The sequence below is a fragment of the Onychomys torridus genome, chromosome 19 (assembly GCF_903995425.1).
Source record: "Onychomys torridus chromosome 19, mOncTor1.1, whole genome shotgun sequence".
In the NCBI taxonomy this organism is placed as follows: Eukaryota; Metazoa; Chordata; class Mammalia; order Rodentia; family Cricetidae; genus Onychomys; species Onychomys torridus.
In genome coordinates, this window is record NC_050461.1 from 9,300,695 (window position 1) to 9,770,000 (window position 469,306).

The 469,306-nt window shown below is 45.3% G+C and overlaps 8 protein-coding genes and 1 pseudogene across 17 annotated transcripts; 3 read left to right on the forward strand and 6 right to left on the reverse strand.

The window, feature by feature from the left end:
- Positions 1 to 18,965: 18,965 nt before the first annotated feature.
- On the reverse strand, positions 18,966 to 123,953 carry Sesn1 (sestrin 1). Of its 2 annotated transcripts, none has more exons than XM_036168582.1 (10): positions 123,065 to 123,953; positions 34,842 to 34,907; positions 33,884 to 34,084; positions 32,566 to 32,748; positions 30,328 to 30,570; positions 24,974 to 25,121; positions 24,008 to 24,120; positions 22,351 to 22,541; positions 20,977 to 21,121; positions 18,966 to 20,129 (listed from the first exon to the last, which is right to left on the reverse strand). In XM_036168582.1, the coding sequence occupies exons 1-10, from the start codon at positions 123,341 to 123,343 to the stop codon at positions 20,043 to 20,045; spliced, it is 1,656 nt and encodes a 551-aa protein (XP_036024475.1). In that variant the 5' UTR covers positions 123,344 to 123,953; the 3' UTR covers positions 18,966 to 20,042. The 2 variants fall into 2 exon arrangements, with proteins under 2 accessions (XP_036024475.1, XP_036024476.1); XM_036168583.1 differs by lacking the exon at positions 123,065 to 123,953 and adding an exon at positions 42,577 to 42,736.
- LOC118570636 lies at positions 78,168 to 79,425 on the reverse strand (annotated as a pseudogene).
- A 450-nt stretch (positions 123,954 to 124,403) lies between the features above and the next one.
- On the forward strand, positions 124,404 to 185,378 carry Cep57l1 (centrosomal protein 57 like 1). Of its 3 annotated transcripts, none has more exons than XM_036168586.1 (12): positions 124,404 to 124,502; positions 157,247 to 157,464; positions 158,505 to 158,667; positions 160,121 to 160,300; positions 162,062 to 162,183; positions 170,822 to 170,938; positions 177,000 to 177,077; positions 177,714 to 177,800; positions 180,713 to 180,790; positions 181,299 to 181,492; positions 182,910 to 183,054; positions 184,502 to 185,378. In XM_036168586.1, the coding sequence occupies exons 3-12, from the start codon at positions 158,508 to 158,510 to the stop codon at positions 184,718 to 184,720; spliced, it is 1,380 nt and encodes a 459-aa protein (XP_036024479.1). In that variant the 5' UTR covers positions 124,404 to 124,502; positions 157,247 to 157,464; positions 158,505 to 158,507; the 3' UTR covers positions 184,721 to 185,378. The 3 variants fall into 3 exon arrangements, with proteins under 3 accessions (XP_036024479.1, XP_036024477.1, XP_036024478.1); XM_036168585.1 differs by lacking the exon at positions 124,404 to 124,502 and adding an exon at positions 124,735 to 124,779; XM_036168584.1 differs by lacking the exons at positions 124,404 to 124,502; positions 157,247 to 157,464 and adding an exon at positions 124,519 to 124,779.
- Positions 185,379 to 188,052: 2,674 nt separating this feature from the next.
- On the forward strand, positions 188,053 to 361,341 carry LOC118570606. Its single transcript, XM_036169266.1, is given in 49 exon segments — positions 188,053 to 188,075; positions 204,656 to 204,816; positions 208,638 to 208,710; positions 208,937 to 209,047; positions 216,468 to 216,581; positions 217,946 to 218,140; positions 219,266 to 219,407; positions 220,791 to 220,948; positions 226,338 to 226,484; positions 229,509 to 229,610; positions 233,374 to 233,535; positions 237,441 to 237,556; positions 237,922 to 238,054; positions 238,558 to 238,761; positions 248,021 to 248,213; positions 250,535 to 250,662; positions 260,698 to 260,898; positions 261,548 to 261,669; positions 263,281 to 263,509; positions 268,344 to 268,546; positions 270,957 to 271,112; positions 273,649 to 273,742; positions 274,518 to 274,655; positions 281,284 to 281,438; positions 282,382 to 282,493; positions 283,766 to 283,815; positions 284,216 to 284,392; positions 292,694 to 292,811; positions 294,127 to 294,292; positions 300,778 to 300,916; positions 310,418 to 310,568; positions 312,894 to 312,989; positions 314,015 to 314,167; positions 320,440 to 320,672; positions 321,533 to 321,671; positions 322,793 to 322,913; positions 333,481 to 333,590; positions 340,325 to 340,474; positions 342,113 to 342,166; positions 342,991 to 343,029; positions 343,031 to 343,159; positions 345,409 to 345,561; positions 345,809 to 345,943; positions 346,484 to 346,636; positions 347,953 to 348,162; positions 352,571 to 352,691; positions 358,677 to 358,804; positions 360,758 to 360,879; positions 360,966 to 361,341. Coding segments are annotated over 48 exon segments (6,618 nt in total). The 5' UTR covers positions 188,053 to 188,075; positions 204,656 to 204,679; the 3' UTR covers positions 361,012 to 361,341.
- An 8,066-nt stretch (positions 361,342 to 369,407) lies between these two features.
- Cd164 (CD164 molecule) lies at positions 369,408 to 382,337 on the reverse strand. The gene is made up of 6 exons (XM_036168927.1): positions 382,076 to 382,337; positions 379,314 to 379,400; positions 377,936 to 378,007; positions 376,853 to 376,888; positions 373,122 to 373,178; positions 369,408 to 371,812 (listed from the first exon to the last, which is right to left on the reverse strand). The coding sequence occupies exons 1-6, from the start codon at positions 382,233 to 382,235 to the stop codon at positions 371,643 to 371,645; spliced, it is 582 nt and encodes a 193-aa protein (XP_036024820.1). The 5' UTR covers positions 382,236 to 382,337; the 3' UTR covers positions 369,408 to 371,642.
- A 7,197-nt stretch (positions 382,338 to 389,534) lies between these two features.
- Positions 389,535 to 421,803, reverse strand: Ppil6 (peptidylprolyl isomerase like 6). Of its 4 annotated transcripts, XM_036169326.1 has the most exons (9): positions 421,110 to 421,127; positions 420,475 to 420,706; positions 417,274 to 417,369; positions 413,577 to 413,765; positions 408,942 to 409,004; positions 408,696 to 408,843; positions 403,157 to 403,213; positions 396,957 to 397,092; positions 389,535 to 391,353 (listed from the first exon to the last, which is right to left on the reverse strand). In XM_036169326.1, exons 2-9 carry the CDS (start codon positions 420,607 to 420,609, stop codon positions 391,242 to 391,244), a joined length of 936 nt encoding a protein of 311 aa, XP_036025219.1. In that variant the 5' UTR covers positions 420,610 to 420,706; positions 421,110 to 421,127; the 3' UTR covers positions 389,535 to 391,241. The 4 variants fall into 4 exon arrangements, with proteins under 4 accessions (XP_036025219.1, XP_036025220.1, XP_036025218.1 ...); XM_036169327.1 differs by lacking the exon at positions 420,475 to 420,706 and having other exon boundaries at positions 408,696 to 408,801; positions 421,110 to 421,803; XM_036169325.1 differs by having other exon boundaries at positions 420,475 to 421,176.
- On the forward strand, positions 420,961 to 424,525 carry Smpd2 (sphingomyelin phosphodiesterase 2). Of its 2 annotated transcripts, none has more exons than XM_036169323.1 (10): positions 420,961 to 421,739; positions 422,167 to 422,263; positions 422,368 to 422,444; positions 422,730 to 422,787; positions 422,892 to 422,981; positions 423,176 to 423,258; positions 423,375 to 423,507; positions 423,591 to 423,695; positions 423,899 to 424,052; positions 424,147 to 424,525. In XM_036169323.1, the coding sequence occupies exons 1-10, from the start codon at positions 421,690 to 421,692 to the stop codon at positions 424,497 to 424,499; spliced, it is 1,200 nt and encodes a 399-aa protein (XP_036025216.1). In that variant the 5' UTR covers positions 420,961 to 421,689; the 3' UTR covers positions 424,500 to 424,525. The 2 variants fall into 2 exon arrangements, with proteins under 2 accessions (XP_036025216.1, XP_036025215.1); XM_036169322.1 differs by having other exon boundaries at positions 420,963 to 421,739; positions 422,694 to 422,787.
- A 126-nt stretch (positions 424,526 to 424,651) lies between these two features.
- Mical1 (microtubule associated monooxygenase, calponin and LIM domain containing 1) lies at positions 424,652 to 435,752 on the reverse strand. Of its 3 annotated transcripts, XM_036169319.1 has the most exons (25): positions 435,552 to 435,752; positions 435,108 to 435,236; positions 433,743 to 434,043; positions 433,446 to 433,653; positions 433,030 to 433,134; positions 432,610 to 432,714; positions 432,339 to 432,494; positions 431,700 to 431,800; positions 430,748 to 431,005; positions 430,421 to 430,536; positions 430,109 to 430,235; positions 429,858 to 429,939; positions 429,145 to 429,289; positions 428,145 to 428,347; positions 427,978 to 428,066; positions 427,553 to 427,636; positions 427,277 to 427,433; positions 426,968 to 427,044; positions 426,499 to 426,778; positions 426,221 to 426,360; positions 425,884 to 425,997; positions 425,672 to 425,765; positions 425,403 to 425,502; positions 425,231 to 425,304; positions 424,652 to 424,938 (listed from the first exon to the last, which is right to left on the reverse strand). In XM_036169319.1, exons 3-25 carry the CDS (start codon positions 433,998 to 434,000, stop codon positions 424,790 to 424,792), a joined length of 3,222 nt encoding a protein of 1,073 aa, XP_036025212.1. In that variant the 5' UTR covers positions 434,001 to 434,043; positions 435,108 to 435,236; positions 435,552 to 435,752; the 3' UTR covers positions 424,652 to 424,789. The 3 variants fall into 3 exon arrangements, with proteins under 3 accessions (XP_036025212.1, XP_036025214.1, XP_036025211.1); XM_036169321.1 differs by lacking the exon at positions 435,108 to 435,236 and having other exon boundaries at positions 428,157 to 428,347; positions 435,552 to 435,751; XM_036169318.1 differs by lacking the exon at positions 435,108 to 435,236 and having other exon boundaries at positions 435,552 to 435,751.
- Positions 435,753 to 445,408: 9,656 nt separating this feature from the next.
- Zbtb24 (zinc finger and BTB domain containing 24) lies at positions 445,409 to 460,458 on the reverse strand. The gene is made up of 7 exons (XM_036169308.1): positions 460,340 to 460,458; positions 458,852 to 459,828; positions 456,195 to 456,362; positions 455,634 to 455,717; positions 454,732 to 454,815; positions 447,830 to 447,911; positions 445,409 to 446,355 (listed from the first exon to the last, which is right to left on the reverse strand). The coding sequence occupies exons 2-7, from the start codon at positions 459,798 to 459,800 to the stop codon at positions 445,656 to 445,658; spliced, it is 2,067 nt and encodes a 688-aa protein (XP_036025201.1). The 5' UTR covers positions 459,801 to 459,828; positions 460,340 to 460,458; the 3' UTR covers positions 445,409 to 445,655.
- Between the last annotated feature and the right edge of the window lie 8,848 nt (positions 460,459 to 469,306).

The following is a 469,306-nucleotide window of genomic DNA, read 5'->3' on the forward strand; positions in this document are numbered from 1 at the left end:
ATTAGATGTTGTTTTCTTGTTAGACTGGGTCTAAGAGAGATGACGTAATGGATTAGAAGGTACGTGCTTAGCTGTGTGGCATTCCTGTTTGACTCCTGCTCTCTTGTGCTAGCTGTGAGTGAGGCCTTAGACAATTAACTAAATTTCTTGAGATGATACTACAAAATGAGGATTTTAGTGTATGCCTGAGTCAGGGTTCTTAGAGGAACAGAATCAATAGGATGAGTGTGTGGTATGGTGTGTGTGTGTGTGTGTGTGTGTGTGTGTGTGTGTGTGTGTGTACACAATCAAAGGAGATTTATTAGGTTGGCTTACTGGCTGGAAAATCCAACAATGGCTATCTGCATTTTGGAGACTGTGATCAGTCCATGAGTCCTCATCTGGTGCTGAAGGCCTGGAGAATTCCTGGAGAACATGTGGTCTTCAGCCCACATTGGAGACCGAAGAAGACGGATTCCCAAGTCAATGAAGGGCAGCAGCAATAGTGGAGAAGAAAGAGTGAATGGGCTTGCCAGCCAGTGTGAAGGCAGAAAGGCAAAAGTCCGTTTCCCTCATACCTCTGTATCTGGAGAGCCTCAGGGAGAATTGCTGACCACCGTGGGGGAAGGGTTACCTCCCTCAGTGAAACTTTCCAGGAAACACCCCAGCAGGCAGACTTGCCCAGTATGTCTCTTAGTGGGTTCCAGAGCTAGTAAGATTGACCACAACATTAACACACAGCATAGTTTTGAGCAAAGCATTTGGTCAGCAGCTTGTAAATGCACACTGTAATTATTATGAGGGGAGTCTGTTTGTCTGTCTCAGGGGTAAATTTTGACTTTGAATAAATGATTTAAAAAGACAAAGCAATTTTGATTGTGATTGTTAGCCTGTACTAGCCAAATGATGGTTTGCAGTTCTGCTTGGAAAAAGACATTACAAAAAGTTTATTTTTGACACCAAATGTGACCTTGGGATGAAAGCAGATGAGGGAAACCATCTTTCTCTTTTCCCCCCAGGGTACTCTTAAGTAGGGAGAAAGAAGGAATATGTAGATAGAAATATAGAAGAAAGAGAGAGTTAGAAACACAGGATAGCTTCAGGAGGGCCTGGATCCAAAGCCACCAGCTCCTTATGTCTCTACTAAAGGGCTTTTAAAGGAATGCCAAGGGGTGTAGTTAGAGTTTTCCTGCCTGGCCCATAGTCAGGACAAATCTCTCTTACCCGCCAGTCCCATAGTCGCTCAGACCCAACCAAGAAAGCATACAAAAACTAATATTGCTTACAAACTGTATGGACGTGGCAGGCTGCTTGTTATCTACCTTTTCTATCTTAAATTAACCCATTTCTGTTAGTCTATACTTTGCCACATGGCTTGTGGCTTACCAGTGTCTTTACATGTTGCTTTTCATGCCAGTGGTAGGTGGTGTCTCTCTCCAGTCTTTTATTTCCCAGAATTTTCTTCTCTTTGTCCCGCCTATACTTCCTGCCTGGCCACTGGCCAATCAGAACTTTATTTACACAGAGCAATATCCACAGCAAAGGGGTGGAGCAAAAGACCTCCCCCTAGCACAGCCAAGTGCAGACCATCCCAGATACCTGGTGACCATGCACATGGTCAAGCCATCCCCTAATGCAGCCCTGCTGTGTAAAGCAAGCTCAGATCTCACTAGGAAGCTTTTGTGGGCTCCCACAGGTCCCTCCTCTTAATTTTTTAAGGAGCCCCTCAGGCCCCTCAGATAAGCTGGGTCTGTCTTAGGTCATTTCCTTCAGCCAGACAACCCTTACCTGTCTTGGAGGTACACTTTCCATCAAGTGCCCTCTGGCTTAGGTTGGGAATCTGGCAAGAGAAAGTTGCCTGTCCTTGACTCTCAGCCCCTGGTAGGAGGGAGTACTGAGTTTAACAGCTCTGGCCCAGGTTCCTATAGAGCTTACCACAGTGATCTCCATAGCTGCCACACCTCCTAGTACAGGAGTAGAGGATGATAGAGATGGCATATCTTTTTTTGGAATGAATCTTAAGATGTCTACAACAGCCTTAGCTGTGCCAAGCCCTTTTTTTAAATCAATAAACTCTTGATGCAAACTACATCAGATTAATTACATCAAACGTAAAGATTCCCTTAGCTTTACCAAACTCTGGTTCATTAACATCAACATAATTCTAGTATAAACCTTACTATATGTATTTACACTTCTTACAAACTTACATCACTATACATGTACATATTTACATTTTACAAACTTACATTAAACATTTAGACTTACATTCAACATTTACACGTTTCACAAACTCACATTTAACATACATGTATTTATACTTCTTATGAGCCTATATTAAAAAACACACTCTATATAACTATTTTATAAACTTACATTCATAAGGAAACTCTATTTTACAAACTTTAGCACATATCTAGAGAACTATCTCTTAATAGAACTAACTTACACTAGAAAGTATCTAGAAGAGATTTTTTAACACCTAGAAGAGCTTTCTTAATTAACATCAAGGAAAGGTTTCTTAGCTAAACTATTAACAAGATGGAAATTACATAAAATCATTTCTTTTTGTTTTGTTTTGTTTTGTCTTTTGAGACAGGGTTTCTCTGTGTAGCTTTGTACCTTTTCCTGGATCTTGCTCTGTAGACCAGGCTGGCCTTGAACTCACAGAGATCCACCTGGCTCTGCCTCCTGAGTGCTGGGATTAAAGGTGTGCACCACCACCGCCCAGCATAAAATCATTTCTAAAGTCCAGAGTTTATAGTAAAGTTCAGAGTTTATAGTCAGCTTTAATATTATTCTGAAAGTTCTCCTGACAGTTGGAAACAAGAGCCTAATTTGTCAATGGCTTCCTCAACCCTGGGATTCAGTGAATACTGTTGCTATGGAATTGTAACACCTGTTGCTAGGGGGCTGTAACACTCTTGGGACAATGCCACTGCCCCAAAGTCACCTTTCCCACCAAGCTCTCAAAGCCATTCTGGAACTGGCAGAAGTGTGCACAGTGGCAGACAGTTTCTAACTAGGGCCTGTCCTTTTACCCAACTCATTGCAGCTCCCCTGAGTGCTATGATTCAGACAAATGTCTCTGTTCCAGCAGAACTTTCCATTTGCTCTACTGGAGAGCCTTGCCTCAGGATGAGGGTGAAATCACTGTATTGAGCTGCTGTAAAACTGTTAGCAAAAACTCCTTGTGCAGCTGTTAGGCACTGTCTCAAGCGTGCATTGATTTGCCACTAGTCAGACAAAAGTGGTGTGTCTCCAAGCTCCATTCCTTTTCAGCTTTTCACTGGAGCTGACACTCAACAAACTCCCAGACAATTTTCTCCCTTCATAATTTTTTAAAGCTGCTTTTTAATTTTACCATGATCATTTTTTAATGTTATCAATGTTTTTATCTTGAATCTTAAGCCCAACTCAATCTTGCAAGTTCTTGAAATTTCTCGGTGTGAGGGCCATTTTCCCTTGTTTTTTAAAGGGTTCCAAAAATGGCTTGTTGATAAACAGTATTAGCACTTTAATAATCTTTTTAGAGGCAGGCTGTTTGCTCGTTCTTAGTTCTCAGGAGGTAAGATTAAGCTTTCTAACATTGCTTTGAAAAGAAACTTCACTTTCAGCTGAAAAACCAGTTTTTCTGGGCAGTACTGCCATTTTTATCTGAAAAACTACACAGTGCATTTCTCTATATGGGCCCACTGTTACAAATGACCGTATGGACTATGTTTCCCATAATTGCTTTGGAGTATGCCACTTTCGTTTCCCTTTACATGGTTAGAGTCAAGTTTCTGCTTTTCACACAAGAGGTTTGAGTCAAATTTTTTGCTTTTTTCACCATGAGAGACTGAGAGATTTCTATTCTCCCTGAGCTAGCATTGCTAGGTGTTTTTCTTTCCTGATATGTCCCTGGAGCTAAGTCATACCTGCCTGTTGCACATATGCAGGCAGGTCCTTTTGTGCCTAAAGCAAAATTCCCTTGGGGCTTGCTCTTCCACCTCACTGGGCCAGTGAGGGAAAACAAAAGTACTTAAGATAAAGCTTTTCCACAACCCTTTTCAGAGAGACTTTCCCCCGATAGAGCATTGTCCTGTCCTGCTTGTTCCTTCCCCCCAGATGCAGAGTCACGATGGCCATGGCTTCATTCCTCTGCTAACTGCTTCTGGAGGTAGGAGCTTCTGTCCCTGCTTCCGCATCAGCTTTTCCCATGCTGCCATTGCAGCGACTGCCTGGAACTTAGACCCTTTTTATGCTAGCAGCCTCCCCCAGGTCCTGCACCTTTCAGGGAGGAGTCTTTCCCTGCTCCATTTTCTGCCTGTACTGTCTCACCAGGCCCTTGTCTCAGGGAACTCTGGCCACTGTTTTTCTCTCGCTTGGAGACACAGGGCTTAGCAGAGAAGATATGCCTTGTTCCAAGAGGTCTTTTTGTTTTTTCTTAGAGCAAACCACAGGTGTCTTTCCCATAGAGTTCCAGGTGAATCAAATTTTGTCCTTACAGAAAGAGAAATTTCTGGGAAGCAAAGATCTAAAAAGCTTTTTAGTTTTTTAGAGAAAGATTAAGTTTTTCCCCAAGAAAGCTTTCAGTTTTTGAGAGAGAAAGACCCCCAAGTTTTCCCAAAACTTCTGCTCTCTAAACTTTGGCTTCTTGGCCAAGAGGAAACTAATTCTGATGGTATAATGTTTCCATACAGTGGCCATCTGCAGAGTGAAAAGTTTTATTTTATTCACATCTACCTTAGGGAAAATTCTTTCCTCTGCCACTTGGGACTTAAATCTTCCCACAAGAATCTTTCTCTCTCTATTAAGCTCTTCTTTGATAGCTACTTCCTCTGATTTATCCCAGTTTGCATTCCTTGCCCCATATTTAGAAAGTTAAGGACATAGCTTCTCTGTCTAGTTGCTTATCTTATACTACTTTACCCTAAGTTTTTTCTTTCTTAACTATATTCCTAACCCAATATTTCTATATTCCACCTTACTCTAAATTTCTCCCTACACTATTTTCCTATAGATGTAAATTAAGAGAGAGAATAAAAAGAAATTTTGATAGCAAGGTGTATCTATGCTTCAGCCTCAGTCGGGTGTTTCTCAGCCCTTCATTCTTCCTCCTAAGGGGGGAAAAGCCTTCATTTTCACTACAAAACTGGACCAATCCAACTGCTTCTCACAGGGTTTTCTCCTTAAGCTTTCGCCAAGTCCCTGGTTTGTCCCTGTTTCCAGGGCCATTTGAGGGAGACCGGCTTTCTCTTTTCCCCCAGGGTACTTGAGCAGGAAGAAATAAGGAATATGTAGATAGAAATATAGAGGAGAGAGACACAGGATAGCCTCAGGAGGGCCTGAGTCAAAACCCACCAGCCCCTTCTGTCTCTAGTAAAGAGTTTTTTAAAAAAAATATTTTTATTTATTTTCTTTTTGAAATTTTTTAAATTAATTAATTAATTAATTAATTTTTCTATTATCAGCTTGATACAGTATAAATTCTTATCCTAATAGTGAAATGTTTCACTGAAGCTTGCCCAGTGATTGAGTAAAACCAAAACTTGTTATAAGCCACAGTCATCCTAGGGTCCCCCCTGCTATGTAGCCTCCCTGGTTCTATGGGTTACAGCCTGATTGTTCTTTGCTTTATATCTAGAATCTATTTATGAGTGAGTACATACCATGTTTGTCCTTCTGAGTCTGGGCTACCTCACTCAGGATGATATTTTCTAGTTCTATCCATTTGCCTGCAAATTTCATGCTGTCATTGTTTTTCTCTGCTGAGTAGTACTCCATTGTGTATATGTACCACATTTTCTTAATCCATTCTTCAGTTGACAGGCATCTAGGTTGTTTCCAGGTTCTGGCTATTACAAATAGTGCTGCTATGAACATAGCTGAGCATGTATCTTTGTGGTATGATTGAGCATTCCTTGGGTATATGCCCAAGAGTGGTATGGCTGGGTCTTGAGGTAGATAGATTCCTAATTTTCTGAGAAACCGCCATACTGACTTTCACAATGGTTTTACAAGTTTGCATTACCACCAACAGTGGAGGAAGGAGTGTTCCCCTTGCTCCACATCCTCTCCAACACAGACTGTCATTAGTGGTTTTGATCATTGCCGTTCTGACAGGTGTAAGGTGGTATCTCAGAGTTGTTTTTGATTTGCATTTCTCCAATGACTAAGGACGTTGAGCATTTCTTTAAATGTCTTTCAGCCATTTGAGATTCTTCTTTTGAGAATTCTCTGTTTAGCTCTTTAGCCCATTTTTTAATTGGATTGTTCAGTATTTTGATGTCTAGTTTCTTGAGTTCTTTATATACTTTAGAGATCAGTCCTCTGTCAGATGTGGGGTTAGTGAAGGTCTTTTCCCATTCTGTAGGCTGTCTTTTTGTCTTATTGATCATGTCTTTTGCCATACAAAAGCTTCTCAGTTTCAAGAGGTCCCATTTATTAATTGTTGTTCTCAGTGTCTGTGCAACTGGTGTTATATTTAGGAAGTGATCCCCTGTGCCAATGCATTCAAGAGTACTTCCTACTTTCTCTTCTATCAGGTTCAGAGTAACTGGATTTATGTTGAGGTCTTTGACCCACTTGGACTTGAGTTTTGTTCATGGTGACAGATATGGATCTATTTGCAGTCTTCTACATGTTGACATCCAGTTATGCCAGCACCATTTATTGAAGATACTTTCTTTTTTCCATTGTATAGTTTTGGTTTCTTTGTCAAAAATCAGGTGTTCATATGTGTGGATTAATATCAGGGTCTTCAATTAAATTCCATTGGTCCATATGTTGGTTTTTATGCCAGTACCAAGCTGTTTTTAATTACTGTAGCTCTATAGTAGAGCTTGAGGTCAGGGATGGTGATGCCTCCAGAGGTTGCTTTATTGTACAGGATTCTTTTAGCTATCCTGTTTGTTTGTTTGTTTGTTTGTTTGTTTGTTTTTCCATATGAAGCTGAGTATTGTTCTTTCCAAGTCTGTGAAGAATTGTGCTGGGATTTTGATGGGGATTGCATTGAATCTGTAGATTGCTTTTGGTAAGATTGCCATTTTTACTATGTTAATTCTACCTATCCATGAGCATGGAGATCCTTCCATTTTCTGATATCTTCTTCAATTTCTTTCTTTAGATACTTAAAGTTCTTATCAAACAGGTCCTTCACTTGTTTAGTTAATGTTATCCCAAGGTATTTTATGTTATTTGTGGCTATTGCAAAGAGTAATGTTTCTGTGATTTCTTTCTCAGCCCTTTTATCATTCGTGTAAGGGGTGTTGGATTTTGTCAAAGGCTTTTTCAGCATCTAATGAGATGATCATGTGGTTTTTTTCCTTTCAGTTTGTTTATATGGTATATTACATTGACAGATTTTAGTATGTTGAACCATCCTTGCATCCCTGGGATGAAACTTATTTGGTCATGGTGGATAATTTTTTTTGATGTGTTCTTGGATTCGGTTTGCCAATATTTTGTTGAGTATTTTTGCATCAATGTTCATGAAGGAGATTGGTCTGTAATTCTCTTTCTTTGTTGCATCTTTGTGTGGTTTGGGTATCAGAGTAACTGTAGCCTCGTAAAAGAGTTTGGTAATGTTCCTTATGTTTTTATTGTGTGGAACAATTTGAAAAGTATTGGAATTAATTTTTCTTTGAAAATCTGGTAGAATTTTGCAGTGAAACCATCTGGTCCTGGGCTTTTTTTGGTTGAGAGACTTTTAATGACTGTTTCTATTTCTTTAGGGGTTATTGGTCTATTTAAATAATTTATATGGTCTTGATTTAACTTTGGTATGCAGTATCTATTCAGAAAATTGTTCATTTCTTTCAGATTTTACAATTTTGTAGAGTACAGGTTTTTGAAATCTGACCTCATGATTCTCTGGATTTTCTCATTTTCTGTTGTTATGTCCCCCTTTTCATTTTTGATTTTGTTAATTTGAGTGCTCTCTCTTTTCCTTTTGATTAATTTGGCTAGGGGCTTGTCTATCTTGTTGATTTTTTTCAAAGAACCAACTCTTTGTTTCATTGATTCTTTGTATTGTTCTCTTGTTTTCTATTTTATTGATTTCAGCCCTCAATTTGATTATTTCCTGACGTGTATTCCTCCTGGGTGAGTTTGCTTCTTCTTGTTCTAGAGCTTTCAGGTGTGCTGTTAAGTCACTAGTGTGAGATTTCTCCATCTTCATTATGTGGGCATTTAGTGCTATGAATTTTCCTCTTAGCACTGCTTTCATAGTATCCCATAAGTCTGGGTATGTTGTACTTTCATTTTCAATGAATTCTAGGAAATCTTTAATTTTTGTCTTTATTTCTTCCTTGACCTTCCTTGCTTCAGGTAGACATTATTTAGTTTCCATGAGATTGTAGGCTTTCTATAGTTTTTGTTGTTGTTGAAATCTAACTTTAAGGCATGGTGGTCTGATAATATACAGAAGGTTATTCCAATGTTTTTGTATCTGTTGAGATTTGCTTTGTGACTGAACATGTGGTCAATTTTTGAGAAAGCTCCATGGGGTGCTGGGAAGAAGGTATATTCTTTTGTGTCAGAGTGGAATGTTCTGTAGATATCTATTAAATCCATTTGAGTCATAACATCTGTTAGGTCCTTTATTTCTCTATTAAGTTTCAGTCTGGTAGATCTGTTTTTTGGTGAGAGTGGTGTGTTGAAATTCCCCACTGTATGTGGGGTTTGATGTGCAATTTAAGCTTTAGTAATGTTTCTTTTATAAATGTTGTGCCTTTGTATTTGGGGCATAAATGTTCAGGATCGAGACTTCATGTTGGTGGATTTTTCCTGTGATAAATATGTAATGTCCTTCCCAATCTCTTTTGATTGATTTTAGTTTGAAGTCTATTTTATTAGATGTTGGGATAGCTACACTAGCTTGCTTCTTAAGTCCATTTGATTGGAAAGCCTTTTCTCAGCCTTTTACTCTGAGATAATGTGTGTCTTTGAAGTTTAGGTGTGTTTCTTGTATGCAGCAGAAGGATGAATCCTGTTTTTGTATCCATTCTGTTAGCCTGTGTCTTTTTATAGGTGAGTTGAGACCATTGATATTGATGGATATTAATGACCAGTGATTGTTAATTCCTGTTTTGTTTTTGTTTTTGTTTTTCTTTGTGTGTGTGTGTGTGTGTGTGTGTGTGTGTGTGTGTGTGTGTGTGTTAGTGCTGTGTTTCCCTTCTTAGGTATTTGTTGGTGTGGAATTATCTATTGCCCGAGTTTTCATAGGTGTGTTTAACTTCCTTAGGTTGGATTTTTCCTTCTAGTGCTTTCTGTGGGGCTAGATATGTGAATAGGTATTGTTTAAATCTAGTTTTATTATGGAATATTTTGTTTACTCCATTTATGGTGATTGAGAGTTTTGCTGGGTATAATAGTCTGGGTTGGCATCTGCAGTCTCTTAGTGTCTGCATAACATTTGTCCAGGACCTTTCATAGTCTCTGTTGAGAAGTCTGGTGTTATTTTAATGGGTCTTTTTCCTTTGCAGCTCTTAATATTTTTCTTTGTTCTGTATGTTTAGTGTTTTGATTGTTATGTGTGGTGAAGGGACTTTTTTTTTTTTTGGATTCAGCCTATTTGGTGTTCTGTAAGCTTCTTGTATCTTCATACGTATTTCTTTCTTTAGTTTAGGAAAGTTTTCTTCTATGATTTTGTTAAATATATTTTCTGTGCCTTTGAGTTGGTATTCTTCTTCTTCTATACTTATTATTCTTAGGTTTGGTCTTTTCATGGTGTCCCAAATTTCTTGGATGTTTTGTGTTACGACTTTTTTGTTTTTTGTGTTTTCTTTGACTGATACATCTATTTTCTCTCTTGTATCTTCAGTGTCAGAGATTCTCTGTTCCAGCTCTTGCATTCGGTTGGTTATGCTTGCATCTGTAGTTCCTGTTAGTTTAGTCAGGATTTCTATTTCCAGCATTCCCTCAGTTTGTATCTTCTTTATTGTCTCAATTTCAATTTTCAAATCTTGAACTGTTTCCTTCATCTGTTTAATTACTTTTTCTTGGCTTTCTTTGATTTCTTCCAATTTTTTGTTTTTTGTTTTTTTCTTCCATTTCTTTAAGGGAATTTTTTATTTCCTCTTTAAGGGAGTTTTCATTTCTTCTTTAATGGCCTCTATCATCTTCTTAAAGTCATTTTTAGGATTGATTTCTTCTGTTTCTTCTGCCGTGGTATGTTCAGGTCTTGCAGGTGTAGAATCACTAGGTTCTGATGGTGTCATACAGGTCTTCATGTTGCTGCCTGTAGTTTTGCACTGGTGTCTACTCATCTCTTCCTCTACTCAGTGCAGGCAGTGTCTGTGTCTGAAGGTGCCTCTATTGTTCTAATTGATAGTTTTGGTTCACTAGGAGTTCTTGGTTGAATTGGCGCTGTTGGGCTCTGTTTCTCTGGGAGCAGCTTAGTCCAATCAATGTTAGTGGGTTCTATTTCAGGGAGCAGTTTTTCCCAATTGGCATAGGTTGGGCTTATGGCTCCAGTGGTTGTTGGGCTCACAGGGGCTTGTTTTGTTTTTGTTTTTGTTTTTGTGTGAGGTTTTTTTTGTTGTTGTTGTTTTGTTTTGTTTTTTGTTTGTTTGTTTTGGTGAAGGGAAAGGAAGCTGTCTGGTCCCTGTGGCTCTGATGGCTGGGGTCTAGGAGTTAGAGACCTGGTCTGCCGGACTGGAGATGGGGGCTTACCTGTCCCAGTCAGTGTAGGGTGGGCTTATGATTCTGGTGATCTGGTTCGGTGGCTGGGTGGCTCCTTCTCTTGCTCCCTCAGCTGATCTTGTTTCCTCAGACTGCAGACTGTAGGCTTCTGAAACCTCTCCTGAATGGATCTCAGCTGAGCAGGCTGACTAATAGGGCAATCTCACCAGCACCTCCAAGTTGTTGGGTTTCACAGGATCGGCAGCTGGGCCCCAGGTTGGCCTCAGGCAGAATGTTTGTGTCTGTTCTGTTCATGTCCCACAGAGACGTCTCTTCCCTGAGTGCTGGGATTAAAGGAGTCCCTGCTTTGGGCTCTTAATTGTACTAAAGGGCTTTTAAAGGAATGTCAAGGGGTAGAACAAAAGACCTCCCCCTAGCATAGCCATCCCAGACACCCGGTGACCATGCACATGGTCAAGCCATCCCCTAATGCAGCCCTGCTGTGTAAAGCAAGCTCAGATCTCATTAGTTAGCTTTTGTGGGCTCCCGTTGGCAGGCATCCTGGACTGCATGGGTTGCTGAAGGCTCCTTAGAACATTCTACATTTCCAGAAGCAGATAGAGTTTGCAAGGGCCAGTTGTAATCCATCCAAACCAGCAAGTAGGTCCAGCCCAACAGATGGAGTCGTGTAAGCTCCAGGGCCTGATCTCTTCAAACACTAAGGATGGAAATCTGTTTCATCCACAGCAAGCTACATGTCCTTCCCCACTCAAAACATAGTCCTCCCTCAGTATTTATAACTACCAGCTCATGGTGGAGTCCCATTTTCTCCACTTCAAACACTTCCCCCTGAGACTCAGATAGGCCAGGCCCTTTACCACTACCTATTTGCAAGTGTGAGAGTTTTTTTTGGGGTGAGGGGGGCAATTAAAAACATAAAATCTTCCATTCTTTTAAAAGTTAATGTGTGTGGGTGTTTTGCCTACAGGTATGTCTGTGTACCATTTGCATGCCTGGTGCCTGTGGAGGCCAGGAGAAGACATTGGGTCCCCGGGTCCCCTGGAACTGGAGTTACTACTGATGGTTGTGAGCCACCATGTGGGTGCTGCTGATCAAACTCAGGTCCTCTGGAAGAGCAGCCAGGGATCTGAACTGGCTCTTAAGAGATGGAGAACCGTCTCCAGCCCCCTCTTTTTTTCTTTTTGAAGTTTCCATATATGTCTATATTGTATATTGAACACATTCCCCCCCAGTGCCCCTTCCTCCTTTTCTCAGCCCTCTTCTTTCCAAATAGTCTCCCTTGTCTCCCTAGACCAGCAGTTCTCAACCTGTGGGTCACGACCCCATTGGGGTTGAAGGACCCATTCACAGGGGTCACATATCAGATATCCTGCATATCAGGTATTTGAATTATGATTCATAAAAGTAGCAAAATCATAGTTATGAAGTAGCAACGAAAATAATTTTATGGTTGGAATCACCACAACATAAACACATGTTTAATTAACACGTATTAAAGGGTCACAGCATTAGGAAGCTGAAAGCCATTGCCCCAGGCAGTTTATTTCTACTTTCATGATGCACACACACACAGAACCTTCCAGCGGATGGCAGCATGATAGCACTTGGAAGTCTAGACTTCAGAAATACGAAGTATACCCACCTCGTTCTGCAGCAGGTCTCCAGAAACCTGTCCTGGGTTTCCGAGACTTTTTACCTGTTAATCAATTTCCATACCTCCTCCTGCCCTCCCCTTTCTGATTCAACAGTTTGGTCACTTTAGATAGTCTAGCCGGGTGGTGGTGGCGCACGCCTTTAATCCCAGCACTCGGGAGGCAGAGCCAGGCGGATCTCTGTGAGTTTGAGGCCAGCCTGGGCTACAGAGCGAGTTCCAGGACAGGAGGCTCCAAAGCTACACAGAGAAACCCTGTCTTGGAAAACCAAGAAAAAACAAACAAAACAAAACAAAACAAAACCCAAAACAAACAAACAAAAAAACCCAGATAGTCTCATATAAATGGTACTGTATAGGATCTGTCTTTTGTGGCTGGCTCATTTCATTTAATATAGTGTTGGCAAGGTTCATCTGTTGCAGCAAGTGACAGAATTCCCTTTCTTTTAAGGCTCAGTCATATTCTATTGCACACACACACACATACACACACACACACACACACACACACACACCCTTTCATGTATATACACCACACTTTGCCCATCCACCCACTGGTAGACATCTGCACTGCTTCTAAACCATGGCTGCTGGAATGTTGGCTCTGAGACTATTTGTGCACAAATGTTGCTTTGATATCTTGTTTAATTATTTTTAGATGTACTAAGAAGTGGTGTCTTAATTCAGACTATAGTAACAAAAACACCATAGTTTGAGAGGGTTGACCACAGACGTGTATTCCTCGTGTAGGCTGGGAAGTCTAAGGCTTGTGTGGCCAGTTCGGTTCCTCCTCAGGCTCTTCCTGGGGTCCCTTTGGTGTTTTATCAACCTTGCTCCCCTCTCTCAGTGTGGCTCCTTTTAAATATAGCTTAAGCTCCCACTCTTAGAACTGCTTTTACCGCATCCAGTAAGTTTAGGTACCACATGTTTTCATTTTCTTTTGAAAAGAGACGTTTGCAAGTGTCCTTCGATTTCTTTTTGGACCTTTTGTTCAACACGGTGTGTTTAGTTTTTACATCTTTGTGGATTTTCCCACTTTCCTTCTGCTGTGGATTTCTAGCTTCATCCCACCGTATTCCGAATACACGTTATCGGATGTCTACCTTGTCAGTGGGTGGCCTAACTCAGTCCGTCCCAGGGACGTTTGTATGAATGTTCCGTGTGTATGTAGAAGAGAACGGGTTCTGTTGCAGTGGATGGAGTGTCCTATAGATGTGTCAGGACCTCCTGTTCTGTTCAAGCCCTTTTGCTGCTCATTGGCCTTTGGTCTGGTGTTGTACTCAGTGTTGAAAGTGGGTTGTTCAGGCTGGAGAGACGGCTCAGAGGCTAAGAGCACTGGCTGTTCTTCTAGAGGTCCTGAGTTCAATGGTCCTGAGTTGAATTCCCAGCAAACCACCATCTGTAATGAGACCTGGTGTCCTCTTCTGGCGTGCAGGTACACATGCAGGTAGAACACTGTATACATAATAAATAGATCTTTTAAAAAGAAGAAGAAAGTGGGTTGTTCATGTCATGTGCTGTTAATGTCCTACTGTCCTTCAGTTTCGTCGGTGTTTTGCATGTTTTAGAGCTCTGATAGCTGGTTGTGTTTATGTTTATAATTATTGAATTGACCTACTGTGGTTATATAATGATATAACAAGTCTCATTTTCACTCTGGTGACAGTTTTTTACTAATATCTATTTTGCCTGATGTTAATATAACCTCTGCACTCTGGCTTCCATTTGCATGGAATATTAATACGTGTACCCTTAGATATAAAGATAGTCCCTCATAGTTAGCATATAGATACTTTAAAAAAATCCATTTGGCCGGTCTATGTCTATGGATCCATTTATAGTTAACATAATTATGGGCAGGAAAGGACTTATTATGGCTAGCAGTCTCCTGTGTATCTTGTAGCCCTTTGGCCCTCATTTTCTCTCTCCCTTTAATGTTTCACTTTTTAATTTTGTCTCTGTGACATGCTTTTATTGTCTGTTCATTTCCTTCTGTATATATTCTATATGTTTTCTCTGTGGTTGCTATGGGAAACATACAAAACACTGTAATAGTGTAACAATCTATTTTTAACTGGTAACAACTTTAACATACAAAAACTATGCCTTTTTAGCCCCAACTGTACTTCCATTTACATACTATGTATTTTATACCCATTTATATAAATTTCCAGTTATTTTCATGCATTTGTCATTTTTGGACTCTATATCAGAATTAATGAGTTTAAATAGCAGAATTACATAATACAAGTTACTGTATTTGTTCATGTTTCCATTTTCTGGCGAACTTTGCTTTCGTGTGGCCTTGTATTGAAGAGCCACCGAGTAGCCTGTGGCTCTTCTTCCAGATGAAGGGTTCCTCTGTAGGCTGGTTTTCTCTCACTGTTTCTAGGCTTCTGTTTTGGACTCCCAGTAGTTTGATAATACGGTGCTGTTCAAGTCCTCTGCTTCCCTACTAGGTCTGACTTTAACCTATATGTAGTTCACTGAGCTTCTTGAATACTGTATCTATTTCATCCCTCAAATTTGGCGTGTTGGGAGTAACAAAGACTAAATGAGGATTGGGGTATGTACTCAGAGGCAGAGTGATTGTCCAGTATGATGGAGGCCCTTGGTACCACCAAACCTAGCAAACAAGCATTTTTGTCTCTGAATAGTGGTTCCTTTGTTTCACATCTAAGACTTCTCACATGTGTGCTGGCTGTATGGAGTTCAGATATCCTTTAAGCCCTTCATTTTTTGTTATGACTTTGTTCCTCTGACCTGGTGTCGAATGACCTTTTCTTCATATTCAGCAAGCAGTTCTCACCTGTCTCATGAAGTCTGCTATTGAATCCCTCTTGGGAATTCTCCACTTCCTTTCAGGAATTGTTTTGTTCTGGGCCTCAGGCTGGCCTCAAACTTACTCAGGGTGCTCCCGCATCACCCCCAGGTAGTGGGATTACAGGGTATACTGCTAAGCTTTTCATGAACTTTGGTGCTTTTCAGCTCCAGAATTTGTTTGGGTCTTTTGTGCGGTTTTTCTCTGTTGACATTTAAATAATTTCCCATAGTTGTCTATGTCTACTTTACATTTAAGTTCCTGATAAGGAACTTACTTACCTGACACAGAACTATATTTTCCATAGTTGTCTGTGTCTACTCTACATTTGAGTTCCTGATAAGGAACTTACTTACCTGACACAGAACTATATTTTCCATAGTTGTCTATGTCTACTCTACATTTGAGTTCCTGATAAGGAACTTACTTACCTGACACAGAACTGTATTTCTTTCTTTTTAAGACCAGGTCTCACTCTGTAGCTCTGGTTGACCCGGAACTTGCTCTATAGACCAGGCAGGCTTTACAGAGATCTGCCTTCCTCTGCCTCCCAAGTGCTAGGATAAAAGGTAAGCCTCAACATGCCCAGCCTAAAAACTCTGTCTTTAGGATTTTGAAGATGTTTCTTTGACTGACACACAGTTCTCTAGTCCTCTGTTTGCCTTGTAGGTTTTTGTTGAGATTGAAGCCTTTGATAAAAAGGCCACTGTTAGTCCCACCAATGGACAAGAAGACCACTACCACAGTTTAAAGTCAAATTTGAAGCAACCTTTCATTAAATACTCGCCAGGTCCATCTCTGGGGTCCCAGAGAATGCCCCCAAATCAGGGTTTACAGCAGCTTAAGTATTTCCCATTAGGTCTAATCAGGAGCAAGCACACATCCCGATGTACCTCCAGCCTACATCCAATCAGGGGCAAGCATACATCCTGACATATTTCCTGCCTGTGAACCTCCCACCCACATGTGATCAAGCACATCAGTGCAGATGGGTCAAACAAACTTGTTTAGGGAAGTGAACACACGTGGCTTGTTATCTCCCATAAACAATAGCCTCCAGCATTTCAGGAACTCTCTGTCCTTGGGCAAGAGCCTTGTAGATTGGAGGCATTTTTTTTTTTTCTTGGATCTCTAAGGCATGGTCATTAAAACTTAAAATGTAACTTTGGCTCTCCCATGACCTCTCTCACTGTTTATAGACGTGCTTTGTGCAGAAGATCTCCATTAGTCAGCCTGGCTGGAGGCTCTGGAATCTGCCAAGTCCCCAGAATGTGTCCCAGTATATGTGGCTCTTAGGATTGTTTGTGTTCCCTCTGAAGCTCTCCTCTGTTCAGGAGCCATGCACTTTCCCAGCTCCTCCTTGGCACTGTGTGGCTGTCCAGCTACCTGCCTGCAGAACTGCACACCTTGTTCTCTTCTAGTGCACTGGCTCTCACCTGTTTTCAGCAGCTTCAGAAGCTTCTCAACATTTGTGTGTTCCCTTTGTGTGTGGGGGGGCACATATCCTGCATATCAGGTAGTTATGATTCATCACAGCAAAATTACAGTTCAGTTCTGAAGTAGCAACGAAGGTTAGGACCAGCATTAGGAAGGTTGAGAACCACTGCTCTGAACGATGCTAGCCAGCCCCACCAGTGTTGAGTCAAGTGAGACAAAAGGCAGTCTCGGCAAGCTGGCAAGCCAGAGGAGGTGGGCAGAGGCTGGATGTTTTCTATCCTGAGCAGCAGGCTCTGGAGGTTTTCCTTCATTCGTGCTTCGCTGGGTCCCAACCAGTGTTCTCACAAACTGCTCTTCTCTATGCATTGCTCTCCTTAACTTAGTCTCCTGCCTGGGGGTCACCTGGGCTCCAGAGTGAGAGCCGACTTCAAGGGTGGATCATGAAAACATGGAGCTCCACAACAGACCGCCCTCTTGACTCTGCTCTCAGACTGTGGCCTTTGGCTGTTCCTTGGTATCCACACACACTACACAAAAATGCAAACAGACTTTATGAAATAGTATCTTGATGGAAAATATACTTCCCCGGTAAGTTTTATTTATTAATGCGTGGACTATATCAAAATTAATTCCAAATGGCTGAATTATTAGTTTTGTTCTTGTGTTTGAAGTGTCACTACATTATATATGAAGTTAAACCTAAACATGGTAAGCTCAGGATGTTTGGGTTCATCCAGATTCATAGTTTGATATACTTAACAAGCCTGGCCTAATGAAGTCCCTCCTGGGTGTTTGCCTACCATGTCTGAGCCCTGGGTTCAATACTCAAGTACTGGGAAAACAAATCCTCTAATTTTACCAAAAAGTCAGATTTAAAAAACTGAACCCTAGAACCTCATCCAAGAATCTTAAAAAAAAAAAAAATTTCCCCCTCTGGTGAAGGAAGGGTTTTGAAAGTCCTCAGAGTGTGCTGCTTTTCCCAGTTATTTTGGAAACTTGAAAAAATTATGAGAAACATTAGAAATTCCGAATGTTTAGAGAAGCCCCAGGGTTTTCAGGAAGCATTGAAATATGTTTTACTAAATACCCTTTTGTGGTGATACACTGCATACCCCAATAAAGCTTGCCTAGGGAGCAGAGGACAGAGCCAGCCACTAAATTAGACATAGAGGTCAGGCAGTGGTGGCACACACTTTTAATCCTATCACTCAGGAGACAGAGATCCATCTGGACCTCTGAGTTCAAGGCCACACTGGGCTACATGAGAGAAACAGAACCAGTGGTGACACACGCCTTTAATCCCAGGAAGTAAGATGGCAGGGCACAGAAAGGCATAGAAGGTGTGAGGAAACAGGAACTCTTTTTCTTTAGACTGAGGCTTTTGTAGAGGTAAGAACTTGTGGCTGGCTTGCTCTGCTTCTCTGATCTTTCAGCTTTCGCCCCAATATTTGGCTCTAGGTTTTCTATTAATAAGACCATTTAGCAATTCATGTTACACTCTTTCATGACTTTGACTATACACACACTTTGACTCACTAAGTGTTCAATTTCTGTCTGTTTTCCACATGATGATAAGCTTCATGGATTAAGCTCATGCATTTGTGTTCTGTGAGCATTCTCCTAGTCAGAACCACTACTAAAAGCCTTTTGTTTTCAAGACAACTTGCAAATAAAGACAACAGACAGCAGCAGTAAAGGGAGTGGAATGGGAATTGTCCAGCTGTCACTTATCAGGCGCAGCTAGCAGAGGAACATGCAGATACATGGGAGGAAAGGTCTACATCCTTTTTTCTTGTTGAGACAGCGGCTCAAGTTGCACTCCTACATAGCAGAGGATGACCTTTAACTCTTGATTTGCCTGGCTCCATCTCCCAAGTGCTGGAATGCCCCCCTGCAGTTATTTAAGCAGACCTATTTGAAAGGAATTTCTTACAAGGGTGAATATATACTATAGTTTGAGGGTATCCTCCAGAAGTTCTAGAGTTGGGCTCTGGGACCCAGGAGGAAGTGTTTGGTTCATGGGAAAGGAACTCGATCAGTGTTCATGATCATGAGACTCAGCTCTCATTTCTCCTCTGCTTTTCCATCATGAGCTGCATGCAGTGTTCTGACCAGAGGTGGCTGTCCAGTCTCGGTCTTCCAAGCACTCAGAATCATGAGCCAAAAGAAACCCTTTTTCTTTCAGAATATCTAGTTCCATGTATTGGGCTGTCGTGATAAAAGATGGACTAAAATAACATCCTTGAAGGCAACTGCATATCATCCTGTTTCACTCCCCCACTGCTCTGCTCTCTAAGTCTCTAGGCTTCAAAACTGGTTTTGCCATTCAATACTGGTCACTTATCTGACTCCAGTTTAAGTGTGACTCTCCTTGGTTCAGAATTGAAACTCAGATTCTGTTACTAATTGTGACGCTAAAGTATGACTTTATGAAATCAAGACAGCAAATTGCAGAAAATTATTCTTTATTGAAAAATACCAATAATACTGACAGACTTCAAAAGCAATTCACGGTTCCAGAATACAAAGTACTTAATACATTTTTCAATGTTTGTATCTCAAAGTTAGCATTTTGTAAATCAAGATACAAATTTGACAACCTCACTAAAATATTTTCCAGCTTTATTCTGTAAGGAGCTGCACAACCTTCAAGGTCAGGGTCATGAGGTCAACAGGAGCACATGGGGCAGGATGCACCCGGGACTGTGCAGCGGTTTGCAGCACTATTTTCCACATTTTCTGCACAAGACAGCTGCCCTCCAGTGTCAGAAAATCTTGGGAAACAGCATCAAAAGATAGCCTGTTTTTGTTTTTGTTTTTGTAATAATCCACATACTTTCATTATAAGATTGCTCTTTGGAGAAAATCTTTTAAGAATGCCACTGTGATATTATCCAATAATTGAATTTTAAAAACTATAATGAAAGAAACAAACTGTTACCATCGACATCGACATGGTCTTTGCTGAGCTGTGAGTAATAATTCTATGCTTTTTTAGATGCGAGAAAAAGAGAACGTGTACAAGTTTAATTGAAAACCACACAAGGTATGTAGGTAGGCTCAGGGAGTAGCAGTGCTCACTTTAATCACTAGTAGCTTAGCTGGAGCAGCCACACACTCATCCCCAGCCACAGCAGCACCCGGAGCTGCTGGATTCCTTACATACAAACTCAGTACCCAAGTCCCAGTCTTTACATACTCCAGTTCTTGTTACCTTACCACATCAGAGCAGCAGGATTTGGAGAATCCTGGGGTTGCTGTATTGAAACAAGTGTCCAGCATCCTGGACGGTCAAGAAGCAAACACTGTGACCAGCAGCCTTCCTCCACAGCTCTAACACGGAAGCTGCCAAGCACCCACTGCTAGACAAGCAGTGGTATCCCACAGTAAAGCAGCAGACACTAAAGGAATCATGGCACAACGGAGTTCTGAATTCTTTTATCTACCCTTGGTCCTGGGGCTTGGTTCCATCCCCTTGTAGACTACACTTGCTGTTCATCCCAGGATTGTCTTTAAGGAGAGGCATCAGGTCATATAGCGGGTGATGGCTCTCAGAGCATACAGGAGTTCTGCTTGCATCCTAGCTTCTATAAGAAGCAGATTAACATGAACCTGAGTATAAAACACAGGATCATGTAAGAACAATTATGAACACCACAGTTCTCAGTGCATTCAGTTAAAAAAAAAAATGTCCCAAATAAGTACAGTTCTTTGTCCCTCAATATGATGATGACTGGATTCAGGGTTCTCCATGGACACTCAAATCCCTGGATGTTCTCGCCCCTTATACTAAACAGCATGCTATGCACATGACCAACGCACAACCCCCATTTCTACAATGTAAGTGCCATATAAATGCTGTTACACTGTCTGGGGAACTATGACAGGCTACTGTCACATATTGGGCACAAACACAATCATTGTGACTATTTGTGTTCCTCAGCTGGCTCAATCTGTGGATGCAGAAATATGACTAAAGGGCCGACTGCATATTCTATGTGCTCCCGAGGAACTGAGTCTTCATCTGTCAGCACAGGTTCAGACAGACTTCTTCTGGGATAAATGTCCTATCATTCTATTGACAGGCCACTGCATGTCTTAGTTCGGAAAATCTAGGCACTGCTTTATCAGACTTTTAGGATTTTCTGCCAAACCATCAATTTCTAGAAAGCTGCTTCAAAGAGAACCCATTTCTGCCTATGCCCACTTGTTAAAAGATCCTGCCAAATGGTCTTAGATGGAGACAGCTATGCCAGTTCCCTGAGGACAGACCAGCCCACTCGTCTATTGCACTTCTCCTGATACAGGCCTCTCTCAGGGGTTCCTGAGACAGAGGTTCTGGAATGATGTTTTACAGGCTGCAGAGATGATGGATGGGGTTTGAGAGCCACTAGATTATGTGAAGGAGAGTAATAATCACAGCAAATTACAGGGTAAGCTAGCCACCACGGACACATACCTTCTCAGAGTGCTTGAACTGCCTCCAGAAGCTATCATACATTCTTTTGGTGACCTTTTCAGGAGTGCAGACAACAGTTTTGATATAAACTTTGAAGCTACGGTCCAACAGCTGGTTAATTTCACCATAGTCATAGTCATCATATCTGATAAAAGATGTAAGAATGGGTTACTGTCAGTGTATAGTCTCTCGTCTGTGTGCAGCACAGACATATGCAAACACGTACTCTTAGCGTATGGGCAGTTAGTCCCGGAAATGATGCAGCGTTCTGACATCTGGAGTGGGATGAAAAGCGTAAAGGAAGAAGCCAGGAAGAAGAGACGTTTCCAGTGCCCAAGCAGACCATTCCCATAGTTGACAGTACTAACGCTACAGCACTGGGTACCGAGCAAGCACATATTCACCATCACAAACACACAGCCATGTTGAAACCAACTCTGAAAAGAGCATACATGACTGCTGAAATTAAGAATTTGTATTTATTACTGGTACTATTACATACCTAAGATGGTAATTTTCTTGTGTAAAAGTTTCTGGGGTCAGATAAGGAAAAAGTCAGGGATGGCTGGGGCAGGAGGGTTGGCTGGTCTCTCAGAGTCTCACGGTGTCACTTTTAGGAGAGGGTGAGAGGCTTGCATGCAGCAATGTCTGTTCCAACCACTAACTCCTGGGTTTCAGATCAGACAGGCATGCAAGTTACTGTGTTTTCAGTGGAAAAGGGAGAAAGTTCTTGGCAAAGTTGGTCCTAAAACCATCCAAGGAGGCTGAAGTCAATAGCTGGGCACTGATTAGTAGAAATTAGTTTAAAACTGGTTGGATATACTTTAAAGGCCTGAGCAGTGTAAATAAGAGAGCTTGTAGGTCTCTGATACATGGTATCATATATGAGAAAGCATATTTATCAGTTAAAACAACCAGAAAGCCATGCAGTGTGGAATTCGCACATAAGAAGGGAGTGTATGTTTCTATTTTCTAGAGAACACAGCATGGTGGAAACCTAACAGGGCTGAGAGAGTTCCAAGAAGCACAGGAGTGGGCACTCTTCAAAGGGCTGAATTCCAAGACTAGGAATGCCAGGAGACAGAAGATGACACCAAGATTGGTCAGGGACCAACTCTGCTTCCTGTATGTGCTGGCACCATAGCTCTCTTTCTCCCTGAGGTCAGCTGTCACTTGTGAAGCCCTCACCTCACCTGTCTAGCTAAGAGAGACAGGAGAGCCCGAGCTGTGCTCCTGTGATGCATGGCAACTATAAACTTAGTTGAGGGTACGTACATACGTGTGTGTGTGTGTGTGTCTGCGTGCACTGTAGGCACCCCAATACGTCCGTGTAAAGGAAATGTCATTAAAGCATAAGGAAGCAGACAGACTAACCGTATTCCAAACATGCAGTGAATATAGTTCCAGATAGCCCGTCTGAGCATTGAGGTATCGACGTCTTTGTGCATTGCCATCGTATTGTAAGTAAGATTGTAAGCAATATGAAATTTCTCATCAATTAACTGTCCCACATCTGGATAAAGACGATTCACCAGAGAATAACCGTGGTCTTCCCAGCAGTAGTCCTAAACACAGAGAAGACAGGAATTACGAATACTTAACAGGAGAACCAGCCGTGTATCCACAGTGCTGCAGTGCATGAGGCCACTGGAGCTGCAGTTCACTCTCAATTTCTATACTGCAACATGAGAGAGGGTATGAATTATAATTCGGTCAGGTTTAAGAACCCAGGGAGCCACAAATTTTCAGCTCTCTGCAGCTTCCCACCTAGCCTCCAGAGGCAACACAGGCCCCTCTCCTTGTTCCATGAATGCAGACACTCAAATGTTCCTCGAGTTTTGTGACTTCAAGCCAGCTATGGTAGTTAATGCCTATTATCTGAATACTTGGGAAGATGAAGCAGGGAGACTAGATGTTAGAGACCATCCTGGACTATGTAACTAGACTATGCTACAAAACAAAACCAGAAAGAAATCCGAATCAGTATATGCAGCATTCACCCCACCCTCTCGCCCATGGGACTCTCACCCATATTAACCAAGTCTTCTAGTTCCTTCCCTATAGAAAGTCTCCTTGATACCCCAAACAACTCTCACCCATGTTAACCAGTCGTCTAGCCCTTCCCTATAGAAAGTCTCCTTGATACCCCAAACAACTTGAACTCATAAGCCCCTACTTCTACCTTGCTCCTGTGTTTCCCCAGAACATCTCTTTTGGCATTATGCTGTAACTCTTGGTCACTGCCCACAACCTACTGTAAACTGAGTTAGTATTTAGGGCATCCTCGCCAGGTTAAACCTCTTCCCACCAATGGCAGCAGGAAGCTTTCTTCTCAACTCTCAGTGTTCAGTCTCTTTACAACCTTCACGGGACACCTCAACTGAGACGAAATTATTTCCAACTCTGCCCCGGCCCCTGTGGTACATGCTAGGCACATCCTGCACTGAGCTGCATTCTCAGCTGCTCTTGGTTTTAGCCTACATCTTTCACATTCTCACCCCTCTCCAGAACACTTTAGTACACAATAACCCTTTCAATTCTGAATTTACTATTTTTCACTACAGCTCAACTCCTCCTTGTGCCTAAATTGTGACCCTTTAAACAATATTTTAGTTTGGGTGAGGGCATAGAAGCAAAAAGATCTCAACAGTCAACTAGCTTCATAACTCTAATAAAGAAGTTGTTACTTAACATTGGCCTGTAAGGGGCAAGTGGGCAAGTTGAGGGTAGTAGTTTACCTGTTTGTTTACTTAAATACTAAACAATAAACTTATGACATAAACTAAGCTATAGCATGATTCTGCTTTTGAACGGAAAACTTGACAAAATGAAGAGTGCGGAATGGATAATCTGTAAGTGTTGCTAATTACTAATTCTCAACTTCCATTGGGCACCAGAGGAGAGCTGCTACTCTGGAGATGTGACTTGCTAAGTACTGAACACACTTCTCAAGTCCAGGGGGCTTTTTCACACAGCATTACAGTGAGAGGTTTCTAAACAATTAATTATGTTACACAAATGACAACTTTACCTGGACACGAAATGTTGGAACATGCATTCCATGTCTAGAGAAATCCTTATAGCCATAACTAGTGTCCTCAAAGTGCCGAGATACGTCTCTTGCTGGTGTAACTTCATCATCGTCTGAAATGATTTTGTTTTAAAGAAAAGGAAGTCTTTTAGAAGCTTTTGAAAACAAGACGCTAATTCATTTTACCCCTCATAAATAAATGTGAGATAAACCATTTGTTACACTATATAACAACTGTGCACCAACAGTCTCTCCTATCATTCATGTAGCTGAGGATGACCCTGAATTCTTTACCTTCTTGCCTGTGTCTCCTGAGTGCTGAGATTAGAGGCATGTGTCACGTGACTGACTTATGTGGTGCTGGGGTGGAACCCAGGGCTCTGGGTATGCTGAACAGTCTACCAACTATACCCTCACCCCACAACAGAGTCCTAGTACAAACAAGTAGCTCACCACAAAACAGAATGCAGTAACAAGATTCTCTGTAATAAAGTAAGCATTCGCAGACAGTTCTGCACGGGCTTCATTTCCTCTGACTGACCTCCCTGTCCGTCTTCTCTACCTCACACATTTAAAGTCTCAGGGTGTGGATTCTAAGTTAACAACACCCATTTGGATCATATGTCCCACCCTTCCTCTGGTGCTAGCTGCCCTTCCTGCCTTTTCTCAGTTGCCTTCCTTAAAAAAGTATTTGTAAGTGGGAAAATCTATGCAGTAGCCTTCCTGAAAGGAGGCATTTGGGTCTGCCTTTAAAAATATATCAAAATTCTCTAAATAAAAAATTGGGGCTTGAGCCAGTGGTGGAGGCACATGACTTTAATCCCAGCCTGTGGAAAGCAGGTGATCTCTGAGTTCCAGCCAGCCTGGCCTACAGAGCGAGTTCCAGGACAGCCTGGCCTGCACAGAGAGCCCTGTCTAAGGTGGGTGGGTGGGGAATTTGGGCTACCATCCTCCAGTTGTTCTTACCTGAAGAGAAGACGAACATGCTCTCATTCTTCTCCATCTCAAACCGCGACGCCATCTCCTCCTGGCTCGCCTCCTCCTCGTCTCGACACTCCTGTAACTGCTTCATCTTTTCCATGAGGGCTTCGACCTCAAAGAAGGACTCACTTACCTGAAGAGAGAGCGCAGTGTATGTGTGACACAGGGCAGGCCAGAATGAAATTTAGGAATTGCATTAAGTCTGTCCCATAAAAATCTTTATCTTACCAGAATATAGTAAAAATAACTTTACTTTAGCCTATTTAGAAATATTTAAATTTTAAGATTTAAGAGAAAAATATTTCAACAAAATATAATGCTTTTTAACTTTAAAAACAATGATGTAATGTCTACTTACACTGTTTTAAAGATTAAAATTTAACACTTTTAATTTAAAGCAAAATTGGAAATTGAATATTTAAAAATTAACTTCTACTTGCTCAGGTAAATAAGATACACAGAGTACATACAGTCAACATGTCTATCATTTTTAAAATAGTAATTGTTCTATTTATACCGTTTACCAATTAAAATGAGACATGTCCTCACATGGCTCTGTGGCTGGGGCTAGCAGCTGTTCCTTGCTGGGATGACTACAACACTGTCTCAGCTACAGTGCCGGGTAGAGAAATTATTTACACTGTGGGAACCAGACTGCACCTTTAGTCTAACCCTGAATCAAATCTATGTAAGACACATTTCAGGAAAGAAGTCTTAACATCTCAAATATAAATGTTCAAGTAAAAAATGTTTTCCCCTCCATAAATTTCATTTATTTTGCTGAGAACATTCCTGCTGTTTGCTTGTTTGAGATCCAGGGTCTCATGTAGACCAGGTGGCCTCCAACTAGGCAGTGAGGCTAAGGGGTAACTTTGAATCACCTCCTGAGGCTGAGAACAGGTATGCATTTTTGCATGCTAGGTAGGCACTCTACCAATTGAGCTATATCCCCAACACCCATGAATGTGTTAAGACTTCAAAATCTTTCACTGTTTCCTGACTTCTTCATCCATCCTTCAGATGTTAGCTCATGTACTTTGAGCACGGCACCTCTTTACTCCCATTCTCAGGCATTCTTATCCAGAACCCTGCTCTTTCCTTTAGCTATCAAACACAACATGTAATAGTTACATGATACTGATCCAGAGTCTGACTCCTCCAGAATGAAAACATCTCTAAGGGTAAGATTGTACAACAAATTATTGTTGTACTGTCAATATAATTCTGCATTTTAAAAACAGATTTTATATGATATATGGTAGAGACTATGGTATCTCATATTAAGCCCTTTCTCTAACAATGCATGGTAGAAAGTGTTTCTATGTTGATACTGGGTGCTCTTCTGATACACACTCTTCCACAGATCCTGAGATATGGTCAATCACCAAACCCAAAACAATGACCCCAAAGATATACCCCAACACATACCGTTTTCTTTTTTTTATTGAGATAAAGTCTCATGTAGCTCAAGTTGGCCTCAAACTTGCTCCGCAGCTGACAATGTCCTTGAATGCCTGACCCTCTTGCCTTTACCTCCCCAGTGTTAGGATTATAAATGTGTGTCACCAAGCCTTGCTCAGACTAGTCTCCATTATAGTCACTAATTCGATAAGAGAAATTACCCACATTTTAACTCTTTTTAGGAAAGATAATTCTTGGTAAATTATATTGAAAATTCTTAAAGGGAAAGGAAAAACAAAGTATGTTTCTTTTGCTACTAAACTAAATCATCTAAAGTTGGGATGCTTTAAAAGAAGTACAAATTATCATTATCATCATCATCATCATCATCATCACCTGAGAAAGAGTCTCAGTATTTAGATAAAGTCTTGAATTCAACCTGTAGGCTGGTCCCAAATTTGAAATCTCCCAAACTGGGTATGGTGGTGCATGTTTTCAAACCCAGCACTAGGGAGGCAGAAGCAGTTGGATTTCTATGAGTTCAAGGCCTGTACCACACAGTGAGGTCCATGACAGAAAACTTCATAAAGACACCTTGTTTCAAAAAAGCAAAAACTCTCAAGTGCTGCGATTGTTAAGTATACCTACCATGTCTGGCAGCAATTCAATATTAAAATGTTAATACTGTATAGGAAATTCCTTTTTAAAAATTTGCTTTTTAAACCATTTGCATCTAAAAGTAGAGTTGTATATATGATAGTACCTGAAGAACAGTTTCTATTCACTCACTGTCCAGTGACATCAGAATGAACTACACACCTTCTCTCCCCTCACTGTCCAGTGTGATCACTGTAAACTACACACCTTCTCTCCCCTCACTGTCCAGTGTGATCACTGTAAACTACACACCTTCTCTCCCCTCATTGTCTAGTGTGATCACTGTAAACTACACACCTTCTCTCCTCACTGTCCAGTGTGATCACTGTAAACTACACATCTTCTCTCTCCTCACTGTCCAGTGTGATCACTGTAATCTACACACCTTCTCTCTCCACTGTCCAGTATGATCACTGTAAACTACACATCTTCTCTCTCCTCACTGTCCAGTGTGATCACTGTAATCTACACACCTTCTCTCTCCACTGTCCAGTATGATCACTGTAAACTACATACCTTTTCTCCCCTGACTGTCCAGTGTGATCACTGTAAACTACACACCTTCTCCCCTGACTGTCCAGTGTGATCACTGTAAACTACACACCTTCTCTCTCCACTGTCCAGTGTGATCACTGTAAACTACACACCTTCTCTCCCCTCACTGTCCAGTGTGATCACTGTAAACTACACACCTTCTCTCTCCACTGTCCAGTGTGATCACTGTAAACTACACACCTTTTTTCCCCTGACTGTCCACTGTGATCACTGTAAACTACACACCTTCTCTCTCCACTGTCCAGTGTGATTAAACTACACACCTTCTCTCCCCTCACTGTCCAGTGTGATCACTGTAAACTACACACCTTCTCTCTCCACTGTCCAGTGTGATCACTGTAAACTACACACCTTCTCTCCCCTGACTGTCCAGTGTGATCACTGTAATCTACACACCTTCTCTCCTCACTGTCCAGTGTGATCACTGTAAACTACACACCTTCTCTCCCCTGACTGTCCACTGTGATCACTGTAAACTATACTTTGTAAAAGATCCAAATTCAAATCTGGGTATAAGGAGCTGATGAATTAGAAAATTACTGCCCCCCCCCCATGCTTTTTACAGTTATTAACAGAAAACAACCAAGAAAAGCCAGAAACTCTACATTACCCTGGCACTAAGACCAGGGAAAGGCAAGTATCCTAGCAGCTGACATGCTCTCACCTCCCACTTAAAACTCCCCAGCTTTGGTAAGTAACTGGGGCCACCTGCAGCCCATTGGTTAGTCTTGGGATCTGTCAGAATAGTGCTGTAGTCAACCTGGAAGTGATATTCCTTACGTTAATTCACTGTATCTAATGCTAGTCTGAGTACCTGATAAATGCTAGACACTGAGGTAGGCATCTCAGTTCTTCAGGGACATTTAAGACCTCATCACAAGAACTTCATGTTTTACACGAACCATGAAAGGAGGCCCAGAGAGGCTTGACCACTTACTTGCCCAGCACCAAACACATAAACCAGGAAGTCTGTCCACCTGCACTATCTGCCTGTTCTGTGCTAACAGTGTACAGGTGATCACTACGCTAGTTCTGTGATTTTGCTTTTCAAGCACAAATAAAGCCTTTTTAATATTAAGAATGTGAGGAACTCTGACCCACTGTATACAGGAATTAAAGGTACTTATAGAAAAGTTCAACTTGTGGTCCACTGAAATGATTCAGTGGTAAAGGTGCTTACACTGAAATCTTAGTGACCAGAATTTGATCCCTGGAACCCATTAAAGGGGGAAGGAGAGAACCACCTCCACAAAGTTGTCCTCTGAGACGCACAGACACATACACACAATTTTTAATGAAAAGAAATGGGGGCTGGAGAAATAGCGCAGTAGTTAAGAGCACTGACTGCTATTCCAGAGGTTCTGAGTTCAATTCCCAGAAACTGCATGGTGACTCACAACCATCTTCAGTGGGCACTGATGCCCTCTTCTGGTGTAAAGTAGTACATGCAGTTAGAGCACTCACATACATAAAATAAGTAAAATTATTGTGACCTTGTTTTAAAGGAATAACAAAACAGAAGATAGAAGGTAGAAGTGAAAATCTGTCTTAGTTAATGTTCTATTGCAGTGAAGAGACACCAGAATCAAGGCAGCTTATAGAAGAAACTATTTGATTGGGAGCTTGTGTAGAGTTTCACACTTAGTCCACTATCATCATGGTAAGGAGCATGGTAGCCGGCAGGCAGGCTTAGAACTTAGATCACAACTCACAGACAGTAGGCAGAGAGAACTGCGGGGAATGAAGGACTTCTGAAACCTCAAAGCCAACCCTAATGACACACCTCCTAGTCCTTCCCAAACAGTTCCACCAACTAGCATTCAAATATATGAGCCTATGGGGGCCATTCTCATTCAAAATACCACAGCATTTAAACAAACTGACATTCAGCTGTTATCATTAGAGTCTATATATGTACAAAATTAAACTCAAAATAATTTAAGGGGAAAATTTGGAGATCAAAGTTGACTTAACTTCCTAAAAGCCAAACAATTAAGAAGCCAGTTTTTTCTTCTGCTGCCGGAGGAGGGGGAGGGGGAAGAACGCCACCAGGAGATAGCCTCTATCAGGGTCACACTATTTTAAGCCTTCCCTTATGTCATAGTTGTGAACACTCTGTATTACTGGTCCTCGTTGGCTAATGGACCTGAAATGACTTAAGTGTAACCCCCTAGAAGAGCCCATAGTTTCATATGTCCTGCAGTACAGTGGTCCTCAACCTTCCTAATGCTGGAACCCTTAATACAGTTCCTCATGTTGTAGTGACCCCCAACCATAAAATTGTTTTCATTGCTACTTTATAACTGTAATTTTGCTACTGCTATGAATTATAATATAAATATCTGATATGCAGGATGGTCTTAGGCAACCCCTGTGAAAGGATCATTTGACCTCACCAAAGAGGTCACTGAGAACCATGGCCTCAGCATCTAGACTAGTGAATGGGCATTGGAGGTAGAAATAAATTCAGCCTTAAAAGTTAGATCTAGCCAGGTGATGGTGGTACACGCCTTTAGATCCAGCACTCAGGAGGCAGAGGCAGGTAGATCTACAGAGTAAATTCCAAGACAGCCAGAGCTACACAGAGAAACCCTGTCTTGGAAAAAAAAAGACCTAACATCTCTATGGTCTTGACAGGTTTTTTAATAAGCCAGATGAGAAAAAAAAAAACAAAAACCAATCATAGTAACTAGTCTTACTACAATCCCATAACAAATACCACTTACCGAAATACTTCCCGCTGAGTTGACTTGCATCTCATCCATACCGTGATTGCCATTCGTAATGTCACAGATGCAGTAGTTACTAACAGAAGGAGGTCTGAAGGTGTGGCCGCCATCACACTGAATTTCTGGACTAATTCCACAGCCAAACGTGAATGAGGCAAGAGAATGATAGTGTGTGAGCAGAACCACAGCATGGACCAACTCTGCGAGAGACCAGCTCTGCTCTTCAGCTTTCAAAAGCCCCTGGTGGGTGAGAATGGGTTTTTAATCTGCTATGTGTGGTACAAGCATAGTTTACTTTAGTATTTAAAAACTGAGTGAAAACTGGCCTAGATACCATACAAAGCCTGGTTAAGATTCTAATTTAAAACATATAGAACCTACAATTTGTTAAGTTTTATTAAAAATCTATTTAGAAATATGAGCTCAACACCTAGTGGCATACTGCCACTTTGAATCTCTGACACAGATGATTTTAAGATGGAATAGAATTCTGTTTTGCTTACAATCAGTTGCTGTGTTTCAGACGCTGGGTAAGAATAAATCACATGTTGTCAGTGGAAATGTAGGTTTGTGTTAAAGTGTAAACTACTGTTGGCAATGTCTGTTTTTTTTATTTAATCAGGCCTCTTAAAGGAACTTTTAAAGACAGCGGCTTAAGCAAAGTCATTCTAAAGATTCTCCAGTCCTCAATTCTGTTTGTCACGCATAACTCCTACGATCCTCAATTCTGCGTCCTGGGTGCTTGGTCACCTAGTCTATGTATGACCTGGAGTGCTTCCCTGTGCTCTAATGGGCACTGTATTAGTTATGTTCAAATGCTGCACCTTCTTGACAATCTCTCTACTATGTGACAGTGTCTACAGTGTTCTACAACACAGATGGATAAGACTGAAAATAGGTTCTATCCTGAGGTACACCTCTTCAGAGAAAGCTGTTTTTTTTTTTTGTTTGTTTGTTTGTTTGTTTGTTTTTTACTTTAGAATCAGTAGAAACTAGTTAAAGATGAATGAGGTGCTCCTTCCCACCCGTGAGAGCAGACAAACTCTCAACAGAGACCATGGCTGGTAAAGATGCAGCACAGCAGGAGCAAATCGCTGGAAGAAGTTTCTGCACCTTCCAAAGCACACTGGCTTACTGTAGGGTGACCCAGGAGTCACGCACCTACTTATTTACCCAAGTAAACTGAGAACTTTTTTCTGCCAAAGTGTTTACATATGAATATAACAATTTTATTCCTAACTGGTCAAAACTGGTACTTATCAGGAGGCCCCTTAAACAGATGAATGGGAGTGTCATTCAGCAATAAAAATGAATGATCTATGAAGTCATTTAAAAAAGATAAGAACCAGACAAGGTAGCTCACATCTGTAATCCCAGCACTCCCGAGGGTGAGGCAGAAGGATCAAAGTTCAATGCCCTCTTGGGCTACATAGCAAGTTCCAGGCCAGCCTTGACTACATAGCAAAGCAAGACCCTCTCTGAAAACAATCAAAACATACTCAAGTAAAAAGGTAGAACCAGGTTGGGGATTTAGCTCAGTGGTAGAGCGCTTGCCTAGCAAGCGCAAGGCCCTGGGTTCGATTCTCAGCTCCAAAAAAAAAAGGTAGAACCTCACACCTCACATGCACATTGCTAAATGAGAAGCGTCTGGCTGGTATTCTGGAGACGGTGCAGTGTAGACGTAGTTAGAGGTCAGCATGGCACAGTGACTCCTTACTACACAGTGCTGTATAGTAGTGGTAACATGTTGTCAGCCCTTACCGAGATCCTGGTGAGAGCTCGGCACTGCAGGCAACAACAGTTACCAACACTGACTCATCACCCACAAGTGGACGGACCACACAAAGTCCACAGATAACAGCACAAAAATGTGTCTGCAGACTGTCCTTCCCTTTCTCCCTTCCTCCTTCCCCTTCCCTCCTTTCCTTGGACACTCAGTCTCACATCTCTAAGGCCAGTTTCAAACTCGCAGTGACAGTGACCTTGAACCACAAATCCTCCTTCCTTCCTTTCCTATCTCCGAAGTGCTGGGATTCAGGCTTGCAGCGGCATGCTCAGTCTGTTCAGGGCTCGGGAATGAAGCCAGGGCTTTGTGCATGCTAGACAAGCACTATACCACCTGAGCCACAGCCCAACCTGCGCTCCAGTCTTCCTACGAACCCAGAACTGCTCCAAAAAGCAGTGTCACTTTAAGGAACTGTGACACTGAAGATGTATGATTTCACTCATACATACCTCGATGTGTTCTTTGGTGATAAGCCAAGGCCTGTGGGCTAATACTTTGTTAAGTTCTCCTAAATTTTGTAGTTTTTGAGGTGCATTCTCTAAACCATTGAGCCACTTGGGATCCCCACCAACATGAAGGAAGTCATTTACATGTAGATTCACTAGGTAGGAACACTGATGCCTTGCTGCAGCCTTCACAGAAAATAAAAAGACGTAATTATGTTAAAAGTTTCAACTATTACAAATCTGTTTTCTTTCCAGCATACAAAATAGACTTTTGCTTATTCTAAGTTTTCCAGACTACAGAAATACAGATTTTAGAAATTAAAAAACAAAATCAAATATACCATAGAAAACATCTCAGAAATATTTCAGTAATAAAATATTGCTAAAACAAATGAACTTTAGAAATGTTGTCTGAGTGTCAAGCTTTCTCCTGACCCTGAGACTAAGGACTGTGTGAGGGTCTTTCCACTTACCTGTCAATCATTATACACACACTGATCAGGCTTACCACCAGGCATGTCAACATAAACCATTCATAACAATGCTATGATCCTAGCATTTAGGAGCTAGAGGCAGGAGGCCCAGGAACTCAGGCCCTTAGCTACACAGCAAGTGTGAGGCCAGTCTAGGCCACATGAGACTTTTGCCAGAGAGAGAGGGAGGGAGAGGGAGGGAGAGGGAGGCATCGCTTACGTCTTATGCTGTACTTTAACCTCTAAGAAAGAATGGTTCTGGACCACCAAGATGGCTCAGTGGGTAAAGGCACCTGCCACTAAACCTGAGTTTAATCCCATGGTGGAAGGAGAGAACTGACTCCTTCAAATTGTCTTATCTACACACACACACACACACACACACACACACACACACACACACAGTGGAAGGAGAGAACTGACTCCTTCAAACTGTCTTATCTACACACACACACACACACACACACACACACACACACACACATAGTGGAAGGAGAGAACTGACTCCTTCAAATTGTCTTATCTACACACACACACACACACACACACACACACACACACAGTGGAAGGAGAGAACTGACTCCTTCAAGTTGTCTCACACACATGTACACACACAAATGTAAAGAAATTTTTAAAGGAATAGTTCTTAGTATTGTACAAAACTACATGTAGTACTTTTTGTTATACTTGAAAGCATACTTATTTAAAACCAGGAAAAATAGAAGCTATCTGGTAAGAATATGATTATAAGTCAGAATATAAGTATTTATCCTTGTATCAAAAGCATTAACTCTCTTAAAGAAATGAACAAAAACAGGCAGAAAGAAATTTTCATGATGTTTACTAACCATTATTCCAATGTAGTGCCGATAATGGAGGGGTAACGGCCCATCCATTTGCAGTAGATAGTGTTGAGTTTTTAAGAAACTTTCTAAATATTGTGGGTGGAAAACCATCACTAATGTAATGTTATCCAAACGACCCAAAGCAGCAAAGGAATCTGCAAATAAAGCATGCATCTGTGCGTCTTCACTCCCCACTTGTAGAATCTGTGTGAACAAGAGAAAACTACAGTTACATAAACTGCAAACTGGTGTTCAAGAAAATATGAATGGGCTGCACTGTTCCATTTAGCAGTAGATTAAATTTTACTTAAGAGGGGGTTCTGAATTTAAACTTGTAGCGAAACAGAAGAATAGTCCCATTATATGGTGGGGATAAACAACAAAGGCTGAAGTGAGCTTTAGTTACAGGGCATCTAGATAGGCTGCTTGCAGACCTGACAAGAATCCAGATCAAGAGGCAGATTTAGACTGCTAAGCACCCAGAGCTTGCAAGCAGACACTAAAACCTTTCTTTACAGCACTATTTTCATTTCATGAAAACAGAACCACAATTAGTAGCAAATAGTTCTTATGACAACAGAGCACAGATGCTTTTCCATGAGTAGAATTAAAGGTCCAGTCTAGCATTCGTTAGTACCAACCTGTGGAGACGGACAAGCCTGAGCACCTCTGTTTCCAAGCATATCTAAGCAAGATCTAAATATAAGCAAGCAGAGGACGAGTCGAAAACAAGCCCCAGTTTTACTTGATTAAATACGGGTGCTTAAATGCATCATGAAATAATAGAAATCAACCTATGACAGCTTTCTAATCCTATAAACTCAGTGCCAAAGCATGACTAACTCTGAATAACAGTGTAAAACATGTTGTTGACCAGCAATCATTTAGATGCCAAGATGTGGGTCATGAAAATGTTTCCTTAAAAGCAGGCAGTTCACCGTGTACTTTCAAAACAGCATACCTCCTTCTCTGGGATGAACCTGCTTGGTCCATGTCCTAGTGGCCGAGGAATTCTGATTCCAAGTTCCTAGAAAAGAAAATTACACCATCTCAGGCCCCTAGCAGTCAACAACACGAAGTGAAGCTAAAGGAGCAAGAAGGAAGACGGCTCAAAGCAGACAGGCTTGCTAGAGCTTCCTTCTCATGGCTATATATACACACTGGCATTTGCAGCACACAGCTAACACCTTACAATATGCCTCTGACTAAAAACAATAAAACCAGAGTTTTGCATAAAGCACTTGGCAGAGAGTCTAGAACAGAAAGTTCAGCACACAGCAGCCAACCCTGTCGGCTGTCAGTGATACAAAACAAGACCAGTGTGTTTGTACATCCAAAACTCCACAAAAGCAAGGCTCCCTGTGCACCTTGTCAGGAAATTAAAAAACAATACCTTTATACAGACATCTTAAACAGGAAGAACTGCCATCCTTACTACATTGATACTAACACCTCAAGTAAGCAGAGAAGTTAGGACAAGTAAAAACTAGTTAGCTAAACTCACAGAAGGAAAAGGACTACAGTGAAGCATGCTTTCTCTGGGGTTAAGTGAAATCACTTCAGGAAACTAATTTTGTTTCTAAGTTTGTTTACCTTGTTAATTTCTGCCTTTTGATACAATCTAGAATTCTTTCTCTTACACTTGACAACAGTTTACTAACAGGGACATATACCCATGGTTAGGAGACCTCCTCCCCCAGGGCAATGTTCTTAGAGAAAATCTCAACATAACCGGTAATAATAAAACTCGAGGGCAGTCAATCCAGTACCACTTTATTTATTTATTTATTTATTTTTATTTTTTTTGGTTTTCGAGACAGGGTTTCTCTGTGTAGCTTTCCACCTTTCCTGGAACTCACTTGGTAGACCAGGCTGGCCTCGAACTCATAGAGATCCGCCTGGCTCTGCCTCCCGAGTGCTGGGATTAAAGGCGTGCGCCACCACTGCCCAGCTCCAGTACCACTTTAAACAGTTAAAGTAAATACAACTGATGAGTAATTCTTATTGATAAAATTATATTACATACAAATACTATTTTTTGTTTAGATGAAAATGGAGCCTGTGGCCGTGCATAAAACCTGAGTTCTATCCCAGAACCTACATGGTGGATGGACAGGTTCACTGTTGCATGAATATGCACGCACCCACAACAGCAGCAGCAACAGCAACAACAACAACCCATTTCTACTATCCCTACTGCTTCTAAAAGTTCATTCTATAAGCCAGATACTCCCTATTCCTGTTCTCTGTGTGCATGCACTGTGTGTATATGTGCATGCCTACATGTGGGAGCACGGTGAGTCAGAGGACAACCTTGGTGTTGGTCCTTGCCTTGCCCCTTGTGTGAGACAGGGTCTCTGTTGTTTCTCCACTCTGTGTGCCAGGCTAGCTGGCCCTTGAGCTTCTGGGGGATTTCTGTTTCTCCCTTCCATCTTCCTGTAGGTCTGCTGGCATTACAGATGTTTGCACTATGCATCCAGCTTTTACATGGGCTCTGAGGACTTGAACTAAGTCCTCACACTTGTGGGGTAAATGCTTTTACCCACTGAGCCATTTCCCCAGCCCAGCTGCTTTGCTTTTAAGAAGAACTGGGAGGAAACAGAGAGAGGTCAAAGAAATATGGGCTGAGGGAATGAAAAAAAAAATTGAATATAGTGGATTTAAAAAATTCAGACAGGACTAGGAATGTAGCTTAGCTGGTAGTGCTCGCCTAGTGTAAACCTGTAATCCTAGCACTTGGGGAGTGGATCGGAAGTGGATCAGGCAGGAGATCAGAAGTTCAACGTCATCTTCAGCTACACAGCAAGTTCTGGCCCCCTCCCTACCCCACCCCACCCCTAAAACAGCAGGCAGGATAAGAGGGCCTTTATCAGGACAATGCAAAGTAGACCACTGCTCCCCAAATCCATGATGTATCAATTGTCTCGCACCTATGAAGTCCAATTTTCCTGGACATTGGCAGCTGCTTGCTGCTGCTAATCCGCAGTCACACTGAAGACAGTGTGTAACATTCTACTTACAAATTATCTAAACAGTATGTATTTAGGGTTTCAAGTGTTTATTACTCATTTTGTAACTCAGACACACACTATACAATACCTAGGACTTCAGGATAGCAAAGGATGCCATTTCCAGATAGATTATTTAACAAATAATCTTGAAACAACTAGTAGTCACTCAGAAAAAAAGGAAGTTAGAGCCCCAAATCATATTTTAACCCGCAATAAATCAGAGTTAAATATGAAAAAACAACCCCTCTCCCAAAAATAGTTCCAACAAACGCTTGTGAAGTGAAATACCCATTAATGCTACAAAACCCAGAAGCCAAAATTAAAGACTGATAAATTTGATTACAAATCAGGTTTCCATAGGGGGAGGATACAAAGTCTAAGATGAACAGAAAACTTGAAAGATGCTTTCAAAGAGTCATAGACAGTCCACAGAAAAGGATAAGAATGACTGAAACCATGCTCAAGTCTCCCCACAAACCCCACCACAGTAACTATAAAGATACCACTTTTTTTTTCTTCAAAAAAGAAATCTTAAGATGGAAAAGTCTGAGGCTGAGTGAGGAAAAGTCTAAAGGCACCTTTACTCCCAGCACGTGGGAGGCACAGGCAGGTGGATCTTTGAGTTCTCGGCCAGCCTGGTCTATTTAGTGATAGCCCAGGACAGCCAGGTCTATGAAGAGACCATCTTAAAAAAAAAAAAAAAAAAAAAAAAGATGAAAAAGTGTGGTAACAGTCTGTGTTTGAGAAAGTGGAGAAACTGTCACTTGCTGTTAATGCATGCTGGAAAGTATATATATATGCATATATATATATATATATATATATATATATATATATATTAAAGTGTAAGGGAAAGTACAAGGAAGGGTGAGAAATACAAACTGCTGCAAGTTCTAAAGGAGGGCAGTCTGCAATGTAGTTGAAAACTAAAAAGTCACATGTTCTTTGAGTCTATCTTCAGTGGGAAACTACAGGCCTACTCACATTTGTGCACTCACATGTAAAGGCAAATCTGCAATATTGAAATCTGCAAAACCTAATAAATAACCTAAGTGCTAATCAATGTAAGACTGAAATGTTCAACAGAGCAACAGAGCTGAGGTCCTGCATAAGAATGAACCAGAACATGTGTGTTACTTCTTGAAACATGTGGGTAGTATTTCTTTAGATGACACCAAATTGATACCCATAAGACCTTCAAAACAAACAGGTTAATTATAGCATTTTGGTCTTGTTTTTATACCACATATAAACATTATATACCAAATTATTATAAAGTAATAATTTCACAATTCCTGTAATGTAGCCATGAATGCTTCATAAAATAAAATTTGCAGAGCATAGTGACACATGCCTTTAACCCCTGCACTCATGAGTTCAAGGCTAGCCTGGTTGACATAGCAAGTTCCAGGTTAGCCAGACCAGGGCTACATAAGGAGACCCCCATCTTAAAAAAAAAAAAAAAAGTAAGTAAATTTTCGTATAGATACAGCAAGAGTCCTTTCCAATGGTCCTAAGTAATTCTTGAGTTGATAAAACGAAGCCCACTCTTTTAGTTACATTTAGTGGCCATGTTGGTACTGCTTTTTTTCTCTTCCCCTAAATCTTCAATGGCCAAGGAAATGTCCTTGATTCTGCTAGAAATATTTTCTGCAATGGTGAAAAACTATTTAAAAATATGTTAAGAAAAAGGAAGTCAAGAAGGAAATAATCACACAAAACGGAGGGGGGGGGAGAGAGCAAGCATTCCTTGGGAGAGATTAGATGCCCACTGCACTACTAGTAATGTTAGTGTTAGGATGATATTAACACCATGATAAATATCTAGCAGAGCTGTGGGCAGAAGAACAAGAAAACAGAACTGTGAGGGAGTCTCTGACCCCCAAGCCATTCCCTTCATTATTTATCAATGTCTAGTTCCAGGTGAAACCATTTCATCCAGTGAATTACCAGATGATTCCCAGAGACCGTGAGGGACTGAGGTGGTTCAGCTCATAGAAGCAGGAAAGAACTGACAGAAAAGAGATGGGAGGGTCAAAGGTGGGAGAGCAGAGGGAGACAGACTTACACCAATCAACTTTTCCCCAACAGAGACGGTTGATCAAGACTGACATAATGAGAAACATGGTTACTTCTAGTCTGGGATCAAATAAATTTACTCTCCTTATTAGGAGGCTAGGCTTCAAAGATGGTAGACTCTCTTCTTAGCTAACAGACTATGTACAAGACTGTGATACAAGGACATGACACCAACCTTTCTACTTAATTTTATGCCCATCAGAAAACAGAAGGCTAATCATCTGGGGTGTTACTGATGACCTCTGAGACTGTATCCCAATTAATCTTAGACCAGGTAGGACAGGAAGCTGACTGGCTTTATTCAACCTCCCAGTACACACAAATTAACCTCTGAGAAAAGTAAATTGGTGATGGTTTCCTTAGACCAACCTACAGGATCTGTTCTCACTGAACCTTGTACACACTCCACATCTTGGAAAACCACCACAGTAGAATGGAATGATGGTCTAGTGGGAAAGGGCTCGGCCAGCACATACAAGGCCCTACATTAGATCCCTAGCATGACCAAGATTATGCATCATCTCCTAAGAAAGAAGTACAGCCGGGCGGTGGTGGCGCATGCCTTTAATCCCAGCACTCGGGAGGCAGAGCCAGGAGGATCTCTGTGAGTTCGAGACTAGCCTGGTCTCCAAAGCGAGTTCCAGGAAAGGTGGAAAGCTACACAGAGAAACCCTGTCTCGAAAAACAAACAAACAACAAACAAAAAGAAAGAAAGAAAGAAAGAAAGAAGTACAGAGCAGTTAAGATGGTCTGGGCCAAAATAAGAATTCTGTTTAGTAAGTTTGTAATTCCCATGAAAGCACTTAACTCTGACCTTGACAGGTCTAATGTGTGAAGTGAGGATGATGGTGAGGAAGGTAAAGCAATAATAGTACCATCCCTCACAACTACCTCTGTGACGTAACAGAATAACAAAGCTCTTGAGGACATGTGCACTTACACACATCAGGAGTGTCTGAGAATCCAACTGCTTTTTAGTTTTCTGCTTATTCCTTAACTGATATAAACAGGCAAAAAACAATCTCAAGCTAGTAATAGTAATAAAAAATTAAGAGCAGCAATCACAGTTCATAAAGTGTTACGAACCAAGTACTGTTTTAAGTACTACAAACAAGGGGCCTGTAAGGTATGATATTACAATCTGGAAAATGTACATGTCTTTTCAATCCTCATGAAAAAGAAGTCAATGTCTTCATTGCTTTATCAGCCTGAGAGGCCAAGTCAAACTGAATGAATCTAACTTCCTAGGTGGACTGTTCCAATTATTTCTCCTTCTATAGTTGTGAGAACTCAGTTAGACTCTGATCAAATCTTACAGGCCAGATCCTAGGAGGCAGAACTGCCCAGAACAAACGGCCATGTGGAAAAGCAGTTGCAGATGTTAATCAGGATAAACTTCACAGGTTCTCTGTGAAGGCGTGGCTGGAAAAGCTGACATGAGAAAAAAACATTTCCCATCCCTCACCAATGCTAATGGCCATCTTTGAAAGAGGTGAGCACAGCCTCCACCATCACACCCTGACCTGTTTCCTCACCAATGTGTGACGCTAACAGTTACTCTGCAGAATATGGACATCCTTAGTGGCTGCTGACAGCACGTCCTGTACCACTGTAGGAACAGTGCCTGTGGACTGAAAGCACCTTTCTTACCACATGCCTCACTCTGCTAAAGACTGTGTAGAGACCTACATCAGTCTCCTTAAGAGTGAATGATTGGCCACAAATGTGAAACCAAAGATGTTCACTTATGAAGCATCAATCTGCCTCCTTGAAAAGCTAGGTTAAAAGAAAGTGAATTATTTGAAGCATTTTTGTCCACTTGATGCATTAAAAAATCTAGTTATTTTAGCATATGAATTATAATCACAACACTAATGTCAATCTTCTTTTTTTTAAAACCTATACAACTAGAAATGGTATTTCAACAAGGCAAAGAAAGCAAAAAGTTTTATAAAAAGTTAAAGTCTTAATCCCACTCTCCCTTTTCTGGGGGAATCCTTGCCTACATAGCATAATGTGGACTTTTTACTACTCAGAGAATTTCAGTAGAAACGAGGAGAGCTAGAAGTGTTCATGATTTCTTGAGCTACAGCAAAATGTACTGTATTTCTTCTGATTGCCATTAACACTGCTATGCTATTTAAAAACACGGGAAGTTAGGGATCTCTCTCTCTCTCTCTCTCTCTCTCTCTTTAGAAAAAGAAAAACTTCCTGACTTCAAAGTATTTATTACATTTGGGTTGGGGATGTGGTGGGCGGTACAGAATTTGCCTAGCGTGTACAGGGTCCTGGGTTGGATGGGGAGGAGGAGGGGAGGCGGAGAGGGAGGAGGAGGAAGAGACAACTTTTGAAAGCTTGCTATTGGAGAGAACTGTGCCAGTGCATTCCTAGTTGTGAAATGCAGCTCTGCAAAGCTTCCTAGTCTGTTGAACACAACCCCACAGGCACTGCTATAATCAATATACAAGCTGCTTCAGCTCTTTGGAAACTGCAAGTGTGAGCTGAAGATTTTGCCCACAGACGATGTCAGAAATAACAGAGCTATTCAGGCATGACCACAGGCATGACCACTGGGGTTCCTCTCTACTCAGAATGAGAGCAGGTAGATCTGAGGTGGCCTGCACACAGAAACTGTAAATGCTAACTCAACACTTTCATGTTGTGGCCTGTTTTTAGTAAAGCTTCCAGGGCAACGCTTTACAGGTTATTTATTTATTGACGAGGAGTATAGAACCCAGAGAGAGGCTTTACTGAGTGCACTCCGGAGCTTTAGAAATCTGTAAAGGCTGTTTTGGTCTCTGTAAACAAGCAGCATGCAATGCATCTACAATGTCAACATCTAGAAAACAACACTTGGTGTTCTACACCTGTCAAGGGGTCAGTTAAGTTTTCATGACTATGTGTAGTGTACCGATTAATAGACTATTAAAAATTAGACCTGTATCATTTTAATGTGCAAAATAACAAGGAGGTTATTCACATTTAGACTTCTGGTGCTAAAACAACCCAACAGTCTGATTTCAACTCCAATTTCAGTATTTCCCTCCTCATCCCTTTAGAGTCAAAGCCTTTGAATGTTCAATTTTTAGGGAAGGTTATACGAGCCATTTTCAAACATCATCCTATTAGCACCACTTAAAACACACACACAAACCACCTCAACTAAATAGTTCTGCAGGCCGACTCGGGCGTAGCAGCGATGGTTTAGCAAGGGCAAACGCTGCGGAGAGCGGCGCAGGGCTTGGATGGCCTTTCCCTCGGGGCAGTGCCGTGCACCCGACTCCCCTGTGTCTGTCTCAGCGCACGTCGGCGAGGGAAGGGTGACTGAACAACCTGTTTTGACAGGTTTCCTCCCGAGCGCCAGGGAGGAAAATCCACAGGCTGGCCGGCCCAGCCTTCAGCTCTGCTGCTGACTTGTGCGCACCGGCACGGCAGACGTTTCTCGGGGCCGCGCGCGGCCTGCACGGTAAGGACCGGCCGGGCGGCCGCTGCAGTCCTTCGCCCAGGCCGCGCAGCCCCGAGGGGGCGTTTGCGATGCTGCAGGGCGAGCGTCGGCGGTGCTCGGCCCGCCCGCCCCCCGCCCGCCCCCGCCCGCCCGCCCGGTACCTCGTCCTGGCCGCGGCCCCCGCCGCACTGGTGGCAGCCCAGCAGCTCGGTGACGGCCAGCGAGGCTGTGTACGCCTCGTTCGCCGCGGCGGCCAGACGCATGTCGGCGGGACGGCGGCGGCCGCGCTCGCTGCAGCGCTTCGGTCAGCGCACCGCGGGGGCGGGGCGGGCGGCGCTGACAAACAAGCCGCGAGGCCCCGCCCCGCGCCCGTCACTCCACTGCCGGGCCCGGCGCGCCCGCCAATGCCGGCCCGCGGGGAGTCGCAGCCCCGCCCCTCGGCGCCCGGGGTGGGGAGCGTGCGGACCCGGGCCAGCAAAAACAAGCTGGAAGGCCAAGCGCCCTGCGAGGAGCTGATTCTCAGCTTGAGACCCGGCTAGCTGGGTGGAACCCTGGCTGGAAGATGCAGCGTGCGTCCCGGGACTCTGGGAAAGGCGGCCTGCCCTCTAGGTTCCCAGGCATGGGCCGGCCATTTACCTCCAGGAAGTCAGCAATGTCCCCTAGAGCGGTCCTGGCCACACCAGGAGGAATCCAGTTTTCCTTACTTTGTACAAACTACTGAAATTCCCCTTCCTTTCAGATGCCCGAACGACGCAGAATGGCAGCAGAACCCAGAAACAGAGACCGTGGCCTATATGCTATGTAAAATCTATTTTTGGCAAGCGAGGTAGAAACTATAAATATCACTTTCCTTGGCAGCTGGTCTCCTAATTGTCTTTTCTCAACTATAGTCCATGGCGTAACAGTTTCTAATATTCCTCCACAAGTACCCTCTGCCACAAAGAAAAATCCTCTCTCTAATCGAATGAGGACTTCGGAAAAAATAAAGGTTTAGGACATAAATCACTGACACTGTTAGATCCAGAACCCAGATCTCCCCATCCTGTGCCAATACCAGTTCATTTCCTTCCTTTGGTAGCTTTATACATTGCTTAAGCGAAAAAACCAGCTAAATTGGTTCTCTTTTTCTATGCTTGTGTTTTCAAAAGCTCACATGTTCAGGTTAAGAAAGGGAAAAGTTGGGACACACAGTAGGAAATAAATGGAGCTTAAATTACTGAACACTGACAGACATCTCTAGGACTCCAAAATGAAAATAAGTTTCAGTGTTAGCAGTTAAGGTTACAGTGTGTCAGAGAAGACTAAGTTGCGCTTTCAGCTTCTGAAGGTTCTTACTTGGAACTCACAAGTTAAAAATGGTTACTCTTTAGTTTTTTTCCTCCAGGCAAAATCACTGTTACGTTTTCTTATAAAGCACCCCAAATTGTTTCTTTTTTAACAGGAGAAGCAAGCCCCTTTGGTTAATGTTAATAGAAGAAAGGCGACAGAAGTCTAAGCGCTTTTCCACGGAAGAGCCACGAAAATAAATGGTACCACCAAATCTCCACTCAGCCCCAAACAAGCAATCCAAATCCACGAAGTCACTCATTCGAAGTAGTAGCTACCCTCTCAGATAAACCGCAGTAAATGAGTAACTTGGAGAAATAAATGTACTTGATATGTGGGGTTAAATTTATGAAAGCTAGTTTAAAAATGAGTAAAGAACATGAAAATTGATGCTGCTGGAATTGTTGGGCTGTGATTTTATTTTCTGAAGATACAGTTTATTTAGCAGGGCATACCATGTTTATTATATTAAAATTGTTCTCCATTGCAAAAATAGTGAGTGCTTACCTTTCTATTCACAAGACACAAAGGAAAAGAATGAATCCAGCTGACTCCAAGATGGTTTAAAATAATTAAATATCAAATTAAAGTTTTATATTACATATATAGTATCTAACATTTAGAGCTTGATAAGTATTTATTGAAGAAACAGTTCAGATATACCGAACTAAATGAGGAGCTCCAAATAGAATTTTTTCCAGAAAGTTTCACTAATTTAATGCTATCTTGCATGAAAAGAAAAAATAAATTTAACTAATTCTAATTCACTACTTTACTGAAAACCTTCAAGCTATTAAATGTCCAAGATTCTTCATGGTCTCTATAAAGATTGACCTAAATACTTCCAAGAGTACTAACTTCTGCTCTCTTGCATAGACAGTACTATGGATCAGCCATTTTATTGTCTATTAAAAAACATTAAAAAGCACTGCCCTAAATAAATCTACAGTGACCATGAGTTCCAACAAATGCACTAATTGTCCTGCAAGTACTGAGTGGCTTTCACTTCTGGGAATGTTTTTACACCAAATCATTTATTAGAAAGTTTGTGTTTACCTAAGAATTCCATTTCTTAAATAGCCAGATGTCCCACTGAAGGTGTCCAGCGTTGGATGCACTGAGCATGTCCTAAACACCGAATGAAAAGATGAGCATCCTGAGCCCAGAGCAGGCCTGGAAAGGACACTTCCTTATTCACTGAGAGGCATCAGCACAGGCCAAGAGCTATTTTATAAAGCTTGCTACTTGAACATTTCACTCCAACATTTCATTCCTTTTAGGAAGAATCCTGGCATCTGATCAAAGAATAGAAATTTTCTTTCTTCTAAAACTGTTTTTGGCCAAATCACGCGCTGTGTCAAAGTAGGGTTCATTTTCTCTGCATGTGTCCTCAGCACGACGCCCCAAGCCTTCATCTCTTCCAATACACTTATGTAAAGCACAAGGACAGCACATGATTTGGTCCTGGCTTTGAACTATGAAATTCAGAGTCCAGGCATGGAGTGGTGGGTCAAAATAAGCTTTCCAAAGGAAGAAACGCCTTAGGTGGAACTGAAAGGATCAGCAGAGAGTCTTGGTAAGAAAATTCAGGGTTGATTTTGGGAGCATGGAGGCAGTCCTTAGCCCAGACCCAGCTTATGCAAAGTAAGGGAAGCCAAATGAAGGGAACTGACTGGTCTGGAGCGGAGAGGAGGCAGAGTACTAGGAGGCAAATGTAGGCAATTTTTAGGTACTGTATTCAGCTTTCATTAAGGAATAGGAGTTCCTTCTCAAGGGCACATGGAGTCGTTGAAGACTTGAAACAACAGGGTAACGTTCTATCTGCATTTGGCTAAGGTGCTTCCTTTCAGCCTCATGTTTTGGAGCGTTACCATCCTTTCAGCACTGAAGTCAGTTTCAATTCTTGTTACTTGCTCCACACTTCTTCAGCGGGGTTCATGAGTATATGACTTTAAAGCTTCAAGCCTGCTGACAAATCTTTGTTTTCCCTCTTACTGAAGGCTTCTTCTTTTACAGATGTCCTGCATGAAGTATTTAAAAATTGTGGCTGTTAGCCATACTGGTAAGTGAACAGCATTCTAAACAGCCTCAGTGGTTTTAAATGAGAAGTCAAATTCAGCGTGTTAAAACAGACGTTTGGGTTTCCAAGGCTGATGATCAACTTCCATGTTCAGATAATGAGCATGGACATGCATAAAGCAGTTCCCATCCCCCTATTGTTCAAAGTTGGGAAACAGAAACTCAGTGACCCATGAGTGACTTCCCCAAGATCATAAAGTAGTAAATGCAATCTGGAATTAGAACGCATTTCTTTCTGATTAAACAAACACACACACACACCCTCCAACAGCAGTCACTATGTAAAGCTTTTTTTTTTTTTTTTTTTTCTTTCTTTCTTCAAGACAGGGTATCCTGGAACTCACTCTGTAGACCAGGCTGACCCGGAACTTACTCTGTAGACCAGGCTGGCCTCAAACTCACAGAGATCTGCCTGCCTGAGTGCTGGGATTAAAGGCATGAGCCACCCCTGCCCAGCTTGAAGCCAATTCTTTTAGTGAATATAAAGTTGACATTTCGCTGTTGCAGTAACTTAAGCTCTTGATGCCAGGGCAAGGAAAGAAAACAGGAAGAACTAACTTTGCTCTCCTTTGCTTTCACTCAGGTTGAGACCAGGAAGGTGAGGGAGGCATGGGTGATCTTGGTCTCCATCTTGGCCTCCCTCCCATCTCCGTCCCCGTCACTTCCTGTTTCTTCTCAGACCTCTCTAACCTCATGCTCTCCAACTCTTCACCACTTTGTCACTGTGCTCCGCACAGTGCCGCCATCCTCTTCTAATAAGAGAAAGCTCTTCGGAACTAATCAAGCTTCTCAAACTAATCACAGTACTGATTGAGTGACGGACACATTATCTAAGTTGTCTCAATAGAACGCACAGCCATTAAAATCAGAATGCATCTCTAGGGCCTTAGTGCCCAGCCAACAGTATATGAATTCTAAAGAGGTCTTTCCATTAAAAATCATAACTCAGTTGAGAGCTTGACAGTGAGTTTGATAGTGTTTTGTTAAAGATTTGGGGACTTGGGGGCTGCCACATGTCCTCAGAGGCAGGGAAGCTCAGCTTGTTCCAGGTTTAGCGCTGTTTTTCAGTCTCTTCCCTTCTCCTTGGGAAGGCTCAGGTCCTCCCAGGCTGTTTTGACTTCTGGGCCTGCTTCTTGCACTACCAAGCCAAGGTTCCGGCAGCAGCATGTATGGTCACCTGTTAAGTCAGGAAGGAACACGCACGTCAGACACTGCCTGAGCACATACCATTGTCTGACAAAACTCATGGAACATTTTGTAACTGAGTTTGGCTTGAAATGTCCTCAGGGTGTAGTGAGAGGGAAGAAGCTCTGTGGAGATATGAAGTCGAAGAGCATCCTTCCGAATACAGCTTCCAGCAGAGAGCTGCTTCTCAGCATCGCTGAGTTGAAAAGTAAGAGGGTCTGATTTGAAAGAGGAGGTTAAGGATCAAGGTGAGAGTGTGTGGTGATTGACAGCTGGTCTGCTATGACCCCAGGAGCTACCAAAGGCTTTAAAGGATATGCTGTACAAGTCAGAGGTAGCTAAAATACACAAATATATAACATAAGCAAGTAGAAAATATTCCCCAGACTCTGAATATATACATATTGTATAATTTTAAAAATAGTTTTTAGGGGTTAGACTTCATTTATACCTAAATTTAAAAACTCTTTTCAAAAGAGATGAAAAGCAAATCAGTTTATGTTGTCACGGATGATTTAGCTGGTTTTGGACATGTGAGGCAAGTCCTCTTCCACTGAACCATATCTCAGCACTCAAACCTAATTACCCTGAACTTACTTGGAGCCCACAGACCTGATGGAACTCAACTCTCAAGGTCCATTTCTTTGATAGAGTAAATTCTAGACATGGTCAAAGTGCTTGGGTTAAATACATGTTAATGATCATTAGCTCAATCATGAATTCTAAACATTCATGCTACAGATAATTTTGATTCTAAAAACCAAAATATTAGGATAAAGTTTTAAAAATCGAGTAATCTTTTGTTTCTATTCAATGCCTCCCCCACCGTATCCCACGCCCGTTGGTAGTGGGGAACAGTGCCCTCTACCTGTGCTTTGTGTGTATGGTTGGAAGAATCCCAATCAAAAGGCATGGTAAACTTCACTTTAGGAGCCTTAGTCTTTGAGACTTTTCTTTATTTATCTCCTTCTGAGGTCTATGGCTTTCCAAGAAAGTATTGAGCTGTAGATTCTTAGTGTGGGCACAAGGTACAGGGATATATGTGGTGACTGCTTGTGTGTCTGTAAGTTAAAAACAAGTTGGCAATCACTGAACTTTGCCATTTCCTTTTTATCCAAAGACTGTGGGCAAATTCAGGGCATGGGAGTTGTACAGATGAATGTATTTATTTTTGCTTGTTATAACCCATTTTCTCTTAAAATATCCTCCTAGAAGAAAGAGATAATGCTGTTTTGTTTTTTTTACATATGCTTTTCACATGAACTTAAACTTGAACAGAATTCAAGATGACTTCACCTGTAGTAACAGATCCTGCTTTTGTCTCCATATTTTTTTGCAAATTGTAAAGTACTAAAATAAACTTTTATATAGAGGATTAATTATAATAACTTTAAGGATATACTTTGGTATAGGGTTATATACAGAAGCCAATGTTGTTTAACAATGTATAGAAATCTTGACATTACATAATCAGTTATGTATTATTTGGAAATATTTACTGGATGCAAATTATATGGATTTAGTCTTTTAGATATCCAAGGTCAGGATGTAGCGCTCTCACAGTGAAAGCAGGCAGCTTGAAGCTCTGCAGGGTGTTAAGTGGGTAGTCATTTAGTCTGTTGGTCATTTCTGGAAACAAAGGAGGGAGGGAAGAAACAAGGGAGGGGAGGGAGGGTAAGGAGGGGAACCTGGTAGCCTGTAGGTCCCTCTATTAGCTAGCTACAGTCCTCCCCAGCTCAAAATGAAGAGCAAATGAACATCACAATCTATCCATTTTTATTTCAGCTTTGAAATTCTCCACAGTTTCTGATTTTATCAAGGGCTCTGTGTTTTGGACAGACATGATGGTGGCCATCTGTAGCTCCAGAACACAGGAGACTAGAGCAGGAGGATTGCAAGCTTGGAGGCTAGCCTCCCTGGCCAGTGAGACTATTTAAAAAACCAAAATCAACCTATGCTTTAGGCTAACTAGAATCAATCTCTCTCTCTCTCTCTCTCTCTCTCTCTCTCTCTCTCTCTCTCTCTCTCACACACACACACACACACACACACACACACACACAATTTTTTGGGGGGAGTTGTAGGCATGTTATCTATCATAAACAACACCCTCAACCCTCAGTTATTTCTTGGAGTTGATTTTTCACAAGTATTTCAGAGCTATTGTGAAATATTAGACATACAGTGTTCTTCAGAATATACTACGGATGTTTACCAACAGTAGGCTACCTGGAGAGTGCTGTATAAGAATTCAGTAACTGGATGAAACAGAATTTCTCCCACCATCTCTGTGAGCACCTGTGTGAACATTCTTGCTAATGTATCAGAGATCAGGGTACAGACTGTTAGTAACCTAGTCTTTTGGAATTTTTTGTCTGTTTTCTTTTGGGGGGGATGAAGATGGAGGGTCAGCTCTCATCTAGCCCAGGCTATCCTCAAACTGCTATGAGGCCTAGAATGCTTATGAACTTTTGATTCTCCTGTCCTTATCTCCCAAGAGCTAGTGTTCTAGTCTTAAAACACAGGAATGGATGGGTTGTTACAGCATGTGGGCATTTTTCTTTAAAAATGTCAGGACAGGCTTGGGCACATTCGTTTGCTTAGTGCATATGCCTTGAAGTACAGCATAGTCAGTTTTTGAATGCCAGAGAAATGTACTGCATATCCCATCAGGATTATTTAGTGTATACTTCAGAGTTGGTGCCTCACGGCTTAATTATACAAGAATGCTAAAAGGATCTAAGTAGTTGTTTGAAATTAGTAATTCTCTCATTTGTAAAGTTTCTAGACCAGTGGAACTGCAATGTCTTGAGAATGCAGCGGAGGCTACTTAAAGAGCTTTAGGGGCTGGGGTCAGGACTCCGTGGAAAGTGCTTACTCAGCATGTGCAAGGTCAGCAGTTCAATCCCCAGCATCACAAAAGACCCTAAGATTTCACTCGAAACCGCAGTAAACAACCTCTTCCCCACGTTTGGGCAAGAAACTAACCCAACCCAGAGGCTCACACTCAAGAAGCCATGAAGGTAGGCGGGAACTTGCTGAGAGGGGGCTCCCGTGGGGGAGGAAGGGAATGAGGCAGGCGTGTGCATGTCTGTGTGCGGAAAGGACTGAGATTCATCATACAAACACATGAAACTCACTCATCATACAAACGCATGAAACTCACTCATCATACAAACGCATGAAACTCACTCATCATACAAACGCATGAAACTCACTCATCATACAAACGCATGAAACTCACTCATCATACAAACGCATGAAACTCACTCATCATACAAACGCATGAAACTCACTCATCATACAAACGCATGAAACTCACTCATCATACAAACGCATGAAACTCACACATCATACAAACGCATGAAACTCACACATCATACAAACGCATGAAACTCACACATCATACAAACACATGAAACTCACTCATCATACAAACGCATGAAACTCACTCATCATACAAACGCATGAAACTCACACATCATACAAACACATGAAACTCACTCATCATACAAACGCATGAAACTCACTCATCATACAAACGCATGAAACTCACACATCATACAAACGCATGAAACTCACACATCATACAAACGCATGAAACTCACACATCATACAAACGCATGAAACTCACTCATCATACAAACGCATGAAACTCACACATCATACAAACGCATGAAACTCACACATCATACAAACGCATGAAACTCACTCATCATACAAACGCATGAAACCCACCATCATACAAACGCATGAAACTCACACATCATACAAACGCATGGAAACTCACACATCATACAAACGCATGAACTCACACATCATACAAACGCATGAAACTCACTCATCATACAAACGCATGAAACTCACACATCATACAAACGCATGAAACTCACACATCATACAAACGCATGAAACTCACTCATCATACAAACACATGAAACTCACACATCATACAAACGCATGAAACTCACACATCATACAAACGCATGAAACTCACTCATCATACAAACGCATGAAACTCACTCATCATACAAACACATGAAACTCACTCATCATACAAACGCATGAAACTCACTCATCATACAAACGCATGAAACTCACTCATCATACAAACGCATGAAACTCACTCATCATACAAACACATGAAACTCACTCATCATACAAACGCATGAAACTCACTCATCATACAAACGCATGAAACTCACTCATCATACAAACGCATGAAACTCACTCATCATACAAACGCATGAAACTCACTCATCATACAAACGCATGAAACTCACTCATCATACAAACGCATGAAACTCACACATCATACAAACGCATGAAACTCACACATCATACAAACGCATGAAACTCACACATCATACAAACACATGAAACTCACTCATCATACAAACGCATGAAACTCACTCATCATACAAACGCATGAAACTCACACATCATACAAACACATGAAACTCACTCATCATACAAACGCATGAAACTCACTCATCATACAAACGCATGAAACTCACACATCATACAAACGCATGAAACTCACACATCATACAAACGCATGAAACTCACACATCATACAAACGCATGAAACTCACTCATCATACAAACGCATGAAACTTCACACATCATACAAACGCATGAAACTCACACATCATACAAACGCATGAAACTCACTCATCATACAAACGCATGAAACTCACACATACAAACGCATGAAACTCACACATCATACAAACGCATGAAACTCACACATCATACAAACGCATGAAACTCACACATCATACAAACGCATGAAACTCACTCATCATACAAACGCATGAAACTCACACATCATACAAACGCATGAAACTCACACATCATACAAACGCATGAAACTCACTCATCATACAAACACATGAAACTCACACATCATACAAACGCATGAAACTCACACATCATACAAACGCATGAAACTCACTCATCATACAAACGCATGAAACTCACTCATCATACAAACGCATGAAACTCACTCATCATACAAACGCATGAAACTTACACATCATACAAACGCATGAAACTCACACATCATACAAACGCATGAAACTCACACATCATACAAACGCATGAAACTCACACATCATACAAACGCATGAAACTCACACATCATACAAACGCATGAAACTCACTCATCATACAAACGCATGAAACTCACTCATCATACAAACGCATGAAACTCACTCATCATACAAACGCATGAAACTCACACATCATACAAACGCATGAAACTCACACAGTAAAAATGAAAAAACAAACAACACTAACGAACTGTGTAAACCAGTTTTCTCAATATCATGAATTAAGAAAATTCAGGAATACTGCAACTACTATCCATCACTTAATTTCAAACTGCCTAAAACATAAATTATTCTCACTGACTTGGGAGTTAATTTATCTCTATTCCAACCTAAAGAAATCATTTGTTCATAAATGTTATAATTTTAGGCATTATTTAGGAAAGGATTTTGGTAACATTGCTTGATTAAAGAGAGTAGATTTAAAATGTATTTGAATTCTGTTGTTTTCTGACTATGACACATCTCACAATCAGTACCCAATCTATCAGCAGATTTGGAGGACCCAAGCCAACCTGTGCCTCTTTGGGTTACTTACTCAAGGCTTGGGTCAGGTCTTCAGGCTCAGGGACAGCTCCATGGACTTCTGTTGGCTCTCACAGTACTGGGAAAATCTAGTTCACACTCTTACACCCATTGATGCCAAATAAGGGCTGAGAGAGAGAAGGCCCTGCCTGGGACCACAGCTGCACAGAATGGTCCCTAAATATGAAGAATCTCACCTTCCACAGAGTGTGCATGTGGCTGCCCCAAAGATTGTCAATCTTTCTAGTTCTTCTCAAGAAGACACGAATAAAGTCAACCTCACCCTTCAGTAACAAAGTACCAGTACGTTTATTTATATATGGCCTTTATCCTAAATCACAAAAATTTGACCTAGTAACTATTACTTTATATTTCATGATATATTTCAACTGGAAAAAAACCAAAACCAAAAAGGAATCTCTGAATTTGTTCTTACTAATAAAGATATTACTGACATCCGAATAGTCTCTAGTATTTATAATAGGTAGGTTTTGTTTTTGTTTTTGTTTTGTTTTGTTTTTTTTTGAGACAGGGTTTCCCTGTGTAGCTTTGCGCCTTTCCTGGAACTCACTTGGTAGCCCAGGCTGGCCTCGAACTCACAGAGATCCGCCTGCCTCTGCCTCTTGAGTGCTGGGATTAAAGGCGTGCACCACCAGCGTCCGGCTAACAGGTAGGTTTTTAAAAGAATGTTTTTCCTTTCTACGCCTTAGAACTTGTTTTATGTCAGCAAATCCAAACACATTTAAGCAATTTAAGTAGTATTTTGGTCAGTGCACCACAACACAGAATCCGAAATTACAAATGTTAAGATACTGCCTGCTAACTTTATGAACTGGTGGGTTAAAAGGACAATTCTCAACTTCAAAGGCTGGGGTGCGGGGTTGGGGGAGGGACTGGGGGAGCCCAGTCATCAAAGCCACAGATCAGTTCAAATAGGTCACCCTCAACTTTGTAACTTTCTCTGAGAACAAAACACAAGCCTAGCAACACTGCTCAGCCAATCACAAAGCAGACAAACAAGAGCTCCGCTGCTCCAGACACCAGCCAGGCCCAACCTCCAATCTTTTTCTTTTCAATTCTAGAGTGTCAGATGTCAGGGCAGAACACAACCTAGAAAACAGGATACGCTGTCCCACGTCAAGAGTAACTTAAAAACTCCTCAACTCTCGATCAGCTATACTAATAGCATACCAATAATTTACTTTATTATAGCATATATGATATACATTAAAATTGCCATTAAATTGATGCATTTTAAATAAAAATGTAGAATTTGTGGGAATTTTCTTTCTTGGTATAGACTGAAAATAAGAGGAAGAATCTCTGTAAGAAATGATTCTTTTGTTTTTAAATTCCAAAATTCATAGGGGGAACCTGAGTAAAGAAAGGCAATGGTCTCCCTCCAAAAATATAAGCTCTGGGTAAAAACAACCAGATACAAATACAACCTCCAAAACAAAGGAAACACTGACCCACGGCACAGTTCAGCCACCCTTCCTCTCCATCCCGTCAGCATGGAGCCTCTTTGGAGAGAGTGCCCGAGGATTCTGAATTGGTTTCAAAGTGTTGCTGACGTCATTGTTGTGTATAGTTCAAACCTCGACATTTTCTTACACTGACAGACTAATTCACAATACAGACAGACACACAAACAATAGTTAACAGTTTCTTTCACTTTGCTTGTCTTGCCAAATTTAGAAACCATTCTAAAGCAATTTCCAGTATTTGCTGTGAAAATCTTCAAGGGCTACATTTAATTTTCTCTTTAAAGTTTTATACTTTGTATCCATGTGTGTGCATGTGTGTGTCTAATGTGTGTTGTGGGTGTGGAGGTCAGAGACCAATTTTGTGGATTCAGTTTTCAGCCTCTTACCCGTTCATAGGTGGGTGGGTGGGAATCAAACTCAGGGCACCAGGCTGGCGGTGCGGATGCCTTTACCCATGGAGCCACTTCACTGGCCTACGTTTCTCTGCAAGTACTACAGCTCCTTTGCTAGGGACATGATGGCTGCAGATCACTTGCCTGGCATGGGGGAACCACGAGCACCACTCCCCACCTCCTCTCCCACCCCTGGCAATTGCTAGTTTTAGTTCCCTAAATTGTAATAGTTTAAGTAGATCTGCTTGACTTGTGATCATCCATTATTTCCTAAATTTGTCAGACATGTTAAAACACAGGTTTGCTAGTAATAGTGCAGGATGCAGTTAAAAAAACAAAAAACAAAACAAAACAAAAAAACCGCCTGTTATTTTCCTTTGATACTGTATTCTACACACCCCCAAAGAGTGGGAAAACATAAGCACTTGGAAACACTAGATTTAGCTTTTATTTACAAGTTGACATATCTTTATGTCATCCGTCTCTCCTCAGTTGTCATAGAAAACTAGGCCATGTTAAATTAGGGAAGACAGAAACATACTATATCATTGGGGAAAGCGATATCCACGGGAAACTCTAGTTTTCCTTGGGTTCCTAAACCTTAATAATTTATCTCATTGAAACATTACTAAAAGTTTCAGCAATGTAGCTCCAATTTATAACATTATTACCCAACAACTGCTGGGTGAGCATGTTTTATGGGATAGTTCATTTGTTCCAGTCTAGGTACTTTGAGAAGATAAATAGCTTTCCCTTCTCTCTTCCCTTCTTCTGTCTGGTTATTTTCAGTGGTTCAGGGGCTTGAGGCCAGGGCTTTGGAGATGTTAGGTAAGTGCTCCTCCACTGAGCTCGCTCCCAGCCTTGGGTTTCTTCAGACAGGACCTCACCGGGTGGTCCGGCTGGCTCACACTTGTCTTCCTCTGCCTTAGGCTCGGCTCCTCAAGTGTTAGGATTGCAAGTGTGAGCCACCAGAGGTGCCAGCAGGCTCCCTTCCTTCCTCTTTAATTTCCTAAGTGATCTACCCACATGAATATGTTTGCTCCTTCCAGGGGTACTTGGGCTGGGGTACAAAAGGCTGAGAGAACACAATCTCATGCTAGATTGGAAAGCTGGCCGCCATTATAGTGGTTAGCTATGTTAGGACCAGCTTGCACTGGACTACGACTCGAATATAGTCTAACATTTGACTTTGAGGTACACGGATACTGTGTCTCACGATTTCAGAGTTGACCAAATTAAGAGAACAGCTCAAACCCATGTAGTCAGTAGGTACCAGGTGCTGTCTGGCACCTTTCACCTGCTTTAACGGAGTTAAGATGACTTCAGGTAGAAACAGAGAGTCAGAGGCTGGGAAGGCTACTAAGTACTTTGGCCAAATCTACACAGCCATCATGGACCCAAATGAAGGGTAGAAACAGCCGCCTCCCAGGCATGCTTTTACTACCGAGTTCTGCTGCTTTTCTTCTTACTGTTACTGTTGCAGTGAGTGCAATATTGCAGTATTGCAGTGAGTCATCCAGGAGAGACGCGGAGGGACATACACTCTTCTTCACCATCCTTTCCAATTTTCCCATGGTACTCTTCGTGAAGTCTGACAGATGGTGTCTATAGTGTTCATTTACTCATCTGCATGTTGTGTGCACAGGCACATGCAGAGGTCAGAGGACAACAGGAAGGAGTGAGTTTTCTTCTACAACACGTGGTTGTGAGGCTGGCACTCATGCTGTCTGTCAGGTCTGGTGACAAGTGTCTTTACCCACGGAGCCACCTCTCCAGCCCTATGCACAGTTCTAAGGTACAGGCACACCGAGAGAACACTGTTTCAGGTAAAAGGGCTGGGGGATTATGTCTGTGGCCATATGCTTATCTTGCTTTGAACTAGTTGCCATATATATATGTAGGAATCTAAACTACATTTCCACTGTGTTACAGGTGCTACCTATAAAACCCTGGGAGAAGTCAGTGGGCTTCATTCTTATAAGAATAATGAAGTGAGTACAATTATTTTAGTGTAAATAAAATGTAACATCATATAGCAAAGAAAAAAGAGATGAAGATTTAAATAAATAGTTAATTATTAATTTTTATAGATTTAAAACATGAGAAAATACTACAGTTTTCTGAGTGTATAAGCATGGCATTGCCTACTCAAGACAGTGAGAGTGAGTTTTTGGTAGATTAAACCTAGTGAGCATAAATGTATACACACACACACACACACACACACACACACACACACACATCACTTGATATAGTTCCCTGAACTTTTGAAGATGGTAATGTGAGAAATTACATGTTGACTATAAATATAGAGTATTATTGTACCCTAATTCATTTTTAAAATAATCTCAGATAGAATCTAGTTAATAAGTTTAAAATGACATAAAATAAATGCTAGAGAATCAATATACCAAAGTATATATATTATAAACAGACAAAAACAAACAAAAACTTTGGTCTGGCTGGGTGGTGGTGCATACCTTTAATTCCAGCACTCAGAGGGCAGAGGCAGGCAGATCTCTGAGTTCCAGGCTAGCCTGGGATACATAGAGAAACTCTGTCTCAAAAGAACAAACAAACAAAAAGCAAGCAAACAAAACCCCACAACTTTGGTCTGTCCCCCCCACCCCCCCCCCAACACTCCCTTTTACTTGACAGGAAACCTGAACAAGGGTTGGGGAGGTGGCTTAGGGGCAGAGTGCTTACCATGCGAATGTAAGGCCTTTTCATTTTGTTTTGTTTACAGATTCAGTCTAGCCATGTACTCCAGGGCAGTACCAAACTTGCTATGGATCTCAGGCTGGCCTTGAACCATGATCTTCTTATCTCAGCCTCCAAAAGTGGGATTACATACATATACCATATCTGTCCATATGTATTCTTTGTATCTTCCAAATGCAAGTAATTTGCTTGATATATGTCTTGCAAATATTTTAGTATTTTCGTTCAACCTGTGGCTTAATATTTTTATTTTGAAGATTATAATTTTTAATTTTGATGTAGTCCAGTGGATTAATTTTTCTTCAATATCTCATGTTTGTTGTATTGACGGTCTCACTATACAGTCCTGGCTGGCCTGGAACTCTGTGTAGACCAAGCTGGGCTCAGAGATCCTCTTGAGTGCTTAAAGGCATGTGCCACCATGTGCAGTTACTATAATTAATTTCCTTTCAGGGCTGGGGATATAGGGTAGTGGAAAAGCACTTGCCTAGAGTGTTCGAGCCTCAGAACCACCACAAAATAACAACAACAGAAAAGAAAAGGGTTGCTTAAAGGCAGGTTTTTGTTTTTGTTTGTTTTGGTTTGGTTTTTCGAGACAAAGTTTCTCTGTGTAGTTTTGGTCCCTGGCCTGGATCTTGCTCTGTAGACCAGGCTGGCCTCCAACTCACAGAGATCCACCTGGCTCTGCCTCCAAGTGCTGGGATTAAAGGTGTGCACCATTGCTGCCTGGCAAAGGCAGGTTTTTTCTTGTTGTTTTTGTAGAATTTTTAGTTGTTTCTTTTCATAGATTGAATAAACTTTATTCTGTATGAAAACCAAATAGCTAAAGTGTTTCCAAAGAATGGGCTTTTGGGCAAATAGTCTTCAGTTTGCGGGGGATGGACAGACTGGGGGTTGAGCCTTGGGCCTTATGTATGCCGAGCAAGCACTACACCTTAGCCTCCATCCTTAGTTTCTAAGCCCTCTCTACTGTATTTGGTCATCAGTGGGGAAACGTTAGTATTCAACTTTTTGTCACTATGATGAAATATCTGATGGGCTCCACACGAAGAAAAGGTTTATCTAGCTTAGAGTTTTAGAGGTTCCAAGTCCAAAATGGCACAGCACATGCTGGGCAGGAGGCAGCCTCTTGGCTTCATAATATCTTCATAGCAAGGCAGAAGCCCAGAGAGAAGTCAGCAGGCTACATCTCAGACCAGAATGTGCACAGAGCTGGGTGGAACCAGGTTTGCTTCCCTGCACACCCCTGACCGTCTAAGTAAGATCCTCGCACAGGACCTCACCTCTGAAGGGGTTGCAGCTCTTCCCAATACGGTCATCATTCTTAGGGCCAGGTGCCCAGTCCAACTCCTGACAGACACACAAGCAGATCCACAGCATGGCAGAATGAGGGAGGGCATAGAGCTCTAATGAGTGACCGTTCTGGAATTCATAGGACCAAATAGGAATTCATAGATCATGGGCACATTTGCACGTAAATTACACACTCTGGCTTTCCAATAAAATCCTTGTAGCAAAAGCCTTTCTTCCAGGGATTAGACCAGACAGATATGGGGTTTGGGGATAAGAACATGCTAATATTTTTCTTTGTTTATTAGCCTTGAGTCATTAAAAAGTGTCACTTAGAAACAAGACTAGTTGATACCAGTTTTCTGTAACATGCAGCATAGGCAAAGGGAACCACAGAGTCAAACCTAGGGCCTCACACCTACTGAGCTACATCCCTAGCCCAATACCTGGGGACATGAAACAGTTAATAAGTACATGTTTGTGTAATGGTCTTCCTATTATTACAGAAACCCTAACTCCTAATTAGATGGTTTTAGGAGTAGGACCTTTGGGAGATAATCAGGTCTGAGGATAGAGACCCCATGACAAGATTAATGTCCTTAGAAGAGGAAGGGACACAGCCCTTCTGGCCACATGAGGATGCCACTAGAAGTTTGCAGAGCTGGAACTGAGAAGAAGGCTTTGCCAGAACTCAACCACCTATCCCCCTGATATTGGACTTCCGGGCTCCAGAGCTGTGGAAGAACACCTGTCTTCACATCAGTCCAGAGTACTTGGTTACAGCAGCTCGGGCAATGCTAGATAATCGGACTTGCTTAGATTTCCTTCAAAAGCATATCACTCTCACACACACACACACACACACACACACACACACACACACACACTTTTTTATAACTTTCAGATAAGATGAACTTGTAGACCAGGCAAAGAATACAGACTGGGCCATGGAAATAATGGAAATATTGTGTACAGACAACGAACCCTTAGCATTCCATTTATTTATTTAGTAATGTATTTTGGGATGTACACTATTACACATGCACGTGTATCTGTTTGCCTGTGTGGGTGCACGTCTGTGTCCAGGAGGGTGGAGGGCTGAAGATGACACCCATCGTTAGCATGCCCCACTTTATTTGTTGATGCTGGGTCTCTTTCCAATACAGCTAGTCTGGCTAGCCAGTAGCCTGGATTCCATCCCTGCCTTTCTGAGTGCTGGAATTACAAAGTACAGCCAAGCCTGCCAGCTTTTCATAACCATTAAAAAAAAAAAAAAAAAAAAAAAAAGCTTCAAAACTGGTTATTTTGTGTGTGTGTGTGTGTGTGTGTGTGTATAGCTCATAAGCTGAAAAATGAAAATCAAAACTAAAAAACACAAAACAAACCAGTACTGGAATCACAATGGTTTCTATAGTAACCTGAGAAGAGACACCCTGCAACTGAGATTAAGAAGTGTACATTTGGCCTGGTAAGGTAATGCACACCTTTGATCCTAGCATTCAGGAGGCAGAGGCAGACAAATCTCTGTGAGTCTGAGGTCACCTTCATTTACATAGTGAATTCTAGACCAGCCAGAGCTACAAACTGAGACCCTGTCTCAAAAACAGAACAAAACAAAAGTGTAAATCTGGAGTCTATTTAAAATGAACTAAGTATACTAATTTTAGATGCAGATTTAGACTCTGAAATTCTTAGTCATTAAAATGCCTACCCTACGGGGCTGGAGAGATGGCTCAGAGGTTAAGAGCACTGGCTGCTCTTCCAGAGGTCCTGAGTTCAATTCTCAGTAACCACATGGTGGCTCACAACCATCTACAATGGGATCTGGTGCCCTCTTCTGGTGTGCAGACAGAACACTGTATCCGTAATAATAAATAAATAAATATTTTTAAAAAATGCCTACCTTGCAACAGAGCTTCAGTGCCTGAAGACAGGACAGTAGCCTCTTGGCACCGTGGGGTTATTTGTTATGTAATCTGCAATAGTGGAAGCAGTGACTGTGGGCCAATGGAGGAAGAATGCGTCTCAGTGTTAGAAAGGATTTCAAAGACCTAGAACAGCTGCACACTGTCTCACCTAAGACTTCCAGCCACGGATGACCAAGGACACAGCTGCACACCATGACTCACTCAAGACTTCCAGCTATGGATGACCAAGGACACAGCTGCACACCATGTCTCACCCAAGACTTCCAGCCACGGATGACCAAGGACACAGCTGCACACCATGTCTCACCCAAGACTTCCAGCCACGGATGACCAAGGACACAGCTGCACACCATGTCTCACCCAAGACTTCCAGCCACGGATGACCAAGGACACAGCTGCACACCATGTCTCACCCAAGACTTCCAGCCACGGATGACCAAGGACACAGCTGCACACCATGTCTCACCCAAGACTTCCAGCCATGGATGACCAAGGACACAGCTGCACACTGTCTCACCCAAGACTTTCAGCCACGGATGACCAAGGACACAGCTGCACACCATGTCTCACCCAAGACTTCCAGCCATGGATGACCAAGGACACAGCTGCACACTGTCTCACCCAAGACTTCCAGCCACGGATGACCAAGGACACAGCTGCACACCATGTCTCACCCAAGACTTCTAGCCATGGATGACCAAGGACACAGCTGCACACTGTCTCACCCAAGACTTTCAGCCACGGATGACCAAGGACACAGCTAGCAGAGTGGAAACCAGTTTAACACAGCACCTGGTTCCCAGATTTGATATGTTTGATTCATGCTGATTATGCTACTCACAATCCTTGTGTTTTTGCTATGTTTAATCATTGAGTGTGAGTTATTGCTTAAGATGCTTTTAATTTTCAAAATGTGACACCCCCCACCTGCCGCCCGCCCGAATGTACTACCTTCCCCAGTCCAGCAGGGCTTTCTACTGTTTCCCTTCCCGAGACAGGAGAATATACTGGATAAGTTTGCATCTGTCCGAGTGTGTCTTCTATTACTGTCATAAACATCACGGCATAAGCAGCCGGAGCAGAAAGAGTTCATTTGGCTTACATCTCCATATCACAATCCCTCATCAAGGGAAGTCAGGGCAGGAGCGCAAACCAGAACCTTGGAGGCAGAAACTGAAGCAGACCACAGAGGAATGTGCATACTGCTTGCTCTACAGAATCAGGTTCAGAACTTCCTTATACTCCCAGTACCACTGGCTCAGGGGTGGTACTACCCAGTGAAGTGGCCTTCCCACATCGGTCATGAACCAATAAAATGCTCCACAGACTTGCCTGCAGGCCAATTGGATGGAGGCATTTTCTCAATGAGATTCCCGGCCAACTGGAAACCTGAGTTGGTTTCAAGTTGACAAAACTGCAGCAGGACATCCAGCTAAACTGTCTCTGTGGAGCCTCCTGCCCTCTCGTGTGGTTCTTAGATGTACTCAGTCTGACAGATAATGTACGGACGGGCTTACCAATAGGGTAATCAAGGGCTGGAGATGCAGCTCACCAGTGCAAAGCTGGTCTAAGGTGCCCAACCCTCAAAATGTTAAGCACCCCCTCACCCACAAGTGATAGGCAAAAATACAAGAGGCTTTTAACAGGGTCACACCCTTTCCTAATGCTCAAGTCTTGAATGTATATGCTCATGACCTCCAATTTTCTCTTCTCCAGTCCTGCAATAACACGAGCAAGGTAAGACCCCTAGCTCTGAGCCCTCAGAGCCCGACAAGAAAGCCATTGCCAAGGCCTCGTCTCCTAAGAATCTGGCATAAGGAGAAGTATGACAAGAATAAGAAGATTGGATTCTGGGAAAAATATCAGACAAATTTTGTAGGGTTATCAATGCCCACAAAGGCATGACCAATGCTTTATGCCCAGAGCACTAACATGTGCACATTACTGTCAATATACTCTTCTCTTTGCATGCAGAGTATACTGGGGTAGGCTGAGGAGTTCTCCAGTATACCAGTAGTTAAGGCTTCTGAATTTCATGTCTCAAAAGGTTCTTTTTAAGATTTCTTTATTAGACATTGGAGTTTTGCCTGCATATGTCTGTCTGTGTGAGGGTGTCAGAGCCCCTGGGACTGGAGTTACAGACAGTAGTGAACTGCCATGTGGGTGCTAGGAATTGAACCCGGGTCCTTTGGAAGAGCAGCCAGGGCTCTTAACCACTGAGCCATCTCTCCAACCTGTCTCAAAAGGTTCTACTCCAACTGCTTAGAATGTTTTCACCTGAAAATTGGAAATAGATAAGAAAGAAGAAGAATAAAAATATTCAAGACCTGACTGTATGAAAACAAATCACAGAGGAAATAGTATGTCTGAATCTTCAAGATGTTAAGGATTTGGAGGAACCAAAACAATTCACATTAATAAGCATGGCTCTACATAGGAACTATGGAACAAAAAGGAAATGTAGAGTTTCATGATGCACAAATTAATTTCACAGGGTGCCTTGTACAATGTCTCACAACAGCCTTGTAAGATAGAGCTCATTTTTCTCATATCACTCATGAAGAAACATGTCATACAAGAGATCACAGCAGAGGTACAAACCAAAGGCAAGTTTGTTCTGATTTCAGGCCAGGTGTTTTACCTTTCCAGAACCAGTTTTAAAACGGAGCTCCAGGGCCCAATCCTAGGGAGCATACTATCAAGGTGACCACCATAAGCGTAATGAGAGGAAACACTAGGCAATGGGTAAGTGAAAGATTAAAGCAGGGCTCAGAGAGGAAGGGCGCAGAGGAGAAAAGATGCTCAAGACCAGGAAGGAGATCACTTCGGCTCATCTGGGTACAGTGGAAACCGAGGTTAGTTGTAGGGGCTCAGAAGACCAGCCAAAGGAATTAGATTCGGCAGGTCGCAATGACGAAGCGGTCACTGTCTAAAGGAGACCTGTGCACGTCTAAGAGAGAGCAGTGATCTTACTGCCCCCCCCCTCTCCAGCTCCAGCTCCATCCCACCAAACGTCATCCCAGCCATGGACTGACACTTCCCTAGACCCGTGGACAGCCTCTTCCCACTTGACTTTTCACTGAAATCCTGTTCGCTGCTCAACTTCAGCCTTAGTTAGAAGGCAACCTTGGGGACCCTGCTCCTCGCTTTGTGGGTTAGTTAGATCTTTCTCAAGTTCACCTGCTGCAGTACTTAACTCTGAACACTGCAATTGTGGTCCGAGCTCCTTGAAACAAAGCTGGGCAGTAGGGCCTTCCCCTAACACTGACTCCCTTAGCACTCGGTGTGGTGCCTGTACAATCAGAACATAGGTGTAGTAGCTAACTTTCCCTAAGGTTATATGGACAGGTGAGAAGACAGATAACATAAGCAAGCAAGTTAAAATAAAAAGGTAAGTAGACTGGAGGATAGCCTCAATCTCCATGAAGGGTCTGCACACATGTGGTGCATATAAACTCATTCAGATACACAAAAACACATCAACAAAAAATGAGTAAATTTAAAATCCAGCTCTTTATGCAGTTATCTTCCAAGCTTACGGTAGCACAGTGAAGCAGAGAGTGTCAGAACCTGATGTAGAATCTGGGTTCCAACCTCAGGACATTGTTTTACCTCGGTGTGCCTTAGGTGTTTGTCATCTGTAAACTGAGGCGGTGGACTTCATGGGGTGGTTCTAAGAACACATAGTGTGACAATCTGCCAAAGCCAAGCAGGCTGCTATATGACAGAGCCGGTATTTTGGTGCCATCTACAACATGCCATCTACAGTTTCCATGAGGAAAATAATAATTTATAATAAGTTAAGGACAAGCATTTGTTTAATATTGTCTCTCATATCCTAGCTGTTACCATGTAGCAATCAAATGACACGCAGATGGACTTCGCTGTTAATCATTTCTAAAGAAGCAGAGCATTAGAACTCAACAGCCCAGGTTCCAAGGATCAACCCAACCTCTCTTTGCCTTGATGTCTCCACCACACAATGGGGATGACAGTACAAGGAAAGGCACAGGATCACATAAACTATACACAGTGACTCCTTAGTGCTCAGTAAATATGACCTCTGGGAAGACGAGCCTATAACCCCAGTGTGAGACCCTGGGGTCAGGACCCAGGTAGTCTAGCAAACTGGCAAAGTCCAAGCTCAGTTAAGAGACCTTATCTCAAAACAAGGTAAGCAGAGGAGTGACATTAGATGTCTAACTCAGACTTTCAGAAGGATACACAAGGGTAAGTGCACCTGTGTGCACATGTGCATATACACATAGCCAAGACACAGAGAGAGACAGAGACAGAGAGAGAGAGAGAGAGAGAGAGAGAGAGAGAGAGAGAGAGAAGGAGAAGGAGAAGAAAGGGAGGGAGGGAGGAGAAGGGAGGAGAGAAACTTTTGTACTAGAGCTTTCTATCACTGGCAGTCTAATATCCTAAAGAATAGAGCCAAAACTTCAAGTTCATTGTTTTTAGGGGGTGGTGGCGGGGGTGTTGAGGATCAAACCCCAAACCTTATACATTCTAGGAAGCATTTTAACACTGAGCTACATACCACAGCTCCACTTACTTTCTGAACAAGTTTCTTTTCTTTTCTTTTCACCCAATTTGAACAGTCTTAGTTGTGGTGGTTCCAATGAGAATGATCCCCATAGACTCATATATTTGGAGATGTAGTCACTAGGGTGTGACACTGTTTGAGAAGGATTAGGAGGTGTGGCCTTGATGGAGGAGGTGGGGCTTTGAGTTTGAAAAATCCATCCCAGACTCCATCTCTCTCTCTCTCTCTCTCTGCCTGTTGCCTGAGTATCAGGATGTGAAGCTCTCAGCTACTGCTCCAGCACCATGTCTGCCTGTCTGCTGCCATGCTTCCCACCACGACGATAATGAGCTAACCCTCTGAAGCTGTAAACAAGCCCCAAATTAAGTGTTTCCTTTTATATGGGTTGCCTTGGTCATGGTGTCCCTTCACAACAATAACTAAGACACTGGTCTTTTCCTGTTTCCTTTCTTCTCACTCTTACTACAAACACACATACATATTCCTGTCACTGGCCTTCCATTTGGCATGTTTCCATGGCGTGTTTCCCATGGAGGGAAGTGTCAAGCAAATTAACTTGGTGATGTATCACTGTCACTGCATTCCTAACCTAACTTTCACACTTGCCCACACACAGATCCATTCTGCTCCTTTTCTCATTTGGTTAGTCTCACTGTGCAGTCCAGGCTGCACTCACTTGCTACTCCCCACACCCCACAGCTCTACTTTCCAATTACAGAGTTTCCAGGCACATGCCACTGTGCCTGGTTCCATGACACACATCCTAGAAGTTCAACTCTAAAAATGGACTGCCTCAAAACTACAATTTTTTTCCTTCACTATTCACTCAACACATTTCTGGTAAGTGTTCATGTATTAGGGATAATTAGATGATGAAGGCATGAGAAACTCCCTTTGGAGTTGTTGGTGAAGGGAGTCCAAGAGACTCTCCAAAGAATATAGACTGTTGCTGTTTCCGTCAGCTGCCTCCCAGAAGCTGAAGGTAAGTTCCTACTGCTGATGATACTGTGTACTTTGGACATAAAACTTGAAGAACTTGAGCTGGATCTGACCTCCTCCCTGTGGAGGCAGCCTCCTCCCTGTGGACTAGCTCTCATAGTACCAGAAAGCAACATACAAGCTGCTGAAGGGGGAAGCAACCAACATTCCTGCTCAGCTGTGATGTCTGTGACCCACAACAAGTAGCATGGCAAAAAATCACTCAGGGTGCAATAGTGGCTCATGTGTCTTAGTGTAACCAACCACTGTCTAATTAGATGTAAGACCTTCTTAACAGAAGAAACAGTGCCTGATGCTATAAACTTAGCCAAACATCTGTGGTTTGCGAGGTCATGGATCTTGCAGGAGAATGTACTACTGCTACTTTTCTAAGTCAGTAAAATTCCTAACCACATTCTAAATACTTACTTTATACTCACAGATAGGTGTAGCCCTCACCCATCAAAGAAGCTTCTTTTTTACAGCAGATGGACACCATGAGAGAAGCCACTAGTCACAATGCAGAGAACAGCTGACTATGAAATGCCCAGCCCAGCTGATAAATCTACAACACAACCCTTACACCCAAGGCTCAAGGAGCATTGGGAAGAGGAGGCAGAGAGATTCTGAGAACCAGAGCTCAGCAGCAAGATTGTGTCTTCTAGCTGGGCTGTGGTGGTGCATACTTTTAGTCCCAGCACTTAGGAGGAAGAGGTAGGCAGATCTCTGAGAATTTGAGGCCAGCCTGGTCTACAGAGTAAGTTCTAGGAGAGCCATAGTTACACAGAGAAACCCTGTCTCAAAAAAAAAAAAAACCAAAACAAACAAACAAACAAACAAAAGATTGTGTCTTCTAGGTATTACAGGGAAGTTACATCCATAAAATCTGAACAATATAGATGCTTAAACAAGATATGAAAAAAGACAGCATCAGTTGACATGCCAAATTGTATGTGGTTAATCTCATATGACTCTATTCTTAGATGAAGAGCTACAGACAATTAAGGACTGCTGAGAGAGTGATAATTAGTCTTCCCCAAGAAGAGACCCCTAAAATGGCTATCCAATAACAAGTAGCCCTAAAAACCTACATGTAAGCAACGCTAACAGGACTCAGTGGGTTGCATTTAGATATTTACCTATGCATTTATATGTAACAATAATAATTAATGAAAAAGAGGCCATAAATGTGAGAGGAGTGGGTGTGTTGTGGAATATTAGTTGAAGATGTGTTACATTTGTTTGTGCTCTGGAACATTCATTTTAATGATGCAAAGATGTGTTGCAATCTTTTATGTCGCATTTATTTAACTCTGTGAAGCTATGTTACTGTACCTATCTAAAACACTTGATGGTCTAATAAAGAGCTGAACGGCCAATAGTGAGGTAGGAGAAAGGATAGGCGGGGCTGGTAGACAGAGAGAACAGATAGAAGGAGAAATCTGGGAGGAGATGATCTAGGAGTGAGAGAAGGAGGAGGACTCCGGGGGCCAGCCACCTACACAGCTACACATGGAATAAGAAGGAAAGAAAAGATAGACACAAATCAAGATAGACAAAAGCCAAGAAGTAAAAGATAAATGGGATATTTTAAGTTAAGAAAAAATAGCTAGAAACAAGCCAAGCTAAGGCTGGGCATTTATAAGTAAGAATAAGACTGTGTGTGATTTATTTAGGAGCTGGGGGGCGGGCCCTCAAAAGAGCAAAGAGCCAAAGATAAAAAGAGCAAAAAACAACCAACAACAGGGCAGATCATGGGAGGAGTTGAATGGAGGAGAGGGGAAAATGATACATTTTAATTAAATAAAAAAATAATTTAAAAAGATACCCTGACTTCAGAGTACCACAGCAGGCATTCCTTTAAGTGCAGACTGAGTTTTGTTCTGTTAATTTGTTCTCTATACATCTGTAGTCCAGAATTTTCCTACAAGATCAAAATGGGGGCTGACATGAAAGAATGGAAGAGAGCCGACATCTGAGTGGTAGAAGAGCCTGTGCACTCAGTTAGGGGGAGGGGACCTCTGCGGAGACTGCAGAGCAAGGGAGCACACACTGTCTCTACTGGACTTTCCAGGGGCCTCTTCCCCTCCACACCATGACTCTTAGTTAGGGTTTTTATTGTTGTGAGGAGACACCAGGACCACAGCAACTCTTATAAAGGGAACGTTTATTTAATTGGGGTAGCTTGATTACAATTTCAGAGGTTCAGACCATTATCAACATGGCAGGGAGCATGGCAGCGTGCAGGCAGATGTGGAGCTAGAGCTGACAGGCCTTACATCTTGACTCAGAGGCAACAGGGAGTTGACTGATTGTCACACTGAGGGAAGCTTGAGCAAAAAGACCTCAAAGCCCGCCCCCATAGTGACAGGCTTCTTCTAACAGTACCACACCGTGACATCACACAGGAGCATCAGCAGAGGCGCTTACTGCCAAGCCCTGGGTCCTCCAGCACAACTGCCATCATCACTGTAGGACCTTCAGACCCACAGTCAAGGTCTTCAGAAGCTCCCCAATTGCCCACTACTCCTTCCCAATTCCAGGCCTCACACAAGATTTCTACCCACCCCTAGCACTGACTGGAGATTCTGCAGAACGGGAAGAAAAGGAACCTTATTGGAATTATAGGGGTGAGGGAAGGGGGGTAGATATTATTAAAATGTATGGTGCACATGTATGAGAGTCTCAAAGAATAAGTAAAAACCTATTTCAGAAGTTTAGTTGATCTCCCATTGTCCCCATCCCCACCCCCTGCAGAGGCATTGCTAGACTGCTCACAGTGATTGCTGTGCAAGCCTGAGGACCTGAGTTCAAATCCTCAGCACCCAAAGAGAACATCCAGGTACAGATTCCTACCTAGTGTTGGGAAGGGGGCAGATAGGAGAATTTCCAGGGCTTGCTGGCTACCAGCCCAGTTCCAGGACAGTGATAGAGCCCATCCTGAGGGAATGGAGTGGAAGGGACTGGGCAGGACACCTGATGTCCTCCTCTGGCTTGTGTGCACCCGAGCATATGCCACACCCTCCCCCCTGCACCTACACACACAAAAGGCAAAGAAACTGCTAAGACTGACCCCACATGGCAGTTTCTTGCTATCAGCCCTGTAGTTTGGCAACTTCATGCAGTAAAAGTCATCTTCGGTTGCTTTAGGTTGGCTTACATTTTGCTGGAGTGAGAAAATCAGTTCAGAGGGAGAAGGAACACATGCACTTGAACTTCAGACTGTAATCTTTGTGTGTCATCTAGGATGAGACAGTGCAGCATCAGACTGTGGCTCCACAGGGTTGGGGCACCAGCTGCCATGCAGGGCTTTGGTTTTGTGGTATCCTAGGTTTGGGGAAAAGTGAATGTATGCGCTAGTCTGGCTGTGACGAGCGTTGTGAGCATGACGACATTATGCATTTCCCCTGAGGTTGTGGCTGTAACTCTTCACAAGAGGCCCGTGGGAACTTTCGAGCAGCTCGCTGAGGACGAGTGCCTGGAGGAGGGCGACCCCAGCGCAGCTGAGCAGTGGCCACCATTGTCCCCGCTGGACTGTTTGTTCCTCTCAGCTCTTCTGCCATTATTCTCCGTTCACTGCTCACTTTCAGTTCTCTAGCTTAATAAAAATGCTCCAAAGATAATTATTATGAAACAAGACAACCACAAATCCAGAAAAGAGGCACAGTGCCCATCCCTGTTAGCAACAGACGTGGAGATGCTGAGGCTTTCTTTGGCCTTGGTTCAGCACCTGAGTAAAAAAAACTTACTGACTTTTCTTTGCCTTTTCTCCACAGTGCCCCTCCCCATAACCCTCCCCAGTGTCCCCTCCCCATAACCCTCCCCAGTGTCCCTCCCCATAACCCTCCCCAGTGTCCCCTCCCCATAACCCTCCCCAGTGTCCCCTCCCCATAACCCTCCCCATAACCCTCCCCAGTGTCCCTCCCCAGTGCCCCTCCCCATAACCCTCCCCATAACCCTCCCCACAACGTAATTCCACTTGTACTCCTCATACAATACAAGAAGTGCAGGAAACATGTGTCTTAGCCAGAGTTCTATTGCTGCTGTAAAGAGACACCACAGCCAAGGCAACTCTTCGAAAAGAAACGATTTCATTGGGGCTGGCTTATAGTTTCGGAGTTTAGTCCATTTGTCATCATGGTGGGAAGCATGGCAGCATGCAAGCAGACATGGTTCTGGGGAAGGAGCTGAGTTCTCCATCCTGATCCACAGGCAGAGAGAGTGAGAGAGAGAGAGAGAGAGACAGAGAGAGACAGAGACAGAGAGAGAGACAGAGAGACAGAGAGAGACAGAGACACACTCTGGCCTTGGCAGGGGCTTTTGAAATCTCAAAGCCCACCCCCAGGGACACACTTCCTCCAACAAGACCATGCCTCCTAATCTTCTCAAGTAGTGCCACTCCCTGGTGACAAGCATCCACATCTAAGAGCCTATGAGGGTCATTCTCACATTCTAAGCCATACACAAACCCCAATCTTTCTCTCCTGGATGAGCTGGAGTCCAGAAAACAGTTTACTTCATTTATGAGTCATGCAACTTACTACTACGACATATAATATTTACTTTTTCTTACTTAAAGAATACTTTTTCCAACCAAAATTTTAGCTCAAATGTTGTCCAGCCAGGTTCTAAAAAAAACCCACCTCCCCACCCCCACAAGCCTTTTGAACTGGATTTACGTATGGCATACACAACAAGGTATGCACAGAAAATACCGTTTAGGCTCTAAAACCCTAACCCTCCACCACCTTTGCACAGGCACAGTTAAGGCAACCTTAACTCACAGGGTGTCTGAAGACTCCATGATGTTAAAAACCCCTTTGGATTAAACAATGCATCTAAATCCAGTTAATATCTGATGTAATCATAGAATTTCAGAGCTTATTCATTAAATAAACTGACTGAAACCAGCAGTTTGGAGCATTCTACAGATGATGATATTGAGAAACAGGTTAAATGCATAAATGTAACATCTATATATTGACTATATAGTTGGGTGGTTTTGTTTTTACAAACATCTGGATAACCATGTACAGAATCAGAGCTAATATCAGAATTGACTACCGCTTTAAAAAAATATGATTTCTGAACTATTATTTAGAAACAATGGAACACACACACACACACACACTCATTACCCAAATACTCCCTCAGGAATCAACGGTAAAATGGTATGTAGTTATTTTTCCTTTACACATTCAATTGAGGCTCAAGAAAGCCTATAGTTCATAAGCAGATTAATTTTGTATCTCCTGTTAAAAAACCAAATGTCTTGTAAAGAGAGATTCAGTGCTATGGGCTTGCTTAGCTTCCAAAGATTGACTGCTGGGAGACTGGTCCCCAGTGTGACAGCTGGAATCTCTAAGAGGCCCAACCTAATAGAAGTGGTTAGGTCATGGGGCTCCACCTCCAGGAGTGGATTCAAACTGTTTTGTGCAGGTTAACTAGGTCTCCTCTAACTGTTAGTTAACAGGGAGAGAATTGTTAAAGAGGGGGCTGGCCTCTCCTGTTATTTGAACCCATGCCTTGGCAGGTCTGGGTCTGCCAGTCTCTGCCTACTTCTCAGCCAGGACATGGCCAGCATCCTGCTTAGATTCTCCACTCACCAGAATGGCAAGCTAAATAAATTTGTTTAGTGATGTTGGGAAGTGTTAGAGATATACACCTGCTCTTAAATAAACCACTCCATATTAGTAATGCAGTCTCAGGTATTTTGTTTGAGCAATGCAAAATGGATTAAGACAGCCAGTAAGCTATAGGTGTACTGAAATCAGAGACGAGCTTGTAAGACAAACATGTATACACAGCTCATCTTGAAAACTGGGTCCTGCACTGGAGACGACACACCTCTGTTTACTAAGTTCAAGGCCCCTGTTTTGTCAGGTCTCACTGGGACAGATGACCTTGTTTTAGCTTTAGCTAGAGTCATTGGCTTTGTTGAGAAAGGTGTGACCATGCCTTCAATCCCAGCAGGAGGCAGAGGCAGGCCAGCCTGGTCTACATAGTGAGTTCCAGGATCTCCAGGGCTACAGGAGAAGCTGTCTCAAAAACCTCCAGAACCAAAACCAAAACAAAGCAACAACAAGAAAAGCACAAAGAGATGTTTACTCAGTGGGAAAAGGAGGAACTCAGTCCAAAAGGAATAAAGCAGCATTGATTCTCATTTCATATTCACCAAGGGCAGACACTTCCTTGAGTGGGACACAGGACGCAATTATATCAAAAATATCTTAGGCACTACATTAGAAAATTTTGATAAGCAAGAGCAAATGTTTGCCTGTGTGTCGTGTCTGAGTAATGTGTCTACCTTAGGTGTAAATGCCTAAGAGCGGTCGGAGCAGAAAAACAACGGGCTCCCTACTGCAGAGCAAAGAGGGGACTCCACAGAGGGGGGGGAGAGCGCAACCAAGATAAAAGCTGCCTACTTTACACGAGGGTACAGACGTGTAAAGTAGGCTGCAGAGAGCTGTGAAGTCACGGTACATGCTCAAACATGCCAGGGAGCTGACGACTCTCCTTCGGTTTTGCAGAAGTCATATTAATGTCCAAGTGCCACCACTGTATTTACTACTTCCAGTTCAAGATTAACTTAATACAAAATAACTGAAGGGAAGAAGTTGAAATTGGGGGACCACAGAGCTGCCTTGTACCTTTTTTTTTTTTTTTAAACAGGGTTTCTCTGTGTAGTTTTGGTGGCTGTTTTGGCTCTTTCTCTGTAGACCAGGCTGTCCTCGAACTCACAGAGATCTGCCTGGCTCTGCCTCCTGAGTGCTGGGTAAAGGCGTGAGCCACCACTGCCGGGCTTGTCTCATGACTTCTTGGTGAGTGAGGCAAGGGGGTATTGAGCTTTGCCCTAATAAGCACAGTTAATGCATGTCAAGGGGTCACAGTCCTAGAACTAGTGTTAAAATCCTAACTAATTAAATGACATAAAGATGACTTACATTTGCAGATGTCAAGCTTGCCGACCCCAAAACAAATAAATGAACAAAATTTCAATTAGGAGGTTTTTTGTTTTGATTTTTGACACTCATTCACTGTTTTCAAAAACCTTGTGTTTTCTTTCATCTTAACTAGAGTTTTGCTCATGCAGAAGATGAGTTAGTGAATGATGGTGTCCTCCAGTCTGAAAAGGAAGCAGGTTTGAAAGCACTGCTGAGGGTTACATTGGAGCCACGGACCAAGGGCTGTGGCGGGGAATCTCCTGTGTGTGTGGAAGGGCGGCCATGCCAGAACCCCGATGACCGAGTTCACTTAAAAACGAGCCTGGGAAAGCAGCTAAGCAGAAACACATGGCCTATTGATACAAGTATTATCTTTAGAGCAAGAAAACTCCAGTTCAGGGATTAGAGATTCTGGAACTGCTGGTCTTCAAATGAAAATTATGTATTCCCTTTCTCTCACCAAAGAATTTAGCTTGTTATGTTTCAACACTTTTTTTTTTTAAGTTCATGAATAAAAGTATGAGGGTAAGGGTTGGGGAGGAAGAGGCAGAGATGGGATGAAAAGCTTGTATGTAACATTCGGGCTCCTGATCTCTCTGTCAACTTAGTGATTAGCGTGGGGAAAGAAATGGTCATGAACCCATCATTTTAGTTTACTGCTGTTTCTTTTCAGGTGAAGATCCCAGGCTTGTCAGCAACTCCAGCAAACCACCTCAGGTGTTCTGCTACAGTGACTAAACTACAGCAGGAGCACTGCTGTGGCTCCCTCGACTGCATTTAACACCTTGAGAACAAATGCATCCTTAGCCTCTGTGTGGCCAATATATTTTAAACAGTGTATCCTCAGTTTGCAGAGTAAGCATCATCGTCAATGGAAGGTACAGAGTTCTTTCCTAATCCTCCTCTGCACGAGCTCAGTTACTCTGCTAAACCCACTTATACAAAGACTTGTGCTATGAACTCTTAAGCCAAAGGAAGGATTATGAAGCAATGAAGGGCAGAAATGTCCAGAACAATGCTAAAATTCCTGAGGTTGTGGGAATTATAGGGTTCATCTTCAACACGTGAATGATTTCAAATGTTTTTCTAAGTGTGCAGAATCCTGGAATTAAACCATATCATAATTCCTTAAATATTAAACATCTTTAAGATTATCCTAAGATAGCATTGAGAAATGACTTTTCAAATAACAATACGAAAAATTTCAGATATAATTAATGAACGCAGTAGCTAATTTTCCAAGCATATTACGTCAAAAGCCTATGCAAGCCCTTTGAAATCCAGTAACTGTATGGATTTAGAATACAGATGAATAAGTATTTCTAGTTTTGTGCTAAGTACCAGTGAAAATGAGGAGTTCTGATACCTGAGCTACATGTTACTAAACACACAGACAGCAAACGAGAACTCTGGAAGGTTAGACGGTTGCAAGCATTTGCCTTGTCTGTTTGTCTGCCGCAGACAGCTGAGATAATACAGAGATTCACATTCATGTCCACTGGAGCCTGGGTGCGGTGGTGCACACTTTTAATCCCAGCACTCGGGAGGCAGAGGAAGGTGGATCTCTGTGAGTTTGAGGCCAGCCTGGGCTACACAGTGAGTACCTGGACAGTCAGGCCTACATAGTGATACCCTGTCTCAAAAAACAAAAGACAAAAAACAAAAACAAAAAACAAACAAACAAAAAACCTATTTGCAAAGGTTTTTTGTTTTTGTTTTAAATAAGAATATTTAGAGAAGTCATTCTAGAAAATAAATCTAAAAGCTTGCCTTCTCTATCCAAAGAGCTAGGAAGGGAATGGCCTAGCAAGACAGAGCATTTTTAGATACAAGTCACTCTCCTGAGGTCGGATGCCTTCCCTGCCACCACACTAACAAAAACAGCTGTGGCCCTACCCACACCCAAACCAGCAAAGGCTAAGTGGGGATGTGAACATCCACTCCAGTCAGATGTAGGAAGCACTCCAACCCCAGCCAGGGGCCAGATTTTCATCCTCATAGGGCAACAGCAGTTGCCATGCCCCACTGTTAGTAGTGGGGAAGCCCACACAGGAAGCTGGCCTTCCACATGCACCCAGAGGCAACGACCATCCGCCCACTCCTGTCTGAGTGCCGTGACAGAGATCTAGGCAGTCAGGACTTTTGACCATGGTGATGAGGCCACCCCTACCCTGTGACATCTTGGGAACAGTAGAAAGGCACGCTGGTGTCTTCTCGACAAGGAGGCATCACAGAGAGCCCATCAGACAGCTGAAACTTGCACCTTTTCCAGAGTAACCGAGAGTTCCCCCAACACACACAGGCCAAACCAGAAACCAGAACTTCTGCCTTTTCATGCAAAAAGGTAATAGCCTCTTCTCCTGCCGGAGAGGTGTCAGAATAATAGCCAACTACAACAAAATACTTGAATCAGATCCAAAGTTTCCCACATTAACATCAAACAGGTACAGCATCAACAGAAAATTACAATATGAATTTCAAATACAGATGTATTCAGATATTAGAATACTGAAAAATAAGTATTTCTAGCTTTGTATTAAGTGCCACTGAAAAACTGGGGGAAATTCTGCTGCCTAAGATATACATTATATACAAGTAGGCACACAATACAGATGTGGACTGCTGCATAAGATATATTTTATATGCCAGTGGACACACAATATAGATTTGTCTGCTGCATAAGATATATTTTATATGCCAGTGGACACACAATACAGATGTTGGAAGTATTTTAAAGCAGTCATCAGGAAAATATGCTAGGAAGTACGTTCAAAGACTTGGAAGAAATAAAGCCCAGCAGAGACACAGACTATGTAAATGGACATGCTTAACAACAGATGGAGGGGGTCAGTGGACTAGGAGATAAATCAGCAGAACTTTCCAGCAACAGAAAGAAAGCAACAACAAAACAAAACCAATGAGCAATACCTCAGGCACCCACAACACCATCACAAAATCCAACATTCCTGTCATCAGAATTCCAGAAGGAGAAAGATGCCAGGGCTGAGAACACCTGAAGTGATGGCTGAACACTTCCCAAATAGAGCTGAGACAGTCCCAAACTTAAATCTAGGGTGAACTCCAAACTGTTAGAAGAAATCCGACACAAAGATGTGCCAGTCACTTTTGGAAAAACATTTTAACAGCCGTGAAGGAAATGACACCTTATCACTCAGAGGCACCAGCGCACAAGCCTAGAGGTTGGAAGGAAGTTGTTCAGCTCTCAAGTGCTGAAGAAAATAATTTTGTTAACCCATGAGTCTATATCCTGTGAAAATACCCTTCAAGGATAATAAAACATTCTCAGATGAAGGGTGAACAAGAATGAAACACAAATCCTTCCCAGCAGATCTACTTGAAGAGAGTGACTACATGACAGGTTTAGGTTTTTATGTTTTTTGAGACAGATTTGTGTGGCCCTCACTGTCCTGGAACTCTGTAGACCAGGCTGGCATCGAACTCACAGATCCACCTGCCTCTGCCTCCTGAGGCCGGGAGATTGCCACCTGTACCTGCTGTCTAAATGACATTGGTAAACGAACGGAAGACTCAAGAAGTGAGCTCTGAACACGGGGAATGAGACATGAATGCAGCAAGCAAAGATGCTTCTCGACCGACACGCCTCCCTCCCCTTCTGTGTCCTAGATCATACTGAGACTGACTAGAACGAGCGGGTGTCACTGTGTGACGCTGACAGGATACAGAGGTGACACTTCCAATGACCCCGAGAGCGGGCCAAGGATGTGATGGAGGTCAAGTGCTCAGCCCTGAACAACACTAAAGGCACTAAACCATGGCACTTTGTCCTATCAGAATGAACCAAACTCGAAATACATGACAGACAACAGGGAAGGGAACGTGGATTCTTCTGGCAGCTAGTAACTGCACTTATAAATACTGCTGTGGATAAAATAGGAAGTATTGAGAGAATTGTAAAAACACAACAAACTGAACAAAAATGGAAACACAGCGACATCTGCGTGGCGCAGTGAGAGCAGAAGGAAACTCACAGCTACACGCACATGCCAGATAAAAGAAAATGTAAGAAAAAAATCCAAATTTCTGCTCTGCAAGCCTCAGGAAAAAGCAATGTGGACTAAGGCACAAGATGGAAAAAAAAATCATGAGCAATCAGAGTCAGAAACAGAAAAGAGAAAAAGCAGTAAAATCAAGTGCTGGTTCTTCAAAAGGAAACAAAAGTGTGTGTGCACAGGTGTCTGTGTAATGTCAGGAAGTCTGAAAATAAGACAGGCTAGGTCAATTCCCACCCAAACTCAGGTAACAGCGCCCCCTGGGGACCATGCCTTAAACACAGGTGTTTTATTTGAAAATGTCTAAAGGCAGTAGCAGTTTGTGGTTTCCAGCCAACAGGAGCCATCTGGCATTGAGCAGGGAGCAGGTACAGCCAGCTCCTCCCAAAGTGTTCATCGCAAACATCCCCTTTTAGAATCAGGTGGGGAAGTGCGGCTGTGGGGAAGGCTGTACTTGAATCCAACAGGTCTCTTGGGAGGATCTTAGAGGGCCTTGAGGCTGGGTCAGAAATGAAATATATGCAACTCCCAGCGGGTCCCTGGGTCCTTGCTGCCTCAGACCAAAAAGAACGGGGAGCAACATAAGCTGGTGCCTGATAGCTGAGGGGGAGCAGGTGGCTCTCAGGGTAAAGGGCTGATCCTTGCTCCTCCTGTGAGGCCCCAGTGAGATCTGCAGCAGGAGAGGGCTGTGGCTCTGTCACGTGGGGCTGTCACCTTCCTTTTTGGTGACTCCATATCAGCGTCTTTAGAAACAGATAACTGGAAGCAGTTAGTCCCTTCTCCACTGCTGTGATAAAGCAGCTTGGGGAGGAAAGGGTTTATTTGGAAAACTCTAATGTCAGCCCAGGAAAACTCTAGCTGCACACCAGCTCTCAATTAAGCTAGCTTTTGGAGAAGTCTGGCCCACACACTTTGCAGTGTGAAGAGAGGCCACTATAGTGTCCAGCCCACAGTCACTGCCTCACTGTCTGGATCACAGGGAGGTTGAAGAGAAGCCCTCAGAAGCCCTCTTCTCTGCCAGGGAAGGTGAACAGAGGCAGGGTGAGGTCTTTGTCCTTGGAAGATTCCTTTTAGTTCTGGCAGGGTGTGAGCCTTGTGCATCTGTTCCCATCATGCACTCTGTGGTCAGGTGGAACTGCTCCTCCAGGAGTCAGCACACTGTCTTTCAGTTAAATCTCCTGGTTTAGTAATGTCTGTAAATTTATCTCAGTGAAGACAGACTTCGTAGGCTTGCCTCCCCATCTGTGCGGTCACCTGACATGTCCCATCAGGCACTTAGACGGGAGTCGTGGGTCTCTTTCAGTGAACACATCATTGTCAATGCCCAGGATGGAAAGGGTATTTGGGAGACTCAAGGAACCCCACCAAAGCTGCCTGGGAAGTTGGAGACACCCAGTTTTTCCTGAGTACTGAAGCTTCTTCAAGCAAACTACTGTCCATTGCGGCTCAGCAGTCGCTTCTGTTCTAGACTCCCAGCTGCCCCCAGCACGAGGCAGACTGAAATGTACATTCCCGCCCCACCCTGAGAGGTCCTCCACAGGCTTGGCTCTGACGAGGGTTCTCTCTCTCCTGAGTGAACTACCAGATGTTTTCAGGGGCTGGACTGCCTAGCAAAGGCTTGGCCACATCCCTGGGCTTCACAGAGGAAAGGCTTCTCACCCGTGTGGATGTGATGGTGGTTCTTCAGGTTTGCAGCTGTGGTGAACTGCTTACCACACACACGGCATATAGGGATTCGTCCCCATTGTGTGTCCCCATGTGCACAGTCAGCCTCTGCAGCACGTAGAAGCTTCACCCACAGCTTCTGCAGGGCAGATAAAGGAGTGACTGTGTGGTCCAGCCTTCACTTGAGCTGCTTTTCCACTCAGGGAAGGGGCCCGCAGTCTGCATTTTGCCCCCTACCAGAACCAAGGCAGATGTTTTCTCCATTGCTGCTGGCTTTTACATTGTTTGCCAGTTACGAATGAGTAGCAGCAATTAAACTTCATGGGCTCATTGCTGAGCACAGAGGAACCATGGAATACTCCTCTCTGCTCCCACCAAAGAGGAAGTCATTTCTGAATCCTCTGGCTCATCCTGGGTAAAGGCTAAGTGCTCATCCAAACCCAGACTTGCCCTTGTTAGGGTTAGAGTCAAAGAAGTGCCGTCACTTGGCTGTAGATCTTGCAGCAAAGTAGGCGACTCTGGAGTGGACAAGACCACTGGGGACTTATGTACACTCTGAGCCTTTGTCTCTTCTCCGTCTGGGCTCACATTCATCTGAGGGCTTCTCCAAACAGCTGAAGACGGGACCTCCTTGGAGGAATTAGTAACCTAATTCTGAAGCCTCGGTCACTTGTAGGAGGGATAAGCAAGTCATGTCTTTAGTTTCCGATTCCACTAGCCCTTGTCCCAGGCGTGTGAAGGTATTCTGAACCAACTGAACCAAGAGCTCTGGCTTGGAATCTCACTCATCTGATAACATCTCGATTCTGCTGCCAAAATCCTGTAGTTGTTCCAGGGACAGGTTCAAATCCAATTCAGAGTCGATGACACCTTCCTGTTACATTCATAGCCTTTTAATAAACATGCTTTTCCTGTAAGATGTTGAACTGAGTTGCTAATCAGTTTAACCTCCCAGTCCAGGGCAGCTGGCTCTGTCAGTCCTGAATTCCGTCCACACCCACCATATTCATAAGGGATGTTTTCCTGCCCCCCCCCCCACCTTTGGTGGCTTAACTTTAGAAAATAAATTGGGAAATATTACCTCTTTTTATTTTTTTAAAGATTATATAAGATTGATGTTCATTCCTCTTTAACAAAATTACAGTGAACCCATCTGGACTTGAAGAGTTCTTATGAAAGAATTTTTAAAAAATCACAAATTCAACTTCCTTAATAGTCATTGCCCTTGTGCTGGTTGGTTTTTGTCAACTTGACACTAACTAGAGTCACCTGAGAACAGGGCACCTCAATTTAGGAAGTAAGTGTCTCCATCAGATTGGACTGTGAGCGTGTCTCTGGGGCATTTTCTTGGTTAACGGTTGATGTGAGAGGGCCCAGCCCACTGTGGGTGGTGCTTACCCTAGCCAGGTGGTCCTGGGAAGCATAAGTAGCTGAGTGTGAGCCTGAAAACTAGCCAGGAAGCCACACTCCTCTGTGGCTTCTGCTTGAGTTCCTGCCTCCAGGTTCCTGCCCTGACTTCCCTCAGTAATGGAGAGAAATGTTAGCCAATGTTAGAAATGTTAGCTGTTAATCTCTCTCACCCACCAGTCCCACAGCTGCTCAGACCCAACCAAGTAAACACACAGAGACTTATATTGCTTACAAACTGTATGGCCGTGGCAGGCTTCTTGTTATCAACTTCTTCTATCTTAAATTAACCCATTTCTATTAACCTACAAGTTGCCACATGGCTCATGGGTTACCGGTACCTTACATCTTCCTTGTCATGGTAGCGGCTGGCAGTGTCTCTCAGCCTCAGCCTTCTAGTTCCCAGATTCTCCTCTCCTTGTCCCACCTATACTTCCTGCCTGGCTAGTGGCCAATCAGTGTTTTATTTATTAACCAATCAGAGCAACACATTTAACATACAGAACATCCCACAGCACTGGTGAAGGTTTTCATTTGTGACTGTTTTTGGGGAAGAGTTTTCGTCCTTGACCCAGCTGACATATGGAAAATATGGTTAAACAATGTCCTGCTTCCAACCACAGCACCTCCCAGGAAGATGCCTTGTTGCTCTGAAGAAGGGAGTGATGCCAATTATGTTGTGGCATTGGCTCTTCAGGAACCTGACCGAGCAAAAGACTCAGCCACTGGGCTGTAAAACATAAACTACTTGATTGTCCCCTCAGCCCAGGCTGGGTCCTATCTTATCCTGCACACCTCTACTTGGTCATTATTTTAGTTATTTGTTTATGGAACTAAAAGAAAAACATGTTATAAGGGGGCCTTATTTGTTTTTTTTTTCCTAAATAAAAAAAATCACATGATCTAGAGTTTCAGTTTTCCTTTAAAATAAACAAAACAACACTGTCCAAAAAAAAAAAAAATGTGGATATGGATATAAAGGTACTTATAAGAGTATTAACAAACAATTCAGCAAGAGAATATTATATCCAGTGACTTATTAGTGACTTATATAAGCTTGGTTCATCAATGTAATCTACCACACTAACAGAATAAAGAAGAAAAATCACATGATGTTAATAATTGTTATCATCTGGACTGATACAGAGCAAATTTAGTGTGGATTAGGGATTTTGAAAAACTTTTGGAAGGACAGGAATGTAGGAGATAAAAGAAAGAACTACACAAACCTACAGCTGTTTTTCTACTTACTAGGGAAGGAGAGTCATATCATAGTAATTGTCAAGCAAAAGAAGAAAATAAAGCTACATGTCTGGGGCTATGGCTCAGTGGTAAAGCTCTTACCTAGCATGTACGAACAGAGAAAGATGGAAGCCCCTGAGGCCAATGGTAGATGGGATAATTTAAGGAAAGCTGGCTAGAAGTAAGCCAAGCAAAGGCTTAGCATTCATAATTAAGAAAAAGCCTCTGTGTATGATTTATTTGGGAGATTGGTGGTAGGCCCCCCAAAAGAGGAGAAATAAACAATACATTCCTAGTCCACTCTTTAATATTTTGACCTGTTATCTCCAAGTATTCCAAAAGCTCTGAAAATATTTTAGTGACATAAACCTTATATAAAGATTTGATGCTACATTGACCTCCAGTCATCAGTGTTGAACTCACCATTACCATCAGTGCAGTTCTGAGAGAGGGGTACACCTCTACTTCACTCACTTGTTGGTCCACTCAACAAGCATTTATTGTTGACCTAATATGGTGAGTCATACTGTTGACTTAATAAGAACCAACACAGAGCTGGAGAGATGGCCGGGTAGTTAAAGAGCACTTGCTGCCCTTGTACAGGACCTGGGTCAGCTCACACCACCTGTAACTACAGTTTCAGGGAATCCAATGCCATCTTCTGCCCTCCACAGGCACCAGGCAGGCATGCGGTGCAAATACATACATATAGGGGAAAACTCATCTGCATAAATAAAACAAGAAAAAGAAGTGAGATATGTTGAACAGAACTAGGTAGGCATTTCTGCCTCAGAGAACTTATAATCCCATCAAAGAAGGCATCAAACAATCAACAAATTAATTTAAAATCACAGATGGACAGATAGTTGCCAGTTACTAAAAATGGTATAAACCTAGACTGACAACAGTAGCATGTGTGGATGTTGTGGAATATTTAACTACGGAAAGATATGTTACATTTGTTAATGCTGCAGAATGTTCCTTTAACTATGTGAAAGTATGCTACATTTGTTTGTGCTGCCTTTGTTTAACTATGTAAAGATGTGTTGCCTTTGCTTAACTATGTAAAGATGTGTTGCTGTTTCTCACCTTGCCTGCCTAAGCCACCTGACTGATCTAATAAAAAGCTGAAGGGCCAATAGCTAGGCAGGAGAGGGATAGGCAGGGTTGGTGGGCAGAGAGAATTAGTAGGAAAAGAAATCTAGGCTTGAGAGAGAAGATGAAGGAGAAGAGAATGAGGGAAAAAGAGAGGGACACACTCAGGGCCAGAAGCCAGGCAGCTGCCAGCCAGCCATGAGAAGCAATAAAGCAGTATGTACAGAAAGAAAGGTTAAAAAGCCCGAGCCAAAACATAGATGAAGAGAAACAGGATAGTTTAAGAGCTAGCAAGAAATAAAAGCTAAGATAAAGCCAAGCAAGCATTCATAACTAATAAAAAGTCTCCATTTCATGATCTGAGAACAGAGGATCCAATGTCTTCTGGCCTCCTCAGGTACTGCTGTTGTTATTTTTTACTCTTTTGGGGGACCTGCCTCCCAGCTTCCAAGTAAATCACACACGGAGGCTTACTATTACTTATAAATGCCTGGCCTTAGCTTGGCTTGTTTCTTGCCAGCTTTCCTTAACTTAAATTAGCCCGTCTACCTTTTGTCTCTGGGCTTTTACCTTTGTCTTACTTCTACAACAACCTTACTTTCTTACTCCGTTGCTGGTTGTGTAGCCAGCCTCTGATGTCCTCCTCCTCCTCTTGCAACTAGATCTACATCTCTTCCCAGATTTCTCCTTCTAGCTATTCTTGCTGCCTGCCAACCCCACCTATCCTTTCTCCTGCCTCGCCATTGGCCATTCAGTGCTTTATTAGACCATCAGGTGTTTTAAACAGGCAAAATCTCACAGCTTCACAGAGTTAAACAAATGCAACATAAACAAAAGTAACATACCTTAAAATAATATTCCCCAACATACTGAACACATGTGGTGTACAAGCATATATGCAAGAAAAACACCATTAATATACATAAAATAAAAATAAATCAACCTTTCTTCCCCCTGGTTTTTCAAGACAGGGTTTCTCTGTGTAGCCCTGGCTGTCCTGGAACTTGCTATGTAGACCAGGTTGGCCTTGAACTTCCTGCCTCTGCCTTTCTAGTGTTGGCATTAAAGGCAGGCACCAGCATGCCACGCTAATAAATACATCTTTAAAAGAAAAAAGAAAGTGTATTACTAACAGAGTGGAACTTTGGAATGTCTCATCAGTTCAGTGTGTACTCTTTTGTATCCCAAAGATTCAGAATGTTTCTACTCCATATTTGAGTGCATTTTTATTAATTAGAATTATACCAATAAAAATTAATTTCATCTACAAAGTAATTCCTGAAGCAACTGAATTTTATGATGCTCTATGTTACAGTTATACTATGTATATAATAGCTTTAATTCTTAGCTTCCCCAACTTCTAACTGAAATTACTTTGTTTTCCATAAGTAACTATTGATTCACTCATTGCTTTTTCACATCAAAACTGATCATTAATATCAAGTTTGAGCAACTTTAGGGTTCTTTCATTATGAGTTGCTTTTGTAGCCATTATTTTATACCATATCTTATTTCACCAACTATGACAAGAAAATTCTATCTGTATTTTAAGAGTAGTAGTTAAATTTATGCTGTACAATTTTAACGATGGTCATGTTTAATTTGAGGTTATCTCTTCTCTCAATTTTATTCACTCTTTCTGGTTTTTGTTTGGTTTTGTTTTTTAAGATAGTCTTGCTATGTAGCCTAGACTGGCCTTGAATTCTTGATCCTCCTGCCTCCTCTGAAGTCCTGGGATAACAGAAGTGTGCCACCACATCTGGAGCTCTAGTTTTAATAATGTTATTGGCAAACTATCTCTTTTCTCTTTTTCTTCATTTTTTGGGGGTGAGGGGTGGGAGGGATATACACAAGGTTGTTTACATATAGTTCTAAGTGATTGTTGCCTGAATTTTCTTCTGGTTATTTAGACCAATGATAAACAAAAACTTCCTTAAACACAGGAATGCCGTTACTACTGAAGGGCTACGTAGTGAAAGAAGTGCCGTGGAGCATGTGCAGGTCAGTGAGTGGCCCTGGAGCGGCTCTCTCCTCCCACCTGCAGGAGGTTCCGGGAACTGGACCTGGAATGCAGGCTTACACTGCAAGCGCCTCTCTTTTCAGGCTAAGCCATTTTGATGACTAGAGTTTTTAATTCACGAAGGCTGTTAACTTGCTCCATATATAATACATTTTCCCACCTGTAGTTTGTATTGCATTTTTGTGAATTTAACTTCACTGCAATCAGCCAGACGGCGGTGGCGCACACCTTTAATCCCAGCACTCAGGAGGCAGAGGCAGATGGATCTCTGTGAGTTTGAGGTCAGCCTGGGCTATAGAGCAAGTTCCAGGACAGGCACCAAAGATACACAGAGAAATTCTGTCTCCAAAACAAACAAACAAACAAACAAACAAACAAACAGAAAACCAAAAACTTTACTGCAATCCAAATTAAGTTTTCTGGTAAAGGTTTCTTCTCTGTCATTATGCTTGAAAAGGTCTTCCTGACTTTCAGGCCAAGTTGACAGCTAAATTTGTGAGTGTGTGCTACATTCAAACTGCATTACTTTCTCCAACATCAGATTGCTATGTTTCCTATTCCGACCACCTGGTCCCAATAACCAACTCAGAGGCTGAATATGAATTATAAATGATCAGCTGATAGTTCAGGCTTGTTACTAGCTAACTCTTACATTTAAATTAACCCATTTCAATTAATTTATGTATTACCACATGGCTCGTGGCTTAATCTGTCCTCTAGCATGTCTTGCTTCCTGAGCAGCTAGCTGGCATCTCTCCTGACTCAGCCCTCCTTCTCTGCATCATTCTCAGTTTGGTTTTCCCATCTAACTTCCTGCCCAGCTACCAGCCTGTCAGCTTCTTATTCACCAATCAGAGTAATACAGTCACAGTGTAGGAAAGGATTGCGCCATAGCACCTGTCCCTTTACAACACAGGCTGTAGTTCCTCCTGCTGACATTCCTCACAGAAGAACTCAACCAAGTCCCAGTTACAGTTTCTAAAGGAAGTCTACTTTATTCCAGGCTCTTGCTTCTCCTCAGAAGTCCACATTTATCTTCTGGAGCATAGATATTTATTGTTTGACCCAGACTGTCATGCAGGCACTCCTAGTATTTAAACAGTGGCTAGGATTAGCCCCTTCACCCAGCAACTGATTACAATTCTTTTAATAGAATGCCTTCTTCTTAACACATGACTCCCTTTGACTCACATTTTAAAAAATCCATTCATATGTATATCCTCTGTGCGCCACTCCACCCCTGCCCAACACAAATAATCCAGGAATGGACTCTAGGCTCTGGGCCCATATGGATTCTTTTGAAAATAATCTACTTTATCACATGGATCCTAGGAAAATGCTTCAGCCAAGAGCAGGCGGGGCCTGGCTGTGAGGAGAACAGCAGAGAGCTGAGCTCAGAAAAAGCTCTCCTAAGAGCCCAGCACCCCCTTCCTGCTGCGACTGTCCAGACACCAACCGCAGCTCACAAGTGAGAGAAGGAACCTTTCGTCTGGCACAGAGGTGAAGGTGACCGAAGTCAGTGGCCTTGCTTTGTTTTTTCCAAGTGCACAATTGCTCAGAGATAGAGGCTACACAGTCCCAGAGGAGGAAGAAAAATGACAGGAAATCCTGATCCACATTTGTCCAAAATCATCAAACAAACTAGGCAACTGGTAGTCAGTCAGTCATGTGATAGCTTTGAAGTTGTCAGCAATCCTTGGCAAGTACAAGAACAGAAAATAACGTCAGCAAAACTCTACATTAAAAGGCTGCACATTGTCAAGTCTGTCGCCCTTAACAAGTGTCGGGGCGGACACCTGAGAAAGGAAACTTAGCTGGAGTACAGACTTCTGCTCCGTGAGATAACACATACCGAAATGTCAAGTACGCTGTACTTGAGGAAGATCAAACTCCAGTTTCCCAATATTCATGCATCTCCCTCCATATGTACCACTATATACACACAAAATTTACAGACAACTTCTTAACATCTTAGCCAACCTGAGGAACCATTTCCTTCAAATTAACTTTAAAAAAATTAATTTTAATTAAGGCATAAAAAACAATGTGGGATCTTTAAAGGCAGCTGAATGATTCTTAGATGCCAATCAGACTGCTTAATACAGTCAAACAAGCAAAAAAAAGTTTTGTAGAAATATGATAGCTGCCAGTCCAATAATAATCACTAGTTTTGCTTTTAATGTTTATCCAACAACATCTGTTGAGAACAATTGTAATATGGGTTGCTAAGTCTGGAACAGTTCTTTGATTCTAAAGAGCCATCCCTTCTACAATGGCCACACTAGACCAAAAAAAAAAAAAAAAACAAAAAACACAAAAAAACCCAGGAAAACAGCTATCAACTTAATATCAATCTCCATCACACAGAAATCCAAAAGTCCTTCCTTTTACCTTAAAATGCTGTCATATTCATGCTTTTTTTTGTGTGTAATGAAGATAAATTCAGTTCTAATATTTTACGTGTGTGTGTGGAGTGTGTGTGTGTGTATGAGTGTGTGTGTGGAGTGTGTGTGTGTATGAGTGTGTGTGTGAGTGTGTGTGAGTGTGTGTGTGTGAGAGAGAGTGTGTAGAAGTGTGTGTGTGGAGTGTGTGTGTATGAGTGTGTGTGGAGTGTGTGTGTGAGTGTGTGTGTGTGTGTGTGTGTGTGTGTGTGTGTGTGTGTGTGTGTGTGTGTGTGTGTGAGTGTGTGTGCTAGCCAGAGGACAACCGCAGGTACCACCCTCAGGAACTCCATCCAGCTGACAAACAAGCCTTCACTTGAGCCTTTTGGAGGGACACCAGATGTACTGACCTGGAATTAACTAAACCCATGTGACTGGCCAACCTGTGAGGGATTTTTCTTAATTAAATCATTTGTAATGGGAAGACCCACTTTTAATCTTATTTTTTGACATGGGTAAAATCCACCTTTAACTCAGATCTTTTGAGGTAGGAAGGTCCACCTTTAATCTGGGCAGCCTTATCAAGGACATGGAAGAAGCAAGGTTTTGCTCTCTGCCTGCTTGCTCTCTGGCTGGCAAGTCCACTCCTTCACTGGCATTGGAGCCTGCTTCCTCAGGATTCCTGTGTGTATATGGAAGACCAGCTGAGACATGCAGCCTTGTGGACTGAACAACTTCTGGATTCTTGGACCTTCTGTTGGTAGACAGCCATTGCTGGACTAGCTTGACCACATCTGTAAGCCATTCTAATAAATCCTTTCTATAGATGCTATCAGTTCTGTTCCTATAAAGAACTCGAATCTGCCGGGAGCTTACTGATCAGGCTAACTGGTTGGACAGTGAGCCCCAGGGACCCTCCTGTCCCTGTGCATGCCACCATGCCCAGCTTTATACTGGGGATCAAACTCAGATTCTTGTGCTTGTGAGGGAGCACTTGACAGACTGATCTCCCAAGTCCTGGTTCTTGTCTCCCCTCTGCTGCCCCTATTGGCCATTCCTACTGTCGGATTGTGGGATGGTCTTCCTGTAGGCTGTGAATATGTGTTGCTACCATTGGTTAATAAAGAAGCTGCTATGGCCTATGGCAAGGCAGAATGGAGCCAGGTGGGGAATCCAAGGAGAGAGACATGGAGGAGAAGGTGGGGTCAGGGGAGACACTGCCAGAGGGAGCAAGATGTATTAGAATACAGGTAAAGCTACCAGACATGTGGCAGTACATAGATTAATAGAAAATGGGCTAATTTAAGATGTAATAGTTAGCTAGCAATAAACCTGAGCCATGGACCAAACAGTTTGTAATTAATATTAAGCCTCTGACTGGTTATTCAGGTACCGACAGGCGGGAGAGATTTATCCAGCTACACATTCCAATAACATATTAGTCTAAAAATTCATAATCTTCATGAGTCTTTTCTGCCATTTGAATATTTCTTCCATTCACAGGAAGACATGCCTGGCCCATAACAATGAAGCTGAACTCCACCCTGGGAGAAAGGTCAATGGGAGCAAACCCAGGGACTTCCCCTTTGCTCCTCCATTGTATTCTCTGACCTACTTTGGTCTACGAATCACTCCCTTAGTTGTCAGCCAAAAGCACCCAAGTGAGACTCCAGTCAGTGATAATCTGGGCTTCTTCAATACAGACTCCAGACTGCTCAGACAAGTATTATAGGAAATGCTGTAATCAGTGTTTAAGCGATCTCTTATGTGGGCAATCCTGGTCTGTAATTCCATCTGTAGGCATCTATTTATTAAATGTCACCAGTTCTAACTACACGGCCTTCCTGATTTTCCTGTCAACTTTCTTTTTTTTTAGAGAGACTATTGATTATTCTTTTAATTGATTTATTTAGTACCAAGAACTTTTATAATCTTACAAAAAATGTTACAGAAATATTCAGCAATGACAACGAACAAATCTGTTTTAGAGGAAAAAAATCCCTCAAAGGCACAGGCAATTCTGTCCCTTATTTACCTTTATGTGGGAGCCCACCTCCCACATTTTATGACAGGGTACTCTTGAGGAGGGAGGAGGGAGAAATATTTACATAGAAATATAGAGGGAAAGAGACAGATAGAAACACAGGCTAGCCTCAGGAGGGCCTAGATCATGATCCACTGTCCCCTTCTGTCTCTTCTAAAGGGCTCTATATAGGACTGCCAAGGGGTGGGGCAAAAGACCTCCCCCTAGCACAGCCAAATGCAGACCCTTCCAATCACCTGGTAACCATGCACATGGTCAAGCAATCTTCTAATGCAGCCCTGCTGGGTAAAGCAAGCTCAGATCTCACTAGGAAACCTTTGTGGGCCTCCACACCTTTGTGGGTCAGAAAAAAGCAGGTCATCATCAATGACTAAAACTAGCCCAGCATCTGTAGGCTGCCCAAGTCTACACAGAATAATCTCATTTAAATTATGCTTGGGTGACATTAGCACTGATCTGTCTCAGGCAGCTACAAGTGAGCCTCAGGAGATTTGTTACTAGAAGGTTCAAAAAACAGCCCCCAAGGGAGAAGATAATCAAGTCAGAGATTTTCTGGCATGGTTTGGAGAAACTTGGAATGTTCACTGAGATGAGGGCAATTAACAGAGAGCAAAAGGAACAGGAGTCCACCCTCACTGAAAACCGGCTGTTGTGTCATGTTCACAGTCCCACTTGAGGCCGGAAGCTGGGGCTGTGCATTTCCTGTGCACAGATGTGGGTCCTGGCGCTTCTAAGCCTTCAGTGACAATTTCTAACACGAGTCTTGTGTTGCCATCTTTTGACTGTCTTCCCACTTGGTCTATAAACTCCTGCCAGGAAATGTTGCCATTTGAATACAAAGATATTTCAAATTAAAGCATGGTGGGGAGGGGGAGTGGTTTTTTAATATCGTGTGTGTGTGTGTGTGTGTGTGTGTGTGTGTGTGTGTGTGTGTGTGCGTGCGCACTCCATGGGTTCCAGGGCCTGATCTCCTGCTCTCGGGTTTGCACAGAAGTGCTTATTGCTGACCCATCCTTTGGATCCAGAAAGTGCCTTATACAAGTTTGCTTGTACTTGAGAACTCTTGAAAACTAGTCACACTTGGCTTATTAGTGTATATTCATGGTATAAAAATAACGGGTTTCAATATACTTTCATGCAAGTATATAATATACTTCGGTTACATTCACTCCATAGTTAGACTTTTAAAGAGAGGGAAACTGATAAAAATCTAAAATTAACTTCATTTTTTCATCCGTTTATGCATGTCAGTTCTGAAATAAGCAGAAGAAAGGAAATCATGTCGTTCAGAATTCTGCATCCAAAGAATTAACTCACATTTATGAATTATATTATAGTCTAGGTACAGTGTCACCCGACAAAGGCTCTCGTGAAGGCTTGGCCACCAGCTGGTGGCACTTTAGACTGTGCCTATTGCAGGGTCTGACCCCTCATGGGTGCCCCACCGATGGACTGGTGGTGGGGCTGTGAAAAGGAAAGTCTAGTTGGAGGAGGTGCGTCCCTGGGCACACCTACGATTCCTCCCCCATCTCTCCCTCGGGCTCTGCCCCAGCCACTGAGTAAGCAGCCTTTGCTACTGACCTGCTCCTGCCACCAGGATGCTTGCCTCTCCACAGGCCACAGCAGTGGAACTAGCTGCCCAAGGCCTGGAACTTGTAAGTCAGAAGTCTTTCCAGCTGGGGGTATGGTGCAGACCTTTAATACCAGCACTCAGGACTCAAGGGACTAGGGGACCAGTGAGCCGAGGAATGTTTTTGTTCTGTTTATTTGTCTGTTTTGACACTTGTGATCCTACTCTTCGCTCCCCACGTAATGGCATTCCAGGCTTGTACTACTGAGTCCAGCTTAAAATTCACTCTAATTTTCAGTCCTCTTTCCTTCAATCCCCAAATGAATAGTTTCCAATTCCATTTTCTTATCATTTCTCATATTCATGTCTACTACCAAAATCTTTATAAACTTATGTTTCATTTATTATGGACATATTTGAAAGTCATTATCAGTATTCTTGCAGGTTTATACAAATTGCTATTTCCCCTCAATCTCTACTAGGATGTTTACAGACTTCTAAGAATAAATATTTACTCTTTTCCTTTCCTGTTTCCATCTATTTATTTGATTTTCATATGTCTATCCTTTTTCATGATTTAATTTTAAAAGAAAAAGCAATCCATTATCATTTGAATAACTGAAAAGAGGAGGCATTTGGTTTTAAAATCACTGAGCTGTCCTTCTCAAACATCCCTCGGCATTTGGTCACGGAGATGTGGGAAGGGAACTCTGAAACAGAGTCATTCTTTCTGAAATGGCTTCAGAAGTGAAGCCAGAAAACTAGCAAATTAAAAATGAAATGCAAGACTACCGTGCCCAGCACAGACAGGCGGCAAACCAAGAGAACGCAGCACACGTGTGCCTCGCTGTGCAAACGAGGTCCATCACACAAGTGCTTCTGACATTTGTGAACACTGACTGTAATGTTCTCAATGTCTTAAAACACTGACCACTTATTACCAAGGGCAGAACAACATCAAAATACAACTCACTTTATAAACTACCACTTGAAATTATAATCTGAAGCTCACACAGGAGGCATTTACTCCTCGTTGGTGTATATTCACAAAACTTCATTATCTAATGGAAGACAAAAGCCTCTGGACTGAGAATGAGATTACCCTTGAATCTTGGGACAGGCAGGCTGGAGTTGACAAAAGAATTACTACTGTGAGCAGTGAATGGGAAGATTATAAACTAGTACAGTACTTTAGAAACCCCGAGTTCGCGTTTAAATTAATTCTATCCAATTAATATTCACTCTGACATGTAATAAAGAAACCCTGTGGTGAGACCCTGTATCTTGATTTGGGGTTTAATAATATATCCATAAACCAATAACAAAAATACACAAATAATTTCTATTAAAGTTTCTCTTAGCCAGGCAGTAGTGGTGTATGCTTTTAATCTCCGCACTCAGGAGGCAGAGGCAGGCAGATCTTTGTGAGTTCAAGGTCAGCCTGGTCTACAGAGTGAGTTCCAGGACAGGCTCCAAAACTACACAAAGAAACCCTGTCTTAGGAAAGAAAAAAAAAAGTTTCTCTTAGAACTGAGGAAAAATAACAGAAGCTGTTGCAGAATATTCCTTTACACTGTGTGAAGATGCGTCACTAGGGTTGCTTTAATAAAGAGCTGAATGGCCAACAGCTAGGCAGAAAGAGGTCAGGTGGGTCTTCTGAGGACAGAGGGGTCTCAGGGAAGAAGAAACGGGGGTCGCAAGCCAGATGTGGAGGGAGCAAGACCTGCAGGGGAGAGGTCAAAGCCATGAGTCACATGACAACACGTAGATGAACAGAAATGGGTTAAGTTATGTTATAGAGCTAGTGGGACAAGCCTAAGCTATAGGCCAAGTTTTCATAATTAATGATAAATCTCCATGTTGTTTTTTGTGAGCTGGTGGCCCAAAATAAAATCCGCTACAAGAAGCCGACTGACTTTTAAGTTTCTTTTTGTGTTTTTAAAAGTCACTAGCCTCTGGCGTGTGTTCTGGTGTGAAGATGGTGTGAAGCACCGTGGGGCAGGGTGAAAAGACAGTGGCTGAAGGTCAGATGGCAGTCTGCTATATTCCCCTTAGGACACTTTGATCAGTTTGAGAAATGCAAGATGTGAATGTATGTCACCTGACAGCATTTAAAATTTAATAAAAGATGAAGCAAAAGAGTCAATTAGGCCATCTTCCATTTTCAAAAGCAAGAACTCGTTACATGAATTGGAGAAAAGTTCATAGGGATGCCACTATGGTGGAAAGTCCTGAGTCATTCAAGTAGCTAACAGATACAAAAGCACACTAATCTTCAAAAGATTTGTGTTTATTTTATATGTACGAGCATTTTACCATGTAAGTGCACCACATACACAGAGTGCCTGTGGTGGTCAGAAGAAGGCACTGGACCTCTGGGAACTGGAGTTTGAATGATCGTGAACCACCATATAGGTGCTAGGAACTGAACCTGGGTCTTCTGCAGGAGTAGCCAGTACTCTTAACAGCTAAGCCATCTCTCCAGACCCATGACTACTAACTTTTATAGCTCTGAAGGAGAATGTTGCAATAGTGAAAGGAAGTGCTAAACTTAAAAGTCTGAGAACATCTACCCAAAGAAAAACTGACTGACTTGGGTCAAATGTCAATGAAGATGTTTTAGTGCAGCAAACAGAAATCACATTTGAAACAGATGCTAGAATACAAAAGAAACTTTCAGATATGGAAAAGAACATACATTTTCTTGGGTCTGGTCATTCTGGTACAATATTAGAAAAAAGCAACTATATCCCCTTGGCATGTTTATTTTTAAAAATTATTTGATCCCCCTGGAACTGCATCTACAAAGGGTTGTGTGATACCATGTGAGTGCTGGGAACCGAACCTGGGTCCTTTGCAAGAGCAGGAAGTGCTCTCTCTCTTAACTGCTGAGCCCTCGTACCAGTCCCAGACTTATTTTTACAATCTAGGCTATTTGACAACCTTCATTCTAAAGCCACTGAATCTGGGTCTTTTCTGGTGGACACCAGATTATATAACACTAGACTTGTAGTCCAGCTTTTGTTCTTATATAACAACATAGCCTGAGCCTCAATCCTCTCTCACCCTTATACTCTCAGGATGGGGAGTCTGTCTACATGCAGTAGCCCATTCCCAGGACCTATACATGATCTGTCCTCCCTATGGCTACCCCCAGGGACCATGAACATAATCTAGACGATGGTGGAGGATACCCAGTAGATACAAGGGGTACACAGAGCTCTGACACAAAGGTAGGGCAGGCATGTTCCATGGTGTAAGGCTGAGGGTGGAAAGTAGCATAGACAGACCATGTCTGGCTAGGACCCTCCATATTACAGGGCAGTAAAGGTCATACAGCCATTGTCTTGTTCCTCCTGTTCCCAGCCAGGAGCTTCTTTTGTCAAAAACAACCACACAAGAGTTATCACTTCAAATCGCAAATCTGAAAATGTAACTCTGACCTAAAGTATTGTATTAGCTCTCCATGACTGGTGTGTGGCTTTTCTTTCTTTTCTTCCTTTCTTCCTTCCTTCCTTCCTTTATTTTTTTTATTATTTTTTTAACATTCTCTTTTTGCAACAGAGTCTTGATATGTAGCCCAGGCTGGCCTTGAACTACTGATCCTCTTGTCTCAGTCTCCTGAGTACTGTGATTATAGGCATGCACCACACCTAGTAATTCCAGAATTTCTTAAATGGTCAACACAGTGCTTCTCAAACTGTAAACATGAATTAAAGTTAGCTAGCTGGTGGTTAAAATTTGGTTTAGAAGGTCCACTGCATAGCCTGAAACACAGTACCTCCAATGCCCTCCTAGTTAATACAATACTGCTGCTGTGCAGGCCTAGACGGAGACAAGAGGGAGGGAGTCTTCCTTTAGAAGCTCTGATATCAACCACCTGCTTAGGAAAGGAGCCTTCCCTCCTGCCCCATTCACCCATGTAAAGAGCAGCAGCTACTGTCACCCAAGCAGATAGGTGGGCGGGTGGGAACAAACTGCCAAGTAGTAATAATAATAGCTAACATGTATCCATTCATCCAATAAATATGTATTGGACATCTGTTTCTATGTACTAGTGTTGGCCAAGATGGCCAGCAGTGAATAAAAAGGTCTTAATCATCATGGAGCACACAACCTGGTAATCACAAGTAATTTAAAATATAACGATTTAAAGCAGTGAGGGGCTAGGAAGGAGAGGTACAGCAGGGAGCCAGAGGTAAAAAGAGGTGAGGCTGAGAAGATAGGCTGAGGTTCTTGTCTGCTTGCTTTCGACACAATGTGGCCATGAGTGCAGCTCAGGATCGCCCTGAACTTGCCAGGCCTGCCTCTCCAACTCTGCCTTTGGAGAAGTCAGGACTGTTCCTGGCTTTAGCTGTACGCCTGCTTGCTTCCTCTCCTCCTTAAAAACCACATAAAAAGCGAAAGGACGTGCAGCACTAAATGTCTTATGAGGTCAAGATGCCACAGTCCTTTACCACCTGATCATAAAACTGAAGCTGGGGTTGGGAGAAGGGAAAGTTGGTGGAGGCAAAAAATCACAGATTTACCACAAAGAAACAGTGTTTGAGGAGATGGAGATTTAAGTTGATTTAAAGATAATACAAGGTTGCCAGGTCTTTAATCCCAGCCCTCGGGAGGCAGAGCCAGGCTGATCTCTGTGAGTTCGAGACCAGCCTGGTCTACAAAAGCGAGTTCCAGGAAAGGCTCAAAACTACACAACGAAACACTGTCTCAAAAAACAAAACAAACAACAAAACAAAAACAAACAAACAAACAAAAGATAATACAATGCATGTAAGAAGCACCATGTAATGTTCACACACATATGCATGCATTTATAATGTTTTGTGTATGTTTAAAAAAAAATTACATTTTTTTTTAATTTTTAAAAAAAATCCCTAAACAAAATAACAGCAAACTGAAATGTAGAATACCAAGCAGCTTGCTCCATAGAGAGTGGGCGAGAACCAGCATGTGTGTGTGCGTGGACACACACAGCAGTCCCACGGGAGCTGCTCTGGAACATGACGAGTTTGTCTATCTCATGTTATGAGAGGACACAGCTTTGCTGTGCTCAGCTGGGCTGTGTCTCCATAGTCTGGAATCAAGTCTGGAACTTTCCACTTGTAACCCGCATGAACAGGAGCACCTGCTACTCAGCCTAAGACCCCCAACTGAGTGCCAGCCACATGGACAGAGTGTCATAACTGAGAGGGGTGGGCTCGTGTTTAATCACAAAACTTTATTTTTGCTGGCTTAAAACTGCCAACTTTCCACTTTTAAAGGTCTTTCTTTTTAAAGAAAAATAAGTGTTATATCCATCTGGTTGCCCAAGCTGTAGCAGTGGTGGTTGTTCTGAGGCAAGATCTCAGGTAGCCCAGGCTGGTCCTGAATTCCCCTTACAGCCAAGGATGATCTTTAACTCCTGACTTTCCTGCACACACCTCCCAAGTGCTGGGATGTGGGTATGCACCACCACACCAACTTAACTGTGATTCTCAATTTTCTTATGGGAGGCAATCCTTGTCAATTTGATAGACTTGGGCTTTCCCCCAGAAGTACATGAAAGCATACACTGTTCTCTACGCAACTGACGGGACACACAAACTCTTAAAAAGCCCAAATCTTCCATCTGAACCATTAAGTTAGAACTCTCTCAGAACTAATCTCTGCCCTGAGACCCATTCCCTGGCAAACAACAACTATTCTCCTTTAGTAATCAGCTTTTATTTAACTACTCCTAATTATTAATGCATCACAGTCATAACTCTGGGGGCTACAGAGCCGGCCCAGCAGATCAGACGGCACACAGATTCTCTGGCAGAGGGTGCGAGTTTGACTCCCAGGCTCATGCCAGCACACCCAGAAGCAACTGCAGCTCCATTCCAGGGGTTCTAACATCTGGCTTCCACAAGCACTGCACTTGTGCACACAGACAGACAGACAGACACACACACTCATTTTAAAACAAACAGAATACATAGTTTCACAAGCTGACGATACAGCTCAGCCAGCAGTTAAGAGCACTTGCCCCTCTTCCAGAAGACCCAGGTTTGGTCCCCAGAACCCATAATGGGCTTAACTCCAGCTACGTGAGGACCGAACACCCTCTTCAGGCCTCCCTGGACACATGCACACATATGGCATGTACACACATACTCAAATACACACAAAAAATTGTAAACAAGGATATTCAATTCCTTGTTTTAAAAATATAGCGTTGAAACTAATAGAGAAATCTCCAAATATATAGTTTTGAGTCTCACTCTGCCACCCACACAAGCTGGATGATGGGGCAAGCCACATCACCTACCCACCTCTCTAGTTCAGCTTCCTGGTGTTAAGTGAGTAGATAGGCACCTAGCACACGTACACAGCCCTAAGAACAGCATCTGGGAGAAAGTTAAGAACCAGAGAGGATCAGTGAGATCAGTGGTCCTCCTTTCTCTCCCTCACAGACACCCCGAAGTCTAGAACTGTCTCAGAGATGGGAGGTGTTCAATTTGTGAAGTAAGAGACTAATTTTACCACCAGTGAGTGGTTATTTTCTGAATAGATGAGGAAATGAAACCAGTTAAGCTTGGATATTTATACTTGGACTTGTTCCCCTTCTTCCTTCAGATCCCCTCTAAAAGAAAACATAAGTGTTCCTCCCTTGAGGCCTATAGCACTAAAAAATAAATAAATAAAATAAACTAGATTTCAGTTGAGTAAGAGCGCCATCTAGTGCTCATAAAAGCTAATCAGCCGAGAAGTCAGTAAATATCCAGGGTGAAGGAGGGCACAAACAAATGCAAAATTAGGGAAAAAAACCTGTCATCATTGACAGCCAGAGTCTTCAAAAGAAAGGTATCTATAAAGACAATCAAACATTTGCTGTTTTAGACATTAGTGCGCGCACACACGCGCACACACACACACACACACACACACACTCACTCACTCACTCACACCATACTAGAGGAAGCTTACTTCAGAGTACCCTGAAATCCTACTTCTTGCAGAAGTCAAACTGTAAATATAAACTGGTGCACAGTAGTCTCCCTGTATCCCTGGCTCTGATTTCCATGGTTTTATAACAGTTAGCCATGGCCAGCCATAGCCAGAAATAAACAATGCTTAAGTTTTAAATTATGCACTATTCTGAGGCGCACTATGGAATCTCATACCATCCAGCCAGGGTTGTGAATCACCCCCCTTTCCAGAGCATCTGTGCCATATACACAACCCACTCTGTGGTCACTTAGTAACCATCTCGGTTATCGGATCAACTACCATTAATTGTAGTGTTTGTGTTTAAGTAGTGCATACACAGTAGTCCCTCAGTCTGTTATCACACCTAAAGCATAAAGCTCACTCATCTCATCATGGAAGAACTGGTAGTATCTGAAATGTCAAAAAGGCAGAGTTCAAGGACACATTAGGAGAGATCAAAACCACATCCAAATAGCTTTTATTACAGCAAATAGTTGTTCTATTTTATTTCTGTAAACTTCACTGTGGGTATGTACAGGAAAATAGTTTATATATGGTTTGAGGCAAAGTTTCAGGCAATCCATGGGGGACCTTGGAATATAACCAGAGAATAAGGGAAGATTAACATATTGAGGTCACTGTCTTTTTAATGACACATGCTTCATCTTAGAAGAAAGAGATGCACCCATCATATAACTTTTGGAAAATGTAGAAATGCATAAACTACTGCCAAAACAACCAGCCCCAGCAGCATTTCTATGTGAGTGTGTGTGTATCCATCGACCTGCTTTAGATATAAAGGCTCTTCTCAGGCGTAAAATGAGTGAGCTAGACTTGGTGAGGCACACCTAGAGAATCCTAGCTTCTAATCCTACTCAGGATGCTGAGGCAAAGCAGATCACAAGTTCAAGGCCGGCCTGGGCAATTTTGCAAGACTTCGCCTCAGATTAAACTTTAAAAATTGGGATCTGGGCACGTGGTGGATGCTTATAATCTTAGCATCTAGGAAGGGGAAGCAGGAGGGTCAGGGGTTCAAGGTCATCCTCAGCTATGTAGGGAGTTTAAGGCCATCCTGGGGTACGTGAGACCTTGTCTCACAAAAACAACAAACAAACAGAAACCCACTAAGGAAGTCGCCTGGCAGCACAGCTCTCGCTCAGCATTCATAAGAGCCTGGGGTTCAGTCTCTAAGACTGCACAAAGCCAGGTTTGACGGTTCATACTTATAATCCAGCACTTGGGAAGCTGAGGCAGGAAGATTGTCACAAGTTCAAGTTTAAGATCTGCCTGGGCTACATATTGAATTCTAGGCCAGCCTGTGCTCTAAGCATGTCTCAAAAATATCAATTAAAATTTATAAACAATAAATCTGAAAAGTTTAATTTTTGGGACATTGGGCTGATAATACTAAAACCAACATGAGAAAATAATATTTCTTAGTAAAATTAGGAGCCCTCCCTAAGATTGAAGAAAGGTTCTTACTCCAACAAACATCAGGTCAATGGACATACACATGGAAAGGCTGACTGAGCTTGTTTTCCTCAGCAGTCGTCTATGCTCTCTACAGTTTAGTGGGACAAAAATCTCTAAAATTTCTACCAACTACACAATTATTCTGGGTGGTTCTGTAACAGCTAGGATTAGGTTTGTGGAATAAAGAAGTTTTTTTTTAAAGATTTATTTTTATTTTTTAGATATACAGTGTTCTGTCTGCACGTGTTCTTGCAGGCCAGAAGAGGACGCCAGATCTCATTACAGATGGTTGTGAGGCACCATGTGGTTGCTGGGAATTGAACTCAGGATCTCTGGAAGAGCAGCCAGTGCTCTTGACCACTGAGCCATCTCCCCAGCCCTAAAGAAGTTATCTTACCCTCCACTCTTTTAGATAGCACTGAGTCGGCAGTAATATATATCAGCTTCGATCTGAGAAGTCTGAACAGAAATTTGTGTTGTCAAATATTTAATCCCATTCATTTTTCTTTTGAAGATCTGTTGTGTATTTCCACATGGTGAAAGAAGGCCGCCTGCCACTTCCCACTTTGGACAAGGGCAAAGACTGGGAAGTCCTGGGACTGCACAGGCATGGAGGGAGGGGAGTGTGGACGGGAAGGCAGGGAGGAAGAGGAAGAGCGCCAGAGGCAGGTCTCCTCCTGAGGTCTGATGGTCCCCCACTAAGGAGGGCCCAGGGCCTGGAGAGGGGAGTCTCCTGGCCAGGATGGCTGAGACTCCCTCTGGAGACTGCCCGCAAGTGTGGGGAGGAGTGGATCCAGTCCACACCATCCATCCCTTTGTTGGCGCAGGTTTTCACTCAGTAGATTCCTCCGTGGACTCTCAACTGCAGCTGCCCTCACAGCTCACGGGGAGGTCCCTTCCTCCCAAGCCGCAGCTCCAGGAGAGGTTGTTACAGTAGGCCGCTGTCAAAATCACTCCCACTGACCCACATCCTGGTACTCACTGCCTGTGTATTTTCCCTTCAGTCATCTGCTGCGCTGAGTACAGGCTGGACCTCAGCAATGGCTCTGAGTGAAAAGATTGTGGCTGAAGTGATGGCTTGTCTCCTTCCAGACTGTGCTGTGACAAACTGCGCGGTGTTTTGCTGACAGGCTCTGCCTCTCCTGAGGACACGGATGGAGAAGTCTACATGGTAGTCCCTGGCCAACTCCAAAATGGGGACCCCCATCCTATCAGCTCTCCAGGAACAGACTCCTACCAGCAGTCACGTGAGCTTGGAGGCAGACCCTGCTCACTTGAGCCTTCAGCCTTCACAGCTTTTGCTAGGCTAATCTCTAGTGAGCAGAGCAGCGAAGAGTCCCCGTCATGTGTGGTTTCCAACACAAACCGCCTGACTGTTAGGAATTTCACTGCTTTTGCACTGTCTCTATTTCTTATTTATCAGCTACCTTTCAAGGGGCTTCAACGGCAAAAATGTATGAATTTAAATGCTAAAAATGACGTTTTAGGAACTATCGTTGACTAGAAGCTTCCCAAGTTTGTTTAGCTACCTTGATCTTTAATTCATGATAGGAAAGCATCTCAGTGAGAAGCAGGGCTGACACCTGGCCATGGGATGCTCATGAATCTGAAGCCAGTTTAGCCTACACAGCAAGAGTCTGTCTCAGGACGACCCAACAACAAACGCAGCAGGTCTGGCAGCAGAGCACCGGGACCCCAGCACTCAGGAGGCAGGGAGAGACAGGGAGGAGTGGAAGACTGCCCTGGGCACATAGCAAGGCCAAGGCCACTACAGGAGGCCCTGCCTTAAAAATCAAAACAAAAAAGGGCTTTGACGGAAGTCCTAGCTACACGTCCACACATGCCTGACAGATGGGGCAGGGATGATAAACGGGGGCCACCAAAGGAACCAGAGGAGGGCAAAACTCACACTGCGGCAAAGTCAACAGAGTCTGAGCTACAGCCAGGCAGTCACCACACGCCGGGTTTGGGCATGCTGGGGTTAGGAACAGCACATGCTTGTGTAAATAGATAAGCTGAGAAGAAAGGTTAATTATTACATTAAGATTTATTTGCTCTACTAAGCTCCCTTTATTATCTCAACCAACCCTTGTCATCCCCTGCTCTGAATTACTGTAATATTCTACATGTCACCTGATGTTTCCACATTGATTTTAAGCTGGTTTTTACAATGCTACAGTAACATATGCTTGTTACCAGAGTAGGAACTAAAAATGCTACCTCAGCATCGACATGCCAAAGGCAGCCAGTGTGCAGGGAAGAGAAGCCCTTCCTCTCCCTGGTACCCTGGAACAGATCACCTAGAAACACGGGGAGGGGCTAGAGCAGACCATCCACTGGTGACTTCAGCAGCTCACCGGCCACTGCTGACCTTGGGGGTGCTCGTTCCTGCTTAGTAAGGTGAGGGAGACCAGCTCCCTCTTATTCTTCCAGGTCCTCTGGAGCAGGGAGAAGTGAGAAATATTAGCTAGAGGAGAACCTAGACCATGACGAGAGGAAAGACAGGACAGCCTCGGAGGGCCTGGGTCTGACCCCACCAGCCCTGAACTTCATTCCAAAGGGCTTTCTAGGACAATGCCAAGGGATGGAGCAGAGACCTCCCCCTGCTAGACACAGCCAAGTGCAGACACCTGCACTCAGGCCTGGGGTCCAATCATCCTTTTTATGCAGACCAGCTGGGCTCCAACAGTAAGGTGTCTGTATCCACACCTAACTTAACTATGTAACCTGCTCTCCACCTCCTCCTGGCACCTGCCAGGATTGTCACCTAATTGTCACCTAACCTGTGCTGTTTTTTCTTCTTCAACTCTAAGAGTGTCCTTGAGTGTCCTTTCAAATCCGTTTCTGAATCCTCTTATCAATGAGAGTAAGAAGCCCAAACAAAGAGAAGTTCAGTTTCCTCTGTAACATGCTCACGTTAAAAAGAGGGGAAAAGCAGGCATGGCGGGACAACCAGTGGGTAGTCAAGAGACTAGGGAACACCTCCCAGTCTGAGCGTTCATTCGCTCACATCTGAGCTCCTCTTTCTGGGCCTGCTTTCTTATTTATACAAATGTCAAACTTACCACAGAGCACTGTAATTATAAAATTATAGAGATTACAGGGAAATAGTCTTCAAAGAATGTGCATAGATAGTTGTGTAAATTATTCCAGAACACAGATGCAACTGCCAAGCATTAGAAAGGATAGCAAGAGCTGAGTTTGTGGAGCTATGGTAGTGTTTGCCTATAAACCCAGCACTAGAGAGGGACAGGAGAGAGGAGTATGATAAATAGAAGGCCAGTCTGGCCTAGAAAGTGAATTCCCAGTAGAAAGAGATTTTACAGATTTTTGTGGTCCCCCCACTTTCCCACCCCTTCATCCCCCACGCCTGGTCAGTGTCACCTGCTGTTGACTCCTCCAGGACTGGAGTTCAAGGAACGCAGCTCCACACACCTGTCCTCAATGAAGAGAGCTTCTCAGACTATTTCCCTGGTGAAATCAAAAACTTAATCTAGTCTGACAGTGAGGGATGCATGTACACACACACACACACACACACACACACACACACTTGTACTGGGAGATGTTTTTATCATTAAAATGCAACATATTCTATATATTAAATGCCATGAAGCTAGTACATAGTAAGCATTCAGTAAAAGCAATGACTACAATTACAAAGCATTCAAATTACCAGTAGATGCCCCCCTCCAAAAACAAAAACAAAAACAAAAAACCCATAACCACGGCTTATTATTTTGGCTCCTGCAGATTTTCTAATTTGTGTGTGTGTGTGTGTGTGTGTGTGTGTGTGTGTGTGTGTGTGTGTGTGTGTGTGTGTGTATGTGTGTGTGTGTGTGTGTTTCTGAAGACGGAATTCGGTGGTAGAACCCTTGCATTTATGAGGCTCTGGGTTGAATCCCTAGCAACATAAACAGACACGCACAGCTCAAGTTCACAACCTTATGTAGGTCCAGTTCCAGGTGATCTGATGCCCTCTTCTGACTTTCTCAGGACACTGGGCATGCATGGGGTGTACACACATTCATGCCAATAAACACTCAACAACTTGTGCTTATGCTCATACATACTATAGATAAAACACGTCACCAGCAGTTACACTGCTTATTAACATACAAGCATACAATTTTAACTCTCAAACACAATCTTGATGTATTCTTAAGCTGTTTTCCTTGAAATCACCAAAAACTCCTAAGAGTGTTTGCTATCTTCTACTAAAACAAAACAACAACAAAGCCTCTTTAGTGAGAGACCAGTGGGAGACACAAGGGAAATAGATTTTTAAGGACTTATTTTTAAAAGCATATTCATTTAGTGACCAGATGAGAGGGAGATGTTGGAGGACTCAGCAAAGTCCAACAACCCTATTAATAAGTACTCTATTAAAAGAAAAAGAAATAACCACAATTTAGTTTCTTTCCATCCAGTAAATAGACATATTCAGTGTAGAAATGAAAGAGTAATGGTGACAACATGGTTCAGGAGGTGAGGGGACCTGAGACAAGTCTGTCAAGCTGAGTTTGACCTCTGGGACCTACATGATGTAAAGAACTGGTTCATATAAGTAAGTTGTCTTCTGACTTCTACACAGGCCATGGCATGTGAACACATATATACATACATAAAATAAATGTCATTTTAAAAGATTTAAAAAGAAAATGGAGGATTATTACTTACTCAACACTTGAATATTTGGATATTAATACTCCTTAATTTGCAAAACTCAAAGACATTGCAGGCTAAAATTAGCAACTGTTTCTTCTTTGTTTTTGTTTTTATTTTACAGAGTCTTACTATGCAGCCCTGGCTGGCCTGGAACTCATTATGTAAATCAGGCTAGCCCTCAATTTATAGTCATCCTCCTGCCGTGGCCTTTCAAATTCTGGGACCACCACCACGACCAGTGTAGGCACCTTTTTATCTGAATAATTACTACTAAGGGAATAATAAAAATATATTTAGTAAAACTTATTTCTTAGTTAAAGGCTAAGCACAGATTCTAGTTTGGGGTCAAATTTTGCCTCAAAATAAATTAATTTATCTATCTATCTATCTATCTATCAATAATAAGTATGGGTGTTTTGCCTGAATGCATGTCTGTGCACTAGTGCATGCCTGGTACCCAGAGAGGTCAGAATAGGGAGCCTGATTACCCTGGAGTTGGAGCTACAGGAGGCTGTGAGCCACCACGTGGGTGCTGGGAACTGAACCTGGATCCTCTAGAAGAGCAGTCAGTGCTCTTAACCACTAAGCCCTCTTCCAGGCCCTGAAAAACAAAAAAAATTTTTATGTTAAACTGATAAATGAAAAAAAAAATGGCTAGCCTGAAACTGACACCACAGGACTTGATATAGTTGTATAAGGTATGTTTACATCTTCAGTAAAGGGTGATGAACTATTGTGTTCTCTCTGTCCCTATGCTTCCATATGCTTTATGTCATCTTTAGACTGCATATAATGTTTATACAATGTAAATGGTAGTTCTACTATATTGTTCAGGAAATGACAAGAGTACACGTGTTCAATACAGATACAATGCCCCCTCACCAAAATTTTGCTTTTTGTTTTTAAACAGGATCTCATGAGCTGGCTTCAACTCACCATTAGCTGAGGATGTCCCTGAATTTCTGCTTCTCCTTCCTCTGCCTCCCCAGGCTGGGAGTACAGGCATCTACCATTATGCTGTGGGGGATCAAACCCAGGGCTTTGTGCATGTCAGGTAAACACTCTACCAACTGAGCCAAATACTTTTGATCTTCAGGTAGCTAAACATGCTGACTGGGACCAGTGGACATGGAGGAAAAAGTATATTTAGAAACAAAATTGATATAATTATTTGTTGATAGTTGCTATTCATGAAGTATACTATAGTACTTAGAGGTCTCATTTATTTTTACATGGTGATTTACCAACACCATTACTCTGTCATTGAATAATGGAATTTTAGTGCGCATGCCATAGACATCAAAACACTGACCTAATAAGGTGTACGCAAAAGTTAATAGGAGGCAATTATGAATTTGAAACTATTTTGAGCTTATTGATATAATTATGGTAGGATTCATAATTTTATAATATCAGTAAAATATTTTAAATCTGTTTTGTAATACATATGCAAATTTTTAAAAAGTTTCAATAATTGTATTAGGCTGGGTATAGTGGTAGTGGTATATAATATCAGAACTCAGAGCAGAGGCAGGAGGAGGATCAAGAATTTAGGGCCATCCTCAGGAACACAGGGAATTTTGGATAGGGGTGGGAGAGATTACATGAGACTGTCTCAGAAAAAAAAAATTCTAAATGTTAGTTCAGACACTCAATCAAGTTAAGTTCTTAAAGTCACTGTATAATTTAATCAGCTTACAATATAAGAAATTAGTACAATGAAATGTAACAGTTTAAGCAGGTAAATGCTGAATATGGAAAACACACAAAAAAGGATACTTTTTCTATACTGCTTAAACACAATCCTTTGTGGTTCTAATGACAACTTTTCCCTAATAACTAGAACAAAGGACCAAATGACTTTAGAGTATGCTTGGGAGACAAGCAAATGGAAAATCATTTCTACATGAGCTCAGGGGTGTTACACAATCTGGGCTTGACTTCTCATAAGACAACTGAGGCCCCTTTCCTGTGCAGTGAACAACTTGCTATCTGCCTTGTAATGCAATACCATATTTTGGTAGATTTCAAACATTCACAATCCACAGGAGAAAACGCTCAACACTCCTACACCATTTGTTTAAGCCCACACTAGTGCAGCCTGTCAGCTGCACAGCTCGAAGCCGGCAATCAAGACAGTACTTTTCCACTAGAGGTGCTGGGGAGGGCAGGGGACTTTCAGCACTTTGGAACATTAGGGTCTAAAATAAGATCATTGCAAGGAGTTACTACAACACTCACACTGCCAGCACTGTCATGGCAACCACCAACTACCTAGGAGAATGCTCTTTTAACACTCAAAGTAATCTTCGGCCGGTTACTCATGGAAATATACCACATTTCCTTTCAGGCAGTGCGTTAAAGCAGTCAGCTGACTGAGCCTCTCTTGAGGTAAAGCTAAGCCTTCTGTATGTCACAGTTCCTACCTCGCAGATTCAGGCAATCAGTAGAAATGTATAATGACAATGTCATGAAAGTTAGAAACCACAGTAAAACATGAAGATCACCAGGGTTCAAATGCAATTTCAAGATGGGTCAGGGATTAAGTAACAATTTTTAATTATACTTTTAAGGCAAAATAATTTAGTAATATATACTGATGGCTAATATTTTATTGAATCTTTATTCAGATCATGTTGTATAATGGTGAAGAGTCTCCTCCTTAATTAGCTATGATGTCTTGGCCAAGTTATTTTTAACATACAAAATGATGATAATACCTATAACCATATGATATTGTAAAGACTGATTCATGACTCGTTAACTAAGTGAAAAGGACTAAAAACCAGGCGTGGCATTCAGAATGACCTTTTTTCCCCTCTACTCAAAAAACACACATTCTGTAGAAAATGATTGAAAGTATCTTGGTCCAACTCCATGCACATTTGAAATGACCAGGAGAGAACTGACTGCAATCTCTGCCTTTGTTCCCATTCAGCTGATCCATGAGAACGACAGAGGACAGAGCTCAGAAAAGCCACACACTAAGAGAAGGTGGGGACAAAACCTCTTCAACCCCTTCACCTCTTTTGGAAGATCAAGATAATCTTTGCTTACATGCTTTGTTCTAAATGATGTCAAGCTTTCTGGGCTGAGCCAACTGTATGGCAAGAGGCAAAGAGCTACCTGGAGGATTCCCACTGGGGTATGCAGAGTGAGGACACCTCAGCAGACTCAGGAAGTGCACAGCATCCAGCATCTGCAGCAGACAACTGTCTTTGAGTACCAGGCAGGAGGGTTCATCTGCCTACTCCTAAGTCAGCATGGGAACCGTCACCTGCTTTCCTATACTCTGTGTCCCTGAAGACAGAACTCAAAGCAAAATGTTTATAAGTGAAATTAACAGATAACACGATCTGAGCGGAATCCAGTTTCCAGGGAATTAAAACAGTATTTGTATAATCCTTAATTTTGGTTTCTAAAAATGCTACTTCCCCTAGGCAGAAAACCTGCAAAGTAGGTAAAAAGCAAAACAAAACAAAAAACAAGAACAAAAAAATCCTTTCAGTTTCCTAGGGACTTAGGGGAACTAAGGGCATACTGTGTCTGAGGGATAAACTTCCCAAGGCCTTTCCCAGAACGAGGGTTCAAACAGACTGCTAAGAGCCAACACTCATTTCAGCGCTACACAGGCCCCACCACTGTGAGCAGAGGTCTAAGAAACTTAGACACAGGACTTGGATCAAGGTGTGGCTAACTCTACAGCCTATGGTCTTGACAGTGATCCTCTAATGCTGTCCCCAGGCCTAGAAGCACAGGCTTTGGCTACGCATTTCTCAATGAGCACTTGATCAGCTGCCTGCCATCCTTTCTGCTAGTGCCAGGATGGCCTCCGAGTGATACTGGAATACGGTGAGGTGTGGATGCTACTCCAGGATTTGCTATCAACTCCGGGCAAAGTCTAACGCTTACCAAGGGCCAGAACAATCCATGACAACAGAACATTAGCCTTAGGCAGGTAATGTATGAGATAGAATTTCACATTCAAAAGGCCCAGGAGTGCTGGCGCATGCATATCACGGGGATCCATGGAAATCAATTACATAAAAACTGAGTTGTCCACTCCTAAAGCCGTGGACTTCGACCCATTAGGCAGAAGATGGATTAAGTTAACCATCTCACCCTATCCGGAGCACTATTATGAGCCAGACCCACTTCTATATGCTTCCATTTTCATGTAATATCCACACCAGCAAGTAAATTCATGGGCATCAGCGTCGACGACATCATCATCATCATCATCATCATCATCATCATCATCAACCTAGTTCTGGAGATAAGCAGAAGCTCCAAGTGTTTATTCTTAACTCCTCTCTTCTAGAACCCACTTATAGCCAAAAATTCAGCAGGGAGACTAATGGTCCCATGGTTTCTCCTGTAGCAGTGGCTGGTTGTTGACAGGCAGCCTTTGTGCAAGCCCAGTGCACATAAGCCCAGGTTTGTAGATGATTTCAATGGCTGTCATAGCCAGAAGATGGCGCCGCCTGACAACCAGGGAGCCTGCAGGTGACTGACCTAGGCACTCTGCATATGTTACAGTTGTAGCTAGGTCTTCTTGTGGGACTCCTAACAGTGGGAAAGGGGGCTGTCTTTGACTCTGTTGCCAACTTTTGGGAACCTATTCCTCATACTGGGTCGCCTTGCTCAGTCTTAATAGATGGGGAGGTGCTTAGTCTTACTGCAACTTGATAGGCCGTGTTTTGTTGATATCCATGGGAGGCCTGCCTTTCCCTGAACAGAAACGGGGGAGTGCATAGGGCCTGGGGACAGGGGTGAAGGGGAGGGACTGGGAGGAGAGAAGGGAGGGGAAACTGAGGCCAGGATGTAAAATAAATTAATTGAAAAATACGATGGTGCCTCCAAGGGCTCCCCTTATCTTCCAGCTCTTTCATCTTTCTCCACTTTTCCCACCATGCTCTGGGAGCCTTACGGGGTATAAACGTCCTTTAGGGTGAGCACTCAACTGTCTGTCACTTACTGTCAGCACTTGAGCCCTGAGTTCCTGCACTCACCTCACTAACTCTGACCCCAACCTGCTTCTGCAGCTACCACAGCATGGTGCAGGATTCCATGTGCTTGGTGCCTTTGCCTTTCCATTTTCTAATCACATCACGAGGTACATAATAAAATGTCAGCTCTTAGATGAAGAAACTGAGGCCACAGAGGCTAACTGGTAAGCACATGGAGTGACCTTTAAACCATTCTGAAACAATTATTTAATCTTCAAGACTCAAAGTCAAATTATGGAGATTTAGGATGATACGTAGAAATTAGAATAACTCAGGAATAAGAATACAAGGTTGTATTTTGTTTTGTTTGTTTGAAGTAGAGGCCCACATATTAAAGGACAAAACCTATGCTTTTTCTTTCCTACATCAAAAAACACATAAACAACACTCTCTTTCTGGTGGCAAAGACATGAGGATCTATGGGAGTTTGAGGCAAACCTGGTCAATACAGCAAGTTCCAGGCCAGTTAAGTCTAAAAGCTACATTGTGAAACCTTGTCTCAAAAAAAAAAAAAAAAAAAAAAAAAAAACCAAAACAAAACAAAACAAAAAAAACAAAACAAAAACCCTCAAAACCTGCAAACATAGTGTTTGGTATATATTAGACACACAATAAATTTTGAATGAATTAAGAATAAAATATTTCAACAGGTTCAATGGTAAAATCTACACTGTCTCAATAAAATTTCAATTTTTTTTTCATACTTATAACACAAGATATGTTAAGTTTTATAATGTAACAGTTGATACATCTATCTTATTAGATAAAAAAAAAACATTTTAACTTGATGTGTAATCACTATCAAAACCCTGAGAACTGATGACTGAGGAATTTTTTTTCTGTGACAACTTACCTCCATATCTTATAAATCACTTCTGAGTTCTAAAAGGCTTCTCTTAAATATACCCTTCAGTACCACTGAAAACATCACTCTACTACTATTTTGGAAGGTTTGGTCTTTATCACATGATCGGAAGAATTTTTCACTGTGTTTAGGCTATGAATAGCATTTGAAAAATTACTCAGTTATAATTATAGACAGTGAACACCTGCCAATGTGCTGGAAAATTAAATCATGCAAAATTAAAAGACAAGTGTGTAATGCCTATCAAATGCTAAGCTATTGGCATAGTAAATGTGCACTTTTTGTAAACTAAAATCCTAATAAGACTATTGAATTTACACACAGAATTAAAAATTATCATAGCCACATGGTTTATTATTTTTAAAGGATAAATATTTATCAAGCCTGTCAGTTTAAACAGTTTTTAAGTGAAAATACTAAATGAATACTGCTCACTAAAACTTTATATTCATTATTGTATATATTTAAGGTTGAGTTGAGTACCATAAGTCATAAAATTTACATCACAAACTTTTGCTTCCCAACCTAATGACACTCAGTAAGTGACACAGACACCAACATGACAGGAACGGGCCGGAAAGAACAGCACAGGGTTAGTAGGAGAGGGAGGAGGACAAAAAGACGTAGGAGGTGAACATGACTGAAATATGTCTATGCATGAAAATAAACCCGTTATTATGTATAATTAACATATGATAATTGAAAAATAAAGTCAGGCCAGCTGGATGGCTCAGAAGGTAAAGGCATCTTGCCACCCAACCTGACAAGCTTAGTTTGATGTCCAGAACCCACAAGGAGGAACCAATTCACACAAGCTGTCCTGTGATCTCCATGTGCAAGCAGGGCACCACCCCCACAACAGAGAAATAAATGTACAAAAAAGTTTAAAGCATTATAAAATAAGTAAACTGTGTTTCCCTTCAGCATGGTTGAAAAGATGTGAGCCAGTGGTAGAGCACCTGTCTAGTATCGTCAATGCCCGGGGTTGGATTCCAGGAGAAAGGTGGCTAAGAACGTGTCTTAAAGAAATTTTAATAATTTATAATTTTAGAAAGACCTTCTTTAGCTTAACTTAAAATAAGGTTAAAATTTATGAGGCTGAGAGATGGCTCAGTGGTTACGAGCTCTTGTAGAGGACCCATGTTTTGTTCCCAGACACACAGGATGGTTGACCAACCATAACTTCAGTTCCAAGGGTGCAATATTTTTTTTGTTGTTTTGTTTTGTTTTGTTTGGAGCTGAAGATCAAACCCAGGGCCTTGTGCTTGCTAGGCAAGCGCTCTACCACTGAGCTAAATCCCCAACCCAGGGTGCAATATTTTTAAAGTAAATAGTCATGAAAAAAATTACAATCTAAGAGGATGGGCAAATTCTCCCGCAGTTAAATTTCTCATGATTTTCCACTCCTATAAACTCACATTTGAAAGCATTCCACAAAGTAAGTGATACAGAGATGTTTAACGACAACAAAAGTCAACAGGAAAAGCCTAGTAAATGATCCCATAGTCGTTCCTACAGAAAGTCCCAAAGTGTTTCCACTGAAAAAATTAAAAAAAAAAAAAAAAAGGATTAAAAAAAATACAAGTGTGTAAGACAGAACTCTCCTGAGTCCTTCTCTCTCATGTATTACTGTACAGACAAGTGTACGTCCACTGGACAGAACTCTCCTGAGTCTTCTCTCTGAGCATTACTGTACAGACAAGTGTACGTCCACTGGACAGAACTCGCCTGGGGTTCTTCTCTCTGAGCATTACTGTACAGACAAGTGTACGTCCACTGGACAGAACTCTCCTGGGGTTCTTCTCTCTGAGCATTACTGTACAGACAAGTGTACGTCCACTGACAGAACTCTCCTGAGTCTTCTCTCTGAGCATTACTGTACAGACAAGTGTACGTCCACTGGACAGAACTCTCCTGAGTCTTCTCTCTCATGTATTACTGTACAGACAAGTGTACGTCCACTGGACAGAACTCTCCTGAGTCTTCTCTCTCATGTATTACTGTACAGACAAGTGTATGTCCACTGGACAGAACTCTCCTGAGTCTTCTCTCTGAGCATTACTGTACAGACAAGTGTATGTCCACTGGACAGAACTCTCCTGAGTCTTCTCTCTGAGCATTACTGTACAGACAAGTGTATGTCCACTGGACAGAACTCTCCTGAGTCTTCTCTCTGAGCATTACTGTACAGACAAGTGTACGTCCACTGGACAGAACTCTCCTGAGTCTTCTCTCTGAGCATTACTGTACAGACAAGTGTATGTCCACTGGACAGAACTCGCCTGAGTCTTCTCTCTGAGCATTACTGTACAGACAAGTGTACGTCCACTGGACAGAACTCGCCTGAGTCTTCTCTCTGAGCATTACTGTACAGACAAGTGTACGTCCACTGGACAGAACTCGCCTGGGGTTCTTCTCTCTGAGCATTACTGTACAGACAAGTGTACGTCCACTGGACAGAACTCGCCTGAGTCTTCTCTCTGAGCATTACTGTACAGACAAGTGTACGTCCACTGGACAGAACTCGCCTGAGTCTTCTCTCTGAGCATTACTGTACAGACAAGTATACGTCCACTGGACAGAACTCTCCTGAGTCTTCTCTCTGAGCATTACTGTACAGACAAGTGTACGTCCACTGGACAGAACTCTCCTGAGTCTTCTCTCTGAGCATTACTGTACAGACAAGTGTACGTCCACTGGACAGAACTCGCCTGGGGTTCTTCTCTCTGAGCATTACTGTACAGACAAGTGTACGTCCACTGGACAGAACTCGCCTGGGGTTCTTCTCTCTGAGCATTACTGTACAGACAAGTGTACGTCCACTGGACAGAACTCTCCTGAGTCTTCTCTCTGAGCATTACTGTACAGACAAGTGTACGTCCACTGGACAGAACTCGCCTGGGGTTCTTCTCTCTGAGCATTACTGTACAGACAAGTGTACGTCCACTGGACAGAACTCGCCTGAGTCTTCTCTCTGAGCATTACTGTACAGACAAGTGTACGTCCACTGGACAGAACTCGCCTGGGGTTCTTCTCTCTGAGCATTACTGTACAGACAAGTGTACGTCCACTGGACAGAACTCGCCTGAGTCTTCTCTCTGAGCATTACTGTACAGACAAGTGTACGTCCACTGGACAGAACTCTCCTGAGTCTTCTCTCTGAGCATTACTGTACAGACAAGTGTACGTCCACTGACAGAACTCGCCTGGGGTTCTTCTCTCTGAGCATTACTGTACAGACAAGTGTACGTCCACTGGACAGAACTCGCCTGGGGTTCTTCTCTCTGAGCATTACTGTACAGACAAGTGTACGTCCACTGGACAGAACTCGCCTGGGTCTTCTCTCTGAGCATTACTGTACAGACAACTGTATGTCCACTGGACAGAACTCGCCTGAGTCTTCTCTCTGAGCATTACTGTACAGACAAGTGTACGTCCACTGGACAGAACTCGCCTGAGTCTTCTCTCTGAGCATTACTGTACAGACAAGTGTACGTCCACTGGACAGAACTCGCCTGGGGTTCTTCTCTCTGAGCATTACTGTACAGACAAGTGTACGTCCACTGGACAGAACTCGCCTGAGTCTTCTCTCTGAGCATTACTGTACAGACAAGTGTACGTCCACTGGACAGAACTCGCCTGAGTCTTCTCTCTGAGCATTACTGTACAGACAAGTGTACGTCCACTGGACAGAACTCTCCTGAGTCTTCTCTCTGAGCATTACTGTACAGACAAGTGTACGTCCACTGGACAGAACTCGCCTGAGTCTTCTCTCTGAGCATTACTGTACAGACAAGTGTACGTCCACTGGACAGAACTCGCCTGGGGTTCTTCTCTCTGAGCATTACTGTACAGACAAGTGTACGTCCACTGGACAGAACTCGCCTGAGTCTTCTCTCTGAGCATTACTGTACAGACAAGTGTACGTCCACTGGACAGAACTCTCCTGAGTCTTCTCTCTGAGCATTACTGTACAGACAAGTGTACGTCCACTGGACAGAACTCGCCTGGGGTTCTTCTCTCTGAGCATTACTGTACAGACAAGTGTACGTCCACTGGACAGAACTCGTCTGGGGTTCTTCTCTCTGAGCATTACTGTACAGACAAGTGTACGTCCACTGGACAGAACTCGCCTGGGTCTTCTCTCTGAGCATTACTGTACAGACAAGTGTATGTCCACTGGACAGAACTCGCCTGAGTCTTCTCTCTGAGCATTACTGTACAGACAAGTGTACGTCCACTGGACAGAACTCGCCTGAGTCTTCTCTCTGAGCATTACTGTACAGACAAGTGTACGTCCACTGGACAGAACTCGCCTGGGGTTCTTCTCTCTGAGCATTACTGTACAGACAAGTGTACGTCCACTGGACAGAACTCGCCTGAGTCTTCTCTCTGAGCATTACTGTACAGACAAGTGTACGTCCACTGGACAGAACTCGCCTGAGTCTTCTCTCTGAGCATTACTGTACAGACAAGTGTACGTCCACTGGACAGAACTCTCCTGAGTCTTCTCTCTGAGCATTACTGTACAGACAAGTGTACGTCCACTGGACAGAACTCTCCTGAGTCTTCTCTCTGAGCATTACTGTACAGACAAGTGTACGTCCACTGGACAGAACTCGCCTGGGGTTCTTCTCTCTGAGCATTACTGTACAGACAAGTGTACGTCCACTGGACAGAACTCGCCTGGGGTTCTTCTCTCTGAGCATTACTGTACAGACAAGTGTACGTCCACTGGACAGAACTCTCCTGAGTCTTCTCTCTGAGCATTACTGTACAGACAAGTGTACGTCCACTGGACAGAACTCGCCTGGGGTTCTTCTCTCTGAGCATTACTGTACAGACAAGTGTACGTCCACTGGACAGAACTCGCCTGAGTCTTCTCTCTGAGCATTACTGTACAGACAAGTGTACGTCCACTGGACAGAACTCGCCTGGGGTTCTTCTCTCTGAGCATTACTGTACAGACAAGTGTACGTCCACTGGACAGAACTCGCCTGAGTCTTCTCTCTGAGCATTACTGTACAGACAAGTGTACGTCCACTGGACAGAACTCTCCTGAGTCTTCTCTCTGAGCATTACTGTACAGACAAGTGTACGTCCACTGACAGAACTCGCCTGGGGTTCTTCTCTCTGAGCATTACTGTACAGACAAGTGTACGTCCACTGGACAGAACTCGCCTGGGGTTCTTCTCTCTGAGCATTACTGTACAGACAAGTGTACGTCCACTGGACAGAACTCTCCTGAGTCTTCTCTCTGAGCATTACTGTACAGACAAGTGTACGTCCACTGGACAGAACTCGCCTGGGGTTCTTCTCTCTGAGCATTACTGTACAGACAAGTGTACGTCCACTGGACAGAACTCGCCTGGGGTTCTTCTCTCTGAGCATTACTGTACAGACAAGTGTACGTCCACTGGACAGAACTCGCCTGGGTCTTCTCTCTGAGCATTACTGTACAGACAAGTGTACGTCCACTGGACAGAACTCGCCTGGGGTTCTTCTCTCTGAGCATTACTGTACAGACAAGTGTACGTCCACTGGACAGAACTCTCCTGAGTCTTCTCTCTGAGCATTACTGTACAGACAAGTGTACATCCACTGGACAGAACTCTCCTGAGTCTTCTCTCTGAGCATTACTGTACAGACAAGTGTACGTCCACTGGACAGAACTCGCCTGAGTCTTCTCTCTGAGCATTACTGTACAGACAAGTGTACGTCCACTGGACAGAACTCTCCTGAGTCTTCTCTCTGAGCATTACTGTACAGACAAGTGTACGTCCACTGGACAGAACTCTCCTGAGTCTTCTCTCTGAGCATTACTGTACAGACAAGTGTACGTCCACTGACAGAACTCGCCTGGGGTTCTTCTCTCTGAGCATTACTGTACAGACAAGTGTACGTCCACTGGACAGAACTCGCCTGGGGTTCTTCTCTCTGAGCATTACTGTACAGACAAGTGTACGTCCACTGGACAGAACTCGCCTGGGGTTCTTCTCTCTGAGCATTACTGTACAGACAAGTGTACGTCCACTGGACAGAACTCGCCTGGGGTTCTTCTCTCTGAGCATTACTGTACAGACAAGTGTACGTCCACTGGACAGAACTCTCCTGAGTCTTCTCTCTGAGCATTACTGTACAGACAAGTGTACGTCCACTGGACAGAACTCGCCTGGGGTTCTTCTCTCTGAGCATTACTGTACAGACAAGTGTACGTCCACTGGACAGAACTCGCCTGGGGTTCTTCTCTCTGAGCATTACAGTACAGACAAGTGTACGTCCACTGGACAGAACTCGCCTGGGGTTCTTCTCTCTGAGCATTACAGTACAGACAAGTGTACGTCCACTGGACAGAACTCGCCTGGGGTTCTTCTCTCTGAGCATTACAGTACAGACAAGTGTACGTCCACTGGACAGAACTCGCCTGGGGTTCTTCTCTCTGAGCATTACAGTACAGAGCACTCAGTCATTTCTTCAAGGTCACTTAAAGTCTTTCTCACTTCATGTAACAAATAAGAGTTAGAAAGCCTGGGTCAGAATCAATCCCATTTTCCATTGACCCCTATAAAAAGTCCATTTACCACAGTGGGGTGTGTGTGTGTGTGTGTGTGTGTGTGTGTGTGTGTGTGTGTGTGTGTGTGTGTGTGAGAGAGAGAGAGAGAGAAAACCTGGAAAGGACTAGGTTAAAGTTGGTGGCAAAGGGGGCTTACTGAGGATGTCCTCCAACAGCACCCTCACCTTTCATGCACTGTAAACTGTCCCCTCCCCAGGATACACTCGGACCTTTCACAGATTCTAAGACACCCCCATGTCTACGGGTCCTTCCAATCCTGCTAATTTCTACAACATAAATACTGCCTGTTTTTAAATACAGAAATTCCTTTAAATTATACATAACACTAAATAGTGCCCATCTTGTCAAAATTTTAGGCAATTAACAATTCTTTATTACATTCAAGATTCTACCAGAGAAAAGGTTTCAAGAAATCTTTAATTAGTTGTAGTAGGAATCTTAAAGAGTTCTTATTAATGAAACTCAAACCTGAGGCCAGTTATTGGGGTGAATGCTAGAAGATCAGAGAAGGAGAACAAGCCACAGCTATCTCACCTTGCTAGTTCTTCAGGTGATCCTGTTTCCTCAGGCTGGAAGCTTCTGAGTTCTCATCCCAATGGCTCTTAGCTGGACTGTGTTGCTCCAAAGCTTAACTAACTATGTGCTTTTTCCTCTAGTTCCTTGTCCTCACACCTTATATACTTTTCTCTTTCTGCCCACACTCCTTGGGATTAAAGGGGTGAGTTACCATGCTTAGCTGTTTCTAAAGTGGCCTTGAACTCCAGCTAGCTCTATCTCCCAAGTGCTGGGATTAAAGGCTTGTACCACCACCGCCCAACTTCTGCTATAGCTTACTCTTCCCATTTTCTAGCCACCATTTTTGGCTCTGTTCTAGTGGCTGTCTGTTCTCTGACCCCAGATATGTTTATTTCGGGGAACACACAATATTTCAGGGAACACAATACCCACCACAATTAGTCATGTTAATTATTAATTTATAACCTATTCAAGTAGTAAAAAAATTTTGCAAATCCTTATGGCCTGTCAAAAGAAGAGTAAATGTATGCTAAAGTAGAGTGCGGCATAGTTATTTTGTAATTCTTTGCATCATGAACCATCTGTACACATCAGCATATTAGGTCAAAAGTGTTGGTGATGAGAAAAAATTCTAATTAAGTTAAACTACCATTTCAAAGAAACTTCCATGATGTCATGAATAACCTGTGGCCTTGAACTGAACTTTAACACTCAACTGTTTAACATTCCATCTTCGAACAAAACAGCACATTCCGTTTACAAACAAAATAAATGTCTTACAATAGCATTTTTAAACATTTTTTTTTCATGGTAGAGGCCATTTGAAGCACTGTGACAAGAATAAAATATGAATATGAAATTTGAGAAATTTTAAAAAATGCATGCCTTTCATTTCAGCCTTTCTGAAGACACACGACAAAGGATGAGGACAGGGTGCGTTTATATTTTGTAAAGAGGTCACAACGGCAGATAACGAGGGCAGATAAATAGATGGGATTCATCCTGTAAGCAGGAGGAAAAGAGAAGATTGGGGGCTGATCGCAGCTCACTGGCACAGCATGTGCATGGCCCTGCACATCTGGTTCCATCAACAGAACCAGAAGAGGGAGGGAGGGAGGGAAGGATGGAAGGAGGGGGAGAGTTTGTTCTTTGTAGTTAGGCATGATGGCACACACCATTCATTCCAGCATTCCAGTATTCCAGAGCCTGATCTCCAAAAGTTCAAGGCCATCCTGGGATTCGTAGCAAGACCAAGTTTTTTGTTGCCTCTATTTGGCCTCAAACCATTCAGGTTCATTGAGGGGGAGAAATCCATGAGGTTCACTGAGGGGGAGAGATCCATGAGGTTCACTGAGGGGGAGAGATCCATGAGGTTCATTGAGGGGGGCAACCATGAGGTTCATTGAGGGGGGGGCAACCATGAGGTTCACTGATGGGGAGAGATCCATGAGGTTCACTGAGGGGGGGCAATCATGAGGTTCACTGAGGGGGAGAGATCCATGAGGTTCACTGAGGGGGAAGAGATCCATGAGGTTCACTGAGAGGGGGCAACCATGAGGTTCACTGAGGGGGAGAGATCCATGAGGTTCACTGAGGGGGGGCAACCATGAGGTTCACTGAGGGGGAGAGATCCATGAGGTTCACTGAGGGGGAGAGATCCATGAGGTTCTACCCAAAAAGCACTCAGAAGCTTGACAGAAAATAGTATTTTCCTCACAAGGATAGAAAGTGGTCAAGGACAGGAATGTAAGAAAGCAATGAATAAAGAAGTCAACCATGGAGCCTTCTGGGGAAAGAGACTGAGTTCTTAAGTGTCTAAAAAGATAAGAAAGGTGAATGCTTTTAATCTCAGCACTCAGGACACAGAGGCAGCCAATCTCTGAGTTCAAGGCCAATCTGGTCTACAAAGCAAGTTCCAGAACAGCCAGGGCCACACACAGAAGCCCTGTAACAACAAAAGACCAAATCTGCTTCTAGAATGTTCCTACTCTGCTATAAGTTATTATATTTTATAGTCCCCATATAAATTAATTAACTATACTTCTAATTAATAAAAATCCAAGTTATAAATAGACCAAATGATTTACTATCCAGTTATATATAGGCGTAGCGAATTAAAGGACACCTCTAACTGGACATGATAGTCTTCCATCTCCCTTCCTTCTCACCAGCATACAGTGCTGTCAAGTGTTAGGAGGTGCCTCCTGGTCCTTAAGGCCTGAATGCTTATTAATACAAACTAAAAGTAAAAATGCCCAACTTCCCCGCCAATGACTAGCTTATTAGAAAGGCACTTGTGGCCCACTCTAGACAAGGGAAACTGAGGGCAAGTCTGTGGCAAAGTCTCCAGGGGAAAAGCCTTTCTTCTCTGCAACAGACACATAGGAAGGTCGTGACTGCAGGTGGAAAGCAGGAATGCCAATGTGTCTACAGTTCATCAAAATTAAATTGTTCTGGAACTCTGTGTGTGTGTGTGTGTGTGTGTGTGTGTGTGTGTGTGTGTGTGTGTGTGTGCACTAAACAGACATCTGCTATATGTTACCCGGTTAGATACAATTCTGTCAGCCATCAAAGTGCATCACGGGCAATGCTTCAATGAAAGGAAGCCCTCCCTACCTCACTTAACAAAGTGTTTAATGACTTAGTCCAAATCTACCCCTTAAGCCAAATTATTTCCAGTGCTAATTACTAGCAAGTTTATGCATTTTTTCTCCTTTTTATAATCATTTGATCATATATGCACTTACATCTTTTACATTAATTTTATTTATAGGCATTACGACTACTTCAGTAGTGACTTGTACAATAAGTGGGCCTGAGTTAATTCCTCTGGTCCTTTGTTTAGAGAATTGAGTATTAAGAGGTGTAATGGGATATCTTTTAAATTCAGCAAAAATGAGAAAGGGGACCTGGGGAGAAGCAGGGGAAACATTTCCCTGCTCTTCCAATTCCAAGTACAGTGCTTGGTACACAGTAACCCTTGAAAATACATTGAATGGATTTTAATATATTGATAAGAAATCAACAAATTGAGAAGAGGTGTATAAAAAGATGTTGTCTACCAATATGCTCATTTTTTACAGGTTTAGTGGTCATTTGGAATTGAATCCATTGCCCTCCCTTGCTGACCAGCCCTCTGAGGTAGTGGAAGTAGTTAAAGGCCTGTAGGAGCAGCTTCGGGAATCTTATATGCAACTCCGCTTTGGCTGCGTGCGCATCATGGAGCGCTGATTCAAACGACTACTCGATTCCCATGTGAGACTGACACCAGACTGTGAACAATAAGGTGTGCAGTGAGGCCAGGGAGGGAAGTGGAAGTACACAATGCCAGGCACTAGGGCCATGTTAAGGCTATGCTCTACCATGATGGGTTGTAGACAGGAAAGTAACGCGGTCAGCTCTGCAGGGCAGATGGAGGGCTCTGCGGCTAAGTAGGTGGACAGAAAGCTGGGGTGGGGGGTAAGTCTGGAGAAGTGGAGAGAACTGCAATGGGAGGAGACAGAAACCCAGTGAGGAGCAACTTCCTTGTGGATGCCTCGGAAACAGTGTAACCTCACTCAGCAGTGTGAAAAACAACTACCTTTTCTCCTAAATGGCCCTTGCCAGTCTTGTGTCTCAGGAACGATTACATTCTGCACTAAGTAATTCAAATCACAAATTTTGCTTTTATTTTCTCACTATCATTCAAATTCATGTCTTTCCCATCTTCTACCACATCCCAGTCTGCTATTGTTTTTCCCACAGAACCACCTTGTAACTGACATGACACATCCCCTCCTGAGCCTGGAAACACATTCTCCATCTTGCTTCTGGAACGTTCCTTGCAACATTATCAATCATGTTACCATCTTCTTCAAAGCCTCAGTGGCTTCCCATTGTTCTGGGAAAATTCCTTACAACTGCCTACAGTTCCCCTGAGATCTAGATCCTGTCTGGCAACAATAAAAACCTCCACCATTACATCGTCCTTTTTATGAGATAGCACTGTGCCATGCTCTGCAGGCATTATTTCATTTTATTCTTACTGCAGCATCGTGAATAAACAACTATTAGCATCATCCCCATTTTGCAGATAAGGAAACTGAGTTGAACAGCAGTATGGAACTTATTCGTAGTTGTACAGATAATTAATATTATCAATAAGTACTGAAGCTATGTCTATCTAACTTCAGAGCATTTGCTCCTAAATTTCACACTCCGCTCAAAATGTGAACTTCAACCATCCTGAATCACCTTCAAGTCTTAGAACTCAGTTACTTGCTCTTGCCACGAGGCCTTCATAGAAACTATTTTCTAGGTCGGGGTCCCTACAATAACCTCACTGTATGGATAATTATTTATAAGAAAAGTGCACTGGTGTATGTCCATAATACTAGCATCTGGCAGACTGAGGCAGGAAGCCCTGTCTCAAAATGAATGAATGAATGAATGAATACTAAATCTGTCTTTGAGGGGTTTGCCTCAAGGAACTCTCCCCGTACTACATAAAATTAAATGCTCATTTACTTTTTTATGGCCTGTCTCCCTTCAGCAGAATATGCAAACTGTTGCCACTAGTCTCTAGACCTTACTACGGCATTCACTATTTCTTCCTCAAATGCATGCATGAGTGAATGCTCCATAAAATGGAGATTTCATCAGTGCAAACCGATGTGAGACAGAAAGAAGGCAAATACATGTATTTATCCTTTGGATATTTATTTAGTAGCTTCCAGGTCCCAGCCAATACTCTTGAGAACTTAGAGCCCTTCTGGGGAAGACATTCATATCAAGTGAGATTACAGAACAATATAAATCAAGTTCCTCTTATAATAATAGCAGCAATAAAGTATAATAGACGCAGGACAGAGGAAGAAATGTAAGTCTGGAGGAAGCCACTAGAGTACAGAACACCGAATCCTTTTGCAGAACAAACTAGGCTCTGAACAAATTCTATCTAGTCCACATGGTGCACTTGTGAACGAGGAGAGACGCACTCCCTGGACAGGATAGCACTTTGCATGCCATTCATTCCCACAGCTGTCTTCTCCCCCTGATTCTATAGATGTGAACATCCAACACTGGAAAGTCAAGGGACATGCCCAAGGTTACGGCAGCCCGTTAATAAGGCAGCATCTGGACCTAGTCAGACTCTAGTGCTCTTACTTACACTTATGACACAGCATTCCCCAGAGCCTGAGTACTTGATTTCCAATATGACTCTTAACAAAAGTCATTACCTGGTTTCCCACTCCACTAATGTAAATAAGCAGCAAGATGGAAGGCCAAAAAGACACCCAAGTGAAGTAGACTAGCAAGAAGGGGCAAACCCTAAATACTAATGAAAACTTAAAAACTAATGGGTCATGTAGTTCCATACAGTGCATAACAGTATTTGGTGTGCACAATTATGACTCCAATATTAAAAACATAACTATAGGGGCTATCCAGAGGTCTAAGAGAAGCAGCTTCTTATGCCTGAGGGATGGAATGTACATACATGGAAAATGAATTCCTTGCTGGTAAAATGAATTATAATAATTGACTCTACAGTGTTTGTAAAGACTATTTCAAGATCTTAGATTCTTAAGATTATCATTTTATCAATATGATTATTTTTCTTTTGCTTCATTTAAATTCAAGCCACTACAGAACACTGCCATATCCTAATCCGCAATCACTGAGCATTCTTCATATCTATAAACGTTTCTCCTGCTCCTTCAAATTCTAACACACCTTCTACTAAAACAGGATAAGGTGACAGGAGAGAAAAATGGCAGGAAACAATAGTACTTGAAACCTTACTGCACTTACAATTTAAGTAGGTTTGCATGGGAAAAGACAAAAGAAACAATTTAGGGGACCAGAAACTAACTGAACAGCAATGTGTTTCTATCAAATGCCTTACCTGGGTCCAACCTTTCTTTCTTCCTTTTTCAGGCAGGGTCTTGCAACGTAGCCAGCCATGTTCTGACCTGGTACTCATTACATATCCAGGCTGGTCTTGAACTCCTGGCAGTATTATTTCTGCCTCAACCTCCTGAGAGTACTGAGCACAAGCTACTACACACCTAACTTTGGGTCCAACTTTTCAACCTGAACATGTTAACTTCTTTATGACTTACGCTGGTTCTTATTATTATTTTCTAGTTCTGCTTTAGGGTGCATTTAGAAAATGAAGTCCTGCCTTTGTTGTGAAGAGGCAGAGAAAATTATTCCACCATCTGCCAGCTACCTTGAACAAATAGGAAACATTTAATATCAATTTCTCCCTTTCGAGGCTTTCAATGAGAAACTTCCCACACAGAACACTGTAACAATGTGAAAACACACTGGCTACACTTGGCAACAAAAAGAAATATAAAGACTTGACTTACAATTAATTATACCTTTCATAGATACTATTTTCCACCAGCAATGCCATTTCTACCTAAAATGCCATAAAAAACAACGCTTGTTTATCTCTTTGAAAACCGTTTTTAGTTTACACTGCTCATTTGGGGCCCAATATTCAATGCTTTGCCTAGTGAAGTCATATTAAGAGCTCACACAATAACCCATTACCCGTTGGAAGCAAAAGCGATGTGAGTAACTGCAAGTCCAATCTCACTGCCTAGTTATTCTAATAATGCTCTTACCTCGACGCTCTTCAGAATGAACCCACTTCTCTCTCTCACGTCTTTAAAGGGACACCTCTTAGAAAGCATAAGCAGATGGGCAAGAAGCTTATTCATCCCATCCAAAGAAACAGCATTTGAAAGGCCGTCTGAAGGTCGATAAAGCGGCTCTTTGACTGAACGAAGGTATTCGGTTTTCCTCAAAATGATTTGCCTGATGTTTTCCAGCGCTGTCTCTCTGATCGTCGAATCTCTGCTGCACAGTCCATCCCATCTCACTTCATTCTCTCCTTCAGCCATGACAATCGGGAGCTTTTCTTCTGCAGGCTTCAGTTGCCTTTCAGCATTCCCCCAAAGCAGTCAGGAATAAAGTCAGAGAAATCCAGTCGTCAGGAAAACAAGCGTCTGGGTGGCATTGGGAACCACACGTGCCTTTTAAGTTGATGCTTTCAAATCGATCCACAAGGCGGATCGCCCTTGCACCCTCTCCTACACGGAGGGGCAGTCTTCTGGACAGCGATTGAAAAACAACAAAGTTGGAAAGTTGCAACCTTACAGAGCCGACTAGCTGGACAGGGAGTCTCGGGGAAGTGTTCTCTGTGTCGCAGGGTCAGCGGATATCCTCACGTTGTGGAGCTGTCAAATCCGTGCTTGGCCCCACCAGGCTGGTAACAGTAGAAGGCTCTCCAGCCATTCGGGGCTTTTTTGTCTGTGCAGCGGCCGGTTCTCCAGAGCGTCCCCACCCCGCCCCTCCTCCGACACCAGTCTCCGCCCCCCTCGGCTCCTCCTAGCGCCTCGGCGGGGCAGCGGGCGGGCGCCGGCGGGCTTGGAAGCAGACCCTCACCCCTGGCTGCTGGGCCCCGAGGCTCCGCCGCTCCGGGGGCCGCAGCGTCCACCAGTCCCTGTGTCAGCGGCGACGGAGGGCAGCGTCCCCGCCCCTGCCGCCTCCTGTCCCCCGGGATCCACCGCTGCTGCTCCTACCCCTCCGTCCTCGGCCACCGCCGCCACGCCGGAGGGCACCCCGCGACCCCCAGCCGTCCTGGAGCACCCGGCCGCGCGGCTCCAGCCCAGGGCCCGAGGCGCAGAGCCCGCCCCTTCGCCCAGCCCCTTCGGTGGGGCTCGGCCCAGAGGGCGGGAGCAGGGAGGGGAGACGGGGTCCTCACCCCCAGCCCCTCCCCTGTCCCCGCCCGGGACCTCCGGGAGCCGCCCCGGCCCCAGGCCTGCCTCTCCGCCCAGGCACACGGGACCCGCCGAGGCAGCCATTGGGAAGAGCCCCGCCCTCGGGCAGAGCACCTCCGGACCCCGAGTCCACCGCGCGCCGCCAAGCCATGCCGGCGGCTGCGCGTGCGCGAGGCCGGGCGGGGCGCATGCGCCCTCCGCGGCGATTTCCGTTCCTGACGTTTGGTGGCGCTGGCGTGAAGAAGGGGGAAGGAAAAGTCAGGAGTACAAATGTCCCGAGGTATTTAGCGCGCGAGAGAAACACACAACAAACAAAAGGGCCCGCTGGTATCCCTAATAGAATGGGATATAGTTGACGATTAACCTAAAAACATTGTGACAGCCAGACCCCAGATTCAGTAGGCAGGACGTCTTTGCTTTGGCTTTTGGGAAATGTAGTTGTCATGCTACCGACGCCGTCTGTTTGCGACAGAAACTACAACTCCCAGATGCCACCGCAACACTTCTGGTTGCTGCGGGCGAGCCAACGGTTCTGGTTAACTGGGAACGTCCATCTGGTAAGCTTGGTTAGGCTTGGCTGTGACTTGTTCATTGAAAGTGTTTTTCCTAACTCTGCTTCCTCTAAACTTTTGGAGCCGAAGCCATCCATCTGGGGTTGCTGCCTTTCAGTCCAGGGCCTTTCTTTCCCCAGTGGCTTACGGGGAGAGAAGTGCGGGTGCCCAACACATTTTGGTGGGTGACTAAGGCAAGGAATTGGCGATCACGGTCTGGAAGGTCGAGGAGGCTCCACGCTGCTGCTCCGGCTGGCCTCTGTCATGTGAGTCAGTGCTGGATGGATTAGGAATCCCCGTGAGGTGCAATGCACCTTTCTTTGCTCTTGTACAAATCTGTTTTGTGCTCTGCTTCCTCAGTCAAATAGAATCCGAGGGAGAGCTCAGCAATCCGTTTCGTGTGAGACTGAAAAGAATTTCCAGTATTCTTAGGTTTGAATCTAACAAGCTTTGAAAAGTTCTGTATGAAAAGCCTATAAACACCTCCCAAATTTATTATCTTCGAGTGTTCAGTTGTTTCTCCAAAGATGTTTTGAAGTCATTATACTTGAGAAAACGCAGGTTTGGAAGGTTTTTTTTTATTAGCCTGGTAATCGGATTAGATTTTAATCCTTTGCTTTGCAGAGTAAATTTAGTCATAAAATAATAACCAGGGACTAGAGAGAGATGGCTCAGCAGTTAACACTTGTCCTTACAGAGGACCTGGGTTCGATTCTCAGCCCCCACGTGGCATCTCACAACCATCCGTAACTCCAATTCCAGAGGACCTGATGCCTTCTGACCTCAGCAGACATCAGTCATACACGAGGTGCACAGGCATGTATGCATACAAACTGTACAATCATACATAAATCAAAAACCATAATGAAAACTAACTGGGCCTTGAATATGTACAACAGTAAACAAAGATACACCCTCATCTTGTTAGAGAACTAATGTGTAAATATTCAGTTGTAATACTATTTAGTGTTGTGGTGGCTAGAGGGACATTCAGCACAGTCTTGGAAGTCTTCATCCCAAGGAAGACAAAGACAGAAAGACCAGCACTGGGGCTTCAGCCTCCTGTGCAATAGGACACCACTGAGCACAGTGTCCCCTGCTGTCATGGATCTCGTGTTCTAACAAGTGGCAGTAAGTAAGTGAGGTCGAATACACCGCATGGGAAATGATGGCAGCCAGCTGGGAAGGAGTGAAGAGTGCTTGGTTGTGGGGAAAGGTTCCTTTTTCTGTCCGAGGAGGATTGTTGCTGGATCATACAAGCTGGTTGCCTGCCGTCTCTGGACAGTTGTGAGATCAGCCATATTTAAAGGCCCGTGGTATTGAGAGGCTAGAGGGACCTGTTAGCCTCAAAGTTTGAAGGGGCTTTAAGGTATAAAGGGCTTTACTAGGGGGTGGGAGGGGAGGGCACAGACAGTGGGCAGAAAGAGAGCATTGGAGGGCTGAGTTTTCTATGGACTTAATTTTCTAAACCACCTTCATATTAGCTCATCTAAGAACCTTTTGTTCTCGAGGTGGTGGTGGCTGCGGTGGCGGTGGCGGTGGCGGTGGCGGTGGCGGCGAACGCCTTTAATCCCACCCAGCACTCAGGAGGCAGAGATAGGAGGATCTCTGTGAGTTCAAGGCCAGCCTGGTCTACAGATCGAGATCCAGGACAGGCACCAAAACTACACAGAGAAACCCTGTCTCAAAAAACAAACAAAAGAACCTTTTGTTATTCTCCAGAACGCCACAATTGGCCCTCTGGGGCCATGTTTTTTTCCTTTTTGGGGTGGTGTTTTTTGTTTGGTTTGGTTTGTTTTCTGTGTTTCTTTTGTTTTCAGGCTTTTCCAGATACTTTTCTGCAAGTTAATGTATATGCTTTGTGGTAGTTGATGAAACAACAGATACTACTATTTGTAGAAGAAATAAGAACTACTGAAGACACTAGCTGTTGTGAGTTCTAAAGATCATCCAGTCGTTAGCATCATCATGTCTGGGTGGGGCTTACTTCAGTCTAAGCACTAAGGAGGGATGGAGGGAAGGGCAGAGGAGCTGTGGAAGGACTGGGTCAGGAACTGGGTTACAGAACTCACTGAAAAGAAGACCTTAGAAACTGCACTGAGTGATGTACATCTGTCATCCTTCGCTGGGGAGGTGAAGGCAGGAGTTTGAAGGCAGCCTGGGTGACATGCTGAGACCTTGTTTCACAGGAAACAGAACAGTAAAACAAAAGGAAGGAATTGCCACTTGCTGTCATGGAAAAGTGCACATTTGTGCATGGGAGAGGGCAGAGGTCAGGAGCTTGGCCACTTGCCTTGGGATATGGAAGAGAAATGTGCAAGAGTTGACTGTAAATACAGTTTGAGGTTTCGACATAACGTTTTGATAATGGTTGCTGATTTCGACAAAGGAGGAACAAACACTCACTGCAGTTCAAACTATTTGAAGTTATCAGCGGGTGTGATTCTGAAGGAGCAGCCAGCTTAGAGAGGGAAACCCTCAATGTGTTGTCCTAGAAACAAAAATGAAGAGTTAGGAATGATTGTGTCAAATGTTCTAGGTCCAATGAAGCCAGGACTAATCGACCACTACATTTATCATTGAGGAGATTATTAAGCAGAGGATGTAGGAAGCCATTGCTTTGGACTTCAGCTGTTGTGCTGACTCACCCCTTACCCCCAGATTGGATCAAAAGAAAAAGAAACAATCAAAATGGCCACCCATGTTAATGTCCCACGTATCCAAACTGAAACTAGGTTGTTACCTGGCCTGAGAAGTCAGGAGAATGAGAGGGAGTGGAATTTCTCAAATTAGCCATTTAGCATGACAGGCTAAATGTTCCCTCTGCTTTGGTCCCCACATTCTTTCACCCTTCAAATAATAACATGAAGTAATCTGGAGTTAACTAGTTACTTCCTTTTGTTAGTCTCTCTGCCCGACCTTTGGCAAAAAGTCACTCTGAAAAGTCTGTTCTCCTTGTTTCTACTCTGTGTTTTAACCCCTCTAGCTATATAGTTACCTCTGTGCAGCCCATTGAAACTCTCAGCTTATTTTATGGAATGCTGTGTGCTCCATTCCAAAGTTGAACGCAAAAACAATGTAAAGTTTTTAAATTGTAACTTTGTTGTTTGAGGAGGTCATTGGCCATGCTGATAAGAGACTTGTTATTGTCATTGTTTTCTTTGTGCAGACTGCCTCATGTCTTTGACTCATCTTCCTTTGAAGATCTTTGCTCCAACTATTTCTTGCTCAAAGACATGCCCCTAATTAGAGAAACAAACACATAAATTTACTCTTCTTACTGCACGTATCTTTATTGGCTGATGTGTTGCAAATGCAGTTTTCCATTATGTTTTTTAATTTGATTGGCACCTGGCCAGGTAAAGGCCAAACACCTGAGAGCAGCAATAGTGTCTGGTTCTGCTCGGCCTGGTAAAGCTCAGTACATTGCCTGATTCCCAACACAGACTCAACAGATGCTTGATGTTGTTGTGTGCACTGACCCTCTTTGTTATCCCAGCACTCTAGAAGCTGATACAGGAGGATCGGGAGTTCAAGACCAGCTTGAGCTACTTATACTTAGCAAGACCTTATTTGAGGAGAGGAAAAGGTGAATAAGTATTGTACCAATGGATGAAAACACTCTCTCATGATACTTTGAAAAGTACTACATATTGTTTATGGAAAAAGCTAGGCAGTTGATGGGTGGAACAAAGTATAATGAAAGCATTTTAGAAAACTCTGTTTTTATGAGACATTTATTAAGACATCTGCAGAGCAAACAATTCTTAAACTGTGATTCAGTGGAACCAACTTCATAAAAACACAAGACCAAGTGCATCCACAGATCTCAACTACAAGATCACTTCTTCGTCCATTCTTCTCTTTCCTAACAGCCTCTTTCTGACGTAGTTCATAGTAGAATTGCTCCTCCTCAGCTACTCCATCCGCTTGCTGCTTCTTGCACGTTCTCATCCTTGTCTACTCCAAAGTTTGCTGAGTTCTGCAGCACTGGGATACCATTTTAAAATTCCATCCAGCCACTGGCCTAACGCTGCAACAGCTGGCCTACCCAACGTTTTAACCCCAAGAAACACTCTTTTGTTTTCTTTTTAGGATGATTTTAATTAAAATAACGAGCCCCAGAGTCTCTGGGCAATGCTCTAAAATACAATAAAAACTAGCCCAAGTGTTGGTGCGCAGTGTTCCTTTAGTAAGAGCAAAGGCTCTGTGGTGGCCGTTCTCGGTTGTCAACTTGACTACATCTGGAATTAACTGAAACCCAGCAACTGGGCACACCGGCGAGGGATTTTTAGTTAATTGGATTATTTGATGTGGGAAGACACCCTAAATCTGGGGCACACCTTCTCATAGCAGCCTACATAAAAGATGAGGAAGAAGAAAGATGCTTCTGTTTTTCACCTGCTTGCCCTCATTCTCACTGGCAAGTTCATCTATGCTGCTGCTGAGGCGTTCCTTCACTGGCATTGCAGCCTGCTTCTTTGGGATCCCGACGATGCATACTGAAGACCACCTGAGACATCCATCCTCGTGGACTGAACAGCTATTGGATTCTCAGACTTTCCATTGAGAGACGGCCATTGTTGGACTAGCTGGACCACAGCCTGTGAGCCACTTTAATAAATCACCCCCACACACACACACACAGCTCTCTAGAAGTTTCCATGTGATTCTGTACCCACTCATCTTTTTTTCAAAAAAGGCATGAGGTTAGACTGTAGGGAGACACATAGGAACTGGGTGCAGAAATCCATCCTTCCTCCGAGAAAGCAGTTCTGAAAAGGGCAAAACTAGCCTGGTGTTGTGGTACATACTTGTAATCTCAGCACTTAGGGACTGGAATAGGAGTTTCAGGTCATTTTGCACTCCATGCAAAACTAGGTAATTTATTAACATACTTTGAAATACCTGCCAAGTAAATAGCATATTGGTTTTCCTGCTAGTTTTTTTTTTTTTTTTTTTTTTTTCCCTGTAGGAAATTTACATGAGAAACCATCATGGCTTGGAACTTAGAATCAGCAAGAGAAATGTAGCATACAATTTGGTCACTTAATACTGTTAAGTATTAAGTTCAGTGCCATCCTGGGCTACAGGAGACCCTGTCCCGAAGGACAGTGAAACTTATTGCTAAGAAATATGGTGCTCAGCTGATGAAATAGGGTTTTGTTAGTTTTTAAAAATATGGCACTGCATGCCTTTTCCAGTTGGAAGATAGGGTGGGAGCACAGCTCAGTGGTCACTTAGCACGTGCGCATGCCCGAGTTCAGTCTCCAGTACTACAAAAGAAAGCAAGCAGGAAGAATGGTTAGGAGCAGCTCACATTGGGGTCAGTTGTAGTCCTACCATGTGCAAGGCTTGGGCTGAAGGACTGCTTGAAGCTGGGATTTCCAGACCAACCTCTCAGAGCAGCACAGGACACTATATATGAAAGTGTGAAAAGATGTGGCTGCTTTAACGGAAAATCTGATCTTCAAGATGCCTCAAACATGGACATTCATTATAAAATTCATTGATGAAGTTGAATTAAATCAATGAAATTCATTGTTAAAAACAACAATAACAACAAACAGGGCTCCTAACTCTTGTAGGCTTAGAAACACAATTTTGGCCAATATACAAGAATATACATGCATTAATACATGACTGGTGAATTTATTAGGATGATCATTTATTAACATACTTTGAAATGCCTGCCTAGTAAATAGCATACTGGTTTTCCTGCTAGGTTTTTTCCCTTCCTGTAGGAAATCTATACGAGAACCTATCGTGTTGCCTTGAAGCTTAAAATAAACTGAAATGCAGTTTATAATGTGGTCACTTAATACTGTTCAGCTGTAAGAATCCTCCACAGTAGAGCTTTTGCTGCTTCTGGCCTTTGAGATGCTCTTTCTCAGTGTCCTCTTTCATGGAAGAGCCCTGCAGTTGGACTTTCTCGTCAGAACTGTTGGTTCCCCAGTAATGACATGGGAGACTTATTATTAATTATGAAAGCTCAGCCTTAGCTTAGGCTTGTTTCTAACTCGCTTGTATGACTTAGATTAACCCATATTTTTAAATCTACATTCTTCCACATGTGACTCCACCTTTCTTCTTCTAGAACTATCTCTATATCTCCTGCCTCGTGATTGGCCATTTAGCCTTTTATTAAACCTATCACAGTGACTGTCTTTACACAGTGTAATCACATATCTCACAACAGAGCCCTTTGTTCAAACACATTCATATTACAATCTAGTTTCTGTGAGCAGATTTTATATACATATACACACTGGTTCACTATACAGTTGGCTCTTGAATCACAAGTTTTTTATGTGTGTTTTTGATGTATATCTTGGCCTTATTTTAGATCCTCCAGCCTCATCCTGAATGCACCATAAAGTCTGGCAGAACAACGTACTTTGGATTGTTACTGACATTTTTGTGTCTGTTGGTCTGTGTGTATGCGTTTGATGTATGTATTTGTGGTTATGTACATACGTGAGCATGGATGGATGTGGTACCAGGCTTTGAACCCATGACCTCGTGCATGCTGCTGTTCAGCTCTGGCCCACATCGTGGTTTAGCTTGGATTTTTCTTTGGTTTTATTGTACTGGGGGTTGAACCTAGGGCCTCAGCATCCTGTGTAAGCACTCTACTGCTGAGTAATATTATCCCTGGCCCTCTTTCTTTTTTTTATTTTTGAGACAGGTATTTAGTTGTTCAGACTGGCCTTGATCTGGCTAGGTGGAGGTCAGCCTGGGCTATATGAAAAAAATCTTAAGTGTTTCAGACAAACTGGTAATACTGTGGCATTGTCACAGTTTCATGGCCAACTCCTGTTGCTGTTGTGGTGAGCTGAACTGTTTTGGGAAGCCAAGCCCCTCCGGCACACATGTAGTCCCAGCTACTTGGGAGGCAGGAGGATCTCTTGAGCCAGGAGTTGGAGAGCCTGTCATCAGTATACTTTCTGACAGTAATGACTTGCATATGAGCAGTAGTCTCTCTAGTAAATCCTATCTCACAGTGGAAAGTGACTTCTTGACAGAGGAGACACAAAAGTAGGAGAGAGGGGGGAAAATATGTCTACAATACATTGCATGCATGTGTGAAATTGTCCAAAATTTAAAATTTAAGAAGTGGTCCCTTGTGTTTCTAGCTTGTTTTCTACATTGTATAGTACACAGAGCCAACAAAGAAAGTGTTACATGAGAAATTGCCTGTTTATGCCATTGAGCTTCTGGTCAACAGCTGGCAGTATGATTTGGGGGAGATGAAAGTTAGATGACATGGGATGTGGTGGCCCTCGCTCCTGTGTTGTTTAAGGATTTTGGCCCCTCCCCTGTACTGTCAAAAGAGAAATTTTCAGTAAGTTTAGAGAAATTAACTAGCGTTTATTTGTGATTGATGAAGCGGGTTAAATACTGCAGTACTGAGCGTGGTCGGGGCTGAAAGTGATTCAGAGAGGCTTGGGAAAGAAACAGAGGCAGGCTTGCTCAGCACCGCATCCTTCAGGTGTCCACCTCCTGAGGGAGGGAGCGGATGGGGCCTCCGTATGCTGGACAAAACTGGCCTGTTTGGAGATTCAGCTGACATTGTCTTCTCTTGGCTTAAGAGCTCATTTCTTTAAAAATGCATGGGAATTAATAATTTCCAAAGAAGTGTTGTAAAGTGTTCAGTTAGAGAACTTTTGCAGACATAAGTTTTCAGCTCATGGCTGGTTCACACAGTGACCCTGTTTTTAACTTGAAGAAACTCAAGCTGCTGCCCAGCGGCAAGTGAGAGTCTGCAGGACGGTTATCTTAGGTTAGCCAATCCTTGGTGGCACCTGACCGCTGCTGTGCTGGCTTCCACCTGCGTGTCTTTTTTGGTGGGGTGTCTGAAGACCTTTGCTTTCTTTTTAGTTGGGCTCTGTGTTGTTTAAAGAGCTCTTGTGTAGTGGGAACCTGTTCTTGCAAACATTTTTTTCTATGTCTGGCTTGTCTTTCATATTCCTAAGGCTGCCCTTTGTAAGATGGTTTTAGATTTTAATGAAATTCAGCTTAACAATCTTTTCTTTCTTACATTGTGCTCTTAGTGTTGTATCTAAAATGTTATGGTCATACTCAAGGTCAACTAGATGTTCTGTTACCTTCCACAAGTTTTAAAGTTTAGTGTTTTACATGAAGGTCTGTGATCCACCTTGAGCTAACTTTTTAGGGAAATAAAGTTTTTGCACTTAGATGCATTTATTAAAGTTTCTACTGGCTCTTAAATTATTATTTAGGTCACCAAATAATAAAACTAAAAACAAAAAGCAAAGTAAAACCCAGTTTACCAACCCCTCACAACTGTATTAAGTGTCGTTCTTGGCAAAGGAGCTTGAGGTCGGTCTGGAGTTTATCCGGAACACTGGGGACATGACTCACGGTGCTGTCAGGGCTCCCTTCTGTCATCTGTCGCCAGCTGGAGGGTGGTTGCGTGCTGTCAGTCAGGGTCAGTGGGGCACTTTATTCAGTGAGGAACATGTGTTTGCAGCCATCTTACTCCAGGCTGCCATGTTTCCTCCTTCCCTGATTTGTCTTGGAAGCTTGCAAAAATCTACACGTAGCCTCCCACGTTGCCTGAGTAACAGACAGCTTTGCCTCCAAATGTTTCCTTGGTTTTTCAACTTGATGTACTGAAAACTTGTCCTGTCAATGTCAGCCAAGTTGTGTGTTCATGCATATGTGCATGTGCCCATGTTGTAAAGATAAATTATAGCCGGGCGGTGGTGGCGCACACCTTTAATCCCAGCACTTCAGAAGCAGAGCCAGGCAGATCTCTGTGAGTTCGAGGCCAGCTTGGGCTACCAAGTGAGTTCAAGGAAAGGCGCAAAGCTACACAGGGAAACCCTGTCTCGAAAAAAAAACAATATATAATTAGAGTTTGGAATTTTAGATTTTATGGTTTTATCAAAGCTTATTTTAATTCCTTAGCAGTATCGATTTCAAAGATTTCAGAATTGTTCAAATTGCTCCTCTCATGGTGCCTTCACAGGCACTAGCCTCAACACCATTCCCTCTTCATGTTATTTACATCCAGAGGGATAAATTAATAAACCACATTCACAATCATACTGTTTGTTTCATTCTCTGTGTGTGTGTGTGTGTGTGTGTCTTGGGTTTTTTCCAAATTAGTGTCTTTGAATGTGTGTCTAAATTTCCTGTTTCTGGCATATGTTGAAAACAAAAATTGTTAAATCTATCTTTGCTTTGCCTTTCTAGAAAGATGCATTTATTGACTGTAGCATAAACACCCAATCTAAAAATCTGTCTTGCTGCTGGCTTTATTCTTATGTTTTGTTGTTGTTTTTTTTTTTTTTTATCATTTTTCTTACCTACATGTTTACTCGTATAGAGAGAGGTAAGATTGAATTTTATATGATTAAAAATGTGAAACACTGGGCATGGCTTACTGGCCTGTAATCCCAGCACTCAGGAAGCTAAAGCAAAAGGATGTGGATTTGAACCAAGCCTGGATTATATAGCCGGAACTAGTCTCATGAATGACGACACAAATAAATGTCCAAACAAAACTTTAAAAGTACCAATAATCGTATAAACCATCTGCAGGGTTGGTGGAGGTGCCTTTACTCACTGAGCCATCTCACTGGCCCAGAAAAAATATTAACTTTAAATTTTCATATGCATGAGTGTTTGCCTGACTGTGTGTATGTGCACCATATGTTTGCCTGGAAACCATGAAGGCCAAAAGGGCATTGATCCCTTGAAGCTGGAGTTACAGATGGCTGTGAGCCAACATTCATGTGGATCTGGAGCGCTCTGCAAGAGCGGTGAGTGCTCCTAACTGCTGGGGTATCTCTCTAGCCCCCAGAAAAGTGGTCTTGATTGATGTTTTTGCAAAGATTTTATTCATTAAATATAAGAAGTCAGAGATTGTAATCACAGAATTATTTTGTAGTTCATAAGATAAGGGAGGAAATGCTACCACATATAATTTAAGGTAAATCTTAATTTCAGAGGTGTTAAATATGAGATACAGTGTAGTAGTTAATGTTTGGGAAGTAGTAGACTTAAGTATGTTTTGCTTTATATATTTTTACTATAGTAATTGAATTAAAAATAACGAATGCACCAAGCATGATGGCAAACACCTTTAATTCTTGTACTCAGGAGGCAGAGGTAGATGGATCTCTGTGAATTTGAGTCTAGCCTGGTCTACATAATGATTTCCAGACCAGCCAAGGCTACATATAGTGAGACCCTGCCTCAAAATAAATAAACAAGTAAATAAATAAAACTTATTGAACGACTACTAAGAAGTACAGTAAGTGGTTGATTAATGAGTAAGATGTATTTGTTGCTTTTAAAGAACTGTGGAGAGGAGTAAATGTGTGCAGTCGTTGCTAAAATGATGCTATGATTAAAGCACTACATTAAGTGAGATAAACTGTAATTAATATATGTAACAAAATACTAGTAAATTCGTGACAGTCAGCTTCAGAAAAGTTATAAATCAGTAAATTCAATAACCATCTGTTGTGAGTTTCGTTACAGGAAGTAGAGGGGGCACTATTGGATGGGGAGAGGGGAGGAAGTAGTTATGAGTGTATTTGTGTGTGCCTTTTTCTTTAGTGGAGAGAGTGGATTTCCTCCAGAGCGTCATCTTAAAAGTGTTTCATGTTTTTCTCAGTTGTGATCTCTACAGTAGGTCTGTTTGTAGGAAAAATAATTCTCGTAGTTGTGTTTGTTTTCTTTGGAAAATCTACAAGTTGAATTGTGCCCTACTGTAAACATTCCTCTGTTTCTGTACTTATAGAATGGGCAATGTTAAGCTAGCCTGGCACATGTGTGCTGTGAGCAGCGGTATCAGCTGACCCACCTACCAAATTTTGCCTTAAATTGAAATAGTATTTTAAGAAAATAAGTTAGTGCAAAATATAACATTTTAAGAAAAAACATTGGTGATTCTTTTATTTTATTTTTTTTAGATTTACTTATTTAGTTTAGGTGTATGAATGTTTTGCCTGAATGTGTGTATGTGTATCACATGCATAACTGGCATTCTCAGAGGTCAGAAGAAGGCACTGGATCCCCTTGAAATCAGAGTTATGGATGATTATCAGCCACCATGTAGGTGCTGGGATCCCAACCCAAGTCCTCTGCAGGAGCAACAAATGCTCTAAACCTTGGAGCCATCTCCTCAGCCCCCTTGGTAATGTTTTTTGTTTTGTTTTCTAATCCAAAGTCATGGATAGAGGAAATTGAGTTCTCTCTGGTTTATAAAAATCAGTTATCTTAATCACTGTTTTCTTGCTATGAAGAGACACTGCAACCAAGGCAACTCCTATAAAGGGAAGCATTTAATTGGGGGCTGGCTTACAGTTTCAAAGGCTTATCCAGTGTCCTTATGGCAGGGAGTATGGTGGCACACAGGGTGCTGAAAGCTACATCCTGGTGTACAGGCTGAGAGAGAGACCTCAAAAGCCCACCTCCAGTGACACACTTTCTCCAACAAGACCACACCTCCTGATCCTTCTAATCCTGTCAAGTAGTGCCACCCCCTGGTGACCAAGCATTCAAATGTATGAGCCTATGGGGGCTGTTCCTATTCAAACACCAGCAGTGAACTGTCAGAAAGGACACCATATATAATGCCTGCAGACCTGAAATAACCAAATCACCTAGTTATTTCATCTGTCTTGTTAAGTATAAAACATTATTCTGATAATAGTAACTATATTTTAAGATTGTGAGCTAAATGTGATATGTAGACACTTTGTTAATGATAATGTTTTCAAGTGCTAGTTGACCATTTTTTACATTTTGTGTTTTAGTATATAAAATATAAACTTGAATGTTTCATATACTTTTTATTAGTTCACTGAGAGTTTCATAAAATGTGTTTGGCTCATATTTATCACCCCCCCAGCTCTTCCCAGATCCACCTTTCTTTCCCTACCCACTCAACTTTGTGACCTCCTCTATTTATTAATTAATTTATTTACCTACTTACTTATTTCCTAACTTACTTACTTGTTTTTTAGGCAGAGTCTCTCTATCTATAGCCCTGGCTGTTCTAGAACTCACTATGTAGACTGGGCTGGCCTTGAACTCACAGAGATCCACTTGCCTCTGCCTCCCTGGTGCTGAGATTAAAGGTGTGCACCACCAGGCCGGGCTCTCTTTTTTATTTTTTAAAGCTGTCAAGACTAATTTGTGCTGCCCATATGTTCTTGGATGTGTGGTCTTCCACTGTAGTGTGGTCTGCCTACTAGGGGCTCTTAGAGAAAACTGACTCTCTCTCCCCTAGAAGTTTACAGTTGCCAATAGCTCCACAGTTAGGTGTGGGCTTTTAGGCCCAACTCTGGTCTCCATGTTGAGTTTGTTGTGTTTGGGCTTACACAAGCCTTGTGCATGCTGTTACAACCACTGTGAATTTACATTCCTAGCTGCCCTGTTGTGTTCAGAAGACACCACTTCCTTGCAGTCATCCATTGCCTTTGGTTCTTACTTCTTCCCCCACCCCTCCATGGTGATCCTTGAGTGGGGGTGCAGTGTCATGTTCCATTTATAGCTGAACATCTGGCAGCCTTCTTCTCAGCATCTCGGCCAGTTGTGGGCCTCTGTGTTAAACACTGCTACCACAAACAGAAGCTCCTCTGGTGAGGATTGCAAGATGCAGTGTGGATATGACAATAAGTCAATAAGAGTTGCTTTAATACTACGTCCATTTAGCAAAATAATAGTAGGTTTTTCCCTAGGGTCTGTGACCTGTCTAGCCATAGGTTTTTGGATCTGGGTGCCAAGTATGGGTTTCATCCTGTGGAGCTTAAATCTAATTAGAAAGTGGTTGGTTATTCTACTGATATTCATGCCACTATTACACCAGTGGCCATAGCTTATGAGGTCAGTCATTGTTGTAGCTCATGGGGTGTACAGCTGGGTATGGCTGATGATTACTGTTCTCTTCCAGTAATGTGCACAGCACCTTCCTGCACTATGAAAGCTAGCTGGTGGCAGCAATCTTGAGCCATAGAACATGGAAGAGTCAAGCTGGCATTAACCTACTTATTTTTGTAAATATTTTCCTTTATTTTTATTTAATGTGTGTGTGTGTTTAGCTTGTTTGCATGTCTATGTACCACATACAAGCAGTGCTCACAGAAGCCAGAGAGGGTACTGGATTCCCTGGAACTGAAGTTACAGATGATTGTGAGCCACTAGGTGAGCACTGGGAATTGAACCTTGGTCTTTGTGGGGGTCCTCTTTCTCCTCTGGGCCTGTTGGCCATCAGGCTGAGAGGGGAAAGGTGGATGGGACAACAGAAAGCTTTGGCAGCCCATGGTCACAAACAAAGACAACCCTCTGGGAGACAGATTTTGGTGAATCAGCTCAAGTTTATTCCAGAGTATAAGGAATATATGGAATTGGGGAGGCTGGAGACAAACCCTAATTTTCATTAAGTGACCGCTCCTATCACAAGACTTAGCATGTGCAGTAGGATCCCGTAGCAGAGCGCCTAGCCCAGGTCTTCTTAGCAGGGATCTGTGCCAAGGGTCAAGCTAAAGATGAATCAGGTGTCTGGTTTAGAGATGACTTTTGAGATAAAGTCAGTCCTCCAGGCCCAGGGACATTCTGCAGATAAGGGCAGGTAAAGAAGTCCTGCTGGAGCTCTGCTGGAGGGAGAGCTCCATGCTGCCCAGCTATTGTGATGAGTGAGCTGCTAGGCCATGGGGAGGCTGCAACCTCTGACCGGAGGGCCAGCAATGTCCTCCAGCAGTCTTAGAAGAGTAGCCAAGTGCTCTCAACCGCTGAGCTGTCTCCAGCCCTCATTCCCACTTTAATGTTTTAGTAGATTCTAATTTTTCTCAGCTGCAGTTTTCAAAAGCATTGGAGAACATATAACTTAGAGAAATTTTCAAAATTCAAATTGTCATATACCTAACACTATAATTGGTTACATATATCTTAATGAGAAAATAACTTACATAAATATTTATATGCTCATTAGAAATCATACTTTAATCAATGTACATGTAAGCATTTGTTATGTGACATTAAATAAAAAGAACAATTTTAAGAACATGTATTCCAGTCTCAACTTTGGTTAAAATGATAAGACTGAACTAATATAAAAATGTGAATTTTTGTTTGTTTGGTTTTGTTTTTGTTTTTTGAGACAGGGTCTCTCTACATAGTCCTGGCTGTCCTGGAACTCACTATGTAGACCAGGGTAATACCAAATTGGTAAATTTTGCACTGATTTTTATTTCCTAGTGTAATCTCTAAGTTCTAGAGAATGAGCACTTATTATTTTTTAAATGAAGAGTATGTAAAAAAATTATTGTCTGTCAAATCTTTTTCTGGACACACTCTAGTGTCTGAGCTAGCACACTGAAGTTTCACAGGCTAATGTATAACTTAATTAGGAGAAACTGTAGCAGTATTCATATACAGAAATATAGTCTATGATTGAACTTACCATGGTGCGTGCCTCTTTGTAGCTTTGCAGTCTTACAGCCTTTCTGTATATTTTATGGACTGTATTTTGTAACTGGATAGCTAGTTCTCATCTCGGGTGGCAGGGCCGGGTGTGGCTTTGCTTTGCTGTGTTTTGAGATGGGCCAGCTCCAGGCTGGTCTCGAACTCACTGTCTTCCCCACTTGGCCTCATTTTCTTGCCTCAGTTTTTCCAGTACTGAAATAGAAGTCTGTGCCACTGTGTGCAGGAGGAAACTTCACTGAAGGATACAAGTTGGTCTTAGTAAATAAAAGAGGCCTTGGTCTATTTTAGCCATGGCTAGTCTGGGCCAGACTGGCAAATTTGGCTAACTGCTGTGATAAAAGCAACTTTGGGACTGCACCTTACCTTTTATGGAGTACCAAATTACCTTAGGATTGTTTACCCCAAATTCAGGGGCCACGTTGATGAATGTTGCATTTGTTTCTGCCTTCAACACTGTGGCCTCTTTCTCTTTCCTCTTCTAGCCCCTAGCAGTTGGGTGTGGGGGGCATTATTGGAACACAGGTAGAATGAAAACTGAAAATTACACACTGATTTCTAACTTTTTTTTCCTGAAATTGTCTTTTTCTTTTTTTTTCTTTTTTTGTTAGCCCTAGCTGTCCTGGAACTCACTCTATAGACTAGGCAGGACTTGAACTCAGAGATCCTCTTGTCTCTACCTCCCAAGTGCTGGGATTAAAGGCCTGTGCCACCACTGCCCGGCAGAAGTCATTTTTATATTAAGTGAATTATGCTGACGTGAAATAGTCCCTGTGTGGAATGAGAGACTCTGGGAGAAGAGGTAATCTGTAATATCTAGCTCCCTGTAAACAAGGTTTCATGGGGTGGCTTTCTCTTCCTTTCTGTCTTGTCTGGCCTGAAACTCACTCTGTAGACCAAGCTGGCCTTGAACCGGTAGAGTCTGCCTGTCTCTGCCTCCCAAATTCTGTGTGCCATGATGCCCAACTCATAGGGCGTTTTCCAAGACACTGTCTCCACTCTGTTGTTAAGGCTGGGCTTGAATCCTGAACTCAAGTGATGAACTTCCCCTCAGCCTCTCAAGTAATAAGGATTACAGACACTTGGTGGTTTTCTGTGTTTTTTGTTTGTTTGTTTGTCTGTTTTAGAGATGGGGTCTCTCTGTATCTCTGCTGGCCTAGAACTCCCCTACATAGTAATACTGGCCTCAAACCTATAAATCCTCTGCTTCAGTCTCCCGGGCACTGGGATTACAGATATGTGCCACCACACCCAGCTCTCAGGCTTCTTTCTGCTAGGCTTTTAGATTTTGGCTGCTAGGTCAACATTAGCAGGCCCTCAGCATTTCAGCATTTGGTCTGGCCAGCTAAGTAAAGGAGGTACATTGGAAACTAGTGCAGAACTGGAATAATACATTTTTGTAAGTATATTTTAAGTAAAGTGTACTTTGACCAACTTAAGCTTCCATCTCAGCTACAAAAAAATGGGTTTTGGCCTCTTGCCCTCTGTGCTAAGCAACAACATACTCCATTCCTCAAACTGTGACCTTAACAGCTGTGCCAACAACTCTGCTTAAAAAGAAGTACAGGCTTAATGGTGTCTGCACAGATCACCCATCAGTACCTCTCCCCATCAGTAGATGACTTCGGCTCTCCGGAACACTTGTTTATCTCAGATAGAGGAGTCCAATGCTGGGGCAGTTAAAGCTCTAAGAACTGGAATGAGGAACTTGGAGTTGTCAAACCAACAGGAGCAGTATTATGACAGACCTGCTGGGTTCCACCACTGTCTGGCTGCAGTCTCTCCAGTGGGGATGCCGTGCACAACATCCATTTTACCTTGAATTGCAGTGATCTAGTATATGCCTATCAGGCACTCTGCCACTGAGCTCCATGCCCAAGCTGTTGAAGTGGCTTCTCATAGGATTACCTTGGAATAGCTCATTGCTTTTCATCCATTTCAGTTTAGAGAGCATTTCATTATGACCCCTATCCTCAAGGCTTACCATTTAATGAAGAGGACTTATGAACAGGCTTCCTCCTCTTCCCCACTGACGCTCCCCGCGTCCTCCTTGTCTGTTTTGTTCTTGACAGAGTTTTGTATAACTCAGGCTGGCCTTGAAGTAGCCAAGGATAATGACCTTGAGCTCTAACCTTCCCCTCTCCCCTCTCCCCTCTCCCCTCTCCCCTCTCCCCTCTCCCCTCTCCCCTCTCCCCTCTCCCCTCTCCCCTCTCCCCTCTCCCCTCTCCCCTCTCCCTTGGGAGTGCTGGGATTACAGGTGTGTGTTCAGAAGCCCAGTATTCTAGGAAGAGAGAGCAGTGTGGACAGGAGGAACAGGAAGGAACCAGCAGTCACTGAGTCCTGGAGGCTCTGACGAGCTCCATCCTCTTTGTTCTGAAGGCACTGAGCAGTCACTGAAGAGTTTTAAACTTTGAAACGCCACCCCTGGGTCTCCAGAGAGACAGTAGTACACTTACACTAAGACAGGATTAGTAGCAGAAGAACCTCCAGGGGCCATAGATGATTCAGCTCTAAGACAGTATACCTAGTCAGTGATGGAGGACGGTTGATTCGAGAATCACTGTAGGTGTTGAAATCCTTAGTACTTAGGGCTGAAGATCAGGGAGCTGGTGCTGTTTTGTGAGTTTAAGGATATAGGAAGGAGGCAGGGCTGGAGACTTGGCTCACAGGTTGAGAGCACTTACTGCTCTTCCAGAGGACGGGAGTTCAGTTCCCAGCACCTACACAGTAGCTCATAACCATCACAACTCCAGTCCAAGGAGATCTGAAGCCCTCTTCTGGCTTCCATGGGTACCAGCTATGCATGTGGTACACAAACATACATGCAAGCAAAACACTCATACACAACAAAAAAATAAATTAAGTGAAAAAAATACAGGAAGAAAAGCAGTTTCTAGAAGGAAGATTGCATGTTACATTCTGAATATAAAGTTTAGGTACCTCTAGGATGTTTAGGTAGATGTGAATTCATTGTTAAAAGTTGGAAAAATAGAAGTAGTTCTTGATTTTTTTAAATTTTTAAAAAGTGATACATGTGCAGAAACAACAAACAAACAAACAAAACCAAATAAAGAGGACATACCCAAAAGTGATGCTGTCACTTAAGAACGGATGGGCCCAGGGGCTGGAGACTTAGCTCAGTGTTAGAGCACTTACCAACAAGCCTGGGTTTGGTTCTCATGCTGAAGGGAGAAGGGAATGGAGGATCTGGGGAAGGCATTGTGTATAAAGCTTGGGTTGTGTGGTCATAAAAGTGACCAAGGTAAATTAACTTATGGGAATTGAGCATTCTGGTTCATGAAAAGTTGTCTCCTCTACCACTTACAGATTACCTACTGGAGACATAGTATTGGTTTGATATAATATTAAAAGTAATGAGCCAGGCTAAGCGTGGTGATTCACACCAATAACCACAGTACTTGAGTGGCAGAGGCAGGTGGCCAGTCTGGTCTATACACCTGTCTCAAAACAAAAAGGGGTACGGGAGTAGATAGCAAGTTATTTTGAGATTCCAGAGGGATTTTTATATTTTGTAGTCTCTCAGTATCATTAGGTACATCAGTGATTTTATTTATAAAGTATTGGGTATAAACAATTTTGGATAATATAGATTGAGTATGAATTTGTGTGTGTGGAGGCCAGTGGCTGGTGTCAGGCATTTTCCTCTGTACTCTCCACCTCACTAGCTCAGTGATTGTCTAGACTGGCTGGCTAGTGACCTGAGAACCCTGAGTCTCTGTTCCTCACTGTGCTAGCATTGTGGGTGTGCACATACAAATCATACTCTAGGGTTACGTCTGCAACCCTTCGTCTGCACATTCAACTTTTTCTATGGGTGCTGGGGATCCAAAGCCCTTATGCTTGCTCCTCAGGCACTTTAGCAAACGAGCCTCCTCCCCAGCCTAAGCTAGGTCTTCTTTATCTGAAGTACTTGATGCTTTAGATTTGGGGATGTATGTATAGATATTACCAGTTGAACATCCCTGATCAAAACCATTTTGAGCATAAACATGATATCAAAGCTTTCAGACTTGAGAGCAATTGAGATTACAGATGTTCACTATGTGTTACAATAATTTGTTTTAGAAGTACCAGGTTCTACTCAGCTGCATTATGTTGGTTCAGTACATATAATTCTTTGAAATAGGTAGGTAGGTAATCTTATGATTCCTATTTTATAGAGGGAACATGTAAGAAACTTTATTAGGATACCACATAATTCATCTTCAAGGAGTCTTGCTCCTAGAGCACTATGCTACCTGCCTACAAAATAATACAGAATAAATATTATTTGGTAAGATTGGAACCATGAAAATGTATTAAAAGAGTAAAAGTCAATGTAAAATTAACATTTCTAAAACTGTAAAGAATATAATTTTATACACACACACACACACACACACACACACACACACACACGCGCGCGCGCGCTTTCCTTTTTTCCAGCTGCATTGCCCAGTCTGCCCTTAAATGTGCTCTCTTCCGCCTCTGCCACCCGTGATTACAGGCATGGACCTTCAGAGATGATGGCCTTGTGTTTAGAGGGCGTGAAAACTTGACAGCTGTTGGGAAGAGTTGGGAAGATTGGCCAAACACAGTAGGGGAATCATTACAGGGAAGGAAGAAGAGTTGATGCTAGAGGTTGTATTTGTAAGAACTCAGTTCTGAGGAAACAAGCACCCAGGAAAGAGTGATAAAGTTCACTGCCATGGCTGCTCCTACCACTGTATAGCTACATATACTTGATAAGTTTTAGAATTAAGAGAGAGGAAAAACATAGCTAAGATTATATAGTAAGCCACTAGCTGAAACAGGAAAGAACCCGAGTTCCATTCATTATAATCCGTAATGAAACCCATGCAGGTTCAGCCCTATGCAGACCCATAGAGATGCCCAAGAAAATAATTAGTGTATAACTAAATCCCACAGTAGCAGTCACTCAAAGCTACCTGTGGACTTTGAGATGGCTCAGTGGATGTGAGTGCTTGCTTCTCGAACACCATGAAAACTGGATGAGCTGCATATATATCTTTAACCCCAGCACTGTTGCAGTCAGAGATAGGAGGATCCCTGGGCTTGCTGGCTGTTAGCCTAGTTCCAGATTCCAAGAGTGCTGTCTCAAAGGAATAAGGGGATAATAGAGCAGGATACCTGACTTCTTTATCTGGTCTCTGGCCTCCATATGTGTGCACCCCTGTATACACACACACCTACATACACCACACTCAACACACTGTAATGCTAAGGACTGAATCACTGACTCTGTATCAGAAGGATTTACCTGTGTCTCAAATCTGAAGAACCTCTTCCTGCACTACCTGCTGATTAACAGGAAAGTGCTTTGGTCTATAAACAGCTATCTTTGTCTGTTTTTAAGTACTGTTGATGGCAGTTATCTTTAGGAATGAGAAAGCTGTGGGTATAGTGAGCAGTCCAGAAAGACCTTGAATTTATGCCCTTTGTGTGAGGCTCATATTACTCCAGATATGTTTGTAACAAACTTCTAGGAGCTCTATATAATATTATGGACTATTTTTATACATTAAATTATTTTATTAGTTCTTTGAGAATTTCAAACAATGTATTTTGATCATATCCCTCCCTGCCCTTCCCGATTCACTCACACCTCCTTATCCCATCACCTGAACCCACAACTTTTATGGTTTTTTTTCCTCTATAATCTATCAACTTCACTTTGCTCATATACCCCTGGAGTGTGGCTGTCACAAGGAGTCACACCTTCACAGAAAACTGCTCTCCCTTGCCCAGAAGCCATCACCTGTCCTTGCTTCTCAGTTAGGGCTGAAGCCTCATGAGCCTTCATGTTGGTTTTGTACAGGCGGCCACAGCTGTTAGGAGGTCCTGAGTGTAGGCGTCCTGTTGTGTCCAGAAAACATGGTTTCATTTAGGTCCTCCACAGTCACTCTTTCCCCCTTGCTACATTGTCCCCAAGCCACAAGGTAGATATGATGGAGATGTCCCTTTAAAAAGAGTATTGCCATTCCCGTAGTCACTTCCTCTGCACTTTGATGTTGTGTCTTTGTTAACCATCATCCACAAGACAAACTTCCCTAATGGAGTCAGAGCTGCACTAACCTGTAGGAAGATTTAAAGTTTAGCAAAATAATAGGAGTAGGTTCACTTCTGGGGCTTGTGAACTCCACAGTCAGTACAGACCATGCATTCCTTCCAGTGGGGTGGACCCTAAATCCAATCAGAAAGTAGTGGGTAGCCAAGAGCAATGACAAGATCTTGGGGACCCCTCTGTTCAACATTAGGGAGGTGGCTCGCACCTGGCACTGAGTGAGAGAGAGAGAGAGAGAGAGAGAGAGAGAGAGAGAGTGTGTGTGAGTGTGTGTGTGTGTGTTTAGGAAAATTACTACATTTCAACATGGCTCTTTCAAATATCCTTGGTACTAATTATCCCTCCAAACCCCTCTGATTATGGGCATTTAAAAAAAAAAAGACTTTCAACTAAGTATTATATGTAAATTATACTAAAAGAGTTTGTCCTAACAGTTACTCGTCTATTGACATTAAAAATGGGCTCTGAGGCTGGAGAGGTGGTTCATCAATTAAGAGCACTGGCTGTTATTCCAGATACCTGGGTTTGATTCCCAGAACCCACACAGTGGCTCAAAACCGTATGGAACTCCGTTTCTGTTGCAGGATATTTGAGCAAACTGTGTAAAGATGTGTTGCTGTCTTACCTTGCTGCCTAGGATACCTGATTGGTTTAATAAAAGCTGAATGGCCAGTAGCTAGGCAGGATAGACTAGGCGGGACTTCCAGGGAGAGAGGGGAACTCAGAGTTATCATCTAGGCATGTGAGATTCACCAGTGAGACACTGAAGAGGTCAGACGTAGAGAATGGAGGATAAGTAAAAAGCCACATGTTAGAATGTAGATTAGTAGAAACAGGTTCAATTTTAGGTTTAGTTTAAATTATAAGAGCTAATTGGAAACAAGCCTAAGCTAAAGGCCAAGCTTTCATAATTACTAATAATATGATTATTTGGGGGCTAGCAGTCCCACAGGAAGTCCAGCAGGAAAGACCTGCTCCATAGTTCCAGAGATCTAATGCCTTCTGGCTCCCATGAGCACTAGGCATACTTGTGAGGCAGACATATAGGCAAAATACCAATAGATAAAGATAATGAAACTTAATTTTTAAAAAGTGTCCTCAGATCCACATAGACATGTATTATAATGTGACCGTATAGAGCCCATGTTCCTGTATGTCTGTGGGGAATGTTACTTAACTTTCTATGTATTTAAAAAAAAAAAAAAAATCCCTGTTTGGTGGCACACAACTTTAATCTCAGCGCTCAGGAGGCAAAGGCAAGGCAGATCTCCGAGTTCCAGGCCAGCCTGGTCTACAGAGCCAGTTCCAGGCCAGTCAGGGCTACACGGAGAAACCCTGTCTAAAAAAAAGAAAAAAAAAATCCCTGTGCTTACATGTTTGCAGACATAGATATGTACCCATTGTATCCTAGGTAGGCTACAGCTTTCCTGAGTGAGGATGATGCTTTGGTAAGGACAGAAGTCAATCCAAATGATCAGAATTGCTACGTACAGGATGGTAGTGTGAGAAGGCTGAGCGTCTCTACCTGCTGAGGCACGGAAGAGCCTGGTGTGTGTATACTTGGTTTATTTGGAAGGTCACACATCTGACCTCACAAGCTCCGACAGCGATCCGTTCTCAGCTGTGCTTATTTCCACTGATGGACTTTTAGTCCTCCAGTAGTGTCTATTGGGTGGTGTGCTTGTTATACAGTGGAATTTGTGGTTTTACAGGCTTCCAGAACAAATGTAGTATGTAATTTGTTCAGTGTTTCCACACTTCTTGGAAAAAAATGGCAAATCTGTTTGAAGCAGGACTGCACTTTAAAAAAAAAAAAAATGTGTCACTGAGAAGGAAGGGGTTAGTTTTTGTTTTTGTTCATTTTTATAAAGAGCGAGGATACTCTGAATATAATGAGACTATTAAGTTAGTGGCTCTGAGTTCAAGGGAAAATGGTTTGTCATACTGGGACTGTAAATCATGATCCCTGGCAAGAACAAAGCTGACTCTTCATCCTGTTGTGTCTGGACCATTACCAGGGTCTGTGCAGGATTTTGCCATTTGTCCTGAAGTCCCAGACAGTGCTGCTGTGAACCACCTCATCTTGCTCTGGGTTTGTTGTGGTTGGTTGTTGTTTTTAGTAGACTTTTATAAGAATGGTTAATGTGGGGCTGGAGCAATGGCTCAGCAGCCCAGGGATCTGGGTTCAGTTCCCAGCACCAGCTGTAATGCTTACAACCCCCTTAACTCCTGTAACTCTGGCTCCCACACACACACACACGGATATATATATACACACACAAATAAAAAAATAAAATACTTTTTTAAGATGGCTAAATGTGATGAGAATGAAAAAGGAATTTCATGCTCTTTAATAGTCTGTTTTGTACTAAAAAAAAAAAAAAACAAATCAAAGTCACACAAATTCACACAAATGAGAACCCCAAAATATGCCCCACTCTGAGAACAATGACTGAGCATTCAGACTAGCTTGCGCTTTGGTGTTTTAGCAGTTCTAAAGCTTTCTAAAGCGAGGAGGCAGTTTATAACTGGCTGAGATGGAGGCAGATCTGTGGCGATGTGTCGTGCAACACAAAGCACTTCCGAGAGGCCCCGGGATGGACATTACTTGTGCCACCAACTCGATGCCGTCTGTGGGGAGAGGAGGTATTGGAGGTTAACCAGGGACCTTCCCCCATGCTAAGAATGTACTCCGCAACTGAGCTACACCCTTACCCTTTGGGACTGTTTTCAATTAAATTCCTGTCTAAAAGGTTTTTAAATTTATTTTGTGGTTTTGTTTTTGGCCTTGCTGACACTATGAACTCAGGTTGCAGAGTTGTTTTGAATATTAACTCTTTCTGTGTGTTTCTGTGTGCATGTGTATGTGCATTTGTATATCCATGTTTTTGTGTGTGAGTGTGGGCACATGTTACAGCTTGTTTGTAGAGGACAGCTAGCTGGCTGTGGGACCAGGCCTTTTACTTTAAGACAGAATCTCTTTGTGGGCTACCTACGACAGACTAGCTGGCCTGCCGCTTGCAGGGACTTTCCTGTCTGTCTTTGGTCCTGCTCTAGGAGCACTGAGATTACAGACACTAAGTACCCGGCTTTTTGTAGGTTCTGCCTATTCAAAACTGGGGTTCTCATGCTTGTATGTCAAGCAATTTACCCACTGAGCCATCGCCCCACCCCAGAACATCAATTTTTATATAAAAATCTATCATCTAGCTAGAAAATGTCAAGCTTCCTTTGTATTATTTATTTTGAAAAAATGTTTAAAATGTTTATTTTTTTTTTCTATTGTGTGTGTGATGGGGGTTGCTTATGCCACAGCATGAATGTGGAGGTCAGAGGGTAGCTTTGTGGAGTCAGTCCTCTCTGTCCACCTTTGTGTGGGTTCTGGGGAGTGAACTCGGGTCCTTTGGCGGGAGCTTCTACTCAGGGGGCCCTCTCACCCACCTGTGTCTGTTTCTGAGTGATGGGTTTCTTTTCCATTTGTTCCTCATTGCATCTTTAGTCTTTATGCTCTTCTAGCTTTTCTGTCTTGGAATCGTCGTTTCTTGTGGTACACAAAAGAACAGAATATTTTATAATGGAACTGAGGCTGTGTTTGACCACCAGACACTTCCTTGGATCCTTTCCATCTCTTTCAGAAACTGTCCACACTCAGTGCAGACACTTTAATAAAGGTCATGTGAGATAGTCCTCTGTTGATTCCTCTTTGGTGATCTTCAGTTTGCATAAGACTCAATTGAGGAGTTAATATAAAGTATGTATTTCTGTTTCTGTGAACCTGGGTCAGGCCTAAGAGGCATTCTTTACCAAGTAACTGAAGGGCACACTTAGAGATGGGCCACATGTATGGACTCTAAATGAATACTCATTTATACGTCACTGACTTTCAAATGCTTATTTTACTTCAAACCATTCTTGAGTGCTGAACCACCTAAACAGCTTATGTAGATCTGCTAAAGACAATATTTTTATTGTATGTGTATAAATATTTTGCCTGCATGTATGTCAGTGTCCCATGTGTGTGCCTGGTTCCTTTGGAGGTCAGAAGAGGGTACCAGCCTTTCAGGAACTAGAGCTATGGATGGTTATCAGCCAAATCAGGTGGGTGCTGGAACTGAACCTGGATTCTCTGCAAAAGCAGCAACCACTCTAAACCACTGAGCCACCCCTCCTCAGACCTAGGCTGCCTACTTTCACTGCCCTGCTCTGCTATCTAGTAGCTGCATGACCTTGGCAAGTTACTTCTCAGTTGCTGTATGCTTGTTAGAAATGAGTTCGGGATCACAGAGAAAGAGAACACCCTTCCAGCTGAAGGGTTGGGACGTGTGATCCACAAGAGACAGCACACACTGAGGCAGGAGGTGCGTTTGGTTTTTAGTGAGATGGTGGCTGTACTTTTTCGCTTGGTTGGGGTCCAACCTCACAATCTTATTCAGCTGGCTTGTCTTAAAAGAACTGGAGCACAGAAAATGAAGGAAGGAAAAAGAAGTCACTGTCCAGGTCATCAAACTCCTAAAATGGAGTAATGGGGTGGGTATTAAAACATCTGCATAAAGGGGAGGCAAAGATTTTATTCCTTGTCTTAGATACAAGTGTTATAGTATTTGATAGAAAAGACTCACATTTGATATTGCTTTTTTATTTTACTAATTTTTATTTTTTGATGTTCTTTATGAATTTTTTTCTTGTATTTCTTTTATAGATTTAAGCCAGGCAGTGGTAGCACATGCCTTTAGTCCCAGCACTCAGGAGGCAGAGGCAGGCAGATTTTTGTGTCTAGTATTAGTTATGATGTAAGCAAACAATTTGACTGGATATACTGTTGACTCATCTGTGTGTTCCCCTGTTGTATGATACTTGGATTGTTTTCTGACAAATAAAGCTTGCTTGGAGTCAGAGGGCAGAGCCAGCCACTAGCTGACCAAAATTGACCATAGAGATTTGGAGGATTGTAGACAGAGAGGAGACAGAAAGTAGTAAGGTGGGGCAGAATGGATTTTGGCCCATTTTGGATGGAGGAGCTGGAGAGCTAGGAAGCAATTGTGACTGCTCCTTTGCTTTTCTGATCTTTTAGGTTTTTACCCCAATATCTGACTTGTGATTTTTTTTATTGATAAGATTAATTAGATTAACACTTAATTTGGCACCCAACATGGGGCACAGTTCACGTTATAGCCCCTTTCCTGTGACTTTGCAGCCACAGGTACCCACCGGAGCTGCACATGGGAACTATAACTGGTGGAGTAACTGCACCTCCAGCTGTCTTTTCCTTTTCTTCCTCCAGCCCTCTGAGTGAGTCTGGCATTTTCCTGTTGCAGCCTCTCTACTGCAATCTTCATAAGCCCCAAACTCCACAGGCACCTGGGCTCCAAACGCTGCTGGAGTTAGCCCTTCACCACCAGCCAGCTCTGCATTGAGGCAGCTCTGTGCTTTCACTTCTAGCCCACCCATCACACCTGATACTTTCACACATCCCTGGGTCCATTTCAGGTGGCTCTTTGGCTCCTTTTCCCGCAGATTTGGTGAGACAACTGGGACCTCTTAAAGGCAAGAATCAGATTTCTTTTAAAAAAGGTGGGGAGTTGAAGATGGTTTTTCCACACCTTAAAAATGGGAATCATTTTGGCACATGGAGTTAGGTCTCTGGATAGTTCTGCAATGGATGGTTTAAAATGGAACAATTAAATAAAGGGATAATTATCATATCTGGGATTGACATGATATCAGTTATCAATTTGGTAATTCTATTTTATTCCTAAAAAATTGTTGTTTGATATTAGTGCCAAATAAGAAAATTTGACTGATAAGATAAAGTCCTCAGAAAGACAAACTAATGGAACTAAGAAAAATAGTCACACACAGACAAAGGAGTTTACAGCAGAATTTACCACACTAGAGCATTATGAAACTGAAGGTGAGCAGCCCAAGGTTATTAGAAAACCAACCTTGATTTATCCAGTTACCATTCGAGAATGACAGCCAGATGACAGGCATCCCCAAGGCTGTTCAGAAGTCAACTGGGAACCTACAGAAATGTTAGATTTGAAGAGATTTAAGGAGGCAGTCATTTCTCGAATGTGGCATGCATTCACCCTTTGTGAAGCAGATGTTAAATTCATGGTTCACTCAGAACAGAATTATTCCACAAGAATGGAAAGATCTAGTTACAGAAGTGTCAGAATATGGTCCTCAGCTACAGTGGAAAACTTGGTGGAGAGATGAAGTTAGGACCATGGAACATCAAGGTAGGGTTAGAGGTTATGAGATTTCCCAAGATCAAATTCTTTGTGAGGTCCCTTATGCTGATGTGGAAAGACAGATTACATTTGATGATCACACCTTGCCCCTATGCTGTACAGCAGCTTTGAGTGCTTGGGACAAGAGTCAAAAATCAGGAAAGAAGACTAAGCCATTTATTAAGATTATGCAAGGCCCAAAAGAAGCCTTCACTGAGTTTTTGCATAAATTGACTTCAGCTGTAAATAGAATGATATCAGATCCAGAAGTTAGATGAATATTAATTGAATCTTTGACTTTTGAAAATGTTAATTCACAGTGCAAAAGGGTAATAATAGGGCCTTTAAAGATAAGATCAGCACCTATAGAGGAATGGATCCAACAACATACTGAATCTCATAACCTTGATGATGCTTGGATAGGAGAGATGATTTCCAAAAGCTTAAAGAAAAGTCAAAATGTCAAATGTTTTAATTGTGGTAAACAAGGTCATATAAAAAGGGACTGTATTCAGGGCATTCCTAGAAACAATGTTTTTCTAGAGATAACCCAAACAGAAGGCCGCAGCCTTCTGGAGTATACAAAAGGTTTGGCAAAGGCCAACATTGATCAATGAATGCAGATCAACAAGGGATAGATAATGTAACCCTTTGCCTTTGGGAAATGCCTTGGGGGGCCTCTCATAGGCCCCCATGTCAAATTTTGTTCAAACATTCCCTGTCACTGTGGAGGAAACTCCTCCCCAGAGCAATTAAAGGACCTAATGCCTATTATAAAAAAAAAAAAAAAATACTGCTGTGGATGATAAAATAGCTTTAGAAGATCAAAAAAAATTTTTCAGGAGAAACCATAAAACATTTTGGCAAACTTCTATTAATGACCAAAGATCAAAGTTAAAAATATGAGTAAATGACATTGTAATTGTGGGTCATGTAGATACAGGGGCAGATGTAGCAATAATTGTACCCAAATATTGGCATCCAAATTGGCCTCTTCCAGAGGTAAATGTTCAGCTTTTAGGAATTGGAACTTTATCTCAGGTAAAACAAAGTACAAGATGGGTCAAATGTATAGGGCAAAAAGAATAGAAAAATTAAAGCCATATATGGCTAACATAGCAATGAATTTATGGGGATGTGATTTGATATAGCAGTAGAATACCCAGATTAACATTCTTCCAATCTCAGAAACAAATCATAAACTAACATACAGATATAACTTGCCAAAAGGGAAACTCCCCAAAGTTAGGGTTGGGGCAGGGTTTCGATTTTCTTTCCAGGAGAATGAGGCATCCAGCTAAGGAATCTAAAGACCACTGGTCAAATGAGATATCTAAAAAAGAGGGACAAGTCGTCCAGAAAAAAAAATGTCCCAAGACAAAGAGTAAACTGGCCTATTGGAATATCACATTTCCAACAGGATAAAACTTCATACATCTTCCCAAATGTTTGTTTCTTCTGTTCTCTACAGACATATAATACAAATGATATTTTTGTAGTCCCAGTCCAATTAAAAATTGAAGTGGCTTTGGAGTTGGAATGTGGCTCTCTCCTTCTCTAAACCCAACATGCTTGTTAAAAAGAAAAATGCAAAATCTCTGTCTCATGTCAAAAGAGCCACCTGATGTGGAACAGAAGAAAAACCAAAATTAAAGGACTATTCTATTGCCACTAAACTCATGATCCTTTGGTTTTATTTTGACTCTTTAAAACTTTTCTTAAGGTATAATTATTATATCAAAATTTATAAGATTAATATATTCATTTTAAACTTTTTACCATGATGTTAATGGTCATATAGACTACTAACTAATTCTAAAAAAAAAGGCTTCATCTAGCTTCCTGTACATGATTTCAGGTTTGAGTCTCTATCAGGTAACTAGAAATTAAAGTTTTTGTACTCTGAATGTACATAACAAATTATAGTCCTTTAACCTCTTTGAGATCTGCTGCATATGGCATTTAAAATGTCTTAGTTTTCTTCAGTGAACCATGACCATACCAAACAGCAACCTTTGCAACCTTTGAAGTCTCCAAAAGGACAATGGGGCCCCACAATGATGATTTCACCCAGATTGTGGTAATGCCACTAAGCTGAAAAACACCACCTAAAAATCAGCTTTGGACTGCAGACTGCTCAGGACAATTTCAAGGTGGCCAGCCTCATGCACTACTCTAGTCAGGACTTCAGACAAGCCCTGCACTTTCCCATCACACAGAGACTGGACAGCAAACGTTACAGCCAGCTCTCCAGGACTCAACAATTATCCCAATTTTTTTTCAGGGTCCACTAAAGATGCCGTTGTCCCCAGAAAACAGAAAGTAATTTTAAGAACACAACACCCACATTCCCAAGAGGTGGGGTGGGTGGTTTTTGGTCATTCAGTAGGTTATTTTTGCCTACTATATTTTTGCCCATATTTGCCATAGTTTAGGGGTGTTGGTTACAAGTTATTATTGGTCATGGTCAGTAAAAAAGCTAGACAAGGGAGATTAGATCTCATTCTAAAATGAAAAAGAGGAGATATAGGAATAGGATAAAAGGGTAGATTATTGAATCTACTTTTACACCAAAAAAAAAAGCAACTACTAGTCTTAAGTATTTTACATTGGCTTGGATTTTTGTATATTGATAACAAATTTGAAGTTATTTTTGTTATACTTTTGTGGTGATATATTGTGCATCCTAATAAACTCATCTGGGGTCAGAGAACAGAACAGCCACTAGATAGACATAGAGGCCAGAAAATGGTGGCACACTCACCTTTAATCCTATCACCTGGGAGGCAGAGATCCATCCAGATCTCTGAGTTCAAAGCCACACTGGAAACAGCCAGGCATGGTGACTCACACCTTTAATCCCAGAAAGTGAGCCTTGACTCCCAGGAAGTGATGGAAGAAAGAAGAAAGGTATATAAGGCGTGAAAACCAGGAAGTAGGCTGGTTAAGCTTTCAGGCTTTTGAGAAGCAGTTTAGCTGAGATTCCTTCGGGATGAGGACACAGAAGCTTCCAGTCTGAGGAAACAGGATCAGCTGAGGAAATGGCAAGGCTGAGGAAGCTGTGGCTTGTTCTGCTTCTCTGATCTTCCAGTGTTCACCCCAATACATGGTTCCAGGTTTGTTTTTAATTAATAAGACCTTTTAAGATTCGTGTTACATACTTTATATATGTTTCTACTCTTGTTTAAGATATTTTTATATATTGATATAAATTTTAAGTTATTTTTGTTAAAACATACTGTACATATGTTTCTACTTTTGTTTAAGGTATCATACCTATACAGTTCATTTAACAATGTAATGTAAATTTTTAGTCCTTGAAAGTTATTATTACAAACTATATAGGATAATAAAGAAATGCAAGTTAGTAGTTAGTCACTTATTACAATCAAACTTGTAGTCATGTTAGTATGTTTTCAAGGTTAAACAGAAATATAGTTTAGATAGGTCATCCTCAAACACTTCAGAGATATACAGAATATGGCATTTAAGAAGTTTTAATAACATAAGGGTTTTTGTTTTGGGGTTTTTGTTTTGTTTTGTTTTTTTATGACTATGTGACATGTCTGCTCCTGGCAGCACCAATCTACGTCAGAGAAGACGATGGGCATCGAAGAAATTACATATGGAGTTTATTTTCTTTGTGGCAAAAGTTAGCCACTGGGCAAGAAGATGCCCTTGCCTCTACTGCTGACAGTATGCTGTCCAAATTGACCAAGCAGGACACAAAAGTGACTGCCAAACTTTGCCAAGACAAGGTGGGACAGTCCTTCAAAAATCTTTTTAAAGGAAAAGAGGTGGTAGAAGAAAAAACAGAAAAGAAACAAAGGTTGTGCTCTTCCCAGTTGAGGGTGTGGCACCCAGATGAAGGCTGCTGGAAGAGGTGGGAGGGGGTGAATGGAGGGCTGGGTGTGTGATTATGTCTGAGATTCACCCACTTCTCTACTCTGCAGTCCTAACTGCCACCTAAAGAGGTGTGGGTGTTTCCTAGACGTTGGGCTTCTGAGGCTGAAGTTAAGTCTCTCTACTCATTTGGGCTGGAGTCTGCCTTTTCATGGCTGTTTATACATCTGCTGGCTCTTTTCCAGAGTGTGGTAGTTACTCTCCTGATCTCTTTGCGTGTTTTTATTTTTCTTTGAAAATCGTTTTAATATTGTTTTAGTGGATTATGAGAGGGTGCAAAAGTCAGTGACTATGTTGATTCTGCCATATTTATCTAAACAGCCATTTTCAAATCCACTCTGACTTTGTCAGTCAGGGAAAGCTGAGTGATTTTCCTTCTGCACTCCCATCATGGCACTCTGTCTGCTTTAGTTCTGGAACTTGTAGATCTTACCTTATCTTGACACATTTCTCCCCCAGCACACATTGCTGTGCATCCAGTCCCCAGACCCTACTCTGAAAAAACTGAAAGTAGAACCCACTCCTTTCTGGGTCCACCATTCACTTTCTGTTTCTGAGTTGGACTAAGTTAGATACCACCTATAAAAGGAATGATAAGGTGTCATTGTTTTGTGTGGGGCTTGTTTCATTTAACATAATATCCTCAAGGTCATTAATAGAGTGTATGTCAGAATTTGCTTCCTTTTCAAGGCTAGCATTCTGCTTTGGGTGTACTTTATAATACTACATTTTGTTCACCTGTCAATGGAGGTTTTTAGGTTGGTAAATATTACTGGCTATGTTTTGTTCTTTGTGTTTATTTGTTTTAGACAGGGTATTCCTGTGCTGCCCAGACTAGCAGCATCAAACTCATGCTCTTCCTGCCTTGGCCTGGACTAGTGCTAGGATGATGGGTGTACACTGGCCTCAGCACTCTCTAGAGAGGTTGCTCTCAGCTCTTTGGGATGTGTATGTGGACATGTAATTGTGTTTTATGACATTAACACTTTTGAAGAAAGCAATTACCACCCACCTCCTCCCTTTTAAAAACTGAAGGATTGCCATTTGGGTCTTTTGTAATGTTTCCCCATTTGCTATTCACATGCACTCCTGGCCAGCTCAGGGGCTCCTGTGTACTTATTAGGACTGCCTATCAAGATGCATGTGAGCCAGGTGGTGGTGGTGGTGCACGCCTTTAATCCCAGCACTCAGGAGGCAGAGGCAGGCGGATCTCTGTGAGTTCGAGGCCAGCCTGGTCTCCAAAGCGAGTTCCAGTAAAGGCTGCTACACCGAGAAACCCTGTCTCGGAGAAAAAAAAAGAAAAGAAAAACAATGCGTGTGGTAACCATTGCTCTTTATAGGCGATGTTCATTTGAATCAATTAATCAGTGTTACTTGGTTTTTCTATATAATTTTTTTCTGCATATTATAAGCAACCAATGTGGCTTCACTATAGAACCATGCAAATATCTCATTTATCAAAAGTTTGCTCTGCATTTTTCTTGCCAGGATTCATCTTACTGTGATGGCACAAAATGGGGAAGTTTTTTTCTTTCAAATGTACAAAAGCTTGTTTTAAAGTTAATTATATATTACACTCAGTAGATCATTTTCAGTGTCAAAAGATCAGTATATTAACTATAAGTATGCCTATTAACACATTTTATGTAAAGGTCATTGAAGATTAAGTTGCTTCTGAGTTTCTGGAATTTAATGGGCATTATGGGTAATTCTATAAAGTCACTACTCTTTTTAAGCTTGAAATTAGTGTACTTATGTGTATAATTATGTTCTGATACTTCTTACTCAGTCTACAGGTTGTTTACACTCCCATTCTCAACCTTGGCTTTGATTGGAGTGGCCCTTCTGTCCTGAGAACTTTTCATCACAGTCCTTGCTCATATGAATTTCAAATTTGAATTTATATCTCATCAAAAAAAAGTCTTCATCTAAAAGTTGGTTAAATGGGGTTCAGACATTGCAGAAACCTACCAGGAATGAACAGAAATCATCTTTGCAGAAGAGTGGGTGTGTATTTGTTTGTGACATAGAAGGTCAAAACAAGGGCTTTCACATGCTAGGCAAACACTCTACCATTGAGCCACATTCCCAGAAGAAAATGATTGAAAATCAACCTAAAAGAATTCCTCATTTAAAGGCCGGCAGTGGTGGTACACGCCTTTAATCCCAGCACTCGGGAGGCAGAGCCAGGAGGACCTCTTTGAGTTTGAGCCCAGCCTGGACTACCAAGTAAGTTCCAGGAAAGGCGCAAAGCTACACAGAGAAACCCTGTCTCGAAAAACCAAAACAAAAAAAAAAAAATTACTCATTTTTATGAAATGTGAATTTAAAACCAGGAATTGCTACATTATAGCTCACTGGTAGGGTACCTGTTAGGCATGCGCAAGGCCCTGGCTCTTAATGCAAAAAATGAAAATATAATATGGAAATTCCAAGGTACATTATATACATACCTGCAATCCCTGCTCTCTAGAGGCCGAAGAGGGAGGCTCATAAGTTCATGACCAGTGTGGTCTATGAGCAAGTCTGTCTTAGGGTTTCTATTGCTGTGAAGAGACACCATGACCATGGCAACTCTTATAAAGGAAAACATTTAATTGGGGTGGCTTAAGTTCAAAGGTCCATTATCATCATGGCAGGACATGGCATTGTGCAGGTAGACATGGTCCTGGAGAAAGAGCTGAGAGTCCTACATTTTGATCTGAAGGCTGATCAAACTGAACTAGGTGTGGCTTGAGCATAGGAGACCTCAAAACCCACCCCTAAAGTCACACACCTCCTCCAACAAGACCACACCTACTTCAACAAGGCCACACCTCCTAATAGTGCCACTCCCTATAAGTTATGGGGCTAATTACATTCAAACTACCTCAGTGGCCATTTTTCTTTCTGTTGTTGCTGAGTTTAATCTAGTTGAAATTGTGATAATTAAGTTTATAAAGATAAAGCTATGTAGTGTATAACTGTGTTACATCATTTTTATGTACTGAATCTGCCCTTCAGATGGAAACAGTGACACTATACTGTGTCTCTTTTGTTTTCCACAGACAATGGATTCTGAATTATCACAAAGTGTAATTGGGAGCTATCTTAACCCTCCAGAAAGAATGTATCTTCCATCATTCACCCAGAATGAAGCATCTCAGAATTGCCACCCTGTAAATTCAGAAGTCACTTCTCCTAAAATGTTTAATAGTCCAAACAACCAAGGTAATATTAATATGAAACTTTACAGAAAATTTGGAGCAGGACATGGCATGGAACAGAACTTACTGTTGTTATGTAGAAAATAGTGTGATTATGTATTAAATACTCACAGACCTGGTAAGCACGAGTCTGCTGCTGTCCTGTGAGCCTTCACAGGTCACTTACCATTTCTTAAAATATTGGCTTCTTCAGCTATAAGCTGAAGATTAATATAACAAGCTAATACATATTTCACATTTATCATAAAAATATCTTAGAAAACAGAAAACTACTCTGAGCAATAAAAGGTCAAAGCCAGGTTGGTTTTAAAGCATACACCTTTAATCTGAGTACTCTGACTACAGAGGCAGATGGATTTCATTTCGAGGCCAGCCTAGTCAACAGAGTGAGTTCCAGGACAGCCAGAACTACACAGAAAAAGGTAAATAAATAAACTAATAAAAGACAGAATAAAAATTCAGATGTGGAGTCCTTCTAACCTAGGTAATAAGAATGCTAGTGAGTGAAATGGAGCTGTATCATATTCAAGCAGCAGTCAGAACTCACATACCAAAATTATCCCTGTAAATCACTTTGGAAGCCATTATATCCAAGTAACTATAAATTATGACTATTGAAACTTTTTAAACATAAACTTAAGAGAACCTTAACATTGAATTAGAAAACATTTATGACTCCAGAAATACTTTATGCTTTATAAACTGCTTCATAAGAGCTGACCATTACCCTTCAAAAAATAATCTGTAATAATAGTTGCTGTTTTAGGTAGGGTCTCTATTGATGTGACAGAACACCATGACCAAAACAGCCTGGTGAGGAGAGGGTTTATTTCGCTTACCACTCTCAGGTCGAATTCCATCCATCCTGAGGGAAGCCAGGGCAGAGTCGAGGCAGGACCCAGGAGGCATACTGCTTACTTGTCTGCTCCTCATGCCTGCTCAGCGGCTTTCTTATAGTACCCACATGACCAGCCCAGAGATGGCACCGCCCACAGAGCTGGGCCCTCCATGTCAATGATTAGTCAAGACAATGCACCACAGGCTTTCCCACCTATGCACCACAGGCCTGCCCACCGGTGCAGCACGTGCCCACCGGTGCAGTATACGCTTTCCCACCGGCGCACCCCAGGCTTTCCCACAGGCCCGTCTGGTGGGGGGCATCTTCTCACTTGAGGTTCCTCCTCCCAGGTGATGCTTGCATCAAGTGCTTCGGTCCTAGAAACCACTTACTCCAGTAGTAGGTTATTATTTTTACAAGATACACCATAGAAAATGTATCCCTTTTTAGAATCATTTCAATTTTATGGGTATTATACATCAACTTGTATATGTTTTCTGGCTACTAGCAAATATACACTGTTCATTTTTATTGTTGCCCAGGTTACTATGATTATTATTAAGTTTTCAAAACTTAATTAACTTTCACTTAGAACGTCAAGCAAATTTCTTTTCAATAGCACTTGTTTCAGCATTAAAAACGCTCCAGGAAAAGATCTACCGTCTAGAGCTGGAGCGGACTCAGGCTGAAGACAACCTGAACTCTCTGTCCCGGGAGGCGGCGCAGTACAAGAAGGCCTTGGAGAATGAAACAAATGAGCGGAATCTAGCACACCAGGAACTGATTAAACAGAAAAAAGGTAAAGGACCGTGGTTCTCGGCACGTGGGGTTGCCAGCGCCTACACTTCGACGGCAGTAAGCCCAGGGGAGACTGACTGACTCACATCTGCTCTTACTGTCATGAAAGCTTGAGGCCGCGGAAAACGAATGTAACTTTAACTTGCCTGCATTATATCTGTTATCCTAGCTCACAAATGGGGGCAAGAGTCTCACACGTCCCCTGGAAGTCTTGAACTTCCAGTAGCCACAACCTTGCACATCTGATCCTCCTGCTTCCAACCCAAGTGCCATTGCAGGTGTGCACCACCAGGCTTACTCTGTGCAGTGCAGGGACTGGAGTACTCGATTCTGAGCTGCGTCCCCAGCCCCAGTTCATCAATATTTGAGTCAAAAGGACAAACTTAGGCAAGTTGTATTTAGAAATTAGAATATTTTTAGAGTAAATCATAAAGCCCCACTAAACACATAATAATACTTTATATTTTGCTTAACATTAATTTGAAATATAAAGCAATGATAGTAATCAAACAACATAAAAATAATAAAAATGCATGGAAAATAATTTTATTCAACTTGAGGAATATAGGACTAATTAAAGGAGATAGATAGGTAGAGACTTCTGTGGAAATTAGGAAAAGGGCATTAGATAAGAATTTTAAGAAATTTAGAGTGTGACTTCTTTATATAATTTTTTCTTCAAAACTATTTTGTTTTCCTGTTAAAACATTCATTCACTTGCATACCTAAACCCCGTTTGTGTTTCCCCTTGCAAATAGAATGAAGAATGCAAAGAAAAAATGAGACTGAGCAAAATTCAACTAATGAAAGTGAAAGGGTTAAAAATTGGTCACTGCCGGGCGGTTGGTGGCGCACGCCTGTAATCCCAGCACTGGGGAGGCAGAGGCAGGCGGATCTCCGTGAGTTCAAGGCCAGCCTGGGCTACAGAGCTAGACCAGGACAAGCTCCAAAGCTACAGAGAAACCCTGTCACAAAAACAAAAAAAAACAAACAAACAAAAAAAAAGTTGGTTACTTAGCCTTTTAGAATTAACTGAGTGGTCAGTAGTTCGGAGGAGAGGAGAGAGCCAGCCATGGCGGCGCACACCTTTAACCTCAGTACTTAGGAGGCAGGGGCAGATCTCTGTGTGTTCATAGCTAGCCTGGTCTGTATACATAGCAAGTTCCAGGCTAGCCAGGGCTACAAAGTGAGAGACTGCTTCACACACACATTTTTTTTTAATTTTATGAAAACAAAAAGAGGAGTAGAGGAGAGACCCAGTTCGATGGCTGCTTGCTGCCAAACTTGACGGCCTGAGTTCGATTCCCAGGACTGAAATGGTAGAAAGTGAAAACTGAAACCCACAGGTTGTTCTCAGACCCCCACTAATGAGTGTTCACCAAAAGTATGTTTAAAGTCAGTATGAACAAGAGCGCCTGCTGTACACGAGAGAGGCCACAATTAGTCTCCAGCACCCCTCTAAAGCAGCTGACCATGGCTGGGAGTACCCAGACCTCCAGCTTTGGGGTGGCGGGAAAGCGAGGCAGAGCACAGTTGCTTGCTGGCCAGCAAACTGAACCAATGGCTTCCAGTCGCGGGACAGGTCTGACCAGGGGATAAGGGAGAAGGAACAGAGAAAGACAGTTGACCTCCTCCTCTGGCTTGTGTGTGTGTGCACACACCTCATACACAAAGTCACTTTTAGCTTTGGATTGAGTTTGTGCTGTGACTAAATCTCTGATCTATGAATCAGCTAATTGACTCACTATTTTGTCTTTCATAGATATAAGCATCCAGTTAAGCTCAGCCCAGTCTCGTTGTGTTCTTCTAGAGAAGCAACTGGAATACACAAAGAGAATGGTTCTCAATGTAGAACGAGAAAAAGCTATGATCCTAGAACAACAGGTAAGCACTCTTTCCCTGAGGAGTGGTCACTTAATGTTCTTTGGAAGACTGTTCTAGGGGAATTTCATATTATAGCCATAGTAGGATATCAGGCTAAGTAAGATTCTCGTCTAAAGCGATGGCGGACTGTGCCATTGAGGCTGACAGTCTTGCAATGAAAACAAGAAAAAATTAACAGATAATCCGAAGAGCACAGGAAATGAGGGAGGAGGTGCGGGAGGGGAGGGAGGCAGCGCATGAGTTAACTAGGTAGTGCATAATGACCGATTCAGACTGTGTACAGATTTAAACCCCCACAGTTTGGCCTGATAGTTTGGCATTTGTGACTTCAGAGGGGGCAGTTGAGATGGTAGCTCTGACAGGTGCCCTTCTGGCTCAGGCAATCAGCGTAAGGCCTACATGGAGCAGCAAGCCTAGGAAACCTTGGGCTGCGTGCTCTGTGGAGTAAGGAGGCAGACAACCTGAAGACAAGCAGCTGGGACTCAGAGCAGGATGGGCATCCACAGGACGCAGAGACACTCCACAGTTAGAGCTGAGGAAGCGGTGCCTGCACAGGTCAGGCAGGGGTGCAATCGAAGCAGGAGTCACTGAGGGGGAAGGCTTGAGCCCGCTCTGGACAGCATAATTAGACTCTGTCTCAAAAAGATAAGAGGCAGGGGAAGAAGATGACATTTTCTTTTGAGTGTTAGAAACCATAATATGGCCAAGCAGATTTGAGAACAAATAAAATATTAAAAATGAAATTTAGAACTTGTAGATCTGCTAGATGGTTACCAGACGGAACTCAAGAAATGGACACATGCCACCCAGACCAACAAAGGGACAAAATTATAGTCCATTCAGGGACAGGAAAAGGCACCATGTCGGAGTAAGAACGATCTAACCGACATGTAACTGGAGGTTTTAAGTGGAGAGGAAGAGTGATGTAGAAGTAATTCTTGAAGACGTGGCAAAGATTAAAATCATACATACAGTCAAGAGGAACCTAAGAGAAGTTTGCCAGGTGTGGTGGCGCACTCCTTTAAGCCTGGCACAATGGAGACAAAGCCAAGTGACTCTTTCTAAGTTCAAGGCTGGCCTGGTCTACATAGCGAGTTCCAAAACTACATAGAGAAACCCAAACTCAAAAGAAATAGAAACACATAAATAAAATAGATAAGTAAAGAAAGTACACAGTGTTTATTTCCATTTAAACGTTTCTATCCATGGCTGCTTTGGGCCTGTGGCCTCATAGCAGGGGTATACAACAGGGAAGTGAAACCTTGCTGTCAGCAATGAAGTAGAGTCCAGGGCCACACTCCCAGCCACAGAGTCCTCCACTGAACCCCACTTCTCCAGCCTGTGGGTAGAATTGTTTCTTGGTTTCTTTCTCAGCATATTCACAACTAATGTAAGGAAAGCTGATTTTTGTGTTGATCTTATGGCATGTGTGTTGAGTTTCTTCATCTTTCCCAGTTCTGGCTTAGTGGTCATAAATGAGTTTGTACTTGTCAAATGTATTTCTTCGTTCATTTTAAAAGATGACTTTTCTGGATGTAGTCATCTTGGTTGGCAGTTACCTGCTGTCAGAACTTAAAATGCATCATTCCGTGCTCCCTGGTTTTCAGGGCTTTTCCTGGCCGAGAGGTTTGCCATCCTGATGGGGTTACCTTTGCTGATGTTTTTCTTTTGATGCTTGGAATATCATTTCTTCTGGAGTTCTGGTCTTTTAACGGTGGTGTGTCATGGAGTGGCTCTTCTTGAGGCATGTCAATTTGGAGTCCTGGGTACCCCTTGTAGTTGGAAGTTTGGGGAGGGGTGGGGGGGGGAGTCTCATGCTGCACAAAGGAACACATGAACTTATGAACCTGAAAGTAATAGGGCAAGATGATTTCTTTTTGACAAAAGGGTGCTCTAGAATCCAAACTGGGCTTCTCCTTTTTACTCACTTCCGGCCCCCAGCCCATGGGATGATGCCACCTATATTCAGGATAGGTCTTTCCTCCTGATTTCCAGCCTCTCTGGAAACACTCTATAAATGTGTTTCCATGGTGATTCTAAGTCCAATCAAGTTGACAGTAAAGATTAGCCATCACAATTGAACACCTTATCAGCCTGATACCCACGCAGATGTGCTTTATATCATAGCACTCCACTCCATGCATCCTAAAGTCTCACTTTCATCTCATAGTGTAAAATACTTATAGTCTATCTCTAAAAGTGCCTATAATCTTAACAGTCCAAACACTATTCTGGAATCCTAAATCCCTTCTGAGACTCAAGACTAACTCTTCACTTTGAGCGCCCATAGAAATCACAAAGAATTCTAGCATGCAGTGATCCAGAGTGGACATTTCCATTACAAAAGAAGAGTGGGGCCATACAAGAAAAGATCAACCAGAACAAGACTGAAAGTCAGCAGGGCCAGCACCAACCTTGTGCTGTATGTGTGGTGACTGGTGACAGCCTTGAGGAGTCCTGTGCTCCAGCTCTCCTCCTACAGCACACAGCCTCTCTGAGGAGTCCTGTGCTCCAGCTCTCCTCCTACAGCACACAGCCTCTCTGAGGAGTCCTGTGCTCCAGCTCTCCTCCTACAGCACACAGCCTCTCTGAGGAGTCCTGTGCTCCAGCTCTCCTCCTACAGCACACAGCCTCTCTGAGGAGTCCTGTGCTCCAGCTCTCCTCCTACAGCACACAGCTTCTCTGAGGAGTCCTGTGCTCCAGCTCTCCTCCTACAGCACACAGCCTCTCTGAGGAGTCCTGTGCTCCAGCTCTCCTCCTACAGCACACAGCCTCTCTGAGGAGTCCTGTGCTCCAGCTCTCCTGCCTGTAACACACATAGCCTGTCCTTGGGCCAGGTCCACTATACGCTTGTGACTTTGCTGAGATGTCCCATGATGCTGACATCTCCAACATCCTGGAGTCTCACTGCAGTTTAGGCTTCACCTTGACTCCTTCATGCAGTAGCCTCGCAGGGCCCCTTTGCAGGAACTTGGAACCTGCCACACATTGCCTAGTTTCAGTGGTCTTTAAGGCATCTTGGTACAGACTTTGACGACCTCTCACTCTTCCATCTTTCATTTATGCAAACCCAAAACCATGTGGATGCCACTGCCAAGTTCTTCTGCCAGCCCAAGATGTGGTCGGAGCTCTTGGACGACAGTTGCAGTGGCCTCTGTGTGCCTCCGGGGTTTGCAAACAGTGAGCCCTTCTCCTAATGGTGTTCCCAGTTCACACCCTCAGCTTTCAAATGAATTTGCCTTTTCCCAAGCTGGAACCTTCCATAGCTCAGGTCTTACCCTCATAGCACCCTTCCTGTTCCAAGGACAAGGACCAGGTTTCTCTTTAGTGGAACTATTACCTTTAACATCACACCTCAGCTGCAGCACTGGATTTGCTCAATGCTCTCCTCATGACTACACTGCACATTTTCATATTTTTCGGGGTCCACTTTTTGCTCTCTCAATATAGTAGGCCAGGCAGTGGTGGCACACGCTTTTAATCCCAGCACTTGGGAGGCAGAGGCAGGTGGATCTCTGTGAGTTCGAGGCCAGCCTGGTCTACAGAGCTAGTTCCAGGACAGCCAGAGCTACACAAAGAAACCCTGTCTCAAAAAACCAAAAACCAAAACCAAAACCAAAAACTTCCCTTGAAATTTCCTCTACCAAACAAATTAATATATTACTTTTTAAAAGATGTGTGTGTGTGTGTGTGTGTGTGTGTGTGTCTGTCTGTCTGTCCTTCCATGCAAGCACATATATACACATGTGTGGGTGCCTAAGTAGGCCAGAAAAGGACCTTGGATCTTCTGGAACATGAGTTACAGAGAGTTATAAGCCACCAGATGTGGGTACTGGGAACCAAACCCAAGTCCTCTGCATGAGTAGCAAGTGTTCTTAACTGATGAGCCATCCTGAGCCCTGTCCTTTACTTTTGAATTCAGCCTCACTTGAGATCCCAGGACGTGGGCAGAAGGAGGGCATTTTTGTCACTAGACTGTAGTGTGGATGGCCTCTAGCTCAGTTCCTATCACCAAGTCCTGTTCCTCTTGGGAATTTCATGAACTGGGACATCACTGTGGATTTATCGGATTTCTCCTCTAGCCTCCCCAGAATGGCCACTGGGCTCTGCTTATAGAGTTCTAGGACTTCTCTAAGTCACAGCTCTGAGCTGTAAACTAGTTCCATTCACCTAAGAACGTGTAGTTGGATTTATCATTGGACAGCCGCACACTTCAGTACCGTTTCCCGTTGTTGTTACCCGACAGAGGCAGCCTTGACTCACAGTCATACCGTCATGGGAAGATAAGAAACATGAACTATTCCATTAATACCATGATACTTGTGTGGAAGAGTCAAGTATTATCTTTTCCACTTTGTAAAACTTTTATATGAATGTTTTAACTAACTAACTAACTAACTAACTAACTAACTAACACACACACACACACACACACACACACACACACACACACACACACACCCTGTAGAACCTCTGTTTACACAAGGCCCTGCTATGTTCTAGGATTAAAGTTGCTGACCTCTTCCCCCTTCATTTCCAGTGCACTGATTCTTTTTAAACTAGCCAACAGCAAAAGGCTGTGAGGTTGGACCCCAGCCACTGGGGAAAGGCCACAGTCACCTCCTGAATTAGAATAAAAACCCAGGGCACATCCTGTGCTGGTGAGCAGCACACCTCTTTTCAAAACTGCAGTTCTTCCATGTCCCGACACATCAGTTCCCATGGTGGTCTCTTTCTACCCAAGCATATTCCTCACGTGGCAGGAATGGGAGCCTGCTGGCCACATTGCATCCACAGTCAGGAAGCTCTGCTTGCGTTCTCCTTTATTCAGTTTGGGATCCCAGCCCTTGGGATAGTTGGTGCCCCTCCATTCAGACGGGGCCTTCCTCTTCTCTAAACCTTTCTGTAAACACCAGCAGAGGCACACCCAAAGGTGTTTCCATGGTGATCCTAAATCCAGTGAAGCTGACAATGAAGATTAGCTGTTAGCTTTTATCCCACCCCCTGTGAGTCTTGGAGTGGTATATGCTCCTGTCTCAGGGTTCTTTAAGGTGTGTTTGTTGAAGTCTGAGAGTAAGATTCCCTCCGCCCCTTTTCTCCACTGCTGTCCTCACTCTGCTTGAGCTAGCGACTGCATGCCGTGTCTGAGATGCTCTCTGCTGTGTTTAACTTGGCGAACAGAGTCTCTCATTCTAGCATTTCCACTGGGTTTCTCCCTCCCCCAATGGCGGTCCCTGAGTCTTGTGTTTCTTACTTTATCTCCCACATCCCGAGCTGAGCTCCTGTCTTTGCTATCCTGCTTGCTTCTGTGTTCTTTAAAGTCGCTGCGTGTTTTCTCTTGTTAGCAACTAGATTTTGACTCCTCCACTCTGCACCTCGTTTATCAGACTTGTTCATTGAGGGGGTCTGGTCTTTGGGGGTGTTGTACTCCGCTTTTCATGCTTGTTGTGGTTTATATATCTGTTGGTATGGCATTCTTCAGGTTTTATTTGGGGGTCTTCGTGAGCAGCCTTCTCTTTCTGATATAATTCTTAGTCACACTAAGAGAGGAGAAATCAACAACACCAGACCAAACTAGAAAATGATGCAGAGTAGGCTATGAAGTTAACATTTGTTTAGTTAAAATTAAAAATAGATGAGTAGGGAGCATGCAGAGCCCTGAAATCTTTGGGGTGTCCAGGCTCCGTGCTTTCTGACAGTTTATACCCTCCGGGAGACACGCAGCTATGCCGTGTACTCTGCTGGGGAGTCCAAGCTCACTCTTGCTGGCCCTGAGTTACAAGGCACATAGGTGGCTCCAGAGGTCTGGTACCCGCTGACCTCAGGCTCAGGGCTGCCAGTTGTCCACAGTTATCTTCAGGTAATGGAGTCTGCTCCCATCCTCAGGAGGAGGTGGAGCGCTGTCCACCACCCCTTCCCTCTCAGACCCTAGCTTTCTGCAGCCTGAACCTCTTAACACTGGTGTGACCCCTGTCCCACCACAACTGCCTCCTCCCAGGGGCTGCAGCAGGTAGTCCCCAGCTGCTCCCTGGCACGTGGTTATTCTTGTTCTTCAGGTCCCCAGAATAGCTCAGTCTCAAAACATCAGGCCGGCTCCCTTACACACAGCCCTCTGAAATGGGAAATGACAGACAGGACTTTCTGAAACGTTGGCCTGTCACACGAGAGGAGTCATCATCTGATAGATTTCCCAGATGGATTGGCAGCTTTCCAGAGCTTCTTCACTAAGTGGCCTGCCAGCCTTACCTTTTGGAGAGGCACCAGGCTCCCTCCCCTGCTCGCACTAAAGCCCTGTGCCGCCCATTCCTTTGGCTCCCTTGCCCTCCCTCCCTGTCCTGTCACCTCCTCTGTGACTTGTGGTGGGCTCCGCATCTCTCTCTCTCTGTTATCATCTGTTCTCTGTGGTCTGGCTCTTCCTGGAGTCACTCGGAGGCAGCTGCCAATCTACCTCACCCCAGGCACCCCTCAATTCTCTGAACTGTTATTATGTGTCTGTAGTGACAGTTATCAAGTCCTTACCGCATGTCTTTTGCCTTCATCCAACAGAGTTTGGGAATTTTTATTTTCATTTCATTCATTTAAAAATATTCTCAGATCTTACTAGTGATTTCTTTGTGTGCACCTGCTTGTGTGTGTGGTACAAGGAATTGAACCGTGGACACTGTACCTACCAGGCAAGTCCTTCACTATTGAGTTGTTTCTTCAACCATTCCTCATCTGTTTTTACTTGTTTATTTGTGTTGAGACAAGGTCTCAGACTGGTGCCAGGGTCAGTTTGAACTCACAGCCGACCGCCCTTAGCCTCCCAAGGTGTTTCTGGCATGAACCAGTACCCCCAGCTCTGGTGATTTCTTCTGAAACATCTTTATCTCCTCTTCCTCCAGACAGCTGTATTCTGACTTGCCACAGTCTGCCGTGAATTGGTAATAAACACTTCACATGAAAGATCCTTCCTACGGTGTGTTCCAGTTACCTGCATCTGTACTAGTTACCTGCATTTGTACTAGTTACCTGCATTTGTACTACAGTTACCTGCATTGGTACTAGTTACCTGCATTGGTACTAGTTACCTGCATTTGTACTACAGTTACCTGCATTGGTACTAGTTACCTGCATTGGTACTAGTTACCTGCATTGGTACTAGTTACCTGCTAGTTACCTGCATTTGAACTACAGCTTTCATTTACTTACATGTTGTAAACCAACCTGTGATTCATTAGCTCTCTTACATTTCTCATTATCCTTTAAAGAAAATTACAAAAAAATCTATATTTATTTACATCTTAATCAATTCCAGTGCTTTTCATTTTTCTGCATAGATTGAGTTTCCTTCAGTCTGAAGATAAAAATGAATGCTAAAAATTTTTGTAGCATTTCTATACCTGAAGAAGCCTTTATTTCAGACATATTTGTACGAGGTGTTTTTGCTAGATACAGAATTCTAGTTTATGGCTTTTATATTTCGTTTGTCTGGTTTGTATGTGTGTGTGTTAGGTGTGTAAGTGTGTGGTGTTGGAGCACACATGTGATGGCACACTTTTCAGATGTCTATTTTCTCCTCCTTTTGTTTTGAGGCAGGGTCTATGGCCGAGCTGCATATTCCGTGCTAACTGGCCTGTGAGCTTGCACACAGTTCGGCTTCTGCTTACAGATGTGGGTTCCAGGGATTGAATTCGGGGCATCAGGCTTGAACAGCAAGTGCCTTTACCCTCTGAGCCATCTCTCTTGCCCTGTGTGTTTGTTTATTGTTATTTTATTGTTTGAGGGAGCTATTATTGTTGGCTGGCTTGTTTTGAGATAGTCTCTAAAGGGCAGACTGGCCCTTGACCTTGCTATATTGCCTAGGTTGGCTTCTGGTTCACGATGATCCTCCTGCCTCAACGGCTTGAGTACTATGATTACAGACGTGTACAACAATGGCCAGCTCTACATTTTGAGCCCAAGAAGATTTTATCTTAGTTGTCTTCAGCCTTCATGGTATCTGACGGCCATTCTTATCCTCTTCCCTCTGTGTGTGATGTTTCTGCTTCTCAGGAGGCTGGTAAGACTTTCTCTTTATTGTTAATTTTCAGCAGTTTGATAATTGATGCACTGTTTACCGCTGTAGAGTTGGTGGGACCTGGGGGGATGGAGATGCTAAATGAAGCCAACTAAAGTCTCATCCAATAGCCAACTCTATTCAGAGCCTCAGACAGTTTATACTCTGGGGGTTAAGAAAGGTCACCTGACTAAAGTTTTCATGAGTTCAGGCTGTCTACAGTCACAGTGCATGTGTGTGGGTGACTCCCTGCTGTGCTTTATCCCATCTGCTCCTGTGTTCGGGGCTGGAGCTGGGAGTGGGCTTGTCATCGGAGTCACACCTCATCTCTTTGGTGTAGGTTTTGTGTGATGCTGTTGTATAAGGATGCAGAGAGGTTTATTCTCTCAGTGCTAATTTAGCGACATTTCGTCACATAGTACACTTGCTCCTTAGAGGGGTTTGTTTTCTTGTTTTCTGCTTGTAAGCACCTAACATGTATACCTGTCTGTACACATTTCTAGCAGCTGATTGTGTTATTCTTTGGTTTCTCAAAAACCGTGTTACTCTTGATGCGTCGGCCTCACTTGCCAAGTGTAGATTGTTTCTCACCTTTCCCAGGCCCAGCTTCAGAGGGAAAAGGAAGAAGACCAGCTGAAGCTGCACGCTAAGCTTGCGAAGCTTGATGTCTTAGAGAAGGAGTGTTTCCGACTGACGACAACTCAGCAGACCGCTGAGGTGAGCAGCTGCTTCTCTGAGGGGGCGGCGCCGGGGTGGGGGGACGCAGAGCTGCCATTGTACGGGGTGAGCGGTCGGGATTTGGAGCACTGCGTGTACAGGTCTCAGAAATCAGGGTGACTCCTGCCCGTGGACAGAGTGTTGTGTCGTGGCCTGAGTGAGCTTGTCTGCTGACACCAAAGTCTGACTCTAAGATGGCAGAGCATCATCTCCATCCATCAGGGGTCTGACCTGAAGTAGTAACTAGTGAAAGACCCCCGGAGAGATCTCCCTTCAGGAGAGACCCCCGGCTCAATGAGCACGCAGTGACCACCGATCAGATGCAACAGCACAAGGTTTATTCAAACACAGGTACCTGGGGCAACCAAGCCTCTCGGAAGACCAGCGCGCCTCTGGGTTGGTGGGATGGGTTTTTATAGCAAGAAGCGCGGGAAAGCATTAGTCAAAGGGTTCTGATTGGATAGTTTAAACAAGGCGCTAATGGTTCTGATTGGACAATTCAAGTGAGGCGCGAATATATAAGCATAAATCAAATGGGGCGTGGATTCAGGCTCAGGGCAGTTTGTGGGTTTCCTTGGTAACCAGATATGTGTGTCGACTCAACCCCTATCTAGAATTCCAGCTGCTCTGGTTGCCTTCTAGCTGAATTCCTTTGTTCCCCTACGTGCCTCACAAGCTAGGGGGTTTGCACAACAGGGCAATGCTTATCGGCTATCTGGGCTGCGGTGGGGCCATTCTATTTCCTGGAACTGTCTTTTGTTCCCTTATAAGCCTTGCAAACATAGCATTCCTATAGGGGTGCCGGGGGTCTTTCATTCCCCCATTTTCTTTTTAACTAAATGGAATCTTTCATTTACTGAGGTGCATAAAGGTGAGGGGCCAGGGGTGGTGGCTCAGTCTCTGACTGATGGAGTCATTGATATTGTTGAGTTAGTACTAGAGTCTGAACCATCGAAATTCTCTCCTTAATAAATTGAATGAGCCTGTTTAAAATGCAAGGGCCAAACATCAAAATAAGCACAAGGATCAGTAGGGGGCCCATGATGGTCGATATGAGGGTGGTGAGCCATGGGGACCTGCAGAACCATCCCTCGAACCATCCTTGTTGTTCCTCAAAATATCTCTGTCTCTGCTTCAACCGCTCTCTGAGTTTCGCCATGCTATCTCTGACCAAACCTGTATGATCAGCATAGAAACAGCATTCTTCCTTTAGAGCGGCACATAGTCCCCCCTCCTGCAGAAACAGGATGTCCAGTCCCCTACGATTCTGGAGTTCACAATAGGTGGGTGGGGGGGGGCATATATAATTTCAAAGGGAGTCAAACCATGGGGTCCGGGGGTATTCCGGGCCCGGTAAAGGGCTAAGGGGAGTAGGAGCACCCAGTCTCTAGAGCCAGTTGCAAGCGTCAATTTGGTTAAAGTCTCCTTAATGGTTCTATTAGCTCGTTCTACCTGTCCTGAGCTCTGGGGCCGGTATGCACAATGAAGCTTCCAATCAATCCCCAGCAATCTGGCCACTCTCTGACTTACCTGGGAGATGAAGGCAGGCCCATTATCGGACCCCATTACCTGGGGCATCCCATATCTGGGAAAAATGTCCTCCAACGACGTTGGCTGTTTCCTTCTTGGTGGGGAATGCTTCCATCCATCCAGAAAAGGTGTCCACAAAAACCAGGAGGTAACGGTAGCCATAGAGTCCGGGCTTTACCTCTGTGAAATCTATTTCCCAATGAGTCCCAGGGCGATGGCCCCTTAGGCGGGTTCCCTTGCCTAAGTGGGCCTCTCCGGGGTTCACTTGGGTGCATGCTGGACAGCAGCTAGAGGTCACTTGCTGGAGTATTTGGTCCTGGTTCAGTAGTATAGCCCCAGAAGTCTCGTCGGCCAGTAGCGCCTTCATTCTGCCCTTGCTTAGATGGGTCAGTGCATGAAGGAACTTGAGCATGTATTGGGTATGGGAAGTAGGCATGACTAGTTTGTCTTCTTTTGTATAAGCCTGCTTCTCAGAGTCCCATTCCGCCCCCATTTTCTTTGCTAGCTCAGCCGTCCACCGGTATCTCCTACTACCGGTGGCCCCCTGGACCAAAGCGGAACGGTCACTGAGGGGGCCTCCAGAAGGTTATGGGTTGCCCCCCGATCTTGAGGGTTATCTGAGGCTCAGGGGGGGGCTCCTGGCCTGGACCCCCTAGTCTTCCAGATTAAGGAGGTCCACAGCCTTGGGTCTGGGTCGTCGGGGTCCCTGTGGTCTCTGTGGGCATTCCTGAGCCCAATGTCCTTTTCCCTTGCAGTATGCACACTGGTCCTTTTCCAAGGGGGGTCGCCTTTGTTCTCCCATCCTAACTCCCTCTCTGTCCTGGCCCTGCAACACTACGGCGGCCAATGTCTTGATCCTCTCATCCTGCTTCTGCCACATCCTCTCCTCCCTTTCCTCCGGGGTTTCCCTCTTGTTAAATACTTTCTCTGCCTCCTTTAACAGATCCAAAAGATTCAATGTCGACAGTCCTTCTAACCTCTGTAACTTAGTCCTGATATCTGGGCTCGACTGGTAGATAAATGACAGGATAACTCCTGGCGCCTGCCCTGGGTCCTCTGGATCATAGGGGACATTCTATAAGCCTCTTTTAGCCTTTCTAAGAATGTGGCCGGCGTCTCCTCCTTTCCCTGGATGGTGCTTCTTACCTGGGCCAAATTAGTAGGCCGCCTAGCAGCGGCACAGAGACCCGCTAAGAGCAACTGGCGATAGAGACGTAGGTGTCCCCTACCTTCATCGGTGGTATAATCCCAATTCGGGCGCGTGAGGGGAAAGGCTATGTCAATGAGATTGGGGAGCTGGGTAGGTCTCCCATCGTCGCCGGGGACCAGCTTCCATGCTTCCAGGAACACCCGCTGCTTCTCCTCCACAGTCAGGAGGGTCTGCAAAAGCTGTTGGCAGTCATCCCAGGTTGGCCGATGGGTCACTAGGATAGACTCAATCAAGTTGGTTAATGCCACGGGATCTTTGGAAAACGGGGGGGTTAAATTGTTTCCAGTTATAGAGATCAGAGGCCCGAGAATGGCCAGTACTGGAGATAGCGGCCGGGCCCTTCTCTGAGGGGAAAGGCCTTGGATCCCAGGGGGGTGTCATCCCGGCGGGCCCGAAGGCGACCGGCAATAGGTGAGGGAGCCGGGGTACCCCCTGTGTCCCCGCCAGTTGCCATCCTCTCAGGGGCTGCTGTCCCTCCGATGGCCGGCGTCCCTGTTTCCGGTCCCGCGGCTGGCGCGGCCGGTGCCGCGCGATAAGGTGGCGGCTCAGCTGTTAGGAGGTCAATGAGGGGAGGATGGAAGGCTTGAGAGCCTCTTTGCGGGGAAGTATAGGGTATAAAGAGGAGGAAGAAATCGCAGGAGGTGCGGAGGGCGGGGGAGAAGCCAAAGGGGTTGTAGAGGGACCTAGGAGGAGGGCTTGACCCATGGAAATGGATTTTCTACCAGGGATCTCCAGATGGCTATATAGGGGACCTGGTCCGGGTGCCCATGGGGTTTGGGAGCAAAAATCTTCCCTTCAACCTGTGAAATCAAAGAGAGGTTAAAGGAGCCCTCTCGGGGCCAGCCGACATCCATCATAACCCATTCGGCCTCGCAGAGGGTGGCCCATTTATTCTTTTTGATGATGACTCCTTCCTTGTTGCCACGGCCTTTTACGTCCGACCAGTGGTCGAGGGTGAGGCTCAGGGGCGTAGCGACGGTTTGTCCCATTCTGGTGTCTAGATAAAGAAGAATTAGGCAGCAAACAAGAAACAGACAAACAACAGACGTGACAACAAATCGCGCTGCGCGGCTTCGGTGCAAAACCGAAAGCAAGAACTCGGTCGGGGATTGGGAGGGTTTGCGCCCCCCGTCCCCTGCCAACACCACGTATCCCTCGGATACCTGGGAGGCCCCGAAAAACCGTGCCCCAAAGGGGACTTCAGACTCCCGTGGAACGTCTTCCAGGGTTGGTGAGCGAAGTCCGGGCTCGTCAGCCCCTTCAGCCTCACCCCGATACAGAACACTAGGGGAGATACCCTAGTGCGCGGGACTCAGGCGGCCCGGCCTCATGGCAAGTCTGCCTGCCTCCTCTCCCGGCACTACAATCAGGCGGCCCGGCCTCACGGCAGACCTTGCCCGCCTCCTTTCCTGGTCCCTCCAGACGCTGCGCAGGAACAGAACTCAAACATAGAAACAGACAGCACAGAGACAAAACGGACACAGGATGGCTCGAGCTTAAACATAAATACCGAGGCCGGCCGGCTTACCTCCTGATGGTGGGTTGGTGGTCAGTGAGTAGAGGGTCTCTGTCTCCTGCCTGGCTCGCCAAATGAAAGACCCCCGGAGAGATCTCCCTTCAGGAGAGACCCCCAGCTCAATGAGCACGCAGCGACCACCGATCAGATGCAACAGCACGAGGTTTATTCAAACACAGGTACCTGGGGCAACCAAGCCTCTCGGAAGACCAGCGCGCCTCTGGGTTGGTGGGATGGGTTTTTATAGCAAGAAGCGCGGGAAAGCATTAGTCAAAGGGTTCTGATTGGATAGTTTAAACAAGGCGCGAATGGTTACAAAGCTCTGATTGGACAATTCAAGTGAGGCGCGAATAGTCAAAGGGTTCTGATTGGATAGTTTAAACAAGGCGCGAATGGTTCTGATTGGACAATTCAAGTGAGGCGCGAATATATAAGCATAAATCAAATGGGGCGTGGATTCAGGCTCAGGGCAGTTTGTGGGTTTCCTTGGTAACCAGATATGTGTGTCGACTCAACCCCTATCTAGAATTCCAGCTGCTCTGGTTGCCTTCTAGCTGAATTCCTTTGTTCCCCTACGTGCCTCACAAGCTAGGGGGTTTGCACAACAGGGCAATGCTTATCGGCTATCTGGGCTGCGGTGGGGCCATTCTATTTCCTGGAACTGTCTTTTGTTCCCTTATAAGCCTTGCAAACATAGCATTCCTATAGGGGTGCCGGGGGGTCTTTCACTAGGCGGTCTCTGTTGCCTGTCCTACACCCCGCCCCCACCCCAGTCCTTCTCGCTTCCCAGAACTGCTCTGGAACCTCGCGTCCTCTTCGCAGCCCTGTTCAGGGCTTCAGAGGTTCTCCTTCGACGACGCTCTGTCATGGCTCCTGCTCCAAACCACACAACGTAAAATGGAATGTGTGTGTGTAAGGGCTGCCATGTATGCTGGCCCTTTTCAGACTGTTCGCGCTGATGTGCCACTTGTGTGTCATTCTTTCAGCATCTTTTAAGTTTATTATTGTGTATGTGAATGATGGGGTAGGGTGCATGGATGCCATGGCATATGTGTGGAGGCCAGAGGACAGCTTTGTGGAATCGGTTCTCTCCTTCCGCTCCTTCTACATGATTCCGGGGATCAAACTCAAGTGACCAGATTTGTGTGACAGGTACTTTACCTGCTGGGCTGTCTTGCCAGCCCTTGTGCTTATCACAGTCCTTGTTTGGCAGAGCATAGCACTCAGCTCGTCAGGAACCAGGGCCAAGCCTTCCAGTTCTCAGGTGTCTTCCTGCCCTGCTCCCATCACAAGCATGTGATGGTGGCTGACATTGCTATTGTTTATTTCTGAGTGAACATTGGGACCCACAGCCATAATAGCTTTAAAAGCTGTCACATTTTTGGGAGCTTCACTGGATCTGGTGGTAGGTGTAGCAAAGCTTGGGGTTTGTTCTCCGTGGATCCGGTGCGGGCCATGAATGAAGCGATGGGTTTGTTCTCCGTGGATCCGGTGCGGGCTCGAATGAAGCGATGGGTTTGTTCTCCGTGGATCTGGTGCGGGCTCGAATGAAGCGATGGGTTTGTTCTCCGTGGATCCGGTGCGGGCTCGAATGAAGCGATGGGTTTCGTCACTGTCACTTGCTCTCAAGTACAGTAGCAAGGAAGGAAGCGTAGCTAGAAAGCCAAGAGGAAGCTTGGCATCTTTTGCCATTCCTTTTTCTTACTTTCCACTCTAACTTGCCACCTCTCCAAAGTCTAGACCCTTAGCACCATCTTGGACAGGACACTTGGCTCTGGTTTTGATACACGTCTGTTCTCTTGCAGGAGAAGATAAAGTATCTAGAGGAGAAACTAAAGGAAGAGGAACATCAGCGTAAGCTGTTTCAAGACAAGGCGTGTGAGGTCAGCAGCATCCTTAGTCTATCCAGTGCCTGCATGTCTTTGCGTCCTTCATGCTCATGACCTAGTCCACACTCGGTTCGGGTCTCCGGATTGTTACTGCTGTCTGGTTTGCTGTGCTAACAAGATTCTCACTTAGCCAGTACACCCACATACTCGGATGCATTGCCCAAACCCTGCACACAGAAATAGTCTCAGTTGAGACAACTGACTCCTAGCATACAGTAGCTTCAGCTTGAGATACACACATGCACATACACCACACATGCACATAAACCCCCCCACACACACACTCTCTCTTCCTCTCTCTCTTTAATTAATTCTATTATAAACAGAAAATAATTATAATTACCAAACCAATGTATTATGGGATATTCTTCCTCAAAAGATTTGTGGGTTTGGGGCTTTATTTTTATTGTTTTTTTTTTTTTTTTTAACATGGAGGCTCACTATGCCCCAGGCTGGCTCTGAGCTCCTAGGCTCAACCAACCCTGCCTCAGCTCCATCCAAGTAACAGCAACTAAGCAGTACTTGGCTTCAGAGAGTGTTTTATACTCAAAAGCCGAGATCTCAACTTTCATTACACATAAAGAAGCTTGTTACAGATTGGTCTTCTGAATTATTTCTTTAATTTTACAGCTGCAAACTGGACTGGAAGTCAGCAAAATTTTAATGTCTACAGTTTCACATTCACAGCACTGTAAGGAAAAGAAGAAGCCCCCAAAGGTATGCATAGACAGCTTCCCCAGATGTTACTTCCTAACTGTATGGTATACATTTATTCACCATTTAATCTTGTTTGCTTCTTCCCAGAAAGGTTTAGAAGACAGTTATGATAAAAGACTTTGTCTTACTTTTCTATCACTGTGAAGAGACAGATGACCAAGGCGACTCTTATAAAATAAAGCATTTAATTAGGGCTTGCTTACAGTTTCAGAGGTTCAGTCTATTACCATCATGGTGGGAAGCAGATGTGGTGGGAACCAGCGAGCAGCTGAGAGCTTTCCATCCTGACCCACAGGCACCAGGCAGAGAGGGGGGCAGTGAGGAGACTGGACTTGATATGGCTCTGTGTCCAAAAAACAAAAAACAAACCTAAATGCTGCCTTATGTGAATACATATACAGTAAAAACAAAGATTGAAATTTTATTTATTAATATTTGAGACAGAGTTACACACGAGTAAGTAGGTGGCTTCAGACTTGCCATGTAGCCTGGGCTGACCTTGGCTTCAGTCCTCCTGCCTGAGCCTCCTGAGTAGATGGGGTGCCATGTACGCCTGTCTAGCTGGCTGCATTTTGTCATGAATTTATTTATTTAGAGTGCGCGTGTGCACCACACACGGTGCCATGGCATGCAAATGGAGGTCGGTCGGAGGACAACTTGCAAGGCATGTTCTACCTTGTGGGTCCCAGGGGGTGAACTCAGGCCGTCAGAGCTTTTAGAAGGGGCCTTTTCCCGGGACCCTCATAATTTAATAATTTTTATAACAGAGTTGAGGCAAAGGCTCAGTGATGGTGAATTGTTTGCTGAGCAGGCATGAGAGATACAGTCCATCTCCCACTTAACTGCCTAGTGGCCATGGCAGCCCCTGGTAATTAGATCCTTGAAAAGTAGAAGCAAGGAACCCCCCATCAAGCTGGCTAGAGAAATTAGCCATACTAGTGAGCTCTGAGTTTGATTATAGGGCCTTGCCTTTGAGGAATTGGGTAGCAAGGCAATCTAGGATGATTCTCATCATCAACCTTGGGCCTCCACATGTATGGACATACATGTACACACACACTCCTCACATACGTGCTCACAAACATATAGACCACAACACAAAAAAATAGAAAAATAAAAAATAATTTTATAATAATGAAAACCACTTATTTTGCTTATTTCCTTAATCTGTTTTTAATGTCTTATTTGAGTAATGGGATTTGAACTGGAAATCCAAATAGAGAAACACTATAAATAATTTGCAAATGGAGCAATGGCTTTTATTAAATGTTTGTTTAGTGCCACTTTTTATCTGATAAGATAGAATTTTAACTTTACATATTTATTGTAGAAACTATGAGATGATAAAAGGAATATAAGACAAAAATATACCTTCTGAAAGAGAAGAGGGTAATTAACAGCAAAATCACTTAGTGAAGCACTGATTCCACTGCCAAGCTCATGGGGTGTGGAAATACCCATGTTTCCCCTAAAGATAAAAAGAGCTCTGACATGGCTGGAGACAGGGTCCGAGTTCAGGCGTGCCCATTTATCTCTAATACTGTCTGCATGTCCCAGGTGAGTATTCAGCTCAGATGTTTTGTTATACTTAGACCAGTGTCTCTAAGAGACAGAGACAGATAAACCCAGCATGATGGCACATGCTTAGAATCCCAGGGCTGAGGCAGGAAGTTCGGGAGTTCAAGAACAAGCAGGGATGTGTTGGGTCTTCTAGCACTGTGTAGACAGAAGAACACATGGGGAGTGATGCAGAGCCATCACCCTGCAGTCAGCCTGTGAATCCTAAAGGTTGACACACTGTGGAGAGGAGAGATGTATTGTAATATGGTCCTAGCTGGGGACAGAGATGCACAGCCATACTCTCAGCATGCAGGAGGCTGATAGGACACTGTCTCAAGAAAGAAAAAAAAAAAAAAGTTGACTTTTAAAGCCAGATGTAGTGATGTATATTTACAGTTCCTGTTCTCAGAAGGCTAAGAGAGGAGGGCCCTGTGTTAGGACTAACCTGAAGTGCGTAGTAAGTTACTGGCTAGGCTGGCAAACAGTTTTAGACTCCTGTCTAAAACAGGCTACTCTGTTTGCCTTCTCTGCAGTTTCCTTATTTCAAGAATCCTGTATAGTCAGGCACTGTGGCACATGTCTGCAATCTAAGTTCTGAGGAGGCTGAGGCAGTGGGATTGCCTTGATTTGAGACCAGCCTGCGATAGATATTGAGACTGTATCCCCATGAGAGAAAAAGTCAAAGAGAGTTATACAGTTTGAGCTTTGGGGTTGCCTTTGTCCCTGGAGTTCCTGCTGGGTTGTTACAGATTCACTTTTCCTTCCACACTCACTGGTGTCAAGGATCTCCCACAGTTCCATCCGTCCCTGAGGCTGCTGCTTCTCAGCCGTCACAAGTAAAGCTGGTGTGTGTGTGTGTGTGTGTGTGTGTGTGTGTGTGTGTGTGTGTGTGTGTTGATGGTGCTCTTGTGTGAATGTCAGTTTTTATTTTTCTAGGATAATTCCTCAAGAGCGCAGTTGCTAGGCCATGAGATAAATACATGTTTCACTTTACAAGAAACTGCCAACTTGTCATCCAAAGTGGTCTTACCAATGTGCAAGTGATGTAGTTTCTCTGCATTCTTGACAATATTTGATGTTATCGCTGTTTCTTTTTTTTTTTATTTTGCCCATTTTAATAGACATGTGGTGATGTTTCCTTTTTGGTTTTTGTATCTTATATTAGCCTGAGTTTCCCTAATCACAAGGTTGTTGACCACCTCTTCATGTGTCTTCAGCAGTTGAATGTTTATTCATGTCTGCTCCTGCATTCAAATTGCACTTACACTTGCTGTTATGTTTTGAGAGTTTTTCATATCATAAATATACATTAAAATGGCACTTTGCTTCCTTTTTCCCTTGCCAACCTTTAGAAAACTAAGTGTTTAAAAAGAGAGCCACCTCAGCAGATGGACCCCAGGTTTAGAGCCCTGTTTTTGGAGAGGGAAAAGGTAAGAGGATAAAAATAAAGATCATGGTTTTGCAAAATGACTTTGCTTGCAAATGCTATTTATACACCACCCCAGTAGCTTTCTACTGCTGTGATGACCAGCTTGGCCAAAAGCATCCTGGGGAGGAAAGGCTTTATTTCAGTTTATAGTCCTCCGTGAAGGGAAGTTGGGACAGGAACCTAGAGACGGGAACTGAAGCAGAGACCATGGAGGAATGATTTCTACTGCCTTGCTCTCCATGGCTTGCTCAGTTTACCACCTTCCCCAGTGAACTGTCCCCCCATTTCCCCACCCCCCACATCAATCATAATAAAATGCCTGTAGGCCAGGAGGGGGCAGCATTTCTCAGCTGGGGTTCCTTCTTCCCAGATGGCCTGAGTTTGTATCAGGTTGACAACAGTCTAACCAGCGTGTAGACTGGCAAGCACTAGTTTATTCATAGCTCTTTGTTTTCCCAGTTGTCCATTGTGGGCTGTTCCTCTAATGCAGGCTTGTAAACCTTCTGCAGATGATGCATCCCCATGGGCTGTATTGCCTTCAGAAACCTGTTCTAGCCCCTGAGCCGCAGTGTCTCTACAAGGCTCTCAGAACAGCTTCCCAGAGCAAAGCTCTGCCTCTAAACTCAGGAGAACCCGCTTCCATCTGTGACAATTTGTCTGAGCTTTTGATGGCAATGCAAGAGGAATTGGACCAGATGATTGTGTAAGTGTCTATTCTTTATCAAAATACCCATACACATTTAGATACATGTCTTCTTGTCACTTTTAAGAACAGTGCCACCTATAAAGTCATTTCACGAAGGTTTCCTTTCATTGGTTTAAAAAACGCTGTGTGGGAGTGGGTATGTGCACATGGTGCAGACACTCACAGACCGCAGAAGAGGAGCTGGGTTCCCTGCAGCTGGAGGGACCAAGGGTTGTGCCCAACTCCAGTCCTCTGCAAGAGCAGGACACATTCTCAACCCTTTAGCAATCTTTCTAGCTCCCACCTATACATTCTTAAGGCCTCTCTGGCCATTTGGACTTACTTTGTTTTGATCTACAAACTTACTGATAGTATTTTTCATTGTATCTACTCTTGTATTTAACTTTTTAACTGTGTCTAAATACTACTTGTATTCCAGAGATTTAGACTGATAGATTAAATACTATGAATCAAATGTATCAAGTCTGAAGACTTTGGGTTAGAACTCAGAAGAGCTTTTAGAAGGAGAATACATTTTTCTGTTAAAATCTTTTAATTATGTGGGTCATTTCATGAGGCAAGAACATCATTCCTTTTAGCTCCTGCCTGGTCTGCATTACAAATTTGGAAGCATCCTCAGTAAGGAAGGTCTGCACAAGAGTCATTGTGTTATATCCCATGCTCAAATACGTTTCAACATACACATCAGAACGACGTGACTTCGGTAGTGCACTGGCTGAGCTCATGAACTGCCACTGCACACGTGACTGTTCTCTTGACAGTATCTCCAGTCCCAGACATGGAACCAAAGAGGACTGTGTGTTGCCCCTGGCCAAGACCTGTAGAACTGTTCATTCTTTTTAGCTGAGAACACCAAGAATTTAGATTGTTTTTTAGATTGTTGAACAGCTAGATACTGAGATAGTTCTAAATGATAATGTTTATCATGATTTAGTTATATATCCTAATGCCGGTGACTACTTTTGAAGATTAATACTTTACTCTTAAACTAAAACTCATGGTTGAGCGAAAAATTAGATGTGACTAACAGATGATCTATAACAATATTTGATGTTTGCTCTGGTTTGGGGGGTTTGTTTTTTGGTTTTTCAAGACAGGGTTTCTCTGTGTAGTTTTTGGAACCTTTCCTGGAACTTGCTTTGTAGACCAGGCTGGCCTCGAACTCACAGAGATCCTCCTGCCTCTGCCCCCCCTAGTGCTAGGATTAAAGGCATGCGCTGCTACCACCTGGCTTATATTTGCTCTGTTTTTAATCATGCAGAAATAATCCATGTGCCATGTCAGACAATACTACTTTTGTGTTTTTATTTACTTATGTATTTGTATTGCTGAGTATTGAACAGAGGAGCTGATGTGTGGAGAAGCACTCCCTGACAGAGTTACATCCCAGCCCTGAGGTTTCTTTTCTCTGTAGGGAACACAGAGAACTACGGGAACAGATGACGGAAGCCGGAAGCCGTTCAGTCTCTGATGATGCAGAGCATGTGCTGGAGCAATTAGTCAGGAAGATGGAAAGCAAAGGAGATCAGATCTCCAAACTCAAGAAGCATCAAGACAGTGTAAGGACACTTTTCTTTAACAAACAAACAGTCACACACTACCCTTCCAGAACTGCTGGTCTTCAGAACACACAATTGCCATACAATGCTGGAAAGAAAAAAAAGAGCTACTAGAAATCTATGTATATTCAGAATTTTCTTTGGACCACCAACCAGCTCCTAAATAAAGACATGGAGACATGAGTGCTCAGTCTTAGGCTTAGCTTAGGCTTATCCCACTAGCTCTTTTAACTTAATTTAACCTGTTTCTACTCATCTACATTTTGTCTCAAGACTTTTTACCTTTCTTTCATTCTGTGTGTCCTCCTTCCCGGCTTCTTCCATGTCTGTCTGTCTGGCCACTGACGTCTCCCTGGCATCTCTTTTTCTTTCTTCCAGAGCCTAAATTCCTCTTCATACTTACTCTCCCTGCCCAGAAGTCCACCTATACCTCCTCCCTCGCTATTGGTGATTCAGCTTTTTATTAGACCAGTCAGGTGCATTAGGCAGGCAAGATAAAACAGCAACACATCTTTACATAATTAAACAACTGCAACACATCTTTTTCCCGGTTCTCAGGTAATATTATATCCTTCTGAGGTCTTTGATGTGGTTGAAGACTAGATAGTTATAATTTCCTCAATTATGATAAAAGATAAGTTAAATATAAAACCTTAGACTCACAAATATAAGATAGATAGGATATCTTCTTTAATATTGTAACTGTAATTCTTGCTTGATAATTGTTTTGTTATATGTAATTTTACTATGTAAAAGTTAAAACCTTCCATTTAAAAAAAAGAAAAGAAAAGAAAAGGGGAAATGCTGTGGATATCGCTCTGTATAAATAAAATGCTGTTTGGCTAGTGGCCAGGCAGGAAGTATAGGCAGGACAAGAGAGAAGAGAATTCTGGGAAGTAAAGACTGGGGCGGAGAGATACTTCAAGCCACCACCATGACTAAGAGGATGTAAGGTACTGGTAAGCCACTAGCCACATGGCAAAGTATAGATTAATAGAAATGGGTTCATTTAAGATAGAATAGTAGATAACAAGAAGCCTGCCACAGCCATACAGTTTGTAAACAATGTAAGTTTCTGTGTGTTTACTTGGTTGGGTCTGAGCGACTATGGGCCTGGCGAGTGAGAGAGATTTGTCCTGACTGTGGGCCAGGCAGGAAAACTGTAACTACACCCACCCATCTTCCCTGCTCTGACCTTCTCACGTGCACACATTCTTCAGAGTTGTCCCAGCTCAGGCGTTCTCTGTCGTCACCTGTTTGCTTCCTCTCACTCACTGGAGCCATAAGCTCCCTGAAGCCAGGGCCGTATGAGGGTTAGCTCTGGTGCCCAGGAACCTGCTGAATTGAACCCTTTGACGGAATCTTTACTCCACCAATCTAGTCATCTGTTTTAGAGTAGATTTATATTAATTTTTACCTAAAACATTAGGTTTTCTTTTCTCTACAGGTCCGTAAACTGCAGCAAAAAGTTCAGAGTTCAAGGTTAAATGACCCTTCTATCCACTGGGAAGCTGGCAGCCCTCAAGGACCAAAGAACGTGAAGCATGGTCCTAGGAAGTGTTGGAATGAACCTAACCCTTTCCAGAAAAACAGCAGCTCTCATCCAGTCCAAGTTCACAATCTCCAGGTGAAACTGAGGAGAGATGACATCAAGTGGGAGCAGTGACGGCAGCACAGCCGGCATCTTAATGACCTCACCAGTGCGGGCTGACATGTCTAAGTGGCTTTTGTTTAATACACTCTCGGGAACTTTGGAATTATGTTTCTGGCCTCTATAAAGTGTGGAGTTGTGTATTTTCAGAATAATGGCTAATGACCTACCAAGAACCCCAGACTAGGAAGTGGCTGCTTTTTCTTGTTGCCATTAACCAAGGAAGCAGCTCCTTGAGGTAAGCCTAGGCGCTACAGATGGACACTCATTCAGATCAAGGTGAATCTGAACTCCAAGTACCAGTCCACAGTGTCACTTAGGGAGGCTGTCACGCACAGATCAACACGGAGTGAGAGTCCTTTAATGTCCCTGGAATGGCCATCTTACCTTTTAAAAAATCTCAGCAGTAATCTTGTCTGGAAAAGGAAAAACACAATAATTCTGCAATTTTGTGAAAATGCCTTTAACTATGCTTTGATGTGACAGCTATAAAAAGTAATGCATTGATTAATTTTTGAAGACATTAATTCAGCTTTCTTCCTCTTCTATTCCCATTCTCTTTTCCAAACCTACTTTCCTTTTCAACACCAGTAACTGAGCTAATCTTACTCTTTTGTAACATTTCCTGGGTTCTTGTTTGTGATTTTCTTTTTTTTTTTGAGCTGAGGATCGAACCCAGGGCCTTGCGCTTGCTAAGCAAGCGCTCTACCACTGAGCTAAATCCCCAACCCTTGTTTGTGATTTTCATTAGTGTATGACAATGTGGGTGTCTAGGACCCAGGAAGATAATGGGATTTTATAAGAAGTTAGGCATTTAATTAACTTTATCCACAAGAGAAAATGATTTAGGTAAATGTGGTATCTTTTTTATACTTTAAAATCAGTGATGTCACAATGGATTTCTTTGTTGTATACATGTTTTATAATAAATTTACACTTTTTGTCTTTCTTAGAAGCCTATGGAAATTAGTACGTATCTTTGGAACACTTTTTATCTTCTGGGACAACTAGAAAATTGATATCATTAACTGAAACTAGACAAAAAGCTATAATAAAGGGAAAAACTTGGAATTAGGGAGGAGGTATAAGAAATGGGCCAATTCCAAAGGGTCAATTGGAGTGTGTATTTGCCTGAATTCCCAGAGGATGGGAAGTATGCAGTCTGAGTGTGTAAACACTGGAGATCAGGAGCCCAGAGAGCTGTCTCAAAGCAAACAAAAGAAGCAATCGTTCTCCCTCCCTCTCTCTCTCTCTGTCTCTCTCTCTGTCTCTCTCTCTCTCTCTCTCTCTCTCTCTCGTTTTTTTTGTTATTGTTGTTGTTTTTGTTTTTGTTTTTGTTTTTGTTTTTTTTTAGGACAGGGTCCATCTGTGCAGCCCTGGCTGTCCTGGAACTTGATTTGTAGATCAGGCTGGCCTCAAACTCACAGAAATCCACCTGCCTCTGCCTCCCAAATACTGGCATTAAAGGCATGTGCCACCACCACCTGGCTCTCATTTTTTGAGACAGTAGGCCAGGCTGTCCCTGAACTCACTTTATAGTTATTAATCTCAAACTGGTCCTCCTGTCTACACCTCCCACACAGTACAGTCATAGGCATGCGCAGCTATGCCTGGCCATAAGAGGCAGTTTGTTTATTTTACATATACATTTGAGACAGAGTCTCAATATGTAGCCCTGGTATCTGCCTGTCTCTGCCTCCTGAAAGCTGGGATTAAAGGTATGTGTCACCATAAAAAAAAGCAATTTTTAAGGACAATCTGTTTTCCTCAGAAGCATCGAAAGGTGTGCATAACAGAAATAGGTTAACTGTGGACCTTCTGGGAAGAGGGAAACTGTGACTCACTCTCATGGTGTGGAGTGCCGGGTTGGAGGACCACAGATAAGTCAGCTATAGGGGATTGTATTAGAGCCGTCCACAGCTGAGCAGAAGATCTCTACAGTGCGTCTCCGGTAACTTATGTCCCAACTCCATCCTGTCACCTTTGCAGCTCCACCTTCCCTCCTGGAGAGTATGAGCTCTGTCATTTCCATTTAGAATAAGGAAAAAAAAAATCCCAAGTAGGGCAATAACACAACCCTTTACTTTCTCTGCCTTTGTTTCCTAGGTGCTTAGGAAAGTGGCTGAGCGTTCTTCATTTACCAATAAAGTCCTTTTGTGTGGAAACAGAGGGCTGGGTTTTGACTAATTGCTCATGGGTTTGGCCTGGGCTCAACTCCCAGCACGGAATTAAAAAGAAAAATATATTGCTAAAGCAAGTTACTGTACAAAAGTTTTAGCAATTTAGAAATACTTGACTATTTCAAATAAGAATTGAGAATTGTCTCAGAAGTACAAAATGGTAGAAAACACTTAGAATTTCACAGTGGGAAGACTTCAACATCAGTCTCTACTGTTGAAGTCTACCCAAGGCAGGGATTGCATAGCACCTCGGTTTTCCCTGTAAGGGGTCCTCCCATCCTGCCTCATTAGGTTGCTGTAAGAAGTACAGCACCCAGCAGAGGGTTGGCATTTAGGGAAAACTCTAAATCAGCAGTTCTCAACCTGTGGGTCATGACCCCCCCAGGGGGGGGGCGGGGCTGAATGACCCTTCCACAGGGGTCACCTAAGACCATTGGAAAACACGATATTTACATTATGATTCATAACAGCAAAATTACAGTTAGGGAGTAGCAACAAACATCATTTTATGGTTGGGGGTCGCCACCACATAATGGTCGCAGTGTTAGGAAGGCTGAGAACTACTGCTCTTAATGCCTTTGAATCTGAGCAGAAAAATAAAACACAAGTTTACGAAGCTTGAAGTCTAAAGGCAAAATCGTGGATATATTCTGAGTAACTGAGTGGGCGTGTTGAAATCTGTTTACTTATCTTCCGTCTCTGTTGAAGTGACTTTGTCTTGCGTCCTAGCCTAGGTTCCTAAGGGAGAGGTAGAGCACACGGTTGGGCAGAAATAACCTGCTCACACTGCAGGTCACTCGGGAGTTTGTTTTGGTTGTTGAGGTGACATTTAATTACTAAGAAACGGTAAAGAATGGTTTTGTCAGCCCACCATGACTACTGAACAAACACATTTTCACAGTCTACCTGCTTGCCAAGGCTACTGACTCTGGATGGGTGGAGCTGAAGCTTTCTTTCCTGGATGGGACATTCTTTGGGCAGTGTTAGAGTTGCTGGGCAACTTCCTTTTTGAAACATGGAATATTTTCATTAATTTTTTTCACTGCACTGAAAAAGAATTATCTGGGTTCTATTTAATTAAAAATCAAAAAAAAAAAAAAAAAAAAAAAAACCACCAGAACTGGAACTTTCTAGCCAAGGCAGGTCTCATGCAACTGTGAAGCCAGAAAGGTCCAGTGTTGGAGCAGCAGGTACTGTGTGTTTCCTAATACTAGGGGTGTTGGGATCCAGGATGAGCTGCTTGGGAGCGGGTCACTGGCAGTGTGACAGTTTCTGCAGTGTTTATACCGGAGGGAAGTCAGCTCTGGGTGGTGTAAGGTTAAAGTAGGTTGTCTGGGAAGGGGGGTGTACTTGAAAAATCGTTTGGGGGTTCCAGGATGGGCATGGGACACAGGGCTTCAGGCATGATTTCCCAGTCTCTGGGCACACACTGAGCCACAGCTCCAGCTCTGAAAATAATTTTAAAGATTTTGTTGTAACTCTCTTACTTTAAACTATAACGTAGGTTTTTGTTTTATTTTGTTTGAGTCAGGGTCCTGATGTGTAGCCCAAGCTGACCTTGAACTCATGATCCTTCTGTCTCAGCTTCCTGAGTCCTGTGATTAAAAATAGGTGCCTCTGTGGCCAGTTCATAAAGTAGCATTTTTAAGCCATAATGACTTGTCAAAAAATTAAATACAAATTTGATTTTTCAAAAAGATTTATGACTTTAGTTATGCGTATGTGGTGTTGTTTGTGGGTAAGTGCACCTGAATTCAAGTGCCCACAGAGGCCCTAGTGTCAGATCTGGAGCTGGAGAGACAGGTTGATGTGGGTGTTGGAGACCTCACTCAGATCCTCCAGAAGAGCAATACAAGCTCTTTACCCACTGAGCTGTCCCTCCAGCCCTCTATATATTTGATTGTAGATGTTGTAAACAGTCTATCCGGGCAGAGCTGGTTAGTTCTGCATAGAATGAATGTCACAGCAAAGATCCATGGCTGGTAGATCCGTGGCCGGGTGTTATTGGTGTGGAGTAAGTAATTCCTACGTGTTTACAGACTTCTCCATGAATAGTTAATAATCACTGTGGTGCTAGAATGCTAACTGATCATTTTAATTGCCTATGACATTCAGTGTTTCTTGCACCAGACCGTAATTCAGTGGGTCTGTGTGAAGAAGGAGCCACACCCAATAAGCCTATAAAGAAAATGAAATCGAACTCTGGGGAAAGAAACTTTAGGCCAGATTTTCTTTTAATTGTTTCTCTAGGCTATAGTGTTGGGATTAAAGGTGTGCACCACCATAGTCGATTGAAGCGGAATTCTTGACCACATTGTGCCTGGAGTTCTTGGATGTTGCTTGTCTAATTTTTCTTCATTCTTCAGGCTGTCCTTGAACTCAATGAGTAGATTATTTTTGTCTTTCCCATAGGCGGAGAGCCCTGAGGGCAAGGTTCTTTCTGCTCATCCTGTAGCATCCAGCAGAGTGCTTGGTCCAAAAATGGTATCTCACTAAATGTTTGTTAGATAATTTGTTGCCTAAAAATTGTAGGAGGCTACTGCTCTGGGCTAAGCTGCACGGGGTCCTAGCAGATCAGCCTAAAAGTTATTCCAGCCCCAAAAGCAACAAATCAAGACTGTTATTTGGCCTTTTAGAAATAAAAGGTAACAATGAGAATAATTCCCCCAATAGACTACTTTTATTAGGCCCATTCATGACCTTTCCTCTGCTTTAATCTTTACAAAAGCAAATTACTTGAAATAACCTACGGTATTTTGTCTCCATCTCACATAGAAAGTCAGGTTTTGTCTTTGTTTTCTGGGTTTTTGTTTGTTTTATTTTATGTGTATGGGTGTTTTGCCTGCCTGTATATCTGTCTGTGCACTATATAAGTACAGTGTCTACAGGGCCCAGAGAGGACATTGGAGCCTCTGGAACCAGAGTTAGACAGTCATGAGCTGTCCTCTGGAAAAGCAGCCAGTGCTCTTAACCACCGAGCTGTCTCTCCAGCCCCAGTCCTGTTTTGTTTCTATGGCTCTGCACACACCAGCCAAGCTCTGTACTGTATCAGTGCACTCCCACCCACCTCCAGGGAATTGGCTTTGAGATAGCAAACCCCCTTTTTGTTCTTTGTACTTTTTGCAGCCCTTTTCTGAGTATAAAACTAACTTCACTCTACAGCTCACTGGAGCTCCTATTTCATGTAGCCACATGAGTCAAGCCTCACAGAGCCAGTTCAGATCTTGAAACTAGACGGGTTACGGTTCATGGACGTGTGCTAACCTGACCTTACTATTGGTCGTATCTGAGCACTGGGCTGGGCACTGTGGTTTCGGGCACCTGGTCAGCTGTTCTGCTCAGGAGCTTTCAAGGACTCGAGGCCTGTTTCATAGCCCCTGGGAAAGAAGAGCCCCGCGCTGTTTGCTTGGGACCGGGCTGGAATGGCTCCCGCAGCCAATGGGCCCATAGAAAGACGCCTCCTTTAGTGCCGTGATGTCACTATGAAGACGAGAATCGAGAGCCGAGGGTTCTTTAACTGGATATTGTTGTATTTGACTTGTTCATTTAGTAAATATTATTCTCTAGTAAACACCTATTTATGGCAAAGTACTAAAGGCAGTGGGAGGTTCAAGAACAGCAACTCTGACAGGTGAGATATGGGGCAATGTAGATGAAGAGAAGGCGACAGCAGATGACATAGAGGCAATGGCCGCTCCAGATGCTCAAACGGGTCTGTGGCTGCTCAGCGTTTATTCTTTCTCCTGGTGACAGATGCTTTGGGCTTGGCCTGTTTGCGATTTCTCATCTCCATCTTGCTCTGTATCATTTCACCTGCTCTTTCCTGGTAGCAGCATCCCTCTACCTCTTCCTGGGTTTGTTCATTGATAGTATCAGTACCTGCTCATTTAGGGCTTCAGAAGCATGTCCCCAGCTTTAGCGGTATCGTATTCAAAGGCAGGACCAGGTATCAAGGATTTTAAGACATTAAAGAGAGTGTGTTGGGGAGAGAGGTAAGCATTACTGATAAAACTGAAAAATAATATATTCATAGGAAAGGCATGTTCCAAACGCCACTTACTGACTTGCACGCAGTTATGCAAATGGTTGACAGCTTTTCTCATGAATTGAAGCCACGGTCAGTTTCCCCACCTTTTCACTTCGCTGGTTGGGTCAGATCCGTTTGTACAGCTACGGATCATACCCTGCCGGTGGGTTAGCACTGCGGTGAGCCCCAGCCAGCCCCTGCTAAATGGTACAGACAGCAGCAGTGCCACGGTGCTGCCGACGTGGTGAAGGCGGATGATGTTCTCAGAACTTTGTAAGCAGTGGAGTATAGTTTTGTTTTTAATTTTCTCACACTGCTGCAGACCAAATCTTGGGCCTTGGGCATGCTAAACACAGGCTGTATCTCTGAGCCATACAAGTGTGGGCTGGCCAGTTCAGAGTAAAGATGCTTCCGTCTCCTTGTATGGCTGTGGAAGTTTACTGGTTAGCCCACTTGGGCTAATATGAATTTATTTGATGTGTTTTACAGATGGAAGCCTGTTTTAACCAAACTCTTGGGGTTCCTGGTTTACATGATGCGATTTCCAAACACTGGCTGACCTACATCAGAGAAAGACTGCTTTTCTAATGTAGGCAAATAAACTAACAAAATCGTTTGCCAAGTGACCTCATTACTCCACCCCACTGTGGCTTCGGAGAGGGCTGGGGTGAGGGAAGAAATGCGTTCTTTGGGTGCTATGGTCTGTTTTATAGTCCGCAGGGAGGTGAGACTTGTGCGCATGTCCGCAGTCTGGAATGGGCCAAGATTTGTCTTTGGCAAACCCCGTTTGTCTTGGTAAGCAGTCAATAGTGGCATAGAAAGTACAGCCTGCAATAGCAACACTGTAGCAATCCTGGCAAGCGGGACTTCATGCTGAGCAGTCTGCCTGTCCCCAGTTTTATAATGGGTTAGTAGAAAAGATACACAGCTTACTTCAAAAATAGCTTTGTTAAGTAACTCCTGAGAAGGAGCTTGTGTTTCTGTGGCTTTTAATTCTACATTTTAAGTCTGTGGCTGTTGTAGTTTCCAGATTTCTTTGTGGTCACATCAACATTGTTCTGAAGAACTGCTGCAGAGAAGTGAGCAAAAGAACGACCCTCGTTCTAGTTCGACCCACTTAGAAGCAGTTCATCGTGCTAAAGTTGCTTTAACAGTTGAAGATAGGATCTGAGCTCAGCAGGTAAAGGAGCCTGCCACTGAGCCTAATGACCTGGCCTGTGCATGGGAGCATGAGAGCCACACCCAGCACGCACACAGTGTGGTGCACACATGCACCTCCATGCACACCTCACGCACATACACGCACACTAACAGAATAAATGTTTAAAATGTTTTAAGAGATCTTAGCCTTCATGAGAAAAGGGTGGTAAAGCAGAATGGCCCTCCAATGATTGTCAACTGCTTCTTCTGATTATGTGAGCTTGTTTGCTCCTTATTGGTTTCCTTAAAGTTACATGTACGGTGAAGTGTAGGGGACTTCTTAGAAAAACCCATCACTGAGCTAGTACAGAATGTGAATCATTCTTTGCTTGAAATACAGGACTGATGTTTACAGGGCAGTTGTCCAAAACAGTCCTGGCTGGCTTGAAAGCATTTCACTTTGCATCACTGTGTTACTTAAAACATAAGCCATTTGGGTACACAGGAAACCCACTTAAAGTTAAATTTTCTCTCCTGAGAACAACCTTAGAGATTGTTTATGGTTTTACGACTAGTTTCTAGCAAAAGTATCTTTACTGCCTTAAAATATTTTCAGAGATGAGCTAGATGCAGGAGAATATTAATGTTTTACATACTGAAATGCCTGAGCATGTGAAAAGCATTATTGCCTTCAGTTTTCCCAGAAATGAGCCAAGCTCCTAAGGAAAAGCGGAGAAATCCAGCACAGATGGGGAGTTCTTCTGGAGAGGGCGTCTGGCTGCCTGGATCTCCGAGCACCGCTCTCCCCTGCTGGGTTTGCTCTTCGTATGCAGCGCTTCCCTCAGACGGTCTTGAGAGCCTTGGTAGCAGTGGGACGGGCTTTGATCCGCTTTTGTCATGTGACTTAAATGGTCGACAGGTTAGCAGGGTTTTGGTTTTGGTTTGGTTTGGTTTTTGTTTCTTCAGACGGGGCTTTGCTCCTCTGTCCTTTCCAGAATAAACTTGGTGATAGATTTTAGCATTGTAGTAGAATACCTGAGAAAGTCCGTTCAGCTGTCAGCTCACAGTTGCAAAGCTTTCCGCCTGTGTTTGAGTGCCCCAATTGCAGTGGTGCCAGGGTGAGGCAAAACATTATAGGATGGGGTTGGGGGCCACAGGGCAAGTCTCTCAGCTGTGACCTCTGGGAAGTAAAGAGAGCTCACTTTTTTAACAAAGTTCCCAAACCCGCAGATGGGTTCCTCTGCTGATGAGTCAGCCCTTGTGATCCTTTCTCCTCCCAAAGCACCTGTGTCTCCAGCACCCCACTACCGGGGACTGTTGCGGGTTCTTCTATGATAAAGCCCCCTGAGGAAGAAACCTTCCAGGGCAAAGGGTTGTCTTGGCTCACAGTTCCTCCAGAGGAATGGAGTCCATGATGGTGAGGAAGACCTGGCACCAGGAACAGAAAGCTGGCTGATCCTCTGAATCCACACCCAGGAAGCAGAGAAAAAAAAGAGCTAGGTGGGCCTGGCTCAGTGTTGACCGCATAGCCCACCCTAGCGGTGTACTTCCTCCAGTAAGAAGAACCTTCTAAAGGTTCCAGAACATTCCCCTGCTGCACTGCCAGCCGGGGACACGTGGGCCCAGGGGTGATGTCTTGTAATCAAACCACACAGGAACCATGCCATCAACACAAGACTTTTAGGGACAATTACAGTTCTAAATCATAACAAGCTCCCAAGTGCCAAGAGGGCTGTGACCCATGTGTGGGTAGACTATTGTAACTTGTCCACACAGTCCTCACACACACACACACACACACAACTTTGTAGATAACAGCATGATGTTCCAGTGTCCAAAGGCTGGACACCCAGACCTACTAAAACACTATTGCTTCAAACTACCATATTCTGAAGTTTAAAAAAATAAACTATTTAGAAGCTAAATCATTTAGGAAAGTTTATGTGCAGAGATTTGTAAGGGAGTCCATGGAAGATTTATTAAATTAAAAAGAAAAGTAGAAGGAAACCCCCTATAGAATTACCAAAGCCACCAAATTCATTGTTTTCTCCACAGTAGAAAACAATTCAAATGATTACCATATCTGAGAACGTCATCCTGTGTCTTCGGACATCAGCATTGCCCAGATTGGGGACGCAGTGTGTCAAGAGATTTATACGGGAGGCTGAAGGCCTCATTCACTTGGAGAATAAACTAGCCATGGTGACTTCCTGGAGCTATTTTATATTAATATTTCATTTCCAGTGATCCCCAAGATGGCCTTCAGGGTTCAGTGGTTAAACCAGCAGGACTCCTGGAACCCAGAAAGCTTCTGTGTTCCTGGTTATGGTCTATTAGAGGAAAAGGATACAGGGTAAAATCAGCAACTGATAAGGCACATGAAGGGCCTATCATGTGTGTGAAAACCCAGCGTTCTGGAGGCTGAGGCAGGAAGAGTTCGAGGCCAGCCAAGGCTACCTAAGAAAACCTGTCTCAGCCTCCTTCTCTCTCAAAGCCACATAAGCCAGAGACTGAACAGCAGGCCCAAGCATTAGGTTGGTTTTTGTTTTGTTTTGTTATTCCTCAGTGAAGTCACACAAACATCCTTCCATTCACCCAGCAGTGTTTGTGATACTGTTCTCTGAGTTTTGCCAACAGGAAGCTCCTCTAAGCTTGGTACATTGGTCACATGGACATTACTGGCAGCCTGTATGGCCGACATTCGGCATCCATCTCCACTAGCACTTGAGCTGATCCTATCCATGTCCCCGCCATAAGTCATATGTTAGCTTAGGCTATCTGCCATAGCCGAAGGCTCCAGGTGAACAGAAATACTCCAATCGGGCAGAAAATTCCAAGTCACCTTCCAGGAGCTGGAAGAGCCGAGCCTTATTTGAAGTGTGACGAGCCACAGTGAATCCCTGCTCTGCCGATCCTCATAGCTGTGTTGTTCCCTAACCCTGCAGTGGGATGGCCACTGCTGCTGTCACAGCCTCCAGATTTCCTACTGCGCAGACTCGCCGTCTTTCCTGAGCCGTTTTCGTGATTCAGTTCTGTCTCAGGTTTCCATTGCTGTGATAAAACACTAAGACCAAAGCGGCTGAGGCAGCAAAGGGTTTATTTCACCCTGTGGCTTGTAGTCCATCATCCAGGGAAGTAAGGGCAGGATCCTGGAGGCAGGAGCTGATGCCATGGAGGGGTGCTGATGCCATGGAGGGGTGCTGATGCCATGGAGGGGTGCTGGAGGGGTGCTGATGCCATGGAGGGGTGCTGGAGGGGTGCTGATGCCATGGAGGGGTGCTGGAGGGGTGCTGATGCCATGGAGGGGTGCTGCTCCTGCCTTGCTTCTCGTGGCTTGTTCAGTCTGCTTTCTTATGCACCGCCCAGGAGCACCTGCCCAGGGGTGAGCTCGTCCCTCACCCGTCAAATACTAATCCAGCAAATCACCACAGACAATCTGGCTGGGGGGTTTCTCAGTAGATATTCTCTCTTCTCCAATTCCTTTCGCCTATGTCCAGTAGACACAAGACATAAGTCAGCACAGGAGCGCTACTTTAATGCTATTTTAATTATGTAAGTATGATTAAAGAATTGATGCTTAACATACAAAGGAATTTGGTGTAGGTCTGGTTCATAAAGCTGGAGCATCTGATGCTGGAGTTTAAAGACAGCTTTGGTGGTTGTGTGAAGTAAAGCCACAAGGTTGTTGTTACATTAAGAACCGTTGCATCCTCCGCTGCTAGCTGCCTAGACGGGGCTGTTTGAGGATGGGCTTGCCTCACATTGAGGAGATCTGTGGCATGGTCCAGACAGGAAAGGGAACAGGTTCTTACTGACTGCTGAAACAGCCCCAGGGCCATGATGAGTCAAGGCACTAATGTCTCCTGGAAACACAGTGGCCACATGATTTGAATGTGCTCCCCAAAGATCATTTGCTGGGGATGTGGTCCCTCAGGCAACGATGTCCAGAGTAAGCCATGGGGACTCTGCCCTCCTTCCTGCCTGGATGAATGTCATCACCCGGGACAGCAGAATGCGGAAGATTCCCTCCCTCTCCTTTGTCCTCTCCCTCCCCCTCCTTTCCCTTCCCCTCCCCTCCCTCTCCCCTTCCCTCCCCCTCTCTCTTCCTTTCCCCCTTCCTTCCCCCCCTCCCTTTTCCTTCCCCTCTCCCCCTCCCTTCCCCCCTCCCTCCCCCTCCCTTCTCCTTCCCCTCTCCCCCTCCCTTTCCCCCTCCCTCCCCCTCCCTTCTCCTTCCCCTCTCCCCCTCCCTTTCCCCCTCCCTCCCCCTCCCCTTCCCTTCCCTTTCCTTTCCCTCTCCCCTTCCCTCCCCCTTCCTTCTCCTGTCTTACCCTCTCCCTTTTGCAGAGGAAAACAGCAAAAGGGCCTTGTCAGAAGCTGACATCTGGATCTGGGCTCCTCTGCCTGCAGAGCTATGAACAAATCAAGTCTGTTCTTGGTGACTTACTCAGTCCATGATAGTGTACAGCAGCAGTGCACACACACGGCCATGACTCTCTACAGCAGCAGTGCACACACTCATGGCCACATTTAGCTGATTTAGGACTGCAGTTACTTCGGATTAGTCCCTGAATCGATTCTGACTGTGGGAAGCACTTTTCAAAGGCATCTTACTGGGAGGTAGAGGCAGGAGTATCAAGAGCTCAAAGTCATCCTCAGATATATAACAAGTTCACAATAAGCCTGGGCTACATGAGAGGCAGGCAGATCTCTGAATTCGAGGCCAGCCTGGTCTACAGAGAGAGTTCTAGGACAGCCAGGGCTACACAGAGAAACCCTGTCTTGAAAAACAAACAAAACCAGAGAAGTTTACTTTGAAGGATAATTTGTAAGTACAAGTTTTCAAAGGACTATCTCATAAAAATACAAAAAGTTTGTGGACATCAAGTTTGCAATTGTTCATGGCAGAGAAGGCGATCACACATGCTTGCCATCACCATGGAAGGTTGCCATAGACCCCTGCCAGCCAGCCAGCGTTGGCAATAGAGGAGTTACATATCCACAAAGCTTAAGGTTCTGTTTTTTAAATTTAAAATTTTTTATTTCTAAATACTTTACATTTATGTTATTACAAACCTTGTTTTCAAAAATTAAATCAGTTCTTTGGCAATTTCCTACATGTATATAAAACTTTCTGGTCATTCTCCTTACCCCCACTGCTGTCTCTTCCTCCCCTCTAATCAGCCCCTCTGTCCTACCAGTCTTTCCCAGATCTGTGACTTCCAAATTGTTTTGTGACCATTCAGTTTAATCAGGGTCATTGTGTGACCATTGTTTGGGGATTATTCACTAGAGTCTGGTGGGGTCACCAGGGGTTACACAACTATCAGTATGTAGTCGGGCTCTCTAGGCTCCTCCTCCATATGTGCCCAGCTGTGAATAGACGTGTGTGTGTGTGTGTGTGTGTGTGTGTGTGTGTGTGTGTACCCAGTCATCCACCGCTGCTGAGTGGCTGTGAGTATAATGGCTGTTCCATTGTCAAAAGATGGCATTTCATAGCCTCTTTCCGTCTTTAGATTCTGACATTCCTCATGTACAGTGTCCTCGAGCCTTGGAGGGGATGCTTGCTATAAATGTCCTGTTTAGGGATGAGCACTCAAATGCCACATATTCTTAGCTGTTTCATTGGTTTTCATTGTTTTTATGAAAAAGAATGACCGTGGCCTGCTTCCGTTTGCCATGATTTCTACTATGGGGTCCACGCTGCTCACTACAACAGGGCAACCTGTCGGCTTTCACATATGCATCTGCTCCCTGGTAATTATAGAAGCTTTCTATGAACCAATGCTGGGGAGATCTGTCTTTACTTGAGGGGAAACACAGAATATCATGGGGACAACAAAGGATTGGAAAACAGGCTTTTTTGAAGGAAAGCTGTCATCTCTTATCTAACAGGGAGACATTCTGACAGGATAATTACGACAGTGACGGCAAAGAGATAAAAACACAGGCAGAATTCTACACCCTTTGACGAGCCCTCTTTCAGAGAGGAGATCTGTTCACCAGTGTTTCTCAAATGCCAGCACATTCCATTGGTGAGTCTGCACATTGATTTGTTGGGTCACCACCAAGAGTGTCTTTGTGATGAACTAGAGTAGAAACATCTCAGAGTGCTCTACATGCAGAGGCATGCAGAGGCAGCACCGGCAAGCATTTGCCTTGGGGTGGGGTTTTGACATGGAAGCAACAAAGACCGGAAGGGCTGAGGATCCAGAAGCAGAAGGTGAGTGCACGGGCCTGAGCTGTTTGCTTCCTTAGCGTCTCCAGTCCGGTCTTGGTGGTGCTTTCATTCTAGAACCCAAACATGGCAAAGAGGGGTCAAAGAAGATTCTTTATCCCAGCACTCAGGAGGCACAGTCAGGTGGATCTCTGGGAGTTCGAGGCCAGCCTGGGCTACAGAGAGAGATCTAGGACAGGCTCCAAAACTACACAGAGAAACCCTGTCTCAAAAACCCAGAAAAAAAATTGTGGTTCAAGAAAATGAACGACAGACTTGGATGGCTCACACCTACAATCCCAGCACTTGGGAGACTGAGTTTGAGGCCAGCCTGTTTATAATCTTGAAGTTTTTTGGTTTTTTTTGTTTTTTTTTTTTTAAATATACATTGACTTTCTGCTGAATGAGGAGATGTATGAAGGAGACTGGGGGCTGACTGGAACGGAAGGGTAAAATCTGCAGTATTGTAATTCTGTTAGGAAAACCTGTTGTAGGGAGTACAGGGAAGGTCTCTTCCTCAAGTGCTGGCCAGATTCTGAACCAATGGAGGCTGAAAATCCTAAGTTCAAAAATCCTGGAAAGACAGAAGTTCAAAGATGAGAGGAGAGAAAAGCCAAGCTATCAGTCAAGAACCTCAGGAGTCCGTGCTGAGGAGAAAGCAGTGGCGCATAGGGCCGAGAGGACGTGATGCTCCTGGTAGGACAAAGCAACCGGGAGACATTTGCCCAGCTTTCCTCTGGAGACACTGGCCAGAGTATGGAAGCTGAATGATACAAGAGGCTAAAGAGCCAAACTGAACTATCTAAAGGGCACAACTAACTACTGTGTGCATGCGCGCGCGCGCGTGTGTGTGTGTGTGTGTGTGTGTGTGTGTGTGTGTGTGTGTGTATGTGTACATGTTCACCTGTAGGGGGCTATGCATGGACATGGTGTAGTCAGATGTGTATGTTATTCTCCATCTTACTCACTGAAAAAGGCTCTCTCAGTCACACCCAGAACTTGCTGATACAGTTCATTTGGCTAGCTAGCTTGCTCTAGGATGGGATTATAGGAACACTGCCATGCCTGCCCAGCATTTGTGTGGGTGCTGGGGATCTGAACTCGGGTCCTCATGCATGCACAACAGGCCCTTTATTCCAAGCTTATGTGATTCAACTAAAGCAGAGCTTAGGGGGAAACAGACAGTGTTCAAGGCGTTGTCTTATACATTAAGGACTGACAGTGTAGTTCATTGGCAAAACCTACTATGGGTGAAGCCCTGGGGTGGACCCCGGTACTGAGGAAGAAAGATAGACACCATAAAACATGTGATACGAATCTCAAGAGCTGGAAAAATAAAAGCAAATTAAACCTGAGATCTAAAAGCAATATTAAGTGATGAACTGAAATCAACCAGAGACATGAGTAACCTTAAAAACCAATCAATACAAGTATTAGTCCTTTAAAAACATGAATGAAATTGATACATTCCCAAGACAGATGGAGACAAGAGAGAACTCATGACTCTCAATGTAAAAGTTTATAGCCGTGTACAGTCTGCAGACATTGTAATGTGGGGCTTTCAAATGTCAAGAAAATGAAAAATGGCCCGTGGGATGGAGGAAATAGTTGTCAGGTATATCTGATAAATGGCACATATATGGGAGGTATGAAGAATGCAGGCTGGTTATGGTGACCCAAATCTATAATCCCCAAACTTGGGAGGGAGGTGAAGGCAGGAAGATCGGGAATTTAAGGCTAGCTAACCTCTGCTACACGGGGATTTTGAGGCTAGCCTGGGATACACAAGACTCCTACTCAGGAATTTCTAAAAAGGAACACTTACAGCTCACAAGAAGAAGAAAAAGGGGAGGAGGAGGGGGTCAACACTGAACTGTGGTAGCTTAAGCCAAAAGTAACAAGTTTCGGCACGGCTAGAGAAACTGGACCCTTGCCTCTTATGGAAGTGTATACAATCATGCTGCTACTTTGGAAAACATCTGGTAGTTGCTCACAAAGTTCAAACAGTTAACATTTGACCCAGCAACTCCACTCCTGCATATGTATGTACCCCGGAGGAGGGAAAACCTTTGTACACAAATACCTGATCTGTCAGACCAGTGTTCATATAGCCCGGAGTGGAAAGAGCTCCTGAGCCATCAGCCGGTGAGCCGGTGAATGCTATGGAGCCGTAGGATGGAATGCTACTCGGACGTTGTGAAGGAATGACGCCGCTCATGCTGTCATCTCAGCACTGGGAGGTTGAGGCAGGAGGATGGAAAGGTCAAGTCCAACCTGAACTGTATAGCAAGGCCTTGTCTCAAAAGCAAAGGAGTCACATGTCAGTACATGCTATAACATGGATGAGTCTTAAAATCATCATGCTAAATCAAAGAAGCCAACCACAAAGGACCATGTATGGTATTGTTTCCTTTATATGAAATAGCCAGAATGGGCAAATGATGTTGGCGACAGAAGTGGGGTCAGTGGATGCCTTCTGCTGAGAGGGAATGGCTTAGAGAACAATGGAGATTAATTAGAGCACTGTGCTTCTGGGTGGGGGGTGAGAAACTCTGAGGTCGGTCGTGGTAACGGCTGTAAGACCCTGCAGACACTAAGACCATTGACTGAACATCCTACATGGGAGCAATTGTATGCAGTGGAAATTATATCTCCACTAAATTGTTCAAAATATGCATAGCCTTCAAAATGTGTCTACTTATGTGTTTCAGGTATGAAGTGGTCTGTAAGAAAGCTTCTTAAAATAGGCACAAAGTAAAATAGGCAATGTGAGTTATCACATATGTAGTATCTTTTTAATATTTTTATTTTATATTATTATTGTGTTTGTGTGTATGCATGGTGTGTGTGTGTGTGTGTGTGTGTGTGTGTGTGTGTGACAACACATGAGGCAGAGAACAACTTCCAGGAGTTGGTTCTTTATATCTGTCATGGCATCTGGGGATTGAAATTCAGGTCATCAGACTTACACAGTGCCTTTACCTGCTGAGCCGGCTCACCAGCCTTCATATGTAGCTTTTTCTTTTTTTCTTTTTTTGTTTTGTTTTTTGTTTTGCCAGACAGAATTTCTCTGGTAGTTTTGGTGCCTGTCCTGGAGATTGCTCTGTAGACCAGGCTGGCCTCGAACTCACAGAGATCCACTTGGATGTGCCTCCTGAGTGCTGGTATTAAAGACGTGTGCCACCACTGTCTGGCTCAAACGTAGCTTTTAAGAAACTAAATCTGGAGGTGCTGAAACAATGGCTCAGTGGTCAAGACTACTGAGTGCTCTTCCAAAGGACCAGATTTCAATTCCCAGTACCCACATGATGGCTCACGACTGTCTATAACTCCAGTTCCAGGAATTTAATGCACTTTCCTAGCCTCCTTGGGCACTGCATGCATTTAGTACACATATATACCTGCAGGCAGGCAGAACCCCCATATGTATAAAGTAAAAATAAATAAACATAAATAAATCCCACAAAAATAAACAAATCTACAATTGAAACCCTTCCTATAAAGAAAACTTAAGGTTAAAATGTTTTAAAGTGGATTTTCCTGAAAAGTTAATGAGGAAATAAAACAAGCCATACGTTTTGTCATTAGAATCTAGAGAACACTTGATGACTTGTTTCAGGAAGCCAGCGTGGTTCAGATCTCAGAATCTAACAAAACCTTTAGGTCAAAACTCCAGGCCAGTTCCACCAGTGACTATGAATGCAGAAATCCTAAACAGCCCGTCTATCAGCCGTCCATCACTGGGGCAAGGTTGAGATAATCAGCTCTTAGGGAGGAAGTATGTCTTGGTTCATGGTTTCAGAGGTTTATAATCCTGGTTGCACAGCCCGTTGCTGTGGGCCTATGGGGAGGCAGAGTGGTGGTGGGGCCCAAGGGCAGCTGGGAAACAGAGAGGACCTGAGCACTCTCCCAGTACATCCTGCCAGGACACATCGTGCAATGGCCTACTTCCTCCAAGTAGACCTTCCTCCTCCTCCTCAAGTTCCCACTGCCTCCTGGTGGGAGAGAGACCAAGCTTTCAACACATGAATGTGGGGATACATTTCAGATCCAAACCACACGGCACAGCAGAATGCTGCTGAAGGAACTCATGTGAAACTCAGTGAGGTCCCACTGCTCGCCTGACACACAGTGGGTGCTGTATACGAGTTACCCATTCTCTCCCTCCCCCCACCTGACACACAGTGGGTGCTGCATGTGAGTTAGCCATTCTCTTTCTCCCCCCTCAAAAACACACAGCTGTTTGTCTGAGTCTGTTTAAAGCTAGGCACAAGTGCCAGGCAGTGGTGGTGCACGCCTTTAATCCCAGCAGAGCCAGGCAGAGCTCTGTGGGTTTGAGGCCAGCCTGGTCTATAGAATGAGATCCAGGACAGGAACCAAAACTACACTGAGAAACCCTGTCTTGAAAAACAAAAACAAACAAACAAAAACAAGGACAAGCGCTCATCAGCTATGGCTTCCTCTGAGCCGAATCCATTTCAGGCAAGCTTCGCTTGATGCCAATTTTCTGAATACTGGACTGGACCACGAAGACAGTGCACAACCCAGGATTAAATGTCCTCCTTTCAGAGCTGCAAAGTGCTGGAACTAAGCAGGAAGTGCAAGCAGGATGCCTGGCCTGTGGGAGCAGGACCAGCCTTCCCAGGGCTCTCTCTGCTGCAGCTGGAATGTAGCTGTCAGGGCAGCTGCTGACCTGTTTGCCCTACTGGAAAGGATGCTGCCAACTGGCAAATCTTTTCCAGAGGAACATTTGACTTGGCTGAGAACAATAACAGTGCATTTTATTAGGCTCCAGCCGTGTGCCAAACATGGTAAACGTATGACTCAGCAGGTCCACAATCCAGTCTGAAATAGACACTATTCCACTTTTAATATTTATAAAAAGAATAAGTAGGCTCCCCAAGAAAGGCTCTGCACAAAACACCCCCAAAGCTTAATTATTTGTTGAAATGATAACAGATTGGCTTGAGAAAATATATATGAAAGGAATCCAGAAATATAGCCCAGCTAGGCACCAGCCCTGTGAAGGATGGAGAGTTTGAGGCCAGCCTGGGCTACAGAGGAAGATCCTGTCTGAAAGTGCGTGGGGGGAGGGGGAGGAGTGAGGAAAGACGAAAGAAAGAATGAAGGAAGCAGGAACTTTCAAATGTCAAAAGGGAGCTGAGCATGGTGGCGCACACCTTTAATCCCTGCACTCGGGAGGCAGTAGCAGGCAGATCTCAGTGAGTTCGAGACCAGCCTGGTCTACAAAGTGAGTTCCAGGAAAGGAGCAAAGCTACACAGAGAAACTCTGTCTTGAAAAACTGGAAAAAAAAAAAAAAAAAAAAAAAGTAAAGACAAATGTCAAAAGCGAGAGGACAGCTGAAATATTTTCAGTCTCTATAATGTGACATCACTCCTGTGTCCAGAACAGGTATAGGCAGCCAGAACGCTATCACCGAACCCCTGCAACGTGTGGGTCCAGGACTAATGGATCACATTATCAACTTGAATATTTAATTATTAACACTAAAGGCTTAGCAAACAATTATGTTGCATTTGGTAGATAAGGGTGGGATGGGAAATCCTCAGAGATTTTTACTCAATGGTAAAATTGGAATGTCCATTGGAGGCAGGCAAAATTAAGAAAACACATTTTATTGAATGAGTGTAATTTTTTTCCAAGCCCAAATGTACAAGGGTCACGATCAAGCTGAGATTCTTCATTCCTGGGACATTTTCCAGACCCAGAAGCTCCCGCCTTCAAAAATGCTTGTGGAGAAATACCCCAGGCTGGAGGAGAGAGGCCGCAGACACCCTGTGTCTGGGCTGGAGCGGGGTTAAAAGTCATTCACAATGTTTAGTGTGCAATCCCCACACATCTTTGTGGAGCCCACACAAGTGGGACAGGGAGCACATGTCTCATTAATCAACTCTGAAATCAGAGCTGGAGCGGACATTCTTGAAGATCAGCCTAGCTGAGCAACGATGCAGGCCAGCGGTGACTCTAACCTACTTTTCCCTACTGTCCACCAAGCAGTAATTGCATCAGAGATCACATCTTATCCGGCCAATCTTTTCATTGCAAAAGTGAGGTTGAGGACTGTTGAGATGGGTCAGGAGTCACAATGCTTGCTGCCCAGCCTGGCCACCTGAGTCCTATCCCTGGGACCCGTGTAAAGGGTACAAGGAAAGAAAAATCACTCCATAAAGTCATCTCTGATTGTTACACATTTGTTGTGGACACACACCCATCCCCACACATCATCTGTACATACATATGTACAATTTAAACAGTCGCACCTTCCGACCACGCTGGCCTGACTATGGGGAGCGGGTTAAAGCCCCCCGACGACCCGATCAGGCTTACTGAGAGAGTGCCGCCTAAGCTTCATGGTCTTTTTTTCCAGGGATTCGGAGTGGCACAAGAAACCATGGATGGTGTGTTTAAGCTCTCCTCCACAGAAAGGATACAGCTGTTGGAGAAGGAACTGGCTGGAAAGCTAAGCGAACTGAAGGCAGATCTGGAAGAGCAGGAGCTCCTTCTGGGAACAGCTAACTGGACCTTCAGGTGGGGCTTCTGTGACCTTATCCCCCACTCCCATCCTACATGCTCAGTGCTTAGCAGCCGAGATAGGATGAGGTCTGGGTGCTCAGCACGGTGCAACCGTGGAGGATGAGCCCTTTTCCAACCTGTTCTAGGAACAGTCAAGGCAGATTGAAGCAAATCTTATCTAATGAAGTGGGAAAATATTTGCTATTTTCCTAACTCCCAGAAGCGACTATATAAATGAAAAGTCTCGTTTCACCTAATAACATTGAATATGACCTTAATTTTGATAAGACTCTTCAAAGCTGATATTACAGTTGCAGGTTTGGTGGTGCGTCCTGGGAAACAATGTTCTGGCGGGAGCCCTTTTGTGGGCGGTGCCTGCTGATGATGGCCATCAAGATGCTTTAGAGGAGAAGAGGGTCATTGAGTCTTTTGGCCTAGAACCTTCACGACCATTTCGATTAGCATGAGATGCCCATTGGTTTGAGGGAGTGTGATGTGGATGGCCAGGGGGATAGAAACAGTAATAGTCTGAGTTTCTACTTCACCCCAAAGCTGGTTCCTGAGAACAGGTACTCCAAGCTGGGCAGTGGTGGTTTTTAATCCTAGCACTCAGAAGGCAGAGGCAGGCAGATCTCTCCAGCCTGGTCTACAGAGCGAGTTCCAGGGCAGCCAAGGCTACACAGAGAAACCCTGTCTCGGAAAGAAAGAACATGTTCTCCACATGTTTCCCTTGGTGTCTGAGACAGATCAAGGATGGAGCAGTCGGGTGAGCCATGACAGGACCAGGCAGGTCATTGTTGCTCTTAGACTTTTAATTGCAAATGAGGCCAAAGCACCTCTCCTACCTCATAAAATTATGAGGATCACATGACAAACATACGCTATTTTAAAGACTATGAAATTTCCAGAGGTCAAGTGTTGATATTGTACCTTTTACATCAGACAAGTGACTCCTCAGTGTGTCATGTAACAGAGATTTTTAGAAACTTTGAGAGCAGAGTGACAGAAAAATCCTGCATCCCCACATTTCCCTGTGGCCACAAACCACCCTACACTGTAATGTCTGGAAGAATCTAAACTCTAAAAGATGCATGTTAGCTGTTTTCTAGGTGTATTTCTAAGGAAATAAATATCCACTCCCAATAAATCACTTTAGCATCTTTTTTATTACTTAGCTGAAAATTATCTTTCTTTTCTTTATTATTTCTTTTAATCTCTATGTGTTGTGTGTGAGTGTGTGTGTGTGAGTGCAGGCTGGAAGCTAGAGAACCCTCCAGAGTCAGTCCTCAATGTCTACCTTTTGGAGATGGGCCTCTCAGCTGCTGCCATGTATGCCCAATTGACTGCCCCTGCTGGCTTCTGGGAATTTTCCTGTCTCCATCTCCCATCTCACCACAAAGAGCACTGGGATATGCAGACATGTACCACTGGGTCTGTGTGAAGGATCAGGTCAGGTCCTCACATTTGTATGGCAGGTGCTTTGTCTACATTACCATCTCCCCAGCCTCCTCCTCCTCCTCCTCCTCCTCCTCCTCCTCCTCCTCCTCCTCCTCCTTCCTCTTCTCCTTCTCTTTCTCCTTCTCCTTCTCCTTCTCCTCCTCCTTCTCCTCCTCCTCCTTCTTCTTCTCTTCCTCCTCCTCCTTCTTTCTTTTCTTTAAATTTTCTTTTTAAGTTTTTGTGTTCTTTTCCTCATTTAATACTCTAAGCCCTGGACCTTGTAAGAGTTCATGATGCCCGCTGAATAAGGAGCACATACATTCCCAATGTTCACTGAATTGATGAACATCTCATTGTGCGTTGGTCACTTATGCTCAGTGGCCTCCATAACCAGTCTTTCTTTGGACCACCAGCTCCCAAATGACAACATAGAGACTTTTTATTAATTATGAAAGCTTGGCCTTAGCTTAGGTTTGTTCCCAACTAGCTCTTAAGACTTAAATTAACCTGTTGGTGTTCATCTACACTCTGTCACGTGGCTTGTTCCCTCTCCTCAGTACCATACATCCCACTTCCTCTGAATATGGCTGGTGAATCTCTAGCAAATCTGATTCTTTCCCAGAGTTCCTATCTCTCCCTGGAAGTCCCGCCTAGTCTTTCCTGCCTAGCCATTGGCTGTTCAGTTCTTTATTAAACCAATCAGAAGGTTCCTTAGGCAGGTGAGGAAGGACAGACACATCTTCACACAGTGTACAAAGGACTATCCCATCAGACCTCTTTTAGGTCACTCCTGGGTGCTTTGAGGCTGACTGAGAAGATGACATAACTTTAGAGAGTTGGGCAGCCAAGCCCATGATGCCCGGGCTCCCAGGATGCTCAGGATGGAAGACAAGGAGCAAGGGAAGCCTTCTGTACCTGCCTGTCAACACTGAGCCTCTCAGTGGGTCACTGTGTCTCCAGGTCCACGAAGCTTCAGGAAACACAGTATACTTGTGACTGATGGCTGCTTTCACTCCCAAGATCTTTCCAGAGTTTCTCTCTCTCTCTCTCTCTCTCTCTCTCTCTCTCTCTCTCTCCCTCTCTCCCTCTCTCCCTCTCTCCCCACCCCCACTTTCATCAAAGTAAAAATACAGGGTAAGAGGTAAGAGATGGATTATCTCCAGCTTCAAAAACCTAATACCAAGTGTCCAGGTGGGTGCTTAGGCGTCCATGGCCCAGAGTCTTGTCCATTTGGGCCACCCTTGTCTGGTGATCATGCTAATCTTTTATTTTCTGTCTTGTTTCAATTTTATTTCCTTTCCTTCTGTTCCCTTCCCTTAGTAATGGAGATTGAACCCAGGGCCTTGCCCATGCAAGACAAGTGCTCTAGCCACTGAGCTACATCCCCAGTCACCTAATATCTAACAGGACTACTCTTCCACAAGGGAACACATCAACAGTATATTTTACGATAGTATCTGAGGACTCTTGGGACCAAATGAACAATGTCAACCCGAGTTTTCGGCCTCTACCCATCCCTCTGGCTTCCTCGCACGTGTCTGAACTCTGCACTGTGGCTCCTTTGCCACAGGCTGCAAAATCCGATCTTGCAAGTGTGGGATCTGCTTTGGGATGCTATTCTCCTGCATTCCTTGCCATGTCTATTGAACTCCCGCCCCAACCCCACCCCTTCCTGGGGTCCCTCAGCTTGCTGTCAGGCTGAGCAAAGGACTCCCTGGGCCTTGAACAGCTTCTTCATGACTGCTACATGTTTCCTAGGGACCAGCCATGGCCCTGAGGCAGAAAGCTTGGTTAAAAAACAATTCTGGGGCTGGAGAGATGGCTCAGTAGTTAAGAGCACCGACTGCTCTTCCAGAGGTCCTGAGTTCAATTCCCAGCACCCACATGGTGGCTCACAACCACCTATAATGAGATCTGGTGCCCTCTTCTGGCCTGCAGGGACACATGCAGGCAGAATACTATATACATAATAAATAAATCTTAAAAAAATTCTGAAATATTTCCCATTTGATATTTATGGGTTGCTTCTACCCTCTGGTAGTTCAGTGGGAACATAAAAACATTTTGTTTCAGTGACAAGGTACCAGTTTTCTGTGTCAACTAAGGAGAAACAGCAAAGTTTGATAGGCACACTGACTGTCAGACACAGGACTGCCCATGCATCCCTCCATGCACTCTGGAGTAGGAAACAGAGATAAACCAAAGGCAGGGGAGGCTGTGAGAAGAAAGGAATTTACCAGGGGAAGGGTTAGCAGAGATCACGAATATCAGAAAAGGTTCTGACCAAGATAGAAGAATGTGGCCTTCAGACAGCCCCAACTGAAAGAGTTACAGGGTCATCATCTTGATTATCACAGCTTTCCATAACCTCGGCTTCTGTTGTCCAAACCTTCCCACAGCTCCGTTCAAGTACCAAAGGATGTCGCTTACTTTAGACGTGAACGGGAAGTGGCTCTGAAGGAAACGCTCCGGGTGAGTAGGGGCGTGTGTGGCTTCGGGACAACACATTCGATTTCACCAGTCAGGGAACTATTCTCAAGAAAAGTTTATTTTTTGCAAACGGCTGATGTTATTGGACAAAACAGCCTCCACATGCTGCTCTCTGCTGGAAAAGTGTAAATCACTGTATCCTGGGGGAGATCTGATTTTGTCACATTTGATAGACTGAGGAAGTTTGAAACTCATTGTTTGGGTTTAGGTGGCGGAGTCCAAGCCCCTTGTTATTCAGGCAGATGTCCTGCAGAGGGAGCTAGAGAGCTGCCTAAGGAGAGAGTACACGCCGGAAAATCTCCCTCTGCTTCTGCTGCAGGTAAGGGTCACCTGCAATCTGTGAACACTCGCGGAGCGCTCTGGAAATGTGTGAGCAAGCTGGCTTTTCGGCAGATCCTGTGAGCAGGTGTTCTGGACGTGGGCCTTTTGCAGCCTTGGTGTAAATACTTCCTTTATGGGAGACCATTGCGTTTGCATGGCCAAGTTCAGCTTAAAGTTGTTGGGTTGAGCCGTTGACAAGGGTCTGACTACTGCCTGGGCAGGGTCACCATGCAAGGAAAAAGACAACCTCCACCTTCTAGAGGCCTGGGAGGCAGTTCCGAAACGCTCTCTTAACAAAATAACTCAAAGTAGGAAAATAGTTTTCCATCAAGATTGCTGCAAAGTTATAATCAAAGTGAGAAAGTGCGAGTGGAGGGAGGGAGGAAGGGAGGGAGGGAGAAAGGCAAAACAATGTAGATGGCCACCGAGTAAAGTATTGCTCTAGTGTGAAATGTTTCTTTTTGCATAAGGAATTATTACATCTTGTAATATTAATTTAAAACTGTTTATATGCACTCGATAATAATGATCAAATAAGATATAGGAGAATCACTAAGTTTAGATGGCAGGATAATGAAACTTTTTATATAGCTCCTCAGTTTAGCATAATCATGTACTATTTCAAAATTTAACGGTTTGTTCCTTACTTCTGTTACATCACTTAATGTAGCTCCGTGTTCTGAGTTGTTTGCCCTTATGCATAAATATAGTGCTTTAGTAAGAAGGTAGCCTTAATCACAGGAGATAACGAGATTCTATTCACAAGTTAAAATGTTGTTCATTCAGAATGTTCGCTCCTTAGAATTGTCTTCCTTTCTTCCTCCCATCTTCCCCTTCCTCTGTGCCCCCTTTCCCCCTCCCTCCTCCCTGCCTGCTCCTCTTCCTCCCTTCTTCCTCCTCCCTTCCTCTCAGCTTCCTTCCCTGCCTCCTGGCCTTCCACCCTTCCTTCCTTTTTCCTGGTGTTCACGCTTGTGTGTCCTGTATATGCACATCCTGGTGTTCACTCTTGTGTGTCCTGTGTATGTACATCCTGGTGTTCATCTTGTGTGTCCTGTGTATGTACATCCTGGTGTTCACTCTTGTGTGTCCTGTGTATGTACATCCTGGTGTTCACTCTTGTGTGTCCTGTGTATGTACATCCTGGTGTTCACTCTTGTGTGTCCTGTGTATGTACATCCTGGTGTTCATGCTTGTGTGTCCTGTATATGTATATCCTGGTGTTCACTCTTGTGTGTCCTGTATATGTACATCCTGGTGTTCACGCTTGTGTACCGGTGATTCTCATGGAGAGAGAGACAGCCAGGGTAAGAGATATGTGTCCCCTACATGTCACATGACAGTGTCTGGAGGTGGTTTTGGTGTCAAAATCTGGGAGGCAGTAAGCACATACAGTTGGTAGCATCTCATGTTTAGTTGCCAGAGGTTAAGGATGACGTTGAACATACTAATGCACAGAACAGCCTCCTGCAACTAAGAATTATGCAGTCCCAATTGTCAACAGTGACAAGGCCAAAAAAAGTTCTAGAACAGTCTGAATTTCCATACTATATTCCTTATTGTCTGTCTGTGAAGTTTCCTTTAATATCACATGTAGTTTACATCTGCCAGGGACAGGCTGTCACAGTGTTGCTATTTTATAAAAATTATTGTCCTTTCATTTTATAAGGCTATTTTTGCTTGGTATAGAATTTTGGACTGACAATTTTTATCTTTTGTTATTTTAAAGCTGCTTCTCTCTCTCTCTCTCTCTCTCTCTCTGTCTCTCTGTCTCTCTCTCTCTCTCTCTCTCTCTCTCTCTCTCTATATATATATATATATATATATATATATATATTAGTATGTATAGTGGTATATATATCCATCCATCCACACATATATATACACATGTGTATATATATATATATATATACATTATAAATACATATACATATACATATATATATTACACACACACAAGTTTTCTTGGTTTTCCTCTTACTTGGAGTTCTACTTAACTTGTTGGATTGTGCACTTATTTTTTTTTCCAATGAGGAAAGATTTCTCTTGGCTTGCTATCAAAGGCTTTGCTCCAGGTTCATTTGTGTAAAATCACAACACTCACCTCAAAGGGAATGAGAAATGGTTTTGGAGCCAGATGTGCCTGATCCTGGCCAGGAGCACAGATTCAGGTTGTCTCAGATTCCATGTTCCAACACGGTAAAGGCATCAAAAGTTTCTAGAGTAACGTAACAGAGAAAAGTCACAGATCCAGGCACTACTCAATACACTGGTGGAGCCTCAGGTAGACAGATTACAATAAATCAGGGGAGTTTCAGCTACAGGCCCCAGATGCTACGTGGTGGATTCCTAGCCTTGTGGTTGATGGAAGCTAATGCCCTGTTCACACATTCCAAAGGATTTACCTAACGGACACAAAGATGCCATGTTAGACATAAGAAATGGCTACTAAAGAAGCTAGAGATTGTCAGAGATAGGTTGTAGTTAGGCTTTGGACCTGCAACTTTCCAATTCTCCACAGTCACTGAAGTTCTAGTGAGTTAGAAAACCAAGTGGGGGTGGGGGTGGGGTGGGGGACTGGAGAGATGGCTCAGTGGCTAAGAGCACTGGCTGCTCTTCCAGAGGACCCAGGTTCAATCCAGCACCCACATGGCAGCTCATAACTGTCTGAAACTCTAGCTCCAGGAGATTAGACACACACAGACATACATACATGCAGGCAAAACACCAATGTGCATAAAATAAAAATAAACAAAAAAAAAAAGAAAAGAAAACTATATGGAAGGTTCAGTGTAAAGTAGAATTTTCTTTTTCATTTCCAAGCAACTTCTGTTCACACATGGCTGCATTGTTTCTGAGCCTGTGGCGTGGTGGCTGGAAGATGGAGCAGCAGAAAGCTGCTCACCTCCTGGTTGCCAGGAAGCAGAGAGTTCACTTTTTATAACAAAGACCCTCCCCTCCAAGCCGCTAATTTGTGAATGGATGAACTCATTGATGGGGTCTGAGCCCCTGACCCATTTACTTGCCTAAGGCCCACCTCTGAACATTGTTGTTTTGGGGACTGAGCTTTCAACCCACAAGTGTTGGGGGGACCCTTAAGTTCCTAGTCATAGCAGTCATGTTGGTGATAAATGTAGTTGCTGGGTTAGGGCCCAGGCCTTGGAACATGGACACCAGTGTTCCTTGTTTCTATTCAGAGCAGACAGCGGCCACTGCGGTGGAGCCAGAACCTCCCCAGGCGACACTGTGGCAGTCACATCGGTCACCCGCGACGGTTTAGCTCATGAATCATCTTTTCACTCCATTCTATGTTGTTAAGTCACAGTAAAATATGCTCAAAATTGGGCAGTTTACAGTCCTTGGAGGCCGATCCAGATGACCGAGTCTGTAGTCTGATTTCTGACTTATAAGGAAGATCTTTTTAGTAAGTTCTTTCAATGGCATGAAGACTTTAAACATTTTAGGGGCTAGAGAAATGACTCCGTGGTTAATGCATTTACCACTTTTGTAGAGAACCTAGGTTCAATTCCAGAAGCCACAGGAGAGCTCAGAACCGATCAGAAACTCCAGTTCCTAGGGGGATCTGACGCCCTCTTCTGGCCTCCAGAGGGCATTGCATGCACATGGTGCACAGACGTAATTCAGTCAAAACATTCATACACATTAACAAAATCTGTTAAGACTTTAAAAACTTTCGGGCCAGAGGGATCACTCAGCTTTTAAAGGCTAAGGCTCAAAATCAAAACATCAAATAAAGCTTCAAAGGTTTTAAAGTATGATCCTCAAATGGGCAATTAGTTCTGAAACCACCTGGGTACTCTGGCACTCCGAGTCTCCTTCGAGGGGTTATAGAAGATTCTGGAAAGGTAGTTGTTTTGCTGAACTATGATCTCATTAGAGAGAAACCTCTAACTTCTCCCAGCTCTCAGTGTGTGCCTTGGTCCAGGTCCAGGCTTCTCATTTCCACAGTGATGGCAGAAACCCGTCCTGGGGACCAAACTCAGGTCGCTCGACTTCACAGGGCACGTCTTCACCACTGAGCCATCTCTCCGGCCTTGTACTGTTTTAACTGTTCTGAGAGCAGTGAGAGATCTTCTTAGTGAAACCCTGGGAGGAAATGTAAATCACTTCTTAGACTGGGAGCTTGAGAGTGTCTTCTCTTTCCTTGCTTCAAAATGTCTTTCCTAGTGTCAGCCAAGCACAGGTGAGAGAGCACGCAGGCACCCACTGATAGACGGGAGGGGGGTCTTCACACAGGCACCCACTGATAGATGGGAGGGGGGTCTTCACACAGGCACCCACTGATAGATGGGAGGGGGGTCTTCACGCAGGCACCCACTGATAGACGGGAGGGGGGTCTTCACACAGGCACCCACTGATAGATGGGAGAGGGGGTCTTCACACAGGTGCCCACTGATAGATGGGGTAGTGTGGGAGTGGGGGGGATGGTTGGTGTTTTCACACACAGGCACCCACTGATAGACGGGGTTCTTCAGTTTGGCTCCTGCAGTGGAAACCACACATCTGCTGCATGTGCACTGGACCGTAACATCTGGGCAGCTACTCTCCTCTGTCCGGACAGCTTTCTCAGAACTTGACTGGAGGCCTCCTGAGAGCCTTTGGTTGGTGGTCTGCAGCTGGGTTTATCTGTGAAGCACCTCTCCTGCCCGATGTCACTGATCCCCAGGCTTCTGAGGAAGTGCGACGGTTTCTCCTTTCCACTGAGTGATATCTTGGTCATATTTTATCTGTTTTCTTCACTTTTCCTCTGCACATGCCCTCTTCCTTCATCTCTTCATTTCTTGTTTTTCTTGAATTCTTCCCATGCTTTTCCTCTTTCTTGTGTCCATTCTCCCTCCTCCCCATTTTGTATTCCCGCCCTTCTCGGCGGTAAACTTGCCTTTACCTTTGGTCTTCTTTGCTGCTTCCTAAACACCTCTTGCTGTTTGTTAGTTTTTGTTCAGTAAAGTCTCTAGCTGGCCCAACCCCATGTGTGTTGCACGACCCTGGACAACCAGCATGAAATTTCGTTACTTTTTGAAAATGTTTAAGCTCTGTAGACCAGGCTGGCCTCGAACTCACAGAGATCCGCCTGCCTCTGCCTCCCGAGTGCTGGGATTACAGGCGTGCGCCACCACCGCCCGGCTTAGGCACTATTTCTTTAACTGTAGTTTCCTGGGTTCTGGGAGTGTAGCTCAGTGATAGATGGTGTGCTTAGCATGCACACATCCTGGGTTCGACCCCCAACACCGAAACCTATTCTGCCTGTACCCTCTTGACGCCACTTCAACCGCACGTCCATTAAAGCATTTCACATTGCCTCATAAGGACCCAAATGGGGCCCCTTTGGGTTTCATCCTTGTTTCCTGTTGGTGCTTTGTTGTGTGGAGGAGTTCCCATTGCTATGTCTCCAAGTGTACCAACTTTTCTCATGCTGTGTCTGCTCGACTTCTAATCTAGTCCATTCAAGTTTTGGTTTCAAATATGTGTTTGTTTTTAGACTTCCCAAATCTCTCCTGGCTATGTTCACATTTGGCTTTCAGTCTTTGAACATGCTGAGCATACTGTGAAATACCTTTAAAGGTTTCTGCTTGTTAATTTTGTTACCTCTGTCAGCTCTTGGGTTCTCATCACTAATATTTCTTCTGTCCATAGGTCGTTTTTTAATTGTTCCTTTTCATGTCTGATAATTTATAAATGAATGCTAAAAAATAAGCAAAATTTCACTATTGGGTACCATATAAATATATTTTGTTTTTTGAGACAGAGTTTCTCTGTATAACTGCTCTGGTTGTTCTGGATCTCACTCTGTAGACCAGGCTGGCCTCGAACTCACAGAGACCCACCTGCCTCTGCCTCCAGAATGCTGGGATTAAATGGTAGAGCCTTCACACTGGTGGTTGAACTTGACCATCCTGCAGCCCTGTAAGAACTCTAGGGTTGCCGGGTGGAGGTCCCAGTCGGTTACTGTCTGCACAGCCCTCCTGGCGTTTAACCTGCTGTGTGCCCGGCTAGACACTCAACAGCGGACCAGTTTCTCTGCATGGCTTCCTCCTCTCGGGGCTGCAGACTACAGTCTCCCTGGCTGTGCTCCTCACGTTTCAGTTTCGCTCTCCTTAACTCAGAGAGATCCCTTCCATGCTCAGGGTTCTCCTCTGCTTCCCGGGCCTCAGAAGCAGGAGTGAGGCTCTCCTCCTGGGAACCATGGCGATGTGGTTCTCTTCTCCATGGCACTATGAAGTTCAGGGTTGGAAAACGGTTGCCTCATGTATTCTGTCCAATTTGCTGCTTGTGAGGAAAGAATCTGACAGGATTCGTTTCTTCACAGACAGTGTGAGTTTTAGTACCAGAAAGAAAATACAGAAATTAACTTTTCAGAAAGATATCTGCATGACTGGCCTGAATCCTCCTGCCTCAGTCTCTTGAATGCTAGGGTTATAGAAATGGGTCACTGCATTTAACTATTTTTAGTTGTAAGCAAGGTTTTTTGGTCTGATTTTATAAGCTACAGTCGTACTGTGTTTGTGCATGACATATGTGTGTAGGACGTGCCATGGTGCACATGTGGAGGTTAGTGGACACTTGTGGAGTTACTTCCTGCCTCCCACCTTTGCAGGGGTCTCTGGGATCAAACTCGGGTCATCAGGATTGCAAAACAAGTTCCCTTACCCAAAGAGCCACCTCCCTGGCCCATTAATCTTACTTGTAATGTACTTTTGACTCATAGTTTTTGGTATGTGTGTGTGTCCACATGGATGCATGGGTACATGCGTGTGCTTGTGTGTTTCTCAGAGGAAAACCTCATTCCTCGGGTGTTGTTCACCTTCTTCTTTTGAGACAGGATTTCTCACTAGGAGTTTGCCAAGTAGGGAAGTTGAGTGGCCAGTGAGCCCCAGAGAGCTGCCTGTCTCGGCCTCTTCAGCATTCTGAGTACAGCCACAACTGGCTTTTTCTTTTCCTTTTTTTAAAAACATGGGTTCTGGAGATGAAACTCAGGCTTTTGTACTTGCATGTAAAAAGCATTTCACTGATTGGGCTGTTTCTCCCGCCCATAATTTCAGTTCTTTAACCCCAAATTTCAGCTTGACGTTACACCCTCTGATATCCTAATTCATCAGTAACTGATGGAGGAGCTTATGATCAGCCGACCCAGCAGCAGCCCAGAGATTTAGACGCAGCAGCAGCAGCAGCAGCAGCAGCAGCGGGAGACCAGAGATTTAGATGCATCCTCTTCATCTTGCTTCACGTTTGAATGAACTTGAGCCAGACTTCATTTGATGGTGCTGCTGTAGGGGAAAAAATGTTTTCACAGCAACCAGATATTGGTTTACCTATTGTTAGTGTTCTTGGACTCAATTGAGGCTTTGTCCTGTAATCATATCCTGGTATCTTCTTATTTCTTATTTTTGTTGTTGGGAAAGTATTACACAGAGAGAATTACACACCTGGTCCAGTGTAAACATTTGCACATGCTGAGGTGGAAGCGACTCTGCCAGACCAGCCAGACCATGGATGAGCTCCTCCCTCTTTACAAGGTAGGACGCGGAGAGCAGGCCTGTGGGCTCTCTACATGTGTTTTTGTTGATGTTGTTGTTGTTTTGTTTTGTTTGAGCTGAGGATCGAACCCCAGGCCTTGCACTTGCTAGGCAAGCGCTCTACTACTGAGCTAAATCCCCAACCCCTACATGTGTTTTTTAAAGACTTGATTTTTATTTTAAATTGGGGGGGGGGGGGGCGCTACTCTGCATGAATGCAGTGCTCATAGAGACCAGAAGAGGGCATCAGATCTCTCCTAAAACTGGAGTTACAGGTGGCTGTGAGCTGCCTGGTGAGGGTGCTGGAAACCCAACTCGGGTCCCCTGAAAGGGCAGCAAGCATGTTTAATAACTGAACCATCTCCAGTTGCTATATATATACACATTTTCTCCATGAAACAGCATGGGCAGCAAGCATCTGTCACCCCATTAATTGGTGGGGGTGGTTCTGATGTCCTTCTCCTCACAGCCCCATGATTGTCCCCTGAAGCCACTTGCAGGGTTGAAGAGGACTGTGTTAGACCAGTATTTGCTCAAAGATGTCCAAGTGCCTTTGCTCCCCACCTAGCACCTGCACACAAGCTCTCAAGGTCCCTTTGTGGGAGAATGTGGTATCAAGCTTCCACAACTACAGACACACCAAATGAGGAACCACACGTGTCAGCCTGCCTTCCTAAGGACAAGAAAGGAACTAATGGGTCTGCCTTCTCATGTGTTCTGCCGCAAGAAGACATGTGTTCATACCTTAGGTAGCAGAAGACAAAGATTCTTCCTTTTGTTGTTGAGACAAGGGCTCACTACGTAGCCCAGGCTGTCTTGGAACTCACTGTGTAGTCCAGGTTGGATCACAAAGATCCATTGGCCTTTGGTTCTCAAATTCTGGGGTTAAAAGTGTGTGCCACCATGCCCAAAAGATTCCTACTTTGAAACATGAGCTCTGACGTAATTTTTCCATAGAGGACATGCATTTGTCCCCGTAGACCCAGGGCCGGAAGCTCAGAGGCAGACTCCTGCTACCAAACAACTTTCTGCTCAACTTGCTATCCCTCAGAGTTGGGAGAGTATGACCATCTATCATCCAAACCCAAACTGTTGAAGAACTTGGGGATTCCAAAAGCCCTCCCCCCCTTTTTTTTGAGACAGGGTTTCTCTGTAGCTTTGAAGGCTGTCCTGGAACTCACTTTGTAGACCAGGCTGGCTTTGAACTCACATAGATACACCTGCCTCTGCCTCCCGAGTGCTGGGATTACAGGCATGTGCCACCACCGCCCAGCTCCAAAAGCCCCTTATTCAACCCCCAGACAGCATTGCAGAGAGTGTGGCTTGCCAACAGCCCATGGTCTGTCTGTATCTCCTTCAAACAGAAACAAGTCGACTACATCATGCAGGAGTTCAATGATGCAGTTCAGAGGGCGGACAGACTGTCAACTGCGAGAGACAACTTCCTTACAGGAAAAAGCAATCCTCCCACCCTCGTGACACCGGAAGACCTGACGATTTACACCAGGTGGTTAGTGTGCCACCTGTACTCGCTCAGGACCATCCATCACTACCTGCAGGTAGTACGGACCACAGCGTGCTAGTCTAGGCCCTCGGGGGAAGGGGGAGCTCAGTGTCTTACACCATCTAGTTGGGGATGTTCACTGCTCCATGCTCTACCTACAAAAGACAAGAAAATGACAGGCTGCTGGAGTCTGGGAAAACACCCTCACCAAACACAGGCTCCTTCAGAGGTCCCTCTCACATCCTGGTTTATACCCACTTGGTGCTCCATTGGTTTCTTAGGACTCACTCATGTTCTTCATGAGTTGGACACACTCTCCTGCTTGTCAGTATTTAATGAGGAAATCATATGTCAGGATACTTGCCCGAGGCCCACACAGCAAAGACCTGTCCTTTGCTGAAAAGTTAACAGGGTCCTGGGCTGGGGGGAAGAGGGTAAGGAAGTTTCTATTACAATATGCTGGAATAAGAAAGAACAGGGCTGGACGTGGCCATGCTGCCTCATCCCAGCCCCTGGCTGACGTATCAGGAGAGCCTTGATTCTGAGGCCAACCTGAGCTCCACCGTGAGTGGGGGGTTAGCCTTGTCCACAGTAAACACTTGTCTCAGAAAGTAATGACTAATAAATAGTAAGGTAGCTGCAGCAGCTCAGTGGGAGAAGATTCAGGATAGCCTGAGCAGGGCCAGGAGTTCAACTGCCAACACTGCCAGGGCCAGGGGCAGGGGAGCGATGGGGTAATGGGGTGAAAAGGTTACAAGGGAGAGCCCCTAAGTCAGGTGAGAGGATCAGGAAAGTAACTTGATCTCATTTCCTGAAACCTGGTGGTCACCCAACTACATCCCCTCTTCAAAGCCACCCAGCCACGGTGGGCAATACTTCTTTCTCTCCACAGTCATATGATATAGCACGAACACGTGCTCCCAAATCTGAATCCACCCCTTAAATCTGACTCCTTTCTCTTCACACCCTGAGCACCCACACAGCACCTTTCCCACCCATGTGCATGACCATGGTTGGTCTGGCTGGAGGGGGAATACTTCAGAACCACCCAGCTCCGCCCTCTGTCACTGTAGGTTTGTTTCTAAGGTCCCACCCAGTCTCCCTCCTTTCTCGGTCACACGGAAGGCTGCGGTGTCTGTGAACACCAGGCTGACATGTGTGCTGTGGGCTGTCTCTGTAGGCTCTCCAATGCTTGCCCATCTCCAGAGTGCTGCAGAGTCTGGCTCATAACCGATGCTCTGAATCCAGTGAGGAACAAGAAAAAGCCTGTGTTGGTGACCTTAACTCTGGATCTCCTGCTCCTACGGATGCCAGCATTTCAGGTAAGAATTTGGTCCTTTTAGGGTGGAATGGAGAAAGGAGGGCTGTGGTTTTGTGCAGGGCCTCTTTTGTCCTATGATATTCCAGAACATTTCCTATATGCCAAAAATCTTCATAATAAGTGTAATTTAATATTAATAATCCCTGATGGAAGACAGTGGCTGTAGACATGTCTGTCTCCATCTTTAGAACCAGCACCCTCTAGGCTGCTTTCTGTCATGGCCTTACATAGTCCTGCAAGTTACTTCCTTGGGCCTCAGTTTACTCATTCCCATATTAATCCTTTCAGACGAAATGATCTCCAAGACCCTGGTAGGTCAGGTTTAGTATTACACAATTGCCAGATAATTTACATCAGAATCAGTTTCCCAGTCTCTCTACTCTTACTTTACATTGCAGAGAACTGAGAAGCCTGATCAGGTTTCTGCTGTGAGGACACTTGAGTGACACACCATTATATACAGAATATCCCAGGATCACCACCTAGACAGGCAGCCGACCCTAGTGTGTGTGTGTGGGGGGGGGGGGCGACTTGATTTCTTCAAGAAGTTTACTGTGAGTTAGCCAGGAAAAGCAAGCAGAGGCTCTGATTAACTTGTCACTGGCATAATTCACTCACCACAGAACCACAGACAGGGTTGCCCCACTGTCTGAGTTGGGGTTCCTATTGCTTCGACAAAACACCGTGACCCAAAAGCAAGTTGGGAAGCAAAGGGTTTATTTGGCGTACACTTCCAGATCACAGTCCATCATTGGAAGAAGTCAGGGCAGGAACTCAAGCAGGGCTGGAACCCGGGGGCAGTAGCTGATGCAGGAGCCATGGAGGAGTGCTGCTTACTGGCTTGCTGCTCATGGCTTGCTCAGTCTGCTTTCTTATAGAACCCAGGACCACCAGCCCAGGGATGGCATCACCCACCATGGGCTGGGGCCTCCCCCATCCATCACTAATTGAGAAAATGCCTTACAGCTGGATCTCATGGAGGCATTTTCTCAACTGAGGCTCCTAGCTTGTGTCAGGGGTCAAGTTGGCATTTAAAACCAGCCGGTACACCCACTGAGACAGTCCCCGAGAGGCCTGGTGGACTTCTCTGTCTGGTGGGCTTCTCTGTCTGGTGGGCTTCTCTGTCTGGTGGACTTCTCTGTCTGGTGGGCTTCTCTTGAGAGCTGTAAGATTGTGAGGAGTCCTTGCACCTTCCCAGAGAAATCTCAGTGGGGACTGGGGAGTGGGCAGCATGAAAGACCAGCCAGGTAAGGTGCCCTTGCCTTGGAGACGCCAGGGGAGAGCAGAATGGCTCTCCACCAGCAGAGGGCGTGCTTTCAACTCTCTCCAAGGCCATCTACCGTGTGTCTCTCTCTCTCTGGTCTTGATAGTGGATGTTTTTCAGGGCCAGGAAGAAGAGATGCTGCCTGCGTCCTGCCGCAGCATGTGACCGAGAAGGAAGAAGTGAAACCCCAGCTGAGGCACCTGCTCTCGCATTTCCACATCCCCTACGACTTAGAAAAGCTGAGTGACTCTGCCGAGGAGATGGAACTCTTTTCTTTGGTACATGCACTCTTACTATAAATATGAATGGGGGGCAGAAAGCATCAGTATTTACTACAAAGTTGCTTGTCTGTTTGTTTGAAACAGGATCTCATGTAGCACAGGCTGGCCTCAAGCTAGCTGTGTAGTGGTGGATGACCTTGAACTTCCCATCTTCCTGTCTCCACCTCCAGAGTATCTGGGTTACAGGTGTTTGCTGCCACACTGCCTCAAAGCTGTTTATTTTTTTCTGCCAATGCTTGTTTCTAGAGAAATAAGATACAAAGTAATAAGCCATCTTCCTATCCAGGAGAGTAACCAGAACTTGTGACTATAATGAACCAGAAGGGTTTTACCTTTCTGTTTTCCCCCTGTAGATTTTAAAGAAAAAGGTAAGATATGGCCTGGAGAAGATATAAATGTACTCCAGGTTTGACAGACATGCCTGCAAGTGTTGTCAAGCATGGGTAGCCCTCTGAGCTAAGAAGAGATGGAAGGACATGTTCTTGACATACTAAATAAGGTTATACCCAATGGCACGCAACGCACCGTGTGTTCTGAGGAATGCAGTCATGCTCCCCCTCCCCCGCCCCCCACTTCCCACAGTAACCCGCTGCTGCACTTTCTTAAACAGAAAACCTCACAGTATCAAAAGCTGGGTCGAGACTCCTTTCCAAGGGGAAAATGGGACGGTGGATACAGAACTTCAGATTTATAACTTAAAACACAACGACAGTGCTGTCCACATCTTGCTAGCTCTAGCTGTACATTGTTTGCAAGATAAAAATGATCAGCTGGCTGACCCGAGCAGGCGGCAATCTAGCTTGGGTGCTTTTGAACGACCTTGGCATGTGAAGGCTCCACTTTCTCTTCTGATACCCGCGCCTGTGCTTCGGGAGGAGCTCACTCGGTAGAGAGCTGACCTTGAGGGCCCTGTGTGTTTGTCTTCATGCCAGCATCATTTACCAGGGCTGCACTTTTTGTGTATAACACGTTCTTTAAGCTCACTGGACCTGGCATGATCTCATTCCTCTGGCTTCTTGGAAGATGGTGGCAGTGTATCTCTTCTTCTCCACCTCTGTTTCTCTTCTTCTCCCTTCCTTCTCTCCCTCCCTCCCTCCCTTCCTCCCTCCCTCCTCTCTGCTCTCCCTCTTTCTCCTCCTCCTTCCCCACTCCTCCTCTGAGAGTCTTCTATGCAGCCCAGTGTCCTAGCTAGGCTACTGTTGCTGTGGCTGGACACCATGGCCAAAAGCAGCTGGGAGAGGAAAGAGTTTAATTTAGCTTACACTTCCATATCACAGCCCATTGAGGGACGCCAAGGAAGGAACTCAAGCAGGGCGGGAACCTGGAGGCAGGAGCTGATGCCGAGGCCATGGAGGAGTGCTGCTTACTGGCTTGCTCCTCACGGCTTGCTCAGCCTGCTTCTTGTAGAACCCAGGACCACCTACCCAGGAATGGCACCATCCACCATGGGCTGGGCCTTCCCCCATCAATCACCATCAGCAAGGATTCGGTGAAACCACTGAACTAGACCACTCCATGAGTAGGCAGAAAGGTTTATTGGGGGTAATGCTGTCAATGCAGTCTCTGGGGGTGAGGGTTGCAGCAAGCTGGCACCAAGTTTCAGTTTTTTAAGGAGATAGGTAGCAGCTCAGGGTGGGGGTGCAGGGTGGGGTGTGAGCCAGAAGAGCCTGGGAGCTAGCATGGGAACTTTGATCTGTTACAGGCTTGTTTGAGTTAATAAGCAGTTGCCCATAGAAGGCCATAAGGGACAAACAGAAATGTGCTTTATAAGGTTCCTGAAGAATGCTGAGTTTAGGGCTGGAGAGATGGCTCAGAGGTTAAGAGCACCCACTGCTCTTCCAGAGGTCCTGAGTTCAATTCCCAGCAACCACATGGTGGCTTACAACCATCTGTAATGAGATCTGGTGCCCTCTTCTGGCCTTCAGGGACACATGCAAGCAGAATACTGTATACATAATAAATACATAAATCTTAAAAAAAAAAAAAAGAATGCTGAGTTTAGGTAGCAATCCTTCTGTTTACCTAGTCACAGTCCAGTCTGAGCTGAGCCTAGTGTCATTTAGGACACTGTCAGCAGCTCTGCCCCTTGGGGGCGCCACTTCATACCTAATAATCACTAATTAGGAAAATGCCCAACAGCTTGCTTCCAGCCGCCAGATCTCATGGAGGCTTTTTCTCAGCTGAGGCTCCCTCCTCCCTCTGATGACTCTGGCTTATGTCAAATTGACATAAAACCAGCCAGCACACCCAGGCTGGCTACCAAACGTGCAGTCTGCTTGCCTCAGCCTCCCAAGTAAGTGCTGGGATCACAGGTACGTAGCACCATGCCCAGAATTCTTGTCCTTTTTATGTAACCAATGTTAAAAGAATGTGAGACCCCATCACCCCCACAAAGCAGGCTTGTTCCCAAAGAGCAGCTTGGGTCCTTTCATGGCAATAATAGTTCCTAGTTTTGATTTTCTTAGAGCAATATTAGCTTTGCTCCCTGGATGATCAGTCACATTCCAGTGTGCATGCATGCGTGTGTGTTTGTGTTTTGTGTGTGTGTGTGTGTGTGTATGCATGTGCATACACACACTTAGATCTTTTTTTTTTTTCTGGTATTTTAACGCCTTAGGACAGGGTCAGCCAACTACAGCCTGCAGCTCACCACTGGATTTTCCAAAATAAAACTCTATTGGCGTCCAGCTGTATTGGTCCGGTCCACCTAGTATAACAGGAGTCCACAAACTGAGTGGCTTCAGCCAACAGTTTCTTCCTGTCCTGATGGTTGAGGTTGTCACAGCTGAGGCCCATTTGGTGCCTGGGGAAGGCTCACTTTCTGGTACATAGATGTTAACTCTGTGTGTGTGTGTGTGTGTGTGTGTGTGTGTGTGTGTGTGTGTGCCTTCCCTAGTAGAAGGGCTAAGGTCTCTCAAGGGCTATCCCTTTTCATGAGAACTAATTACCTCCTCAAGTGCCTTCTCCCAGTCCCTTCACCTGGAGAGGGCGGTAGGATTTCAACACACTAATTTTGTGGAAACATAAATATTCAAATGCAAGCAACCCTATGCCTGTTTATGTGTTATCTGTGTCTACTTTCATACCACAGGGGCAAACTTGAATAGTTGTGGTCTGCAAAACTGAAATATTAACTATCTGACCTGTTAAGAATGATTCCAAAGCCCAGCCCTCCACTAATGTCTCTGAAGCACCCTGCAGGATGGATGTGTCCAAGGCTGGGCTGTGTGTTGTGTCTACTTGTCACACAGAGATGTTGGGCACATGACATGTAATTAGTGCAAGTGAGAAACTAAAAGTTCCCATTTTAACTAACTTACAACAAAATGTCAATCACCAATCCCACGTGGCTAGAGGCAATGGTGTGGTATCATCTACCCTCAGGTGCACCAGCATCAACTAGAAGAATCCTCAGCTCTGAAACCCACAAACATGCAGACTTCTTTGCTGAGGCTCTGGTGCCTAGCATGGTGGGTAGGTTCTTCATATGTGTGTTTGTGTATGCATGTATATGGGGTTAAATGCTCACGACATATGGTTACCATTTTACTCCTGCTAAGTGACATTGAGAAGTTTCACACTGTTGTTAAACTGTCACAGTGCACTGTGGCAGAGTCCCAGTAGACAAGAAGGGCACTGGCAGCAGGAAGTCAGCCTTGTAGCCTCTGCCTGAAGGTCAGAGGTCAGAGGTCAGAGGTGAGAATGAGGCAGGTACCTTAAGTTCTGACAATGTAGCATCTTTTTTTTTTTTTAAGCTGAGGATCGAACCCAGGGCCTTGTGCTTGCTAGGCAAGCACTCTACCACTGAGCTAAATCCCCAACCCCAATGTAGCATCTTAACTCTTCTCACTAGAGATAACGTAGGCTTCTGAGAGCATGATTTATTTAACCCTTAGATGTTCTGGTTTACCAGGTGGTTAGAAAAACTGAACACTTCCCCAAAGGTGGGCAGTTTACATCCTGCTTATATTTGAAGTCCAACCCAGATTTATACAGGTGGACATGCTCAAGTGTTTCTGATCTTTGGCGAAGACACTCAGCACAGGTGAGGCATGCTGGCCATCCTAATGAACTGACAGCAAGCGCCACGCAGAGATGTCCATGCTAAGTACCATCCTAACAAAGGTCTCTCCATGAGTCAGTTTCCTTCCAGGGCTCCTTCAGAGACAATCAGTAGGGGCTGGAGAGATGGCTCAGCGGTGAAAAGCCCGGCTGCCCTTCCAGAGGTCCTGGGTTTGATCCCCTGAACCTAGAACCATAGAGGTTCACAATCAATTATAACTCCAGTCCCAGGGGATCCGACACCTTCTTCTGGCCACCTAGGTCACTGAACACATGTGATGCAAAGACATACATGCAGGCAAAACACCCATGTGTATAAGACAAAAACTAAAGGTAAAATTGTTAGAAACAGAGAGAGAGAGAGAGACAGAGAGAGAGGAGAAACGGAGAGAGAGAAGAAAGAGAGAGAGAGACAGAGAGAGAGAAAGGGAGAGACAGAGACAGAGACACAGAGAGAAGAGAGAAAGGGAGAGACAGAGACAGAGACACAGAGAGAAGAGAGACAGAAAGAGAGAGAGGGAAGAGACAGAGAGATGGGGGAGGACCAATTCCTTTTTTATGTGTACGTGTGCACGCGTGCATGTGCAGTGCAGGCCTGTGCATATGTGCGTGAAGACCAGAGGAGGAAGTTGGTGTCCTGATCTATCCTGACCCTGCCTTATTCCTCTAGACAGGGTCTCCCATTGAATTTGGAGCGGGGCTGGTGACCAGCAGGACTCGGTGAACCTCCCATCCCCCACCCAACAGTGATGGGCTTACACACATGTGGTCATGGCTGGGTGTTTGTTTGTTTGTTTGTTTGTTTTTAACATACCTGTTGGGATCCAAACTCAGGTCCTCATACTTGGGCAACAAGTCTCCCCTCCCCTCCTCCTCCCTCTTCTCCATCTTTCTCTTCTTCCTCTCTCCACACTTCTTCCTCCTCCTCCTCCTCCTCTTCCTCTCTCTCCCTCCTCTTCTTTTAATTTTTATTGGCATTTAAGAGAAAAAAAAACAGAGCAAACAAGCTATAAACATCAGCATCTGCCTGAGAAGGAAGATAGAGGGAAACAAAAGAAAGCAGCATAATGCAGACTTAGGCACAGAGGTCAGCTAACATGGCGGCAAGCCCCACATGCGGGAGATCACGTCAGAGGGAGAGCAAAGCTCGGAGTGTTGGGTAAAGCATGATTCAAATGGACAAGGAAAGAAGGAAATGAACGTTACACTTTTCAGAGCACTGTGGAAAAGCAGGCACCTTCTGAAGGCTGCAGCTCTGTAAGCAGCTAGACTGAGGCTGGGGATCCTGGGAAGATCCCATCCCTCTCTTCTCAATCCTCTTCAGGTTTCTCAGAACTTCCAAAGCATCTTCACGGAGCAACAAAGGATGCGAACATTCCAAGACTACGAGGCTGGGAGAGCTAAAGTGCAGAATTTGTCAGGACCTGCCACTACCCTGAAAAAGAGAGCCGCCTGGGTTCCCTTCGTGAAGGTAGGAGGCTGTAGGGGCAGTCACCTGCCAGTGACGTCAGCAACGCCAAAGTGAGCAGGCACCCCGGCAACACCGGGTCTTCTGGTCTCTTCTGGTCCCTCTCCTTAGTACCCTGAGCAAATTGTCCTCTGGGACCTAGGGGACAGGTTTCCTGTCCTCCATGGAGACCACTCAAAAGACCTCATCCTGAGCAATGGGTCCTCCTTGCCCTTCCTACCTTTGTCAAAGACAGTCACACCACCATCTGAGCTAGACGGTCCCCCAACACCCAAAACCCACTCTATCATCTGAATTTCTTTCTCCTTTTATTTACATTTTTTAACCTATTTGTTTTAAAAGGTGGAATTTTCGTATAGTTCAGACTGGCCTTGTTCACTATACTGTGTAGCCAAGGATGGCCTTGAACTCCTGGCTCTCTCTTGTCTCAGCTCCCTTAGTGCTGGGGTACAGGTGTGTGCCACTATGCTTAGCTAAAGCTACACACGCGCGCACACACACACACACACACACACACACACACACACACCATTTTTGAGAGAAGCTCTTACTCTTTAGCCCAAGCTGGTCTTGAACTCATGGCCATCTTCCTGCCTTGGCCTCTCAAATGCGAGGCTTACAGGTGCATGCCGCTATGCCAGGCTCCCTTTTCACCTTCAATGGTTGCACATGTGTGACAAGAACCAAGTCTGATACTCAGAAATATCATTGATGTGTAAAGCCAACATTTAGTTTAAAACTATTACTGGATATTTACATGTCAGGCCCTCGATGCTGAGGATGCAGGGTTCACTCATGATGCCTAAGCACTGGGATAGCACCAGGATTAACCCAATGGCAGTAGCTGCTGAGAACTAATAGCCAGGTCTCAATAGCCAAGCAGTCTGTGTTCTAGAAATAACCAGAAACACTGGTTTAGCAGATCCAGAAATCCAAGTTAGGTTCCTGGGAGCCTGTGCTCAAAGCACCAGGTAGTACAGAGCCCTGGCTGCTATGGTGGTTCCAGCACTTGGGCAGTTGAGGTAGGAATCCTGCCACCAGTTCAAGAACAGCCTGGGCTACACAGTGAGTTCTAGCCCAGTTTGGAACACAGTAGTTCCAGCTACAGAGTAAGACCTTATTTCACAGGGGGGAAAAAAGAAGAAAGAAAGGAAGGAAGGAAGGAAGGAAGGAAGGAAGGAAGGAAGGAAGGAAGGAAGGAAGGAAGGAAGAGAAAAAGACACCCAAACTCAGAGCCTTGTTTTCTTTATTTGTTGTTTAAAGCTGTCCTGTTTAATACCTATCCTTGACTCATGAACCTTGAACTTCATTATTGGAAGTACTAGAACTCCGTGTGAAGGACGTGCATCGCACACGACTTCTCCAAAGACTGTCACAGCCTTCTAGTGCAGGACTTAAGACACAGCCAGCGCTTTAGGATTCTCTTTAGGGACGATTTCACCAACAAAAAGTACAGTGAACATGACCCAAAACAAAACACAAAAGGGACACTTGTTTCTAGCATCCATAAGGCAGAATGTTGTCTTATGCAGCCTTAGCTGGGAATTGTCCCCAACCCTGTGCCAGTTATGAATGGCCATGTGACATTAGTGTCACAAACACATTTTAATGAGTAAGCAAAACTGAAAATGTAGAATCTGTGTTTGATAAGTCTTGATTGTTATATGAAGGAAAGGAATCTCTTTTTAAAGATTAAATATATATAATTTGTGTGTGTGTGTGTGTGTGTGTGTGTGTGTGCCTTAGTATGTGTATGTGAATCACAAACCTACAGATACCACAGTAAGCCAGAAGAGGGCATCAGATCCCCTGGAATTTGAGCTATAGGCAGTTGTAAGCTGCCAGATGTGCGTGCTGGGAACCAAACTTGGAAAGGAAAGTCTGATATGATTTGTGGCTCTTGCTGTATACTCAGGCTGCTTTGACAAAGTACAGTGAAGTGTGTAGCTAATAATCAAAGTACTTCTGCTTTTCACATTTCTGGAGGCTGAGTAGGTCTGCCTACCAGCACAGTTGGGAATCTGGCAAGGACCCTCTTCCAGGGCACAGACTGCTGACATTTTGCTGTTCTCTTACATGGTGGGAGAGACACACCTCAGATCTCTTATGAGGGGCGGATCTTGTTCACTAGGGATCTACTTGATGAACCTATCCCTTCTAAAGTCACACTTGCTTAGAGCATCATGTTGCAGGGTGGTTTTCAACATGAGTTTTGGAGAGACACAGTCCACACGGAAAAGGGGGCTGAAAGCAAGAAAGGAGCCAAAGAGTGTTCTCCATCTGGGGCTTGAACTTGGGCAGTCAGTGTAGGTGGGGCAGACCCTGTGTCTTAGAATTAACTCCCAAACATAGACATTATGGAGGTGCTTGGGCAGAACACTCAGGAGTGTCCAACCTTTTGACACTAAAGCATGGCATTGTCATCTACAGAGTTTGTGCTTGGAAACTGCACAACTGAATTACAAAAAAAAATCTGGCTTTAAGTAGGTTGATCATTTTGTGTATGGCTACATTCATAGATATTCTTGGCCATAGGGGTCTCGGGCAGTCTGCAGCTTTTGGGCAGTCTGCAGGTAGAAAGCTGCAGACTATGTTCATACCTACTTGGGCTGAGATATGAATTGGGGAATTATCAGCATGTTGATGATGGAATTTATAGCCACAGAGCTAAGTTTCTTAATAGGAAAGGTGAAGTTTTAAATGTGGAGTCCTCAGGAGTCCTTGGGACTCTGGTGACTTCTCCCCTCTGCTCCATTGACATGATGTGCTCTGTGCTGTTGGCTCCAGGCTCCTTCCTGCGTGTGTCCTGCTCAGTATAGTCCAGATGGCATAGGCCAAGTGTGGCATAGGCCAAGTGCCAACAGGACCTGCTGGCTCCTTTCACAACTCTGTGACCTGTGCAGACCCTTCCCAAGACCTCACACACCCAGCAAACCTCCAAGCAGGGACACAGATCCACTTTGGCAGGTCCCCAGGTCTTTCTCTGTGTGGCTTCTGTTGAGACCCATGAACATATTCATCCGCTAGGTCAAGCCGAAATGTGATCCTTGGCAGAAGAGGATGTTAACCAGACTCAAAGAACGGAAGAGAAGAGACGAGCTGATGCAACTCCAGTCACAGGTTTTGAAGGTGAGAATATAGCCATCGCCTATTATAGGTAAGAAGATTGTTAAATGTCATCCTCAGAAATGTGGGATTTTCTTTCTCTTTAAAAAACACACACACACACACAAAAAAAAAAAAAAAAACAAACCAAAAATAACCAAAGAACAACAACAAAAAATTGATATAGGCTCACTATGGAGACTTTATTTTTGAGCTTTCTTTTTCTTTAAATTTTTTAAACTGATTTTTATATGTATGAATGTTTTGCCTGCATGATAGCTGTTCACCATGAGCATGCCTAATGCTATGGAGGCCAGAAGAGGGTGTTGGCTTCCCTAAGACAGGAATTATAGACAGTTGTGAGCCATCAGGTAGGTGCTAGGAATTGAACCTGGGTCCTCTGGAAGAGCAGCCAGTGCTCTTACCTTCAGAACCAACTCTCTGACCTCTTATTTAGAACTTTCTAATCCAACCGGCAAACTTTAAAAAGTTAGCTAGATTTCAGGAGAGAATAAAAATTGTCAATTCCCAAGTTTGGAAGTACACACATACCTTTAATCCCAGAAATCTGCAAAGGCAGATGGGAATCTCTGTGAGTTTGAGGTCAACCTGGTTTACACAGAGTTCCAGGACAGCCAGGGTGACATCGTGAAATTCTGTCTTAAAAAAAGAAAACAAACAAACAAACAAATAACTGGCATTGGTGGTGCCTTTAATCCCAGCCCTTGGGAGGCAGAGCCAAGTGGATCTCTGTGAGTTCGAGGCCAGCCTGGTCTACAGAGGGAGATCCAGGACAGGCACCAAAACTACACAGAGAAACTCTGTCTCGAAAAACCAAAAAGAAAAAAAATATTCTCAAAAGAACCGGTTTTTTGCTTCAGTGCTGAGCTGTGTGTGGTGTTTGTCTAACGGTGCAGCCTCCTTTGACTCGAACTTCCTCATCTTTGAAACAAGAAGGTTGGATGAAAATCACTTTCCTTGGAATTTACTGTCTCGGTTGCTTTAAGCACAGAGTTCCTCAGTGCTGAGTATGCTCACATTGTTGGGCAGTGACTCTCCAGAACATTCGTGTGCTGCAGCACTGACATTCAACAATTCCCTAGCATCCCTTCCTCCCAGCTCTCTCCCAACAACCACCCTCACTTCCTTTTTCTGTGAATTTGGCTCTTTGGATACCTCAGGAGAGTGTAATCATGCATTACTCAATTTCTCTGTGACTGGCTTACTCAGTCAGTGCAATGTCTTTGAGGGGCATTCATGTTGGAAAATTTGTTAGAAAATACTTTCCTTTCAAGGCTAAGTAATAATCCCTGTATCTACTAAAGTCTATTCATCCGCCTGTTGAGGAATATCATGGGTCCTGTGGACATGGCTATGAAGAGAGGTGTGCAAATATCTGAGGAGTTACCCTTTTATACAAACAACAGCAGACAGCATTCCCCTGGTGATGCTGGGAGTATTTCCACATGCTTCTTGGCTACATGTATTGTCATACTTAGAATGTGCCTGTTCAAGTCCTTTGCCTTGATGTTCATTTTTTACTTAGTAATTAGATTATGTGGTGAAATTACAAAAGCTCATTATATACTCTATTTGGCTTATCAGGTACTTCATATATTCTATTTCCTTTATCAGATATATGACTAGGAATTGTTTTCCTCCCATTCTACAGGATACTTTCTCTTTCTGTTTATATGTCCTTTGAGTCAGAAAAGTTTCTTTAGTTTTTTAATTTTTATTTTTTAAGTTTTTGGAGACAGGGTTTCTCTGTGTAGTTTTGGTGCCTGTTCTAGATCTCGATGCTCTGTAGCCCAGGCTGGCCTCAGACTCACAGAGATCCACCTGCCTCTGCCTCCTGAGAGCTGGGATTAAAGGTGTGCACCACCGCCCGGCTAAGTTTTTTTAGTTTTATGGAGTGCCACTTTTCACTTTTTATCCCCACTCCCAACTTTTGGTGCCAAAAACAAACAAACAAACACCCAACAGTAAAAACATCAACCCATCCAGGGGCTGGAGAGATGGCGCAGCAGTTAAAGCCCTGGTTGCTCTTCAGTGGACCCAAGTCTGTTTCCCAGTCTCTACATGGTGGCTCACAACCACCTGTAACTCCAGTTCCAGGGGATCCGATGCCTTCTGCTGACCTCCAGAGGCACCAGGCACATGGCATACATACACACAGGTCAAATACTCAAATATGTTAAATAAGATAAATAAAGCTTAAAAAAATTTTAATTCACAAAAAATTGCCAAATCCATTAGTATGGAGCTTTTCAGTTTTCTTCTGAGAATTTTGTACTTTTAGGGCTTAACTTCATGTCTTTAATTCCTATAAATCAACTTTTACATACAAGAATAAAACTTCATTATTCTGCATGTGGCTATTTGGTTTTCCAGCACCATTAATGCAGACAGTATCTTTTCCTACTTGGTGGCCTCGGCATCAGTGACCATGTGCATGGGGGTTTACCTCTGGGCTCTGTTGACCTGTGGCCTGTCCTATTTCGATTCCCATTTATTTCTACTATTTAATTCTGACAAAGGGATTGTTACTTAGCCTTGAAAGGGAAGAAATTGGTAACAAATTTTCCAACATGAATGCCCCTCAAAGACATTGTACTAAGGAGTAAGCCAGTCATGGAAAAGTTGAGTGATGCATGATTACACTCGTCTGAGGTATCAGAAATGCCATACTATTCTGACTGCTATTTATTTCTGACACTTTCTAAACTTGAGTGTGAGTTCTCCAGCCTTATTCTTTTTCAAAATTGTTTGGCTCTTGGGGGTTCCTTGAGATTCCACGTGAATTTTATGATGGATCTTTCCTATGCTTGGAACACACATCTCTGGGATTTTGAGGTGATTGGAATAGGTGACCTTTAGAATTCTTTGTGATATTAAAATGATGCAGTAGTATGCATGTCATTGGTAGGTAGTTCCTGGGACATTATTCAGTTCTTTATCTCCAGAAGAGAGGGGATGTTTATTCACCTGCTGCATGTGGGCATCTTATGGCAATCCAGGAAGAGAGAGACCATTAGTGTTCGCACCCAGAGCTGACAGGGGTTTCTCTTTTCACCGGTGCACTTGTGAGGACACTCTCTGATCTTGTCCTGGAGGCTGCCTCTGAACTTGAAATAAGCTGGCACGTATATCTGAATTTATATGGTGTCAAATAGATGCATATATTTGGGTAATCATAATGTTTGAGTTTAAGTTAGTTACTTTTTAACATGGGGTCTCGTGTGTCCTAGTCTGGCCTCAGACTCACTTATGTAGCTAAGGATGGCCTTGAACTCTTGATCCTCTGGCATCCAGCTCTCAAGTGCTGGGATTACAGGTGTGTACCACCCATGGCAGGTTCATGAGGTGAGAGAGACAGAGCCTATAATTGTATGCATGCTAGTCAAGCACTCTATCAATGAGCCGTGTCCTCAGCCCTAATGGTTTTGAAAGAATGAAGTCCCACTTAAGGCTCCTTCTAGATTCTGAGAAGGATCCAGGGGCCAGTAACATGGTTCAGTTGGTAGAGGTCCTTGCTTCCAAGTCCGACAACTTGAGTTTGATCCCCTGGACCCACCTGATGGACAGAGAGAACAAACTCTCATAAATTGTTCTCTGACCTGCACATACATGCTGTGATACCATATACACAGATACACACACACACACACACACACACACACACACACACACACACAAATAAATAAATAACTGCAGTTAGAAAAACAAGAAACGAAGGGGGCCTTCTTGTGTCTACTAACCATTTCTTCTCCTTGCTCTACTTAAGATTTCTGACCCTGTGAAAGTCTTGCAAGTGCTCCAGGACCATGCTGAGAAGACAGTGACTATGGTTCCACATCGCTCATCTTTCACAACTTCTCAGGCTTTGCATCCGTGCAACTATGATCAAGTCTGGCAGAATATTTATAGCAACACCAGGCTCTACCAGGTAGGACAGGAACACACGGTCTGTTTGCCTTTTCCTCCCTTCCGCCCTGTGTGCCACCTTTAGGAATTCACCTTTTGCATCAAAGCTCTCTTATCTACGCAGATTAATTATCACAATCAGAAAGAGGAGCATACAGATGTCCTCAGTATCCCCCTCATTCTACCTGCCATAGGCTTCCACAGATCCACACCAGCAAGGCTGCAAGTTCTCTGCTGACGAGAGCTGAGAACCCAGCAGTGGAACCCTTGTGTGTTGTTGTGGGACTGCGGGACTTCGGGACTGCGTAACAGCATGGGCTGCTATGGGAAACACCAAAAAATAAGAAGAGTGTGAGGTCTAGGTGTCACTGCGCTGCAAGGGACCGGGGTTAGGAGCGCTGGTGGCACTTGAGGCCAAAGGGGACTGGGTGGCGGCAAGTCGAGGGCTCAGGGTGAGAACTAATGGTGGCTGGGCTACGTGTCTGGCAGCAGAAAGCCTAAGTTAAGGCAGCTGTGTGGGAAGCTATGCTGGAAATGAAAGTGCCGGAGGCTTTCCCTGGCCTTTGCTGGGCCAGAGGAGAGGAGAAACTGGCATCTTAACTTCAGCTCTGCTCCTTCCCTGGCGGGGGTGGGGGGTGGGGGAGTAGGGAGTGGGGGTGGATGGGAAGTCAAGTCAGGTGGGATGGGGTGCTGTCTTCTCTCATCAAAGCTGTGCTGAAGGCAGTCTCCCCAGTGTTAAAAAGAGGGGGAGGGAGGAAGCCAGGCGCTGTGACTCACACCTATAATCCCAGCACTGTGAAGACTAAGGCAGGAGGTTTGCCAAGAGTTCCAGGGCAGCCTGGGGTACAGAGTGAGACACTGTCTTAAGAGAAATGAGGGGAGGGAGGGAGGGGGAGGGAGGGAGAGGGAAGGGCAGGGAGGGAGGGAGAGGGAAGGGCAGGGAGGGAGGGAGGGAGGGAGGGAGGGAAATACTTCCTCTGTTTATTTGCTAACTTATGGATGTTATTCTTGGAATTGGCCAAAGACAGACAAACATGACCACTGTGTTTTCGAGTTGATTTATGGTTGATAGATCATAAAGAGGCTTAGAATACTCATAAATGTTCAGATTGGAACTTGAGATAGATAACACACACACATCACTTTACAGATTAGCCTGCCTGCCTGTTCCCTCCTTTCCTCCCTCCCTCCCTCCCTCTCTTCCTTCCTCCCTCCCATCCTCTCTACCTTCAGCAAGATTCCCCCCCCCCCCCCCAGCCTGGAACTGTGCTGATCTCCAGGAACAGTTCATACTCAGTCCTTGCTCCCAGGAGGCAGCACACAGAAAATGAATACACACGGACATGCAAGTGTGTCTCTGACCTGTCAGCACCACGAGGAAAACTATGGAGCAAAAAACAATGGTGGAGAGGACACACTAGGCCCAGCTCCATCTAGGGTAGGGTGTGTGTTTGAGCTAAGACCTGAGGGATGAAGAAGAGCCAGCCACACAAACCTCCTGGAAAAGATCTTTCCGAGCAGGCTGGAAGACAGCGCTGTTTAAGAAAAGAAATTCTGAGTCAATAACCAACATTGTTTTTGTGCTGAATTTTCCCATGAGTCATAATTTGTGACCTCTGCAAGTATTTCTGTCACTTTATCAAGTTCCACATGGACTCACATTACTGTTCTGAATGTTGAGTAGCAGTCAGGTGAGGTCAGGATTGGGTAAACAGAGGCCCTTGGGAGGGTGGGGCCCTGGCATGTGGGCATGGACCTGAGGCTTGGGTGTAGTTTTGCAAGCATTGGGCTGTCAAGCGCCTGGTTAGCGTCTGTGTGCGGGTCAGCACCCAGACTCAGAAGCTGGCAGGTGGCAGCTAAGAGCCACGGCAAGCATCTTTCTCAAGGGCGGGCCGCACAGTCTTAGCTCACTGTAGCGCAACCTCAGAGGGAAAGCTGATTGTCAGTAAAGCTTTCTTCAGGGTTTTCATTTTTTCATAAAATGATTATTTTTTTACAGTTCGAGGCTTACAGAAGAGCTGCCAAGGGTTCTCCTGCCACCCCCATGTTAAGTTATTAGGGTGCATCTGTCAACTAAGGACCAACCCTGGTGCACACTGTCAGCTAAGCCCAGTGCAGGCAGATTTCACCCACTTTCCCAGGGAATGTCCCTCTGCTGCAGCCTTTTCCCAGTACCCCCTTTCTGTTTGGTTGATCTGCCAGGGCTCATCTGCCTTCCATAGCTTCCCAGTCTTTCCTTGTTTATCACACCCTCCACAGCCTTTCCAAGTTCTGGCCAGGCACATTGTAGAAGGACTCACAATGGGGGCTTGTTTCCCTCATGGCCACAGTATACATGTGTGTGTGTGAGGGGGGAATAATCTCATGGCCATTGTGGGGGGGGGGAGAAGGAGGGGGAGTGATCTCATGGCCACAGTGTACATGTGTGTGTGTGTGGGGGAATAATCTCATGGCCACAGTGTGTGGGGGGGAATGAGGGGGAGTGATCTCATGGCCACAGTGTGTTGGGGAGGATGAGGGGGGTAATCTCATGGCCACTGTGTGTGTGCGTGGGGGAATGAGCGGGGAGTGATCTCATGGCCACAGTGTGTTGGGGGGAATGAGAGGGGGTAATCTCATGGCTTTGCATAGGGACTGAGGACTGAGCATGTATTTCCATGTTGGCACAGCAAGCCTTTGCTGACTGAGCCATCTCCCTGTTCTCTCTGCCGTTCTTTTTAATAGTATGCCTCTCTGTTATATGGTACAGGTTACATGGCCACCCATGAATAGCTCTAGCCAAAATCTTCTCTTATTAAAAACCAAGACTAGGAACTAGAAAGACAGTTCAGCTGATAAAGTGCTTGCCGTGGAAGCTGAAGGTCCAAGCCAGATGTACTGGCTGGTTTTGTGTCAACTTGACACAAGCTGGAGTCATCAGAGAGGAAGGAGCCTCAGCTGAGGAAATGTCTCCTTGAGATCCAGCTGTAAGGCATTTTCTCAATTAGTGATCAATGGGGGAGGGCCCAGCCCGTGATGGGTGGTGCCATGCCTGGGCCAGTGGTCCTGGGTACTATCAGAAAGCAGGCTGAGCAAACCATGGGAAGCAAGCCAGTAAGCAGCACCCCTTCATGGCCTCTACATCAGCTCCTGTCTCCAGGTTCCTGCCCTGTGAGAGTTCCTGTCCTGACTTCCTTTGTTGGTGAACACTGATGTGGAAGTGTGATAAATAAACCCTTTCCTTCCAAGTTGCTTTTGGTCATGGTAATTTTTTGCAGCAATAGAAACCTATCTAAAACACTGGGCGTGGTGTACAGATTTGACATCCCAGCACCAGGAGGTAGATCAGCCAGGTTTCTGGGATTTGCTGGCCAGTCAGTCTAGCCTAATCAGTGAGCCCTGAGTGCCAGCGAGAGATCTCCAAAAACAAGATGGACCGCTCCTGAAGAGTAACATTCAAGGTTGATCTCGGATCTCTACACACATATGACCCAGCCCCCATCTCTCTCTCTCTCTCTCTCTCTCTCTCTCTCTCTCTCACACACACACACACACACACACACACACACACACACACACACACACACGAGAGAGAGAGAGAGAGAGAGAGAGAGAGAGAGAGAGAGAGAGAGAGAATACAATGGGTCCAAGCATATGTGTTCTTGAAAAATGTTTTATTAAGTATTTTTTTGTAAAGTGAACCATGTAAAAGACAAGAAATGGGATGGCTTTTATATAAAAGAAGTCAATAAAACAAAGATTTATCTGGTAAAAACAGTTACTTGTTCATTTGCTATAGAAGTCTACATTTTCATATGCTGGTTAGGTTTAAGACACTTTTACTGACATATCTACTGTGTTGGATCATGACATTTACTTTATGATGACCTGTGATTTTGTTAGTAACATAAATGTTTACAAAATTGAACTAATACTATTTTTTGATAGCACAAAAATGTGAAGGATGATGGTCTCTTGGTGGAACCCAGCAACGACAACGACATTGCAAAAATACATCTCAGCCAAAGCTCTGATGGGTCTCTCAAGCAGAAACCAGAGACAGGGTAATTACATCTGATTTACATCGGTGATTCCTGGAAATGGATTTAAAACTGTGGGGAAAACTGAGTGACTGATGAGTGTGTTGTTTACATGTTATCTCAAAAACATTTGAAGTCAAAATGAAAGCAGAGCTATTAACTTGGGTCCATTATCTGAATTCATGTTTCTCCCCAGGACTGTGTCTTTCAAAAGGGTAATTGCTTAGTAAAAAGACTTTTTATATTTATGCATATGGAGCAATTATTTTCCTTCCAGAGTAGCTATTGAAAATCCCCTTCAGTTCAGTCACAGACTCCACGGGATGTGCAGATTTTCTGAACTGTCTTGAGGTGAGATGTGCTCATACGATGTCTTTTGTGTGCTAAAGATACAACTATGCCGTGACCCTCCAGCTTCTGGGCTTGAGTGATGGGATGGAGCCTGACCAGAATCCTGTCCTGCTGAGAGGGGCCTATTTATCCTTCCTGTGTCTGCGCCACCTGCACATCCGGGAGCTACAGGTGTGGGCACGATGGCATGCCTGGCTTCATGCCTGGAGATGTCTGATTGTCTAGAATATGGGGGTTCCTACCTTTAATAGCAATGCACTCATTATTTGATTTTTGTTTTGTTTTGTTTTGTTTTTCCAAACAGAGTTTCTCTGTGAAACAGCTCTGGTTGTCCTGGAACTCATTCTGTAGACCAGGCTGGCCTCGAACTCACAGAGATCCACCTGCCTCTGCCTCCCCAGTGCTGGGATTAAAGGCGTGCACCACCACTGCCCGGCAACTCTTTGATAGTGTGTGTGTGTGTGTGTGTGTGTGTGTGTGTGTGTGTGTGTGAGAGAGAGAGAGAGAGAGAGAGAGAGAGAGAGAGAGAGAGAGAGAGAGACCAGTCCCTTCCAGGGATGGTACCTTCCTTTCCCACAGTAGAGCTGCCCCCCTGAACTCCCCATCAGGTTCTGCTCTGTAGGGCAGGGCAAAGCACAGGGCGATGTCCTGATTCTATTCTCCCTCTCTTCCAGCGCACCTGTCTAGGAGTTCTTAACTACTTCAGATCTGTGGAGCGAACTTTGACAATTAACACTTCAGGCCTTACCTTGGTTTCAGGGAACCTGGTCCCCACCGTGAGAGATAATTCTTGGATAAATATGGCAAAAGGAGGCTTGGGCACCTTGCAAGGCCTAGGAGCTCACCACTATGTCCATGGGACACCTGCTGAGCACAAGGTGAGCTATTCGTCTGAGGTTCTATGCCCTGATTAGTGTGTCTTCCAAACCACGCTTTCTTAGCACTACAATCAGTTAATATAGTGAAGTAATAGGTGGGGAGTCATGTTAAGCTAAATAAACCTGATTGAGAATAACCATTTGGAAGTGGGAGCTGGGGGATGGGGACCAGCAGATAAGAGAGGGCAATGAGGAGCATATAAAAATGCTGAGCAGGGGTACCTGAGTGTGGGGACTCTGGGTAATCACAGCATGGGAGGTGAGCAGGGGTACCTGAGTGTGGGGACTGCTGTAATCACAGCATGGGGAGCTGAGCAGGGGCCTGAGTGTGGTGACTCTGTTGTGATCACAGCCTGTGGGGAGCTGAGCAGGGGTACTTAAGTTTTACATTCGCTTGAGCTGTATGTGCACCGAGACCCTATCTCAAAGCTAAGCTAATAAACACACCCTGACAGTGACCACGTGAGCCCAGGAGAGCAGAGTGGCTCTGAAGCCAATCGGAAAGGAAAGAGTTGATCCACAGGGTAGTTGGTTTCAAAGGGAGTAGAATGTGAGAAGTCCTTCCCTCTCCTGGCCTGAGTCTCACATGTCCTTACAAAATCCTTACAAGACTCTCTCTGACAATGTGACGCATACCTTTTTGTTTTCAAGCCTTTCAAAACAATGCTAGATTAAGCCAAATGTGGTGATGCATGACTATAATCCTAGCACCCTGCTGAGGTCCAGGTAGAAATATCTGGAGTTCAGGGTCATCTTCCCCTACATGGCTGGGGGCCAGACCTGGCTACCGGAGACTTTCTGACCCCTCTTTCCCAAAGGATACTAGATTAAGCCAGGCATAGTGTTTCATACACACCAGTAGTACAAGTACTCCAGAGGTGAGGATCATGAATTTGAGCCCGTCCTGGGTTGCATGGTGGGACTGTCTCAAAAAAGAAGAATTTAAAGGCCAGCAAGATGGCTCATTGGGTAAAGGTGCTTGCTTTTAAGAATTATGACCTGAGTATAATCCCAGGGCTAAATGGTGGTAGGAAAACTGCCTCCTGTAAATTGACCTCTAACCTCCATACTTATGATAGGTATATGTGCATTTACATACTCTCTATGGCATGAGCACACACACACATACAATACATAAATATCTTTATGAATTAAAAATTAAGGAGAATGAAAGTAGATGGACAAATGTCAAAAATAGAACTTACTTGGCTTTAGACGAGTCATATTCTGAACTGTGGCCCCTGACATAAGCCTGCCGCACCTATAAGACAAGGAATTTTGTTAACTGCCGCCTTACATGTACAGAGCCTAGACACGTCTCTCTGGGCATAGGAGCATAATTTAAAATTTCCTACGTTTGTGGTGATATATTGTGTCCTCCAATATATTGTACATCCTAATAAACTTATCTGGGGTCAGAGGACAGAACAGCCACTAGACAGACATAGAGGCCAGAAAATGGTGGCACACGCCTTTAATCCTATCACTTGGGAGGCAGAGATCCATCTGGATCTCTGTGAGTTCAAAGCCACACTGGAAACAGCCAGGCATGGTGACTCACATACCTTTAATCCCAAGAAGTGATGGCAGGAAGCAGAAAGGTATATAAAGCATGAGGACCAGGAACTAGAGCTGGTTAAGCTCTTAGGCTTTTAGCAGCAGTTCAGCTGAGATCCGTTTAGATGAGGACACAAAGGCTTCCAGTCTGAGGAAACAGGATCAGCTGAGGAAATGGCGAGGCTGAGGAAGCTGTGGCTTGTTCTGTTTCTCTGATCTGCCAGTGTTCACCCCAATACATGGCTCCAAGTTTGTTTTTATTAATAAGAACTTTTAAGATTCGTGCTACTTACATTTAAACATGCTCCATTTAAAGCATGTGAAAAAAAAAGTGTGGAATTAATTTTAAAATGGCCCATGTAACCCCATGTACAAGACACATTATTCTTGCATATAATCAATATTAAAAATCAGTGGTGAGATAGGACACATACTTTCATTTGAAATCTTTAGAACCTGGCTCATATCATCTACAGAAAGCGTGTTGGCTTGAGGTGAGGGTTTTCTTTTCCTCACCCAGTCACTTAGAGTCTCCCACTCAGTATCTAGGACAGCATTCTCTTCCGCCTTCACTAGACTCCAACTTCTGCTCCATCACTTCACTCCTGAGCTTCCTTCCTCCTCTGAGCTCAGTCACAGGCCCGATTGGCCACTCCTTCATGCACCCATGGAAGAGGCTCAACACTTGCTTCCAACAGACACAAGTGTGCCTTTCTCTTTCCTATGTTGATCCTACCATAGCTACGATGACAGATACTGTAGTTGAATTTTCCTTTGAGCCACCAGCTCATAAATAATGATATGGAGACTTATTAATTATGAAAGCTTAGGCTTGTCCCTAACTAGCTCTTGTAACTTAAATCAACCCATTTATATTAATCTTGGTCTATCAGTTAGTGTTACCTCTCTTCTGTCTTACTCCTCCTGTTTCCTCTCTGTGTCTCTTGTGTGCCTCGATTCCTCCTCCTCTTCCTCCCTCTCTCAGGAAGTCCTGCCTATAACTCCAGCCTAGCTATTGGCCATTCAGCTTTTTATTACACCAATCACAGCAATACACCTTCACGTAGTGTACATATATCCCACAACAAGATACTATGCTAATAGAGTTTTAAAAACTGTCCTTACAAAAGGTCTTCCCGCCGGGTGGTGGGGGCGCACGCCTTTAGTCCCAGCACTCAGGAGGCAGAGGCAGGCGGATCTCTGTGAGTTCAAGGCCAGCCTGGGTTACCAAGTGAGTTCCAGGAAAGGTGCAAAGCTACAGAGAAACCCTGTCTTGGAAAAAAAAAAAAGTCTTCTCCTGCTTTGTTTGTTCTGAGTTAGAGTGAGGAAGAGAAGTAAAGGGGAGAGGGGAACAGTCTTAGTCAGTGTTCTATTGCTGTGAAGAGACAGCATGACCACGGGGGCTCTTATAAAGGAAATCATTTCATTGGGGTGGCTTTCATTTTCAGAGGCTTGGTCCATTATCATCATGGCAGGACATGGCAGCATGCAGGCAGACATGGTGCTGGAGAAGGAGCTGAGAGGTCTACATTTTGACCTACAGGCAACGGGAAGTGAACTGAGACACTGGGTGTGGCTTGAGCATATATGAGCCTTCAAAGCCCGCCCCCACAGTGACACACTTCCTCTAACAAGGCCACACCCACTCCAACAAAGCCACACCTCCTACTGATGCTGCTCTGTATGAGCTTATGGGGGCCAACAATATTCAGACTACCACAGGGGACAAATACCATCCTTCCCTACTAACTGTAGGACCAGCATCTTGGGGCTTTGCAGTACGTCATTTCTGTTCTCTCATAAATGATAGACATCATACTAAAAACACTCCCAGCTGCTGTTGATTTTGGTGTGAGACACACCAGATGGTACCTTCTGTGGGGTCTTTAATAGAACCAAATATTTGCATTAGGATATCCAGCCCTGGGGTGGGGAGAAGGGGCCCAGGTGCCATCTGCTGTGTCATCTCATCAAGCCCAGGAACTAAGCTGCTGGAGCAAGATAAGCTAGTTTACTAGGCATGGGTGAAGCTCCTAAGGTGGCAGCTTCTTCCAGCACATCCCTATTTCCATCCCACAAGGAACATCTTGGGCTAATGTTAATGACTGTTTACTCAACAATAGTGCTAGTGAAAGAAGTCATCTGCAACCTCTCAGCCACCTTGTCATTTTATGTGCCTACTTAACACAGCAGGGTAGAAGAAGCCCTGCTGAGGGACAGCAGGCTTCTCCTAGTGTTGGGCCTTGCCGGTGGCTGGCTCCTCAGTCATGGGAGCCTGAAGGCCCGTGGTGAGTTCAGGGTGTGTTGGCAGCAGAAGGCTTTTGAGAGGAAGTGGTGGGGGTGAGGCCTCTAGACCAAGTGAGCCAGCCCACTAGGGGCTTGGCTTTCCTTGGATGTGAGACCAGTTGCTAAGGTAGTGGGAGATGGAGGATTTTAAAGAGGAGAATGTCTCCCTCGTTGCTTTATAAGCTTCTCAGGGTCTTTGCCCAAATGTCAACATGATTGCTACTTTGCTGGAAGTCCTTGATGAGTTTCCTATTCCCCACAAGGGAAGACCAGGCTTCTTGGAGACATTTACAAGGCTGAGCACATTCTGGCCCCTGCTGAACTCAGACCTCACTTTCCTCTGCTGCCTTTAGAATCTCCATGAGGTGGGTGGGGCCTGACCCTCCGCTGATTAGACAAAGCCTCTGGGCTCCTCTGTCACCCCACCACCACCACCACCACCACTCTCCCCTTGGCAAATGTGTATTCTGATTCGAGTCCATTCCAAAAATCTCTCTGGGAGACCCTTCTTTATATCTCTGTGTAGAGCAAGGACTTCATCTAATGGCTTGTCAGCTTGTCTTAGGATCTAGCACACTGTGTCCAACTGTTGGCTTATCTATTCCTATAGGCTGTGAGCCAATCCATCCTTCCTCCCTCCCTCCCTCTTTCCTTCCCTCCCTCCCTTTCTTCCTCCCACAAGTATGCTGACTAATAACTATACTGGGCTCTAGTCTAGGCACAGGATAGCAGCATACAAACTAGCACAAATCCCCGCCACAAGGGACCTTACCACTCAGCAAGAGACATTAAATAAGCGTAGAATGTGTACCAAATATAGGGTGATATAGCACCAGAGTTTCCCTAGACTTCCTAGCTCTTGCAGTTGAGTGGGACTGTGACTGCTTTGGAGCTGTGAGCAGAAATGTCACATGTCAGTGTCAGACCAGAACACTCAGGAGCTGGTCCACACCCTCTGCTGTCTTCTGCTTCAGCCAGTAGAAGGTGATGGTCACAAGGATGGTCACAAACATTGCCATCCTTGGTTGCTGATACAGCGCAACAGCCTCGGGAGCCTCTGGCCCTGCAATGGCTCTCTCTGAGTGAGAAGTTCTCTTCCAGCCACCGTGCTTTAGAGCTGCTGACAACGGGGTAACGTGGCCTTTGTGGACCACTGAAGATTGTGATGGTGCAATGGAGAACCGAGAGTGCTGGAGTGGGCGGTGGGCACTCCCGGTGAACGTGGAGTGGGCAGTGGGTGAGGAGGTGAAGGGGAGAGCCTTACAAAGGAGGCATGGGAGGGAAGACCTGAAGGAACTCGGGAAGCAATCTGACTGACCCGTAGAGAGCCCAGCAGAGAGAAGGTCAATGTAGAGGCCCCGAGCGGGGCTGTGTCCAGCCCATTACAGGGACGTCAAGGAGTTCAGTGTGACCAGGGTGGACAAGGGGAAAGCAGCAGACAATGAGTCTTGAGAGGTGAAGGAAGATTCTTCACGGCTTTGTGAGCCCTGGCGAGCATTCTGGCTTGAACTCTGAGCCAGAAGGGCAGCCCTTGTAGAGTTGAAATGGAAGTGTTTAAACAGAAATTTAAACATAAACATATGACTTCCATGTTACCGTTCATTCCGTTGTTTTGGGAGCAGCTGGAGGGCACTCCAGGGCTTTGCAGAGAGCCACGATAGGAGACTGCTTCATTAATCAACTCCAAGACAATGTGTCTGAGAAAACAGCAGTAAACAATGACAAATCCTGGGCCAAGGAGATGGCTCAGTGGTTAGGAGCTCTTGTTCTTGCAGAGGCCCTGGGTGTGGTCCCCAGCACCCACATGATAGCTTATACCATCTGTAAATCCCGTTCCAGGGGGAGCTGCTCCCTCTTCCGGTCTCCACTAGTGCCAGACACACAGAGTACACATACATGCATGCAAAATAAAATAATCCTTGAATGAAAAAAAAAAGAAATGGTAGATTCTGAACATAAACTCGTGTACCATGTGACCATATCTCAGCCAATGGTGGCTCACACTCAGTGGCCTCATAAGACTATTTCTCTCATAAGCTGAGAAGTGTCTGTTGCGTGGGGACATGTAACCATTGTGATGGCAGTATTTGTGGTATGGTGCTGACAAACCTGTTTAGATGTTCCAATATCCAAATGTTTATGATTCTATTATGACTATCTACCACATTGAGTATAGGAACGTGCTATCTAGATTTACAGCCTACAACCAAGAAGCTGTACCATATATGTAGTAGGCTATATAACCTAGAGTTGTACAGACACATTCTTCGGTGGTCATGCAACAATGGAATGACCTAACAGCACATCAGAACAAAGCAGGCATTAAACAGCCTGTGAGTGTATGTTAAAGATGCAGCCAGAATGACTTCCAGAAGTCCAGAGAGATTCCAAAGCTGTCTTGACCTGAGCACTGGAAGTTTGGAGCTGCTGGTATCAGCTGAGATTTGATTGGGAAGGCCGCATCTCCGTAGGACTTGGGAAGTTGAGGATGCTTACTGGACGCTCAAGTAACAAAAGGAAGAGGAGACGTGGATTTGCTGTTGTTTGAGACAGGGTTTCTCTGTCCTAGAACTAGCTCTGTAGGCCAGGCTGGCCTTGAACTCAGGTCCATCTACGTTGTAAAAAGACCCCAAGCTCACATCAGTAAGTAGGAGCAGGAACCACTTTGGGAGTGAAACCGATGGCAGCCGCTGGTTTTCTTCCTCAAATAGTTACCTATCAGTTAACAGCCAGACTTTAAACATACATGAATCACTCCAAAGGTCGTATTATTTCTTACTCAGACACTAATTACTGCCTCCTTTTCCTGCCACTCCCCCAAGAACAATACAGCAGGACCAACTTTCTAGACCACAACGGAAGCCTTTAGAAAGAGGGTCTTTCATATGACCGTGAAAACAACGGTGAGGGAAGGAAGCAGGATGGTAAAGGAGCCACGATCCAGGCAGCGTCTGGGTTAGTCACCTTGCTGCAGCTGGTACCAAACGCCTCAGAGTACAACTCAAAGATTCTCAGGAACCCTCTGTTAACAGTGATACAGTTGAATAGTTCTTAATTGTGATGATTTCCTGGGGCTGCCACAACAAAGAACACCAAAGTGAGTGAGTGGCTCAGGGCAGAATCGGATGGCCACAGTTCTGGATGCCACATGTCCAAAGCCAAAGTGTTGGCAGGACCACACTTTCTCCATGACTCTGGAAGATAGCCCTCCACGCCTCTTCCAGCTTCCGGGAGTTTGGGGCAATTCTTGCCATTCTTTGGCTCTCCTTCTCCCCATCCCTTCCTCCTTTCTTCCCCTTTCTCTTCCCTATCTTCCCCTCCCCTTCCCGTTCCCCATCTCCCCTCCTCTTACTCCTCCTCTTTTTCCCCTTCACCCCTACCCTCCTCATTTTCTTGAGTGAGGTCCTAGCAGCACCTAGGGCCTCACACAACTGAGGCTTATTCTCTCCCACTGAACTACATCTCCAGCTCTCCTCTCCAGCTTTTAATATTTTATTTCAGGACTAGGTCTCATTAAATTGTTCAGATCAGTCCATGGCTTGTGATCCTGTCTCCGCCTCTGGCGTAGCTGGGTTCACAGGTGTGTGCGACTTTGACATTCCTTCACTCACAGATGAATCGTGCTAAGCTTTGGGGCCTCTCCCCTCAGTGTCCAGCTCCAAATTCCTTCTTTTAGTGAGGACACCACTTACTGGATAAGAGCCCACTCTAACCCAGTAGGATGATCTCTTACTTTATTTCTGTAGAGACCCTGTTTCCAAATAAAGTCTTATTCAAAGATTTCCAGGGGAACATGGAGGAACGTAAAGAACTAAACATTACTTGACTTTTATTTTTTTCCGAGACAGAGTTTCTCTGTGTAGCTTTGCACCTTTCCCGGAACTCACTCTGTAGCCCAGGCTGGCCTCAGACTCACAGAGATCCGCCTGCCTCTGCCTCCCGAGTGCTGGGATTAGTGTGCTCCACCACTCCCTGGCCATTACTTGACTTTGTGGATGTGTCAGAGAACAATTTTTGGGAATCCTCATCTTCCATCTTGCCTCAAGGCAGTTCCTCTGGTTTCTGCAGCTGTGCAGCTTGCTCAGGCCAGCTGGTCAGAAAGCTCCCAGGCAATTCTGTCTCTGCTCCCCATCTCTAGGTAGGGGAGCTGGGATTACAGATGTGTGCCATTATATCTGGCTTTTTTTTACATGGGTTCTGAAGATCTAACTCAGGCCATCAGATTTTCTTGGTTACTGCTTTACCCAATGGGCCTTCCCAACCCAGAACTCGCAGAATTAAAACCAACATGTTTTGAACAGCTAATGTTTATGAATCCAATGTGCCCTGCCTATGTGGAGTTCCATATTCCATACACTCAGCTTAGTGTAGAAACGATGTGACTGGGAGATGGAGACTGATCGGATTCAGCTGCAACCTCAAGGCAGTCATTCTGGAAAGTCCTTGCTGGAGCCGGAAGTGCCAGAAGAGAATTCCGGTTTCTGTTGGTTATCTTCTAAATGATGCCTCCACAAAAGACTGGAAGAAACTGAGCAGAGCACCTGGGCACCTGGTTGGGCCAACTGGACTGGCTTTGGTGGCTGCAGAGTTTTTAAGCTTTTGGTGGGCTTAGCCGGGTGTGGGGAGGCAGAGAAAGGCTCCATCACTCTCAAAGACACCCCAATATTTCCCTATCATGATGTCCTACCCTTCCCATTTTGTTAATGACTCAATAACAGCTGAGTGGTTCCCAGCCTATGACTTCAAAGGCCTCCTAAATCCTGGACTACTGAGTGTTCTGTTCCAGTTGCTCTAGAATTAACTAGAAAGACAAACTAACATTCTTTGTCTGTAAGTGAGTGTGTGTGTGTGTGTGTGTGTGTGTGTGTGTGTGTGTGTGTGTGTGTTAGAAATAAGTTCAGGGGCACAAAGGAAGAGACTACTACTCCAATTAAAGTGCCTTGACAAGGCAGAACTTTACTTCTGTTCAGAAGCATGTGCTACTCATACAAGTGGAAAAGCAAGCTTATCTAGATGGCACATTCCCTCAGTCTTCATTTAATACAGGCAACTGTGTCTTATCCCCATTAGCTGGGGACTGGACTCACGGTCTTTCATCAAGGAAAGGGGGGAAGGAGTCAGCCCTTCCAGTCTCTTAAATTACGAGAATGCAGCAGACCTTTTACCAGGTGGGGGATTAGAACATTTGCCATAATGGTCTTTTGAGGTGGAGGAAATGAAAATATTGAAATTCTTTGCAGTAAACAAAAGTTGACAGTGTTTGACAGAAGACTATATATAATTCAGCTCTTCCCCTGTGGTTGGGCCCCGGCAGCCCGCTGTGTGGGAGGGGAAACCCACTGCCTGGGCCGTTTGGACTGACAAAATATAACTCTCCCTTTTCCGGTAACTTTGAGGTTTGGCCTTCCTCCCCCAGGTCCATGGCGGGCAATTCCTGGAGTTCTCAGAAGCTGAAAATCAGGATGATTTCCACAGCATACAAGCTGGCTGTGTCCACACTCAGGACCAGCTCGGCCTGTATGTCATGTATGACAACGCCTTGCAGGATCTGATGGAGCTGGAGTCAGAGCTGCTGCTTATTGCCAGCCATTTCATTGAGAAAGAAAAAAGTAAGGAGGCAGATTAAAAAAAAAAAAAAAAAAAAAAAAGTCGCCTGCCCAGGGCCGGGGATGGAGTTCAATGGTAGCGTACTTGGTTGGTGTGCACAAGGCTCTTGTAGACCTCCAGTGCTCAAAACAAACAAACAAAAATACACACTCCACTGACCAAACGATAGCATTTAAAAACTTGAGTAAACATACACTACCCCTTACCCAAGTGTGTGAACACGTAGGGTTCAGTTCTCCTTTGTGATGGAGCAGGTGCTCTTTAAAGAATCAGCTGTAGTTCTTGTGGTTGTTAAACTACGAATTACCCAGAGAATGTTCTGCATCGCCCCTGGGTAGAAGGGAGGTGGTTTGGGAACGCCTGGGTGAGCAAAGGGAGCAAGTGCAGTGAATGTTTCTCCTGAACCAACTGACGCTGGGCAGACTGTGTTTAGAAGCAGAGACATCACTGGGATCCTAACAGGAAACCATGGGCATACAAGAGGATCTGGCTAATGATGCCAGACAAACCCCAGAAGGAGGACTCAAGACCAAGCAATCCATAGTCACTAATCTTGCCTCTTTTGGGCACTATCACCTAAACTTCCAATTTTAAAAATTAAGGAAGGTAAGGCTATTTCTCAGTAGCATTTCCTATTGCACTTGGAAAGAGCTAAGACTGTCTAGACACACTGCAGCCCAGAAGGGGGAGGTTAGAAGGCATTTGTGATTGTGTGTGTGTGTGTGTGCGCGCGCGCGTGTTAGAGCATGCAGTCGTTGCTACAACTGTGACTATCTGAATCAGGCACTGAACATTCTAGAACGTTTCTCACTCTCAGCTTTTATTTTCACTGGCTGTGTACATACACCTTTTGTCCATATTAATTGATAACCCCCTGTAACCATTTCTGTCTGCTGAGAACTGAGTTGGGTTGAAACACATTTAACCACGAGGACATCTTTCCCTGAAGCTGGCTGGTAGGACTTTCGTCTCCCATTGTGAAATGGTTTCCCAACTGCTGCCCGAGAGGACCGTCATCAGAGCTAAATCCCCGTCACGGAGTCAGGAATTATTCAGCGCATGTGTCAGTACCTGGATGTTTCTTGCTTTCTAGTATTTTCTCCCGAAGCAGGCCACGTAAGATTGGAAGCAATAATCCTGTCGGCAGTGACGCTTACAATAATCCAAACAGAAAGTATTTCTGCCAAATGGTGATGATGATTAACTTTACCGATGTAAGGTGGCAATTAATATAATTAAGGACTGTCTTTGAAGCCTCCCTGGAAATTTTTGACGTAGTCAACGTTAATGAAAATAATAGGGTTGGGGAAATGCCTCAGTCATCGCTAGCGCTTGTCTTGCAATCATGAGGACCTAAGTTCACCCCCCCAACCCCCAAGCTGGCCATGGTTGCAAGTTCTGGTCTGGGGGGCTGAGACAGGAGGGTCCCTAGGCTTATCCTACATGGTGAACCTCAGGTCTCAGTGAGAGAACCCAAAACATGTCCCCAAAAGGTAGAGGCTCCTGGGGAACTACACTTTAGGTTGATCTCTTGATCTCTTGTGCACACTCGGTACATGCACACACACACACACACACACACACACACACACAGAGAGAGAGAGAAATACTACATTCATCTTAGTTGTTAAACACCAGAGGCCAGTTTATGAAAAGGGAGAAATGTATGTTCTGCCTTTAAAGCTGTAAATTCAGGGACATTTTAGCATAGATTTCATGTCAACTGGTTTGATTTCTAAACAGTCTTTAAAGGGCTGGGATGTAGTTCAGTTGGTACAGTGCTTGCCAAGGATGCAGGAAGCCCTGGGCTTCATCCCCAGCACTGCATGTACATGGCAGATGTGTCTGTGATGCTGCCAGGACTCAACTTGTTTGGTAGTGATAGAAAGGTTACAAGTTCACCCACAGCTACATGAGACTCTGACTCACAACAGCAAAAAATTACTGAGCTAGGGGTGGTGGCGCACACTTGGAATCCTGGCCCTTGGGAGGCAGAAGTAGGTGGATCTCTGTGAGTTTCAGGCTAGCCCAGTCTACAGAGTGAGTTCTAGACCAGCCAGGGCTACATGGTGAGGCCCTGTATCCAAAAGGGGGGGAGGGATTACTAAAATTAGTTTTTAAATTTAGAAAGTAATAACAAAGCTCCTGTTGATTTGGAAGTCAACAAGTGTGGACTTCAGGCCTGGTCTTTGCAGATGGCTCCCTCAGTTGACTTTGGGGAGTCCCAGTTGCAGGCTCAGATCTACTCCTGAGGTGGAGCCGATAGTTTCCATGTTCCTCCGAGAAGGCCTGTCTCAAACCGTTCCCACTGGCTTCTTCCCAGGTCACAGAGAGGATAGCAAGTCAGAGAACAGCCAGTGCTGGGACTGGGCTCATGCCAGTGTGGACAGATTTGCCGTGCTGTATGACCTGTGGACCTGGGAAGTGAATCTTCTAGAGAGCAAACGCCAGGTATGACTTCTAGAGGGCAAACTGTCTCTAAAAGGTCTTTTGCCCACTGTGGCGATATACACCTAGAATCACAGCACCCAGGAGGCTGAGGCAGAGGGTTGCTGCAGGTCTGAAGCCAGCCTGGACTACACTTCCAGGCCCACTGGCTGCATAACAAGACTGTCTCAAACAAAAAACAAACAAAACCAAACGTCAAAATCCCCTTGTTGTTGTTTAATTTTGTTTTTGTTTTTCTTCAACTGAGACTTTCAGGGATGCTCTCAAGAAAGCAAATAAATAAAGCGCTAATTAATTCATTTAAATTTATGGCCTACATAATTTGAACACTGTGCGTGCGTAAGCCACTGAAGACTGACCCCAAAGCCGTGTTCACTCTAGGCAAATTTTAGGTTTACTTTATTTTGTATGTATGTTTTGCCTGCATGCATGTATGAATACCACATGTGTGACTGGTGCCCTTGGAAACAGAAAAGGGGATCAGATCCCCTGGAACTGGAGTTATAGATGTGATCCACCACAGGGGAGCTGGGAACCAAACGCCCAGTCTTCTGTTAGAACAACTGCTCTAGACTGCAGAGCCATCTCGCCAGACTCCTCTTTTCACTTTTTATTATGAGGCATGGCTCACTAAGTTGCCCAGGCTAGCCTTAAACTAGCTCTGTAGCCCAGGCTAGCCTTGAACATGCAGTTCTCCTACAGCAGCTCCCTAAGGAGCTGGAATTACAGTTAAGTTTTATTTTCCTGTGGTTCTTCACCACAAAAGATGAAATATGAAGGATACTACTTTATCTTGCAGGCATAATTTGTTAGAGGGCTCTGTGACTCAGGCTTTTCCTAGTATGTGGATGCTGTTAGTAAGAATGGGGTGGTGACCACTCACACTCATAACCCAGTCATAGAGACTAGCCTAAACAGAGGCAAACTGACTGACCAGTCACAGCCACTAGACTATGTCAGTGGGTGAAGGCCACCAAGCAGGGAATGCTGAGCACAGTGGGTCAGGACAGCAGGGGTACTGAGCACAGTAGTCAGGAGAGCAGGGGGTGCTGAGCACAGTAGTCAGGACAGCAGGGGGTACTGAGCACAGTGGTCAGGACAGCAGGGGGTACTGAGCACAGTGGTCAGGACAGCAGGGGGTACTGAGCACAGTGGTCAGGACAGCAGGGGGTGCTGAGCACAGTAGTCAGGAGGCTGGATACAAAGCAGAGATTGCGATCTGCTAACTCACCAAGCACATAGTCAGGGTTTGCATCTTAGTAAGAAATGTAACTTGCAGGTGAACTGGTCTTCATTCTTTAGCCCTCCCATCAACACCTATCAATGGGAGAGGCTTTACAAAGGTCTCTTTTATTTTTATTGTGTGTGTGTGGAGGGGGGAGGATATGTGACCTGAGTGCAGATGTCTGTGGAAGCCTGTGGTAGTAGATCTCTTGGAACTAGAGTTAAAGGCACTTGAGAGCCACCTGACATGGGTACTGGGAACTGAACTCAAGTCCCTGCAAGAAGAGCAACAAGCTCTTCTACCCATGGAGTCAGCTCTTATCTCTCTAGTCCCATGCTAAGTTTTTTTTGTTGCTTGTTTTTGTTTATGTTTTTATCAAAATTAAAATTTTACCTTACTACATGCTGTTTTGGAGATCTATAGATACATATGAGAGATGACTCCCATCTTTAAGACATTTAGAATCTAAGTAAAGTATTAGGGTCTTGCCTGTACAAGGGTTTCACAAAGGTAGACCACCCTGAAAGTCCAAGGGTGCCTATGACGGCCGTGGGCTTACTGTTTAAAAGGCATCTGGATAGATGCTCACCGTTGATGTTTAGCTCGGCAGTGGTGGCATATGCCTTTAATTCCAGTACACAGGAGGCAGAGGCAGGTGGATCTCTGAGTTCAAGGCCAGCCTAGTCTACAGAGGGAGTTCTAGGACAGCCAGAGCTATACAGAGAAACCCTGTCTCGAAAAACAAAAACAAACAAAGTACTGATGTTTTAGTACCATAAAAATTAAAATACATTTCTACAAATCATAGAAAAGGAGAAATTCATGATCTATAAAAGTTTATCCAGGGGTTGGGGATTTAGCCCAGTGGTAGAGCCCTTGGCTAGCAAGCGCAAGGCCCTGGGTTCAGTCCTCAGCTCTGGCAAAGAAAGAGAGAGAGAGAGAGAGAAGAAGGAGGAGGAGGAGGAGGAGGAGGAGGAGGAGGAGGAGGAGGAGGAGGAAGAGGAAGAAGAAGAAGAAGAAGAAGAAGAAGAAGAAGAAGAAGAAGAAGAAGAAGAAGAAGTTTATCCAGTCTCTAAGCACAGCAACCATGTAACTGAGGCACATTCAAGAGCTGGGGACATCAGTGAAAAAAAAGAGAGATTTGTCTTGTTGGGGACTGTCATTAAGTCTTCCCAGAACACAGATGCTTAATCTCACCACTAAAAGATTCATAAAATGTTTGTCAGAGAAAGACTCTTGTTGTTTGTTTGTTTGTTTGTTTTATTGAGACAGGGTTTCTCTGTGTAGCCATGGCTGTCCTGGGACTCACTCTGTAGACCAGGCTGGCGTTGAATTCACAGAGATCTGCCTGCCTCTGCCTCCCTAGTGCTGGAATTAAAGGTGTGTGTAGCGCCACCCATCAAGAAAGACTCTTTTTTGTTTGTTTGTTTTGTTTTTTTTCAAGACATGGTTTCTCTGTGTAGCTTTGCACCTTTCCTGGAACTCGCTTTGGAGACCAGGCTGGCCTCGAACTCACAGAGATCTGAGTGCCTCTGCCTCCCAAGTGCTGGGATTAAAGGTGTGCACCACCACTGCCCAGCCCAAGAAAGACTCTTAAGCCTAGGAAATGCCTATGAGAGTGTCCCATGGGGCATGGCCTGTTGGAATCATTCCTTGGCAGAGTGTGAATGGCTGGGATTTACATATCAACCTGTTTTAGGTACAGTCGGGTAAGGATTTGTGAGTCATTGATTTTAAAGTTTATTGGATAACTTGGGTTTCTTGAACTCTCCCTACTTATAATCCATTTTTGCCTAAGAAAATCTTATACAACTCCAGGCATATACCTATATACAATAGATATACAAATCAAACATTATTAGTAATGAATCATAAAACAATTAAAAATAATTCTTTGGCACATTGTGGATCTACGTCTTATTATGAACAAAAGTAACTACGAAGTGAGTTCTTGGACAGCCAGAGCTGTCACACAGAGAAACCCTGTCTCAAAAACAAAAACAAAAACAAACAATTCCATACTGATGAAATGGCTCTCCTTGCTTCTCTGCTACAATCCGATTCAGTGATATCTGACATGCTGAGACATGACAGTAGGAAAATAGTGAAAGTAATTTTTGTTTTTCACAATTAAAACATGCTTTCATCAGAGCAGAATACTTACATGAACAGTAAACACTGCAGTTTATAACATGCAATGGTATCAATTCTCAGCAGGGTGCTTTAGAGGGTGTTCGCTGGCGCTGTGTGCAGGATGACATTAACAGCGTGCATGGTGTGTGTTCAGAACTTAGCCTGCAGGGAAGTTGCAGGATGCAACACGGGTGAGTGTGGCTGTTATGAATTTGGTTTTGAGCTAATTTTCGGTTGTGCATTCAGAAACCTTAGCCGTGTGTGTGTGTGTGTGTGTGTGTGTGTGTATGTGTTCTCTATATCCAGTTACATGAGGGGGTTATGACCCACAGTTTGAGAAGCTGGGGAAGTGAAGAAGAGCCATAGGTGAGAAACATGATGGCAGCTTTATTTCCAATGGCTGTCTTGGTGTCAGCATGGCGGATGCATTGAATAAGAACTCCCTAGAGAAGAGGCCACCTCCAATGCTGACCTGGAGAGTTAGAAGGGACCTGATACTAAGGATATGGCCATGAGAGCAGGAGATCGGGAGCAGAGGGTGTCACTCTGAAGGGGACATGGTAGGAGTTAAGGATTAGATCTGGGTTTTGGGATGAGAGAGTGAAGAGAGAGGGTTTCCAAGAGTTGAAGAAGGAAGCTACCACAGAAGCAGAGTACAGGAGGAGTGAGGGCATCATTAAAGAAGACAATGAAAGTGCACTCAAGACGCAAGTCATTGAGGGGGCTTGATGAACAGGTCTGAAGCCAAAAAGTAGCTGTTGAACCACAGCGGTGAGTGGGAGAGGTTGGAGAGTCTGAATGGGCCCCCGTGACACCCATTTTTATGGGGCAGACTGTGGAGCAGAAGCAGTAGCCACAGAGACTGAAGCCAGATGAGGAAAAAGTTTTGTGAGAGCCAACAGGAAAGAGTTGGCGGGTGCCCACTGACTGGAGCACAGTGAAATGTTGGGGAAGAGGAGCCCTCAAAGCCCCAGCGCTCAGGCGGCCAGTGGCAGGAGAACTGGAAGGGGGTGGGGGAACCTGACTACCACAGCTGTGGTGTGGTCTGAAAACCAGGAAGTGGAAGTGGCTTCTTTTATCTGTTTTGGTAGCAGAATAGAAGGCTAGCGATTTTATCTATCCTTTGGTCAGTTTCTCATGGAGATTTATGTAGGTCACTGGTCATTTGGAAACAACTGTCTGGGCTGAGAATGGGTAAGCCTCAGACTCTGGAAGAAAGTTCTTTTCACAGATAACCCTGACCTGCCAGTTAAAACCTTACACTGACCAGCTTGCAGTAATTGGCTGTATTAATGTAAACAAAGCAAATTCATTGCTCCAGGCACAAGCTTTAAGTGTGTGTGTGTGTGTGTGTGTGTGTGTGTGTGTGCGTGCGCGCGCGTGTGCGTGCGCGCGCGCACGCATGCACAAGAGTGTTCTTTTTCCCTTTCATGGAAGCCTCAGGCAGGAGTCAATGGCAGTAGTAGAATCTAAGGGCAGAGAGACAAACCCAAGCGTTCCAGTCCTGACTGCAGTCCATTCCGTTCTAAGCTATCAATGCTGCCTGCTAGCTTCTTCCAGGATATATGAAACTATTTTAATTTAAAACAATCATTGAAAATATCCCCCTCCATCCTACCCTGAGAATAAGTTCCCTATAGAAATGGAACTTTCTGGGCCAAAATTGTAGAAATTCTAGCTGAAGAGCCCGTCTTAAATGGCTAAGGCAAATTTCCGTCTGAGGTACAATTGACCCCCAACCCCTGCACTGACTGTACTGCCAAGTCTCCTCGGCTGTTTTAGATGGTTAAATATATCGGTATCACCACGGAAGAAGTTCTGGGACATATTAGGTTATTGATTGTTAGATATATCGGTATCACCACTTAAAAAGTTCTGGGACATACTAGGTTCTTTTGAGTCCTTAAAATAACCACTGTGTGTGAAGACTCATGAAATCAGAACTGATGTCAGCTTAAGTGGCTTGGGGGACTAGAGAAGCCAGAGAGCGGGTGTGGCAGGCAGCTCCTAGGTCCTGCTGTCCTACCTCCTCCCTCCCCATGGTCACCAGACAGAGTCTGCGGTGATCTGAATTCATGTATGCAGCACTAAAGTGATTTTCATGTATTATCCCTGTGATGAGGGCAGAGGCTCGGGGCAAGGTGTGTCTAGTGCCGTTTTTTCTGTTTGACACTTTGGTGTAACCTAAAACACTTTGAAAGTTACCATAAATCTCAGATCTTACAAGTAAGATAAACCCAGTAAAATAAGCTCTCGAGGAGGATAAACCCAAGGGAGGCTTGATGTTATTAATTTTGTCTGTTTTCCCAATTTTCCCTGCTACTCGCCCTGGGTGCTTTGTACCACTTTGCTGAGAGGGGCCCTTTGACACACAGAGGTGACATTTGACAGGTTAGGAAGACTTCTTGGGCAAATAGCAGCCTGGAGTTTAAATGGAAATGGTCAGTTAGCAAGCAGATGAGAAATAGAGCCAGTGAGGCAGAAGGATCGTGCCCCACCCTCGCCAGGAAGGAATTCATAATAAAATTATGCAGCGATCCACCTGAGACCTTCTCTCAGCTGAACCTAAAGATGGAAGAGATGTTATTATTACTTTAAGTTACACTTCCCTTCTCAACAGATAAAATATTGCAATATTTGGGACATACTTACTTTAAAGGAGTATTTGTCGTGTATCTGAAATTCAAGGTTGGTTAGCTGTCCTGTTCTCTTCCTCATCTGGGGAGAGCAGGGACGCAGCTGTGACTCAGCAGGCCACAGCTCGCGTCATACTAGTCAGCCGACAACACAGGGACTGAGCTCCCTCTTTTTCTCATGTGAGTTTCAGGGCTTGAACTCAGGTCCACAGACTTGGTGGCAGATGACTGAGCCATCTTGCCTGCCTGGACAGCCTATGTTCTCATTCACTGACTCTGGGAACTTTATCCTCAATAGCGAACATTTGATTTAGCATGGTCCTCTGTAACCTGGACTCACCGGATCGGGATCTCCAGAAAAGGACTCAACCCCTAGCCAACTGCCCTTGTCAAATAACCAACAATTGGGTCCTTTGTCCAAAAACAGGTCAAGAAGTTTAAATACCATAAACCAGCTCCCAGGATTTCCCTGGTCCAGCCAAAAGGGTTCACTTTGGGCCAGCACGAATTAAGGAAGTAAACATTTCTTCCCTCATCTCTCCCTGGGATGGCTGAGCGGCACTCTGGCCTGTCTGGTAATTCCTCCTCCAGTCTCTGTCCTTTCTGTTACTTGGCAGTTGGCTGTTATTCCAGAGTGGCTCTTGGGTGAGGGAATCAGGCCTCTTAGACCACCACTGCTCTTCCTTTTCTGTGGGATGAACTTAGGGACAGGGGGATGACCATCTTTCTTCACTTCTGACTCTATGCTATGCAGTGTGTGTTTCTAACCCCTGGCACACCTCCCGTGGTAGCCTGGGCTTCTGGCTCCTCTTGGTGTCTTCCTGTTCATACTCAAGCTGGATTTGGCCCCTTTCCGGAACAGTCATCCACAAAGTTTAAGTGCCGTGGTAATCACTTTTCCCGGCATTGTGATGAAATGCCTAAAAGAAGCGATTTCAGGGAGGAGGGATTTGTTTTGGTTGAGCGGATGTAATTCATCTTGATTTGGAAGGCTTGGAGGCAACAGGAGAGAGAGTATAGCCTCCTCACATCTCAACACCACAGGAAGTGGAGGTGGGACAGGAAGTCACACTTGACTGCAAACTTCAAGGCCCACACCACGAATTCCACTTCTTCTACCTCTCAAAGCTTCCATATCCTCTCAAAACTGGGCCCCCATCTGGAGCCCAAATGCTCGAACTATGAGCCCATGGGGGATATTTTACATGCAAAGCACCATGGGTACTAGCTGAAGTATCCCATTTCACCCTCCACGAGCCTTGGCATTGGGCAGGCAGATGTGAACATCTCTTCATGGATGACACCCGACTCCTAGTATCTATTCACTCTCAAGTGTTTAACATTCTGGGGTAAAAGAGGAAACAAAAATCTTTCTCCTCTGCACTTGGCAATTCTGTGCCTGAGCCTGGAAAATAAACAGATGGAAGACGGTGCTGACTGTGTGTACATGTGGAGGACTTCAGAGAACGGGGGACTCAGAGAAGCAGGCAGGTGAAGAGCTAGTCTTCCAATCAATAAGTAGGCAGATGAACTGAGCAGACAGTTCTCAAAAGAGGAAACACATAGCCACTAAATATTTTATTTTTTTATTGCATTTCTATTTACTTTGCCTGTGTGTGCCACAGTGAACATGTGAGGTCAGAGGACAGCTTGCATGAGCCTGTTCTCTCCTTCCGCCATGTCAACAGGCTCCAGGGATTAAGCCCGGGGCGTTAGGTTTGGCTACAGTTCTTAACCACTGAGCCATCTCCCTGGCCCAAACAACCATTTTAAAAAGTTACTGATCAGGGAAATGCAAGTTAGAACTACTTTGGGATGCCACCTCATGCCCTTCAGAACAGCTAACTCAAGAGAACAAGGGACAAGGAATGCTGGCCAGGGTGTGGGGACAGCGGAGGCCTTAGACTTTGTTGGTGGGACTGTAAACTGATACAGCCACTGTGGGGGGTCTCAAAAAATCTAAAGTAGAACTACCCTATGACCCAGCTATAGCACTCCTGAGCATGGGCCCAAAGGGCTGAGACATTTGGACATCCATGTTTATTGCTGCCCTATTCACAACAGCAAGAGCATGGAATCAGCCTAGATGTCCATCAACAGATGAACATGTGATAAAAAATGTGGCACATGACACAATGTAGTTTTATTTGACCATAAAGGAAAACGAAATCACGCTCTTTGCAGAAAAATAGATAAAAGTAAGAATTGTGTTAAACAAACTCTCCTAGACTCAGAAAGATACATACATGTCTGTTTTCTCTCATCTGCAAATCCTAGACTTTTAATTTTTGTATGTGGGGATGGGTGTTTAGGACACAAAGCTAGAAAAGGGACAATGAGATGGAGAAGGGGGGGAGGGGTAAAGTCAGTAATAAAATGTTGGTCACTAAGCCAAACATGGCAGAGCACTGTGGGGAAGAAGGTCCGCAAAGGGGAGCCAGGGGGAGGAGCAGAGGAGTGGAGGAGCAGGGAAGTGGAGGAGCAGGGGAGGGGGAGGAGCCAAAACAATGTATGGAAATGACAGCCCATGATTACTGTATGTGTGTACGAAAGTGTAGGTATTTATGTGTGTGGATACATGTGAATACAGGTGCTCATGACGTGTGTGCATATGGAAAGCAGGTGTCATATTCAGATGCCATGTATGTTCTTTTGGATACAGGGTCTCTCAGTGGTCTAGGACTCACCAAGCAGGCTAGGCTCACTGGCCAGTGAGCCCTGGATCTGCCTGCCTCTGCCTCCCCAGAGCTAGCATTACCAAGAGACACCACTATGCCCAGCACTTTTGTAGTGTGGACTCAGGTCCTTGTGCTTGCAAGTCTAGTCCTATATTGACTAAGCCGCATCCTCGACCCCTGTTAGTTCATTTTCTAAACCAAAACCAAAACAGAATGTGTGGATTTATAAAAGATAAATCATTAGAAGAAGCAAAGATGGATGGGCTACCAAGAGGAGGCAAGTGAACCCTATTGGTGAAATGATTAAGGCCACTCCACGTAGTTAAAAGGGAGGTTTATTTTGTGGGGTATCTTACAAATGAAGGGGTAGGTTGCAGGGTCTGGGAAAGGTATAGTGCAGTCCGGCAGTGTTCTCTGGAGAACTCTGCTCGGTCTACCTCCAGTGTCCAGGGTCCACGAACCAAGAGAGCTGGCCCAATAGGATCTTGGGTCTTCAGGGTCCTCTCATGGCTCAGCCTTGTAGGCATGATAGTTACTGAAGCCTCAAAGGGGGTAGTATTTCCAGGTCAAAGCTGGAATGGCTGCCCACTACAGAGCCCCCAAGAAGAGATAGTCTTGAACCTGTTGAGCTGCTGTGGGCTGTACAGTGTGCTCCAGGTTCCCAGCTTTGTGAGCTGTTACCCATGCTGGGGTGGGCTTTGGGGACACAGATGTCTTTGAGTCATTTCTGCTCCTGTAAGTGACCCCTCCCCCATGTTCCTATAAATAACCCCAATAAAACTCATTGGTTCACAAGCTGGGCTTCAGTGGTATCTGTATTTTAGTCTGTCATCCATTAAAAAAAAAGGAAGAAGAGATATCATATAGTGCTTTCACTTGATAATAGTATTAAAAGGTAACACAAGATACAGGTAGAGCTAGGGGCCTGTATGCCATGCTAGCAAGAGTCATACATGGTGGAGAGGTAACCAGGCTGAGGAAAGAGGGTGGGCCTCTAGGAACGGCAAGCATTTGGAGTGCAATCTCATTGGAGCCTGTAATTATGGAGGAGCAGCACTATGGACCACATGGTGTTCCTTTGGTTCATAAAGACCAAGGAAAGGAAGAACAAAAGGAGATGGTCAAACCCAAGTCTGGTTCTGGCTCCACAGCGCAAGCTCCGGCTCTTACCCTCTTCACTCGGTGTTTGCTAACTGAACCCGCTCTTACTGCATCTACCTGTACCCCAACCCCTACTACCCAGAGCTTTGAGGTCTATCTTCTGCTAAGGCCCCAGGGCTTCTCAAAGCCTAGGGTGGAGCTTCCCATGTTGTTTGCTGGCACCAAAGCCGCCTCTGCTCTTTCCTGACCATCGACTTATTTTCAGCTTCTTGATAGTTACCTTGAAGCCTACCAGCACACGTTGGACCCTGAAGAGCGGTTCACTTTGGCACAAGCAATGACTGACATTATGCACCGGCGCCCCAAGTTTGATCTCAGCCACTCGTATTTCACCAAGGCCTACCAAGATGACTGTATGTGCCTGAGGCTTCACCGGCAGCTAGTGAGGGGCATTCTCAGCCACCACGTGAGTAAGGCTTTAAGCTCCATCTGAGAAGAGGATGGAAGGCAGAAGCCGGAAATCAAAGTAACATTCTTTCTTTGCAGGTCCAGAATGTGGGCTTTCTGGGCAGAATGTTTACTTGTACGCTCATTTCCACTTCTGAATTCCAAGCATAACTTAGGACTTCTCACCTCAGCTACAGTTCATGATCCACAAGGAATTGAGGACATCATCCTTATGAAATCATAGTTATTGTCAATAAAAGGGTAAATGGTACATCTTTCCAAGACACTGGCATATAAAACTGATTTTTTTCCCCCATCACTGCCCAGCTCATTTTATTTTTGGGACAGGCCCTACACTGCAGCCCTGGCTGGTCTGAAACTCTGTGTAGACCAGGCTGGCCTTGAACTCACTGAGATCCACCTGTCTCTGCCTCCCAGGTGCTGGGATTGAAGGCATGCATCTCTAGCCCAGCTTTCTTTTGCTTTTTTGAATTGGTTGGCTTTCGCTTCCTTGGCTGACTTTTGACTGAGAGACTAGAATGTTCCATTGTAAATGGGTCTTCAAAACCATGTCTGAGTGAAAAACTAGTGACGTGATAGAGACAAGAGGGGGTTAATCCTTTCATCCAGGCTCATGGCTCAGGTCTGGGGATGTTTGTCCATTTTAGCTAGAGCAGCAGAGGGAATATGTCCAGAGGCTCTGGCGAAGGGACCATTCTGCGGCTCACAAGACATTTGGACTTCCCCTGAACATAATTTGCAGGCAGTTTGTTTCCAACAACAACAGCTGGTAAGTGGATGTTGTCTTTTGACATTTTATATTTAATCACTTCTAGAGCAATTAAGGATGCAGAGTTGGATCAAAGTACTATGTGTTAAAGCGCTGTGTGGATGTGAGAGACCTTGAGCAGAGCACATGCATCTGAAGCTTGTGTGTGTTTAAGTTTCTCTGAAAGGAATCTCTTTCTTCTCACAGTATCACCAAAGAGGCTTCTGGGAATTGTCCCAGATGGACCTCTGGGCATTACCCCCTCAAAGAGCAGTATTCAGTTTCCTGAGGCCACCCTGAGTGGGTACACATTTTGTCACCCCCACACCCCAATAATGACTACTTCTTTCTCTCATTCCTTTCTAGTCTTTAAGTTAGAAGGAACTGTGAGGTGACAAACCCCAAGTTGAGTGGGATATCCTGAGATCAAAGTCTTCCCATTTCCTTGACATGGTGTGGAGTGATCATCTCGCACCTCTCAACACCCAGCACATTCTTTTGAGGACACAGATGTGAACACAGGCATGGCCCAGAGCTTCCATAGGTGCACATTAAAGACAGTCTTCATGTAAGAAGTTGTCGTGATAGGTTACAGCTTGGGGACAGGCAGGGTGCCAGGAGAGGTAATAGCAAAGATTCTACATTCTTAAGAAAGAAGTCCAGCCAAAACCTGCATTTCCCCCCATAGATGTCTCCACTGATGTCTCCACCGTGACAAGCTTGCCACCAGCTGTGTGTACATTTTGCTATGGAAAGAATCTGCTGCTCAGGAAATGGGTTTTGGCAGACCGGGCTAAGGCTAGGATGGATCCTAAAAGCTGTCAGAGTCTCCAAACCTGGTGCAGTTTGCTCAGTTGAGGCTTATTTCCAGGTTTTGAGCTCTATGCTTTAGATCTAGGACTAAGCAGAAACCCATTTACACAGATTCCCGTGGAATCTGTGCTCTTCAGTTTTAAGGTAGGAAACCATTGACTTGCTCTGTATCATGTATTTCCAAAAGTATAATCTGCAGACAAGTGTTTTATTGATTTTTGTCCTCATCTATTCTAAAGACAATATCCTTATAATACATACGAAGGAGTCCAGCCGTGTATAGAGAACTTAAAACTTGTCTTTGTTCATTAACATTTGGGGAGAGGAAAGGAAAAAAATCGAGGTGAAAAATAGATGCTAAGATTCATGGAAATTGGATCTCTGTAAGTTCAAGGCCAGCCTGGTCTGCAAAGCGAATTCCAGGACAGCCAGACTGTTTCACAGAGAAACCCTGTCTTGAAAATCAACAATAACAAAAAATCATGGGAATTGTTTATTCTTTTCATATTTAATAATTTTTATTGTTAAGCTATCCTGTTTTCAGGTGGTTATTGACTTGTCAACAGTTTGGTTACAGCTGTTTCCCGTACTGAACAATTGGAAACACATCAGTTTCTTTCCCCTTTGAGGGGCTTGTGGTAAAGCAAGGAACATGTTGCATCAGCTGGTCACTTAGATCGTCAGCCTTTAGACAGCTCTGGACCCGTAGAAGCTGTGTTATTGGTCTTTAAAAATATAAAGTCAGATATCTTCCCCCCAAAGACGTCTTTGTTCTTTGTTCTGAAAAAAATAAAATCATCATTTCTTCTCTTCGTCAAGCCCAGCCTCCGAAAATGTCCATCTGTTGGAGTTCCACCCTTCTCTTGGCCTGGTTGGACTCATCCCCAAAGCCCTGGAGCACCTGTTGCGTGAGGCTCGCCACGCCCACAAGCCTGCATCACCCAGTGGGCTCGCCCAGCTAGAACAACGCGTCTTACAGCTTGCCCTGGACCTGTGGCTCACCTCAGCCAGGCCCGAGAACTGGTACAGCACACAACTCCAGAGAGATGTGGGTGTTTTCTGCCAAGACAGTTGGGTCCTTGGCAAAGACAACACTTCCTTCCAGATGTTTCTATTTAGCTCTGTTTTTGCTGTTTGGCACTCTTCCCCTCTATTTGGCCAGAGAAAGAGCATAGTCACTAACCTTGCCAATGTTTTTATGACATTCTTGTTTTGGACAAAGCTTCTAGCTAGTATATACGGATGTCAGTATAATTAAAATTAGATGGAGGATTACATGGGTATGTGAAAACTACTTTCTCATTTCTCATTGGCGCTGTAATGACACACAGTGTGTTTGTGTTTGTGCAGAGAAGTCGGAGGCACACTGGAAAGCCATAGTGGTCAGTGGCCCAGGCTGTCCCTGATGACTCAGGTGTTGTCTGTACTTGTATTTCAATCCTTCTTCTTTTTTTCTGTTCAGCTGTGGATGCTGAGCTGGGGCTTCCAAATTGATCTTGTTCTATGGCCACTTGTGATACAATGAGGATGATTTCAAGGGTATCAGCTACCAAGATGTCTGTCCCATAGGTCACCATGGTCTCCTCTCCTCTCCTGCCCAAACCAAAATCACTTTAAAAAAAGATTTCTTTTTAATTTTTATTATTTTATTTGTGTGTGTGCATATGTGTGTGTGTGTGTGTGTGTGTGTGTGTGTGTGTGTGTGTGTTTATGAGAGAGAGAGAGGGAGAACTTAGGCCATGTGTTTGCAGGGGTCCGTGGAGGCCAGAAGAGGATGCTGGGTCCCCTAAAGCTGCAGTTACAAGTGGCCGTGAGATGCCCAATGTGGGTGCTGGGAACTGAATTTGTGTTCTCTGGAGGAGCAGGAGGTGCTCCTAACCCCTGAGCCATCTTTCCAGCCTTACAATCATTTTTAAGAGACAATTAATTTTAACTTTATTAAAATTATAGAAAGCTGTAGCAGAAGAGGAAAGAACACATTTTAATTTAAAGCTGTTGAAAGGGTGGCCCTTGTAGTACAGGTGTTAATCCTTGATGCTTGGGTGACTAGCACAGGAGGATTAGAAACTCAGATCCTGCCTGGGCTACACAGTGAGCTCCAAGTCAGGTTGGACTACACAGCAAGATCCTCTCTCAAAAGCATGTAAGGAAAACAAACTTTTAAAAGGCAAGAAAGGCCTTGGTGTGCAGCTCAGTGGTAGAGTGTTCATCTAGATGCACAAGGCCCTAGGTTCAATTCCAAGGACTGATAAAATAAGAATAAGTCAATAGACCCACTCTCTATGATTATTCCTCTGAATTCAAGGAGTCTTTATATGCATAGGATATAATCATATTCTTCATACATTATTATCTTCCATTTCTACTAGTCTTTTTGTTTTCTTTTGTCTTTATGAGACAGGGTCTCTCTGTGTAGACCTGACTGCCCTGAAGATTGCACTATAGACCAGGCCAGCCTCAAACTCACAGAGATCTGTCTGCCTCTGCCTCCTGAATACTGGGCTTAAAGGCATGCGCCACCACCACTAGTGAGCTAAACATCAACTGTGAACATGATAGGCTCTACTAATCTTAATACCCACTTTCATGACCACATAATTCGCTTACAAGAAGAAATCACAACTTCTCTAACCTTTTCCCTGTGATCATTCAAGGGGTTTCTAGTTTTTCTATATTATTAAAAACACTAAAGGCAAGCTGGGTGGTGGTAGCCCACACCTTTAATCCTAGAATTTGGAAGGCAGAGCCAGGCAGATCTCTGAGTTTGAGATCAGCCAGGTCTACAGAGGAAGTTTCAGGACAGCCAGGGCTACACAGGGAAACCCTGTCTCAAATACAAACAAACAAACAAACAAATAAAACAAAACACTAAAGACACATCTCCATGCTTTCAGATACAGCTATATTTTGAGCTATATTTTGGAGGCAGAATTAATAAAGTGAAATCTAAATCTTAGATACAGATTGGCATATTGCTTTCAAAATAATCATGCCAATGTCTATAATAACCAACTAATGTATTAAAGACACACTTCTGCTCCAATGTATAATGCAATATTAACATTAGAAATGCAGTGTGTGAACTAATGTCGATGTGTGTGTCAAAGATAACATTATGATCTTAACTTACACTTCCTTGCTATTTATTGGGGCTATTTGTGTGTGCGTGTGTGTGTGTGTGTGTGTGTGTGTGTGTGTGTATGTGTGTGCATGTTCTCTATATATATTCTTATATATATTTAATTTGTGTGTGTGTGCATGTGTGAATTTATGTGCGCCATGTGCATGCAGGTACTTGTAGAGGCCAGAAGAGGGCCTCAGTGCCCCTGAACTGCACCTGTAGGAGGTTGTGAGCTGCCTGACAAGGGTGTTGTCTCAGCCTTCTCGCCAGCCCTTGTTGAGATTATTTTTAATGCATTTGGTCACCAGCTATAATGGTTTTTTGTGTGTGAGATTCTTTTTGGCTCACTTATCTGAGCAAATAGTTTCACTTCTATCCACTTATATGAGCTTTAATTAATAGAACTTTAGTCTTTTTGTCTATCATATTTTCTTCAAATATTTTCCCATTTGTCTTTTTTAAACAAAAACACTTATTTTTGCACAGTTGAATCTGTTGACTGTTTCCTTTGTGATTTGTCTATCTTCCTAAATTCAGAAAGAAAATCCTCTTCAGATGTTTCATTTGTCTCATTTTGTCCCAATTTTAAGGGTTTGGTTTAATTTTTAAACACTCAACTCTTTCACTGTTCACTGGAATTAGCGCACGCGGAATGATGTGTGAGGCAGAAATTGGAATTTTCCTGGCGTTATGAGTCATTTGTCTTCCTTCCATTTAATATTCTTGCAGTGTCTTGCAGTAGCATATTTAATGTTTTATAAAAAACCTCTTATAAATTACTGTCTGGGGTGCTCATCTAGTCTCCTGTTGATGTCACAATTGAACCTAGAAATACTGAGTATTCAAACACACCTTTTGTGTTAGGTTAGGAAATGGATGGAATACTGCCCCTGAAGACATGCAGGGATTTAACGGCTGTCACAGCTGAAGTCTTCAAGAGCCTGGGGGTTACATCTCTACTAGACGAGTCCTTTGGTAGCTAGGTAGTTAAGGAAGATGGCACATCCTGAGGGCAAACCAGAACAAGTAGATAAAGGATCCTCAAACCAGGTCCTTATGCAAAGGGGACCTTAGAGGAGCTGTGAGAGCCTAGTTCACCACGGCAGGGGGCATTAAGGGTCGCCTGGGTGGGGATCCTCTGAAACTCCAGACCGCGGAACTGGAAAGCTAAAGTTACTCTTGGTACTACTGAATGACCTTGTAACATCTAAAGATCACAGGCCAGGCTTGGTTCAGGCTCACAATCACAGATACTCAGGAGGCTGAACAGGAGGATCACAAGTTCAAGGTCAGCCTGGGCAACTTAATGAGATCTCGTATCTAAGTAAAAAGTAACTCCATAGCAGAGTGCTCGCCTAGTGTGAAGCTCTAGGTTTAATTCCCGTGCCCCAGCTCCCCAGCACACGCAAAGTTTAAAGGTTGTTTTAGATTTCTTGTTGCTGAGGAAGAAGAAGAATCTTCGATGCTTCCTTAGGGAGCTGGTGAAAATTAAAATGAGTTCATATGTGTGAAAATACTTTGACAGTTTGAATCTGCAATTAAAGAGGCTTATAGAATTTGTTATAAAGGGACTAGGAGGAGTGGGGGAGGGAAAACAGCAGCCAGGATTTAATATATGAGGGAAGAATGAATGAATGAATGAATGAATGAATGAATGAGGAAATTGTTATTGGCCACTAGAACACTTTTTAAAGTTTTGTATTTTATGTGTGTGGGTCTTTTGCCTGCACGTATGTCTGTGTACCACGTGCCTATGGCGCTTATGGAAGCCAGAGGAGGCATTGGATCCCCTAGTACTGGAGTTACAAGTAGTTCTGAGCTGCCACGTGGGTGCTGGGAATCGAACCCACGTTCTCTGGAAGAATAGCCAGTGCTTTTAACCCCTGAACCATAGCTCCAATTTTTTACATCTTTTTTTAAAAATAAGTGAGTTTTATTTCTATTTAGTTCCCCTCCTCAGTTTTTGTGTTTAGACTCAAAACATTTATTTATTTTTGTTTCTATAGCCCAATGAATACTGACTGAAGATTTTTATTACATTGATTGATTGATTAATGTTTTTTCATTTTATTTATTTGTTTATTTTGAATGTCGAATGTCGTTTATTGAAGGAGGGAGGAGGTCTTGAATACAGGCTTACAGCTCAATGGGAGAATCCCAGAGGGCAGAAGTTTGCTTCTGATGTTTTGCAATCTTGCATCTAAGCTGTTAATGCCCAATATGCTGGATACACAAACAAGGAACTTCCCTTAAGCATTCAGGAGGGTGGAATCTCACAGGGAATTAGCATAGGGAGGATATCAAGGTCAAGGTCGGCAAGCAAAGCAACAGTCACCCAAACTGGGGGCCAGGGTCCTACAGGTCCCCCCTTTTACTAAAAAAAGACTCAAAACATTTATAATAACAATATTGAAGCCGGGCGGTAGTGGCTCACGCCTGTAATCCCAGCACTAAGGAGGTAGAGGCAGGCGGATCTCTGTGAGTTCGAGGCCAGCCTGGTCTCCAGGAAAGGTGCAAAGCTACACAGAGAAACCCTGTCTCAAAAAAAACAAACAAAAAAACCGATATTGACCATCATAATAAAAATACTTCTGTGTATGTTAGCTTCCATAACCCTCTGGGCAGCCCTATTAAGTAATGGTTATCTGTAGGCGGCCCCGGAAATGATGCCTCCAGAGTCTGCCACAGACGGTGTTTTTTCTTTTCAGCACACATGAACTTTCTCCTTTCAAGTTTTCAAATTACTCGGTTTACTTTCCAGCTCTTTTCAGCTAAAGTGATGGGGGACCCCTTCCTCGTGGAGGAGGTGGGCCTGCTTGCGCTCAGGTCTGCGGTGGACGAAGGGCAGAAACAAGGCCAAGATTTCCATGCATTGCTCCTGGAGACGTTTTCGAAACTTCTGGAACTCCTGACCCTCCGTCACCGGCTGATAGAAATGAGTGTGGAGAGTGCGTACTTGGCTCGGTCAGTGGGGACAGGAGCTTCATGGAAGGACTTGGGGACTAAATATGAGAGTCTGGGGCTCACTGTCTCAAACCTTGCCCTTTGCTCCCTAGAGCAGCTAAACAGAAATGTTCACCTCTCTCCTCCAGGCCTCCCCATGAGCCTCTCTGACCGTTCATCTGGGTGGGAGTCTCCCAGTGGTACCCACACATTCTTTCCATTCAGTGCACGTCATTTTTGCTTAGATGCTTAGTCCTGGTTTATCAGCTTTCCAACACAAAATCCCCGCCAGGCTGTTTACCATGATATCCTGTGACCTGGCATCTTAATCGGTTTGTGCTATTGTAACAGACTATCTGAGAGTGGATCATTTATAAAGAATAGAGATCTATTTCTGATAGTTCTGGATGTCGATAAGGCCAAGGTCGTGGGGTCCACATCTGGGAAGAGCCTTCTTGCTACATCAGCCCGGGCCAGAAGACAGATGGGCAATCGGGCACGCTCTTCCATATGCTTGTAGGTGGAGTGGGTGAGAAGGAGCAGGGGAGGCTGGAGAGGAGGACGAACGGGTGTGATGCCCTGCCATCAGGTCCCACTTCCACAGTAGCTGACCTGCTTCTTCACTAATGGCTGAGCCTTCACAACCAACTGTCTCCTAAAATCTCTGTCAGCCACCCTTGTATCTGCGGTTACATTTCTAACACACGAGCTTTGGGGGACATCCAAACCGTAGCCCCGGGGGTCTAAGCCACACCAGGCACTCAGAATTTTGGTTGACTGTTCTCCTGCATACAATGAAGCTGCCTAGCGGAGGGCCTGGAGACATGAGAACATGTCAGTGGCAGCATCTGGGTCTGGAGAGGGATGGGGACTCAGCAGGGCAGGGAAGAGAGGTACTGATGGAGCCTGTCTGGTTTTTAGCAGGAGACGATGCTAAAACTGTTCTCTAAGGAGGAGAATGGAGCTGGAGGGTTTGTTTCAAATCCTCCTAGCGCTGCTCCGGTTCCCTGCAGGCATAGACAGTCCACCCATCCAGCAGCCACCCTTAAGGATCTGCTTGATCACAGTCTTTATGGGACTTTATGTGCATTATTTCCTTGAATTCTTAGACTCTGCTTATGAGATAAGTGCAAGAAGGTAGAGGGTCAGAAAAATTAAGTAATCAGCCCCAGATCTGTGCATCAGAAAGTAGCAGAAATGGAAACTGAGCTGTTAGTGGAGCTTGCTACCTCTTGGACACTGCTCTCTACAATTTATGAGCCTCTCGGGAGCTAATAATGTAAAAATTACCCATAATACATTATAATAATGATACTCTTCTCATTTGGAAAAATACTTCGGGAGCACAGCAAGGGGAATATTTCATTCTTTCTCAGTGGACCAAGGAAAGCATCATGGGAGCTGAGGCTATGAATAGAACATGCTCCCTCTAAAACTCTTGTGACCAAGAGCCGGCACCTCCAGATGGGAGAGTCTGTTCCAGATAGTCAGTTAAACTGGAGGTATAGATCGGATCCTAATCCAATAGACTGTTGGATTCCTAAGAGTAACTTCAACACAGACGACACAGGGAAAGGTGGGGGAAGATACCATCTACAAGCTAGGGAGAGAGGAAGGGGGAGGCTCCCTCCTTCACAGCCCTAGATGGAACCAACTTGCCCACATCTTGGTCTCAGAGCTGAGAGACAACATATCCCTGTTGTTTAACACACTGAGTACTTGATAATGTGTTCGTGGTACTTTGTGACAGCCCTGGCACACTAACCCAGGTGCCAACTGAACCCAGTGTGAGAACTGGTTTAGACTGGAGGTGTCGGGAGGAAGGGAGAGAATCATAGATGTTTAAGGCTGAGCTGCCAGAGGGACATCTGATTGGAGCTCAGCGGTGCATCCAGACGGGTCTGACGGTCACAGATTCTTACATGAGGAAATAGTTTTAGGGACTGGTCTAGTAGATGAGAAGAGGACCAGGGCTAGAACCCCAGGCCACACCTAAACTTAAAGAGAAGCTGGTGAAGCCGGGAAAGATAGTCATGAGGCAGGAGCATGGACAGTAGGAGGACACCAGGAAAAAGAGGCGCTCTCCAGGGAGAGGCTGAGGGCTCAGGAGTCGAGAGCTCCCGGAGGAGACAGTGAACGTTGCTCAGAAGGAAATATTGGTGACCGCATAAGGGTTCCACGCACAGCAGCCATGCTGCAGGAAGTAAGAGCTGAGTGGTACCCAAGCGCATCTCCTGCCTTAGCTCTTTTATTGTCTGCCCGACCCAGTGGGAAGCGGTGCACAACATCCTTCCAGATCACTCATTTCCCACAATACTGGGCTTGCTCAGGTCTGACTTTGTGTTCATGCTCAATCTTGTGTGTTTCGCTTTCTCATGGCTTTCAGGAAAAACCACTAACAAATGTACCCTTGCCCCTACCCTGCTTTAAGGCTATATAAGGAACTGGCACAGGAGATGGGTTTTGAAGAATTCCATTTGTATCTGAGGCCTGTTCCCTTCGAGTCTGCATCTCACAAGGACAAGGTGGACCCGCCCCCTCCAGTCTTTATGACTTCCTTGCTGGAGGACAGCAGTCGAGTAGACAGGTGAGCATCCAGAAGGCGAGGATGCTGCCACGGTGCAGAGTGACCCAGGGAGGATACTTTCCATCACCACCCGACCGTGTTTACGTTCCCGGCCCTGGATGTAATCTGCCATTATACCAGTTTCTTTCCTCTTTCTTAATAAGGGGGGAAAACAATATCTCAATCAGGGCAATAACCGGATTTAAAAAACACAAAATCGGGATGGGAAGATGCCTCAGTGGTTAAAGAGCTCACTGCAAGCCTGAGGACTGGAGTTCGGATCCCCAGGACTCATAAATACCTCATCGGCATGGTGGCTGCCTGTAATTCCAGCTTCAAAAGTGGAGACAAGTCACACACACACACACACACACACACACACACACACCACACACACACACCACACACACAGAGCAAGCTGGCTCGCCAGAATTGCTGTGTCTGTGAGCTCTGAATTTGACTGAGGGACTTTGTCTCACTGGATAAGGTGGAAAAGTGATGAAGATAATCCCTGACATCAACTTTGGGCCTCTACATGCAGGAGTGCCTCCCCACAGATATACACACATGCACGCGTATACATGCAAACATGCATGCACATATGCATGACCACTACCACCACACACACACACACACACACACACACACACACACACACACACACAAATTGAAAAGGAAATAAATAGAAACATGAAATCATGAAGAGCTGGGAGAACCAGGACAGAGAAGCAAAGGAAACCACAGCTCCTCTGCTTCTCAGGTAAAGGGTGTGAGAATCCTCACACGATTTCCCTGACAAAGAAGTCAGCTCCATTTTTTTTTTTTCTTCCCGAGACAGGATTTCTCCATGTAGTTTTGGTGCCTGTCCTGGATCTCGCTCTGTAGACCAGGCTGGCCTTGAACTCACAGAGATCCACCTGCCTCTCCCTCCCAAGTGCTGGGATTAAAGGCGTGCACTACCAGTGCTGGAATATTTCTGCATCTGTAACAAAGAGCACAGAGCTCCCATGCAGACATCTTAGTCAGTTTCCTTCCCTGGAAGCCAATTCCAACCAACAAAACTTCTCTATGGCCTAAGGACAGCCTTTGCTCTCTTCTCAGTGACAGACATAATCTACTCAGCTGTAGTTAGGCACCTCCCCTTCCTTCCGGGAGGGCCAGCCTCCCCTTCCCCATGTCCTTCCAGAGCCAGTCTGTCCTTTCTCTCGGGGTCCCAGCTCTGTCCCTGAAGACCCCTGATACTGGTTCCACCCTGAGGCAGGCAAATGGGACTCCACAGAGGAAATGTCTTTGTACTGCTAATGCAGACCGCTGCTCAAATATGACTCAGATGTTCTTAGGCTGACAGACTCCTCAGAGCATGGGCCAGGATGAAAGAGGTTAGCACGGGAGGATGCTATGGGGATCCCTTGGGTCCCTGAAAATTAAGGCTGTGTTCATCTTTACTGGTGAAGCAAGGTCACTCACTATCCCACATGTGCCCTGAGTTATTTAGTATTTTTGACTTCTACTGGAGAGATGGCAATAGCAACCTCTGTCTTCCTCCTCCTCCTCCTCCTCCTCCTCTTCCTCCTCCTCCTCCTCTTCCTCTTCCTCCTCCTCTTCCTCCTCCTCCATTTCCCCTTCTCCTCTCCCTTTTCCTCTGCAATCTGCCCACCCCTTGATTGTTTCTGACAATCGAAGATGTCTCCAGACATTACCAAGTAATTCTTTGGGGGAGATTTTCCTCTTGCTCTATTTCACCTCACTAGCTAAAACAAGACCGTCATTGAAAGGTAGGAAGTGTGATGTGACCTCAAGTGAGGACAGTTCTCCACCTGCCACTGTGGAGCCAAGCTGTAGTCAGGGTTCTTCCAGAGCTGGTCTTTTGCACTTCTGGGGGGCAAATGGCTGGAATCCACCTATTGACACAAATTGCCTGAATGTTCTGTGGTCTGGGCAAGTGGTGACTGGACCTCCCAGTGATGTCCAGGTATGCTTCAGGAGGAGGAGAGCCTTCTGGAAGGGGTGATGCATGCATTTAGAGAGCTTGCACCTCAACTTACTTTTATGTGTGTTAATTTCCTAAGTTGTCACATTGGAGCTACAGTGTAACAACATGCAGGCAACATGACATTAGACTTACACTTTACAAAGCACATCCCTGCATATACATTTCACAGTCGCCCTAATCCTACAACAGCTGACAGTGCCATTCACAGATGAGAAAACAAGGACTGACGGATACTAAGTTACTTGACAGAAAGTCACAAAGCGCTACGGCCCAGGGCAGGAGCACTGTGTAGAGGACGGGTCAGATGGCAGCTGGACCCACGAGAGAGCAAGTAGACACTGTTTGGGGTTAGTGGGGGATCCTGAACAGGTGTGGTCAAGAAAACAAGAAGAAAAGGGGGTGATGAAGAGAGCACCCAACAGTACGAAGCTGTCACCACAGCCAAGTCCAGTTTGCCGTTACCATTGACATCCCAGATCTAGTCAGCGGCTGTCCGACCAGATGGGCGTCTCCTGACAAGTGCTGTGTCAAGACTGACAGCTCCGCCTGTCTATCTCCTTGCAGATACTCCCCCACCACCCTCGTCTTAGCCGTCTCTGAGCTGGATGATAACCAAATTGGCAAGTTCAGTTTTTATACAAAAGACGCCATCCTCAAGGTAAATGATTTTGTGCGTTTCTTTAGAAAAGGTGCTAAAATAAAGCAAAGCAATTTATTCTTCTGTTCTTAAAAAAAAAAAACTAATTTGTGTAAATTGACTTCATTCACAAGAAAAGCTTCCCCCCAAGCCTTACCTGGCATCATGGCACACACCTGTAATTATGACACTGGAGGGGTATAGGGATGAAGGCAGGAGGCTCAGGAGTTCAAGGCCAGCCTCAACTACACAGCAAGTTTGAATTTGAGGCCAGCCTGGGCTACATGAGAGCCTATCTCAAACAGAAGAAAGGCCTTCCTTTATTATTAATGATGCTGACTTTGTAGGGGCCTGGCTTGAGCCTTGAGGCCTGTAGCCCACATGCAGTAACTTCTGTTAGAGATGAAAAGAGAGCTTTTAAGGTACACACTTGTTATTGGAGCTTTCGTGTCCTCTTAAAACCTGCAGCTATTTTTCCCCTTTCCCCTTAAATTTCTTTGCTCTCTTTTGTATATTTTTCTTGATGACTTCCATCTAATCCTGGCTTTCAAGAGCCTGCTTCCGAGCCCCCGTAGCTTATCAGAGCCCTCTCCTGACCCTGGGGGAGCTGCATGGTGTCCACCAGCAGTTCAGACCTGGAGGCTGCCAGCCTGGCATGGACAGCTGAGCAGCAAGAAGCCCATTGTGCCCTTCCGTTCAAGTCCTGGGGGTTTTGACAGTTTAAGTGTGAGCCCTACCGTCAGCTTCTCCTCCCGCTGGGGGCAATCTCTGACATGTTCACCTTCTCCTCCTGTAGCTCTTGCTCCATTCAGGAGTGGAAAATATGCAAGTGGCCCTCGCATGCCAAACTGCTCAGAAAAATGCTCTGGTGGTGGCCGTTCAACAGGTGTCCTTCTATGACATCCCTGGAGTAGACAGTCCTGTGGATAGCAAGGTCAGCCTATATGATGGAGAAGCCAGAGGCTTGGAGAAGCTGGGGGCTTGCTGCCCCTGCAGGCAGCTAATGCCAGGCTGCCCCTTTCCTCCTCCTCCCTCTCCTTCCCTCCCGTTTCCCTTCCCCTTTCCTCCCTTCCTCCTTTTTCTCCCAACTCTCCACCCCTATAACCTTTCCTTTCTGATCTGTGTAGGGGAAACAGGGGCAGTTTCTCATACTGTACACTCAAAACACAGACTACTTCTGTGGCTCCAAACGCTGTGGAGCGTTCTCTCCAACAGCAAGTAAGTAATAAATCCTGTGCAGGACACCATCTAGGACTGTTCATACTCAATTCTCTACAACAACATGCACCTGCAGGTAGCCACAGATCCCATAGGTTAAAGGCAGCTTCAACACCAACTCTGCTCCCATCTCAGACCCAGTCACAAGTCTAGGCCTCTGGAACTTCTGGTTGGCTGGCTACACACTGGGCCTCCCAGGACTCCCTCCTTGGGTTACTAGAGTTCTCACAGAGTGGAGGGAAGCACACTTTACAGTTTATTACAAAGTCTGCTTTAAAGGATATAAACAAACAACCAGGTGAAGAGACACATTAAGTAAAGTCTGAAGGGTGCTAGGATCAGGAGGTATTGTCCCCATAGTGTTGGGGTGCACCATCCTCATGACATGTGGAAGGGTGCTGGGATCAGGAGGTATTGTCCCCACAGTGTTGGGATGCACTGGATGCATATGGATGGGTTCTCAGTCACTTTCTTGCAAGCCTCTGCCTGTCCAGCTGTTCTAAGGCTCTCCAGACTCTGCCCTTTGGAAATACTTACCATGCAGGCCTGATGGATCATGTGGCCTGCACGGAGGCTTGGACAAGAATGTGGAAAAGCAGCTGAACAGAAAGGGAGCGCTTCTGTGCGAAGGGATTAGGTGACAAGCTGACTAGGAGAAAGTTCTCAGATCTCATCTCCTCAGAATTCAGCCACAGGACACAGATAGCTAAAGCAGAAGTTTACTGAGCAGAACAAAGCAAAGGTCAGTTCCTCTTGGAGAGAGATTAGATTGGGCTCAACTGAAAAGCAGGGCTGACGGTTCAGTGGTGGGTGGGAGGGAATTTAGCAGCCCACTGGAGTCTGTGTTTAGACTTTAAAAAGTTTTAATAAATACTTATTTGTGAGGTGAAATGGCAGATAGCCCTTCCAAATCATGGCAGACCTCATCTCTCTTTTATGGTATTTCTTCCTACAATCCTCTTGAAAAGCCCTTGGGGGAAGGGGACACCAAAAATCTCAATACCAATACATTTCTGATGGCGCCAGGGTCTTTTGGTGATACAAACCCTGCACCAGCACACATGTGGCCGCTTAGGAAGTGTCTTGTAGCTTGAGGTCCTGATATGATAGGAAGAACTTAAGCGTATCTTCAAGGATATTTCACCACAAAGAGGCATGCCAACCCTCCAGAGACACAGCTGTTCCCTAGAGGCTGACAGTCTAACTCTGTCTAACCCAGAGACATGGTGGCCAAGACACAGCTGCAGAGTCTGTAACCCTGCAGCAAAGTCCTCATCCACCTAGTCCCCAGGAGACCCCACAGGCCTCTCTGCACAGGCTCTCCAGTACCCCATCCTGAAGGCCTGGGACAAAGCCACCTCTGCAAAGGGGTCGTATCTACATTAAAAAGTAGATCCATGTATTTGGAAGAGTAAGGTTTCTTTGACCTCTACAGAAGGAAATTCCATTTTCCATGGCCTGCCTCTAAGAGAAGTTGCTGGTGAAAGGCCGGTGGGAGATCCGGGTGGAGGGTAAGGACACCAACTTTGCTTTCAGAGGCCTGTTGCAAGACTGAAGGGCCTGGGGGCGGGGGGGGCTCAGGCAATAGCAAGGCCTTCAGAGTGGTGAGTCAGGAACTAAGCAGTATGAGAATGTATATATGTCATATCCCATTTCCTTAACTTCTTGCCCCCTACCTTCTTGGCTGTTTGTGAGTGGTAACGTGCTGATAATGTTTCCTTTGTAGATTACTCTAAAATACTAGACTCATCCAGGACAGAGTGTTCCAGTTTTCAGCCCTCCCCCTTTGCAGATAAAGGATTTCATTGTTCTCTTGTTTGCCCTTCCTACAATTCTTTAGGAAAATGTAGGGAGACACATCTGGTCCTTTTTTTAAACATTAAGCTAGTGGTGGAGGGCAAGTGAGCATGCCATGACTCACGAGCAGAGATAGAGAATAAGTTGTAGGAGTCAGTTCTCTCCTCTACCATGTGGGCTCTTGACGGAACGTGGGTCCCCAGGCTTCATGATAAGTGCCTTTACCCACTGAGCCATCTTGCTGGCTCTTGATTCTTTTTTCTTCCCATAAAACTACCATGCTGTATATATTCCTTTCCCTCATGTTTTTGAGGATTTTTTTATTTTGTTGTAGAGATATAATTCATAGAACATAAAATTACTCCTTTAAAGTGGCTAATTCAGGGACTGGACAGATGGCCAAGCAGAAAAGAGCACTCACTGCTCTTCCAGAGGTCCTGAGTTCCGTTCTCAGAAACACAGCTCTCTGCTCACAACTGTCTGGAGCTCCAGTTCTAAGGGCTCTGAATCCTTGTGATCTCCTCAGGCACCACTACACACATGGCCTCCTCAGATACTCACACACATGGTCTCCTTAGGCACAGACACACACACACACACTCAAAACAGACACAGGCATATATACACATAAACAAAAATAAAAATTTCAAAAGGAGCGTCTGACTCAGTTTTTTTTTTTTAGTCTATTCACAGGTCCATGCAACCATCACCAGTTTTTATTTTAAAAATATTTGTGTCACTTTCTACAGAAATCCTGCACCTAAGTGGCCACTCCCAATCCCCTTCCCCTTGGTCCCTGGAAACCACTGAAGTACTTCCTGCCCCTGGATTTACTGTTCATGTGATATATCATACATGTGGCCTTTTGTGTTTGGCTTTTTTTACTTAGCACAATGTTCTCAAAGTCTGTGTTATAGCACCTGTATACTTCATTCTTTTTTACTGCTGGGTGAGATTCTGCCATGTATAAACAGAATATGCTACATTTTGTTTATCCGTTCATCAGTGAATTTTCTTTACTTTTTGTCTATTAGGAGTAATACTGCTGTGAGCATGTGTACACAATGCACAGAGCAATTGTGCCTCAGTGATTAAAAACCTGTAGTAGTAGTTCTTTGTATACCAAAGAACAAAACCCAATATCTTCAGCTTGGTATACAAGATCTTCCCTCTCTGACCCAACTTCTCTCTCCTCCTGCTATTCTTCTAAATTCCATCTTAAGAATTTTTTTGTACACTCTATGCCTCTGCTCATGTTTCACCAGAACACTTTGTCCTACTCTACCATACCCTACTTCTCCTTCCTCCTCACACTTCCTCCTTACACTTTTTTTTTTCCCCGTCTGGAGGATGTTGGTCATCCTCCATGTTTCAACTCAGTTATTATTGTTAAGGGTAGCCTACCAGAGATGACCACTTAGACATAGTTTATAGCCAATTGTATGTCTTTATTCCAGCCAGCTGGGACTACACTTGGGTATTTAGAGACCCAAGTAGCTCCAGGGGGCTTTTAAAGGCAAAACCCACATCCTGTTATTTCCCTCAATAGCTGCAAGGGGAGATTTTCATAAGCAAGCTGCTTAACAGAAGCTCAGATAAGCAGTTAGCTGTAGGAGGAGGTTTGCACAAGCAAGCTGTTTAACAGAAGCTAAGTTACTTGGGCATCTTGACCTCAAGTTCCTAGAATAGAGTTGGGTAATTTTCCATGGAATTCTCCATCAGGGAGATAAAAATCTAGTTAAACCTGAAATGGCCTCAGTGAGAACACAAGATGGAGGAACCTCCGCATGGCTTTGCCCTGTTGTCTTCCAGAAAACATCCAGTCCTCTTTGAACTCCGCTATAGTAAATTTTATGGTTGCTTCTTCATAAAATACATGTACAAATACATTTATAAATCTTCTACAACTGGAACAGGAAGGGGTTTGATAACAATCAAGAGATGGAGTGAGGGAGGAAGAGAAGAAAGAAAGAGATGAGACAGAGAACAAGTTTATGCTGCCACCGATGCTCAAAAAGGATACTCCAAGAAGCAATGAACCACCAACAGTACAGCCTGGCAAACAAGCAGTGAGAAGATGTTCAACACCAGTCACCATTAGAGAGAAGTCAGTTAAACCCCACTGAGAAATATTCCACATGCATTAGAATGGTTAAAATTTAAAAGTCTAACCACCTTCTGTGCTGGAAAGGAGCTAGAAGACCTGAAACCTTTGTATACTGCTGGTTAGAATGCAAAATGGTGCAACCACCTGGAGAAGAAATCAGCAATTTCTTAAAAGGTTAAACATGTACCTACCATATGAATTGGACATTCAACATCTGGGTATTTAATCAAGAGAAATGAAAGCCCATGGCCATGCAAAAATTTGTATGTGGATGTCCATAGCAGTTGTATTCAAAAACTGGAAGGGATCCAAGAGTCCTTCCGTGGATTAGAACATAAACACAGTTTGGCGTGTCTATATAATGGCATACTACACAGCAGTACAAAGAAATAAATTATTGACACTCACAACAATATAGAAACCAGATAAAAGGACCACATTCGGCAGGAATGTATGTAAATTCTAGGTAATCCATTCTAGCCTATAATTGCCAAAAACAGAGGAGTGACTGAGGAAGGGGAGGAGGGAGAGAACAATGGGTGTGGGGGTTGAGAGTTAAAATGATAATGATGATTTCTCAGTTGAGTACATAAAAAAATATGTCAGAACTTACCTAACTATATACTTTAAAATTGTCTGTTTAAAATGTCAATTATTCCTCAATAAAGAAAATTGCAGTTTTGGGAAAAGATAGCCAAATTTGATCGATTTGAATAAAGAGTGGGCAAAGCAGATGGGTACAAGTTAAAAATGAAGATGTTTGATGCTCACAGTTTCCCTGCTGACTCGGGAGTTCTACTCACTTAGAGTAAAAGCTACAGGACCCAAGTGTAGAAGGCATGAGCTCCATGAGGCTCTGTCTCAAAAACCAACAACAAAAAATTGGACTAGAACTGAGGAAGCAATTTGAGCATACAGGAGAATTAAGGGTAAAAAAGAGATGTGGACATATTTGCAAGGCTGAAAAAGAGAAGTCGTTAGGCATAAATATAAAAGGGTGGGCATAGTCACAGTTGCGGGTCCAGATGAGGGATGAGGGTGTGAATGCTGGATTCAGCAGCTTCTGTGGTCCCAGCTGGCAGGAAGCCATATGATGGAAATGTCACTCTGTATGCTGTGAATGTATTGCTCTGATTGGTTGATAAATAAAATGCTGATTGGCCAGTACCAGGCAGGAAGTATAGGTGGGATAAGCAGACAAGGAGAATTCTGGGAAGAGGAAGGCTGAGTCAGGAGATGCCAGCCTGCCACCCAGGGAGCAGCATGTAATGGCACGCAGGTAAAGCCGCAGAAACATGTGGTGACATATAGATGAACAGAAATGGACTGATTTAAGTGTAAGAGCTAGTCAGCAGTAAGCCTGAGCTAATGGCTGAGCAGTTTTAATTAATATAAGCCTCTGTGTGTTTACTTGGGTCTGAGAAGCTGCAGACTGGGCAGGATACAGGAAAACTCCAACTACAAACACAGGCTAGTCTTTTCCCAACCTCGTGAGCTGGCTTTGTCCTGGGTAAGGAGACAGGTTCTAGCTAGATTAAGGAAAATAGAAGAGACCTGCAGGTGAATGTTGGCCCTGGATTGAACTCAGAACTTCCATTCTCTTCCCTCCCACCATCTCATGGCCTGGCAAGATGGCTGCTCTTCTGAACTGGTGAAGACTTCCATTTCCTGTACCTAGGATTCCCCAAGGGTTTTCAAGGGGAAAAAAAATAAACTAGATTTTTTTTTTCATCTCTGAGATTTTCTCTCCTTTGACCTCACCCTCCTGACATAATTCTTTATAATAACTCCTTGGTTATGTCATTGAAGAATGACCTTCCCTTTGAAGACTTAACCGTTCTTTCAGTTAGTGGTCAATAAAACATAAAAGACTTTCACCCACCGTTCTCCATCTTGAACTGTGCTGGAGTAGCAGAGGATACTGATTTTTTATTTTCTTCCCCAGTACTCCCTCTCCTCTCTCCCGCCCCACCCTGCTTCCACTTTCCCTTTATTACCGCTACATCGACAAAGAAGGCATCTATAACCCAGATATACTTGGGCATACTTGGGGGAATTTTCCAGACCTTACAACTGTGTGGCTCATTAGCAGATCTGTGCAATCCATCTTCCAGACCTGTGTGGTCCATTAGCAGTTCTTCTTCAGAGGCTGGTCCACACACAGAATTCCACTCCACTGCTTTGTTGGACGGGGAATTTTTCTGAGAACATTTTCTATAACTGTGCTCAAATTCTGGAAATAGCCATACTTTGTGCCTTACCCCCTCAGGGTGCAAACTGGTCTCTCTCTCCCCATCCCCACCTCCTCGTCTTCCTCTCCCTCTTCCCTTCTCTTCTCTCTTCCTCCCATCACATTTGTGTGGGGTCCGCGGTAGTCCAGCAGCCCTACAGGGCCTAGGTGTACAGCAAACTGGACTCACATTGGTTTCAAATGGTTTAGGAAACAAGTTCGGCTCTTAGGCATCATGGCGGAATGAGTCCAACCCGAAGAGATTCCAGAACTTTGAACAGCATAGAGTGCTTGCTATCGGCCCCAACTCCAAAAGCTCCAGACACACTTACTCATTCTTCCGAAGGATCTAAGACTACCAAAAGGTACTGTATCTAGTGGGAGGATATTTGAGTCAAAAAGTAGAGAGATTCCTGTGAGCTTTATTCTTTTAAGATCTCACGTGAAGATGCTAGATTAGACACAGTCCAGTCTATGATGGAAGGTCAGCTCATCCTGATTTTAGTCCTTTCCTCCTCTCTTCCTTTTCCCTCTCCTCTCTTCAATTTCTCTTTCTTCCCTTCACTCCTCCTGCCTCTTTCTCTGTAGATTTTCCCATATTCTCCTTCACGAACAGGGAGATAAAAAAGTCCCATACTCTAGACTTTCTGTAATCACATAAGATTGAAACCACAGAGCTGCCTTCACTGCTCTAACAAAGATATTACTGTTGCTCAGAAAAGCAGGAGGGTGAGTTCTCTGAGAATCAGTGTCTCAGAGATGTCTACCACCAAGGGTGCCCTACTATGCCCTGGTCTCTCCCCACCCTGATGCAGAAAGACATAGACATATTCTTTAATAATTATGGCCAATCTGGATATTTCCTTGGGTACCAAGGGCACTCTAATTTAATTGGGCAAATATGGAATGAAAAATGATAAGAAGCAAAGTAACTTCTATTTGAGATGCTGGTAATGGGACACGTGGTCAGAGGTCAAGTATCTTCAGACCACATTCCCCATGTGGGTGGAAGATTTAAGATTGGTGTCTAGTTGAGAGGACCCTTCAGTTCAGGCATCTCAATGGCTGACATAGAGAGGGCACACTGCCCAGGCTGATGTCTGGGATGGGACGGCTGACACATGCTTTAGGCACAGTGGGGGTCTAAGGAGGAACGCAATGGGAGGTGAGTCATCAGAAACACTTAAGAAGGTGGTCATTGTGGAGACAGCCTGACTTCCTGCTGCAGCTCACCCAACATGTGAGGTGCTGAGAGCTACCTGTCGGCTGGCCACTCCCTCAGCTCAGCTGTCTCTTTTCTCTTGTCAGGGCTCCAGAGGCCTTTGTGTCTATTCAGCTAGAAAAGATGGGTTTGCGGGACGTGATGCTGAACACCTTCCTGAGCAGAAAACAGAAAACGAGTGACAGAATGGAGAGCCCTGTGAGTGTAAAAGGGCTTCCTGGAGCCCTCGCTCTTTTTTATGTTTGAGCAAATAAACATTTGAATTGGGCATCTGTTGCTTTAAATCACTGGGGTAGGGCTATCGAAAACACATGTCACATCAACCCAGTCAGGGTAGAATCCTTTCCCACAGCCCACAGTCATGTTTTAACAATGCACATTGTTCCAAGGCCATGTTGTTTTGTGCTGTCATTTACTGAGTAACTGTTCTGGGACATTTGCTACTTTTGAGTGACCTACAGGGATAGGTGGCTAGGGCAAGGCAGGCAGTTGCTCACATGTCATCTTTGTTTATCAGAAGCTACTGATGTGTTCCCATTTATTTTTTTTTCAAATATTAGTCAGATCATTTAGAAAATCTTACAAAACTCAAACCTTTAATCATTTGAACTCCCAATTTTGTCAATAGTATTTCATTATTCATTAAGTTTTGGTAACACACAGTTATCTGGAGGGAAATGAAATGGAAGGAAGAGGTTTTGTCGCTCCCTGTGACAGGTGAGGAAAGACGTAGCCTAATGTAGGCATGCACATGACATGAAATGCAACCAGAGGCTGTATTTACTGATGAGTGAGAACAGAAGCAAAAGCATCCACTATTTTTTAAGAATTGTTTATTTTGGGGAGAATTGATGCCTTTCTCCCCAAAATAAATAGTTCTCAAAAGATCATGACTGTGTGACAGAGATCCGGGATTACCCAACACCTAGCAGACCAAAAGAACTCAGGCAATAGTAGATCAGGTTTGTCGGCTGCATGATTTTAGCCCACAGATGCTGGCTTACATACGAGACTGAGGTCAGAGATAGAACTTAGCTCCTCACAGCAGAGCAGGCAACACAGGGTCATGTTGTGTCAATGTCCCTCCCAAGTCCCACAGAGCAGAAGAGCCACCAAGCACCTAGTGGGTTTCTGTCACAGTCAGAAACCATAAAGCTGGGTGCGGCACCTCTGTTATAGCAAAAGTGCCTGTTTTCCTAAAGAGAGGCTCTACCTCAGCCCCGAGGGTTGCTCTTGACAAACGCAACCCTGAGAAATAAATGGCTCAGACGGAAAGTGGTCAGGGCCTGGCTTTGTTAGCATGCTCAGCAAGATGGGAGTGGATAGAAGAGACCCACCCAAGAGTCTCCCAACACATTTACCCTCAGAAAGAAAGTCTCTGCTTCGTGGCTATTTCCCACTTGAACTTGACCATACATACATTCATTCAAATGCTGGCTTACTATATATTTTTTTTTCTTTTATTGACAGGATGACATTGAAAAAGTCAAGAGGGAACTAATAATTGAGTATTGCCAAAAGTAAGTAGAGTCTATGTGAATAATGCACTCTGGTTTTCTCCGACCGGGTACCCTTGCCAGCCGCTGTGTTACCTAGAAACCCAGATCGTGGTTTGTATGTAATAAACCACAGCAGTGCTGGATGGATAGAACCAAGTGAGACACACACACACACACACACACACAGAGTGTTGGGGGCGGGGCGCATTAGAAGTAAGGACAGGACGTGCCTGGAAGAGGTCCATGCTCTGCCTTCAGACAATGCCAACCTTACCCAGGTGGCAGTGTCTTCTCAACAAAGAATGTTCTATTCTCTTTGAAAAGTCCCCAAGAAGTAGATTCTGGAACGTCTCTGAGAGGTAGAAGATCTTGGACTCTTCTTCAGGATGCCCTCTCTTCCTTCTCTTCCTCTGGCCTCCAGGCTGAACGGCCACATGTCCCACTCTGCCCTTCGGGGTCAGATCATGGTGTACTGCAATAGCCTGAGAGTTCTGCTGGACGACTTCCCTACCATCAGGGACACCTTCTTCATGGTGGGACAGCCAAATGAAAAGAAAGGCTTGAAGGACTCCGGTGGGGAATTCAAGGTGGACCCCAGGTATGAAGGCTGTCAGAGCTTGATACTCTACCGCCGAGGCCCGCCCTCTCCCAAGAGGCATTATTAAGTACAGAAACTCTTGGTGCTACAGTGTCCCCCAAGGTCCAGGGATGAAGAGTTGCTAGGCAGGGATGTGTACTATTAGGATGTGGTGGAGCTTCTCAGAGGTGGGAATCTAGTGCGAGACTTTTAGGTCACTTGAAGGTATATCCTTAAAGAGGATTATGGGGTTTCCTCTCCATCATCATCCCTTTCTACTCCCTTTTACCCCCCTTTATGAGCATTATTGTTATCCGGATTTCAATCACCATGACACACTGTCTCACCTAAAACATCAGGGCCAAACAGCCTAATAAACATTTTCTCTTTATAAGTAGGGTTTTTGTTGTTGTTTTGTTTGTTTGTGTTTTGTTTTTTTAGGTACTTGTGGTAGTAGAAAGCTGACCTTCTGCTTTATTGCCCTTGATTTTGACTTTCTGGCTTGGAAGGTCAGAAGAAAACAACAGCATTCTAATAATGAGAGCATCTTTGTCTCTGAAGGAGTCCTTTGTTTGTGACGTGTGTGACTGCGGTTTTCAATCAATAAGGTCTTGTTTTCTCTTGGGAAGGCCAGAGATTCTCACCAGTCACAGCCCTTTCTACAAGCTAATGTCTAAAATAATTAAGCAAACAGGGGAGCTTGGCTTTTAGCTGTCCTGGCTCCCAACTGTCTACTCAGTGGAGAAGAAATACTTAGAAGAAAATCACAATTAATCAGCACTGTGAGTAAATCAGCATTTTTTCCCTCGATGATATCCAGAGAAAGATTGAAAAGACAAGAGCTGTTTCCAAGCTCCCTCATCATTCTGTAGATTTCCAAGTGTCTTAACCCAGTCTACCTAGCATCACCCTCCGGGATGGAGGAGTTAGCATAGCTGGGCAGTCACTAACCACATTGCCTTGACCATGGAGAAGAGGGAGCATGTGTTATAGGTTATGCAGTGTCCAAGGAGCTTCCTCACCCCTTACTCACTTCCTGTGTAGTATGGAGTTTGGGTAGCAGTGATACTTAAAATATGATCACAGGTGAGACAGGTGAAAGGCATTGGAAAATGCATGCTTCAGACATCCATCCATTCATGCATCATGTGTTGTGGAAAATGCATGCTTCAGACATCCATCCATTCGTGCATCATGTGTTGTGGAAAATGCATGCTTCAGACATCCATCCATTCATGCATCATGTGTTGTGGAAAAGGGCATGCTTCAGACCATGCATCCATCCATTCATTCATTCATGCATGTGTTGTGGAAGGCCATCATTCATTCATCATGTTGTGTTGTGGAAGAGGGAATGATTCAGACCATGCATCGTTCATGCATGCATGTCTTAGGATGTTCGAATTCACTGGGAAAGACCAAAGGCTTAGACTCAAATTTAGATGAATTTATTCTTACTGCTATCAGAAGGTAGCAGCCTTGGAACCAAGCAGCACGCTGTGTGGAAGGGGTTAAGGTGGGGTTTGAAGATGGACATCAGAAAGGCGTATATTACAGCTATCCATGGAATCCACAGCTGGGCAGGAACATGGCTTTATTTCTCACAGTGGTTTCTTTCTATATAGAAGAAAAAAATAGACAGTTTCATCCCTTTCCTATGGTGATAAGCAGATGCTTTACAGAAGCAAAGGTAGCTGTGAATGCTTTTCAGCCCACTGTCACCTCACCTGCAGGCTACTAGGATCTTCCAGGCATTCCAGAACAAAAGGTCAATGGCCCTTAAGGGATGCCTGGCTCCATATTAAGTTTCTTTAGCCATCACAGGGGACCTGTGTAAATCATCACTCAGGTCTGAGCACACTAATGACATGGACAGAGCAGTTCATTTCTGTGTGGGCAATAACACAGTGCCATCATGCTAGGGCTGGCTGTCATGTCCCTATACATGCATGCACATCAACCATCATCTGTTCAGGCCTTGCTTAGACCCAGGCAGTCTGCACCTTGCTAGAGGTACAAAGGCGAACAATCCATTGATTCTAGAGGAAAGCTCACTCGTCAACTAATGCCAGAGATCACATTAGAGGTATTTCTCCAAGTGTGTGAAGGTACAAAGGAGGGAATTTAACTTTACTCCAGAGCTTCAGAGAGGAATTTTTTAAAAAATTCCAAGTACTAGGAAAGTGGAGTTTACCAAGGACATGGAAGAGTCAGTGAAGGGCAGAGAAGGAAAGCAGTTGGAGGCCTTCATCCCCTGACAGGCTGACAGGGCCATCTTGCCTTGGTGTTTACAAGGCCCTCTGGTCATGGAGAAAACCAGTGTTCTTAGTTTGAAAGTCCACCAGTGCTTTCCCTGAGTAGACTTCAGGACTTGTAAGGATGCCTTTTGGAGAGGAGAGGAGCAAAGACACCTCTGTAGGCTCACTTGTGGAAGACTTTGCCGGACACCTGCAGCTCAGGGGGGTTGCAATGCATTTATCTTTCATGAGAAGCATCACAGGTCAGTCTTTCAAGACCTCTTTATTCCATCAGTTTTCTTCCCTCTAGGTAAACTGACCAATCTACTCTTGGCATCAAGTCTTAAAAGTTCTTTCCAGAAGCCTACGCATGAATTCACTACATTTCTGTTTAGGGTGAAATGTATTGTGCAGCCTGCTTTTTGGTTCTGATGTGTTTAATTTGCAGTAACCATTGAGGAGGTGAGGGTGTGAAGAGGGAAGGACTATGGGGCTTGTGGCCTTGCTCTGTTTCTTTACAGTGTTGTCTTAGTTACATTGACATCCAAACCAGCACAGCTGTCTCCTGGATGATGGCGTTTCCTAAAGAGTAAGGGACATGGCTTCTAAGTGGAGAGTGCAGACTCCTGAGGAGACTGCTCAGTTCAATGTAATGACTTCAGGACAGAATCTTGGACCAGAAAGTGATCAAAGTGGGGGTCACCCAGAGCAGTGGCTGGTGTGGATCTGTTGCTTCTCCATAGCCCTTGTCTCCTGCTTCCTGTGTCCTCTATTACCAATGGCTTGCTCTTTTAAATATTGTTTTTTATTTTATATATATGTGTGTGTGTGTGTGTGTGTGTGTGTGTGTGTGTGTGTGTGTGTGTAAGTGCACCTCATGAGTGCAGGCGCCCACCGAGATCAGAAGAGGGTATGTGATTCCCCTGGGACAGGAGTCCAGGTGCTTGTGAGCTGCCATGTGGGTGCTGGGAACCAAACCCAGACCTTCCAGAAGAGCGACGAGCCCTCTAACCACTGAGTCACACTCCAGTCCCTGATATGTCTCCTTTATATTCTCACATGTGTACCAATGTAGAGGAAGTTCTGTCTTACATGGAAGTTTGGGGAGAGTGCTTCATAAAGAGTCCTTCTAACTCCAAGGACTGTGCTTCCGTGAACTGGTAGACGCAGGGCAGCAGCACCAGGATCAGGTTAACATTCTGGTTTACTGAGGAGGTTTATTTTAGCTCAGTTTTGGAAGTCCGTAAGCAGAACACCAGCACCAGCTGATTCTGGAAAGGGCATTTTCCTAGAGAGTCCTGTCAGAGTGGAAGTGAGTGAAGGAGGGAAAACCCATGTGAAACATCAGGAAAACATAGCTGGGCCTGGTGATGTACATGGGAGGTGGAGGCAGGAGGATCAGGAGTTCAAGGTCATCCTTGGCTACAGAGAAAATTTAACACCAGCCTGGGCTACAAAAAACGCTGTCTCAACATAACCCCACCTCTGGAAAATAAAATAATTTTAAAAGTCAGCAAGACAGAGAGACACTGGAATCCAACAGTCCTTTCCAAGGGCACACCACCAACTGACCTATGGTCAGGTCCATAGGATTTACCCTTAAGATTCCCACCATGCTCCAGTACCCCCCCCCATGACCAGTCATAATAAAAAGAGTCCATTATGAACTCTCTTCAAGGGGAACATACTTCAGCTCAATCCAAGACCCAGCATCTAGTCAAACAAAGGTGCAGCAGAGATCCCAGTCTGGGAATCCACCTATCTGGATTTCACCCAGCTCCGTCACATGCTGCCCTAAGGAAAAAAATCACTTACCTTCAATCTCTGGACTTCAGTCCTTCCCAGGACTGGGGGCACTGAAGCAGTTCTCTGAGGTCAAACATGCCACAGTTCCCAGTGCTTAGCTATCTAGCAAGGCCACAAGAAGCGGGGCTGCTGACCAAGAGCTGTGTGGAAAAGAGGCCATTCCCGGGGCTGCTTGGGAAATGTTAGATGGGAAGAGGTGCAGGTAAAGATGACCAGAGAGAGGAGGGTAGTGAAGGAGTGAGGGACAGAAGGAGGGGTATCTTCTTTTCAGCCATAAAATAAGAGGCTGGGCTGCATTGAAGGTAAGACATGACCTTTATTGTAAATGTCAATTCCAACAATTTATTAGTGTCCCTGCTGAGGATTGATTCTGAGATGTTTTGTCTATGAGAGTGTGGTAATTGATTGGCAATGTCTGCCGTGGTCGAGAGTCCCATGAGTTGTGTTAGTTTAAAATTCCAAGACGCAACTTGATCATCTCAAGGCTCTAATGGATTGTCGTTCAGCAGAGCTCGTCCACCTCCGCCCAAAGCCAAGTCTTCGTCAGAGAGGCGCTAAAAGGGGGGCCCTCTTCCCTCAAAGTCCCTTGGGGCTTCTGTTTCCTTCATGATTCCAGGGGAGGCTGGAGTCTGAAAACCAGGATGTCACACCTGCACTCTGAGGGGCAGGCTGAGGGAGGAGCAAAGACAGTCAACAGAGAGAGGACATGTTAGTTGACTACTCACTGTGTGACAAGGGTCACTGTCATTCCAAACAGCCACTTTGTGAAAATGACAAGAGGGCATCCCTTCCTCTGGGCGGATGTGGCCGATGGTGGGATACAGGGCCTGGTAAGAAAAGCACAGGCTAGAGCCTATCCACGGCTAATTGCCTCGGAGCACAGCCTGAATGTGGATATTCAGCAGTCTTGGAACCAGCTGCCATGCACTAATGAAACAAATTGGCATGGTCCTCCTCCAGCAAGGAGAAACAGACAGGTCATAACAGCACACTGTGGTATGGACCAAACTAAAAGAAATGTTTAATGAGCATCCCAATCAAGAAGTGCTCGGTATTCAAACTGGAGAGATGGGTCAGCAGTTAAGAGCCCATGCTGCTCTTCAGAGGACCCAGCATCCATATGGCAGCTCATAACCCTCTGTAACTCCAGTCCCAGAGGATCTGACATCCTTTTCTGGACTTTTAGGGCCAGGTGTGCATGTGGTGCACACACATACATGTAGGCAAAATATCCATACACACAAAATAAAACTAAACAAAATTTAAAAAGCAAAATGCTCAGTGTTGCTGTGATGGTTTGGATGAGAAATGCCCCAATGAACTCTGGGATCAAACAGCTTCTCTGTTGGTAGCAATGTTTGTAGAGGTGTAGGTGGGACAGCCTTCCTGGAGGGTGTGGTTCCTGGGGATGGGCTTTGAAACTGCATAACCTCACCCTACCCTTCTTCAGTTTGCGCTCTCTTCTTCATGGATTGGGTTGAGGGTGAGCTCTCGGCTTCCTGCCCCGGCTGCCATGCCTGCCGCATGCTGCTGGGCTTCCCACCATGATGGACTGTGACTACGGGAAACAGAAGCCAAAATGAACTTTCTTCTTTAAGTTGTTGCCTTGGCTTTGGTGTTTTATCACAGCAACAGGAAGGTTGGGAGATGAGAACGGGAGCTAGGCAGACCTCGGGGAGATCATATTTTGTCTGCATCTTGGTTGACGACTAACATCCTAGGTGGGCAGAGAAAGGAAATCCAGCTGAAGCTGAGAGATCTGAATTTTCAAAGTCACTAAGATATAAGGCGGCAGGCTGGCTGACTTCTGCCTGTATCCAGGGTATCGGAGAATGCAGTGGCAATGCAGGGGATGAGTGAGGTCCAGGAAACTCATATTTTTTTCTTTCAAGCCACAGGGAAAGAACAACATGGCTGTTGGTGATACCACTTGGGAGGATCTGTAAACTGTTTAGGAGGTGACAATCAGTGAGGCTAGGGTGCCAGATTTAGTGTGGAACCAAGGAAGAAAGAGGGACCTAGAATGTCCCCTGGAGTCCCCTAGCTCAGGTGAATAATGGTGGCAGTGTCTTTTTCTTGTTCTAGTTTATTATTATTACTTCTGTGTGATGTGTGTGTGAGTGCAGGGATGTGTGTGCTATGACATACATGTGGAAGTCAGAGGAAAACTTTCTGGATTGCTTCTCTCCTTCAACCATGTTGAGGCAGATCTCTGTTTCTGCCACACTGTCCTCCAGGCTAGCTGGCCTGCTGGCTTGACAATTCTCCTGTGCCTGCCTCCAATCACACGGGGGATGCTGGGATTGCAGATGCAGGCTCAACGTCTATTGTTTTGTTCCTGTGGGTTCTAGGGATGGAGTTCAGGTCATCAGACATGAGTGACAAATCCTTTTGCCTACTGAACCATCTCAAAGGCATTGATTCGAGCTACAGAGACAGCGTACTGGTTAAGAGCACTTATTGCTCTTGCAGAGGACCTGGGTTTCATTCCTAGCACCTACATGGTGGCTCACAACCATCCACAACTTCCAGGGGGTTGGATGCTCTCTTCTGGCCTCTATGGGCATCAGGCATACATGTGGTGCACATATACGCCCTTTCAGGCAAAACACTCACACACATAAAATAGAATCATTTTATAAAAGTGTAAAGGCCCAGAGTCTCTGAGCTCCTATGAGCCCAGGTTAGTTGTTTCTGTGTGCTCCCTTGTAATGACCTTGACACCCCGGCTCAGACCAAGACCTGGGGAGCCTGCATGGGACTGTCCTAGGCCCTCCGCATCTGTGTGACAGTTTGTAGCTTGATCTAATTTTGGGACTCCTAGTGGTGGGAGCAGGGGGTTCTCTGGCTGGATTTCAGGAACCTGTTCCGCATCCTGGATCTCCTTACCCTGGATCTCCTTACCCAGCCTTAATACAAGGGGAGGAGCTTAGTCCTGCATCAACCTGATAGGCCATGCTTTGTTGACACTCATGGGAGGCCTGCCCCTTTCTGAACAGAAGCAGGAGGAGTGGGGGAGGGGATGGGAGGAGAGAAGGAAGGGGCAACTGTGGTTGGGATAGTAAATAAATGAATAAGTTTAATAATAATAATAATAATAATAATAATAATAATAGTAATAGTAATAATAATAATAATAATAATAATAATGTAAAGGCATTGACTAATGTAAAATTCAAGAAGGTTACCCTGGGAGCCACTAGGGAGGGCTCAAGGGTGTGGATGACATTCTGCTAAGCCAAGTACCTGGGCTTCTGCGCATCCTTAAACCAGACACTTACAGATAGATCTACATTTGTCTATAAGTCTGCAACAAGGAGACTGCCTAAAAGTGATATGGTGTTGATGTTTTGGGGAAGAAAAATAGAAGGCCAAGGCCAGGGTCTAGGAACCTGGCAAGAAACTATTAGAATTCCAGCCTGTCTCTCAGCATAACAGTGTTCACTCTGGAAGCCAGATCCCACAGCCTGAAGTGACTAGGCCACCCTTCCACACCTCCCTTCCCTCCCCTCACACCTCCACATCTCCTTCCCTCCCCTCTCCTCCCAACCCCTCCTCGCCCCTCTTGAGGTTGTAAAGGGTTACCTTTCCTTCCCGCCCCCATCCCATCTGACTTTGCATCCATCCCATCTACTGTTCTCCTCCCTCCCCATCCCAGACCCCGAAGTGTCCCCACAGCCCTTTCATCTAACAATCTGCATCTTCTGAAGAGAATTCTATGTCAGCTTCCTTTCCTCAGACCGACGGCTGCATTTCTATCATAATTTCCTTATTTAACGCAAACATGGCGGGCAGGGAAGGGAGACAGAGCTGACCCTGACCGGAGTCTGAGAGGACTCTGGAGCTGGGCAGATGTGCATTGAAATGCTAACTTTGCCTCAGGAGCTGGCAGGCAAGACTTACTTCACCCTCAAAGCTTCAATTTCCTCAGCTGTGAAACAGGGACGAAAATAGAACGTCAAGACATTAAGTGGCATAAAATATGTAGCACCCAGTACGAGGCCGGTCATGTAATGTCTTTCCTTTCTTATCACAGGTCCCCTCCCTCCATACCCACGCTTCCTCCCTCCCACACAGCTCAGGCTAAAATCAGGCCCCTCTGCTCCTTCCCCTGATGAATTATTGATACGATATTTATAAGTCCTCCTGGCCACCTGGGAGCGGCGGGCTGCTGGCTGGGCTTGGGCGCTGGGCCCACAGTGGCCCTTCACACGGGGCAGGCAGGCCTCTGGCCTCTGGGATCCTGGCTGTGCTATGGGCCCTTTCCTCTCCCCTGCAGGAGTTTTCAGCCTCGGCCTCGAAGTCTGCTGTCGGCTGACGGAAGAGTCTTCCTCAACTTATGGTTTATTCCCCATCCTTCCGAAGTGCTGTTTATGTTCAAAACGCTGCCAGAAAAGGTTTGTAGATTTTCGGTGTGAGTGCCAGAGTGGACGCTGGTCATGTCTTAGGTCCCAGGCTGGATCACAGTGAGGGGGGTTTTCTGTGGTATCTGATCACCGAGGCTTTTCACAGCTCCTGACGCTTCTGCCCCTGAGGCTCATTGGTTCCTGAGCTCTGTTTTTCCAGGCCGCTGAGGAACACTCATCTGGGCTTCTGGTATTCCTCACTCATCCTCAGTTTCCTCCCAGCCCTCCAACAAAAGCCCACTTTAGTCAGTCCTGAAGCTAGCAGAAGACAGTAACCCCTGGCTGTGTTAAACAGTCTCACGATGTGGCCCAGGGTGACCTTGAACACGAGCTCCCCTTGCTTGGCTTTCCAAGTGTACAAGGGTGACAAGTGTGTAACACTATGTCCAGCTGCCTGAGGGGGTTTTTGTTTTGTTTTGACCGTTCTTTGGGAAACACACTAGAATGGCCTGACAGGGCTGGAATTCACCGTCTAGGCCAGGCTGGCCTGGAACCCTCGTCAATCCTGGCTATCCCTTCCAAGGGTTGGAAGACAGCGATGTGCCACCACTTCTGACAGGCTGCAGTTTTTAAGGGTTTTCTCTTCAACTTTTATGACTGAGAATAACATTGAGAACCATTAGAAAATCAGTATGGAAATGAGAGCGTGTGCTGGGGTGTCCTGCTGAGTATGGCATTTGGGGCCTAGTCTGAATTTTCTATAAGACTATAAAGACCCCCGCCTCAGTTATAGATGCTCAGAACAACACTGTGAATGAGTGTCCCTGCTGTGAGCCCATGATTCACAGGATAGTCAGTCAAATCAGCACACTGATGTGTTCACGGCTGTGGTGATTTTATACAAACAGAAACATGGTGCTTTAACCCCACAGCGGCGCCTTTGTCCCAATGCAGGGCTACTCATGAATAGGTTTGTTGTTTTCTTTTTCTCGCTTATTATCCTGGGTTCACTGTGAAAAACGTTTGCTTAAGCATGACCTGCACTTGGTACCACAGTTTCTGCATCAATCAACCACTGGTCAAAAACAGCTGAGGAGAATTGTGTTTGTACTATGCACGTATAGATATTATTAATAACTTTGGAAGGTTCAAAGTGTACAGGAGGCTCTAGGTAAAGCAGACGTACTGTCCCACGTCACGTCAGGCACATGAGCACCTGAACATGATGGTACTGCAGCATCCTGAGACCAATCCCTGTGGATACTGAGAGACCACTGTATGCCTTTCCCCCTAGTCTCTCTCAAGCCGTGCACAGGCCTCTTAGGAAGTTCCTGAAACCATTTTCTTGTGTTGCTTCTCCCCACAGGCAGCTTTTAGAGCCCTGAAGCTGACTCTCCAGCTGGTAGCTTCTCTCCACGACATTGTGGCCTACCTTTTCAGTTTTGCCAAACTTGGCAATTACCCAGCACGCTTCGATGCTCCTCTAAGCCCTCACCCTGTGAGGAGTGACTGGGGAGGCGCCGAGGGTATTGGTAAGTAACTAACAGCCGTTGTGAGAATCCCCAGACCTGTTCCGTGGCAATTCTAAGAAGCCGTAAATATTGGAACCCCAGGACTGTGTCTCCTCATGACAGCAATAGGAAAGACTCAGGAAAAGTTCTGTTGCACACTGCCTGCTGGGCGGCTCCACGTTCTTAGGCTCACCAGAAAGTCAGGAGTCCAGAGACCCAGCTTGGACCCTGTCTTTGCCACTGGAGTGAGTCACTTTTCTCCCCGAGTCTCTGCCCATCTATAAAGTGGGGTAGGGCCTCACAGAGCTAGCCTCTGGATGGGAGCCTAAGGCCCTGGGTTCGATCCTCAGCTCAAAAAAAAAAAAAAGAAAAGAAAAGAAAAGAAAAAAAAAAGAAGATTGTTTTCTTTCCCTTTTCCCTCCTCTTCCTTGTGACTCACATGACAAGGTCCTACCCAAGCATCCGCGGTGAAGACACTGATAGCCCTGATGGCTCAGAACCACCTGACTGTGATAAGAACCTGCAGGCTTTCATCTCTGTTCTAACCAGAGAAGGGGCACTAGGTCATAAGATGGTTTCTCAATGTGTCTAGTATTGATAAGATTCTACGCAACAGAGGCCAGAGAGACGGGTCTGTCTGTAAACGTCTTGCTGTAAAGCATGAAGGCTTGAGACCACGTTAAAAAAAGCTTGTGTTCCGAGTGCAGGGGAGGCACAGACAGGTGGGTCTCGGGCTCCGTGGCCATCCTATCCAGCCTAATCAGATAACAGGAGGGCAGTGAGAAACCTGTTTGTAAAATAAGATAGAGGGGACTGGAGGACCACCACCCAACGTTGATCTCTGGCCCAGGTTCACATCATACAGTCGTACCCACGTGGACGTGCTAACGTACACATACATACTTCACATGTGAGTGTGTGTGTGGGAGAGAGAGTGTATGCGTGTGTGTGTATGTGTGTGTGAGTGTGTGTGTGTGTGTGTGTGTGTGTGTGTGTGTGTTAGGGGTATGGGAGGTGTGGTACATATATATGGTGCCCTTGGAAGCCAGAAGAGGGTGTCAGATCCCCTGGAACTGGAGTTACAGGTAGTTGTAGAGAGCACACCAGTGCTAGGAACTGAACTCGGGTCCTCTAGAAGAGCAGTGAACAGTCGTAGCTACCTTTCCCCTCAACAAAAGAATCTTATATAAAGTAGATAGGACTTATTGGAAGCAGAGACTGACTTAATTTTAGTAATTTGCCTCATAATTAAGTCACTAGCTATGTTGTACTGACCAATTAAAATCAAGTACTGTAACAGAGTCACCAGGAATTTTAAAAAGTGAGATGAACCTAAGACATGAAGTGATTGGCCTGTTTAGATGGATTAGTTTTAAAAACAAGTGTGAGATGGATCTGAGTCTGTCTTTCAGCTGTGACTTAAAGGGAATATGTTTGAAAGGGACCCTGGAGCTGGAGGCTAGTAGACCTGCATCATGCTAACGCACACAGACAAAATCCAGATATTCTAATTCAGGGCACAGGGTAGGGCATCATGGTGATGTAGGAGGGTGCTGACTGTTTGGCTGAGGTGAAGAGACAGGGAGAAGCTGATGTTGGCATTGACTCATCAAGAAGCTTGGAACCATCTCAGGCTAATGATCTCAACTGCACACCAGCAAGTCTTAAAGGCGCCACGCAACCCAAGATTAAAGCCACACCCAAAAGCCCTTCCTAACATAGGGACTCTTGGGATTTATTCAGAACATGCTACGCTGCATACTCTTGGTGGGGGGTGGGTCTGGAAGACTGTGGGCGCTTGGTTTCAGAGGGTCAGGAGAAAAGAGGGTGGGCCATGACTAATGTCCATGCTGTTGCTAGAGTCTGAAACAGCCAGAACCACGTTTCCAATCGTCTGCTGCCCAGGAAGTCCCCCCCCCCCCCCCCCCCCCCCGGAGCTGGGGCCCAGAGTGCCACTTGCCCTAACCAACTCAGTGGAGAAAACAGGGAGGGTCCTCCTAGCCAGACAAGCAAAAGACACTGGCCTGGGCCGTCAGCCCATCATTGTGCCGCTGAGGGTCCATGGAGATGGGGAGGCCACTGAGGACCTAGAATTCAGAACGAATCTGTGTCCTTGCTGCTGGTGGACCACAAACCTGGAGCTCACGGAGCCGTGCAGAACTCATGGAGCTGTGCAGAGCTCGGGTTTTCTGAAGTGTCAGAGACCGCACCCTTCGCTTCTTGCAAGTAAAGGAGGGAAAATGTGCTCAGGGGAATATGTGCAAAGTTTTGCATGTTCTAATTTGCTGAAAATAGATGAAGAGCAAATTAAGCGGAAAAAAGGACAAAAATTCCACACACACAAAAGTGTCTTCCTAAGAGGCTTCTGGGTGCATAGCTCCTGCCCAAGCCCAGAGGAGGCAGGAGAACCAAGGTGTGAGAGGGAATGCGAGTCTGGCATTTGGCGGAGGTGGATAAAATGACTTCCGGGGACTTCCACACTGGAAAGTGTTTTTTAAAGAGCGCTTGGATACGAGCTTATGGTCCTCCCCTGTGCCGAAAGAAGACATCGCGACAAACTGTGGACCCTGCCAAATTCTCCCCTTTCTCCACAAGCAGCCATTCCCTTTGGAGTCAGTGTCAAGCATGGGAGCAAAGTGGGGGGAGGGGTTACCCTGAATTTCCTTTGCCAAAGATCAAAGGGCCAGTTAGAGCCCAAACACAGTTAATATACTCTCCCTCTCTGTTCTCCCCCTCCATTGTGAGTGTGTGGAGGGGGCGGAGAGGGAGGAGACTCACCACACAGAACCCTCCTCTGGAGGAAAGACAGACTTCCTTTCCTTTCCCGGTGTTCCTGGGTCCTCTGGCCACCTTCCACTTCACCCACATCCCCAGGCTGCTCTCCCCGCCCACGCCTGCCACTTCCTCTTCCCAAGCATCCAGTCCCTGCTGAAGAAGGAAACAACAAGGAAGTCAGTAGGAGGCAGAGGGGAGGAACTTCCCACCGGGACAACTGCACTGTAGCAAGCTGCATTTCAACACACAACTTCGGCTCACATAGACCCACCTGCTCTGCCTCCCAAGTGCTGGGATCAAGGGTGTGATGTCGTATGCTCGCCAGCACGCTGGGCTTCATTTGTGTTTTAGTCTGTGACATTTTGATTGTGTCCTAAAAAGTAATACATTTCCCATCCCCCTTAGATGTCACACGTATTCCATTCCTCCTCTCCTGAAGGTCTCTTTGTCCTTTTCTCATGATCCCCTTTCCAGTTTGCTGACCTGTACCCACACTTACATAAGTATACACACCCACCATCTACATACATACATACATACATACATACATACATAACATGAAACTCAAAAAGTCTTACTAATAAAAACAAACTTGGAGCCAGGTGTTGGGGTGAGCATTGAAAGATCAGAGAAACAGAACCAGCCACAGCTAACCTCAGCCGTTTCCTCAAACTGGAAGCCTCTGAGCCCTCATCCAAATGGATCTCAGCCGAACTGCTGCTAAAAACCTAAAAGATTAAAAAGCCTCCAGTTCCTGATCCTCATGCCTTATATACCTTTCTGCTTCCTGCCATCACTTCCTGGGATTAAAGGCATGTGTCACCATGCCTGGCTGTTTCCAGTGTGGCTTTGAATTCACAGAGATCCAGATGGATTTCTGCCTCTGGAATGCTAGGATTAAAGGTGTGTGCTACCTACCACTGCCTAACCTCTATGTTTAATATTATGGCTGTTCTGTTCTCTGACCCCAGATAGGTTTATTGGGGTGCACAATATATCAACCACATATATACAAATATATACATATATGTAAACATACATACATTATATATAGGCTTTGCATATGAGAGAGGCCAGGTGATATTTGTCTTTCTGGATCCATCTGTTTTTTCCAATTTCATATTTCTCCACAACTGAATAAAATGGTGTATATTTACCATGTTTTCATTATCTGCTCACCTATTGTAGACAGCTGGTCCCACCTCCCTGCTATTGTGAGCAGGGCATCAATCATATGATTTCCAAGTCTCTGTAGTAGGGGACAGAGCTCTTTGGGTCCATCTTCAGGAGTGGTACAACTGGGTCACAGGGTAATCCTACGTTCACCGTTCTGAGAACCTTAATCCTGATGTGTACAGCGGCTTTCCCCCTCCACCAGCAGTGAATAGGGTTTCTTCTCTCCTGGATCTCACCAGAATTTGTTTTCTTAGTGTTGGCGATTCTGACTAGGGTGAGATGGAGTCTTGGTCTAGTTTAACTTGCATTTTTAAAACTACTTATTGACCATTTGTGTCTCATCTTTCCAGAACCGTGTTCAGTCCAGTCACTGATCTATTAATTGGCAGTGGGTTTTCTCAGTGTTTGATTTTTGCAGTTTCTATATTCTGAAGTGTGGCTGGTAAAGACTTTCTACCTTCTGTGGACTGTTTGCTTTGCTGACGGCTCCCTTTGCTAGGGCAGGTTCTTCATATCGTATAATGCCATTTGTCAATTCCGTGGTGATTCTCTGTGCGATTGGAGTCCTGTTCAGCCCTTGCCTGTACTTATGGTCGAGCGTCCTCTGGCAGTTCCAGTGTTACAGGTTTTAAATTCCAGCCTCTAGCCGTGTTTAGTTGATTCTCATGCACACACAAGTGTTTTGATGATGAACAGAAGAGTAGAGACCGTTCAACAATGGACATATTCAAATGAGAAAATCACTGTGACCCAAACACCTGAGTGCTCTGTTCTTATCTACCTTCCCTCCCTGGTTGTCTGTGCCCAAATACTTTAATCCTAGGGTAGAGGGAGTTTTATATTTTCCTTTTTTTACATGCTACCACAGAGGACTAAATACTTTTGCTTGGTTGCCACTTGCCTGAAGATGCATTGCTTGTTGACCAAAACCACACGCCACGAGCAATGCATGTTCAGTGGTCACCTCTTTTCCTGCCGTGCACCCCAAAAGTTCTGCAGTTTGTGTTATGGCTCTACTTCCCTTTCAGTGGGAACTTCTTTGTAGCCCAGTGGAACGATCATATTTAGAGAACTCATTTTTAAAAATATTGTGATTGGACCCAATTATTGACTGGGAAAATCCCCAACTATCTGTCCATCAAGTGTAAAACAGCAAATAGTTATGGAGTCTGGATTAGTCATCTTTCCTAAAGTCACATGAAAATGTTGCAAGCATTGGCAGCCATTCTCAAACCTGGAACCACCCTACTCAGACTCTCAGAGACAGCTTCCCTGTTCATCCCCACAGTCCTCTGCTTCCTAGTGTGTAAATGCTGAGAAGGTCTAGCACTGGCCAGGTAGGAGGAAGGCTGCTTGGGTTGGGAGTAGCCGCCAAGAGAGAGCAACCACATTAGTGCCCTTGAGTGACGCCTGTGACTGCCTGTTGGGGAGCTGCGGCCATGCTTCATAGCCGTCCCCATCACAGGAAGCTGACAAACCTCCTTGGCTAGGCTGATATTCAGAGAGCCCTGAACACATAGGCCTGCCATGCTCCCTAAATGCTGGTTCTGGCTGAGCTCTCCTATTTCATCTGACTAATTTCCACCTCAAGCCAACGGCCGGAATCCACTTGCAGGCTGGTTCCTCAGCCCTGCCTGAGTGCTCCGAAAAGCTTCCATTTCCAATTTCATCTCGAGGTTGAGGGCACTCATTATATGGATCCTTCTCTTGTAGTAAAGGTTCCAAGAAATAAGCAAAGTTCCTAAAATGACTAGACTCTCCTAGAAGCTTATGCCTGGATATGTATGCACCTGTATGTGTGTGTGCATGTGTGTATGCATGCCATCTTTTTACTGGCTCTCTGGTTCTCGAGTCTCTCAGTCCACACACTGGTGACTAAGGAAGGCTGATTCCAAGGACATGACAATGAAAATGAGTGGGGACTGGAGAGATGACTCAGCACTTAAGAACGCTGACTGCTCTTCTAAAGGACCAGGGTTCAATTCCCAGCACCCACATAGCAGCTCACAACTGTCTGTAACTCCAAGATCTGATACCCTCACACAGACATACATACAGGCAAAATACCAAATATATATATATATATATATGTGTGTGTGTGTGTGTGTGTGTGTGTGATGAACATGGTCTGCAGCTGACGGTAACTTCAAGTCCTTGTGGGTATCCTGAGGACTTGCCCATCCCATGTCATTTCTATTTCGTTCTATTTTGAGACCATGGCCTAGCAGATTGAAAACTTTCAACGGTATGAACATACTGTGTGCTAAGTATAGGGTGTGTGTGTGTGTGTGTGTGTGTGTGTGTGTGTGTGTGTGTGGCGGGATGCCGGGGTGGGGGGGGGGGGGTTGTCTATCTTCCAGAGGAAGGAAAAAAGCTAAATCAGACCTTGGTTTCTAGAGCTGCTAGGCTTGCAGAACATATAATGAGCACTTCCCCAAACAAAGGAAGTCCGTTTGGGTGACAAGTTGGCTCTGGAGGTGAAAGGCAGGTCTAACGGGTTGGCTACAGCAGCCTCTATTTCACACTGTCTGACTCCAGGGTTTCTCACATTCTAGGGGCTGAGCTTCAAGGACTGCAGAAAATGATTGACAGTCTCCAGAGCCCCCAGGACCCGAGCCAGGTGGCCCAGGCCCTCCTCCTCCGAAGGGAGGTGACATGGCTTCAGTTTGATGCTGCAATGAGACATCTCCTCCGGTAAGGGCAGCAGAGCTGCTGTTGCTGCCAGGGAGAGTCTGCTGAGGCCCTGTTCAGGGAGGCCACAGTTAGCAAGATTCGATAAGGAGTCTAAAATAGGCTACACACAGATCCAGCAGGCTGGCGGGCTTCCAGATGGTTCCTACAAAGCCTGTCTGTGTGGAATCTGCCCCAGTATTCCTGAGGTTTTTAAAGACAATTTCCAAACAGTCTGTGTAACAATTGCTACTTTCAGTATTGAGTTTGTATTGTAGGGAGTCAAACTTTTGTACTTCTGAAGATCATTATCCTGAAAAGTTAATTTCACTTTTTCAGCTCTGCTTTTCAAAGGGACAATTTTCACCATTAACTTGAAGCTCAGAGAACTAGCTTCAGGGATTGATTTTTAAGTAAATCTATCTTAATCTTGTAGGAACCATCTCCTCAAACATTCTGCTTACAAAAGTTTTATTTGCCTGAATAATTGTGATTCTGTTGGATTTGGGTTGAGTTTGGACTAATATTCATGTTTCTAGAAAATGTTTTATATGAGAAAGAAAATGAGTTGGGCCTGAGTACCCCTGGATTTGTGGGGTGGGGGGTGGGGGTGGGGGGATGCTTGTTGTTTTTAATTAGAGCAAAGGGCAGCAAGAACAAAACCCTAGTATCTTGCTATGTAGCTCAGGGAATCCTAAAACTTACTAAGTAGCCAAAGCAGGCCTTGAACTTGCAATCTTCCTTTCTTAGCCTCCTGAATAGCCCAACTATTTCTCCAGCCCAACTCTGATTATTCTCTTGTGTTGTTTTGAAACAAAGTCTTATTTATAGCCCTTGTTGGTCTGGAACCTGCTTTGTAAACCAGGCCAGCCTTGAACTTGGACCGGTCTTCCGGGGCTAGGATTACAGTCATGAGCCACCTCCCCGACTCCAGTCCCAGCCCAGCAGCAATTATTCTTAAATTACCAAAATTTACCAACTTCTTCCACTCCATCTCCAGTGTGAGTATTCAGCCAAACAGGGCTCCAAAGGGCTGGGCTGGGCCGGAGAATTACAAGTGTTTCCCACCTTTAGCATAAAGCATCCATAGAGAACAGAGATGTGGGATTACACTGAATGAACATATTTTTCAACTTTGCATTTGCTTTTTTGCCAACGATTCCTGGATTTAGAATATAAATTTAGCAGTGCAGGACTTCCTGTTGACGTTTTTACTTTTCATTGACAAACAGCTTCGGGGCTGTAGCCTAGTTGAGCTTGTCAACTGTGAAGGCTGTGCCCGTCAAGATGGCCGCTGAGTACGGCACTGAGTTGACCTCTGAACTCTGAAAGCCTAAAAGGGTCTGTTTATTGGTTTGTGCCTTTTCATTTTGGTTTGCTTTGGCTTTTGTTTTTGTTTTAGAGACAGGTTTTACTCTAGCCTGGGCTCTTCTGGAACGTCCACAAAGCTCAGCCTTCCAAGTACCAAGATTACAGGCATGAGCCACCATGTCTGTCTGGCCCAAGGTAGAAATCATAAGAAATTTGTGGAGGAACAGGATCACCCTCCACACATCCTGTATGGTTCCAGCCATACAGGGTTCTGTCTAGGGAAACCACTCTGCTTCTCCACACTTGCGTTGTCCCACACTGTGTGGCCAGGACAGTGGGGACAAAGTGTCTGGTACCTGCTTTCTTTGTCTTTCTCAGAGGAAACCACCCAGGAGGCACATTCTTTATTTGGTCCATCTTCCTGGTCTTTTTCCCCTCCCCCAAAGTCTTCCTGCTGAGTGTGTGTGGAATTACACACTAGAATCAGAGCCTTAGGGGGTTTAGCTTCAAAACGTGTGAACTGTGGTAGTTTCTGGGCAGCAGCATGGTCAGGAAGGGACTCAGAAGGGATAATGAAAGGCTGATGGAGCAATGTTAGTTACCCTCTCCATTGTCTGAGGTAACACTGAAAGTGTTTAGACCTTCAGGAGACAGGACCCGGGTAAAGTTCCTTGGACCAGCTCAGAAGGTACCTGAGCAAGCATGGCTCTTTAACCCGAGGAAAGATCTGCTCTGGATGGTGAAGGCTCCTCCTGAGTTTGCAAAGGAGGTTCTAAACTCTTCCCTGGAATGAGGGGAGCATGCTTCCAAATACTCAGTGGAACAGGAAGGATACAGGACAATGTAAAATTAGCCATCACCACCACCCTCTTACCCACATAACGGAGACACAGAGATGGGGTTGCCTGACATATATTTCACACTACCCTCCCCACCTGCCCTTGAGGGCAGTAGGGAAAAGCTTGGTGAAAATCTGTGGCTGTCCCCTATCAGGTCAGAGTCATACTGTCTAGGCCCAACATTTTCCTCTGTCCACTGAGGATTTATCTAACTTCTGGTTTATAAACTCCTGGTTGCCTGAGTGTCAAGTTTATCTGTAGTGCTAGGTAAGGCAAGCATTTTCCTTGGGTGTAAATGGTTGAACTGAAGGGATGTTTCAGGCCAGTCTTATCCCTGTAAATCAGGAGATGGCAGACTCTGCTCCTGGCATATGCCTGTCTTTGTGTAGCCCTTGGCTAAGGGTATAGACTTTACATGTTTAAATTGCTGGGGGGAAATCAATAGAAAATAGTATTTAGTGACATATGAAAATTACATGGGGTGGGCATTGTAGTGCATGCCTTTAATCCCAGCACTCAGGCGGCAGAAGCGAGTGGATCTCTCTGAGTTCAAGGCCAGCCTGGTCTGCATAGTGAGTTCCAGACTAACCAAGACCGTACAGTGAGACCTTGTTTCAAAATAAAGCAAACAAACACCCCCTCCCTCTAAAAAAAAAAAAAAAACAAAACCGTGAATTTCTTATTTCAATATACACAAATAAAGTCTTTCAGAAGACATCCCCAGGCCTGTTATTTAGTTATTTTTGTTTATTTTTATTTTGGCTTTTTTTAGACAAGTTCTTACTCTGTAGCCCAGGCTGCCATCAAACTCCCAATCATCATCCTGCTTACAAGCTTACACACATGCCCTCATGCCCAGCATGTGCCCATTTACTTGTGGAGTCTCTCTCTCTGATCACGGGATGGGGTAGGATCTACACAGCCACGGATAATAACCATTTGGCTCTCCAATCAAAAGTTTGCCGTCCTCTGAGTTCCAAAGCAGAATTCCTTTGCAGTTTGGGCATGGAGGGAGGAGGAAGTCCTTCAGAGGTGCCCTGTAAAAGAGGATGGAGCAGTCATGTACTGCTGCCATTCGGGGTGACTGGGAGGAGAAATGGGGAGATGTCCGAGGATGTGCCGACTCCAAGCCTCCTTTAGGAGCTCCAGGGCACACGCATGGAGCAGCGCCGGCTTCTGGCTCCTCTTCTTTAGTTTTGCTTCATTTTAAAGTTTAGTCTGATTTTTATGCTGGTCTGGTTCAAGTGCTTCTAATCATTCAGATGTCAACATGTGACTTTAAGACCATTTGAGAGTTTCACAGGACAGGGGCTTGGCGTAAGACCATGGCCCCAGTCTCTAGCATTAGAGAAGTGCAGAGCTTTAACTGTGCCCTGCCTGCCAAGGCAGGTTTTGTCATATTCTTGCCTCCAGGGAAGAGCTCCAGTGCACATACTGAGTGTCCATCACTCTCTGAGGTCCTGGTCTAAAGCAGCTTGCCCAGTATCTGGTTATTGGCAGCCCTCTCCCCTGAGGTAGGGAAGGCCTCCTAGGAGCCCCCAGGCCGTGTGCTGATAAGGAAGCATACAGGGTGTGGCAGGAATGTGTGAAGAGTTAGAAGTTGTATTAGGCTGCAGAAATACTTGTCTTTATGATTTATTGGCAGGTGGCAAGTGCCCAAGTCACGTATAGCAAACCAGCCTTACATGGGTTCTGGGGGTGGAACTCAGCTCTCCAGGCTTAAACCCAGTGAGCCTTCTCATTGGTTTGCACCATAGCGTCTTGAGTGTGTTCATAAGCTTCGCTGGGCAGATTCTGATTGAGGGTCGCCAAGTGACCTGCCCTGCCCCAGACTATAACTGTCATAATGGCCATTCCCAGCCCTCAAGATGGAGGCAGCCAAGCTTTGCCCTACAGAGATAGAGAACCCAAAATCAGACCAGAAAATCCCACCAAACCCAGGCCACCCCGGAGAGCTCTGCCCCCACTTCCCACCCCAAGAAACCCTATCCAAAGCCTGTCTCCTGCTTGGTTCTCTGCTGCTTCTCTCCCCAGCAGAGGCAGCCACCCTCTTGTGACTCCCAATCAATCTCTCCTGTGAGGTTTGTTGTACGGTGTGACTTTGTGATACTCCTTGGCTCCCAACTGCCAGGAGACCTTTCCCTTCAGAGCCCTAACACTTACAGAGGGACTCAGCCAGGCTTTGTCAACAGAGGGCCTGAGGGACTTGTCACAGGGAGGCCAGGCCATGTCAGCATTTCCAAAGTCACGATGCAGCATACGCACACATATTTGCCTGAAAAAACGTAGCTAAAGAAAACGTCATGTTCTCTCTCTCTTCTTATTTCATTTTTTGTTTTTTGCTCTTTCTTCTTTTTTTTTTTTCTTCTCTTTTTATTTTGTTTGTTTGTTTGAACCGGAGCCTTAAAAACAGCATGAGATGAGGGAGGATGGGGATTTTGGTTGGGTCACTGCTGTGTGCCAAGTCTGTGGCTGCTAGGCGTTATTTTTACTCCTTTACAGAAAAGGAGAGAGAAATACAGAGGTGTTTTGTAACTCAGTCGGGGCCACACAGGCTGTTGTGGCAGAGTTAGTGCTCACACGTCCCACCTGGTCCCACAGCTCTTGTTCCTTCCTCAGGGTTAGAGGTCGTGGTAAATTTTCTTTAAAAATAGGAAAATTCATCTGGTGTGGTGGCACATTCCTTTAATACCAGCACCTGGGAAGCAGAGGCAGGTGGATCTCTGTGTGTTCGTGGCTAGCCTGGTCTAATGAGCATTTCCAGGACAGCTAGGGCAAAACAGTGAAAACTTGCCTCAGGAAAAAAAAAAAAAGGGGGGTGGGGAAGGGGGATACTAGTCAGATGTGGTTGTACATCCCTGTAATTTCAGAAGTCTGAGGGAGGACAGATGCTTTGAATTTGAGGCCAGCCTGGGCTACAGAGTGAATACCAGGATAGACAATGCCATGTAGGAAGACCATGTTCCTCCACAACAAAAATAGTCAGGGAAGGTAGTGCAAAGCCATAAGCCCAGAACTTGGGTGGTAGAAGGATCAGACATTCCAAACACACTGAGTTCAAAGCCAGCCTGAACTATATTGGATCCTATTTCAAAACAAAACAACAACAAAGAGTAGATAAAATAGGAAAATAATCATCTTAGTTAGGGTTTCCAGGCTGTCATAGAATGTCATGACCAAAAGCAGCTGGGGAGGAAAGGTTGGTTTTTGTTTGTTTTTTTGTTTTTTATTGTTGTTGTTGTTTTTTTAGCTTACAGTTTATAGTCCTTCATCCAGGGAAGTCACAACAGGAACTCCAGGCAGGAGCCTGGAGGCAGAAATTGATGCAGAGGCCATGGAGGAGTGTTGTTTACTGGCTTGCTCAGCTTGCTTTCTTATAGGGCCCAGGACCACAGCCCAGGGATGGCACCACTGGCAGAGAGCTGGGCCTCCCCCATCAATCATCAGTCAAAAAATGTACCCCAGGCTTTCCCACAGGCCAGTCTGCTGGGGGTGGGTGGCTCCTCAGTTGACGCCAGCTTGTGTAAGGTTGACATAAAATTATTCATCGTAGTAAGGAATGTTTGTAGAAAAACCTGGAATGGAGAGGGAAGATGTAAAGGAGGCTCTGGGGCTAAAGGGATCGTAGTTTATTTTCCTTGCTCTGACAAGATGCCTGGCGAACTCTCTTCACAAAGGCTCACTGGGACTCATGCTTGGAAGCCGGGGTGTGAGGGAGCAAACATAGATGAACGCTGGCACCTTCCTTGTTCCATTCTCTTCCTGTTTTTTTTCAGCCTGAGACCTCAGCCCATGAGATGGTGCTATCTACATTTAGGGCGGCTCTTCCTTCTTAATTCAACCTCTGCAGAAACACCCTCAGAGACACACTCAGTTGTGTGTCTCTAAGTCAATCAAGCTAACAATGAAGGCTGGTCATCACAGTTTTGTTCCTGTGCCACCCCCTTAATAATTACATTGTACAGTTCCCTGGGAAGCTTGAACACATGAGCCTTTGTTTAAACCCATCTCCAGCTCACAGCATCTAGCATGCGAACAGAGGAATTGGGGATGAAGAGAAGGAGGTAGCCTTGTGTTTTGTTGACTTTTCCTTGGAGACAAATGCTAACCACCTCAGATGGTACACAGACTTACAGACCCAAGAAACAGTCCCACTAAGTGTAGCTTGGTAAACTAATGAGTTTAATATGGGTCACTTATGGGTGAATCTATGCCTACCAGAGCATGGGCAGCCACACCATCAAAAGCCAGTTGTCCTATCTTACCACATCCCAAACAACTGTTTACCACTTATATAGACTAAGAGAGGGGTGTTGCCACATGAACCCCTCTATCCTTTCATGACTGAAAGATCGTGGGCCTAGTCTTGGGTTGGTCTTCTGCCTGTAATCACTAATGCCAAGGGTTTGAGGAGGCAAAGGCCCCACGCCATAGCAGAGGGCAGCGTTCCATAATACCTTAGGAGGGGTCTCAACTTTTTCCAAGAATTGAAGCTGCTTTGGTAACTGTTCCAGAATACTTCACAAACTTTCTAAGATCATAATAGAACACATCAGGGCCTGGAGAGGTGGCTCCGCAGTTCAGCGCTCGTACTGTTCTTGCATAGGATCAGAGTTCGGTTCCCAGCAGCCATATCAAGTTCACACCCACCTATCACTCCAGCTTTAGAGATCTGACACCTGCTGTTGGCCACTGTAGACACCAGCACTCACGTGCACATACACCACCCTCCCCCAACATACACATAACATTTTCACAAATAACCTTCAAAGGAAAGCGAGACAGAGAGATCGTGTCACAGACTGGACATGTAAGATTGAACAAAGCTGAACCCTGAAGGAGGGAGAGGGGAGAAGGAGGGGAGGAGAGGGAGAGCAGAGGAGGAGGGGAGGGAGAGCCCTGAGAACTGGTGGGAGCAGGAGTCATGCAATGGAAGAAGCTGTTCTTAGTCCCACTTCTGCATTCGTGATTTGTGCGGAACTGTTTCTGTTGGAAGGGCCTGCTTCCCGATACTGTCATCTTAAGTAAACATATATATGGTATATGTCTATGGCACATTGTGCCCTATATACCACAGAAAGATCTTGGGAAATTGAGAGGAAGGTGGGAAGCATTTCTGCTGCATGGGGCTCGATGTGGATGGAGGGGACAGCCTGTGTGTGAGACTCGTCTTTGTCCCTCAGGTGCCTCCTGGCTCAGTACTTCGAACATTCTAGCCACACTCTGTCACTGCTGCACTTGATATGCTGTGCTTTTCCTAGCAGGGCCCACTGAGAAATCACAGGGGAGTTAAGAGAAACAGAGAAGAGGTTGTGTAGCCTTTAGGCAACCCCAACCTCCATCCTTAATAGAGTGTGGAGCTAGGGTTTAGCTCAGTGGTAGAGTTCAGGCTTAACAAGTTCAGTGTCAACACACACACACCACCACCACCACCAGTCAGTAGTTTTATTCACTCTCTGAGTGTTCCACTATGAAGTTCTTAGGTCCCTACTTCTGCTGATGGCAAAAATATTTCCCTTTCCGATGCCACATCGTTGAATCGCACACATTTAAAAGTGGTCACCATGGGATTCCAAGCCGGTTAGTTACGGTTTGTTTTGGTTACCTCCTATTTACCCGACTTGTGAGGAAAAGATTCTACTCTGGGTTTTGTGATGGCCGAACAAATGGCACCAAATCCTGGACAGTTTGTTAGTGCTCTGTCTTCACGGGAAGGAGAGAGTACTCTGCAGGCCACATCAGTCCACGTGTGGATACAGGACCGTGCAGGGGCGGAGGGAGACGAACTCCGCAGTTTAAGAGGGTGCGGCATTCCCGGGTTACTAGGGAGGACAAGATCAGTTTGTTTGCCTAGCTCCAGGGTCTGGCAGGAAACAGCTGCTGCCCGGGGACAGTGGAAAGAGCACCAGCTCCCTTGATAAGGAGTGTGGGTGGACATGGGAACCTTATCCTGGGAGACGGGAGAAGCTGTGATTAGACTATTCAAGGCCCTTCCAGGTGTCTAGGCAATTCCTAATACCGGGCCTTAATTTTGGAGCTCACACCCACCTGCCTTGCTCTTCCTCTCAGAGGAAGGCCGAGCTCTAAGCGGTGCTGGTGAGCGATGCACGGAGTTAGAGGCATGGCCACTTCACTCACCTGTGTTGTGGGTTGGCAGGTCTACTCGGACCTCTCACCATGGCTTCCTGTTCCACACCCCCTATGGACATTCACTGATGAGGCTCAGGAACTCCCAAGTCTCCCTGACATGTGGAAGGTCGGCTAGCCTCCCCAGGTCCATCACCTGACCTTTCCCTCAGTCTCCTTTCTCCTTGGTGCCTGGTTTGTGAGAGCTGGTCTCCACAGAAGACGTCAGTTCTCGGAGATACATACCCTCCCCCAAGTTATCCTGTGTCAGCACTTTGCTGGGACATCCTTTGTACATTAGAGACAGACGTCTAGCTGAGATCTAGAAACTCTTCCTGGTTAGTCTTACTTCCTTTGGGGCAGGAAATCACCCTGAGTTATCCCACATGCGTCTCGTTCTCGCTTGCGTTATAAATTTCACGGTCTGGTCTTGTGGGTTTGGGGCTCTTGGTGTACAAAGCCAAATTCTGTTTCAATCAAACAAAAGTGTTCTCTCCCGTACCCCTGGATCTTACGTAACCTAAAATTTGGTTTTATAGATTTGAGCTGTTACTTCAGATCTTAACTTTAAAAGCGTTCAGCAGACAGCTGCACTCTTTCTTCTGGGGTTATCAACGAGATGCCCAGTTTGGTAGCCACATGTGGCTGATGAATTCAAGTTAGTAGGAGCTAAAATTAAGTCAAATCTAAAGCTCCATCCCTCATTCACAAGAGCTGCACATCTGGTGTCCAACAATGGCATGTAGCCAGCACCTTTTGACAATTCTAGCTTCCTGAAAGTTCTATCAATGTATTCACTCTGGCTGTTTGCAGCCTGGGGCCTGTGCAGGGACACTTTGCTCAGCCTGGGTGAAGGGAGGAGGGGACTGGACCTTGAATCTCCCAGGCTGAGCTGAATCCCTAGGGTAGTCCTTGCCCTGGAGGAGATGGGACTGGGAGGTCGGCTGGAGGGGAAAGGAGGGAGGACAGGGGAATCCATGGCTGATATGTAAAATTAAATTAAATTGTAAAATAATATATATATATTCACTCTGTTGATAGAAAATATCAATTTCTCCTATTAATAGTATCAACTTCCCCAGAGGGCTGTAGACTATGAGAGGGAAGGGAAGGCTGGGTGATGTGGTTGAGGGAGAAACCATGTTACTCTTCCAGAATATTCTCTTGCTACAATAAGTTTGAAGAAAGTTCTGGGCTTTGAAAGCGTAAGTAACCATACTAAACAAAAACTCTCACCTTATTTTGACAGAACACTTTTGGCAGCAGGAAATGCTCCCGCCTACCAGTCTGTCGCAGAAGGTGTGTGCCATGGTTTGCCACCACTGAGCAACTCTCTCGGGAGGAGCATCTTTGCTTCACAGCTCAGGCTGCCCCAGCCGCTGCATCCACGGGACCTCCAGGCGAGTTTTGGAAGTGTTGTGTGGAATACAGGGTGGCATCCCTTCACTTCCGTTTGGCTTCCGTTTTCCAGGGTCTTCAGTGGTCCTCGGCCTTCACTGGCCTTCCTTCATTCACACAGGGAGCCACAGGAGCTCGTGACCAGGAGTTTGACCCAGGCAGGGTCTTTTCTGCAAATGTTGAAAGGGATTGATGGGGGGCAACAGCCTGTCTGCTCACAGCTGTCGGGGAGGAAAAAAACAAAATACCCCCAAAAACTCGATCTTTTCTGTTCAATAAATAATGATGCAATTACAGTGCATAAATAGGTCAGGCCCTGGGCTTTGAATTGCCCTGGTTACAACATGTGTTATCAAATGTAGTCCTGGCAACTACGATCACTCCCAGGCAGGTGCGTTAACCAGCTCTGCAGAGGTCAAAGTTCAGGAAAGCCAGAGAGAGTCAGAGCAAGCAGCATCAGGTTCCCAGACCTTGTGTTACTTTTCTATTACCACAAACACAAGCCCGAGCCCAGGCTTAACAAGTTAGGACGGTAAGTATGGGTCCTCACTCCGAGATTCAGAGCGGCTCGGGTCCCTCTGGAGGGCTGCAATCAAGAAGCTGGCCGGGCCTGGGGACCGTCATCTCAGGGCACGGCTGGAGAAGTTTGCCTCCAGCCTCAGTCATCCAGCTGCCAGGAGGTCCCCACTCAAGGTCATTCCCACAGTCTTCACTACCACACGTCCTCACAACATGGAAAATGGGGGAACCTGAGGTAGAAGCCTTGGCCTTTGCGTGACCTGACACCATCGCTTCTGCCATGTTCCAGTCACTAACAATAAGCCATGCTCAGAGTTTGGAAAGGTCATCACCGTTCCTCCTTCTGCCAGCCCATCTTAGTTTTTCTATTAGATCCTCTCTCTCTCTCTCTCTCTCTCTCTCTCTCTCTCTCTCTCTCTCTCTCTCCCTCTGTGTGTGTGTGTGTGTGTGTGTGTGTGTGTGTGTGTGTGTGCACATGTAAGGTCAGCAGACAACTTGCAGGAGACCTTTCTTTCCACCACCTGGATCTGGAGGTCAAACTCAGGTCACCAGATTTGGTGACAAGCTCCTTTACCCACTGAACCCCTCCCCCACGCAGTCCAAGCTGTAGCCAAATATGACCTTGACTCCTATTTCTCCTGTCTCTACTCCCGAGTGTTAGGGTTACAGGCCTGTACCCAGCTCTAACCATTAAACCCTGTCTCCTGATGGAACGAGTTTGTGTACTTAGCTTTAAAATCACCTTGCAGGCCTCCTATGTAATTATTAGAAATGATGCAACACCAACCCTGAGCAAGTCCCATACTTCTGTGCTAAAGACAGTGGCTCTTGGTCCAGTCTTCAACACTCCTTTAGACCCACAAGACGCTGGGCCTGCCTGCTGCTGATATCTTTGGACGTTGTCTTGGATTAGGTGGGTGTGGGTGTGGGTGAACTGGCTTCACCCATCCCCGTCTCTAGGAGGTGACTAAGAACCAGGTCTAGAATGGGGCTCAGTGGACAGGCCTCGGGGTCCGGGGTTTACATGGTGTCATAAGAACTAGAGCATGCTTCTGTAGGTCTGTAATGCAGAGAAGACTGAGGTCGGCTGCACCCCTGTAGACTGGTCTGAGCAGATGTCTAAAGTCGGAACACAGTGATGAGGAAGGACAGCGGAAGGTCCCTAATGTAGACAGCATTTAACTAAGTTTACTTTTCTCGTTTAAACACATAGCTTCTTGGCATTATATTACTCCAGAACTTGTTTTCTTTTGTTTCTTTTGAGACAGGGTCTCGCTGTCTAACCCAGTGGTCTCACCCTTCCTGATGCTGTGACCCTTTAATACAGTTCCTCATGTTGTGGTGACCCCAACCATACAGTTATTTTCATTGCTACTTCAGAACTGTCGTTTTGTTACTGCTATGACTATAGTGTAAATATCTGTATTTTCCGGTAGACTTGGGTGTCCCCTGTGAAAGGGTCTTTCAATCCCCAAGTGGGTCAAGACCCACAGGTTGATAACCACTGGTTTAGCTGAAGCTGGCCTCAAACTTGGAATCCTTCTGCATCAGTCTCTCAAGTGCTGGGTTTACAGGTGTATGCCACCACAACCCTCCTGTTCTGGAACTTCGGACATTGGCGCTGAGACTATCTCAGGAAAACAGGAAAAGTAGTAATGACCGCTAGTCTTGCCTTTGTGTCACTGAGCATGCTCCAGTGAGAATCATCTGAAGGGGCTTTGGAGATGCAGAAATCATGCCCGTGCATAAATGTCTTCATCTGAGGGATGCATGAGACCTGTCTCATGTCTGTTGTTTGTTTCATTTAGGCATTTACAATGTTCCCATGGAGGGCGTTTCTGGAAGATGGTGGACCATTTCCAGCTATGAGCAGCATCCCAAACACCTTAGAGTATGATATGCAGGTAGATCTGTCTTCCCACTTGTTAGAGAGAACTGAGCACAGGCTGCAAGCAGGGTATCACCAGGCTCCTGCTCTAGCCAGTGGGGATTTAGCAGATAAGTGGGTGTTTAATTATGAAGCTGTAACCTGAGGCTGCAAGGTGAGTCATATTTTCTTATTGTGGAAAAAATCATGCTGTCAGCAGCTACTGGCCTTGGCTTTAGACTCAGCTGCAGTTCCCAGGACAGCAATGACCTAGAGGAGGAGCCACTGTCTGGAGTCACCTTCTGAGCCTTTTAGAGAAACTGCCACCCAACACTCAGAGGCATAGGACACCTGACCTGGGCTGGGAACCGCTTAAGCAGAACCAAGGAAGGGATTTTCTTTAATTGTTCTAGTCATCATGATGCTTCTTTAAATGGTTTCAAAGAAGATTTTGTTTTTCTCATGATTAAGTAAACAACAATATATTTTTAAAATGTGTGTGTGTGAGTGTGTGTGTGTGTGTGTGTGTGTGTGTGTGTGTGTGTGTTAAAACCAAGCAAAAACTCAACAATATTTGGCTTCAGAATATGGAGTGTAGAGTTGGGGTAGGGCAAGACTGGCTATACATTGGTGGGTGTAATATGTTTGCATTTATGTATGTTTAAAACCCTTCATGAGTAAAAAGGTATCTTAACAGTAAAAGCAAGAGGGTTTAAAAACAAAACAAAACAAAATCAGACACAATAACAGTTCACATTTTGGGTCTTTCTTCTGGTCCTCCCTCCCGCCCCAGGGAATGACTGTGTGTGTATTTGTACTTTTAAAGAAAACTGATTATACCACACATTCATTGTACCTGCTGTAAGGCTGAGAGATTTGCTACACAGAAACCTAAAACATTCAAGAAGGACTTTAAGCTAGAAATATTACTCTGATTTTTTTTTTATTAGTCGAGAGGGTGAAGGTTATAAACATAGTTGCATTTAATATTTTTCTTCAAAACCATGTATAAAGGATACATAGACCTCTTCAAAATGGAAAGGTATTTTTGTTTGCTTTTAGATGTGTCTCTGCGGGCTGAGTGACCGTGACCGCAAAGTGGCCCATGGAGAGCTGGTGGGTGTGCAGACGCTAATGGAAGATGTACTGCTGAGCAGCTATCACGTGATCACGGAGGCGTCTCCTGAATGGCAAGCCATATTGGGCAATATCCAGGTATTCTTAGCCAATGACCTACAGAGTTGGCCAGTGCTGTATTGTACTGAAGGACTTTCCTATTTTGAAAGATGGACTAGAGGGCTATCTTGCCCATAGCTGCTCCCCATAGATGCCAAGACCGTGGTTATGACACAAAGCAGTGGTGGTGAAACATGGAAACCTATTCTCAGGTATTTTCTTACACAGCGAGTCTCATGATCAAATTCTCACTTATCTACTTAAAAGGGTTTTTTTGTTTTTGTTTTGTTTTGTTTTGTTTTGTAGGGGTCGGGTGGAGAGATGGCTCAGTAGTTACAAGCACTTGCTTCTCTTAGAGAACCAGAGTCCTGTTCCTAGTACCCTTATTAAATGACTTCCAACCACCTGTAACTCCAGTTCCAGGGATCCACCTTCCTCTTCTGGCCTCCTCAGGCGCCCGCACTGATGTGCACTCATCAACACATGGAGATACATACACACATACACATACATAATTAAAATAGGTTTTTTTGTTTTGTTTTTGAGACAGTGTCTCTATGTCATTGGTTCTCAACCTGTGGGTTCAGACCCCTTTTGGGAGGGGTTGAATGACCTTTCACAGGGGTCACCTAAGACCACCAGAAAACACAGATATTTTATTGCATTCATAACAGTAGCAAAATTACAGTTATGAAGCAGCAATTAAAATAATTTTATTGTTGGGGGGGTCACCACAACATGAAAAACTGTACTAAAGGATTAGAGTATTAGGAGAGTTGAGAACCACTCTTCTATGTAGCCTTGGCTCACTTAGAACTTGCTATATAGACCACGCTGGCCTTGAACCCATAGAGGCCAGCCTCCCTCTGTCTCCTGAATACTGGGATTAAAGGCTTTATACCACCACACCCCGCCAATTAAAAACATTTTTTAACTTTAAAATGTTTTTGAGGTGGGGTCCTGCTCCATAGCCCAGCTGGCCTTGAACTCACAATCTTCTGGCTTCAGCTTCCATTTGTTTTATGTTTAAAATTGAAGGAAAGCTGTAGGGAGTCCATTGAAACCTCCCGAGGCAGACACTCAGCTTATGCTTTCCTTGCAAGTCTCTTATTTCAGGACTAGATTTCGGCATCCCAGAGTCCTGCCAGAAGCCCTCAGCTAGCCTGGGGACGCTAGTCCGGCAATGTCTCCTCAGCTTAACCTTCTGAAGTTTTGGGTACAAGAAACAGTCTCCACCACGTAAAATAACTCGAAACAATCCGTCATGGACTGGAAACCAGGAAATGGCATGTTGGAGTCAGTGGGCTAGCGGGACCCCTACCTAAAGTGCCGCCTAGTCAGATCTCAGCTTCCTAGAAGCCCGATGCTGCTGCTTCCTGGCCTTTCTTTTCCTCGGCTCTCGGGCCCTCCACAGCAGACATGAGTTACTGAGATTTAACTGTAGGGTGTTTTTCTGCTCAAAGTTTTCTTCCCCTCTCGTGGACCCTCTCTATGTTTGCCCTCCCTCTCTCCACTTAGATACACATATGTAACGTGCACATGAGCACATCAGTGTTCGTCTTCCTGAGCCTGGATTACCTTGTCCAGTATCTCTCCAGTTCCATCCATTTCCCCCACACTGACCCATTCTGCTTTTCCTGTCTATGTGCCATGTTTCCTTGCACCCTCAGCCACTGATGGGCATTTCCCTGCTATTCCACCAGGGCAGCAATAAGCAGAGACTGACACAGATCATCTCTCTGTCGCAGGACATAGAACCCTTTGTGTAAATGCCAGGAGTGGCTTAGCTGGACCCCATGGAATTCCTGTTTTTAGGTTCTTGAGATGCCTCCACACTGATTAGCACAGTGGGTCTACCAGTTTGCACTCCCACTCACAGTGGGTAAGTGTTCCTCTTTCCCACACACCTTCTCTAACACTGCGGTAATTCCTTTTATTTTTATTGTGTTTAGTGTGTGTGTGTGTGTGTGTGTGTGTGTGTGTCTGTCTGTCTGTCTGTGGATGCTGCCTCTGTGTAGGTGCCCACAGTGTGTGTGTGTGTGTCTGTCTGTCTGTGGATGCTGCCTCTGCGCAGGTGCCCACAGTGTGTGTGTGTGTGTGTGTGTGTGTGTGTGTGTGTTTGTCTGTCTGTCTGTCTATCTGTCTGTCTGTCTGTGGATGCTGCCTCTGTGCAGGTGCCCACAGTGTGTGTGTGTCTGTCTGTCTGTCTGTCTGTCTGTGGATGCTGCCTCTGTGCAGGTGCCCACAGTGTGTGTGTGTGTGTGTGTGTGTGTGTGTGTGTGTCTGTCTGTCTGTCTGTCTGTCTGTCTGTGGATGCTGCCTCTGTGCAGGTGCCCACAGAAGTTAGAAGAGAGTGTCAGGTCCCTTACGTCTGGAGTTGCAGGCCATTGTGAGCCACCATGATGGGTACTAGGAGCTGCCCAGCAAGCCATCCCTCCATCCCCAGGGGACTGTTCTCAAGTGCGCACTGGAGCGCCACTTCTTGCCTCCCGAGCCCTCCCTGCTTTAGAACTCTGTGTCCCTCCCAGCAAGTCTCTCTGCTCTTCCTTTTGGCACGTGGAGCAGTCCGTCTTCTGAACCTCCCCTGCAGTGGGGACCTCTCTCCTCCTTGAAGGGTCAGTTCTGTTTGTTCTGCACATGTCCCCCTCCAACCACTCTCTTTAGGGGGCTTTCTCTGCTCTTTCCCCTCCATCTGAGGCTTGTCTGCTTCTTAGAGTGATCGTGTCCCTGTAACAGGTTCTCCTGCTGACTGGGACTTAAATTAGAGAAGAAGCACACACACACACACACACACACACACACACACACACACACACACACACACAACTTTAAAAAATTATGGCCAGTGAAATGGCTTAGCTATCCTCTATCCTCCACGTGTGAACACACACAATTTAAAATAACAGAAGGACCCTGATCTGTAGTCAGACTTTCTTTGGACCCCCAGCTTCCAAATAATGACAGAGAGACTTCTTACTAAGTAGGAGAGCTTGACCTTAGCTTGTTCCCCACTAGCTCTTAAAAGTATAAATCAATCCATTTACGTTCTGCCACATGGCTTGTTTACCTCTCCTCAGTACTGTACATATGACTTCCTTTGTGTCTCACTGGCAAATTCCTGGCACCTCAGATTCCTCCCAGAGTTCCTTTCTCTCTCTGGAAGTCCCACCTAGTCTCTCCTGCCTAGCTGTTGGCTGTTCAGTTATTTATTAAATCAATCAGAAGGTCCCTTAGGAAGGCAAGGTAGAAGAGCCGCACATCTTCACACCATGTGGTCAAATATCCCGGAACATTGATCTTCCATAGCAGGCAAGAGAGACTTAGGTGGAAGAGGCTCAGCTCAGGTTAGATCTACATAGACAATCAGCTGTGCCCTTGGGGACCCATGCCCTACCATGTGGCTGTGTGACAGTCTGTCTCCTTTGCCTTTAGTAGTTAAAAACAAGAGAATGAAAACACACTCTTACTCTAGAGAAGGAAGGTGTAGAGTTTTCCTAATAGATTTCCCTTACATTTTCTTGGCTAACAATGAGTCACGAGGCCATGTCAGGCCATCAGCAGGGGTGGGGGTGGGGAGTTAGATGTGGCATCTAAATTCTGCAGCAGAATCAGCTGCTTCCCCCAGAGGGATCATTTGCAAAGCTGGGTGACACCAAGTGGTACCAAGATCAGGGAGCATTCTGGACTGCTGAGCCAACCATTGGCTATTTTGTGGCCCTGTTCTGAGTGAATTACCACCCTTGCCTGACACCCTTCTACATTCTTTTTTTTTATGGTTTTTTTGAGATAGGGTTTCTCTGTAGCTTTGGAGGCTGTCCTGGAACTCGCTTTGTAGACCAGGCTGGCCTCGAACTCACAGAGATCCACCTGCCTCTGCCTCCCAAGTGCTGGGATTAAAGGCTTGAGCTAATTAGCCAAGCTTCCTGGCTAACTTCCAAGTTTTTTTAAATAGCAAAGTTTATTTAAAAAATAAAATGTTTAGAGATGGCTAGCCTTAATACAAACATATTAAGTAAATCTGATTTTGTGGGTTTTGTTTTGATTGGTTTTACTTTGTGATGTGTGTGATGCTGATAACAAATCCAGGGCTTTGAGCATGGAAGACACAACTTTGCAACTGAGCTGCATCCCTAGCCCTTGGGATGCAGTTTCATTTCCAAGTATTTACTATTTATAGGAGCAGGAAATGTTAGACTCAGCTGCCCCGGAGCCAAGCCCCTGAGCATCTATGGCAGCTGGGTCACACGCGTTGTGGTCTCTGAGGGCCATGGTCTCCTAACCTCTGAGGTGGGTGGATTGATTCAGAGTCGTTAAAACTGTGGCCCAGAGAGGCCCAAGTTTCCTCTAAGACAGTGATAGTTTAGCAGTGGGGGCCAATCATGTGGTCTACAGGCTGCCCCTCCATGTCACTGTTCTTGGCCTTGATGGGTCAGATTTGCATTTGATGAAAGGGTTCTTCGGATTAAAAAAGAAAAGACATCTGGAAGTCCACAGACTGTTTGCCAAGAAGGCTTCACAGCTGAGAGGTTGCTAGCCTCTGTGAACACTGCTCTGTCCTGGGCCTGGATGCTAATTCTTCCTGACTGTCTCTAACCAGCCCTCTGTCTGGCAGACACACCTTCCTTTAGCTGTGTGAATAACACTGATGCAGGGTCCAGTTACACCAGGTTGCTCTTCCAGTTTCTGGTTGTGCTGCCTGAATGTTCTAGGCCACAGGATTTGCCATCTGGCTTGCAAAACAAAACTCCTCTCTTGTGCCAGGAAGCAGCTGAACCCAGGCCCCCAGGTGTCTTTCAGCCTCTGGGTGGCCCTGGACTTCCTAGCACCCACTGGCTGCTCTGAAGCTGTATTTCTTCCACAGCTACTCAGACAAATACTTATTTAAAGAAAGCATCAATAGGCGAATGAACAAATCCTAATTTCAAAGTAATGCTGCAGGTTGAGGCAGAGGGGATGGTCACACATTTGGGACCAGCCTGAGTTACAAAGTGAGCGCCAGATTGTCCAGGGCTACCAAGACCATATCTTAATGAACTAATTAAAGTAAATTTGAGTATGGACTAGTAAATTCAAACAAAATGTTCTCCTTTTTGCTTTTTAAGGATAGAAGGTGTCAGATTCCCAGAGCTGGATTTATAGGGAGTTGTCAGCTTGGCAGGATAAAACCAAGTTCTGCTTTCTGAGTCATAAAATGGTAAAATCCCGGAAGGAAAGTTGTGTTACAGCTCCACCATGGAGGCACTCGAGGGGGTTGGGGGTGGGAGGGGTGAGGGATGGGGAATGGAGGATGGGGGATGGGGGACCTAGGTCGCTAAGCATTTTCTTTTATTTCTTAAAGGAAAAAAAGCTTTTAAAAGATGTGTTTATTTTATGTGTTTGAGTATTTGCCTTCGTGTGTGTATGTACCCGGTGCCCAGAAAGGTCTGAAGGTTTCAAAGCCCCGGGAACTGGAGTTAGGGGTGGTTGTGAACTACCTTGTGGGGGCTGGGAAGCAAAACCAGATTCTCTGGAAGAGCAGCAAGTGCTCCTAACCACTGAGCCATCTGCCCCCACTTTATATTTTTAAGATTTATTTTTTATTTATATGTGTGTGGGGATGTGTCCAGGGGGCTTATGGTGCCACGGTCTGAGCTGGAGTTATAGGAAGTAGTCAGGCGTCTGACATGAGTGCTGGGAACCCAGGTCTTCTGGAAGAGCAGTAATCACTCTCCAGACGCTGTTACACATTTCTCTCTTTTCCTCCCTGCCTCACTCTCCGTCTCTTCTTCCTTTCTTTCTTTCTTTCTCTCTCTCTCTCTCTCCCTCCCTCCCTCCCTCCCTCCCTCCCTCCCTCCCTCTCTCTCTCTCTTTCTTTCTTTCTTTCTTTCTTTCTTTCTTTCCCTTCCTTCCTTCCTTCCTTCCTTCCTTCCTTCCTTCCTTCCTTCCTTCCTTTTTTTCTCTCTAGGAAGATTACAGTTTTTGAAGGTAGAGGTTCAAAGCCTCAAAGCCAAATGTGGAGTCTCATCCCTGTAACCCTAGCTCTTGGGAGATGGAAGCAGGGTGATCAAGAGTTCAAGGTTGTACTGAGTTCGAGGCCAGCTACATGAGACCATAAAATATAAAAACCAATGGTTCAAAATGCAAACAGGAAGCTAAGACAGAGATGTTTCCATCTTGCCTGCTCAGCAAGGACATTCAGCCATCTAGGTTTTTTTCTACACATGCTACAGGTCTGCAAATCATTTCTCCTGGATGTTATTTGCATGGGATACATATAAAAACTTATCCCATCTTGAGCCACAGTTGATGAAGGATTTCTGTCACGTTTTCAGCCAGATTGGTCCAAACTGTCAGAACTCTGCCTGAGTCAGTCAGAAAGTCGCCCAAAGGCCTCTGCGTTGCTGGATCGCCCCTGTGATGCAGTGATGTCCCTTGCTCTGATGAAGTCCTTCCTCATCCTGTGGAAGCAGCTGGAAGTGCTGAAGGAACACTGGGGCCAACTCAGGCTTCAAGGCCAGGAGATCAACTCTGCCCCGCTCTACAAACAGTTCTCAGAGATCTATGAGTGAGTACTGCTGAGATTTAAAACAAACAAACAAACAAACAAACAAACAAACAAAAACCCATGTCAGTGGGCGGAGTCTGGAGTTCGGGGATTCCTCCCCCTTCACTGAGAGAGTCAGTCCAGGATTCTGGGGACACCCAGCTCCACTGGCTCGTCAGGTAGCGGCTAGAAACAGCCTCCACAGTGGTGCCATAAGGAAAAGCTCTTCCATGTTGGTTGTGGGGAAGAGCTAGACTCCACTGAATTGTCCTTGTTAGCACTTACTCCCTGTCACTTCCAAGAGCCTGTCACTTGGAACTATTAAGTGACCCCACAACGCTGAGTGAGCTTGTCAGCTCATAGTAGACAGCTGCTGCAGTTGCTGCTAGGGACCCCCGGAGCCCCAGCGCTGAGCCTGAATGCTTGAGGTATTCCAGCCAGAGGGTGACATGGCACATGTGGTATAGGGCCTTAGGTCCCCAAGGTCACCCAGAACTTGGCCTCACAGCTCATCTAGGATGACTTAGCTGGCAGGAAAGGCATGCTGTTCTTGCCACGAGTCTGTCTGAACAAGTACTTACTAAGCCGGAGCCCTCTCCCGCAGACCTCACTGACCTTCTCTTTGGCACATTCAGAATCGTCTACCCCGGAAGTTCCTGAGGTCAGGTTCTCTGTTAACTAGGAATGAGAAGACTTGTCCACATTTTGCCACGTGAAGACGGAAGTTATATGTGCTTGGCATAAAAAGGCCTGGGGGCTTAATGTTGACCGAAGGAATGGCAGACTTCGCTGTTGGCATGTCTGTGAAGAATTTGGGTGACAGGAAACTGAATGAGAGGAATCACGTTTATTTGCTAATTTCTGTCCCTTTGCCTTCCTAGAGCCGACATTTTCCACCCCAGCATGAAAGCATTAGCCAGGCAGATGGGCAAAGAGGATGAATTTGAAGAACTTATGATAAGAAGCCAATCTATTCTTCCCCCAAAGGGAGCCTCAGAAATTGAAATAAAAACCCAGCAGGTACATGGAGCTCTCTTCAGTTTGCCTTTGAAAAGTTGCCTTGCTACACTGGCTTGTAAAACTATGATAAACACAAATGGTGTTTTCTTCAAGTCGGGTTGGGGAGGGGCGCTCTTAAAGGTGTGTGGGGTTTGGGTAAGCAGAGAAGTTCCCCCAATGTCTCCATTCTGTAAGTCTGGGTTCTCATTGTTTTCGTTTTCCTCAAACTCATATGCTTATTACATTTTTTTTTTACATTTTTTTTTTTTTGAGCTGAGGATCGAACCCAGGGCCTTGCGCTTGCTAGGCAAGCACTCTTCCACTGAGCTAAATCCCCAACCCCAAACTCATAGGCTGCATCAAAAGAAATAGGACAGAACACGTAACTAATACTGTCTTAAATATAAAATCCAGCCGGTGTGCATCCATGTAGAAAGGAAATATTAAACGGAGCATTCTGAAGTAGTTTTTCTCAGAGAAAGGAAGTACAGACTTTTTTTTTTTTTTTTTTTTTCAGTGCCTCAGGTAGTGTGCTGAATAATCTTTACCAGCTTGACCAGGGGACCCAGGGCCTCCTGCTTTCTGAGAAGCCACTGAGCAATGGCGCATGTCAGTGTGAACTCCATACATGCCTGAGGGCTAAGCACACTGCTGATGCTTCTGCACCCTGGTTCTGCTGGTGTTCCTCCCACAGGGAAGAGTAGGCTCCACAGCAGCATGGGACTCAGAGCTATGGGAGAGAGTCATCTTGATGTGCATCAGCCTTAAGTCTTCTCATGAAATCCTCCTTGGTGTGTAACCTGGCTCTCAGACTCTTATTAAAGTAACAGCTCATGAGATTCCTGGTGTCCTTTAGAGACGATCAATGGGCATGAGGTCACTTCAGATACAGAGCACTTTGTAGAGTACAGTAAGAAAGGTTGTAGTTTATTCATCAGGATGAGGGCCACAGGGGAAAAAGATGGTCTTCAAAGAGGCGTATTGGTCCCTGGGAAGAAGTTGAGATCCCAAAGGGCACTCTTCCCAGAGAAACGAGCTGAGCCAAGGACAAGCCTAAAGCCCGTCTGCAGATATTGCACTTGGGAGCTGTTAGATAATTGAATTGCTGAGTGATGCCTGTTATCTCAATGTGCTTATTTCAGCTCCAGAAACTTCTGGAAAGTTTAGAAATTCATATGATCCAAGAGGTATTGAGGAAAGTTAATAAAGAGATAACCCTGCTTCTATCAGAAAAGTCCAAGGAGGGATCTACCCTCCCAACAGGTAATGAACACATGCTTATTTTACTACTTGAAAAAAAATAACGTTTGTTTTTTTTTTTTTTCCTCTGATTACAAAGTGTCACTGATGGTGGGGGCAGACACCATCCTATGCTACCACCAAAGGCCTGAAGAGAGAGTTCCCTTATCTTTCGGGGACTCCTGCTCAGGTAAAGACAGATCCTCAGCTTCTCTAGAGAAAAGAATTTCAGCGGGGGGGGGGGGGGGGGGGGGGGGGGGGGGCAGTGTAAAGCAGAGCAGGAGTTTATTAAGAGGATTGTATCGTATTTAGAACGGGGCATAACAAAAAGAGGCCCTGAAGAAGAAGGGTAACGTAACCTGAGATCGTGGCTGTGGACCTGCGTGTGTGGCAGGGGAAGTCACAGTTCAGTGTCTTACAGTCACCGTGGGCACTGCTCCTGAACCTCTCCTTACAGGTTGATAAAGAACCCAAATGCGATCACAGGGCTGTTCCTGTGGACGGGACACAACCCTAGGTTCAGGGTTTCAGGGGAAAGGGGCCAAGGGGTTAGTCTTGTTTTATGGGGCTCCCAGAAAGTGCCTGGGAGAGGACTAAGGCCGCACTGGGAGTCACTAGGCTTCGCTCTAGGCGTGTTCGTTCTAGTGTTCTCTATACACAAGCAGTGTTGTCGCCATGTCGGCACCCTCCTTAGTAAATGTTGCTGATTGTGCTGCTGGGATTCTTTAAAAAAAAAAAAAAATTAAATATTTACTTCTTTAAGAGAGTGTGTGTGTACATGTGAGTGCAGATGTCCACAGAGCACATTGGGTCCCCTGGAGCTGGAGTTAGAGGCAACTGTGAGCTGGGAACCGAACTTGCACTTGGGAAACCAAGTCCCAAAAGAGCTGTAAGTACTCACCACTGTTGAGTCATCTCTTCTCAGCTCCTGGAATTCTATTTATTTATTTATCTATTTATCTATTTATTATGTACACAGGTTTCTGCCTGCAGGTTTGCCTCTAGGCCAGGAGAGGGCACCAGATCTCATTACAGGTGGCTGTGAGCCACCATGTGGGTACTGGGAATTGAACTCAGGACCTCTGGAAGAACAGCCAGTGCTCTTAACCTCTGAGCCATCTCTCCAGCCCATGGAATTCTTAATCCTTCAACCAGACTTCAGGGCGAGGGGTGCCTTCCCCTTCCCATGTGTTTTTCTGTCCTGACCCACATGTTATCCATGCCTCCATATTCATTCTAGACAGCAATGGTGGCTTATATTTGTAATCCCCACACTAGCAAGCTGAGGGAGGAGGACGACCATGAGTTTGCAGCCAGTCTGAGCTTTATAATGAATTCCAGGTTAGCCTGGGCTACACAGTGAGACCCATCTGAGAAGAGACAGACAGACAGACAGAAAGATAGACTGCAATAAAATAAAAATTTCACAGGTTAGGGATGAAATTCAGTGGTAGAGCTCATACAATGCACACACAGAGTAAATACAGGGTTCTAGTTTTGATCCCCAACACTGTAAAAGGCCAGCAAATCCTAGATCAAATATCCTTTTACACTCTTGACCTAGAAAGAAATACCCTTAACCCTTAGTAGATTTCTTTCTACTTTAAAGGGTTTGTGTGTGTGTATGTGCATTTGATTTTTGTTTTGAGGCAAGGTCTCACTGTATAGCCCAGGCTGATCTCAAACCATTGTTCTCCTGCCTCAGCCTCCTGAGTTCTGGGAGGTGCTTGGCTCAATTTTTACCTCCTGGCTGGGATGTGGTCCCTGGGACTGGCAGCGGCTGGGTCTCCTGCATACTAGCACTGAACCGTGTGGGCGGAGCCATGGGTGCAGCTGAGGGTTCCCTTAACCCCACCCCAAGGGAGGGTAAGATTACCGACGGAAAACAGCCCGCAGGGTAAAAGATTTTGGAAGAGGGAAAAGCTTCCTATTAAGTAAGTACCTTTAAAGATACCTTCTTGTGCTTTTTTGAACAAGTGGCCCTGAATTTTCATTGCACCAGGTTCTGTGGATTATGGAGACCACCAGATAAGTATGTATTCCTAACTCCTAACAATCCCACAGAAAAATCCAGAACCTTTGAGCTAGGGAGGAACTGGCCGACTGGCAGTTTTCCATCCAGAGGAGGCGATGTACACCAGAAAGGTGATGAGAGCCTTGTCCCCACCTAAGCCACCGCCTTTTTTTTTTTTCTTTCCTCACGACAGTGTCATTTTAGTGGGACTTTCAAGTCACTGAGTTTCATAAACAGGGCTTTGGGGGAAGGCTGTGCAGTGTGCACGCTGACCACTCCCCCAAGGGAGGCTCCAAATGTCACCAGAGAGTGGAGTGTCCCAAGCTCCAGTTACTGAACACTTCACCAGAGACAAAGCTTCCTTGTTTGTGCTGAGGCCTGCGTCCAGGTGGCTCCCTTCTCAGTCCTAGCAGGAAAGCCACAGGCCTGAGCAGGTGCAGCCACCTTCCAGGCTCATTCTTTAACACCCTGGGGTGGGGGCGGGTGCAGGAGAGCATGCTTGCTTTGTGGCTCTGCTGTGCTGAGCAGGAGGGTGAGGAGCTCTTCAGCTGGGTTTCCAGAGAGCCTGTGTAATTGCCAATGCCGGAGAAGCAGAGGAGCAGAGTGGAGTTATTCTGAACTGTGGTCGAGCTGACATTAGTACATCACCCTGGCTAGAGTGTACTGACCAGGTCTGGTTGAGACCCCCATTTAGATTCCATCCTTACAAGCATTTGAAGCTAAGTGCCTCTGGGAATATAGCTTGGAGGGTTTGCCTAGACCGTGCCAGACCTTAGGTTTTGTCCTCAGCACCACACATACCAATAAAATGAAAGCCAGGACTGATGGGCATTGGGCACCATTTGTAGCTGGAGTTTTCCCCAGTTCCACTAGGGCCCACGTAAACACCAGAGACTTATATTATGTATAAACTGTATGGCCATGGCAGGCTTCTTACTATCTAGTTTTTATATCTTAAATTAACCCATTTCTATTCATCTATAAGTTGCCACGTGGCTTGTGGCTTACCGATACTTTTACATCTCCTCCCTGCCTCTGGCTGGCGACTCCTGACTCAGCCTTCCTCTTCCCACAATTCTCCTCTCTCTTGTCCCGCCTATACTATACTTCCTGCCTGGCTACTGGCCAATCGATGTTTTATTTATCAATCAATCAAAACAACACATTTACAACATACAAAAAGACATCCCCAACAGATGGGTGCGGTGATCGCTATTACATTTAGTTTATTTTGGTTTTGGCCTTCGGTCTGTGGCGGACTGTCTCAGCCTAGAGGCCTGGGTCAGCTGTAGGTCCCCACTGTGTGCCCTGGATGCTGTGAGTGTTTCTCCAGTTCAGTCTGGGGGAATGGGTGCCACTCTCATCCCCAGGCGTTGGAACCTTGGACTCTCCACCCACCTACCGTTCATTGCAGCTACAATGGGCAAAGCTTCCAAGCAGAGGCAGCTTCCCTCCAGAGAACAGCAGTTAGTGGTTAGCTTTGACACCCGGTCAGCCTGGAGCTGGCAGCTTCTCGGAAGTTAGGTTTCAAGGACGCTTAGAAGCCCAGTGACCTTGCAGGGTTAGCGGAGGCTCCAAGGTTTTCCCTCAGGGTCTTTGCTTTGGCCAGACCAGGGTTTGCCATTGTCCCTGGCACCAGAGTTGGCTTAGAACAAACTGCTTGTCACACAAGCATGAGGACATGAGTGGAGAGTCCCAGCTCGCATGTAAGAATCCAGGCACAGTGTGACCCAGCATAGGAAGGCAGAGGCAGGAGGATCCCCGGAACTAACTGGACAAGCAGCCTAGCGGGAGACCCTGTCTCAAAATATAAGGCGGAGAATGAATGTCAACCTCTGGCCTCAGGGCTCTTGTGTGTGTGTGTGTGTGTGTGTGTGTGTGTGTGTGTACGCACACACGCACACACAAAACCATGATTCTCTCCCCACCCTCTTCTCTCCCTTCCACCGTGTCTTTGATCTTTTTATTCATGGCTCCAGTTTGTCAGGGAGGCTGTGGAAATATGGCACCCTCACCTGGTCCTGGCACTATCTCTTGATAGCTGAACTAGTTGTCCCCCACCTCCTCTTCATGCCTCCCCCCCCCCCTCCATGCCTCCCCACGCCCCCCTCCATGCCTTCCCCATGCCCCCCTCCATGTCTCCCCCATACCCCCTCCATGCCTCCCCCATACCCCCCTCCATGCCTCCCCCATACCCCTCTCCATGCCTCCCCCACACCCCCCTCCATGCCTCCCCCACACCCCTCCATGCCTCCCCCACGCCCCCCTCCATGCCTCCCCCACACCCCTCCATGCCTCCCCCACACCCCCCTTCATGCCTCCCCTATAACCCCCTCCATGCCTCCCCCACGCCCCAACCCCCAAACTAGCAGTGGCTCCAAAGCCCAGACACAGGCTCCCTGACTTCATAGAGGCCCTGCACCTCTATGTTTGACATTTAGGCTTTAAACTGATTTTTAAACAGATTTTCTGATTATCCCTTAATAATCTGAAGGCCGGCAGTCTCCAAAGTGGAATGCATACATATAGGCAGACAGACAGAGACATATATACATACATTGCGCTCATGTCTGTCTGCACCATCCTTTGGGGATGCAAACCAGCAGAGTGCGGATTAGCCACAACCTTTGACCTGCTTTTGCCCCTTTTGATCATTGCCTATTCCAATCCTGCTTACGAAGGTTTAAGTTGTCACTGAATTTGAATGATTTCATTCAAAATTATAAAAGCCAGTGAAGGCAGAGTATGTACAGAGATCTGTTGTTTCTATAATAACCAAGTTGATTTGCCTAAACTGTGATACAGCTAGCTAATAGAATAATATTAAACACTAAAAAGAAACAAGCTGGGCGGTGGTGGCGCGCACCTTTAATCCCAGCACTCAGGAGGCAGAGGCAGGTGGATCTCTGTGAGTTCGAGGCCAGCCTGGTCTACAGAGTGAGTTCCAGGACAGCCAGGACTACACAGAGAAAATCCTTGGCTCAAAACAAACAAAACAACAAAAAGAAAATTAACAACAACAAAAGCCAACCCAAATTCCAGGGCTAGAGATATAACACAGTGGCTAAGAGGGGGTGCTGCTAATCTAAAGGACTGGAGTTCAATTCCCAGCACCCACACTGGGGATCCGACACCTCTGGCCTCAATGGGCACACAGATATGCACATACACATAATTTAAAAAATTAATCCAATTTTGAAAAAGAAAGAAAGAAAACAGTTGGAGCCTTTAATCTCAAAACTCAAGAGGACAGAGGTAAGTCAACCTCTGTAAGTTTGAGGCCAGCCAGCTCTACATACCAAGGCTGTGGAGGGAGATCCTGACTCAAAGAAAGAATGAGAGAAAGAAAGGAAGGAAGGGAGGGAGGGGGAGAGAGAGAGAGAGAGAGAGAGAGAGAGAGAAAGAAAAAAAGAAAGAAAGAAAGAAAGAAAGAAAGAAAGAAAGAAAGAAAGAAAGAAAGGGAAAGGAAAGAAAGTTATCTCATGATAGAATACTTGCCTAGTATGCAAGTTCAATCCTACCAAAAAAAAAAAAGAAGAAGAAGGAAAAAGAAAAAAAGAGTGAGCTATGAACCCATTAACAGACATCGATGATGATGAAATGATATTACCTGAAGTTTAGGGACCAGGAAAAGGAACGGAAAGACTGTAAGGGCCAGAGGATCCGGGCGTGTGCTGTGAGGATCCGGGCGTGTGCTGTGAGATTGCGTCTCCTGCTAATGTCAGAAGCCACACACATCAAGTCTCACCAATGTGGCTCCTGAACAAGAAAGACACCACTGCACATGCCAAAGTGGACCGGGAAATGGCACGAGGCCTCAACCCTGCACAAAGAACCACTGGCAACTGGGGAGGAAAGCTGGGTGGGGAGAAGTGGCCCTCCCCAGGGAAGAGCACACCAATTGGTTGTCCAGTGCCAAAAGGTCAGCCAACATTCATCCAAATAATATCACACAGACGTACAGGCTATATTTATAAATATCTGTGTATATACATATGTATGCATGCAATTATAACTAGTGAAAAAAAGGCCACAAATTAGGAGGAGACCAGGGAGGGGTAGGGGAGGTTTGGAGGGAGGAAAGGGCAGGAAGAAATGCTGTAATTATAACTTTCTTAAAAAGGACGTGGGAGAGGATCAAATACCAATTACTAAGTGAAAGACGCTGTTTTGAAAATGCAACCATGTATGATTCCAACTATGTGACATGATAAAAACATCAAAGTCACTGAGGCAGGAAAAATCAAAACAGCAACAACAAAAACCATCGAGTGTCAGGGCAGCCATGGTGGGCAGCAGGACAGGCAGGAAAATGACCCTGCAATAATATAATGTCATTTTGCATTTGTCACAGCTCGCTGAGTGTGGAACACCAGGTGTGAACCACAGGACAGACTGCGCCCCTCCGCTGCTGTGGCTGGAAGGACACTGGGGATGACTGTGTCACTGACGCACAGTATGGCTAGTAGAGGCCGTGTGCCTCGGAGGACAAGCGGTCTGCGGGTGCTCTGTACTTTGCTGTGAACTTGCAATTGCTTTTCCAAGCATTCAGTTTGCATGCTGGGCTTAGTGGCTCACACCTGCAATTCCAGCACTCCAAAGACAGAGGCAGGAGGATTGCAAATTTGAGGCTATCATGGACTACATAGAAAGTGCCAGGCCAGCCAGCCTGTCCAAAAAAAAAGATTTTAAAACACTACCTTGAAATTTTTGGAAAAACTTATTGCAAATGTAGTTGTTTGGGACAGATGACAGATTGGGCAAAATTGTGGAAATTTACAAAATGATGTATTTAGATTTTCATAATCTTTACTCTTTTTCAAGATAAATATACCTAGAAATTGTCATCCACACACCTTCCAGTTACATTTGCCAAAGCCTGCAGACTGTGGCCTCAACAGTGAGCCACAGTGCATGCTGGGAACCACATCTAGAGGAGAGATGATCCAGCACCCATCCACGCTGGAGTGGACGTGTGCAGAAGCCTGGGCTCCACGTGAGAGTACGAGCAAATATTTGTAGCCTTGTGTATCCTAAGTAAAATGAAATGCAGCTAGCATGATCCCTCTGAAAGCGTCCCGCTTTAGTTGGCGTCTGTGAATTGGTCACCCAAGTATTAGTCTTTTCCTCCCAACACTGTGAACTGAACCTCAGGTTTCCTGCACGTCAGGTGAGTGCTCTACCCATGACCTCCATCCCAACCCTAAGGCCAATTCCTTGTTTTTCCGCTTTTGTTTTTTGGTTCTTGAGACAGGATCTCACTGTGCAGCCCAGGCTGTCCTTGAACTTGCTCTCCCTGAGCCTCTGAGCGCAGACTACAGGGTTGGACACCATGCCTGGCTTGTTCTATGTCCAAGTAACTGTTGTAGTCACTTTTCTCTCTCTTGTGAAACAGCCCCTGACAGCTCAAGGGGAAGTGGGTTCTTCCGGCTCATGGCAGGCGTGCTACTGTGGCAGCGGTGCAGAGCTCTCTGGTCACATTGCACCTATAGTCAAGGAGGAGAGAGAGGGGGACACAGGGAGACAATGAGAGGGAGAGGGAGAGGGGTAGAGAGAGGGACAGAGAGGGAGAGAGGATGAGGGAGGGAGAGAAAGAGAGAGAGAAGAACAATGATGTTCCACTCTCCCTTTCCCTCAGCCTGTGGTCCCAGCCCAGGGCATGCTGCCACCCACTCTTGCTGCCCACATTTAGAGTGTTTTTTCTCACCTCAATGAACCTAGTCTAGAAGCTTCCTTATGGACATACCCAGAGGTCTGTCTCCTGGGGGATTCTAGGTCCCATCCAGCTGACAATCAGTAGTAGGCACTGCAGTGCATTTGGAAAATTCAGGGAAAGTCTGGTGCAAATTTCTGCCTAATCTAGACCCTAGACTGTTACTGTATTATTATTGCTACCCTGTCCAGAAAACAATGCAGCGCTTGGGAAATTAGTATTTGGGGTAGCAGTTTGAAAATTACAGGAGGACAAGACGTGTTCTCACCTCCATGTGCCTTTCAAGCCCGGACTTGTTGGGCCCCTGGCTGTGGGGGAGGGGAAGGGAGGGGAAGGACTCTGCACCTGTGGACGGACCTTCAGCTTCCACTCTGTCTCGGGGTGAGACCCAGGGACCACTGAACCAGCTCCTGTGGGGAAGTGTGGTGCTTCGGGCTAAGAGCTGCAGAGAGAGGGAGAAAGGGGAAGTGATCTGGCCAACTCAAACCTTCCTTTAGTCCAGGGCAAGGGAGAGAGAAAAAGACCATCACTTAACCTAACCTTGAGGGGGCTCCCCCTCCCTCTGCTGCTGTCAAGACAGTGGCTTCAAGCCGGGGGTGGGGGTGGGAGGGTAGGGGGGGGGGGGGTGACGACAGGGCAGTGGGTGGAGTGCTTGCCGCAAAGACGGGAATCCCCGGAGCCATGAAAAGGTGGGTGCCGCCGCACTCAGTGATCACACTACGCTAGCCTGGAATACGCAATGGGAAAAAGCAAGCAAAGATCCTGGTTCAAACAAAATGCAAGGCAAGGAAAGACCAACCCCGAGTTATCCTCTGACCTCTATTCTGACCAGCATTTATATTCACCATCACACACACACACACACACACACACACACACACACACACACACACACACCATGACCACACACATGCACTGAGAACAAGACAGATGTGGAAGCTGGCTCTTCTTTGCCAGAAATTCCTTGGATGACTTCTTCTCTCTCTGGCTCCAGCCTGTAAGTCTCTGTGTGTCTTCATTTGAACTCCAGGGAGAGAGCTGGAAAAGGCTTCTCCTTAGCGGGAACCAGAGATAAACCCCAAACTGGTCCCAAGCTAGAAGTGTGTGATGGGCCTCTGCCCCGCAGCACCCCGGGAAAGGCATCCAAGCTCTTGTCTGCAAAGTTTTTCATGATAATCAGATAATCTGTTCCATAAAAGTTCAGGCTTATTAAAGAAACGTGAACTATGATTTGTAGGTTTATTATGCAAAGTAGCCATCTGTAGAAGAAATGGAATCCCATTTTCAAAATGAAGACTTCTGGGTCAACAGCACAGGCTATAAATCCTAGAGATGCGGCCGTTTCTGAGCAGATGGTGGCGGATGCTTGTTCTCTGGTCATCCCGTGTATTTTGGAGTGTGTGGCAGGGACTTTCATCTGAGAGAAAGTGAGATGCCAGAAAAGGCAGGGTCAACAGAGGAGGGAGCAGTGGGGCTTCTCCAACATTTCCCCAGCAACTAAGACCCAGTATAGAGTGATGTCATCTGGCTTATGCTTTAAGTGTCGTGTGTGTGTGTGTGTGTGTGTGTGTGTGTGTGTGTGTGTGTGTGTGTGTGACAGAGGGAGTCATGTGGGGAGGGGACACTGGTAACTTGATTATGCCTAAATTAAGTCTTAAGTGACCTTCAGAATGAACAAGATGTTAATCCAAACTTGAGGTTGTTGTTATTATTATTATTATTATTATTATTATTATATTATTATTATTAATCAGCTGTAAGATGATGAGAACGGCAGGTGAATGTATGAATACACAGTGGGCTGAGGCTGAGTCCTGGGGTGCAGGGAGTATGGGGGAGAAGGGGTCAGTGAAGACAGCTAGGACACAGAGCTGAGAAGAGAGGCGGGCTGGAGGTGTTCCGTGCTTGAGAGGGGAGGCTTCCCCAACGGGACGTTACGAACTGGGCAGAATGCTAGGGCAGGCGAGTCAAGCCGTTGGCTTTAGAGGAAGTTGTGGGTATTTATAGTAAAAATCAGTTTCCCCAGACGTGTGGAAGTGAAAACCAGGCAAGTGGGTTTGAGGGATGGCATTGCTTTCTGGGAATTCCGCCGTGAAAGATGCAGAGATGAGGTGGTAAATGGCGACAGGAGAATCGGGAGAAGGATTTCAGCAAAACGGGAAAGACCGTGAGCTGCTGGGAATGGGAAACTGGAGCTCTGGGTGGGTGGGCTCTTTTCTGTCCACTGTTCTATGCCTTGCCATTTTCACTTAATAACCCAAGGTCCTTAGTATTTGATCAATACCATCAAACTCTTCCATCAATATTGGGAGAATTTCTTCCTGTGAACAGTTGCGTGCTACTCCATTGGATGAGCATGTCATAAGTGAAAATGATCCAAACGACAGACAGCTGCGATTCCTACAACCTCTGCTACCACAAGCAACTTTGCTCTGAATAAGTTCGCGTATACCTCCTGTCCTGTGCATCAGCCATGTTGTTCCGTGTTTACTTCTGATAGCTGCATTAGGCTGAAATCATCATTTAGACACAGGATATTAAGGAAGTAGACATTATGGAAGGTGAATAGGAGCATAGCACTTCTTTCTGGGTTTTGTCTACAGTGACAGTATTGTTCGCTGGTTTTCAGGAGGGCGTCCCCAAATATTTTTATTAAGAGCCTTGCTAGATATCTCCCTTATTCCATGTTCCAGAGGGTTCTATGTCCTGGACTGCCTCCTCCCTTCCCCACTGGCTCTTCAAAGTGGCAGACAGTTGTGTTGGCATCATTTGGGAACTGTGGAGTCACGTCCTTGATACCAGGCTGGGTTCTGTGATGCCTGTGCTGATCTGGTTTTCTGTTTGTTTGTTTTTGTTTTTCCTAGACCTTTGGAAACACCAAGTCATGAAAGAAAACTTTTCAGTTGTGAGACCCCAGATAGTTGAGCGATTTGTACAGAGATTAATGGAGAAGTCCCAAGACAATGGACCTGAGGTACGCATTGCTTCCCTTTAAACAGTAACCCATGTGAGGAAGGCCCCCATTTTACATACCCTGGTGCTCTGTACTCTCCCCAAGGATGTGACTACTGAGGCTGAACCCCAAATGACCCCCACTCACACCACTTTAGTATGAAAAAGCCCGATGTCTGCCCATTTTGGAGTGATCAGAAAATGATCTTGGCTAATCAAAAAGTTTGGTCAAATGTTTAAAGACAAACCTGGAACTTTGGAATGAGTTGATTTTTTTTAAGCAGTTTCCTATTGTTGATTTGCTAGTATAAAAAAAAAAAATAAAAAGGAGGAAAACCAAAAAGACCTATAGTATACCTAACTAGGAAACATTTTTAAAGCCTGCAGTTGTGGGCGGGAGGCCAATAAAAGGCCTACAGCACCAAAAGGTAACATTTTACCCACACCCCCAATTTCCTCTCCAGTGGAAGTAGTACCAATAATTTTATGTTTGTGTCCTTTCAGAAAAGATACCTGAGCTCATATAACACTTCTAAACTATAATGTTCAACAGTATTTACCCTTGTCCAAAAGTGCTTGCTGAAATCGAAAGAATCCATTGAAAAGGCGAGATAAGAGAGCAAAGTATTTGAACACCAGTTTCAGGGTCATTAATAAGTGCTTAACATAAAAATAACCTCCACCCAACCATTAAAAAAAAATGTGTCCTGCCAGGCATAGTGGTACACACCTATGATCCCAGCGCTAAGAAGGCCGAGGCAAGGAGACTGGAAGTTCCAGGTCAGGGGCCAGCAAGATGGAGCAGTGGGTAAAGGAGCTTGGAGTCAAACTGATGACCTGAGTCCCATCAGTGGGACCCACATGATGGAAGTGGAGAACTAACTCATGAACATTGCCACATCTGAACCCCACACAACACCATGGCGTGCTGACATGTATATGTGTGCATGTGTGTGCATACACACACACACACACACACACACACACACACACACACACACACCATACACACACACATAATAATGGAAAGGTAGAAAAAAGAGTTCTAGGCCAGGGGCCAGGGAGATGGCTGAGCAAGTGAGTAAAGGTTCTTGCTCCCAAGCCTGATGACCTGAGTTTGATCCCCAGAACCCACACAGTGGTAGGAAAACACAGGCTCCTGCAGGTTGCCCTCTGACCTCCACACAGAAACACACACATACTAGTTAGTTAGTCAGATAGATAGATAGATAGATAGATAGATAGATACATACATACATACATACATACATACATACATACATAGACAGACAGACAGACAGACAGACAGACAGACAGATAGATAGATAGATAGATAGATAGATAGATAGATAGATAGACAGAGGAAAGGAAACAAGAATCCCAGACCAGCCTGGCCTATACAGCAAGATTCTGTTTTTAAAAAAATTAGCAAATAATAAATAAAATTTGAAACTTTTAAAAAAATCTGTATTGATAAAATTTGCTCAATTTTTTTTATATTATTTTCTTCAAGTTTACTTTTTTTTTCTTAAGTTTTTGGAAATGTTCCCATAAATTTTACAATAAACACTTGGGTCCTTAATTATGAGGTAGAGAATTCCCAAGCATGGTGAGGGTACAGTCTCCTCAGCCTCAGCCATACCCATATGCTCACTTAGCTTTCATTTACACTGGAGCGTTGTCCTGTGGGCTGATGAACGGCTCCATCTTCCAGGGGCAGAGCTATTTTAATCCAATCACAGTGGCTCACTTTAAGAAGGAAAGGTGTGGGGCTGGGGAGGTGGCTCAGGAGTTGGGTGCTTGCGGCTCTTCCAGAGGACCCAGCTCCAGCTGCCAGCACCCACGCCTGGCAACTTACAAATGCATTTACCTGTATGTGGTGCACATAGATTTATGCAGGCACCCAAATACATAAATAAAAAGAATGCATAAATCCTTAAAAGATAAAAAAGGAAGGGCATTCCGACACGTGTTGCCACCTGATAAACCATGAGGATACCTGTGAGGGCATGCAAGGATTCTTAATTGTCAGGTACCTACAAGAGTCAGACTCACAGGAGTCGGGGACAGAAAGGACAAATCAGTGTTTAGTGGGTACTGTTTTCATTTTGTAAGATGAAAAGAAATTTGTCCATGGGATAGTGATGGTGCCACTGCTCTGTATTTGGTGACAGTTAAAAGAATAAGTTTTGGGCTGGAGAGATGGCTCAGAGGTTAAGAGCACTGACTGCTCTTCCAAAGGTCCTGAGTTCAATTCCTAGCAACCACATGGTGGCTCACATCCATCTGTAATGAGATCTGGCACCCTCTTCTGGCCTGCAGTCATACAGGCTGTATACATAATAAATAAATAAATCTTTTTTTTAAAAAAAAGAATAAGTTTTATGATATGTAGATACAGATTACATGCATACATACATACATACGTACAAGAGGGCAGTGGTGGCGTGCGTCTTTAATCCCAGCACTTGGGAGGCAGAGGCAGGCGGATTTCTGTGAGTTCGAGGCCGGCCTTGTCTCCAAAGCGAGTTCCAGGAAAGGTGCAAAGCTACACAGAGAAACCCTGTGTGTGGGGGGGGGAATAACCATATGTACAAGAACTGCTCATACACACCTCTCTACGTGTGCCCTGTTGCTCACCCCTTCACTGAGGATAAGGTTCTTTGGTTTTTGGTGGGGGACAGGATGTTGTTTTCATTTCAAGATGGGATCTCGATCTGTAACCGTGGCTGGCCTCCAACCTGTCATCCTCTGCTTCCATCTCCCCGTTGCTGTGAGCACAGATACCCCAGCTAAGGTTGACGACATCTTGTAGGGAAGAAATGTAGGATTCAAAGACACGACAAATCCCTATCAGGTACATCTGCAACTCAGGAAATGCTTGGAAAGCTTGGTGACGCTCGGCTCCTCTCAAGCCCATGCCTGGTGGGCCACCGGTCTCTTCTGCTCACCTGCAGGAACCAAGAGCCCACTCACAACCAAACTGCCCCGCCCCAGGCTGCTTGTATCTGGTCAGCTGTCAGTAAGTTGTATTTGGCCTTCCCTGTACATCTTCACCGTAGATCCTTTGTCCCTGGAGATCCACAGATCATGGTTCTGCCCCGATGGTGAGCCTCAGATATCCCAGGCCCATTAGAACCATCGCTGTGGTGGGTGGAGGCCCTGCATGGTTCATCAGGGTGCTTGCTCCAGAAAACAAGTCAAAGTGGGTTCTTATCTGCTGGACCCACCAGAACATGCAGACGGGGAAGCAGAGCTCTCCTGAGCCCCTTCACTGGTTTCTTCCACACACAGCGGACTGGGCAGTGATCTGGGGTCCTCAGCCTACCAGCCCTCCCCTATACAAGCCACCCCTGTTCTTTTCCAAGGTTCAGTAGGCACACGCTTGCCACTGTGGCCAGTCTCCTTTAAATCCTAGGTTGTCGCAAAGCTCACGGTGACCTTGGCCTCAGTGTTTCTCTTGGATTACTGCCTGGAAGTGTGCTGGGCTGGGCAGCCGCATCACGCTGGTGCAGCGAGCTGTCCCCTGAAGCCCACAGGTTGTACTCAGACACTGAGCTACTGCCCCATCATCCCGCTTGTTCTTGGTCAGTTTGGTCCTCTTGACCTTGGACCTCTTGAGATCTTTACAGATCTGCATTTTTAGCATCTGGTTGCTCTTTCAGCCTGCCCTGAGCATCCTCTTTAAGCCATTAGTAGCGGTGAAGACAGGACAGTCCCCCAAGGCCCCAAGCTGCCCACGCTAGACCTGCCAGGCTGTGCAGCTGTCTCAGAACAGATCATCCATGGGCCAGGGGCATGCGCAGTCAGTCTGCCATCCAGCCATGTTCTCCCAGTCCCCTTCTCAGGCATCCTGCTGGAAGCCCGGGATTCTGTCTGCTCGATTTCCTGAGAAAATCAGGTCAATCTGGCAGATTTCTTTTTTTAAACTCATGTTGGTGTCAAGTCTCTTTCCAGTTTCTAGAAAACCGGCCTCCATCCATCACTGGGTTCTAATATATATACCCCCCCCCCTCTTTGAGGCAGAGTTGGAGTTTATTAAAAAGAGGATTTTCAAGTTTTTGAGTACAGTTATTTATTTATGGGGAGAAGACACATGGAGGCCAGAGGGAGGCTTCCTGACAGAGGTGTTGTTAGGGCTGAATCTTGAAGCACCCAGAGGAGCTGGTAAGATGAAGACAGGCAGGGGACAAACAGCACAGCAGGGAGTGGGGACATGCTGGAGCAGGGGAGGGGTTAGGTGTGGAGTGGCCCTGTGCAACCAACCCATGGGAGTCAGTCCCAGGAGGAACACATCAGCAGAGGTGGTGCTTTAGAAACCTCCCAAATACTTTTGTGCCTGATACTAAACAAACTGTTTGTGTTAGGTGTGGTGGCACACGCCTATAAAGCCACTGGAAGCAGAATAAGCCCTGGCACCCGCCAGGCCTCACCCAGGACTGGCTCTCTTGAAGAATCAGTTCACAGGACAACCTACTGTTCTTGCAGCCAACACCATTGCTGTAGTCAGTTTCCGATTTAAATGAGGAGGGTGGTGGTACGTACTGGGAACATCTGGACCCATGAGGGGAAGTGGGAGGGTGAAACCTGTTTCAGCTGCCTCTACAGGAGCAGTGACCTGGAAGGTAGGAATGCAGTTGAGGGTTCCTGGCAGAGCCAGCAGAAGCCCCAGGGTCCAGCATCTGCTGTTCAAGAGGCTTCGTATGCTCCTCCCAGAAGGCTGAGTGTGGTATGCAGGACCAAAGTATACCTAAAGCCTTTCTTCCTCCCCTGCCAGCTACTGCACCCACCTCGGAAATGCTCCTCCTCCCCACTTCCTGGTCCCCTCCCCCACTTCCAGATCACTCTCACTATGCTTGAGCTGAGTTGGAGTGGATCCTTCTACCCAACTTGTTGCCCGCCCCCTTCCGTGGAGCCTTGTGGGAGAAAGGAGGTGATTATGGGTAGAGTTCTGACAACCCCCACCTCTATGGTGCCATCCAAACTCACCAGGGGCCCCTTGGTCCTGCTGTGGAAAATCTCTGCTATCGAGGGAGCCCACGGCAGAGGCCATGGTGATTATATTCTGCCAGCCCATGTGTTCAGGGGCAAGAAGTTAGTCTGAGAGGCGATTGCCCTGCTAGAGAGCTGGTGGAGGCCCTGTGAGCTTGTGCTCACTCCCAGGCCAGCAAGGGGTGAGTCACTGGGGCTGGACTCCAGTGTGGCCTGAGGTGAGGTCACTGGCCACACCCTCACTGACCTGCCAGCCTTGACTTCTTATGGCTTCAGGTTTTCACCAGAGTCAAACCAGGAAGTTCCCTTTGCCATTAATAAGCCCTTTCCTCACAAAGGAATCGGGGTTCTGAAGAGAGCTCCAGGACCCTTGGCATGGTGTCAACAGCTTCCTGGTGCTTATTGCCCAAAGGTGCAGAGGGTAGCATGGGACAGAGTGACAGACCTTACCCCATCTACTGAAAGGGCCCTCTGGCGGGCGGGGCCCTAGAGAAGGAGTTCTAGCACTCTGGGCTTTTGCCCTGTTACAGCTGGTTCCCTCCCACGTAAGCAGAAGTTGTGCTCAGATTCCACGGACCAGTCTTCATTATATCCTGCCAGGCTGATACAGTTGATGACTTTTTGAAAACATAACTTTTAGTATGTATGCTTTATGTAAAAATTATTTTAATGACATGTACCAATTGTGATTATATTATATTAGAAAATAGAAATACAGGCTGGGCAGTGGTGGTGCGTGCCTTTAATCCCAGCACTCAAGAGGCAGGAGGCAGAAGCAAGTGATCTCTGTGAGTTCCAGGCCAGCCTGGTCTACAGAGTGATTGCTAGGACAGCCAGGGCTACGAAGAGAAACCTTGTCTCAAAAAACAAAACAAAACAAAAGCCCCAGAAAAACAAAAAACAAACAAACAAACAAAAGAAAGGTAGAAAGAAAATAGAACTACAGACTTGAGAGATGGTTTAGCGCAATGGTTCTTGACCTTCCTAATGCTGTGATACTTTAATACAGTTCCTCATGTTATGGTGACACCCAATCATGAAGTTATTTTTGTTGCTACTTCATAACTGTCATTTTGCTACTGTTATGAATCATAATGTACATATCTGTGTTTTCCGATGGTCTTGAGTGACTCCTGTGAAAGGGTCGAGACCCACAGGTTGGGAACCAGTGATACAGACTTACATGGGTCTTCTCCCTCGACTGTGTTCTCCAGAGTGAGACTAGATCTTATTACCAGTGAGGTGAATACCCGTGGTGTGGCACAGACCAAGAGGCAGCTGTGGAGGGAGGGGGCCAGGTGGAATTTGGGTGGACCAAGTGGAGAGTACTATCCTGACATGTTGGGGTCCTGAGGTAGGAAGCTGGGGGTCATGCTAACGGGGAAGCAGCTCTTCCTGTGTCCCCATACTTCATCATAGAACTCAGTTTCTGGACTTAAGTTCGAAGACGGCCATCTAGCTTATTTTCTTTGAAAGTAAAGCTAAGTTTGCACTCTAACAGTTTGTTAGCCTTTCATGTTTGAGTCACGTGACAGGTCAGCCTCCATTTCTTCTCTCGTCCCTGGCTCTGCAAAGAGCAGAGCTAAGTGGTGTATGTGTTGGGGGGGTGGGGGGTTGTAGGACCTGAGCCAATCAAGATTTTGGTGTTGAGGGCAAATGAAAATGTGTCTACGAGCCAGAGCAACATGTCCCCTGAGCCCTGGCTTGGTGTGGCTACCAGAAACCCTGGTAGAGCCACCAAGAGAGACATGATCGCCTTTTCAGATCTCTTTCAGGAGGGAGCACCTCGAAGCCTGCCTCCTCTCCCTGGGGTGTGACGTGATGGCTAGAGAACGCAGCAACTTTGAGACCTACTCCATGTGTTACGAGCATCTCCTGCAACATGTCAGAGAGAAACTCAGTCAGAGGGAGCAGGTGGGTGCCCAAGAAAGCGGGCACTGGGAAGGAGAAAGGGGGTGGGCATGGAGGCCTCAGAGCTACCTGGCAACGAAAACCTGAGCAGGTGAGGAGAGCTGTTCTTATGCCAGAGCTGGGGGGAAACAGTGAGCACAACATTTCTTTACCATTGGTTCACTTTCTCGGGCTCAGGCACACTCAATTGCTAAGGTAACAGCACTAGCAGCTCTGGGTTGTAGGCCTTAAAGGTTACCATGGATACAAGGCATGACCAATCAATGGGGTGAACCTTTGAGAAAGGTGTGTAACTGCCTTCCCTCCCCCAGAAAACACCAATCTCCTTGTGCTATTCCTGGTCTATCAGAGGAGATAGATAGATAGATAGATAGATAGATAGATAGATAGATAGGTAGGTAGATAGATAGATAGATAGATAGATAGATAGATAGATAGATAGATAAAACCTGTCTTCATATCATTGGTCAGTTTCAGTGGTGAGATCTTGTCCTAGTTAGGGTTCTATTGCTGTGAAGAGACACCATGACCACGGGGACTCTTATAAAGGAAATCATTTCATTGGGGTGGCTTACATTTTGAGAAGTTTAGTCCATTCTCATCATGATGGGACATGGTGGCATGCAGGCAGACATGGTGCTGGAGAAGGAGCTGAGAGTCCTACAGCTTGACCCCAAAGCAACAGGAAGTGGTCTGAGTGTCACATTGAATGAAGCTTGAGCAAAGGAGACCTCAGAGTCCACCCACACAGTGACATACTTCTTCCAACAAGGCCAGACCTCCTATGAACTTATGGGGGTTAATTACATTCAAATTACCATAGACTGCCTTAAAACTAGGTCCTAGTACTCATGGGGCCTCAGAGTCACACTGCCAGAGTATACACTGTATCTGAGGAGCCTTACAATTTTACCTTATACTCATCCAAAAAACTGAATGAAGCATTAAAATATCAAACAGTGAGTCTTGGATTTGCACACACTTGATGACTTCCCCATATTGAGCTCTGCATCATTGTAGAAGCCTGGAAGTCATGTTGTGGGTTTTTTTTTTTTTAATTTGTGTGTGCACATGTGTACATGTTCATGTGCATGTCATTTCTCAGAAACTGCCCACCTTATTTTTTGAGACATGTTCTCTAACTGGAACCTGGAGCTTGCCAGTTCAGCTTGGCTTCAGGGGTCTCTCTGTCTCTGCCTTCCCAGAGCTGGGATTGCAAGCATGTGCCACCATGCCTGGCTTGCATGTTATTTTTTCCTGTTTTGTTAGAAACCCAAAATTTAACTGCCCATGGTGGGGCAACCTTGTAACCCCAGGACTTGGGGGATAGAGACAGGAAGCTCAGAAGGTTAGGGTCACCTTCAGCCATGTATTAAGTTCAAGACCAGCCTGGTATATATGAGGGAGGGAGGGAGGGAGGGAGGGAGGGAGAGAGAGAGAGAGAGAGAGAGAGAGAGAGAGAGAGAGAGAGAGAGAGGTTGATTCCCAAAGTCTAACAAGATGCCAAGCACAGCCCAAGCTACTGGCAGGACCAGGGGCCCGAGGGTCTTAGAATGAGGCTGTGTAAACACCAGAAGAGAGGGTTTGCATGTGCACTGCAGCGCCTGTGTGTTGGACTGAGCCTTGCCTTCTCCTCCTCAGGAAGTAGATTTGCTTCGAAAAAGTCAAGTTCCTCCTGAAGACTGTGCTGGTCAGGTAGGTCGGGTCCATACTCTTAGTCTACAGGAAGCTAATGTTGCCTGCATCAATCGTGTCCAGAGGCCCATGCAGGCACACTCAAGGACTGTCATTGTCATTTTGTGCAAACTACCTTCCTAAGGGGAATTTCCCCTAGGGTTTTTCCTAAATTGTCTTTGTTATGTGTTGGGAGGGGATGTTATTTGGCAGAATTATGTGGGCATGCTTCTCTCTTTCTTTTTTTTAAATGCCAGTTAGAGTGCATTTCAAAAATGAAGAGGCATTTGGTGAAGGGGTGGAGGCAAGGCCAGTGTGGAGATGAAGGTCAAGACAGCTGAAGGGCTCATCAGAAGTACTGTGTTTAAGTACCAGTTCTTCGGAGCTCGTTTATTCATCATATTGAGAATGTTTGCTGGGCGGTGGTGGAGCACATCTTTAATCCCAGCACTCAGGAGGCAGAGCCAGGCAGATCTCTGTGAGTTTGAGGACAGCCTGGGCTACCAAGTGAGTTCCAGGAAAGGCACAAAGCTACACAGAGAAACCCTGTCTCGAAAAAAATAAAATAATAAATAATAATAATAAAGAACATTCTATGCAGGATGAGTGCCTTTCACCTCAACACTAGGGAGGCAGAGGCACATGAATGTCAGATGCTCTGACAATACTCAGGACTGGTGAGCCAACCTGAGGAGCTGCCTTCCACATCTCCACAGCAGGCCACTTGCCTTCATGAGCCTGCAAGTGGAGGCTATGCTAGCCTCCATGGAACTGTTCTGCCACGTGTGACTCCTCATTGCTACCCATACGGCATGCTACATGTCCTGCATTGTTTCTGATACTAGCTTGCAGAGCTCAGTCATGACATGATCATGGAAATCACAGGCTCTGAGAGCCCAGCTCACAGATCTGGAAGAGGAGACCCTGAATCTAAAAAACCAGATTAGAAAAGAAGTCCAGGAGGAATACAGAGCGTTAGTGCAAGCTTTGTTTATGACCTGCTTACACATAAAGGTAAGTGTCTCACATCCATGACGTAGGAAGCCCCAAGGCTGCATACCAAGGGACCCATGGAGGAGTGGCCTTTGAGATACCAAGGTATCCTTGAGCCCCCAAAACTTCAAGTGGGAAGGTTTTGTGTGGTTGGAGGCTTGTTTTGTTGAGACACGGTCTTGTTATGTAGTCCTGGCTGGCCTGGAACTTGCTGTGTAGGGATCAGACGCAGGCCACCAGGCATGGTGGCAAGCACCTTCACCTCCTGAGCCACGTCACCAAGCTGAGCTGTCATTATTCTTCCAGGATAGACACTGAGTTTTGGAAAACCGAGTTTATTCCACACTGGAGATCTGGTTGCTGGTGGAAGGAGGAGGCATTCTGCTTCAGCTTCCCCCGCAACACCTATCACTGTTGTTTCAGTTGAGTGAGACACCCAAGTGGGTGAGCAAAGGACCTCAGAGCCATGCTTGAGCGGACAGAGCAGCAGCCTGAGAGCTGGCTGGGCAAGCTTGGAATCTGAACGAGTTTTCACAGATCTGGTTCGCCTTCCGCATGCCCTTCTGCCTTCTCCCACATGTAGAATCAGGGAGCTACCAATGTGTCAACCAAGGGCCCCCCAAAAGAGGAGTGGTGGGACCCCCTAGTTACGTCACTGTGGAAGCTAGTCACTGTATAAAACTGAGCATCAGGGAGACAGATGTCCTATGCCTAAAATGAGCCAGCGGGGAGTTTGGTCACCGTACCCTATGGATTTCAGTACACACCCACAATGCCCCAAGTCTACAGCTTTCTTTCCCAAACTCTCTTCTGCACTACTGGATAATCTCTAGAGCTAGCCCCACTTAATCCCTCCCCTCCCCCTCCTCCCTAGGAGTTCCAGAGCAGACCCCAGGGTTGTTTTATTAGCAGGAGACCCCGTCGATGCTCTGCCTTTGTCTTCCAGCGAATATTAGAGATTTCTTCTTACTTGCAAAATACAAATGCTTACCAATATTAAAAGATCAAATTCAAAATGGACTAGTACTTTGGGAGGAGTCTATGAAGGCCAGCCTTTCCCGAGCAATCATGCAGGCATAAAGAGATAAAAAGTGGACCCCCAGCTTCTCCCAGACTGAAGGAGTTCTACCAAACCCCTAGAAGGAGGGGATCCCTGTCCAACTCCTTGGTCCCAAGGCAATGTTCCCACTGGTAACCAGCAGTCAAGCTTCCTGACATAGTTTCTAACTGGGCACCCTCCTGCCTCCTCTCTGGGAAAGTGGTTCAGAAATAAAAGGGTGCCCATATGCCTACTTCTCATCCCTAGGACTTGTCTGTTCAGGCTGCCACACTAAAACCCCATTGACTAGGTACTAAAGCCAGACGTTTATCTTCTCACATTCTAGAAGCCAAGAGTCAGAGATCAGGGGAAGAGGGTGGGTTGCTCTCTTCCTAGAGGACCAGAAGCTGCCTTCTCCCTGTAGAGAGAAAGACAAAGATGATCCTCTGCTCTTACAGGGCACACTCTCTCTGGGATAGGGACCCACCCGACAACCTAGTTTTAACCTCAAAAAGGTCTTCTATCACCAGACATTTGAGGTTGGATAGGCAGTTTGGGAGGGATCACGACTGAGTTCACAGTACTGAGATTGTTGTTACGCTTACTTAAGTGTCCTGTGTCATCAGCCATTAGACACAGCCCTTTGGAACAGAACATCTCATACCCAGGTTTCCACTGGAGCCTAAGGAGGCGGCCAGCCCATCTTCTTCCTTCACTTACCTATAGTTAATGAAATTCCTCAGTAGTGGCTCATCTACAGTGAGAGGCTCATTAGATTCCCCTGAATCAACCTGGGAGCCAAACCCCACCTCTCCCACCTAGCCTGATTTATCAACCTGGGAGCCCAAACCCCACCTCTCCCACCTAGCCTGATTTATCAACCTGGGAGCCCAAACCCCACCTCTCCCACCTAGCCTGATTTATCAACCTGGGAGCCCAAACCCCACCTCTCCCACCTAGCCTGATTTAGCCAGTGTCTACTGTCTCTCTGTCTCCTCCCCCATGGCTCTACCCATCGTCCTCTGGCTCAACTTGCCTTGGTGTTGACAAGCAAGGCATGTTCTAGGACATGCAGGTGGCCAAAAGATGAAGCCCTGCAGATTAAAGACAACACCTAAAGTGCTTGCCTTGTTCTGCGGAGGAAAAATGTCTGGGTGGAGAGCATTTCAATCCTGCCCTTCACGGTGCACAGGGCCACAGTACTTCTCTGACCTGAGTCTGCAATTTTCAGGAGAAGCTGGATGAGAATCAGCTTAATTTGATGCAGAAAGTGTGTGAGCTCATCGGTGAGGTGAGAGCCGAAGGGATTGCCAATATGAAGCAGCTAAAGAAAGCCTGGGGCTCTGCCAGACCTGACGAAGGAGCAGAAGAGAACACAGCCAAAGTTTGTGATCTCATGCCATGTTTCTCCCTAGCACCCAGCCCACCACTGGCCCGCTTAGCATCCCGAAGGGGTCTCCCAAAAGCACTGTAGCAGACACTTTAAAGGGACCCTGGGCTCCTTATGGTCATGTCTCATTTTGAGAGTTATGTTTCTGGTGTTAGTATCCTTTTTCTGGCATGAGGAGCCCTGCCCTTCTGGGGAAAAGGACCGAAGAGTGGCCTTCTCTAAAAGTAAGCCTTCTTGGCAGGAGCAGCTGCGCCCCTTGGAGCAGGACAACAGCAGCGCCCTGGCTGCTCTAGAGTGCAAAGTGAGGAGCCTGGGCCGCTGGCGCCTGGCTGTGCAGGAGGCTCACCTCAGAGGTCAGCTGAGCAGGGCAGAGAAGGTGAGTGTTGGAGACAGGCCCCTCCCCTGCCATACTCCTGCGTGAAGACTGAGTGCAGCTGCGAGCTGGTGGCAGGTGGCCGGTGGCCCAGCCAGGCTAAAGAATCTGGCAATTGGCAATTGATCAACACCACCCAGCCTCCCCCTCTCCGGAAGGGGCAACCTTAGAGCCTTGGGAGAAATAGAAAACAGGCAAGCAGAACCAGCCATGGAGATGAAAGAATGGTGCCTACGTGGGGGTAGGGGGTGGGGAGGTGTTTTTTAAGGGCTCGAGGCTACTAGCTTTGGATTTTGCCTGAGATAATGTGAGGGAACTCTGCTTTGGACACATCCAAAGCAAAGCACATTATCGGGAGTAGTTTGGAAAGTTGCACTTTCTTGAAATCTGGATTTACTCTGATCTGTGGCGTCATCCATAACTAAATTCACACAAGCAACGGCCAGCCAGAGCTCCAGTCCATGGGGAGTCTTAGCTGTTAGCTAAGACTTGAGACTAAAACCATAGGAAAGAGGCTTACTTCCTGCCTCCCTGTGTCTGCAGGAATCCACTCACAGCAAAAGAGAATGCTTGAGAACCAAGCTAATGGCAAAGCAAGAAGTGAATTTGCTTCAGCAGCAGCTGCTGGCCTGGCGGCAGGCCCTGGCCGCAGCTCAGACTGATAACAGGAAGCTGCGGCGGCAGCAGGACACCCAGGTATTTAGAGCCCCAGAGTCAGCCAGTCTGAGCGTGGCCATGAGAAGGGGCACTGGTACTGGGAACAGCCACAGAGCCTCCTGGTATCTAGAGTACCACTGGAAACACCAGAGTCAGGTCCCAAAGAAACTCGGGACAAATGGCTTATTAACATATGAAGGCAGGTGCTCCCAGCATCACAAGTAACAACACACACACACACACACACACACACACACACACACACACACACACACACACACAGTCCCTGAGCTTCATTTCCCTTCTCTTCCCCCAGCTTTTTTTTCTCTGTAGAACCTAGCCATTTTAGCCACATGGTCTCCTGGTTCTCAGCTCTCTGGTCTCCTGGTTCTCAGCTCTCTGGTCTCCTGGTTCTCAGCTCTCTGGTCTCCTGGTTCTCAGCTCTCTGGTCTCCTGGTTCTCGGCTCTCTCGTGGTCCACTCTCTTGCTCCCTCTCTTCTCTTCCTCTCTCCCTCTCCCCCTCCCCTTTCCTAACAAGGCCCTGTCCAGTCTTCTGGACATGTGCAGGCTACTGCTTTCTCTCTCTGCTCTGGGTTCTTCCAGATGCCTCTGGCTGTCCTGTCCCTCGTATCCTCAATAAAATGCTTCACCCTCAACTACCTAGGAGCGGTCACGTCCTCTCCATTCATCGGAACACAGACAAATTGCAAATTGGCCCTACGCTTTTCTTCCTCTTCCTCCTCCCCCACTTCACTTTTTCTTTGCTTTGTTGAGACCATCTGACTTCACAGCTTCTGCTGGCCCAGGACAAGCTCAGCTCCGTCTTCTTTCTCTAACTAGCTTCCCCAGAGATGTTTTGAGAGTGAAGACAAAGCCCAAGTCAGAAGCTCCCTTCCATACTAATGCTTCGGTGCAGTGCCCTGGCCTGCTCAGAGTTGAACCCAACCACTGCTGGTCCTCAGGAGAAAGGCTTTATGGCAATGCAAATGTAGCTTGTGGTTAATTTGAGTGTTTGGTGGATAGGTAATTAGTGTGAATATCATCATCCGATGTTTGGTACAGAGAAACTCAATATTTTGACCTGATAATGTTCTGGAGGGGCATTAGCACATCCTGGCTTTTGTTACAGTTTGTTGTGGGTTCTGGTTCCTCTGACTGAGGTCTCGGGGGCCGGAAGTAGAAGCACCAGGTGAGACAAGATCCTAGGGTTCCTGCTGCTTACCAGCCAGGGCCCAGAGCCCACAAACAGCACAAGCAGCCATGTTTCCAGCCTCAGCTGCGTCTGTTGCCCGCTGCGTCTGTTGCCCGCTGCTGCTGATCGCTTTCTTTCTTGTCTCGGCCCTCCCTTGCTCTAGGCTCAACTGCTGAGGGAGTTGGGACACAGAGTGACTCAAGACTCTGTCACTCGGCAGCAGGTGGAGAGCCTAAAAACATCTGGCCTGCAGAAGCTCCTAGAAGACGTGGAGCAGAAGGAGCACCAGCTGCAGCTCCTGACGGAAGAGGCCGAGCGGGCTTCAAGACTGGGCCAGCTGCAGTGGAGGAAGATGGGCAGAGACCTGCAGCAGGTGAGGCCTGCTGAGCGCAGCCCTGGGGGCTGTGGAGCCTGCCGACCTGGGCTCCACCCAGTGTCTGTTCTCCAGGCCTTTCTGCTACCCTCACAGCAGGCTCTCCTGCTTTGTCAGCTCTAGGCACACCAGGAAATGGTTCTGTACACCACCCTGGGGCAACTGCTCGCAGTTCTGTTCCAGGCTCAGAATTCCAGCGCCCTTCTGACATCCCTGAAAAACAGGTTTCTGCAACTCTAACCTTTGAACCGGGGCCTTTTAGAAAAGTACGAGCCATAATCTGGGAAAGGAGCAAGTATCTGAAAGCTGTAATAAGGAGTTTTTATTCGAGTGTTTCTAGAAATGCAGAGATAAACATGAAAAGCAAAGGTGGTTTGCAGACATAGTTTTTATAACTCCACCCCCTAAGGGAAATAGAAGAGGGTTATTATAATGCAGGTATGGATTAATTCAAGCCCAAATAAGCAGACTAGAGAAGGTAATTCAATAAAGCCTGACGCAGGAGGTGCTTTACACATATCCACGGGTGAATAAAGCCTTTATTCATTCACTAGAGATAACAAAAGACAGAAAAACAATTTTAAAATTAAATTGAACTATTATTGGTCAAGGGTTTCGAGGGCTCCAAGAGAATTAATCTGAATTAAGGGAACACAAGACAAACAATTTTGAAGGGACTGGAGATGAACTACAGCAGAATAGAAGAAAATTAGAATTCTGCATTTGTGAACTTGGCTCATGTCTGGAGTCTAGCACCAGGGACGCTGAGGCAGGGGGATTTCCATGAGTTTGAAGTCAATCTAAGCTACACAGAATGCCAACAAAAAACTTACCTTTTGAGACTTGGTTCTGGTCAAGTTATGGACAGTTCTATTGGGACTGACTCTCGTTGACTCTTACAGAGGAGCTCAGCGAGAAGTCCCTGGGCTTCTCCACCCCAAGTGGCAATTCTCAGCCAGCAAAAGGCCACCAAGAGTCCCCCTTACACACACACCCCACCACGGTCCATGGCCAGCAGTGGCTTCTTTGGCCTATTCCTATCCTATCTCATTGGCATGTATTTATCAGAGGGCCTCTCTATATAATAATCTCAGGAGGTTCAGAATTCCAGGGAGCTTGCTTCTGACAGGCATCCAATAATAACCTTTTGGGTAACTCAGGGGGTTTCATCAGCCTAGGAAGCTACTTTTTCTACCAATTTCTCATTATGGTTATTAATTAAAATCCTGCTGCCAAGCCTTTAATCCCAGCACTAGGGAGGCAGAGGCAGGAGGATCTCTGTGAGTTCAAGGCCAGCCTGGACTACAGAGTGAGTTCCAGGACAGCCAGCACTGTATAGAGGAAACCCTGTCTTGAAAAAGAAACAAACAGTCCCCCCACATACCCCCACAAAAAATCCTGCTGCCTCGCCCTTTGCTCCCCAGCGGCTGACTATGAGGAGAGAGCTGGTGCCCACATCCTTCAAACCTGCTCATCGGAAACTAGTTACCCATGCTGTATTTTCCTGTCACTGAGACAAATTCCTGGCAATGACCACTGAAGGGAGGAAGGTTCCTGTGGCTCAGAGTCTGAGGGGACACAGCCCATTGCGGCAGAGAAGGCGAAGGTGGCTGAAGTGTTAGGCTGCTGGGGACCTCGGCTTCCCCATCAGGAAGCAGAGAGGAGATGAGAAGCAGAACCAGACTATCAAACATGACTCCCGTGACCTACTTCCTTAAAGTTCCAGAACCTTCCAAAACACAAAACATCAAGCATTTAAACACCTGAGCCTGTGTGAGAACTTTCACGTTCAGACGATAATCCTACATTAATTCTTATGTAGTTACTGTTGTTAATTGTTTAGTGGCAGAGATTCTGAAGGCAGTAAAATAAATCTTTTCAGGCTTTTCTCAATAAGCACACATGTCCATCAAAACTGCTGGCTCTTTCTGAACTACCTCTCCATCCCTCCCCTGACAGCCCTTGTGTCTCTGGGTTTTTCCACCCCAAGTGGCAACTCTCAGCCAGCAAAAGGTCACCAAGATCCCCCACCCCCATCCCCTGGCTCATGACCAGCAGTGGCTTCTTTGCCTACCTCTGACCTCCACCTCCATGGATGACTAATAACTGATTGGCTTCAGACAACACCTCTTGCCCGTACTGTGCCTGGAAAGGTCACTTAGGGCATAGGCCTTGGAACCATAGCCCCAGCTGTAACTGGCTGGGTGACTTTGACATTCTTTGTGGCTTTTCTGTGTTAGTTTCTACATCAGTGCAAAGGAGACAACAATATACTTACTTCATAGGTTGGGAGGGAAGATAAAAACTCCAATCCTGGAACAGGGACTGATAGCCAGCCTTCAGTGGGGGTTAGTGTTTACGGTCGTGATGGGACCGTGAATGGAACGCAAGCCTCAGAAACATAGACAGACCTGGACTCAACCCTCTCATTGACTGAGTGAGTGACTTTGGCCAAGGCATGATATACAAGGAGGGTCCTTAGGGGCGGTGGTGGCGTGTACCTTTAATCCCAGCACTTGGGAGGCAGAGCCAGGCGGATCTCTGTGAGTTCGAGGCCAGCCTGGTCTACAGCTCGAGATCCAGGAAAGGTGCAAAACTACACCTAGAAACCCTGTCTCGAAAAAACAAACAAACAAACAAACAAACAAACAAACAAACAAACAAACAAGGAGGGTCCTTAGTAAGCCTGCCTCTTCCCTCTGCTGGTACCTCGCAGATTTCCTGAGCCCTGACTTGGCTCAGGAACTCCTGCTGTGCTTCTTCCAGCCCCATCCCCACCCCTGGAGTATTAAGGCCAGACACTCACAGCTAGCATTCACAGGGCTATGGCTACATGACAACACCCTGCTAACCTGAAGCTCTGATGAGCTACTGAGATCTGAACTACATTTGGAGGAACCCCACACACAGGGTCAGCTTATGGCCACAGTTACTGGTATGGAGGACTTTCTGCTGAGATTTGTTTGTTTGTTTGTTTGTTTGTTTATTGGTTTTTCGAGACAGGGTTTCTCTGTGTAGTTTTGGAGCCTGTCCTGGAACTCTGTATCCCAGGCTGGCCTCGAACTCACAAAGATCCGCCTGCCTCTGCCTCCTGAGTGCTGGGATTAAAGGCATGCACCACCACTGCCCAGCTCTGTTTAGATTTAAAACACACAAGACTATATTTTTAAATTTTTCCTAGAGGTGGGCTGAGGGTGTATGTCAGCTCACAGAGGGCTGGCCTGGTGTGCATGAAGCCTTGAGTTGGGCCTATAGCACTGTTTAGACTGCACATGACTGTGATCCAGCACTTGGGAGGCAGGTGCAGAATCAAGAGTTTGAAGCCAGCCTAGGCTACATGAGATCCTGACTCAAAAATCAAAAGACAGGCAGACAGACAGACAGACAGACAGACACACACACACACACACACACACACACATTTATTTGTCACACTTAAGTCTGAAAATGAGGTCTTAAGCAGATTGGTTCTTTTACAGGGTGTAAGAACAAAATCTGTCCCGTGTTCCCTCCTAGTTCGGGTGGTGGCTGGTAACCCTTGGATTCCTTTAGTTTCTGTTTGTCCTGAGCTACCATTGTTGTCATAGTTCAAAACAATCAGGGGCTCGATTTCAAAATGCCTGCAATTTGTGCAGATGAGGGACACTTTGGATCCTTCCCTGGCCTGGCTAGGGGGTGCTAAGTCACTGTGCAAGGGGAGAGCTGGCCAGGGAAATGTTAGGTCTGCAGGAAGTAGACTTTTCTCAGACATGAGCGGTGTGCTCAGGACCTTGCCAGCAAAGACCAAGCCGTGATGCAGATCTGGGAGAGGGTCCCCCTTTGCTCTGCTTAACTATCCAGGGGTTCATGTGGGCTCCTTGTGTAGATGCTGTGAGCTGGGCTCTAACTTCCCTTTATCCATCCAGTGGAAAAGAAAAATGTTAAACAGAGTGAGTAAAGGCTCTTGCCTACAAATTTGATGACCTGACTTTGATCCATGGGAGACACATGGGTAAAAGAAAGAACCAGTTCCCACAAGTTGTCCTCTGACTCCCACACAGGTACCCTGGCATGCAGGTGTCCAGACACAGACACATGGACACACAGATACAAATAGGTAAATAGATTAAAAAAGAAAAAAAAAGCAAATTTGTCTTTAAAGAAGCATAAAGTTATAAATGAGCTCCTAGCAATTACAAAGCAAGGATTCCATGGATAGTTTTGGGTCTTCTTTATTTAATTTAGTTTACTTTAGCTGTTCATTCTCAGGAGGACAAACTTGGGCCTGAGTTCAGCCTATGTGGGACTCTGAAGACCAACTGCTCATTATGGGGTAGCCTTGGACCCACACTCTCCCTCAAAAGTCACCATGAGCCAAGGGAACCAAAGAAAGCACCACAAAGTCTTCCCTGCTCGCCTCTCTCCTCAGATGAGAAGCCGGCTTGCTCAGGAGCGCAATGTGAAGCTAGATGCCTTCCAACGCGTACGGGAGCTCCAGAGTCAGCTTCATGACATGGAGCAGTCATCTCTCCAGATGGGCTCCCCAAGTGGTAAGCAAACCCTCCTCTGGCTAGAAGAATCACCCAGTCTTAGGGGCCTCCATGATTCCAAGACTGAGTAACAACCCAAGGCCAGGGAGTGGGCTGTCCATGAATGTGGACCGAATAAATAACATATGGACAAAAATCAAAACAAAACCAAAAAACTACTTCTCTGATTTGCATGAAGTTATCTACTTAGTCCATTCAGTCACAGCTGGTTAGAGCATGTAAAATACCACCTGAAGAATGTTAAGCATCGAATTGCTTGTTGGAGCATCTCAATGATTTGTGGTACCAGTGTTATAAAGTTCATTATGAGTGTTGGGTGCTGAAAGTTCAGGGGCTTCTGTGAAGATGTCAATCAGAGTAGCCCTCTGGACAATGTAGACAATGGGCAGCATGGCATCAGACCCCAGAACCACTCTGAATTGGCTTCTTCCCCTGTAAGTTGAGTCCTGAATAAATTCCAGATTGGTCAGAACCATCACCAAATATTGGGTGACTGTGCTCCGGTCATCACCAGGATCAGTCAAGCTCTTCCTTTCCCAGCTGTAGCATAGACTGGTTGAGTGTGCAGGCTTCTGAGGGGGACCACCAGACCCCTGTCACTGCTAGCTGTGTGACTTTAAATAGGTTAATAGACCTCCACACAGTAAAATGCTAATGCCTACCTCCAAGGTTTGTTCTACACATTAATGGAAGAACACACATCTGACACTTAGGGTAATTGTACAAGATGGGTACTACAGTTTCATACATGTGTTTAGTTCTTTATCTATGTTCCCTTTTTGGCTGCTTGCCAACATGAATGAGCTGAGAGAATGCAGTCTTTCAGAAGCAGACAAAGTCAAGTGAGTTGAGGCTTACTAAGCACACAGCTGGACTTGTCCCTGAAACCCACAGGCCCTCCCTCCCTGCCTCCGTGCTTGCCTTGACCTTGCAGTGGGCTTTGGTGTCCCTGCCATAACCTAACTATCCCTGCTGCACCAGCCCTAAGATGGAGTCCTGTTGTGACCACTGCTGCTGGACCAATTCCACATGCCTTCTGCTATGGACCTTTTCTTTCTCCTCCTTCCCTCTACTTCTCTCCAAAGACGTCTTTGTAATCCTCTCTGGGGAATGTCTCCCCGAGAGCTGCCATTCAGGACCCTCAGTAGCTGCACACTTAGGGAGAAGAGCCTCCGTTCTTAGATTGAGTTGGGTGGGGAGAGCTCTTTTCTGGTAGAAGTTACTCCAGGCTTCAGGTCTAGCAGATCCCCTCCACAATGTGTGTGGGAGGTTAGTAAGTGGGTTTGTGGCACCCCACACATAGGAGGAAAAAAAAACAAACAGAGAATTGAATCTTTAAACTGTGCTTTATTCACGGAGCCAATGATCTGAGAAGACAGTGAACTAACACGGTAGAGATCTGTCTTTGGTCTCATCACAGCCAGCGGATTAAATGGAGGGCAAAGGCAGCCAATCACTGCCAAGTTTCCCCTTGCCCCTCTGGTCAGGTGATCGGTCTTGCCTTTGAGGTCTGTGGTGTGGGTACTTTTCTCCTTGTTTCCTCTCTGCAGGAGGCGGGTTCACAGACACAAAGGCCAGCAAGCCTTGCCTACTTAGATTGAAGGTTAACTCAGAACAAACAAACCATTGACTGTGTGCACCCAGAGTCCTTCCTGCAGAATGGACATACAAATGTGCTCTTGAAGCAGGCAGGCATAGGGACCTGCACCCCTCCTCCTCCAATAATTCCCTTACAGCCTAGCCACTTTACCTGCATGTTCTATGCACACAATTTCCCTCTTCAAACAATTTCCCTGGCAGCCTCAGATCTCCTACACGAGACTACACATACCATAATGTCTCTCCACCCCTAACAACAATCAATGCTGAGTGTCTATTTGATTGTGTTCTCAATATATTCCAGCATGAAACACGCCGAATCAGTGGGTGCATGCACAGTAAGTCAATTGTGCCCTCAAAGTCAACTTTTGGGGAGATTACACATCACCTTACGCTTATGCAATCGTGATGATAAGATGCATGATGGGAAAGAATGATTCATAATAGGAGAAATGATTATATGACCTAATCTTTCGGTCAAAATAGAGAACCATCCAATCTATGCTCCTTAAGAACCAGCCTCTTCCTCCTCTTGAGTTCTGTAAGAGGAAACCTTAAACAGTAATTGGGGCCTTGGGGTGCCCTGCTGACTGTCAGTTTTGACAGGGGATCACTCTCTCGTCTGTGCTTTGCCTTGTTTGGAATAAAGCTGTCTTGCTACTTTTTGCAAATCTGTCATTCTCTCTTCCATTCCTTCAAAAAAAGAGCCCAAGGACGTGGAGCTACCTGGCCAGAACTCCCACCACAGGCCGGATGTGGTTCGGCTGTGTGAGGTGGGTAGGCCTTACAGTGCAAGGTGGAGAGGTGGGTAGAACCCTTAAGGGGTGGAGCTTAGCCTGGAGATCCTGTGGTCACTGTGGCGGGGCCCTAGGTAGTTCCTGTGGAGCCCCTTGCTACCTGGGATTGGGTTTCACATTTGTGGCTTGCTGAGAGAAGAATTTGAAGAGACTCGGAAAGATGAAGGAACATTTTATTTGAACTTGAGAGGAAAACAGCAGCAGGGCTTATAAGCAGTCCGTCTCAGCACCAGCTGAGGAAGGTAATGGAGGAGAGAGAGCCCTCCGAGTCAGGGTCCAAGGACGCAGGCCTTCTCAGCAGCAGAGGTCAGGAAGCAGCCACCCCAGGGAGTGTGACTGTGTGGCTGGTATAAGGAGAGAGTAAGAGCATGGGGGAGGCAGGCTAGGATTTTGGCCAACAGACAAAGAAGAGATTAAAAAGAAGGAAAATAAAGTTTTGGGGTTTTTTTGTTGTTGTTGTTGTTTTTTAGTTAGAACTTAGCCAAGCAGGCAGGCTGAGTGTGAAGATTTATATGCACTGCACTGGGGGAGCAGTCTCTGGTGTGTAAGTAGACAGTCTTCTTAGCAGGTAAGGATTCCCTCCTGTCTACTTAGCATGTCTGTCCTGAAGGGTGGCCTTCTGGCCAGCTGGCTGACAGACCCATTAAGTTTAATTCTTAAGGGAAAAGACAGTAGAGCGTATACTTTGGGGTAGCTTTAGAATGTCATTTCTCCAGCCACAGATAGAGGAAGAACTCAGGTCCTATTGTTTTGACCAGGGGAAGTATTTTTCCTCTATTAGGGCCTCAGCAAAGCCCTGCTATCACCTTCTCACATGGTGACTGAAATCTTATGGATGGACACAACTGATTACAAGATGCCATCCATTTTCAGTGGCCTCCAAGCCTCCTAATGTCATCTAGCTACCTAACAAAGTGAAGCCTCACGGGAGCTTTGGAAGAGCACACCTGGCCCTGGACTCACTCTCTGGCCTCAGCTCCGTTTCCGTGTGCTCTTTCCCTCCCTGAGTGTTCATTCAGCAAGGCTGGACAGTTGAGTGCCCATCCACCTCATCCATCCCTCCCCACCTCACCCACCCCTCCCCACCTCACTCACCCCTCCCCACTACACCTACCCTCCTCACCTCACCCACCCTCCCCATCTCCTGATCATGGACTTTGATCCTCTAGAGCTACGAACCAAATCCATCTCTCTTCTTTACAGTGTTAGCCTGCCTCTAGCATTTATTCTAGCCACGGAAACTAGACCAGTCACAGTGTCCCTTTCCTTCCTGGGCCATCCCAGTGGACAGGAACCCTCTACTCCACCTCCTCAGGAGTCATGAGCTGTCCCTTCCCTTCCTTTCTCCACACTTGTATTTCCTGTTGGTTGAGGATCCTTGATGACAGTTCTCTAGGATGTATCACCCAGAAGATATCTTGCAACTAACAATTGTATATCCATCATGTATGAGTCAAGACCATAAAATCTCCTGAAATAGAAGCCTTCATTGAAGCTGGGTTTGATGGCTCATGCCTGTGATCCTGGCCTACAGCCCCAGTGCTCAGGGTACCCCAGCACCGAAGCCAGAAAGGACTGAGTGAGATCGGGGCCAGTCTGAGCTATACAAAAACAACAGCAGCCAAACAAACTTGAACAAAACACCTCTGGACCAGACATTTCGGGGAGGGGTGGGTGAGGTGGGGGAGAGTGGGTGTGGTGGGGAGGGGCGGGGGAGGTGGGGAGGGGTGGATGAGGTGGGGAGGGTGGAGAGGGTGGGGAGGGATGGGTGAGGTGGATGGGTGTTCTACTGCCCAGCCTTGCTCATAGTCAAGCTTCTTAAGAGTTACCTGTAATCACTCTTGATTCCCTCTACAGCTCACATCCACCAGGGAGAGGGAGCAGAGACACACAGAATACTGTGGTTGCTAATTTTGGTAGTTTAGGGATGCTTTCTAAGCGACTACTGTGAGTCTCTTCTACCAGACAGCTCATGTGTCGCCATTCTCAATGTGTGACTTCTACTTCATGGTCAAAATGGCTGCTTAAGCTTCCCAGCCAACGGGAAGTAAGAAAACTAAGCGTGCACTGCTCTCTTAAAGGGACGTTCCTGGAAGTTACCTAGGACCCTCTGGTGTCTATCTCATTAGCTGATGTTGAGCCCAGAAGACTAGAGTATCTAGCTTTTATTGCAGGACACTAAACGTATGACAAAAAGTTGGGGGCTCCATTACTAAGGAAGCAAAGGAAGGTATTTAGGGACCAAGTACAGGTCTCTGCCATGTCACCCACCATCTGCTTTTTAAGAGCGGCACCTCTTCACTGCCGCTGATCTTGCCAGTCTCACAGAGTCCGGGGTCTCTACGTGGATGGGCGTTGCCGAGTTCTCATACCCTATTCCGCAGTATTTGAAGCAGATGATCTAGTACTTCCAAGCTGCCTCTCCTGCTTGCTTTCATGCCATTGACGCCTGGGGCAGGCCTCTGCTTCCTCTGGCTGCTGCTTCTGAGGCTCTTTTTCTTGTTCCCTCCTCCCATAGCCAGCCTCTAACCAACAGAGCCAAGCGTTCAGAGCTACACCTGACCTCTTCTCACATTGCTTCTGAGTGGTGAGGGCCCCAGACCCCATGGCTTTAATCCTTCTTTGCCAAGTCTACATCTGCAGCTCAAAACTGTCCTCTGGGGCTGGAAAGATGGCTCAGTGGTTAGGGCACTGGCTGTTACTCCAGAGGACCCCGGGTTCAATTCCCAGCACCCATATGGCAGCTCATAATTGCCTATAACTCCAGTTTCAGGGGATCCGACACTTTCACACAGACATACATGCAGAAAAAACATGAATGTATATGAAATAAATAAATTATATTAAAAAAAAAACAAAAAAACAAAAACCTGTCCTCTGTGCTCTAGACCCGAATATCAAATGTCTACTGGCTGGCTGGCTTCCTCTGCTCTAGTCTCTGGGTTACATGTTCAACAGGTGAATTAGGACCCATCTTCAATTCCTTCCCTGATCTGACTCCTTTGGGAGAGAGGTGTTGTCTCAGCAAATGGTATTGACAAATAACCAGTTGAGCTGGGCAGTGATGGCACACACCTTTAATCCCAGCACTCGGGAGGCAGAGGCAGGTGGATCTCTGTGAGTTCGAGGCCAGCCTGGGCTACAGAGTGAGTTTCAGGACAGCCTCCAAAGCTACACAGAGAAACCCTGTCTCAAAAAACAAGAAAGAAAGAAAGAAAGAAAGAAAGAAAGAAAGAAAGAAAGAAAGAAAGAAAGAAAGAAAGACACCCCCCCCACACACACACAAAACAAAAAAACAAAACAAAAAAACCCAGTTGACCTGAGTCAGAACCTGAATGCTGTTCTTCCTTATCTCTGGTTAAGCACATCCTATTAATGAGAATAAACCTTGGTCTACTCACATTTACCTTGAAGAGATCAAATCTCCCATGATCTCCTTTTCTCTCTGTCATGTCATCCCCTGGCAAAAAAAAGTGACATCTTCACTTAAGCTAAATGTTTAAGTTCTGAAAGTTTATAAGTTACATCTGGCTCTGTACATTGCTGCAACCAGAGATCTACTTTATTTTCTTTCTTTGTTTCTTTTTAGGGTTTATATCCCAGACCCACTGCTCCCTAAACTCTGCGTCAGCATTATCCAGATGTTCTCACCAACGTTTTCCCAAGACTGATCTTCTAGGCAGTAAAATGACAGGAAGGCTTCGAAGACCCAAGACTGTGAGTGATGCTAAGCTTGCATATACATAGGAGACAATAAAGTCATGTACACCAGTGTTACAAGTCTAGGGTGACTTCAAACTTACATTAGAAAAATTCTACATCCGAATGTTAGCTAGGTAGTTTGGATCTGTTTTACAGATCCAAGGGCATCTTCTGGATTACAACTCACTCAATGGCTCTGGAAATCAGTTCCAGACAGAGCCTTACTGTATTCTCTATGAGTTTCTTCTTTAATCATCTACAGTAATTATTAGCATCCCCCTACCTCCATCTTTTATTTATTGATTGATTGGTTTGGCATGTGTATGTCATATACATATCTGCACATCTGCACATGTTCCAGCATGTGTGTATGGAGGTCAGGGAACAAATTGAAGGCATCACTTCTCTCTTTCCATCACATTGGTTCTGGGGATTAAACTCACCTTTGCCTACTGAGCCCTCTCATGGGTCCCCAGACTTTCCTTGTGGCGCTTTGGATTGACAGCGATTCTGCAGCTGGCGGGTCTAGTTCTGGATGGAAGTTCACTGCAGCATTTAAAATATACAGTGAAGGAAGGGTAGGAAGAAGGTGGGAGTCGATGAGGCCTCAGCCAATCAGAGCCATGCTACTATGGTTACCACTCACTCTACTCCTCAGTCTGTGCAGTCTTCTTTCCCTAAACTGTGAAATTCTAGTAGCTGTCCTTTAATGTTCATGAGGAGTTGGTTCCAGGACCCTCATGGGTCCCCAAATCCACCAGTGTTTAATTCCCTTACATAAAATAGTGTAGCATTTGCATATGATCTGCACACCATCTCCTATATACTTCAAATCACCTCTTGATTACTTATAATATTTAAACAATGTAAATAATTGTTATATCACTTAGGGAATGTTGACAGGGAAAAAGTCTGTACATGTGGTACAAATTTGATCTTTTTCAAATATTTTTGATTTGTGGTTGGTTGAGTCCATGAATACAGCATGGAGAAAAAATAGTATATTTGGGGTTTTTTGTTGTTGTTGTTGTTGTTGTTTTTGTTTTTGTTTTTTTGTAAAGGCCTTTTACAAAAGAGAAGGTTGCTGTATGTTTAGGAAAATGGGACATTTCACGATTCAGCCTGTCTTCATGTCACTTTTGAAAGCTCTGAGTATTTTGGGGGTGTCACTGGTCATAGCCCTTGTGGTTCAAGAGGCTGAGTAGCTAAGTGCATCAATGGAGAACCACTGTGTGTGGAACCTGGCAGGGCAATAGACGAGGGCTAATTGTTGGTTGGCTTTTGCCAAATAACCCTACTCAGATACTATGACAAACCACTGAATAAACTAAATACCTGGCGATGAAGTATCTTGTGGTTCCATGAGCATGAGGACAGTAGGGATCCCCAAGCAGAAAACATGAGGGCAGGCCACAGACAGCGTGAGCTCGAGCCTCTTCAAGCCTATCTGTGGTGTGACTTCCTAAGCAAGGATAGGAGACAGGACAGAGAAACGCGGACAGGCGGGAGTGTACACATGACTGCAGTATATACACAGATGATTCTCTGAAAACACGCGCAGTGCTGACACAAAGATAGAATGCTAAGGAGTGTGTAGGTGTTCCAGGCTGGCACGTCTTCTCTTCCTCACCTGGAATGCCTTTCACTGGTGGGCTCGTTCTTGATGAGAGGGCCCACCGCAGGCAGCCTCTAGACAGAAGCAGTGATGTTAGCCTCAGTGGCGGCAGCACCCCTATGTCATAAGAACCCTTTGCCAGCAGGGCAGTGGTGGCACATGCCTTTAATTCCAGCACTGGGGTGGTGGTGGGGGTTTGCAGAGGCAGGCAGATCTCTGTGAGTTTGAGGTCAGCCTGGTCTACAGAGCTAGTTACAGGACAGCCAGAGCTACACAGAGAGACCTTGACTAAAAAAAAAAAAAAAAATCCTTTGCCAACTTGGAAAAATTGCCTTATCAACTTGATATTACAGGTACCAATGAAGCACAAAGAAAGGACTGATGAGGGTTTTCTACCCAATGTGGCAGAAAATGTTCAGCTTACATCTTTTCAAGTCCAAACAGCTCCGCCCAGGATTTCATTCAGACCTGATAGGTAATCTTTTTGTGTGTGTCTAGTTTATTTCTGTGTGCATTTAGATGGATAAAAATGACTCCAGCTCTGTTCACCTTTTCATCTAGCTTTTCTTCTCGGCATGGGGCAGACAATATTGAAGAACTGAGATGAATTCATCTCAAGTGTCCAGATGAAGCCAGATTTGGTCCCAGATCTGAAAACATCCGAGCACTGGTGTGCGTCCTACAAGCTCTTTCCGGTTCCTGGCTGCCCAGCAGTCTCTCAGTTTCAGTTTTGAGTAACAGGTAGATAGAGGGTGGTCCAAGATAGAGGGCCTTGATGCTGTGCTCTCCTTACTAAGAAGTGAAGACCCAGGCCTAGTGCTGGGTCCTTTGTTAAGAGTGCTGGCTGCTCTTAGGACCCCTATTCAGTCCCAGCTCCCACTTGGCAGCTCAGTTATCTGTAACTTTAGTTCCAGGGGATCTGATGCCCTCTTCTGGCCTCTGTGGGTACTGGGCATGCAGGTGATACACATACATACACTCAGGTAAACATACACATAAAGTAAAAATAAATCTTTACATGTTATTAAAAAAACATTACAGTTCAATAAAAATTCATTCAAACAAATTTCAAAGCATTTTTTTTATTTTACTTAAATGTATCATCCTTTCTTATTTCTTCCTGCAAATGCTAAAACTCTTAACTTTATACGTCTTTTTATAAAAAAAATTAAAAAATCAAAAAAAAAGATTTTATTACATTCGCCACACACACACACACACACACACACACACACACACACACACAGATTTATTTTATGTGTGTGAGTGTTTTGCATGCATGTATGTATGTATGAGCACATTCATGCCTGGTACCAGAAAAGTCAGAAGAGGTCATCAGATTCCCTGGGACTGAAGTCGTAGATGGCTGGGGTGCTAGGAATCAAACCTGGGTCCTCTGCAAGAGAAGTGCTCTTAACCACTGAGCAAATTCTCCAGTCCACTTTAGTAAATTCTTAATCCAATTCCTTTCCTTGTTCAGACTAGAAAACCTATTGTGGGTAAAAAGAGATGAATGGATCAAAATAGATCAAAGAGCCATATTTACATGTATAAGTCCATACATTGCCATAGTCGGATCTTAAATGTCTCCCAAAGGCCCACTGTGCTGATAAGATTTTTGTCAAGCTGACTCACACTGGCCTCATTTAGAACAAGGGACAAGCAACTGAAGAACTGCCTCCATTGGATCAGCCTATGGGCATATCTATAGGGCATCCAGCCCATTGTGAGCAGTGCCCCCTCAGGAGGTGGTCCTGGATTGTGCAAAAGAGCAGGCTGAGCAAGCCACGGGAAGCTAACCAGTAACCAGTATTCCTCTGACTTAAGTTCCTGCCTTGGCTTCCCTCAAGGATGGTCTGTAACCTGTCAGCCAAATAAATGGCTTCTTCCCCACGTTATTTTAGTCAGTGCGTTCACAAAGCATCAGAGAGGCAAACGAAGGCTCTCTAGGGAACTGAAGGGAAGGATTCCCATTTTCTACTCTGTCAAAACATAAACATTAAAAATGGACGAATCTGTACAGGCTTCGAAGGAGCAGAGGGTAACAGAGGAAACGTTCCGACAACTTGTAGCAGTGTGACCACCAGGGTGTGTTTCAGCTTCTCCAAAGATGGGTGCAGTTGCTGAAGAGGGTAGCATCAATAAAAAGAAGCTACATGGCTAGCCATATATGTGGACACTTGGTCACTGGGAAGCAGAACTCTTTGAAAGGATTTGGATCAGGTGGTGTGGCCTTGTGGAGCATGCCACCACATTTCTGGCCATGATGAGAATGGACTAAGCCTCTGAAGCTGTAAGTCAGCCCCAATAAAAGCTTTCCTTTATAAGAGTTACCATGTCACGGTGTCTCTTCACAGCAATAGAGTTCTGACTAAGACAGTAGTAAGCTTGAGTAAGCATTCATGTGTTGCTTCTATGTGAGTGCTATGGATCTAAACTAGGTCCCCACACTTGCTCTTGTACTGTGCATACCTGTAATCCCAATGCCATGAGGAGGGGACAGGAGGATCCCAGGAACTCTCGGGTCAGCCAGTCTAGACAGTGAAGTTCCAACTCATTGAGAGATCCTGTCTCAAAAAAAAAATAAGGTGGAGAGCAATTGAAAAAGACATCTGAGATTGACCTCTGACCTCTATACATATACAAACATACACATAAAACACATGCATGGCAGCTCTTATAAAGGAAAGTTTTAGAGATTTAGTCCATTGTCATCATGGCAGGGAGTATGACAGTATGTAGGCAGATGGGGTGGTGAAGTAGCTGAGAGTTCTACATCCAGATCCGTAGACAGCAGGAACGGAGCGACTCTAGGCTTGGCATGGACTTCTGAAATCTCAAAGCCCATCCCCAGGGACACACTTTCTCCAACAAGGCCACATCTCCTAATCCTTTTAAACATCCAAATCTATGCGCCTATGGAAGCCATTCTCATCCAAACCACCACAATGGTGAATAAAGCAATTGCAGGTATGTGGTAGTGCTGGCAGAAACATGGGCAAGAGAGGCAATCCTTATCCAGAATATGTACCTGTGTTAGCAAAGAGAAAATTCTGGCCCTTCTTAATGAAAAAAAAAAAAAAAATCCTAATATAATCAGCCTGCTGCCAGACACACAATTGTGTCCTGTGGAGTTGATACCTACTTGGTAAACTCCAGGCAAATGAGAGTGCCTCAAAAAAACCACTAGAACAGACATGAAGCAGATGTGCACATCTGTAATTCCAGTTCTCCTACAGTGAAGTGGGAAATGGAGACAGGAGAACTTGCAGGCAAGTTAGATGTGTCAAAGAAAGGCTTGATCATACCCTGACTGGTTAGCTATGCATAACTCTTGCCCACAGCTTCAACCTAAACCTCATGCCAAGACCCCAGAGATGGGCTTTGAGCAGGGAGGTATCACTGCATCTGTTCCTCTTTCCAATGTGCCTATCTTGAATAAATCTCCCTTTTACTATTGTTTGCTCAACCTCCTTAAAGACAGGTGGCTAAACCCAGCTTATTGGGGCTATCAGGGTCCAGGCTTTTTCTCTGAATTACTGATACATCAGTTACAGCAACAACAAAAATGTAGCTAATACAGAAAATTGGTACCAAAAGTGGGATTGTTGTTTTAAGAAACCTGACTGTGATTCTTGGGCCTTGAACTGTTTTGTGGGAGGAATGTTGAAGTTTGGAGCTGTGGGCTACAGAAGCCCAGAAGGCTGTCAGCACAGACTCAGGGGCGAATTCTGGTGGGGGATTGGAAAACCAAAGTACAGATGGAAATGAATACAGTAACACCTGGTCTCATGAGGTTTCAGAGGGGAACAAGGACTCTTTTGGGAAATGAGCTAGAAGTCATTTATTATCCTTCTGGAATAGAATAAGACGGCATTCTGCCTATGTCCTGAATAATTGAATGTGGCTGAATTCAAAAGTAATGGACTAAGTAATTGTCGTAGTTTTTTGTCCTACTTGCTGTGAAGAGACACCATGACCAAGGCAACTTACAAAAGAAAGCATTTAACTGGAGATTGTTTACAGTTTCAGAGGGTGAGTCCATGACCGTCATGGTGCGGAGAACATGGCTACAGGAAGGCAGGCATGGTGCTGGAGCAGTAGTTGAGAGCTTACATCTGATTCACAAGCAGCAGGCGTGTGTGTGTGTGTGTGTGTGTGTGTGTGTGTGTGTGTGTGTGTGTGTGTGTATGTGCGAGGGGCCTGATGTAGGCTTTTGAAACCTTAACGCCCACCCCCAGTGACACACCTCCTCCAACAAGGCCACAGATACTGGTGAAATTATTAAGGCCACTCCACGTAGTTAAAAGGGAGGTTTATTTTGTGGGGTAACTTACAAAATGAAGGGGTAGGTTGCAGGGTCTGGCAAAGGTATAGCGCAGTCTGGCGGTGTTCTCTGGAGAACTCTGCTCGGTCTACCTCCAGCGTCCAGGGTCCACGAACCAAGAGAGAGACCTCCTCTCAATCCTCGGTCTTCAGCTTCCTCCTCCACCCTGCCTTGTAGGCGTGACCATTACCGAAGCCTCAATGGCGGTTGGAACTTCCAGGCCAATGCTGGGATGGCTATCCACTACACACACCTCCTACTCCTTCCTAAACAGTCCACCAACTGGTAACTAAACATTCAAATATATGCACCTCTGAGGGACAGTCTCATACAAACCACTACAGCTGTTAATTAGTGAGAATTTCAAAACAGTCTAATAGCTAGGCTGTCAAATAGGATATGAAAATATATAGTTTGTCAAGGAAAGGGGTATGACCAAATTTAAAGATGCAAATAAGTTTGGTACAGAGAGAGCAGTTGAATTATTCAAGAGATTAGTGCCATAAAAGCAAAATCTTGTATTCCACACTGGGATAACAGGAATGGAGCTCTAAAAGCAAGACCCTCTCCTCCCATGAAAACTCCATTTTGTGAAAATGCAAATTCCTTTGAAAGGAGAGAACTTGATATGAGCATGTTGTTGAAGGAGTTCCCTGCCGGAAAGCGACCTAGGTTGAGATCATTACAGCTGTAGTAGAACGAGGCCAGACTACATCTCCAATTTATGCAGAACTTAGCAGCACTGTCCACATGGCATTGGTGTGAAAGACAAGCAAAATGCAAATGATGTGGCACATGAAAGCCCACACCAGTGTTCAAGGAAGCTGCTGAGGCAGGCAATGCCTGCAAAGGTTAGATGCCCAGCATGGGGACCAAGAAGCCATTGCGTGAAGCTGTGAAGACATTTGAAGTTGGACTGCATTCATCTTACTTTATAGGATACCCATGAGCTTATGAGGGCCAAGGGTGGGATGTAACCGTTTGTTGACAAGTAGTTTGTTATGGTTAACTTCTGTCAACCTGACTGGACTTTGGAATTACCTAAGAGACATAACCTCTGGGCATTGCCTAAGAGACATAAGGAGGTTCCAAAGAGATTAAGGAGGGAAGAACCACTTAAAAGTAGTTTGAAAAAGGAGCATGAGCCAGCAACGGCAGTGCACACCACCATCATGTAATCCCAGTGCTCAGGAAGCAGAAGCAAGGCATATCTGAGTTTCATGCCAGAGCTACAAAGTGAGATCCTGTCTCAAACCTGCCACCTTCCTACCACCCCCAAAAGGAAGAAAGTCTGATGTGTTCCTATATTCCCTTCTCTGCTTTCTGATCTGATAACTGGACAGTTCCAGCTGCCACACCTTCCTACCATCCCAAGGTGCGCATCCCAAGGTGCGATCTACTAATAACTGGACAGTTCCAGCTGCCATACCTGGTAACTAGACAGTTCCCACTGCCATGCCTTCCTACCATCCCAAGGTGTGATCTACCAATAATTGAACAGTTTCAGCTGCCATGCCTTCCTACCATCCCAAGGTGTGATCTACTAATAACTGGACAGTTCCAGCTGCCATACCTGGTAACTAGACAGTTCCCACTGCCACGCCTTCCTACCATCCCAAGGTGTGATCTACTGATAACTCAGTTCCTGCTGCCATGTCTTCTTACCATCCCAAGGTGTGATCTATCAATGACTGAACAGTTCCAGCTGCCACACCTTCCTACCATCCCAGGGTGTGATCTACTGATAACTAAACAGTTCCAGCTGCCACACCTTCCTACCATCCCAGGGTGTGATCTACTGATAACTAAACAGTTCCAGCTGCCATGCCTTCCTACCATCCCAGGGTGTGATCTACTGATAACTAAACAGTTCCAGCTGCCATGCCTTCCTACCATCCCAGGGTGCGATCTACTGATGATAACTAAACAGTTCCAGCTGACATGCCTTCCTACCATCCCAGGGTGTGCAACAGAACCCACAATTGCTTCTGTCAGCTGTTCACAGCAATAAAAATTAATACACATGCATTTCTGTATTACTTGAATAGCTGAAAGTTAAAACATAGGAATTCTCTTTTGAGACAGGATCTCATGTAGTCCAGGCTACTCAAGTCACTGTATTAAAGTTGGCTTGAACTCCTGATCCACTGCCTCTACCTCCCAAGTAGTCAGATGAGAGAACATGTGGCTCTCTCTTGAACTTTTGCTTTTATCAAAACAAAGTGAGACTGTATTTTCAGAGAACTCTTAGAAAGAAGCTGTGTCTGTAGAGACTGAGTACTGTGGAGACTAGAATGCTGCAGGTCTAGAGACTTGGCCTGTCTTGGCCTAGCTCTAATCCTCTGAAGAGCTATTCTGAGCCCACCTGTGCTGGAAAAACCTGTGACTAATAACCTTTCGGTATCTAGTAACTTAGTAGACCACTAGCTTCCACCAACCCCAAAGCTAAGAATAACCTTTCAGTATCTAGTAACTAACCAGACCACTAGCTTCCACCAAACCCAACGCTAAGAATAACCTTTTGGTATCTAGTAACTAACCAGACCACTAGCTTCCACCAACCCCAAAGCTAAGAATAACCTTTCAGTATCTAGTAACAAACCAGACCACTAGCTTCCACTAACCCCAAAGCTAAGAATAACCTTTCAGTATCTAGTAACTAACCAGACCACTAGCTTCCACTAACCCCAAAGCTAAGAATAACCTTTCGGTATCTAGTAACTAACCAGACCACTAGCTTCCACCAACCCTAAAGCTAAGAAAGTCATCACAAAGCATCTTGGGCCTATAGAAAAACTTCCCCATCTCACTGTAAGCACCTCTCTGATGTAGCCACTGTTGAGTTTTAAACTTGCCTTGATTATGAACTTCTTTGTTCTAAAAAATTTAAAACAACTTCCACATTCGGTCACGGAATTTGGGGTAACCTAAATCTGTTTCCAGGCCATGGTCACTCAAACTGGCTCCTGAATAAACTATTTCTTATTCCCTTAAGATGACAGCTATGATGTTTGCATACATTAGGTAATGGACAAAACAAGAGCCAGCCTCCTGTCCTTAATTTCTAGGGAGCCCAGGCAGAAACCAGAGGACCTATAAGGTGAAGAGGCAGAGATGAAAGCCAAGAGATGAAGGAAGCTTCTGAGGTTCCTTCCCACGGCGGCAGACCAGAGGGAGCTGAAGTGATACCAAACATGCTTCCGAAGAACAATTATAAAAGTAGGAACACAAAAACACCCTGTACTTCCCAACTTACATCTGGCATCCAATCAAAATTTACTAAGCATGCATCCAAACCTGAAACCACAATCCAGTGTGAGCAGAAAAGTCAACAGAAAGTGACCCAGATGTTGGCATTAGCAATGCTATGCAGACATTAAAAAATTACTCTAATTAAAAACCCACACAAGTACAAAAACAACCCACTATGTAGAGAAACACACACATATCACATTAATACCAAAAAATGCTATGGAACTTAAAGAGGCAATTTTAATTACTCTAGTATGTAACACAATAGCCTGTGGACCCATTTCTAGCAACCTCTATAAAACGTCTTCATCAAGATGGAGAGTGTGGACCCCCACCAAAGGTTGGACATCTTCCAATGATGAAAACACAGACCCAAACAGCTCAACAGATCTCCAAACACAAGAAACAAGGAAAACTGTTAACAGCCCCCAACCATCAGTTTGCTCAAACCCAGTAGCAGAGGCAAACGTACAGAACAAACGATGCTAACAGACTTGTCATCGTGTCCTATGATGTCCTTTTCATGTGAAAAGACAATGGATCAAAAATTTGCAAATATGTATGGCAAAAAAGATAGCAACCTTGGACTGCATATTCAAATTTCCTGAAAAAGTCAATGACTACCAATCATCTATAATGAATACGGTGCATTTGTATTAGGAAAACAAAATACAATTAAGAGGCAGGATACACAAAAGGTGTTTTTACCAATGGCTACACTAACAAAAACTCAAACATTACTAAATTTAAAAGTGCTAATCCACACCCTTTAACACACCCAGCACCCAAGGGCTATCTATAATGAGCACAGGCAATGGGGAAAACACACAAAACCTATTTCACTATTATTAATCTCAATGTTTTAGGAAGTTAAGCTATGAAGTTTTATGTAATTACCAAATAAGGATAACATGGAACTGAGGCCCTCATTTCTAAGGCAAATTATTAAATCTATCCTTCTATCCAGACTTTGCAAGGGAGTGGTGAATAAACTCAGTGTAATGTAAGTGGTCAAATACCGACGCTTTTGCACATGATCCAACAGAACCAGACTGCAGACAGTTTGACACTCTAAACAGAAGCCGAGTGTCCTTCCGCATGCACACTGAAGTAAAGGGCAGGATGTGGCTAGCAGGACAGCTCAGTCCCTGAAACCAGAAAGGGAAAGGAGAACTGTCTCCACAGATGTGTCCTCTGACCTACTCTCTCATCCACTCTTGGTGAAGGTGAGCTTGGGGTGCGTCCTTCTGTCCTCTGTCCAGCTATCATCTAAGGTTCTGTTCTCTACTGACTGATTCACCCCCTTTAGTTACCATCTACTAAGAAACAGGAGACAACCCAGCCTCGAATGGACAGGCAAGGCAAACACAAGTGTTAAATTTTATAATCAAAATGCGACACTTTTGATCAATAAAGAGACTAACTCAGTAAACACGTATTTATTTTAAATCAGTTTGGTACACATACAGATTAGTTTGGTGGTTTGCAATGAACTCAAACAGAAATGTCTCAGTAGAGCAGTGTCTGCTTGTGCAGCAAGTATAGGAAAGGTGAAATACGGATCTGAAAGAACTACATCTTCAGGACAAATCAGATGAAAACTCTGAAAGGGTTTCTACAGACCTTCTGGATTAAAAAAAACCCAAAACTCATGAACGGCTCAAAACACTAGCTTGCTAAACCAAGGCGGGAAAGAGAGAGAGCAGCTGTGCACTTTGTAGTAAGAGCTGATGTACAGACTTGCAACCTGCCACTAACTTCCTACAACGTTAGAGCAGAAGCTCAAAACTACAGAAGCCTCCAATCAAGTTACACTCTCACACGACTTGCTACATGTGCTGACATTTATCTGGGATAAGGAAGTCATATCGAGGTAAACGACAACTACACTAGTTTTGCCAACCTGTGGGGAATGGAAATTCTGTGTATTTTTAAAGAACTTTAGCACTTACTTAAAACTAACAGCTACGGCACTGTAACAAATTTTGTGAGGTACCTAGGATATTATAATGGAAACAAAACTGTGAGGTAAACCTATCTTTCCCCAAAAACCTTTGAAGCCAGAGATTTTGCAACAAGTAAGGCACTTGAAAACATTAGGTGTACGTACGAGTGTGCAAGTAAAACAGACCGCAGCTGTGCCAGCAAGTGCCAGAGACAGAAACTTCATTTGAGGAGCACAGGGAGCTTCACCTGACCAAACGAACTAAGACCACGTGTCACTTCCTACTCTAAACCACTGGGAACCAGTGCTAAACCCTGCACTCTAACGAAGCCACCACACCAACTTCGATGACGCAGGCAACCAAAAGCCCATTTCCAATTAGAGCCTTGGAAGCAGGCCATGTGTCAGAGGCAAGGGAGCAGTAACTCTAAAACTAAACAAACGAGTGCTTTCCCTAAAGCTACAGGAATCAAAGTCTGCATGATCACAGCCCACGGGAACTGAAACCCAGGAGGAAGGAGCCAAGGCCAAGGAAAGAGGCCAGCCTATTCGGCCAGGGCGTCAGCATTAGAAATCTCCTGCAAACTCCTCTCAAACCCAGGGCTTTAAGTTACACAGGTCACATCTGTTAGAAAACAAAGTGATTGTCTCTCTGTAAGAACTAGAAAATGATTCTAAAACTACTTCCTTCTTGCCTCAAGTAAAAACTACTTTTCAGGAAAACCTGATAGGAATTCTTTAAGGTACAGTAATATTTGGATACTCTGTGTACAGAGGGAAAGATAATCAAATCAGTCTTGTGTCTATTCAACAGCCCTATGAAAAATGTTAGATGGTTGATAACAGGAAGCCTTTCAGCTTAGAATTATTCTTTAGCTTCTATTTCTCAGCTCTGGAGAAACCAATGTTTAAATTAAATATTAACAGTATGTTGTCTACAAGCAGGTTCACTGCTGCTCACATCAACAGTTACATTCTCAGACCAAGCTTGACCTCCCACAACGTGAACACACTTGTGTGCCGCCGCTGCCGCTGTCTCGGTCTGTCTTAAGGCACTGTTCTCTTAATAGGGTGCTTTAGGAGAACGAACAAAACCTGGTACACATGAATGGTTTGCATCTTTCCTTTCTCTAAATCTGGAATGTGATTCCCTGCACGGCATCCTAGTTCTGATGTATAAAATACAACTCATCAAGCACAGCACTCTAAGGGTAGTTTAGTACTAGGTGAATTTAGTCTACTTTTGAAGTGAAGCCCTCAGTCCACCTGCCTGGTGCCCATTGGCATTCTTCTCAATTCTGGCCACTAAGTCACACCTGGAGTTAGGATGAAAATAATACAGACTTTAGGTTTTTAAATGACCCATTTAAACTGCCAGTCAGAGGTTGCCTGCACAGGATACCACTTTCCATAACTTACAGAAAGTTACATTTGGCATGTCAAAGGAAAAAAACATAATCCCACAGCAGCAGCCACTTTAAACAAAAGACGACAGCCACACGGATTCATGCAGAATATTTTAAATATTCCTGTTGAGCAAATGGTTTAACTGATTTTTCTTCAAGGACGATGCTCCGTAATATTCTGTATGCATCCTTTGGAAATAGGGAGGTCCTGGAACAGCGACTTCCATGTGGGATTGATGAAAGATAGTATTTTGGTTTCAGTGAGTTACACATTAACTGCCAGTCCACATTCATTTCAATGGGTCTGTTTACAAGGTGTGGTAATTTCGTTCTTTAGATTTGCAGAATTTATAGAGGAAGAAAATGACAGCCTGCAGGCCCAAGACAAGGACGATTCCTCCAATGAAGCTGGCTGCGTCGAAGGTAGACTTGCGCTCTGGCTGTGAGGTTGGGGTCAGGGTGGTATTGGTTGTACCTGCTATGACAACAAAACAAAGAGTCCTCAGTAAATGTCATGGTATTTATCATTTCCAGACCCACTGGGGATCAAGTCTGTCCTGAGTTAAGTTCTATAAAGAAGGTCTAGAGTCCAGTTTTCAGAACTAAAATCTGTCCTCATTTAAAGAAAAATCCTGTTTTTTAAACTTTGTCCAGGATAGTATATGGGCAATATTGCTAGAAGGTTTCAAATATATAAACAGGTAAGAGCTTTTCTGGCATATAAACTATACCCTTACAATTTCTTAAGTGCTTCTAACACATGCAATAATTTTGCTAATCTATTTTGGTTAACTGCTAAAGTAAAAATTTGTTAAAACTTTTGGGTTTTACTAGCAAGATGAGATATATAAAAATTCAGCTGCTATTTTTCAAGTTAATACAAGTAACTAACAATCTATAATTTCAACAAACAAAATAGCAAATAGTTGGAAATGTATTCTGCTAGTTAATTTGCATTATGAGAAAGCATTACAAAGCCATAAGGAAAACAAATTTGAAAACTAAAATTTCTACAAACAAAATACTCATTAAGGATCTAAAAGTACGATCAATTAATTCTGTGTTATGAAAAAGTAATGGCAAGTCAGAAGAAATCGACAATTACTGAAGGGGTCAATGTTTCAAGTGGGAACAAAAAGGGTACGACCATGTAGCATCCTCTAAGTAAAGTGTACTCCTGAGGAGCACATCAGCTGCAGGCTCCAGCGAGCCGACTAACTTAGCATTAGTCATGAGTGGGGTGCAGCTAGCAAAGTGAAGGTGTAGAACGGGGTGCAGCTAGCAGAGTGAAGGTGTAGGCACTAAAATCTTCAAATGAAAATGACTTCACTCCTAGTGTTTTCTATTGTGTGTGTGTGTGTAAAAACAGGGAGCCACAGTAGTCACACAGTAGGAAGAGCCCTCAGGTCCAAGCCAGTCTAAGGAAACGAACAGAACACCATTTAAAAATAGGGAAGTGCAGATTTGGCTTTTCAGACTTGTCTAACTAAAAACAGTAATCTGACCTTCACCAAAACCGTGATGGTATCACACCTTATAAGTAACTTGTAGCCCCAAATCTGATTTCGCATCTAAGGCTTACAGAAAGGTCTTCGAGACAACACTTACTAAATCTAAAGGGCCAGCCAAATGTGAGCACATCAAGACTAGAAAAGGACCCTTGGCAGAGCGTTAGGAGCCAACCACTGCCTGGGCTCTAAGTCAGGGCTGATTCAGCCCATAGTTATCCATGAATAAAACTGGACCTTGGCGGCAGAATCACTGGTAGTTTATAAAGCCCCAATTACCTGACGTGACAACTGAAGGAGTAGGTGTAGGAGAGGAAGGTCGAGTTGTGGGTTTAGCTGGAATGAAAACAAAATGTATTTAGACACTTTACATTTCTCACTTCCCAATTATCTAACATGAACTTTTAAAACAACACTTTTAATTTGTTAAAGAACAGAAGCCACATTTAGTTAATGACCCAATGCAAGCATTTACATATATTCTGACACATTTGGCTGGCATAAACTTGTTTTTATGACAAGATCTATGTATACATGTAAGACACACATATCTAGACAAAGTATATTTAGGGAAGAGAGTTACAGGTTTCATTTTTATGAACAATCTTGCTCCTATGACAAATTAGTGTATATAACTGAAATACACAATTGAGTATGTGCCATGCAGGAAATGAGCAGGCATGGTTGGGTTCCAATGAAATCTTCTTTATCAGCATTAGCCAGGGCTAGAGCATCCCCCATTTGGATGATACAGTCTACCCTCCCACTCTGTATGAGACTAAAGTGCTATCAAAACATAAAATGACCTCTGATTACAGGAACTATGAACAGTATCTACCACTGAGTGTCACCTCAAAGAATTCTTGTACCACTACTAGAGGCTATCCAGTGAGACACTGTCTCAAAAAAAAAAATGAACAAACTTTGAAACATGACAGTATTAACTGTATCTGTGTATATATGGATGGGTACACAGATGACATGGCGCAAGTGTGGAAGTCAACCTAGAGGAGCTGGTTTTCTCCTTCTGCTACGTATGTCTCAGAGAATAAACTCAGGTCACCAGGCTTGGTAGCAAGTGCCTTTATCTCCTGAGCCATCTTGCCAGCCCCCAAGTTCTAATATAAAGTTCTGTGCTTCAACAGTAATTCTACACCGACACTGAGCTTTCAGACGACCATCACTAGGGTAAGGCATACAGGCCAGGACTCGCCAAAGGCACTGCTGGCACCCCAAAGTTAACAGCATCCTAAGAAGCTGATTCTCATTCTCATAGGACTATGGTAAGACTTCTTCTAAGACTGATACGAAGGACAGTTATCAAGACAGTCCAGCTACCAGCCAGGAAAAGCACTTACTACACAAACCTGCTGACCAGACTTCACTCCCCAGAACCCAGGTAAAGGAGGAAGGAGAAACTGACTCCAAAGTCGTCCTCTGATCTCTACTCCATATGGCCCACCTCATCTCTTTTCTCCCCAGGACTAAGCCCTCTGGTTATCTTCCTAATTGGTTATCCAATACTAACTGGCCAGTCCTGAATCACATACATACAAGAAACACGAAAGGGACTAAGCAAGTTACACACACACACACACACACACACACACACACACACACACACACACACAGAGAGACCCCTGAATGCTGAGGACAACTTGCCTCCCTTTCCTGTCCCCTGTATCTTGAAGGGAAGTAACAGACACAATTCCTACATCAGAAGGCATGATTATTCTAAGACTTATTTCCTTTGGTAGTTTAAATATACCTATCATGGGGCAATTTTTTTGTACACTAAGGTACCTTCTCATTGGCTTAGAGCTGAACAGCCAATAGCTAAGCAGGAGAGGATAGGCCGTTTTTCTGGGAAGAGATAGGAACTCTGGGAAGAAGAGAGGTGGTATTTACCAGCCAGATATGGAGAAAATGGGATGCATGGTATTGAGCAGAGACACATGGCAGAATGTAGATTAAAATATGGGTTAGTTTAAGATATAAAATCTAGTTGGGACAAGCTTAAGCTAAGGCCAAGCTTTCATAATTAACAATAAGTTTTTTGTGTCATTATTTGGGAGCTGGTGGTCCAAAGAAAGTCCCACAACATATATCTCCTGTGTAACCAAACAACAATTGAGATACAACAACGTGAACTTCACAAATTAAATATGTATTAACTTCTTTTCAATCTTAAGATATTAGTTTTAGTCGGGTGGTAGTGGCACATGCCTTTAATTCCAGCACTCAGGGGGAAGAGGCAGGTGGATTTCTGTGAGTTTGAGGCCAGCCTGCTCTACAAAGTAAGTTCCAGGACAGCCTGGAGAAACCCAGTCTCAAAAAAAAAAAAAAAAAAAAAAAAGTTAGTTTTGTTTGATGTTATGGTAAAAAAAAAAAAAAAAAAAACTACAGATTTGCTATTTGGTTTTCACTATACAAACTTAAAGAATGGTACAAGTTAATTCAAAATAAGGGACTATTTTAGTGAATATACCTCCTGACCTGTATGTCCTTTTCATTAAACAAAACTCCTAAGTTATAATAAACTAATGGTAATCAGCAGCAAGGACATCACCACCCAGAATGACATCACTTCTAGTTAACAAGCTAAAACTGTACTAAATACTTAACCCTTTTGTTTTCCGCTCACCCACCAATATTCCCCACTTTCTCTGACATAATCTGGTCACTCTACTGTTAATGATACTATCTGCACTGAGGAAAGGCCACTCAATAAACAAGACTCACGGCTCATGAACACAACGTCAAGTGAGCAAGTGGAAAATAATCAAGAATGGTGAAGACGATTAAACCAAGTCCACAGTGGTTCTAGGGAATGTCTTCTGTCTGCCCGTAGCCCAGGTTCACCATCTTCTTGGGCAATTGTCTCTAGCAGGTTCAGAAGCTGAGTACTAACAGTCCACTAAGATAAACTTGATAGCATCTGCAGGTTTCTGTGCATGAACATCTCCACTGTAGCTGATTTCAAGTTCAGAGCTGAGCACTAACAGTCCATTAAGATAAACTTGGTAGCATCTGCAGGTTTCTGTGGCATGAACATCTCCACTGTAGCTGATTTCAAGTTCACTTTGGTCTTTTACTCTGCACAGGCCTAACAATACATTTTATTAAAATACAAGCCTGATCCTATGAGGGAGGACCTCCATGTTGAGATGCCATCTAAGTCTCAGAAGCAATGCACACAGAGGAGCTTCTCAGTTTTGCTTTTGATCTGCCAAGTTTACCAAGCTTACTGTCACCTAGTATAAGATACTTACCATCTCACTGTACCCTCCCTTCTCCTCCTCTGTGTTTGCACCACCCTGCTTCATCTGGCCTGTTTACCCCTGACTTCAGGGTTGTGTCAGTCAGTATCTCCCACAGGCTGTCCTGTCTGTCTCACTCGACACACACCTACCTACAAATTCCCAACATGCAATGCTCCCGACTCTACTCATCTTTCTGACAGTAACAAAACTCGGTCTAATTTCTCTTATCACCTGGCCTAGCACTTGTCCTGGACCACCCCCTTACGGTTCTCACTGTAGCAGTGAGATGAACAAAGTCTCCAACTGCAGGATAAGGAGCTTACAGGAAGGGAGAAAAAACAACACAAACAGCTAACTATTATCCTTTTCCAGAAAAAGTACACTTGGTTATACACATAGAAAAGACTCGAGGAAATTAACTTCTGAAAACATTCTGGCACACTGCCCAATGATGAGAACTGTATTCCCCATGTGCTTCTGTGTTTTCTGAGATTTATAAGACACCCACATTGAGTCCAAGGGCTCAATGTACCAACTAAGTAAACTTACTGAGAGTCACTAAAAACAAAATACTCCAGAGTTGTATTTACCATCTCCATGAACACCACTGCTTACACCACTGTTGTGGTCCACAACTAAGCAAGTCTTCCCTAATCTTTAAAACTACACCACCATTTCTTAGCTAGTAAGTTATCAACAGGGCTTAAGTCCCCAAAGAACAAGGAAGAGGAAATTCTTTTGCATTACCTGTAGAGTTGGTTGGCACAGGAGTGGGAGTAGGCACTATTGAGAAAAAGAGACACATTACAGTTGTCTAATATAAGCTTGTAGCAACTGTTTCCCAATCAGGGGATATTATCTGCAGTTTTACAACAGAAACATCACACCTGGAAGAGACCCATTACTCACACCCAACACTAGTTTCCCTTTCTTTAGAACTGAAACCATCAATTTTCAGTGGCATCTCACTTCCTCCTAAGACATTACTTGGCCTTTCTCACAATTAATTAGCCACACACAACTTATAACAAATGTCTACAAGGCAAATACAGACCTTATGTATTCTCTTTTCCTTCTTGTGGGCAGGGGAAAAAAAAAATCAATGTGATGGCTACCACATTACACAGTAAGGTTTAAACTACTTTTGAGAAAGGCTGAGTTCCTTGTTTGTGTATGACTTAACCATATTATCCATCCCACATAGGATAGAATTAACCCAATATTAATCAAACCCATAAAGTTAAAGGTAGGATGGAGAAAGTCCTATCAAAATTAAATAGTCAAGAGTAGTCATCAATGGTTAGATACTTTCTACGAAAATACTTTATTCAATTATCTATATGCCAAATTGGAATTTGATTTCCCATTAACTTACAGTAACATCAGAAAAAAAAACAAAACAACAACAACAAAAAACAACCTTTAGCTAGCTGGGCATGTGACTCACTCCCGTAATCCCAGTACTTGGGAAGCAGAGGCAGGAAAATGTGGAGGAGTTCACACTGAGATAAACAGTCCAAAGCCTGAATTAGCAGCTAGAGGGTGGGGAGGACCAGCTGTTTCAACTAGGATTTTTTTAGGGTAAAGAGTAAAAGCCAAAGAGTAATCCAATTTCTCAAATACAAAAGATGAATACAGAAGTTTACTTAGTTGTAACACTTAAAGGGAGGAACTAAACATTAGCACAGGAAATGAAACCCAGCTTTAACTATCATCCTTTGTATCAACAGGAATAGGCTGGTGGTATCTAAACATTAGCACAGAGTATAGCAGTGATCTTATCCAGCCCATGTGGTCAGCACTTCCCCAGGTGCTGACGTGAAAACTTACCAGAACAGGAGGCAGTAGTGTTCATCAGGCTACAATTACTTACGAATGTACTTGAACAATAGGTCTTATTTGCTATGAAAGAGGGAGAGAGAGACAAAAGGCAATTACTCACTTACATTCCATCTCTGGCTTTGCTACTAAGCTCTAGAACACTACTACAACAAAACAAAAAGAAGCCAAGCCAAATGTGGCGGGTCTACACCCGTGACTGTGACCCCAGGGCTCTGGAAGAGGGCTCCCAAGTTCTCAAGCTGAGGGCAATAAAAACTGCAATCCTTCCCCACGGCCTTAGAGACAGAACTAAAAAGCCACTTGAGTATACTGAACAGATAAGCAGAATTCACAAGAGCCTTGGAAGGAGATGTGGTCAAGTTCTTTCAACAGACTAGTAAGGAGAGGTCCACAGAAGCAGCGACGTCTGCCTTCTGCGTCTTTCTGCTCTAGCTGGCCACACTTTCCAACAGCTCTCCAGAATAGGCAGACCTGCAGTGGTAACTGGAGAGCCTTCAACAACAAATCTTAAAGCAGAGGATGTAACCTCCACGCCTCAACACTTCCTACAGACTGATCCTACAGGAGAGGACCCACTCTCAAGTTCTACTGTACAGCTTAGGATGTTTGCACCACACAGTTAACTCCCAAAGTTTACAGAGTGTTCTGAACTTCATGTGCTACTTATAGAACTATACTGAATAAAGGAACTTAACACAGAACTCCACTTTTACTGGAAAAAACAAAAAACAAAAAATTATGGGTTCCGTAAAGGAAGGAGGGAAGGAAAGAGGGAGGGAGGGAGGGAGGGAGGGAGGGAAGAAAAGAAAAGAAAATCCTAGCAAATATAAAAAGGAAAAGTTCTTCAATGGGTTGTTTTGCTGACAGGGGAAGCTGCAAGCACCCTACCTTAAGAAAACAGAGTAATCTACATTGTAATATTATAATTCTAAGAAAAACCTTACACTTCAACAGACTTCTCGCTCACGGCTTTCAACGTCTGCTAAGTTAATGAACTTCAACGTCACGAAGGCACAGGAGCCAACTCGCCCCTCTTCATTCCTCCTTCACATCTAAGCTTTCAACAACGTTCCGCAAGGTCTCTACAGTTTATCTCCCAAGACAAATGACTCCACTTCCAAAGGAAAACACACGGCATTTCCAGTCAGCACACTCTAATCCTTCTGAAGATCCAAACTCTCTCCTCTAAAAGCTACTGAATCTCAACAGTCAAGTTTAAGAACTCTAAGGGAAATGTTAAGCAACTAGTACTTTATGGAAGTATTGGATTTGGAAAATAACTACTACACACTGTCTTAAATATTCTACAATGTTTTCAAATAGTCAAAGAATATACAGTAGGGTTTGTGACTCCAAAGTTTCTTACCTTCTTGGCATTCTAACCAAAAGCAGGCAGTATTATTAATGGTGGTATTAACACAGGAAACACAGCTGTTGCGGCTCTCACAGGTTTCTGGGGGAAATTAGGAAATCAATGAATTGATATTTCATTTAGTTTGTTCTACATCTTTTTTTTTTGGACAGTAAACATTAGATTTAGTTTTCATAACTAATAATTCCCTGAAATTATGTATTTATAAACTGGTTTATTAAGACATTTCAACCCTGGGCACAGTGAGTAAAGGTTGATGACCTGAGTTCAACGCTCTGGACCCACATAGTGGAAAGAGAGAGTCAACTCTTCAGTGCTGGTTTCGGACCTCCACTGTGTGCTGTGGCAAGTATGTGTTCACATACATGCACACACACAAACACACAAAAAAATTTGAGCCTGCAATAAATAGTGTTGCATGCCTTTAATCCCAGCACTTGGGACAACAGGCAAATCTCTGTGAGTTCAAGGCCAGCCTGGTTTTCACAGTTGAGTTCCATGACAGCCAGGGCTACATAGTGAGACCCTGTCTCAAAAAGCAAAACAAATTAAAAATTCCAATCATCAACTGCAAAACTGTAAGTAAACTTTTGGAAAACAGGCCAGTGGGCATACTCAGTACTGAGAAGTGATTATCAATCCTTCACAAGACTGAAGATACCCAGACATTCAGGGATTCTCAAGACAAAACATTAGGGGAAACACTAGTTTAACACCAACACAGAGAATCACTGCCTCCAAACACCAGGGAAAATAACAATTTTATTTAGATTTAGAAATTCAATTCTGATGGTGCTATTCTGAAATCAAGTTAATTTCCCAGAGTCAGTCTTTCATAATGATTCACTTTCCACAGGGTTCTCCACAATTGGAAGATGCATCTTAAGGGGACACACGTGTGTGTGTGTGTGTGTGTGTGTGTGTGTGTGTGTGTGTCCGTCCCTGTCCGTGTATAGAGATGTATAATTTAACAAGTCGGCAAGGTATCAGTCAACACTCTAAAACATGATTCTCAACCTGTGGTCTCAACCTTCAGGAAGGGGGAGTCCAACGACATTTTCACAGAGGTCTCCTAAGACCATCTACATATCAGATAGATTCATAACAGTAGCAGAATTACAGTTATGAAAGTAATTGTGTGGCTGGGGGTCAGCATAGCATGAGGAACTGTATTAAGGGCCGCAGCGTGAGGAAGGGTTACTGCTCTAAACCAAACATCCAAAAACAAGAACTCAAATGGCCAACTGCAACTCTAAGTCTGGACGAAGAGATGGACTTCGAGAATGGAGCTAACTCTTCCTTTCTTTTTCTAGAAACCAGATGCCTGCAACATTCCCCTCCTCAACAAACACTTCTGCAGAATCGCTGTGGCCCATCAGTTACAGTTACGGGAAACAGGGACATGTCTGGTGGATAAGGGCATTCACAAAGTACACGTTCTTAAGATATACTATAGTCACGATCTTGTATGCCTGATGATGGGTATAGCATGGGAATGCTACTTCCCACACGGCAGCTTATCCCATAATTTCCAGGAAATACAAATTAAGTCCTCCTCGGGTATTTCAATTATACAAAGGCAATTAACTTGGTATTCCCAGGCTTCTCTTAAAAACAAAATAAAAAGCCCACACATTACAATTCTGGGAGGAAATTGTCAAATAAGCAGAAGGCAATTTTTTTTTTTTTGCTTTATCATCTTAACTGTGATAGAAATTCCCAGAATCGTTCTGAAATTTACTTTGTTCATTTAAAAATATTTGAGCTATACCCTAGCATCTTTCAAAGTCTAACAAGAAATCGGATATTCCATGCAATTTTATTCATATAAAATGCTGAAACTAGAGCAGGTACTAGAACATAAGCACCCCCCCCCAAAAAAAAGCCAACGTCAAGACTTTACACAAGCAATCCTTCAGTTGACTAGCGCAATTACTTCTTACCTAAATTAAGTACAACAACCAATCTAAACATTTCGTGCCTTTTCACCTCATTACTTCAAATTTATCTTCTCTCTCTCATTTGCGTTGCCACGGCCTACGTCAATTTGAACAAGCCTAGAGTTTAACAAAAGGCACGTTCTCCGATCGGATAGCTGCGAAGTCGACAGACCTAACTCCACAACCCTCAAAACACAGCTCCCCCCTTTTTTTAATATCGCCCTGGGTTTCACCTCCAGCCTCGAAGCTGCAGCGGCATGCGCCGGTACTTCCCTTACACACTCAAATCTCCGAGACAGCGCACAGGGCTCGGCTAAGTCAGTGCGAAGTTACAGGAGGCTGAATTTCTTAGAGCCAGCCGAGCGGGGGCACGGGGTGGTGGTGGCGGCGGCGGCGGCGGCGACAAAAAATTCATCTTTAAGTTTCTCCCCCATCCGGCCCTTACTTTCAACTTCCGGAGAAGCCTCGACGGGAGGACAGCCCCGCGTGGACAAGAGCCTGGCCCGGGAGCCCGAAGTTTGCGCTCCCCGCCGACTTTGGGGCGCGCCGCCTCGCCTCGCCCAGGAACTCCTAAGTGCCACCGCGGAAGCGAGCCACGTCGCCGTCCCGAGCTGCGGCGCGGCGTTCCCAGGCGCCTGGGGACGGCGCCTCTGCGGGCAGCGCTCGGGGAGCGGGATCAGCCCCGCGGCCTAGCTCGCCCGGAGCCTCCGCACCCCACCCGCACTCGGGCCGCCGCACTCGGGCCGGGCGGCCATGTTGCACGGGGTAACCCCCCCCCCCCAACTCCCCGGGTCGGCCGGTGTGGCGGGCGCCCACCTGGCGGCGCGGTGGGCGTGAGCGTCGTCGGCACCGGCTTGGTGGTGACGATCTCCGTCGCGTTGGGAGGTACGCTGCTGTTCTGTTGCTGCGCCGCCGCCACGCAGAGCGCGGCCAGGCAGGTGGCGGCCCAGAGCAGTCGGCGGGAGACACCCGACATCGCGTCCTCAGTCCAGGCGTCCGGGAGAAAGCTGCGGCGGCGAACACGGCGGCGGCCAGCCCTGCGTCCCCTGCGGCGCCGCCCCCGAGAAGCCCGCCCCGCGGGCGCGCGCGGCGGTCACGTGAGCAGCCCGGCGGGGGCGGGGCGGGGCCTGGCGGGGCGGGGCGGGGCGGAAGAAACCACCGGGAAGCCCGGAGAAGGGGGGGAGCGGCGGCCGGAGGAGACCGCCTCCACCTTGCTTTTGTGGGACAGCAGACTGTGCGCCGCGAGAGGTCTTTCTCGTCCTGCCCGAGAGGACCACGAGCGACGCAATGAGTCTTTTCGCACAGCTGCAGCAGAGAGATCCCCCGCCCTGGCGAGGATGGAACAGCTCACGTGACGTAGGGAGGGGCGGCCTGGGAGGCGGGCCCAGGTCCCACGTGACCTCTCCGGCAGCGCGCAGCCCGGCTCGGTTTAACTGGGAGACTCAGACTTGAAGGGCTGCGGAGTTTGTGTCGCGCTGCGGCGCTCGCTTAGGGCTCCGTAGGAGCCGCCTTTTCTTCCTTAATGTCTGATATATTTTTAAGTGTGATAGTGTTCCGGGACTGGGGGTGGGTGGGTGGAATCACATGATCGGAGAGTTTCTGCCGGGCCGCCTGTTCAGTGCGGGCGGCTGTAGGTGGCACGAAAGTGATCTCCTGTCCCCGACGCCCCCGCATCACGATCGCCCCCGGTGCCCTTGCCCAAACTGCTCCTTCTGAGTCACCGAGAGAGCCGCAGTAGTGGCCGATCTGTCCCAACCCCATCTTTGTAGTCAGACGGTCAGGGATGAAAAGTCCTCGTGTCTCCTCTCACCCACCCACCCACCCCCATCACAGGTGAGGAAATCTGAGACTTGGGAAAGTGACCTGACCCTGACCTGGTGCCAGAACTGACATTTTCAGTGCCTGTTGGCGCGGTTCAGGCTCTCTGTAGTCGTGAGCGCCATCTGATGCTGAGTCTCACAAAATGCTCAATGCTTGACATGCATTTAAAAAATTGACTTGAAAATTCTCTGGGGATGTAGCTCATTTTGTAGAACAATTGCTCTTCACGCGTGTGTTCCTGGGTTCCATCCCCAGCACCCTATGTAATGCTGTCTCAACTGTTTAGCATTTGTTGTGTTTTAAATTGTTTAAATATGTCATAATTAATTGTGCATAATTGACTCGAGTAACATGAATATTGACTATTCCAGTGATGTCTTGTTTCACTGTAGTACAATTTTAAAAAAAATTACTGCGGAAGCATCTTTACAACTTTAGCCTAGGATTAAAGCCTTTATTCCCTCCCGGAATCACTGTGGTCCCTTTGCGGGTATACTCCGTGTAAGACATAAACTGGTGGGTTGTGACCGATCAAACCGGTGGCCCGAGGCATTAAAGTGCAGTCAATTCTGAGGTGTCATCATCAGCTTCCGAGAAGCAGCTGCTGTTCTCAAACCCACGTGCCACCCGGGCTAAAAGAAGACACTGCGCAACTTCTAACATGGGGAGATTTAAGAGCAGAGGCTGTGTTTCATCTTGTCTTCCTGCTCCCAAATCGATGATCTCGTTTGTACACTCTGCTGTGGGGACCTTTGATTAACAGCTTGTCGTTTGAGTGTTCAACTCTAGTCCTCAGATTTCCTTTAGTCTTTAAAGGAAATAAGGAGACAGTGTCAAGAAAACGGTTGACTTGGTTTATTTTGATGACATCTATAGAACAAGATCAAGGAAGTGACTTTAGTTGCAGAGTTATTTTCATCATTCCAGAAACATTTATTTTCAGGTCACAAGGGAGCAGAACTCTGTTTACTGTCTCATTTCTCAACGTTGGCACTTTTTGGATTGCAGGCTAGCTGACTCTTACCTCTGCTGTCGTTGGTTGTGTAATCGGAAGCTGGACTCTAGCTAGGAGAAGCCAGAGAATGGGCTACCCTTCTCCTGTGTCAACACATCCCCCCCTAACATTTTCAGTGTTCCCTGACTGTAAATAACCAGCCTTAGTTGAGAACCACCGTTCTAGATTTCCGTTTAGAAGGTCAGGTAGTTTTGTAGATACCCGGTCTGTGATTAAGATTACAGATTGTCATTGTTCTTCTCTCCCGAGCAACAGAACAGTGTGTAGCTCTCAAGAATCTGCTGCAGCCTGAGCTCCCCCTAATATTTTTAAACAAAAGAAAATCGTTTCTCTAAATACTTTTCCCCAAACTAACAGACCAATACTCTACGCAAAAGCTGGAAGAATAACAAGTACCCAGTGGGCCTGTGAGAACTAGGAGTTCGGCTCCACTACTGGACAGTGAGGAACAGAATCCTCTTCGCGGCTGGTGTTACTGTGATTCACTGTAGAAGAGCCGTACATCTTTCAGGTGGGAAGCCAAAAGTCTATGAGCCTTGAACTTACAAGGAAGAATTCTTGGCATGTCAACATGGCTTGCTAGAATGTTTCAGGACCCAATCCCACACGCTCCTGCCAGCTCCTGATGGCTAACCACATTTGTTGCCCAGCATTTCTTATTATACTTCCTGGAAGAGAGCACTCAACTGACCTAACATTTCCCAACCTGTCCATTGCTGATCTAGTTTCATGTCCTGTTGCTGTGATAAAAATATCCCGACAAAGGGACCATTAAGGTGGAGAGGATTTATTCAGCTTACAATTCCACATCACAGCCCATCACTGCTGAGAAATCTAGGAGGCAGGATCTTGGGGCCGTCAGTCTCCCCATAGTTGGGAGAGAATGAATTCCCAAGCCCAGGGGATGGTGCTGCCCATGAGGGCAGGGTCTTCCCCTGCCTGTTAACACGAAACAAACGCAGGCCAGCCTTGTCCAGATAGTCCCTCGCTGAGACTTCCCGAGTAATTCTAGATCGCATTAAGTTGACACCTAACCACCATAGCTGCCAACTTCCTCTGAGTTAGTAGCAGACCTCTGTAGGGGAGCTCCTGAGTGGCTAGGCCTCCTGCTGTTTGCTTCCTCATCTGGACCACCCCAACACAGTTCTTCTGGCTAGACCACTCAACCCTTCTGGCATCTGGGCATTGATTCTCACTTCTCCCTACAGGTCTCCCAGGCCAAGATGCACTCCCTCCAGAAAGCCCTCCTTAAAAGTCCTCCAGGACTTCTGCTTCCTGTCCCCAGACCGCAGGTGCTCCACTGTGCTTATCTGTAGCGAAGCGTGTACCACCTTTTATTTGTGATTTGTCTTTCTTACTAGATGGCGGACTTGGAAAACAGACAGTGCTCATCAGCTTATTCCCTACTCCAGTCATGAAGCTGGGCTTTATAGAAGGCACTAAATTATTTTCACTTTTAGAAAAGGCTGGGTAAAGGAGCAAACTGGTTCATTAGGGTCAGTTGTCCACCCTTGCCCAAAATTCCTGTGTCCAAGCTCAGGAGGGCGGGTTCTACAAGTAGCTCCCAGGAAATAGAACCTCTCTAGCTATGGACCAGGGAGTTACATGCACAGGAGGGTACGGGTGGGAAGTTAGGGCTGGAATCTATAATGCAGCGGTTTTCTTTGTTGTTGTTGTTCGTTGTTTTGTTTTGTTTTGTTTTTGAGCTGAGGATCAAACCCAGGGCCTTGCGCTTGCTAGGAAAGTACTCTACCACTGAGCTAAATCCCCAACCCTATAATGCAATATGTTATTGCATTTATTTATTTTATGTTTGTGTGGGTCCGCACACAAATGTGCCATGGTGCCTTTACCTTCTGAGCCAGCCTTGACTTTAATTTTTAAAAAGATTAGTTCTTCTTACGTGTATGAGTGTTCACCTGCATATGTGCATACCACATGTGTAGCTGCTTTCCATGGAGGCCAGCAGAGGGTGGCAGGTCCCCTGGAACTGGAGTTACAGATGGTTTTGAGTTGTCATATGGGTGCTGGGAACCAAACACTAGTCCTCTGCAACAGAAGCCAGAGCTCTTGACCACTGAGCCATCTCTCAGGCCCCCACAGCACAATTTTAGCACATATCCAACTTTCAGTAGGAGGGCTATAATGAGCCAGAGGTGGAGCTCTAGGGCAGAACATTTGCCTAACATGCAAAATAACAACAGCAAAAAACAGCAAAAGACTTTAAATCAGATTAATAACATTAATAATTTCTGATCTTTAAGGAATTTTTAAATTATGTGTTGGGGTGGGAGTATGTGTGCATATGTATGTAGGTGTCTCTGGAGGCCAGAAGAGGGCATCAGATGCCCTGGAGTTGGAGTTACAGGACATTGTAAGCCACCCAACATGAGCACTAGGAACTGAACTCAGGTCCTCTGGAAAAGCAGGAAGTATTCGTGACCATAGTAGGACAGGCCAACAGGGTCGAGGAAATTGGCTCAGACCAATTGCCAAGGCATGCACATAATGTACTCCTTATGAGCTAACCTGGAGTCTGCCTGAGGGCCTAGCAACAAGGCGCTGTCAGAGTTCCTGATCAATGTCAGAGTTCCTGAAGGTGCCCAGCCAATGACAGAATGACCACGCAATGCTACCAGATTGTGACACAGACTGGGTGCTGGGAGGAGGGTTTATAAGGCCTTCCCCATTATTAGATAAATGAGTTTGCCTTCATCTGACTCCCGGTGTCTGAGCCATTGATGCTGTGCCTTCTCACCCCCTCCCCTCCCCAGAGGGAGCCTTTAGGATCCAGCAACATTTGACTAGTCATCTTTTAGGTTTTTCTTTTTTCTTTCTTTCTTTCTTTTTTTTTTTTTTTTTTGTTTGTTTTTTGTTTTTTTGTTTTTTTGAGACAGGGTTTCTCTGTGTAGCTTTGTGCCTTTCCTGGAACTCACTTGGTAGCCCAGGCTGGCCTCAAACTCACAGAGATCCGCCTGGCTCTGCTCCCGAGTGCGGGATTAAAGGTGTGTGCCACCACCACCCGGCCCATCTTTCAGATTTTTAACCTTGGTTTGATAGTATGTATGGCTAGAACTGATAACACACCAGAGATATTCTTGCTTGGAAGGTCTCCTCCACTTTACAGATGTTTCACTGGTATTAGTCCTGGGGCTTTGATTCAAGAGGGAACACTGTGCTTGAGTTCTCAACTTTGTTGCATGTTGCAGCATTAAAAAAAAAAGATGTCTAGGGACTGACATAATGGGTCTGAAAGGTCTCAGCATCGGATTTTCAGAAGTTCCCCAAGTGTTTCTAACCTACAATTCTGATAGAAACCTCCCATACTCTTGCTTTTGAGAGTGGTCCATGAGCAGATAGGGTTTATGAGACTTGGAATTTTGTTCAGAATGTAATCAGAACTTGATTTTCACAAGATCCCCAAAAGATATATGACTTGGAGAAGGCTGCATTATACTATATCATGCACAAACTCATCTGTCTTGAATTGCCTCAGTGAATAGTAACTCACCTACAAAACTACAGTAGGAGATTCTTCGATTTTACGAATGTAAGATTGTGATACAAACAACACAAAACTGGATGTGCAAGAGCCCTGGAACACAGCCAGCTTCTCCTTGGCCAATACCTGTGGTGTATGACTTCTTCCCTTTTTCCTACATAGCCCAGGCTGGTCTTGAACTTATATATCCCAGGCTACCCTGAAACTCATGCTCCTGAGTGCTGGGATTTCAGCTATGGACCACACATCCAGCTTTGAGATTTGCATTCCTCTTCTGCTTGTCTCTGGGTTTGTTAGAGCTCTTTACTTCACCTCTTAATTTAAGAAATGGATTTTTTTTTTTTACGTGTTCCTTCGGGATAGTCCGTGTGCTGAGGTAACACCTTGGGAAGCTTTCTTGATGTTCTGTATGAGCTATGATGTCCCTGTGTACAGAGAAATCCACAATGCTTCCTCTGGTCTCTCCTGGAGTACTATATTCAGCTAGAACACAGCCAGATAGCATCCTGTTACATGCTAGAGCTGTGATTTAGCACAGTAACAAAACCCTGATGACCAGCTTTGTGATTTATGTTGTACATTATTGTAGTCCAGTTTATTACCTATATTTGTATGATGTGTGAAGTCTGATGGGGGACTTAAGATTTGCCTGTGTAAACGGTGGCGATTCCATTCTGGAAAGGTAGGGAATAACAGTGTGGTCTCTAAGGGGAGAGTACCAGTCAGCATGGGAGAGGGACCTTTGAATTAGCTTGTTTGACCGACTGAGACAGTCATATGGTATCATATGGTAAAACGGTATGACAAGGTCTCAATGCCTCTTGAAATGATGATGCATCATCACTGAACTAGTTTTGTAGGAAGACAGTCCCGAGTTTTTATTGGGTATCAGTTATGCCAGGCATCATGAGAAATCTCTTCACTTGCTTCTCAGTCCTCAAAACATGGAATAGACGTAGTCCTGTTTTACTAATGAAAGTGAAGCCCCCCCAAAAGCAGTGTTCTGCTGTTGGGTTTGTAGGTTTACTCAGAGAATCATGGAAATCTTAGGGCCAGGAGATGGACAGTGGCTTTCTTATTTCTATTATTAGTACAAATGAGGAGGTCAGCCAAAGGTTAAATATCAACATTGTAGGAATGGTGAGTCTAGAACAAACATGTTCAACTTAAAATACCCATAAGATGTAAACATTCAAGAATCTCAAATCTTGATGTTGATGGACCATTCATTCACTACCAAGTGATCATAATCAGTAACTGTTTATAGTTGGGGCAAATGCCCTTTTTATTCTTATTATTTGATAGATTTTTTAATTTTGTTTTTATACAGGGTCTCAGGCAGTCTAGGGTGGTGTCTCAAACTACTGTGTAGTAGAGGGTAGTCTTGAACTTCTGATCATCTTGCCTCTACCTCTAGAATGGAAGTATCAACGTATATACTTTAAGTGGTGGTCCTCAGATACACTTTTCCTACTAGTAAAACCTGACCTCTGTTAGCACATCACCAATGCTGGTCATGTGTTTTAACCAGGATCCTTGGAAAACACGGGAGCTTCAGTTTGGTTGTCTCAATGGTTGGTAAGTCTTGGTAGCAAGCCCTGTTCCCTTTTGTGATAACACCAGTGTGGTCTGAGGACTGACTCAAGTCCCAGAGAGAGGGTCTGCAGGGTTCACAGAAAAGCCAGGACTTAGCTATTCAGATATGGTAGTATACACCTATAATCTCAGTACTTGGAAGGCTAAGGCAGGACGATTGTGAGTTCAAGGCCAGCCTGGGCTACATAGTGAGGTTCTGTTTTAGGATGTCAAAACAAATAAAAGAGTAGCTTGGGTTCTCAGCTACCCCACAGCTCTATGAAGATGAAGGAGTTCAATGTGGCTGTTGGTGAGTGTTGGAGAACATTTACAGAGTACACATTCAGAAGCCATATCTTGCAGGTTACAATAAGTAATTTATTGAATATCAAATAAAGCATCCATCTGTTGAGCACTTACAGCATACCAAGCCTCTTTTTAGGCTCTTTATACAAGATTAGTTACTGACCTTGGATAACACCAGCTGTTTTTCACATTACAAAACAAAGGCCTGTAGAAGTTCTTGTCTAAGTTGGTGCAGTAGGAAAGGGCAGAGCCTGGTTTCCAACCCGGGTAGTCCGGCTCTAGAGTTCTTAACACTGGGCTATCTCCGGGTCAGTTGACAATGTGGACAATGTGGAATGGACACTTTTCTTTCTTCTCAGCTCCATTAGAGCTTTGTATTTGGTGTATATGTGACACAGCAGTAAGACAGGATGGGTGAGAATAAGGGGTAGACTGAGGGTGATCTTTGGGGTGGTGGGTCTTCATTGTATGTGACACGAAGCTTCACATCATGAAATGGCATCACACACTTGCAGCAACGTTAGCTGCTTATTTTGATACTGTACTATAGTTACATAGGATGGGAACACTGTGGAAATTGGGTGAAGGGTACACAAGACTTCTCTGTACTGTTTCTGCAACTTCCTGTGAATCTGTAATTGTCTCAAAATAAATGCCTACCTTTTGCAAGCCCCAAATCAGTTTAGAGCCTTTGTCTTTCAGAATTGCTTTAAGGGAAGATCATCCTTGGAAGACAAGCCACCTTTGAGAGAGGCACAAGGGTAGAGGCAGTAGAGGATTGAGCAGTCACCAGTAAGAGTCAATGCTACGATGATGCCACCAGAGGCGCTGGTCAGATGACTCTGTCACCTCCTGGTGCTCAGCTGTCCAAGTAAGAACGAACTAAATTAAGTCTCCAGGCTCCATCTTGAGACTCTCTCTCCTAGGGACTGTGACTGAGGATGTCAAGCACAGGGCCTGCTGGTCTATATTATAAAAGCTTTCCCTACAAGTGATGTAGCCTTAGGGACCTTCAGATGGAGCAGCTGATAAAACAAGGCTCCAGCAGTTCATTGGGACCAACCCACAAGGATCAACCCCAACTCTTGATTTTCTTATGATTGGAATGGCTCAGAAACATGATGATATTTACAACATCCAAATACACGTGTCCTTCCTGCAGGTTATGCATAAGCACTGTAACTTCACACTGAATTGTTTTTTTTCCTGTTGTGTCAGTAATTTATCAAGTATATTATGATAGGAATATAGTTACAAACAGCATAATTCATTTACAAATGCTTTAGACTAAAAACTCAGTAGGTATATTGCTAGGTTAATCATGTTCAGGGCCACAAGAAACAAAAATAATAGGAAGAGAACCAGGAATAGAGCCTAGAGTTATATTTGCCTTATTAGTAAAAATTCCAGAAAGAGGAGGTGGTGAGGCGAGGCTCAGCAGTTCTCTTGGCTCCCAGCCTATCATACTCAAAACACGATGGAAGAGTGGGAACAAGACCACTGGTATTCCAGTGACCCACTGGCCACAGTGCTCTCAAATGGCTTTTCCAGTTGTAAAGGAGCCTGGGAGACTGAGTGTTTTTTATTTATTGTCTCTGTGGTGGGAGCAGGAGAGGAAAAAGAGAGACTGGTATATGAACCAACTATTGTGTCTGCCACGGCCTTTGAATCCAATGTTATCAAGCACCATTTAATTAAATGTAGAAATAGCTGATCAAATGCACAGTAATAAACCATCACAGGAAATCTGACTGATGTGAAAATCAGGTATAAAGAATTCCACTGTCTGCAATACTGCAAAGAAGTATTGGTCTTTCATTCTCTGTTGGAACTAATTCTAGTTCTTGAAGAACTTCGGTTCCTTCGATTAGCTGCCTGCATAAGAGGAAATAAAAAAGTGATCAGTCTTGAAGTTCCACATTTAGTTTACATTCCCAAATGGAGTCCTACCCAACTACAGCGAAGGCTATTACAAATTAACTGCAACTGTCAGTACCTGAAATGGCTCCACGTGTGCCCACGTGTGCCCACTTGCTGCCCGTATGTATGCCCAGCAGCACTATTCAGTCCTTCCTGCCTTGAGCGGCTCACGGCTGCAGCCTTCAGTCGGCATCTCTGCATTTGCTCTGGCACCTGTCCCCCCTCCTGGCAACCTTCCTCCTCACTGCAGTCACGAGAGAACCATCAGAAATACAAACCTGGTGTCACACCTCCCTGCTCTAAACCCCTCCTCACTATCTTAGGACCAGAACTCCCGTGGCCCCTGTTCTGCCTCCCACTGCCCCAGGGATGTCTTGCTCTGCTACACGCAGATCGGCCTCCAGTACTTTAAGAATCTGGTTCTACCTTGCTGCCTTAGCCATCCCCTTTCCCTTGGCCTAGCCATCTCCTGGCCTGCCAGCCCTCATCTGTCTTCAGCTTCTCAGGAAGCTTTTCAGGGCTTTGTGCTTACATTAAGTCCCCTCTCACCATTAGAGGTGTTTACAGGGGTGGAATTTTTTAAATTTAATATCTCTGTGTGTGTGTGTGTGTGTGTGTGTGTGTGTGTGTGTGTGTGAGAGAGAGAGAGAGAGAGAGAGAGAGAGAGAGAGAGAGAGAGAGGAGAGGGAGGAGGGAGGGCCTATGTGAGTGCAAGTGTGCAGAGGTGTGCAAGTGTGCAGAGGTGTGCAAGTGTGCAGGTGAGAAGACAACTTTCCCTCCTCTCCTTCCACCATGGGTTCCAGGTCACCAGACTTGTGCGGCAATGCTGTTACCCACCAAGCCACCTCTCTGGCCCTGAAGTCTTTTATTCATTCATCCATTCATTTTTTAACTTCTGGTTCTCCCTCGGGGGCAGAGGCACACTTCTGCTCAAAGCCTGGCCCATGCTAGGCACCCAACCACCGCCCAATGGATACACAAATAAGCACTCAAGCCCATGCTAGTCTGGGCCTCTGCAGACATTCACTGGCCATGGCCATGGGCACCAGACGAGTGATGCCAGACTTCTGTTTTCAGCTAGAAGGCAGCAGCATGAAAGCTGGGAAGGCGGCTCACTTGGTGAAGTGTCTGCACACAACCGTGACGACCTAGGTTAGGAAGCTGAATGCCCACATAAACAAATGCCAGATACTGTGGAACATGTCTGTGATGGGCTGGTGATGGGGAGAGACAGGTAGATCCCTGCAGTTCTTTGGCCAGACAGACTAAGGCAAACTGATGAGCTCCAGGTTCAGTGAGTACAATGTCTCAACAAGTAAGGTGCGGATCTCACACATAGGTCTTTCCCAGAAGGTTCTGCTAGGGTGCTGGAGGTAAACGCCAGGGACCCATGCATACAAAGCAAGCACTCTACAGTAGGCTATCTCCCCACTCCTGATAAGGGTTTCTTTTTATTGACTCCCATGCTGTTGGTGAAGGTTGTCTTTTGACTTTCTTGATGATGCCCTTTGATGCAGAAGTTTCTTATTTTGTTGACATCCCGATTTACCTATCATTTCTTGCATTGCTCATGTCTTTGGGATCAACTTAGCTGGCCTCACCTGGTCTCTTGGAAATCCTCCTTCTGTGGTCTGTCTTGGTGAATGGTACCAACCACTTATCCAGTTCTCAACCCCAGGGAGTTACTATAGACCTGCCAGTGTGGAGGCCACTCAAACAGGCGGTTATTTAAATGTATCTAAAACCAAGGGATGAAGAGATGACTCACTGGTTAAAAGCACTTGCTCTTCTACAAAACCAGAGTGTGGTGCCCTCACTGGATGGCTCACAGCCATCTCTAACTCTAGCTCCAGGGACCCAATGCCCCTTCTGGTCTTAGCAGGCACATGCAATCTCTCTCTCTCTCTCTCTCTCTCTCTCTCTCTCTCTCTCTCTCTCTCGCGCACACACACACACACACACACACACACACACACACTCACACACACAAAATCTAAAACTTTCAATATCAACTAACTATGTTCCTTAGCTGCGCTGGTCTCATTTTCGTCTGGCGGCTGCTGCTGTGCAGGGCCATGGAGACTACAGATTTCCATCATTGCAGAAAGTACAGTTGTAAAACACCGATGCAGCCCCTGCTGTGTTCCTACCTTCAACATCAAGCTCCATGAATGTAACTTGAATATCCTTGGCATCTGCCCACTCCATCCCAGCTTGCTTACACTGCCAGTGTAAATAGAACTTCATCTACACCTATTATGACTAGACCTTCCTAACTGGACTCTATACTTTTTTATTCTCTTCCAGTTTACTCTTGACCTGTACAAAAATCTTTCCTAAAGAGCTGCTCGAGTTGCTTATCATTCAAAATGCTCCCGTAGTTCCTCATCATCTTTGGAAGAGGTCCACACCCTGAAGCATGCATGGCACCTATGGCCCAGTGGTCCTTGTCCATCCCTTTCCTCCAGCCTCTCTCTAGTCTCCCTTGGGCTTCACCCTCTGTAGACCAGCTGAGTTCTTGACATACTTCTCTCTTGTTCCATAGGACATTGTTAAGAGTGCCTTTTGCTTTCACACACTGATTGATTGTAATCTCCCCTTTCTCTAGCTGGCTAACTTCTACTTCATTTTAGCTATCTGGTCCACATTCTTACAAAGCCTTCCACAGTTCCTTCCTACCTTAAGACCCCCTAGAAATGAAATTCCCCTACTGCCATCCCTAACACATACTCCCCCATGCCTCTGCCATGTATATGCATGAGTGGCAACCTTACAGCTTGTATATATAGACACACATATACTATTTTGTATATTGTATATATATTGTATATTGTATATATAACTTATTTTATGTGCACATTTATCTGTGAGGGTGTTGGATTCTCTGGAACTGCAGATATAGACGGTTGTGAGCTGCCATGTGGTTGCTGGGAATTGAACCTGGGTCCCGTGGAAGAGCAGCCAGTACTCTTAACCACAGAGCCATCTCTCCAGACCAAAGTCTTGTTTGATCATTTTTTGGAGACAGGGTTTCTTTGTGTAGTCCTGGAACTCGACCTGCAGAGCAGGCCGGCCTCAAACTCAGAGATCCAGCAGCCTCTGTCTCCGGAGTGCTGGGATTAAAGGTGTGTGCCACCACCGCCTTACACAAGCTTGTATTTTTGGATTCTTTCCCCATGAGTGACTCTGGGCAAGGCCGTACTGTGGATTGCCTCAGTCTGCTGATAAGTATTCCTAGCAGCATCTGTCTTCAGAAATTAGAACTGGGAAAGAGGGCTTGCCTCAGATAAGCAGGAAACCTCTGTGTCTCCAGGCCTTGCTAACCACACGTGGACTTTCCAAAGCTGAAATGCTAGGAGATCCCAGGGAAGCAGCAGCAGCTTCCCCTGGGCAGGAAGACATATTTCATCTACCCCAACTAGACTGGTTGTCTATTTTGCTATTACCTTCCTCCATCTCCATCTCCATCTCCGTGGGATCCTGTTTAGATATTCCAACCTGACGGAAACTGCCATTAGCAGAGTTCAGGGAAAAGCTGAGACTACGCTCGAGCTGAAACAATAAAGGGAACACACTGCCTCCCTGTGGCCAGAGTGGTAATGACAACAAAAAAACAAGATTTCCCTAAAAACAGCCAAGGAATCATTTTCAACTAGACCGCTCTCCAGATATCCCTCCTCCCATCACGGGCCCCGTGAAGAACCGAGGGGTGTCCTTTCAGTCCCACCTCGAGCCTTCCCAGTAACCGCTTGCACTCTCTGCTTTATATTTGTCTCTTTGGATGTGGTGGGGTCTTCCGTTTGTTTTTATCTGCCTTTCTTGGTGGGATCTAAGATCTCTGAAGGGCAGGCCCGTGTCTTGCCACCCTCTCCTACTCTAAACATCAGTAGTGACAGATGGCAGGGGCCCAATAAAATTCTGATTGGATGAATCAAGAAAACAGCAAAAACGGTGGCTGAAAAAAGGTGTAGGGCAGGAGAAGGGAGGGATGCTGTGCTGGACTGCATGTGTCTGCAGGGGGCGTGTCTGCAGGGGGCGTGTCTGCAGGGGGCGTGTCTGCAGGAGGCGGTGGTAACTGGGCACTACAGTTAAACAGTCCTGTTTGTGTCTGAGAAAGCTGACTTTAATGGGGTACAGGGATCAACAATGCATTGGTAGAAGGGGTACAGATGGTCAGCAAGCTGACAAAGGTTATTCAAATGATCCGAGAAGAGGTAAAGTTATCTAAAGTTAATTCAAGAATGCATTTTCAGCGCATGCCTTTAATCCTTGAACTGGGGAGGCAGGAGGATGTCTGAGTTTGAGGCCAGCCTGGTCTGCAGCATGAGTTCCAGGAAAGCCAGAGCTACATAGTGAGACCCTGTCAAACACACACACACACACACACACACACACACACACACACACACACACACTACATTGTCACAAACAAACAAGAACATTTTACAAAGAAAATGAATACTTTATTGATGTGGAGGAAAATTGAAAGCAACTCATTAAGTTCTAAACCTATGAATGAAAAGTCATCTAATTAATGCTGTCTTCTGGAAGAAAATTAATTTGCCACTCTTCCCAACCTGGAAGTACCATCGAAAGAAAGCATTAGACTAAGGGCATTATTGTGGTTGAAATGAACAGTGATATGAAAGTCCTTTGTGAGTTGCAGAGGCAATGGATGACCCTCTGGAGGGACTGAGACAGCCTAATAAATGTTTAGAAATGGTCTACTGCATCACCTCAGGCAAGACAGTCTGCTCGCTTCCCTCATGGGCTCATCAGTTAACGAAGCATCAACAGAACACTGAGTGATGAAAAGTACATCCATTGCCCATGGTGGTCCACGGGCTAATCAGCTTCTTACTAACATTCTAATAATTATTATTGACCCATAGACAATCTCACAGACAGTGAGATGGCATCGACTTCTCACTTCTGCATGAAACTATTTCTATATTATTAAGCACTATGGTATGATTAGTCTTAAGAATTGATATTGATCTGAAGGCTGAAGATGACAGATAAGTGGGCATGTAGGTACATATTGATAAATGTGTATACATATATATACATATATATATACATATATATATATATATATATATATATATAGAGAGAGAGAGAGAGAGAGAGAGAGAGAGAGAGACAGAACATTACCACAGCTGTGTTTAATTAATTTCTGTACTTAACATTAATTATTGTTATTAGTGTGTAATGTATGTGTGTGGTGTACATAACATGGCACATGTGTTGAAATCAGAGGACAGCTTTTATGGAGTTGTGTCTCCTTCCACCTTTATGTGGGTTCCAGGAATTGAACTCATATCATCAGGATTGTGTGACAAGCACCTCTATCCACTGAGCCATCTTGCCAGCCCTAATTTCTGTATTTTATGGATAATAAGTTTGTTATAACTACTTATTGCTAGATGTGTCTGTGTTATTTTGTATTATTCGGCTCTATTTTGGCTAATCAGACTATGTACAATAATGATGCAAATATTTTTGAGCAACATTTTATATGTGTGAATACCATGCAGAAAAACCTAAAATGTACATACCCAAAAGCCACATATTTTTTATCCAGATAGGGAGTTGCTTGCAGTGTGATGTAGAATTGTGACCCATTGGTATGACGACCTTTATTGACCATTCCAAGAATTCCTCTTTTATCATGAGGGACTGAAAAGTTTTCGTCTAGGAAAGAATAATCAGTAAGTCACTGAAGCATCTGTATTGTTGCCAACAATTACAGCATTTAGGGAGCAAAGGGAACTTGGTAACAGGCTTCATAGTATTTACTGATAGACTCCAATTAGTTTTGATGGATTTTCAAATATTTAAGCAAACTTTCTTAAAGTTGTAAATCTTACCAGAACTACTTGAGCATTTAGTTCATCTGTCTTTTATGCGGTGCTTACAGTAGAGGACAGCAGGCTTCCTTACTCTGTCTGCAGTGGACCTTCATTCAGACAACCAATATGAGCATTATAAAGACCTTTCCCAACTTCTTCATGGGTCTGCCCTCCCCTCCAGCATCTTACACGGAGCTGTCCCAGTCCTCCTATACTGCGGAGTTCCTGGGCTATACAGGTTACATGGTGCTTCCTGTCCTGTGTGTGAGCAGGACCCTTGTCTGGTGGCTATAATACTAGGACTCCTGACACCTTAACTGGATCAGCTGTGCTCCTAAATACCGATTATGAAGACAGTAATCTATGCTCATTTTCATTTGTATTCAAATACATTTTAATCTCCAGCCTCCCGTGGGTCGACTTTTTTTTTTTTTTTTTTAAAGATTTATTTATTTATACAGAAGAGGGCGCCAGATCTCATTACAGATGGTTGTGAGCCACCATGTGGGTGCTGGTTGACTTTTAAGGGAAAGGTTAGTTTGGGGTATCTAAGTGGAAATGTGTAAGGTTACATGTGTGAAGAACACAATATTGATGACGAGGCCACCAGTTTCAGAAGTATCACCCCAGCTTTGTTTTCTGTGACAGTTGATCTTCATTGCCAACATGACAGGATTTTAAATGAGGGAGGGTCCATGAGAGGTTTCCAGAAAGTAACTGGACAGGAAATAGTCACTCTGAATGTGGCAGCTGCACAGACTGAGTAAAGAGGAAGACGGGAGGTGAGCATCATCAGCATTTACCTCCCTCTGCTTCCCGACTGGATGAGATGACGTCTGTTGCTTCCCACTCCTGCCGCCCTGCCTTCCCGGCCATGATGGACTGCACCTTCCCACTGCCAGCTGAAACAAACCCACCCTGCCCACCTAACTACAACAGCCTCCAAGTTCAAATGTACTAAAACAAGTGCTGGATGGCAAAGTCAGTAGATTATTCACTGACTATGAAGTTCTGGCTTGGAAATTTAGCTCAGAAGTGAGGTACCTACCCAGCACGAGTGAGGCACTGAGTTCCATGCTAGCATAATCGGTTAATAGTCATCTAGATAGCTAGGCATCAGGCTAAGGAAAGAGGATTGCAATTTCAAGGCCTGCCTGACCTACAGAACAATTCATGGACCCACCTCTACAAGGTTAGTCTTTTTCAAGGGAAAGTCCTATATTTACTACAGTAGTTATAGTTATGTGAGATTCTAGCAGAGGCTAGAAGTTGATGGCAAGTGTCTTCATCAATTGTGCCCCCACTTAATTTACTGATGTAGCATCTCTCACTGAACCCAGAGCTCACTGATTTATAAATCTAGTTGTCCAGCTTGCCCTGATGATCCCTTGTCTCTGCCTCCTTAGGGCTAAAATCAGAGAAAGGCTGCTAAGACCATGTAGCTTTTATGTGTGTTGCTAGGGATCTGAAATCTGGTCTTCCAAGCAAGCATTTTATTCACTGAGCCATCTCTCCAGCCTGTCTCTCTTGTGTATTAATATAACGCTCATTTTTGCCATAAGCTGTGTGGTTTTTATTGCATGGTGTTGCGTGATGCAGAGGGTTTTTGTTTGTTTTCTTTTTAAAAATTTTTCTGAGACAAGGTTTCTCTGTGTAGCCCTAGCTGTCCTGGAACTAGCTCTGTAGACAAGGCTGTCCTGGGACTCAGACATCTACCTGTCTCTGCCTCCCAAGTGCTGGGATTAAAGGCGTGCACCACCACTGCCTGGCTGTTTACTTTCTTTTCTTTTTTCTTTTTTTTTTTTTTTTTTTTGAGCTGAGGATCAAACCCAGGGTCTTGCACTTGCTAGGCAAGCACTCTACCCCTGAGCTAAATCCCCAACCCTTCTATTTTTTTTTAAAGATTCATTTATTTTTATTTTCTATGTATGTATTTGCATGTGCATGCCTGGTGTCCACAAAGGCCAGAAGAGAGCATCAAATCCCCTGAACAGTTTCCAGGCAGTTGTGAACTGTCCAACTTGAGTGCTGAGATGCAAATCTAGGTTGTCTGTAAGAGCATCAAGTGCTCTTAGGCACTGAACCATCTCTCTACCCCTGCTACTTTCCATAAAAGGATTTAAAGTGTGTGTGTGTGTGTGTACGCGCCACACACGTATGTGAAGGTCCAAGAACAGCATTTTGGAGCTGGTTCTTTCCTTCTGTTGTGGGTTCGAGGGACATCATTACTGCCAAGCCATCACAGTAGCCCCAATGAGATTCCTTTGGAACATGTCATGCTGTAATGGAACTGACTGTAGCTGCATGCAGAGGCTTTCCTATCTCTTGGTGCATTCTTTCAACAGAGGCACAGAACTTCTGCTGTCTTTGTCTCCGAGATGTTCAGAGGGGTGCTGTGGATGTCTTTGTGTATGCTGTGAGTATGTGTGGCTCCCATTGAATAATAAATAAAGCTGTTTTGGCCTATGGCAAGAAAGCTTACAGCCAGGCAGGAAATCCAAGCAGAGATACAGAGGGAAAAGCAGAGTTGGGGAGACACCAGCCCGCCATGGAAGGTGCAACAAGATGCCAGCAGACCAGTAACACCACAGCCACGTGGCAACATACAGATTTATAGAAAATGGCTTAATTTAAGATGAAAGCTAGCTAGCAAGAAGCTGAAGCCATAGGCCATACAGTTTGCAATTAATATAAGCCTCTGAGTGATTATTTTATAAGCAGCTATGGGACCACGGGTGGGAGAGATTCATCTTGACTGCTGGGCAAGGCAGGACTGGAGTAACTTCCCTCTACAGAGGGGCTGATGCAACAAGGGCCTCCATCCATGTTTCACTGTGGCCAGTGAGCAGCCACTAGCCTAGGGTATTGTTTCCTTTTCATTTATTAATTGGATGTGTGTGTGTGTGTGTGTGTGTGTGTGTGTGTTTATATGGTGTATACACACATGCACAGGTGATGTATAGGTGCCTGAACCTGTGCATATGCTTGCAAAGAACTGTGGAGGTTTGAGTTAAGAATTGCCCCCACAGGCTCATGTATTTAGATGCTTTGTTGTCAGTTGGTAGACTGTTTGGAAAGATTAGTTGGTGTGGCCTTGTAGGAGTAGGTGTGTTGCTAGGAGTGGGCTTTGAGGTTTCAAAAGCCTGTGCCAGGCCCGGAGTTCCTCTGCCTTCTGCCTGGCAGATCAGGATGTAGCTCTCAGCTACTTCTCCAGCACCATGTCTGCCTGCCACCATGCTCCACTCCATGATAATGAACTAACCCTCTGAAACTGTAAGAAAGCCCCCACTGAAATGCTTTCTTCTGTAAGAGTTGCCTTGGTCACGGTGTCTCTTCACAGCGATAGAGCAGTGACTGAGACAAGGGCAGGGGAAGGCTCCAGGTGTCCTGATCGTCCTTTCCTCACTTTACCTCTTTTGAGACAGGATCTCTCCTTGAACCTGGAGCTCAGCTGGTGGCCATAAGCCCCAGCACCCCCACCCCTAGACAGAGACATGGTACAGGCACATACAAACATGCCCAGCTTTTTCATGGTGCTAGAATCCACACTCGGGTCTTCATGCTTGGGCAGCAGGTACTCCTACCCACTGAGCCATCTCTCCAGCCTCTGGAATATCTTTTTTATAAAAACATCTTTTATAAAAGATGTTTCTTCCATCCATCTATCCATCCATCCGTCTGTCTGTCTGCCTGTCTATCTATGTAAATATCTATCCATCCATCCATCTTGATATTATTTTTGAGACAGGATCTCACTTTGTAGCTCTGGCTGTCCCAGAACTCTGCATGTAGAACAGGCTGGCTTCCAACTGACAGAGATCTGCCTATCTCTGCCTCTTGTGTTCTGGGGTTAAAGGTGTGTGCTTCACACTCAGCTGAGATCATTTTCTTCATCTACAGATTGATATATTCCATACAATGCTGGAGGTCACTAAGAACATACAGCAGATGAAAACTAATGGTCCACAGATGGATCCACCAGATGAGGAACTCTCTGATTGGGAGCCCCACTAGGCAAAGACCGTGGGGTCACTGGCTGTGGACACCATTGTTCTGTCTGTATTTTCTCATGTGCTACCACTGCTCCTCCCTGAAAAGAACAGCCGTGGGGTTCTCTCCACAGCTCACTGGTGGTGTGTTTTATACTTTCTGGGCATACATATCTGTGGATGGTCAGGAAGATGATTTCTTCTTAAGCTATATAATTTTGATGAATAGAAATAATGCTAGGATATTTTTCATAGCTCAAACTGACATAGGAAAATAACAGTATTCTCAGCTACAAAGACAGCTTTTTACATATTTAGTTGATTTAAGACCTCAGAGCAAATTAAGCAGACTAGTTGCCCCTGAAAATGAAGGACAAGGACAGATTCCAAACTGTCTGTTGAACCAAAGTCAGGCACAAAACAACTTTAGTAGACATTAACTCCCTGTACAGATTCTCTCAGCAACTGACTCTCTGTGCACACAATGCAGGGCTTAAGGTTTAGCCAACTGTTTATTGTTTAGGTCCTGAATTTCAATGTTACTCTTCATCAGGAAATACTGGGTACTCAGCCTTTGTGCCTCCTGACCTCCAAAGTCTGAGAGAAACTGTGTGATTTCTTATGGCTCTGTTTCTTATTGTTTACTCAAGATATGTTATGTGACCCTCAAAATGTAACTCATATATTTGTCCAGAGATTTTTCTGTGAGAGAGCTGTATAGAGGAGAGATGTAGTTGTGTGGAGATAGATTTTTCAGGGAAGATTTTTCAAGTTGAAATACAAGTTACCATCAGAACTCGTGTGTTTCTTTCCTTACCCCTCAGATAGAAAAGATTGGCCCTTGCCACATTCATGCTTTTTTTTTTTTTTTTTTTTTTTTTTTTTTTTTTTTTTTTTGCATACCCTGGGTGCTGCTAGAGGCTAGTCCTCCAGACAATGATAATAGAGAAGGCCAAATAGATGTTTGATTACCTCAGTTTTCAAGACACCAGTTTTTTAAAAGGACTTATTTTTATTTACATATTTATGTGTATATGTGCACAGGTGTATAGGTGCCCATGCAGTCCAGAAGAGGGCATTGGATCCCTTGGGGCTGGAGTTACAGGTGATTGTGAGCCACCTGATATGAATGTTGGGAACCAAACTCAGATCCTTGCTAAAAGCAGTATGCACTCTTGGGGCTACATTCTTTTTCTATCATTCCTCTAAAGGTAACCAGTTAGATTTTATTTTATAATACGGTATCATCATGAACTTGTGGGTTTAAAATATATGTTGGCTTCCAACCAATTGCAATTATTACTTTTTACAGAGGTCAAGTGACCACATTTTTGATCAGTGACAGCCTCTTCCGACCGGCTCTGTCGGCATTCTGCCGTGACTCCTGTAATCTTCAACAGCATTCCTGCTGTCTGGTAGAACAAGGGGGAACTAACTAATGCACTGGGATTTGTCCTAAAGAAATAGGCAAGTAACTGTGTGTACAAAGCTGCTCTGCACTGGACCAAGAGGTTGGTTGCTTGAGATGTCTCATGTAGCCCAGGTTGGCCTCAAACTCACTACATCTCTGAGTATGACCTTGAACTCCTAATCATCCTTTCTCTACCTCCTCAGTGCTGGGATTACAAACACAGCCTACCATACACAGTCGTCTGGGAGAGCCAACCCAGGGTTTCATGCATGCTAGGTGAACTGAATTACATTTCAAATCCCAGTTTTTGTTTGTTTTAGAATGATACTCAGTCTTTTAATCAGGCAAGGGCAAAGCTCCACTTTAAAAAAAAATCTTCAGTTTGAAGGGTAAGACCATTTTTAACTTTCATTTCTACTAAATATTATCCCAAATAGTCTCATTTGAACCCTTTCAAATTTCAATAATCAGCTAATATATGACTGAGAAACTTGAAAGACACCTACCTTCAAATGTTGGTCCATAAATAGACTCTCCATCATCTCCTTTCCCCTCTACTATATCTGAGAAATAACAACACCCGGATTAGAACCATGATAACAGAGGGAAGGAGGGGCCTTTAATTCTGACTCTGTTCACATCTTACATCAAACCTAGAGTAAGCTGCCCAATTGAAAATATTACTATGATCACTTCAATTATGTAATCGGATTTTTTTTACTTTTATAAATTCATTTTGTTGTCATAACTCTCTGGGGGTAACAAGTTATAATGTAAAAGCTTTGAAAAATGTTAAGTTATCATTAAGGCCACAATTTAAAGAAGATATTCGGACAAACCCATTTGCTTCAAAAGTTACTTCATGTGGTAGTTTGAATGTAATTGGCACTATTAGGAGGTGTGGCTTTGTTGGAGGAAGTGCCTGTGGAGGCAGTCTTTGAAGTCTCATATATGCTCAAGCCACGCCCAGTGTCTCACACCACTTCCTGTTGCCTGCTGATCAAGATGTGGCTCCTTCTCCACTCTCAGCTCCTTCTCCAGCACCATGTCTGCCCATATGCCACCAGGTCCTGCCATAATGATAATAAACTAAACCTCTGAAACTGTAAGCCACTCAATTAAATGTTTTCCTTTATAAGAGTTTCTGTGGTCATGGTGTTTCTTCACAGCAATAGAAACCCTAAGACATTACATATTTCACTTTGCTTTTCAGAGAAGTGGAAAGAGTAAACTGAGAAGAAGAAATGGAAAAAGTTGTCTTTGAACATGAATGAAAACAGATGCTCTGGTGCTGGTGGGGGGGTAGCTCATATGGTAAAGTGTTTTCTGTGCAATCATAAGGATCTGAGTTTGATCCCCAGCATCCACATTAAAAGCTGGTAGGTGGCACATGCCAATGATCCTGTGGATCCTGTCCAGTCACCTTAGTATAACTGGCAAGCTCCAATCCCAGTGAGAGACTGTATCTCAAAAAACAAGGTGAACATCTCTTGAGGAATGGTACCGAAGGCTGACCTCCGGCCTCCACACATGTGCATACAAATCTGCAAATACTCACCCATACACACACACACACACACACACACACACACACACACACACACACACACACAAAGTAGATGCTCTTTTAAAAAGTCGCATGCCTTTAACCCAGCACTCGGGAGGCAGAGCCAGGCGGATCTCTGTAAGTTCAAGGCCAGCCGGGTCTACAGAGTGAGATCCAGGAAAGGCACAAAGCTACACAGAGAGACCCTGTCTCGAAAAACCAAAAAAAAAAAAAAAAAAAAAAAAAAAAAGTCGCATTCAGATTTTCATTCCTTTAGTTACTCTTGGCTGGGAGTGTAGCTCAGTGGTAGAGCACTTGCCCAGCATGTACAAGACCCTGAATCTGACAACCTGCACTGTAAAAAGCATCATTATCTATAATAACTGACTTATTTAAATGATGTTTTGGAAACAAAATTCCTTTCGATATAATAAGAGGGTTTTCATTTATTTGTCTTTGGTGTTTATAGGAGCTGTATACTTTGGCTTAGGCACTGTTTCCAAAGGTATTTTATATACACCCACACTGGAGGTAAACAGGTCTGCCTTCTGTGTTCCAGCCTCGCCATCGGTACACGCTAATTCCTTTAGCTCTCTGTACAGTGTTCAGTAACTACTGGTTGGAGGACTGAGCTATCTTATCCAAGTCTAAGCAAGCAAGCTTTTTTTTTTTTTTTTTTTTTTAAATTAGGATCTGATACAACAATAAGCACGCAGAGAAAAGTTATTTGGAAAAGCAAATGGAGCACCTAAGTCACGCTATTCATTGTTGATGCAAAAAAAACAAAACAGTCCCCCGCCCCCCAAAATGAAGTTCTCACCTCAAAGGGGTTAAGATACTGTATTATGGAGCCAAATTTAAACGCATATGCCCCAGAAAACGTGGAGCTAGGCTATCTCAGGTTCCATGTTCCAGCATGAAAGCAGTTTCAAGAAATGTTATAGTAACAGAAAAAAAAGAGTTATAAACCAAGGCATTAAAAAATACATTAGTGGAAACATCAGAGAGGCAGTTACAGAAAGATAATTTCTCCTCAGGGCCTCAGATACTATCCGACAGCTTTCTTAGCCTTGGGGTTGGTGGAAGCTGGCAGTCTGCTAAGTTAATAAATTCTGAAAGGTTTTAATTTGTTAATCACAGGATGTTAGGGTTGATATAGAGGTAAACAAAGAAATGGCCATCTAGGGGGCTAAAGCTAGCCCAAGATAGACTTTGTATTCTTGTCTCACTGTCTGAAACGTGACCCAACACCTGCACACCTTGCCATCTGGAAAGCTTAGATATACAGAAAAGAAACTTCAACAGAGACTATGACTTGTCTTACCCAAGTCTTGTTCTGAGGAAATTGAGAAACAAAATAGAGCAACTAGCCAGGCGGTGGTGGCGCATGCCTTTAATCCCAGCACTCGGGAGGCAGAGGCAGGTGGATCTCTGTGGGTTCGAGGCCAGCCTGGTCTACAGAGCGAGATCCTGGAAAGGCGCAAAACTACACAGAGATACCCTGTCTCAAAAAACAAAAAACAAAAAAATAGAGCAACTGAAACCTAGTCCCTGAGAGTAACTCTCAGTGGGTAGCTGCTTTTCAAACTGTTATTACTTTAATTAATTGATATCTCTCTCTCTCTCTCTCTCTCTCCCTCTCTCTCTCTCTCATCACTCAGCAGCAGCTGTCTTCAAACTTTTCATTACTTTGATTAAGCACTCTCTCGCTCTCTCTGATATAGGAATGATAGGAAAAAAGGGTAGATTATTAAATCTTCTTTAATCCAAAAAAACAACTATTAATCTCAAAATATTTTACATTGCTTGGGGTATTGTGTTTATGCAGCATATTTAAAAATGTAATGTATAATTAAGAAATACAGATTAATAGTTAACATCCATAATAGTCAAACTTATAGTCATGTTAGGTATGTTTTCAAGGTCATGCACAAATATATAAAGATAGATAGATGGTCTTCAAACACTATAAAATTCTACAAAATATGGCATTTAATATGTTTAATAACCTAAGGCTTTTCATGACAGTGAGACATGTCTGTTCCTGACAGCACCAATCTACTTCAACAGAAGATGATGGGCATCAAAGAAACTCTGTATAGAGTTTACTTTCTTTCTGCAAAAGCTAGCCATTTGGGCAAAGAAACTGTCCTCACCTCAATTGCTGGCAGTGTACTGTCCAAACTGGAGCAGTAGGACACATAAGAAAATGACTGTCAAACTTTGCCAAGACAAGGTAGGACAGTCCTTCAAAATTCCCTGCTTCTCAGAAAAGTCTGTCAGATATTCTAGGCCTTTAGGCCACAGAGGGATGCCCCAACCGGAAGAACGTTGGGTGACTGCCTAGGCAGCAAGATATATCTGTCATTAGGTAACCTTTTTACTCTTCTGGGGTCTTTGACAGAATTGAAAACTAGATAGTCATAGTTAAAGTTTTCCTTAGTTGTGATAAAAGGTAAATTAGGTATAAAACTTTAGACACACAAAGATAATATAAACAAGAGTATTTTCTCTAAATTTGCCAAAAACACATGGACTGGATATTGTAACTGTAATACTTAAATTAATAACTGTTTTTGTTATATATACTTTTACTATATTAAAGTTAAAACCTTTTTAATTAGACAAAAAGAGGGAAATGCTGTGGAACAAACTTTGTACACTGTAAATATGTATTACTCTTATTGGTTAATAAAAAGGCTGACTGGCCAATAGCTGGACAGGTAGAGGTTAGGCAGGAGAGCCAAACTGAGAGGACACTGGAAAGGAGGGGGAGTCGAGATGCCTACATCTCTGTGTGTGTGTGTGTGTGTGTGTGTGTGTGTGTGTGTGTGTGTGTGTGTATTTCAATGCAAGAATACCTTAGTGCACACTTCTAGCCTTCCATTATGTGGATCTCAGGGATGAAATCTGGCCATCAGGCTTGGCATCAAGAGCCTTTATCTGCTGAGTCAGTTCACCAAACCAACACAGTCTCTCTTGAGGATTGGTTATACTTCTTTTCTTTATAAGATTTCCTCTCAGGCCAGGTGGTGGTGGCGCACGCCTTTAATCCCCAGTACTCAGGAGGCAGAGCCAGGCAGATCTCTGTGAGTTCGAGGCCAGCCTGGTCTCCAGAGCGAGTTCCAGGAAAGGCGCAAAGCTACACAGCAAAACCTTGTCTCAAAAAAACAAAAACAAACAAACAAAAAAAGATTTCCTCTCTCTCTCTCTCTCTCTCTCTCTCTCTCTTTCTCTTTTATCTATCCAACCATCCATCCACCCACCCACCCACTCATCTATCTACCCACATACCCACCCACCCACCCATCTACCCATCCACCCATCCACTCACCCATCCTTCCAACTACCCACCCACCAACCCATCTATCCATCCATCCATCCATCCCTCCTTCCCTCCCCCCCTTTTTCTTTCTTTTTGTTATTGTTGCTATTGTTTTTTGAGATAGGATCTCTCTACACAGTCTTGGCTGTGCTGGAACTCACTATGTAGATCAGACAGGTCTTGAACTCACAGAGATCTGCCTGCCTCTGCATCCTGAGTGCTGGGATTAAAGGCCTGGTCCAGCCTTGTTCCATTTTCAAATTTCCATCCTTAGCATGCTTCTTAAAATGTGATTCTAGGTATTTCAATGTATTTAGTTTAACTTTTAAAAGTAGTTTTTGATTTTAAAAAATTTCATCTTATTCTATGTCACTTTTTAATTTGCGATGTTCCTGAAAATAGAACTTAAATTAGGGATTAAAAAATACAAATATGCTAGTGAATTACTTGACCATATGAAACATCCTTTAAGTTATACATCTATTATTATCAATATCTAGTTCTGGGGCTGGAGATGACTCAGTGGAGTGCTCCCCAGGCAAGCATAAGTACCTGAGTTGGATTCCAGAACCTACCAAAAAGAAGCTAGATGAACAGCTGGGGCAGTGGCCCACGCCTTTAGTCCCAACACTTGGGAGGTAGAAGCAGGCAGATCTCTGTGAGTTTGAGGCCAGCCTGGTGTACACAGTATGTTCCAGGACAGTCGGGGCTAGACAGAGAGACCCTGTCTCGAGAAAACAAACAAACAATAACAGCAACAAAAGAATGGACACTTGGGTTTGTCTAGCAGTCCTGAAGGTTTTCCCTCCAGAACCCCAGCTCTTGCCTGAAGGGCAATTCACCTTCACACCTGTCTCTTGAACCTAATTCCTTTTCATCCCTAAAATCCAACATGTTACTGGCCAGTAAGTGCTTGGCAGAGCCTGAGCAAACAAGCCCCCACCAGGTTTGACCTCATGCACATCTGCGTATGCCATGCCCTACCCCCAACACACAAAGAATATCCAAGGCCGGGTATGGTAGCACACACCTTTATCCCAGAACTCAGTGGGTAGAGGCAGACAGATCTCTGTGAAATGGAGGTCAGGCCTAATTCTTTATGAATGTTATAAAGGTAAAGGAATAAACCCTAGGGCACTCTGCTTAGATGTCATATTTAAAGTTTGCAGCTTACCTCCTCCTTGTATCCAACCATTCTGGACTACTCGATGAAAAATCGAATCTTTGTAATGAAGCTTTACACCTCTCTCAGAAAACCCTGCCATTCCTGTGCACAAGACCTGAAAATTTTTACATGTTTTGGGACATGTATCACAAAATAGCTACAAAATAAAGATGAAAGGTTTCAATGATTACTCAATATTTTATCAATTACAGACTCCTCAAAACTTATTTGAAAAAAACAGCAAAATTCTCTTACCTCAAAAATCAGTCTTCCAATTGGAGAAAGATCAATACAAATGTCCAAGAACACAAAATCATGCTATTAAAATTATTGAGAAAAAAATAACACAGGTCAGTGTTTTGTAAGCTTTAAAAATATTGAAAACAATAAAACATTCTTTTAATGATAAGATTTTAACCACAACATGAACAGATAACAGCAAGTACAATCTAAACCATAATACTCACAGATAACAACAGTAAATTTAATGACCTAAAGGAATTTTTAAATTTATTTTACCAAGTCTTGATAATGTATATTACACAATCATTTAAAAACCTCTTAGTGCTGAAGCTTTGAACAATGTTAACTTATCATGCAAGCCTGGGAGCACATGACCTAGAAATACGCAGGGTTCCGTGTGGGCAGGAACAAGGGACAGTCTCCCTGCGGACAGAAACAGACTAAGGATTCTTCACTCTTTGCTGAGTAGGTTTGGGAAAAGAGCCAAGTGAGTGCCGTGGAGCTGGTGACTGTGTGTCCTGGATTTCAGAGACAGTTGTGGCCACATGGAGCCAAGCCACACCCCTTCTGACTGGGAAAATACAACCACTGTTCCCACTAGAGTTTTGGCACCACGGTCCCAGAAGAGAGGGGGTGTGCTTCCCAGTTACTCTCATGCACCCTCTCCTGTTCAGTCATCCTCACATGTTGTCACGTGGTGTACGTCATGGCAGAGATGATGGGTTTTGAGGCTTTGCATAGCTACATTAAAGGCATCCAAAGTTGGGCATGGTGGTTCCTGTCTGTAATCCCAACACTTGGGAAGCTACGGCAGGACGGCTGCCGTGAGTCCAAGGTCAGCCTAGGCAGGCTACCAAGACTTTGTCTCAAAACCAAAACAAAACAGAAAGGCATCCAAAATGAATACGCTTGTCTTTCCCCACTTAGCTCTTGGGGACCACTGTACATCTAACGGTGTTTCAGATCTTGGACAGCTCTGACACATATAGAATACCAATTTAAGGCAGTATGTAACTGCCCTCCCTTCTTCCTCAAAAATCTGGAAAACACATGATATTTCTCAAAATACAGTGTATTGTTTTATGTCACTCTAACCTTTTTATGTTATTTATTTATTTATTTATTTGTTTGTTTGTTTGTTTGTTAAAAGACTGAAATTCTTGCTGTCTGGCATCTAGCAAGGAAGTATTACAAGCATACTAGGTATGACTAAGATTTTCTGAAGTTTTTTCAGACAGTGTCTCACTGTCCAACCCAGGCTGGTCTGGAACTCATTACATAGCCATAGCCTAGGCTGATCTTGAACTCGTGGAAATCTTCCTATCTCAGCCTCCCGAGAGCTGGGCTTCCAGGCTTCCAGGCTTCCAGGCTGGCCATGTGCTCACTAATCAGAATTAATTGGTCTGTGCCTCTTAGCTCCTGTACTCCAAGTTCTAAACTATCAAAGAATGCTATGCTAAAGAACAGGAGGCAGACTATAGCACACCTCACATACTTCGGAGGGACAAGAGGCAACGGCAGAAACCGTGGCTGACTGGGAAATGAACTAACAGTCTATCAGGCACAATTAACCTCCCTGTGCCTCAACTGACTATCTTTATTTATAGGGCTGTCAGGAGCAGACAACTCTAGACAAGCTTGGCAGAACACACTTCTAATCTCAGCTCCAGAGAGGCAGGGCGATCCCTAGTTTGCAGCTAGCCTGGGCTACTTATAGTCCCTACTTTAAAAATAACAACCAAAAGGAAAAAACAAAGATAATTCTGAAAATGCTCATGACAGAGACAAATGAATGCGATACAAAGTAACATCCAGTCACCAGGAGCCAAACACACAAACAGACTTGCCCAGCAGGACAGTCCCAGCAGGAAACAAACAAGAGCATCCACCCTCTGTGAAGACACTTAGTCTTTTCTCAGGAAGCTAGGTCCTCCGTTAATTCACGCTTTCATTATTTCTAGCTAATTTCACCGCAGCCCTTTCCAAACACCTACCCTGACACTAGCTTGCTTTGGCACAGCTCCAACCACCACACCCCAAAGCAAAGAGTGTTATGTCGTAGTCTATGGAAAGCTCTGCTGGCCTGCTTTCCTTCTGGACAAAATCTCCACGCTTCAGAATAGATAGTAAACCAGCATCCGGCCTCAGTTTTCTTTACGACCTCCTGGATTTTCCCATCCTACTTAACACCTGACCATCCTTCCTGTCTGGGCAACATCCCATTGGGTTTCACAAGCATTGACAGAACACGCAGGGGCCAGATTCTCCCTCCTCCAGCTCTGGGACAGGCAAGTTGTGGACCCATGGCCTAGATTTGCTGGACAAGTGTTCCTGGGGCCCTGGGGCTCAGGAAGTATTATAAAGATACGAAAAATGTTGAGAAGCCACACTCCATGATGATGGGGCCAGCATGAACCTAGGGCTAGTGGTTGATGATGTGGGGTGGCACACCAGCCACATATTCCTCTGGCATGGCTCTGGTCATTTCCCTGGTATGTGGCCTCCCTTGTTCCTACTGTTAGGATCCTGCTCTCACTCTCCGAGTCTAAGGTCTTACATCATGGGAGGGGGGGTGCGGGGTGCGGGTGATACCGCCTCGTGGTCACACAATCTCTGCCTTAAAAAGCCGCACATGGGTGGCGGTGGCGGTGGTGGCGCACGCCTTTAATCCCAGCACTCAGGAGGCAGAGCCAGGTGGATCTCTGTGAGTTCGAGGCCAGCCTGGTCTACAGAGCAAGTTCCAGGAAAGGCGCAAAGCTATACAGAGAAACCCTGACTTGAAAAACCAAAAAAAAAAAAAAAAAAAGAAAGAAAGAAAGAAAAAAAAAAAGCTGCACACGGGGCCCCACCCTCTCTCTTTTCTGTTTCCTCTCTGCTCTGCTCCCGTCATCTTTCTGTCTCTCCAGGCCTGGTTTCTTGCTAACTCTGGTAGTCGTAGCCGGGCTCGTTCCACCATGCCTGCCGACCCACCAGCGCTGTTTGTCCTTTCACCTACCTGGTTTCTAAAGCCATCCTAAAGTTTTCCTGTGAACTCCGGGAGTCAGCACCATTGCAGCATATATATCTTTGTTTCTTAAGTTAGGCACAGTAACTTCAGACCCCTGACACCTAGACTTGTTTTCAGGCTCAATTTCTCAGCCTAATCGACCACTATTTCTGCCTTCCTTGTGGCCACTGACACTCCAGGGGACCACGACATGCTGCCGGGACTCCTGTTCCTTTGGGAATTAACCATGAACAATAAATTCTCTATACCTCAGAGTTTTCAGCATTTAAAAAATGCATTGTTTATTTAACCAAACACTCACTGGGTACCTCCTGTGTTTCTGAGTTCCTGTTCAAGGCAGTAGTTAAAAAAGGGTCATGAGACAAAGTCTTTGCCTCTGCACAGCTCAAGTCCTACATGGGGTCATTCTATGTAGCCCTGGCTGTCCTGGAACTCACTCTGTAAATCAGGCTGGCCTTGAACTCACAGAGATGCACCTGCCTCTGCCTCCCGAGTGCTGGGATCAAAGGCATGTGCCACCACACCCAGCTTGTAGGAAATTTTCCTATTGATAATTGATAGAGGCCCAGCCTAATGTGGCAGTGCCATCCTGGACAGGTGGATCTGGACTGTAGAACAAAGTTCACTTCCTGTTGCCTGTGGATCAAGATGTAGAACTCTCAGCTCCTTCTCCAGCACCATGTCTGCCTGCATGCCTCCATGTCCTGCCATGATGATAATGGACTAAACTTCTGAAACTGTGAGCCAGCCCCAATGAAATGTTTTCCTTTTTAAGAATTGCCATAGTCATGGTGTCTCTTCACAGCAACAGAAACCCTATGACAGTCCTCATTCTGTAGATCAAATTACTCAGGGGCTGATGGTCAGTCTTAGTGAATTCTTTTCAGACTTTTAATCTCAATGCAGTAGCTCTCACTTAGAAATATTAATTGAAGTATTTCAGGGCCAGGGCTGGAGAGTTGGCTCAGATGATAACCACACTTGATGCCCTTCCAGAGGAAACAAGTTCAGTTCCCAGCACCCACATCAAGGGGCTCACAAATGCCTTTAACTTCAGCTCCAGGGGAACTGTACACCCTCTTTTAGCCTCTGAGTGTCTGCACACATGTGGCACATACAGGGCCAGTGAGATGGCTCAGCAGGTAAAGCCCTTATTTACTCTACAGCCCGATGGCCCAAGTTACCACATAGCAGGGGAGGCGAGAGACAACTAGTCAGGCATTCTGTGGTTCACAGACCCTCCCCATAACAACAGTCACCAGTTCCTGCTCTGCTTTGAGCCGGGGTCTGGCTATACTGTCCAGATTGGCCTTAGAATAATGGGCACACACAATCTTCCTGTCTCAGTCTCCTGAGAAGCGAAGACTATGGGTGCATATCAAAGGGTGTTTACGTTCTAATAGGAGTAATTCATCATATACATCTTGAAAGCGGAGGAGAAACAGTCTGCTGTGACGTACATCTGCTTTACATGTTGCCTGGCCAAACCCTGAACTTTAATCCTTTGCAACTGGTCTTAATAAGGTCACTAGGGGTTTACATCTTAATCTCTTGGTGTATCTCCTTTGAGAGTACATCAACAATTAATGCTGAATTAATACAAATGATGAAAAATTCTATTAAAAGTCTGTGTAACTTGCCTTGGTGTCTTTCAAGAACTTGGTGGCATAATTCAAAGTAAGTGCCTCATACAGTGCAGAGGGTCGAACATCAACTACGTCCCACACCTTCTGGGCCCACTTCTTCAGGTCAAATGCGTTTCCCAGGAATTGATCATTAACAAAGCACATCACATAGGAGGAATATACCCAGGTTTCACCCTTCAGGTCCTACAGGGAAATGGGGGGTGGGGGAAATGACAGAAAGGAAAAAAAACTTCTAAAACCACAAACAAGAGCTTGAGATTAACTGTACAGCCTGATTTGCCAACTACAGGATTAACTCTTTGTTTTTTTGTTTTGTTTTGTTTTTTGTTTTTTGTTTTTTCGAGACAGAGTTTCCCTGTGTAGCTTTGTGCCTTTCCTGGAACTCACTTGGTAACCCAGGCTGGCCTTGAACTCATAGAGATCTGCCTGGCTCTGCCTCCCGAGTGCTGGGCTTAAAGGTGTGCACCACTACTGCCCAGCAGGATTAACTCTTTTAAAATACACTTTTTAAAACACATTTTTCAGGGCTGGAGAGATGGCTCAGTGGTTAAGAGCACTGACTGCTCTTCCAGAGGTCCTGAGTTCAATTCCCAGCAACCACATGGTGGCTCACAACTACTTGTAATGAGATCTGGTGCCCTCTTATGGCCTGCAGGGACACATGCAGGCAGAATACTGTATACATAATAAATAAATAACTCTTAAATTTTTTTTTTTTCAGAATTCTGCAGTCAAAAAGAATTTAACATTTTTGAGACTCTTAATATACTGAAGAACAGAGAATAACCTAGAAAGCAATCTTTAAACTATTACAATCATAGGTAGATAAAATTTGGTAATAATAATAACATATCTACATAGTACACTTGTTTCATTAATTTGTGAATCCAAAGCAGTCCCTGTCTCCATTTATGAGGCACACTTTTTTTACTGCGTGCATTCTTGGAAGAGGATCTGAGTAAGATATGGTTTTCAATGCAAAGAACTGAGGTGTGTGTGTGTGTGTGTGTGTGTGTGTGTGTGTGTGTGCAATAAAAGACATGGGACCCAGGCATGAGACGGTGATTATTCTGGATAGAAAGGACTATCTTTAGGAACTGCCTCCTGAGGGCCAACAGGAGTTCCTATAATCAGGGACAAAGAAGAAAACTCACCTTCCCCAACACTGTTAAACCTAAGCCACTTAAGATGAAGTGTATTAGTGTTTTCCTCCATGCCATGCTGCCACCAACTTCCTAGATCCCCAGTGTGGCCTGAGCAACACCAACCCCTGAGAATATATGGCCTGTTATCTTCTAGTGCCATCCCTGGGAAACCCTGAGTGACCTGGTACAGCCATTTGCAAATTTTAGTAGAATCTGATTTGTGGTCCATAGGATTGTCTGGCTAGCCCATGGGACCTGATGGAGAATCTGCATCCCTAGTGGTATCCAGGGAGATGCTGGTTCTGTAACCAGAATATTGGAGTTTCTGCTGCCTGTCACCACAAGCACCACTGAGCAGGGGACAGGAACTGAATCTTTAAGCTGTGCTTTACTCAGAAAACTGTCTGGGAGACAGGATCAGCACCTCATGTCTGCCTTCCCTTGTCGTCTTCAGTGAGCACATCTTACAAAGAACAAAGGCTGTCATTCCAAGTTCAGGCTTGCTCCTCCGGTCAGCCTGACTCTGAGATTTATGGTATTGGTGTCTCTCTTTATCCCCTCCCACGCTGTCCCCTCCTTACAGAGAGATTTGGGGGCTCTCTGGGCACCATCTAGGATGGGTTAACCGACAAGCAGTGGCAGTGTGTACACGCTGAGCTGTGTGTATACAGATTCCTCCCTGTAACATGACTGCAGGTCTCAAGACTACAGGAGAAGTACGAGTCTGGGCAACGACTTCCCGGCCAGCTGCATTGCCAGCTCCCCTGAGGAGCTTTGATGTCCTCCGACTTGACTCCTGGGCCTTCCTCAAAACCTGCTTCCAGCTTTCCATTCTAGAGAGCAAACTTGTTTGTGCTCAATGGCTAATCCCTGATAAAGGCTAAGCAGTCTCTGGGAGCGTTTAGATTGACGGAGAATTACTGGTGTTGTATATTGCAAGCCCCAAACCAATAACAAGAGGGGAAAATGTAACCGTGGACATTTTGTTCTGTGAGGTGGGGGGATGTCAAAGAAGACATGTCAAGATATAAACACTTTCTCTCTAGATGCACATGGGGAGACTTCAATGTAGGAGCCTGGCTCTGATGTTTTCTAGAGCTTTCTGCCACTAACTACTAATGATGCTGTCCCCTTTTTCATTTTTTAATTTTTGGAGTGGAGAGATAGGCCTTCCCATGGCCCCTGAAGCTGTGCTCTTAGGGAAGCCTTACATTCTGTGGAAGCATAAGGCAGCTAAACCTAATGAACTGACTCACTGGGACCGCATATGCTAGGAAGCCTACATCTCACACAAGACATGGCTTACACTAAAAGTTAAGGTGACAAGTGTGGGCACGAGGGTGAGAGAGAGGAGAGAGGGAAGAGACCAAATAAAGCAACTACGATGAACTAGTGAGCCTCATTCAGATTAGAGGGCAGAGGCATGCAGGGGAGTGTATGGCAATCCTCAGGTAGCCCTGGCTGGGGAGGGAGGGAGATGGGGTGTGTAGGATGGTGGGGATGTGCACAGCTGCATGAATGTAAACCACAGGCCATAGTAGGTAGAGAATGTGAGGCTAGTCAGTGATATAAACCTGACTATAAAACTTGCAAAAATTATTTTATGTGGGGGCTAGAGAGATGGCTGCTCTCCCAGAGGACCTGGGTTCAATTCCTTAGCACCCACATGGTGGCTCACATCTGTCTCTTAACTCCAGGCCAAGATCCAATGCCCTCTATTGGCCTTCATGGGCACAGACATGAAGGTGGTATATAGACATACATGCAGACAAAACACCCATGCACACAGATATTATTAATTAAAGATTAATAACTGAAAAACTGTCTTATGTTAGGGTTGGTCAACTGTCCCACTTTGCTTTAAATTGCTTTAGTTTAACATTGGAATTCCTGTATCCCAAGCAAACCATGACCATTGGTTCCTCCTAACTGTAGAAGGCATTGAATGTCCCCCTTCCTACCCACCTATGCTAGAGTAGTGTCCTCCATTCCTTAAGCACCACATATAAGTGTTTACTATGACTTCCTCATATGACACGTGGCTGAGTCAGGTAAGCCATCTGCCACCCTCCAGGCAGGCCTGGGTTCTCCAAGAGTACTGTTAAAGACGTAATGTGGAGAACCAAGGTCCAAGCAGGACAAGCTGCTCATGGGAGGGTAGCCACTGCCAGGAGAGGTCCTCAGCCAACAGCCCCACACAACCCGGTTGTCTCCGTGACACACATACCCACACTTTCCAGCTTAAGTGCCAGGCTGCCTAAGCTGAGTGCCAGAGTATCAGAGGAAGTGGGAGTAACACATAAAGAAAGAAGGGTGACCATCTCTGACAATTTAAAACTCATCTCTCTCAAATGCCACCTTCAAAAGTATTCTGCAAATATTTTACTGCTTAGGAAGGATATCTGGGAAGATGATTAAAATAATTTAGGGAAAGTTCCTAATTAAGAGAACTAATTATAGCTGGAGTTTGTCATTTTCCCAAACTGCACAAATAATTCACAGAGAAGTGGACTTGTCAATATCCCCCATGCTGACATATCCCTTACCCTCTTTTTCTCCTGTAGATACTGATCCCAGGCAAATTCTTGAAGAGGAACTATCACAGGATCTTCAAATCTGGATGGGTAATTACTTTTCAGAGTCTAGGTTACAAGATAGAATAGTTTAAGTTCTCATTTATGTATTTAATCATTTATTTGGCAGGGGGCAGGGCACACTAGCTGTGCATGCACAAGGAGGGACCAGGCAGGGCACACTAGCCATACTTGCATGTCTGGGGACCAGGCAGGGCACACTAGCCATACTTGCATGTCTGGGGACCAGGCAGGGCACATAGCTGTGCATGCACATGGAGGGACCAGGCAGAGCACACTAGCCATACATGCACATGTGGGGACCAGAGGTCTTCCTTTTCTCTGCTCCAGTCTTTCGTTGAACTTAGGTCTGTTTCAGCTATCCTGGCTGGCTGGAGCGCACCTGAGAGCTGCTGGCCTCTCCTTATCAGGCTTAGGGTGACCAGAGCAGTCCCGCTGAGCTTGGCTGTCACATGAGTACCAGGACTCTGAACTCAGCAAGTACTCTACTCCCTGCCATCACCGCAGCCCCTAAGGTCTCTTTTTAAAGTCAAACTCATTTCTCCAGATTTACATGGGCTCTTCTGGTAGTTTCACACGGCACCCACGGGCCGCACTGCCTGACTGACATGCCCTGGCCTGTTCTCAGAGGCCCTGTCAAATCATTTCACCCGACTGGTTTGTCTCTTACCTTTAGGGAACAAGATCTAGAGGGCATGGGCATGTCTTAGTCTTCCTATATTGCTACCAGATCTGGTACACAGTGCCATCGACACAGCTCAGTAAATGAGTTTATACCAATGGTTTGGGGATCTGTTCTGTTCTTTTAGAACTATTTTTTTTTCCCTAAACTAAATTGCTAAATCTCAGAAGATCTACAGGTACTTGATTTGTAGCAAAACATTATACATAGTATTGTCTTAATTTACTGACGAAGGAGAATGGCCAAAAGGACACTATTGTGGTTATGCCATTCAAGAAAAGAAGCAGCAATGTCAAATGCATTTCAGCCTCTAAATAAGTTTTAGTATTGAGTGTGCTTCAGCCAAACATTTTACATGTGTGTGAATCAGAGAAAATTACTCTTAAAAAAGACTTTTAAAAATTATGTGTATGTGTGTACTGGGGTGGGGTAAGGAGGTAGTTAATGCTCATGGAGACCGGAAGAGGCCATTGGCTTTCCTAGAGCTGGAGTTATAAGTGGTTGTAAGCTGGTCAATGGGTGCTGGGAACCGAACTTGCTAAGGATAATGCTTGGAGGCCCTGTTGTAGTCTAAAAAAGGTACAGGCCTGGCATGTTCTACAGAGTATGAACATTTCAAGAGGGAGAAAGCCTGGGTGACAGTGCATCAGACTCTGGGATGGTGCAATATGGCAGCAGCAACCTGGTCATTTGCCTTCTTAGACTGTGGTATCCAAACAGCACAACCATTTGCTAGTTCCACAGTCTGTGTTCAGTTTTAGACAACCCACAGCATGATCACTGCTTCTAAGTGAAGAACTAGATAGAATAAATAATAAAATCAGTAGTCTTCAAAGCAAGTCCCATTATGCTTGCTCATAATACAGCATGTGTTGTAGAGTGGACTACATCCAGATTAAAATATATGCTAATATTTATCCTTACCTTTTATAAGTCTAAATGTGTTTATGAATCGGGCATCTGGGATTACTCACAAATATATTAGGAGTATAATCAAATATTCTTAATTTTGCTAGAACTAACTGAATTTACATTGATACATTTTCATATTTGAATATAGTCCCAAGAGGAAAAAAAACTTAAGGAAAAATTACATTATTGGAATATTAAGACATTTTCATTTTCTTTTTTTTGTTTGTTTGTTTTTCAAGACAGGGTTCTCTGTGTAGTTTTGGAGCCTGGCCTGGATCTCACTCTGTAGAGCAGGCTGGCCTCAAACTCACAGAGATCAGCCTGGCTCTGCCTCCCGAGTGCTGGGATTAAAGGCGTGCGCCACCACCGCCCGGCAGACATTCTCTTGAGTTACTATTCTCTATGGTAGATGTTGATTCCTGTACAGTTTCGAAAGAACTGACAAGCCAAGAATAATTTTCACATCTTTTAATGACTGAAAACAATCAAAAGATGAACCATATTTTATGTTACATCAAAATTATATGTAAGTCCAACATAGCATCTACAGTAAAGTTTTATTGGGACACTATTTATTATTTACTTACGTCCTGTGGCTGATGCTTTCTTTGCCTTGTTGTAGAGACAAGGTATTGCTATGTAGCCCAGGCTGACCTTCAACTCACTGTCTTCCTGTCTTGGCCTCTTGAGTGCCAGGGTTACAGGCCTGTTACCATGCCTCGGCATGCTGCTTTTACAAGGTCAAGTCTGAGACTGTGCCCCAGAACACCAACGTGTTTACTATTTGGACCTCACAGGAGGAAAAACAATGCAAATACCTTCACTGCAGTTGTTAGGGTCCATGGGAAGGCCCATAAAAGACCACCGGTCACATATGCAATCAACAAGAGCGTTTAATAAAAAATTCCAGCATGCTGGGGTCAAACCATCTGACAAAGTGGCAAATGGCAACCCCAAGAGAAGCTCCGCGGTCTCCTTTTAAGCAGGATTTGGGGAATTCCAGCTGTGGTTAAGTGTACTTTGAAGTGACTGGTACAAGAATCATTTTATGACTGGCTCAAGACATCTGGTAAGCAACTGTGGTTGCTGTGTCAGGGTCTGTTTGACTGAAAACAGCAAGAACAGTTCCTGGTTGTGGCTGGGTAGGGCCCTGATTGGCTGGCCACCAGACTGGACATACTTCCTGAGGGATGATTAAAGCAACACATGAGTCAACATAGGATGGTGGAGTAAAATGGGGCAGAGGTCTTGGCCCCTGGTGGTGGTGGAACACAAAAAAACAATTGGCTCTGTTAGGGTCCGTCCTGTTGACGGCCGCTTCACAGTGTGGTTCAGCGACAGGAAATACAACATGCCTTAAGAGAAGCAACTAAGAAAGAAAGAAAAATATCCCTCAAACTCTGAAATACCCCTTTGGCCATAAAAACCCTGGTTCAAAACAACAATAAAAATTAAACAAACAGAACCAAGAAACCTTTCTCCTCCTGCGCACACAAACAGCCCATGACTCTGTGGATGGTGGAGCAAGCAAGAGACGGGGTTCTGAAGGTGAATCCTACTTGGCTGTCCTTGCAACCAACTGGGCAGTCTGGAAAAACCAGCACGAAAGGTAGATCGCGGGGTCTGAGCTGTGTGTGTTTCACCATTGAACTCCCACGTCCTCCGGCTTTCAGGTTGCGGGTGTGCTGCAGCATGACTGACCTGGCTAGATTTGTTTTTCTTCAAGTGTTTTATATCATTCTGCGTGTTTACAAAGACATACATGGATTCTTCAAAGCACGTCTGGGCCATCTTAAGAATCCGAGAAACATCGGGTTCTGTTAGACTGCAGAAATTATAAAGAAACTTCCAGAATAAAATTACCAAAAATCACAATGAGTTGATTTTTTTTTTTTTTAAATCAGCTGGTTAGGCGGTAGGATATTTCCGTAAGCTTGAATTTTGTAAATCCGCAATTCAATCAAAACTGCACGTGGACTAGCTTCTCGAGGCATAGGTGCGCGGAAATGACCTTTTCCCCCACGTACGGTTCTGAGCGCTGGCTTGTCTCTTTCCGGGTCGCCCTTGCCCACGACCTGCGTTTGTCCTCTACACACCCACCCAGCCCGAAGGCAGAACGTGGCCCCGCCAGCGCTGGCGGGACCGAGGCAGGGGGCTGCCGCGCGCGCGTAGAGCCGGGGGGGGAAGGGGTTACCTCAGCGATGGTCTTCGACACCTGAAAGCTGGAGCTTTTGAAGAGACCCACCACCTTCACCCGCAGCGGCGGCTCTGGCGGCAACTTCGTGGGGCAAGGCGGGGGCTTCGGCCGGCACGGCTGCCGCGCGGCCATGGCAGCGTCCGCCGACAGCCCGGAGCACAAACACTGCCAGTCGCCACGGCAACCGCGTGGCCCCGCCCCCAACGCCCGCAAGGGGCGGGGCCTGAGCGGCTGGCGTGGGCGGAGCCTCGCATCAACTTTGAACCTGTTGCTGGTGAAGCCCGGCCAGGGCCAAAGGAGGCACCCGTAGGCCGGCCGCGGTGCCCGGAACCCGCCGAGGGACCGAAGGACCTGGAGCGGTCCACCCGGGACCCCTCTTGGGACAGCCGGCGGTCTGGCGCAGCCCGCCCGGGATTTGCAGCTGACCTCCTTTCCGGGTTGGCGGAAGGCCTGTTGTCCCGGTTACGCGGGAGTGGCCCCCGGCTCGCGTTCGTGGGACTGTGCAGCGCGGGACAGGGCCGGACACCTGCTCGTTCCGTCAGCCTCGCCGCCGCCGGTGCCCCGAAGCACCCCAGCCATGAAACCCACCTTCTCTGTACGGCTGAGGGTTTTCAACCTCAACTGCTGGTAAGTGCGCCCAGGCGAGGGCTGTGGCCTCGGGGACGGACACCTTCCTGTCCCCACCCGCACATGCCTAGGAAGGAAACAGGCCTTCTTCAGCCGAACCACGACCCTGTCTTTCCCGAACCGCCAAAGTCCACATTGTCCAGAGCCCAGAGCTCAGGTGGTGGCAGCGGTCACCAAAGTCCACATCGTCCAGAGCTCGGGTGGAGGCGTCAGTCATCTGCCGGAGCCTGGCTCTTCTCTAATTTATTTTTATTTTATGTGCATTGGTGTTTTGCCTGCATGTGTGTCTGTGTGAAGATGCCAGACCCCCTAGAACTGGAGTTACAGACAGTTGTGAGCTGGGGATTGAATCCAGGTCCTCTGGAAGAGCAATCAGTGCTCTTAGCTGCTGAGCCATCTCTCCAGCCCCTGGCTCTTCTCTTTTTAGGGACATCCCTTACCTGAGCAAACACAGGGCTGACCGCATGAAGCGCTTGGGAGATTTTCTGAACTTGGAAAGCTTCGACCTGGCACTACTACAGGAGGTGAGGTTGTAGGCAGGCAAGGCTCGGGGGAGGGCGCAGGGTTGGTGAGGGGAATCTTCTTTCTGGGACGAAGTCCAAGCTAGCATCCTCACCTTTGTCCTCAGGTGTGGAGTGAGCAGGACTTCCAGTACCTAAGGCAAAAACTATCGCTCACCTACCCAGACGCACACTACTTCAGAAGGTGAAGAGTCTGTGGCTGGGGCCTGCTTTCGGACCAGGAAGCTCTTCTCTCTCCCATATTCTGGCTTGTACCTATCACCCTCTTCCTCTCAGGCTGTCCCCGCATCCTCTTGCAAGGGCTGCTGTCTTAAGCTTTGTTCTGGGGCGAGAGGAAAGTTGCTGATCAGAGCTGGGAGACAAGGGAGGGGAAGAGGGCTGGGTATTCCCCTCCCTGCTTTTCTAGTTCTTAAGCAAGACTTGACTCTTTCAGTGGAATCATTGGCAGTGGCCTCTGTGTGTTCTCCAGACACCCAATCCAGGAACTTATCCAGCATGTCTACACTCTGAATGGCTACCCCTACATGGTAAGGGTCTCCCCCCTACCTCTGCCAACACAAGTTGGATGCAGCCCTCCCGGGACCTTGGCAGAAGGAGGTAGCAGTGCTCTGAGTTTGTCTTTGGTCTGTAGGTCTGTCATGGAGACTGGTTCTGTGGGAAGGCTGTGGGGCTGCTGGTGCTCCATCTAAATGGACTGGTACTCAACGTCTACGTGACCCACGTGAGTGAAGCTAGCCAGGCTTAGGCTCTGGGACAGGCAGCCCAGTGCTGTGGTAGAGAGGAGACCGTACTGGGGTGAGGCATGGGATCAGAGGGTAGCCACGGCAAGGGTCACCCATTCTGTGCCAAACTCCATGCCAAATGGCAGATGCGAGTCTGATTTAGACAACCTTAATCTCACCTGTTCCACTTTAGCTGCACGCCGAGTACAGTCGACAGAAGGATATCTACCTAGCACACCGAGTGGTCCAAGCTTGGGAACTGGCCCAGTTCATCCAGTGTGTGAGCCTGGGCTTGACAGGGGACATGGGGTGGAGACTGGGGTAGAGCGGTGGCTGGTTTCATTGAGAGGGCAGATAGTAAGAATTTTCTTCTCATCCCTCTGCTCCCCCAGCCACACATCCAAGAATGCAGATGTGGTTCTGTTGTGTGGGGACCTCAACATGCACCCCAAAGACCTGGGCTGCTGCCTCCTGAAAGAGTGGACCGGGCTTCGCGATGCCTACGTTGAGACTCAGGACTTTAAGGTGAGAGGCCCTGTCTGACTGTTTCTCGAAATGCATGTTCCAGTCTTCCTGCCTCGCACCGTCCTAGCCACCTGTTTCCCTAGGGCTCTGAAGACGGCTGTACCATGGTACCCACAAACTGCTATGTCAGCCAGCAGGACCTGGGACCATTTCCACACGGCATCCGCATTGACTATGTGCTGTACAAGGTCAGATTCTCGCCCGCCCCCAGCATACCTTTCTCCACGCTCTTCCTTTGCCACCAGCCCGTGCTGATCCTTAGTTCAGCTGGTGCAGTCTTGGGCCCCCGGGGGCTGGGGAATGGCGTCTTGGGCCCCCGAGGGCTGGGGAATGGGAACCGTGAGCTGATTCTCTGGGAGAGTATAAGTCTCTCTGTCCTTGCTCTTCGTAGGCAGTTTCCGGGTTCTACATCTACTGTAAGACTCTGAAAACCACTACAGGCTGTGACCCCCGCAATGGCACCCCCCTTTCTGATCATGAGGCCCTCATGGCCACTTTGTATGTGAAGCACAGCCCCCCTCAGGAGGACCCCAGTCCTGCCCATGGTGAGTCAGTCAGCTTCCCCTTACCCTTTCTACTTCAGGACAGCCCAGCCTCCATTCTGACCCTGCCCTGCTCTGCTCTTCTTCCTTGTTCTAGGACCGTCTGAAAGGTCAGCACTGATCAGTGTGCTGAGGGAGGCATGGACGGAGCTGGGGCTAGGCGTGGCTCAAGCTCGCTGGTGGGCTGCCTTCGCTGGCTGTGTGACGGTCTGGGGGCTGTTCCTCCTGGTGCTGCTGTGTGTCCTGGCTGTAGGAGGAGGGGCCAGGGAAGTGGCCATAATGCTCTGGACACCCAGTGTGGGGCTGGTGCTGGGAGCGGGTGCAGTCTGCATCTTCCACAGGCAGGAGGCCAGAGGCTTATGTCGGGCCCAGGCCGAACTCCAGCATGTTCTGAGAAGGGAAAGGGAGACCCAGGACCTAGGCTCAGAGCCTCACCTAGCCCCAAGCTGAAGAACAATAAAACTTGACACACCCTCGTGGCTCTACCTTGTTCCTTGCAGAGGTAGCGATGGGAACTGAGGGTCAGTGGCCTTGTTACCTGTGGACTTGAGGGCATTGGCTCATTACCTGCTCTCCCATCATCCCCATGAACATAGCATAAACCCTGTTCATGGCCATAGTACTTTTATTTTGAACAGCGAAATATCTGACTAGGCAGTCCAGATGGCCGAGGTACTGCCCTTGGATGAGGAGATGTCTTGCTTCCAGGGCAGGGAGGCAGGCCTAGAGCCAACCACCTTCTAGCCCTGGGCCCCCGTCTCTGAAGCCATCTCACTGAGCCTTCTTTCCTCCTGGAAGCGGATGAGGGCATCCCGCTGGTTCACCACATCCAGCAGCTTCCTCAGGATCTGGTCCTCAGACTGACGATCGGCCTCTGTCTTCAAGGTTTCTGGAGGGAGAAGAGAACAGGGACCTGGGCAGGGAGCCTGAAGACAGGATTGAGCTAGCGCAGGCTGCGTGGTTTCTATAACCCGGCTGTGGTTGTTGAGAGTTCAGACTTAGGTTTGGTCCACTGGTGGTCCCTAGGAGATGCTGCACAAAAGCCGATTGCGCAGCCCTGACCGGGGGAGAGTGGAGGCTCGGGATTACGTCCTTGGGCTTCCTCCTCACTTGTCTCAGCAGGCCAGAGGCCAGAGGCCTGTTACTTGTCAGTATCCAAGGTCAAGAGACAACCCACAGACCTTCCCGATTCATGTAGCCTCGCAGCTCCTGGTCCAGCTGCCACTGCTTCTCCTCCAGGTCCAGCTCCTGAACCCTGGAGAGACCGGAGATTGCAGAAGCACAGCTAAGCAGGGTACTACTCACAGGGACGGGACCTGGCTCACATACCATGTCACCACCCCCTGGCCTTACGTGATCATGAGCTCAGCCTCTTCGGTCACGAGGCTGTTTTTTTCCTGAATGAGCTGGAGCAGCTGATCTAGCCAGAGTTTCTTTTGCTGTTCTGGAGAGCCTGGTAAGGAAAAGAAGTGGAAGAGGTGTCAGGATCCAGGGGAAAAGGGCTGTTATGGCTGTCAGCCGTGTGGCACATCCACTGGTCCAGGGATTGCTGAGGGCTGAACATGACGCCAGGAGCCAGAGAGATGTATGTGCCAGCAAGCCACTCTCCCGTCTTTACTCACTGCTCTGACTCCTCAAGGCCAGCTCCAGCCTTGTGCCTTCGGTCTCCAGCTCCCTCACAGCAGCCTCAATCTCATTCAGTCTTCTCTGGATGGCCTGCGAGTTTTAAGACAGGATGCCTCGGATTGCTCAAGAACAGAGTGCTGGAGGCTCTCTGCGCTCAGCCCACTGACCCCGGCCAAGCTCTGGCAGGGCCTGGGGCTCTGCTGCTCACCTGGGCCTTGCAAAACCTCTTCATCTCCTCCTCTTTAGCACGGCGCATGAGGGTTCGATACCACGTCGGGTACTTAGTCATGGCACCTGAGTTCTTGGCCAAGGTCAGCAGAGTCTGTGAGAAGGTTGGGCCAGTCAGCAATGAGCTCTGACCCCTGGTTAGGAATGGAGGAGACTGGAAAGATGGAAAACTGGGGTGGAAATGGGTAAATATGATACTTAGAGGCAAGTCAGTCCAACTGGGTGCGGACTCTTGGTGCTTCTGTAGTGGGGTGGGAAACACCTGGCTGATGCCTTCTGGCTTGGGCAGAGCGGGCAGCTGGCTTCCTGCTACTTACCTGCTCTAAGTCTACCTCCAAAGGCACCTCTTCCTCCTCTTCTTCTTCCTCCTCCTCCTCCTCCTCCTCCTCCTCCTCCTCCTCCTCCTCCTCCTCATTGGAAAAGGGATTTTCTTCCATCTTCTCTGTGGCTTCAGGAACTGAGCAGAGGAGAGGGAGATATGGCTTGGGAGTCCAGTGACCTGTTTCTATTTCCCAGAATCCCCATGGCAGAAATTCTAGGACCCCTTCCTCCCTGCAGCCTCCCAGATGAGCACATCTGTAGGGAGAGCACCTACCTTGCGGTGCTTGGACTGGCACACCCCAGCCCATAAAGCTGCCCTCCAGAGCCTGGCGGGCCAAGGCGGAGCAGCTTCGTGGGGGCTTGGGTGGAGGCTCTGTTCCTGGGCCAGGGATAATTGCCAATGAGGACAGCCGCAGGCGCTCTAAGCTAGAGAGGCGGATCAGCCGACGGGTAGGCTGGCTGGGGCTTGGGACTGGGCTGACCCTCTTTGCAGGAGATACAGGAGGCGAGGGGGGGCCTGGCTGTGTGCTATTATCATCTGGTGTAGGGAGCTCCTGGAAAAGCCACCATCTATGGTCAGGTCATGGACCCTATCTAGTGGACATTGCCAGGCAGTGCTCTGGATCCAAGAATCCTTCAGTGGGGGACAGCATTCATTTACTGCCTGCAAAGTCCACTGATCTGGGGTGACCTGCCTCTTCCCACATCCCGTTCCACAGAGGGATCGTTTTTTTGTTTTTAACCTGGTTCTCTGGACTTCCATCCCTGTCAGCCTCCTTTTGGCCCTCCTGGGGCAGGTGCTGGAGACAGTAGAAATGTCCTAAGAAGGGTAGAAGAGGCCAGGCATCAGCCCACTGCCCAGGGACTCAGAGGGAAGGGAGAGGCTGCAAGAGCAGCTTGCAGTAATTTCTTAGGACTCCACACGTAAAGCTTTGGAGGGGGCTGAGAGCCTGTTTCCACCTAATGTCCAGCCCCACTCCCCGTCCTCACCCCCAAGCTCCTTGTCCTGAAGAAAGCACCAATTCCCTGCAGCAGCTCCCAGGCTCTCTTACCATCTCCTAGATGTTGTCCATAGCCACCTGGCCACAAGGTGGCCTCACAGGCATGGCAGCGGAAGCAGTCCCGATGGAAGAAATGGCCATCCACACAGAAGCGTTCCAGGATGTAGAGGTGCTTCCCACAAAGTTCACACAAATCCTCTGCCCCAGCCTGCACAGAACCCCAGGATACAGGATCAGCTGGACCCAGGGCCAACCGCCAAGGCCTTCCGTTCCCCTGTAGCCTTCCCCACCCTTGGAGGCTTGTGCAGAAAGGGCTCTAGATCTTACCTCCTGGTTTTCTGATGGCAGTGCTGGGGGTACACTGGGCTCAGAGACAGGGGGCTCCTCAGTACTTGGAGTCTCAGCCTCTACCTAAGAAGGAACACCCAGGTAGCGTGAGCAGGGGAATGGCTGTGTCCAGACAGAAAAGGCTGGAAGGGAAGAAGTAACCCTAGACATGGAGACGGGCTGCAGAACCGGCCATGGAGGTGAGCAGGGAAGCGGTGCTGGCCTGTGCTACCCTAGTCTGCATTTCCGGCAAGGATAGCTGCTTGTCACTAGCATCCTCCCTGTGGTCCTGAAACAAGTCCCAGGGCTATGAGCACAGTGTGAGTCCAGCTCTGACCTCCCTCACTTAGAATGTACCCCTCTACCATCCTGGGAACCTCACTGGGTACCCCCTCTCCAGACTCAACCATGCTTAGACTCCTCACCTTGGCCCGTGTCCGCTGTAGGGTCCTCTGGAGTTTGCCAAGGAAAAGTATAGCATTGGGGGTCCCAGAAGGAGCCTGGCCGACGGGGCCTGGCGGCAGAGTCCAGTTGTCAGCCACCCTCCCCCAGGGGTGGGCCCTTCCCTCCCGCCCCTCTCCTGCCCACCTACCCTCCAGCTCACTTGAGCTCTGCGGCACGTTCTTGAAGGCACTGTGGAAGTGGCTGAGGTAGGCGATGAGGCCCAGCGGGTCACTGCCCGCCACTACTGCCTGTGCAGATACCACTGGGGTGATGCCCAGCTCGTGCTGTGCTACCTTCAGTGCCCAGCTGGTGGCTTCCAGGGCTCCCATGCCCTGCAGCTCTGAGGGTTCCCTGTGGAGCATCAGATGAGATGCCAATGAAAGACCAGGCGGCAGGACAGGCAAAGGGAGGTGAGCGCCTGAAGGCGGCTTCTTCGCTGGTGCTTATGTACACCGTGTCCTTTTTGTGTAGTTTTTTTTTTTTTTTTTAAAGTTTCCATACCCCGATAACGAGCCTCTCCACACTTTTTTTATTCTCTCACCTCGTCCCTGTCCCTTTGCACAGGCTCCTTGGCCACATGTTGTATCTACATACCTAAGGCAGCCAGCCCCTCTTTGTCTCAAGGAAGCTGACCACTGAGCCCCTTACCCCACAGGGAGGAGCCCTCCTGTGGTAGCACTGACCCCCAGGAGCAGCAGGGAAGAGTTGACTTGGGAAGATGAGTGGGGGTTCCAGGAGGTCTGGACTGCTACTGTGTGGCTAAGATGGGCCTCAGATTTACAGTGATCCACCTGCTTCTGCTTCCAAAGTGCTGTGATTATTGCCATCACATCTAACAGTTGAGTGTGTGTGTGTGTGTGTGTGTGTGTGTGTGTGTGTGTGTGTGAACCAAGGTTTCACTCATGCTAAGCAAATGTGCTCTCCACTGCACTCTATCCCAGTCTCCCATGGCTTCTGACTTTCCTGTCTGGATGCAGTGGATTTGAGAAGGCTCTGCCAGGCTGGTGAGCAGGCCAGGCTGGAATACCGCCTTTGGGAGGTGAAGTAACAGGTGCAGCTGGCACTCCATGGGCTGCCCACTCCTGGACAGCATCTTCTCACCATGCAGTAGAGGGGAGGGCTGGGCACAGGAGGGAGGCACGACTCACAGCAGGCCCGGCTGCAGGCGGTGCACCAGGGCACACAGAGCCAGTCCGTCAGTCCACGAGGAAGAGAAGTCGGTGACGTGGACTCCAGGAAAGCCGGCTGTCCGCTCCTGGCACCAGTACAGGAGTTCCTCGGTGCCTGCTGACCCTAAGAGAGCAGAGCCATGCTGTGCCCAAGGCCCACACCTGCTGCTGCTGGGCGTGTCAAAGCTGGGCCGTCAGATGAGTGCGCAGGCCCAGCAGCACCTCCTTCTTACCATTCTATTTTATAAAAAGTCCCTTCCTTCTTACACACAGTTGGGCAACAATAATGAGCGGCCACTGTAGCCACATAAAAGCCAGAGCGGTAAACAGGCAGGATAGCTCAGGCCCGAGGAACAGGTGGTTTGGGTTTACACCCACTGCAGGCTGGAAGGAGCTGGAACAGCATGGCGCAGCTGTGGCTGCTCAGCATGGCTGGTGCCGTGGCCATGGATACTACTGAGCTGCTTCCACACTGGCACACAGCTGCTGCCCAAGCTCTGTGGCGCCTCCACCCCACCCCAGCCCATTGAACCCCAAAGCATCCACAAAACAAGCTTTCCAGTGCGGGCTCTGTCCCGACACTGCAGCATGCTGACTGCCTGCTGGCCGGGGGAAGGCCCGCTGCTGACTGCCCGCTGGCCCGGGGAAGGCCCGCTGCTGACCGCCCGCTGGCCCGGGGAAGGCCCGCTCACCTGTAGTTACCTTCCCCGCATCTGTCTTGTCGTTCTTCCTCTGCGCATGCTCCTTGTCCATCACGTCATACAGGTCTTGTACCTAAGGCAACTTCTTCTCAGTTTCAAGGCAGAGGACCACCTGCCCCTTCAGCCCAGGGGGAGGAGCCTTCCTACCCCACTGGGGCAGCCACTGAGTAGGGGAGACCTGGCATGGGAAAAGGAGTTGGTCTGGGAAGATGGGTGGGAGGGCAGGGGTAAAGAGGTCTGACCTGGTTGGGGGTTACAGCCCGGAGGTTCAGGTTGGGGTATCGGGTGGCAGGGTCCAACCCATACTGGGCTACATTTCGATGCATGTTCTCTGGGGATGTTTGTGACAGAAGCTGGTACAAGCTCTCACTAGGGGTGGTGGTGGAAGGTAGGGGCAGAGGGAAGCTGTCAGCACCCACCCCTCAGGGACTGCCAGGGCTTTCTTGTAGTCCCATGCCTCCATCCATTCTTCAGTATCTCCTGCCCCTTCTTCCTGACCCTTGTCCCAAATCACGTCTGCCCTGACTGTGCTAGTCTCTGAACCCAGAACTCACCGCTCAGCCAACACCTCTAGGGGCCTGGCACCCTCTGCCCACCGCTTCACCATCCAGGCTGCGTCGAAGGCTGCCAGGAAGCCCCGGGCCACTCCAGTGCCCAGAGGCCAGAAGGGCTGTAGGGTATGAGGAATAGGAAACAATGAGAATCCAATGGGTATGTCCCAGGTGTCCCAAGTTTGGGGGAAGTCCCTTTTCCACCCCAGACAGCTTTCACCTCTGCCAAGCGGCCCCTAAGCTCGTCTCCAAATAAGCAGCTTAAGACCTTTCCCTATAAGAGAGCTTCCTCCCCCACTGCGGGACCCCTCTACCTCCTGAAATGCTCACCTCCACCAGGCAGTCCCCCACCAGTCCCAGCAGTAGGCGGGCACCGTGTTTTTCTTGCACACGAGCAGAACTCTCTGCCCGCATCATGCTTGTGAAGTCGAAGGCAGCCACATCAGGCCGCCCACGTGCATCCTGAGCAAACTCCAGTTTCCCAAGCTTGCCATGGGTGGCGAAATCAGCAGCTGCCCTGGCAAAGTGCTGCAGAGCCTCGGGTACCACATTGTCACGGCCCAGCAACTGATCAGTTTCTGGCAGGTCCTACAGGGCCAAGAGATCAGAACCTGAGACCTGTGAGAGCCGAGCCACATGTCCAGCTCCACACCATTTTACAGGTGACTGACCTGCAGTACAGAAGATACACCTGCTGAGGCCTGAAAGGGGAGAGGCTGCCTACACTACTCAGCAAATGAAGGCTGGGCATGGAATTCCAATAGGCTGCCTCTCACACTCGCTCTGCTGCTGAGGGTCTCAAGCCCTGCTCTGCCAGGAAGCCCAATGCCACTACTGTCACAGACTTTGTCCTGAAATCATTGAAGCCCTGGTTTGTCCAGCATTCAGAAACAATACAACTTACTTGTACGAACTGGATGAGAAAATGAAAAGCAAACTCTCAGTGTGGTGCTCAGCACACAGAAGGCATCTATTTCATCCAGTCAGTGCGTACATATTAGGTGCTTAACCACTCATCAGGAATCATTCTAAGCCTTGGGAATTTACAGCCAGCAAGAGGAAGAGAGACAAAAAATTCCCCTTGTCCGGAGCTCACATGAGTAGTGTACCATATCTGTAAGTTTAGCCCAGAATAGGATTCCTACCAGCACATACAAGCAGGGAGCAAGAGCGTGTCAGAGTGCAGTTACTGCCTGGACAGGCAGGAGAGGGCAGGGGCCACCCATATCCAGGGTTGGACTGTGTCCGGCCCAGCCTCCTCCTGCCTGGGTGCAGGCCCTACCTGGAGCAGCACCCCCAGCCGCAGCAGGCACTGTTTCTTGGCCGTCATCACAAAGTAGTGAGTATCATCTTTGTAGTACACAATGTTCTCCAGATCAATCCCTGGGGGTACAAAGCGGAGACCAGAGGATGAGTCTTCAGATGACTCTGCATCGATTACCTCTCTAAACACCCGATCCATAGCTGACCTCTAAGAGCTGAAGTCACAGCTTAGGCCGCAGTGAGTGTCCCACACACAGATCTGGTGGCACTAAGAACCATCTGTCCTGGCCCAGGAGGTGTGGCAGTTTGGAGCAAAGAGGGAAATTCAGGCGGAGTGGCAGCTGGGAAGCCTGTATCATTTGGTCACATGGCAGTATAAAGCCAAAGTCAACATGGCATCCTCTCGAAAGCCACCTCCGTTTTGGCTTACATCATTCTTAGACTCCAGATGAAGGAGCACAGAGCATACACCCAGGCATTTAAGAGACAGCCCCAGGATCTTTCACGCCGAGTGAAAGCTGCTTGATCCGGGAGGACAGTCCCTTCTCTTTTGCTGCTGAGACCACAAGGACCGACAAGAGTGGGTTCCCTGGACTAAGGGCGGGCGTGAGAGGCAAGTGCGGCAAGAAGGGGAAAGCCTTCGAGGGTTGGCCCTGACCTGTGGCTTTGAGCAGACTCTGGAAGAATTTCTGGTTGTAGATCCGGGCTACACCACTGATCTCTGGCACCTGAGTCTCCTCCACCGTGCGCCCGTTCACAAAGTTGACTGTGATGCCAATAGCCAGTTTGCCACGCATCTCTCGGATGGTAAAGCCTAGTGGTAGGGGGAGGTTGGGATAACACTTCCAGGAAGGCTCACTGGAGCCTAGGATGCTGGTATTTTTTTTTTTTTAATTAACTTGTTATTTTTGAGGAAAAGGATCACTCACCTTCAGGAACGAATTTACCCCCTGCAGCCGAGATGAGGACATCAAATTCATAGTTGGCCAGTTGGGCTGGGGGACTGGGCTGGAGCTGGGCATGCCAGCCACTCCCTGGGACAGAGTATAAAAGCCACAAAGGCGTAGAAGTCAGAGGGGCCTACACTCCCAGGTCAGGCTAGAGAAACAAAATAAATTGGTAAAGGACCCCACAGGCTGGAAAGTAGCAAGGGGTTGTTTGTCAGCCCATGCAGCCAAGGAGAGGGCGGGTGAGGAAAGCCATGCTTTCCCATCCACTTGCATGCTGACTGAGGCTAGGGTTGCCCAGGCCTCACTGTGAGAAGAGCTGACTCCCCCGCAGACCCAGTTAGCATCTGTACAGATCTCTCTTCAGTGGGTAGGGGTTCCCAGGAGCACAGAAGTACTCACCCTTCCTGGGAGGGGGCTGGAGGCCAGTGAAAGCGATGCCCCAGTGAATTTCCACCCCCAACAGTAACGCCACCTTCAGTAGAAGTAGCTGGAGCTGCCGGATGCCTGCAAGTGGGAGGACACTGGGAACAGACTCATGGCTTCCCTAGCTCTGGTGTGTGCCTGTGCAGAGCTAGGGGCCTCAAAGACCACTGTGCCTATCTAAGGCCACACCACCCTGAAGACACCTGATAACATCTCAGCTCGGAAGCCAAGCAGGTTATGCGGTCCATTTACAGATGTCAGAGCTGGGTCTTAAAGGCCACCCCGTTAAAGTGAGTCTTGTCCACTCGCCCCGTCGTCTGGCTCTGCAGTCTCCCATTGGCCTGCCTCTAGACTCAGGCACATCCACCCGAGGCCCACCATGAAGTGCTTACTGATGTGGTCCAGGGTGCCAGTACAGAAGCGCCCATAGAACTTTTTGGCCCCAAGCGCCCGAAGGTCATGGATGGTGAAGGGCCAGAGGTGCAGCACATTGTGCCGAGAGAACTTGGTACGCTTCTCCACAAGTACCACTCTGGCTCCCAGCAGCGCCAGCTCCACAGCAGCTCGAAGCCCGCAAGGCCCAGCACCCACCACCAGGCACTGTAAACACAAGAGCGGGCAGGTGCAGCATCCTGTCTCCTGCTGACTCCCGCTCCTCCTCAAACTCCTCCCAGACTCCAGGGATCTACCTTGGTGTTGGCACAGGCCTGGCCTTGCTGGTACACAGACTGGCTTGCTCTCTTGTCCAACTTGGCCCACAGTGACTTGGCGCTCCAGTAGTTGAGCTGGGCCTTGATCTTGTGGTACTGGGGCAATCCCCCACCAGGCTCCAGTCCCAGGGCTTCACAGAGCCCCTGAAAGCTGCTCAGTACATCCTGGCACAGCTGTGCCTGCACAAAGCTCTCAAAGTGGGCATGTGCTGGATTGGTAGAGGCCGTTGAAGCCATGTAGGGCCCCTGGCAAGAGGAGCAGCTGGGCAAACCCCAGTGGCTGTGGAAAGAAGAAAAGGAAAGGAGGCTGGAGGGAGGGAAAAAGAAAAGGGAGGAGCCAGCAGGGCAGGCTGGTGTCACAAGGGAGCGCAGGGTCCACCTCTGATTGGCTATGCTTCCAGCCCGCTCCCAGGCCGTGATCTGCCCCAGAGACAGCGGCAATCTCTTATCAAGTGAAATTCGCCAAATTTGGGGATGAAAACTCAGTAGTCCTGGGTACACAAGGCACAAGAGCTAAGGAAGCCTCCTGTCCAGCCACCCAGGAGCCATCGTGTGGGAGCTCTGAGGCCCAGGGGACAGGGATTGTAGTGGGTGTTCCCTAGGTCCTGTAAGTAGGGCACGGGGCAGCTTCTCGGCTGGCTGCTGGGGTAGGAGGAGGGGGTGGAGGGCTCCCTTCTGGGAGACCCACGAGGGCGAGCACCGCCAAGCGGCTGCAGCTGCTCCACAGACACACGCCCATTTCACCCGAAGGCTCTGCAAGCCAGCGCCCTTTGGCGGACTTAGTGCCACGCTGGTTGTGGGATGTGCCTCTCACCAAAGGCAAAGTTCTTTTCCTGGTGCTTGCCTCCTGACAAGGGGCAACAGTCGGGTAGCGTAGGTTCCCCTTCCCACCACCCAAACTACCCTCACAAATAGCCTGAGAGTGTGGCCACTGTCTTGACTCGAGACCTTCTGACTCACTGTGGTCAAAGCACTTCCCCTGTGATCTTGTCACTGCTCCAACGGGCTGTGGGAAGGAGCGCGGGGGGGGGGGGGCAGCAGCTGAGCTCGTCCCCTCCCGAGAACCCTCGCATCCAATGGACCCCAAGCCTCACTCCCACCGGCGGCGCTCCTGTGCGCTCTCCTCGGAATCTCTGGAGACAAGGCCTCCCTTTGTACCCCCTTCCTTCCCTCCAGCCCACACTCAGCTTGAGAGCTCTTGGAGGGATTTCCCACGCTGCGACCGGAAAAAGTGAAGAGTGTGGGGGATGGGTTGCTTTCGGTAGGGGACGGGGCTAGGTAGGTTAGGCGTGGAAGTGGGGATGGGTCCTTGTGGGCTGATCTCTCATCCCCTAGCAGCCCCACCGTTGCCGGCGCGGCAGGAGGAGGCAAAGGTTGCCCACCGCGGGTCACTAGGACACGAGTGGGTAGGTCTTCAGAAAGGGCAGAAGTCCCTCTTGGAAGTGGGAGTCTCGGAGGTTGGAGCGTCCTCTGCTAAAGGAAATAAGGTACCCAGCTTGGAAATACCAGCACCAAGGATGTGCCATGGGTGGAGCGTCTAAAGGGATGGAGAGCTAGCTGGACCTTGGGGCAGCGGGGCCGAGGAGCTCCCAACACTCCAGACAGCCAAGTCTGCACAAAGGGGCTGGTCTGGGCAGGGCCGGCACGGGGACCCGCCAAACCAGCCAGGCGTGGCTCCCTAGCCTGCACCAGCCCATTTCTCCGGAAGCGCTCCCCACCCCCATCCTCACCCTCACCCCCAGCCCAGCGGTCCTGAGGAAGTACAGCTTGCACCGCTGGACTGCTTACCCGGCGGTTCTGGGGCTGGAAGAGCCGCTTCCTGTCGGAAGGGTGTCCCAGGGCTAGGGCGAAGGAAGGGGTGGCGCAGGGAACGGAGCCGGAGAGTTCTAAGGAGTCTGGACCGCAGCGCCAGCGCAGAACACAGCGGAAGGCTTCTCGGCACTTCATTACCCCGCAGTCCTCCCCTTGGGACAGCCCTGGGCCCCGCCCATGCCTGCAGGGTGGTGCTGCAGGGCGTGGCTCTGCTTACACCCGGGGCTGCCGGGGGGCCTCCAAACGGTCTGGCCCGGCAGGGACAGGGAAAGCAAGGCCCCGAGTGACCGTGCCTGAGTGCGCCCCGGTGGTACCAAGCTGCAAGCCACTTCGAGAGCTGGCGGAGCGGCCGCTAGCCTCTTGCAAGAAGTTTGTTGAAGCTGCAGGGTCCGAGAGTGGCGCCAGATGTCTGAGCTCTCTACACCTCTCCCACCAAGAAATCCACACCCCTGGCGCCACTGAGGATCCAGTTGCGGGGTCCATCTCTCCTGGGACAGGTCCGCCGGCTTAATGGCTCAGGCTAAGGACAAAGCTTAAAAGTTCTGGTCCGCATCTTTCAACCAGGTACACAAAATAAGGGAACAAGGAAGGAGTGTGTGTGTGTGTGTGTGTGTGTGTGTGTGTGTGTGTGTGTGTGTGTGCGCGCATGTTCAACTAAGAAAGGCAGAAGGGAAGGGGTGTGTGGGAGACGCTAGATCTTAGGGTTCAGAACTAAGGTGAAGACTCAGGACACGGACAAGGCTGAGAAACGTTGGAATCAGATTCTTAGTATTCCCCATAAAGAAACAGTCACCAGAGTGAAAGGAATTATCCAAAATCAAGCAGCTTTAGTTAAAGTTAATAAACAGCAGCTTTCATTTATTGAATGAGGGTTGACAAAGTCTACTTAACTGAAGGTCAGAGGCTTCATGCCCACACAGATGAAACAGCCAATGGCATAAGCTGCAGACCCAGGCAGACCTTTCTGGATTCCAACTGTTAATCCATGGCCTTATGAGGAAGTGAAATCGCTACACCAGAAGTGTTTAACCTAGGAAGAAATGGCCACCTCTCTCCTCCTGCGATCCAGGGACCGTAAGGAGCTGAGATCCAGGACTTTTTGTGTCTGTGTTTATTCTCATTTTTGCATTTTGGCCAGAGACCCTGGACTACCCAGTAAGCCCTGAACACTGGCACTCTCAGCTGCAGCTGATAAGAAAGGAGAGAAGTGAAAGAAAATGCCAGCTCTCTGCCAGGACATGCCGGCAAGTCAGCGAGGACACACTCAGGAAGTAAGGGCAGCTTCCTTCCGAGCTGGGCCCACTCTAGCTCTTGAGTGTGACATCATTGGGCTTGGAACAAATTTGCAGAGCAGAGCATCAGACACGCCCACACTTAAACACACAGTGTAAAAATGCTCTAAAAGGCCCACCATAAACGGGTCAGCAGGCTTTTAGTATCATCCCTTTCTCTTTCATTAGCAGATGGACGCCAACCCAGTCTTGTTTACAAAGGCCCAGCTTCCCTCAGAGACCTTCAGGGTTATGCAGCTCTGTGAACAACAAATTGTAAACACTGTCTTTTAAAGGTCATAGAACGAGTTCTTGGACTCTTAAAAACCTGCTGACTCCTAGCTTTTCTTGATGCTAGTTAAAGACACAGAGTGGAGCCACAGAGCCCTGGGGAATGCAGTGGTCTGGAATCCAGAAGGTCTGGTCTGATTCCTGCACCAGGCCAATGTGACACTACATCTCCATCTTCTCACCTCGAAATGGAGGCATTTTCATGACTCATCTTCCTTGTTTGTTGGTTTTTTTTTTTTTTATTCCATGTTGCTGATCCCCAGAAATGCACAGAATAGAACAAGCATTTTTTTTCTTGTTAGAATTTTGAGTTATGATTCACAATTGCGTATTTATATGAACTAAAGTAGTTTGGCATAATCATTGGCATAGTCATACGGGTAGTTTATATTGTATCAAATAGAATAAATGACCCGCACACGAAAATTCAATTTGAAAGAATCTCATCCTAATAGCTTTGGTAAAGAATTGTGCCAGGGGCTGCGTAGGTTAAAATCCTGAGCCACTAGGGATGGATCCTCTTTTCTTGTGCCCCGACCATGTTCTGTCTCTCTGCGGCCATTCTCACTTCCTTATCTCACCTCCCAACCTTTGATCTCCTGGGCTTTGAGCCAGAAAACAAGCTTCCAGCACCCCTGTGTCAGTCTTATAATATGACCTTGATGTGCAGCTCAGTATCTTTGCATGGGCTTGGCCTAGAGTCAGTATAGCCCAGGGAGCTGGTTCCTGATGTAAAACAGGCTGAGCCAATGCACATGTCTTGAGGTTTATGAGATGGTGGCTTGATTAAGATTAGGGGGTCTGGAAGGGCCTGTCCCAATTCTGACTTGAATGGTCTGAGTCAGAGAGTGAGCACAGTTTTCCAGGCTGAGGAACTACCTGTCCCTAAGCCCCCAGACAAAAAACAGCTGGGCATGTATGGGCCAATAGCTAGGTAGGCAGTATAGCGGAAGTGAGAATGCAGAAGAGGAAGCTGGGTTGGGGACTTTTTTTTTTTTTTTCTAGAGGGAAACTGCAGAAGGAGTTTAAGCAGAGTGGGACATGGTCGTATCTGCCATAACTAAAATAAAACAATCTATCCACTTAGCAAGGCATTCTGTTTGTTGCTAAGGGGACAGTGGTGACTTACAATGGATTACAACCTTCTACTGGAGAAAGGGGCTGGGGAAACCATAACTCAACCCATGGCAGAGTTCTAGGCAAGGGGCGCAATGGACAGTGAGGATGGGGAGAGAACAGACTCAAAAGACAGCTTGAGGTAAAACTGATCTACCTTGGTGATAGATGCCATGGGGCAGCGCGTGCGTGTGTGTAGGGCCTCACTAAGAATCACTCCTGGGCTGAGGATGTAGTTCAGTTGGTAGAGTGCTTGCCTGGCATGTGAGAAGCCCTGGTTTAATTCCCAGCATCATATAAAAACTGGATGTAGTGGCATCTGCTCCTAACATCAGCACTTAGGGGGTGGAAGCAAGAGAATCATAGTTCAAGGTCATCCTCCATTACATAACAAGTTCAAAGCCAGCCTGAGCTACGTGAGACATAGCCCCCCCCATCTCAAAATAACCCCAGAGGCTAAGCAACTGCTCCTTTCCTTGGGTGAATCTGGAATCAACTGGCTTGTCATTCTCCGCTCCTCTCCACACTTGTCCGTCTGCTGCTTTCTCTGAAGTCAGAGGATGCTTTCACAGGCTCCTAAGGAACAAGGGCCCGTGCTTTCCCAGGTTTCCCTTTGAGACGACTTTAGCTCTTCAAACACAATTAGAGGAAGTATTTTTTTCAGACCCAAAGTAAGTCACTTAATCATGTAATTCAAAAATGTGGCTTTTCTCCAATGTTTCAGTTTAACTTCTCCTTTAACAGGGTAGAGTACTCTGGAGTCGGCCAGGCATGGTGTTGCACACTTGTAATCACAAGACATGGGAGGTAGAGCCAGGAGGCTCAGAAGATCAATCGAAGTCTGGCCTGCAGAGACTTTGACTCAGCAAACCATCTAAATTACAGCCAAGAGCCAAACTATTCTCTGGGAATCGTTTTTCAAATTACAAAGTGATGTGTTACACTTACTAAGAATTCAAAATAGGGTTGGGGATTTAGCTCAGTGGTAGAGCGCTTGCCTAGCAAGTGCAAGGCCCTGGGTTCAGTCCTCAGCTCTGACAAAAAAAAAAAAGAAGTTCAAAATAATAAATGCTCTGGGACCCAGAATTTCTCTGGCCCATGTGTGCACATTTCTTTTCTTCTTCACTTTATAAAGGAGTTACCACTTTTCAAACTCAAAAAAAAGGAAAAGGGAAAAAAAAAAGTATGAAGATGCCTTCCCGACGTTACCTAAATGTGGTCAAGTTCCTACATTTTTGTTTGTTTGTTTGTTTTTTGTTTTTGTTTTTTTGAGACAGGGTTTCTCTGTAGCTTTGGAGCCTGTCCTGGACTAGCTCTGTAGACCAGGTTGGCCTCGAACTCCCAGAGATCCACCTGCCTCTGCCTCCCTAGTTCTGGGATTACAGGCGTGTGCCACCACTGCCTGGCAAGTTCCTACATTTTATCAAAAACCTGGTTGAATGAGTTTCAGTTAAAAAATTCGCCTAAGGTGGGACATTTCAATTGAGATTACCTGCTAACTAGCATCCTTCGTGCTTATTCAGGTGTGGACTTTGAAAACAAGTCCATTACAGTGAGGACGGCCTCAGGTCAGTTCTCCCCACCCACACAAGGCAGGCAAGGTGTGTGTGTGTGTGTGTGTGTGTGTGTGTGTGTGTGTGTGTGTGTAGGGGGGGGTGGTTTAGAGGCTATTGCTACTTAAACAAGCAGGAACAAAGAATTTTCTTTGAATTCATGAGGATTTAGACTGAAGTTTAGAAAAAGAAGATAAACATTTAGCTTAATACTTACAAATCAAATCTGTCCTAAACTCACTATCTTTACTTTGGAAAAAAGGGCAGCTCACTTATGGAGAGCCTGAGGCAGCTAGGGCACACCCCCCTTCTTAGTAACTTCCACCCACTTGGTAGATTTTGATTAATAGCAAAAAAATAATACCGGTATTATTGAAATGATGGTTGATCCATTTCTCTAGGAGAGATTATAGCTCTGACTTTACCTAAATTTGACTGTGTGCCGACCTTTCAAACAGACACCCCCACACACCTGTTAGTCCCGACCCATTTTGTCGGTGTGGTATAATGGGGTCAGTCAGGCTCGGGCCCTGGTTCTGGTTCTGCCACCTTTTGACTCTGGGTAACACATCATCCATCTCTTTGGGCCTCACTGTTCTCATCTGTAAAATGGCCCTAATGATAATAATACTTACCTCATAGGAATGTCATGAAGATTAAGTAGGACTTGCTTCCTATAGGCTACAGGTATGGCCTAGTTCACAGTCCCTTCACAGCCCAGAGACCAGTTCATGCTGAATTGTGCCCTGCCCCTCCCCTCTCCCGAGTCTACACCGCAGCCCCAACCCCAGCCTCTAAATAGGGCTGCACTTGGAAACGGGACCTTCCAGGACCTATGAAGCCACAAACTAGGGTCTTAGTGTGGGCTAATGCAGTGCCTACAGCGCTATGGAAGACTGGACAGACAGAGGGAAGAGCACAGAAGACCCAGAAAGAAAGCCACAAGCCAGGGAACTCTGCCAACTCAATGTCCTCTTTCTAACCAGAATCATAATCAGATAAATCTGTGCTGGAGAAGCAGCCCCTATTCTGGCAGCCCTAGCCAATGAGCACATGGCACGGCCAGATGGGATGAGGGTCTCCAAGTCCCCAAACCACATGGTGCCTTATGAATCCTGGTCTTGTCTTTTAAGACCTGATCTCATGTAGCTCAGGCTGTCCTCACACTCACCATGTAGCCAAAGCTTGAATTCCTGATCCTCCTGCCTCTACCTCCTGGTGCTGGGATGACAGGCCTCTCCGGCATGCCACTGCATGCCAGAGCTTCCTTGCAGGTCCACAGTAGCCTCCCTGTGGCAGGTAACACTCCAGTTTATGTAAGCCCATAGGTAAACATTTCTAATGAGAACCCAGCTCGGCCATTTAACCGGCCGCACACAGCATCTACAACCAAAGACCCAAATATAGAAAACAAAAAGAAGCAGAAAATTTTAAGAAACACTGGCTAAACACATGAATGTTTGCCCAGTAAGCTTCCCCAAAGCCAGGTTCATTTTCTAAGCAAGGTTGCCTACAGCAGACCCAAAGCTTCATACCCTAGTCCTAAAAATGCACTTCAAAACGTTTTAAAAATTGCACACATTTAATACAAAATGAATCATGAAATGTCACTCTGGCCCTGTCGTCTTTAAAGGACTTCTGAGAAGCACTTTCATGTGTTTCCTTTGGGTACAGAAGTCACTGAGTTCAGACTGGAGAGATGGCTCAACACTTAGGAGCACTTGCTTAACAGAGGTCCCAAGTTCGGTTCCCAGCACCCACATGGTGGTTCACAATCACCCGTAACTCCAGTTCCAGGGGGATGCGACATTCTCTTCTGACCTGAGGACACCAGGCACACACATGGTACACAGACATACATGTTGGCAAAGCGCATTGTGATGGCTAGTGTTGGTTGTCCATTGGACTTCATCTAGAGTGAGCTTCAATCCAGAAATGGAAGGCACACCTGTGAGAGTGTTTGCTTTGTTTGAAGTGGGTGAATCCACTTCTAGTCCAGACCTTTGAGGCAGGAAGGCATGGCCCTTCTATTTGGATCTTGAGGCAGGAAGCCATACCTTTAATCTGGGCCACACCTTCTGCCAGAAGTCTACATAGGACATGGAAGAAGGAAGCTTTTGTCTTTGCTTGCCCTCACCTTGCCAGCACATCCCTCCTTCACTGGCATTGGAGCCTACTTCTTCAGGATTTCAGCATCTACAGGAGACCAGCTGAGACACCCCGCCTTGTGGACTGAGCAACTTTTGGATTCTTGGACTTTCCATTCATAGCCTGCCATTGTTGGATTAGTTGGACTGTAGCATGTAAGTGATTCTAATAAATCCCCTTTATATATATGTGTGTGTGTGTGTGTGTGTGTGTGTGTATAAACACACACATATACACTCTATAAGTTCTGCCACTCTCGAGAACCCTAATGTAAACATAAATGCCGGGGGGAGTTCTTGCAGAATTATGCAGCTGGTTTGGTTCTGGAGTGTTAGTACCCTGCTTTAATTTGCCTTTTGTGACTGTTACCTTTTGTCTCCAGTACCTTCCTTTTGAAACATACGTCCGAGGGTTTCCTAAGGGTTCAAAGCCTAAGCGGAACTTGGTGGGGAAGACGGGCAAACCGAGATCTCTCCTAACGTGAATCTGCATTTGGCATTGTCTCCTTGGGGAGCTCGATAAGAGGTGTTGGTGTAAGGAAACTGACTTACAAAGGTGTAAATTGTGTAACAGTAAAATGGCCCCTCGCTAAGCGAGATTGAGTCAGTCTGTCAGAGGCTGATCCCCCTGCAGCTGGAAAAGGATCATCCTTAGAGTGCCTCTGTGTCTTCTTTCTATGGACCTGTGTGAACCCACACCCAATGTAAAAAAATGAAATAAAATGTTTAAAAAGTTTCCTTTTTAAAAAGCCAGAGTTAAAAAGGAGCTTCACCTCAAGGGACAGAGTGTGTATTGCGGACACAGAGAGCTGGGCAAGCAAACCATCCCTTCTGATCCTCCTTTGACAGCTAGCTGTTCAGATGATACAGTCGAGGCTGGGACTGGAGCTCACGCCGGAAACAGTCTGGGAGGGCTTATAATGTGGCCAGAAAACCAAGAAACCGGACTTGACTTTTAAAAGTTAAACGTAAGTATTTCTTTCAGTGACTGAACACAGTTGTCTGAACTACATGATAGATGAACCTAGGTTTTTAACCTACTACTAGCAAACACTGTTGCCAAAATTGAGATATACAGCCAAGTATGAAATACACAACCAATTCTGAGGATTTTCTATCAAGGGAGGATGTAAAAATCTCGTCAATACATTTTAATATTAATTACATGTTGAAATATTTGGCAATAAATGTTCTAGTCACATTCTGTTACTGTGTCAAATACCATGACCAAAGAAACTTGGGGGAAGAAAGGGTTCCTTTGGCTTTTACCTTCAAGTCACTGAGGGAAGGCAGAGCAGGAGCTCAAGGCAGGAGCCATGGAGGAACCCGGCCTGCCAGCCTGCTCGGTGACTTTCTCACTGGCTCAGTTAGCTGGCTTTGTGACACAGCCCACAGTCCAACTCGTGTGACTCAGTGGAGGCTGTGTTGACAGTTAGGGTTCACCAGGGCAGTAGATTAAATAACTTTAAGATTAATTTCACCTGTTGTTACATGTGGCTTTTGAGTATTTTAATATTAATACTCCTTGTTTCTTGTACCTCTTTTATTTCTCCCCCCAGTTCTGAGGACAGAGCAGTCTTGTGTATGCCAGGGACACACTGTCCCTTTGACCTACATCCCCAGGTCCTGTTTTCTTTTAAGGGTCTAAGTAGCTCAGGCTAGCCTTAAACTCAAGGTCCTCCTGTCTCCACCTCTGCCTCTGGGGATCACCGGCCTGTACTACAGGCCTGGCTCATGATATGTTTCTTAGTGTAGAAGTAGGCTGTTATAAAGTAAACTAAATTTAACTTGTATGGGCTGAGTTCAGCACCCAAACCAAACCAACAGCTACATAACCATGCTTCTGAATCATTATCCAGCTGTCTAGAGTGGGAACATTTTAATTAACTTTAATACAATGTAGAATTCTGGGGAAAATGAGAATTAGGAAGTTTTTAAAAGATCGTAGACTTTGTGTCTTAAGAATAAACAGGAGCTGGAGAGATGGCTCAGTGGGTAGAGCACTTGCTGTGCTATGTGAGGATCTGAGCTTGGATCCTAACACCCAAGTCAAAATCCAGGAGATGGCCATGTTGTGCTTGTAACCCCAATGCTGTGAGGTAGAAACAGGAGGATGGCTGAGGGTTTGCTGGATACCAGCTTCCAGATTCCTGTCTCAGGGAAATAAGGCAGAGTGATAGACCAGGATACCCAATGTTCACCTGAGGCCTGCACACATGCACATACGTACACTCATACATTCACACATCCCACACATGCACATAGCCCACATTCACACATCCCACACATGCACATAGCCCACGCATACACATATCCCACTCACACATCCCACATATGCCACATTCACACACTCACACATCCCACACATGCACACAGCCCACACTCACACAAACAGCCCACACATGCACACAGCCCACACTCACACAAACAGCCCACACATCCCACACTCACACATACACACAGCCCACACTCACACATACACACACCCCACACATGCACACAGCCCACACTCACACATACACACAGCTCCACATATGTACACAGCCCATAGTCACACACTCATACAATGAACACTTGATTTAAATGACTAAAATTAAGTTGAATTTCATCTAGACTGTAAGAATAGATTAGTGTACATTTCCACCTCTAGGAAGTTCTAAGATTGAAGATGAAAATCAGTATTTTGAGATCAAGTAGAATTCAGTCATGCATTTATGACTTATATTGAATAAACTTTTAAGTTCCAAGTAATTAAGAATCCTTTTTCATGAAAATCAAGTCAATATCAAGACAAAATTTGGTTTACTTGGAATGAGTATCTTGATTTAGTTTCACACTTTGTGGAGACTTTTTAATTAAAAATGTAACAGCCTGTTTCTTTCAAAAAATGTATAAATTCATGTTTTGCAGAAAAGTTAAACTCAAAAATTTTAAAAGTATATTTTGTGCCAGGTGGTAGTGCACACACCTTTAATCCCAGTACTTAGAGGCAGAGGCAGGCAGATCTCTGTGAGTTCAAGGCCAGCCTGGTCTATAGAGCGAGATCCAGGACAGCCAGGGCTGTTATACAGAGAAACGCTGCTGTCTTGAAAAACAAACAAACAAACAGTACACTTTGGCCTCTGCATCATGAGTATGGTTTTCGAGTCTGAATCTGCCTTCAGTGCGTCAGCCCACTGTACCACGCAAAGATAAAATGCAAGAGGTGCGGCGCTCTCAGGGCAGAGAGCTACTGGAGAGATCTCCTGATCGATGCAATTAGGTACAGTCAGTCCGGCCTTGTTTTGGACTGGCAAGTATCCTGCCTAAGAGAAATAATGGAATGGGACCAAGCACCATACCTGAAGATTCAATCTATGAACGACTTTTTGATCTAAAGATCACACTCTATGGCCGTGAACATTTGACACCTACAGAAAAGTCTAAATCAATGCCCCCAAGAAAAACTGTCCACCTTTGAGAGACGTAGTCGATGAAAGTGGAGCCCCCTCATCGATATTTCAATGCTAAGTAGGAACTGGTATCATAGATAAGACAGATAGTACATTCATGCCCACTCACAGATTCTGCCCCGATGGAGCCCATCATAAATAAGCTGTGGCTAGCTAACACATCTTTATGGATCTATAAGATGGTGGCCAAAAGGACCAGTCTGTCACTGCTGGCCTAGGAGAAGGGTCCAGTGGAACAGTTAGCCATGGGTCAGCTCTGCTCCTGGCCTAGTGGAGTGGGTAGGGGTGGATCAGGGTCCCGTGTCAACTGCAGGTGCTGAGCTGGATCAGCACCAGCTGCCAACCGGAGCGCCTCGGTTTGCCCTTGCTGCTGGGCCTGCAGATGCTCCAGCGTTTCCTTGGAAAGTGTGATTACGTGCACTGGCTCCGGCTGGGAGGACTCCATCTGGCTTCCAATCATACTGAGGCTCTGAATGTGCTCTGTTTGCTCCTGCTGAGCTGAAAGAAGCAGGCTCTGCAGTTGCTCAGGCTGCTGTGTGAGCAGGGCAAGATTAGCAGCTGGGTCTGTGGCCATGTTCTGAGAGCTGTCGGCAGCTACCAGGCTGACCCCCTGGCTGGGGCCTGGCATGAAGTTAATGTTATGCACAGAATCAGTTACAAGAAGCTGAATCTCCTGCTCTCCTGAGGTGGAGAGCTGGTATGGTTGTAGCTGAAGAATGTTGCGGACCTCCTCAGCACTGCTGCCAGAACTGCTGCAGGAGTCTGCTGTGTGCTTCTCTTTGTTGTGAATTTTCAAGTGAGCCTTCAAATTGTCTAAGCGAGCAAACTGTAAGCTACACTCGGGGCAGGAGAAAGGCTTTTTGCCTGTATGGAGGATGCAGTGTCTCCTCTTGGCACTGGAGTCGGAGAAGGACTTGCCACAGATGCTGCAGGAGTATGGCTTTTCTCCTCTGGAAGAAAACACACAGAAACACTTGCTTTCTCCTTCCCGGTACTTAGGTAGAAGCCAGGAAAAGTAAAGGAAGGCTGGCCAGGTACCACATCTTAGTGTTTGCTGTCCTCTTTATAAGCCCTCCTCTCCCTGAAGGCCATGCCTAAACCCATGTCAGAGCCCTTAGCGTCAACTCCAGAGAACAACACAGGAACGTTGGCCAGGCAGGTCCCCAGGCACGGTTCCCCTAGTGACTCCAGTCACTCAGAGTGAGCCCCATCCATGTTTCCGCATACACAGAGAAGGGCTGAAAAGGGCTTACGGTTGGATGGACTACGTGGGATGAGATTTTATGATTCTGTTGTTATGTGTTTCAGGTAAGAAAGTAAACATTTACATATTACCCAAACAGTTCGATTTTGCTTTCAGTTCTTACAGCTGATTTCTAGACTCTAAAGACCAAGTAGGTATGTATGTATGTGTGTGTTATGGTTAATATCAATCTTAAAATTTTAAGCAGCTCCTAATTATTTTTGAAGCTTTTAGAAATATATCTAAATCCAACCTGGGAGCAATTTTTATGAACAGGACCCTTTTCTTTTGGATGGAATTGTCCTATGTAGTCTAGTTTGGCCTTAAACTCTTGATCCTCCTGCCTCTGCCTACCAGGTGCTGGGCTTATAGGCATGCATGATCATGCTCAACTCCAGATAGTATTATTGTCTTCCTTTTGAGACATGGTCCAACTCTGTAGTCCAGGCTAGCTTTGAACTTGGGGGCCACACTCCTGCTTCTACCTGCTACGTGCTGTGCTGAGATTTCAAGAGTGACACACTTCACTACTGCTTTGTGTAGTGGGTCTATCTGTGTGGAGGGGGAGGCCGACACCGGCTGTCTTCCTCCATCACTCTCCACCTTATTGTCTGAGACAGGGTCTCTCCCTGAACCCAGAGCTTGCCATTCTGGCCAGCCTGGTGGTCAGAGCTAGGACCCCCCACTTCTGCCCTCTGACACACATGCAGCGCCACCTCTGGCTTTCACATGGGGCTGGAGCTCTGAACAAATCCTCGTCCTCAGGCAACAAGCACTTTATTCACCGAGCCGCTCCCCAGGCCTTGAGGCTTACTCTGGAGTGAAGATGTAAGCAAGCTTTAGACCACTCTCCCACTAGAAGCTAGATAACGAAGCCAACAGTGCAAGCTGGAACCAATATTGCTGCTTTTGTCTGAGAAATTTAACTATTGAAAAAATAAAATAGTAAACCACACAGAAAATTCTACCCAAGTAGCGACTGGAAGAAAAGCTTATATAGGGCAAAGGTCACCCCACAGAACACCAGAGTTGAGTGAGGCCACTGAAGGACAAAAGGCAGGTGTGATGCATATACCTGCGGTTCTAGTTAGTACTGGGGGCAGAGAAGCAAGACTCCGAGTCTGAGGCTAGCATGGCCTACAGAGGTAGGTCCCGTGTCACCCGAACCCAAACACGCTTACCGGTGGATTCTGATGTGGGTCTGAAGGGAACTCTTCGCTGTGAAAGATTTCCCACAGATTTCACAAGTAAACGGCTTCTCACCTACGAAAAGGGAAAAAGGAGGAAGTGTTTATTAACACACACCTGACATTGAAAAATAACAACCCTGGCCAGCTGGTGGTAGCACAAAGCTTTAATCCCAGCACGTGGGAGGCAGAGGCAGGAGGATCTCTGTGAGTCTGAGGCCAGCCTGGGCTACAGAAAGAGATCCAGGACAGGCTCCAAAACTACACAGAGAAACCCTGTCTCGGGAGAAAAAAAAGAAAGAAAGTAACAGCCAAGCACTTCACCTCCACAATGGAAGAGCAAAGGCAACTCTGTTAGAATGCAGGAGGCACATCTGGATGGCAGGGCTTCGGAGGAGGTGTGGTTCCTCCCCCTGATGACGGAGAAGCTGTTCATACATGGGTGTTAAAAGAACTCATCCTTATTTCTACCCTTGAGTCTAACACTGACTCTTGCACCCCCGCAGAACTTCTGGGCAAAGTGGCCCACTGGGCCTTCATTCTGTGCACTGGTGTACAGTATTCACATTCATATCCACCTTCTACATATGTCCAGAATCTGGCTATTTCTCACGTCCCTCCCTCTTGGAACACAGCAGTCTTGAAAAGGGCCTGTTACTCCCTGGCTATCCACTGTCAACAAGGCAGACAGTGTGGGCCTCTTTAGTGACAGAACATTGCACAGCGGCAGCAGACGCTCTAAGGCCCATCTGGAGACGGCAGCCAAAGCTGCTTTACACTACAACAGGTAGATCCTCTCTCTCTCTCTCTCTCTCTCTCTCTCTCTCTCTCTCTCACACACACACACACACACACACACACACACACACACACTCACACACTCACACACACCTTTACACTACAACAGGTAGGTCATCTCTCTCTCTCTCTCTCTCTCTCTCTCTCTCTCTCTCTCCCTTCCTCCCTCCCTCCCTCCCTCCCTCCCTCTCTCTCTCCTGTGCAGAAACCCTGCCAAGTGAATGACTTTCCCAGGGGTGGTCTAAGGCTCACATAAAATGCACAAGTGCTCAGACTGTGCTCATTAACAGCAACTAGCGTTTTCTTCAGGGTTAGCTTGCACACTACACACGAAACAACAGACTCATGCCCCCCGAAGCAGAGTGAAGGGATCCTAATGTAGGTGAGTGGAGTGTTGGAAAAGCTAGCAAGATCTGGCCTCACTAGAGAACAGCAGGGCAGGAAGGCAACTTGAGATGCTCTTTCAGGCTAGACTTGTCTCCAAGCTCCACCCAGGCAGGACACCCATGCAAGAGACAAGCTGGACGAATCAGCAAGTACACCATTACCTTTATCACTCCAAAAGTTATGACCAGGTGGCTTTCCAATCAGAGCTGGGGCCCACTCAGACCTGGGTCCGTTTCCACCTCTCACATAGACTGAGTATCCACTCTACTTGTGTTTCAAATACACAGACTGGGCAATATTTTTTTTTACAGATTCTCATTATGTAGCTCTGATTGGCCTCCAATCACAGAGATCCACTTGCCTCTGTCTCCTGAGTACAGGATTAAAGGCATTCATCACCATGCACAGGCCTACAAATGTAACAGCTACAGTTCAGGAAAGAGAAGTTCAGAGTTCAGGGGTCACCACGGCCTTCTTGCTGTACCTTTCATGGCAGAAGGTGGAAAAGGAAGAGGGCACTGAGGGGGAGAGGGTGGGACTAAACTGCCAGGACTGCTCCATCCACTGCCTGTTTTAACACTTGTGTTGGCCATTAGGTTTCCAACACCGAGGTCTGTAGGAACTCAAGCAATGCTGGTGAGTCTTCTGAGCCCTGGCTTCCATCTGTTCTGTATAAACTGCCTCCTTCAACCCAGTGACCACTCCTCTTGTTTCTTCAGTTCTGAAACACTGGCAGACCAGCAGCCACATGAGCAGCTAGGGAAGACGCTAACCAACAGATGATCACAGCTTCAGAACGGGTGTGCAGCCTATTTGCGAAGCTAGGAAACAGAGTGAGCTTGACTGCGGCTGAAATCAGCGCTGAGTGCAGCAGGGTGCTAGGACAGACTGGAGGGCCTGACAGGGCACTGGAGTAAGTGTAACCAAATGCCAGAGGGACAAGACTGGGCAGGAGGTACGAGGCCTGGAGACGCAGGACACAGGTGGAGACAGAGGTTACGGGGGGAGGCGGCAGGGCTCGAGGAGCAGAGACCAGGAGGATTAGACAGTGGCAACGGAAGGTAAAGCCAGACACATGAGGAGCTCAGGAAGACGCAGGCGGAGCTGACTTAGTTCTAGAGGGTCCATCCATGACGTCGGCCTGGTTGTCCACTTTTTAAAATTTGGAGTATTAACAGTTTGTCCTACAAGTAATGACTGTTTTGTCCCAGACCAATGAGCTCGCGAACATCTCCCTTCCCCCACTCCCCTGACCTGAACACCTTCCTTCCTGTCGGCCTGCTATCCTTAGGCCCCTCTGACCAGCCTCCCAAGGCTGTCAAGCCCTTTTTCAAGACACAAATAAAGAAATCCCCTTTCCCAGTTCACGTCCCTGCCTGCTTTCAGTGGATCTCCCCACTGTCTGGTAGTCTCACCCCACTGGTTCACCGCAAACAGCAGCGAGGCTTTCAAATCCTCAAATTCCCGCACGCCTGACTGAGGACATGCCCACTGCTTCCTGAGTCACCCACCACTTGCTCTGCCTTCCTGATCCAGGTCCCACTCTGGGGAACAAGACCCATCCTCCTGTCTTTCTGTGGCTCCGTCACACTGTGGGGAGAGTCTTAATGCAGACACGCAGACTCTGCAAGGGCATGATGTCCCAAGGGGGCCCAGATCTCAGGAAAACCGGAACAAGTGAGATGGGGTCATCTCAACACACAGGCATAGAAACTGGCAGCTAACCCACAGAATGAGGTTGTGAATGGAACTGTGATGTCATGAACTTGGTCATGTGACCAGGTGGAACAGCCACATGAGCATGGGAGTCCACATGTAGAATCAGTATTTATCTAACATCATCTAAGGGACAGAGATGCTGGAGAGGTGGAAACACATACCTACAATCCAGCACTCATGATGCTGACACAGGAGAACCATGAGCTCTTAAGCCAAGCTGACCTACATAGTAGGACCCTGTCAAAAGAACAAAACCCACAAATAAATGGCCCCTCATCAGTTGTGTGGGTTTGCCTGGCTTGACTGCATCCCCACAAGTCTGACCTGCTCCAGGTCAGGGAAAGGATCCGATTGAGAGATCATGAGCCAGGTTTCCTCTTACTCAGCCATGGCAGCACCAACTGCCCACTGGACAAGCTGCCTCCATCCTCTCTTAGAACATCCTCCAGGGGGACAGAGATACAATGTGCCTTTGGTTTCCCTGGTGCCTGGTGCCCGGCATCTCACCTAGAGAGAGTGAAAGATCTAAGAAACAAATTACAGTCTAGGTTTTCAAACCAAGTATGGCTATTCAGGCAAAAATGTCTGCTCTACATCCTGGTTCTGGGTAAGGAATGGGCTGCCAATGTCTCTCACCACCGTTGAGCTGAGTGCTAGAGTCAGATGGGTCATATGAAGACCTGTCCTTGAAGAACCCTAATGTCTTCAAGGGTTTGATTTGTTATCCTCAATGGAGACCAATGTTTGTTTGTTTGCATTTTAATGAGCAAACAAACTCACCACATATACTGCATGTTCTAAGACAGGTTCATTATATTGTTATAAGGGAGAGACCATCTCCTTTCTACCCCAATACAAGGACTACTTGCTCATAAAAACCGAAGTCTTATCAAGTGCAGTAGCTTACATCTATAGTCTTAAGACTCAGGAGGCTGAGGCAGGAGGACTCCCATTGAATTTAAGGCTAGCCTAGTTTGATGCTAGAAGCATATCCTATCCTGCACAGTTCAACAACTGGGCCCTGAGCCCTGTACCATGCATCTGGTTTCTGAGATTTGAGGTCACTGCGGTCTTACACACTGTTAAAGCCGTGTGTAAGCATGCACCTTCACAGCTGGCCCGACCTCCAGGCTCATGCATCCGAACCTCCTCCACACACGCCGGCCGGCATAGCTCAGGTCTGGCATGCCACAGCTATATACTGTGTTGTCCCTCTCTGCTGCTGCTGCTCTTCCCCTTTACTTTCCACCTAACATCTACTCATACGCCAAGCATGCTGACTCTTCCTCAGAATCTGCCCCAAACAGGCTATGTGCTCTGGTTTCCACTGTCCTGACAATGTACTGAGGGTCCCTCTGCTTCCAGCCTTGCTTCCCTAACCCTGCATGATCCCTGAAGTGATCCTGTTACAGTTCAGCCATGCCATGTCACTCTTCTGGGCAAGGCCCTCTGAGTCTTCACTGTAGCCTCCAATTGAGCTAGCATGCTCAAGGGAATCATGGTGGTGGGGCAATTCAGTCACAACCTCATGGTCAAATCAGTTTGGTTGGTTTTGAAAGCTTCTCAATGTTGGAAATGTGCAGCTATAAAGGGTAAAACTGTAGTGTACAGCCTCCTGCTGCCCTGTGGTCTACTCACCAAGCTTCCTTCTCCTAGCACCTCCTATTCCCCATACCACATTGTGATTTCCACTTGAGGCCCCATCCCTGAGACCTTCCCAGGACAGTCCCACCCAGAGAGAAGCGCCTCTTCCCACACCCGCTTTCCTATTCCACACTTTATTTCCATGCACCACAGAATACACTACTTGTTTGTTTACACTCTGCCTCCCAGTCAAATGCTGATGGCACACCAGCAGGGACTTGGACATCTCATTATCTGGCCTCTGGGTCTACAACAGAGCCTAGTATTCAGCCAGCAGTCAATAAGTGTGTACTGAATGGCTGCACTAATTTCACAGCTCCTATTAATACAAATGTCTGCGGAAGTAAAGGAGCCAGTGGTCTGGAGGTAAAGACACCAACCACCAAGGCTGAGGACCTAAATTTGATACCCAGGACTCACATGGTGGAAGAAACTGACTCTAACAAGTTGTCCTCTGACCTCCACATATATATTGTGGCCCATGTGTGCACATGAATAGGTACACACACACCATAAAAAATTAAGAATATACAGAGGTAAGATTTAGAAAAAGTCACCCCTTATAATTCCTAAGTGCTTAGGGGTCTGGAGAGATTGCTCAGTGATTAAAAGCACTGACTGTTCTTCCAAAGAATGCAGGCCCTACGTGGCAGCTAACAACTTCTGGTCTTTGTGAGTACTGCATGCATGTGGTAAACAGACATAAATGCAGGCAAACCACACCTTTACGTAAAATAAAAATAAATAAATCTCAACAAAATTGTAAAGGAAAATTACTTGGAACCAGAAATATCACAGAGTTTTAGAAAATTTTCTCTCTTTCACATACACACACACACACACACACACACACACACACACACATTTTAGAGGTGGGATCAAGTCTACACACAAAATCATCATGTTTCATAAAAACTTCTTACACATAGCATGGTGAGCAGTTTTTAACAGTATTTCTTTCCGGTGTACCTGAATCTTGACTACGTTCTATCCCATGAGAACAGGTGTGGCACATTCTACTGTGGCACACTGACACTCAAGAAGTCTGAGATTTGGAACATTTTGGGCTTTTAGGTGTTTCTGGTCTCAGGCACTTGGATAACGATACTTAACTACACTAGGTTTTCTTTGAGTTAGGAAATTAACAACCTGCATTAAAAAATCAGAGTGCCCAAAACTAAACAACACCCCCATCTCTCTCTCTCTCTCTCTCTCTCTCTCTCTCTCTCTCTCTCTCTCTCTCTCTCTCTCTCTCTCTCTCTCTCTCTCTCTCTCTCACACACACACACACACACACACACACACACACACACACACACACACTTTCTCTTTTTTTTTTTGGTTTCTTTAGACAGAGTTTCTCTGTGTAGCCTGATGTCCTGGAACTCAGAGATCTGCTGCCTATACAATATTAGTAGACAACTTGACAGAATCATTAAATAATCCAGCTTTCCAACTGTTTTTGGAAAAATTCAACAGGCTTATTTTTAACCCATATCCCTTCCAAAAGGAACAAGATGGACAGTTTTACTTCTCTGAACTTAAAATAAAAAAACCCCAAACAACAAAACTCTACCTTCCCCAACAAGGCTGCCTTCTCAGTCCTGCCTCTCTGGGAGGTAGTAATTTAATGCTTGGGGCTGAGCATCGGTTCCAAAGGACAGAGCGAGGATTCTATATCACCTTTGTGTCTGTGGTATGCTTCCTTTTCTAAACAGTTTATTGCTATCACCTTCAGTGTTGAAGCAAGTGAGTGAAACACAGAACCAGACTGAGATTGACACTATGCTGTGGAATTGCATGAATGGTACACATGGACAGTGTCCATCAGGAGACCTCCATTCTGTGCAGACTTTCAGCAGGGTAATGTAATGTCCCCACAATAGTGACAGCACTCTGTGCAGACTTACAGCAGGGTAATGTAATGTCCCCACACAATAGTGACAACATTCTGTGCAGACTTACAGCAGGACGATGTAATGTCCCCACACAATAGTGACAGCACTCTGTGCAGACTTACAGCAGGATGATATAATGTCCCCACACAATAGTGACAGCATTCTGTGCAGACTTACAGCAGGACAATGTAATGTCCCCACACAATAGTGACAGCATTCTGTGCAGACTTACAGCAGGATAATGTAATGTCCCCACACAATAGTGACAGCATTTTGTGCAGACTTACAGCAGGATGATATAATGTCCCCACACAACAGTAGCAGCATTTTGCCTTCACCTTGGCCTTTCCAATAAAACTTATCAAACGGGCACCACATTTGCAGTAGCGTACCAAACACAGACGCTGGACACCGCATGCAGCGAGGAGGCTGAAGGAGGCGGCGTGTTACCTGTGTGCGTTCGCAGATGTTTCTTTAGCTGAGACACATCCATGAATTTCCGATGGCAGTGGTTGCATTCTGGTAGTGAGTGGCCTTGCCGCAATGATAAAAAAAGTGTCAGTGCATGTATGTTCCCCTGCATTTCTTCAGTGATTTGTGTTAAAGCACTGCCCTGAAAAACAGTCACTTTAAATATGGCACTCTAACATCACCACCACACTGTCTCACTCAGTGCTTCTCTGAGAGCGAAGGTCCTCCTCCTCACCCTTCTGAACACCCTTCTCTCCAAACACAGGTAGGACTGGGCGGTTGAACTGGAATCATGTCCTGTCCCACCCGCCACCCATTTCTTATCAGTTGGCAGGAAGGAGGACAGGACCTTTAGCAGAAGGGAAGTCATGGGTGAGACATCCCTTTCCAGGTGCCCCTAATAACAGCCAACCAGCTGAAGCCTCGGGGGGAAGCGGCACTTTTGGGTATAGTGGTTCTATCTACAGTTCCAAATTATGGTGCAAACATTGAATAGAGTCATATGGTAGTGGAGAACAGCAACTGCTGGCTTCTTCCTTTTCTTTTGTTACAGTCTCAGGTATCCCAGGCAGGCCTTGAACTCACTACATACCTGAGGATGACCTTGAACTTCTGATCCTCTTGCCTCCAACTCTCAAGTGCTGGGATAACATGTGTGTGCTCTCATGCCTACCTTTACGTGACACTGGGGATTGAACCCAGGGCTTCATTCATACTAGGCAAGCTCTCTACTAAATGAGCTGCATTCCCAGCCCGACTGGTTTTTCCAACTCTTTCATTCATTCTGTAAGATGAACCTACTGTTCCACAAATACTGTGTATCTGCATTTCTTCCCCAGGGATGCATTTTTTTTTTCCCCCTCACCTTATCGGTATCGTACCTGTATGGACTCGATAATGGCTCTTTAGCTGTCTTTTCTGGCTGAAATATTTTCCACACTGATCACAGGTGAAAGACTTTTGCCCTGCCAAATAAAAAAATACTTAAACCGTGCCAAAAACTGAAGAGAATTAGAATGCTCATTAACTAGAATGCATGTTAATGAGTTAAATAACACAGTGCCCAGGTTCCTGTTTTCTACAAATGATGAGTATCTTGTCTACACACCAAGAAGAAACCTTTCCAGAGAGTGCAAAACTATGCAAGGTGAGAGGAGGCAGTGGAGACTGGGGTAGAGGTGCAGATTGCAAGTGGTCCTCAAGGGCACATAGAGAATTCTAAACTCTGCTGTTTAAGTAAAACACATTTAATGCACAGTGCACTGCAGTAGCCAGCAGCTGAAGGTTGGTGCTGTTCAGAACAGCACATGCAGAATCCCCTTTTGAGGGCACCGTGTGGGAAATGACAACAGGCTGAGGAAACCCCATTTAGATGCCAGCTATGCCGCCCCAGGAAACGGGAAACGGGTGGCGGTGCAGCCCTCTAGTGCAAGCCCCGTTACCTGAGTGCAGGCTCATGTGCTCCAGCAGTGAGTGCTTGGTGGTCAGGGCCTTGCTGCACACGGTGCAGGTGTACGGCCGCTCCCCCGTGTGCATCCTGGTGTGCACCTGCAAGGAGTGTTTCTGGGCAAAGCCCTTTCCACACTCGCCGCATTTGAAGGGTCGTTCCCCTGCGACCAGAGCCAAGAAGCATGGTGTAAACAAGGGCTTGTGTGTTCTTCTCTTCCTCCCAAATTTAAATATACAATAATCCTTGAGAATGGTAAATAGTTAGGGCAAACACCCAAAGTCCAGTGGATAGGTGACCTATCAGCAATCAAAGTCTAGAAAGTGGAATAGATGAAATCAAATCCAACAGGCAGAAGCCATGAGATGCAACCTAACTTTTCAGACCCAGCCTTCATATCCACAGAAATGCCAATAGCTTAAGTGCCCTGATCTTGCATATGATTAGAGGTTTTTAAAAATAAATCACTTCATTTGGGGCTGGCTGTGGCTCTGCTCTTACAGAGGACCCTAGTAGGGTTCCCAGCACCCACAGAGTGACCCCAGCTTCCTGAAACTCCAGTTCCAGGAGGTCTGACTGACACTCCCTTCTGACCTCCCTGGGTACTAGGCATAGGCATGGTACACATACATACATACATGCAGGCACTCATACACATAAAATAAAATAAATCTTTACACTACAGTCAAGGGAAGGCTCTAACAGTGCAGATGGACACCACAACAGACAGATAATGGAAAACAGCAATGCACAGAAAACGTCAAGAACACTGGGCCCAGCAAAACGTATCTGTAATGCCAGCATTTGGGAAGCTGACGCAGAAGACCATTCAGCTCTGTCGATAGAGGGTGTGTACAAAGCCCTGGCGTCACTCCCCAACACCACAGGAACTGGGCAAGGTGGCACCTTCCCAGCACGCCAGCCTGGCTACATAATGAGATCTGTCTCAAAACAAAACTAAGATTGGGGTTGGGGATTTAGTTCAGGGGTGGAGCAACTGTCTAAGGAAGTACAAGGCCCTGGGCTGGGGTTCTAGAATGGAAAAGAAAAAGAACAGAAGTAGCAACCCCAGAGCTGAAAAGCACGGCGGCAGTCTCCCAGACACGGAAACAGAGATGGAAACACAGAGGGAAACTAAGGAAGCTGCAAGCTGGGTCTGGGAAATTTGTACTGCAGGAGTTCTGGACAGGGAGAAGAGAAACTCTGGGGGCAAAATAGCGTGTGGTAAATAAAAATAAAGGGAGAAAACATGCGCACCAAGGCTGACTGCAAAATTTCAGACTCGGGACAAAGGCAAGATTCTACCAGCTGTTTTTCCTTAGTCAAGTTTTACTGAGCAATGTGATGCTTTAAATTATGCACAACTTGGATAAAAATAGCTACAACACAGCCAAGTATTAGAATCTGTTAGTTACAGAGCCCATTAGAAAATAAAATAATAGAACTCACCACAGTTCAACACAGTTGGGATTCTGTTCTGTCCAAAGTACCCTTATTTAAGTTTTCAATGTACAGAATTTCTGAGGGGCTTTCTTTTTTGAGAGCATCTCACATATCCCTGGCTTGCCTAGCAGCCAAGGATGATCCTGAACTGCAGATCCTACTGTCTCCACCTCTGGCGTGCTGGGAAGGTGCCACCTTGACCAGTTCCTGTGGTGCTGGGGAGTGACGCCAGGGCTTTGTACACGCCCTCTAGCGACAGAGCTCCAGCTCTGGGAAACTTCAAACATGCCAATCCAGACAAGTCCATCAGAAGCCTGGGTGTGGGGCACAGGGAGCTGCAGAAGCTCTGGGTGTTTCTAATGTGCAGGTGCCGCCAGGTCACATGACAGCAAAACTTAGACACTAGTCCCTAGACAACCTGACCTGACATTTACAGCTCAAGACAATGTACAGTGACAATTACAACCGGACCTGAAATGGAACAACTCAAGAAAGGGCTTGAGAACTACCAGATATACTGTCCAATATGGTAGCCATCAGACACATGTGGTTATTCAAACTTATGCCCACTGAAACAAATTAAAATTCAGTTTCTCAGCCTAGCTATCTAAAATTCAAGTGATAGAATTTATGTAGGGTTGGGATAGAGCTGGGCTGTAAAATGCCTGGCTGGCATCCACCTAAACCCTGGGTTCTATCCCCAATACTGTAAAAGAGGAAAAAAGGACCCTGTGTTGTTAGTGGTGTCATGTTGGCCATATGGAGAGGACAAAGAACATTTCAGTACCAAGGTGAACAAATACCAATGCTGAGTCAAAGACACCCAAAAGGAGGAGATATTTACAAGATGTCTATAGAAGAGGGCAAGAGAATGCTTCAGCAAAGATGAGGAACATTGACAAATCAAAAGGCAGGAGGTGCTTGATAACTTGATAGGGAAAAAAAACAAACAGAAAACAAAACAAAAACCAAGGGCTTTGAATCAGGCTCGCTGGGTTATCATGGCATGGGTGAGCCTGCTCTAAGACCGGATCTGTTCACGGGAGATATTACCCACTGTGCGATTACTAAGAGACCTAAATACAATAACATGGAAGAAGGCTTTATTATAATGCCTATCACATAGAAATCGAACAATACGCAAATACTGTCATGCCCACAACTCCAAATTTTCCAACGAGCTGCTCTAAGTTTGGAAAGTGTAGTTACCAGTGTGGCGTCTTTGGTGGATTGCTAAAAAGTGACTGTACTTAAAGACTTTGCCACAGTCTTTACACCGGGCCTCAGGACCGCTGGAGCGCTTTTTCTCTCCACATATCCTCTGGGCTGAACCCTGGTCGTCTTCATCTCCAAGGAGTTTGTAATCTTTAAGCTTGACCGACCTCCGAATCCTCCGCTTGCTGTACCTACTCAGGCTATCCTGTCCATCCCGCACCGTGGGGTCACAGTTCTCGTCCTTCTCGGCCAGCATCTCCTCCACTCTACCTGGCTCACCAGCCGGCTCAGACGCCTTTTCTTTTGGGATCTGTGCATTCAGCTCCACACCGTCTCCTTCTTTAACCACGAAGTTTTGTCTATTCTGAACCGAATTGTTCACTCTTAGCTGCATTTCTTCCTCTGTAGCGAGTTCTGATTTCCCCTCCTGCACACTGCTGCCTTTTCTTGGTCTTCCCCGCTTCCGTTTTAGAGGATCATTCTTCTTATTAGAAATAACAACCACTGGAGTACCGGTGCCGTTCAGAGCCGGTGGCTCCGGGGAGCTATGCTTAGTCTGGAAGTCTGTGTAAGCCTTTATCAGATCATAGACTTTTAAGAACTGAGCAGTAGCCAGGATCTGTTCTGCAGTTTTCTCACTGGCTTGTAGATAACCTGTATAGATAAATTCCAGCAGAATACCAAAGGTGTCTGCAACCATGCCTTCCAACATATAAATAGATTGGCCAATCTCGCCCTCTTCCGCAAACATCATTGAAAAATATTCGCTACTGGCAGCAAGTAAGGCTTTGTGGGCTCGGAAATGCACATTCTCCACGATTAGAGTAATATCACAGAGAAAGCCTCTCTTCCTCTGTTCCTCAAGGCTAGCCAGGACAGTGTGGCTGTGAGTGTCGGAGTGTACTACAAGCTGCCCAGAAGGCTCTGCTGCTGTCTCTGCCATTTTCTCCCGACTCCGCAGAGGCTTAAACCTGAAATAAGAAAACAAGGTTCATTTAGGAGGAAGTCTTGTCTAACAAGGCTGTGTTCGTGGTTCGGCTGACACAACCAGGCTTGTCATTACCACCTTTTAAAGTCTACTTAGAAACCCAGCCTGGGATTCTCACCCCGGTGCAGCTACGGATGCCTCGCCAATATCCACTTAACCTCTTACGGTCTGTAATTTAATTACAGAACGGCATCAAACACCTGTACGGCCCTCCCCTGCATTAACTTCGTATCTAAACTTTAAAAGTATTGGCTGCACAATGTGGGGGTTGTGGCTACGCTGCCTCAATCCCACACAGGATGAGCTGTTTGGTCAGTGGGAACAAGTATGAGAAAGACGAAAACGAACGCACGCAAGGGAGAAATCACGCCCGCATCAAGAGGCCCGGCGCAGAGCAGCGGCGCTCCAAGCTCCGTTCCAGGCCCGGGGCCTGGGTCCCGGGAGCGCTCCAAGCCAGCAGGGCCCCCGGCCCAGCCCCCCGGCGGCGGACCTACCTGTCGGGCCGCCCAGCGGGGCCCTGCAGCGGCCAGTCCACCCGGCCTCCCAGAGGGGACCCGGCCGGCAGGGCCCGTCGGCTCCCCCGCCCCGATCGCCAACCCGGAAGCGCGCACCTTCAGCCGCCGGAGCACGTGACTGCGGAGCCCCGCCCCGGGGGCGGAGTTTGCTGGGGAATCCGGAAAGGGACGGTCCGGTGCGGGAACCTGCCTATCTGCGGGAATTTGGGTCACGTTATACATTTATCTCTCCGTGGATACCTGAGTCGCTTTTGTCCCGTAGACTCCAAACCTGCTGATGAGGAGTGCGTGCTGAACGATTGAAGCCACCTCCGTTCTTTTTTTTTTTTAATTTGGTTTTTTCCAGACAGGGTTTCTCTGTGTAGTTTTTGGAGCCTGTCCTGGATCTCGTTCTGTAGACCAGGCTGGCCTCGAACTCACAGAGATCCACCTGACTCTGCCTCCTGAGTGCTGGGATTAAAGGCGTGGACCACCAACGCTCGGCGCCACCTCCGTCTTTATCCTCACCATCGAATGCTAATGTAATATTTACCTCCTAAATGTTTCTCTCGTCTGCCTCCCTTTCCTCCCCTAGTTACGCATCCTCAGCGGTTTATTTACCCGTAAAATGGAGGTGCTGAAACCAGTGCACACCTGTTAGGGTTAGAAACGGCTTAGTAAGTGCTTGGCTTGGCTACTGTGACTTTTGATTCATATTGCCGGCATTTTCAAGAGACTGTTTGGGTTTCAGTTATCTTAGCTTCAGTGTTGTTCCAAGACCCAGGAAGATGGGAGAGTTCTCCAACTACAGTCACTCTGGTGGGTAGCATCTGCTGTGGCTCTCGAGTGCCCTCTGGATAGGTGTTCTTAGTTGGTCTCCCAAGGCCCACTCAGATTCGTTCCGGACCTACTTCCAACTGTTCCAGCAATTTCCGCTCTGCGTCTATGCTTCTCTCGTACCTAGTTGTTTCCACTTCCAGATTCCAAACCGGCCATCTATATCGTCCCCATTTGGAAACTAGAGGTGGAATTACCAGCCAGACTCTTTTGCGGGTGGGGTATCTCCGTGTAGTCCTGGCTGTCCTGGAACTCTCTCTGTAGAACAGGTTGGCCTCGAACTCTCAGAGATCCGCCTGCCTTTGTCTCTCGAGTGCTGGGATTAAAGGCATGTGCCACCACCGCCCTGCTCATTCTTACTAGTTTTTATTAAAAGTAGCCCAATGCACACAGGTTCCTGCTCCGAGGTTTCCCTTTTAACCTGAGCTGCCTCTAAATGCTCCGGATTGGCGGGATTCGGGGATTTCTGCATTCCAGGAGGAACAGGTGGTCTTTAGATTTACCTTCCACCTAGATTTTTTTTCCTGCCCAAGAGTTGCAGTAAAAACAAACCCCGCAGAGCCATAAATTAGGTGTCTAATTTGGAGAGTAAACAAATAAACTAAATCAATAATCTGCTATTTACACGAGAAGCTGGCTATCGGTAACACTGTCATCAGGAACTGGTCACCAGGAACCACTCTGAGAAAGGGCTGCTTGGATACGAGGTGATCATGCTAAATGTGAGATGTGACTAGATAACTATGTAAAGACATAAATTAATAAAATGAAAACTGCTCAAATTAAAAATGCAAAAAATACCTATTACTTTGCATTTTGAAAAAATGTAAATGCCAATTTGTAGCAAGAATCTGGAGTGTTAGAGATTTTTGATGCTGATACTAGGGCATAGATTACACACCTTTGAGTTAGATCACTTACAGAGGAAATACTGAGACAAGCGGGTGTCTTGGTTAGGTTTTACTATTGCTGTGAAGAGGCACCAAGACCACAGCAACTCCTAAGGAAACATTTAATGGTGGTGGCTGCTTATGGTGCAGCGGTTCAGTCCCTCATGGCGGCTAGCACCCGGCCAGGCAGAGGAGGTGCTGGAGCTGAGACTGCTACACCTTGCAGGAAACAGGAAATCAACTGACACACTGGGCGGTATCTGGAGTAGATGAAACCTCAAAGCCCTCCTCCACAGTGACACACTTCCTCCAACAAGGCCACACCTCCTAATAGTGCCGCTCCCTCTGAGATTATGGGATTATGGGGGACAATTATGTTCAAACTACCACAGAGGGTTATCAGAATTTTTCTTCGTTTTCCGTATCTGATTTCCATTATTCCGTGTGTGTGTGTGTGTGTGTGTGTGTGTGTGTGTGTGTGTGTGTGTGTGAACAGAACACTCTGCCTGCTAGCCTCTAGATGGATTGGGTTTCTGGAGATCTTGACAGGACTGGAGGAAAGTGAGGGTCCTCAGTCTGTCAGCTAAAGGCTGGTGCAAGTTCTCTGTGGGAATGAAGGGTATCAGGACCTCTGAGAAGCTAGGATGGTTGGCTGATAACCTGCTGAAGAAGCCCAAGCCCCTCAAAGCCCCTCATGACTTCCAGGATTTGAGAAGAACGGAAGGGCAAGCTCACTGTTCAATGGTGCCAACCCATCTTCATAGGCCCCCTCTGACACCTCCTCCTCCTCCTCCTCTCCCTCTTCTTCTTTCTCCCCCTCCTCCTCCTCCTCCTCTCCCTCTTCTTCTTTCTCCCCCTCCTCTTCCTTCTCCTCCTCCTCCTCCTCCTCTCCCTCTTCTTCTTTCTCCCCCTCCTCCTTCTCCTCCTCCTCCTCCTCCTCGTCCTCCTCCTCCTCCTCCTCTGCACTAATTCAACAGCGCTCCTGGTTCCAGGCCTCATCTCTTGCATTACACCCAAGTGGTATACATTGGGTTTGGAAAAACAAATCTACTGCAGGCTAGTAGAGCTCCTAAGAACAATATGTACACTTGTTTTTATACTGAGGAGTTCTCAGCATCCCAGAACACAGGTTTTTAATGTACTTCGAATGCCTTTTTTTTTTTTTTAAAGATTTATTTATTTATAATGTATACAATGTTCTGTCTGCATGTTTGCATGCAGGCCAGAAGAGGGCATCAGATCTCATTACAGATGGTTGTGAGCCACCATGTGGTTACTGGGAATTGAACTCGGGACCCTCTGGAAGAGCAGTCAGTGCTCTTAACCTCTGAGCCATCTCTCCAGCCCCTCGAATGCCTTTTATTCCTGGTTAAAAAAAAAAAAATCTCGATTTTGATTTTTTTCTTCTAATTTTACCTGTCTTGATTCTGATAAATCTTTTAATTCAGATGTTACTTCCTAGAAAGAATTCTTTTCAGAACCACCCCCAAAATTAAGTGTTTAGAGATGTATCTTTCTCAAGAAGACTCAGGTCTTCATTTATAAAAGCAGAAAACAAAAGAAAAGACAGAAAATTACCCACAGCTATAATTTGACTTTCATTGAGTTTGAATTTCCTCCTATTCACCACCAAGTGTATGAAATTTTAATACATTTGCTGAATTCAATATATTCTCAAGTGAATTGAGAATGAAATTAAAAGTATACAATAAAATTTAAAGTGTTTAAAACTCTAGAATTTATTCTTTTGAATTTGGAAGTGTTTGTACCCCCATGGTGGCTCACAATCACCCATAAAACTCCAGTTTCAGGGGATTCAATGTCCTCTTCTGACCTCTGCAGGCACCAGGCACTCATGGGGTGCACTACTTATAATGTAATCAAAATGCTCATAAACACAAAATCAATCTTAAAAAATTAAAAATGTGCAGGGCAGTGGTGGCGCACGCCTTTAATCCCAGCACTCGGGAGGCAGAGCCAGGTGGATCTCTGTGAGTTGAGGCCAGCCTGGGCTACAGAGTGAGTTCCAGAAAAGGCGCAAAGCTACACAGGGAAACCCTGTCTCGAAGAAGCAAAAAAAAATTAAAAATGCACGTGTATGTGGTAGTTTGAATGCAATTGGCCCCCATAAGCTCATAGGGAGTGGCACTACCTGGGAGGTGTGGCTTTGTTGGAGTGGGTGTGGCCTTGTTAGAAGTGTGTCACTGTGGGGTGGGCGTTGAGGTCTCATATATGCTCAGTTCATTTCCTATTGCCTTTGGGTCAAGATGTGGAATCTCAGTTCCTTCTCCAGCACCATGTCTGCCTGCACACCACAATGTTCCACTGTGATGATAATGAACCCCATTCAATGTTTTCTTTTTATAAGAGTTGCCTTGGTCATGGTGTCTCTTCACAGCAATAGAAACCCTAACTAAGACATGTAGGAATTTAATCTGGTGCTATTTGTTAACTCAGTGGTAGACTGTCTGACACACTGCAAACAGCCTGTGCATGTGACTTTTCTGTATCTCTCCTGTCCAAGGCTCTACATGTAACTGCATTTGCATGTGTGTGTCAGGGACCTACCCTGAACAGAGCTATACTATTCTTGGAAATTCAGTTTTCCACTGCTTGAGTGCCCTGCACTCTGTTGACATGTTTATCACTCAGAGGAGATGATCTTGGAGACAGGGATAAGAAAGGGGAACTATCGGGGACTATGGGGGTCCAGCCCCTCGATAGTCCCCTCCCAGAGTCCAGGAAGAATCTACAACCAGCTGATAATTAATCTTTGATGAAAAGAAATTGATCTATGTACACAAACTCCTTAATTCATACACTTTATTCTTCTGTGATAGTTTTCTCTCTACACAGCTTCTATTCTGCTCTCATGTCTAGCTGTATTTAACTACTGTCCCTCTAGGTTCTATCTTAATTCCTTCATCTTGTTCTGTCCCTTCTAGGTTCTCATCCATCTAGTTCTTTCCCCTATCAGCTCCTCTCCCATCTCCCTCTCTCTCCTCTGGCTCTTCCTCATCTTGTTCTCCCCCATCTGGCTCTTCCTCATCTTGCATCTCATTCCTCTAGTACTCTCTTCTAGCCCTTCAATCTAGTTCTTCCCCATCTCAGTTTGTTCCTCTCAAGTTCTTACCCATCTAGTTCTTCCATTCTCTTTTCTCTTCTCCGTCCTCCAGTGCCCTGGAAGTCCCGGTATAAAAAGGGAGGGTATGAGCTAAATTGTGTAAAGCTATTACTTAGTGTCCACCTGACCTAGGTGGTGTCCCCTTGTGGAATTTACCTGTATATGGGCTGCTATCACTGTTAGTCCTTGAAAGTTGGGCACCCACCTGGGCGGTGTCTCCTTGTGGAATTTATGTTAAGTCAGGAGACTTGCACTTGGGCTGTTATCATTGTTAGTCCTCGGAAGTTGGGCGCCCACCTGGGTGGTGCTTCCCTTAGTCCTTGAAAGTGGCTAAGGGAGATATCTGATTCCAGAGAAAGCCTTTCCTGAGGCTGTTCTCCAAATCCCTGGAATGTGTATGTCCAGAGAGTGATCAGTCCACACTGTTAGCCCTTCTTAGGGAAAGGTTACTGGGAATTGAACTCAGGACCTCTGGAAGAGCAGTCAGTGCTCTTAACCTCTGAGCCATCTCTCCAACCCTGAGTTCTTAAGTTCTTATACCACGTGGGGTTTGGTTCCTGGCTCAGCTCAGTGACTTCTTTCTAAGAGTCATGCCCGTGTGGTGTTCAGCATCTTCAAAACAGTAGCAGCCGAGGTGCGAAAACCCACAGGACAGCATTGTGGAGGTCATGACAATCTGAGAGAAGCTACAGAACCTCCCATGTTTTCTTTTCTGTTCCTGTCCCGAAAGAGGAAACGGAGCGCCTTCACGGTGCTGGGACTGGGCTTACTGCTTCTTTCCTGGAAGACTTAAACTTCAGCCAGTTTGGGTGGTTCTCTCTAGCCTGGAAGAAACTAGCCCAACCTAACACAAATTTCCTTTTTTCCTCAGTACATATAATCTATTGCAGTTAGCACACAGCTTAAAAAATTCACCAGCACACCAATAGTACGAAATTAAGCAGCACTGTAAGTTATTCCCTGCTCAGGAAAATGAACCATGTGGTCGAAGCTTGATGTCAGTCTAAGATTTAGAACAAAGGGAGAATGTGAAGCTATGAAAAAGCAGTTGCTCACTTACGATGCCCCCAAGCCTTCAAACAAACTCCATACTCCAAGCCCTTCATTGGGTACCCTCTTCCACAGAGCATACTTGTCCACCACAGCCTCCTCTGTGTGTAAGCTCTCTTGATAAGAGTGTGGACCACCACCCTGACACTTATACTTCTTTCTTTGCAATCCAAATTGACTCCATTTTGGGATTGCTTGTGGGTTCCTGCTGCCTCTTTTGAGGCAACTCCAGCTATAGGTTCAGTGGGACCTAGTAGAAGCCAAATTAGAGAACATGACCTCATCAGGTGGTGTCCAGTGGATATGGACTTGCTCTGGGGCCTGTGAGATCCTTCCTGGAGGTCCCAAGAAACACTTAGAGCCATCCAGCCAGGGCTGCTGCCCTTCAAAACTTGAAACTCAGAGGGCACTGAATGATGCCTCTGGGCTTAATTGCTGAAGAAAGCCAGTATGTCCAAGGGCTGGGGAGACAGTGGATGTCAAAATCTCATTAGGAACAAAAAGGCCAGTAAAATAAGAGCTAGCTGTGGGAAAATTATAAATTTCAGATATTACAAAATAGGTGGGTAGGGTAGCTGGAGAGATGGGTTACATTCAGTACCCACATGGTGGTTCACAGTTGTCCAACTACAGTTCCAAGGTATTTGGCATCCTCAGATATACATGCAAGCAAAACACCCATACTTAGAGAGAGAGAGAGAGAGAGAGAGAGAGAGAGAGAGAGAGAGAGAGAGAGAGAGAGAGAGAGAAAGAGGTAGGAAAGGGGCTGCAGAGATGGCTCAGAGGTTAAGAGCACTGACTGCTCTTCCAGAGGTCCTGAGCTCAATTCCCAGCAACCACATGGTGGCTCACAACCATCTGTAATGAGATCTGGCACCCTCTTCTGTATACATAATAAATAAATTTAAAAAAAAACTAGAAAAGTCCCTCATGATAATCAATAAACACTAACCCACTATTTAAAAAAAAAGAGGTAGGAAAGAAGGAAGGAAGGAAAAAGTGGGGTAAGAGTGGGCGGGGCTCAAAGACCCCAAAATCCTTTGTAGTCAATTCCCAGTCTTCAACAGACTTTAGGGGATTTTCTCTTTTCTTTCCTCTTCCTCTTTCCCCTCTCTCTCTCCATTCCTCTCTCCCTTCTTCCATCCCTCCATCCCTCCTCTCTCTCTCTCCTTCCTTCCTTCCCTATAGCCCAGGCTGGCTTTGAACCTGGACTGTTATTATGTAGCTGAGTGTAGCATGAATTGTTAGATGGTCTTATTAATAAGAACAAAGCTGGAGCCAGGTATTGGGGTGAATGCTGGAAGATCAGAGAAGCAGAACAAGCCACAGCTTCCTCACCTGGCCAGTTCCTTAGCTGATCCCGTTTCCTCAGACTGGAAGCCTCTGAGTCCTCATCAACAATGTATCTCAGCTGAACTGCTGCTCAAAAGCCTAAAAGCTTAACCAGCCTAGTTCCTGGTTTTTCACACCTTATATACCTTTCTTCTTTCTGCCATCACTTCCTGGGATTAAAGGTGAGAGTCACCACGCTTGGCTGTTTCCAGTGTGGCCTTGAACTCAGAGATCCAGGCGGATCTCTGCCTCTGGAATGCTAGGATTAAAGGTGTGTGTGCCACCATTTTCTGGCCTCTTTATCTAGTGACTGTTCTGTTCTCTGACCCCAGATAAATGTATTAGGGTGCACAATATTTTGAGGGAACACAACCACCACAGCCAAGGACAACCCTGACCTTCTTATCCCCATTTCCACTTTCCAAGCACTGGGATCACAAGTGTGTGCCGCTGCCGCTGTGTCTGGGTTCTAGTGAGGATCTGGGGCAGTTTCCTGAATATGAACAAAGCATCTCCCAATGGCCTCCATCCCCAGTCCTGTATTCTGGCTTTGGTTTAAGAATTGTTATTTTATTAACAACATCGTTACTCTCTCCCTGCCCTCCCCCCACATGAACACACACACACACACACACACACACACACACACACACACACACACTTTTAAAAGATTTGTTTTCTTTTTTTCACCAAAGAGAATATGTGTGTTATTAATTTTTTTTTTTCTATTTTCTATTCTTTCTTTCTGTTTGTTTGTTTCTTTTTTTGAGATGGGGGTATCTCCACAGGATATGTTGCTATGTAGCCTTGGCTCTCCTGGAACTTACTCTGTAGACCAGGTTGGCCTCAAACTCAGAGATCCTCCTGCCTCTGCCTCCTGTGCTGGGATTAAAGGTGTGTGCCGCCATGCCTGGCTTTGTTTTCTCTTCGTTTCTTTCTTTAAAAATACTTTCAGTAGAAAATCAGTCTCTGTTAAAGAAAATTACTCATTAAATTTAGAAAGTTTCAAGAGACCAAACTAATGGGAATCTTGGTCACACTTTTTACATGAGGAAGTGTTTGTAATTTTTCTGAATATAAGACACTGTCATTTTCACTGGTGGTGGTGGTGGTGGCGGCGGCAGCGGTGGTGGCGGTGGTGGTGGTGCACGCTTTTAACCCCAGCATTCAGGAGGCAGAGGCAGGTGGATCTCTGAGTTCAAGGCCAGCCTGGTCTACAGAGCAAATTCTAGGACAGCCAGGGCTACACAGAGATACACACTCAAAACAAACAAACAAACAAACAAAAACACACTGTCGTTTTCTCAACACAATAAATGAAATCACTTGAAAGCAACCAGTTACCCCTTTTCTTAAGTGTTCGCTGACACATTCTTAATATATGGTTCTACAATTAGAAATCACTTGGGGTCCTAAGAAAGAAGAAACCCAGATTTTTATGAAATCTGTCAAAAAATATATAACAAGGTAGGGAAAAACTTAACTAAGTTGGACTTGAGTGAGTTTATAAAATAAAATCAAATTTTTAGTGTAAAACAATGCAAAATAGTAAAAAAAAAAAAAAAAGGGTAGGGCCAGGGCAAGGCTCATCAGTTAAGAGCACCCACATTATCTGCACAGTTTACAAGTGCCTAGAACTTCAGTTTCAGGAGCTCATGCCCCCTTCTGGCCTCTGAGAGCACCTGTACTCACATGCACACACACACACACACACACACACACACACACACACAC

Excerpts from the sequence above, each read along its gene's own strand:
- Cd164 (XM_036168927.1), bottom strand. The coding sequence starts at position 382,235 with ATGTCGGGTGTCTCCCGCCGACTGCTCTGGGCCGCCACCTGCCTGGCC. Across the intron at positions 378,008-379,313 it reads TTGGTTAGAATGCCAAGAAG|CAAATAAGACCTATTGTTCA; the intron begins GTAAGAAACTTT and ends CCTCTTTCATAG. Across the intron at positions 373,179-376,852 it reads TGTGCCAACCAACTCTACAG|CTAAACCCACAACTCGACCT; the intron begins GTAATGCAAAAG and ends TTTTCATTCCAG.
- Sesn1 (XM_036168582.1), bottom strand. The coding sequence starts at position 123,343 with ATGGCTGAAGGAGAGAATGAAGTGAGATGGGATGGACTGTGCAGCAGA. Across the intron at positions 34,908-123,064 it reads TCATTCTGAAGAGCGTCGAG|GAACTTGGAATCAGAATTCC; the intron begins GTAAGAGCATTA and ends TTTCTTTTCTAG. Across the intron at positions 25,122-30,327 it reads ACTCAGCGGGAAGTATTTCG|GTAAGTGAGTCCTTCTTTGA; the intron begins GTAAGTGGTATT and ends CTCTCTCTTCAG.
- Smpd2 (XM_036169322.1), top strand. The coding sequence starts at position 421,690 with ATGAAACCCACCTTCTCTGTACGGCTGAGGGTTTTCAACCTCAACTGC. Across the intron at positions 423,259-423,374 it reads GAACTGGCCCAGTTCATCCA|CCACACATCCAAGAATGCAG; the intron begins GTGTGTGAGCCT and ends CTGCTCCCCCAG. Across the intron at positions 424,053-424,146 it reads GGACCCCAGTCCTGCCCATG|GACCGTCTGAAAGGTCAGCA; the intron begins GTGAGTCAGTCA and ends TCCTTGTTCTAG.
- Cep57l1 (XM_036168584.1), top strand. The coding sequence starts at position 124,666 with ATGCTACCGACGCCGTCTGTTTGCGACAGAAACTACAACTCCCAGATG. Across the intron at positions 124,780-158,504 it reads TAACTGGGAACGTCCATCTG|ACAATGGATTCTGAATTATC; the intron begins GTAAGCTTGGTT and ends TGTTTTCCACAG. Across the intron at positions 158,668-160,120 it reads TAATAGTCCAAACAACCAAG|CACTTGTTTCAGCATTAAAA; the intron begins GTAATATTAATA and ends TCTTTTCAATAG.
- Ppil6 (XM_036169325.1), bottom strand. The coding sequence starts at position 420,609 with ATGCTGCAGCACACCCGCAACCTGAAAGCCGGAGGACGTGGGAGTTCA. Across the intron at positions 417,370-420,474 it reads TTGGTTGCAAGGACAGCCAA|ACTCTGAAAAGTAATTACCC; the intron begins GTAGGATTCACC and ends CTTGTAACCTAG. Across the intron at positions 397,093-403,156 it reads TTATGGACCAACATTTGAAG|ACGAAAACTTTTCAGTCCCT; the intron begins GTAGGTGTCTTT and ends ATTCTTTCCTAG.
- Zbtb24 (XM_036169308.1), bottom strand. The coding sequence starts at position 459,800 with ATGGCAGAGACAGCAGCAGAGCCTTCTGGGCAGCTTGTAGTACACTCC. Across the intron at positions 455,718-456,194 it reads GCACATGAGCCTGCACTCAG|GGCAAAAGTCTTTCACCTGT; the intron begins GTAACGGGGCTT and ends TTTATTTGGCAG. Across the intron at positions 447,912-454,731 it reads ACATCTGCGAACGCACACAG|GTGAGAAGCCGTTTACTTGT; the intron begins GTAACACGCCGC and ends CCCTTTTCGTAG.
- Mical1 (XM_036169319.1), bottom strand. The coding sequence starts at position 434,000 with ATGGCTTCAACGGCCTCTACCAATCCAGCACATGCCCACTTTGAGAGC. Across the intron at positions 431,801-432,338 it reads GAGTCTGCTCAAAGCCACAG|GGATTGATCTGGAGAACATT; the intron begins GTCAGGGCCAAC and ends TTGTACCCCCAG. Across the intron at positions 425,305-425,402 it reads GAGGCTGAGCTCATGATCAC|GGTTCAGGAGCTGGACCTGG; the intron begins GTAAGGCCAGGG and ends CGGTCTCTCCAG.